General features: G+C 46.3%; 4 protein-coding genes, 2 long non-coding RNA genes and 1 other non-coding gene across 16 annotated transcripts; 3 read left to right on the top strand and 4 right to left on the bottom strand.

The window, feature by feature from the left end:
* Window positions 1-115265: 115265 nt before the first annotated feature.
* LOC142768420 (uncharacterized) lies at window positions 115266-120064 on the top strand. 2 transcript variants are annotated; one of them, XM_075870415.1, is made up of 3 exons: window positions 115266-115717; window positions 115792-115917; window positions 119641-120064. In XM_075870415.1, exons 1-3 carry the CDS (start codon window positions 115353-115355, stop codon window positions 119747-119749), a joined length of 600 nt encoding a protein of 199 aa, XP_075726530.1. In that variant the 5' UTR covers window positions 115266-115352; the 3' UTR covers window positions 119750-120064. The 2 variants fall into 2 exon arrangements, with proteins under 2 accessions (XP_075726530.1, XP_075726571.1); XM_075870456.1 differs by lacking the exon at window positions 119641-120064 and adding an exon at window positions 117355-117460.
* On the bottom strand, window positions 117462-123008 carry LOC119178789 (uncharacterized). Of its 2 annotated transcripts, XR_012885327.1 has the most exons (4): window positions 121032-121143; window positions 120308-120340; window positions 119379-119715; window positions 117462-118635 (listed from the first exon to the last, which is right to left on the bottom strand). It is a non-coding gene; the product is annotated as an uncharacterized LOC119178789 (long non-coding RNA). The 2 variants fall into 2 exon arrangements; XR_012885336.1 differs by lacking the exons at window positions 117462-118635; window positions 119379-119715 and adding an exon at window positions 122794-123008 and having other exon boundaries at window positions 120093-120340; window positions 121032-121204.
* A 50425-nt stretch (window positions 123009-173433) lies between these two features.
* On the top strand, window positions 173434-173515 carry TRNAK-CUU (transfer RNA lysine (anticodon CUU)). The gene has a single exon. It is a non-coding gene; the product is annotated as a tRNA-Lys (tRNA).
* Window positions 173516-198520: 25005 nt separating this feature from the next.
* Window positions 198521-209438, bottom strand: LOC119178793 (uncharacterized). Of its 4 annotated transcripts, XR_012885261.1 has the most exons (4): window positions 208466-209435; window positions 206548-206712; window positions 201021-201191; window positions 198521-198906 (listed from the first exon to the last, which is right to left on the bottom strand). XR_012885261.1 is itself a non-coding variant. In XM_075870352.1 (3 exons), the coding sequence occupies exons 1-3, from the start codon at window positions 208514-208516 to the stop codon at window positions 198889-198891; spliced, it is 234 nt and encodes a 77-aa protein (XP_075726467.1). In that variant the 5' UTR covers window positions 208517-209432; the 3' UTR covers window positions 198521-198888. The 4 variants fall into 4 exon arrangements, 3 of the variants coding, with proteins under 3 accessions (XP_075726467.1, XP_075726430.1, XP_037285943.2); XM_075870352.1 differs by lacking the exon at window positions 201021-201191 and having other exon boundaries at window positions 208466-209432; XM_075870315.1 differs by lacking the exon at window positions 198521-198906 and having other exon boundaries at window positions 200599-201191; window positions 208466-209436.
* A 19569-nt stretch (window positions 209439-229007) lies between these two features.
* On the top strand, window positions 229008-437175 carry ATPCL (ATP-citrate synthase). Of its 5 annotated transcripts, XM_075870166.1 has the most exons (24): window positions 229037-229164; window positions 239970-239996; window positions 293421-293481; window positions 297404-297566; window positions 300198-300320; window positions 301443-301505; window positions 305915-306013; window positions 307102-307193; window positions 307401-307480; window positions 307779-307909; window positions 308280-308398; window positions 313234-313373; window positions 314285-314613; window positions 336485-336871; window positions 339901-340005; window positions 341590-341681; window positions 349676-349862; window positions 363970-364208; window positions 386712-386805; window positions 391561-391866; window positions 409035-409178; window positions 421687-421800; window positions 430511-430670; window positions 435356-437175. In XM_075870166.1, the coding sequence occupies exons 4-24, from the start codon at window positions 297414-297416 to the stop codon at window positions 435457-435459; spliced, it is 3261 nt and encodes a 1086-aa protein (XP_075726281.1). In that variant the 5' UTR covers window positions 229037-229164; window positions 239970-239996; window positions 293421-293481; window positions 297404-297413; the 3' UTR covers window positions 435460-437175. The 5 variants fall into 5 exon arrangements, with proteins under 5 accessions (XP_037285936.1, XP_037285938.1, XP_075726281.1 ...); XM_037430041.2 differs by lacking the exon at window positions 239970-239996 and having other exon boundaries at window positions 229017-229164; XM_037430045.2 differs by lacking the exon at window positions 293421-293481.
* Window positions 235172-246358, bottom strand: LOC142768222 (uncharacterized). The gene is made up of 3 exons (XR_012885256.1): window positions 245920-246358; window positions 244542-244670; window positions 235172-235435 (listed from the first exon to the last, which is right to left on the bottom strand). It is a non-coding gene; the product is annotated as an uncharacterized LOC142768222 (long non-coding RNA).
* LOC142770739 (uncharacterized) lies at window positions 318422-327647 on the bottom strand. Its single transcript, XM_075872691.1, has 4 exons — window positions 326841-327647; window positions 324911-325466; window positions 322900-324588; window positions 318422-318571 (listed from the first exon to the last, which is right to left on the bottom strand). The coding sequence occupies exons 1-4, from the start codon at window positions 326936-326938 to the stop codon at window positions 318422-318424; spliced, it is 2493 nt and encodes an 830-aa protein (XP_075728806.1). The 5' UTR covers window positions 326939-327647.
* Window positions 437176-450974: the final 13799 nt, after the last annotated feature.

Below are 450974 nucleotides of genomic sequence, written 5' to 3'. Positions count from 1 at the left end.
GCCGCACCCTGGATTCGATCCCGCGACCTGCGGGTCAGAAGCCGAGTACCTTAGCCACTAGACCACCACGGCGGGACACAAAACACTTTTTGCAATTGACGCAAGATGTTATATTTGTAAATAAAGCTTGGGTACGATGCTAGATTTCCAATTCCGAAAACGCAAACATGAACACACATAGAAGGTTAGTCGAAAAATGAGCACGTTTGGGCAGCATTTTGTCTTCCTTCTCTGTTGCACCCAAACGCTTCGGAGAAGGCCGTAATGTGCATAACGGCTTTGTTGCAATCTCCGACTAAGGATCCAAACAGTGTTTCCGGCAGGCGACATAGGGTGAAGCAGACAGTTTTGAGAAAAACCTGCAATGAAAAAAATCAAAACAGTGGGCAGCCGAGCCGCAGTCTTGAACACCTATATTATCTGATAAGCCAAGGTACCAATTCTGCGTTGAAAATAATGGCTATCGGCTAAATCTAACAGATCTATGCTAGTTAAAAGGCAGTTCATAAGTAAACTACACTAAGTTAGCGTTACGTGCTGCCCAGCGCTCTTTCCGCCACTTAAAGGGCATCCGCAAGATGACTACTTACGTGTCATGCGCAGTGGCGACTAGCTTTGCGTTCACTATTCTAAAGTTCCCTAAAGGCCCGCTCCCGCTAGTGGCATAAAGGCTCACCGTAAGCCATTTGCGATTCTCAGGCTGCCATGCGCAAGTGAAACCGCACACGCAAGGCTGCTGTTTCTTTGTCGTTCGGTCAACAGGTCAGACTTATTTTCGGAACGTTCTCCGGCAGCAGCACAGCGACATGGCCAATAAAAAACGGAGGAGAGGTTGCCGTGTAGCTATACATCAGCGCATCGCGTCGTCCGCTTTACGCGTCGTCTAGCCACGCCAAATTGTTTGGTTATTAAAGACGATAGTCTTTCTGGGGGACCTTCAACGCAAAAATGTTTGTCTGTCTGTCTGTACATTTGTCTGTTTGGCCACTCTTAACGGTACCCTAAACGGCACCAGAAGATACCTCAAACAGCCAACCGCATCCGCAGCGCCCACCAATATTGTTCAAGGTTCAGCGTTCATACTTGTGTGATTGTCAATCAAAAAGGAATTATTGCGCATTTCTGAGGCACCATAACAACACCTCAACATTCTATATGTGTGCCTCTTACTTGAAAAGGCATACATTAGTAATTCTAAGCACCGTAGCGTTTATCACGTTGTGCTGACCATGCAACGCTTGTACTAAAGGGCAAGTGTTTCCAACGCTTTGCTAAGACGACATGGTCATGGCACCGACCCGTCGCGTTGCGTGATGTGCCTTATCACCTCCGGGACGGGCACGCAGGGCGTACGTGCTTCGTTTTCCAAGATGACTGCCAGATAGCGCTCATGTCTCACGTCTAACGTGAGACAAGAGCCATGTCCGCAAGTGCTCCGTGAATTTTCCGGCTCCATTGTGAAAATTTATGTGTGTGGCCAATTTGGATTATTGTCATGGCTTCCTGAAGTTGTTCCGCCTCGACTGACACCACCAACAACTGTAAGTGACCAGCACTTTTTATTTTAGAAGCCCAAACGCACCAGCCTATCGTGCGAGCTCGACAACGCCATCGCCGCCATGCAGGCGGCTGCAGGAACGCTACCATGCACGTTGCGCGCGTACACGATGGCTCTCGCGAATGAACCCTCAGACACTATTGCACGTCCCGGACCCCCGCTGATGGCGAACACGCGACGCCAAGAGCTTGATAATATGAATTTTCAAGACTCTACTGCTAAGAGCCTCTCAACGCCAAATGAAACCAACGATCAGAATGCCGAGACCGACCACCAAAGCCAAGCGGATGGAGCCTGGCAAACGGTGCTCACTGCGGCAGAAGAAGGCTCTTGCTAAAGAAAAGAAGGCCAAGTCCATGGATTTTTCGAGGACTTCGTACCACCAAAAATTATCCACTGCTGAAGCAACCGGAAAATCTATATACAGGCCGGCCCACAGGTGGCTACCCCCCTTGTCCAAAGACGACTTCAAGATAGTGGTGCGACCACACCAAAGGCTACCGGTCAAGACCCTGACTAGTCCACTACTGGCAGACGCCGTGATAGAAGCTTGCAGCGTACAAATATCTGGTGAGCATTTTTTGCTCAGAATAAAGCAAGGTTCCAAGATCTTCATTGTTTCGACACCGCACCAGACAGTGGTGGACCACGTAAGGCGTATTACCACCCTAAAGATCAACGGCCGGCCACACTCAATGCCTACGTAGCGACAAGTGAAGGGACAACTAAGGGTGTCATTCACGGCTTAGACCCCCACACAACGCCTGAAGCACTAAAAGCCAATCTCCGCATACGCACCCAAGGTGTCAAAATTCTGCAAGCACGGATGTTTCAAAACACCGAGATGGCCGTTATAACATTTTTTGGGGGGATTACACCTCGTTACGTCTATTACAACGGTGGAGAACTTGCTTGCTACCCCTACAAGTGCACCACCAAGGTGTGCAAAATGTGCCATCAGGTTGGTCACCGTTCGGACGTTTGCCCCCAGCCGGACACTCAAGTGTGTCCCGTTTGTGGACAACGGGACCCTGCAACCGGACATAAGTGTTCTCCGAAGTGCGCCGCTTGTGGCGAGGCTAATTTGACAGGCGACCGAAGTTGCAGATAATGACAAAAGTCTCCACAAAAAAGAACCTCAAGGACTAGTGCGCACCAGCCTACTCTGAATGACAATTCACTTAAGCCACCTCAACGCCCCCGCTGGTTCAGTTCTGATGATGAACAATCTGCCCTGGACCACTGTCCGAAGTCGCCAGAGACTCGCCCAAGGTTCCCCTCTAGATAAATCTCTAGATCGAGATCCCGGACCCGGAAGGACTCTATACTCATGAGACCCCACCCCTTTTTCACTCACACAAGTCACCTAAATCCGGGGCTCCAGGCTCAGCGATCAAGCAAGCACCCGAAAATGGTGAGGTGAGCTATGCACGAGTTGCTTCTCCCACTGCTGCTATAACAGCCAATCCAGAATATCAAAAAATTATTAGCGAGAACAAACTCCTTCGTGAAAGCTTGGCAGAAATAAAACGAGAGTTGGCCTCCCGCAAAGCTAACCGCGGTATAGAATCTAGCCAAAAAACACTTTCTAAAGCAACCGGCACATCTGGCCAGGTTACGATCGAGTCTAATTCTACGGCAGGTACATTAAAACAAGCAATGCAGCAACTGCAAAGCGTGCAAAGCTTTCAGCAGCAAATGTTTGCCGAATTTTAGAACCTAAAAAGTTATGTTGATGAATCTATTGCCAGCATAAGGGCCGCTGTTCTTAAACGGCCTAAAAGCAGCCAAGGTGCCCCGTCTATCCGTCGTCCGAAGCAACTCCCAACCTCGGACAGCGATAGCACTATCCATGGCTAGTAAAACACGAGCGCACACCAAATGTCTCGAAATTTGGCAATAGAATTGCCGCACCTTCCACAAACGTGCGGCCGCTCAACAACAATTTCTTAATAAGGCGCCAGTCAAACCTGATGTCATTTGTCTACAAGAGGTTGGCAATAAGCCAGTCAAATTGAGTGGCTACTACACGATATCAAATCCAGACTACCCTAAAGTCGCCACGTTGGTTGTTAAGGAAATAGCGACTATTATAGATTATCTGGTAACTAGCAGCATTAACCACCAAATCATAAGTATACTACCGCACAAGCGTAGCAAAGCCAAAACCATAATTACGAACGTGTATAGCTCCCCTAAGGAAAAGAGGGCCAATTTTGACGCATTCGTTCGGTATGCCAAGAGTAATTTCAGCATCCAGGATCGACTACTGCTTCTCGGGGACTTTAATGCCCCTCACACTACCTGGGGATACCGAAAAGATATCCCGAAAGGCCGGGCGCTCGAGCGAGTTGTTGATGCGCATGGGCTCCAACTTCTCGTACTCCCGCAACACCCGACAAGATTGTGTAACAGCGTCAGCACAGACACATTTCCTGATCTTTCATTCATAAATAATGTTGACGAGGTGTTCTGGAGCAACCTAGGAGAGAATCTCGGCAGTGACCATTCTATTTTGAGCGTGTCGATTGCCTCCCGCAAAATTCGACAGTCTCATGGTCATGTTGTAGTAACAGATTGGGTAACTTATTCCCCGAAATTTTACCAGATAGCACTGAAGATAGGGCAACGCACATAAGAGAGGCTCACAAAGCAACTTCTAAGCGGGTTGCGATCACAGTGGAAACCCCGGTAGCCGATAACCATTGATACATATGTGGAAATCTAGGAGAGGGTTGACCAAGTGATGGAAACAACAGCGGCTCAATAGAAAATTGCGCCATAGAATTGCTGAGATATCTGAGCGGGCAAACGCTTACGCGCAGCAGTTAGAGACGGCAAGCTGGGCGAATTTTTGCGACTCACTTCGAGGAACCTTACACACCTCAAAGACATGGGCAATACTGCGCAGCATAATGGAACCTGGTAAAACCAAAACGGCAGCAAACCGAACTCTTAAGGAGCTCGCTGAGGAATTCACAGGAACAGATGATGCCCTCCTCGCTAAGCTCCGAGATAAGTACATAGGCGCGTTCACAACTCCCCCGTGCTCTTTAGCATACCAAAGCCAGGAAAACGCAGTGCTCGATGCACCAATCACCAAGGCAGCAGTATTCGCGGCCGCGCAAGCAGCAGAGTGCAATACTGCCCCCGGACCTGACCAGCTAACAAACGCGATGATTCGGAATCTGAGCGATGAGCACCTGGAACAACTTACTCGGTATTTTAATGAACCGGTATGGGAGAAAGGCGTGGTTCCTCAACATTGGAAGGAAGCCAAAATTATTCTTATTCCAAAGCCAGGAAAAACGTCCGACTTACAAAATCTAAGACCAATATCATTAACATCCTATCTTAGCAAATTATTCGAAAAGGTGATTCACACACGTCTCACGACTTACATTGAAGATCGGAACCTTTTTCAACCTAGCATGTTTGGATAACGCCAACATTTGTCAACGCAAGACGTCTTCCTTCTACTTCGGGAAGAGGTACTCTGCAATACCACGGTTGGTGCAGAACATCTCGTCGTAGCTCTTGATTTGAAAAGCGCATTTGACACTATGTCCCATGAGCTCATCTTATCTGAGCTAAATGACATCGGTTGTGGGCAAAACAAATATGACTACGTTCGCTCTTTTCTAACCTCTCGCACTGCTACAACAGGCCTAGGCAATACACACTCAGATCCGTTTCCTATGCCCAATAGAGGCACACCACAAGGGGCGATACTATCTCCTCTTCTCTTCAACATCGGCATGAGACACTTAGCAAGAAGGCTAGACGGCGTTTCAGGGCTAGGGTACGCGTTCTATGCGGTTGATGGTACCCTATAGGCCAACAGTGGCTTTTTGGGACAAAAAGAGCAAATCCTACACGACGCAGTGACCACTGTTGACGACTTCGCTTATCAGAGCGGAATGAGCAGTGCTCCCGATAAATGTAAATTTATTAGAATCCGAGGTAGAGGCCACCACATTCACGAGCCGGTCAACCTCTTTCTAGGAGACCACAAGATAAAAGAGGTACAGAAAATGCCAGTCCTCAGACTGTGGCTACAAAGCAAAAAGCGAGTGGACCACACAATAAAAACCCTCAGAACAAAGGTGAAGCTGATTTCCCGTATGATTTATAGAGTCACCTATCACCGAAAAGGTTTCAAGGAAGCTTAGACGCTCCGGCTGGTTCAGGCTTTTGTCCTCAGTCGGCTAACATCTAGTCTTCCTTTCCAGGAGATCAATAAAATCGATTTAAAGGCCCTAGATGCGTTGATACGAACATCGTACAAGGCGGCTCTCGGCCTACCACTTGGAATGTCCACGGACGTGGGCCACCGTGCTCCGCTGTCGACCCGTTTGCCACTCGCGTGAAGCCTCAAGCACCAGTCGGAGCGCAAACCCTACCCTCCTCCATGCCGTGTACTGGCCCTTTTCGGTCGGACGCGCATGTTGGGGAACAGGCGCATGCACCTGTTACAGCCGCGTCCGCCTCGGAGCAGTCACCGCTGCACGCAACTGCGGCGCAGCTCCTAAACATTCTGTTGGATGCGGTGCGCTCGCAGCCTTGTGCTTTAAAGGGAGACCCCGACTCCCCTCAGCCAAGCGTTCCGAGTAGCTTAAGGGTACCTCTGTCTGAGTACAGCGGTAATTCGGACCGCATCAGTGCCACAGAGTACCTCTATGCGCTGCACCGCTATCAACAGGCTGCGCGGCTGGGCGACAGCGTTATTCTAGGCTCTGTTTGGCCCGTGTCACTGACAGCCCAAGCGGCAAGGTGGTATCAGCTCGTCGGCCACCAAGCTCGCTCGATGGAGGAGTTTAGAGCGCTCTTTCGTAGCGAATTCCTCCCTCCTGAATACGAGCGCCGCATGCGTGGCGAGTTAGAGCTTCGCACACAGCATCCCGACGAATCTCGTCTCGAGTACATTCGGGCTTTGCAGGAGCTACACCTCCTTGCCGATCCTATGGCATCAGACACTGAGAAGGGGGAGCGAGCCATACGCCAGGCTCATCCAACATTCGGAGCGCCCGTTATCGTGACCTAACGAGCTGGCATCCGATGCGAAGCGTATTCAGGCCGACATACTGGCGGCGCGAGCCTATCGCCCGCCGCCACCGCCGTCCGCGTCTCTAGAGCCTCGTTGTGCGTGGGCTGGTCGTGACTCGTCACACTGGGGTTCCCCGAACCACGAGGCGGCCTCTGCCGTGAGAGACCGAGACGCGCTCGATGTGTCGCACCGCGCTCTGGACCCGTACTCGTACGCCCAGACGGCCACCGTTGCCCGGCAGCGTGAACAAGAACGGAAACCCCCTGCTTCAGTGCACGAGGGTATATCCGATCGCGGAGCCCCCACTGCGGCTAGCGAACAGACACCTGTTGCGAAAGACGGCGACGCCAACACGGTCCCGAAGGCGCCACTGCTTCCAACTCCGCCGGGAAGGTCACCAGCCGTTTGGTAGTGTATGTTTATCAGCTCGCGACTGCTTCTGCGCAGAGCTGATAAGACGAGCGGACCAGACGACGGTGAGTTAAACAAGGTTTATGTACAGCATATATACAGAGGCATTACAGATTCGGCACTGGGGCCGACAGAGACTCGAAGAGCCGAGCTCTCCTCTCTAACACATAGGTCTGCTCTCAAACGGGTTCGCTCTGACACACATGTCAGCTTTCACCTAGGACCGCCGATCGCGACGCGCCGCAGGGCTTCTTTTATTTGCACCGGGTCAAACCAAAATGTCCAATCAGAAGCGCCGCTGGTCGTCAGGGCAGACTCCTCCAATGGGGTCGCCGCGCAATGCGTCAGCCCCCAGACATGAAGACGCCAGTTGTTTACTCGACGGGTCGCTTGCCGAGGCTGACTCACTGCACGTGCACGCCAGAGAGGCGCCGACAGAAAGACGCCGTGGCGTGCTGACGCCGTTGAGTTGTTGATCGCGTCAGGCGGGCTGCGGGCTGGCCTTGACACAGATTGCCTTTTTGAGAGGCACGGCCGTTCGCTGTGGACTCGCAGGCATAACACACCTCGTCGCTCTAAAGGATCGCCAAAATCCCCCCCCCCTTGTTGGAGGAAAAGGCGTGGTCTGCTTTAGTTGTCGTGAGCGTGGTCACACCGCGCGAGAGTGCAACGCGCCCCAACCGACACAAGGCCCGTCGGGAAACGGTGTGAGCCGTCGGTGAGCTCCCCCTTGCCGGCGGCTTCAGCAGTAAGAGAGCACGGGGGTGTAACACAACCTCTGGCACCGATGGCGTGTCGCGCTGGACATGACATTTCAGCTACGCCGGTGCCGTTCATCACCCTTACAATCGGTGGTCGATAGTTTGCGGCGTTGCTGGATAGCGGGGCTTTGATCTCGCCGTTCGGCGAAGAGGTTAGGGCTCATTTACGCAACCGCTCTGTCCGCATTCGAGCTTGCGACACTGCCTTCCACCTCGCCAGCAGTACCACCACCTCGTGCGGCGCTGCGAGGTTGGTTGTGCATTGGGAGAATTGCGCACGCCGACAGCGCTTTGCGCGTCTCCCTGGTCTTTCCGTGCCTGTGATTCTCGGTCGCGACTTCCTCGCGCGCACAGGTATCGTGATTGACGTCGCAAGCGGAGGCTACAGGGACGGCCCTTCAGGCGCCCTACGGCCTTTCGCTGCACCTCCCGTGGTCTCGGCTGCCAGTAAGTCACCGGACGCCACGAGGAGGAAGGAGGAAAGGAGACCAAGCGTTGCCTCCTCGGCCCGTGTCTCCCCCTCCGACGCCAAGACTGGTCATTTGGCCGGCGCGGCGGAAAACGGTCCGTGCGTACAGCTTTCCCTCGATTATAATGCTGCCACGGTGAACCAGGTCTCGGCTATGCCGGTGACCCCCCCCCCCCCCCCCGCTAAGCAGCAACTCAAATGGCTCGCTGCCGCCTTTGCCGGACAGCTTGTCGAAACGCGAGAAAGCACGCCTGTCGTCGCTGTTGACACGTTTCAGAAACACGTTCACTGAACACCCGGGTTGCACCTCTCTGGTGAGGCACCGGATTGACACAGGCGATGCAAAACCGTGGAAATGCAATCCTCACCCTATAAGTGCGGCAAAGAGAAAACCAATCGACCAGGCACTGGATGAGTTGATTGAGACCGGAGTTGTCCAACGCTCAAACAGTCCTTGGGGTTCACCGGTGGTAATAGTCCCCAAAAGAGACGGCTCTCATCGGCTCTGTGTGGACTACCGCCGGCTGAACGAGGTCACGGGGAAAGATGCTTATCCTATGCCTAACGTGGACTTCATCGCGGCTGCTCTAGGTGGTGCTTGCTACTTCACCACCTTGGATGCTAGCCGCGGTTACCTACAGGTTCAGGTAGAGCAAGCGGACGCGGAGAAAACTGCGTTCACCTCTCACAGAGGTTTGTATGCCGTTTGGCTGTTCTGGAGCTGCAGCTACGTTCCAGAGATTGATAGACCGCGTTCTAGTGGACGCTAAATGGCAACACGCCATGGCATACCTCGACGACATCGTCATCTTCTCTCGAACGTTCGAGGAACGCCTTCACCACTTGGAGGATGTCCTCGGGAGGTTGCGTGCCGCCGGGCGCCGGGTTGACTTTGAACCCGAAGAAAGCTCAAATAACTGAGACTCGCAACTCAATATTAGGCTTTACCATGCAGAGCGGTCGCGTTCTGCCGTGCGAGGAGAAGGTACGTGCCATTGTGGAGTACCCGATGCCGGCAAACATTCAGGGCCTGAGGCGCTTTTTGGGCATGGTGAACTACTATCGACAGTTCATCCCAAACTGTGCAGCCCTCCAAGTGCCCTTGACTGCACTCTTCAAAAAGTCGGCACGATGGAGCTGGGGGCCAGAAAAAAAGCGAGCCTTGAAGGCGCTTTTCGAAGCTCTAGTGGCCACAGCCGAGGTAAAGCTGCCCGACCTGAACAGAGAGTTCGTTGTCCAAGCGGACGCGAGCGACCTGTGTCTCGGCGCGGTACTCCTTCAACAGCACGACGGCGTCCTCCGGCCAGTCGCCTTTGCGAGCCGGTCACTTAACGCCGCCGAGCGTAACTATGGCGTCACAGAAAGGGAATGTCTCGCTATAGTTTATGCACTCCGGAAGTTCGACTGCTATGTCGACGGCGTGCCATTCGTGGTGAAAATGGACATGGCACTCACCTGGCTTAAGCGCTTGCGCGAGCCCTCGGGCCGCCTCGCGCGCTGGGCGTTGACCTTGTAGCGGTACAACTTTGTTGTGCGCTACCGGAATGGGAGTTCGAACGTCGTCGCTGACACTTTGTCGTGTGCCCCCGTTTTGGCGTCCGGCACTTGCGTCCGCCACTCCCGAGAGCAATCGCATCAAGTAGACCCCGGGCCCTCTGGCTCCAAAGGGTAGAAAGGCGCGAAGTCCGATGGCGAAGTGACTTTCGAGTCGACAGCTTCGGGTGAGGACGCATACCTGGTAGACCCTGTCACGTCCACCGGTATTGTCTTTAGCAGAGAAGAGCTGCTCAAGGCACAGCAGGACGATCCGTTTTGTCAATACATCGTTGACGAGCTCAAAGAGCTGAGCTCCCAAGTGGAGCGTGGCGGTCAAGCCGCCGGGCGCGAACAGATAGCTGGTATTGCTGTCGTTGCCGATCACTGACAGGGTGTCGTACTGATTGCCGAGTGCCGTACGCAGGCTGGTATTGCTGCGGGCATGTTGGACTCGTACCTAGTTGATGCCGATGGCGTTCTCCTGCACTACGTCCCATCTGAACAAGCTCCCCAGGAGTCTTTCAAGGTGGTGATACCCCGCAGTCTAAGGAAAGCCACCTTAGGTTATTTCCACGACTTGCGGTTGGCCGGACGCGCGAGTGGCCTTAACACTTTTCAAATGTTGTGCCGCTGCGCTACCTGGCCTGGCATGAAGCGCGACGCCCTTCACTACACCCGCTCAAGCCGCGTGTGCCAATGCGTAAAGCCTCGCGGGGGCAAGACTCCCGGGCTCATGCAGACGATCGACAGCCAACAACCTTGGCAGGTCGCGGGCTGTGACATTATGGGACCTTTCCTAAGAAGTCGGAGAGGCCATGTTCTTCCCCTGGCTGTCACAGATCACTTCACGAAGTGGGTCGAACTGTTTCCCCTTCGGAAGTTAATGGCACGCGTAATCTGGGACAAGTTGACCGAGGTCTTTACCCGCTTCGGCTTTCCGGCGGAGTTGATCACAGACAATGTGTCCTATTTCACGGCCAACGTGTTCGTGGATGCGTATGCTGCCTTCGGCATTAAGCACCATAAAACAACCTCGTATCGCCCACAGGCCAACTCGACCGAGCGGATCAACCGGAACCTCAAGCCCTTGCTGACAGCCTTTGTGCAGCAACACAGGGATTGGGATGCCTGTCTGAACGAGATAGGCTTCTCCTTGCGGTCTACGGTCAATCGCTTGATAGGGTACACGCCCGCTTTTCTCAACTTTGGGAAAGAGCTGCCTAACCCCATGGACCGCGTCCTATGGGGCGGAGGCGGGGCAAGCGCCGCGAAGGGCAGCCCGTCTGGCTACGCGGCGCAACTGCACTCACGGATGGACGCGGCCCTCGACCTGGCGCGTTCCAACCTGGCAAAAGCGCGAGCTGGTCAGAAGGCTCAATACGATCGGTCGCATCGGGATGTCCGTTCCGATGTCGGTGATCTCGTCTCCAGGCGCAATCACGTCTTGAGTGATGCCGCCAAAGGCATCTCGGCCTCCCTTTCGGTCAAGTGGTTGGGCCCATACCGAGTGCACACCAAAGTGTCGCCCCTGGTATACAAGCTGGCTGAATCCCAAGGGAGACCAGTTGGTGGTCCAGTTAATGTCTCCGACCTCAAGAATTTTGTTACCCGCAGCAACGACTTCGGGAAGAGGGAGGCGGTCACCGAACCGCAGGGAAACCGGGATAAGGCTGGTTCTAAACCACGCCACTGGTGCAAGCTGCGAAAACGCACCTAGGCTGATTTTCGCCCCCGGCATGTAGCGGGACGTCATCCCCTCAATGTAAGGGAGCGGAGGTTATAGCTGCTGTGCGATTGCCCATCGAGCAGCAACAGTAACGGCTACCTGGCGAGCTTTCTCCCTGGTAACACCATTACGCGCGCTGCGCACGGAATATCCACTCAGTTCCCGGCCCTCCGGCTGCTCGAGAGAGAAAAGCCCTTTCCCCGGTGGCTCACTTTCTCACTGGGCATTTTCAGCGCAGTCGGCGGGAGAAGGGAAGCGTGTGCCGTATTGGCTGACGCAACGTTCAATCCGACGGAGTTGGCTTTCTTTATTGGGCCAGCCTGTCGCGCCTCCGGGTCCGCACCTTCAGTTGCTTTTCGGCTTTTCACCGACGCCCCAGCTTTCGTTATGTCCTCCTCGGTGACCCGCTCTTCCAAGAAAAAGACCGGGAGACGAGCCGTGCGCTCGGTCGTACCGCAGGCACCGGCCGCGTCCATGCCGCCTCCGTCAAATGCTCCCCCGGCCCCACCTAACAAGACACCGCCTCGTCGTGAAGTCGCTACGTGGACGTTCCAACATGGCACTGAGTCCCCAGTCGCCTTCGTGTCAACTCGTCGCTGGTCCAAGCAACGTAAAGCCTGGGTAGGGTTAGACCCCGAGTCCGTCCCACGTCCTTTCCGCGGGCGCACTCTTTCGGACGTCCTCGACGCTTCCGGAGGTGCCTCGATGCCGCCTGTTCCCGAGGCCTCCTACTGCGACGCTTGCGGTGTCCTGCTGGTACACGAGGCTACCCACCTCCGTTCGCGGGTTCACCGAACGAACTCCGGCGGTGCCCATGAGGTCCTGTCCACTCCGGCGGTGCCGCCTGGCCCGGGCCTTCAACCTGCCCTGTCGACCGACTCCGTTCAGGCGGTCGTGGCGGCGCTCGTCATGGGCTCATCATTCAAGTCGGCCATCGCTGCTGCGGTGTCTGCCGCCCTCCCACGGCCCCTGGTTCCTGCTGAGACGCCGCCGAACAAAGACACCGGGGCCCCCGTCGACCTCGTGGACGGCACTGAGCTGGACCTTAGTTGTTTCGAATAAAGGTGTCGGTAGATGCTTTTATTACGGCGTCTTTATGGCGCCCTCGGTCTTAGGAGGGGGGGATGTGGGAATCGAGAGCACCCTCCTACCTGGCGCCTCGTTCCCAGCTGCCACACGCACGCCGACAGCGTAGCCCGGGCGCGCATAAGCACCGGCATCCGCCAAGATGGCTGCCAGGGCGTCTCTTGATCAGGGCCAGCCAACCGTCGGCTGCTTCCCGCGGTGGCGTGTGCGGGCACGCTACGCTGGTGCGCTGCTCGGGCCTACGTCACAACGCAGCGCCATTTCCCATTGGGCGCGCGTGACATCCTCCTCTCCTACGAGCTGTGTGGCGCCCGACGATGCGCTCTTCGCGGCAGATGCTCTCAGGCCTCCACAAGAGGTTGAAGCGCTGCTTAGCAGGCGCAGGCGGCTTCTCGTTCGAGCGTTCGACTTCGGCCCTTGCGCGGGAGTCGTAGCGCCCTAGAAAAGCGTACTTGCTCGGTCTTGCGGAGTTCCCTATATACGGCCTGCAAGCTCGTGAGTGTCGCACTGTGCTGCATCTTGGGTTAATAAACCCGTTGTTGTTGTTATCCTGCCTCGTGCGTGGTTTCTGCGCCGTGCTGGAGAAATCGACGAACCCGGCCGCAGCGTCGTCGCACGCAGAGGCAGTGGAGGACGTCGCATCCCTACACGGTTGCGCTTTGGAGGTAAGCCTAGTGCAAACCTATCTCCACAACTTTTAACGCGATAGCGTTAAAGAGCTCGTTTCGTAAAAACTCCAGCGTTGGCTTCGGTGTCGGTGTCATTAGTTGTGAGCGATTTTTATGTGGTGTTAAGCGTCCTGAAACCATCTTATGATTATGAGAGATGCCGTAGTGGCATCTTGACCACCTGGAGTTCTTTAACGTTCACCCAAATATGAGCACACGGGCCTACAGTATTTTCATCTCCAAAGAACATGCAGACGCCGCAGCCATGGTACGATCTCGCAACAAGTTGGTTGTTTGCGAAAAATCATCTTATGTTTGACCGAAAACTCAAGAACAATGCAGATAAAATAACTGATAAAAAGTCATGGGACAGAGTGAGGACCAAACCAGGGTTTTTTGCGTCCGAGTGGAGATCGAACTTGGGTCGTTTGAGTGGCAGATGGATGTTCTACCCCACGTCTGTGGGTCTGCTTGGAAATGAACTGAAAAGAACTTCCTCTACTTGCAAATGCAATGAAAGTAGCTTCCATGCTTTGCAAACACGCGCGTTCTGTATACACGCATAGGCGTACCTTCCGGGGAGGCAAGGGGGGCACTGCGACCCCACCCCCACTAAAAAAAGCAGGGGGGGAGTCTGGGCCCTCCCTCTTTCGGCAATGGGCAATGTCGGCTGCCCATTGAGATACAGACTGAGGCAAAATTTTCATTCAGCGATGCAGTTACGTAATCATGTGTAAGAAGATTTCCTAACGTCTATTTCCTATACTTCTGCCTAGAAGGTTGTCTTTTTTCTTGTATCTCGCGACCATGAAATGTAGTCTTTCTGCGTTGCAGGCCGCTTACGCAACGCTTTCGCGCCTTGCGCTCGAACACTGCAGAAGAAGCTACTACTCAGCAGGGGCTCTAGAACGTTAGGCCTATCTGTCATGCCTTTATTGCGGTTTGCGTGACATGAAAGTCACATCGCAATTGATGTAGGTTCAGGCAAAAACTAAATAGATAATGCCGTATGGACCAATAACGTGCTCTTCCCGCATAAAAGAATCATATTTCTTAGCAAACGAATTGAATCGCTCCTGCTCTATATCCCAGCTGCCGTGAGTTGACGAGACCTTATGCAAAATTGCTGCCATCTGTCTGCCGTCGTGTGCCTACCACCATGTTATAGACTCAGCACGGCACATTACGCACAGTCCGCGTGTGTGTATGTATACATGTACGTAAGTCGTAATTTCTAAGGGCATATTACCAAGAGCATTGGCCAAGGGCACGATATCGGAACCGACTTTGCGAATCTTTGGAGACAAGGAGATCGAGTCACACAAACTCGTTTGGTTCCCACCTCACATGGAAAGCACTGAGCAAGAACCGCCCTATCTCGACGCGTCAGCCCACATAACTGCGTCAGGACTAGTAAACTACATAGCGATCGGGGGCCGCGGCGCTGATTCATGGTATGGAGAACCGGGATCCGCTCTGCTCGTATAACAAACTGACAAATATTTTTACCTGGCACGGTGACAATACCCACAACCACAAAGAAAACAAAGCAATCCTCAAGCTCTTACACTCAGGCTTGTTAGGGTTGGGGCGTACCCTGACTCCGCGCTACTGCACAATATTTATCCCAAAATACAACCGGCTAATACATGTTCCTACTGCAATGACATGTTCCTACTGCTACTGCTACATGTTCCTACTGCTAATCTAGAACACATGGTTTGGCGGTGCCCCGCTTTACGCTGTTGTGAAATCATCAGACTCATCGCGTCTTCCAAATGGGAGTGGGCTATTACCGGCTCCGAGCTCGAACAGTTATGGGCAGTCGAACGGGCCCGTGACGCAACACGGAGACTTGCGCAACACGGAGACGCAACACGGGAACGTGCTAAAGTGCGTTCTAAAGCACCTAATAAATTTCATTCATTTATAAATTTATGTACAATGGAGTGAGGGCAGGGTTTCGTTGTAAATATATATATATATATATATATATATATATATATATATATATATATATATATATATATATATATATATATATATATATATTGTGACGACGAGAGCTTGACGAGCACACAAAGCGCCTCAAACAAATACGATTTATCGATCGCAGGAAACAGACTGCAATGACTTCTTCGTCTTTTGCCCTCGGCCAAGGACACTCGCGCTGCTTCGTTGTCCTCACCACTGGCACATACGCGCGGCATTATTCCCCCTTTAAAAAAAACATCGTCCCGATGTTAAACGTTTGAGAAGCAAGGCGAAACCAAAACTGCACAGTTAGTCACTGAAAGTAGGGCTTCATCCAAAGCACGTGGACAATTTCTGGTGAATGTCTGCGCCGCTTTGAACACTGCACGCCGTCCGGAACAACCTCGTAGTTGACGTCACTAATGCGTTTCAGAACCTTGTAGAGTCCGAAGTATCTTCGCAACAGCTTTTCGGAGAGCCCACGCTGACGAACAGGTGTCCAGACCCATACTTTGTCGTCCACGTTGTATATGACGGGCCTGTGCCGGAGGTTGTAATACTTGGCATCGTCGTCTTGCTGTTTGGTGATTCGCAACCTGGCAAGTTGTCTGGCTTCTTCTGCTAGCTGGGTAAACTCTTCGGCGTCTGTCTCATTGCCATCATTTTCATGAGGGAGCATTGCGTCTAACGTTGTTGTAACCTCGCCCGTAAAGGAGACTAAAGGGTGTCTTCCGAGTGGTCTCTTGACGAGCCGTGTTGTACGCTAACGTGACGTAGGGCAAAATGATGTCCCAGTTCTTGTGCTCTACATCTACGTACATGCTTATCATGTCAGCCAGGGTCTTGTTGAGGCGTTCGGTGAGCCCGTTGGTCTGGGGATGACACGCCGTTGTCTTCCTGTGAGCTGTACCACTTAGTCGGAAAATGGTGTCCAAAAGCTCGGCCATGAACGCGGTACCTCTGTCGGTGATGACTATTGCGGGAGCACCGGGTGTTAAGACGATGGCTTCGATGAAAAATTGCGCCGCTTCAGCTGCCGTTGCCCGTGGCAGAGCGCCTGTCTCCGCGTATCGGGTCAGGTAATCCGTGGCGACGATTATCCACCTGTTTCCAGTGGCAGACTTTGGGAAGGGGCCCAGAAAATCCATGCCAATTTGTGCAAACGGTGTCGCCGGCACTCGGACAGGCTGCAGCAGGCCAGCTGGTTTGATGGATGGTGGCTTGTGGCGCTGGCAATCTAGACATGCCTGCACGTAAGTTTTGTCAACTTCAGCAAGTCTTGGCCAGTAATAGCTCTGCCTTATCCTCGCGAATGTTCTTGCGTAACCCAAGTGACCAGCGGTAGGTTCGTCGTGACAGGCTTGCAGTACCTCACAGCGAAGCGAAGAAGGAACGACGAGCAAGTAGCTGCTGCCGGTGGGTGAAAAGTTCCTCTTATAAAGAACGTCATTTCGCAAGCAGTACGACGGCAGCCCTCTCGCAAATAACTTCGGAACGCTATTCGCTCGCCCTTTCAGGTAGTCTATAAGTGGTAGCAGCTCAGCATCGCCACGCTGCTGTTCAGAAAAGGCGGCAGTGTCCACACTTCCGAGAAACGCCGTGTCGTCATCGTCGTTGTCCGGGGATGCCGTCTCAACAGGAGACCGAGAAAGACAGTCGGCATCGGTGTGTCATTTTCCCGACTTGTAGGCAACAGTGAAGTCAAATTCTTGGAGCCGAAGACTCCATCGTGCAAGGCGGCCAGACGGATCTTTCAAGTTGACTAACCAACAGAGAGAGTGGTGATCGCTGATAACGGTGAATGGGCGGCCGTACAAATAAGGACGAAACTTTATGACTGCCCATACCATTGCAAGACATTCTTTTTCCGTCGTAGTGTAATTAGCTTCAGCTCGGGACAGCGTCCTGCTGGCGTAGGCGATCACGTTTTCGTTGTTGTCGTTCGACTGTCGAGCACTGCTCCAAGACCCACATTACTGGCGTCTGTACGAAGTATTGTCGGCGCGTCTTCATCGAAGTGGGCCAGCACGGGGGGTGTTTGCATTCGCTGACGAAGCTCGTGAAATGACTGCTGTTGGTCTTCGCCCCATCTGAAGGGGACATCTTCCCGAGTAAGCTGTGTCAATGGCCATGCGACGCGCGAAAAATTAGCAATAAACCACCGGTAATAGGCACAGAGTCCTAAAAAACGTCGCACTGATTTTTTGTCTGATGGCGTCGGGAAGTTTGCCACGGCGGCAAATTTATACGGGTCGGGTCGGATCCCTTGGCTGTTCACGACGTGACCGAGGAATTGAAGTTCGTGGAAGCCGAAGTGGCACTTTTTTGGTTTTAGAGTAAGACCGGCCAAGCGTATTGCTTCAAAAACTGCTTCGAGCCTTTGTAAGTGTTCCTCAAAAGTCGCCGAAAAGACAATCACGTCGTCGAGGTACACCAAGCAGGTTTGCCACTCAAGTCCCGACAGAACCGTGTCCATGAGACGCTGGAATGTTGCTGGCACCGAACACAAACCGAAAGGAAGAACGTGAAATTCATAAAGTCCGTCGGGCGTAACAAAGGCGGTCTTCTCATGGTCTCTCTCATCCACTTCAATTTGCCAGTAGCCACTTTTCAATTCCATAGACGAAAAGTAGCGTGCATTTCATAGTCTATCCAATGAATCATCACTACGCGGAAGAGGGTAGACGTCCTTCTTTGTGATCTGATTAAGCTTACGGTAGTCGACGCAGAAACGCGAGCTACCATCCTTCTTTTTGACGAGTACTACAGGTGATGCCCAAGGACTGTTAGATGGCCGAATAACACCATCTTCTAGCATCGTTTTCACCTGTTTTTGAATTGCCTCACACTCCTTTGGGGCGACTCGATAAGGATTTTGCTGGATGGGTTTAGCATCGGAATCCGTCATGATGTGGTGTTTCGTCAGTGCCGTTTGACCAACTCTTGATGTGGATGAGAAGCAGCCGTGGAACTTGTTGATCAGCGTGAGAAGGCGGTCTCGCTCAATGGGAGATAACATTGGACCAACGTCGACAGGTGTCGGTGTAGTGATAGTAGACGCTGCTGCTTCCTCCACTAAATGAAAATCTTCTGTTTGCGAGAGTTCGTCAAAATAGGCAATAGCCGTGCCTTTAACTATGTGTCGGCGTTCTCTGCAGAAAGTTGTCAATAGCAGTTCAGCGCATCCGTCAATAACAGTGATGATAGCCCTGGCAACAGAAATGCCGCTAGTGAATGCGAGCTCCTTGTTGTGTTCAGCGATGCCAGTACCATTTTGTAATTTGTCACAGTGCACGGATACGAGAGAACAACTTCGTGGCGGCAGTATGACGTCGTCATCGGCAATACCGAAGCGAGGTGGCTGGTGTTCCTTATCTGTAGCAGTCTCCGAGCTTACAGTGAACGTTACTCTTCTGTCACGGATGTCAATCACAGTCCCATATTCGCGCAAGAAATCCATTCCCAATATGAGCTGTTTACAGCACTCGTGGAGAATGACGAGGGTAGCAACAAAGGTGGAACCAGCAATGAAGAGTCGGGTCCGCGAAGGGGTGCCAAGCATGAAGACGTACCCAGCACCTCCACCAGTGCAACGACGCGAGATTGACGAGCACACAAAGCGCCTCAAACAAATACGATTTATCGATCGCAGGAAACAGACTGCAATGACTTCTTCGTCTTTTGCCCTCGGCCAAGGACACTTGCGCTGCTTTGTTGTCCTCACCACTGGCACATACGCGTGGCAATATATATATATATATATATATATATATATATATATATATATATATATATATATATATATATATATATATATATATATATATATATATATATATATATATATATATATATATATAAACCAGAAACAAAAGTGGTGCTGGGTCCGGGTAAGATTATTCGTAGGGAAGAAGACGCACGCACGAAGTGATTTTATTGACGTTTCGGCCACGGGTCCGGCCTTCATCATTTCTGATGAAGGCCGGACCGGTGGTCGAAACGTCAATAAAATCACTTCGTACGCGCGTCTTCTTCCCTATGGATATATATATATATATATATATATATGTATATATATATATATATATATATATATATATATATATATATATATATATATATATATATATATATATATATATATATATATATATATACACAATGCAGCAGCCGCTTTTTTTATAGGCTCACGTGATGAACTCTCGGTATAGCAGCTAGGACAATCAAAGTAAAAAAATGGTAATCTGTCAGAACCTTGTGTTGACATGACTGACATGTGACGGGTGCATGAATATACAAGTTTCAAATTTCCTTGCGCATCGACACGCGGGGCACCGTATGGTTGGCAGGACATTTAAAAGAGCTCTGAAGTAAATAAACCACGGTTGACTAATATACATCTTAATATACACTAAAATATTTTACTAATCTAAGAAGTCGTGTAGTTATAGTGCGAGGCAGGTGAGATTTCCTACGTTTTGATTGATACCTGAACGAATGGTGTTAAATTTGTGGATCAAGAAGGATTCCCTCACTTCCCTATCGTGATTTGTCTTGAAACCGGACTGAATAATAGTGGCCCTAATTTTGTCGAAACCATGGCCAGGCATACTGACGTGCTTCGACAGCGGTAGATTAGGGAGGCTTACGGCATGTGCACGGTGATTATTAAAACGAATTCTGAAACTTGTCTCTGTTTGACCGATGTACTGAGCTCCGCATGTTGAACACTCGAGAAGATAGATGACGTTGACACTATCACACGTGTAGTTCCCATTTATCTTTAAAGAAAAACTGGACGATGTACTTAAAACTGTTTTAGATGTCGTCATGTGCGCGCACACTTTGCAACGTGGTTTGTTGCAGGGATGACAGCCTTCATGATGTGAACACGTGGTTTTAGATGAGGTTAGTAAATCGCGAAGGTTCCGCGACCGCCGGTAGACCACGCGTGGTTGTTCTGTAAAGATTCCTTTGAGCCGCTCACTCTGTATTAAAATGTTGAAATGTTTCTTTAAGATATAGTTCACATTTGGAGCTGAGGCCGCATGTGTCAAAATTAGATTAGTCCACGAACAATCTTTGGGTCTTTTGTTAGTACTCAGCAGGTCTGAACGGTCAAGCTCTTCTGCACGTTTGATGGCGTCTGTGATTATGCTGGCCGGATAGCTCTGTTTTTCGAGCGCGCTCCGAAGTTGTTCTCAGTGGCGGGAAAATTCGCTGCTATCAGAGCATATTCTTTTAAAACGGACTGCTTGGCTGTAGGGAATACTAGTTTTGTTGTGTTTTACGTGACTACTACTAAAGTGAAGATATTTCTGCCTATTCGTGGGTTTCCTGTAAAGATTAGTTATCAGCTTCCCGTTACGTAGAGTGACCATGACATCAAAGAAGCTTATGTTCACAGGTGAATATGAGTGCGAAAAAGAAATCGCCGGATGAGCGTTGTTAAGATCTGCTATGAAAGAAAGAAGTTGCGATTCACTATGGTGCCAGATTAGGAAAATGTCGTCGATGAACCGCTTATAGTAAAATGGCTTATATTCACAATTTGCAAGAAATTTGTTTTCAAGGAGCCCCATAAATATGTTTGCGTAGTTTGGTCTGATTCTTGTGCCCATAGATATACCGCTAACTTGAACATAATGTGTCCCATCCAATTAGAAATTGTTAAGTTCAAGAATGAGCTTAAGCAACGTAGCTAACGTAGATGCGGAAACTGGTTTGTTGGCGTCGCAATCGTTGTACGCGCAGATAACTGCCTCGATGCCATCTGAGTGAGGGATATTAGTATATAGTGACGTGACATCTAACGTAACGAGAAACGAATATTGAGGAACCTGTAGGTCAACAATATCTGATAGAAAGCGATTGGTATCTTTAATGTAAGAAGAAAAGCTGGACGGAATGGTGTTGATGAGGCTATCTACATAACGGGAGAGGTTCTCAGTCACTGTTCCAATTCCAGAAATTATCGGTCTACCGGGGTTATCTCTCTTGTGAATTTTGGGAAGAAGGTAAAACCTGCCAGCTACTGGGCTCAACGGTATTAGGGATTTCAGAGTGCCATAGCTCATTTCTTTATCATTAAAGAGCGCAGTCAAAGTATCACGAACAATATCTTTGAACTCGTTTGTTGGGTCATGATCTTGCCGCTTGTAATATGATGCATCACTGAGCTGCCTATGGCCTTCGCTGATATATTTGCTTCTGTCCATTACAACAATGGCGCCTCCTTTATCTGCAGGTTTTATAATTATGTCATTACGACTAGCGAGGGATTCAATTGCTTGTTGCTCTCTGTCAGTAAGGTTGCGGTGCAATGGTGTACCTTCTTTATATGCCTGCATGACATCGCGTTGTACAGCTCTGATATAAAGGTCCAGACATTTGTCTCTTTGGGAGGGGGGTGTCCAATGCTTGTAAGATGGCAATGATGAGCTATCGGTATTGTGAGCCGAGGATCGATCATAAAAGTACTCATGGAGGCGAATGTTACGTTCGAAATTGTGAAGATCCTTCACCAACTGAAATTCACTATAGCCTCCTGTTGCAGGGCAAAATTAAGTCCTCGAGATAACACACTACGTTCCTCAATTGATAGATCGTAACATGACAAATTTATAATGTTATCCTGTCCAGAAGATTTACTTTCCAGCTCGGGCTGGCGCATTTCAGCTGTAGTTAGAATGTTTCCTCGTCGGGAGCATTCCTTTTTTCCTAAGTTGTCACGCGCGACCTTCTTTGACTTTTTAGCATCCAGCTCGGCTAACTTCTGTGACCGATATAATTCGAGAGTTTTTAATTCTTCAGTCGTAAACTGAGAGGATTGCACAAGCTGTTTTTCCTGATTCCGCAGACCTTTTTCTGATGATTCACAATGGCTAATAAGTATGCTGGTTAGTTCAACAGACGCCCGATTTAAGGTGTTGTGCCACCTTGACAGGTTTTTTTTTTGACATCTCTGATGTGGCCGGCTGCAGTTTTAGTTGTAAACCTTTAGGAGCACTTGTTGCCGCGACATAGATTCTAAGCATAGAAATGTGCGATTCACAACGAGTCCGTTTTTCTAGAACGTCCCTGGTCCTTAAAGAGTTCATTGAGCCAACAGATAAAGTACTCTCACCCAGCTGGCGTTGTGTTAGTCAGTTCGTTCCTCTCGTGGTTGTGCCCCTGTTCCGGAGTCCGTAGCCTGGTTAAGACGGCGAAAGTGATGCAACGACCGCAGGCGGCGGTAGGAAAGACGTAGGCTGTGTAGATTGCGACTTGTTCATGTGGGCGCGCGATGCTTTCGAGGTGACGTTCTCTGCTACGGAAGGCTTGCTCGTCAGGGTGAAGGTTGCTGTCGGCGCGGTGTTGTTTCTTGAGTTCGGCTGTGCTGTAGGATGACTGCGTGCTGAAGGTCGCCCAGCTCGATCCACTCGATGCGGAGAGCCATCATTCGTTGATGAATCGCACCAGGCAGCTGATGTCGTATCCACCGGTCTCCTGAAGCACAGGTGGCGGATGTGGCTTGCAAGCAACGACACACCCTCGAAGCTCATATGAAGGCCGTCTGCTGCGAGGACGCGTATGGGTTGTAACCATTCGATTTCATGATCGAGGTAGCAAACTAGCCGGGAATAGCGGCGAAAATTCCGAAGCATGTTGTTGAACACTGATGCTTCTCTGTTTCAGCGTCGGACTAATGTCAGGTTACAGTTCCTTTGTCGACGGTTTCCACTTCTAGGCAGTATCAGCGTGGCGTAAATTCGCCGAATTTCTGGGCGGTCTTTTGCAATGCTTTCAAGTTGTGAAAAAAGGACTTAAAGACGCCGAGGAACGTCAAACCACAAACTGAAGAAGACGAGCGGAGGGCAGGTGGCATGAAGGCGACATCAGGAAATGAAGAAGAAGAGAAGAAGAAGGCACGTGCGATGACGAGGCAACTGTGCGCCAATCAGCTGATGACCAGTGGTAGCCCATAGAGGTGGCGTGCCACTATTGGGCCAAGTGCGACCATTACGTGGCAGTAGGCTGTGTGGCTGGGGACGAGCCGGAGCAGCGGCAGACGGAAGACAGCGGGCCGAAGCATCGGACGCAGGCGATCCAGGTTCCGGCCAGGGAACGCGGCTGTCCACGCTACTGTCGTCCAACTACCAGCTGGGGCGGCATTGGCGGCACGAGTACTGCATCTTGGGGCGCGGCCTGGCCTGCTGTTCTCTTCCTCGCCGAGGGCATCGTGGATCTCAGCGAGGCGTCTCCACGGTCAGCCGTTCGACACAGCGATGAACGTGACCTGGCTAATGGTCACGGTTGCGTCGAGCATCGCGTCTCGGCACACGCTCTTCGCTGGACGGGCTGGCCATTCCCCGCATGGATCATCGCGTCTCCGATGCGGGTTGACTGCTCAGTAGTCGCACCCATGCCATCAAGCACCGGTGTCACCAGAGCGTCGCACATCGGCAAGGGACGAGTGAGACGTTCTGCCGGGTGAGACGCGGGCGTGTGCACGGAGGGCCACGGAGCCGGGCGAGGTTCAGGGTGGCCGAGGATCCAGGTGCCAGGGGAGTTGCTGGCTGAATCGAGGATCGACGAGCGGTGCCGAGCCATACCAAGCGACGCGCCAGACTCGGACGTGGGCCACGAGCTCATGAGCTGCAGTGTGCACCCGAGGGTACCTGGCGGTGCCCTGGCCAAGAAGAAGGAACGTGGGAAAAAAGCTCGAGGGTTGAGGCCACGAAGGCAGACGAAGCGGTGCGCCGCTCGAGAGGACGAGTTCCTGGCAGCGTTCCTGAGCCGGACGTGGGACCCGTACGTGTCGGCCAGGTCGAGCTCCGGTGTGTCCGTTCGAGGTCGAGTCCGTCGGCCTGTACAAGGTCCAAGGACGGGGCATGCTGAACGGCTCCTGCCTGGGTGCAGTGGCCGGGAGCAGGTTCGTGGGCGAGGCCTACCGGGCGTGGTCCTCTTGAGCCGTGGCCTGACCTGGATTTCAGAAGTTGCGACCCTGACTGCTGGCTTGGCCGTGACGTCCAACTAAACGGCGCTGCACATGGTAGTGCATCCGTGTGCCGTCAGCCGTTCCAGCCGTGCCACCTTTGCCCTCGTGCACGTCGACGACCGCATCATGTCGGGACGACGGGTACCCAAACTGTGAGGCAGCGGTTTCTGCTTGCGAACCGAGAAATATACGCGCTGAACACTGAGTAAGCGTAGCCGCGAGCTCTCCGCATAATAGAGGTCTGACTCTCCTGCAGGTGGCGTGATGCTTGGCGTGTAGGGTTGTATATATAGTTTCATTTTCACCTGCCATTTCCTCTCTAGTGTGCAATATAAATCTTCTTTTGTTCGCATCAATTGTTGATGTTAATCCTTTTTCGTCCGCTATCGACAAGCATAGTGACGAACGTCGTTTAACCATTACAGAAGTAGATCGCGGTATTTTGCAAACGCCTCGTGTCCCGAACTCGAAGCCACACCGACCGTCCCAACATGAAGAATGAGACAGGATGCTGAGCGGGGCACTAGATCCAGTAAGTCACGCACATCACCGATTGTAGCACCACACTGCGAAATGAAGGCTGGTGCGCCATTGCAGAGGGGGTCGAAGTATTGATGTATATACTTTGTTTGTGAATCTCCCACAACTGCTGTGGTAGGAGTGTGCACAAGGTATTTCGAAATCATCCTTTTCTTCAGTGCTGTCCCAGGACCCATGGTTGAAGAAGAACTTGAAGGGAAGGCACGACAGGTCCGGGTATTTTCTATATTGAATGAAGTTGCAGATAGCCCATTTGAAAAGGTGCTTTTCACTTTACATTTGAAAAGGTGCTTTTCAAATGTGCTATCTGCAAGTTCATTCAATATAGAAAATACCCGGACCTGTCGTGCCTTCCCTTCAAGTTCTATATATATATATATATATATATATATATATATATATATATATATATATATATATATGAAAATAGAGATGTTGTACGTCGTCAGACGCAGCTTGGCAAAATGTGCTTTATCAGGCAGGTCTGGCTAATGGCGAGCGGCGTGCGCGAGCTACTACAACAGCCACCGATCATCATCGTCTTCTTCATTGCCAGCAGAGCGTCCTTTATTCAGATTCATTAATTGATTACAATTACTCCCCGCTAAATAAGGAGCCATCCTGGCGACCTATGGACAAGTAAACACGGGAAGGTCGTAGCAGGGCTTAAGTCTCGAGACGTGGACAATTTCTTGGCCACGACGACGTTGCTCAGAAGATGGTTCCAGTGGCTCAATGAGGTAATTCACTGGTGACGTTTTTTGTAGCACACGATATGGGCCGCGATACTTGGGGATCAACTTGGTAGAAAGGCCAGGTGTAGCAGAAGGGATATGCAGCAAGACGAGTGAACCTGGATCGTAGGAAGTAGTGTTATTTGATACGTCATGGTGGTGCTTTTGGCGTCCTTGGTCTTGGGTTGTAAATGATCTTGCCAGTTGGCGGCATTCTTCAGCGTATGTAGCGGCTTGAGACAAAGTCGTGGACTCTGAGGAGTCAGGTTTGTACGAAAGAATGGTGTCCATAGTGCAAAAAGGTTCGCGTCCATAAAGGAGGAAAAAAGGAGGGAACCCAGTAGTGCTTTGAATGGCGGTATTATAGGCGAACGTGATAAATGGGAGCACTCGGTCCCAATTAGAGTGGTCTGACGAGATATACATAGACAGCATGTCACCAAGGGTGCGGTTGAAGCGCTCTGTCATTTCATTGGTCTGGGGATGATAGGCGCTTGTAGTGCGGTGAACGACGTGGCACTCACTCAGCAATGCTGTGATGACGTCTGACAAGAATACGCGACCACGATCGCTCAGTAACTCCCGAGGTGCTCCATGACGCAATACGATGTTGTGAAGTACGAAAGTCGCAACGTCTTTTGCTGTAGACGAGGGAAGGGATGAAGTTTCGGCATACCACGTAGATGCTCGACGGCAACTATGATCCAGCGGTTACCGTCAGCAGTGTTGGGAAGGGGACCATAGATATCGAAGCCGACGCGGTCGAACGGTCGGGATGGGCATGGTAAGGGTAACAAGGTACCGCTGGCGTGATAAAGGGGAGTTTTTCGTCTCTGGCACGTCGAGCAGCCCCGAACGTATTGTCGTATAAAACGGTACATGCCACGCCAGTAATATCGGAGACGTATGCGAGAATAAGTCTTCAGGAAACCTGCGTGACCAGATTGGGGGTCGTCATTAAAAGTGGAACAAATTTCGGATCGCAGATGACGTGGAATCACGAGTAGCCACTGACGTCCACCGGGTGCGTAGTTGCGTCGGTACAGCACGTCGTCGCGAGTGGCGAAGTCCTCGACTTGCCGACGCAACGTGCGAGAAGGGGGGAAGCCGTCCGCCCAGCCAGGATGTCTAGAGTCGAAGCAACCCAAGGGTCCTTGCGTTGCTCAGATGGCATTGCGGCGATGGTGACAACAGTGGCATCACAGGTTAGACTTTCGCAGCAGTCCGGGTCAGGGAGAAGGGGCGAACGGGATAGGGCGTCCGCGTCCGAATGTTTCCAGCCGGAGCGATAGACCACGCGAATATTATATTCTTGGAGGCGTAATGTCCATCGGGCGAGGCGACCGCTTGGATCCTTCAGTGACGACAACCAACAGAGGGCGTGGTGGTCTGTCACGACGTCAAAAGGGCGCCCGTACAAGTAAGGTCGAAATTTCGCTATCGCCCAAATAATGGCTACGCATTCCTTTTCAGTGACGGAATAGTTGATTTCAGCTTTGCTAAGAGTTCGGCTTCCGTAGGCAACCACGTACTCTTGGAAGCCGTCTTTCTTCTGTGCAAGAATAGCGCCTAGCCCGACACCACTAGCGTCGGTGTGGATCTCTGTGGGTGCCGATGGGTTGTAGTGTCGCAGAATAGGCGGCGACGTGAGGAGGCGGCGCAGTTCATTGAAAGAATCGTCATAGGTGGCAGACCAGGGTGAAGGGCCTCTAGAGCCGGCAAGGAGCTTGGTCAAAGGAGCGATGATCGTCGCGAAATTGCGGACGAAGCGCCGGAAGTAAGAGCACAGGCCTATGAAGCTTCGGAGCTCTTTCATGGTGGTCGGTTTGGGAAACGCTGAAATGGCTGTAAGTTTGGCAGGGTCAGGAAGAATGCCGTCTTTTGAAACCACGTGGCCAAGTATCGTAAGCTTCCGAGCGGCGAAATGGCACTTCTTCAGATTCAGTTGCAGCCCCGCGGCAGAAATACACGCGAGAACTTTCTTGAGGCGGGTTAAGTGGGTTGCGAAATCAGTTGAAAAGACGACAATGTCATCTAAATAACAAAGGCACACGTTCCAATTGAGGCCTCAAAGGATAGAGTCCATCATTCGCTCGAAAGTAGCTGGCGCGTTGCAGAGGCCGAAGGGCATGACTGTGAATTCGTAAAGCCCGTCAGGCGTCATGAAAGCTGTTTTCTCGCGATCGGCCTCTGCCATGGGTACCTGCCAGTATCCAGAGCGCAGATCTAAAGAAGAGAAAAATTCGGCTCCCTGTAGGCAGTCCAAGGCATCATCAATGCGTGGCAGCGGATAGACATCCTTGCGCGTAGTTCGGTTGAGACGTCGGTAGTCCACGCAAAATCTGATGGATCCGTCCTTCTTCTTCACCAACACAACTGGAGAGGCCCAGGGACTGCTTGACGGTTCGATTATGCCACGTGTCAGCATGTCGTCAACCTGTTCATTGATGGCATGGCGTTCGGTAGTTGACAAACGATATGGACGCTCCCGTAATGGCGTCTCTCGACCGGTATTTATACGGTGAACAACAGATGACGCTCGACATAAGGAAGGCTGATTGTGGTCAAACGAGGCTCGAAAACGCTGTAGGAGCTTGATCAGCTGTTCCTGCTGCCCAGGCGTGAGGTTGCAATTAATGGACTTGCGGAATACATCCATAGTATTATTAGCGTCAGTTGCGGGTGTAATGGCACAAGTCGGTAAAAATGGCTTGTCTGGATAGATCGGGTCTTCGAAAAAACAATTTAAGGTCTCGAGGCTTCCCAGACACTCGCTGCGTAGCAGGATGTACGGGCAAGCAGAAACGTTGCACGCATAAAGTACCGCCGAACCATTGGAAAAGTTGATGACGGCAAACGGGAGGACGATGGTTCGGTGTTGCAGACTAGCTATAGTTGGTTGGAACAGGAGTGTCGAGTTAGTAGCAGCAGGGGAAAACACAGGCACTAGGACTGCGGACAACGGCGTGATGCGGACGTCAGCTGCGGCAAACACTTTCGAGGGACTGTGGTGGTCGATATCAAGGCACGGATTCGTCAACGTGAGTTCAGCACGAGCGCAGTCGACGAGGGCCTGATGGGTAGAAAGGAAATCCCATCCTAGTATGACGTCGTAAGATGAACGTGGGAGAACAACAAAGTTGACGGCGTACCAAACATCTTGAATAAGAACGCGTGCTGTGCACTGAGCTGTCGGGGCGATGAAATGGGAGGTGGCTGTACGCAGAGCAAAATTCGTAAGCGTCGTTGTAACTTTTCTCAAATCGCGACATAGTTTTTCACTAATTACAGAAACGACGGCGCCTGTGTCGACAAGTTCACGTACAGCAACACCTTCTACTAGCACATCAATTTTGTTGGTCAGACAAAGAGGAGGTCTTAGAAATTTCGACGACGACGCAGTTCTTGCCTCCGGAACTGTGGCTGTCAGTTTTCCTCTCGAGCGGGGCTCGTGCGCCGAAGCATCGGGGAGACAGATCGGCGACGGGGTGGTAATGACCGGCGAGAATCGACAGGCCGTCGTGGGGACAATGAGTCGGTGATAGGAGAAGATGGTCACTGGGGATTCTGGGCAGCCTGGTAATTTGCAGAATTCCCATGGTTTGGAGGCCGGAAGTTGCGACGGTGACAGTAGCGTGCTATATGTCCCACGAAACCGCATGCGAAACAGATGGGTCGATTATCTAAGGTGTGTCATGGGTTAACGACAGAAGGGGCTGGGGGCGAAATGGGATGGGGTTCCGTGTATGTAGGCAGCGTCGTAGGGTAGGACGACCCGGTGCCCCGGTATGCGCCAGAGACAGGTGGGGCTGGGGGTCTAGCAACGACGGCAGCGTAGGTCAGTGGCGTAGGGACAGATGGCGACGGAGGCAGTGCCTGCGTGACCTGTGTCTCAATGACCTGGCGTAGACGTGGGTCTAACGAGGTCACTGGCGCGGATGCTTCGGCCACAAGAGAAAGCTGACGCACAACTTCTTCACGAATGAATTGTTTGATGTGGGGCAGTAAGACGGTGTGATCAGCAGCGACGTCGTGCACGAGGGTGGAAACTTCAGCCGTATCTTCAGCGGCCCTGCGCGTCGAGACGCGCTGCTTACGCAACTCGTCGTACTCCTGACAGAGCTGGACAACATCAGTGACGGTCTGTGGATTTCTAGCGACGAGCATCTGGAAGGTATCGTCCTCAACTCCTTTGATGATGTGCTTGATTTTGTCGCGTTCGGTTAGAGATTCATCGACGCGCTTGCAAAGAGACAAGATATCTTCAATGTAACTTGTAAAGGTCTCGTCCCTGCGCTGGACTCGACTACGAAGACGCTGTTCCGCGCGAAGCCGGCGCATGGCGGGATGACCGAAGACCGTGGCGATGGTTGTCTGAAGGCGGACCAGTTGGTGATTTCGCCTTCGTGGTTCTTGAACCAGAGGCTGGCCACATCAGCGAGGTAAAAGCGCACGTTTGTGAGCTGGTCGCAGGCGTTCTACTTGTTGGAAGCGCTTACGATTTCGTACTCGACGAGCCAGTCCTCGACGTCTTGTTCATCGTTGCCGCAAAAAATTGGTGGGTCGCGTTGCCGAGGCACGCCAGTACAGTACACTGTCGTTGGTAAAGCAGCTTGAGAAGGGCCAGGAGCAGTCATGGTGAACGGTGAGGGTAGCGTCCGATTGCGAAGTTCCAGGTTGATGGGAACCCCGGCTCCTCCACCACTTAATATAGAGGTGTTGTACGTCGAAAAAGGTTCAGACGCAGCTTGGCAAAATGTGCTTTATCAGGCAGGTCTGGCTAATGGCGAGCGGCGTGCGCGAGTACAGGGCTGTATTTAAAAACACGGACAGTGGAACTTATACAGATGCTCTCAGAGAAGGCCGCTAAGATTGTTGTCTTCTTCACTCGCCTGCGCTGCGCCTCTCGAGCAAATCCGCGTTCTTTGTTGCCGTCGCTATCTCGCCGCTAAATGCAGCTATTCACGCGGCATTACCCTCCCTCCATAGTGAGTGTCGTCCCGATGCTCAACAGGTAGAGATGCGGCCAGTGGGTGTTTACATCACTGAGAGTGGTAAAGTTTCATGCGGGCCACGTGCACTGTCTCAGGCAGATGCTGGAGACGTTTCGAACAAGAGGAGGCGTCGGGCACGACTTCGTACGTCACTACGCTAAGACGGCGCAAAACCTTGTAGGGTCCGAAGTATCGGCGTAGAAGTTTCTCTGAGAGGCCTCGTTGTCGTACAGGAAACCAAACCCAGAGTCTATCTCCTTGTTGATAAATGACGAATCGATGGCGAAGGCTGTACCGTTGGGCGTCAAGTTGCTGCTGGTTCATTATTCTGAGGCGGGCAAGCTGCCTTGCTTCCTCGGCGCGCTCAGTGAAGTCTGTGGCGTCTGTCTTTGAATCATTGCAATCGTAAGGCAGCATGGCGTCAAGTGCGATTAGTGCGAACGGCGTCATTTTTGTTGTTTCCTGGCGCGCCGTATTATACGCGAATGTGATTTACGGCAATATTCGGTCCCAATTCTTGTGTTCTACGTCGACGCACATGCAAAGCATGTCAGCGATTGTCTTGTTAAGTCGTTCTGTAAGCCCATTCGTTTGTGGGTGGTAAGCTGTCGTCATCTTATGCACTGTGCCACTGAGCGTAAGCACAGTGCGCAAAAGCTCGGCTGTAAACGTGGTACCTTTGTCTGTTATGACAACAGCTGGAGCACCATATCTCAGGACAATGTTCTCAATGAAGAACTGCGCCGCTTCAGCTGCAGTGCCACTCGCGATTGCCTTGGTCTCCGCGTATCGGGTGAGGTAGTCCGTCGCCACTATAACCCATTTATTGCCACTGTCTGATGTTGGGAATGGGCCCAGCAGATCCATTTCAATTTGAGAAAATGGTGTTTCTGGCACGGGAACAGCATGTAATAGCCCAGCGGGTTTCACAGGTGGTACCTTGCGCCGCTGACACTCAATGCATGTTCGGACGTAATGTTTAATCGCTGCTGCGATTCTTGGCCAGTAATATTTTTCTTTGATGCGTGTCAGTGTTCTTGTGAAACCGAGGTGGCCCGCAGTGGCTTCGTCATGGCAGGCTTGTAAAATTTTGCTGCGGAGAGCTCCAGGAACTACCAGCAGATAGCTTCTACCTGTTGATCAAAAATTCTTTTTGTACAGAATTCCGTCCCGTAAACAGAATGATGATAAGTTCTTCGAAAACACTCTTGGTGCATTGGTGGCTCGTCCGTTCAAGGATTCTATAAGTGAGTTGAGCTCCCGATCATCTTGTTGTTGCCGAGAAATGATAGCTGCATCAACGACTCCTAGAAAACCTGGGAACTCATCATCCTCTATAGCCGATGATTTAATCGGTGACCTTGACAAACAGTCGGCGTCTAAGTGTTGTCTTCCGAACTTGTAAACTACGGCCATGTCGTACTCTTAGAGCCGTAAGCTCCATCGTGCTAAACGTCCAGATGGGTCTTTCATGTTGGTCAACCAACAAAGAGAGTGATGGTCGCTTACGACTTGGAAAGCGCGGCCATATAAGTACGGGCGGAAGTTCGCAACTGCCCAAACGACGGCCAGACACTCCTTCTCCGTTGTGAGTGGTTGGACTCGGCGCGTGTCAACGTTCTGCTAGCGTAGGCCGCCACTCTCTCCACACCATTTTGGCATTGGACGAGAACAGCACCTAGGCCCACATTGCTGGCGTCTGTATGGATGGCTGTTGGTGCATTCTCGTCGAAGTAAGCGAGGACAGGTGGAGTTTGTAGACGCTGTCGCAGCTCGTTGAACGAAGCTTCTTGCTCTTCACCCCATACAAATGCAATGTCTTCCCTTGTAAGGCGGGTAAGTAGAGAGGCGATGTGTGCAAAGCCTGCTATAAATCGGCGGTAGTAGGCGCAGAGACCCAGAAAACGCCTGACTGCTTTCTTATCAACAGGCCTTGCGAACTTTGCGACGGCTGCCGTTTTATCTGGGTCAGGCTTCACACCTTCGCGACTGATCACGTGTCCCAGGAACTAGAGTTCGTCGAAGCCGAAGCGCCATTTTTCCGGTTAGAGTGTGAGTCTAGCAGACCGTATGTCTTGAAGGACTGACAGTAGCCGTTTTAGATGCTCTTCAAACGTGGCCGAAAAAACGATCACGTCGTCGAGGTACACAAGGCATGTTTTCCATTTCAGGCTGGACATAATGGTATCCATTAGTCTCTGAAACGTGGCTGGGGCTAAGCATAGACCGAAAGGGAGGACTTTGAATTCTTAAAGCCCGTCTGGCGCAATGAAGGCGGTCTTTTCTCGGTCGCGCTCATCTACTTCTATTTGCCAGTATCCACTTTTAAGGTTCATTGACGAGAAGTAGCGCGCATGCCGTAGCCTGTCCAAAGAGTCATCGATCCGTGGTAATGGATAAAGGTCTTTTTTTGTAACATGGTTCAGCTTACGATTATCGATGCAGAAACGCAAGGTGCCATCTTTCTTTTTCACGAGTACCACTGGCGATGCCCAAGGGCTCTTTGATGGTTGGATTACATCATCCTCTAGCATCTTGTTGACTTGCTGCTGGATTACCTCACGTTCTTTCTGAGCGACGCGATATGGGTTCTGTCGAATCAGTGCTGCTGTGTCTTCCGTAATGATGCGATGCTTAGTCAGAGACGTTCGACCCACTCGTGATGTCGATGAGAAGCAGTTCTTCAACTGATCAAGCAGCTCCATAAGACGGCATCTTTCATTCGGTGTTAGACTCGGACCGATATCAACTGGTGGTGTATGTGGAGGTAATTGAGCTGTGGCTTCCCCTTGCATTACAAGACAGTCGTGAGAGTAGTCGAGCTCTTCGAGGTATGCCAAAGCCGTGCCTTTACCGATGTGCCGGCGCTCATTCGTGAAGTTGGTCAGAAGCACCTCTGCGCGCCCATCCATTAAGCTTATGATGCCGCGAGCGATGGTGATGCCTTGGCGAAAAAGAAGGGCAGTGATGCGTTCGGCTGTGGCGTCGTCATTACAGTGCCGGCCTTCTGGAGCCAATGGACGACGCACAGCGTCGGCATAGGTACACGAGTTTCAACGGTGCGGTGGAGCGGAATATTGCTGAGGAGAGGCAAACGCTTGTCGAAGTTCATGGCGAACGACTTCAGCGATGGAGGCTACCGTGGACTCCTGCTGCGGGGGCGCCTGTGACTGCAATATGTATTTTGCGTTCTCCTTCGCAATCTCCTCACGCACGATCTATCTAATCATGTGGCGTAGAGAAAGCTTGTCGTTTGCGGTAAGTGCGGCGGCGCCTGCAGCTGCGCCGGTGGCCGGGCGATCAGACTGTCGGTACCATTGCTGCAGCGCACGCTCTATTGCGGTGGCCTACCTGGTGAACTCGTCCACTGTTGTCGGCGGATTGCGCACAAGACCTACAAATAGCTGCTCTTTGACGCCTCTCATGAGATGGCTTAGGTTTCGAGCCTCGGGCATGTTGGGGTCCGAGTGATGGCACAGAGGCAACATATCCTCAGCAAACATGGCGACGCTTTCATGCAGCTGTTGGGTGCGTCCTTCAAGAAGGCATTGTGCGTTTTCGCGTCGGTCCACGTTACCGAACGTGTCGAGAAACCGACGACAAAACTCCTCCCATGTCGTCAATGTTGCCTCCCGGTTTATAAACCACGTCTTCGCGCCGTCTTCAAGGGCGAAGTATACGTGGAAGAACTTTCCATCGAGACTCCAGTAGTTTGATTTAGCTACCCGTTCAAACTGCTCAAGCCTGTCTTGCGCATCTTCGTTCGGCCGGCCATGAAATGGTTCAGGCATGCGCATATTCTGGACCGTCACCTGTGCAGGCCTCGTTGCCATTTCTTGAGTAGGGGTGGCTGTCGGAAGTGTTGCTCCCTCTGAAAGGCCAAATTCTGGTTCAAGACCTTGAAGGTGACAGCCTGAGCAGTGCACAGGCGTCTCCACGCGTGGCTGTCTCGTAGGGCTGGACTCGGGGCTTCTCACAGGGGTGCTGATCATGAGGTGGTAGTACCCAGCACCTCCACCAGTGTCGCGGGTTATAAATTACAGGGGGTTTACTTAAAAACATGGGCAGTAGAACTTATAGAGACGCTCTCAGAGAAGGCCGCTAAGATTGTCGTCTTCTTCACTCGCCTGCGCTGCACCTCTCGAGCAAATCCGCGTTCTCCATTCACGTCGCTACCTTGCCGCTAAATGCAGCTATGCACGCGGCAATATATATATATATATATATATATATATATATATATATATATATATATATATATTGTTAAGGTATTTATCGTCCAGCAACCAGCGAGCATACACAATGGCGACAGTCACGGCCAAGCACGGACTGTCAGGGCGAGTGGCGTCCATGTTGGGTAGCCCAACTAATAGGTACTCCAGAGTTCGACCCATATCAGAGTTCGGAGGCTTCGCTACAATTACCCCGTGGTCGAAGAGGGAGCCGCCTGGTGACCTAACAGCTTGTTACTATGAGCGGGTCATAATAAGCCTTCAGGCACGTGCACGTTGACGATGTCGCGCCCATGGCGGTGCATGTCCGAAGATTGTTCGACGGGTTCGATCAGATAGTTGACCAGAGATGTGCGCTCGATGTCATGGTAGGGGTCTTCGTATTTGAGTAGTTTGGAAAAGAGGCCAGCGTCAGAGGTTGGTATCGAGAGCCATACAAGCGCCCCAGGAAGGAACGTGGGTTCAGAAGTGGTGGAGCCATCACGAATACTCTTCTGCTGCTCTTGCTCATGTTTCATAAAATTCTTAGCAAGCTCGCAACACTCTTCAGCAAGCCTGGCTGTCTCAGAAATGGGTGCACACTCAGATGGATTCGGCGTGTACGGGAGTATCGTGTCCATGGTGTGCGACGGGTGCCTTCCGTACAGCAAGTAGAAAGGTGAAAAACCAGTCGTGCTCTGAGGGGCGGTGTTGTAGGCGTAGGTGACGAAGGACACTATATTATCCCAATTATTGTGGTTGGCAGCGACGTACATAGAAAGCATGTCGCCGGTTAAAGCATTCGGTGAGGCCATTCGTCCGTGGGTGGTAAGCAGTAGTTTTGCGGTGGACAGAATGGCACTCCGTCAGAATGGCTTTGACGACTTCCGACAAGAAGACACGGCCTCGATCGCTGAGAAGCTCTTGGGGTGGTCCGTGGCGCAGTATGAATCGATGCAGCAGGAAGGACGCAACATCGCGCGCAGTAGCCGCAGAGAGAGCGGCGGTTTCAGCGTATCGCGTTAAATGGTCAACGGCAACGATGGCCCAGCGGTTACCAGCCGACGTCAGAGGAAGTGGTCCATACAAATCAATACCTACGCGCCCAAAGGGACGGTCAGGTCAAGGTAACGGTTGCAGACCGGCGTGCGACATGTGGGCTGACGGTTTACGGCGTTGGCAAGTGAGGCAAGATAGAAAAAACTGCGGCATGTGGCGGTACATCCCACGCCAGAAGTAGCCTTGTCGAATGCGGTGGTAAGTTTTGGATACCCCGAGTGCGCATATTGGAGATCAGAATAAAAATATTCACATATCTTCAACCGCAGACTGCGGGGAATGACGAGTAACCACTGCCGGCCATCGGAGTCGTAATTGCGTTGGTGTAGGGGACCGTCCTGGATGGCGAAATGGCGAGATCGACGACGCAAGGCACGCGTGGATGGTGTTGCGGACGGATCAGAGAGCAAGTCGGTCAGAAGGGCGACCCAATTATTCATTCGCTGTTCGGTAGCGAGGATGTCAACATCGATGACAGATACATCAATTGAGGTTACTGAGCAGGGCACGTCGTATTGAGGTAGAGGGGATTGCGAGAGGCCATCGGCATCAGCATCCTGGCGACAGCACGCGGATGTCGTAGTCTTGTAAGAGGAGAGCCCAATGGGCGAGACGGCCTGAGGGATCCTTCAATGGTGGAAGCCAGCATAGTGCATGAATGTCGGTGACGACATCGAATGGGCGACCATACAAATAAGGTCGAAACTTTGTAAGGGCCCAGACAATCGCAAGGCACTCTTCCTCCGTGACAGTGTAGTTTGTCTCGGCTCTCGTGAGCGTACGGCTTGCATATGCTACAACATATTCAGGGAATCCGGGTTTTCGCTGCGCCAGGACAGCGCCGAGGCCCACACCGCTGCCGTCCGTGTGCACCTCCGTTGGGGCTGTAGGTTCGTAGTGGCGTATAATGGAAGGCGACGTCAACAATTGGCGGAGATTCGCTAAGGCGTCGTTGCACTCGGATGATCCCAAATTGAGGGGCTCGTTACTTCTAAGGAGCTTAGTCAGCGGTGATATGATCGTGGCAAAGTTTTGTACGAAGCTTCGGAAGTATGAGCACAGGACCACGAATTTACACAGTTCTTTGACGGATACAGGTTTGGGGAATTCGGCCACAGCCGCAAGCTTGGCCGGATCAGGACGAATTCCCTCCTTGGACACGACGTACACTGGCGTGGTAAGTTGCTGTGCTGCAAAGCGGCACTTTTTCAGATTTATATGCGAGCCGGCATTGCTCACACATGCGAAAACTTTTTTCAGACGTTGAGGATGCGAGGAGAATCCAGAATGAAGACAATGACATCGTCGAGGTAACACAATCACCTGTAGCATTTCAAGTTGCGCAAAACGGTGTCCACCATGCACTCAAATGTCGCTGGTGCATTACATAGACCAAACGGCATGACGTTGAGCTCGTACAAGCCGTCTGGAGTGACGAAGGCAGTCTTTGGTAGAGCGTCGTCAGCCATGAGTACTTGCAAGTACCCCGAGCGCAGATCGACAGAAGAAGAAAAATCGCCTCCATGAAGACTGTCACTCGCGTCATCGATGCGTGGCAGTGGATAAACATCCTTGCGCGTGATCTTAGTGAGCCATCTGTAGTCCACACAGAACCGCACAAAACCGTCTTTCTTCACCACAAGAACAACAAGAGACGCCCATGGACTGTTCCGAGGGCCAAATAACGTCGCGTTGGAGCCTATCGTGAACTTGCTTATTAATTACCCGATGTTCAGCAGGCGACACGCAATATGGACGCTGCCGTAAAGGTAGATGGGCACCAGTGTCGATGCAATGCGTAACAGCGGACGTGCGACCGAGAGATCTTCGCCCGACATCGAGTGAAGAGCAATATTCTTGAAGCAGGTCCAGAAGCTGGGAACGCTGTACCGCCGTAAGGTTTTCAGCGATGGAGGGGCTAAATATATCAGTAGATGACGGACCAGAAGTGGAAACAGAATTGATGGTACGTGACCTGGGACAACGCGTGTCATCGGATACGTCCAGAACTTGTGCGTCGTCGACTGGTTCCACTCTGCCGAAACATTCCCTCGAAGCAAGGAAAAAGTGTAAAGGGATGGGTTGGTTACAAAAAGAGCGGCGTTGCCCTGGTTGACCTGCATGTTCACGAAAGGTACTAGCAACCCTTTCCTGCTACAAGCGTGGTCGGATGGTGAAACGAGTGCAATTGTGTCGGAGAGACCGGCGCAGTAGACCGACACAACCCTCGTCGAGTTTGAGGGCGCTGTTGTATCGTGTTGCATTCGAATCTTGCAGAGTGTTGAGGGACTGTCTTCTGGCATCAAATGCGAGAACAGGGAGAGTTGAATTTCTGTGGCAGCACTATGGACGACGGCGTCATGGTGACAGAGAAAGTCCCATCCCAGGATGACGTCATGAGAGCATGCCGGAATGATGGTGAACTGGGCGACATACAGAACGTGCTGAATAACAACGCGAGCTGTGCATCCTGCTGTACGATGAATACGATGCAAACTAGCAGTACGGAGGGACAACCCAGAAGGTTGCGTCGTCACTTTTTGAAGTAAGCGGCAGAGGTTTTCGTCCATAACTGATACGGCAGCTCCAGTGTCAATAAGAGCCAATGCCCAAACACCGTTCACAAGCACGTCAATGACATTTGAGGGGCTGTTCTGAGGGCTTTCACATTGCGATAGCGTAGCAGTCCTTGCCTCGGGGACTGCGACGACTTGTTTTCCCGCTCATGAGCAGCCGAACATGGCCGCATGGGGAACAAGGAACGACGTCGTGGAGACGGCGACCCTCGAAGAGATGGACCTGCGCGAGGCGGTGATGGCATGCACGGCAATTCTTCGTGATAGGGACGGTGGAACTGGCCTGCAACAGGCGAGCCAGCCATACGCGAGGGCAATAACGGGCTACGTGGCCGTCGTAACCGCAGGCAAAGCAGAGGGGCCGGCTGTCGGGTGCGCGCCATCGGTTCACCGGGGTAGGTCTCACCCATGTCGCAAGGGCCGATAGACGGAACGGTGGCTGCATGGTGGGCTGAGGCTGAGGCGTTACGTCAACATACGTAGCGGGCATGCCCGCTGCAAAGGACGGAGTTTCGGCATGGTGCTGGAACGACTTGAGGCGGCCTGGCGACCACTTGGGCGTAACTCAGGGGTGCAGGAGCAGGGGGCTGTTGGGGGTGGTATGGAGGCTTTACCACTGCTATTTCCTGCTCAATCGCTCGACGGATGGAAGGGACAAGGGTAGTAGCCGATTGTTGAACAGCCGGTTGGTGGGCAAGGGCAGGAGAGAGAACTGACGCGCGATTCCCTCACGGATGAAGGACATTAGTTCAGCCATCAATGCCACTTGGTCACAACAAGCCTCCAAGCCAGCAAGAGTTGCTGCTCGTGGTGGGGAGTGACGGGTAATCGAACGCTGCCGGTGGAGCTCCTCGTAGCTCTGGCACAGTGTGATGACCTTAGCCACTGTGCCGGGGTTTTCGCTGAGCTGTATCATGAAGGCAATGCCTTTCATGATGTTTCATGATCGTCAATGCCTTTCATGATGTTTCGAATCTTGTCAGACTCGGACATGGAGTGATTGGATTTGTTGCATCAGTCCAGGACATCTTCAATATAGCTGAATGATTCATCAGCCTCCTGAGCGCATTCACGTAAGCGCTGTTCGGCTTGCATCTTGCGAACAGCAGGGCGGCCGAAAACGTTGATAATAGCGGTCTTAAAATCGGACCAGGTTGTAAAATCAGACGCGTGGTTGTTGTACTACAAACTGGCAACGCCCCAAGGTAAAACACCAAGTTGGTCAGCTTGCCAACCTCGTCTCATTTGTTGGGGATGCTCACGCGCTCGTTAATGGCGAGCCAGTCTTTCATGTCAGTGCCGTCACCGCCAGTGAAGATGGGTGGATCGCGGATCCTGGGGACACCGGGACAAGGGGTGGCATGGGAGTAGGCGTTTGCTGACAGGCGTCGTGGGACATGGTAGATGGCAGGGTACGTGATCGTAGCTCCAAGAGCATCGAAGGGGATTGCAGCACTCTCCACAAATTTGTTAAGGCGTTTATTAGCCGGCAACCAGAGAGCATACACAATGGCGACAGTCACGGCCAAGCATGGACTCTCAGGAGCCGCACTAGAAGATACACAAGAGTTCGACCCATTTCAGAGTTCAGAGGCTTCGCTACAATATATATATATATATTGTGGAAAAGCCTAAAATGTGTCGAACTCTCAAGTGTTTTCTAATGGGTGTACCCAAAAAAGGACGCCGCTCGCGCTGGGAGTCTGTGCTTGGCCGTTACTGCTGCCATTGTGTATGCTTGCTGTGTGCCAGCTAATAAAGGCCGTAACAAATTGGTGCAGAGTGCTATGATCTCCTTCGACGCCCTTGGAACTACGATCACGTACCCTGCCATCTACCATGACCCACGACGCCACTAAGCAAACGCTTCCTCCCGTGTCGCCCCCTTGTCCCGGTGTGCCCACGATCCGCGATCCATCTATCTTCACGGGTGCCTATGGCACTGACGTGGAGGACTGGCTCGCCATTTACGAGCGCGTGAGCGTCCCCAACAAATGAGACGAGGACGGCAAGTTGACAAACTTGGTGTTCTACCTTGCGGGCGTTGCAAGTTTGTGGTAAAACAACCACGCGTCCAATTTCGCAACCTGGTCTGATTTCAAGGCAGCAATCACCAACGTTTTTCGCTGCCCTGCTGTTCATAAGCTGCAAGCCGAGCAGCGCTTACTTACGCCAACGCGCTCAGCAGGCTGGTGAATCATTCACCAGTTACATTGAAGATGTCCTGGACTTGTGCAAGAAATTCAACGACAGCATGTCCGAATCAGACAAGATCCGGAACGTCATGAAAGGCATTGACGATAATGCCTTCACGATGCTGCTTGCCAAAAACCCAGGCATAGTGGCTGAGGTCATCACGCTGTGCCAGAGCTACGAGGACCTCCGCCGGCAGCGTTCGATGACCCGTCCCTCCACACCACGAGATGCAGGGCTTGCTGGCTTGGAGGTGAGCTGTGATCACGAGATGCAGGACTTGCTGGCTTGGAAGTGAGCTGTGATCAGGTGGCACTGCTGGCAGACCTCAAATCCTTCATACGCAAAGAAATCGCGCGCCAGTTCTCTCTCCTGCCCTTTGCCCACCCAACGGCTGTTCAACAATCAGCCACCACCATTCTTCCGCCCATCCGCCGAGCGATTGAGCACGAAATCGTGGAGGTCATGCCTGCATAACACCCACAACAACTTCTGGCCCCTGCTCTTCAAGTTACGCCCAACTGGTTGCCAGGCCGCCTCCAGTCGTTCAAGCGCCCGCTCCACTGAATTACGCCGAAGCTGCTGCACGAACTCCGTCCTTTGCGGCGGGTATGCGGGCTACGCTTGTTGACGTGACCCCTCAGACTCAGTTTAAGCCCACCTTGCAGCCTTTCCAGCCACCGTTCCGTCCGTCGGCTCTTGCGACATGGACAAGACCTACCCCGGCGAACCAATGGCGCACACCCGACACCCGGCTCATCTGCTTTGCCTACAGTTGCGCCGGCCACGTAGCACGGCATTGCTCTCGCGTACAGCCGGTTCCCATTTCTCCGCCTGTTGCTGGCCAGATCAGTCGTCCCTATCACGAAGAACCACCGTCTATGCCATCACCGCCTCACCCGGGTCCATCTCCTCGTAGGTCGCCGTCTCCACGACGTCGTTTCTTGTTCCCCATGCGGCCAAGTTCTGCTGCTCATGAGCCGGAAAACAAGTCGTCACAGTCCCCGAGGCAAGAACTGCGACGTTATTGCAATGTGAAAGCCCTCAGAGCAGCCCCTCAAATGTCATTGGCGGTTTCTGGACACTGTTCATGCATCAGCTCCTATTGACACTGGAGTTGCCGTATCAGTAATGGACAAAAAACTTTGCCGCTTACTTCGAAAAGTGACGACGCCACTTTCTGGGTTGTCCGTTCGTACTGCTAGTTCGCATGGTATTCATCCTACAGCAGGGTGCACAGCTCGCGTTGTCATTCAGGACGTTCTGTATGTCACCCAGTTTATCAAGATTCCGGCATGCTCTCATGACTTCATCTTGGGATGGGATTTTCTCTCTCACCACAACGCCATCATCTGTTGTGCCCCTGCCAAATCTAACTCTCACCCTTCTCGCATTTGACGCCGGAAGACAGTCCCTCGAAACTCAGCAAGATTCTCGTGAAAGACGATACCATAGTGCCTCCAAGCTCGACGATGGGTGTATCGGTCTACTGCGCCGGTCTCTCCGACACAATTGCACTCGTTTCGCCATGCGACCGTGCTGGCAGAAAGAAAGGGTTGCTAGTACTTTTCGCGACCATGCAAATCACCCAGGGCAACACCGCTATGTTTGTGACCAACCCATCCCCGTAAACTGTTACCTTGGTTCGTGGGGAATGTCTCGGCTGAGTTCAACCAGTCGACGACGCACAAGTCCTGGTCGTACCCGATGACTCGCGTTGTCCCAATTCACGTAACATCAGTGCTGTTTTCACTTTTGATCCATCATCTCCTGATGTATTTGGCCCCTACATTGACGACAATGTCACGTCGGTACAGCATCCCCAGCTTCTGGACCTGTTGCAAGAATATCGTTTTTCTTTCGATGTCGGGCGAAGTTCTCTCAGTCGCGCGTCCACTGCCACCTATCGTATCGACACTGGTGCCCACTTACCTTTAAGGCAACGTCCATATCGCGTGTCACCTGCTGAACGTCGGGTAATTAATGAGTGGGTTGACGGTATGCTCCGATACAACGTTATTCGGCCCTCAGACAGTCCATGGGCGTCTCCTGTTGTTCTTGTTGAGAAGAAAAATGGTTCTGTGCAGTTCTGTGTAGACTACAAACGGCTGAATAAAATCGCTTGCAAGGATGTTTATCTACTGCCACGCATTGATGATGCGATTGACAGCTTTCATGGAGCCGTTTTTTTTTCTTCTGTCGATCTGCACTCGGGGTACTGGCAAGTACCCATGGCTGGTGACGCTCGACCGAAGACTGCCTTCATCACACCCGACGGCTTGTACTAATTCGACGTCATGCCGTTTCGTCGATGTAATGCACCTGCGACCTCGGAGCGCATGATGGACACCGTTCTGCGCAACTTGAAATGGCACACGTGCTTGTGTTACCTCGATGATGTTGTCTTTGCTCCAGATTTCTCCACGCATCTTGAACGTCTGAAAGAAGTTTTCGCACGTGTGAGCAATGCCGGCTTGCAACTAAATCTGAAGAAGTGCCGCTTTGCAGCACAGCAACTCACCATCCTAGAGTACGTCGTGTTCAATGATGGCATTCTTCCTGATCCGACCAAGCTTGGGGCCGTGGCCGAATTCCCCAAACCTGCATCTTTCAAAAAACTGCGCAGCTTCGTGGGCCTGTGCTCATGCTTCCGACGCTTCATACGAAACTTTGCCACGATCATATCACCGCTGACTAAGCTCCTTAGAAGTAACAGGCCCCTCGATTCGTGATCATCCGAGTGCAACGACGCGTTCGCGAAGCTCCGCCATTTGTGGACGTTGCCTCCCATTCTACGCCACTACGACCCTACAGCCCCAACGGAGGTGCACACGAACGCCAGTGGTGTAGGCCTCAGCGCTGTCCTGGCACAGCGCAATCCCGGAGTAAAACTCAACCTTCTACCCACTCCCTCTGTTCCCTTGAGCAGAGCTCTCCCAGCTGCGTAGCGGCTGTTGCTACAGAAGGGAGTGGAAGGTTGGTTGCTTCTCGGTGTCCGTCCTGTTTTGTCGTGGCTGCTGCTGTTTGTTCGGGAATGGAGGCCAGCACATTTCAAACGTTACAACTCGACTTTATATAAAGAAACTTAAGTACATATTTACAAGACTTGACCGTCGGAACCGTCGCATGTTGCCTCGGCAGAGCCGATAGTGCAGAGCACTCTTTGTTGCGACCAAACTCTCCTTCAGCTGCGTGGACTCGGAAGCCAGGTTTTAATACCTCGGTTGCCCCTCCCGATTTTCCTCACGGCCAACCGAAGCAATTTAGTCTGTTTATTGGACAGACAACACATTTGTTGCCGTCCCCTCCTCTCGCTCTCTTCTTCCCGCACTCGACTGCTTGGTCGGAAACAGAGAGACGAAAGGACCGGCCTGCACCCAACGTTCCGCGAACTGTGCGAACGCACACAATGGTGGCGCCGTTCGGCTGCGGGCCTCCTGCATTACTGCGATATGACTACGCTGTCCAGCATGACAGCTGTCCCGCGGACTCTACTCCTGACGGATGGGTGGCTATGCACTGTCCTCCCGTCACCCGCCGGCAATCCGCAGTCCGGGGACCATTTAGCTAGTTGCTAGAAGCGGCGACTGACCGCGATATTCTTGCCAGAAAGGGTGCGCTTACGCCGAGATTATCGTCTCCCGAGAATAGGCTTTTTGGGAAGCGCGCCCTTTTGAGACCGAGAAGACTCGCTCCCGTGGCCTGCGACGCCAGACCTTACACGCCTTTTCCAAGATTCGCGCAAGCGCTCAAATGCAGCTGCGCGAATAACAACATAAAGGTACGGCGCCGCACGTCCCCAACCCTGTGGCCATAGGGGAGACTCGCTCAAGTTTGCCCGGCGACGCCAGCGCTTGCCTTTCCCCTGCCAGAAAAAGCGCACAACAGTAAAGCCTTCCGACCCTTCCACTTCCTTTGGCTGCCACGCATTTGCGAAGCACGCGCTACACGTGAAACGTCCCTCGTTACGCGATGTCACCCCAACAGAAAAGGGGGTGACATCGCTGCGTCGTCAACTGTCACAATAACCATGCAAACACGAAGAGGTCGACTCAACCAGTGAAATTCTACCGATTCTCAAACCGATGGTACGAAACAAGCAGACGACAGAAATGGATTAAAGCAGTGCGCCGAAAAAAGTATGTAAACAATTTTTTTCATAAACATTAGCACGCGCACAATACATTCAAAATTACGTGTGTTAATTCCAGCGTCACCGTTTCTCTAATCTATCGAGTTACTGGGAGATGCACGTCCCCATCTTAAAAGTATAGATTTTCAACGCCCGTCTTTAGAGCACTGTTAAAAAATAGTGAATAAATATTTTATGCTGCTACTATTATTCGATATTGTTGGGGACGTAGTAGTTGAAGCTGTGTGCACATGTGGTATTGGTAATGTGTTGTTATATATTTTTAAATCTACGTAGCGTCGACGGAAGTGTGTGGTTGCCAAAAGCTTGGACAACTATGAAAAAAAGAAAAAAAAATGCATTAGCCGTTGTTGCACGTCCGTTGGCAGATACAGTGAACTAGTTGTTACTGAGTGTGCAGGGGCAGCTCGAACAACACGGTGCATTTTTGATGCGTGACCAAGATAAAATGCCTTTATAGCAATGCGCTCTTCCTCTGCAGATTAGACACACAAAAAAAAGATTATCTGAAAGCTGGGCGCTCATCATGATGGTACGCACGCTGTTCGTGAACTCAAAGTACCCGCGATAATAACGGGGATAACGCAAGGAAGCACACGCGAGATAGATGTCAATTATTGTTTTGGGTCAGAAAGAAGCCCCAAATAGACCATTTATTTTTGAAGTGTTGTGTATACACCGCACGATAACTTGGGTAGGTGCTAGTAAATTAAGGTATCCCAACTAATAGCAGTCACTGCGCAAGAACCGCTTAACCTAAAGCACGAAAAGCGGCCTTGCCCATCCATTCAGGAACAAACATAGTGCATAGTACACAGAGTAAACCAAATAAAACAAGTATATAATAATGAACGTACAGAAAGTTTTATTCGCCTCTAACGTCGTAAACAGCGTCGTCTTTCACTTGCGAAACGCACTTCGCTCTGACAAGGAGGGTGTCGTCTGCTACAACTTGCTTCGCTGCCCTTTTACTAAATTGCTGCCACGAAAAAAAATCCTCAATTGCGGCATCCTAATAAATGCGGACAGAGCGCACCGCACGCGACGCGAAACTCTCAAAAACACGTGCAGAACGCGTGCAGCGCGTGGGCAAAGAAACGCGTTTTCAAGGCAGGTTGAATGGGACAGCGGAGGGGCGAAGACTCGAGTAACCGGTTTTCTCCCCGCATTGACTGACAGCGCCACGCTCCGCAGCACCTCCCTCGGCGTGGGTCTCCCCTATACTTCGCAGTTCCTTGAACGTCAGAGGCGTTTCTGCAACGCGTGCAATAATTTATCTGCTTAACCCTTGGGGCCCCACCAAACGGACGCCACCACATAGCAAAAAAAACCGACACGAGGTCACTGTGCACACAAGTACAATCTATAAACCAGGCAAGTAAAACAACAACAAACTTCTACATGCTTACAGCCGTACATATACACAAACAATACTTCACTGAAACACACACACAACCTTCGGCACATGGTGCCGTTCAAATTCAACCAAAATACTAATAACTCCTGCCTGCTACACACACGCACAAGAGAAACAATACACTTCACTGAGGCACATAGACCTTTCAACGCGTGGTGCTGTTCAATTGTCCACAGGTTCGCGCACGTCACTTTCGAGTGTCCAGCATGCGCCTAGTCCTCTAGTGGCTCGACCCCCGGAGCACCGCTGCCGATTTCCCAGCACTCATTAGGCACCCTCGAAAGCGCATCTGCGTTGCCATGCTCGATGCCTTTCCTGTGCTGCACCATTACATGATACCGCTGAAGCGCCAAGGCCCAAGGGGTAAGCTTAGCCCCAGGAAGAGTGCCCTGGGCGAGAAAAGCTAGTGGGTTGTGGTCTGACACCACGGTAACCTGTGCGCCGAAGAGCCAGAAATCAAACCTTTTCAGACCCCAGATGACTGCAAAGGCCTCTCGCTCAATAGTCGACCAGCGCGTTTGAGTTGGAGAGAACTTGTGGCTCGCAAATGCGATCGGCATCTCGGTATCATCGTCCGCACGTTGCGACAGGCAGACTCCAGCCGCGACCGCGGACGCGTCTGTAAACAGCCAATACGGCCTCTCGGGATCTGGGGTCGATAATGCTGCTGCCTCACACAGTGCGATCTTAAGCCGCTGAAACGCCCTTTCAGCTACCGCGGACCACGGAATTTGGTTCGGGATTCGCTTCCCCGTTAACTCTGTCAGGGGCCTCGCTACCTCTGCGTAATCTTTCACATAGCTTCGGTAGTAGCCACACAGGCCCAGCACGCTGCGTAGTTCTCTTTTAGTCTCCGGCGTCTTTAAACTTTAGATCGTTGCAAGCTTCTCAGGGTCAGGTACATGCCGTCCTGAGCCTACCACATGTCCCAAATACCGGATCGATGGACGAGCTATCTGGCACTTATCCCTCTTGACCTTCAGGTTCACCCGCTTTAGGGCACGCGGAACACCTGCCCCAGGTGTTCCGCGTGCTCTTCAAGCGTTTCACTAAAAACGGCTATATCATCCAGGTATGCACAGCAGTATCCGCTGTGTGGCCTTAGCAGTTCGTTCATTGCCCTCTGGAATGTCTGAGCAGCGTTTTTAAGCCCGAAGGGCATTACCGTCCAGGCAAACTGTCCGCTATGACACGCAAACGCTGTCAGCAGGCGCGAAGAAGACTCGAGTGGTACCTGCCAATAACCTCTTCGCAGGTCGAGCAGCGTTATGTACTTCGCTTTTCCTACGTTCATTATGAGTTCTTGCTGAAGGGCCATTGGGTATGCGTCCGCCACCGTCCCCGCGTTTAATGCCCGAAAATTGACACAGAGGCGCATGCTGCCGTCGTTCTTCGGAACGCATACCAGTGGATGGGCATACGGGCTCTCGCACGGAAAGATCAACCCCAATTCGAGCAGCTCGTCTACCTGCCTCCCCACCTCAGCCTGTAAGTTTTTGGGTACCCTGTACGGATGCGGGCTTCTCCGGACAAACCCGTCTTGCAACCTTATCTCGTGTGGCCTTACTGCCGCTACCATCGGCCCCCCGCCAAACTGCTCCACAGGCCTCTTGAACACTTCGCAGATCACCCCGCGTTCCCGTTCTACTAAATGGGCTACCATATCGCGCGACATAAAAACTTCTTCACTACGCATTGCCCCTGGCTGTGGGGCGCACTCTACTTCACCGAAATCACCGTTCTCCTCGAACATTACTCCTACCGACAAAACCCTGGACTGATATGGGCGCAGTTTATTCGCGTGCACCAGTTTCCGGTTACCTGCTGGCATCTGCACGAAGTATGAATGCTCGCGGTATCTCTCGGTGACACTGCCTGGCCCTTCCCATTTCGGAAACATTTTCCCTGGTCGTCGATCATCAAACACCAGTACCAAATCACCGACGTTAAACTCTTTTGCCTTCGCCCTTTTGTTGAATTGCCCAGCGTAGGTGTTTTGCGATTTCGAGCTGATCATTTCCGCAACCTGCGCCGCGCGCCTCAGCCGCCCTCATAATTCTTCCATGTACGCCGCTGGGGACGCCTCCAACTCTCCCGGCGCTGCAGTTTCCCCCGTCCAAGCCCTCTTAGGTATACTTAACGGACCCGTTGGTTGCCTTCCATGCAGCATCTCAAAAGGCGCTACTCCGGTCGTATCGTGTGGGACTTCCCTGTACCCCCACAGCAAGAAAGGCACAAATTGATCCCAATTCCTCCCCTCCTTCTCTATTATGTGGTATAGCATGTTCTTAAAGGTCCTGTTCCATCGCTCGACCGCCCCATTGCTCTCAGGGTGCCCCGGCGTGGAAAATCGAGGGGAGCAACCAAGTTTTGACAAAAACTCTCTTGTCAGTGCCGCTGTAAAGTTAGTGTCGCAGTCGGACGCTATAACCTCGGGTATGCCTGTTCTGCTAAATACTGCCAGTAGTGCATCGCAGGTTGCCCTAGCGCTTAATGAACGCAAACATACCACCTCGGGCCAGCGCGTGCATAAGTGGATGACGCATAAACAGTACTTATGGCCCCGGCCTGATACTGGCTCCAGCGGCCCAATAACGTCCACGTATACCTGCTGAAACGGATATCTTGGTCTCGTAAGGGGTTCGATCGGGACGCTGTCCCCGCGACGCCAGTCTGCCCTCACCTGGCTACCATGACAACTGTTGCAGTGCCGTCGTACGTCGTCTCCTACGCCTGGCCAATAAAAACTGTACTTGATTCTAGAGCACGTTTTACGGCAACCAAAATGCCCGGCCCAGCTTGACTCGTGCGCCAGTTGCAAAACTTCCCTTCTGCGGCATTCCGGCAGTACCAGCTGCGTTACCGATTGCCCCAACACCTTATCTTTATGATAAAGTAACCCGTCGATTACTAGCATACTGCCTTTTCCTGTCGCCGCTCCTCTCCACGCTTCCTGTAAAGTCAGGTCTCCCCGTTGTTTCTCTCGAAATTCGTCTGACGCGGACCTCTCCTTCATGCCGACGCTCGGGACTTCGTAAGGCAACACGCTGTCATCCCGCTGATCCCCTTCATCGTGGCTTGCTACAGCTACGTCGCTGATCAACACCTCCTCGGTCGCATGTCGCTCTACCAATTTTACGCGAGTGTCCACCTCGTCCTGACGCCATACGGCCTCTGCGTGCTGAGGCTCGCTTTCGAACTCTGGCCGAGCGCCGCCCACTTCTGAGGTACCCTCCACTACCCCTTCGAGGGTGCTCTGCTCGTGTAGTAGTTTCCATGCTTCTTCGGAAAGTAGGCAATCTGTTCGTGCCGTTAGACGGTCCGTTAACGCGCACAACACTGGGACTGGTTCCCTAACGTCGGAAAAAACTCCACGCTCACGCGACATAGACAGTGGAATAACTGCAAGCTTGGCCTGTACTTTCTCCCCGAACACCGAAGTCAGGTTGACCATCCCATGCGGTTGCACCAACTCTGGCGGGACTACGCTCTCACGGACTACTGTAATTTCCGCACCTGTGTCCAACACTGCTTCTATATGTTTGTCTTTGCAGTCGAGCGATACTGGGATTAAATCACGGTGTGTGGCTGGGGGACCTTCAATCGAAACACGCGCCGCTAAGCTGTCTTCTTTACTGTTCGGAAGCACTTTCGTCGGCTGTTTCTGACGCTGCGGGCAATTCCATTTCTGGTGCCCTGTACTGCCGCAACTGTAGCAGGCCCTGGGCTTTGGTTTCCCCTCCACGTTACGGTTTTTCCCAGCCCCGCGGCCCTTCATTGTCTCTTTGTCGGATCTAGCCCTGCTCGCGCTTTTCGACTCCGCCACGCTTTGCTTCGCCTGCCTCGCGGCGCTGTTCGTCCCCTGTGCTTCTTCAAACGTTCGCAGCAACGCGGATATCTCTGGGGCGCTCATCCACGTTCTACCTTCTACGAGTGTCCCATATCGCAAGGCCTCCTCCGACAAATTTTTCTTTATTTGGTCGGCCACCAAAAGCTTGACCAGGCCCTCGATTGTCGACACCCCTCTTGCCTTAAGGTAAAAGTAGAGGTAGCTCTCTAAACGTGTCGAAAAAGGTTTCCACCCCTCGTTCGCACGCTTACCTGACCGCAAAAGTCTTTTTAGATATTCCCCGGCTGAAAGTTTGAGCTCGTCTAGCACGTCTGCTTGATTACTTGGTAATCTTTGTGCTCTGTTGGGCTTAGCCGCGCGGACAAAAACGGGACTCTCCGCTACCAACGGGAAAACTAAACGTCCCCAAAACTCCCCCGGTACCTCGTACGCTTCTAGGGCAATTTCCACGGACTCAAACCACACTGGTGCTTCAGCCTCGACTGGAAATTTGGGTAACACCCCGTTACACCGACTGTGAGGACTTTTGAGTAGCGTCTCAGTTCGCTACACGGATCCCGCCTGTCGAACTCGGGTCCACTCCACCGAGAGCTTCCGCCCATCATCTGCGACAGCTTCTCCATCTCCAACCGCCATTCCTGCAGTCTACGCTCCGGCGTGAGATTTCCGAAACTGTCATCTTTCTGGCTCTCCCGCGCACTACCCTCTCCCGGGTTTCCCACGTCGCTCTCGTCCCCCGACTCACGACTCATGGCCTGCGCTCGCCTGTCCGGGTTTAAGTGGGCAAACCTCGTGTCCATAGGACGCCTTAAAACTAAAAAAAAAGGCAGCGGCACCCCTGAGATGTAAGAACACCAGAGGACTCACCATTTTTGGAGTTTCTGCTCGCTGGTTGCTCGATGTCACCGGGGTTGTCCCCGGAATGATGAATTTGGGATGACCGTAGCAGGACCCCTGGCTTCCTCGGGTCGATGGCTGCCACACTGCCGCCTCCTCAGCTCGGTGGCTTGGCTCCTCATCGGAACAGCCGATGTCTTGGCTTTTGTTCTTGCGTGTTCTCCGCAACACGACGATCTCCTTGTTGCGCAGAGCGCTCCTTGTCGTCGTCGTCTCGATCCTGTCGGACTGCGCCAGTAAAACTCAACCTTCTACCCACTCCCTTTGTTCCCTTGAGCAGAGCTCTCCCAGCTGCGTAGCGGCTCTTGCTACAGAAAGGAGTGGAAGGTTGGTTGCTTCTCGGTGTCCGTCTTGTGTTGTCGTGGCTGCTGTTGCTTGTTCGGGGACGGAAGCCAGCACATTTCGAACGTTACACCGACTCGACTTTATATACAGAAACTTATGTACATATTTACAAGACTTCACCGTCGGAACCGTCGCATGTTGCCTCGGCAGAGCCGATAGTGCAGAGCACTCTTTGTTGCGACCAGACTCTCCTTCAGCTGCGTGGACTCGGAAGCCAGGTTTTAATACCTCGGTTGCCCCTCCCGATTTTCCTCACGGCCAACCGAAGCAATTTAGTACGTTTATTGGACAGACAACACATTTGTTGCCGTCCCCTCCTCTCGCTCTCTTCTTCCCGCACTCGACTGCTCGGTCGGAAACAGAGAGACGAAAGGACCGGCCTGCACCCAACGTTCCGCGAACTGTGCGAACGCACGCAATGGTGGCGCCGTTCGGCTGCGGGCCTCTTGCATTACTGCGATATGACTACGCTGTCCAGCATGACAGCCGTCCCGTGGACTCTACTCCTGACGGATGGGTGGCTATGCACTGTCCTCCCGTCACCCGCCGGCAATCCGCAGTCCGGGGACCATTTAGCTGGTTGCTAGAAGCGGCGACTGACCGCGGTATTCTTACAGAAAGAGTGCGCTTACGCCGAGATTATCGTCTCCCGAGAATAGGCTATTTGGGAAGCGTGCCCTTTTGAGACCGAGAAGACTCGCTCCCGTGGCCTGCGACGCCAGACCTTACACCCGGATTCCCTGAAGATGTTGTAGCATATGCAAGCTGTACGCTCACGAGAGCCGAGACAAACTACACCATCATGGAGGAAGAGTGCCTTGCTATCGTCTGAGCCCTGACAAAGTTTCGACCTTATTTGTATTGTCGCCCATTCGATGTCGTCACCGACCATCATGCACTATGCTGGCTTCCACCATTGAAGGATCCCACAGGCCGTCTCGCCCGTAAGGGCTCTTCGCTTACAAGACTACGACATCCGTGTGCTGTACCGCAACGGACGCCAGCATGCTGACGCCGATGCCCTCTCGCAATCCCCTCTACCTCAAGACGACGTGCCCTGCTCAGTAACCTCAATTGCTGTATCTACCATCGATGTTGACACCCTCGCTACCGAACAATGAAAAGATAATTGGATCGCCCCGCTGATCGTTTGGGCCAAGTGGAGCAATATCTTGATCACGTCGTCGCCCCTGCCGTTGCCGCGGATAAGCCGTTGTCGCAACGTACAGCCCTGCCCAGTCCACCGCATCACGCGGCCCTTATGCACCCGCCGGGTGCTCAGGCCAACTCCTAAATGCTTCAAGATGGCCAGGCCAATTGACGAGTTGTGAATCTGGCAACGGAACTGCAGGAGCTTCACCCACAAGAAAGCTTTTCTGCAGCAATACCTCCGTAGCCACGAAGCCAAACCTCACATCATGCTATTACAAGAGACTGTAGTACCAACCGCCACGTTTTCCGGATACCAGTGGTTGCCCGGCCCCTCGGGAAGACGCGGTATCGCCACCCTGGTCGCTAACAAGATTACCTGCACAGCGCACAGTCTCAATGTGCCCGAAATTGAGCACGTTATGGTCGAAATTCTCCCGGGCAACATATCACAACAAAGCGTATACATGCTCAATGTATACAGTAGTCCCAGCCACCATAGACAAAGATTCACACGCTTGTTCCAGAAAGCTGTCCGTCTCGCGGGGCCTAACCCGCTAGTGATTGCAGGCGATTTTAACGCTGCGCATAGCGCCTGGGGCTATACGTACGACACACCCAAAGGTAACGAGCTTTGGAAAAGTGCGAATGACATGGGCCTTATTCTCATTACGGACAAGGCCTTCCCCACTCGCACTGGTACGTCCACGCAAAGAGATACTACGCCGGATCTATGCTTCGTCAAGAATATCTCCGACGCCCGCTGGTCCAACCTCGCGGTAGATCTCGGTAGTGACCACTTCATATTGGCTGTACACCTCCCCACAGTAAGCAGGAAGACCAATTCGTACACGTAGGTCGACTGGGACCTCCTTCGTAAGACCCGCGCAGAACGACCTCCTCCCGATACCCCACCGAGCCTCGAGACGTGGACGGCCCAGCTCAAAGCTGATGTAAACAAGGCAACGAAAACTATCAGCACAGACTTTCCAACCGAAAGGATGGACAGTCGTCTCGCCCACCTACTAGAGGCCAAACAGTCTCTATTGGCCCGGTGGAAGGGCCAGCGCCTTAATCGGAGGTTACGCAAACGCATATCTCAGCTGAACAAGACCATGATGGATCACTGCCGCATCCTTTCAAAACAGCAGTGGGACGAAATTTGTAATTCGATTGATGGTCAGGTTCGAAATGGCAAAACGTGGAACTTACTCAAACACCTCCTCAATGAAACCAACACCCGCACAAATCAGCTTCATTCGATCGTCAAGATACTTCATCAGGCTAAACGAACACTGTCACCGGAAGATGTTGTCAAGAACCTCGTGGAAAAATATCTCCCGCTCCCCACGGGCCCTGTGACCCCTCACCCTGATTACTCTGGCAGCGACAACACTAACTTAGACGCCGACTTCTCTATTGAAGATGTGCGCCGAGCTCTCCATGAGCTCAATGGCCGCTCAGCCCCTGGCCCCGATGGCATCACCAACAAGCTCCTACGCAACCTGGACGATTCTTCCGTCACTTACCTCACTGACACTATCCACGAGATATGAAAAAAGGGTGAGATACCCGATGCTTGGAAACTAGCTCACACGGTTCTCATACCCAAACCGGGAAAGGCGCCGAGCCTAGATAACCTACGCCCCATATCTCTCACGTCGTGCGTGGGCAAAGTGGCTGAGCACATCGTCCTCAACAGGGCTGGTCGATACCTTGAAGATAACGACTACATCCCGCACCACATGATTGGCTTCCGACCAGGGTTATCCACTCAAGACGCCATGTTACTCCTCAAGCATCAAATTCTAGATGGCGGAAACACTCGGGACACTCGTGCAATACTCGGTCTCGATTTAGAAAAGGCCTTCGATACAATAACGCACTCGTCAATCTTGAAAGCGATCGCAGCCCTCGGCCTAGGTCATCGATTTTACTACTTTATCCGCTCTTTTCTCACTCGACGCAGAGCCGTCCTCCGCCTAGGAGACCTAGTGTTGGAAGAAATGGAGCTAGGACAGCGGGGCACTCCTCAGGGATCCGTCCTCTCACCCACGCTCTTCAACCTCGTGATGATCGGGCTTTCCGAACGACTTTCAAAAATATACGGGCTAAATCACACTATCTATGCGGATGATGTAACGATATGGTGCTCCACAGGGTCGGATGGCTTCATTGAGTCCGCCCTGCAAGAGGCTATCGACACCACCGAGTCTTACCTCGACCACACCGGTCTCAGGTGCTCACCTGCGAAGTCGGAGCTGTTGATATATTTGCCCAAACGCCGGGGTGCCAAGCCCAAAGGGTGGAAACCTCCGGCGGAACGCAATATCGCCCTCCACACCAGAGATGGTCGTACTATACCCAAGGTAGACACCATCAAGGTTCTCGGCATGATCATCGAGTCCCGCGGAACCAACACCCAAACAGTACACAAGCTCAGGACTAAGACTGAGAATGCCATACGACTCGTACGTACAGTAGCCAACAGGCACCATGGCCTCAAAGAAGACAACCTGCTGCGTCTCGTACACGCGTTTGTTTTGTGCCATTTTACCTACGTTGCCGCTATACACAAGTGGCTACGTGCTGAGCGCGATCAACTCAATGCGCTTATTCGCAAGGTGGTCAAACGAGCCCTTGGCCTCCCTATCACCACTCCAACGTACAAACTCCTCGAGCTTGGCGTATATAACACGCTAGAAGAGATCGCCGAAGCTCAGGAACGTGTGCAATCGACCCGACTCACTACCACCAAGGCGGGCCGTCATATTCTGCGCGAGCTCGGCCTCTTCTCCTCGAGGGCCAGGGACCCCCCAGAGTTGACTCTAATTCCCCGTGAAATCCGCGACCTTATCACGATCGCTCCCATACCACGAAATGTACACCCCGAATACAACAGAGGCAGGCGCCTTGCGCGGGCGACCGCCATTCTCAAGCGCATAGACATGGAAGTGGACAACGTCTCGTTCGTGGACGCCACTGCCTATCGCAACAACGAAGCCTTCGCCGCGGTCGCGGTATCATCCGCGCAGCAGACTCTTAACTCAGCCACAATCCTCACCCGAAACCCCGAAGTAGCGGAGCAAGTAGCTATAGCTATAGCTATGCTCGACAGCAAACGGGAATTCATCTACAGCTACTCCAGGCCGGCCATCAAAGCCTTCAAACGCGGAGTCATCTCCGACCAGGCCTTACGTATACTGCGCAATGCGGACCCGAGTGCCCTGAAGCACCACACTGTCATCCGGTTCCCCGCCCATCTCGGCCAGGTGCCGGGTGCCCTATCAAACCTCAACGAGATCGCCCATGATGCAGCGCGCGCACTTACCGACCGCACTGCCACAGGGCAACCTCATCTTGCTGGGTTGGATACCAATCGGGATGCACCAATTACGTACAATGAAATTACAAAGCACTTTTACTTGGAACGCCGCATTTTTCCACCCCCACATCCGAAACTTAACCGACCGCTGGCATTAACCCTACGCCTATTACAGACACACACGTACCCAAACCTTGCCACGCTTCACGTTTATTATCCCGATGCATACCCCAGCGACACATGCCCATCATGTGGACACACAGCGACACTCGAACACATGCTCTGGGAGTGTAGAACAACTCCTCCCGGCTGTACCTCAAGCAAGTGGGAGAGGTCCCTCAGGAGCCCACTTCTCGCCGACCAGCAATGGGCCGTCCAGCAGGCCCACGAAGCGGCTGCCAGGTACTCCCTGTCTGTCCCTACGTGGGAGACGCCCGCTACGCGCTAAGCGCGTCCTGCAGGACCGAAATAAAGTTTTTTCATTCCATTCCATCACCCCGCTGATCAACTTGCTTTCTGATCCGTCCGCAACATCATCCACGCGTACCTTGCGTCGTTGAGCTCGCCATTTCGCCATCCGGGATGGCCTCCTACACCGACGCAGTTATGACTCCGATGGCCGGCAGTGGTTGAGCTTGTGTTGAGTTTGAGTTTATTCAACCACGTGACGAGTACATGAAAATACGCTGTATACGTGGTTTGGTGCGAAGGGGAAAAAAAGATGCATTTCACAGCTTGACTGGCCCCTTCAACCAGAAAAAAATCTAAACTACAAATTTACAAAAATTACAAAAAGTACAGGCAGCAAAAAAACAGACGTTGTGGCCCATGACAGCAAATAATAGAATGACAACTCTGAAATATATACAAAAATATTCATAACAAAGCAATGTATCAAAGAATAAAAACTGAATAACCATTACAGAAATCACCCAGCATTCACTTACAACGCAATCAAAGAATAAAAACTGAATAACCATTACAGAAATCACCCAGCATTCACTTACAACGCAATCAGCACACCCGAATTAACATTTCAGTTTTAGACAGTATACGCAGATTATCAGTTGTTAGTTTCCATTAGTTCATCACACTTGGAAGGCGGTAACGTAGTGTTTCAAATCCATAGTTTGTGCGAGGACAAGGTACGTGCCAAGTCTCCGTACACCGAGTAACGCGACTGGCAGGATTTGGTTGCAAGGTGGCCAAGGTGCATAAAAAGATACTTCCACTGCGTATTTTTGATTTAAAAGCTGACAGAAGCTGGTAATCGTAATAACAGGTAATTCTTAAAATTCTATATTTTGCGAATATTGAAGCAGTGTGTGCGTTATAGGATACACCTTCAGTGCACCGCAAGACATTTTTGTGACACGACCAGGTTCTTTAGAAATGCTTTAGAGCCTCTCCAAAGCATCTCTCACTTGTAATACTCCGCAGTGTGTGGTTGGAGATAAGTGAATATTTCTATTTTGATCTGCACTGTGTGCACTCTGGGGTATCGAAAACCTACCACCGCATTCGACAACGCTACTTCTGGCGCGGGATGTACCGCTACGTGCAGCAGTTCGTTCAATTTTGCCTCGGTTGCCAACGTCGCAAATCATCAGCACACATGTCGCACGCTGGTCTGCAACCGTTATCTTGCCCTGACCGTCCGTTAGGGCGCATAGGTATCGATTTGTATGGACCACTTCCTCTGACGTTGGCTGGTGACCACTGGGCCATTGTTGCTGTAGACCATTTAACGCGATACGCCGAAACTGCTGCTCTCCCGGCGGCTACTTCGTGCGATGTTGCGTCCTTCCTGCTGCATCAATTCATACTGCGCCATGGACCACCCCAAGAGCTTTTCAGCAATCGAGGCCGTGTCTTCTTGTCGGAAGTCGTCGAAGCCATTCTGACGGAGTGAAATTCCGTCCACCGCAAAACTACTGTTTAACACCCGTGGACGAATGGCCTCACCGAACGCTTTAACCACATCCTCGGCGACATGCTGTCTAGTTACGTCGCCGCCGACCACATGAATTGGGATGCTATACTGTCCTTCGTCACCTACGCCTACAATACCACCCCTCAGAGCGCGACCAGTTTTTCACCTTTCTTCTTGCTGTACGGAAGGCACCCGTCACACACCATTGACACGATACTGCCGTACACGCCGGATCCATCTGAGTGTTCACCCATTTCTGAGACAGCCAGGCTTGCTGAAGAGTGTCGCGAGCTTGCTAAGAATTTTACGACACATGAGCAAGAGCAGCAGAAGGGTATTCGTGATGGCTTCACCACTTCTGAACCCATGTTTCTTCCTGGGGCGCTTGTATGGCTCTCGATCCCGACCTCTGTAGCTGGCCTCTTTTCCAAACTACTTCCCAAATACGAAGGCCCCTACCATGTCATCGAGCGCACATCTCCGGTCAACTATCTGATCGAACCAATTGAACAATCTTCGGACGTGCGCCGTCGTGGGCGCGACATAGTCAACGTGGAGCGCCTGAAGGCTTACTATGACCCGCTCTTAGTGAAAACCTGTTATGACGCCGGGCGTCTCCCTCTTCGATCCCGGGGAATTTGTAGAGAAGCCTACAATTACCTCGGGGTCGAAGGGCCCGCTGACTGACACTCCCACGTTTAAATTCACATATACACCCAATTCAGTGGCTGGGGGCTGGGTTAGCTCAGTGGTTAGAGCATTGAAAGCATTATTCGAAGGCCGTAGGTTTGATTCCTGCTCACGGCAAGTTAATTTTTCACCCACTTTTCTTTCTTCCTATTTACATTGGTTCCAATGACTTCTATACATTCTTTGGCATTATTGCCTGTTATATCTCAATATTGTGTCAAAACACGGAAGAACGAGCCCTTAGTTATACGCTCCTTCTCTCTCTCTCTCTCTCTCTATATATATATATATATATATATATATATATATATATATATATATATATATATATATATATATATATATATATTCAATGGGGAACACCTTCACACAAAAGAAGAGAAGCAAACGTAAAAGCAGGATCGGCGCTCACTTTAAACTGTTTATTCCTTGAGTAAACATGATAATATAAACCCACTTCTTGCCAACGCATGCGCAACGTGCTCGGACCATCCTTTACCTGATGACGCTATACACTCACAGAATTTGTGGGGTACTCTAAGAGCAGAGGGACTGTGTTACTCTCCCCAGAGTTCTTTAGTTCCGTAGGGGAGTGGGGCAGAGTTGGCCGCGGAACGTACTCTTTCGTTAAGTGCGGAGGAAAAGAGACTGCTAACTCTCTGCTACTTAAGTGGACTTCCCAATCCATGCAACTCAAGTGCCGACAAGGCGTGAATGGGGTCTGGCACTCCGGCCTTGCTGCGGAGTACAATCGAGCGCTTGTATGTTACCACCGACCCCGCAAAGCAATATATCTGTCTCGTAACCATGGCCTCTGAGCGTAGACGCCCCATATGTAAGTTTAATGCGTCAAGTAATAGGATAACTTTCAGTGATTACAAAACCAAGCTTCTATGACCATGGACGTTTAGTTCCCAGAGCGCCAACACCAACACCCTCGCAGCAAGGAACAGCGGCAGCTTCTAAAGCATCGCCAAAAGTTAGTTTACGGCACAAACAAATCGCTACTTGAGTAAGGTAAAAGAGTCAGCACATACTGTAAAAAAAGAAAAGAAATATTTACAGCGGGGTTCGAACTCGCCACCTACGCATGAGGAGGCGGGTACTCTACCACTCGCCACAAGGGGCCATGCACTGTGCTGTATAAAGAAATGGTTAAAAGAAAAGGCGCCGTTCCACTTCATGGGCCGTAGTTTGAGCACATACGCGATTTTCGTTTCTAACTAAACCTTGCGTCTTCATGATACGGGTACGGGCGTCCACGGATTACATGCCACTAATGCCAAGGCGCCAAGTTTCTTTCAGAATTCACAACACAGAAAAGAAAATATATAAAAATGACTGAGAACCAGGGGCAGATTATTGCCACGTTCGTTTACTCAAGTTTTGTTATCCCACCGTTACACTACGTTCAGTGCAAACCGCGCCTACGGTGTTCCAGAAGCTGCACGGTTTTAGTAGATTGTTTTGTTAAGATTCCATCAACTTCGGAAATGGCACAGATTATTCAGGAACCTACGTCACCACCAGCGATAATACTAGAATATTCGATGGAAAGGCTATAAATGCCGACACCCTTCGCCGCTTGTCGACGGCCGACGCTCTGTTCGCCACTCTCAGTGCTAGTGTCTCATTTTCCTTTTTAATGGCCACAAGTTCGACCCGAATGAACAGTTTCTTCTTCGACGTGGAGTCTGCTTCCTTCGTTCACGTCCTGACCCCGTGACATTATTTACTACCGAGTGCAATAGCCCTTACTCGCTTTTTCTGCTGGTTGACGTGTGCTGAAGTTTTATATCGACTGTAATGCTCGCGCGCGTAGTTGACTGAATTAGGTGATTTTTGTGCGCAAGCGACGATATGCTATTGTGATTTGCATCTGTAAACCGATAGCTGTAAGTAAATAGCTGAAAGCTAAAAACCAAATTGCACGTGCATGAAAGTGTCTGGTCGTGTTACTTTATGAACGCACACCGAACGACAAGCCTGTGTTTCCACATAGGAGTCAGCGAGTGAGTGAGTGAAAACATTTATGAAAAAAAGAGGATAGGGGCAGCCCTTTAAAGGATTCATAGTGGGTGGAGTCCTCATTCAGGGACCCCATTGGTGACGCTTGCTAACCTAGCCCTCTGGACCAGAGCCCTTTGGGCTTGAAGATCCGAGCAACCCAGCAGGGTCGCCTCCCACTCCTCTCTGGTGTGGTTAGGGTTGGGGGGAAGAGCTGAGTTGAGCTGGCAAGCCCGAAAGGTGTGGTAGGTGTCAGCCACCTGCCTACAGTATTGGCACTTGCCAGTGAAGGAGAAATCGAAATGTTACATGATTGCCGGGCACAATAAAGTATGGGTGAAAAGTCTCAGCGAGATGCGTTCATTTGCCTTCCCCAGCCCCTTTGAAGGAGGTGGGTATTGACGAAGTGCCGACGAGTGAGGCCGGCGTCTGTCGGCGGTGGCCAGTGTGCGCTGCGCCACAGGCTGAAAGCGCGTCGCATCGATGCTCATCGCTCCTTAAGCACACACCGTACGCAAGAAACAATGGTTCATTCAAGTTCACTGATGGCAAGGATCTAGTGTACAGTCATTCTTACTCATCGACAGAGCACATTATTAAACCAAGAAGTGCCGATGGCTTGTATGACGGACTCGGCCGGTAACCTAGGCCTTGATTCGCTGGGAGTTGTACTCGTATACGGGTCACGCTTGGACCGATCTCGACACAGGTGGCTCCTGAATGTTGACGCTTGAGAATTCCGCAACCCTCTCATTGTTGTAATAAGGTGCAGACGAAGTGAGCAATACTATAAGGATTGCCAGAGATGCGTTTCAGTACTGGTTTCGCCGACCAGTGTTGTTTTTCTGCGGTACAAGTACACATCGCTGCATCGCAAGTAAAATCGAACGCCGGATCATGACGTTCGTAGATTATTTCTGGGCCAGCGCTGCTGACAGATCCTCCTAACTGGGTTTGTAAGCGCCTAAGTACAACTCTCAGGCTTGGGCACAAGTAGCTTCACCGCATTGAGCTGATATGACAGAATAGCTGCTGATAATTCAAATTTAGTATTGAAAACGACGTTGTATGCAATGCAGTTTTATAATAAAAGGTCGACTTGCCTACAGAGTACCTGACGATCATTTGATAACTACACATGCTAGAGGTATATTTGCTCATCAAAACACGTAATAGAAATGTAGCGCCACTCGCACTAGAAGGGGGCTTGACCTCATGACTATGAATACCGGTTGCAGTGTGAATGGTTGTCCGTAGCACGGGAGGTACATGTTCAGTATTGTTTTTTGCTGTGTTGCGTACTAATATGTGTATACCGATTGTCCGTCCTGCATATGTGACGTAAGCTTGAAGTGATCTATGCAGTTCAGTGCTTTTATAGAATGCTCACATACATTTTTAGACCAACTTGCCCAAGCATCTGCCTTATCAAGGTAAAAACTGTGTTAGGGAAATTTCATTCATCCTGCATGAGTCGGAAGCACGGTATATAGACAGTATGTGTCGTATAACGTCATTAGGTAAAACACGGCCTGAGCACGTTCAGCATGCGTCGGGGAGAAATGGATTTATGTTAGCCTGTTTCCTCAAAGCATAAACCGCTAAAAGTGAGTCCCCATCTTGTTTATGTGTTTTCGTCTTTGTGTGGTCGGGAAATTGTTTATTATATTCAGAATTCGTGGTACAAGCGCCCATTGATAGCGAGCGTCTTAACGTGTGATTATCTTAATGGCTCCGTGGTTCAAATGCAGTAACCCACTACAAAAGGCACACATGCTACTTCGCCTATTCCCTTACAGTGACGTAGTGGGTGCATAGCAAGTTCGGAAATGTTTCATGCACTAAGTGTTTGAAGTACGCACTAGGAACAAGGTATTGCTACTGCATTCAACTCCTAAAAGAGAAGCTTTTGGGTCCCCTAATTTTTACTCATGACGGCCGTGTCGTTAGATCCGGGTTGCACTTACACCAGTGGGAATGGAGGACAAGAAAGCCTTGAGGAGCAATTTTACTTATTTTTTATTATGCTCTTCGAACCTGTGATCATGACATCTACTGGTATGTCCTATGTAGCATTTTCCCCAAGTGTAATCCTGTACACAAGTTGACACGTGCTACATTTCACGAGCTTGTTCATGTACTGCTTTGTGCATACGCTACCTGCGGTTCTGACTGTTCTTCGGATCCTACACATGCTCACCAATTGATTATATGCTAAAAACAATGGTTGTGCCGCACTTATCTGATATACTCTATTTTTATGACCGTCATCCATACGTACGTCCGGGATGACGGCAAAACTTTTTTTATTTCGTGTGAGCTCATGTTATTCATCTGCTCGGTAACCTTTCTGCAGCGAATCTCTATGCAAGCCTTCTGCAACCAACATGGCGAGGTGTTTAGGGTAACCTATGTCGCTTACCACGAGACCTGCTGTACGAAGCTTTCTTGCATGAGGCACTGGCATGACTTCTTCGCTGCTTTTATTACGCACGTCTTTGCCACTCAGCGTTTGATGAATCTTGTTTGCGCTGAATGAAACTAACTATGGCTTATTCGTCCTGAATGCAAGACGCCAGCACATCTTTTCATCATAGTACAGACATGTCAATGTGGTAATAATACGTAGCGAGAGCATAACAAAGTAACATTGCTCCGGAATGTTTTCTTGCTTTTCAATACCACTGATGTAAGTGCCAGCCTATGTAATGATTTTGTAAGTGTCATTCAAATAAGGGAGTTGAACTGAACTAAAACTAAATGCTAAAAATTTGAAATGTGTTTGACGACTGGAAATTTGATAGCTTTTCTCGCAATTTCTTTTAATTTTAATTTTTGTGGTCTTCACCGTTTGCTGTATTGACTGTTGGTTATCACTCTGCCCTCTTTGTACCACACCGTCTTGCCGCAGTCATTTACTCTCGTTAAACTATTTTAGCTTGTTTTATTCGCTTTATGTGGAGTTCACGTGGTCATTTCCCCTTGCTTTGCTTTTACGGCTGCTTGGCTAAGATTTGTATAGGTCACTATACCTGATGATCACGTTCGGCTGATGCTCAATTATTTGTATTCTTTGTGACACAGCTAATCTCCTGAATCCATTCGCACATTTATCCCCGCATGTATTTCGGACCACTGGGTAAGTGACTAGGTTTCCACTGAACAAATCGCTTTTGCTTTGATTACTTGCTCGTGACAATATGGGCCAGTGGAGACTCGCTTGTTCCTTCCACTTCGTTATTTCCCGCTGTTTTAACCCCCTAAAATTGCTGCAATTGTGTGGTCATTTTAAATTGCCCTAGTGTTGCAAAAGTTGCCAACACAAGATGCCTTGAGGTTGGGATTAGTCAAACGCGTGCGCAGGTGAAACCCTGCAGCCCCGGTAAGTGGATTTCTTGTCTTATCGGCGAGAGAAAACGGAGCATGATGTAGACGTCGAAGACAAGTGTTTTCAAGGCCACTTCAGTAGCGAAGTCTATGGGCCTCAAGAGCCAGGCTTTTCCAACTTTTGAAACAAGCAGGCTTTGATGACATGACTCCTAGAGGAACAAAATAAAATGAAAATGAAGCTATGCCTTGTTTCTCACAGTGGCCCCACAAGCTTTCCTGAAGTAAACGTAGGGAATGCACAATTTTTATAATACAACAACAGGGGTATTTCTAGGAAACATCTGCTTGACTATAACTGCATCAGTAAACGTATCGGGCAGGCAGTTCAATGATCTAGGTTAATAATAATGGTGGAAAAGGCACTTTTTCTATACAACTGGAGCACGCATGTGCACCTATAAAATATTGATTGATTATCAGGTTATCGCGATTGTAAAGTGCAGAATCGTGCGCCTACCTGCTCCTCAGTGAATGCAGATCCAAGTTGAACAAGTTGGTTGCTTTGGGCCAGAGCAGTCTGGAAAGCCGCGTATGCTACTTCTATCGCGGGAATTTCCGGAAACAGAGTCGGCGATTTTGTTCCTAGGCAGGAACGCGTGGCGGCCACCGTATGTTTCCAGTGTACTGATGCCCATGAAGCTTCGGAACTCAGATTGTGGCCCTGCCGGTCAATTTTTATACCTGTGTCGTCAAAGGCACGCACAACGGCCATTGCATAGGAAAAGCCAAGGCCTCCATAGGGCATGGCGGTGGTACCATTTACTGCATAAAGAGGCGCTGACAACGCAGCGACAGCAATCGACACATTATTCTTAATGTAGTTGTAGTTAAAGAATGGTAGGATGAAGTTCAAAGACGGCGAGAGTGCATAGGCGTACTCATCCCGCCTGCTAAGTAACCGTGAAAGCTCGTATGTTTTCAGGAAGAATGAAATAAAAGAGCTCTCGTTAAGAGAAAAGGCGCTGTACATTTCAGAGCGGCCACCCTCGGTCAGCAATCTGTCCGGCGGCCACAAACTGGTCTTCAGAGACTGCAATTTGTGGATAGCCGATTGCTTCGAGTATTCATCAGCCCACGACACCTTTGAAATTTGTTGAATAGCGCTCGTGATGACTGTCGAGAGCTGCTTATCGATTTCTTGATTTCTTGCCGCACTGGTGAGGGAAATCGGGGAATGTTGTAGATAGCGAAGACAAGTGTTTTCAAAGCCGCTTCAACTTCTGTAGCGCAGTATATGCGTCTGAAGAGCGAGGCCCTTCCTTCATGCCCAACGTTTGAAACGAGCAGGTTTCGATCAGCGAGACTAGCGAAGACTTGAACGAAAAACCAAGAAATATGCTGTAGAATTTCTTTCCTTTGATAGTGGCGAAATATGTTGTCAATCGTATACAATAAGGTTGTGTCAGAGAACACTACAGTGTTGGCTGCTGTAAATGGAATTGTTGGCTTTATTGTTTTCTGCAGTTCCATGGCCCACTCGCTCGACACGTTGTTTGTAAAATGCTCCAAGTCTTCGAGATAAAGTTCTGCCGGTTTCTTGTCAGTGGAATCAGCCAGCTTGATCAGCTCAGTAAATACACCATCTTCCACAGATGCAATTCTGTATATATTATCCGCGTTCACGAGAGGTCGTTCAGGGGTTATTGCTTTGTATATATGGTTCCAGTAGTCCTCGTACTTTAGAGCGCTGACACTCTTCTCATAGGCGTACCAAAACAACACAAAACTTCCCGGTTAAAGCAATAAAATTCGTCGACGTTCAACATTATCATTGCTATCTTCTTGTAGGGAAGCAGCGCCGAACCGCAGCCCCAGGCGCCAGTTGTATGCCATGTCGAGGAGCACACACAGAGGATTCACATCTGGAAACAATTCATCTGGCCAAGATATTTTGAGCGTGGTCATAAAGTTCTCGAGAACACGACGGCCTTCAGCGAAACCTCGAGAAGTGCTATGAGCGGTACACAAGTCCAATATGTTTACTACCGTGCGACCTGCTGGAATTTTTCTTGTACCAGCAGACATGGAGGCACGAAAGTCGTCAAACCACACCCCTACTTGCGTTGAAGCAATGGCTGAAGCATAGCTGTAATGTTCCGTCGCAGCAGCCCACCGCGAACAGGCGAATGCTTCGAAGTCTTTGCGGGGATCTATGCTCTCGTTCACTTTAGCGGCGATGAGGTGAGCGTGGCGGATGCAGCCTTCTGACAGGCATATAGATATTGTCTTGCCTTCCATCTGTGTGGATTGGGAGCTGCACCTAAGCCACGTGAAGGCTACGGCTCCGAAGCAGAGAACGATGATCAGGAGGCAGCAAAGTCCAGCGGGCAGAAATACATTCACGTGAGCGAAAATTTGGCGGGAGACCAGAGCCTGGTCCTGAAAATAGAACGAAGGAAATACGTTTATTCTAGAGCACAGCTAAAAACTCTTCTATTATTCATATTGATTGCATATGCTCATCAGTATCGTTATTATCATAATAAGACTGATTATGGCACCTGCGGTGCGTAGTACTTTTCCATGTTCCGCCAACAGCCCTGTTCACTGTAGCCACGGCATACCCGTGAAATTTGTGACCTTATCTGCCCACCTATCTTCATTAAGTTACCGTTCGGCTTAGCCATTGTACGACCTATTGTAAATTGCAACGTAAATGTGTCCAACAAAAACATTGCATCAGTGTTAGTGTATAGTAGAAAAAAGCTATTGATTTTTCTTTTTTTTTGCTTTTTCATCTTCATGTGCGATGAATGTGAAATGTATCATGTAATCAAACTTTCTATTTACCCATCCCTTTTCTCAGACAGCCGGCATATGTAAAGAATAAATTTGAAGTATTTTTTGAACTTACAAACATTACGCATATTTGAAATAATAATTATAGGATACTCGTAGCAGGAATGCACAGCACATCAAATGTTTTGATGCGGGTCATAAAAGCAAGAAACCTGCAGGTGCATAAACTGCACGTGTGTTTACTCAATGGTGATGTCCTGTTCGTGCGTAATACAACGATCAGCGCTTCTTGATTCCGCTAAATAGTGAATAAAATAGTGAGGTTCTTGGAGGTTTACTATTGCCTCGTTCCTTTGACAATAAAAGAAGCTGCGGTAAAGCTAATAAAGACAAAACTCATTATAGGGCAAAACGCAGTAACAGCGCGACTTGTTATTCGCTGTCATAGATGACTGGCATCGCGGCTTCGTTAGGTCAGTGATATAAATGTTACAACCACGTCGTCAGATGGTATCGATTGCTTCAACACACAGCAAGCGCTCATTCCATCGATTGCCACGTTTAGTTTTTCAGACGTGGGCTAATCGCCGGGCCTTCGCGTGCGCCAGAGTATAGTATTATGACAAACGCTGAGATTATATGTTGCGTCTTCCAAAGGGCCACCACTATTTAAGTTATGCTCTTGATTATGTTGCGGCTACGTAGACCACCATGTCCCAAGGCTGCACACTAGGCTGTGGATGGGTGTGTTGGTGGCGAAATTGCGTAGTCACAACTCGCGGTACTTGTTGCGGCAGTAAATGTGCGTAGGGCCGGTTTCTCCGTAACGGCAGCACTGTGATGCACGGTGGTCGGGGGTGCTCCAGATGTATGTCTTTCTCGAGGCATGGCACTGGTGAAGCAGAACTCGACGACGGCGGAAGCTCGGCATCTTGACGCGAGTGTGGAGGAGCTTTGCTGATGCAGAGATGCACTGCTTGTGGTTGAGACTAAGCTAGTTCAGGTTCACCCAGTGAGTGCTGAAATTCCGGAAGCACTCTGCAAGGAAATGAGTACGCTTTATGCTGCCATGAAGGTAAAAAACTTCACCGATCTTGTGGCGTAATTAATCCGATCGACTTGCGCAGGCTCTCGCTTCTCGGCACTTCAACTTCATAGTTTGCATTGAGCATGTGGCGGTGGTACTGTTGTATCTAGCCTTTTAACATCTATTCAAAATGACAAGCGTCCGAGAGAAATGCCTTGAAAATCTCAGATGGGGAACAAACGAGTACATCAAAATATCTTTCTTGAAACCTGTAATCAAGAAAACAAACTTTTCTTTATACAAGGTCAGAATGACAAAACAAGTGAGTCCATCCTTCAGTATACGTTGGGGATCGAACACGTACGGCTGTCTAGCAGGGTTCTGGCCTTTTCTTTCCGGATGTTACTCGTACACGTGCCGAGTAGTACGGTGCTAAAGTAGTCTAATATTGTTGGTGCAGGATTGCGGCTTTGGAGTCACGTACCTACTCCATTTTCAAGAGCAAAGTAAACACACTTAGGCTTCTCGTTGCACTCTGCGGCCGTGCGCTTACGACTATAGTTTTCCTGGTTTTCACACAGCGATCAACGGAAGGCTAGTGGTACCTATGCTGCTCTCAGAACATCGATGTAGATAAAGGTCATGGAAGCTGCCATCATCGATGTAGTAGTCATTACAGGTGTCATACTGGTACTGCTACGTAGAGGTGAGTGTGCTGGCTGTGGTCCTTACTGCCTAAGGCTACCTCGCTGATCCTCGATGGTGTTGGTGGATTACACGGCCTGAATCAAAGCTTGACGGGGGCGTCAGGTTGTAAACGAACCAACACCTTCACCAGATGTTACGTGGTTGGGAAAATGAAAAGGGCGGCCTTCAGACAAATACAGATGAGACTCTTTATTGAGTGAACTCGTGGCCAGATCATGTGACACGTACTACGTAAAAAAATAAAGCAGAGTGCAGCTATTTGTCGATCATTGAATTTGATCGTCGGTTAAACAGATCGTTTATCGTACAGCCAAGATCAATAATTCCAGCGTTATCAGTCGTGTCCGTGTCAGTTTATTTGATCAGACACACGCTATAAGCAAAGTCTGAAATATTCTAGGTGGTTGCCATGTATTTCGGGGTGGCCTTTCCGAGTGGTGGTTACACGCTTAATAGGCCAGCCAAATGAAAATGTATAAATACATCCTATGTCAATTATACTTGCCATAAACAAAATACCAATGTTCATGCTTTTTGTGCTCCCTAAATTTTATTGCATATCTTTCAGAGTTGGCATGATTCTTTTCTTAATACTGGTGTCGTAGAATTAAAAATCGAAGTGTGTGCCCTACCGCGTCCTTCCAGCAGCGCTCAATGCCATGGCGGCTCTATGAACCTGATTGATTGATTGATATGTGGGGTTTAACGTCCCAAAACGGCTCTATGAACCTGACGTACAAGTTCTGTCATTGTGGTCTTGGTATGCAATCATTCCTTCAACGTCGACAACGCCTGAAAGATATATTTATATGTGGTGTTTAACGCCCCAAAACCAGCATATGATTATGAAAGACGCCGTATAGTGTAGTGCTCCGGAAATTTTAACCATCTGGGGTTCTTTAACCTGCATGCACCTAAATATGAGCGCACGGGCCTACAACACGGACCTACAACGCCTGAGGCACAGCTATCAGTAAGAGCTGCGTTTGTGCATTTTGTCCTGATATCTGGCAGAAACGCTTCTTCTGCAACAATACTGACGCAAAGCCAGGGCAGCCAAAGTAAGCTAGGAAAGAGGAAGTTGGAGTGCTTGGACAGAGTGCTCTGCTTCAGTGTTAGAGGCCCGATTTTTAGGCACTTAAAAGTGCGTTTTAGGCGCAAAAATGGCCAGGTAAAGTATCTTTATAGCACTAAAAATAATCAAAATGAACAAAATAAATTTCTACACAAGTTTAAATAACATAAAACACAGATGTGGGTGACCTGTATCTAAGACCAGCAGCTAAAAATGTTATCTATGATAGTGTAAAAACGCCAACGGTTGAACATGGGCATGCATTTCCCGCGCAGTTCAAGGAATACGGCCTTTAGTTTCGTTGTCCAGCATAGTACGTCAAGTGTTCACCGTCCAATCAACACTCTCCTGGGTCTCTTTCGTTTCGTCGTGGCTAAGAAGTTCAGCGCAGGAGCGGATAGCCAGACCACTGAGAAACCAGAAGGGCATGCCGGGTCTAATCCCGTATAGGATCAAATTTATCGCCTGTAGGGAACACCTTACAGGCGCCTCCCAATGTTTGAGAATTTAGAGCTGACAAGCGTAATGCATGCGCTGGGCACTCAGGATTCCATCTGCCAAGATTTCTAACGCTACAAATTGCGGAAAGAAGTAGGGCATGTGCCCGCGAGGACAAACTGAATGCCGTTTGTCCTCGCGGGCACATGCCCCAAGATATATGCCTGCTCTTGCGTCGCTTCTATAAGTTAACCTTTGGTGCTCTGACGTCACTCACCGTACACTCTTAATATGGTCCTGGTGAAATCCAGGCTGTGTTCAATGAACCAGATGAGAAATGTCCAGTTTTCTGACTATACCATCACTTTAGCTGGAGCTGATGCACAGCATTGCACGTCGCATTGCGAGAATTATTTCCAGTGGCATTCGAAATTTATGTATTATTCTGTTGAGCATAGTGAATGAGAGCTGAGAGAAATATTCGAACGTGCAAACGCAATGTGAGTTTGGCCCCGCCACAGTGGTCTAGTGGCTAAGGTACTCGGCTGCTGACCCGCATGTCACGGGTTCGAATCCCAGCTACGGCGGCTGCGTTTCCGATGGAGGCGGAAAGGGTGTAGGCCCATGTGCTCAGATTTGGGCGCACGTTAAAGAACCCCAGGTGGTTGAAATTTTCGGAGCCCTCCACTACGGTGTCTCTCATAATCATATGGTGGTTTTGGGACGTTAAACCCCACATATCAATCAATCCAATGTGAGGTTGTTTTTATTTTTATTGCAATAACACGCTGCACACGTATCGGCCTCTGATTCACGTGCGCCAATAAAGAAAGAAAAAAATGGGGGACCCTTAAGCTTCACCTTTACAAGCGCCTTCTAACGCTTGAAATAATTGGTGCTGACTGCATAACTCGTAGTGGCCCTTTCCAAAGCTATGGCGAGCTAAAATGGCACCGAAACGCTCCTGTTATATCACCGGGTAATTGTAACGTTAAATGTCATTGCGGCATCGCATCAAAATATTGTTACTACTGGATTTGTTTTTTTTTATTTAGCGTGATATTTCACTTCAAGTGGGAGGGAATAAAGCTATTCGTCTTTTATGACTTGAAAACTGCAAAGCTGATAAAAAAAATTCACTTACCACTACGAAAATGCCACCAGGGGGGCAAAAGCCGCCAGGGGGCTGAGGTGTGTAGTCGCACCTCACATGGGCTCCTGCTCTTATTTCTATTTTCTGTGCAACCTTGCCTGGACACTACTCGCGTCTGGTGACCTGGGATTCCTCACGTTGCAAGGCATCGTTTGACACCAGACTCATCGCAGTGAGTGTACTTTTTACTAGATATTGAACTCTAAACATATTGTGCCTGTTCGCTGGGACGCAACATCGCCAAGGAATTCAGAGGATTCGCTGCACGCGAACGCCACTGTGGCACGAGGACGGGCCTGCGAAACGAGCTGCACGCCAGCGTCTCGTAGGTGCATGAGCACGCTGCTCGAGCAACACAGATACCCAGCGTCGGAGGTAAAGAGCTAACGCTCTCATAGAAACGCAGAAGTCTAACCCACGTCAAGAAATCCCGAGTACGATGCAAGTGGACAACACGGAGGGTAACTCAAGAACGGCATCACAATGGACGTTTGATGAAAATAGTGGCAAAACGACAGGCAAAGCCCACATTGAGTGGCTTCAAGCTGGCCGTAAAGGCAGGTGTAAGGAAAGGACTTAAAGACGCCGAGGAACGTCAAACCAAAACTGAAGAAGACGAGCGGAGGGCAGGTGGCACGAAGGCGACAACAAGAAATGAAGAAGATGATAAGAAGAAGGCACGTGCGATTACGAGGCAACTGTGCGCCAATCAGCTGATGACCAGTGGTGGCCAATAGAGGTGGCGTGCCACGATTGGGCCACGTGCGACCATTACGTGGCAGTAGGCTTTGTGGCTGGGGACGAGCCGGAGCAGCGGCAGACGGGAGACAGCGGGTCGAAGCGTCGAACGCAAGCGATCCAGGTTCCGGCCGGGGAACGCGGCTGTCCACGCTACTGCCGTCCAACTACCAGCTGGGGTGGCGTTGCCGGCACGAGTACTGCATCTCGGGGCGCGGCCTGGCCTGCTGTTCTCTTCCTTGCCGAGGGCATCGCGGATCTCGGCGAGGCGTCTCCGTGGTCAGACGTTCGGCACAGCGATGAATGTGGCCTGGCTAATGGTCACGGTTGCGCCGAGCATCGCGTCTCGACGCAAGCTGTTTGCTGGACGGGCTGGCCATTTCCCGCATGGAGCATTGCGTCTCCGATGCGGGTTGATTGCTCCGTAGTCGAACACATGCCATCAAGCGCCGGTGTCCCCAGAGCGTCACACATTGGAAAGGGACGAGCGAGGCGTTCTGCCGGGCGAGACGCGGGTGTGTGCATGGACCATGGAGCCATGCAAGGTCCAGGGTGGCCGAGGATCCAGGTGCCAGGGGAGTTGCTGGCTGAATCGAGGATCGCCAGCGGTGCCGAGACAAAGCGGTGCGCCGCTCGAGAGGACGAGTTCCTGGCAGCGTTCCTGAGCCGGACGGGGGACCCGTACGTGTCGGCCAGGTCGAGTTCCGGTGGTCTGTTCGAGGTCGAGTCCATCGACCTGTACAAGGTCCAAGGACGGGGCCTGCCGAACGGCTTCTGCCTGGGTGCAGTGGCCGGGAGCAGGTTCGTGGGTGAGGCCTACCGGGTGTGGTCCTCGTGAGCCGTGGCCTGATCCTGGACCTCCGGAGTTGCGACCCTGACTGCTGGGCTGGCCGCGACGTCCGACTCAACGGCGCTGCACACGGTAGCGTATCCGTGCGCCGTCAGCCGTTCCACCCATTCCATCAAATAAATCGTTCATGTTAATGCTTTCTCGTCCGCTATTGACAAACATAGTGACGAACGTCCCTTAACCATCACAGCAGGTCAGCCAAAGAAGAAAAGTCAGCCGAAGAACGAGCTACGCAACCTGTGAAGCCAGACGCCGAATCTCAACCGCAACGTCAACGCAGCACTAGGATGCGGCCATTCCTTACTGATAACTTCAAAATTGTATTCCGCCCGCAACCAGGACTAGATCTTTCAAAACGAACACTCATCGAGGTTACACATGCCATCGGAAGGTCCAGTGGCTTGGCCCAGCATGACTTCTATGGCCATGTGCAAGTGCAGGTGCAGAAAGTAGAGAATGTGATCATCGCAAGCACAGCAAGTAGTGAACGAGCTTCCAAACTGCAAAGTATAAATGCTATACAGCTCGGTGGAGTAATATATCAAGTGAATCCGCACATTCGACACCCCGATGATGTGTGCCGCGGAGTGATCTACGGCCTCGAACCAGGAACAAGCCCCACAGAGATTGTCGCAGGACTTTGCGTAGACCTAAGATACCACGTCCTTGGCACGCGCATGCTGGGATCTTCCACAGCTGCAGTTATCACTTTCGACGGGCAGCACGTTCCTTTTTACGTGACGTACCTCAGTGGAGACTACCGATGCAAACCATACCGGGAAGTCCATCCAATATTGCTGAACCTGTGGCGCCCTAGCCCTAGGTCACCGACAAGACATCTGCCCTCAGCCGAAAGCGAACTTGTGCTACAAATGCGGCCACAACAAGGGCACAGAACCACATGAGTGCCAACTGATGTGCAAAATCTGCGGAAAAGACCATGAGACTGCTGGAAAGGATTGCAAGAAGAAACTCCGCAGCAACCCCCCCTCCTTATCAAGTAAAACGCCAGCAGCTCGATAACGCCCGCGCCCGTGAGAATCACTGCAGTGCTTGCACCAATGATTTACCCGGGTCAGTTATCACGCCAGAAATTTCACGGGCCCCCTCTTTTCCCCCAAAATTTAACCAAAGTCGCTCTCTCTCTAAGAAAAAAGGTCGCTCTGGATCCCGCACGCCATCACGGTCTCGCTTCGTTAGGGGAATCAGTTACGCCGCCGTGGTGACCGGTAGTGACGGGCCCAGTTCTCTAAATACAAGTGCCTCGACCATCTCGTCTGCTCAGACAGTGACCATCCGGGCTCTAGAAAATAAAGTCCAAGATCTACAACGAAGGGTACAACGACGCCCACCAGCCGAGTGTAGCACACTAGAACTTGACGACAGCATACTAAAACAGCCGGAAGCCAGAATAATGAAGCGAGTAGAAGAAAGGCTGCAAGCACATGAAGCGAAGATGCTCGACCTCGTCGAACGACACCTTGAAGCTTTCGAGAAAGCCCTCACTGCGAAACTCCGCGCATCTATAGACAAAATTGTAGAGAAAGTGGTTACTAAAATTATGGAAAAGGTAGACCCACTGACCCGTACTGTAAGCACGCTCGACGCCAAGCTTGATGGCTTCATGGCACAACAGCATAACTTCATGACATATGCATACAAAAAATTCGTTACCCATGAGCAGCTGCTGGAGCAATCAGGGACCAAGCGGAAAGAGCGAAAAACTTTGGGGGATGAAACTGCAGCGGAAATTCGATCAACAGCAGAAAGCGACCAGCACCAGGCGGCAATCAACTGCTAGAATGGCAGCTCCCACACATAGACAGTCTGAGCCTCTCCCCACTCTTCGAATTTGGCGCTGGAATTGCATATCCTACAGACCTCGTTCTGCAAACTTGCAAGAATATGTTAAAACAAATTATCCAGATATGATCGCGTTGCAGGAAACCCACACAGAAAAAATCAAGCTCCCTGACTACAGCACTCTCACATGCTCACCCTGCACCGCAATTTTAGTCAAGAAGACTCTAACCGCACAGGCTCATGAAATTGAAGACATTGGCATCGATCACACCATCGTGGAGATAATCCCCACTCGGAAGACTCAACAAAGCTTATACCTGGCAAACATTTACAGCCCTCCGCGGGAGCAGTTACACCAATACGACCACTTCGTCCACGAGCTCCGTCAAATGGTTAACGGCAACCGACTCGTCATAGTTGGGGACTTCAATGCTCCACACGCGGCCTGGGGCTATCACAGCAGCACCAAGAAGGGGGCGCGTGTTCACGACACTGCGCAGCAACACGGTCTGACGCTGTGGAATGATTTGCTCCATCCAACCCGAGTTGGCAACAGCGTGTCGAGGGATACTAATCCTGATCTCACGTTCACTAGAGACGTGCACAACGCAACGTGGACAAGGCTACCAGACACTCTAGGGAGTGACCATCACATAATCCAAATAGAGGTCGAACAGGCTCACCGCTCGCTCAAGACAGGAAAAGCTCGGCTCACGCACTGGACCGCCTACAGGAATGACCTTGATGATGATTCGACTATCGAAGACATTGAAGCCTGGTTAAACAGTATTGTAAGTGTTGCTGACGGACATACCAAAACGATACACTTGAACGAGGACAATCCGGCAGTCGATAATCATTTCCTTCACCTATGGGAAGCTCGAAGATCGCTTAATTAACGACGGCAACGGCAAAAGCTTAACCGCAAGCTGAAGCACCGCATCGCCGTACTCACTAGACAGGCACAGGAGTACGCCGAAAACCTTGCGAGCCAGAACTGGCGGTCCTTCTGCGACAAATTTCAAAGGACATTGAGCACAAAGAAGAATTGGCGCATTCTTCGAGCCCTGATCAACGACACACACACCAAAACAAATCAAAGAAATACCATTCAGCGGCTCATACACAACAATGAGGCCACAGAGCACCAGTTACTCCAAGAACTTCAAGCAAAACTGCGTGGCTCGGTTAACCAGCAAGCTACCTCCATCAACAATTCGACACCCAGGGAGTACGGAGGAGCACCGAACGAAGCACTAGACCAGCCTTTCACGCTGGCAGAGCTACACGCGGCCCTTGCTAAGCTTATGCGTGACACGAGCCCAGGAAAAGACGGAGTGACCAATAAGCACCTACGACAGCTACCGCCCCGGGCGTTGACGGCACTCCTTCGGCACGATAACGACTGCTGGAGGAAGGGCGAGCTACCACAAGCCTGGAAACACTCAGAGGTAACCATGGTACCCAAGCCAAACAAGCCCATCTCGAATGCGAATCTTCGTCCCATTTCCCTTACATCTTGCGCTGGGAAACTCTTTGAGCACATGGTAAACGAGCAGCTCACCACACATCTCGAAGACAATGGTCACTATCTGAACACCATGTTCGGCTTTCGCCAAATGCTCAGCACACAAGACGTCCTCTTGCAGATAAAGGAAGATATTCTTCTCCGCTTGAGCAAGCACAAAAAGTCATCTGTTCTAGCTTTGGACGTAAAGGGCGCATTTGACAATGTGAGCCACGAAGCCATTCTGCGTAGCCTGGAAGATGTCTGCTGCGGGGCCAAGACATACGCCTATATGCTGGCTTTCCTCACCAACCACACTGCCACTGTAGTGATTGCCAATATCAGGAGCGAGCTTTTTCAACTCCCTAACAAAGGCACGCCACAGGGCTCAGTGATATCACCAGTGCTTTTCACCTTGGCCTTCCTTAAGCTCCCACGTCTCTCGGACGCTGTACCTGGGATACATCACGCGTTATACGCCGATGATATCACTATGTGGACAAGAGGTTTAAGCACGGGTGAACAGGAGGAACGACTTCAAGAGGCGGTTAACATCACTGAAGGATATTTCAAGACCTGCGGCCTCCAATGTGCTCCGGAAAAGTCGGAACTGTTAGTACCTGCGGCCCGCACCCGGGGTAGACCACCAAGCTACGACACTCCTGACCCACAAGTCTTTCTACAGGGAGTCCAAATACCACAAGTTGACACGCTTCGAGTCCTTGGACTACACATATATTAAGACGAGTCTGGCTCCGCTGCCCTACCCCGGCTGCAGGACACTGTGACACAGCTCACCCACCTTATCCGAAGGGTGGCTAATCGTCGAAGTGGCTTCAAAGAGCTAGACACCCTAAAAATGGTACAAGCTCTCCTTTACAGCCGCATAACGTACGGAACTCCCTACCTCAACCTGAAGACAGCGGAGAAACAAAAACTTAATCTGCTGATACGAAAGGCTACCAAGCTTGTCTTAGGACTGCCGCCAGCCGCCTCCACTGACCGACTGCTTCGCATGGGAGTTCATAATACGTGGGAAGAACTCACCGAAGCACACCTCATCAACCAGGTTGAAAGGCTCAAGCTGTCACTCACAGGGCAAGCCGTCCTTCGACGCACAGTATACCAGACCACACTAGAACCCCACAAAGAACACAACGGCAAAATACCGTCACAGCTGCGAGAAAGCCTCGAAATTCAGCAGATCCCTCAGAACATGCATCCTCAACATCACCTAGAAAGGCGGATCGCCAGGGTTAACATGATCCGGAAAAAACATGGCAATGACCCGTAGGCGCGATACGTGGACGCAGCCAAATATCCGAGACGTAATGCCTTCGCGATTACCGTCGCAGATTACAAGGGCGCGGTACTGGCATCGGCGACTATCCTCGCCAAACGGGGGGAAACAGCAGAAGAGGCTGCTATAGCACTCGCCACCCAGACGAGTGAAGATCCCATCGTGGTCTTTACCGACTCACAAACAGCGGCACGGAACTACCTGAAAGCCAGGGTCTCCACGGTGGCGATTAGGCTACTAAAGTGCGTGGACAATCCTCCTCCCTACACATGCATTGTGAGGATTCCGGGTCATGAAGGTCTCGAGGGAAATGAAACGGCACACACCACAGCCCGCGAATGCGTCAACCGGGCATTCCCATGTGAGATCCGAGGCATCTCCCACTCAACAACAGAATCAGTGACAAGAGAAGCCATACCACTAACGTACCATGCATTACTGCAACATTATCGGCTCGAACGCCGGTTATACCCTCCGTCACATCTAAAACTCACAAGAGACGAAGGGACTGACTATAGGCGTTTTCAAAGCAACACGTTCACACACGGCGTACTATTGCACCATATAAGGTCAACGTTGCACAGCTCCATCTGCCCTCACTGCAAAGTGGCAGACACTCTGGCGCACCTCCTACTGCAGTGCGAAGTAAGCGTCCCAAGAATACGAGCAGCAGCACCAGATGCGGACCAAGACCTCCTCAGTGAAGCGTGGGAAGCTGCGATCTCACAGCCGGACCTGGTCGAGCAGCGTCAACTCGTCGCTCGAGCTCGGCGGGCTGTCCAAGCCAGAGGGTTCCTGGAATAAGGGACCCTCCCACCTTCACTCACAAGCTTCTTTCAATAAATGTTTTCTCTCTCTTAACAGCACGGTGCTGGAAGAAACGTGCTGGGGACGATCCGGGCGCCGTTAATTCAAGGAACTTGAAGAAAAAAATTGGAAATACCACATATAGTGGCAATCAATGATATGCGAAGCATGAATAATAAATGTTGATATATCACTTAAAAATCAGCACAATGTGTGAGGTTGGGGTAAATGAGGCCGTATATGATTTCCGTGTCAAGATTATCATGTTTGGATGTGTAGTTTACCTTCGTCATCTATTCACGTCACGTGCTACCAAATTTAGAATATATGGAGCTATCAAAACGGCAGCGAGCACGCTATCAGCATGGTATGCTGTCGTGTTCCTACTACAACATACGTGTCAGGATATCATGTTTGCACCAGTCATATATTTCGTCTTCCATTGACGTCACGTAACACCGAATTCGGTATATGTGGAGCATGAAAAACGGGTGAGAGCGCATTATGAAGGGCCCAGTATACTCTAATGTAGCACTGACGCGCGCGCGCGCTGGGAACAGTATAGTATGACGCCAGGCGCGACCAGCGTCTGTCGATGCGGCCTGCCGGCAACCGGCACGAAATTCAACATGCTGCATTTCACGCCGATGCGCTACCCAGATAACACTGCGTCTCCCTCTTATCGTGACGGAGGGACGCCACGCACGCTGAAACGCGCATGCGTCAAAGCAACGCTGCGCGGCGCGCGTCTGCAAGTATATGGCAGGACCTGCGCCTGTGGTGGCAACATCGGCGTGACGCGACGAAATGAACGCCGGCGAGCACGCGCACAGCGTCACATCGAAATGTGTTGGTGCCTAGACAGTGGCATGTAGTCATGTTCTCACATGACATGCATCTCATGATTATTATGTTCGCACCATTCACATACCTTCGTCATACATTGGCGTCACGTAATACCAAATTTGGCATATGTGAAGCTAGCAAAACAGCCGCGAACGCATTATCATTCTCTCAGGTAGTCATGTTGTTACATGACACGCATGTCGTGATTATCATCTTTGGATGTGTCATTTACCTATGTCGTCTGTTCGCGTCACGTAATACCGAGTTTGGTACATGTGAAGCTAGCGAAACGGCCGCGAGCGCATCACGAGCGTTGCATGTAGTCATGTTGTTACATGACAAGCATGTCATGACTTTCATGTCAGGGTCTTTCGCTTGTATTTGCCATGAAATCATGTCATACTACACCAGTTTTGCAACATGCCATGTGAACGAAACCACCGCAAGAGTTGCAGGACGACGAAATGTAAATCATGACATTCATGACATACATGCCATGAGTGCCATGTTGTGACTAGTCAAATATGTTCTTCATGCAGTCATGTTTCGCCATACTAAGTTTGGTGTCGATACCATTATCAAAACGGCCAGGAGAGCTAAAAGTCGTAGGCGGATAGATAGATAGATAGATAGATAGATAGATAGATAGATAGATAGATAGATAGATAGATAGATAGATAGATAGATAGATAGATAGATAGATAGACAGACAGACAGACAGACAGACAGACAGACAGACAGACAGACAGACAGACAGACAGACAGGCAGACAGACAGACAGACAGACAGACAGACAGACAGACAGACAGATAGATAGATAGATAGATAGATAGATAGATAGATAGATAGATAGATAGATAGATAGATAGATAGATAGATAGATAGATAGATAGATAGATAGATAGATAGATAGATAGATAGATAGATAGATAGATAGATAGATAGATAGATAGACAGATAGATAGATAGATAGATAGATAGATAGATAGATAGATAGATAGATAGATAGATAGATAGATAGATAGATAGATAGATAGATAGATAGATAGATAGATAGATAGATAGATACGCTCTAAGTCACCGAAGTTCGCTAAGTAGTGCTTCGCATATAAAACGCTTTTACCTATGGCAGGGTCACTGTGCCCCTAGCATCGAGCAGTGGCTCTAACCGTGAAGAAACGCTACCATTGCTCTGAACTCGATTGCGAAGGCCGTAAGACAGAACGCGCGTTTCTAGTCCGGCCGTGAGTAAAGCTACAAAACATTACAATCATTCGCTAGCTGGTTCGTTTCACACGTGTCATTCGCTCTTGAATTAACACAATATTTGTTACCATCGCAACGGCTTCTTGGACATAACGGGCAATATGCCGTGCGGGCTTCCTGTACGGTAGGGCTTTTAGTTTAATTTATTGGGCAGCCTCCCGATGTCACAGGGTGAGGGAAAGACGATCAGGTGATCCCGCGAAAAGTGAGTTTAGGGTAAGCATCCTTTTCACAGTGTTCTGATATCCCTAGCGCTGCCATTCATGCGGCAGTTATCTTTTAAGCCTTCAGCGTACGCAACCAGAAGGACATGTAAAGTGTGCCCCGCCGTGGTAGTTCATTGGCTAAGGTACTCCGCTGCTGAACCGCTGGTCACAGGATCGAATCCCGCCTGCGGCGGCTGCATTTCCGATGGAGGCTGAAATGTTGTAGACCCGTGTGATCATATTTGGGTGCACGTTAAAGAACCCTGGGTGGTCGAAATTTCTGGAGCCCTACACTACGACGTCTCTCATAATCATGTGTTGGTTTTGGGACGTTAAATCCTACATATCAATTAAATCATGTAAAGTGAAAAGTGTTAGAGGGCCCCTTTGAAATTTCAATACGATAGCGATGTCACGTCCCTAAGTGCGCAAGTGCCTGCATTCTGTGTTGCACGCATAAAAGGCGGCTTTTACGAGCAGAGGAAGTTATTCTTTCTTTGTTTTCAAGCAAAGATACGGGTGAGTGGTATAACCTTTGCGTGCCACGCATACGGCCTGGATTCTATTCTCATTCGAACCCAGAATGCTTCATTCTAATTGCGTACTTTTAGTGGTTGAAACGGGTGCGAACTTGCTATACACCCAGTAGTGTGTGTCGCTTTTGCAAAGGGTGACTGACTTAACACCCCGAAGCCATAGGGAAAACCATATGTTGGGACAGCCGCTGGCTAAGGGCGGTTGTACCATGCATTATTACTGCAATATTTCATGTTTCATTGTTAAGCATGTATACAGGAGGCCTGTGTGTGTGAAGCGCATAACATACTTTCACTGCACTTCCAAGCAGAGGTAGTTCTTTTCACGGTATTCGCAAGGAGAGACGTGGCCGTGTGGTAGAACATCTGCTTGGCGCGGCAACGACGCGGGTTTGATTCCCGCTTTGTCTGAAGATTTTTATCATTTATTTTATTTGCACCATTCTAGATTTTTCAGTTACGCGTAGGATGATGAATTTTCGCTCACAACCAACAACACCCCCGCCGTAATATCTGCGAAAGGAGCTCTTTAACACATTCGCGTTAGAAAGCCTCGTTGGGCCAATTTCAAGGGTGCTCGACTGCTGACCCGTTGGTCGCGTGTTCGATTTTGGTTGCAGTAGTCACATCTCGATGGAGGCGAAATGGTAAGCGCCCATGTACTGTGCGATGTAAGTGCGCGTCAAACGCCGTATGGTCAAAATTTCCAAAGACCTCCACTACGGCGTCCCTCGATATCACATCGTGGTTTTTGACGTAAAACCACACTACTGCTACTACTACTCCGTTTCACACGCGTTCATCTTTTCGTTGATCCTGCATCGTGTCCTGACAACGCTTGGCGTACGTGTTTTTGTTCAACGCGTGTGACAGCAGCTTCAGCGAAGCGACGTGCTGCATCACGGGTAATATACTTGGTACGTGCGAGCCTCTCCAAACGTACACGCATTCAAGGATCCATCCCGCAGAAACTGCGAAAACAGTGACACATAGATGGCTATATAATTTTTCGCGTGTTATTTTCTGCGCTAATTGTTGCTCACTGCGCAGAAAAACGGGCGAGAAAAGTATTCGGCCTGGCGGAGAGTAACTATAGAAAAGCAATGTGTGAACTGGGAATAAAAAGTTCATCCCAGAGCAGTATTTGAGTAGACCAACCGTTCCTCTGGTGAGGTGCAACTGCGAGGACTAACGATTGCCCAGTATAAGGTGTAAATTTGTGGACTAACGGTTGCCCGATAAGGTGTAAATGTAAGTACTGAATGTTAGTCCTTTGATGTAATTTGTGGGACTAATTGTTACCCGTTAAGGTGTAAATGTGACGACTAAATGTTAGTCGCTTGAGCTTGGCTGTGAGGACAAACTGTTGGACCCAGTGCTGTTAGCCCTTATAGAGAATAATGATTGTGGCAGCCCCATTAGTCCCTAAAAAGACGAACCACACACCCTTTTAACACCCTTTTGTCTTAGAGTGTACGTCCATACCGATTCGTTGAAACGGTCGGCGAGGTGGTTCGATCGGCTGAAGGAAGCATGCTGGCCTTGTGGGTGGTATCTTGCGTCGCTGACAGTCTCGGCATGTTCACACGTAACGAGTGACATCGGCGGTAAGGGCTGGCCAGTAGTACCTTTCTTTTATCCTCCCCAAGGCGACGTGCTATTGCATCCTCGTACAGGGTCTGGAGGAGTTGTGGTCGTAGAGCTGAAGGCATTACAAGAAGGTACTTAGCTCGAAGCGGAGAGAAGTTATTCTTTTGGAGAAGATCATTTCGCAGTGAAAACGACGTCAGTTCCCGTTTGAATACCTTCGGGCTAGCGGAAGTCCTGCCCTCGAGGTATTCGATTAGGCCCCTAAGTTCCGGGTCAGCCCACTATCGCTAAGCGAAGTCGTCGGCAGTTATCGTTCCTCAGAAGCAGTCGTCATTCGGGTCTTCGGGTGGCGGTGGGTCGACGGGGGCTCACGACAGGCATTCGGCAGCAGAATGTTTTCTGCCAGAATTGTAAATCACGGTAATGTCGTATTCTTGAAGTCTTAGGCTCCATCGCGCAAGGCGAGCTGAAGGGTCCTTCAAGTTAGCTAGCCAACACAAGGCGTGGTGTCGCTCGCTTACAACTTTGAAGGGCCAGCCATAGAGGTAAGGACGAAACTGTGACGTCTCCCAGATGACGGCAAACACTGCTTTTCTGTTGTGGAATAATTGCTTTCCGCCTTTGATAGCGACAGGCTAACGTAACTATTAACCCTTTCCAGTCCATCAATTCTCTGCACAATGACGGCACCAAGTCACACGCTGCTTGCGATAGTGTTCACTTCTATTTTGGCGTTTTCATCGAAATGCGCGAGTATCGGAGGCATATGCAGGCACCATTTTAGTTCCCGAAATGCTTCCTTCTGTGGGGTTTCCCACTTGAACTCGATCTCGGTCCTCGTAAGGTTAGTGAGTGGCTCAGCGATGCGGGCAAAGTTTCTGACGAAGCGCCTTTAATAAGCGCACATGCCGAGAAATTGACGCACGGCCTTTTTGTCAGCGGCTTGTGGAAATGCAGCGATGGTGGCTGTCTTCTTCGGATCAGGTCTTACTACCGGCTTGCTTATAACGTGGCCCAAGAACAAAATTTTTGTTCTTCGGCCACGTGATAAGCCACTTCAGCTTCACCCTCAAGCCAGAAACTTTTCAGGCTTTGGGGTGAGTCCGGAAGCCTTGATGGCTTGAAGTACATCTTCAAGGCGCTGAAGATGATCGTCAAAGCTGGAGTAAACAAGACGACGTCGTCCAAATAAACGAGAAAAGCCTCCAACTTCAATCCTGCTAGCACTGTGTTCATAACGCGTAGAAAAATCGCCGGTGCCGAGCAATGACCTAAGAGCATGACTTTGAACTCGAAAAGGCCGTTCGGTGTTATGAACGCCGTCTTTTCTTGATCTCTCGTCGAGTTCAATTTGCCAGTAGCCAATATTGAGGCCCGCCGACGAAAAGTACTTCGTATTGTGGAGTCGATGCAAGGCGTCGTCTATCTGTGGGAGAGGATAAGAATCTTTTTGGGGATTTTGTTGAGGCGGCGATAATCGACACCGAAATGTAGGATTCCGTTCTTCTTCGTCGCTAACACCACGGGTGACGCAGAAACGACACGAGCAGAAACGACATGAGCAGAAACGACACGAGCGAACGCTCCGGCAGCGGCGGCGGTGCATTCAGCTAGCTGCACACAAACGCGAGACACGTTGGTCATGCCGACTCGCTGCCGCTGCAACGTCTACTTCCAGAGTTCTCGGCGATCGTGATCCAAATGAGGCTCTCGATGAGCACGTCCTCGTTGACGCCATCAAGCTTCGTCGTCCTGCACGGGTAGTTTTTGATTTTAGTCGATGCTAGCCACCGCTGACGCCTGTGCCGCCATATTGAATCTGCGGCCGGCTGGTTAAGTCACGTGGTTCGATCTAGCGCAGCCAAGGCTGTGAAGCGGAAATGAGATCTGGTTTCGCGTGGCAGGATATTCATGCTCGGGCCGATTTCTGCGCGCCGGCCGCGTGGCGTGGTTTTCCGGCAGCTGGGCGGCGAAACAAGCCAGTTTCCGGAGAGTTTCGCCGGTTTCACTCTCTTCGAAGCCCAGTGTGAACGCGCCTTTAGTTACGTCATCTGTGCGAAATGCGGCTTGTCGCATTTCGCGCTGGTTGCCACTGGGCCGCGCCGACGGATGCTAGTCTCACCGGTCGTGCTTGGCGTCGCACTAAAGACGAAAGCACGCCTATCTCGCACACAGGCGCCTTCGGCGGTATCCCCTCGCTCCCAGAGACGCCATAATTTGTTTGCAACTGCCAAGGTGCGCCTCGCTAGCATGAATTGCAGTGACTCTGGGACTTCTAAATGTGCGAAAAGCGCCTGTTCTCGCAGCGCCCGCTTATAAAACGTCATCTGGTTACAACTGGCTGTCATTTGATGCGACAACAACCAGCGCAACAGGAAGAGATTACTGAGGACTGCCTGTGAAGTTCACAGTGCATCGCAGGAATCGTGCTGGTGTGGTGTTTTGCGATTGCACAGATTTCCGTTCACAACAAAAAACGCAGAGCTCCGCCGCCTTAGAATACAATCGCAATTATCAGGAAAACTACGAGCCTAGTGAAGTGTACAAGTAAGTATACTCATTGCGTTTATTCAAGCGCGACTCCAGCTGTTTCACTTTACAACAGTGATTTGCGTGCAGTATGCCTGTAGTATGAGCCACAAAGCTATGGCCGTACTGTTTCGCAGACCGCATGTCAATAGTAGAGTGTACGCATTACGACTTAATAAATTGTTAAATGCTTATTACTTACAATATTATTGTAAGCTTATTAAATGCTTATGAAATGCTTACAATAATAAATCCTGCAGCCAGTTTTTGGAATACACTTCCTACAGAAATCACTTCATTATTCATTCAGCATTTTTCTAGCTCACTGCACCGATACTTCCTCTTTAATTTAAAAAAAAACTTTCTCTGATTTCGAGTTTTCGTACCATTTAGCCTTTTGTTGTTTTTTGTTTTTATATTATTTTCCTTTATGTATTGAATAGTTTCCTTTTACTCACTGTGTAACGATTTGTTTTCTTTATATACATATATATGATATGAAATAATGCATAGTTTCTAGTTTCGTTTTGCACATTGAATGATTTGTCTTTTCAGTATACACCTAAATATAGAATTCTTGTACATGGATTTAAATAACATTATTTTTCATAGGGACTCCTTCCACAACTCGTGCTGAGTTCTGGGGTCCTAGCTGTATGAATATTACCCAATGAACTTCATTTTTGTTACGAATAATAATAATAATAATAATAATAATAATAATAATAATAATAATAATAATAATAATAATAATAATAATAATAATAATAATATTAAACTGACTCACGCGTGGATGCACGCACCGCGCATGTTTAGTTCAACTTCAACGGCCTACTATCACGATGCGCGAACGGCACGGAAAGCAAGACTTTCGACTTGGTCGAACTGCGACATGCTTTGAGTGTCACTAGGCGAATCTACACGTGCTTTCGGCCGGCGTCACCGTAGCATTTTAACATCTTGTTCTGGCTGGCACTTTTGCAGCACGTTTGTGTTTTCGAGTGCCTGGCAGGACTGGTACTTGATACACATACGGTGCATGAGCGTAAGTTGGAACCAGATTTTAGCACTACGTTGATTCCGGCTTACAGCGCAAACTATGCCTTGTCACAGCCAAGGCATGCCGCAGTTCGACTGAGTCGAAAGCAGCGCTTTCCGCTGTTCGTGTTTCTTTCAATCGCAATAGTACATACCTGATAAAGCTGCTTCTGTAGTCTGCAATGCACGTGCTGTAGACATTCGGGACTTGTGAGAAAGGTCTCTTCGACGTATCACACGAAATCAGCATAAAAATCCAGCACAGGAACAGCGCGAAACATGCATACGGCTGGACTCGAGATGTGAAGTTCCGCGTTTGATTTGCTGAGCATCTGCTCTCCTGGCTGTTCAGAGTGTTGCTTCCCGCGCTTGTAACAGATGGCGCCACGCGCTTTTTAATATGGCAGCAACCACTGAGCTCGCTGTGTTCTGGTGTATAGAGTGTTCGCATTTTGCTAGCGTGGCGTCACTGCGCCCAGCCAGCGCGTGCATCAACGTTGCGGAGTATATTGGGCCCTTCATGACGCACTCACTGCCGTTGTGCTAGCTCCACATGAAACAAATTTGGTATCACGTGAAGTGAATAGACGACAAAGGTAAATGACACGTCCAAGCCTAATATTTATAACATGCGTTTCCTTTAAAACATTACTACATGCTACGCTCATAGCGTTCTCGCGGCTGTTTCACAGGTACCACATATGTCGAATTTGGTATTACGTGACGTGAATGAACGATGAATGTAAATGACACGTCCCAATATGATATTCATTATATGGATTTCATGTAAAGCATGACTGCATGCTACGCTCATGGAACGCTCACGGCCGTTTCGCTAGCTCCATATTTACCAAAGTTGGTATCAGGGGACGTTAATAGATGACGAGGGTGAATGAAACGTATAAACATGATACTCATGACATGGAAGCCATGTAAAGCATAATTTATTTCCACCTCTTAACGTTGGGCTGATTTTAAAGTGACCTATCAGCCTTCCTCATTCGTGCTTCGTATATCATCGATTCCCACTGTACGTGGGATCTGTCCATTTTCATTTGTCAGTTATTCTTTCTCTTATGAACCTGGATGTTTTTTTTAAACAGCAATCTAGGCAAAAAATCAATAAGCACGTAACTGAGTAGGTTTTGTATACTGCCTAGAATCAAATAAGACGTGAGAATAGTCTGTTATTATTGTAGTTACTCAACGTTTATTTTGTGATTAACAGTGTGCTTTCATTATGGCAAAACAAGAAAGTCGAGTCGAATTTGCACTATTAAAATTTTCCTGCATTTTGCGGCTATAGAGGGGACATAAGTAAGCGGTAGTTAACAGTATTGCTTGATTTTATTACAAGTGAGAAAATTAGTAAGGGTGTATGCTTGCTCCAGGACTCGAACTTCTCAATGTTGGCCATTTGTAACAAACTGTAACGCGCGGTATATGACTATTAGTCACATTGACACCCGTGATACGCAGCAAAGGTTTTTTATGTAAAAAGTGTCAGTTGCTATGCGCCAAAATTTTAAGGCACCTCTTTTGGGCTGCGCAGCAAGCTTTTATTTTATTTTCTTTTTCGTAACCTAAGTGCGCGCCAGAAGACATCGTCAAGCCCAAGGCACCGATGGTGCACGCGACTCCACTCCCATCCTATTTTTATGCACCTGTCACATGTGTCAACTGAAATATACTTTTAGGAAGTTTACTTACGCTCACCAAGTGTTGTTTTGGCGGTGTGCTACTACACAAAAAAGTGAAGTGCACTTTTGAAATGATAGCAGTGGCGATTGGCGGATTTATAGCACAACGTATATTTGTTATTTTTGACATTACTTGCTGGTTAAGAACCTAATTAAGGTGTGAACATAATTTATAATAAACTTTAGGCGGAAATGAAGTAAATGTCACAACCGCACACAATTATCAGTCACCTCGAGCCGAGTCAAAATAGTGCCATATTGAAACAAAAACAAAATGGCGGACTCCGGTGAGTTAGGCACGCGTATTGGTGACGTGCATTGGGAACGCGTTTTGGCAGTACTCATTCGCCTGTGAATGAGGCGCTGTCATGCGTACATCATGCTGGAAAGTGCAATTGACAGAGAAGTTGAAAGTGCTAGATACATTGAAAAACAGCTACTCATAAACTCATTCACCATAGCCGCCATCTTGGCTGACAGTGCACCCTTCGTGTATAGATCTGTGTGGAGCTTCCAATGGAATGAACGCTGGTTCGAATACACGTTTTCTCCTCGGACTGAATTCCACTTCAAGCGGGCATTGTGCGCCACTTCAAGAACATTCAGATACCTTGTGGAGTCACTGGCTTGTGATCTCAACCGCTTGAGCACAGAAATGCACATGGCTATCTCGGTTGAGAACAGTTGCCAATGAACTCTACCGCCTGTGCTCTCCTGATGAAAACACAACGATCGCGCACTTATTTGGTGTAGGTCACTAAACGATTAATGTGGTGTGGCGGCAGTTTTCCACAACCGTCATTGAGCAGCTAGAAAGCCAGTGGATTTACATGGTACGGCGCGAAGACATGGCCGACCACGTTAGAGAATTTTTCGCTGTGACCGGAATCCCCCAAGCTGTCGAAGCCCTCGATGGTTGCCATTTCCCCGTATTGCTATCAAAGAAACACGCTGCCGCCTACTACAATTACAAGAAGTGGTACGTTCTTTTAAATATTCAGCCTAATAGTGAACTGTTGGCTAGAAAAAGAGTCTAACGTAGAAGTCATTGTTGAGGTACAGTATATTGGCGTGTTTGGAAGAAAGTGTTATATTTTTTGACGTCCCAACAAATTTTTTCAAGCAGTATTCTTGTCTACAATATTACTTTAATAATGACAGCCCTTAACAGTTCTTAATATGTAAAATACGATGTTATAGCACTATCTGAGACTTGGCTAAAGGATAGTGAATTTCTAAACATCACTGGTACCGATTTGTTTCTCTTTCAAGACAATCTGTTTCCCGAGGCGGTGGCATGGCACTGTACATATCATCCTGTATTACTTTTACAAAACTAGAGAAAGTTAGTAAAACGCAATTATGAGAGCAAGAGGTGCCGTTTGTTGAGATGCAGAACAACGTAATAGTGTGCGTCCTATACCGACCACCAGATGCGAATATTAAGCCATTTCTTGAGAAAATACAACATATTATATTATATAGCAATTTACAAGTGAAAAAAAAGAAGTTGTAGTATGCGGGGGGTCTGCCACTAGGGGGCCCAGCCACTCGAACGCCTCTCAAGTGGGCCCTGCCAATTTTTTCCTTTTCGCGGCTGAATAAGGACAACTACGGGATTCAAGACCATCACAGTTGTCGCCAGACAATCACCCGATTCGTCCGCCGCCAGGATATATCAGGTGGGCCTACTTTTTTTGAGCCGTGACACTTCTTTCAAGTTTCCACGACGGGGTCACCCTAGCTACGCCATCGCAGTGCCATTGATGCGTTGGCAACACGGCGACAAGCCAGGCCCCCGGCTGGTGCGAAGCCTGCGAAATGGATTTTGTGGAAATAGAGGTGGAGACGCTGTCTCCCGAAGATTACAACAACACTCAAGAATGGGTTGTGGCCCATGAACGACGCAAGAAGGCAAAAGACAAGAGAGACGTGGTACCAGCCACGAACGCGGGAGGTGCGTCTAAGGAGGCGTCTTGGACAGAAGGGTTTTTTGCGGTGAAACTCCTTATATCAGCACCCGTTTGTCCCTCGCAGTCGTATTACATTTTGACCTCCAAGGTGGTGCCGATGAGAGATTTCTTCTGTGCGTTGTTGAACAATAAAAAATTCGCAGCGTGTGCGTTAACTAAAAGCCGAATCCTTCTGTCTCTCATTCCTCCTTAGCAGCCATTGACCTGTACATTGAGCCCTATCTGACAAGAAAGGGTTGCTACGTTATACTGGCTGGGCATAACCTCCTTGGTTTTAGATAGCTTTCGCGAGCGTTGTATTCATTGTATTCGGAAGAATTGTATTCAGTGCCATGACTGCAATGAACTAGTACATACCATGAACTCGAGGTGGTTAAAGGTGGGAAGTAGACACCAAGCGCAAGCCGTAAGAAAGTGTGCGTGTGCCACCTCTCGTTTAGTCCTTTGAATGTCCGCTGGATGGTGGTGCATATGCGGAATTTATGATGAAAAGATGCGAGATGGTGGTACTTGGAGCGTTGAATAGATGGACGAACGGACACATAGACAGATGCATGGACGGACTCACGGATGGCTGCACCGAAGGATGGACGCATGGATGGACGCAGGGGCGGATGCATGGACGAACGCAGGGACAGATGCACAGATGGACGTGCGGACGCACGAACAGACGCACTGACGGTCACATAGACGGAAGCAAGGACGGACTGAAGCAAGAACGATTGGACGGACGGATGCTTCGCCCCAATCTCCATAATTTTCTCCGTGGATATGCTGCCATTTTTTTGCATCCCCGATCAGTGCCAAAAGAACCGCAACTACAAGAAGGTGGTCTCGACTTGACGCGACAGAGTCTAGCGCTCATAAGAGACGGTGTTCTACGAGCGGCAAAAGTACAGCCTGACATTGCTGGGGAAGATACTCTCAGAATCAACATGAGACAAAATACCATGATCATGAGCACACCTAGTCTGGCCAATGCGAGGAATACAGCAACATCAAAGAAATTAAGATTCATGACAAGAGCTACGCTACCGCCACCTATGTAACAGCACCATAAAACACATCCAAAGGGGTTATCCACGGAATGCTGAAGTATGATAATCAGGAAGACATAGAAAGAAGCTTGGTCAATCAGAGGAACCCAACGATTCTACATGCATGGCGTATGGGACTTACGGACTCAGTGGTCATTGTTTTCGAAGGGTTTTTTGTGCCGTATTTCGTATACTACCATGGTGCCGAATATAGGTGCTTCCTATGCAAGAAGCAATATAAAACATGCACTACTTGTGGACGAATGGGACATCGGGTGGATGTCTGCCCACAGCCTGACAGCAAGAAATGTCGTGGTTTTGGGGTGTTCAATCGAACTGAAAACCCCCAGTGCGATCCTAGGTGCAGCCTTCGCGGGAAAGGTCATCTTACAGGGGAAAAATTGCGAAGAACGGTTTAGGACCCCGTACCTTTTGAAGAAAAATGGTGAGAAAAGGAACAACGACAAGGTGATGAACAAAGAGAAATGAAGATTTTGTCGAACACTAGAGCAACACCGGCCTGGAGGGTAGAGTATACAACAGAAAATCCTATGGAGGAGAATGGCAACGCCACCCAGGACACAGGAGGATGACGCAGAGATCGTTCCAGCTCCTTCCCGTGACTCGCCGATTGGTAAACAGAAAGGACTCAACACGAACCCAGATCCACATCCAGATCAAGGTCCATTGTCAACACAGATTCAGGTCACGGGCCAAATCCAAGACAAGGGCAACGACATCACCTCAAGAACAGTTCACGAGGGTTCTGACGGCGGTCGTGGCAGTCGACAAACGGTGAGCTGGGTGGGCGAGGTATCAGGGAGTCTCTCCAGTCTGGGAGTTTGCCTGAGGTTGTGGCAGAAGGGTCCACCCTAGGCAAAGGGCTAAGCCATATTAAGAAAATGCTAGAGAAACTCACCCGTGAGAACGCGAAACAGAGGGAGGAAATAAAACAACTAAAGGAAGAAAGCGATAAACTCAGGCAAAATCAGCTGCGCGAGTCAACTAGCCCCATACCATTGTGTAGTTGAATTTTAACTTTTGCGCCTGCACAGGAGTCAGGAGTGCATGCAGCGACACGAAGAGCAGAGAAAATATCTCCCTTGGATAATGAAGACCTCTCAATACCCCTAAAAAAATGTCGAGAATATGCTCAGAGAAATTACCAAGCTAATGCAACAACAATCCGCAAGATTGCAGTTGCAGCTCGTAGAAATAAAACAAAGAATAGATAGCATAGAAAATCGACCACCGCTGGTGGAGAACGCGCAAACAGAGTTGAGGTCTATAGGAGCAGGCCCGGTTAAAACTACTACTGAACCCTACAACCAGCCGACTACGACCGAAGTAACCAAAATCGCAGCAAAAGGGACTGTCCCTAGACATGACACGACGTAATCAGTATAATATTTGGCAGTGGAACTGCCTTGGGTATCCCCGGAAACAGGGTAACTTACAACAGTTCCTCAACGGAAAAAAGGCGCCAGACGTCATCGTCTTACAGGAAACTGGACGAATGGCTAAATTGTCGAATTACAAATCCTATGATACCCCTGACGAAAAACGTCTGTAACAACCCTCGTGCGAATAAATCTCACGGTGATAGAACATGATACAGAAATCTGCGATGTCGATCATGTTCTTGTTGAGTTAGTTCCATCGCAGAAGAGTGGTGACAGTCTATTCATATTAAATGTCTATAGCAGCCCTAGACAAAAAACCAAATTTAGCTCACTTTTTAGAAAAACGATCAGCATTAATAAAAAGCAAGCACTGGTTATAGTAGGAGATTTCAACGCGTTGCATGCGGCACGGGGTTAGGACAAAAAAAACATCAAAGGTAGAAATCTCTGGATCGACGCCCAACAGGAAGGCCTTACGTTAATAACCGACGCCCTTTTCCCAACTAGGATGGAAAACAGCATATCCAAAGACACGTCTCCTGACCTCACGTTTACTAAGAATATCATCGAACCTTATTGACTTTACACACAAGAAAATATGGGCCATGACCACTATATTATTGAGACCACGTTTGAGCAGGTCCACGTAAAAGAGGAGGCAAAGAATTAAGGATGGTTGAATAGGATAGTTTTTGAAAAATCATAGAGAAGGAAGCATGCGATGTCATCGATAACTTAGATGAATGGCTAGGGAACCTTAAGCAAAACATTCAAATGGCAACTAAGACCATACCAAAAACAGAAGGGCTAGAAAGCGCAGCCAGTAAACTCCTACATATGTGGGAGGCAAAAAAGAGCCTAGAAAAATGGTGGAAAACGCGAAAACAGAGCCAACGCCTACAAAAAAGAATAGCCACCCTCCGTAAAGATATTGAGAAGTACGCGGAGCAACTATGCAGACAACAATGGGAGGGAAAATGTGATGCGATGGAAAAACGAATACGTTTCTCCAAAACATGCAACCTGTTAAGATGTCGGATAGGCTCGGAAGTGAGCAAGACAGCACAACAACAAAACTTTATTATACTTGTACATAAATACAAAGGCCCGGCGGGAGAACTGATTGAAGAAATCAGACAGAGATACATTGGGGATACAACCAAACAGCAATTAAGCTCGTACAGATGTAAAAATGATTCCCTAGACCGACCCATATTAGAAGCCGAGGTATGATCGGAACTAATGAAACTGATCACAGCCGCTCCGGGCCCCGATAAGATCAAGAATAAAACGCTCAGAAATTTAGACGACAAATCTATTACAGCCCTCACTGAATATGTGAAGAAGTGTTGGGAGAAATATAAGATACACAAGCAATGGAAAACGGCAACAATCATAATGATTCCAAAGCCAGGCAAGAAATTAAATTTTGATAACCTTAGGCCTATTTCCTTGACATTCTGCATAGGAAAGTTCTAAAAGCATGTCATCTTCACTCGCCTGTCAAATTATATGGAAGACAATGAGCTCTTTCCTCATACGATGGTAGGCTTCAGGGCAAAACTGTCTACACAGGACATTGTGCTTAAGATTAAACATCAAATAATTGATTCGGGTCTCAATACACACGACACAAAGGTCATAGTTGGCGTAAATCTTAAAAAGGCATTCGATAATACATCACATAAAGCTATACTTGCCAATATTCAAGTGTTAGGGGTAGGAAAAAGAGTATACGAATACATAAAAGACTTTTCAACTGACCGGACTGCAAGAATAATACTAGGCGAAGCAGAATCCCGAAAGTTTATTCTGGGCAGCAGAGGCACGCTACAAAGCTCAGTCCTATCCACCTTTCTTTTTAATGTGGCCATGATAGGTCTCCCTACCAGACTGAAGGAAATTCCAGGACTCCACCATAGCCTCAATGCAGATGCCATTACCTTATGGGTAGCCGAGGGTAGTGACGGATACATAGAGGAAACTTTACAAACCGCAGTGAATATTGTAGAAGAATATGTCACCCATACATGATTACAATGTTCACCAGAAAAATCGGAACTTCTTTCTATAACCCGACATGTAGGGGTCGCAAATGTACCCAGGAAAAACCTAACATAAAACGCAAATACCTACGGTTGAAAGCACAAAAATTCTGGGACTCCGAATCAACTCGAACGGGTATTACGGAGAGGCGATTAGATTACTTGAAACCAGTGCGCAGAAAAATTAGGCGTCTACTTAAACGAATTGCAAACCGGCACTATGGTATCAAGGAAAATAATATGATAAGACTGGTACAGGCTTTTGTCATCAGTCGTGTTGTATATGTGAATCCGTACCTCAGTCTGCAAGTGGCCGAGAGAGAAAGGATTGATAGAATTATTAGACGAGTTTTCAAATAGGCGATCGGACTTCTAATAACTACCTCTAATGAGAAATTACTTCAATTAGGACTTCACAACACACCAGAAGAGCTTATAGAAGCTCAAAAAATCGCACAACATGAAAGACTAATGCAAAGTGAAACAGGCAGACTCATACTAGAGGAACTGGGTATAAACTGCGCAAATCAATTTGGCGCCAAAAACGGTATCCCGTATGAGATCAGGAAATGTTTAGTAATCTTACCAATTCCGAAAAACATGCATCCCGACCATCACAAGGCAAGGAGAGCTGAAAGAGCGAAAGATATACATAACGATGTAAAAGATTTACCGGAAACATACGTAGACGCGGCCAAATACAAAGGAAATGACAACAAGACTATAGCAGTAGTAAACTACAAATGAAATAATCAGGTCAACGGCTCGGTGAGAACGAGATTTACAGAAGAGACGGAGGAAGCAGCTATTGCAATGGCCATAGCATCCACCTCGACTTCACTAATTGTTAGTGACTCGAAGACGGCTGTGAGAAACTTTGCACGAGGTCGAACATCGCAAAGAGCTTTAAGAATATTGGCTGGATGCAAAGACCAACGAACAATATATATAGTCTGAGCACCCGCTCAATCCTCCTTACCCGGCAATGAGGCTGCACACGAGACAGCTCGAGGACTTACAGACCGAGCCTTTGGATTGCCCTAGTCGAGCGGGGAGGACGATGAGAGATATGAGCGGATGACCACTTACAGAGATATTACGCAGTATTACAGGCTAAGCAGGAAAATTTATCCTCCCGCACACTCGTCAATGAACAAAAAACAGGCGGTGGCGTGGCGCCTACTCCAGACCCATCCGTTTCCTAGTCCGGTAACAATGAACTGCTGCATACTGAAGCTTCATTCGGATAAGTGTAAATTTTGCCACAACAGGGTGGACTTGAGTCACAATTTATTGGCATGCCCACAGGTCCCCATAAGAGGCGAATTTCCAGACGGGAGTGGATGAGATACCGTGCTCCTCTGCTCTGACTCTCAATTACAAGCCCGCCTAATACGGCAGGCCGAAGACACCACCAGGGCCCATGGGATCATGGCCGTTGTCTAGGTTTGGTCCCCCTTTACCTCTCGCACCTGAAAGAAGAGGAAGACCTTTCTGCAAATAATTAAAGTTTGTTCAGCATCATGTACTATGCGGTGATTTCAATATAGACACAAGCAAACGAACAAGCGCGAAGTATGAACATTTAGTTTAAAATCATCGTTTTAGAAATTATATCGTGGCACCAACAAGAGTTACACCAACGTTATCCACAACAACTTACCACATTTTGTTGAACATTGATAGTGAAGCTATCACTGCCGGAGTGATAGCAGAAAACGTGTCAGACCATTTCTAGACTTCCATTTATGTGTCTGGCATTTATATACAAGCATCTAAACAGACTGACACAACTGTTCAGGATTGATTACGAAAAAAGTAAACGGGCAATCAAATAAACGCAGTTTTTATGTTCAAGTGATACAGATACGAACGCAGCTTACGCAGATTTGTTGTCACTGTTGCAGTCACGATGCATAAAAACAGAGTGAAAATCTCGCAGATCAATGTACTTGTCTACACTAATTTGCCCTTGCATGAATGAAGAACTACTCAGTTGTTAGACTGAGGAAAAGCTGGCTAACCCAAGTGGAGTAAAATAAGGAGAATTGTTATTATAAATAATTGTATTCATAAACTCGCAATCTGTCGTTATCAATGATGAGAAAACGAGAAAAAGGAGTATAACAGTATCCTCATCACGAAAGCAAATGGTGACACAAATAAAATTTGGCGTATAATAGAGGCGGTAGTAAATCCGGAGCCTCGACAACCTGTTATACCAAATTCAGACGTCGTGAGCAGTAATTAGCAATAGCTATCGGTACATTTAGGGATTATTTCGCAAGCATAGGAAAGCAGTCGGCAACAAGTACAAACGAAAAACATAACTCGCCAATCCCTCCTGTTCACGAGGATACCTTCTCTCTTCATGAAATTACTGAAGCGGAAATTATTGTAGTTGTACGCCAGATGTCATCACACAAGGTCATGGGACTTGATGGAGTACCAGTTAAAATATTGAAAGACAATATCGAAACCTTAAGCGCACCTCTCTAGCTGTTATTTTCGACCTGTCCTTCACGACAGGCGTGTACCCCGAGCAACTTAAGATAGGGAAAGTGACAGCAATCCACAAAGGTGAATGCTCTGACAACATCGCGAATTAACGCCCTATAACAATTCTAGTATGTGTGAACACTCCTTTTATGAAGCTTGTAGCCAAAAGAATGATGAACCTAACTAAAAAAAACAATATCATAACTCAGAATTAACATGACTTTAGGAAAAAACACAGTATGGCTACAGCGGTAAGCGTTGGGGCATAAACCGTAAATCAAGCATAAAGAAATAACCAATTAGACCTCGGCATCTTCCTTGGCAATAAAAAAGCTTTTGATTTATTGGACCTCATAATATTCCTAAACAAACTTGAACGCTATGGGTTCAGAGGTATATCTTCAAAGTTCTTTCGTAGTTATTTGTCCGAACAGACTCGGTATATGCAGATACTTGGTAACAAATCAAACAGGAAGCTCGTCCAAACTGATGTGCCGCAAGGTTCAGTACTTGGACCGATTTTAGTCTACCTCTTCATTAACGATTACAATCTTTCCTTAACCCATATGCAAGCACCTCTGTATGCAGATGACACTGCTGTACTCACAGCACGTCATTCTCTTCAGGAAGCCGAATCACTAGCCAATAAAGAGCTACACATGACTTCTCCGTGGTTTGAACAAAACAACTTATTGCTAAATACAAAAAAAAACCAAGTACAAAGTTTTCACTTCTAACCAAAAAATGATGTCTCGATTACATGGTCTATTCATCGGGGAAACTGCCATTGATAAAGTGAACGCATATACTTACCTAGGTGTGACATTAGACCATTCATTTCACTGGACATCGCAAATTGACAATTTGTGCAGAAAACTAAGCTTCGGAGGATTCACATTATTTAAGGCTAGAAAATGTTTTAGCTCACACATACTCCGTATTTTATACTTCAACATGTTCCACTGTCACCCACCTTATTGCATTGAATCATGGAGCTGCACATATGCCTCATATTGCTGAGTCATAACCATCTTAGAAAAAACAAAGCTGTACGAGCAATTGCGTCAGCACCCAAGAATGCACCATCGGCTGAACTTTCCAGAAATCTCAACATAATGTCTTTTAATATGGTTAGACGTTCAAAAGCGCAGTATTAGTACACAAAATAATCAATAAGGATGCGCCCTTTCATGCATCAATTTTATTAAATCCCAGAGGTCACACTCGGCAGGCCAAACAACAAAATCTTAATCTGCCAATAGTACACAATGTCTACGGCCATCTAACAATACCTCTTGTTGCTGCTAAAATTTGGGACAGTATCCCTACCCTTAATAAACGTCTGCCAAATATGGTGCAGTCGTTCATGACACTCTTTCTATCGGAAAGTTACCAGTTGCCATGCTAATATTGTGGAAATATATGTACATGTTGCATTATTTCTTTTTTCCCTACATGTCCACATATGATTTTGTAATCTGTGATTGAATTCTCTGTGTAGAGACTCTACTCGCTGATTAAACAAAATGCATTGCCTATAATGGATCCTTAACTATCCACGTAGGCTATGAATCCAGGTGCTTTCGCACAAATGTTTGTAAGCAATTTCATTGAAAAATAAGAATTCTTCTTCTCTTCTTCTCTTCTTCATCTTCTTCTTTTCTTCTTCTTCTTCTTCTTCTTCTTCTTCTTCTTCTTCTTCTTCTTCTTCTTCTTCTTCTTCTTCTTCTTCTTCTTCTTCTTCTTCTTCTTCTTCTTCTTCTTCTTCTTCTTCTTCTTCTTTCGCTTCCTCTTCTTCTTTTTCTTCTTCTTCTTCTTCTTCTTCTTTTTCTACTTCTTTTTCTTCTTCTAACCACTTTTTGTCAGTGTGGTGTTGGTTTTTATTTTAATCCATGCTGTGTGTATTTTGTGTTATAAGCTAAAGTAAATTTTACTGTACACTTAAGAGAGACATTATGTTAGTAAATGTTCTTCCGATTGTTCACCATTATTGAAATTGTAATGTTTTTTTTCTTTCCCCACGCAGGTACAGCAGGACACTTCTGGCGCCAGTAGACCACATAGACAGTTTCAGATACATCCTAGTTGGTATTCCTGGGAGATGCCATGACGCAGCTGTTTACGCAGCCACAGGGCAGAAAAAAAGGGTTGGAGTCTGCTCACTTCAAGTCTCCTCAGGCCATGATTGAAGGTGCACGCGTTACTCCGATTATATTGTGTGATCAAGCATTTCCTTTGACCGCAATTCTTATTAAACCATAAGCAAATGCTCAGGACGGAACACCTAAACGTGCTTTCAGCGACAACTTGTCTAAAACAAGAAGGATTGTAGAGAATTATTTCGGCAGATTGAAAGCTTGTTTTCGCTTCGAAGCAAAAAAAAATTGATTGTCGCCTTCCAAACTCAAAGCGTGCGATAAGGGCTCCATGTGTTTTGCACACCATCTGCCAGAATTTCCAGGACTGTGTCTAGCAGCCATAGGAACAGGAAGCACAACTCTTCCCTCTCTTTGAGCAGCCTTTCCACAACACAAAAGCTGGTACAAATGAAAGCGAGAAAACGAGGACTGCATTCCAAAAATACTTCTCGAAACAAGTTCCTCGTCCGTCGTGATCTAGTTCAGACCTCCTCATCGCAGACACTCATGTACAACAACGCTTCACATTGTTATATGCTGCGGCAAACCGTTCTGTTTTCCACACAATAAAATATGCATGAAATTCATCCAATGTTGTTTTGAATTTCTTGCTATTGCCTCCAGCACGGACAGCTACTTCTCCTCGTTTGAACCTATATCATTGAAAATATTCAGCTCTTCCTCCTTGAGTTGTAATTCTCTATCTCGTCGTCATTCGAGAGAAAGACGAAGTTGGCGTTGCTCTTCCAGCAGCTGTGCCATAAGTGTTGACGCCGTAGGTTGCCCCTTCCGATTCTTTGGCTTTTTTAGGGTTGTCACTGTCCAACCCCGCCTCACAGCTGGACGCAGATTCTGTAATAGCTGGATGTCCAGCTGTGGGTGGTGATGTGCTTCTTTGAGGGAAGCATGATGGCTCGGGTGCTGCCACGGGAAGAAGTGACGGGTTGCCATCATTGAGCTGTTCGTCTTGCACGTCACCCTGCGCTATTCCTTCGAGGATCTGCAGAGCACAAAATTGTGAATTCTCAACAAATGAACAACTACTATTGAAAGGTTAGCTCAATACAAATTGAAAACTGTTTACCTTTTGTTAAATGTACATGAGCACGCGTGCGCACAGCAAATTTCTCATTCAATATGGCGTTTTTATTAAGTGGCGCCTGATGATCATATATCACAAATGTACTTGCACACTCACCTCATGTGCTGTGGAACCCTGGTTGCAGCCGCTTTCATCTGCAAGGCTCTCATCATGTATAGCGGCAAAGATCCTAAAAAGCAATGAATATCCTAGTAGTTTGGCCAGCATATGGCGTCCAACACCATGTCCATCTGCTTTCATTTCATTACTCAGCAAGTGTGTAAGCAAGAAATGGCAGGCGTCACGTTAAACTTGTGCTTACACATGCTGCTAGTCACTCGGTGCCTGTCAAAGGGCCCGTAAACCACCAAAAGATGGTCTAGTGCTGCTCTCCATGCCTTTCCTCTTTGGAGAAGAGCTGGCGTGACGTCAACTGACGCTGCTTACAATACAAACGACGCTGCGTACCAGCGTACCAGAGACGCTGAGAAAGCCTGTTTTGTGCTAGCGCATGTACGCGCCCGTTGTGTTTCCACCTCGGACGCTGGGGAGCGGCACTAGGAGAGGTGGTCCAACAAGCCGACGAACGCAGCCTTCCGAAGAGTGAAACAAGCAAACGCGTGAAATTCCACAAGCGTTCATTGCACACTCGTACACAACTGTAACACCACATCTACATTTCTGCCTCTGGGTGGTTTACGGGCCATTTAAGGAGATACCTACATCGCAAATGGTACCGACGCGAAATGTCATATCACACCGGTGGGAGTGCGACTTCACGCGAATCGAGAACATTTTACAGGACAGCGTGAATAGCCCGCTTGCACAAAGTCTACATGAGGGTTAGAAGGCTTCTTATGGACGCCGTAAACAAAGCATAGAAAAACAGAACCCTGCTCGTGGCATCGGATCTCTCAATGCCGGAACTCGAAACGCGAGATGAAAATGTTCACTGGCGCTCTCTGCAGTGCCAATCGTTTACAGGCAATGTAACAATGAACCGGCAACACTCAGCACTCAGCAAATAAACTAAGCTAGACTGAAACTCAGCGTCTTTCCACACCTATTTCAATGTTACAACGTAGATAGTGTCGACAGAATGGGCCCTTCAAATGCTGCCAAAGAAGCAATAACAGACAAATACATTCATGAACTGCTGTTGTGCATATACAACACGCATGACAGTCCATGATTCAGGGAGCATTATACGTACGTGACTGCTTTAGGGGCTTACCTGTATTTGCTTCCCACATTCGCAATCTTCTTTTTGACTTCCTTGGTGCTTTTTTTTTACATCCAAGCGCCTCAATCTTCTCGGCAATCGCTGCGTATATTTTCGAATTCCGCTTGGCACGGCGCAGGTCGCTCAAATGTTCTTCCCACAGGCGTATAAGCAGCCGTGTGTCAGTGTCGGACACGTAGTCTTTGTTGAAGTGGTACCAGGGGCACACACCATCGTAAATGTCTGGAGAACGACTGACCAACACACGTGCAAGTGTGCAAAAAAGTAAACAACGTGACGGAGGCAGCCATTCTCACACGGTCCCTTCCTGTGTCTCTTCCCGTTTACGGCCCCCTTCTCGCTACTTCCATGGCTCCTGCATTACCCTAGCGGACGCGGACGCAAACTGCCTGAGGCCTAAACGAGAGGCTCAGTATCATTTGTTTAAACACATATGAGTATTCCTAATAAAAAAAACAATTGTTTAAAAATACCTTGAGAGTTGCTTTATACAACAGCGTATTTATGTGCAAGCGACTGCTACCGAGACTACACACACTATATCCGCGAAGTGAGGTTGGTGAACACACAGACCGGCAAGTGTACTTTCCTGCAAGTGACACTAAACTCGCCCGTGTAACAGCGCGCAAATGACACTCCCGGCTAAGTGCACTTAAGTTACCACGTGTGGCAGGGGTGTGAGCAGCCAGGTGAGCCGAGCTATTTTCATAAACCGATTGCTTACCCACCGGAGCACAAATAACAAGGCTGGGAACAGGCGTCAACGGGTCAGCGCACATGCACGGGCGATTACGCCAACGCGTTTGCTGTGCCCCATGGTGACAAGATCTACGCGCAGTTTCATTCGCCGAAGCAGCCAACGAGCCAATGTTAATAACCTGCGCATACCATCGTTGTTGCTGTGTTCACTGCAATACCAGTTACTTCCTAAGTACAGTGGTGGGTAAAGCAAAATCAATATTTGATTATTCTTTTTATATCTTCGCATTTGAACCAACGTGCTTCGATAAGCAATGCGCCATCAGTCTGAGCTGTACTTGGGCAGCTCTAAACCAAATGATGAAACAACATTGTGCAAGTCAGCCGTCGACACGCACCAGTAGTAGCGCGCCCTTTTACTCCGCCGTCATGACACGAAGCTTTCCATGCGTATAGGAGCTACACATGCGTGCATACGCCTGCCAGTGGTTGGCCCTTTACGGGTAGGTTCTTTTCTCTTCTTCCTGATATAACCAATTACAGAGCGAACGTCTACTGAGAGGCGGCACAGCACTTTTTTCTTCAGTTTTCTATTTTTTCAATATCACTCCGTTAAAACTGCTGCGCTCGTGCACGGGTGCACGATGTCCCTGACGACGCTCCAAATAGCACACGCGCTTGTGTGTGATGTAGTGCACGACGTTGATGGAGCAGTAAATGCGAACATTTAGCGTCTGTTGTGGCGAACGGTTTTAGGGCCGAAGCTCCTCTTGGCGTAACCCTGTCTTGTGTCAGGTGTAAGCAAGAGAAGACGAGAAACAAAAGAAGGCAATACTAGACGGTGCCGTCTCATAGAAGTACACACAAACTGCAGTGAAGTGAGCATATTCCCGATGGCGCTATACCACTACTATTTGATTGGCTGCTGCGCGGGTTTTGCCTGGATGCGCGAGGAAGGAGTGCCTCTCTCAGTCTCCTGGATTGTCGCCATACGCGGTGGATCGTTGATGGAGCATTTTCGAAGCAGGGCAGCGGGCGCGGAGCACTGCGCCGGCTCGTGCTCGTCGCCTCGTTGGTGGGACACGGACAAAGCGGAGTGAAGGCGGCTCGTGTTCGTCGCACGGCAGACGAAAAGACAGACACACAGACAGACGTATGCACGGGTAGATGTATGGGCAGACGCACGCACGGACGGGTGGGTGGATGGACGGACGAATAGACAGATGGACACACGCACGGATGGACAGACACATGCACCAACGGGTGGACGCACGGACGCGTGCACGGACGATGGACGCCCGCGCAGACGGACAGACGCTTTGTCCCACTCATAATTATTCACTCCGTGGATATGCTGTGATTATAGGGGCGAAGCTACTTTTCATCTAACCTTGTCCTGCGTCAGGCATAAGTGGCAGTATCAGACAGACAGACAGACAGACAGACAGACAGACAGACAGACAGACAGACAGACAGACAGACAGACAGACAGACAGACACATGAACGGATGGATGCGCTGACAAACGAACGCACGGAAACAGAGGCGTAACAAAGTACGGACACATAGACAGACAAACATACATACATACAGACAGACCGACAAACAAACAGACTAACAGACGGACAGACACACAAACACACAGACAGACGCGCGGACAGTTAGACTGACCGAAAGACGGACGGATAGACACACAGACAGACACAGACAGACAGACAGACAGACAGACAGATAGGCAGACAGACAGACAGACAGACAGACAGACAGACGGACGAATGGACGGACGCTTCGCCCCCCTCATCATCATTCACTCCATGGACATGCTATGATTTTTTTTCGTTTCGGCTGCCCATATACAGTTTTCGCGGTAAAAATCTACTTGGTGGGTTAAAAGTAATCGCACTGTGCTTCGTAAGGGCGTTGTCAGGATGAAAGTGCCTCAAGAGCCATTAGCAACAAATGCAGTGTTGCTCTCTAAACGATTGAAAGAAAACACTCCCCGTAGGGTTACGCCGAGCGCTTGCCCTTCTCGAGGGTCCGTGTAAAAAAAAAAAACTTTTGTCTTGCTTGAAGTCCGTGCTTGAATAAAAGCCTATCTCTTGAATCTGAAGATTCTATAGCAGATTGATGTGCATCAGTTAGCACTAGATTATGCAGATATATAAAGTAAACAAAGCTGAATGTTGACGTACACCAAAGACTCGTGAGACGCGGTTCGAAAAGGATGTGGTGTCTCTCCCCAGAGACACCACATTCTTTCATTCGCATCTCTTTTTCTTCTCCTCTTTGCCTCTATCTAAAATAATGTTGCATTGGCCATGTAAAGAAGGCCTGGGGGTGTTTTTTCTAGCCTTTAATTTTGTCACCGTTCAATAAGCATTCGTAAAATCATCAGTGCTTTTTCAAAACAATCAGTACGAAATTAATTGTTTTGATTACCTTACTTTTCTCCCGGTGACCTGTTTTTAATCCTTCGGCTACATTTGACGAGTGTAGTCGTCATGACATTTTGTAACAAAAATGACCACTAACTAGTTTACTCAAGGTCAATAAAAATTGGTCTCGAACGTAAGCAATCATTGATTCAACACAAACACTAAGGTACTATGTACAATGTGCTATTAGTGTTGGCGAACAAATTGGTGGTGCTGAAAAACATTTACTTAAGCAGGTATGTACAGAGAAGATCAAGAGATGTCGTAAGACTGAAAGGGGCCTCAATCAGAGAAGAAGACTTGATCGACTGCCTGCTGCATTCGAGCTTTTAATTGCACGTCCTGTGAGAGGGTATTGGTTACACTTATCATCACCTTTGGTTCTTTATTTCCGGTAGAATTTCTTTTTCCTGATTTTTCAGGAGCCATCAAGGCCAGTCTCCGGTCCCGGCCATGGCTCGCCCTGGTCGGCCAGACGCCCTGCCGAATCGGTACCACTTGAGTGTCTCCTCAAGAACATCGTAAGCAGTTTGCCTGTCGCGCCTGTGCCCACTGATGGTAGAGCCATTCGGTTGAGTGAAACAGAGGTATTTCAAGAAAAGCTTCGCAATATAACCAGGCATTTTCTGGACATCTCGAAGGTGAGGTGTTTCGGCAAGACTGGCATACTATGCTAGCCTTCAAATAATCAATGCGTAACAGACTTACTGGCCACCACCAGATTTGCGTTAATTGCTGTTCGCGCTTTTATCCCCCTCATCTTGCTTGCGTGAAGAGCATTTTTCACGGTGTTCCAACTAGCATTAGTCCTGAAGCATTCTTGAAGATGGTCTCTTCATTTCATTTCATTTCATTTATTTATACTGTTAGCCCAGAAGTGGGCCGTTACAGGGTGGAAGTACAAACAATTATTCGCGAAAAAGAAGTACCGTACAGGTCTCGAGATAATTTCTCGGTATTATTGTGAGCAGCAACTCGAAGTTATACATAACAAGAAATGGAACACACATGCAATGCAATACATACGCGCAGAACAGCACATGACGCATTTGAGGCGGCACTTTTGCACCGCCTGGTTTGATATATGTCTACAGATTCACCAGACCGGTAGGTGATAAGCGAGTCCCTACTGAAAGCGTCATCGTTACCTTTGCCAGTCTCACACGCCCGTCTGAGCTTAAGGCCTGGCCTTATCTATTCCGTGTAGAGGCATTGACACCTCGCCCACTGGAATGCCATAACTGCTGGCGATTCGGACATAGTGCTAATGCTTGCAGGTCCTCATTGAGATGTGCGAATTGTGGTGGGGCACATGCCGTATCACATTGTCAGGTAGACAACTCCAGCTGTTGCCTATGTGATGGAACACACACAACCACGGACGATAGCTGCCCTGCTCGAGAACGTGAACACAAATTCTGAATATAGTGGAGAAACGTCGTTGTTCTCTGTCTGAGGCCACATCCTTCATTAAAGAGCACGAAGTGGGGTACGCTGCTGCTACGTCTCCGCATTGAAGCGACGGTCGCTTCCGCAGTGTCGGCAGTGATAGATGAGGCCGTGCCAATGATTATAGAACGGCTTTTCAACACCTTTGCTGAAGGTCTGACCGAAATGCTCGCCGCCAGCTTAAACCGCCTTATTTCTTTCTTCGCTGCACACACTGTCATGGTCCAGGGTGAAGCTGGCCACCTCGGCAATGAAGGAAACAATTGGTGCGAAGAAAATGTTCCCCCAGAAACGCTCGTCAGCTCTCAGTCGCCGACACCTGTGGGGCCCAATGGGTCACTTTGTGACATGAGACTTGGTAACACCATTCATAAACGACGCAGTGCTCTATTGTCTCCAACCAGTTCACCAATGTCGCAACCAAAAAAGGTACTACTGATAGCAACAACGATCAGGACGTTTTGCGTTCTGCGGTTGAGTCAACTATATTAAGTCCATCATAGCGCCTGTAAAACTTCTCCAATGGAATTGTCTTTCCGTATCTTCCGCTTACACAGATCTCATTTCACTCATACAGCAAAGAAATCCTAATATAATTTTCTTCAAGAGTCTTAGCTTTCAGTAAACCAAACATTTACTCTGAATAGTTTTCGAACTTTTAGACCAGATCGGCAAGGTGGAGGAGGTAGATTACTGACCCTAATATCTTCAAAAATGCATCATCATGTTACTGTAACTTTTGAACATATTTGTCCGGATTGTGAATTGCTTGTTACCTGACTCCAACAGGATTACAGTGATTGATGCGTACTTTCCAAATGGAGTAAGACGCACAGATCACCAAGATTGTGTCATTAAGAATTCCTCTTCGAAATCAATTTTATTGGCAGGGTATTTTAACTCTCATCACTCTTCTTGGGGGTTTAAAACAGATGGATGAGTCAAAAATAATGTGGAATCGGTTGCAAGATAATAATTTTTGTGGTCATAGCTCTGGACAAGTTACCTTTCTACGCGGGATAAGCTCATCAACATTAGACCTGACTTTTTCGTGTGGCCAGTTTATAATTTCATCGTGGAAGACGCTTGATAGTGAGACGAGTAGTGATCATGCACCGATTACCTATGAAATAATGCTACCGCTCCTTACCTCTGGTATCCGGCCACAACGGTTGGTCAACTATAAAATTTATAAAACTGTTTTCAGTTCTGCCCTTTCGTCATCGAGAGGATGTGTCGGACAGAAACGAGCTGCTACAGTACTAGAATGTCTAAGTGACTCTGTTCAGCCGGAGGAGTTTTCTGTTAAGTATGGCGGCACACCGTCAAATTCGGCTTGGTGGAATGAAGAATGTGCGCTTGCGTATAGGCGATGTAAAGCTGCTTGGAAACGTTCACGCCACAACCATACTCTGAAAAATTGGGTTGACTATAAATTCCACGCAGCACTGTTTAAGCGTACAGTTGCTATAGCTAAAGATAAACACAAATCTGACTTACATTCGCGTTTATCGAAAAGTGATAAAAGATCTGCCCTGTATAGATTTCTGCCGAACAAAAATTGACGCAGGTACCAGCATTTTCGCATTCACTGGTGCTGTCTCCTGAAGAGGCAACCGATTTGTTAGAGGGCATCGCGAAAGGACTTGAGGTGCGTTTTAATCCATCATGCTTGAGACTTATGACATTCAAAAATCAACCTGAGACTTTCGGGAAGTCACTACGGCGGAACTAGCAGATCTCATACTAACTGTAAATTAAGCGGATTCTGGTCCAGATCAGATTACCAACTGTATGATTGAATTTAAATTCAATTCCCATCCCGATGAGCTTTTCAATATTGTTAACGCCTCCTTACAGCCCACATGGATTCTAAGCGCATGGAAAATTGCTAAAGTTGTGTTGCTGCGAAAAAATCAAAGCCTCGGATATGTTCTGGATAACATTCAGCCAATATCGCTTACTTCAAACATAGTTAAAATAAATAAAAAATCTTCATAGCTGACTCAGTGAATTCATCGCTTTTCAGGGTATCCTTTCGCCATGGCAAGTAGGATTTAAACAGGGGTGCTCTATATGGTCGGCTCATGTTGATTTGGAAAGCCAAATTCACCTTGCAAAAGTATCTGGCGAGCTTTCTGCATTATTCACATTAGATATTGCGAAAGCCTACGATAGCATGAAACACAGTACATTGATATCAAGATTAGTGGATTGTGATGTGCCTGAGTACATTATATCTTGGGTTCAGGAGTTGCTCTTTGAGAGACAGTTCCTTTGTTACGAGGCAATTACTTACGCCTCGTATAAGCAAACAAGAGGTGTTCCGCAAGGATTTGTTCTGTCACCTGTTTTATTTATTATCTTATTATCATCAATTCCCAGTTCATAAAAATGTTCCTCTTTACGACTACGCCGATAATATTGCTTTTTTTTCTCGTCATCCCGAGATATCAATAATTTGTATCAAATCTTACAGTCGTACTTGAGTGAACTTGAGGTATGGCTTGGCGGGCCGTCTTTTTCGCTTAATGTGAGCAAATGTGCTCTGCTTGTATTTCCTCTATCTGTTCCCGTATTTCTTTCACTGCGTTATCGAAATGATCTAATTCCACAAGTAATGGCACTAAAATATATTGGTATTGTTTACGTGTACTATTTAAATTGGCAGCAACAAATAGAATCGAACACCCGTAAAGCAAAAAGTGCCTTATGATCACACGCCGGTTTCGCAATAAGAATTCAGGGATGCGCAGAGATACGTTACTTATGATATACAAACTTTACATACGCCCAATTCTGGAGTTTGGTTGCGTTCTGTTTTCTGGCAGTGCCGGGTACAAATTAAGACCTCTTATTTTGCTAGAAAGGCAAGCTCTGCGGCTGTGTCTAGGGCTATCTAGGTGCGTCGCGAATAGCGTGCTTTATTCGGAAGCTCGAATCATTCCACTTGATTCTAGATTTCAACAGTTTACCGTGCAAAAAATTTTAAAACTCTAAGATGCGCCCCTCTCCTGTTCACAGACAGTTTTCATCAAATATCCAGTTCTTTTCTTTATGCGGCCGTGGTGTCGTTAGCAAAGACCCCAAGTCATTTTCGTCGAGTCTCTGTCATCAAATCTTCACGTTTCCTTCCAGCATTGAACTCCCCAAACACTACGCTCGATGCAAATTGGCTTAAATTTCGATGACATTTTACCAAAAAACGCCAAGTTACTTCCAAAGCATGTTCTAGAACATGATTTGGACTGAAACAGCCTTGAACGAGGCCCTCCAGCTGGAGGGCCTCGTTCAAGGCTGTTTCAGTCATTTTGCTAATTACGTAGCAATTTAAACGGGTGCGACGCAAAATCTTCAGGAGGCCGGAGTAGGTATTTTTTCTCATCAGCTGAATTGGTCTTTTGCGCTCTTATTGCCTAGCTTTACACCAACTTATTTCGCAGAATTCCTCGCTATTACATTGGCTCTTCGAAAACTAAGTTCTCAGCAATCAAAAGCTATTCCTCTTTCGGGTGCTTTGTCCTTTTGTACACATTTAACGTCCGCAAAGCAGTCTCCTTTTCTTAGGATATTTTGGTCTCTCGTACTGCGTATAGCCTATCAGAAGTTTGGTTTTTTTGGGGGGTCCCCGGGCATGCCAGAATTGCAATAAATGAAATTGCTGACTTGCTCGCTTCGGCATCTTTAAATTTGCCCGGTGGTACTAGTAGCTCCTCAGTTTTCTTTTATTACAGCCAAACGATTCAAACGTCTGTTAATCTTAAAAATCAACGAAACATCGCCCCTACAGTCTGAAGAATTTTGGCACTTGCAATCCACATGGAACACCGCAAAATGCCTTTCCCGTCAATGTGTGGTGACCCTCACAAGCTTTCGCTGCAGAGTTCCTCAGTTAAATTTTTATCGCCACAAATCAGGATTTTTATTAACTAACCTATGTGCAGTTTGTTATGAACTGGAAACAATATAACACTTTATTATCACATGCCACCGCTTCGCCTCACTGCGCCGAATCATTCTTGAGAGACCCATTGGTATGCTCGGATTGGCAGTTATTACATCCACGCTTTTATCATTTGGAGCCAGTCTGCTGGGTGCGGGCCACCATGCTAATCTGTCAGCACTACATATATTCATTCAGGCAACCGGAAGGATACGCTGCTTGTGGTACTGCCAGATATATCCAATTCTTTGTCCCCCTTCTTTTTTGCTAATTTGTTTTATATATTCTGGTTTAGAGAATTCTTCTGCACTTTTCACCTTTTTAGATGCGGAAGCATCTTATACTCGCGCCTTGTAGTGCGCCGTCCGCGCCGTCCGCGCCGTCCGCACCGCTTCTCGAACATTCGACAGCTGACGCGCGCGCATGCGCCGTCGCGCCGTCGCCCACCATCTGTGCCGCGCGCGCTTCTCCTTCGAGAACATTCGACAGCTGACAGCGCATGCGCCGTCGCGCCGTCGCCATCTGTGCCGCGCGCGCACTTCTCCTTCGAGAACATTCAACAGCTGACAGTGCATGCGCCGTAGCGCTGTATATATACTCAAGGTCGGCGCTCGCTCGCTCAGTTGCCGCTCGTCGGTTGGTTTGTACGGCGCGTCGACGTCCAAGGTCGCGGTGAAATGAATTCCAACGAATCCATAAACACAATGATCGACGTCCCTTCGACCAGCGCCGTCCTTTCGCATACGTGTGTACGTGTTCACTCATTTAACACCCCCTCCTACAACCACGTTAACCAATTTAGCCATCGACCCAAGTAAGTCGCAATTTAACACCCCATTTCACAACCACGTTAACCTATTTAGCCATCGACCCAAGTAAGTCGCACTTGAACACCCCGTTAACCAATTACATGCTCCGCATCCTCCTCAGTGTTCCCCCGAGGGAAGCTGCGGGCAATTTTTTTTTAGGGGTGAAGCTTTTTTAAGCGGCACCATTCGTTCCTCGTAGTAGTACGTAACATGTCTTACGTTTCGACCTGCCAGGTGGTGCCAGTGGGAGATTTCTCATGTGCGTTGCTGAACAATGAAAATTTCGCAGCATGCGCGTGAACTAAAAGCCGAATTCTTCTGTCTCTCATTCCACATTAGCAGCCATTGGCCCGTACATTGAGCACTATCTGACAAGAAAGGGCTGCTACGTTATAATCGCTGGGCGTAACCTCCTTGGTTTTAGAAAGGTTTAGCGAGTGGTGGGCCGCAGTGCCATGAATACAGTGAACTAGTATATACCATGAACTCGGGGTGGTTAAATGTGGGAAGTAGACACGAAGCGCAAGCCGTAAGAAAGTGTGCGTGTGCCACCTCTCGTTTAGTCCTTGGAATGTACGCTGGATGGCAGTGCTTCTATATGAGGAATATATGATGAAAAGCTGCGAGGTGGTGGTACTTAGAGTGTTGACTAGATGGATGAACGGACACACAGACAGATGAATGGACGAATAGATGCATGAACGGACGCAGGGACGGATGCACGGAAGGACGCGCGGACGATCGAACAGACGCACGCACGAACGGGCGGATGGGCGCACGAACGGTCACAAAGACAGACGCATGGACGGACGGAAAGAAGAACGAATGGACGGACGGATGCTCCACCCCACTCTTCATTATTCACCCCGTGGACATGCTGATATTTTCAAAGGAAAATTATTGTTATTCTTATTTAATTTCTCTCTTTTTTTATAAAGTGTTGTGCGAAAAATTTCTTTTATAGGGTACAGTGTGGCCTATCCCCCTTGTTGGTATGAGCCAAGATCTAGGCGACAAGACAAGACAAGCAAACACTAGCTTAGTTCCCTCTTACGGGATCCCATTGGCATCGGCCACGGCCCAGGCAGCGTGTTTTCGAATCATATCCCGTGAGATGTATGGGACAAAAGTGCCGCTAGTGGCTTAAGATAGTCACGTAATCTAAACGCGCTTCAAGACTTCTTGTTTATTTTAACTACTTTTTAAGCAAGATGGCGGCGCCCATAGACGCTAGTGATATAATGCCATGGTGAAGCTTGTTGAAGTCGTACGCCGTGCTAATTACGCCCAAAACGTGTGGGCTTTTCAGTGACAGTGTCGCTGAAACGGGTTTTGTTTCTTACGCAGCTTCACAGTGAAAATTTTTGCACCCAAAAGGGTGTAAAAAGGGTGCTTTTACGAGAAAGCACCCTTTGCAACACCCTTTAACACCCATAAATGGTCGATTGAAAAAAAGCACCCCTTTATTGGGGTGCTTGCCTCAATAGCACCCTAAAATAGGCTCTAAGGGTGCTTTTGTGCCTGAGAAGGGTGTAGGTGCCGATTCATCAGATGGAATATGCAGCATAAGAACAACACATAATTATAATATTTGGGATTTTACGTCTCAAAAACCTCGATATGATTATGAGGGTCGTCGTAGTGGAAAGCTGCAGAGATTTTCACCATTTGGTGTTCTTTAATGAGCACTCATATCGCACAGTGCAAAGGCTTCTACCTTTTCGCCTCCGCCTTCATTCGACTACCATGGCCGGCATCGAACCCGCGACCTTCGGATTGGCAGCCGAGCAGCGCAGCTACTGCACGAATATGTGGACCTTGCGTTAAATGACGGCCTAATTGACTTAAAATGTGTGAAGGTGCTCTCCGAATACAGCAGAATGTCAGCAGAAGCAAATCGCGTTTCATCTATAATGGCAATTAACTGCAATCCATGTTACGAAAGCTTTCCTTAGCGTTGGTTATAAGCTGCATGTTTGCTATGGATTATATACACACAAATAATGTTCGCCCGAGTATGGGTGTGTGTGCGTGTAAGCGTGATTGTGTGTACACCCGTGCATGTGTGCGTGCGCGTGTATGTGCGAGTCCATGCTTGTGTTAAGCGTGCCTGTGCACATGTGTACGCCCATGCATGCGTGCGTTTACGGTCGCGTGTGTGTGTGGCCGTATGTGTGTATACGTGTATGTCTGTGCGCCTGTGAATAAGTATGCGTGTGTATCAGCCCGTGCGCCCTCGAATTTCGTGTGTGTGTGTGTGCGGGGGGGGAGGCACTGCTTCTTATTGTTTAAGGTCCCACACCTGTTCAGACTGGGAGTCTATACGGGAGGTGGCTTAAGGAATGGCGGTTGTCAACGCACTGTACATGGACTATTCAGTACATGGAAAACAGCTGCACATTTTCGTACCTGATCGTTGCTTACGAACTTGCTATGGTAGCTGATTAGGTCCGTTGAGGTGCTTCTACGCTCGAAAACGTGGGTTATGACCAATTCCCACGGAAAGCTGTCACTGCACTTGTGCACAACCATCGTTTATATTAACAACGTTTAACAAGAGCGTGCCCTGCCTTTGCTACAGGTGCTTAGCTAGCTCATTGAGTAACCATATGGAATTATGTGCTGATCATGTGGTCAGCAAAAAGTTTGTTATAACAACCTCGGCACGTTTCGTGGTGCGTGACAAGCCTTCTGAACATCCGCGACTGTGGATTAATTTCTTCCAGCTTCGACTACGCATTCAGTGTTTGCGGCACCATACGCGGAAGTGCCAGACACAGACAATGCACAAAGAAATTCCTCTGGAAAAAGGTGTAGCGATGCTCTCCCGCTAATGCCACCGAGGACGAAATAATTATTGTTTCTGGCCATTCCATGGGGCACTTTGTTTTCCGCAAGTTTTTCTTCACTATTTTTCGCCCACTGCAATCGCATTCCGTCAAAATACTCCAAGAACCCGAGGCTGGTAAATAACCTGCGTCGCTGTGCGACTGGCTGGAAGGAGAGTTGCCATTTACAAGGAGTCATTCCGCGACGAACGGCCGTCCGCCGTATGCGCCATAGCGTTTGCTCTTCGGCGCCGTCCTGGCGGGTTTCCCGCTCCTCCCCCCCCCCGCTCACCCCGGCCAGCGTTGCTCCCACAACGGCGGCGTAGATAAGCGAATAGTTGCGTCACCGAACACCTGCGTCGACAGCTGCGGCGCCGCCGCCAGTGTCTCCTCTTTCTCTCTCTCAACGTCGCTCTCCCTGTCTCATCGTCTTTCAAATGCGTTGCGTTGGTCTGGGGTCTTGGTCGCTGTGTCTGTTCTAGCGAACAGGCGCATATTCAATGGTGGTCACGCATGACACCGTGTTCGAAGTGACGCTCGGATTAAAGAATTTTCATGGAGTGGCGGACACGGACAACGTGGGCCTGTTAACGGTGAGTGTACTGTTTTCGTAAATAGTAATCATACAGCGCTAGCTGGGCGCCTGCAGCAGCTCTGCCGAAGTAGGCTGCCAGCCATTTACAACAGCATGCGTTCGCGGGCCTGTTGCAGATGCCCGAATAAACGTGTGACTTAACGAGTTCACACTGCTATGCGCGATGTTGTGTAAGTGCCTGCATCACTCATACAGTGAGTGATGTGATCACTTAACAAGGGCGGGATTAGTTGCTGATCGCACATTGTCTCTACACTGCACAAAGTGATTGAATTGTTTTAAGGTGTGCTTTGGGCTACATCGTAATAACATTTCTATTAATACTCAAATGTGCAACGTGCCTCTGTAGGTGTAAGCGCAAAAAAAAGAAAGAAAAAGCAAAAAATATGTACAGCGGCGCACTGTACGAAATGGCTTTTTTTTTCGCTTAAAGACGGTATTGTTGGAGGTGCTGATATGCCGCGATGCTCCCAGCACGTGCGCCTCGGTCTTTTAAGCTATTTAGGACAAGTGCCACCAGCAACAGGGAAAGATCTAGCAGACTTCCAAAGGCGCATTGTTGTGGCCATCGCCGTGCGTTGTTTTCCCTCGTTTCTGTTTGCTATTTTCGTGCTTCGCTTTCATCTGCGATAATGTTCGGCGTTATAACAGAATCGAGAGAGTACACGTGACTGTTGGAGCTATGTGCGGTAGCTCTAGCATAAGCCATGGCTGCTGCGACGTAGTCGGCGTCCGCGCGCGTTGGTGTCGTTCGAGCGCTCTTACTTGCGTGATTGTGTTTAACTGAGTATTTAGGCACGGGTTACGTTTTTAAATCCCGTAATCAATAATCGCTAATAGCGTGCCCCTGATTGCCATCAGAGGATGGGCTTGGTTGTCGAAATATGCCAGACGCTTTTTCTGAAAGCAAGCTTTGAATTTTTTTTAAAAAGAAGTACTTTCATACGTGCAAGGCAGTGCCTATTGCAGGCCCGCAACTCTTTAAAAACTGGACGAGCTATCACATCTTTTATCAAATTACAATGAATTAAGATGATTGAATTATAGATGACGAATTTCTGTGCTAGATTAGGTGCACAAAACACATGTTCGCAGCCCTACGTCTAGAAAGCAGGCAAATAGGAAGCACAGCGTCAAATTTGGATTAGATTCCATTGACGGAGCGTCTTGTGAGAGTAGAAAGAACGAGAAAATTGTTCATTTTTGATGCCCTTATAGAGGCAGTCAGAATTGCACTGATTGGTGACTTGTAACAATTCCTCAGATTGTTAGAGGTGTGATTAAAGTCAGTAAATCTTTTACTTTTTTTTGCAGACCTCTTCCCTAGTGCCACGCCCAAGATCATTTGTTCTCATGTAAACGAGAAAGCAGAGATGTCTTCACTGTTTGTACATGAAGAGGTAAGTTTCTTGTGCATTTTGATTAATGTTACATGTTCTGAACGTTGTACTTTAGGAATTGTTTTTCACACTGGCTCACTACCCTAGAAGGAATTTGATTCTTAGGTGAGTTCAGGCTTTCGTAAGTGCCATTTTTGAGCTGTAGTCTTAAGGTTGGTGCACACCAGCGACTAGCCGCGGTCACGCGACCATTTGCGACTGGCGACCAAATTGCGAGCGACGTCCACACCGGCAAGGCTGCATGCGAGCGACCGGAAGTCGCAAACCCGGAGAGTCACGTACAGATCTCGTTATCAACGAGAACTTGGGCGACCGGCGACGATCAGCTGATCAGATACGGAGCCCGCTGAGCGCGATGCGTTTGTTTTTGACGGCTGTGTGTGTGCGTTCTCCCGGCAGCATCATAGACTTCGAGTCGAGTGATGAAGAAGAGGTTGTGGCGGTGCTGATGTTCTCAGCCAACGTGTCAGCGCTGGCAGCACAAAAGCCTTCAAAGCAAGCAAGGCGGTGGTGGGTGAGACCGTCCCTTCGCTCGCGAGAAGTGGCTGTCCACACAGGGCGTCTGCTTCCCGACTTGCGCTCGCACGACGAGGAGTATGTCCGAGAGTAAGTTTATGGTTGTTTTACGTGCTTATAAGATGGTGCATAACATGTTATCTCATTCTATTTTTGGTGGTTAGCTTCATGCGGATGCCGCCACGAACGTTCGATACTGTGCTCGAACTGCTGCGCCCCGCAATATCCAAGCAGGACACAAACCACCGGCCTACAATTTCGGCGCACGACTGCCTGGCCATGACCGTTAGGTAAGAGCGTGTGGTTTGAAGATTAATATGCTGTGGCTTGCGGCTGCGCTTCGCTTGTAAGGAAGTTTTGCTTGGGCGGATAGAACGAATTGCATTTATGACGTATGTGGGCTCGATGATGCAGTCGTTACTGCGGCCGGCAGTTTACGCGTAGGTGACGGGTTTGATTACAGCCGCATCGATCGCCTTTAGGTGGAGGCGAAATGCACTTAAGTTGGCGCGTTTGTTGCGCACGTACGTTAAGAATCTCAGGTGGTGAATATTTCAAAACCATCTGTTGTGGCTTATTGCGTGGTTTCCGCTTGTAAAATCCCAGAAAATGGGATTCTGCGCTACACAATGACATTACATTGTGGACCGGTCAGTTCCCGTTTTCTGTTATCCTGATGCACAGGTACTATATAGAACGCAATTATTAATGATGTTATAAAATAAGTGAAACACAATCCTAAGCTTTGCGAGTACAGTTATGCACAAATTGTTAGGACAAATTGATGTGCTGTTCGAGGCACTCAAAGAGTATTCATGCCAAAAATATTTTTCAGCATCGGGGAGGGAGGAGGTTCAACCAACCACCCTTTATGTATCTGCATGCACGACGGTGTGTGTTTGCACAAGTACACATGCGAAATTTCTCACAAACATAGGCAGCGTTTAACCCCTGCACCTTGCTACAATTATACGTATGTTCTGTTAAAATGACAGTGACCCAATACACTGTGGACAGTAGCGCAGTGGCGTATTGTGGACGGTAGCACATTGTGTGAAAGCAATTTGAACAATAGACTTGAGTGATGTACGTTTTGCGTAATAGGTTCTCCTTGAATTTACAGCTTTTCAGAAATCCATGCTAAGGAAATTGCTACAGGTACGTTTAGGTTGCCCTTTTTCAACCTGAGTGATATGAGCACGTACGCTCTTCCATGAAAAGGTTGATGCATGCTTATGATTCACTAAAATGTGTAGGCACAGAAATATTCACTGCATATACGACAGCTTGCAGAGTGCACAAGCAGTGCGACCGTTCGCGACCAGTCGCAAATGGTTGCGCGACCGCTCCTAGTCGCCGGTGTGCACCAGCCCTAATTTGGTTTAACTGTACAGGGCAATCGTTCTCTCAAAAGTGTACAATGGTTTTGTCCAAATGCGAGCAGTTACTGACCTTGGCTGCCATGAAACTTGACATATCGAAATTTCTAAAGTTAGTCAGCAAATATACATTTTATCAGAAGCTGTGATGTCATAGAAAATAGACAGCAGAGGTAGCGCTCATTAACACATAAAAATGAGGAACACTTTGGCAATGTAGCGTCATGACTACGACACTGAAATGCAACTATGTGTGAGATTTTCAAGCTCAGCATGCTCCTTTTACAGTGTGTGTCTTCCATCATGGCTGTGCCGACAGAAGTTTCACATGGCACTTATGCGTTGTAGGTATGCCAAGGAAGTGCGAGATAAATTGGCGCACTACTTCGTCACAGACGGTCAGGTGCCTTGGCAGGACAAAGTGGTGAACAGCACTTGAGGCGTACAAGGTGAAGGTGGGTTGTAAATGCATTTTATTGCTTACAGAATTTTATGTACATATCATCTTCTTAAGCTAAACAAACAAGAAAAAGATCACCCGTGACACAACAGATACATTACAGGGAAAACTGTCATGTCCAAATATAACCATGAAAACACAAGAATAAATAATTCATGTTAAAATATTTGAGTTATTGCACGGTTATCGCTACAATTATCACACAAATAAGTTGCCTTAAAGGGGTCATGACACCCAATTTTCAACCATAATGTGTGTTGTATGAGCTGATTCTTGTATGTTCACATACAAGCTGGTAAAATTCGAGCGATTTGGTCAAGCTGCTAATTTTTAATCGCATATTTTTATAAACGAGCTAGTCACCTGACAGTTGGGCAATACTGACGCACTCACTATCCATGACATCACGAACCGCTTGCTCGACAAGCTGCTGCACAGTGTGCATTCTGGCAGACGGTCATGTTTTGTCATCAACTGCGTTTGCAATCAAATTTTTTCGCATTGTTGAACTCTCCACTAAAGCTAAATGACTTCCAGGGGTCGAAACATGGCTACTGTGTCAGCAATGTAGCGCTGGTACTTGCAGAAAATAATTTCGGATGTCAAAATGGGTCCTGTGAATGTGCAATGCGTATACCATTTGCCATTGCTCCTTCGGCTTGTGACGTCTCGCACGCCATGACAAAATGGCAGTCACTTGTGGTAGGTTGAGTTTTAGGAGCCGAGCACTTCTACGGCATATTTTTGACTAAAATAATCTCCTAAGGCCCCTTTTCATACGTGTACTAGCACATTTTACTCTGTAGTTTTGTTTTTTGCTGACAACCGTCAATTGTTGAGTGACCAGTCATGACCCCTTTAAGTTAGGACTAGAAAAGTGAACACAAGATAAAAAAAGGTGGGTGTCATTGACTTTATATATATAAACACTTCAATTTGCTTCACTGCTCTGACGCAATTTTGCCTCTGCTTCATACAGCATAAGTTCTACTGCATGCATTACATCTTGTGCAATGTGCACTGGTAGCTCTCTGAGGCGTGCATCGGTACGTAGAGCGAAGAAACCAATGTTATCTTTTTTGATGACCCCCTTGTTCGCTCTGATGTGTTCAAGGTGCTCCATGCACGCTTGCGCCACAGCTTCATGGCTTGTGCCCTCTCCTGCATTGCTGCAAAGCAAGTGTGAATTGCGATTCATGCAAATGCTTTAAGGTTGCATTGTTACTTCATAAAGCACCATTTAGCAAAAAAAAACAGTGTGAGAACGACAAAGTAGAAACAGAAGAAACAAGACAGAGCACTGACTTTCAGCTAATGTTTGTGATTTTCGGCACTAAGAAAGAAAAAAATATAGAGCAACTGAAGCAAATTAAATAGCACACTTAAAAGATAAATGTGTCAATAGGGCGTCTACTTCTCTGTGAGAAATAAATGGGCTTTTGATCTTTGAAACGGACACTCGTGTTTTGGGACAGGGTGCTGATGTTCTGATATTAACGTCTAAATATTACGGTAGTTACATGGATTCTGTCTGCCTTAGTATAAATGTGCCCACAATAAAAACATTAGTTTAAAGTCAGTGCTCTGTCCTGTTTCTTCTGTTTCTACCTTGTCGTTCTCACACTCTTTTTTGTTACTATGTCTGTGTACCAATTTGACCGAGCGTTAACCTTATAAAGTTTTGTATTTTGTAGCATGCGCAGGATTGTTAGAAAAAAATCTGCAAGTTTATCCTCTAAGAGTTAGCAGTATATCTCACCTAGCGCCCTCGCAGGTTCGTTGTCGTCTTGACGAGCGTGACCTGCAGTGAATTATACATATTGCATAAATGTACAGAAAGAGATCCTTTTCGAAAAGTTGTGGTTGTGATCTCTTGCCAGGAGTACCTAAAATAATTCTTTTGTTTACACACCGTTTTGATGGTGGCTGCTCTCTTGAGGTGGTTGCTGAAGCATCACCGCAGAAGGAGGCAGTATTATTATACAACTTATAAAGTGTTGCAATTGCATGTAGCAGAATCTGGTGTGAAAACATTAGGCACATTCTCCAAATGTGCTAGAACATGAAGAAGGTTACAAAACATGCTTTTAAGATTTAATAGATTCGCTATCTATGCATGCCCTTCATTTATCATTACTTAGGTGGATTCATAAAGGTTTTACTCATTGCTGCAGGTGTCGACACAAGTCTCCTCAGCCGTATCAGGGGAACGTTTCGGTTCCGCTGCATGTCTTGGCCGAGGCGGTGATCTGCAGTGATGAAAATTTCTTTCTATGTATTTGATGATGCCGCTAGTACATGAACAGTTTTAGGCATTCTTTGGGAGTTAAAATGCCATTATAATTTTACTCATTACGAGGTTTATTTTACACTTGCGTTACCTCTTGATTGAGCACTGCTGTATGGAAGGTGTGCATACAGAAGTTTATTGTGCCTATTATGTCAATAAAATGCTATGTAGGCTGCACATCTAAATGAGAACAAGAGATATTGTCACGGAGATGAAGTAAAAGTAATTGCAGCCTGTCGCTGATGAATACTTTGCTTTTTCAGAAATATTTGACGTTGTAAAATAACCACATTCTCACATAAACAATGCCTGTGCCCTCATGTATTCCGGTGTGCTTCTGTTCAGTGTTGAGTGCTGAATGTATTGAAAAAAATGCAGTGGTTTGGGCAAGCTAACGACCTGAACACCACCTTTCAAGCACGCTTGTATTTTTGATAATTTTGCAAAGTACAATCACCTAGTAATAAAAAATAATGTTTCTAGGTTCAAGTCCATGCGTGTACAGCTTCAAGTGCATGCACATGGTACCGAAAATTTTTGTGCATGCTCACCTCTCGTTAGCCTCTTCTGCTGTGATGTGGCTGCTGCAAGAGAACATGCAATATGTGATTCTGTCAGTGCTATTGTGTGCATTTTTAGAGCATTTTCACTGTTTTGCTACAATATAAGTACTTATGCTGCATTCTTGTAATGAATATGTGCAATGCTTGTCTATGAACAGCCTCATGACACATGCAATAAGCGATCTCTTTAGATTTTTAGATTTTGTATTAAGCCTTCCTTCTTTTGGTAAATGAGAGCCGAGAATGACACAGAAGTACACTCAATTCTCTCATTCTTACTGTTCTGTCTTCAATATTCTGTTTTGTGAAGCTGTCCACGTGCCACTTGTACGGTATGCTATATTTTTTGCGTTGTGCTGATGCATTGTGCTATGCTAACCAAAACATTTCATTTTCTGTTCAATGGACGGTAAGCACTATTCATTACCTTTGGTCAATGGCACTCATGTTGCACAGTATCCAGAAAGAATGATGCACTGAGTTATTCTTCGTAGCTGTAGCCACAGTTATTCGACATCGAAACAGCCCATTGCCATCATGTTCATGATCACATGCATGCCCACTGTGAATTACCTCTTGGGACTTCTATGTTTATGTGCAGTGTACTTATGTGTATTGATATGTGAGTATCTATGTGTATGTATAACAGTCATGTGAGTTAAATCAACTTTTTTTTGTTTAGTACTCAATAGTCAGCTAATATTGAACTTACGCCACAGGCTCAGACTCTCCTTCCATTAATTCAAGCATGGCCTCAAAATGGGGCCATTTTATTGTTGGAATGTCGGCTGCTCCGGCTCCACTTCTTCGTTTTTTCACGTATGTCGTGTTGTTTCCTTTTGAAGATATCACGCAGGTTCTTAAATCGTTTCTCAACAAGGACACCTGAAAACAAAACCCTTGCTGTAAGAATGTATTGTGCATACTGTATCGCTTTATTTTCTTTGCCCAGATCATTTCGGCTGCAGCACCCTAGAAATCTGAATATTGGGCAACAAAATGAATCGCATGCCATCTAAACTTAACTATTGGTAGGGGCTTAAACATTGCAAAACCACTACATGATTGAGGGAACCCTGCAGCCGAGGGTTCCAGAAATGCTACCCACCTAGTGTTTTGGACCGTCCACCTACATGTGCACGACATCACAGCTGACGCAATGATTAGTTGCGCAAAGAGTTATGTACACTGTTTCTTGAAGGTAAGCATGTCTGCCAAGCTATTGTAACAAAGAGGCTGTTTATACTGTCGGAAATTGAAGTTCACTTGCAAAAAGTCTATTTCATGAACCAGCACATGATGTCTTTATCACCTTCACAGTGAAGCTTTCTAAGCATTACTGCATTGCGCAAAACTCCACAGGTGAGTATATACCATTGGTATCGGCCAAGCGCAACTGTCGTGTACAGCGGGAGCGATTGTTGTCAAACAAAAGCAAACATGTTAAATAACTTGAAAAGAAGAATGAAACTAACTAGAGCAAGATGACAATTTTCGAGAGAAAGAAATGCAACAAACATAGTATATGACTCAAAGTGTAACATAGAGAGAGCGAGAGGAAGGAAAATATAAGAAAATAAAGGAACCAAAACATGAAAACATACCAACACATAGAATCAGACATGAAAAATTGACTTTAAAATATAGGAACAAAGAAAACAAACAAAAACGAGGCACAGTTGAAAGCGGAGAGATATAACCTCGGGGAATAAAATATAAAGGCACCAATAGACAAAAACACAGGAGAGGAAAGGAACAGTTGTGAAGAAATGAGGATTAGATTTGGGCCACATTACAGAGGAATAAATTCCCCCATCTGTGCTTTCCTTCAGTGTTCGCCCAGCCACTAGAACACTACCATATCTTTTTTTTTTACGATTGCATGTCATTTGGCATCAACAGTATGTCTGACTCCCAAATCCGGACATTTGAGAGTGCTGCTAAACATGTTTTTTTCTGTTTTAATTACACGCTCCTCTGTGGAGTGCACAAAATGCGCTCAAAGCAGAAGCTACTTTGCATTCTTTTTTAAAGCAGCACAACTGCAATGCATAGGCAAAATTAAAGCGTAAACCCCCTCCCTCACCGCGCACTAGATATTATGCATTGCAAATGCCGCACGTTCACAAAAGCACACATTCCCTTGGCCAGACGATGACGTACAAACACAGCAAGGAGCATGCGCAAGTGAGTTGGCAACTGCGAGCAGTATTTCGAACGTCTGAGCTTTATTATCAGCTATACAATGTTCTGTCACGTCGATTTCGATGTTAAACTCGGGAAGTCGCGAGAACAAACATGCACACAACTGCGCTCGCATACATCACAGTCAATACATCTCATGCAAACTAACCATGTAACCTTGCAGTACAAATACCAATATTTTCATTGTTCATTCGTTGGCAACGCCAGCCATGCAGTACACACCTGTTTTTGCTTATATAGCTACTCAAACAAAAAATCTCGGTACTTACTCGACATGCCGAACATGCTTCGATCTGCCCAAGCCCGGTCCTTCTTTGTCCGATCTTTAAAAGAAGGGTGCCGCTTGTCATACAGATATGGGTACATTTTAGTCGCGTCGATGAGGAGCTCGGCCGAGTACCCAAAGCTGGCCGTGGTGGCATTCGCCTGATGCGAGGAAGAATCCATGGAGGAACGTACGTGTCGTTCGTACCTCACGGCAGTAGGCAAGTGCAACGAGAAAAAAAATAACATACGAGGAGACCGGATGTAAACAAAGGCTGACGTCACTTCTGGTCTTCGCTGATTGGTTAAACTGTTTTGCAACTGCAGTCGCGCGACCAAAAAATCGGTCAGGAAGCGACTGGCCCAAACAGTCGCTTTGCGACCGCTTGCGACCGTTCGCGACTGCTTGCGACCAGTCGCAAATGGTCGCGCGACCGCGACTAGTCGCCGGTGTGCACCAGCCTTTACACTTCACCTCATTTCGGGAATTTGCTGTATGCTGGAAAACTCTTATCTTTATCATACGAAATTATTGGAATGTATGGGTTGTATGCTTCGAGTTCAGTGTAATGTCAATTACACGCCATTTCGAAGGATACACACTACACATTCTTTATATATGGTGCTGCCAGAACAGCACGAACATCCTTTTATGAGAAGTCATATTTGCTCTTATTACAGGATGAGAGGGTGCCGCTGACGTCCTGCGTAGTCTACCCCCCGGCCCCAGCCTAGAGCAAGCCTACTTCCTGAACCTCCACATGGATAACCGAAAAATCTTCCGTGTCAGTAATGACGAAGAAGGAGTGACAGCACTGATGAGTTGATTTTTTTTATTTTCAACATTGTCTACGGCCGCAAGGCCTTTAACATCCACCGTGATTGAGCGGCTTTTTCTCGGCGTGAGTTTGGAGTTTATCAAAGAAGTTGTTCAGGCAGTACGACGCTGAAAATTTTAGTGTCACAATGCCTGAACAACTTTTTCTAGTGTGGTCATGGTAGATGAACAAACATTGTTATTTGTGTAAGTTATTTTGCTTAAACATAGCTGGACCATTCCATGCCAAACGTCCCAGCCACTTTGGCGACCATTTGAATTGTATTTGAAAAAAAAAGTGCTGACTTACTGCATTGAAAACAGTGAACTGCTAGAATATTTCAGCGAGAAAAAAAGTTTTGTTCATGTGGCTGGCTTATAACTTCCTGGCATAATGCCGTCTGTGTGCTGTTTGTGGAAAATTTTGTTTTAAAACTACCGCTTATTTTTTCTAAAGCAAATTCGGTCTACCTGTTAAGTAAATGTGCTTCTGTAAGGTATTTGAAGCTCAATAATAATAGTGCAATTTTTTTTGCCACATTCGCTTCCAAGAATAAAGCCAAAATGTGTTATATTTGCATTTTTTATTGCAATATTGTACTTTGTATAAATATCTGAGCAGTGAATACTTACTCCACAGAAGGTATATTTTGAGGAAAAAATATCTTTATACCTCTCAAGCTGCTGAAATATACGATAAAATATCACGAATTTAACAAAATTGTGATTTTTGTCCGTATTGAGATGCAATTTGCTCCTTGTTGTGATACAATGAAAACTCATCATTATACCTAAATTGTAAGAAAATGAACTTTTTTCTGTTATAAAAATCTTATCGCAAAAAGGACAGGAAAGAGCGCTGTCAACTGAATTTTATTGAAGGTGCTACGAGCGTTTTTATACTGAGCACAAGACCAGGGCTCATCTGCAACAACACATGTGTGACCACGACAAAATAATTTTAACCGAGAAAAGAATACTCTTTTTTGGAAAAGATAAGTGAAGGTGTACTGATGCATTGATCCTTGGCCTTCCTGATAAAGAGTTCTAAAATCTCTCATTTTTCTGCTTGCTTTTTTTTTTCAAAAACCGTGTTTTATGAAACCTAGGACTACACTTACATTCTTTACGGTGCCCGGCCATGAGACTACTATAGCCCTTCTTAACATTTAAAGCATCCTGTCTTGCTTGATCATTGAAGCATTGCCCAGTTTGTGCTATGTTTACTTTTCCACATGTTAGCGGCATCTTATACACATTAGATTGGCATTCAGTAAACCTATTCTAGTGACGAATGGTGCAAGATTGACTATTCCTGTTGCTGTAAGTACATGCACTTTTGAAAGCTTGCAAGGGGTGGAAAACAACAATGTCATATCTGCTGGCTCTTTTCCTAAAATTGTGAGACACCTTATGTACGTAGGACCGTGTGACATGCAGAGGTGATTGGTCATTCTCTTTTTCTTTTGGTCCTGTTTCCTTTAACTTTACTTTCTGCAGGAGGGTTTCGCAAACAAGTGTGATGATGCTGTTGGGGTATTGGCTGGTGCTATCAGCCCAGGAGTGCTAAGAATGTTCTGCCTTTTCATAGTGGGCATTCAAAATTAGTAGAAAGAGGAATTGATACCACATGTACTCAGGCCACCCTTCAGAAGTCATGATGGCACAAGGGTGAGGTCAGGTCTAAACCAGATTAAAAGACTAAAAGATGCTGGGTATCCCAACAGAATCATCACACCCGTTTGCAAAACCCTCCTGCAGAAAGTAAAGTTAAAGAAGACAGGACCAACAAAAAACAATGACCAAAACCTTTGCATGTTATACCACATCATGTGTCTCACAATTAAAAAAATAGCCAGCAGATATGATATTAGCGTGTTGTTTTCCACCCCTTGCAAGCTTTCAAAAGTGTGTGTACTAAACAGCAACAGGAATAGTCAATCTTGCCCCATTCGTCACGAGAATAGGTTTACTTAATGCCAATTTAACAACATTTGTAGAAGTATTTTTTATCAGGTAAACCAATGATCAGTGCATCACTACACGTTCACTTATCCTTTCCGAGAGGGAGTATTCTTTTCACAGTTAAGATTATTTTGTAGTGCTCACACGTGTCGTCGCGCATGAACACGGTTCTTGTACTCCGTATAAAAGCGCTCGTAGCACATTCATTAAATTCAGTTGACTGTCGGTGCTCTTTCCGGTCCTTTCTGTCTGTTCCTAAAGTTGTCGCGCTGTGACTAGCACACAACCACGATGAACCAACTCTCCCAAATTAAGCTCTTGTTACGTAACACGTAGACCGAGTTTCGTATGGAAAGAAGGAGCGGTGCTTTTAAAATAAAATTTTTCACATACAACACCTAGACGGCATTCCAGGAAGTTCAGAGGGCAGCCACGTGACCAAATATATTTTTTCTCCTAAATATTCCAGAAGTTCACTATTTTCAATGCAGCACGAGTTTTTCGAATACATTTGAGATGGTTGCCAAAATGGCTGAGACATTTGGCATAAAGTGACCCAGCTGTGTCATTAGCCATAATTATGCATTACCTCTTTTGTTTTTTGTGTGTTTTGACTCAGTTTTGTGTTCGTTTTTAGCTTATTGTGTTTCTGATTATTGTATTGGTTTCTTAAGTATTCGCTAAAGTTATATGTGCGAAAACCCGTATATGTTTGCATGTACATCATTTCTCATAACCAATTGTTATACATTCAGGAATACAAAGCTTAATCCACTGTGATTGTATACATTTGAAAACACTATCCATATATATTTTTGTGTGCATCACTTCTTGGGAATGATTGTGTACATGAAGGTGTATATAGTGAAATCTTGGTGATTAGATATATTTGAAAGAATCATAAGTATATATTTGCCTGTATTTCATTCCTATTAACCGATTGTGTACATGAAGGAGTATTAAACTGGAAACCACTGGGATTGTAGATACTTGAAAGAATTATAGGGATATATTAGCGTATATTTCATTTGTAGTCTCCATGTACTTGAAGCAGTATACTAAACTGAAACCAGTGTAATTGTATGTTGCAAATAATTGTCAATGAAGTGAAACTGAATAAATATAATAAACATTTGAGGTGTTGCATGTGTAGTGTACGTATACGTGAACGTATATCTTGTGAAAAAGTTGTGTGGCAGAAGAAAAGTTTATGTTTTATTTGCCTATTAAATAAACGCAATATGCAAGGGCAGCAAGGCTTCATTTTCTGTAACGCGCATTATGCATATACTGTGAAGTATATATAGATCTAGCACAAGTTCATACACGATAGTACGCGTTTATACTTTTGCCCAGACGCAATGAATGGAGCTCGACAGGTGGTGCACCATTGATAATCAGGACCACTTTCTTCAAGTAGTGTGTAATCAGTGCATGCTGATATCTATTAGTGCAGTCTAAAAGAATACTGGCACCTCTGCCATGGGCACTCAACACCCTTGTGCACCCTTCTCGCACCCTCCTCAGAGGGTGCTAAAAAAGTGATGGACATAGAAGGCACCCTTCCTTAAGGGTGTTTTTGTAACACCCTACAGTTTTTTTACATGTACACCCTATTCTAAGGGTGCATGAAAAAGCATCCTTTTTGGAAGGTGCTGAATTAACACCCTTAGGGTGTCGTCCACGGGACAAGCTCATTTACACCCTTCTGGGTGTAAAGATTTTTACTGTGTTGTGTGCCCCCGTTGATGATGAACAAACTTTATTTATTTAGCAGAAAGATCCTCCTCTCCTCTCAGGTGCGGGAGGAGAAGGGAGAACCAAACCTAGACGATGGCCATGATCCCATGGGCCCTGGCGGTGTCTTCGGCCTGCCGTATTAAGCGGGCTTGTAATTGAGAGTCGGAGCTGAGGAGCGCGGCATCCCATCCTTTCCCGTCTGGAAATTTGCCTCTCATGGGGGCCTGCGGGCATGCCCATAAAATGTGGCTCAAGTCCGTCCTGTTGTGGCAAAATTTACACTTGTCCAAATGAAGTTCCGCCACGCAGTGGTTCATTGTTACCGGACTAGGAAACGCATGGGTCTGGAGTAGGCACCACGCCACCGCCTGTTTTGTGTTCAATGACGAGTGTGGGGGAGGATAAATTTTCCTGCTTAGCTTGTAATACTGCGTAATATCTCTGTCAGTGGTCATCTGCTCATATCTCTCATCGTCCTCCCCGCTCGACCAGGGCAATCCAGAGGCTCGGTCTGCAAGTCCTCGAGCTGTCGGTGTGCAGGCTCATTGCCGGCTAAGGAGGAATGAGTGGGTGCCCGGACTATATCTATTGTCCTTTGTTCTTTGCATCCAGCTAATATTTTTAAAGCTATTTTGGATATTCGCCCTCGTGCAAAGTTTCTCACAGCCGTCTCTGAGTCGCTAACAATTAGTGAAATCGAGGCGGATGCCAATGCCATTGCAATAGCTGCTTCGTCCGCCTCTTCTGCAAAGCTCGTTCCTACTGAGGCGCTGACCTTTTGATTTCCTTTGTAGTCCACTACTGCTATAGTCATGTTGTCATTTCCTTTGTATTCGGCCGCGTCCACGTATGTTGTTTCCGGTAAATCTTTTACGTTGTTATGTATATTTCTCGCTCTTAAGCTCTCCTTGTCTTGTGATTGTCGGGGTGCATGTTATTTTGGAATCGGTATGATTACTAAACATTTCCCGATCTCACACGGGATATCCTTTTTGGCGCCAAATTGATTTGCGTAGTTTATACCTAGTTCCTCTGGTATGGCTCTGCCTGTTTTACTCTGCGTTAGTCTTTCATATTGTGTGATTCTTTGAGGTTCTATAAGTTCTTTTGATGTGTTGAGAAGCCCTAATTGAAGTAACTTCTCATTAGGGGTAGTTATTGGAAGTCCGATCGCCTGTTTGAAAACTCGTCTAATGATTCTGTCAATACTTTTTCTCTCGGCCAATTGCAGTCTGAGGTACGGAATTACATATACAATACGACTGATGACAAAAGCCTGTACCAGTCTTGTCATATTTTCCTTCATACCATAGCAACGCTTTACAATTCGTTTAAGTAGACGCGTAATTTTCTGCGCACTGGTTTCAAGTAACCTAATCGCCTCTCCGTTATGCCCGTACGAGCTCATACGGAGTCTCAGAATTCTTATGCTTTCGACCGTAGGTTTTGGCGTTTTTCCAACAAAGACTTTAAGGTTAGGCTTTTCCTTGATACTTTTCCGACCTCTACATATCGGGTTGTAGAAAAGAAGTTCCGATTTTTCTGATAAACATTGTAATCCTGTATGGGTGGCATATTCTTATACAATATTCACTGCGGTTTGTAAAGCTTTCTCAATGTATCCGTCACTACCTTCTGCTACCCATATGGTAATGTCACCTGCATAGAGGCTATGGTGGAGTCCAGGAATTTCCTTCAGTCTGGTAGGGAGACCTATCATGGCCACGTTAAAAAGAAAGGGGCATGAGACTGAGCCTTGCGGCGTACCTCTGCTGCCCAGACTAAACTCTTGGGATTCTGCTTCGCCTAGTATTATTCTTGCAGTTCGGTCAGTTAAAAAGTCTTTTATATAATCATATACTCTTTTTCCTACCCCTAACGCTTGTAGATTGGCAAGTATAGCTTTATGTGATGTATTATTGAATGCCTTTTAAGATCTAGGCCAACTATGACCTTTGTGTCGTGTGTATTGAGACCCGAATCAGTTATTTGATGTTTAATCTTAATCATATTGTCTTGTGTGGATAGTTTTGCCCTGAAGCCTACCATCGTATAGGGAAAGAGCTCATTGTCTTCCATATAATTTGACAGGCGAGTGAGGATGATATGCTCTAATAACTTTACTAAGCAGGATGTCAGGGAAAAGCCTAAGGTTATCAAGATCTAATTTCTTGCCTTTCTTGGGAATCATTACGATTGTTGCCGTTTCCCATTGATTGAGTATCTCACCATTTTCCCAACACGCGTTCATATATTGGGTGAGGGCTGTAATATATTTGTCATATAAATTTATTCGTGATCTCACCAGGGCCCGGGGCGGATGTTGTGCTCAATTTCATTAGTTCCGACCGTACCTCAGCCTCAAATATAGGTCGGTCTAAGGAATCATTTTCTTTACCTCTGTAAGAGCCTAATTGCTCTTTGGTTGTATCCCTAATGTATCTCTGTCTGATTTCTTCAATCAGTTTTTCCTCCGTACCTTTGTATTTATATAAAAGTCTAATAAAGTTTTGTTGTTGTGCTGTCTTGCTCGCTTCCAAGTCTATCAGACATCTTAACAGGTTCCATGTTTTAGAGAAACTTTTTTGTTTTTTCATCGCATCACATTTTTCCTCTCACTGTTGTCTGCACAGTTGCTCCGCGTACTTCTCAATATCTTTACTGAGGGTGGCTATCCTCCTTCTAAGGCGTTTGTTGTGTTTTTGCGTTTTGCACCGTTTTTCTCGGCACATTTTTGTCTCCCACATACGTAGGAGCTTACTGTCTGTGCTTTCTAGTCCTTCTGTTTTTGGTATGGTCGTAGTTGCCATTTGAATATTTTGCTTAAGGTTTTCTAGCCATTCATCTAAGTCTTCGATGACATCGCATGCTTCCTTCTTTCTGATTTTTCTAATACTATCCCATTCAACCATCCTTAATTATTTGCCTCCTCTTTTACGTGGGCCTGCTTTAAACGTGGTCTCAATTATATAGTGCTCACTGCCCATATTACTTTTGTGTGTTAAGCCAATAAGGTTCGATGATATTCTTAGGAAACGTGACGTCAAGAGACGTGTTTTTGGATACGCTGTTTTCAATCCTAGTTGGGAAAAGGGGGTCTGTTATTAAGGTAAGGCCTTCCTGTTGGGCGTCGATCAAGAGATTTCTACCTTTAATATTTCTTTGTCATAACCCCATGCCGCGTGCAACGCGTTGAAATCTCCTACCATAGCCAGTGCTTGCTTTTAGTAATGCTGATCGTTTTTCTTAAAAGTGACCTAAATATGGTTTTTTGTCTAGGGCTGCTATAGACATTTAATATGAATAGACTGTCACCACTCTTCTGCGACGGAACTAACTCAACAAGAACATGATCGACATCACAGATTTCTGTATCATGTTTTATCACCGTGAGATTTCTTCGCACGAGGGTTGTTACGGACGTTTTTTCATCAGGGTCCTGCCATATACTCGCAGGCGCGCGCCACGCTTCGTTGCTTTGGCGCATGCGAATTTCAGTGCGTCCGGCGTCCCTCCTTCACGAAAAAAGGGAGACGCAGTGTTGTTTGAGTAACGCATCGGCACAAAATGTAGCATGTCGAGTTTCACACCGGTTTCCGTCGGGCCGCGACGACGGACACTGGTCGCGCCGGTCACGCCTGCCGTCAGACTATAGAGGGCTCGCATTTTGCTAACGTAGCGTCACTGTGCCCAGTGTGCGCGCGCGTCAACGCTACGTTGGAGGATATTGGGCTTTTGGTGATGCGCTCGCGGCCATTTTAGGGGCGAAGCTCCTTAAAGCGGCACCTGTTCCTCCGTCGTAGTAGTCGTAGTGTCTAACCAGTCTTCGATTTTGACCTCAAAGGTGGTGCCAGTGGGAGATTTCTTCTGTGCGTCTTTGAACAATAAAAAACTTGCAGCGCGCGCGTTATCTAAAAGCCCAATTCTCCTGTCTCTCATTACCCCTTAGCAGCCAATGGCATGTGCATTGAGCACTATCTGACAAGAAAAGGTTGCTACGTTATACTCGCTGGCTGTAACCTCCTTAGTTTTAGAAAGGTTTAGCGACCGCTGGGCCGCAGTGCCATGAATACAGTGAAATAGTATATACCATGAACTCGAGGTGGTTAAAGGTGGGAAGTAGACACGAAGCGCAAGGCGTAAGAAACTGTGCGTGTGCCTCCTCCCGTTCAGTCCTTGGAATGTCCGCTGGATGACGGTGCTTCTATATGAGGAATACATGATGAAAAGATTCGATATGGTAGTACTTGGAGTGTTGAATAGGTGGACGAACGGACACACAGACAGATGCATTGACAGACTCACGGATGGCTGCACCGACGGATGGATGCATGGACGGACGCAGGAGCAGATGCATGGACGAACGCAGGGACGGACGCACTGATGAACGTGCGAACGCACGAACAGACGCACGCACCGACGGGTGGATGGACGCACGGGCGGCCACACAGACGCACGCATGGACGGATGGAAGTGAGAACGAATGGACGTATGGATGCTTCGCCCCACTCTGCATCATTCACTTCGTAGATATGCTGCTATTTTTTCTAGCTCCATATATACTAAATTTGGTGTTACGTGAAGTCAATGGATGACGAAATATATGACTGGTGCAAACATAATAATCCGACACGCGTGTCATGTAAGAACATGGCAACATACCACGCTCATAGCGTGCTCGCGGGCATTTCGTTAGCTCCACATATACTAAATTTGGTATCACGACACGTGATTAGATGACGAAGGTAAACGACGCATCCAAACATGATAATCATGGCACGCAAGTCATGTACGGCATCATTTACCTCCACCTCGTAACGTTGTTTTAAAGTGACATATCAACCTTTCTCATTCGTGCTTCGCATATGATCGATTCACACTGTACGTGGAATCTGCCAATTTTAGGGGCGAAGCTCCTTAAAGCGGCACCCGTTCGTCCCTCGTCGTAGTCGTAGTGCGTAACAAGTCTTTCGCTTTGACCTGCAAGGTGGTGCCCGTGGCAGATTTCTCCTGTGCCTTGTTGAACAATAAAAAATTCGCAGCATGCACGTTAACTAAATGCCGTATTCTCCTGTCTCTCATTCCCAATTAGCAGCCATTGGCACGTACATTGAGCACTATCTGACAAGAAAGGGCTTCTACGCTATAATCGCTGGGTGTAACCTCCTTGGTTTTAGAAATGTTTAGCGAGCGGTGGGCCGCAGTGCCATGAATACAGTGAACTAGTATATACTATGAACTCGGGGTGGTTAAAGGTGGGAAGTAGACACGAAGCGCAAGCCATAGGAAACTGTGCGTGTGCCATTAGCAGCTTTGGCATGTACATTGAGCACTATCTGACAAGAAAGGGTTGCTAGGCTATACTCGTTGGGCGTAACCTTTTTGGTTTTAGAAAGGTTTAGCGAACGTTGGGCCGCGGTGCCGTAAATACAGAGAACTAGTATATACCATGTACTCGAGGTGGTTAAAGGTGGGAAATAGACAAGAAGCGCAAGTCGTAAGAAAGAGTGCGTGTGCCATCTCTCGTTTAGTCCTTTGAATGTCCGCTGGATGGCGGTGCTTTTATATGCGGAATGTACGATGAAAAATTGCGAGATGGTGGTACTTGCACTGTTGACTAGATGGACGAATGGACACACAGACAGATGCATGGACGAATGAATGGATGACTGCACGGACGGATGGACACATGGACGGACGCAGAGGTGGATCCATGGACGAACGCAGGGACGGACGCTTGGATGGATGTGCGGACGTACGAACAAACGCACGCATGGACGGTCACACAGACGGACGCATATATAATGAAAAGATGCGAGATGGTGGTACTTAGAGTGTTGACTAGATGGACGAATGGACACACAGACAGGTGCATGTACGGATGCATGGATGGCCGCACGGACGGATGGGCACATAGACGGACGCAGGGGTGGATGTATGGACGAACGCAGGGACTGACGCTTGGATGGATGTGCGGAAGTACGAACAGACGCACGCATGGACGGTTACACAGACGGACGCGTCGTATATGATGAAAAGATGCGAGATGGTGGTAGCTGAAGTGTTGACTAGATGGACGAATGGACTCATAGACAGATGCATGGACGGACGCATGGATGGCTGCACGGACGGATAGACGCATGAACGGACGCAGGGGTGGATGCATGGACGAACGCAGGGACGGACTCTCGGATGGATATGCGGACGCACGAGCAGACGCACGCATGGACGGGCGGATGGAAGCATGGACGGTCACACCAATGGATGCATATATGATGAAAAGGGATGAGATGGTGGTACTTGAAGTGTTGACTAGATGGACGAACAGACACACAGACAAATGCATGGACGGACGCAGGGACGGACGCTCGCACGGACGGGCGGAGGGACGCATGGACGGCCACACAGACGGATGCATGTATGTTGAAAAGATGCGAGATGGTGGTACTTGAAATGTTTACTACATGGACGAACGGTCACACAGACACATGCATGGACGGATGCAGGGACGGACGCACGGACGGGTGGGCGGATGGATGCACGGACGGTCACACAGATGGATGCATGAACAAAGGGAAGCAAGAACAAATGGATGGACGGATGCTTCGCCCTACTCTCCGTCATTCACCCCATGGATATGCCGCCATTCTTTTCACGCGGAGCATGTTATACTAGGGGCTAGACATGCGCCGTCGCCCTCCACAGCCTCCCCTTCTCCTCCGCCAGCCATCTGTGCATCCCTTCCTCCTCTCAACACAGCGCGCGCTGCGCTGGCTTTTCCCCTCCGCGTTCCGCGCGGTCTTTAGTTTTCTGTGCGCCAGCTGTATGCTGACGCGCGCATGGGCAGGCTGGGACCTGCGCTCGCTATAAATAACCGAGTGTCGAGGCGTGCCGCCCTTCGTCGGTTGGTTTGAGTGGTCGTTCCACGTCCGATGTTGCTGGTGAAAATGTACGCTAACGAATCCACAAGCACACTTACTGACGTCCCTTCCAATAGCGTCAGCCAATGTGTTGGTGGAATTGCAAGCAATTCCGAAGACACTTCGTCCGTGGGCAAGGCCGCGCTGAGAATAGCTCGCGATCCGGAACGCAAAAGTCGGCGCCGAGTGCAAGATCCCCAGCTCCGAGAACATTCTCGGACAATGCTGGTTGGCATTGTACGCTTTTTATGCTTCGTTGGTTGGCATTGTATGCTTTTTATTATCAGAGCGTGCTTGATACCCTTTCGTGATACGCTCGTGCAGTTTTTGTTTTCCTTTTTTTTGTGTTTGTTGATCAGTTGTGTAATTTTCGTGCTTCAACACCCCTCATTCGTGCTTTACACTCATTGGGGTCTTTAAGGTAACTCTAAATAAATAAATAAATAAATACTAACCAAGATCGGCGATGGGAGAGCGCTGGAAGAAGACGACGTGAGTCTGATCGACGGTCGCTTCATGACTGCCGAGAAAGCCATGGAACTCGCGCCGTCAGCAGTCCGAATCTTCTACTCAAACGAGGAGGTCCGCTACTACAACGCGTTCATTGTTGATCAACACCAACAAGAGCGGGGAGGATACGTCGCGTGCTTATGTGCTCACGACACATTCCGGGGATGCAATACTCAAGCCGTGGTCGACAATGCTCGACGCAAAGTCACCAAAATGTCTACCGCCGAATTTGGAAACCTGCCCCACGAGATACGGCTGGTGGACGGCCAACCGTACATGATCACGCACAACATCAGCATGGTGAAAGGGCTCGTCAACGGTGCCCTCGGCACGCTAAAACTTTACGAGCACCTCGACGGCAACGACGTCTTCATCAACTGCCCGTGGCTGCAGTTTGAAGTACCCACCGTTGGAAGAATCGCGCGCGCACGTTCCAAACGAGCCGTACAAGAAGCCACGCGCAAGAGATACGTCGTTGACAACGCGTGGATCCCCATCGCTCGACACACTCTCACGCTGGCCATCAACTGCAAGGCCGGCGACCTGCGAACAGTGCCAGTTTCCGGTCGTGCCAGCCAGCGCCATTACCGTACACAAGTCGCAGGGAGCAACCTACTCCAAAGTCGTCTACGAATACTCAAAGACGCATCCGCAAAAGCTGGTGTACGTTGCCATTAGCCGTTGGACCGACGTCAACAACCTGTACATCCTGTACATCACCAACGAAGCCGGCGATCACCACTTTCATCACGCGTGCGAAAACGTCGACAAGAACATGGCCGACGAGTTTGAACTTTTGCAGAAACACAGACTGGACACCCTCACCCAACGATACTTTCGGTCGCTCGAAGACGTTGACTCACGAGTCCCACTTCACCCTGCCACTGCTCAATACCAGGTCACTGGGCGCTCACGCGGTTGACGCCGTGCGAGACCCCGTACTCCGCAAAGTGGACGTGCTTTGCTTCACCGAGACGTGGAACGCCACCAATGACGTCGACATTGCGGGATACGCTCCAGCCGCGTGCACGCACGGGTTCCAACGACCTGCGGGCGGCGTGGGAATTTACATCAAGCGTGACGACGTCGACTCCGTTGAAGACCTCCAACTGCGGCCCAGCGCTCAACAACGCGCAACGGCGAGCACAGCGTCGCTAGCGTCTGCGAAGTCGACGTCATGACGATGTACCTCGTGCCCAACCTATCGCGTGCCGCCTTGGAGAAGTACGTCGACGAAGTTGTGGAAGAATACCTGAAACAATGACCGCAACGATGACCCTTCGAGATAGTTGGCGACCTCAACGTCAACGTCATCAAGGACGATTGGGTGGTCGACTACATGGAGTCGCGGCACTCGCTGGAACGAGCAACGCACGACGGCAAACATCCTCCGACCACGGTTCGCGGGACGTGCATCGACCACGTCTTTGCAAATTTTGACCTTCGACCACTGCAACCAGACCCAATCACCCTTCTCTTTACGGACCATAAAGGCATCTTGCTCAAATTACCCAAAGCGTCTCAATAATAAACATCGTCTTTCGCAGCAAACGTTCGCGCGTGTTCACTCGTGTTCACTCATAACACACTCGCATGTCGCAAATAACAAACCACATTTATCGCAGTTCAACATATATGCTCCGCATGCTAACCAGTGTTCCCTCGGGAAACTGCGGTCATATTTTTTTTCTCTTTATATCACGCGACACACTGCATTCCAGCTTGCAAGCTGTTAACGCGCACGGTGCTCATGAGACTTGCCAAGTAGAGTAGAGCAGTTGGAGCCTACGCGTTCCCCAGATGCAACTCCGCATTTAAGAAGGACACTGAAATGCGCATAACGGCGGTCTTTCTTTACACTAATGGCATGCTGTCTACATCATCAGGTAAAAGCACATGATAACACGAAATCGTCTTCCGGAAATAGTTACTTACACTGGCGCGTTATCCTTCCTGGTCTGCAAAATTTCACAGCCTTCGACATCTCACCCATAGTAAAAAGTATATAGCACAAATGTGCTTCCCAAACTGATGGGTGAACTAACGTACTAAAATGTTTTGGGTTGTTTTGAAAAAAAAAATTGATATGTAAAGCAGGAAACGGTACATGCCATCCCAATGCATATCTTTTTCATGTTGAATCAGACAGGCAGTGCAAGTCGTAGAGTCTACTGTTGTCCATGCAACCCGAATATTAAAAAAAGATGGGTTGTGAAACAAAACATGGCTACTGAATTCAACAAGAAAATTGTGCAGTACAGAAACGCGTGATACTTGCCGGAACAGTTCTCGGAGACATTGTAGGCATTTTTGTTACCTTCACTAAACATATTTTACACAAAAATATTCTTAATACAATTATTGGCAAATTAACTGTAAAAATTATGCGTTCCGTGAAAAAAAGCAAATGTTGAATTATACGTAGTATGAAAAGAGAGAAAAAAGGAGAAAGGCATGTTTACTCATTAAAATATAGAATGTTATATATTTAAAACTTTAGAAACTGAAATAATTTTTAAGTCATGGCACATGTCTGTCTCCTTTTGTCTGTGTCATTTCATACCGTCAATCACATCACTGTGCTTCAAAACCCATTAATCCACAAACCCATCAACTGCAAATAAGTTCTTTTGACTTTGGCAAGTTTTGAAAAAAGTGACTGTGTAAGAGAAGAGTACTTCACAAGGCATATTATCTAAGACAATGTCACGATCACATTGAAATCCAATTTCGTTTTCAAATTGACATACCACGCAGAAGCCAGATTTGGATTATTTTTTACTTGAACCAGCACTAGAACGCCACAATATCTGCAACGAGGTTTAATTTTGGAGGGAATTGTGTGTTCTGGTACACTGCACAGATAGCATAATGTTGCACCAGAACACCATTTAAAGAACGATATCTGCTCCTACCCTTTGCTCAAATAGTGTGTTCCTTTTTCAGTTCATGCAAATGCGCAGTCCACCTGACGTAGCGTTCTTTACACTCGTCCACAACTTAAGTTAGTCTTATTCTTTTTCCTTCTGACTTTTGGCATAGGATCGTGTTATTCAGCAAGCATGAACTCCTTCTATAAATTGTTCTTCACCATTAGTCTTGACTTAGAGCTAATTTACATATAATGGTCCTGCTGCTCTTGCGGTGGCTTCGTTCACATGAAATGTTTCAAAACTGGTATGATATGACATGACTGCATGGCGACCACAAGCGACAGATACTAACACGAAAATAATGGCATGCATGCCATGTACAAACATGACTACATGCAATACTAGTGATGCACTCGCGGCCGTTTCGCTAGCATCACATATACCAAATTTGGCATTACGTGACGTTAATTGACGACGATGGTAAATGACATGTCCAAACGTGATGATCTTGACATATGCGTCATGTAAAACATGACCGCATGCCACGCTCATTGCGCACTCACGGTCATTTCGCTAGTTCTACATGTACCAAATTCATTAATACGTGACGTGAATGGACAACCAAGATAAATGACAAGTCCAAACATGATTATCCTGATATGTTTGTCATGTAAAACATCACTGTGTGCTACGCTCATAGTGCGCTCACAGCCGTTTCGCTAGCTCAAGATATACCAAATTTTCTATCACGTGACGTGAATGCACGACAAAAGTATATGACACGTCCAAACTTGATAATCATGACATGCGTGTCAGCTACACTATAACTACATGCTACGCTCATAACAAGCTCACGGCCATTTCGCTTGCTCCACATATACTAAATTTGTTATCGCGGGGCGCGAATAGACGACGAAAATCACTGACACGTCCAAGCATGGTAATCAAGACTTGGATGTCATGTACGGCCTAATTTACGTTCACCTTGTTACATTGTGCTGCTTTAAAGTGACATATCAACCTATCTCATTCATGCTTCGTATATCATCCATTCCCAATTTACGTGGTATGTTCCAATATTTTTTTTCTTTTTCACAGAATATCTATCGGTTATTTTGTACTCCAACGCTGATCCGATGGACACGGGTTTGATCGTGACCGCTGTTCTAGCATTTCTAGGCGAAAATCTTAGAGTACTTAGAATTAGATACGTGCACTGTGGCTTAACTAGGTAGGTGTAAATGCACGTGAAATTAACCAAGATGATCAAAATTTCAGGCACCCTCTTCTGCCGCATCATAGAATGGGAGACGCCCGCTACGCGCTCAGCGCGTGCTGTAGCCTGTAAGGCATAGTTTTTCCAGCCCAGCACTCCTCCACGGCGCGCCTCATTACATATCGTAGTTTCGGCAAATAGTGTTCCAGCCATTATTATTGCTTGTGCGTGGTTGCTGAAGATTTAGTTGCTTGTCTTCTCGCTAAAGCGCTGCACCCAGAATCTTGGCTGCAGAGCCAGTTTCGTTTCTGGAAATGAAGCAAGTTTATTTCTTTCTTATTACGTTACCCATTACTTAAGCAAAAAAACGAGGGGAAGCCAAAAGCTTATTGAGTTAACTACAGAGTCAGTAAAGTAACATATCTTCAAATTGAGTAATGAATGAAGGAAGCTATTTTTAATAGTGTTACTCCTACGAAATGGTTTATTCTGCTGTTACGTACCGGCAGAGTTGAAGGTGTTACGCACCGCAGGCTTTTCTTGCTAGCCGAACGTTCTCGTCTCTAGTCATCCTGTTTCCCGCTACCAAGAAGCTCATACCGAATTCACATATGCAGTAACATTTTCCTCCGTAGACGAAACCCAGCGGGTGAGTTAAAGCATCTCTCGGGGAACAAAGCGCTTGTACCGTTATACATGAGCAAGTTCAGTCTTTGCAGACAATCAGCCACTTGAATAGAAACGTGCTATGTGGTAAGGTAAATCGCTTATACGGTCATGAACAACACAAGTTCCTGCATAGTGCGTAAGCACGTTTTCACACAACCCGCGTTTTCTAGTTGGCGTTCAAAGCAACACGAGGTCTCCGCGATTATATGTCGCATGTCGGCGTCGATGTACAAAACGTGCCTTCGACCGATCTTGCGAAACGAAAGTGTGCAGATAAGCAAAAGATAGGGCTTCTTCTGCACAGCACACGATCTCGAATGTAAAAACATCATGGTGGTATAAAAAGGGAAGATCGTTTCGAGCGTATAACGAGGTGGACGGGCATAAAGAATAAAAAATGGACGATAGCCGGTGGTTTCACGCTGTGCGATGTTATATGCATAGATGCTGAAAGGTGGGACGTCGTCCCAGTTCTTGTGATCTGATGCGACATATATAGATAGCACTTTCGTGAGAGTTCTCTTATTTCAATCCATTAGGCCGTTTCTTTGTGCATGATACGGCGTAGAGTGCAGAAAGTTTGAAGAGCATAGACGAAGCATCTCTTCCACCATGTCTGCAACGTACTGTCACCCACGAACACTAATAACAATTTTAGGAGATCCGTGTTGTAGAACCACAAAACGGAGCATGAACAAACCCACACCAGCTCCAGTTGCGTTGGTATGGCAGCTGTCTCGCAGTGCTATGTTAAATTATCAGTGCATACGACTATCCAGCGATTTTCATTAGAATACGGTGAAAAGGGCCCTAGAAGGTCAATCTAAATTTGCTCGCACGAAGTTAAATGAGGTGGAACAAAATGTAGTCGCTCTGGAGTTTCCCTGGTAGGGTGCTTGCGGCGTTGACATTTGTTGCCACTAGAGACGTACTGTTCCGTCGTCGGGCGCATTTGTGGCCAGTAACACCTTTCTTGAAGGCGGCAAAGGGTATTCGCTGTGCCTGTATGACCGGATGTTGAATCATCATGCATAGCCTGCAAGATGGAAACGCGAAGACTCTTCAGAACCACGAGAAGATATCGTGAGCTGGTCGTAGTATAGTTCTTTTTGTACATTATCCCGTTGCCGATGCGGAAGCGAGACGCCGATCATTTCGACGCGGTATAGGAAGGAGCTGCTGTATGGTGTGGTCCCTTTGCTACTATGTCTTGAAGTCATTGGTATCAGAAAAGGGCAGGTCCAATGATGCGATGTAGGTGTCGAACTTGTCCGCATCACAGTCCGTCGATGGGAGCTGTAGTCGCGAAAGACATACTGCATCAGCATGACGACCACCACTTTTATAGGAAACCATAAAGTCGTATTCCTGCAGATGGAGTGCCCAACGCGCTAGTCGACCAGATGGGTCACGAAGATTGACCAACCAGCCGAGAAAATGATGGTCTGTCACGATGTGGCGTTGGTGCTGGTAGTACCGGAAGTGCTGCACTGCGAAGGTTACTGCAACGAGGTATTCTTGCTCTGTCACGGTGCAGTTACGCTAGAACTTGCCTAGCAAGTGACTTGCATACGCTACGACACGTTATTTGGAATTCAAGCGTTGAACCAACACGGCGCCTACACCAACACTGCTAGCATCTGTGTGGTGTTCTTTGAGAGCCAGAGGATTGAAGGGTTGAAGAATTGGATAGGATGTCAAAAGGAACTTCAACTGAGGAAAAGCGCACGCACATTCTGGGGTCCAGTCAAACGGCAAGCCTTTCTGAAGCAGGCATGTGAGTGGGTGCGCGATAGTAGCAAATCCAGGAATGAATCGAAGAAGTATGATCAGAGGCCCTAAAAGCTGCTCAGTTCTTTCACTGAGTGAGGTTGCTTGAACGCTTTCACTATGGCCGTCTTCACGAGATGCGGTCATATGCCTTGTTTGTTCACTAGGTGTCCAAGGACAATTGTTTGGCGCTCTTCAAAACGACGTTTATTTCAGTTGAGCACCAAGCGTGCTTTCCTCAAGCAGTCCAGCACGAGATCGAAGCTTGTGTTGTGCTCACAGAAAGTGCACCCAAAAATCACACCATCGTCCAGGTAGCACATGCACAGTTCGCACTTCAAATCATGCAGATTGTTGTCCAAGAAGCGCTCAAGTGTTGCAGCTGCATTTCAAAAAGTCCATCTGGTGTAAGATGTCATTTTCTCTTTGTCTTCCTCGTGCATTAGTATCTGCCAATACCTTGACCTCCAATCGACAGACGAAAAGTCGTCCCACTTTGGAATTTGGTTGTGTACTTTTCTCTGGAGTTACAGCTTACAAGTTGCGGCCTCTAATTCTTCTGGAAAGAGAAGCTTTGCGCTTATGCCTTGGCCTTCCCAAAACAGTTGCCAACAATGTGTTGTATCTCGAATCGAGCATCCCTCCGCTTTCTTGTAGAATTCGCCTTCTGACTGTTCAGACATTCTTAAGAATTTATGAATCACCATTACGACATTCAGAAACAGCCTTTATTTCCACCCCGGAATCATTTTTTGCTGCTAGATGACCGCGATTTCACACGCCACAAATTATATTTGTGCAAAATTTACTCGAGCCTCTAAACGTACGTATATGCGACATCATGCCGGGTCGTGATAATTCAGCCCCGGTGAAAATTCAATTCGACGACATTTTTCCTAATAATGCCAAATTACCTCCCCATAATATTTTGGATGGTTTACTACAAGATCACCTGCGCCGTATTACAAAGAACGTTATTATTGCTACAGACGCATCGCAATACGACGAAAAGTCAGGGGTTGGTATTTTCAGCCCAATTTTAAATTGGATTTATTCCCTTCGACTACCCGATTTCATACCCGTTTTTGTGGCTGAGTTTCTGGCAGTAGTGCTCGCCTTACGCAAGTTAGATACAGCAATTACATCAGCTGTCATAATAACATATTCCCTATCTCTCTAGAGGTACGTCACTTTCTGTTGGTGCTGATAATCACGTAACAAAGGCGTTCCGTGCACTAGTACCTGCAAATTTGAGAAAAGTACGACTAGTTTGGGTGCCTGGACATAAAGGTTTGTTTCTAAATTAAATAGCCGATTGCTTAGCTAAGTCATCAATCAGCGAACCAATTCTACCACTCTGTCCATCATCCGCTTATGTGACTGCTGCTCGATTCCGCAGACGTACGCTTCTGCAAGTCTTTAAAGTTTCAGCACTAAAAAACTCTACAGAATATCACCATTTATTATATCCCTGGCGAAGAGTCTTTTGCCACACTCGAAAACAAGAAGTAGCTATCACAAGGCTGCGTTGCCGGCTACCAAATCTATATTTCTATAAACACAGGTCTGATCTGGCACCTTCGCCACTGTGCGTGTTCTGTGATGAACTGGAAACAATAGACCATTTCTTTTTGACCTGCAGGCGGTTTAACACATTACGAAAAACCCTATTAGAAATACCTTTACGTGGTATTGGTATGGACTTATCTCTGCCGGTCATTTTGTCTTTTCGAGCTTCCATTTCTGGTTTCTCTAATGCGATAGTATGCGCGGCCGTCCAGAACTATACTGATTAAACTAATAGGTTGACTAATTAACCAGTTTCATTATCCTAACATGTCCACATAATTATATACGTATAAAATCAGATTATTGCTTTATGCTAAGAACAAATTCGTTTATGGAAATATTTGTATGCATTACATTAAGCGCCACACTTTCCTAGGCTATCGGTAATCTTTCTGTTAAACCTCCATCATTCCAAATCTGAACAGTAAATTTTAAAACCACTCAATTCTTGGCCAATCCCCCACAGTGGGTATGCGCCACTAACAATAGGAGAACAACAACAACAACAACAACAAGTAGGAGGCTGCTGAAAGACAGTGTATAGCATCACGAATGCGTGGTAGTGGGTATACGTCTTTTTTGGTGGTGGCGTTGAGGCAGCGGTAGTCAACGCTACATTGCCATGTGCCATATTTCTTCTTGACCAGAATTAAGGAAGCGGGTCACAGACTACGTGACTCTTGAATTACATTCTTCTTTAGCATCTCTCAAATCTCTTCATTCATCACTGAACGTTCCGAAGGCGATTCCCGGTATGGTTTTTCTCGTAGAGGTCAATGGTTTGCCTATTGTTATGTGCCGCTAACCTAAAGTACGAAGAAGGCACGGCAACTTACGTCTCCTTTAACGCAGACCCACTGGTACGTACTGGCGACTGCTTGATTACCCCTCCTTGGACGTTGTTCTGACGCAACATGTAGCTCTGCCTCACCCTCTTATGACTGGTTCTGCAAACAGCGTTTGCATACCTGCATACCTGTCCTGAACTTTAAACGCTGCGCAGAACTGCTTCCTGAAGGTATCACGCTAGGCACGATATCACCTTTAGACGCAAATGACCTTATTGCACTGGCCATTGATGCCCCACAGCTGCCTCCATGCAACCCTGCTGCTGTCCTGACACCTGATGACGCATTCTGGACTTCACCGTACCACCACATTCAACTTCGGCGCCACTATCGACAGCTATAAGAAGATCATCCTACCGGCTACCTGTCAGTGGGCGCGTCAGCTGGCTCCCGGCGGACGCTATGAACCCGATCCTGTTTTTCACGCAGGTTAGTTCAAAGTATTCTACGGTGAAAACTAGCGATCCGTTCTTTGTCCAGCTGACGTGCCCACACTACCTGAGTGCTTTTATATCATATGCAAAAAAATTTGTGCTGTCGCTGCTATTACTATCTGGCGATGTGGAGCCAAATCCTGGTCCTAGTGACCGGGAACTACTCACAGAAATTCTTGCGGGTCACAAAAGTATGATGAAAAGACTAAACGGCATAGAAATAAAACTGAAGAATGTTGAGGAATCCGTGGCAAAGTGCTCAGAATTAGGAGCAAGAATTGACAAGATAGAGAATAGCATTCAGACATTAGAAAGAAAACTTGTTGATCTTGAAGACTGAAGTAGGCAAAATAATCTCATATTATTCGGTATTACTGAGAATGAAAATCAGACGCCCGAGTCACTTACGGAAAAAATTGTTGAAGAAATATTTAAGGAAACACTGGGTGTACAGGTTTCCTCACTTGAACGGCTGCACAGAATTGGGCGTAAACAAATAGATAAACCGTGCCCAGTAATCATGAGGTTCTTGGACCACCGTGATAAGCTGAACGTGCTAATGAATTGTTCGAAGCTAAAAGGCAAACGAAATATTACTATCTCGGAAGACTTTTCTGCTTCAACAAGGCATGTTAGAAAGCAATTATGGCAAAGTTCCGCTGATTAAAGAGCATCTGGAAGCAAAGTGCAGCTTTTTTACGACAAGATCAAGATCAATGGCAATATGTACACGTGGGATGATACTAAGAAGATAAGGGTGCGGGTTGGTAAAGATGGTGATAGAACACGATGGTCTAAATGACCTCATGGGCAGCTAAAAACATTTAGGTGCTTGAATCTTAATGCGCGCAGCATATTGAATAAAATGGATGACTTGGAAAACATTATAATGGCACATAAACCTCCTGTAATAATTATAACTGAAACCTGGTTGCACAAAGACATCACTGACGCTGAAATTGCATTTCCTCACTATAAAATCCATAGATACGACCGGGATTCCCGAGGCGGTGGAGTAGCTATCCTATTCTTGGAATCATTAAACGTCCTAAAACTACAGGATATTCCTGGAATTGAATGTGTAATTAAAAAAATATTCCTCGAAGAATTTAATTTAATCATTGGAGAATTCTATCGCCCTCCGAACGCTGACAACACGTTTTTTGATCAAATAAATGAATTTTTGTTTCAATATAGAAATCACGCATGCAATTCGCTACTGGCCGGCGACTTCAATATGCCTGTGATAAACTGGGCTCAAGATTTCCCGGATCCACTTTGCAGAGCTTCTGAGCCACTTGCTGACCTTGTTTTGTTTCACAACTTAACGCAACTAGTGAAGGAGCCTACTCGAACTCAACGAAACAGCAAGTCAGTCCTGGACCTCTTTCTTGTTAACAGTGGCATTCTGCGTCGCAACCCACAGGTTCCGGTACTTAAGGGCATATCTGACCATAAAATGGTGTCCCTAATTATGAAAATAGATTTTGCGGCAAGACACACGGTCCAAAAAAAAAGATTCTCGTTTTTTCTCGTGCCAGTGACGTTGACATTTTGGATGCTATGGGCAACAGCTTTTCTGAGTTTACTTCTCTTTATGAATCTGCTGAACATTCAGCAGATAACCTATGGCGCTTTTTTAAAAAGTTAGTGTTCAAGTGCATACAAAACTTCGTCCCATGCAATGCAAAGATAAAGTACTGCGAAATTCTAACCCCTGGACAACAAAAGATATTATCCGTCTAGGTCGTAAGCTGAATAAAGCTAGAAAACAACACAAACGACGCCCCTCAAAGAACAGCACAGATAAAATGCTAACACTGCGCGTGCAACTCAAAAACGTAATCTCAGAAGCCAAAAAGCCAAAAACCAGTATCAGAAAGTGTCCTTAACAAACTTTCTTCTTTCATCGCCTCGGAAATTCTGGCGTCATATCGCACCAAAAATAAAACTTCGATCAGTCTTTCCATAAACAATACAAACGTAGTCGACAGTGTAGAAATCGCAGAGGCGTTGAATGACTACTTCAGTTCGGTGTTCACAAACGATAACGGAATCGCCCCTCCTTTTTCATCATTAGACTACATAGATCCCTTAGACAACATTAGCGTTTCTGAAGAAGGTGTGTTGTCGTTGGTGCTGAACATTGATACAAAAAAATCACCCGGAACTGATGCTATACCCAATGAATTTCTTGTTCGTTATGCGAAATGGTGCTCCAAATATCTAACACTTATATTCTCCAAATCATTTTCTAGTGGCGAAGTCCCGAGTGAATGGAAATACGCAAAAATTATTCCTATACCTAAATCTGAAAACAAGTCACTTGTGTCATCATACAGGCCTTTTTCTTTGTTATGTACATGTGCAAAATTGCTTGAACACCTAGTATTTAAACACATCTCCGCCTTCCTTGACAGAAACAACATAATTGACCCCCGGCAACACGGTTTTCACAAAGGACTATCGACTACCACACAACTACTTGAAACAGTTCACGACCTCGCTAGTGCTCTAGATAGCCATAGTGAAATTGACATTATATTCCTTGATTTCGAAAAAGCATTCGACCGAGTCTCCCATCACAAGTTGCTTATAGAACTAAAACCGATCCTGAAAACGATTCTTTACTAACATGGATTCGGGCATACCTTTCCCATAGATACCAAAGTGTCTCTGTAGATGGCTCAAGCTCCACCCCCACTTCAGTTCAATCCGGTATACCACAAGGCTCCGTCCTTGGTCCGCTTCTGTTTTTAGTATTTATTAATGATATAGTCTGTGACATACCCTTTAAAATAAGGCTTTTTGCAGACGACTGCATCCTGTACCACGTCATCAATGACCCCAGCGACCAGATCACCCTAAACAAATCCCTGGATAAGATACACTCTTGGTGTTCGACTTGACAGATGAGCATTAACCTAAAAAAGACCGTCGCTATGAGAGTTACCCGCAAAAAAAGTCCCTTTCTTTTCACCTATTGCATGAACAATAACTGTATATCTCTAGTTAACAGCTTCAAATACTTAGGGGTTATAATTACCTCCGACCTAAAGTGGAACGAGCACATAGAGTACACACAAAAAAAGGCAATTAAGGCACTTGGGTACTTACGCAGAACCATTGGAAAATCTACCAAAGAAATTAGAATGTTGGCGTACAAAATTTACGTGAGACCCATACTGGAATACGCGTCTCCTGTGTGGGAACCTCATACATCGGCAAACATTAAAAAACTGGAACGTGTACAAAGAAAATCCATAAGGTTTATTTACAACGCTTATAGAAGAAACACCCCCAGGTGGTCTAAATTTCCGGAGCCCTCCACTACGGCGTCTCTCATAATCATGTAGTGGTTTTGGGACGTTAAACCCCACATATCAATCAATCAATAGAAGAAACACATCCCCCTCGACCCTCCTTGAAAGTTCGGACTTGGAACCCTTAGAACGCAGGCGCTCCCGTGAAAGACTGAAACTGTTTTATCAGATCTATCACAGTAACCTTGGAATCGGTAAAACTAAATATATTCTACCGTCGAAATCACGTATAACCCGGTCACACCACAGCAAGAAAGTCAAGAAATTTTCATGCAGAGCCACTGCTTTACAAAAATTATTTTTTCTCCGAGCACCACGTCGTTGGAATGCCCTGCCCGATGAAGCTGTTTCATCCACAACTGTCGCTTCATTCATGAATGCGATAGCAAATCTGCCAGCTATCCTTTGAACTTTTTTCTTTCTTTCTTTTTATTTCATTTTCACCGCATTTAATCTCTCCCGTGTGTGTCTGAGTTGTATTACTTTCCTATGTTCAGCGCTAGCTCAATTGTATCACGCTTCGTCGATTGTGTCGATATGTGTTTTTCTCGCCTTTTTTTTGTCAGCAAAACTTGCTTATTCTGAAGCGCTGCATTGACTTCAATGTTTGTAAATCCCTGTTTTTCTTCTATATTTCCCCCCGACATATTTTATTTTTGTTTTAAGCTTCTGTTGTTTTCTTTCCCTAAAAAATGTCCAATCAAGTGTATCTGTCACCCACTCCTGCCTACGACTTCGCATAGAAGTCGGCAGTATTCACTAAATAAGTAAATAAAATAAATTCGACAACGTGATTGCGCCGGACCTGGACCCCTCTAAAAGCCTGAACCTTCACCTTTTGTTGGCGCTGTACCAGGATGTTTTTATTTCGCTTCAGCAAAACTTGGAGAAACATCTCTGATGACCCATTGAATTGACACCGCGGTCACAAGACCTATTCATCGACGCCCTTACCGTGTCTCGGCGAACGAGCGCAGCGTCATTCAAACGGAAGTTGAGAAGATGTTCCCTAAGCTTCTCCGCTAAGCCATCGAGCCATCTTCGAGCCCTTGGGCGTCGCCCATGATACTTGTAAAGAAGAACATTACACCTGGAGGTTCGGCGTCGCCTACCGGCACCTTAACAAAGTCACCAAGAAAGGCGCCTACCCTTTTCCGCGAACAGACGACGTCCTTGATACCCTCCATGGCGCACGGTACTTTTCTTCTATCGACCTTCGTTCAGGCTATAGGCAAATAGTTGTCGATGGAAATAATCGGCAGAAGACCACCTTTATTACACCCGATGGTCATGCCCTTTTGGTTGTGCAACGCGCCAGCAACATTTGAGCGCATGGGGCACTTGCTATTGAGGCGTTTCAAGTAGTTCATATGCCTCTGCTACCTGGACGATGTCGTCGTTTTGTCCCCTACGTTCACCAGGCACCTGCAGCACCTGTCGGCGATTTTGCAAGTCTTTCGCACCACCGGTCTTCAACTGGATTTTTCAAAATGCCACCTTGCCTGCCGATCAATCCCCGTACTCAGCCATCTTGCTGACGGTGCGTGTATACGACCTGATCCAGCAAAAATACGCTCTGTCACCAACTTCCCTATTCCACGTTCTTCCAAGGACTTTCACTCGTTTTTCAGCCTGTGCTCGTATTTTCGCCGTTTTGTTAAAGATTTCGCAGTCATTGCGCAGCCCCTCGCATGTCTTTTGAAAAAGGGCATCCCTTGCTCTCGGGGACCTGACTAAGCGTCGGCTTTTGCTCATCTCGTCGACCTACTCACGTCACCCTCTGTATTGGCCCATTTCGACGACTCTGTGCTTACCGAAGTACCCACTGATGCTATTGGTCATGGTATCGGCACTGTCCTTGATCAAAATCAACGCAGTCACGACTGCGTCATTGCTAACGCCAGCCTCCTTCTCCCGGCAGCTGTGTGGAACAATTCTATAACCGAAGAGTGCCTTGCTCTTGTTTCGACTGTCGAGAATTGTCGTACCTATCTTTACACCAGACCCTCACCATGGTAAGTGATCACCACGACTCATGCTGGCTGTTTTCACTCAAAGATCCGGCTGGTCGACTTGGTCGTTAGGCGCTACGACTTTAAGATTACACGTTCGCTGTTGTTTAAGAGTATGGCCGCTTGCATCAAGACACCGGCCTCCTGTCACGTTATGAACGATACCATTCCGGCTGCGCTTGCTGTAATTGACCTGTTAAACATTTTGCTGAGCAACGATGTAAACCGACTCTTCATAACTATAGCGGTTGCCTGAACTCGGCAGCTGCCGATTCATCCCTTCGTCTCGTTGTGCTACGCGATGGCACTTTGCTATACGTCGCAGTCTGATACCCAATGATCCTGAACTCTTGTGATTTCGGCACATCTTAGTTCGGCTGTTCTGACCCAGCTTCACGATGTGCCGATGGCGGGGCACCTTGGCGTTTCCCATACCTACGATCGTGCACGCCGGCGGTTCTACTGGCCAAGAATGTATAAGTCGGTACGTCATTACGTGACCTCGCGCGATCTTTGTCAGCACCGGAAGAAGGCAGCACTACCAGCTGCCGACTTTCTTCCATCAATCGACGTCCCATGTGAGCCATTTCATTATGTCGTCTTTGACTTGCTTGGTCCGTTCCCTACGTCTGTGTCCGGATATCGATGGATCACCGTTGCCACGAACTATGCCACACGGTTCGCAATCACTTGCGCACTTCCCACCAGCTGCGCGACCGACGTAGCGGACTTTTTGCTCCACAGCGTCATGCTTCAGCACGGAGCACCACGGCACCACTGTTTATAAAAGCATGCGTGATTTTCAACATCTGGTTATATAAAGCATGCGTGACTTTTCAACATATGTCTGAGCGACGATATTTGTACATGTATTTAGCAAGATTTCGTAATGTTTGGCTTAATCAAAACAGTACAAGAAGGTCACCCTCCTTGCGGTTGCTTCGCCTTACTTTGATCCCCATGTTACGTCGGATCTGCCAATGAAAATGATGAAAATTCCCTCCTGTCTATAAAACTGGAACGTATGTCAATCTGGATGGGCATTTCGGATAGGAAAGAAAATAACATTTCAGCAACCCTTTACTTTCGTGTTTATCTCAACCGTGTGATGTTGCAATATTAACTATGTGGACACTATCGATGGGTTCTCGTCGTCGACGTCACCATCGCTGTCACGTTCCATTAAAAGTCCCCATCGACATCATTCTCCTGTTTACTGTATGATATGCACGTGGGTAAAAACACGTAAAAGGCAGAGGACGGCTGATCAAACGTATAGGCTGGTGCACACTGGCGACTAGCAGCGGTCGCACGACCATTTGCGACTGCATGGTCGCAAACAGTCGCGAACGGTCACAAACGGTCGCAAAGCGATTGCTTTGGCTAGTCGCTTCTTGATTAATTTTTCAGTCGCGCGACTGCCGTCGCAAAGCCACTGTAATCAATCAGAGATGCTCAATTTCATTTTTTTTTCATTGCGCTGGTTTTCTGCCGCCAGATACAAACGAGTGCGTCTCTCTGGGTATGTGGCACGATGAACACGACGGAATACTTGGCTTGGAAATGGCGGGGTGCAGCAGCTCGAGCGAGATGTCGAATTCGCGTGACGGCATTCACAAGAAGCTAACTACGTCAAAGTAAAGAGAAAATAAATTGTACACTATCTTTCCCTGTATTCAGAATCGTTTTTTTTTTTTTGTGTCGATTTTGACTTCCTTGACGCTGTTCGGAACGCTGTGCGAGAACGGACGAAAACAATAAATGCGGCGCGCTCGGTTTGCTCCGCTCACGCAGCTGTCGGTGATCAGCTGATTGGCGCCGGTCTCTAGAGTTCTAGCTTATAACGAGGTTCAGACATGACTCTCCGGTTTTGCGACTTCCGGTCACTCGCATGCAGCCTCTGCCGGCGTGAACATCTGTCGCGTTTTAGTAGCCAGTCACGAATTGTCACATGACTCTGCTAGTTGCCGGTGTGCACCAGCCTTATCGGCCAATCTCCGTTGATCAGAGGGCCAATGCGATAAAATTAACTCACGGGTGAAGCATGTCATCAAACGCTGCTGAAGCAAAGCGCAAACGCTCTGTTTGCTTTGAAGGCGCATGAACAGATGTGGAGGTGAAGGGGGGGGGGGAGCATTAGAGCAGCGATTGTGAACATTGACTACAGACTCGGTGGCGAATGCTAAATTCACAGGTATCACAAAGTAGTTCTAAGAGAGAAATCAAGAGAAAAGTGAGCCCCGTAATTGTCTGCTTCAGCGAGCGACACCTCAACAGTAGCTCACAAAGGATGGGGGTGAGGAGAAATTAAAAGGGTAGGAATAAAGGTGTAGAGAGAGAGAAAGACAGATGAGGTAAGCCAAAGAGCGACGACATATTAAGGGGATAGGAGAGATATGAAAGATGGAAACGCGGTCACAGGAGTCCGACGACGGGGCACCACTTGCGAGAACTCTTGTCGGCGTCAGGAGATGGCGTAGAGCAAGTCCAGTCGGTCAGAGCTACACTGTCGTCGGCGGTCGGCGTCAGAAGATGACGTAGGGCGAGCCCAGATGACCAGAGCGACGCTGACGTCGGAAATCACGAGGGCACAATCGGTGTGCACGGAATCCAGCAAGCGAGTATCAGTGGACGGCTTGTATACCCTTCTATGTTCTTCGCCCTCAATGAAAAGCGACTCTGCGGATTCCCCTTTCTTACCGCGATCGGCTGAACCACTTGTTAGTATATCATGGTGGTCCTACGCCTAGGAAGCTCCTCGTCTCATATGGTGGCAAAAACTGTCACTGCTTGTCATTCGCGAAGCTCCAGCGACTCGTCAATATATAGGGATGAAAATGGGGCAGTTTCTCATGAAAGGGTCTGTCAACGCAATGTCTCAGCATTATCTTCATATAGTTATTTATGCATTGAGGAAAGAATAGGAAGCGTAAACACGCTAGAGCTAAAAAAAATCAAGTCTGTTCTAGCCTTCAGGAAGACCAGTCTCGACCCAACCACTGTTTACGGATTGTTCATAGCAAGCTTTCATCTTGCCCTTTCTACGGTATTTTTTTATATTTCTGATATAGTTATTCAGTACTTGGCATCGTGCGTGCCACCGGACACTCCATTTGAAAGAGTCTAAATTATCCATCAGGCAAATTTCGCAGAATCACAACAAAACCAAGGTGAAGGTAATATTAGCCAAACGTGCGACCGATGGCATATCCATGTCGCGGCACCACACCAAGCCCGCTCCCCTCCCTTCCTTTCCCGAGTTTTTTTTCTTCTCTATGGCACCCCCCCCCCCCCAAAAAAAAAAAGAATCTGCCAACGCCTTCATGGCGGATGTGTCAATGACGGCTTATATCATGCTCATTTGATAAAAGCGGAACAAGGTTACAAAGGTCGCTAAAAATAGGGGACCTTAAACCTTCGCCCCTAGGTGGTCAACGCGATAGCGACCTTTTGTTCTTATAGCACGTACTTCAAGCACTTAGTGCATGAAGCCTTTTCGAACCAGCTATGCACCCTTTACATAGCCATAAGGAAACAGGCGCAGTAGCATGTGTGCATTTTTGTAGTGGGTTACAGGCTTTAAACCACCAAGTCATTGAGGTAATCTCATGCTTTGGCGCCTTATTTCCATGGGCGCTTGTACCACGCTTTATTACTGCAATATTTCATGTTGCATTGGGAACCATGTGTACAGGACGCGTGTCTTTGTAAAGCACGTCTCACTTTCACTGCATTTCCAAGCAGAGGAATTTTTTTTTATGTATTCACAGACAGACGCTTGGTCGTGTGCTTGAACATTATTCGCTTCGAACGACGCGGGTCTAAGTTTCTCTCGGATCCAGGATGTGTGGTTATTTATTTTATTTGTAGGAGGAGGAGGAGGAGAAAAAGTTCATTTCAACAGAGGAGTTTGGAGCAGGCAGGCTTCTGGGCCCCCGCACGATCCCGCTGCGCTCAAGCGTTCATTTGGTGGTGCTCTATGACGCTGGCAGCCTGGTTGGCAGCCATTGTCTGCTCAACCTGGTCCTCTGAGCGCAGTAGGGTCTCCCAGTCCTCCCAGGTCTGGAGATGTTCCAGGGCCCGTGGGGGAGGATCCAGCAGACAGCGTTATCGGTATTTTGGTGACGCATATGATGATTTTTCGCTCACAACCAACGACGCCGAAGCCGAGACCAGTGCCGGAATTTCTGTGAAACGAGCTCTTCAACGCTAATGCATTAAAATGGGGGTTGATTAATAAAACAGAACGGTGAAACATATTACAGACGTCAATTTATTGATTTTTATGTACACAAATGCAAGCAGCCCTAACTATAACATAGGACGCATCGATTACGAACGCTGTTGTTGTCCTCAGTATTCCAGCCCAAATACGCACCGTAAAAAATGTCACTTCTTATATTGATCAATGTCTTGCCGTGCTTCTTCGTTGTGTGATTGGGTATGGTATCACGACAGGGTCAACATATCCAATCACACTGCAGCAGAAGCGAGATAGACTGCGGGTCTCACTGATATATTGCCCGAAATTCCTCGCCCTTGTGATCACTCTGGACGAACTTACACTAATCCTTTTATTTCCCTGCATCCACGCACATGACGGAAGTGAAAAGATTACCTGCAGGTATAAAAGCAGCATTTCTACAAAGTAGAACCTAGTTAGAGACAATTTGTTAGAATAGTGAATGTGAAGCGGAGGTGTTTAGGTTTAGGTTCACTTCGCTTCCACCTTTCCTGTACTCACCGAGGGTACCAAAAGGCAATTGCATATGCGAACGTAGGACAGAAAACACATCATAACGTTAATGGTAGAAACGAATGACCTCCGGCGACTTCTACTGTTAGAAAATGGTGGCAGTAACGACGTACATACGCGTAGATTTGCCGCTTTGAGGCGTCAGAGATGGCGCGTTGCAATGATGTACTCCTCAATAGCCAACATAAGCGTAGGCGGTGGAGGGGGTGTTTGAACTCTTTTCGAAATTACGAAGCTTTGCATGTGTAGACACGCACATATACAAATAAACGCACGAGCATAAATATTCTATGTACAAATACCCTCCACCTTTGCCTTGCCAACTGACGGAGGTCAGCCGCGACGGCGGCGCGGGCCTATGTGCGCGGAACAAACGGCGAAACGGCAGGCAAGCAGACGCGGAAACGCGACAAATTGCAGCTGCACGTAGCTGCCATAGTAATACAGTGTCTAGAAATATACTGCCTAGTCTGCTGAGCGCGGGCTAGGAGATGGCCCCGCAGCTGATGACTGCGGCAGCGCCCGCGTGGTGCGCTGCTGTGCGAGTGGGTGCATTTGCTTTCAATCCTTGCGCTCCACAAGCGTTGCGAAGCCTGCAGGAGGCCGAGCCGCGCCAGGCCAACGATTATTTTTCAGCATTTTCGGAGTGTTTTTTTACGTAATGCTTTATTGTATAAAAACTGCTTGATTGCTTTCACACTACTGGCGCTTTGCAATACCAAATGAAGATCATTCCGTGACATACATTTCACCATCCGCTACTGCCCAGGAAAATAAAAATATACGCAGATTTCACGTAGCTTCGGAATCAATGCTACGCGAGGTGACTCTGTTGTAATGTTTCATTTGGTGAAACATGATTGAGTGGCGCTAAATACATGAAAGAAATTGGATAGTCAACACAGGAACCAGCATTGGCGTTTCATGAACTTTTGGCACCTCTTGCAGATAGATAGATAGATAGATAGATAGATAGATAGATAGATAGATAGATAGATAGATAGATAGATAGATAGATAGATAGATAGATAGATAGATAGATAGATAGATAGATAGATAGATAGATAGATAGATAGATAGATAGATAGATAGATAGATAGATAGATAGATAGATAGATAGATAGATAGATAGATAGATAGATAGATAGATAGATAGATAGATAGATAGATAGATAGATAGATAGATAGATAGATAGATAGATAGATAGATAGATAGATAGATAGATAGATAGATAGATAGATAGATAGATAGATAGATAGATAGATAGATAGATAGATAGATAGATAGATAGATAGATAGATAGATAGATAGATAGATAGATAGATAGATAGATAGATAGATAGATAGATAGATAGATAGATAGATAGATAGATGCTTAAAGTGGTTGCAGTACGCAAAGAAATTATTTTAAAACCATTGACAGTATAACCACCAGAGTTATTTTTTATATTGTACTTTGTTCTTGAGAGCAAGAATTATCATAGAAGAGCCTGAAACCTCTACTTCTTAGCCTGCATTCCATTAGGATTCTAGTGAAAACAAAGAATGATAACATGCCAATGAATACTCTCACACTCGCCGCATTTGATACTCAAAACGTGTTTGGAAAGCGAGTCCAACGTTGACATGTGAGAAAAACTGTGTGAATGAAATTCCAAAGGGTATTTTCACTTTTTTAGATAAATAATAATATTTGAAATTTCGCCTAAACGGGGATTTCATTCCCGACACCGTTCACCCAAATCCGCAAAGATAGTTCGATTGAGTCACTTTCAGAATGCTTTTCTCACACGACAGCCTTCGGATTAAGCCTTCTTCCGCCCTCTTGATCCTACTTTTTCATTCAGGAAACCGTGCTGGATCCGTTAGTGTGGGGAACAAGACACCTTTTTGTTGTTCGACCGATAACTTCTTTGACACAGCGGCACAATACACGTTCTTTGTTTGCATTGTGGCTTAGCTTTTAACATCTCAGGTTGTTGCAGTGTACATATGGCGCCGTCGAACTTCACCGTAAATCAGATTGTCACACACTGATTTTACACGTGGCGATGCTCCGGCAGCAACAGGACGAGAGGAATTTCGCGCGTTCGTGCACAATGGATGGATGGATGGATGGATGGATGGATGGATGGATGGATGGATGGATGGATGGATGGATGGATGGATGGATGGATGGATGGATGGATGGATGGATGGATGGATGGATGGATGGATGGATGGATGGATGGATGGATGGATGGATGGATGGACGGATGGATGGATGGATGGATGGATGGATGGACGGACGGACGGACGGACGGACGGATGGACGGATGGATGGATGGATGGATGGATGGATGGATGGATGGATGGATGGATGGATGGATGGATGGATGGATGGATGGATGGATGGACCAATCAGACAACCTCCTTCTAGATAATTCTACCCGCTTAAAGTCTATTTTGCCCTCCCTGTCCCTAAACACCAGTGCTTTGAAAAACTCTGTGCCATCATCCTAAACTATAGGGTGAAGCCCTTTACAGAACATTATCAAGTGTTCAGCAGTTTCTTCTTCCTCACCACACGCACTGCATACCGTGTTTACCCCTTCGTATTTGGCCCGATATGTCTTGGTTCGCAATACTCCCGTCCTGGCCTCAAACAGTAGCGAACTACCCCGAGTATTATCATAGATCTTTTCCTTGGCGATTTCCTGCTTAAAAGTTCGATAGATCTCTAGTGCAGACTTCTTAATCATGCCAATTCTCCACATATCGGTCTCAGCTTCCTTCACCTTCTTCTTAACCAATAATTCTTTTTGGTTGGGCCCCCTGCTGTTTTCCAAGTATTTACCAGTAAATTTTCTGATTTGATTCCGCCTTTCTGTATCGACATTCTTCATGTACAAGTAGCTGAATACTTTCCTAGCCCAACGCTCCTCCCCCATTTCTCTCAATCGCTTCGCAAATTTTATCTTGCTGCTAGCTTCCCTGCCCTAAAATGATGTCCATCCCATATCTCCTTGTACTCCCTGATTTGATGTACTCCCGTGAGCTCCTAAGGCAAGCCTACCTATTCCACGTTGCTTAATTTCCAATTTTGCTTGAACTTCTCATCTGATACACAAGACCGCATTGCCAGACGTCAGACCAGGAACCATGACCCCTTTCCATATTCCTCTCACAACATCATACCTATTGTAATTCCACAGTGCCCTGTTTTTCATCACCGCTGCATTCCTGTTACCTTTAGTCGACACGTATATTTCGTGTTCCTTCAGGTACTCAGCCCCATCGCTTATCTATACGCCCAGTTATTTGTATTTATCTGTTATCTCTAGCGTGACCTCCTCTATTCTATTCTCACTATCTTCATTGTCATTAAAGATCATGACTGCTGATTTTTCTTAACTGAATCTGAAATCTAACCTATCTCCCTCATTACCGCAGATGTCCACCAATCTCTGCAAATCTTCCTTGTTGTCAACCATTAGCACTATATCATATGCGTACATCAATGCTGGTAGTGTCTGTTCAATGAGTTTTCCTTGTTTGACGAAAAAGAGGTTGAAGCCCTGTCCACTTCCCTCTAATTTGGCCTCTAATCCTTGTAGGTACATCATGAATAATAAGGGTGACAGGGGACACCCCAGCCTAAGCCCCCGTTTTACCTCTGCAGCCTTGGATACCTGTTTTTCACAATTTATAATTACCTTGTTACCTTTATAGATATCCTTTAAAAGATTAGCGACCACATCTTCCACGCCTAGTGCGTCCAGTATTCCCCACAATTCCTCTTGAACCACGCTATCGTACGCTCCCTTGATATCCAAAAATGCTAGCCACAGGGGCCTGTGTTTCTTTTCTGCTATTTCTATGCACTGCGTCAGTGAGAACAGATTGTCTTCCAACCTCCTGTGTTTCCAAAAACCATTCTGCAGTTTCCCGAGCACCCCCTCATCCTCTATCCATGCCTGCAGTCTTTCCTTTATAATCTGCATCGTCAGCCTGTAGACCACTGATTTAACTGCTATTTGACGGTAGTTGTTTATGTCAGCTTTTTCCCCCCTTTCCTTTTTAGATCATGCTCATCCTGCTAACTTTCCATCCATCGGGAACTTCTCCATCGATGATTATTTTGCTCACTGCCTCTCTGAAATCCTGCTTAGACTTCGAACCTAATGTCTTTATCAGCATAATTGGAATGCCATCTGGGCCTGTTCATGTACTACTAGGAACCCTTCTCTCAGCCCTTTCCCACTCTTGTTGTGAAAATGGAGCCATTGAGCCACTTGATTCATCCTTGTCTATTGCGGTGCATAAAGCACTTCTTTGTTGAAATTTTTCTGTCACCCTTGTTCTTATATATTCAATAGCTTCGTCCCCTTCTAGCCTAGCACCTTGAGCTGTAGTTATGAACCTATGCTCTAGGCTCGTCTCATTTCTTAGGGAGTTTAGATGGTTCCGAAGTTTCGCAGCTGCCTTTATATCTTTTTTATGTACTTCTGCCAGCCCCTGAGCTTTCTTTCTTCTAATATTTTCATTGTTCAGAAGGAATGCATCCTTTCTACAGCTTAGAAAGGTTTCCCATTTTCTTTCAACATCATCTATCGGTTCACCCCGCTCAGCATGTCTGTGTTCCCTAGAGGCTTCCTGACGTTTTGCTATGGCTTTCTTAACTTCCTCATCCTTCAACTTTTGGGTTTGTGTTTTGTTTTCTGGGGTGACTTGTCACGTGCCTTAGCAAGCTCTAGCTCAAACACTCTAATTAGTTTCATGTATGTCCACACTGGTTTATTATCCTCAGTGATTACGTTCTCAAATTTTTAGTGGCTATTTCACTTTGCCTTTCTGAATAAACATTTTCCTGTAGTTGCTCTTCTTGTCTCCTTCCCACTTTCACTGCTCTTCCAAAAGTTAGCGCGATACGTTTGTGATCACTACCCAGACTTCTGGAGCCTCCTTCATCTATGTGCATTCCTCTGAGCTTATCATACATCCTATGTGACGTTAGTGCGTTATCTATCGTCGACTGCAGGCTTCCTACCTCCCATGTTATTTGTCCTTCATACTTCTCGGTACTGTTGCAAATGATTAAATCACGCCTTTCACACATATCCGTGATAATTTTGCCTGTCGGGTCGGTATACCTATCTATATCTTCTATGTGCGCATTCATATCTCCTAGTATAATTATCTCGCACTCTCCTCCTAACTCCTGAATTTCATTTGATATACACTCTACCATTGCCTGGTTTTCCTATCTCGCCTTTGCTCCGGTCCACAAGTACACGAAACCAAGGAGTGTCATTTCCCCTGCCACTTTCCCTTTTAGCGATAAATGTTCCTTGCACTCCTGCTTGACCCTTTGCCAGTCTGTGCTTTTATGAATGAATGCCCCAATACCACCCCCCTTTTTGCTGCCTTCTGTTCTATTACAATATTCCCACGCGTAGTCCGCATTGTTAGGAGGTTGTTCCATGTCCCTGAGGTGTGTTTCTACAAAACCGTATACTATCGGCCTCTCATCCCTTAGCTGTTCTTCTATCTCTTCCCACTTCAGCCTGTTCCTACCACCCTTCATGTTAATATACCCTATGTCTGAATTGGCTCGGCGGTCGTGGCTACGTCTATTTCTTCCTCGGACTATACCTATCTTAGAGATTGGTGCCACTTTGCAATCGTATCTGTCCATACCACCTGTCAAAGAGTCGCCCTGGTTGTTTTCCTTGTTACTAGCTATCCTGCACCCCGCAGGGCGCAGTAGCTTTTTGCCCGAAGGGGAAAAAACTACTGCGCGCCCTGCAAGTCGCCAACCCACCTCATGACCTAGCCGCCCATCGAAGTGAATTCTGTCTCGTTGAAAACCAACCCACCTATGCACCTCTCTGTTTATTTCCAGCACAACAAAGCTTTTCTCTCGACTCATCTGCCATATCTATTGGTTTGCGTTGACAACCGCTCTTCGCAGGTTGCTATCACGCACCGGTACCTCCGGTATCGTGCATATCGCTTTCTGTACCTGAGGAGAAGTGGCGCGCATGTCATCGACGCCTTTCGCCAGTGCAGTTGCTAGTCATGCTGTATCTTCGTTTAAAACATCGTTTAAACCGCCTGAAATTATCACGAGGTTTCGTCTATCAGCTGTAGTTTTTAGTTTCGCGCTCGCTTGCCTCATGACTGCTTCCATCTTGCGTCCTGGGAATGCCCCTACTGCAAGCCTCTTGTCACCTCTTACCCTCTCTTTGATGGCTTCTGTGCATCGATTTAAATTAGAGTCCCCGGCGATTATCACATGCTGTGACTTTTCAGCTGGAGCGTCCTGCACCTGGGGGTTACTTGCACCTGTGACGCCGGTTGCTTTGTCCCCTACCAGCCCCACCACTACTTCGCTGAAGCTGGCCCTAGCGACAAATGAACCGGCTGAACCTGTTTTTTCCAAACCTGCTTTTTCTTTCTTCTCCGCTGTTCTGGTTGCCAGTTCCCTACTGTTCTCTCCGTAGGCTGCTCCTTTGTTCACTTTAGCTAGTGCTTCCTCAGCGGACTTCAGCCTTTCTCCAATAGCCCTCGTTTTCTCTTGCTCTGTCGCCAACGCAGTCTCGAGCTCGGTGATTCTCATCAGCAGGTCACTCTGGCTAACCATCATTTTCTCCATTTTTTCCTCGACCTCACATTGCCTACACTTTGCGTCAGCCTCTTCTCCTTCCACTTCTATACTTGGGTCCACTTTCAAACCAACCCCACATCCTGAACACTTTACAGTCTTTTTAGCCATGTATTTCCGACACCAATTGTCCCTATGACTTGTCTCACTTGGTAATTACAAAACTCGAGCCCTGCCCTACGAAAAAGAGAAAGTCTAAGCTCTACTACAAAAATTTGCGTGTTCAATGTATGTGCACCTCGACCCACATTGGGGCAAAAAAAAACAAAACAAAAATCAAACACAAACACACGCACAAACTTATAAATACCTGGTGACTGACCCACGAAAAATCCGTACAATAAAATAAGTGCTACATGGATTTTAACAGCTGCCCTATAATTATAAAGACAAGCTGAAAAAATTGCAAAACATGCACATGCACCCTCCCGACACGCAGCGCCGCTTGTGGCATCTGAGTGCAGTCATCACATGCGCGGCCACCCTCTCTCGTAAGAAATACGCGCGCTCAGCACACTAGGCACTATATTTCTAGACACTGTAATAGTAACTACACAGATATCTTCCATCGGCTTGTTCGCTACTGGCTTGCATTTCGTTCCTTGAATTCTCAGCGCTCGCCACTTACCTATCAAACAAACAAAAAAAAGTGTCGCGGGCTGGTAACATGCTTGCCATTCTTGAGTGAAAGTGGTAGAAGCACGTCGATAATACAATCGAGAGGCGTGTAAGATTTCAGGACTATTTTGGTGAAGCGAAATAGCACTCGTCAAACACGTTCTTTCTTTAGTCTAGTAGGCTTTCCTGATCAGCATTATATTATCTGAGGTTTTACGTTCCTAAACCACGAGATTATTGTGAAAGACGTCTCAGTGAAGGGTTCCAGAAGTTTTGACGATCTGGTGTTCTTTAACGTACCCTGACATTGCACAACTGAAGGCCCACTACCTCTTGCCTTCATCGAAATGTGACCGCCCCGGCCGGGATCAAACCCGGGACCTCTAGGTCAGAAGCTGAGCTCCATAGACACTGCTCCAATGCGGCGATCTCTTGATCAGCATAAATTCATCGGGAGTATTAACCGATAACACACTAGTTTCGTTGCCGCAATGCCACTTTACGCCGTTCAAAGAGTAATCTTGTATATAAGAGGCTAAGTTCAGGCATGACCACATGCATCCCGTTTTTAATTCTGGCTTACTCGGATTAGGTACGCATGTCAGCACTATACAACTGAGTGAATGAGAACAACGAAAAAGAAAATTCAATGCAACAAGCGCTTTTCGCAATAATGTTCTGCCTATGGACTCAACTTGAGCAAAGTGTTCCATGCATGCATGCTCAACAGACTGCCCTCCGCACAGTGTTCGCGAGCCAAGCTCAATCAGCGAGCCAATATCTGACAGTGACATCGACATCTGTCACAGGGTGTCGACGGCAAAAAGGAATGAACGGAACATCGTTGTCCGGCTCATCTCGCGCAACAAACGTAATGCGGTGCTCGCAAAAGCAAAGAAACAAAGGATCCTTTCTAGTCACCTCGATTACGAGGGAGCGGAAAGCGTTATTTATGTTAACGAGCACCTGACGCGACAGAACAAGCAGCTTCTTGGCGCAGCCATAGCAAAAAAGAAATCTGCAAAATGGAAATTCGTATGGTCTAGTGGAGGAAAAATTCTTGCTCGCAAAGATGAAACGTCAGATGTAATCCGGATAACAAGCCCAATTGATTTAGGTCTCATTAAGTAAAGAAAGGGGAAGGGAAGGAGAAGAGAAGGCGGATTTTTTTCACCATGTCTACTATAGAAACAACAATACCAATAATTAATGATGCCTCCTTTACCATACTACATCAAAATATAAGAAGTATTAGGAACAAGCATGAAGCATTTGATGTCTTTATGAGTTCTCTTCACGTGGACATCGATGCTATATTGTTTACAGAGACATGGCTGTGTAATACTGACATGTCTCCTCAGTTCACTAACTATAATATAGCACGCTTGGATCGCGCAGGAAGAGGTGGAGGGTTGGCTATATACTTGCGGCAGCGATATTGTTTTCAAATGCTTGATGATCTTTCTGTGAGTAATGGTGACATAGAGTGCCTAGCAATAGAAACAAATTCTTTTGTACTTGCCGTGGTGTATAGACCCCCAACTGGATATAAGAGGCATTTTCTCAGTCATATGGAAAACCTCATGCATTGTTTTAATGAGATAAAAAAACCATATTTTATCATGGGTGATGTAAATATTAATATGATGAGTGAAGAGCTGTACGCGCTTGACTTGAAAAACCTTGTAGCATCATATGGATGTCGGAATGCCATTATATATCCAACCCGTATTACTCACAATAGTTCCACGTCACTTGACGTCTGTATAACAAGCCTAAATAGCTGCGATTACACCTCGGGCATACTGTGCTCAGACCTAAGTGACCACCTACCTATCTACATTTCTACACAAAACCTGCAGCACAAAATTAAATGTCCAAATATCGCGCGGTATAGATATATTGATGACAAATCACTGCTTAAGTTTACTGAATTAATTGAACGTGCTGACTGGTCACCTGTGTATGTGCAATGCAATCCAGATAGCGCATATAATACTTTCCTAGCTATTTTCCTTGAGTGCTACGATATTGCTTTCCCGATACAACAGATCAGAACACGAAAGGGTAAGAACAGAAAACCATGGATAAACAGTGACCTCCTGAAACGAATCAAGCAGAAAAACGCGCTTTTTCACAGGTTTCTTGCTACTAGAGATATTGCAATATTGCGTGAATTCAAGCGATTCCGCAACAAACTAAATAGTGACACTAGGAAGGCTAAACTTGCCTATTATGAAGCCACCTTCTCACGTATAAAATCAGAACCGGCAAAAATATGGAAACAAGTTATTTCCTTAACTGGGAGAACAGCAACGTCAAATACACCTAAACAAGTAAAAGTCAACAATATCATTCTGGAGGGTAAGGAACTGGCAAACGCAATTAACCAATACTTTGTAAATGTGGCTGTTTGTGATGAAGACTCAACACAATATGAAGATGAAACAAGTAGTTGCATGAACTCTCTCGTACTACACGAAGTATTACCCGAGGAAGTCTACCGATATATAAAAGAACTAAAGACAAACGTTGCGAGTGGTTATGATGACGTAAGGGTGGCTCCAGTAAAGGCTGTCGCATCTATACTTAGCCCCGTATTAGCATATCTGGTAAATTATTCCTTTCTTATTGGAATCTTTCCAACAAAACTTAAGGTCGCCAAAGTTACACCCATTCATAAAGGTGGCAACACTACTGAATTAACAAACTATCGTCCGATATCCGTATTACCTGTATTCTCAAAAATTTATGAAAAATGTATAAATACGCGCCTTATGAAATATCTTGAGAAGTACAATATCTTATCACCGCATCAATATGGTTTTCGCAAAAATAAAACCACGGAAGAGGCACTAATTGATGTAAAAAGCCGCATAATAGAAAATATTGAAAATAAAATGTTCACGTTAGGTGTCTTCCTTGACTTGCGTAAAGCGTTCGATTCTGTTGACCATAATATCTTACTGTTGAAATTAAGCCGCTATGGAATTCGTGGAATAGTCTCTGATTTATTTAAAAGCTATTTATCATCCAGACAACAATTTGTTAGCATAGACAGTAAAAAGTCAGACTATTTAAGCGTAAAGAAAGGAGTTCCGCAGGGGTCCATTTTAGGCCCCGTGCTTTTCCTTTTATATATAAATGATATTACAGAGGTTCAGTATACACCCGAAATTAAAATGTTCGCTGACGACACAAGTATATTTTTCACAGGCTCCACCATTCAGGAAGTAGAAGCTTCGACAAATGTATATCTCTCGAAACTCTCAGGCTGGCTAACAAAAAACAAACTAAAATTAAACACACAAAAAACAAAATTTATTATGTTCAGGCCCATTAACAAGCACATCAGTGATAATATAGTAATCTTGTTTGACAATCAGCGACTCGAACAAGTCAGCACACAAAAATTCCTTGGAGTCTGGTTTCATGAGCACTTAACATGGACACCGCACGTAAATAGTCTCTTGGTAGATCTAGCTCGTTCTGTAGGGTGCTTGAGTAAAATTGCTTTCCTCCTCCCTTCATGGTTATGTAAATCATTATATTATAGCATGTTTTACTCCAAGCTTCTATACGGAATGCTTGTATGGGGAACAACAACTAAGACCAATTACGATCGTATATTAATCTTGCAAAAGCGCGCGCTCCGTGTAATAGAAAAATATAAAGGTCACCCCAAGGACTTAGACACTCAGCCGCTTTTTCTTAAACATGGAATTCTATCTGCTAGGAAAGTATATAATCTTAAACTGATGCAACACATCCACAAACATAAACTACAGGATTCCTTTCCACGCACTGTATCAACAACATATGGCTTCAGAAATTCTACCCGAAAAACTAAGAAAACACGCACGAACTATGGCAAGCAGGCTATTGATTATAAGATCATACAATTGCTAAACCTTCACGAATCGAATATAGACTTTACTCTGAAAACTAAACAATTTAAATGTCATCATAAATCCTTTCTTCTTTTGACTAAAGACATAGTAGATCCATAGGCTTTTATATTTAGGAATACTTGTATACTGAGTTGATTTTTTTTTTCTTACTGTGAACAATGATACTTAAACAGAATCGTTTGATACCAAAATTGTTTCCTGTTTATGTAAAACATATTCTGAATGTATATCATGTAGAAATAAGCTATGTAACTAAATAAGATATGTATAATGTCACTTATTTGTATATGTATGTTACTGATGTGTGAATATGTGTAATATGGCACTGATGCAGACTGTATCAGGAGGTCAAGACCTCGTCAGGCTATTTAGCCTTTAGTCTTTGCCTCCCGCAGGGAAGTTTTTGTATTTTTTTTTTCCTGCAAATAAAACTTTGATATTAAAACTTTGATATTGAACTGTTAATCAATTAAAGAACAGATCAAGCGCATATTGCTTGTTTGCCTCAAGTTTGCAACCAACGTTCCGCTGCTCGCTAATCGCTGGATAGAAAAAGAAATACTGGCGCTGCGTCAAATTCTGCCTGCACTTTCGTATCACATTCGCTCGTGACGGCCGCTTTTTCGTCAATTTTTTTTCTTTTTTATATCGGTACCACTCTGCCACCGCTTAGCGTGTGTCCACACGACGGACATATCCGCGCAAATCTCTTCCGCGGACAATCGTTCCGCCGCCCCTCCAGCTGCGAAGCTCATCCAGACGACGGACGAAGCGCTGGAGAAGAAAAAAGGGGGAGGGGGAGCAGATCCCACGTACAGTGGGAATCGATTATATGCGAATCACGAATGAGGAAGGTTGATAGGTCACTTTAAAATGAGCACAACGTTGCAAGTAGAAGGTAAATTGTGCCATACACAACTTCCATATCATGATTATCATGTTTAAACGTTTCATTTACCTTCGTATTATTAACGTCAGCTTATACCAACTTTGTTATATATGTATCTCGCGAAACGACCGCAAGCATGCTATGAGCGTAGCATGTACATGACATCCATGTCATGGCTATCATGTTTGGACGTGTAATTCACATTTGTCGTCCTTGCACGTCACGTAATACCAAATTTGGTATATGTGGAACTATATAGTGAAACGGCCTCGAGAGCGCTATTAGTGTAGCATGCAGTCATGTTTTACATAAGACGCACCTTCGCCGTATATTCACTTCCCGTCATCACCCCGCCGCGGCGGTCTAGTGGCTAAGGTACTCAGTAGCTGGTCCGCAGGTCGCGGGATCGAATCCAGGGTGCAGCGGCTGCATTTCCGCTGGAGGCGGAAATGTTGTAGGCCCGTGTGCTCAGATTTGGGTGGACGGTAAAGAACCCCAGGTGGTCGAAATTTCCGGAGCTCTCCACTACGGCGTCTCTCAAAATGATATGGTGGTTTTGGGACGTTAAACCCCACATATTAATTAATCAATCACTTCCCGTCATACCAAATTCGGTATATGTGGAGCTAACGAAACGGCGGCGAGCGTGTCATGAAGGGCCCAATATACTCCGACGCAACGTTTACGCGTGCGCAGGCAGGGCGCAGCGATGTCATGCTAGCAAAACTCGAGCACTCTATTGGCCGCGAGATCGAGCAGAGTCGCCGCCTGGCGACAACTGGCCAAAGTGCTGAAGTGTGGATTGCTCCATGCATCGTTTTCTAGCCACGTTGTGTTTCTATGTGCACGCACGTATTCACGTTCTCAAAGTTTGTTTTTTTCCGGTCATGTAAGCGCGAGTGTAACAGTTTTTACGTATGCCTAAAATGACGTACGAAAGCATTTGCTCTTGCTCGGCTGCTAACGCATTGTAATAAGATCAGCGAGTGCAACTTTCCAGAGTGCTGTTTATTGCCGTCGTACCCTTCATGCAGCAGAATAATTTCAAAGTGGGTGCCGATTTCTGTTTCAAGCACATTGCAAAATGCCCTCGGCATCCTCCCAAACATGAGGGCTATTTAATGGTGGGTGAATGCAGAGTTTTATAGCGACTCAGTTGTAAAAAAAAAATGGGCTCTATGGCATTCACTTGCGCGTTGTTCGTAAGTGTACAATCATGGCACTGTAGTTTCGAGAATATGCGAGGAGCCTTTGTAGTGTTTATCTGCCCATGGTACCATTACATAAAAACATTACTATCACATAAATTGTGACACATCGGCACTTAAACTGTACTTAGAGCACAGTTACCGTGCGCAACAGTGTGCTTAGATTTAAGAACGCTTTCGGGAGCCCGGACGTTGAAAATTATTTCAGATGGCATGCCTTATATATAATTATATAATGTCGTATAATTTCACTGCAAATAAAGTTTATGTTTTTTTGCATCGTCTTCAGTATTTCTCTGGCATTGTTAGTGACCGACTGAGGGCAGTGGTAATGTTTTGTCTGAAAAAAGAAAAACATGCTTGTCCCATTTACCAGGCCATGTGCGTAAACGTGGTAAACGCAGTGCAGCGCGAAGCACCATCAGCCACTAAGCTTTCTTGACTAGACTGATCGACTGCCCCACATTTCATGCTGAACAGAATTTGAGAAAAAAATCATATGCGTATAAGGTGCGAACGGTGGCACTGAACAAATCGCACAGGTATGCGGGCTTCCTACGATCTTTCTTTCTCTCTTTTTTGTAGTATGAAGATGACAAAGATGTGAAAAAGTACTTCAGTCACGGTACAGAAGTGCGTAGCAGGCGGAACACAAGCTAACCACGTATAAACAACACGACAAAGGCGTGATTTAGTGCGAAAGCGTGAAGAGAGCCACCAAGGGCGAGCATCCCTATGAAAAGCAGAATGCGCTTTACTCGCGGGTAATGTTAACGTTGCATAGGCGTCGTGCACCAATTCATTAGGTAAGAGCTTATTAACAGTATACTCTAGTAGGTACTATTTTATCCGTCAACAATTGGCTAAGACCGCACGCAACGAAGCGCCGCTGCGTACATTTGTATACGCACCGCTGACCGCCTATCCAACCTTGCGCGGAGATGGTGCTGCCACCTATAGCCCGATTTCGCTGCGATTAGTCTTAGGCCAGGCGAAATCAGCGTCCATCGGCGCGGCCCGGCGGCCACCTGCGCGAAGACGTGCACGAGATAGCACTGCCTGTGCCCCTCTTCGTGAAGGAGAGACGCCGTGTGCGCTCAGACGCGCACGCGTCAAAGCAACGACGCGCGCACATGTGAGTACATGGCAGGCATATCCACACTAGAAGTCCGTGAGCGATCAACTGATCTCAACTAGGAGGATATCGGCGCCTGGCGTGGCATCAACGGCTGGACGCGTTGATACGAACGCCGGCGCGCACGCACACGGGTCACGACGAACTTGTGGAGATAGGTTAGCACAAGGCTTACCTACTACGCGCAACCATGTAGGGATGCGACGTCCTCCACTGCCGCTGCGTGTGAAGACGTTGCGGCCGGGTTCGTCGTTTTCTCCGGCACAGCGCAGAAACCACGCACGAGGCAGGATAACAACAACAACGGGTTTATTAACCCAAGATGCAGCACAGTGCGACACCCACGGGCTTGCAGGCTGTATAGGGAACTCCGCAAGACCGAGCAAGTACGCTTGCCTAACGCGCTACGACTCCCGCACAAGGGCCGAAGTCGAACGCTCGAACGAGAAGCCACCTGCTAAGCAGTGCGTCAACCCCTCGTGAAGGCCTGAGAGCATCTGCCTCGACGAGCGAATCGTCGGGCGCAACATAGCTCGTAGGAGAGAAGGATGTCATGCGCGGCCCAAAGGGAAATGGCACTGCGTTGTGACGTAGGCCCGCGAACCGCGCCAGCGTAGCGTGCCCGGACATGCCAGCGCGGGAAGGAGCCAATGGTCGACTGGCCCAGACCAAGAGGCGCCCTGGCAGTCATCTTGGTGGGTGCCGGTGCTTATGCACGCCCTGGCTACGCCGCTGGCGCGCGTGCGGCAGCTGAGAACAAGGCGCCAGGTAGGAGGGTGCTCTCGATTCCCACATCCCCCCCTCCTAAGACCAAGGCCGCCCTAACGACACCGTAATAAAAGCATCCACTGACACCTTTATTCGACACAACTGAGGTCCAGCTCAGTGCCGTCAACGAGATCGACGGGGGCCCCGGTGTCTTCGTTCGGCGGCGTCTCAGCAGGAACCAGGGGCCGCGGGAGGGCGGCAGACACCACTGCAGCTATGGCCGACTTGAATGATGAGTCCATGACGAGCGCCGCCACGACCGCCTGAACGGAGTCGGTCAACAGGGCAGGTTGAAGGCCCGGGCCAGGCGGCATCGCCGGAGTGGACAGGACTGGTCATTTGGCCGGCGCGGCGGAAAACGGTCCGTGCGTACAGCTTTCCCTCGAGCATAATGCTGCCGCGGTGAACGACGTCTCGGCTATGCCGGTGACCCCCCCGCTAAGCAGCAACTCGAATGGCTCGCTGCCGCCTTTGCCGGACAGCTTGTCGAAACGCGAGAAAGCACGCCTGTCGTCGCTGTTGACACGTTTCAGCGACACGTTCACCGAACGCCCGGGTTGCACCTCTCTGGTGAGGCACCGGATTGACACAGCTGACGAACAACCGTGAAAATGCAATCTTCGCCCCGTTAGTGCGGCAAAGAGGAAAGCAATTGACCAGGCACTGGATGAGTTGATTGAGACCGGAGTTGTCCAACTCTCAAACAGTCCTTTGGGTTCACCTGTGGTAATGGTCCCCAAAAGAGACGGCTCTCATCGGCTCTGTGTGGACTACCGCCGGCTGAACGAGGTCACGAAGAAGGATGCTTATCCTATGCCTAACGTTGACTCGATCGTGGCTGCTCTAGGCGGTGCTTGCTACTTCAGCACCTTGGATGCTAGCCGCGGTTACCTACAGGTTCAGATGGAGCCGGCTCACGCGGAGAAAACTGCGTTAACCTCTCACAGAGGTTTGTACGAGTTTATCCGCATGCCGTTTGGCTGTTCTGGAGCTGCAGCTACGTTTCAGAGATTGATAAACCGCGTTCTAGGGGACGCTTTTTTTGAATCGGTTCATCACGAGCGGAGAAAACAGGTTTTTTGAAGCGGCGCGAAACGAGCTCAATACCTGTTCGTAACACACCATGGCGTACCTCGACGACATCGTCATCTTCTCTCGAGCGTTCGAGGAACACCTCACCACTTGGAGGATGTCCTCGGGAGGTTGCGTGCCGCCGGGTTGACTTTGAACCCGAAGAAAGCTCAAATAACTGAGACTCGCATCTCACTATTAGGCTTTACCATTCAGAGCGGTCGTGTTCTGCCGTGCGAGGAGAAGGTACGTGCCATTGTGGAGTACCCGACGCAGGCAAACATTCAGGGCCTGAGGCGCTTTTTGGGCATGGTGAACTACCATCGACAGTTCATCCCAAACTGTGCAACCCTCCAAGCGCCCTTGACTGCACTCTTGAAAAAGTCGGCACGATGGAGCGGGGGGCCAGAACAAGAGCGAGCCTTCAAGGCGCTTTCCGAAGCTCTAGTGGCCACAGCCGAGTTAAAGCAGCCCGACCTGAACAGAGAGTTCGTTGTCCAAGCGGACGCGAGCGACCTGGGTCTCGGTGCGGTACTCCTTCAGGAGCATGACAGCGTCCTCCGGCCAGTCGCCTTTGCAAGCCGGTCACTTAACGCCGCCGAGCGTAACTATAGCGTCACAGAAAGGGAATGTCTCGCTATAGTTTTTGCTCTCCGGAAGTTCGACTGCTACGTCGACGGCGTGCCATTCGTGGTGGAAACGGACAACATGGCACTCACCTGGCTTAAGCGCTTGCGCGAGCCCTCAGGCTGCCTCGCGCGCTGGGCGTTGACCTTGCAGCGGTAGAACTTTGTTGTGCGCTACCGAAAAGGGAGTTCGAACGTCGTGGCTTACGCCTTGTCGCGTGCCCCCGTTTCGGCGTCCGACACTTGTGTCCGCCACTCCCGAGAGCAATCGCACCAAGTAGACCCCGGGCCCACTGTCTCCAAAGGGTCGAAAGGCACGAACTCCGATGGTGAAGTGACTTTCGAGTCGACAGCCTCGGGTGAGGACGCATACCTGGTAGACCCTGTCACGTCCACTGGTATCGTCTTTAGAAGAGAGGAGCCGCTCAAGGCACAGCAGGACGATCCGTTTTGTCAACACATCGTTGATGAGCTCAAAGAGCTGAGCTCGCGGGGCGGTCAAGACGCCGGGCGCGAACAGACAGCTGGTATTGCTGTCGGCGCCGAGTGCCGTACGCAGGCTGGTATTGCTGCGGGCACGTTGGACTCGTACCTGCTTGATGTTAACGGCGTTCTCCTGCGCTACGTCCCATCTGAAGAAGCTCCCCAGGAGTCTTTCAAGGTGGTGATACCCCGCAGTCTAAGGAAAGCCACCCTAGGTTATTTCCACGACTCGCGGTTGGGCGGACACGCGAGTGGCCTTAAGACGCTTTAAAAGTTGTGCCGCTCCGCAACCTGGCCTGGCATGAAGCGCGACGCCCTTCTCTACGCCCACTCATGCCGCGTGTGCCAATGCGTGAAGCCTCGCGGGGGCAAGCCTCCGGGGCTCATGCAGCCGATCGACAGCCAACAACCTTGGCAGGTCGCGGCCTGTGACAATATGGGACTTTTCCCAAGAAGCCGGAGAGGTCATGTTCTTCCCCTGGCTGTCACAGATCACTTCACGAAGTGGGTCGAACTGTTTCCCCTTCGGAAGTTCACGGCACGCGCGTTCTGGGACAAGTTGACCGAGGTCTTTACCCGCTTTGGCTTTCCGGCGGAGTTGATCACGGCAGTGCGTCCTATTTCATGGCCAAGATGTTTGAGGATGCATGTGCTGCCTTTGGCATTAAGCACCATAAAACAACCACGTATCACCCTAAGGCCAACCCGACCGAGCGGATCAACCGGAACCTCAAGCCCTTGCTGACACCCTTTGCGCAGCAACAGAGGGATTGGCATGGTTGTCTTAACGAGATCGGCTTCTCGTTGCAGTCTACGGTCAATCGCTCGACAGGGTACACGCCCGCTTTTCTCAACTTTGGGAAAGAGCTGCCTAACCCCATGGACCGCGTCCTACGGGGTGGAGGCGGGGCAAGCGCCGCGAAGGTCAGCCCGTCTGGCTACGCGGCGGAACTGCGCTCACGGGTGGACGTGGCCCTCGACCTGGTGCGTTCCAACCTGGCAAAAGCGCGAGCTGGTCAGAAGGCTCAATACGACCAGTCGCATCGGGATGTCCGTTACGATGTCGGTGATCTCGTCCTCAGGCGCAATCACGTCTTGAGTGACGCCGCCAAATGCATCTCGGCCTCTCTTTCGGCCAAAGGTCGGGTCCATACCGAGTGCACATCAAAGTGTCGCCCCTGGTATACAAGCTGGCTGACTCCTAAGGGAGACCAGTCGGCGGTCCAGTTAACGTCTCTGACCTCAAACCTTTCGTTGCCCGCAGCAACGACTTCGGGGAGGAGGAGGCGGTCACCGAACCGCAGGGAAACCGGGATAAGGCTGGTTCCAAACCACGCCATCAGTACAACCTGCGAAAACGCACCTAGGCTGATTTTCTGCCCCGGCATGTAGCGGGACGTTATCCCTTCCATGTAAGGGAGCGGAGATTATAGCTGCTGTGCGAGAGCCCGTCCAGCAGCAACAGTAACGGCTACCTGGCGAGCTTTCTCCCTGGTAACACCATTACACGCGCTGCGCGCGGAATATCCACCCGGTTCTCAGCGCTCCCGGCTGCTCGAGAGAGAAAAGCCCTTTCCCCGGTGGCTCACTCTCACTGGGTATTTTCCGCGTAGTCGGCGGGAGAAGGGAAGCGTGTGCCCTATTGGCTGACGCAACCTTCAATTCGACGGAGTTGGCTCTCTTTATTGGGCCAGCCGGTCACGCCTCCGGGGCCGCACCTTCAGTTGCGTTTCGGCTTTTCACCGACACCCCAGCTTTCGTTATGTCCTCCTCGGAGACCCGTTCTTCCAAGAAAAAGCCCGGGAGACCAGCCGCGCGCTCGGTCGTACCGCAGGCACCGGCCGCGTCCATGCCGCCTCCAACAAATGCTCCCCCATCGCGGCTAGCTCAGTCAGTAGAGCATGAGACTCTTAATCTCAGGGTCGTGGGTTCGGGCCCCACGTTGGGCGCCAGTTATGTGGAATTAGGTTTGCACAAGGCTTACCTACTATGCGCAACCGTGTAGGGATGCGACGTCCTCCACTGCCACTGCGTGCGAAGACGTTGCGGCCGGGTTCGTCGTTTTCTGCGGCACGGCGCAGAAACCTTGCACGAGGCAGGATAACAACAACAACGGCTTTATTAACCCAAGATGCAGCACAGTGCGACACTCACGGGCTTTCAGGCTGTATAGGGAACGCCGCAAGACCGAGCAAGTACGCTTGCCTAAGGCGCTACGGCTCCCGCACAAGAGCCGAAGTCGAACGCTCGAACGAGAAGCCACCTGCTAAGCAGCGCGTCAACCTCTCGTGGAGGCCTGAGAACACCTGCCGCGACGAGCGAATCGTCGGGCGCAACACAGCTCGTAGGAGAGGAGAATGTCACGCGCGCCCCATGGGAAATGGCGCTGCGTTGTGACGTAGGCCCGCGCAGCGCACCAGCGTAGCGTGCCCGGACATGCCAGCGCGGGAAGAAGCCGACGCTTGACTGGCCCAGACCAAGAGGCGCCCTGGCAGCCATCTAGGCGGATGCCGGCGCTTAAGCGCGCCCGGGCTATGCCACTGGCGCGCGTGCGGCAGCTGGGAACGAGGCGCCAGGTAGGAGGGCGCTCTCGATTCCCACAAACTGTATTGGTGCCTTGAGTGTGGCGTGTAATAATGTTCTTATATGACACGCATCTTATGATTATCATGTTTGCACCAGTCACACATCTTCGCCATCCATTCACGCGACATAATAACAAATTTTGGCGACTGTAAAAGTAGCGATATGGCTGCGATCGCATCATGAGTGTGGGACGTAGTCACGTTGTTACATTTCACGCTTTACACGATCATCATGTTTGGACGTGGCATATACCTATGTCATCTGTTCGCGTCACGTAATATGAAATTTGGTTCACGTGAAGCTCTGAAGCAAGCGAAACCGCCGCAAGCACATCCTGAGCGTAGCAAGTAGTCATGTTTTTACAACACGTATCTCATCATTGTCATGTTTGCTCACATACCTTCGCCATCCATTCACGTCGCGTAATATCGAATTTCGTTTATGTGAAGCTAGCAAAACCGCCGCGAGCGCGTCATGAGCATGGCCTGTAGTCATGTTACATGGCATGCATCTCATGATTATCATGTTTGTACCAGTCACATACCTTCGTCATCCATTCACGTCCCGTAATACTGAATTCGGTATATGCAAAGCTAGCGAAACGGCAGCAAGCACATCATTAGTGTCCATGTAGTCATGTTGTTACATGACACACATGTCGTGATTGTCATGTTAGGGTCTGTCGCTTGTGTTCGCCATGCAATCAAGTCATACAATACCAGTTTTGCAGCATGTCTTGTCAATGAAACCACCGCAAGAGCAGCAAGATCATGAAATGTAAATCATAACATTCACGACATACATGTCATAATTTTCATATTATGACTGGTCAGTTATGTTCGTCATACAGTCATGTTATGTCACTCAAAGTTTGGTATCGATACCGATACGATTATCCCCACGGCCAGGAGAGCTCAAAGTCGTAAGTGGATAGATAGATAGATAGATAGATAGATAGATAGATAGATAGATAGATAGATAGATAGATAGATAGATAGATAGATAGATAGATAGATAGATAGATAGATAGATAGATAGATAGATAGATAGATAGATAGATAGATAGATAGATAGATAGATAGATAGATAGATAGATAGATAGATAGATAGATAGATACGCTCTAAGCCGCCGAAGTTGGCCAAGAAATGCCTCACATTAAAGGGCCACTCACCAGGCCCCATACCGAATTTTAGTTTTAACAGTGGAAGTTGTTGGGTGTCCGATGAGGAACATTTTGCCACAAAAATTTTTTGAATCGGTTCATCACGAGCGGAGAAAACAGGTTTTTTGAAGCGGCGCGAAACGAGCTCGATACCCTTACCGCTCCTCCGCGTAGCCTTCGTCAAATATCTTCCCCACCCTCTCTAGCATCCAACCATGAGGTGACGTGCGCATGACGTGCCAAACAAGTCCAACCCCCGAGCAAACGAGCAGCGTTGCTTTGTTGACCAGCGTTATTTTGTGGTCTTCTGCCTGTTTCTGCGGGATGGTTTGGAAACGCTGGCTCAGATGCGGTATAATAGCAGATGAACACAATGATTGAGCGAACGCGTACGAGCGTTCCACGGCGGTCGTCTGCTCAATGCGCTGACCGCGGGGACACGAACGCATGCGAAACGCTGGCACATTAGCCTTGCATCTCGTAGCATTTCACAGGGAAAAAAATGAAAGAAAAACGCGCACAATTTTTTAGTGCGTCTGATTATTTATTTCAAGTTTTATTAATCTCTTAAAGCAGCAAATACATTACCTACGCATTGTGTTAAATAATTTTTGCCATGTCACGTGGTATACTGTTGACAACGTCAGAGCAGAGTCGTCTATGTAGAGGACCAACGTCACTGCATTGCCGTATACGTAGGCCATTCATACGCGCACGTCATTCCCTCATTCTCTAGGCATGCGCCGGCAGAGGAAAGGGGGAGCGGCGTTCATCTTTAAATTTGACCCATTTCCGCGGCGCGTAGCGTTGCAAATTTTGACAGATGTGATCATGAACGCCTTGTCTACGCATTGCGCTTGCCGGCTCAAAATTGTCAAACCTGGTGAGTGGTACTTTAAAATTGTCAATTCATTGCCAGTCGTCGCCGTCGAGATAACGCCGACACACCACACTCTTTTATCAGTGCACTAAGGTGAAGCGACAGTCACAGTGGGTGGGGGGGGGGGGGGTGCGCACTGTTATTATTTTGTTTTATTGATTGCTACGTCACTGCATACGTCACGGCGGGACTTTTGAATTCTTTGAGGTCGATACGCCACGTGGTCTCGTTCCCGCGAACTAAACCGCTTTTGTCCAGAAAAGCTGGATAAGTTGCTGAATCGAACTCGTTCGAGCTCAGACTTAGCGTGGTGAAACTCACCCGGGCTCACTCGAACTGAGGCTTACCAAAGTATGACTAAGCCGGACTCACTCAGACTCTGACTCACGCTTCAGTCTGAGTCTTTCAATTCCGCTGATAGACTCATCAGTGAGTTTGCTTACCTATAATCAGAACTTTTTTTGTATTTCAATTCTTTTTTTTGTATTTCAAGTGTCTTGCGGGGGTATAGGCAAATGTTTTTTTTACCTATAATCAGAATTTTTTTTGTATTTCAATTCTTTTTTTTTGCATTTCAAGTGTCTTGCGGGGGTATAGGCAAATGTTTATGCGCATGCAATGTGTTCTTACTTCTGTTATTTCTTTCTGACATTGTTTTCATTGATTATGTTTTTCGTATTTCTTCAGTGTACATCTTACTTAGTTGTGACTTTTTCCTTCATATTTTTTTGTGATTGCTGTTCATGTATATATATATATATATATATATATATATATATATATATATATATATATATATATATATATATATATATATATATTTGCCCTCCTGCTTCGACCCAAACAGGGTCTGCAGTATTGTATAAATAAAAATAAAATAATAAAAAAACACATCTCTTGTTCGCGTCACGCGTTGATGAAGACATTTAGTCTGCGTTCACGATGGTAAAATATGGGAGAATAAGGAAGGGTGGTTGCTATGCCCACATGACGATAATAGGGATGTCCTTTACCGATCTACGTAAGAGAAACCAACAAAAAACATCAATTCAGCGTAAGAATCGGGGAAGACATGCTGGACTTACAACTAAATGTTTATTTAAGAAAGCCCCTACACAAATTAACCAGAAGCACGTGCTTAAAAAGGCCATCTAAGTCACAGTTGCACGATTAACCGTAATTTTTTTTTTCAACAAATGTTTTAAGGTGGTATAAGCAGCCGATTTCTATGTAACACCAAAAAATCAACGCCAAGTTTACCCGCTTTTCACACCGCGAGTTCTTTATCTGTGAGGAAATCTGGGGGATCACTCACCAATGACACTTCACTCTGTCTTTATTTCGAAGGCTTCACGAGTTTGGCGCTCTATCTTATTTGTTCTTCTTTGCCAATGACATTCAATGATTTGAAATGAATTTTTTTGTCATGCTGCCATGTCTACATAGATCAGACGGGTTGAGGCCTAGCGACACCTATATGCAGTATGAACATACTTCAGGCCCAAAACTGCCCTCCTCGCTAGTCTCTGCGTCCCCAATATATCAGTGTCATCGGCAAAGGAAGAAATAGATTGAACGTGAAAATTCTGAAGCCTTAAAAAAACAAAAAAGGGCAAAGTTCTACGCATGTATAAGCGATCCTTCAGTTGTCCTACAGCTAGATAAGGAATTCGCGTTGCTATATAGCGAGTGCACTGACGCTGATCAAGTGTGCTGTAGCCTGTTTGTACCATTTCGAAACGTTTCTTGCCTTCGTAGTGTTAGGTGTGCACCTGTGGAACGCGTCAGCCTATTTTTCATGAATGCGCTTCTGGTACATGGGTGTGAGGACTTTCCGCAATAAACATTTCGTTTGGTGTCCTGTCAGATTGAACTTCTTAGTTTGCTCTTCCAAAAATATTATAAACCAACTTACCGAGCAAGCTACGTATGTGGTGTCCTTTTTCAAACATGGTTGTGACAAATCGGCCTCTATAGTTAGTTTCATTAAGTCCGAGATAAATAAACTGGTGAAGGAAAGGCAAATTACTTGGTTTGATAGCGCGGCGTGGAGCAACGCGCGGAGTGCAGGTCAAAGCACGTTAAACATGCAAGCCCACGCTTCAGTGTTTCGTCCGCATTCATCTTCTGTGCGTTACTTCACAGTTCACAAAAACTTAATTTATGTTGATCACCATCTCGTCCAAATATTGTTGATCTTACTCAACCTACCGATACAATGGGGATCATTTCTGTTGGATAGAGCGTTTCATCTATTATTTGTTATTTTACCTTTCTTTGCTCCAGTTTCTCAACCGCTTTTTTTTTCTAATGCTTGCTGTTTACGGCAATAAACAGCAAGCCCTTACTCAGTTATAACAATATCTTTTATAGACATCACGCTTCTACCCTGACCATCCCCAGTTCTGGCCCTCACCCTTCGCATTTAAACTGCCTTTGTTCTTCGACTCGCTGGCACGGTCATAACTATGAATATTCCAATACCAACTTTCCACACCTTAGATCATTGTTCAAAGCCCACCTCACATATTAAATATTCTCGTCAGCTAGAATATGTCGACAGTCCTCGCCAAGCACAACTGTTGGCACTGCCACTGACCGAGATTTGCTAAAATGCAGTGAACTCAAAAGTATCTTAAAATTCACGTTTAAATCCAATCCAACACTACTTTTCCACATTATTAGGAGCACTCGACAAGTTTTTTTTTTTTTTTAGTCCACCTATTTAACTTGAAATAGCAGGTGAATTGATTTCGATGCGTTTGCGAAGTGGACAGAATTAGGAAGGGTAGGACTGGCGAATAAAGGGCAAAATAATCGTAGGCTAGCTAAAAAAAAAAAAATTCTATTTATACAGCGCGCTGAAAGAACAGCGCAGCGGCGCGCCGATCAGTTGGCGTCGGTAACAAAGCAAAAAGGCGCAGAAGCCAGCTCCACACAAAAGTGGCTTCTGCGCCGCACGAAAGTGACGTCACTTTGAAAATTATCACGTAATTGTGTAATTTATTTGTGTGTAATGCGGTAAACCTACAAAAACTTTACTAATCAGGTGTTTAACAAGTCAATTAGTTCAGGTTTGTTATTTAAATATATACTACAAGTATTTTAAATACAGGGGGCGCCATGGGCGCTGCGACTGCAAAAAGGTAAACACTGCAAGATAGTAGCCGCCTGCGATGTGTGTAGGTGGTGAAAACTCCGATGAAATGGTGGTCATGGCCTAGGCCACTCCCAAGGAGGACTAGAGTGTTGTCGCTGCTTCATGTGATTGCTGGATGCTTAGTTGAACCTGGTGGTTGGAGCTAGCGCGACCGTCCACCGCGCCGCAGCTTCATCCGAGTGTGTGCGCCATAGTATGATGTGCGGATTACAGTTGTTGGACGTACGGCATTTTCTAGATTGCAATGCCAAGTGTGGTGTTGTCAAAAGTGAAAGTGTTCTTGCTGCCGAGTTTTGCTTGTCGCGAAGGACAAGGTCGACGATTAAATAAATGCTTTCGCAGAGTTCACGTGTGACTGACTGGACGCACATGCATAAAACCCCAGTGCGTCGGCGAAGTGTTCATACGATGGATGGAAACAACTTTATTGCAATGTTCTTACGAAGCCTGTGATCTCCGAAGGCCAGAGCTACTGCATTGCCGGCTGTTTTGTGAAGCGCGAACACGTACGGCCGTTCTCATCCGTTGCTACGTGAATGCTCCCGTGCTGTCACAGGCCACGCGTGTTATTCAGCAAGGCAGACAAGCTGTTTTGTAGTTAGATGGGCTAACGCCGTCGGCACTTGCCCTTGGGCATCGTTTATCAAGCGCTGATTGCCTAGAACATTGCGGTGACACGTCAGTATATTTAAAATAAGCGGCCTGCCGGTTACCTCGTCAGATGATGGTACACTGAGCGACATAAAAAAAGTTGCCCGAGCCTACGTTGCAGTGCACCTTTCTGTCATCAAAACTTTGGAAATCAACATTCCTGACACCTGTGCCGAAGAAACTAATGCAGCCAGCTGCATTCGAGTTTTTTTGTGTCTTTTTGCGTCTCGCCGATTAAGAGTACTAATTCGCAAAGCACTTTATCATAATAAATATAGTCAATCCTGCAAGAGTCATCGAAGATCCAATATTAAAGGGCCTGTGGACAGGACCACCACCAGCAGCAAGTCGGGCTGATGAGGAGGCACAAATGTTAAAACAATACATGCGTGAACAAAAAAAAAGAGAGAAAGTATCGATAACTCCAATGGGACTTCAACCACCGATCTCACCAGCTGATGTGTTGCTTTAACCAACAACGCTACAGCTGCCGATCAGTTTGAGATGGCAAACAAGCCGGTTTTGTATTGTTGTCGTGCTAAACCTAATTAACATTTTTGTTCACTTTTTTGTTTGGACGTACTTTTAACTGCTTTTATTGTTATGTCTACACGTACCGCTAGACACTCCCAACTATTCAAATAAAGCGCCTAACCAAAAAATGCATGACGTCACTTCCGTGCGGTGCAGTAGCCGTTTTTGTATGGGGGTGGCTCGTGCACCGCGCGGAGGCAGCAGTCTCTGCCTAGCAAAAATTGGTGGCGGCGGCGCGCCGACTCTTCGGCGCACACGTCTAAGCGTTGTCATCATGCAACAACGCTGACTTTTCTAAACGCAAAAACAGAAAATATTGCGTTTTTCAGTTATTTTTATTGTAAAACAAATGGCCCTACAATCTGTTTATTTTCGTTATTTCGGCCAATGTCGTGTTTGTATTTTGTTACATAAATTCATAGGCAGTTTCGCAACTCATATGATTGAATAATTTTGTAGTCATAATATAGGGCCTAGAATAAAGCCATATTACACTCTAGCCACAGTTACCACGCCTGCAATGCAAATTGAAATTTGCCACTGCACAAGTAATTCGTGAATAGTTTATTGAAGTGCATAATTCAGTCTCGTTTTGCAATAAAGTACTATAGTATCAATTTTTTTTTTTTGTAAAGTGAGCTTGTAGAAGATCTTCGTCTGATTGTTGCAATTACGCTGTAGCCTTTGAGACAACACTTTTTTGGCCGCGTCTGCTGCCACCGGGTGGCACGAACCTTTTCGAGGCAAAAGCGTTCGGTTCACCCAATAGCCGCTTAAAACTGGCTTGACTTGACTCAAAACGTATAAATAGACAACGACAGAATCGCCGTGTTGGACATTTTTTTGGGGACGTTTAAGTCAAGGAGAATAAAAAAAATTGCTGAAGTAGAAATGATTGCGCAGAAATGAAGCCGTTCCTCTGGGAAGATGGCGGCTGTGGCGGCCATCTTACTAGGGGCATAATAAAGTATCACCGTTCAGCGATTAAAAACTAAACGTTTCCCTCGCACGCCCAACGAGTTTAATGTGGGAACTTTTTCGGGCCACATAGCGCTCCAAGTGCGTCTTAAAGTTGCTAGTTTTCCGTAGTGAGCCTCTAATTGGAGGCAAAGTTCTTTGAAGATTCAGTCATCCATACCTGTTTCTGTGTGTTATTTCGTCGCGAACAACTATCCTTTAATATAGAACTAACGTAGCATTTACATAACATATCAAAGCCACTAGAACTTTAAGTGGGCACTATCAGAAAAGAGCATGTTTCCGCCATCTTGGCAGTGGCAAAAGGTGGCTTCACTTCTGCTGGCAATGCATTGCGGGAGCTTCCACTCCAGCAATTTTTCTTTAATCCTCCTTGGTTTAGGTGGTGGGAACGAAAGGTCTAAGGTTCCTCACTAACTTGTGAGGATCTTTACCGTACGGTGGTTATTTATCCGTGGTCTTTGCTTGGCCGGGAGCCTTATGCATTCGCGAGAACCGCCTCTGCGCATGGATACGTGGTCTCGTTCTGTAATACTGTCTATAAGCAATGTGGTAACGACTTGCCCGATCATGAACACCGTGTGTTATGCTATTTGTGGATGTATGCCGTACGTGTATGTCTGGTAAGTGCGTGTGTAGCGTAAGGATCAATGTGTCGCTTCGGTGAAGAGTATGCTTACGCCAAAACTTTCATTGAAGCTTCTTCTTGCGTAACTGCGTGAGACAGATACGAAATGCACAAGTTGGAAGCGACGGAATATTACCAGGCGTTCACACGACGTTATTTTCGAAGTGGCTTAAATATGTTGTCGCCGATTACAATAATCGGTTTTCTAAGCTGTCTTTTATTGTGGGTGTATACAAAGAAAAAAAAGAAATAAAGTTGAAGATATGCTGGGAGCACTATAAATATTCGGTCAAAATTGCCACCTTAAGCGTCTTCTTAAAATTAAACAGTGCCGCAAGGCAGTCGTGCCTTGCGGTGAAGTGCACGCTGTGTATTGCGGTAAAGCATACATATTGCGCGCGCTCGTGTGTAAATTGGAAATGTAGCACTGACATTGGGCCTCGTGTGTGCACCTAAATTGTACACGCGCTATCCTCTGCCTCATCAGTGACGATGCGGCAGTCAGTATCGTCATCATCTTCAGCTTGTGTAACAAGCACAGAACAATTTACCTAGTAAAATATATTTTGTGGCAGGCAATTCGCAAGGCATTCAGATGTTAGTTCATTGCAGGATTAATTCATGATTGTTAAATGGCCTTCAAATAAACGAAACATGCATATGAGAGGCTTCAGTCGTACTTCAAAATTTGTGCCATGCCTCAAATTGAAAATGATTATAAAGGAAATATATGCTAAGGCTGGGTGTAGATTACCATTCACAATTCAATTACCATTCATATTTTAGAAACTTAGAAAATTTGTAGCTCATGTTTTCCTATCGAGTAAGCACAAAAATAACTGTTGAAGAATGGTCTACAATTACTCACACAGTTTGCAAGAAATAGATCTTTGAAACGTATGTCGTGCCAGAACTAAGTGCAAGGTGGTTAGAGGAAACTGGTTATGACCCGACATAATAGCGCATGTTCGAACGTTTTACATGGGCTGCTTGTTAGCAAAATGGTGTGGGAATTAGGTAAGTGCCTGCAGGGATCTGCACCAAGAGACGAAACCTGCTACATCTTTTTTATAAATTTCATTATTTGTGTCAAGCATGCGTGCACTCTTCGTTGTTGTGTTCTCTCGGGGAGCAAGTATATGGCATACGCTTGAAATCCATACGTTACACCTGCAATTTGAAGATGTTATCACAGTGGACATGAACGTGCAATGTAGTTGAAAACGTTGCTGGGCACCAACTTTCTTAACAGTCTGAACCCGCTTATACTACAAAAGTTACCACGTGACTTCAGCCAAATAGTTTCTAACAGTTGTGGTTACTGTCAGATAGAAGTAATAATGAGCTAGTTGTGCTTGGACAACAGTCTTGCTTTACTGTATTAAAATACAGTAATTTAGTACCTGCATATAGAACTCACCACTTAGTTATTTTTTTTTATTTGTGGTCTTATTTGTTACAGTTTACTTTCAAAATATTTCATACAAGGTGGTTAAGTTGTAAGTCCATACAGTGGGCAAATTTTATCAGCAGTACCGCATGCTGTACAATCACTTTTACTTCTCCTAGAAAGCATGGTATTCCACTATTCCGGTATGTCTCGGCTGGGCTTCTCGACCTCGACGACTGTACATGTCAAACAGTTTGCCAAGTGTAACTACTTACTCCCCCATAACTCTAAATTTTGTCGAGCCATAATAAATAATTGGCAGTAAGGACCAGTTACAAAACCCTTTTTTTATGAAGTGCTCATTAATCAGGGACCTAACAATTCTGTACATAAACGATGACAGCAACCACTTCTCCACAGATTGAACGATTAGGTTGTACTAATAAAAGCATTAATATAATCAGACTCTTTTTTCTTTGAAAAGTAAATACAATGCATAAATAGTCTTACCAGTCCGTGATTCAATATTGTAGCTAAACTATCGTTGAAAGCCAGAGTCATTTACAAATGCCATGTGAATTCCCAGAAAGCGCTAGGTAGCTTTATATAAATTGGGGATGTCTGCAAAAAAGCAAAAAGCCTACGTTTATGTTGAGCAGAAGTCCAAGTGAACATGCATGCATATGTTCGTGAACTAGTTCCCTGTAACATGTGGTGCAACAGCTCTAGCTTAAAAGCTTCAGGCAGCTTTTATGCTGCTCCAAAAAGATTTTAGTTGCACCACAAGCTCCGGATATGGCTTTCATGAGTCACGTCACTGTGCCTGTTGAGTCTTTAAAAAAAAACAGGTTTGAAGGGGATGCTAAAAATTTTTTTTGAAGGGGTGAGTAGCAGAGAGCATTAATTTATTAAAGTCTTCAATTTTATTATGTTAGCTTTGAGGCTTGCAGGTATGTTAAATGAGCATGGTCACTTGAGTAACACTCAGAGGTCAATAATTATAGGGTGAACAGCAAGGTATGTATGAAGAGACAGGATTATGAAAATTGCAGAAGTACAAGTAATGAAGTTGTCGAGAAGACTTTGTTAACAGTACATTTACAGGCTTCACGCACAATTTCCTTTCCAGCAGGGTGAATTTACTTTTGCTGATGCTTCCGATGGCATCATTGCACTTCATAAGCACTGGTTTTATGCACTGCACGTGACGATCTTGTTTTTTCAAGGTTCATGTACTGATTAAAAAGTATAGGATCAAGAAAGTTACATGCTGTCTTAAGGCATAATCAGGCTCACCATAGAGGTAATTGGTGACATTTTAGTGAGTTGTATGTGGGAGGTCTGTGTACATAACATCATAGTAATCTTGCAATGCTGTAGCTTTATTTGTGTAACGAGTGAAGCTTCTTTTCCTGTTAAACATTTCTGCCAAGCAAACAAGTTCCAACAGTAGGATTTGCCCTTGGGTAAAGCAGGTGGTAAGAGAGAGCTTATTCAGAAGCCCTTCAAGAGTACCCACTGAAGGAATTAGTACCTATAGGGCAAAAATTCCAGTGCACCAAGAAGGGCAAGGGAGGACGGTGCAGGTTAACATTTCAGGAGGGCATCTTTTGGACATCATCCTTCTCTAGCCACAAGCTTGTGTGGCCAATGTTTAGCAGACTCCTACTAACATAAACTAGGTATAAATGTTGCTTCTCTATTGCAAGATGACACACCATATACCTTTTGAGAGTCTCCTCACCACAAGCCCTTACATTAGCCTAAAAATATTTTTTTCTACGGTGCCCTTTTTTTGTCCTAAACAGTTGTCTGAAGCAACAATATGCATATTGTGACAGTCTAGCTGGTGACCACAGAGATGGCTCCCGCCATCACGATGTATACTCCACTCAAAATGTAAGACACTGCAAAATCATAGTCCGGTGTGCGTGCATACGACCTTGAACATGCAAGCAGTGACCACTTCTCTTGTGTTCTCTGCACTGGCGCATGCTTGTTGCACACCTGTTCAAGATTGTGACAGTGAAATTAGTTCTGGCAATGCTGTCTCAGAGGTAAGACTGTGTACACCCTTAGGAGCACCATGGTGGAGCGAGCAGAGATTCATATCAAATGTAGTAATAAACTGGCAACATCATGGTGATATAAGCACACTTGCATTAATTTATTACATTTTTATTGAGGCAGACATCACACAGCTAAGCCTAGTTGTGATCTCTTTTCATTATTGTCTACATAGTTTTCCCGTTGGTCACAGCACAGGAAGAAAAATTCCTCTGTGGGAGCACCATATTTTAAGCTTGCATGACTCCAATGAAGCACTGTGCGAACAGATATATTGAAAATGTCAATACTTCGGGTCCTACAAATGGTGAACTGGTTGTCACATTCAGCCCGTGATCCTGCAGGAGCTTTAGCATATACTCTAAGGTCATTTTGCATCAACAATGCCACATACAATAGTTTAATAATGGTTGTTAATGGGCAAGATGATGCATAGCTTCAGGGAGGTAATTAAGCTAAGGGGGAAAATTATAGATGCCTAAGCACCACTGGAAAAATGAAAAAGCACAGAAAAAGAGCATCGGTCGCAGCTGAACTACAGAAAATATTTACACTGCACCACACATTCGCATCGTCTAGAATTTTCCCTAATAATGTTATACCAACCTGCCTAGCAGCAAGTACTTCTAAGGCAATAAAGTGCAGAATGATACTTGCATAAGACAGGGAACAGGACGCGAGTTAACTGCCATCTATCTTTGTTTGTGCAGGGTGTCTACCAACCTGGAAAAGTCGGGGAATTGGGGCCTTGCTGGAAAACTGTAGGAACTTTGGTAAAACCTGGCTAATTCATGTAAACTGGTGGCAGTCTGTGCCACCATCACAAAAATAAGCATTACCCTTGATCAATACTCAAAAAGTCACTTCTTCGACTGCAACTACAGTGAACAGCTAGAAGAGGCCTAAAAAAAGGCAATGCATAACTGTTTCTTCTTCTTAGTGTACAAACAAAAGGATACACCGACCAAAATAACACAAAGTTTACTGATGTTTGGGCATTTGATATTGTTCTGAATGACAGCCATAAGAAAGGTACATCGTATTTAAGTATGACTAGGTGCGTGATGTAAGCATCAAAAGTATATGGTCAGCGTTCCATAAATCTTATTGAGTATATGTGCAGCTGTGTGAATCTGCAGGGATTCCAGGTGCTGGCATGATGCAAGCTTGTTTTCTTCGACCAGAACACGGTTGCTTGACCAGTCAATTTGAAAGCCTGTATATTCCGCATGTTCAGCGAGGGAATCCAAGGCCACCCATGATTTGGTGACTTCATTTTGAACTGTTGTGTTGTTTAACTCTTTCATTGAAATCACAGGTCTCATAGACTGACATGTTGTCACACTCGTGGCAGACTACAGTGTAAAGAAGACTACAGAAAGTTCGCTCGGCAGCTTATTCTTCCCATTGACTAAAGCATTCCTTAGCTTCCATGTTGGTACATGCACTATTTTGATGTATGTTCCTTCTACATATCACATATCATATCTGACTTTCCAAGCACAGCATTTCTCACATCAGTAAACTTGTGCATATTTGTCGTGGCCACAAATTCGGCTTGGCTTGAAGGCCTTTTAGTTTGGTGCTTATGTTAGAACTGCCATCACAAGAGGTTTGCTGGGCTATGTCTTGCCTTGTATAATATTATTGCTATTATTATTATTATTGGCGATGCAGCTGCAAACGTCCTCCGCTATGCACTTATTGCAGATATTTCAAGAGTAGCACACTCTCTTCTCATTTCATTTCCTTGAGATGGTGTTATTAAATCCATGAGTATTTTTTATCATTATGTTCATAGAAGAGTACGTAAATAAAGGTAGCATGAAGGTAACCAAAACACGCAACTTAGCTTCACAAAAAAAGCCTACTGGCTTTTTCAGCCTGCCTTTGTTGTACATTGCCTGGTCACTCCTCACAACGGTGTTCATGCTGTCTGAGACGCATCTGGAAGCTAAGTTGCATGTTTTGGTTGCTGACAAGGAAGGCTTCTTTTCAACTCTAGATGGCTTTATGTATAATGATAAGGTAGCCACTGGTTTGGAAAAAAGCTGAATAAATCATTTTCTGAGCAACTGCAGCCAATCAATTTATGTGGATGGACATGCATCTTCACTTTCACATGCAAAGTCTGGTGTTCCCCAGGGATCAATCATGGGACCAGTTTTGTTTCTCATATACATCAATGACATTGGACATGGTTTGTCATCTACTATCAAATTATTTACATACAACTACATCATTTATAGAAAAATTGACAGTACCCAAGCTAACGAGTCATTATAGTTGGACCCTAATAAACTCGCATTTTGGTGTCACCATGGCAAATTAACACTTCCAAAACGAAGGCCATGGCGTTTACAAGAGCACATAAAACAGAAATGAGTCAATATGAAATTCAAGCTCTCCCCATTGAAAAAGTATCCCTATTTAAGTATCTTGGAATTCATTTATCTTCTGACCTGCCTTAAAATAAGCGCATGGATATCATAACTAGTGAGGTGTCAAAAGCACTTGGATTTATTAAAAGAAACCTTTACTTGGTGAACTATACCTCTAAAATGCTAGCATACACTACACTTGTCCGTTCAAAGATAGAATATGCATCCATCATCTAGAACCCACATCAATCATATCTCATCGATTAACTAGAATTAAAATAAAATGAAGCGGCAGGATTTATCACCAAGTGGTATTCTCGCTACTGCAGCACTACAGATATTACACACTCACCTTCATTACCCCTTCTTGAAAAACGCAGACTGTCGTCAGTGTTGTTGCATTTTCGTACATTTTATCATAGTAAATGTGCCTTCATGAAGCTTGTACAAACACACCTCATAATATTTTGAAACATATTGATCACCAATTCAAAATACACCCTTTTTTGCCACGCACAATTATGTATCAACACTCACCATTACTTCGAAGCACACATCACTGGAACACACTGCCAAGTGACATCGCTTGATTCATTGATCGTGCCACCTTTGTAAACCAATTCGATATTTTCTTGGACTTATGACTTACCTATCTGTGTGAGTTTGTAAGTGCATGTATGTGCTTATTTTTACACTTCTTTCATTGCAAATATATTTTCTCCTTAAAAATGATAGTCTTGCTTGGGATACTCCAATGCAAAAATTTTGGTCTGTCAGCAAAAAGGCTCAAGTACGACCACATCCACAGCATCCACCAGTATTGCTCAAGTTTTTGCGTTCATACTTGTACGATTGTCAATAAAAAGCAAATATTGAGCATATTTGAGGCACAATATCAACACGTCGATATTGTGCACTGTGTTTATTTATACTAGAAAAGGTATAAATAAGTAATTCTAAGCACTGCAGCTGACAATGCGACGCTTCGCATGGAAAGGTGAGTCTCCTACGCTTTGCTAAGACGATACTGTGCTGCTACCTGTCTTGAAATCTACAGAATATGGCCTCCAAGATTGCACGCATGCTGCGTGCTCGCTATAACAAAGGCCATCCTTTCGTTTTCTGAAATTACCGCCAGATGGCACTCATGTCTCACGCAACACCTCCAGGATCCCATTCACCAGTTTTCTCGTGCAAAACATCAAATAAATATTTCTGTCTATTCACTCTTTTCAGGCGAAATACAATAGTCTTTCGACGTCATTTTTGGTGAAATATACAGATAGGGGGCAATTTTTTTCATGGCAATTTTCTGTATATATATTTTTTTGCACTATAGCTGTGTCTCTCTTATTGAGTTTTCATTCCTGCCACAATTTTTTTTTCCTTTTGCATCTTTGTCTATGGAACTGTATTTTACATTGTTTACCACTTTAATTTTATAATGGCAATGTTCTGATTTGCAAATTTATTGTATAACTAAAACCCCCTGCATAATGCCTGAATGGGCCTTTAGGGTATATATTAATAAAAAAAAAGTGTTGATGCACAAAGCGGGTAACTGAACGAATAAGTTTATGCTCTGTTACTAACGCTTAATCAGGAACATGTAGCGGCAAGTGTGAAAAAAGCAAAAAGGCAAAAACTATCAGTTTTTATTTCAGTGAAGATTCATGTTGCCACTAAGAGCTGTTGTTTCAGAAAAAGACACTTGCTAAATAAATGTTTCAGAGTATATTCAAAGAAATTCGGAGCGTTTGAAGACTTGTGATCCGCTAAGAATTTCTAACTCAGATTCTATCATCTTATCACTAAGTGAACAACCTTCTTTGTGCCGTAATGCATTCGGTATAGACGTAAAAGATTTATATTATTGTTTGCCCCAATGTGAAGATTTGAAGTGTATAAAGCAGTGCATGAGAGAAGATAATGATGAGTTGATGTTTCAGTGCCAGTGTGGCATCTCTATTGCGTCGTTTTTAGAGCTCATGCAGGCCACCTAATTTCTACCGTTGTGTCTTGGAAGGGAAATAATTTTGTCCAAAAATCTGGTATCTGCATTGAATCATGAATATACCTGTAATTAGTTATATTTTTCTTGGCTATGTAGACGGGCAGCTGCAAAAGCATTTGAATTGGTTATCATCACACGCTGTTTGATATGTCCATGACTTCTTAGTTCTACTGGACATTAACAATTGCTCTTTACTGGTTGCTAATATAAAGAAAGATGTTAAGGAAAACGAAATGTCAGCGTTTCACTTTGGAGTTTCAAAAAATTGATGAGCTACAGTTTCTCGATTTAAGACAGGCTTTCGTCAAAGATCACATATATAGCAATACCAACCTAGATTCATAAAGCCAATTCTAAATTTTAATTCTGGCATCCTGTGTATGTATCCCATACATACACAGGATAGCACATGGTTTGAAAAATGTTGGTGCTCGTTATTGCATAAACATGTCATTCTTAGCACGTAATAAAGTGCATAATGTGTGTACTTTGGTGGATAGAGCATTGTGTCAGCCGCCAGGGAAAGGGAACAAATGTGTCTCCAGTCATGTCCACAGATATGCTCCTTGCACTACTGGCGTGGTTTATGGGATTCCACTGTCTTGCAGCTGCGAATATTTAGGTGAAATGGGGCATTACATAAACGTGTGCTTAAGAGAGCATGGGCTAATGCTATCAGATGCTAAAATCACGTCTAATTTAGCAGCTCGTTGTAGGCCATGTGGATGTGTGCTCAGGGCTGGGCAGAGATGCCCGAAAAAGTATTCTGGAATGCAGATATCGAAATGCGTGGTTTGGAAGCATAAAATACAGATACTGAGATAAATTTGTAATTCATGTGACAGGATATTTCAGAGATACGTTTGCAAAAAGACGAAAAAGTATTCCAGAATACATATACTAAAATACTTTTGTCTATGTCGGGGATAGTTATACTTCATACAAACATTTGTTATGTGCAGCATAATATTTAAAATGTGCAGCACATTGAAACTTGCAAATGAAATTGATTTATTATATTTTTGCCATTCTCCGAGGGTCATTAAGGCATTACAAAGGATGCTTACACAGCACATAATTGTTAATAACCACATATTTACAGATATCAGTTGCAATAAAAAACTATGCCATATGAGAGCATCAGTCACACGCATTGTACACTGAAATCCGGAACTCAACAGCAACACTATTAGTTATGCTAGAAGGAGCATAGTTCAAGCAAAGTGCTGGAACCATAAACAAACGAACTTCCAGTTGAAGGTTTAGTGTTTTCTAGAAACATCTTAGAAAAGGCAGAAAGAATTAAGAACAGACAAAACAAGGAATGCGAAAGGAAACTCAAAAAGACCTCTTTCGAATCGCTGTTTGGCCATGCTGGCGTTTTTCAGAAATGCTCTGCAGAAAGAAGTATCGTAGATGGCACACGGCACCAAATTCTCTTTGGGTGGTTTGTGGCTTCCGCAATAAGCTCCAGTTTTTCAAATGGGCTGCAAAAGAAAAGTGGAAAAAAAACGAGAAAAACAAACACTACTCGTTCAATTGGCATGAGGAAATACATTTAAAAAATGGTGCCCATTGTGCAGTATACAATACTCCTCACAATGAAAATATCTGTGCTGGAATTCAATATAGCAGTATAACATTATTGTCGTGCTGAAGCAGGCCATCATTCAAACATATCATGGGATGCGAGTAGCAAAGCAACTAGCTCGCTTTCAAGAAGGTAGGAGTCAGTTTCGCCCTCAGCAGAAATGTAGAAATGGTGGGTGCATATCTTGCCGTGGACTGCCAAGGTCACAGCAGAAATTTTTTTCCCCATTGTCAACACGTTTCAGCTCATTTACGAAAAAAAAAAGTAACAAGATACCCGTGTCCTGGATAGTATCGCGATACATGCGATACACCTTAAATGTATTTCACTACTGAGATACAAATACATTTTTTAAAAGTGCCTTGATACAGCAATACAGACACTCAAAAGTATCTCTTAAATACTATTGCGATACTACCCAGCCCTGTGTGTGCCCCACTTGTAGAAAACAAATATCAAATATTGACATGTTGATTAGCACATGTGTGAAGTAGCCGAAGCATTTTCATTAGATCTAACAACAAGTACATAAGTATTTCATGTAAGACTCGTCTAGATGAAGAACATAAGGTCTTAGAGAAGACATGAATCATTCTGTGTTGTAACACATGTGTACATGTGCATAGTTTTGATGAGTAAATATTTTCTATATATGTTCTTTCCTTTTCCAAATAAATTTCAGTTGTGAAATCAGCGCTGTGACCCTCTCTGACTGCTTCTAACCCGTTCCTTTGTAAAATATTCTATGGTGAACACTCACCAATTTGCCTAACTCACAATTCTGCATCTTTTATTTACCTATGGAATCGGGGAAGCAGTTGCGGTCTGACAGATTCCTTTTTTCCACCCCATATTCAAACATCAGCGCTTCAAACGCTACCGCAGCTTTTATTGCAGGTGTCTGAGTACTTTCATTGTGCTCCACGTCTCAGAACCCAGAGAAATAAAACACCAACAAGCATGTGTGCATTGTGTAAAAAAAAAAGAGAGTGAAAGAAAGGATAAAGTAAATTTTGCTGTACAGTTTCGTTGTTGCGACATTGTTGTTAGTCCTTGTCAAGACAAAGTCGCATAAAATACGTAAGTACTCCTTTTTGCTGAAAAGTATATTTTAGACATGTACAAATGAGACGGGGATGCAAATCATCAGTAAATACAGCAGTCTAGATCAAAATAATCTAGTCCAATCCTAAATGGCCTGCAGGCTATAGCCATTATAATGAACTAGAATGTGCTCCAGTAAGCCAACTGGCCGGGCTGTTGCATCCTTGTTTTATACGAATGCCACGAGATAGCGCCACCTTTACGTTTCCTAGCAGCATTGGCTGCACTGTTGGACTATCGCAGGCTCCTTCAAACTTGCAGCTGCAGTTGATTTTATTTGTGTGGTTGTGTTCTGGTTGTTCCAAAAACCAAACAGCCAACTTCCTCGGTGCCTGGGTCACAAGTTTTGTTTTGACCAGATACACACATTTTTTCATATTTACCACATACACTCACAACATTATGAGTGTGTGTGTAAAATGTGTTCATTTGTTTTATATGAGTGCCTCTTATTTTATCTTTTTACTGCTAAAGTGTTCTTTCCACCGCACATCTTCCAAGAAGACATTATGGTCATGGAGTTTGCTTTTAATCTATGTGAAAAACCTGGAAAAATCACTAAATTTGAAAAAATTTAAATTGATAAACACCCTGTTGTGGCTTTGCTAGCAAGTATGTTAGGAAACAGACACATGTGCAGTATGGAAGTGTGCAATGTCACAGTCATGTATTGTCAAGAAACGTCACATACCTACGCTTGAAATAATTTTCTGACCTTCCAAGTTTCAACAGATGTGTCAATGACACATCACTTCTTTCCTAGGATGAAATGCTTTCAAGAGTCCTATCAGGACCCCTGCCTGTGATCTTTTTCAGGTATTTAATATGAACTGACATGCCCTAATGCTTGCATACTTACACAACAATCTGTCAAATTTTCCATACACTCTTAACAGCCTGTAAATTCACTCCTAACAACACCCCCTTCACTCTTCCAGTATAGGCCAAAAGGGTGATTATTTACAATACCATGCTTGTCGAACATTACTATGAATCTTACAATTGTTTGGTGAAAAAAATTAGGGGACCCTCAAGGTTTGAGTAGAACACAACAGTGATATCCTACCCTAGTGCATACTCTAACCGCCTAGTGCATACCTTTTGCAGGGTAACATTACTTGAAAAGTTTATACTGCAGTTAATTACTACGTAATCAATGTTTAGAGTGGCTTGTGCTAGTAAGGGTTTCGCATATATTGCAGTCTGCGTAATGGATTTCTAAATGGTGGCTAAGCGAGCTTGTTGATACGTGCACATAGTTACTTCGAAGAGCGCAGAGATGGGACACAGGATAGACTACGCAATACAGGTACTGTGTAGTATGCTTTAAACCACGAGCAACTATGTGCATGAAATGTTTTTAAACTTGATATGCACCCAGTACATGGTCCTAAGAGAATACTCCAGTAGCATTTGTGCCTTTTGTTTTTTGTGGCTGCTTTAAACAACGAAGTCATTATGATAATCACACGTTCTGATGGCCAGTGGCAATGCACATTTGTACCATGAAATACTGCGATATTACATATTGTATTGTGAAGCGTGTATACTAGACGCGTGTATTTGTAAAGCATGAAAATTATTTTTGAGCAGGCACGTGGCTTTGTGGTAGAATGCCTGCTTGCCACACAAGCAGCTTGGCTTCTATTCTCACTCAGACCTAGAAGGTTTTATTTGTTATTCTTTTTATTTCCATGTTTTTATATAATAGACCAGATGTAAAGTGAACATAGAGAATTTCATGCACCAAAAAAATGCCAACACTGCAGCTGTACAGGTGGAATCACACTTGTCCAGAGCAGCGAAGCGCATGGCTCTTGTTAGTGACGGCTTCTACGTCACCTTAGCTACATGCTTCTGTTTACGCTTAAATTATCGCACAAAGGCCTAGCACGCCGTATGCCATGTTAGATATTCATACGGCGTCGGCATTAACATATTTCTGCAGAAAACAGCAACTGGAGCGGTCGGCTGGGTGTTTTAGACAAGTGTGTTTCGATCTCTAGAAATATTAAGTGATTTAACACTCCAAATTTAATTTTGTTGTGTTCGATTCAACAGTCATGATTTGCAAAACTGTATATGTTTTAAAAGTTTACAAATGTTTTAAAATGTTAAGTACACCAAAATAAAAGAAAACTTGTGCAACAGTATGATACACAGCATCCGCCCTGGCACATTAAAAGAAAAAAGACTTGAGAAGTTGTGTAGCGCAGCTGGCTACTCAGCTCCAGGAATGTGCTATGTGCTTGTACCAATGAATACTTACCCTTTCTTAACGGTTCTGTGGATTTTGAGGGCCTGATTATTTCCTACGGCCAATCAATTTTTTTAATGTACATTTCTTTTATGTCACTGGAAAGCTCATAATTCAGAATGTCTAATCACGCATTGGCAACACAAAAAAGGCAATGAAACAGTTTTCACCAACCGTTGTTGCTGATGGAGTCTTATATGCAACACATGTTGAAAACAGTGGCCTACAGCTGTTCACTGCATTGGTACCAAATTCTGCCATGACAGAGTGCATGAGCAAAGTGCTGGAGAGATGGTGTGTGCATGCACTGTGGTTCAATGCAGGTTTTTTGTTGCTGTGGAGGAAGCTCCACTGCTGAGCATCAATTTCTTAACCTTTTGATGGTTAATAGGATGAATGCATCCCACTTTTTCCTCAGTAAAACTTACTCTGCCACTTTACGTTGCCATCAGCACAATGCCTTCCAGTTGTGGTGTACCAGAAACATTAAGGAAACTGAGAAACTATATATTGCACATTTACAATGCATGGTATCAGTGATACGTTGAGTTTAAAATCTTTTATTCTGTTAATATTTTTTTTTCAGCCGGTGTCATATTGCGTACCAGGTAGCTAAAGTTTCAAATTTATGGTATTCTTCTGTTCAGATTTTTTAAAGAATTTTAGCATGCAACTATAGATTTTCTTTCTAAATTGCAAAAATTATATCTGTCTAAAATCATTGTGGAAGTGCACTCGAATGAAAAATGAAGCAGTTCTTTGCATAGCCTAACAACATAGCATACATGCATAACTGTTTTTTCATGTTTGATGGATGCCACAAAACAGCACATTCTTTGATATTTTTTATCATTATGAGGAGAGGCAATGAGACCAAAAGCTGTGGCTAAGACACTGTTGCTAAAATTTCGTGCCAAAGGAAAAATATGGCAAAACTGCTGCTTCATGCAGCCAGGAAGCCAAAGAGAACACAAATTTTCAAGATCATCAAATCATGAAAGATGTATGAGGAAAGCAAATATGTCACACCTGAATAGAGTTCACGAATGTGATGCAGCATTTGTTAACACACTTACAGCATTCAGTGCATTGACACCACATCAAAGTGGCTTGCCATGATTCATTACCACAATTTTAATTATTTGCGAAAATGCAGGCTTAACTGAGATGTTCGCCCTTATTCATTGCAGATACAAGACAAGACATGCATAGACACAGCTTCGTTAAATGTAAATGAAAAGCAATATTCTCCTTTTTCTTCATTGTCATATGAATGCGTGCACTCATCTATGCCTGCTGTTTTCTCCTTGTTTTCGACGAGTTTCAATATTATCGCCACCTACCGACAAGACAGACACAAGCTGAAAGGGTACGTGTATGTGAAGACCTTGGGACAGAGCCGCTAGACTCAATGCCACAGGCAGAGGAGCAGAATTGCGTAGAAAATCTGAAATTAAGGTTCACTGCAATTTTTCTCCCAAAGTTTTAGAAGTGTTCCTCTGTACTGCTTCCATTGGGCCTTTTTGGGCAAGAAATTTGGCAGCAGAATTACAGCTTAGTGCCCTTATGAGACAATGTGACATGTGTTGCCCCACTTATTCGAAGATGCTTCATGGGTCGATGCGCCACATGCGTCCCACTTTTTTCTCATAAACTGATGGCCATATTTTAGTGAAGATTGTGTCACACTATTTTAAGGCATGAAGTTCTGCAAATTTCTGTTATTGTGTGAAAAATATCGATGAATTCACGAAGGGTAAGTTAAATTGCATAATAAGCAAAATTGAAAGTGAGAATGCAATATATATACTATATAATTTTAAGCCAGATTAACGATTGTCTGAGCTGCAGCAGGCAACATGCAGAAATTCTCCAGAACTCGATACTAAGCTTTTGCCACGAAGCGGTGTAATGGCACAGCTGCTGTGATTTTCAAACACCATTTCAAAATACATATACAACTCAAATTACTCAAGGGAAAGGGAGCTTGAGTTTATCATACTTCTGCATGTTTCCAAATAAAGATCTATTAACACTTCCTGGCCAGTTAATTGCTGTACCCCTAAACAGACATAAAAGTGAAAACCATGACATTTGGTAGTCTAACAATGGACCTAGGGATTTCAACATCACACCAATGTGATTTGGCATAAGCTGTAAAAGCTTATTCAATCAGTCATACGTTGTTACCCTTTTATGCCAGTTTTAACGTGATAGTTTTAAAAATCTAGTGGGCATCGTTGATTGTGAGTGATGAACCTTGTGAGCAACTGGAAAAATCAAGAAAGATGCAAATAAAATAAGTAATAAAAAATTTCCCAGTTTGCGGGAGGATCAAGCCCAGGCCGTTTGCATGGCAAGCAGGCGTTCTACCGCACAGCCACACATCTGCTTGGAAATTAAGGAAAATAACTTCATCTGCTTGAAAATGCAGTGAAAATAATGTTAAGCTTTGCAAACACATGTGTCCTGTATACTGCCTTCACAATTCAATATGTAATATCACAGTAATATTTCTTGATACAAGTGTGCATTGTAATCAGGCATCAGAACATGTGATTATCTTAAGGACTTCATAGTTAAAAGGTGGCCAGCCATAACAAAACGCACACATTTTGCTGCACACATTTCCTTCAGTCCACATAGTGAGTGCATACCAAGTTTGAAAAGATTTCATGCACACCAAGTGCTTGAAGTACGCACTAGGGCCAGGGTATCGTTATCGTGTTCAATTCTAGAGAGCGAACCTTAAGGGTCGCCTTATTTTTCTTTTCTAAGTGATGAAAATGAAGCATTATTCTAACCATGGATATTTTTATGCCAGCAATCAGACTAGCAGGTTAGCTCTGTGAGCCATTTTTGCGTTTATATCAGGTTCATTTGACTCAAGGAAAGCAATATTATTTTCAAATGGCACTGTATGCCAAAGACCTGACATGGTGTCCATTGTTGGACATTAATCTCCAGGTATCCTCGGCCCTCCCTCTTTCCCTCGTTGACGGGCCTGTTTTTTGTTTGAGAAAAGGTGGCAACCCTGGTGGCCGCAAAGTGTGAAAACAGTATAAAAATATTGAAGCAGGTTGTGTAGACAACAATCTACAGACAGTGAGTGGCATACAGAATTGACTTGGCTGTCTTCTATGTGTGTGTGTGTGGGGGGGGGGGGGGGGCACAAAAAAAGCTACTACAGGGCCAAAACAGATGCCCTAATTGCAGTGGCAACTATGCAAAGGGGCAGCTGGAAAGTCTACTTAAATCTTCCAAAGATGAGCGTCTTGAATTCGCTGTAGTTTTATCTCGAACGAATAAGGACTTGAAAAAAAAAAAAAGAAAACCTAGTTCTCATATATTTGAAACAGGCACTGATTGCAAGAAGGCTGTTGATAAACCAGGAACAAGTTTAGCCATGCCTTCATTGTTGTCAATTGTGAGCACACAATACATACCACAGCGATACTTTTGGGAAGCACACCTTTCTTTTTCTTTTTTTTTTTTTTGTGACCGAGGTTAGGGGCACAGGCTTTCACCCAGGTGTTGGGGAAGAAGACACCTTTGAGAGGCTTCTTGATGACAGAAACATACGATTTATTTACATATTTACAGGTGTAAAAAACACAAGGCGTCGAGATGCGCTTTTACAGGAGACATGACTGGCCGTAACGAAGGCCATAGAAAATGCCCCAAGTGCACACGCGAAGCGCTTTTCATATCCTCGATCCGTGCATGCGCCTCTCCTCAAACACGAACTGTTTGTCCCAGCAACACTGATGCGTGTTCCCTGCAGCACACCCAGACACCTCTTGCGTTTCTGCTGGACGCGTACCACATTTGGCTGGTACGCCAATGAGCGTCTATTGCAGACTTGGTCCTTGCACTGCCAGTCATAACATTGGAATGGATACTGGCAAGCTAACTGACACCTCCGAACCTGTGCCGCTTTAGTAGACGGGTCCCATCTGCAATGAACCACTTCTTAGCAGCAGAAGAAAAGAAAACAAGAATACTTCTTGGTTTTTTTGTTTTGCTTACCCGAGGCAATATTTGAACCAGCGAATTGAAAGCTGAGCATAATAACTCTTCAGCTATTTATGCATGATGACAGAAGAAATCATAGCCTTAAATAGTAAATAGTATAGGAGGTAGAAAAGGCAAGGGAGGATGCAAAGGAGAGAGTGAAAAAGAAGATGGGAGAACCATTAGAAAGAGGAGAAAGAGAAAAAAACAAGGGGAGAAACCAATTGCGTAGAGAGAGCAAAAAATACAAATATATTAACTAAAAAAAGCAGGGTTGTGCAAATATTCAAATGCTTCGAATATTTGAAGGAACAGTACTGTATTCAAACTCGCTTCGACTCGATTTTAAATTATTAAAAATTTTGAAGTATTTGCAATGAACAAATCGTTAACATTGATCTGCACATAACCTCCTGTGAAGGTGATTTCACTAAAGCACAGAGTGCTATGCTGTGAAAGCACCTATCCAAGAGAATTCGCACTGCCGCAAAACCTCTTCAAAGTTTAAGGGGCACTGCAACTATTATTGAATATGGTCGTGAAATGCGGCCAATCGGTAGTCAAGACTCCCGAGAACAGGTGAGCCAATTATTGTTGTGCAGCACAAGGCCACAATTTCTCAATAAATGTTCAAATTCACCTGAAAATTGCTTTCCTTTCACTCGACAAATTGCGCTACAAGCTCAAAAATTACCCATTACAGCCATTGTATCAGCGATTGGCTGATTCGAGCATGGCACGTTGGACGTTAATGGGGCCAGGCTCACTTGGACTATGATCGAGTCGTGAGTTTGAGTGAGTACAGCTGAGTAATATTACATGAGTTTGAGTTAGAGTGAGTGTGGCTAAGGAAAGTTTTAATGAGCTTGAATCCGAGTGAGGAAAATATTTGCAAGTCTGAGGTGGTGAGCCCTAAGCTCAACGTGTATTTCTTGGGTGAGCCTTAGTGAGCGCCACATTTTATTTCTGACCTATGTTCCTATATACCCGCCTATCAGCATAACTATCGACATCATATTTGCTTACATTGCTAATCAAGTCTGTTCAAGCATACATCAACACACAACCGTTCATGCGGTTATAGCACAGAGGCGCAAGTTAGGAGATGAGGGGGTCGCCAAGACCTCCCTTCACAAACTCGCTCATGGGACATTCATGGCCAAAATTTCTGATGTGAGCTGCATATTTCATAAAAATATTCTTATTGGATTGCGACTAGTGACAGCTGTTCGCTCACTCAGACACAGGTCAAATCGCGAGTCTGAGCATGCCGAACTGAGTAATATGTTGGTAAGTTTGAGCCTGAGTGAGAGTGGTTGACAAACAGTTTAGCGAGTCCTAATTAGTTCTGTTGAGCTAAATTTAAGTGAATTTGAGTCCAAGTGAGTTTCCATGGTGAAATGTATTTCTTGAGTGAGTTTAAATAGGTTCCACTTTTTCTACCGGCCTATGGCTGCTGCTCTCAAACATCAACACTTAATCCTTTGGCAGCATTGAAGCAGCTGCAGCCATTCAACCCTCATGCCTGCGATGCAGGATCGTTTTACTGAAGCAGGGTCTCGTTTCAGGAAAGGATGAGCCAGTTTTTCACACACAAATGTCAAACATTTAAAATAAAGTAATTTTAAATAAAAGCAAAACAATCACACTGAAACTGCACCCATTACCAAACTACTAAGACAAGCATAGCTTTGTAATTAAATGAAGTTCTGCTGAACATTTGAAACAAAAACAGTCACTAGTAGTTTTAATGCTGGTGTCATCCACAGTGGCAGACTCATTCTTTGCAGGTGTATTTGTTGGCTGAAGCAGATGAGAAGCCCAATTCACCCTTAAGTCATGGGCAGAAGTGCTTCAGTCACAGTGTGAAAACAATCTCCAAATGTGAGCAGAGAGATCAGAACATCTGATAGATAGAGCTGCAAGAGACAGGATGTCCCTTGCAGCTTCTGTTTCTTCTTTCTTTGTCTAGTTGTAGTGCTGTTTATAGCAAGTTCACGACGTATTAACAAGCCTGCATTAACACTTTATATCAGACAGATCTACCCATGCATACACCATGGTGGCTAGTCACTGCACCATCGTGGCTGGTGACCAGAAGCAGGAACCCGCTCGCCAACCTAGACGGCTGAGTCAGCCTCCCAAAGGCAGGTCAGGACCAGGACATGATGGCTGGCAGCAGGTCCTTGTTATGTTCTCGTAAATGGTAACCAACATGAGCACTGCACTGATGTTACACGCACATCACAATGTCTAAGTATATGCACTATCTTAAATTTGGGTGATATGTAAAAACCACTGGCCGCTAACAGCAGCAAAAATATGGTTGTCACTAATATAAACCATGACTATATGCCTGTTGGTCCGCGGGCATAACTGCCTGTACCATGATATGAAGCAGCTTTGTGCAACTTCACATCATGGAACGTTTCTCTATCCGCCACCCGAGAACGCGCTCTGTAGCGGCCAGGCTCCGCCCAGAGACTTAGACAATATGAAACTAATACAGGCCATGCTGAACTGCTGCTTCAAACTGCAGCCAGTCTAATGGAATCAAACTTTGCCATAGCAAACATTTAGGCTTGTACGAGAAATGATGCTGTTTTCTAGGGAATGTTCAGAATATGAACTATTTGTTAATGCATTAGGAACATCTTACATTGTAATACAATCACATAAAATTTATTTACAGTTGGAAAAGTAAATTTTCACCAGCTGCCCGCATTAGCTTTCATTTTGCCGAAGTATGTGTTTCCACATAGCACAGCTTAGAAAATGAAGTCAGGCATTCAATCACAAAGAAACAAATTTTCTTCATCTGAAAGGGACGCTAAAGGCAAAAAATTTCTCTTGTTCGAATGATGAGTGAAAGTTTAAGAATGCCTAAACGTCAGTATTATCTACAGGGCTTAGTTCCCCAAGAAAGGAGTAAATGTATGATAAGGCTCCAGTCACCCATGCCATATTCTGCGAACTCTGTAACTCTATAAAATGACGTAGTCGAGTCCCAGATAAAGTAATTACTGAAACTGTCCACAGTAGAAAAGACGATTTCAGAGCATTAAAATCTCGTATGAAATGCTTATTTTTTTATAAGTAAGGTTTAACGTCTCAAAACCAGCATATGATTATGAGAGACGCCGTAGTGGAGAGCTCCGGAAATTTCTACCCCCTAAGGTTCTTTAACGTGCGCCCAAATCTGGTATGAAATGCTGCTTGGTTCTTTCTATTTTTTTCTTTGTACTAACAGCCGCCGACAAGACTCATGGCTAGCTTCAATCATCCCCCAAAAATGTGGGGGGGGGGGGGGGATGAAGCTACTGACCGGTGTCTGCTCATAATAGCAAAACTTTCCTTCTACCACGCCTGCTACTACTGTATTTCATGCCACCTAAGGGACAAAATGTCAAGAAGACCTACTTGGAAAGTTGTTTAAATACCAGTTGTAGCATGCTGACCACTTAATATATAACTTCTTTTTAAACAAGGCATTTTCTTAGCACGGAACAAACAGTGCACCACAAACAGTGTATCAACAGTATGCCTTTAGGACCCCTTTAAAAGGTTTCATACATTTATATACTTAAACATCTCAAAAGGTTGCAACATGCTAGGATGCTCATGGTCCCTAAAATATACCGCAAAAATAATAACTTTCTGGCCTGCGTTATTAACAAAGTTCATTTTATTGACCGATAGGCATCAAAATTTATTAACTTTTCCTCAGACCACTTAGTTTTTAAAAGCAAGGTGCATATAGTATAATGGTTTGCATTATTTTCTGGATAAATAACGCCTGTAGAAAGTTATCTCACTGGATAACACGGACCAAAGAATGTCATTTTAAAATTCTTTGTGGGGCAGAAAAACTAAGAATGCTAATGATGATGACCGAGTATATTAATAACCTAGAGTTGTAATCTATAGAAAGGTCTCAAATCAGCAGCTTTAGAACTATATGGTTTCAGTTTAAGGCTGATTTTTTTAATGGTTTAAACATGTAATATTACTTTGGAACAAAAAAGCAACTTGACTTTGGTTTTACCCTGGGCACTTGCATTGTAGCAATAGGGAAATGCACCATCTCATTGTCTGCAAGACATGATATTAAATGCCTGCGCATTAAGGTCTTATCAAAAGCAACGGTGCACGGGTCAACGCCAGATGCAATGGTGAATGCATAAGCAATGACAAAAACTCCACAGTCATAACAGTTCTCTTGACGCTGTACTGCCTTAGCGTGAATGGTGAGAGTATTAGAAGCTAGACTCATTATGTTCATAACTTGGGTTGCTACACTTGGCATAATGTCCTGGTCTAACGAATCATACAGAAAAACACTGTTTGTAGGGGCACCATAATTTGTCACTGTAACCCAATGCCCAGGAATATGCAGAATTTGAATAAAGTTGTCTCGCTTCTCAAATGTCAAGCTCTCCCCAAGAAGAACATCCTGATAATTGCACAGACCAGGAAACTGACGCGAAATAATAAATTGCGCTGCATTTACGATTGCATCTGACAGCCATCCCGTGCCTCGTAAGGCCACTAAATCAGAGGAACTTATTTTGTACGGTTTGCAATTATTTGGACCACAAATCGCGTCAGCTATGGGGTCACTAATTTTTTCCACTGTTCTACCAACGACTGTCACAGGTACCTTCTCTTTAAATTGAGAGTTTTTCAAAACATGCAAACGTAGTCTTTTTTCTCCCCACTTCGTATCATGTGCACATCTCTTACGTGGTCGGCCGCGAGCGGATTTAACTATAGGTATGCTAAGCGCTGTCAGTTGCTGTGCAAAATCACTAGGCGAAGAGCTAGTGTCCGATGTCTTTGCTAGAACCTGACATACCTTATCACCATGCGAGGCTATAGTAAAGTTAATTTCATCTTTTGAATCAGATTTAACTTGACCAGATTGCACTTTCAGTTCCGATTTATCTTCTGTGGAGCCCTTCTTCATAGTGTCATCATCTACAGACTCGGCCAATAGATAGTCGTTCAGGTCTACACTCCACGAATTACTTACTTCTTTTGACTTTTCTAAGCCTTTTCCTTCCCCACTAACTTGTTCATTACTTTGTGCTATTTTAGGAAGGGGTGAATCATGTTTCTTATTTCTAAGGTAAGTAACAAGATTTTGGAAAAAGTCCTCACACTCGCTCAATTTTTCGCAAAGTTCAGTTGCGCTACATTGGGCTAGTACATCAGCAGCTTCCTTTGAAAGTTCCAACAGACGTGCATATGCATATTTATATCTGACCTCTGAGTTATCAAGTTTTGGCTGTACCTTTTTTACTATGCTTGTGGTTAAAATGCTTAGTTTGTCTGGTGACACTGTCTGGTCGGTCTGCACAAAATCAGATTTAAGCCAGCGCTTTGACACAAAACATCCATCAAACAGTTCCATATTATTTTTTTATCTAGCTGCAAGAATGTGCCTGCGGGGCAGCTGGTACTGCGCATTAAATGTGCATATGCATGTCCTCATATTATTAGTAACTTCATAAAGCTTACTGCCAACAAAAACGGTGCATTTGCCATCAGAGACAACACAGTCTCCTGGATATTTCATAAACAGCCCATATTTTTTACATACCAATTTTCTAGCAAATTCGGCGCATTTTGCTGACACCTCAATGCAAAACTTATCAGTCTTACTGGTGTCAATGCAAGTTCTCATTTCTTTATGTTGCATATGGCTGAGTGCTAGAGCATCGTGGGTCACATACCTTATCAGAACTTTCACTGCTTCCACTAAGTGCATGTCACGTGTTAGATAATTTTTTAACTTTTTATTATGGCTTTCCATTCGATTGTTAGTATTATTTCCTAAACTACATGCATTTGCACGATAAGCATGAACCCACATGATCTTGCAGCTGTGCCAATTTTTGTAAAAGTACTGCAGAAGGGCTTTGTCATATTCAAGTGCTTTTTCCAAGTCCTGCAAGTGCCTTTGATATATATCTACGGTATGTGCAAAAACCAGTTTCGTAATTATATCTTTAACATACTTCTTATCTAGACTGTTTGACTTATGCTGCATCACTTTCGTGTGTAAGTACTTTAACACGTGCCACGAACACAACAAGATTCTACATTTGGCCAGAAGCTACTGAATTATATTCATTTCATTTAAATCTTTGTCCATTACCACAATTGTGCACTTCTCCTCTACGACAGGATTCAAACAAAGGAATGTCTCTAGGAAAGACTAATACTTCTGATGTCTCCCGCTGAACAAATGCATAACATACAGGCCTCCCATGGCTTGTTCCATCTTCACACAGAATCGAATGCAAGATATACCCTTCTTTATTAACTTTATACGTACCATCAAAGAACAACACTTCAGGGTATTTTTCTAGTAACTGGGCCGTATGCTTTGATTGAAGCAATATGTACAAGAGACCATTTTCTGTATTCTTTTCAATATGAACCTTCCACCCAGAGTTTTCTGAAAACAATTCGTTGATTTTTTCTAACAGAAGGGCTCCATGATGAGCATTGTCCTGAATTTTTAGAACTGTTCTATGCTTCATGTTTATAATATCACGAGAAGTAACGTGTTTTCCCGTTTTCCTCAGAATGGCATCCTTTAGGTCTTTAGGTTTCACATTACAAGAAATCAACTCCTGAAATTGCTCTTTTTCAGAAGCACTTAATGCTCGATTATTATTGTACCATACAAAAATCTCGGGACCTATTTTATGGTTGTGCACATCCGCTAAATTTACAACTTCATAATAGGGCTGTGGAGAAACCCGCAGCGCAAGCTTAAGTTCAACGTTGCAACCTGTACCGTTGAAGCGTTGATTGGGTCGAATATTTTGTCCTCTCGGATTTGGATGCCCTGCGTGGCAACAGACAAATTTAACTCGAACATAAGGAAAGTCTGCTTTGTTTAAATCTTTTTCAGTACACAATGGGTTTTTATCTGATTTTTCAATACGCATCGGATGGAACCCTTCACTTTTCCATCCTTCAAAGCTAGCTTTACACTCCTTATAAGTGCTGAATGTGCTCCCTACAGAAAGATTTCCTCCACCTGTGCAAATATGGCTCTGTGACAATTTTGCTGAAGTTGCTTTCTGCTCACCACGAGGTGTGGAAGCGCTGGTGTCAGCTGCACTGCTGCCCTTGCACAGAACCACACCTTCTGACTGGGGGCTCACCGTGGATGTTACGCCGCAGGCGTCGGGTGGCCCACAGTCAGAAAGTGGGCTCTGCTCAAAAGCAGCAGAGCAAAGTGGCACGGCAGTACGCCCAGTCTTCTTCACTTTGTGCTGCATCCACACACCACCGACAAGTGCAGGAGCGCGCACAGGGTGCCGTTCTACTTGAGCGAAAACAGTCACAGCTGAAGCCCTGGTGCATGCCACTGCAGTTATTGGCAGCGAAGGGTACCCATGAGCAGTGTCTGTTTCTGCGACCTTAGGTGTCACTGACATCGCACTGTGACATTGTATGGAAGCAGAATCAGACTTCCGTGCAACGTCTGACCACATTTCTTTGCATGGAGATGCAGGGGCTACAACAAGCATAGGGTCTGTGGAAAGAGCTGGGAAATTAGTTACATTATTCCAATACTGTGCCAGCCCTTTTGACTGATCACTGTACTGGAATCGAAGCTTCTTGTGGTCCTTTTCTTTCTGGTGCTGCTGCTGTAATGCTCCATTGTGGCTTGCCTCAAGGTCCTTGCTTGCTTGCTTGATGGCTGCACGTAGCAGGCACCCCAACAGCTGGAACACAGAGGAGCACAGTTACAGTTGAACCCCTTCATAACGGAAGCCCCGAAGAATGAAGTTCTCATAGCAATGAAGAAATATAACATCCATGATGAACATTCATTGAGTACAAGATGTTTGCTCTCTCTCAACAGCGAAGAGATTTTAAAAGCACTCCCAAAATACATGTTAGTAATATGCAACTGTTTTAGACCCTTAAACTAGGTGAGAAAGTAGATGTAAAAAAATTGCAGCGGCACTCATTTCACAAGTCGGGCACTTGGGTATTTGCCAAAAGGCGTTGGTGCAACCACTGCTATTTACGTTGTTGAACAATGATGATAGCAAAATGACTTCTTTTTCTTCAAAAGAAGACTTTTTGCTAATGCTTCTGTTGGTAACTATGTCAGCACATGACATATAAAGTGCCATAATTTCGATAGATGTTCTGTAGACTGCCTAACTTCTTGCTGATGTGCTTCTGTCCAATTGCATGCCAAGACCTCACAGAAATTGCTTACGTACAGTGTTGTTTGGCATTTCAGCTTCAATGGAGCGACACCAGGTGCTGTTGGTCTACATGACTTTGTGTGAGCTGATGCCGACCTGATTGCATGCGAGGAGTTCTGCAATTTTCAGGTAACTCAGAAGGCAGCCACGTGACCCAAAATTTTTTCTCTGAGAAAAATTTTACCAGTTCACTATTTTAAACACAGTGCTCCAGCAAGATTTTTTTTTTCCAATACATTTAAGATGGTTGCCAAAACGGCTGGGACGTTCGATGTATAATGATCCAATTACATAGATGACTTGCAGAATTTTTACTTTATATATCAGACATTGCTGCCCTGTTTTGGAAACAAGTAAGGCATATCAGACATCTCATTTTCAGTATTTCAATTAAGAGAATAAAATGGGCTAACATGGGTTTGATGAAATATGATCTGTGTTCATAACAATAACAGTAACAGTAGTATTGATCTTTCCTTTGATGCACAATAGGGAATTCACATTTACACCAGATGCTTGTCAACTCATGGCAGAGATAATGCACATAAGGGAGGTAACCTCACTGGCCTCCTTAGTAGTTCTTGTCAGATTGCTTATTCTGCACTTCTGAGTAAAGGAGCTGCGGTTGCGTAAAGGCTGTGCACCAGTGAGCTTACCCGTTGGCGCCTCTCAAATATACTGTGGCAATGAACACACAGTAAAACCCGCTTATATCATTGGTAGCCGAAGTCGCAAATAGTCCCACTGCACGCGTCATTTCACTCTAATCAAATCATTTCGGAAGGCTCTACATGTGCAAAACATGACTAACAGGCAGCCGCTCGATTCCGACGATCTAAGCATGCAACTTATGTTCAAAGGTCGTCCGTGGACCTGCAGTGCCAACATAACGAATTAACTCGGGAAAAAACTAAAAAGGCCGTAGCGGAATGCCGCTAACTCAATTCTCCAACGTCCACGTTTACGTGGCCTTCACCACGCGGTACCACACTACGTGGAAATTATACGTAGGACGACTATCACAGCTACACACGCCTAATTTCACCTAATTTTATCTTCCGCGGGCGCTTCCGATGAAGCACGTGCACTGTAGCGCTGCAAGCACGCTTGCGTTTTCTTGGAGGATTGAATTCGTCCCTTCTAAATGCAACAATTGCAATATGTGTCGTTGACTCGTCGCTAACCCGTAACTTTGATCGTCCGCAGCTGCTACCGACTAGGCAGCTAGCTCCTTATAACATCCACATTAATTGCTTACCTGGCTACCATGTTTCGTCGGGTGCACGCCGTCAGCCTTCAGCATCCCCATCAGCTCGCATGTGCCGTCCACGAAACCGTAGTTGTTCTTGTGGCAAAGCGCCTGCAAAATGGCATTCGTCTCCCCGGCATCCGTGTTGAACGCCTCCAATTCTCCGACAGACAGCACCCACTGGCGCTTGCGCAAACTCGCTTGTCTCGGCAGAATTGCAGACACTACAACACGGATTGACGGATTGACATCAAGAATTCTGGAGATCAGTGATCGGAACCTGGCAATCAGCACGAGGGGTTAATTCTTCACCGACATTGTTAGTGCCAACGTGAAGAACGACCACGTGCACATCTGCCAGAGAATGAGCAATTAAAGAGAACAATTTCTCGATCCACACACCACTGAATGAGCGAACCTCGACATGTGCCCTGGAGCTTAATGTGAAAGACCCTGCGAGGTACTTCAACATTGAGTCTTCGGCAACGAGTGCACGGGTCATGTTAGGGTTGGCTTTTCAGCAGCCGCACACGAACACTTCAAGCACACTTAGACAGAGAAATAAATGCGAACAAAATACAACACGAAAAGTGCAACAGAATTGACAGGCACAACTGGAAGATCACATGCAATCTCCAACACAATACGGTAGCAGAATCCGCCGGCTGTCAACGGTTAGAACGGTCCGCACAGTCAACCGCACAACCAACGCCGACTGCGTTGACACAACTGACCACCACTGAACAACGAGGGCAGTAGGTCCATTCGATTCACCTGCACCAATTGGAACCAGTTCACGACTGTGCACGCGAAGTTCAGAAATTGTGCAGCGTGAGTTCAGCGGTGCAGGCACAGCGCGACCCCCCGAAACGAATGACGATGAGCCAGCAGTCTACGCCGTACAGCTAACACTGAACGATGGCGAACCACACATGTGGACAGTTTATGAGGCGCAAACATATTGGCGAAACACACCGCGTTTGTAGAGGTGGGTATGAAGCCTAAGCTACCTACGCTAAAGTGCTGCATCGTCTGCTCAGCTGCACATGCGGCTGCACCAAGCCACCACCGTCAGTGTAGGTGGTGCAGGAAAATCTTGAACCAGTGCTGCCCCTCTTCTGCACCTTTTAAAACGAATGACAGAGTTAAAAGGTCGTCAATGCTGCACCGCTGAAACGAATGACAAAGTGCAGCACCCTGTGAACTGGTTCACATGGTGCAGGCGAATCGAACGGACCTAGTGCTAGGGAACAAAGTTCCGAAATGAGAGCTTTTGCCGATATGCTTTCTGCGCGCGCCAAAGGCGGGCGCAAGGCAGTATGGGAAGGCGAAGCGCAAGCCGCTGCAGGGCTTCGGCCGCCGAAGTTTCGTCTGCTCGACTTGCACCCTTGCTTGCAGCGCGTGGGAGCGTGTTGCGCTGTTGCAGCGCGTGCATGCGAACACGTGGGTTTGTGAGTACGCAACGTACACATACCGATAAATCCACCGACAATAGACAGGATGCAGTATATTTGGTTCCTAAATAGATGATCAAAAACTCGTTAAACAGGAATGGCTGTGTAGCTGGGCTGGGTCGTCCGGTGCTTCCTTGGTAATTTTTCATGGCAAATTCTGGTATCTATGCGGCGTCTGCATTAAAGAAAAAGCAGCGTTAGGTGTCAGTGAAAATTCGAGGTATGAGCTAGCCGGAGGACGTTTGCACCTTTATGTTTTCCTTGCGGCACACAGCCCTTGCAGGAGCGAAACAGGCTATCAATACAGAGTTTCAGTGCGGCGGCTCCAAGGGGCTTGCGTACATGAGCCCTTGCGTTCTTTTGTATTCTCCACAGGTGCGGCGGTGAGTTCAAAGAAACGCGACAGCGTGCGCGTGCTACAGGCAGCTAGCGGTACCCGACATTAAAACGCGCGTGTGCACGCACGCGCGCGCCCGTGTGGATGCGGATGCTGCTATCGGGTACACACACACACACACACACACACACACACACACACACACACACACACACACACACACACACACACACACACACACACACACACATACATATATATATATATATATATATATATATATATATATATATATATATATATATATATATATATATATATATATATATATATATATATATATATATATATATATATATATATATATATATATATATATTTCATGACCTTTCACTGTGTTTTAACTTTGCGCATTAGGAAATGGATGTGAAGAATCATTGTGGCTGACAGCGCTAAGACTCATTCATAGAGTATAAGTGGACATGGCGCACTGCGCAGTGCTTTATAAGCGCTGTGCCATGTCCTATCGTGTAGCTCAACAAAAGAAATACTGAATGCTGCATGTAACTGCAACGCGCGTCCTCGCGTCATGAAAGCATGCATGCAGTTCCAAGTGCATAAATGGAACGAATTAACGCACATGTGAAGAGCAATACGAAAAGCTCTTTCACAGCATGCAGATTATCAACAAAAAGGCGTCATACACAAACAGCCTTCTTGTGATTGGTTAAACCTAGGAAAGGTAATTCATATTTATTTTACCGTTGCTGTTTTACAAATGTCAGTAAAGATATTACAGGCGAAGCATTTCTTCTATCTATCTATCTATCTATCTATCTATCTATCTATCTATCTATCTATCTATCTATCTATCTATCTATCTATATATCTATCTACCTGTCTGTCTGTCTGTCTATCTATCTATCTATCTATCTATCTATCTATCTATCTATCTATCTATCTATCTATCTGCCCCGCCGTGGTGGTCTAGTGGCTAAGGTACTCGGCTGCTGACCCGCAGGTCGCAGGTTCGAATCCCGGCTGCGGCGGCTGCATTTCCGATGGAGGCGGAAATGTCGTAGGCCCGTGTGCTCAGATTTGGGTGCACGTTAAAGAACCCCAGGTGGTCAAAATTTCAGGAGTCCTCCTCTACGGCGTCTCTCATAATCATATGGTGGTTTTGGGACGTTAAACCCCACATATCAATCAATCTATCTATCTATCAATCAATCAATCTATCTATCTATCAATCAATCTATCTATCAATCAATCTATCAATCAATCAATCTATCAATCTATTATTCAATCAATCTATCAATCAATCAATCTATCTATCAATCTATCAATCAATCAATCTATCTATCTATCAATCTATCTATCTATCTATCTATCTATCTATCTATCTATCTATCTATCTATCTATCTAGCCACTCACGTCTGGGTGCTCTCGAGATCACCTCCTTTACTTGGCGTGAACCAAAATTAGTATGGGAGAGTTCCATAGTTTGACGAATACGACGCGCCGGTGAAGACATGAATAAGGTCACAATCCTGTTACGCGCGTCGTCAAACGCTTCCTGCTGAACAGTGACACATACCCACGGGCGGCTATGTGCCCCAAGTAATTGACACTTAATTTTTAGCATCTACCCAGGAATGACGAGGACACACGTGGAAAATTTTGACGCGTGAGCATTGAGAAATTATGAACCATTTCCCCGAAGAGAATTCTGCTGGGATGCGAAGCAGCAGTGGTGCCCACGTCGTTGGCCCAGTTGAAACGGGCGTCGACGCGGGTGCTGGAAGAACGGCTGGAAGCGAACTCGGTGTAATGTTTACTCGAGTAAACGTTTGTTTGAAACGCAAAGACATGGGAGGCGGGTTGGGTTTCGTGTAAGTTTCATCGCAGATAACGAGCTGAAAAAGTGTTTCCACTCGACGTGCGGTCGAGCGTTGCGGGTGGTGGAGAGGGTGAAGTGGGAGAGATGTGTGTTATGAGTGGGTGGAGGAGCCGGCAGCTGCTGCGGGTGAGACGTCAACGCGCAGCTGCGACTTGACCTACTTGGCAGTGCTCCAATACCTGCGGCGAGAGAAACGCGCTGCGGTGCGTTCGCACGGACGTACGTACGGCGTTAAACACGTCAGTCAGAGATGCTTCGCATCTAAAAAGCCTTACATCGGCAGCGCTGACCCGACGAATGCAAAGAATAAATGTCGCGGTCCCATCAGGAATCGAACCCAAGCATTCTGCGCGGCGCTCAAGCATATTATACAACAAAGCCACGCCAGATCTCGGACCTACTTTTCAAATAGCTTAATACCTTAATATGGTCATGAAACGTTAATAGTGGTTGCAGTGGTGGCAATCCAGCTTTATAAACATTACATATGTACTCCTATGATGCAACTGTGATATCGGGTTGACGTCAATTGTTGCTAGGTGCCGTGCACTGAAGTTGATTTATGCAGCAGCGTCCAGGGCTACCATCCTCACTAGCACCAGCACTTCATACCAGCTTATTGATTCTGGTGTTCCTAATGCTCAAGTTCATGTTTGCATCATTGCACAAGTGCAAAGAACTGGTTATATAAACACTTGGAATTCTTCAATGTATGTCTGTGTGTGAAACATTTGGACGTATATTTGGCATAATTTCATGACGTGCCGCTATAAAAAAATCACAACATGGTCACGCTAAGCATGCCTCTGCATGCTTCGCATAATGTCGATTCCGGAGCTACGTGGAATATGCTGAATTTTTCAGAAATATCCTTGGGCAAGACGTACTTTCGGCACGAATCTTGACATAAGTATGTGTCAGTTTTTTACAAGAAAATATAACTCTTAAAAATGCCGATTACCATATTTTTAATCGTATAGTCAGTGTACTTAACATTTTAAGCAGTACTCTCTTTTATATTCATACAAAACACAGCTGTAGTGTATGGCTCATAGTTGAGGAAAATGCTGGCAAAGCACAACTTGCACTTTTGCAGTTAAGACGACATAACTTAAGGGCCCACTGAAGGTTTGTGTTATGCATGGTGTACTACTAAGTTATTACCGTTACTTCGTGCGATCAGGCTGACATTATGATCTGTGCATGATACAGCTCCTCAGCTGCACGATAGTGATTTTCATTGCAAAGCTGTTTTCTGGCACGACAGGCATAAGAATTTTGGGACAGAATGTGACAACGAGCATGTACGCTAAATCTGAGTGTGCCGTCGATTCAGTCGATCTGTGTAAAGGAGCGAAAATTTAGCCAGGTAACGGTAAAAGGTGACGCATAGGGAAAAAACGAGGAGCCCTCAAAAATGAGGGCGAGAGAAGTTCAGTGTGCGTGTGCCTCCTTCTTTCTCTCTTTTCTTCTCTCTTTCTCTTTGAGAGCTCACCTTTTTTTTCTTGCTCTGTTCCCTGTTTTATCTTTCCTCTTTGTTTTCTTTTCTGCCTTTGGATGCATCACTTTCTACATTCTTTCCTTTCCACGTGAAAATACTCCACGGTTTCAGTTCACTTTAACTGAAACCATGGCTGTATACAGCTGGGATTAAGTACAAGCCAACACATTAGCAACATGTTCCAGTTGGTCCCAGCATGAACCACTCGTGACTGAAAATGAAACCAGCTGGCCTGGAAATGGAATCAGCTGGAATCATTTGTTATAATGAAACCAGTTGGTGTGAATTATTATTATTATTATTATTATTATTATTATTATTATTATTATTATTATTATTATTATTATTATTATTATTATTATTATTATTATTATTATTATTATTATTATTATTATTATTATTATTATTATTATTATTATCTTCCTTATGGCCATTCTCTTCATCCCAGAATAGCTGTAGTGCAAGGCAAATAAGTGATAAGGGCTCATTGTCTTCATGATGGTTTTTTTTTGTACATCTAATGCTCACAACATTTACAGTTCATTGTATGCCAGTACAAGTTTCATTTCAAAAAGGCACAGGGTATTTCAAGCAGTGTAAACAACTAAAAACAGTTTGTGTAAAGCACAGGGCATAGGCACAACCAAATATTTCTGTGTGCTGCATCGAAGTTTAAATGGGCTGGCACTCCCTTACCTCCTATTGCCTAGCACCTCTCTGCCAGAGGAGGACATGGCACTGCAATTTATAGAAAGGCATAAAGCTACTCTGAAAAGGTCTAACTGCTTTGCCTCATACTGCCGTCACCTGATCTTTTGGAGATAAGGTAAGTTTGCATGAAAAACAGGTAGCCGTGCATCAGTCATTCCCTAATACGTACCTCCTTCCAAAATCCAAAACATCCCCGGGATGTCCTGAAATGACGAAAATATTCTTGTCCTGTAGGGTGTGCCACAAGACTGGCTGATATATCTGAGTCCATTAACTGCAGTTAAAATATGTAGGTCTTTGTAAGGACATTATAAATACTGCCTTGAACAGTGTAACAGTAAAATACAGATTTAATGAGTAAACTGCAAATCAAGTGCAATGTTATCAATGCAATAATAATAATAATAATAATAATAATAATAATAATAATAATAATAATAATAATAATAATAATAATAATAATAATAATAATAATAATAATAATAATAATAATAATAATATATATTACTAACATGATTATAATAGTATTGTGGGGTTTCCACATACAAAGTAACTAATTGCAAGGATTAAAAGGGGGTGCACAGGAAGGCAATGAGGTATATTTATAACAAATTCAATCTAACGAATTCTCCTACTGAGTTGCAAACGAAAGCTGGTCTATTAACACTACAAGGTAGGGCAAAAATAGCAAAACTAAAGATTTTGTTTCAATTAATTCATAGTGACATAAACATCGACACGTCAAAAGTAATTTTTTTCTGTCATTTTAAGTTAACACCTTACAGGCACTCACAAACACATAATAAATACACTTTTAAATCAAGTTGCTATAAATATTCATACTTCCCCCAAACCATAAAAGAATGCAAACCAAATAAGTCCTTTTGGTACTGATGCCTCATCTTTCACTGTGTCCTTAGATACGGTACAAGCATCACGCATAACCGAGAGGAGAGAAAACAAAGAAAGGAAGGCAGTATTTGCCGAACAGTATAATAGACAGCGCTTTCTTAAGAACTACATAGAAACTGCAGTTGGGTAAAGATAACTAGATGGCGCTGTACCCCTACTCTCAGATTGGCTGCATGGGGGGCTGTGCCTGGATATGCATAGAACGAGCGGATCTCTCAGTCTCCTTTATAGTCACCATACGTAGTGGATCGTTGGTGGGGCATGAACGAAGCAGAGTGGTGGGCACGTTAAAGACGCTTGCACTCGGCTCCTTTGGCACGCGTCTCATCGGTGTTACCCATGCGTCATCTGCATTCTCGAACGCGATTGAACGCATAGACGCATGCATAGATGGACGCTTCACCCCACTCATCATCAATCACTCCATGAATATGCTGTAATTTTTTTTATTTTCTTTTTTTCTTCTGGAATTTAAAAATTTATTATTATTTTTCCTCATTTTAACTTGCACATATGTTGTAATACCGCTACTATTATTATATTCCAACAAAGCTTATTCAGCAGCTAAGTACCTCTATATCACCCTACATTTCATACAACACTACGCAGTATAGATTTAAAACTGCGCTTCAATGTTAGACTCCACTTATTTACTCATAAATTGTGCCATTCTCTTGATGGAGTGATTCATAGACTGAATTATTTTAGAATTTTCTAACACATTTGACAAAGTCAGTCATAAACATTTACTTTAAAATTAAGTCATCTGGACCTTGGCACTACCGAACAGAGTTTAGTACTTTCAATGCTTCGCATGAAATTGAACTCACTTTGTGCTCAGCTAAGCCCAGCTTATTTCTCATTTTAACTGCCAATGCCCCTTCCTTGTTGTCATCTAAATTTCGTCATGATTTGCTGATAATAGTGTTGTCATTTGTGAAATTACTAACAGAAACTATTTGTACCACATGTTATAGATATATTGCTAAAAAAATAGGCTGGGATTAATCTGAAACTCCCGCACTAACTATAAAGTTAGTGCGGGATAAATACCATATTCTTTCGTCACGATCGTAAAAATTCACGTGGCGGAGGCATACTCATCGCCACTAAAAAAGAACTATCATGCTTTCTAATCAACACATCTTCACAACTAGAATCATTATGGGTAATATGCCGTGCCCCTCCCGAAGCAATAATACTTGGCGTATGCTATAGGCCCCCTCGAACTGACCCAGACTTCCCCCGCAAACTTAACAAAATCTTATCCCAGCTAACTAATAAACACCCTAACGCATGTGTTCTGCTTTATGGGGATTTCAACTTTCCCTCCATTATTGGCTCAATCAGGTTTCACCAACCTCGGGAAATACTGAAGCAAGAGAATTCGTCGATGTTTGCCTCAACTTTAACCTCATCCAACAGGTAACCGAACTAACACACGTCACTAGTGAATCCTCAAACATTTTAGACCTGGTATTAACAAATAGCCCCAAAAGCTTAAAATCTATTGCATACTTACGTTACGTGAAATCAGCGATCACAAAGTCATCCATACCATATTTAACTTCACCCCAAAAATACGCTCCATTTTCCGCAAAACGATTCACTTGTATGATAAGGGTAATTATGAATTAATTAATCGTGAATTACGAGATTTCCTACCATACTTCGAACTCAATCTCAGTTCCTGTTCTCTCAATCACAGCTGGCTAATGCTTAAGGACAAGATAACTGACTTGACTAATAAATTCATCCCCACAGTGAGCTTTACTGCCAATAAAAATAAACCATGGTTTTCCACAAGTTTGAAAACACTTGAAAATAAAAAAAAGCGCCTCTTCCGAGCTGCAAAGTTTAATGGTAATGCGTGCGCATGGGGCAAGTACTATGCTGCGGAAGATGCTTATTATGCTGAAATTAGAAAAGCGAAACAGACATTCTATCACAATGATTTATCTAAAATTCTGAAATCTCACCCTAGAAAATTCTCGGAAATCATAAACCTGCAACTAACACGAGACATCACGCTTACAAATGATAAAAATGAAGACGTAAGCGACACTGTTTGTGCCTATATCTTTAACACCGCGTTCTCATCAGTGTTCACTAAAGAAGCCAACGTACCGTTTCTTACGCCACCTACTACGACATTACCAGCGATGGCCCCGGTTGTGTTATCAGTTAGTGGCATTTCATCACTCATTGACAAATTAAAACTTTCATCATCAGCTGGCGTAGACAATATTAACTCTAAATTGTTAAAAAATACTAAGGAAATTATTGCAGTGTACTTTTCGATGATGTTCTCATTGTCACTCGAAACAAGAATTTTACCAGACGACTGGAAGGAGGGAAAGGTCATTCCAGTCCACAAATCAGGTAACAGACAGTCCCCCCTAAATTATTGACCCATCTCTCTAACAAGCGTCCCCTGCAAAATCATGGAACATATCATATATTCACACATCATGAACTTTCTTGACACCAACAATTTTTTTCATTCTTCCCAGCACGAATTTTATAAATCATTATCCTGTGAATCCCAACTTGCTATATTTATTCATGATATACACTTTTCTCTCGACGATCACTTTCAGACCGATTCAATCTTTCTCGACTTCGCAAAAGCCTTTGATAAGGTACCGCACAAACGCCTACTGTTAAAACTTGCCAGCTGAACCTGCACCCCGACATTCTTGCATGGACCACACAATTTCTTACTAACTGCTCTCAGTTCGTCTCCATTAAAAATACCCATTCTAGCTCCCTCCCAGTAACATCCGGCGTCCCCCAAGGATTTGTACTCGCACCCCTCTTGTTCCTAATATATAGTAATGATCTTCCTGTTCATGTATCTTCCCATATCCGTTTATTTACCAATGACTGTGTCATCTATCGCACAGTTACTAACATTTCTGATCAAACTACACTCCAACAGGATCTGGATCTCGTGCAACAGTGGTGTGATCTTTAGTTAATGAAGCTTAACCCTACTAAATGCAAACTCGCCTCATTTCAACGCCAGCGTAATCCTTTATCATTCTCATACCTAATCTCTAATTCCGCTATCGAACAAGTTCAGTCATAAATACCTAGGCGTCACCGTAACATCTGACCTTTCCTGGAACACTCACATAAACAACATCATTTCATCCGCGAACAGACCCCTCGGTTTCCTAAAGCGTAATTTGCGTCACGCACCACTAGACATAAAACTTCTGGCTTACAAATCGCTCATCAGACCTAAACTAGAATATGCAGCGCCCATCTGGAGCCCGCACCAGATATACCTAATAAACGAAATAGAATCTGTACAAAATCGTGCCACTAGGTTCATTCACTCTTCATATTCATACGAAATAAGCATATCATCCCTAAAACATGACATTGATATTGATAATCTTTCTATGCATCACCGCATCGCCAGCTTCTGTTTGTTTCACAAGTTCTTTCACAGTTCCCTCAATCAAGCACCTTACATTATCCCACCAACGCGCATATCTCACCGCAAAACCCATCCTTATTCAATCGCATGCGCACGCGCTCGCACTACTACTTTTGCTGCCTCATTTTTTCTTCGCACAGCAGTGAACTGGAATGGCCTTCCCCGTGACATTGCAGCCATCACGTGTTCATCAACGTTTGCGCAAAACATAAATGCATATTGTTTGTCAGAAGATCACTCTCTGTTACCTCCATTTGTTAACCTACCCCTTATGTCATACCCCCTCACCGGGGTCTTTAAAATAATAAAGTGAAGTGAAAGTTAGCAATGCTAACCACATGCTTCGCTTGTGCCAGAAATGTCGCACCACTTCTTCCTTTCTTAATGTTAACGTACAATCAAACCAAATCATGTGCACGCATGTGCCTTTAACACATTTTGTAAACAGATTTGTCCAATGCCTATGAAGAAGCCTTACCAATGCCTTTTGGCCTGTTTGACACTTCAGGGCCTTTGATGCACTGTAAGGGCACAAGAAAACTTGTGGGTCTTAAAAGTGACTTGTCTCAAGACTTTGCAATATGATGGTTGATTGAAAGTGATAAAATACTGAAGTTGATAAATGAGTTAGTTGTGGTGTCTTGTATAATAATATGCATACTCTGTGAAAAAGAAGCAAGCATGCAAATTACTAAATTCATAATGAAAACATAATGACATCAGCGCACGATTGGTTGTTGTGGTAACTAACCTGCAGTTTGATTGTAATTATGGAATATGAATGTTTAACTATCTTGAGTTTTAATGAACTGGCATTTAGTTTGTGAATAACAGTATGCTAAAGAGCATGTACATATTCTTGTTTGGTTGTACAACAACAGCATTAGGAAATATTTTTAAAGAAGGAGTGGTAAAAAATTTGTGGCACCAGCCAAGAACATTATTAGCATTGCTCATTTTGTAGTCAGCCTGGACATTCGAGAATAATTTAACAGACATCTGCCCAACCAAGTATTTAAAATTACCAAGGATGTTTCAAGGGATGACTACATAATAATTGCACCTGCATGCATGAGCTCGTGTTTCTCAAGTTTTATGCATGTGCTTCGTCATGGCAGAGCATGGTGCAAATACACCCAATGGTTGTCGGCCACTGTTTGGTACACAAGTTGTGCAGCAAAACGAATTTGAAATAAAATTTAACACAAAATGTTTCATTGCTATTTCCCAGTTGATGTATTATTTCCATTGCAATATAAAAACAAGTACATCAAATACTAGCTGTATCTCCCTTTGCAGCTATGATAAGGACTCCTAGAAATCTTAAAACTAGGAATCGAGTATCTGGCGAAAACATCAAGCCCTTAAAATCTACAGAAGTGTTAAGAAAGGGTAAGTGACAATTGTACAGGTAGCAAAATCACTTTCCTAGAGCGAAGCAGCCAGCTGCACTAGATAAGCTGTCATGTTTAATGCGTATAACCTGCCAGGGATGAAACTTATGATACTTTTACACATTTTCTCTTTATTTCAGTGCACTTAACATTTAAAATTTTATTAAACTAGTAAAAAATGTTTAGTTCTACAAATAATGGCAACTGAATCAAATAGAACAGTATTCAACTTGGTATGTGAAATCGTAGAATATTTTGCACACCCTTCGAATTTGGCAGTTGCAGAATTTCCCTGGGACACATACTTCTCCATATGGGCTTTACATGTTTTCTAGAGAAAACTTCTGGGCCATCATCGTGAAATAATTTTTTTAATTAAGCCATCATAGCAAGTGTGGTACTTCATTTGTTTTTTGCAAAGCAGTTGTAGGGTTCACATATCTCTATTTTCAAGAAATATGAAGTGAATGAATGAAAGTATAGTTAGGCAGCTAACTCAATGATATAATGACCCGTATGGACTATGACCACTGGAAGGGTGGAGCGTGTGTTGTTACACGTGGACTTACAGGCTGTTAAGGGTAGATAGACAAATATGGCTGATTGTGTGTAAGTATTAGGGCATGTCAGTTCAGATTAAATACCAGACAAAGATTACAGGCAGCAGTCCTGATAGATGTGAACTGTTGGAAGCAGTTCAAGCTGGAAAAGAAGTGGTGTATTTAATTGTGACACATTTGTTGAAACTTTGAAAACCAGGAAAATTTCTCAAGCAGGCAATGTTAAGTGATGTTTTTGATGACTGTGACATTGCACACTGTCACTCTGCACATGTGTCTGTTTCTTTATATATTTTCTACTAAAGCCACAAACAAAGATAGAAGGCAGTTAACTCGTGTCCTGTGTTTCCTGTCTTATGCAAGTGTCATTCTGCACTTTATTACCTTAGAAGTACTTGCTGCTAGGCAGGTTGGTATAACATTATTAGGGAAAATTATAGATGATGCGAATGTGTGGTGCAGTGTAAATATTTTCTGTAGTTCAGCTGCGACCGATGCTCTTTTTCTGTGCTTTTTCATTTTTCCAGTGGTGCTTAGGCATCTATAATTTTCCCCCTTAGCTTAATTACCTCCCTGAAGCTATGCATCATCTTGCCCATTAACAACCATTATTAAACTATTGTATGTGGCATTGTTGATGCAAAATGACCTTAGAGTATATGCTAAAGCTCCTGCAGGATCACCGGCTGAATGTGACAACCAGTTCACCATTTATAGGACCCGAAGTATTGACATTTTCAATATATCTGTTCGCACAGTGCTTCATTGGAGTCATGCAAGCTTAAAATATGGTGCTCCCACAGAGAAATTTTTCTTCCTGTGCTGTGACCAACGGGAAAACTATGTAGACAATAATGAAAAGAGATCACAACTAGGCTTAGCTGTGTGATGTCTGCCTCAATAAAAATGTAGTAAATTAATGCAAGTGTGCTTATATCACCATGGTGTTGCCAGTTTATTACTACATTTGATATGAATCTCTGCTCGCTCCACCATGGTGTTCCTAAGGGTGTACACAGTCTTACCTCTGAGACAGCATTGCCAGAACTAATTTCACTGTCACAATCTGGAACAGGTGTGCAACAAGCATGCGCCAGTGCAGAGAACACAAGAGAAGTGGTCACTGCTTGCATGTTCAAGGTCGTATGCACGTACACCGGACTATGATTTTGCAGTGTCTTACATTTTGAGTGGAGTATACATTGTGATGGCGGGAGCCATCTCTGTGGTCACCAGCTAGACTGTCACAATGTGCATATTGTTGCTTCAGACAACTGTTTAGGACAAAAAAAGGGCACCGTAAAAAAATATTTTTAGGCTAATGTAAGGGCTTGTGGTGAGGAGACTCTCAAAAGGTATATGGTGTGGCATCTTGCAATAGAGAAGCAACATTTATACCTAGTTTATGTTAGTAGGAGTCTGCTAAACATTGGCCTTACAAGCTTGTGGCTAGAGAAGGATGATGTCCAGAAGATGCCCTCCTGAAATGTTAACCTGCACCGTCCTCCCTTGCCCTTCTTGGTGCACTGGAATTTTTGCCCTATAGGTACTAATTCCTTCAGTGGGTACTCTTGAAGGGCTTCTGAATAAGCTCTCTCTTACCACCTGCTTTACCCAAGGGCAAATCCTACTGTTGGAACTTGTTTGCTTGGCAGAAATTTTAACAGGAAAAGGAGCTTCACTCGTTACACAAATAAAGCTACAGCATTGCAAGATTACTATGATGTTATGTACACAGACCTCCCACATACAACTCACTAAAATGTCACCAATTACTTCTACGGTGAGCCTGATTATGCCTTAAGACAGCATGTAACTTTCTTGATCCTATACTTTTTAATAAGTACATGAACCTTGAAAAAACAAGATCGTCATGTGCAGTGCATAAAACCAGTGCTTATGAAGTGCAATGATGCCATCGGAAGCATCAGCAAAAGTAAATTCACCCTGCTGGAAAGCAAATTGTGCGTGAAGCCTGTAAATGTACTGTTAACAAAGTCTTCTCGACAACTTCATTACTTCTACTTCTGCAATTTTCATAATCCTGTCTCTTCATACATACCTTGCTGTTCACCCTATAATTATTGACCTCAGAGTGTTACTCAAGTGACCATGCTTATTTAACATACCTGCAAGCATCAGTGCTAACCTAATGAAATTGGAGACTTTTATAAAGTAATGCTCTCTAATGCTCACCCCTTCAAAAAAGTTTTTAGCATCCCCTGAAAACCTATTCTTTAAAAATTTGATCATCAGAGATGCGATGTATCTCCACACCTGATGACAGACATTTGTCCAATGGCAGCCACATTATAACAACAAGCAGCCTTTGTAAGATGCGTGAACACGTACCATCATCTCAGGTCAACATGTTTCCTGAAACCAGCTTGCTCTTAGTTATGCAACAGAATGGTTTTCATAAATCATTTTCTTGCTAAGCTCAACTTGCCCCATGACAAACTGTGTGTTTAATTTTAGACCATTCTTGGGGAGCTATTTTTCTTAATAAATAAACAAAACCCGATAAAGTGAAGCATGAGCTTTTAAAAGGAAATTTGCAAAACATGCACAATCATCTCCAATACCTAGCCTGAGTATATCGTTCAATAACAATGATCATTTTCATTTTAGAGCACATATCTGATGGCACAAAATCTGGAGTACCAAGGAGTCTGTCACAGGTATTTTTCACTTCTTTATCGGGGGCCATGCAACAATTTTAAATTATTCATGCGATATACTAGAAGTTTACTGCAGTGTGAATCACTTGCCACAATTAAAAAAAATAATTACGGGGGGAACATATGGACTCTTTACAAAGGTTGAAGTTGGTGCTGATTCCGTCTGTCGCATGACCAGTAATGAGACAAAGCACGGCGCATCGCATTAGGCCTGATAGCAGTGCTACGCTTCCATTTCACACACACACACGCGCGCATAATGTATGCTTCACTGCAATACACTGCAAGCACTTCACCCCATGACATTGCTGTATTGCGGCAATGTTAACTTTTAAAAAGACCTTTACGTGTTAGCAGTGAAGCTCGACAATGCTCCCAGCAATGAAATTTCTATTTTATTACATTTTTTCATTTTTATACACTTGCCTAAACTAGTATTACCAGCCGCCCCAAATTTCGCTGGACTGTCCAAGACTTTGCCCGCGCTGTCCCAGTCGGGACAAATGTCCCCGATTTTTTCCGGACTGTTCAGTAAATAAAAAAAAAAAGAAACGTTTTGCGTTATAAAAGGCATGCCAAATAACGAGCGTCCATCTGATCACATAGACAAAGAAATGTTGCTGTGGTTAGCTGCAAGGAGCTTTAAACACTTCAGCTGAACTTTAGCGTCAACTTTTACTGGAGCATTCTAGAGCGAAAGGAAGTGTCACGAAGAGCACATAGCAAAATTTAGTGCCACATCAAGAGACCGACGCAATGAAGAGAAGAAATAACGGACTTGTTTGGAAGGCACCGCAACAAATAAAACTAATTTCCTCACCCACACACAACTACCTTCACTGTTGGTTACCCCAATCTAAACACACACTGCTAAGCAAACAAATTGCCATCATCTGCGACTGCTTAATAAAGCCACTCGGACAAGAACGTTCTCTAATTCCAACTTGTGCATTCCGTATCTATATCGCGCACTTACGCAAGAACAAGCTTCAATGAAAGCGTTGGCACAGTATATACTTCCTCCCAAGTGACACCAGCTGTTTGATCGGTCCTCAAGCAACACGCATGCACCTACCATATTGTCACGGGGTCGTGACGTGGCCGAAGACAGGAGACTTCGTGTTGGGATTTAACTGTTTATTTGGGTGAACCTGTGCCCGGTAAACGGAAAGTCCAATTACAGCAGCAGTCTCGCACAGATAGCAGTCTCGGACTGATAGCGGCGAACGGAGCGTCGGCCTTCGATCAACAACTGACAAGCGGCGAAGCGCGTCGGCATTTATACTCCCGCCGTCGAATGTTCTAGCGCTACCGCTGGCGGCGGCGTACGTTCCAGAACAATCTGTACCATTCGCACAGTGGGCGTGATCTTATCGAAATGATCTACTACAGTCCGGAACCCTCTCGAAAACTGCAGGCGTGGTTTGCGCTGAGAATCGTGTGGTGTTTTGGGACGATAACAAAAGCTTGGGAAATGGAACGTGGCATTGCCCCCCTCTGAAAAAGGCATCGTCTCGATGCTTTAACTAAAGATGAAGGTACAATAATAATGCAAGAAAGTACAATGAATAAATTACAATACAACAATTATACAAAAAAAGCACTGTTTCAGTTTGTTAACGCGCATGAAACGGCTTTAGGCGTGCGACATGGACGGCTTCAGGTAGCGATCGGCGTCGTTGAGAGTTCGTGATGCCGTCGGGGACAACCTCGTAATCAAGTGGGCCGAGACGTCGAACCATCCTGTACGGTCCGAAGTACCGTCGCAGAAGCTTTTCACTTAGTCCACGTCGGCGTATCGGCGTCCACACCCAAACACGTTCACCGGGCTGGTATTCCACGAAGCGTCGTCGAAGGTTGTAACGGTGGCTGTCGGTCGTCTGTTGATTCTTGATACGGAGCCGCGCAAGTTGTCGGGCTTCTTCGGCGCGATGAAGGTACTCACTCGCATCGAGGTTTTCTTCGTCGGCGACGTTGGGTAACATGGCATCGAGCGTCGTTGTCGGGCTCCTTCCGTAGACCAATTTGTATGGAGATATCTGCGTCGTCTCCTGCACCGCCGTGTTGTATGCGAAGGTCACATACGGAAGAATGGCGTCCCACGTCTTGTGTTCGACATCGACGTACATTGATAGCATGTCGGCGATCGTCTTGTTAAGCCGCAAGGTGAGGCCGTTGGTCTGTGGGTGGTACGCTGTCGTCCGGCGGTGGTTTGTTTAGCTGTATGCCAAGATCGCTTGAGTTAAGTCGGCAGTGAATGCCGTTCCTCTGTCGGTGATAAGGACCTCCGGGGCGCCGTGACGTAGGACGATATTTTCGACGAAGAACTTAGCTACCTCGGATGCACTGCCTTTTGGCAGGGCTTTTGTCTCGGCGTAGCGGGTGAGGTAGTCGGTAGCTACCACGATCCACTTGCTTCCGAAAGCCGACGTCGGGAATGGCCCCAGTGGGTCCATACCAATCTGCTGGAAAGGTCGGCAAGGTGGATCAATTGGCTGCAGAAGTCCCGCTGGCCTTGTCGGCGGTGTCTTGCGTCGCTGACAGTCCCGGCATGTCCTCACATAACGAGTGACGTCGGTGGTAAAACGCGGCCAGTAGTACCTTTCTTGTATCCTCGCGAGCGTGCGAGAAACACCGAGGTGCCCTGCCGTCGGATCGTCGTGCAGGGCCTGCAGGAGTTCTGGTCGCAGAGCTGAAGGCACCACAAGGAGGTACTTAGCCCGAAGTGGTGAAAAGTTTCTTTTGTAGAAGACCGTTTCGTAGAAAAAACGACGCAAGTGTGCGCTTGAATACCTTCGGGACTTCGACGGTCCTGCCTTCGAGGTATTCTATTAGGGCCTTAAGTTCCGGGTCGGCCCGCTGTCGTTCAGCGAAGTCGTCGGTAGTGATCGTTCCCAAGAAGTAGTCGTCATCCGGGTCGTCGGGTAGCGGTTGGTCTACAGGCGCACGAGAGAGACAGTCGGCGTCGGAGTGTTTTTTTGCCGGACTTGTAAATGACAGTAATGTCATATTCTTGAAGTCTCAGGCTCCATCGTGCGAGGCGACCTGAAGGGTCCTTCAAAGTGGCTAGCCAACACAAGGCGTGGTGGTCGCTCACAACTTTGAAGGGCCTGCCGTAGAGGTATGGGCGAAATTTCGACGTAGCCCAGATGATGGCGAGGCACTCCTTTTCTGTTGTGGAATAATTTGCTTCTGCTTTGGATAGCGATCGGCTGGCGTAACTAATAACCCTTTCAAGTCCGTCAGCCCTCTGCACAAGAACGGCGCCAAGACCTACGCTGCTTGCGTCCGTATGTATTTCTGTCTCGGCGAATTCGTCGAAATGGGCAAGTAACAGAGGCGTCTGGAGGCGATGTTTAAGCTCCTGGAAAGCGTGTTCCTGTGGCGTTTCCCACTTGAACTCCACGTCAGCCTTGGTAAGGTTAGTGAGAGGATCGGCGATGCGGGCGAAGTTTTTCACGAACCGCCTATAATAGGCGCACAGGCCCAGAAATCGGCGCACGGCTTTCTTGTCAGTGGGCGGCGGGAAGTCGGCGATGGCGGCTGTTTTCCGTGGATCAGGACGAACTCCAGACTTGCTGATAACGTGCCCCAGAAACAAGAGCTCTTCATACGCAAATCTGCACTTTTCTAGCTTCAGTGTGAGTCCGGAAGTCTTGATGGCTTGAAGTACAGCTTCAAGGCGCCGAAGATGCTCGTCGAAACTCGAGGAAAACACGACGACGTCGTCCAAGTACACAAGGCAAGTCTGCCACTTCAATCCTGCCAGTACTGTATCCATAACGCGTTGAAAAGTTGCAGGCGCTGAGCAAAGGCCGAAGGGCATCACCTTAAACTCGAAGAGGTCGTCCGGTGTTATAAACGCCGTCTTCTCTCGGTCTTTTTCGTCGACTTCGATTTGCCAATAGCCAGTCTTAAGGTCCATTGACGAAAAGTACTTGGCGTTATGGAGCCGATCAAGTGCGTCGTCTATTCGTGGGAGAGGATACACGTCCTTTCTTGTGATTTTGTTCAGGCGGCGATAATCGACGCAGAAACGTAGGGTCCCATCCTTTTTCTTCACTAACACCACGGGGGATGCCCATGGGCTCTTGGACGGCTGGATAATGTCATCCCGCAGCATTTCATCAACTTGTCTCTTCATGGCCTCACGTTCTCGCGTCGAAACCCTGTACGGACTCTGACGGAGTGGTCTGGCATTTTCTTCGGTTATGATGCGATGTTATGATACATCTGGTGGAAGTGCTGCTTCGTTCATGTACCGCACGCCCCCGTCAAGCCGTGTACCCAGCACCTCCACCAGATGTCACGGGGTCGTGACGTGGCCGAAGACAGGAGACTTCGTGTTGGGATTTAACTGTTTATTTGGGCGAACCTGTGCCCGGTAAACGGAAAGTCCAATTACAGCAGCAGTCTCGCACAGATAGCAGTCTCGGACTGATAGCGGCGAACGGAGCGTCGGCCTTCGATCAACAACTGACAAGCGGCGAAACGCGTCGGCATTTATACTCCCGCCGTCGAATGTTCTAGCGCTACCGCTGGCGGCGGCGTACGTTCCAGAACAATCTGTACCATTCGCACAGTGGGCGTGATCTTATCGAAATGATCTACTACAGTCCGGAACCCTCTCGAAAACTGCAGGCGCGGTTTGCGCTGAGAATCGTGTGGTGTTTTGGGACGATAACAAAAGCTTGGGAAATGGAACGTGGCAATATATCCGCGTAGTACATGCATCAGACCAACATTCACAAATCGCGTTCCAAAGGCCTTTATTTTATGCTCGTTGTCATTGCTTGTAGATTTGGTGGCAAACACTTCGGGCTAGTAGGTGTTAATTCTGTGCTTCGGGCGAATGACGTTAACTACTCGACAAGCACGGATAAGAAGCTCCTGAACACGGCGACATCACAGGAATTAAGAAAAGCGGCAGCGACTTGCGTATGAATAACTTTTTAACAACAGAAAGCGACCACGACCCCACGGGCAGAGGCGCTTCTCGCCATTTCAAACAGATTACAGTCCAATCCAACACCAACATCGGAGAAAAAAACATCACGACTAGAATACGATGAACCCGCCACAGACTGTGTGTGGTGGTGGTAGTGGTGAGAATGAAGAGGAAAAAGGCACCTAATTTCTGTCTGCCTTCAGGCGACACAAGCTAGTGAGGAACTCTACCTGAACCACAGAATAAAGAACGCCCAATTCGTCTGAAAAATGTTTTCCTACACACCGATTCTAACGCCACCTATTCACACACTTTAAGCCAAGTCAAGCCGGTTTTAAGCGGCTATTGGGTGAACCGAACGCTTTTGCCTCGAAAAGGTTCGTGCCACCGGGGGAACCGAAACACTTCCCACTTTTTTTCTGGTCTTCAACTCTCAAAGGCCGTACTTAAATAACACGCTTCGTGTTTTAAAACTAGAGGACGCTACAAGCCTACAAACTTTTTTTTTAAGCTTAGTACACAGCAATGTTATTTCAGTAAAAATTATTGCAAAAGAATATCCCCCGTGCCAGTATAAGTGGTTTTTAAACAGTAATTGTGTGACAAAATTGACTTCATTTAGATAAAGTCACTGCGATTGTGAGCCGGCTGACGATTGGCCGGCGAATGACATGAGGTGCTGTCGTCTGTTCGTTGCCGGGCGCCCATTGGTCGGTCTGGAAGTCCGCGGCAGACGCATCGTGTGTGGTGCGAGTGGTGCGAGTCGTCCGCACGATACGGCCACTTGTGTTGAAACTGGTGCGTGGTGTGTGTTGTGTGGTACGCTACTACTTTTTGGGCTACCTCGACCGACGCAGCCAGGTAAGTCTTGCACACCGCCGGTGTGGCCTGTGCATCGCGTTTGCCCTGTTTCTGGGCCTCGAACAACGTCTTTCCGTTTCGAGCGCCAACTGCCCCGTGCACGAGCGGCGGCGGATTCTCGGGGTCGTTCCACGCATGTTTCTCACCGCCCGCTCGTAGAATCTAGACGGAAAATGCAGCGGCCTATATATATATATATTTTTTTTTACTCACTTGAGGAAGCGGGCAGGCGTTTTCCTCATAGCTGTCCGAACCGGTCGACCAGAGCTTGGCCACTTGCTCGCGTTGTTGCTAATACCGGCGCATTCTGTAGTTTTACGCGGCACTCGCGATTCCGGTCGGCCCGCGTCACGCGCTTCGAGATCGTGCTTTTCAACGCGTCATGGGCGCACACACTGTTCTCTCCTGCGGTAAACTGGCTGTGAGGCTGCATAAGTGATAAATTCTCGGCACCTTGAGGATCTGCTACTGGCGATGCATGCCCGTATTCCGGGTGCTTTCAGCCTCTCAGCGCAGTAAATAATTATGCGCGAGCGATATGGCAAAGGTCGCCTTTTTTTTTTCCGTCCACGTCTGACGATGACGGCGTAGTCGGTTTCCTGCTAATTTTTCCACGGTGATTACGAGAGAGAAAAGAAAGCGCTCGCCTTTCCTTGTCACACTGCCGTGAGAAACTCACGGTACTTTGTCGGCGCTAGATGCTCTCTCAAAGGCTGGAGGAAAAACGCGCATTGGGAAGCGTGCCTCGTCGCCGGTGCGGCTGCATGTGTCTTGGTATTTAGGATGCGAAGCATTCGCGAACTGTAGTGCGGCTGACCAACCCTTCCGTTACCACATTTCCTCGTCTCGCGCGTCTATCAAGACGTCCTTTGTGGCTTTGAACACATGGAACAGGCTGCCTGGCGTTATCGGTGGTCCCAAGTAAATTTTATTCCAGTCTGAATTGCGGGTAAAAAAGAGTAGTGGCCATTTCCCAACGAGATTTCATTTTGCCCTAGAGGAAAGTTGAGAGCTGCGGAGGATGTCGGCCCATCTGCTCGTGTGGCTTTGGCAGGCACATAGTCTCGGGCTCCACATGACTTTGCAGTGTAGGCGAAGGATGCCGAATGGTTAGAACGAACTTCACGTTCATAGTGGCAAGTTTACGTTCATGCACCTTGCACGCCTTTTTTTTTTTTTTTTTCTGAGGCTCACTAACGTGGACTACAAGAACCTTGCGGTACTGGGGTGACACCAGACAAATCGCCATTGCAGCAGCAGCAAATTTCGCCCGTTATGCCATCTTGGGGGCCCCCCGGCGGATCGACAGTACTGCTCTTCTGCCTGCCACCAGGCAACTGTGTGCCCGACGTTGTGCAGCTCGCCAAATATGCAATCCAGAAGCGATTGACGAGTTAGTCCTGGCAGCTGCGTTAGAACAGCTGACTTGCCTCGATCCGTTTGCATTCTGTTAGTTGCCCCACATCGAGTTGCCTCGCTCACCTCTTCTGGAACGCTATCTCATGCTAAGAGTGTGATTATAAGACTAACCAGGATATTTGACTTAACATTTGTGAATGGTGGAAGTGACATGTGCCATTGGCCTATCTAAATGGTTGCGTCATTCTGTGTGATGTAGAGAGAGTTTTTCCAACGATCGATTTTCTACGTACATTGGCGCCTCTCACAAGCACATAACAATTCACAGGGTGTGCAGAGGTCCTTGAAAAAACCTTGAATTTGAAAAATGCATTTTCAAAGACGTTGAAAGTCCTGGAATTTTTTAACATCCTCGAAAATCTTCGAATTTCGTGAGCGGTGCACTCATTGCGACCTTTTAAATGGGGTAGATCAGTGTGTCAACCTGTAAAACTCCCCCTTTTTGAAGCAGTACTGCGGCAAGGCACACAAAACTATGTTTTGTGGTGAGCGTGAAGCGGTGATTGCCATAAGCAAAAAATCGGAATGTCGCACGATGAGGGCAAGAAACTCCATACATGCAACACAATGCTCAAGCATAAAGGACGCACAAGACGAGTGCTGCTGAACAAGTGTCGCAGCTTGACTCTGGAAGTGTGCTGCCTAAGCACCAAGAAAGATGCTAGAAAAGAACGCACATGTATCCACAGGATGAGTGTAAGTTAACACTGTCACAGTAACTTCTTGGTTGATGAGCAATTTTAAGTCACTTCCAGTCACTTTTAAGTCACTTTTGTTGAGCAACATAAAAGTGCCATTATTCTAACATGGTCCAATAATCTATAAAGTTGCTATAAAAAGTGCTATAAAGTTGGTCATTTCTGAAAATTTTAGAGTAAAAAATTCTAACTTAGCATGCCGCTTTGAGTCCTTAAAAAACTTGCATCAGGCCCTCGAAAGTCCTTAAATATCCTTGCATTCTCGCTTTGGAAACCTGTTCGAACCCTGACTTGGTTTCTTATGTTTTCTTTAAAATTGGTTTCCGGAGCTTTTTAGGGACATTATTTCCAAACTTTTTTCTGAACGGGCTATGAACATACATGGGGAAAAGAAAATTGGATTGGGTAGGTTTCTGCATTACCCAATAAAAACCAGTGCAGTATCGGATGACGAGAGGCTTTGGCTGTCATGAAAGCAACGGCTGCTCCCAAGGAAAGCTCACTGTAGAATATCTTCAGTATTGCAAGGAGAAGTACGACAAATCTATGATGTAACACAAAAAAGCTGGTGTACCCCATACAACACAGTGAAATGTACTGTTTCTTGAATATTTCAAAACCAGTCATACAGTACTTGAGAAGGCAACACTTCAGGCATAAAATTTCACTTGAATGATCATATGAGTGCCTTCAACATCCAATGCTTAGTTTAGATCATTTCTCCCATTAAAAATTGAAAGGAAGGAAAATAACTTTATTTTAGTCCTGCGAAACGTGACGCGAGTCGCACACCCGGCTCAGTCCCACTAACATTCAGGTTCTTTTTCTTCTCTCTTCTTCAAGCTTTTTATTAAATTACCAGTCCTATTCTTGAAAGGTTTGACTGCACTACTACTAACAAATATCCAGAGAGAGTAAAGAACAGAACCCTTTACTTTCTCGTTTGTACTAACACAGTTAAACCTTTGAAGAATGAACGTTACCGGACTAGCCCAACTTAGTGCTCTTCTACAAGGGTTGTACCAAAAGTAAGGCTCTCATATTTCTGTCAACTGTTATTAATTACATATAATTGAAAAGCTTACACATTTGTCTTTTTTTCAAGATAGTTTTCATTTTTCTGGCATGCTTTTGAAGACGGTGCTTCTGCTTTTGTAGGGTGCACGTTAAAGAACCCCAGGTGGTCGAAATTCCGGAGCCCTCCACCACGGCGTCTCTCATAATCATATGGTGGTTTCGGGACGTTAAACCCCACATATCAATCAATCAAATCCTGCTTTTGTATTCCTAAGTCGAAGAAGTCTCCCGCCAACTCGTTGAGGAAGTGTGTGTCCGCTGCCCTGACTTCAACCCCGTTCGTGATCGGCGTAGGCGGTGAACCAGAGTGATGCCACTGACGAGATTGTTGTTTTGCTTCGGAGGTGTAACCCATGTTTCATCTCCTGTGACGATTAAGTCCAACAATTTCTTGTTGTCTTCCTGCACCATTTGCGGACGTGCTGAACAGACATCCACTTTTCACCATAAACCTCAGTCAGATGCCCATATGTCTCAAGTGGTAGCTATCTTGTGTGGAGAAAACAGATTACTACTTATCAATCGGCACTTTCATCTATGATAACTACCAAGGGACGTAGTGAATGGCAGACGAGTGGGCGAGTTGCTATGTTGTCAGATTTAACCTAGCACCTTTCTTCGAGTCTGCAGATCGTTGAAAACCTTACTTTTGGTGCCACTCTCGTAGCAGAGATGTGTAGGAGTTTCATGATGTACTTAGAAAGGTGGGACGCATAACTGTTTTTATGAACAGTTGCTGTCTTCATCCGAAGTCTTCATTCTCAGTAGTGCTTCTGCATCGTAAGCAGTTAAGCAAGCTTGTACAGTTCAATGCTCTTGAAATGTTTTTGGTGCAATGCCATGCCTAAATAGCATAATACATCTCATGCAGACTTCCTTTACAGGGGCCTGAATGGCAAGCATTGTCAGCTAAGTTCGCCAAAGACTGTGCACACTAATAAAGCGGGAAATCACTTGGTTTGGAATTTTGGGCATTCTCAATTTCACCTGCGCGTGTTTCAGCTGTGATGCACCTTATCGGGCAGGGTTTAGTAGTTCCATGCAATTTCTGGGCCTTTCTGTAATGACACCTTTTAAGCAAGTGTTTCCTGGTATGGCAAACCTTGATTAGGATAAATAATACCTGCATAAACACTGCTCTAGTAGTTGGACTCAGATTGCAACTAGTGTCAAGTCACTTTGTCATGGTTCTGCAAAGTGAGGACATATTTATTGTGAGCGTTTTGTGTGGGGTGGTGCAGTGTATGTGAAACCGAAAAAGGCTGGTGTTGACAATATTTTCTTCTAATTTAGCGATGCCACAAGTTCAGTTGCTTAGACTAAATCATTAGACATTAGTTCAAAGGCACCAATAAGTGCAATATATGTAGGGCTCCGTGTTCTTGGAGTTCATTTTTTACAGCGAAAGCTTTATCAGATCACAATGGCAGTGGTAGTGGGGTAGTTGTCCGCCGCTGCTGCTTGTGTCCATAACCGCTTTCGCTTGAAATTAGAAAAACAGAAATTAAACCAGAAAAAATGTCTAGGGAGCATCAATCACTCTGTCATCATCATTCAAGCATGAGGAACTCTTACAGGGGGTAAGATCAAGCAATGGAGTTGGCCTGAGCAACGTGGCTGTTATTCATTGCTTCCACCCGCTATCTACCTAGCCATTGTTAAGCAGTCACTCTATGCTCTGGGCCATGAGTCTGGTTGAGGCCCGTATTAGTGAAAGCTGTGTTGAAGTCGCCACAAAAGCCAATTTAGGTGCCGTAGTTAGAGGCTGCTGCCAACGATAGTGTCCATAACTGCTACGTCATCGCAAGAAATAAGAAAAATTGTATCTTACTGGAACGTGTTGTTAGGCTCACATAGACTAAAGAAAGCAGGGGACAGGTTAGGGCATCAACTTGCAAGTAACTTCATTTGAAAAAAAAGCTTCTTTTTATATGCAGGCAAACATGTGCACAGTCAGTTGTGCAAGACATGGGCGGACAATCCCACGTTAAGACGTCATGAAAGCAAGACATCGAAAAATTGTGCTTCAGATCTACGTAGTGTGAGAGATTTGACTGATACGCCTCACTTGACATTGATGAAATACGCCTCCAAAAGTTCTTGAAAGAAAATTCATGCTCTCGCAACTTGATATTGTCACATCTGGTAGCCAATGGTATCTGACTACGATATTATGCGAACCCACTAAGTGTATTTTATATGTCTAAAAGGTTTGACTACATACACACAAGCACAAGTACTTCAATGCGAAACACCTAAGTTTGTTTGTAATAAAATGTTAAAGCCCGTTCAGCTTTGAAAACGGCCTTTGAACAGTCGGAATGCCCTTGTAAAGCAGAGACTAGCGGATAAATGTGAATTGCCAAAAATTTTACTAGTCTGTTTATAGGATTTTTTTCCGGGTTAATTTGGAAATGCAGTTTTATATAGGGTCTAATGTTCATGACCTCCAGAGGGCTGTTGTGGCTGTCGCTATTTAGGTAATGGGTCAGAGGACTGAGTATTGTGAACAAGCATTGTCATTTATAATTATATAAAGAGAGTAAAGCTATTGATTGAGCATAAGAATAAGCTTTTAGGTGGGAATTATGCCATTGTTAAAAGTGTCCACCGACAGCTCTTTGTCACATTGTCATGTAAGATTTTTTTTCGCCCAGGCAGACAAGACTATATAGTGCGTTGCTTGGTATTATCACATGTAGGCAACTCTTGGAATCGCATGCCGAGAAGGCGTTTATATGAAATATTAAAATCAAATTGAGAATGCTGATACGTTTTCAAGCACACTGTAAATAAGGAATTTGGAGCATCACAGATTTGATCACGTAAGGACAATCGTGAAATGTTCATAATTCTGTCTCATGTAAGAATAGGCCAGACGATTTTGGCTGTGCTGATGATCCATCTTAAGTCTTCTTCCACGTCGTTGCACACTTCGTTAGGCGTTCATAAAGTTGTTTTCTGTGATGTTCTTCAGTGCATAAGTCTGATAAGCACAACTTCTGGGGCTGTTGCGAATCGTTTTTCTGTTCTGCTGTCCCTCTGTTGTCGACTCGGATGGTGCGTCATTGGCCGATCTGCGCGACAGCAACAATAATGATACCGAGTGAAATTGACCGCTTCCAATTAAGCGCTTCGTTTCAAAACAATGTCTCCCACGTGGGGAGAAAGGGAGGCAATTCCGAGCGCGCCAAAAGAAGCGAGACTGCGTTCGCGGAGCGCCCTCTGTCCACAGCTTCCAAGGCGTTCATGCTGAACAACGCTCGCAGTGTACGACGCAACCGCAAGGGAGAACAGTTTATTGCGCAGGTGTGGAAGTGCTGCGTCAATTGCGCCATTCTGCACCAATCTGACCTGCTGCGCTTAAACGGCAATTGTCGTCGACTGAGCAACAATGAGCGTTGGCTACACCAAGGACGCGGCCGCATCCATATTCAGTGGGGTTAGGTGGTATTGTAACTGTTTATTCTTGGGGCTTGCTAGCGCTCGTCTCATTGCTGTTATCGCCGTGGTTGCCCCCAAAAGTGGTGGCACCAACATTATTTGTCAATACAGTGAAGCCTCGATAATTTGTACCAGCTGGGAACGTGGCACGATCATGCACTAAATGGTAGTGCGCACTTAAAAGCGCAAATGTGCGTCTCTTGACGTGCCACATTGCCACCAATAAACACACTAACACAGCAGATGCTGCCCAAATAAAATACCTACAAGAAATTCTTTTCTTCTTTTTTTGCCAGAGTGAAGTAATGTACTGGCACTTTCGCACGATCATTTCATAGCGCGTGGTGGCGACGCCAAGCAGCATTTAGAAAATATTACAGGGTCCAGAGCGACTGAAATAGCGGCAGAATGGACACTATCGACCTTCCGTGGTACATATGCGCGCTTCTCTACTGCGGTGAGATACTGTGCGACAACTGACAGTTTTATTCAAACACCGAGTGGTTGCGTAGACTGTTATGTCCTGGTGAACTGCGTGCAGAGCGGCGCCTTGCCCACGCCATCGCTGCCGGGTAGCATGATGTACCATGCGCGGATCGCTCGACCCCACTTCTATCCAAACAGAGCACAGGTGAACAGAGTAGTTAGTGTGTTTAATTAGCATGGCGATAATAAGCTTTCGTCAAGTGAAGTGCATTGCAATTATCTGTACTCAGTTTCACACATCGGGTGTAGTGCTGTGGAGGCTAGCGAGACTATTTCCAGTTGATGAGTTCGCGTAAAGATAGTTTCATGTTTTTACCAACCAGAATTTTTCTTTTCGTTTGATCTTGCCGGAAAAGGTCACGTGTTGGACCAACACCGCTGCCTTCAAAATAGGTTGGCCTGCAAAAGCTGGCTACGTGACGCCATGCTCCCTGCTTTTTAAAAAAAAATGCGAATAGATTTCTTAATCGAGCTGTCGGGCATCCGGCGTTGTTCGCGCGCCAGCAGGTGTTTTAGGTGTTATCTCTGTGCTCTCGCACTTTCTCTACAGCAACAGCTGCGGGCGCGCGTGCTTATCGTCGCCCCTAGCAGCTGGAGCATGTGGTGCAAGAGTGTAGGAGAGGGTAGGTGCAGTTCTTCGTCGCTCTTTCTCTCGCCATTTGCTCTCTATTCTCCCTTCGCCCCACTCTCCTGTCCGCTCGCGCCTGACTCTCGACTGCTTGCTGGCTGGGCGCCTCACAAGAGCATCCCTAAATGTGTGCTCGGCACGCCGCTGTGGAACGCCAACGCCCAGCCCAGAACGCTGGCGCACCACTCTCCCTTTCGCTGGCTGGGCCCCTCTCAAGGCAATGGCAGAAGCCGGTGAAGGCGAATGTCGGACGGCTACAGTACCCTCTCTATGCGCATGAAATGCAATCTCATTTCCTCACGATTTTCCTTCGGGGAGGTGGGGGCATTTATTTTCTCCCTCCACGCGTTACGCAAATGATATGGTGTGGCGCCAGGTTATACTATTCGCATGGTTCTTATTTTACTCTTCTAAATCCCGGCTGCGGCGGCTGCATTTCCGATGGAGGCGGAAATGTTGTAGGCCCATGTGCTCAGATTTGGGTGCACGTTAAAGAACCCCAGGTGGTCGAAATTTCCGGAGCCCTCCACTACGGCGTCTCTCATAATCATATGGTGGTTTTGGGACGTTAAACCCCACATATCAATCAATTATTTTACTTTTCTAGCACGCTTATTCCTTTTCGACATAATGCGCCTGTGTAGGCATTTTGCGCGCAGCAGTTTCGAGAACCGGCATGGCTCATTGGTAGAACTGCCGTGGAGTGGACCCAGGTTCGAACAGCATTGCGTTCTTGATATTGTTTTCGTACCTGGTTGTTTCTCTTATTTCTCGTGATAGCAGTTACGTACACCAGTGGCGGCGGCGTAGAACTAAGCGGCACCGTTGTTTTTGACCTCGCTACAGCTTTACGTATCGCTTCCAGCTTATTCCGTTGGAGTAGCCCTCCGACGTCACGGGCTTGTGAAATATGAAGCGACCCAGCGAAAATAGTTGAGGGTCGGCATTGTTTGTATTTTGAAATTTCGAAGTCGAATAACTTTAGAGAGCGTGCCGTTATCACTGCCGTTTTTGCTGCATTAGTCTGTCTGTTCTTCAGCCTACACAACCCACGAATAAAACCCGAGGGCTGAATAGTGTTGGAGGGCCCCTTTAAAGGGGAACTCCTGTGCATTTTCGACCGTACTGAGGCAATGTGGCTTTCAAATAGTATTGACAGTCCTGTATAAGCTAGGGTGGTTAATTTTGCCCAGGCATTCGTCAAAATTTTTAATTGGGCAATACAAGACGAGTGAGAACAGAAACCGAAACCGGGATCTTCTCCGTCGGCTGTGGTGGGTATCGAATGATGTAACGAGAAGTCGTCGCCGATGACGTCACGAGATCCGCTATTCGAGGCGAGATCGGGCTACAGGTGGCAGCACCGCGCCCACGAAAGTAAAATCCCTGAAAAATAAACTAAAGTAGCGCTATTCGTGTCAATGTGCAGACTCCTCTCCCCTCGCGTGCATTGCTGATAGTAAACGACGCTAGTTGAGGGGCTGTATGGCTCCTGGCCGCAAAGATGAGCTTGTGCTCATGCTTCCGTTAAAGCGCATCTGGGCGCTGGGGTTCTAGGCGATGCACCGAAAGAGTGATTGAGAAAGAAAAAAATATAAAAAGTAACGTTAAATACGACGATGTGACGTGTATATAAGCAAGTGGCATGCAGTGGCAAAAGACATCACCGCAAGCACGCAATACTCAACGCGATAGCCCACCCTTTGCATGCAGACGCGCTCAGCAGTGACGCTGTCGATGGCAGCGCCACTGCTGTCCGTGTAATAAACTCGGTGGTGCTAAGAATCTGCAGCATGACGCACTAGCCTTTGTGAAGGTATCGCAAACGCCATTTTGTTTGTCCACTTTCGCGGTGTTTGTTTGTGGCTAGGCGTGCGCGCTTGGTATTGTTGTGTAGCCGGAGTTCGACCGCGCGTGAGTGTGTGCACGGTAATCCTGCACGTTTCGGGATGCCGACCTGCTGTGCCAGCGGTTGCAAAAGTAGGTACAGCAGAGGAAAGAAGCTATTTTTGCTTCCGCGAGGAAAAGACAATGCCGCTCAGCTAGAAGTGTGGCTCCAGCGTATTGGAAGGACTGACTTGGACCCTGTATCGTCGCGGCTTTGTGACCCTGTATCGTCGCTCCCCGAACAGACGCCATCGGCGTACCCTTTCAGCATACCCGAGGCACGGCCGCCCAATGAAAAACGCACGGCGCAGCAGTGCCCGAGCTGCCCAAGCGTCTGGCACATCCAGTGCGCCCGCGTGCTTTCGCAGCTTAGTTTCCTGGTGGACACTCTAGAGGCGCTGCTGTGGCTGCTGGGAGAGGAGGTACAGGCGAAGGGGTGCGGTTGGCCCTACTTTAGTTTATTTTTCAGGAACATTTACGCGAAAGTGGGGATCAGCAGTCGTCGGCGCGTATACAAATACACGCAGCGGCGCTTCGTTGCGTGCCGTCGAGGCGATTGTCGGCGGATAAAATGCGTTGACTACAGATTACTGTTAATATCTGCGCTTTTCTCTACTGAATCCATGCACGACGCCTATGCACCGTTAACATTACCCGCGAGTGAAGCGCATTCTGCCTTTTATAGGGATGCTTGCCCTGGGTGACTCTCTTCAAGCCTTCGCACTAAATCACGCCTTTGCTGTGTTGTTTCTACGTGGTTAGCTTGTATTCCGCCTGCTACGCACTGCTGTACCGTGACTGAACTACTTTTTCACATCTTTGTCATCTTCAAACTACAAAGAAGAGAGAAAGAAAGATCGTAGGAAGCCCGCATATTTGTGCAATTAGTTCAGTACTACCATTCGCACCTTATACGCATATGATTTTTTTTTCTCACTCGGTTCATCATGAAATGTGGAATATTCGACAAGTCTAGTCAGGAAAGCTTAATGGCTGACGGCGCTTTGCGCTGCACTGCGTTTACCATGTCTATGCTCATGTTCACCAGTAAAAATATAAATATCTTGTATAAAAGTTCAGCAGAAAGCTTTCATCGATGGATTACGTGAATGATAGTGCTACAACAAAGGACTGGTTAATAAGCATGTTTTTTTTTTTTTTTTCAGACAAAAAATCGCCACTGCTTTCCGAAGGTTAGTAATAATGCCACACAAACGCTGAAGACAATGTAAAAAAGATAAGATTTTTAGTGAACTTATACAACATGATATACGGCATGTCGTCTGAATTAATTTTCAATGTATGGACTCTTTAAATCGTTCTTGAATCTAAGCACTCGGTTTCACGTGGTAATTCTGCTTTAAGGCCCCGCCGCGGTGGTCTAGTGGCGAAGGTACTCCGCTGCTGACCCGCAGGTCGCGGGATCGAATCCGGGCTGCAGCGGCTGCATTTCCGATGGAGGCGGAAATGCTGTAGGCCCGTGTGCTTAGATTTGGGTGCCCGATAAATAACCCCAAGTGGTCAAAATTTCCGGAGCCCTCCACTACAGCGTCTTTCATAATCATATGGTGGTTTTGGGACGTTAAACCCCCGAAATCAAATCAAAACTCTGTTTTAATTACAGTTTAAGTACTGATGTGTCACAGTTTATGGGATAGTAATGTTTTTATGTAGTGGTACCATGGCCTGATAAACACAACTAAGGCTCCTTGCATGGTCGATAAACTACAGTCTCTGCACTCTTTAAGAAACGTTAGTTAAAAGTTAGCAACTGCAGCGGTTACTACCTTTCTTCGACCGTTACTATTCTTTTGCTACCTACGTTAGTAAACAGTTATTACCTGCAACCGTTACTTTTTGTGACCTCTTTACTACCTATTTTAGTAAACAGTTAGTAACTTAAATGGAAGAGGTAGTAACTGCAGCCGTTCCTACCTTTATTGCCCTGTTACTACCTCTTTGCTACCCAACTTTTGACTATCTATTCCAAAATAGTGTGTGAATGCGATTCTGATAGTTTATTAGAGGAATCGTCTTGATGTATATTCATTACACGGAAAAACGACGCAGAAGGTATCCATAGATCAAGTAAATACATTTTGTTTTAAATTACTCACCCGAGACATGTAAACGTCACTCTGATGTTGTTGAAATGAAGAAGTACAAGTTAACGAACCATAAGCAAGTGCTACACGCCTCGTAATAGAGAATCACAACAAACTTAGTAAATTACAGCACATATTAACAAGTCCGGCAGATCAAAATAACCAGACGGTCACAATTAGCCTCGAGGACATTCACAGTTTATCCACTGCGGCGTGTCTCCAAATATTATCATTGTTTTGGCGCATCAAATCCCCTAAACGATTATTACCTTTTTAAACGCTGATATATTAGTCGTGTGAAGCCTTCAAATGCACTGAGAATGAGTTCGGTACATTGTTCCGGTCACTGTACATAATGCCTTTTTGTGGCCATTTTATAATAAATAAATATGACATATAATTTTTTATAAGTAAGGCAGATTAAAAGTCTTGTGCTACGTCACCAAACACACGAAACCAGGTAGTATATATAGTGCTTGAGGTTTATATTTGTTAAAATTCATCCTGAAAGCAAGTGCTCCCTTGCGCCAGACATGCGCCTGCGAAGTAGGTGCTATATATATATATATATACCCCACGCTTACTTCTTACATGTATACGTAAAAAATTGTGAACTTTTTTGGTCTATGCATTCTTTGCATTCATGACGTACCCCGCTTCTTACCCGAATTTGTCTAGTTATAAGACATTAATTAGCCAACATTAGCAGTTGGGTAATAATATGCCAAAATGAATGAACTACGTAGTATCGATTACTATTTTTTTTTCTTGAAACCCTTAAAAGTCACGACCAATTGGTGGTAACGGCTAGGGTAGTAACAGTAACTAACAGCTGGTAGTAACAGCAGCGGTAGGAACTGTTACCACCCTCGCTGTTACTAACTGTGCTTACTACCAGGGTTGTAACATATTTGACAAACCATAACTACCCCAAAGTTAGCAAGTACTACCACCTTTTTTCTACGAGTGTAGAGTGCAGTAGTTGTACACCTATCAACAGCGCACAAGTGCATGACTTAAAGCGTTTTTTAAGGGCGAAGCTCCTTAGGGCGTGGGCTGTGCGTCCCCTGTAGCCTGTATGTAGCCACCTCTAGTTTAGTTCTTGCAGTGTTCACTAGATGGCGGTACCGTCTCCTGTATGTAGCCACCTCTCGTTTAGTTCTTGTAGTGTTTACTAGATGGTGGTACTTGTAGCTGATGATGAAAAGATGCAAGATGTTATAAACTAGAAAGCGGTACTTGTAGTTGATGAAAGACGCGAGATCTTATAAAATAGGAATGATGTCACATATGGCGCGTGTCATTGGTTGAAGGCAATCGTTCGATTTAGTGCGGCGACGTACACTAGGGGGAGCGATGTAATAAAATCGAGTGGGCAAAATGTACAGAGGATTCATGGTTTACCAGGTTTACCTCCGGAGCTTCGCCCACTCATCATCATTCACTTCGTGGATATGGCGGAATTTTTTTTTTCTTTACAACCGAGTGACTATACAACGCTGCATTCACACACCATTTAATAGTGCCCATGTTGGGGAGGACACCAAAAACATTTGGCGATCTGCTTGAGACAGAAAGCGGCACCCACTCTGAAATTATTCTAATGAATGGAGGGTACGACGACAATAAACAGCTCTCTGAAAAAATGCACTCGCCGATCTTACTACAACGCATTAGCAGCCGAGCAAGACCAAATGCTTTCGTACGTCCATTCAGGCATATGTAGAAACAGTTACACTCGCGCTGACATGACCGGACAAACCACACTTCGAGAACGTGCATGACGTGTGCGCACATGGAAACGTGACGTGGCTAGCAGACGACGCACGGAGCAATCCACACTTCGACCAGATGCCGCCAGTCAGCGGCTCTGCTTGATCTCGCGGCCAATACCTCGCCACGGCATGCTGATGTGTAAACATAGCGCGAAAGAAAAGGAAAAAGCGCGCGCTGCATCCGTCTGCTGGGAAAGGCGGAGTTTTTGTAAAAGAGTTGTCCCTTACGTCACATATATATGGGGGGAGGGGGGGGGGGCGTTTGCAAGTGTGATTCCAAAAGCAACTAACAGTTTTAAAAGTTGTTTAAAAAACCTAATGATTTACGGTTGTATAATTTGGCACATATCACCACGGCAACTACTAGAACACATGTTCAAAGTTTTAATGAAACCGGTGAATATCGAAAAAAAAAAAAAAACGTTGGCGGTTCCCTTTAAACGAAACCTTATTTGGCTGCGCTCAAAGAAAACCAAACGGTTCCATGAATGCACAAAGCTATCATCATCATTCGCCACTGAAATCCTGCTGCTCCACCCCATTAAGATGACGGAGGGAACACGTGGCAGGCAAACACGAGTACATAGTCAATGAACGAAATACTGTGATGCATTATTGACTCGTTTATAAACGCCGTATAGCTGCTCGTTGCAGCTTCACTGGTTAAAATTTTCTCGCTTTTTTTTTTTTTTACCGGCGGCACATATAACACTCACCGGAGAACATTTTTTGTCACAGCGCTGCTGTTCTTGCACTCACCCGGATTGAATGAAATTCGAAAGCAGTCCGGCCATCGTCAAGTTCCAGTTTCGCCTTCCATGTTGGTTCAGGCCGTGAGGTGATCGGGCTGTTGTCGTTCCTTATTTTCGGTTATCGCTGACCTCGTACTTCGTGCGTCTCGGTGCTAGAAGCGTGTGTATCGAGGCCGCTTTGATCGACGCGTGAGAACGGTCGCATTTCCGTGGAGACGAAATGCTAGAGGCCCGTGTACTGTGCAATGTTAGTGCCCGTACACCAATGGTCGAAATTTCCGGAGCCCTGCACGACGGCAGCTGTCGTAATCGCATCGGGGTTTTTGGACGGTAAACACCACATATTCATACAAGACTGGTGGTGTGCCTAGGTTTTTTTTTTTTTTTTTTTATGGCGAAGTAATGGCGGTGCAAGCATAGCATAGTGTGTCTTGTGGCGTATAAATTGTCCGTTCGATACACAGGTGAACGAATGTCTGCATGCACAGTGATCGTCCACTTCAACACTCGACGAGCACGTTGATTTATTTAGGGGAAGAGAAGGAATTCCCTCCGTTCGTCGTCCACCTCCAGAGACTGTTGTCTGCTGCTGCTCCTTCTTCAGAAACGCGCCATCGCGTCCGCACATTTCGCTTTGCGAGTGCTAGATGTCTGGTATGAACAGGATAAGGCCTCTTGTAAAAGTCGTACGAGCGAGTTTTTTTTTTTTTTTTTTTTTGCTGTGCAACTATCGCGTTCGAGCTGTGCGACATGCGTAAGCGTATATATATATATATATATATATATATATATATATATATATATATATATATATATATATATATATATATATATATATATATATATATATATAAGTAAGGGAAAAGTGTATACCTAAGGGCTCGTTTTTCCGTGTTTTAACACAATATAATGAGATCTAACAGACAGTAATGCCAAGGAATGTACAGGGGAAGTTATTAGAACCAATCGAATGTAAATAAGAAGAAAGAAAAGTGGATGAAAAAATAACCAGCCGTTCCTGCTCACGGCTGCTTATTTTTGGTTATATAACCTGCTCACGGTTGATTATATAAGTGTCAAGAATGGGACCCCGACAGACACAGCACCTTTTCACCAGGCCGGCTTTCCTTTATCTGCATCATTCTTCTTGTCTTCTGACGTTTTCTTCTGCCAGCCTGCGCCTGAGCCCCTTGCCGCTCTTCATCACTCTCGGCCATGCGGCTAAATGTGCAACTCTGAAAGAAAAACAGATTTCGCCAGTTTAGGTGTGTCTATGTCTCTATGCACACAACATCTTCATTCGTGACACATGCCCAACAAAGTTATCACGCCTCCTTTTATCTGCGTGCAAATCGGAAACCGAGCACCGTACTCACCAAGCGTTCTCGCCCAGTTGTTTGATAATAATAAATGATCCTTCGAGCTTCGGGCATAGTTTTTTTTTTTATGTAGATCGGTATAGATCGTTGCGCCCACACCTCATCGGCGATATCATATAGCGGGGCCTGTTTGGCATGCACCACCTTCTTGCGCGCCTAGGTTCGCAATTTGCAGCAATGTGTCCGTCGTGCTGCAGAATGACGAGCTTGTACAGGCGTATTCGTGGAGAGTGTAGCAGCAAGCTTTGGTAGTTGGCCGTAGACAATTTCGTAAGCGGAGGTTCCGGCTGAAGATCTGCAACGCCGTGTTAACTGTGTAAGCAGCCGCATTGTGATGCTCTTCCCAGTCGGCCTCACCAGGTTTGTTGTTCTTCGGTGGCTGCATTTCAAATGGAGGCGGAAATGTTGTAGGCCCGTGTGCTCAGATTTAGGTGCACGTTAAAGAACCCCAGGTGGTCAAAATTTTCGGAGCCCTTCACTACGGTGTCTCTCATAATCATATGGTGATTTTTTGACGTTAAACCCCACATATTAATCAGGTTTGTTGTTCTTGCAGTACGGTGCCAGTCGAGCTTGTAGGGTCTGGTTCGACATCTCTCTCAGGCCATTCGCTTGTGGATTGTAGGGGGCCGCGAAATGACGTTCAACACCCGCTCGACAAAGATAAGCATGCAGCTCGCGGCTGCGGAAAGTGGTCGACCACTTTGAAAGCGGTCCCGTAGAAACTTAATGACGTAGCTTGCGGCTAGGGAAGGCACGGCAGCGACATCTGTATACTTTGACAAGCACTCCACGGCGACAATTCTATGCTTGTTACCCGCGGCCAAAGATGGAAAAGGCTCGATGTGTCCGTTGCGTGAAGATGTCTTCTGCCTAAAGCGTACGAGTCGGCTTAACTTGGTAAACGGCTGCTGGCGAGAACATCACAAAAACTGCCTTGCTTCGGCGTGCAGTAATTTATGGGAACACGAATACAAATCCTATTGCACGTCTTACTTGCATAGAAGGGAGAACGCAAACTCGTATTTCGGGAGCAGTAGCCGAAGCTCATGCTGAAAACGCCATCAGCTTGAAGAAAAAACAAGGGACAAAGTTTGCGGCCTACCTTTTTTTCTTCACCCTTTTGAGTTCATCTCTGTGTATTGCAGAAGACGCAGCAATACGTCGGCATTGTGATTATCCGCCAATACGCGCCTCTCGTCGATAGGCCTTACGTCTACGTCAACACACACGACCTGTGCGTACTGCGCCCCGCGGAGCATCCAACATGGTGGCTATGCACACAACGGCCGACAGATGACAGCAATTTCGCATAAGGTCTATTATGTGCGCAAGCCTGAAGATTGGCAAATTACGAAATGCCGCACTAACTACGGTTTACAAATGCTTCGGTTTACATTACCAGCTTTGCCACAGAATCAGTAAAAAGCAGCTTTTTAACATTCCGGAAATCTCATTTATTAAAGAACTACGGAGACGTTTCACCACAATATCTTTATCATGAGCGTGCTTCATGAACAACGCCGTGTAAAGGGAAATGTTTTTTAAATGTTCTTGCATAATGTCTACGCAACCACGTTTTCGTTTTTTTGCATGAGGATATTCTTGTGCCGTACATTATATGTGCAGTTCATTTTCAGTTTTTGTTTTTTCGATTCATTACAACCGTTCACGCTGCAACACGTGTAGGTTGGTCAGGGCAACCTCAAGCTGATTGCATCAGCTTTTTTCCCCTGGTCTCCCACAACGTTTTTGTTGTTGTAAATAAATAAATAAATACACAAATAAATAAAATATGCTGCTGTATACGAACATACGCGTCTGTACCGTCGTTTTAGAAGTGATGTTGTCAAGGATGCGAGTTTTTTTTTTCTTGTATGTTTTAACGGGTGAAGATGACTTACATTATATCATTTAAATTTTATTATTTATTTATTTGTGGATACTGCAATCCCATCAAGGGATTTTTGCAGAGGGGGTTACATGAATTACATGAATGCTCAATATGAAGACGAAAAAATTTTCAAAACAGGCAGATAAAAACATTAAATTTAGCATGCTATTGCTGTTGTACCAAAAGCCTACTGTAACAAGTTAGTTTTGGCCAGCCCACCCTAACCAAGTTGCACCACTGGCCATTGTCGCGTTTCAGATAATTGTGCTGGCGATTATTCTAAACATGGAATACTACCTATTAAAAAGTCTAATTGAATTATTTCATTCGGTGTTATTTGATTCTAATTCGAAACTCGAATATTTGGTCGCCCTTAAAATTGTTATAAATTTGGGTAAGGTGCACATGTAGGAGGCGGAACAATTGGATTTCCGAAATAATCCAGAACAGATCAGGTGGTCGAAATTTCCGGAGCCCTCCACTACGGCGTCTCTCATAATCATATGGTGGTTTTGGGACGTTAAACCCCACATATCAATCAAATCTAGAACAGATATCTCGGCACTTCATGTTTAGAGTTCCGTGTTTTTGGATTTATCTTTTCTTGAAATTCGGAAGTTGTTTTTCGGAGTTTATTTTCTTGAACTAAATGTGACGTTCATCGGAGTTTATTTGTCGTAAACATTCCATTCTTCAAATCGGTGTTTAATTTTGTATTATGAATTCTTGCCATGTGCTCTTATTAATTTTATTTCCGATAAACATTGTTGCTGATTATCGTTTTCTCCATCCTTTCACTTGTGCTCACTTCCTGTTCTGTTAGCTTGCTAATAAAGGTATGTTATTCGCACTGCTCTAAACTCGCCGACGTGCAATACTGTTCTCGTTTGCGTGGATGAGGGGGGGGGGTCAGAAGCTGCTTTTCGGTTTCCTTCACCTGCTGGACGAAAAATAGAACGTATTATTGTTATAATATTTCTATACTCCGAAAGTTTAGATGAAATGATACCTGAACGCGAAAACGTGCGAACGCACCGATTATATTTTAGATGACTGGAAGGCTCGCACGCACAAATACATGCACGTACAATTGCACCAATGCTTCATTACAAACATCTACGTTTGTTTGTATTGCAACCTTAAAGTTTGTTGCAACAGACACGAGCGTATAGCTTACGAGGTTGCTGCCCCTGATAAAGGTGCACTGCTTTTGATCGGCGGTTCTGAGCTTAAGAAATGTCATTTTTAAACGTTGAAAGTGCTTTTTTGTATACTATTGCACTTTTTCGGATAAACTGTCAAACGTTTTATGGGTTTGTTGGATTGATCCGAAAACACGGAGCCGCATTCATTTGGCATGTGTATGCTATCTCTGACGCTCGAGGAAGTCATAATTAATATGTATCTTGGTACAAACAATGATGTGCACAACACTAAAGCCGTGGCGCTCGTTCCCGCTGCGCTAGTGATTTACGCCGCGATAATCGCTGCAAAATAGAAACGAAAGGCCGCTCGATCTTATCGAGAGAGCTGCTTCCTGCGGGCATGACCTCACGCAGCGTGTTTGACGTCACGCACGTAGTGCCTGGTGCGTTAAACAGGTTCTCGCGGAACACGATCACAGTGCAGGCAGGAGGCTTCTTTTTTCATTCTTAACGACGTAAGCGGCTAAGGGGCGTCCGTTGCCGAAGCTTTGAGACTGCATTCCTTCAACAACGTTTGTTTGTATGTCTCGGCCGTCACGACGTTTGTTTTGTATGTCTCGACCGTATGTCTTGACGAGTCCAGCACTGAGCTGGACTGGTCAATGGAAGAAGCGGCAGACACTTTATTGGGGGGTGCACCGCTGTTGCCTTGTTCCGTTTCATTTTAGGCCTTCCTATGCGTATTCCATTCCTCGAATCGTGCTTTCATGGCAATAAAAATACAAATTGAAACGACAAATTGTCCCCCCCCCCCCAAAAAAAAAAAATTGCCCGCAGCTTCCCTCGGGGGAACACTGAGGAGGATGCGGACCATATAATTGGTTAACGGGGTGTTAAAGTGCGACTTACTTGGGTCGATGGCTAAATTGGTTAACGTGGTTGTGAAATGGGGTGTTAAATTGCGACTTACTTGGGTCGATGGCTAAATTGGTTAACGTGGTTGTAGGAGGGGGTGTTAAATGAGTGAACACGTACACACGTATGCGAAAGGGCGGCGCTGGTCGAAGGGACGTCGATCATTGTGTTTGTGGATTCGTTGGAATTCATTTCACCGCGACCTTGGACGTCGACGCGCCGTACAAACCAACCGACGAGCGGCAACTGAGCGAGCGAGCGCCGACCTTGAGTATATATACAGCACGACGGCGCATGCACTGTCAGCTGTTGAATGTTCTCGAAGCGCGACGCCACATGCGCGTCCACTGGAGAATCAGGAGAATTGTAGATGTCGAACGCGGTGTGTAGAGGAGGAAGGGTGCACAGATGGTGGAGGAGTGAAGCGCGCGCGGTGTGTAGAGGAGGAAGGGATGCACAGATGGTGGAAGAGTGGGCGACGGCGCGACGGCGCATGTGCGCGCGTCAGCTGTCGAATGCTCGAGAAGCGGTGCGGACGGCGCGGACGGCGCACTACAAGGCGCGAGTATAAGATGCTCCGCATCTAAAAAACAATTTTCACTATCTCCCACCAAAGGGAACCGTGTGGGGATGCAAAGCAGCGCTCGTGTGCACTTGTTTTCATTTGGATGTTTTGTGTATGTTATTACCGATGCCGTCACTACTGGCGCCAACGTTGTCCGTAGCGCCGTTGCAAAGGAGAGTGCAACGGACGAGCGCGCGCAGCATTATATACGATCGCACAGCTGGGGTGGAGAGATAAACTGGAGAGATAGAAATGGAGTGGAAACAGCGCTCTGCCACTTCCTCCACCTTAACCTCTTCGCGCTCACGCGAGATAATGGGGGACAGTTGGCGCATGCGCACTCGGGGAGCGGATGGTTGCTGAGGGACGGACACAGTCCTCAGCAAAACCTGCATCGCATCTAAAGGTGTCCTGCTTTATTTTCTGAACTATGCTTTACAAATTTAAATCTATTTCTTTTCCGATTTCCTATCTGGTGACTCTGAGCCAGAGGACAAGAGCGGCCAACTGAATATGCCATATGTTTAACCACGCGAAGTCATCTGACGTACAGATCTAATCAGGGGTGCCTCCAGGCTGTGTGCTTGGGCTGCTTTTGTTTATTATTTATATAATGACTTATCCGAGATTACCAGTAACTCTCAAATTAGTCTTAAAATGTATATGCAGACAAATATGTTATCTGTAAAATCATCTCTAATACTCAAGATCAAGATGCTGATTAGTTTTTTTTTTTTGCCGTTCTGCAATAGGAGCAACACATGGTGATTTTATAGCACCTGCAAAAATACTGTTGTCCCGACCTTTTCGATTAAGAAATGGCCTTTCCATTTAGATATACTAATGATGGTGCTGAACATTTGTATTTAAACCTTGCATGTCTTGAAAACTGAGACAGCGGTATTTGTAAATAAATAATATTAAGACATGCTGCTGCCACTTCAACAGCTTCGCCCTTTCGGGGAAACAGATTTTTTTTTTTCAAAATTTTAAGAACAAGTTGCTATCCCCACCAACTCTTGAATCGCGATCCGACACGCACCACTGGTGTTCGTATCTGTCGCCCATGTTGACGCCATCGCCTAGTTACGAAAGGTGAGGTTTAGGGCACAACCGGCTGTTAGGGGAGCTCTTGCTTTGTTGTTCAGGATTATGCATGACCAGCTGGAGTCTAGGCCGATGTTCCTGCGGAAATATCTTTTGGTTTTAGTTTTTTTTTTCTACTTTCGCGTGATACCGGCAGCGGCGCTGGACAACTAACCCGCTATCACTGGCGTTGTGATCTGATAAGAGGTTTGGCTGTAAAAATGGCGTTCCGCGGTATCGTAGCCATGGCTGTGCTGCCACAGAAAGTAGTCGCGAGGTAGAATAACTGCGCGCTGACGTAAGGACGTCCATGATGCTGCGGGCGAAATTAAAGTCCTGCCGCTCGAGTGTGGTAATACCGAGGCACAACAACGCCACGTCAAGCGTTTTCTTTTTCCCTTAATGACGTTTTTGGAACGTCCTCGTGCGATGTAGTTGGAAGGAGGAAAGAAAGCGAGAAAAAAAAAAAACAGAAAAGACGCCAGTGGCGATGGGGAAAATAGGCGTTCCTCCGTGTGAGGCCTTCAAATGGGCGCTTTCTTTTTTTTTTTTTTACAGGCTCGTGCATTTCTGACCTCCTCTGATCGCGAACGGGTTTTTGTGCTTCAATTTTTGCATTGAGCGACCGCTCAAGCAAGCGGCAGTCAGCAGCGGCGCAACAGCCCGTAGTTCGATGCGAGCACTGCGTGCCGCGTCCTTTCGGTCCTCCCGTGCGAGCTCTGTGCGGTTCGGGTCGTCGGGTGCTGCGACCAGAACGCGGCTTCCAATTCCCGAATGCGCGCTCCCAACCAAACAAAGTTGTTTTTTTTTTTTTTTCAAATCTGTTTCCCTGTTATATTGACGACCCGACACGAGTCACCAAAGTATACAGTGCAAGATGTAAACAGGCTCAACGGGCGGCATGCGCTGGTTGTGTGGCACATACGTAAAGCGGGTTGGGATTGTGCAAGTACGCGAATCAGCCCGTCAGTCGAGGAATGGGATTGAGAAATTCCGCGGACGTAAGATGATCATCGCTCAATTGCAATTAGATGTATGTCTTGGGCGCAGAGCGGAAGCGAAGTATAGATTGGAGATGGTGAAAACGCGTTGCTTTGTTTAGCAATGCGCACACTCGTGTTCCGCGAGTGTATATGCACTGCCCGTCGTGCTTCGCCTGCGCTACGCTATAGTGTCGCTAGCTAATCCTTTTGTTCGCGCATCCTTCGAAGCTTGTCTCGGACGGAACGAGGAAGGTGTAAGCGGAGTGAATGCGTCAGAATGTGAAAAAGCGCTTTCGTGTGCGCGCACTCGCACATTGCAGCTCGGCGCTTTCCTGTTCTCGTCCTCCAAGGCGTCCATTGTGTGCGCCTTGCTTCACTGTACTTGAGCTTCATCGACGAACAGCTCTTTCCTCGCTTTGAGTTTCTCCTTTTCATTGAGTTTCTCCTTTTCTGTTGTCTCCATGTTCACCCTTCAATGAAATAGTTACAATATAGAAATTATATGCTCCTTCGTCCCTTCAATTTTGCTAATGGTGATCAGTTGTGACTATCCCTCGGCGCGTGTCGGCCTTCTGTTTACCGGAATTTCCTGCGCGTTAAATCTTAGCTATGTTGTGGGCCATTCCCCAATGCCGCCCAGAATGTATTTTCTCAATAATGTCCGCCTTATTAACCCGGAGTGCAGCGCTACACACCAGAGCAGCGTGAGTTGTGCCAGCATACTTAAGTAGCACGTCGCGCCACCTGTCGCAAGCGCGTTGAAGCAACACCCCGAACTTCCATACTATCAGACGCCCCCCCAATTCAAATGCGAAACTTCCCAACCCGAGTCCAGATGTAAGCATGTTTCGGGCTTTTCCTCTCATGGAAATATGTGCTGTTTTCTTCGTCGACAGAACCCTCCTCAACAATTCGGAATGTCTACAGCACGTGAATTGCAATCTGCGGAAACAACCTTATCATGTACGTACTATCGCGGTACAAAGAAACGTTAACAGCAAAAAACGCGGCTTTCGACTCAGTAGAACTGTGACTTGCCTTGACGGTCGGTGGGCGAGACTTGTTTATTTGAGCCGGCGTCACCATAGCGCTAGAATTCCGCTCCTGCGTGGCTCCGCCGCGGTGATCTAGTGGCTAAGGTACTCGGCTGCCGACCCGCGGTTGCGTGATAGAATCCCGGCGGTGGCTGCTGAATTTTCGATGGAGGCGAAAATGCTGTAGGCACGTGAGCTCAGATTTGGGTGCCCGTTAAAGAACCCCAGGTGGTCGAAATTTTCGGAGCCCTCCACTACGGCGTCTCTCATGATCATATGGTGGTTTCGGGACGTTAAACCTCGCATATCAATCATCAATCCAGCTCTTGCTTGCGCTCATGCATCGCGCTCATGCACTGTTTGAAAAAGAGTACTGAAATGGTTTGGTGCCGCATACTACACGCAAATTTGCCAGTCATGTTTGGCACTTGGAACTCGCGTGCGGTGCGAAAGTGCCAGCCAGAGGAAGATTTTGTAGTGCTATAGTGACGCAGGCTGAAAGCACAGATTCGCCTATAGCGATATCCAAAGCATGTCGCTGTTTGACATAGTCGGAAGCCGCGCTTTCTGCTGTTAACGCTTTGCCCCGCCGCGGTGGTCTAGTGGCTAAGGTACTCGGCTGCTGACCCGCAGGTCGCGGGTTCGATTCCCGGCTGCGGCGGCTGCATTTCCGATGGAGGCGAAAATGTTGTAGGCCCGTGTGCTCAGATTTGGGCGCACGTTAAAGAACCCCAGGCGGTCGAAATTTCCGGAGCCCTCCACTACGGCGTCTCTCATAATCATATGGTGGTTTTGGGACGTTAAACCCCACAAATCAATCAATCAATCTGCTGTTAACGTTTGTTTGCATTGCGTTAGTATGTACGCACTAAACGTGCGCAATGCGTGCATGCGGCCTGCAAAAGAGGACTGCAATGGTTTGGTGCCGCATACTACACGCAAATTACTGCTGCAAAGCTATATTGCTGTTGTTGATTGCAGTTATCCTTTGGCTTGGTGTTTTCGCCACAGATGAAAATCTCTGCAATCTGAGTGTGCCGACACGATTCCTGCTTCCTGTTCATAGACAGTGGTTGTGGTAGCAAACATTTTGATATTTTCGAGAGTTTCGGGGGTCGTGGTCCTAGTCAAGCCCGTGAAGAAGCTTTTTGACCCCGGCCCTCAGCATCCAAAATGATGGTATGTTGGAAAATAAAAAGTTCAAAGTTCGAACCAGAGAGTTGCGGCGTATTGCATGCGTGAGTGGCCGCCGTACCCTATTCTGGGACGCCAATGAAGTTGGCCGCTGCCCGAGCGTGCTTCACCCTGGAAAGTTGAGCATCCAAGGTGGAGCAGCCGAGAAGGTACTCCTCCCAAGCCTCCCTACGTCTTCCTCCGCTTCGTTCCAGACGCCGAGCCGCGTTGCCGTAGTGGCTCTTCACGTATACGGATAAAACAAAAGAATGAACGTCACTCATGCATTCCTTGCATCAATCATAAGTACAAGGAATCGCACGCGACTATCTGCGGCTGGGTAGTGCTGTACGGGCGCGACGGGTAAAGCGTCCGAACGGGAGAAAGTCGCTGTGCCGAAGAAGAAACGCAGCCTGTTGCTCCATTCTCGCTTTTTTTGTTAAGGGTAGGTGTCGACCAGGACCTGACAGGTCGAGCAGGTGTCACTGATTTCTGGCGAAAAATGCCTGGTGACTGCTGGACTGCAATAGGTATTCGTCTGGAGGTGACGTAGTATTTGCTCGTCTTTCTCCAGACCACGTGCGGGGTCGGGGTAGAGGCAGCGCGAAGTCTTGCAATTGGCCAGAATTTCGCGGACGCGCGTTATATTTGTATTGTTAGGTTTCCGTCTAGGGACATAGAGGGGTAACGGCCCGGATGAGTGAAGCGCAGGCAGTGGCGTTCGCCGCCTCGTTGCTAGGCAGGCCCGAGTTGCCCGGGGACCACGCTGCATGAATGGGGCGAGTGTCAAAGCGCCAAGAGGCTGCCCAAAGTAAGGGAGCTGTCAGTGGGGCGATGAAACTCTGAAGGTATCGTGAACAGGCCGAAGGCGAGTTCGTCAGGATGGCGCGTGAGGTGGGATGCGAAGCGGCCGAAGCAATGGCAACCTCATCAGCTTTTGTCACTGTATTGGCTCTAAAGGAAGAGGCCGTCGACGTGTTTTCCCTTTGTGATCACGGTGGCCTTTATGTGACCCGAGGGGAAGGGTCCCGATAAGTCCACGCAAAAAATTGGCCCCGTATCTGCATATTAATCGGCAAATGTCGTCGAAAGACGATAGTCTTGCGTGTGAAGAGAGTGAACAAAACATTTATTTGTTGTTCTGCGCAAGAAAATCGGTGAATGGTATTCTGAAGGCGCTGCTTTAGAATGCCTCGAGCGTGGAGCGGAGGCGAACGAGCGCATCAAGTCACGTCACACGTGAGACATGAGCGCCATCTGGCAGTTTTCTTAGAAAACAAAGCGCGTGGCTCTGAGACGGGTGTGCGCGCCCATCTCAGAGGTGATCGCAAGGCGACGGGTAGGTGCCACCACCATCTCGTATTAGCAAAGCGTTGGGAACACTCGCCTTTCCGTGCAAGCGTTGCATGGTCAGGGGAGCGTGATAAGTGCTACGGTCCTTAAAATTACTTATGCATGCTTTCTCTAGTAAATGACGCACGTGCAGAATATACAAGTGTTGTTATGGTGCCCCAGACATTTTCAATAATTGCTTTTTAATTGACAATTGCACAAGCATGAACGCTCAACCTTGAGCAACATTTGTGGGCGCTGTGGAAGGGGTCGTGAAGCGTGGAAACTTTGACAAGTCGGTAGGACGATTGATAGGACATTGGTCGGCCGTTTCAAGTACCCGATGTCGTTAAGAGTAGACAAGCAGACAAATGTACAGACAGACAGACAGACCAAATTTTTTGCGTCGAAGGTCCCCAAGAGAGACTATCGTCTTTAAAAATGCCAGGGCCATCGGAGTGTCGCGCCAGAGGGGCTGCGTAGCGTGCTAGTCTATACGGCTGGGATGTAGCGGGGGGGCTCATGTTGCGGGGTGGCGATTCCACCTGAGTAATATCTTCCTCTTGTGCTGATTGTTTTGCGTTCAAAAACGGCCCAGTAGTGCCCATACGACTTTTTGTGAGCGAGGGCGGCGTGAATAAGCGCTTCTCGTATTTCAATGTCCCAGAGACGCCGTTTGCCATGTTGACTTGGCGCTACAGATACACGCCTTGGCAGTTCAGAATAAAATGGCTGTCTAGGCGCGAGAGTATGGGTGCGATATAGGCGTGTTCTTGTGACGCCGACCTGCTCGCTAAACCCACGACATATGTTGCCGTCACGGGCTCTGACGATGCGTGGTTGCAGCAGAAGAGCGCGATACATGTATGTCATGAACATCTCATTGGAGAAAATTGGGCTGATCGGAACTTCGGCTCTTCTTCAGAATCTTCCCTCTAAACTCTGTTTCATGAGTTCCGTGCAGAACAGCCAAGGCTACGTGATCTTCGAACGCAGGTTCTTGCAAAGCGAGATGTATAGTTCCCATGTTCAGAACCCGTTGTGTGTCCTCGGGACCTTTCCAAGTAGTCTTGTCAGGAGATATTCACTCGAAGGCTTCTCTGCGTTTTCGAACTGTGATCGTGATTTTGCCATTTTTCCGTTAAAACAAATTTTCTCGCTTGATTATAAAACGTTTTCGTGTGTTCGTGCTACAACATGCAAGTGACGGAAGAAATAACGGTAACTGTGTCTCTTATGCATTAGGTTTTCATCTCTAAAGTATACAAGCTATTGGTATGATATTGGCCGAAACTGCATATGTAGGTGGCACAGCCACAACTTCCACTTCGCCGTGGAGGATAGCAGCAATGGGTCCGAAAACATGGCTGCACTACGCTGCATTGCCGGAAGCAGTTGTCGCCAACCTCGAATCTGTCAAGTGGCCGCCGTGCACTCTGTTGCTAGTAAGCCCCGTACTGATGCTTCCATTTGATTCAGATTCATGTCCTAACTTAATCTTCCACGACTCAGTATATTTGTGCCGATTCGGCGCCGTTTCCACACTCAAATGATCCCATCTGTAGGCTTAGCGCGTAACAATGGACGCTTCCTAAATCTCGAAGGGAATGCGTTGCGAGTTTGTTAGTTTCTTGTGATTACCGATAGCCAGCGCCACTTTTCCAGACGCCATCTTTAGGACAGGTTATTTTGTTTTACGCTACGCTTTTTCGAATACCGGGCACACTAAGACTTTATTAGGGGCGAAGCTCCTAAATCTTTGGATCTATCTATGCATGTCTTTTGTGACCGGTTCGTGACCACCTGGTTGTATGACTTACTCAGCTGGTGGCGCTTGTGTGAGTAACAGACAGACATACGGATGGACAGACAGACGCATGGACGAACGCACGTACGCATGGATGGACGCACGGACGGATGTACCTCATTGCTAATAATTGCGTTGTGCAGCACATGCTTTCCAAATACGCACTCAGATGTATCCATCGATCACGACCCGAGGGACGTGCATAGATTTGGTGTTTGCAAATTTCGCTCTGCAGCCAGTACAAGAACCTCTCTAGCGTCATTTCACGGACCATAACGCCGTAATAATGAACGGACCTCGCAATCCAGCCGCGAAGACAACGAAGAAATGAAAAGAACAAACGAAGAAACCAAGTTACGGTGCACCGATGATCTCCCCTTGCCGAGCTTTGGCCACTTATCATTATTAATTCCGTGGATATGGCGTGTTTTTGACTGCTGGAACCATGCCTGGCAGTGACGCGGACTACATCCGTACTTTTAGCGTAACAAACGCGGAGCAAGAAGCAAGTGTCTCGAAGCGTCCCGCCACGCCGATGCCCAAGACGCTGTTTCCCGGTGGCAAGAGCCGCGATCAAGAAAATGTGCTGGGTGACCTTGGCGCGTTGCACAGAGTCGTGCTGGATTTCCGTAAAATGAAGAAAATGCCGACGGTGCGCAAGCTCACCGTTAGCAGCGCTCGTCGCTTGCAGACAATTTGCAGACGACAAGGCGCGGAAGGATGCATTTTTATTTGGATGGGACTTTCCTTTTAATTGGTCGAGAAGGACTGCAGCTTCTACAGTGCTGCGCGGAACTATTGAAACAGAATATACTACCGCCTTTTTTTAACTTTTTATTGTCCGCCTTGGTAGTGTAGCGGTTGAGGGGGCTCGGCTGCTGACCCTTAGGCGGCATTCTACCCCGGCCGCGGCAGAAGAATTTTCATGAAGGCGAAAGGGCCAGTGTGCTGTGCGATGCCAGTACACGTCAGAGAACACCAGAATGCCTTGGCGGGCTAGTTGGTGTGAATCCTTAGTGTCGATTTGGTGCCGAACGACAGCACAAGAAACAAGACGGAACACGGCTCTGTGTTATCTTCCTGTGGTGTCGTTTTGCGCTAAATTAGCACTAAAGAACACCAGATAGTCGGTATTTCCAGAGCCCTCCACGAGGGTGTCCCCATAATCATGGAGTGGTTTGGGATGTTAAACGCAATAATAATAATAATAATAATAATAATAATAATAATAATAATAATAATAATAATAATAATAATAATAATAATAATAATAATAATAATAATAATATTATTATTATTATTATTTATTATTATTATTATCCGAATGCATGTTGCACTTCGAAATCACAGCGTTCGGAGTCTGTGCGAACCGATGACTGGAGGTCTCGGGTAGGTAGGTAGGTATAAACTTTATTTTTCCTTTGTAAAGGAAAGGTGCAATGGAAGAGAGATGAGGAGAGATTGCTACGCTCGATAGTCCTCCGCAACCCTCTCTGCCCAACCCAGGATGGCCTCCTGGACGTCGGGTTTCAAGCTGCGCATGGCAGCCTCCCACTGCTCCTCATTACTAATTAGTTTTCGAAGGGACGGTGGAGGGGGGTGCTTAGGGCACCCCCACATGATATGATTAAGATTTGCTTTCTGTGCGGAGCAATATTTACAGGAGGAGGACGGGTAAAGAGAAGGGTACATGAGGTGAAGAATGTAAGGAGAAGGAAAGGTGTGAGTCTGCAGCTGTCGCCACAGTACTTCGCGCCTTCGTATGGATTTCGACGTTAGCGGCGGTAAGGATAAACGACCAAGGCGGTAGTGACTACAGATGTCGTGAAATGTTAAAAGGCGATCCCGCGCAGCAAACGGTGCCGTTGTCGAAACGGGGCCTGGCTCTTCCAGCGCCTGCGCCCGGAACGTAAATCCTCGGGCGCTGGCGTGAGCCGCCTCGTTACCGGCAAGGCCCGCGTGCGCGGGAGTCCATATTAAAGCCGTGTCTTGTTGCGGGGGATGGGCCAAAAGGAGGGAGAGGGCTGTTTTGGACACCCTACCCGCTCCAAAATTGTAGATGGCAGTTTTTGAATCACTAATAATAAGTGAATAATTTGGAACTGTAAGGGCCAGAGCTATGGCTGCTTCTTCCGCCTCCTCAGAAGAGGAAGCAGAAATAGAAGCAGCAGCAGATATCTGACCTAGCGAATTCACAACTGAGAGGGCGAAAAAAGGACGAGTACTGTATTCGGCAGCGTCAACGTAGAGCACTTCTTTAGAAGTAGAAAATCGTTTTTCGAGAGTTTTTGCACGCTGTCGTCGACGTTGCTCGTGGTGCACAGGGTGCATGTTTTTAGGGAGCGGCGGAATGAGTAGATTCTTGTGTATTTCACGCGGAATAGTGTGTTTGGCGTTAGTGGTTGGAGTTGGCCTGATACTGAGGGTATCGAGTATGTATCTTCCGGTCTGTGTGTTGGAAAGACGAGCATATTGTGAAGTTAAGTGTGCTTCAATAAGTTCAGTTAAGGTGTTCAATGTGCCTGTCTCCATGAGCCGTGCGGTGGACGTTCGAATGGGGACTCCGAGAGCGAATTTGTAGATTTTACGTAACAAAGTGTCTACGTTATTTTGTTCTCTTCTCAGAAGGAACAGATAAGGGAGAGAATAAGTCACTTTATTAAGGACGAAGGCTTGGATGAGGCGGAGGAGCTCTGCCTCTCGTAGCCCGCCATGCTTATTAGATATCCTGCCTATAAGGCGTAGAGTGTGGTCCACAGTTGTTTGAAGTGCTTTAATGGTGTGTGTGTTTAGTCGATTTCGTTGTATGTGTAGTCCAAGCACCCTGAGTCTGTCAACTTTAGGCACGGGTGTATTGTTCAGTGTTATTTGTATATCAGAGATGTGCTTTTCAGAGCCCCGATGGGCAGGAAGGAGGAGCAGTTCAGATTTAGTGGGTGAACAGGTCAGATTCATGTTACCCGCACAAACCACCACCCTGTCAGCAGCAGTCTGCAGAGTTTCCTGAATGTGACCATCGGAGCCGCCTGTCATCCAGAGGGTAATATCATCTGCATAAAGTGAAAATTTGAGATCTGATATGGATCTCAGCGTTCGAGCCAGCGGCATCATCGCGATGTTAAAAAGGAAAGGTGATAACACTGATCCTTGAGGTGTGCCGAAACTCCCCAAGGAGTAAGAACAAGAGTGTTCAGACCCAATGTAAATAGTTGCCGTACGGTTCGAAAGGAACGCAGATATGTAATCATGAATCTTTTTACCAACGCCTATAGCGCTCAGTTCACTCAATATGGCAGTGTGGCTGACGTTGTTAAAAGCCCCATGGAGATCGAGACTGAGAACTGCTTGAGTATCGAGGCTAGAGTTAGGGATAATGATGTCATGCTTCAGTCGAAGCATGACATCTTGACTGGAAAGGGATTTACGGAAGCCTATCATTTCGTGAGGGTATAAGTTGTGTTCTTCTATAAATTTGCTAAGGCGGTTGAGGATTACATGTTCAAGTGTTTTTCCGATGCATGAAGTGAGGGAAATCGGACGTAGGTTGGCTGTGTTTATGGGCTTACCAGGTTTTGGTATGAAAATAACTCTGGCGTCCTTCCACGCAGCCGGCAAGGTAGAAGTGTCGAAGCAGTGGTTAAAAAATTTAGTGAGGGCTATAATTGAGTTTTCATCTAAGTTGCGGAGAAGTTTATTATTGACGAGGTCAGGGCCTGGTGCAGATGAGGTGCGAAGGTTCGCAAGCGCGTGTCTAACCTCAGCCTCCGTTATGGGGCTACTGAGATCATCATTTGGTTGTCCGATATAGTCAGGTGCATCGTATCGATACGCGCTGGGTAGGTGTTTGTCACGAAGATCATTAAAAAGAGTGTTTAAGTTACCTTTGTGCGAGTGAAGTAGTTTGTTAATGTGATGATTATTTGCGGTACGTGATATGGTAGGGTCTAATAAATGCCGCAGGAGCTGCCATGTCATCTTGCTGTCTAGGTGGCCATGCATGCTTTCGCATTTCTGGGTCCATTGTTGACAAGCAAGCTGTATGGCATAGTCCTGAATTTGCAAATCGAGTCTCGCAATTCTCAGTCTCAGTCGGCGATTGTGTCGCCTCTTCTTCCAGCGTTTGAGGAGAGATTGCTTAGCTTCCCACATGTGAAGAAGTCGGGTGTCAACTATTGTAAAAGGCGTATCAGGTGGTAACATGGTGGTATGCGTTTTTGTGTCAGTGTGCAATTGCTGTACCCATTCCGAGATATCATCTATCTCAGTAGGCGCCGAGCAGTGACGGGCCTCGCGAAACTTGTTCCAGTTAATAAGGCTCAGGCGCTTGGGAGCTAAAGGTTTGTGTCGGAAGTGTATGGTAGTTTGAATAATGTAGTGGTCACTACCGAAGTTAATGTTCAGGTTGGTCCATGTGACAAAGTGAACGCGATGGCTGAGTGTAAGATCGGGAGATGTATCTTTAGCTACACTATTACCTAATCTAGTGGGCATGTCTATATTGTTGTGGAGGGTGAGGCGGTGATCCTGTATGTGAACCCACAAAGCCCTACCCTTGGGTGTAGAAACAGAGTGGCCCCATACTTGATTTGGTGCATTAAAATCACCAAGTATTAGGAGAGGGTGATGTTTCGCGGCCGCAATGGCTCGGGCAAAGAGAGTATTGAAGCGATGGTGTTTCGCCTGTGGCCTACTATAGACGTTTAATACGTATAAAGGCGATTCTTGAGTTTTACAAGGAAGGACCTCCAAAAAGTTGTGCTCCACATCGACGCCGTCGAAATTAGAGTGAGTTACCGTCAAATGTTTTTGCGTTAATATTGCCGTATCGGGAGAATTTAGAGATTTAGTTTGGTGTACACTGTAACCGGGAAAAGTTATGTTTCCGTGGGTCTCTTGTAGGGCAATGACTGCAGGGGGTTTGGGGCAGGAGGCCAAATATTGTTGAAGAGTCGCTTTCTTTTTGCGGAACCCCCTGCAGTTCCATTGCCATACTACAAAGTTCGAGCGATTAGGGTTTGCAGCCATTGTCGGGAGGGGGTGTAGGAGAGAAGGCGGGTACGGCTATATTTGGATTATTGGCCGTGACGGCCGCAATCCATGCAGTGGTCTGCTGCATTTGAGTTTGTACAAAATCTAGAAACTTGTCAAGTTTGTCATTTATGGCAGCTTGGCCCGTCTCCTGAGCTGTGAATCTGCTCTCTATGTGAGAAATCTTACTTTCAATGACGGCGAATTTCTTCTGTGTTTTATTTTCGAGGGCGTTTATCCTATCGTTAAGAGTTAGAACTGTGTCGCTGAGAGATTCTTCTTCGCGTGGTGTGGCAGGGGTTTTGCGCTTATTTGAGGGTGGCAGCTGGGAGGTGTCTCGAGGCATTGTAGTGTCCATGTCAGTAGGAGGAAGAGGTATCGTGGGTTCAACAGCAGGGGGCGATTGAGCAGGAATGAAAGATCGTGGTTCGGAATGCTGCGAAAGATTGCTAAGGGGCATTCGGGATTGTAGCTCGAGCTTTAACTTTTGAATTTCTGCCTTGAGGCTAGCGTTTTCAGCTAGAACTTTTTCTAGGCTAATGTTTTGAGATAAGGAGCAGTTAGAGGAAGCTGCCTGTGCCCAGCTTACCTTTAATGGGTTTGGCAGATGACTGGTGGAATGGGGGTTCGTTGACTGGGTCGGGAAGTCAAGTTCTTTGGGAGTCGAGTTTGGGCCCCGCCTCTTGCTCTTGCTGCGACCCCGCTGTGGGCCACGCTCTTGCGAGCGATTAAGGCTCGGTGTCCGGGATGATGGAACTTCCGAGGGCTTAGGTGTCTGGTGTTTAGGTGTCTTAGTCTTGTAACGCTGTTTGCACAATGGGGAACCGGTGATGTGAGCTCCACCACACACGACACAGACGGGTTCACATTCATGGTCCATTGAGGAATCCTTCAGTCCGCACTTGTGACAGATTGCATCGGGAGTAGAGGGGCAGACATCCTGGCGATGTCCAATTTTTCGGCAACGGGTGCAGGCTTCCACCTTCAGTCGGAATGGGCGGCAGCGAAGCGTGCAGCCTTCGTAGTTGATGTAAAAAGGGACGTGCGTGCCACGGAAAACAACCAAGATGGTTTCGGTGGTGCTCAGTCGGCGAGCGGCCCCAATGGTCATGGCTGGATTACATCTTTGGAGGGTTGGAAGGATTTCCTCGTCAGCGTAATCCAGAGGGAGATGAAACCTTCCACGACAAGAATCTACAGGGTCGGCAACGTGGGTGACGACTTCGTAGGGGACTCCGTTGAACTTTAAGGTCCGGATGTTGTGGTATAAATCTGCTCGGTCCATGCTTGACGTACTCACGAGCACTGTGTGACTGGTGGGATTGACCCTGATTTGATCAGGGCTGCTGATGGGAAGTCCAACTGCTTTGAGAACGAGTTGTCGTAAGACACAGGGGTGCAACTTGGTACAGTCGAGACCCCCGCGTATCCGAAGAATCACCTTGTAGTCCGCATCGGGCAGTGGTGGAGGTTTAGGCTCCCATGAAGATGGTTTCTTCAGATCCGCTGCGCAGGTGTCAGCCGATGAACCAGTGGGACGAAGGTCAGCATGTAGAGCACGCCATGAGCGAGCGGCGTCGCCTCCAGCAGCGACGCCCGCTGCGACGCTGGCCGCGTCGCGCTGGGCGCCTCCACTCATACTAGGCCGGCGGTTAGGCCTAGCGCGGAAGCGGTCGAGAGTTGGTGTGATGTGTGATCCAGGGTCCAAGGACCTGAAGAGGTGGTCATAACACGGTAAGTAGCCGGAGCCAAACGTACACACGTCAGCGTTTGATCGGGATCAAGACGAAATCCGAGGTCTCGGGTAAGATTCCCGGACTCGGCGGCCACATTTCGATGGGGCCATTACTGAAACGAGTGCTAACCTGAGGAATCGTTCGGTGAAAATAAACTCTGAAGGTCCCGCTGTGTCATATGTCTCCTCATAATCGTCGAGCTTGCTTAGCTGTCACGCAAACCATGGTCATTTTTTTTTTTTATTTCTCTTTCCGATGAGGGCGTTATGCAATCGGCTGGGTATTCTGTTTCGATACCGTGTTTACGGTGGCGAAGCATACCATCACCCACAGTTCAACTTATTCAGCGTTTATCGTTTGGACTACAGTGAATAACCGATTAGAAAATGACGACTTTGGGTGCGTTATGGCGGGATAATCTGCTATGCAAGCTTCACCCACTCTCGAAAACAAGGAAAGCAGAATAAATGAATGCTTCAAGTACGCCGGAGAGAGTGCACATCGGCTAACTGGGCCGAGGTGGTTTTCCCGCTCCTGATTAACTATTACGCAAGCATGCCCGATGAGCTCAATGCCCGTAAGACAGTGAAGCCCGTCACATTCAGCTGAAAGTGTTCATGCCGAGGGCGTTGTTGTAGCGGGTCGCCTCTGCCGCGCTGTTCGGCGCAAGGTTTGTGCCCCCCCCCCCCCCCCCCCCCGATTGCTTCTTACGTCATCCGTGACGTGGGCCTGAGGGAGACATCGTCACAGCGCCCTCCCCACGCATTTCTCTTCCTTTCCACCCGGCCACCGGGCGCAGCCGTACCGGTCGGTCGCACGATGCGACGGGGAAAATAACTAATCGCGGCTCTTCGAATACAGCGGAGGAAATCGACACCGTTTGCGCATCCTTTACGTGAACGACGTCTCCCTCTCTTCGGTGCGCGAGCAGTGGCCGCATTCGACGTGTATTCCGCTGGGCTGTGCTGCGCGTGTCGAGGTAAGTTCGTACACTTGTTTGCCTCGCGTCCCGATTCGTACGGCCGCGTGTACTGGTGGGGGCCGAGAGCAGCAATGCGTATACTGTAAGGTTGACTGTTTGGTTGGTCTATAGTCCCTAAAGTCTCAAAGCAGCTCAGGCTAGGGCAGACGCCGAAAGTGGAGGACAATTGTTTTCGACCACATCAAGCTCTCTCGCAGTAGAGTTTAGTAGTACGGAAAGGCAGCGCCTGGTTTTTTTGACTTCGTCTTTAGCGCTGCGTCAATCATGCAAGCAATTAAGCTCTCCCACGCAGTGAGAGTACATGGGCCTCTAGAGCATCTCGCCTGCACCTGTCTGCGACCGCTGGGTTTTTCGTAACAGCGTTTCTCTGCTCAGTCTTCGCGGGAATGACGCCCTTGTTTCGTGCAGCTATCATCTTCTATAGATCGCGTTTTTCATGTTTTCAAGTACTATGCTTTCTTACTGTGGCAGAGTCTCTGGGGACATTCATTGGTGCTCTCTTGGCTGAGTGTGCAATCCTGCGTTATACGGGTTCGCGTTTTGCGCAGACTGTGACGTTGTTGCTGCAAATAATTGCGCCTGTTCAAAGATCGTTGCCTCCAAGGTTATTCAGCTGTGGGAAACAAACATATTTTGGATTTCATGTGAATGTCATACTAACAGAGGTTCACTGTCGTACGCTTCTAAAGGACATTTCGTCCACGATAATGCGCGTTGTTGACGCAGTGGCGATAATAAGGTGATTGCCCTAACGTTCATTTTTATCCAGTTGCAAGCGCACAGACTGAAGTGATGAACTGTTAAGAACTGCATTTGCTGTAAAACATGCAGAATCGCTAATAAGTATGCCTAACAGAGTGAACTTACGTTCATTTGAACGTCTAAATTTGACTAGTCGATCGTTTTGTTCCTCAAACGGCTATTTCTGTGAGAGACAAATGCTAGCGCAAATATATTGCATTGTAGATAAGTAGGTATGCGTGTATGTATGTATAGCTCTCACTGCATATCGTAGGCATCATGCGACGCGTATCAGGACTCGCTCGCTGGATTCCGTGCCGACCGGTTGTGCCCTCGCGACCTCCGACGACAGTGCAGCTCTGGCCGACTGGGTTGGTCCTACGCCACGACGCCGGTCCCCGATGACGACTACAGCGTAGCTCTGGCCGACTGGATTAACCCTACGCCATCTCCTGTCGCCGACAAGAGCTCTCGCCAGTGGTGCCCCGTTCTCGGAATCGTCCTTCCTATCTTCTCCTCACTTCCGTCCACGGTATTGCTGCCGTCGTTCGCTGTCCCTGCTCCTCGCTCTCTCCTTCCTCTCTCTTTCTCTTCACCTTTTAATTATATCCTCTCTATCCCCTCTCCCCCCCCCCTCTCGTGAGCTACTATTGAGGTGTCCTCCGCCTTGAGAGGCAATTACGGGGCTCACTTTTCTCTTCTTTTCATTTAAAAATCGCAACCCCCCTCCCCCCACGCGTATCAGTCGCTCGTGTGTCCAGAGGAAAACAATAGCTCGGGGAGCAGTGAAAACCATGGAAAGGCACCGTTGTGACGGATCACACATTATTGTTAAAGTCGTCTTCGTGAGAGTAAAAAAAAAAAAAACTCCGAAATTATTCGCACGGCACGGTCACCGTGGACATCGTTGTGTATGAGTGTTCGGAATGGTTTATTACACGTCCCCGCTTTAAATGGCGACGAAGAAACCCACATGCCTGCGAGAGCAGCGTTGTGTGCATGCCGCGTCCACGCAGCAGGCTCGCAGTCTCGTTTCTTTTGACGACTCGGGGAAAGAAGGTTGACAAAACGCTATAAGCTTAATGTGCAGGGATACGAATACGGGAGACGCGAAGAAGATCGCGGCTTGATTGAGAAAGTATTCACAGCAGCATTAAAAATGCGCGATACTGCCCATGTCATGCCAACATGTCCGCCTAGCTATTTATCTTTCACTCACTGCGATTAAAAGTAGATGCTAATAAGCGAGGTAAGTTTGCAGTAAGGGGGAAAGAAAATACGAAAAAAAAAATACATGGATAACGATATTTGCTACAGGCAACTGAACTTACGGTTTAAGGGCCGTTTCATGCCCCCGCGATCTCCGACGACAGCGCAGCTCTGGCTGACTGGCTCGCCCTACGCCATCTCTTGACGCCGGCAAGAGCTCTCACTGAGTGGTGGCCCGTCCTCAGGCTCTTGCCACTGTTTCCATCTTTCCTATCTTCTCCTTATTTCCGTATGTGGGTCTCTCTGTCCCTGCTCCTATCTCTATCCCCACATTTTTTATTCCTCCCTACCAATTTTAATCCCTCCTTACCCCCATCCCTCGTGAGCCACTGTTGAGGTGTCGCACTGTGATGCAGACAGTTACGGGGCTCACTTTTATTTTATTTTCTCTCTTTTAAGAATCAGCAACTGAGGGCGCAAAGCTGCTAGATGGGGACAGTGCCCTAAAACGTGATTGCGTGAAGCGTATTATGTGAGACAACTAATGTCGTCACCCCGTGGCATAGGGGACGCCATTACAAAGTCGTCGCAAATGTTCGAAAGTAGTAGAAGTTCGTCATACTGGACCGGATGGGGCTGGCGTTGGTCGATAACGGCCTCTGCATAAGCGAGAGGCGCCGCAGGAGGGGCGCGCCTCAGCAACTTGATGAATGGCATGACGGAGCGAGTGATCCAGTGAAGCTGCGGAGGCAAGGTGGCTTCCAAAGCTGAGAGTTCCACAGTGGGAATTCTGGCGTGACGGGTAGACGCAGCTCATCAAAGCTTTGGCACAGTTCACCGACCTGCTCTGCTATCTGAGGGCACTTGACTACCAGCATATGAAACGCATCGTCACCTATGTCTTTCAACCTGTGCCTTATTTTGTCAGACTCGCCATAGATGCATTCACCCGCTTGCAAAGGTCGATGACATTATCAATATATAACTCGCCATTCATTTAGGCTCTGCCACGCAGGCGGTGCTAGGCGCGAAGCTTGCGCAAGTCAGGCCAGAAAGAAGCGATGTTTTGTTTGAAAGCCGACCAACTCGGCTGCGTGGTGGTTGTACCATAGCGTAATGACCAAATCGTCGACTTGGCAGGGTTACACCGCACTCTACCAGCCAGCCTTGGACGCAAAGTTCGTCTATGGTGTCGCTGAACATCGGAGGGTCACGTGGACGAACATGACCGACGCGGGCGTATAGGTGACGCTTGGGAAAGAGTGGCGTCCTTGGTCATTTCGGGGGCAGATGGCAAAAAATACGCTTGCGAAGCTCCAGGACGAGGAGGCCCTGCACCTTCATCAAATGTAGCGGGCGTCTTCTTCCGGAAAAGATATTTGGCAAGAGGAGCACGAAGGCAAGAAAGACAGCTGCACCAAAGCTGGGGAAGTGCCTAAGGTGTTTTTATATTGCACCATGCAGTTCACAGCTCTGTGCCAACGAGAGAAAGGACGATGATGACGTTCATGTGCGGCGCGCTCATTTAAATGGTGGCGAGTTACATCGACTATGTTGAAAATTGTGTATTAAAAAGTCCCAGGAGTACGTATTGGAAGTAACCAATTATTCATTAAGAATGACATGGCTCCCATTGGATTGGAAAATAGCAAAGGTTACCATTACTCAAAGTTTCGGTTCTGGGTAAAAGGTATGTATTGGACAACATTAGGCCAAGTGCGCTAACTTCAAAATTTGTAAAAAAAAATTGAGAAAATCTGAAACATTCGTATAGCACATTTTATTAATGACAGAAATTCTGAATCCATGCTAAATTGAGGCTTCAGAACCGGATGCTCTATATGGCAGAACCATTCGCATAAAATTAGCTAAGCAGGAAAGAAAATATGCTGCGCTCGTTACTCTCGATATTGCAAAAGCATACGACAGCATTGAGCCTGTCGTGGTAATTAATCAGCTGTACAACCTTAACTTTCTCAGGTACATACAATCATAGATGGCAGAATCTTTACGCAATAGAACGTTTTATTGTTTCGAAAGTGGCGTCTCCTCTTCTAGATTAGTGCAAACAAGCAGTTCTTTCCGCGGTAATGTTTAATATTTCTTTGATGAGCTATATTTCACTGCATCAGGACGTCAGCATCATCAGCAGATGATATTCATAAGCTATTCTAAATATTACAATCATACTTTTCAGCCCTAGAATGGTGACTTGATGTTTACATCTTTATTTAAATGTCAGAAGATGTTCTGTTTTAACATTTCCTCTCAAAGACCCTATTCACATTTTATAATCTTGATAGTATTCCTCAAGTAGTGAATGTGAAATATCTCGGGGTGATTTACGACCAGTCTGTCTTGGAAGCCGCACATTGAATGCATTGCAGCGAATGGTGGCCGGGTGGTGGGATTGTCAAGCAATATCGGCAATAATCGGTTAGGTATGCGGAGAAATACTCTTATCTCAGCCTGGTGCTTGAGTAAAGTTGCGTGTTATATGCAGGGGCATTTGCTTACAAGATGCATCGTATGGTATTCATCGAGAAACAAGCCCTGAAACGATGCTTAGGTCACCCCAAGTTTGTAGCAGTCAAGGTCTTGTATCTGAAAAGTAGGCTTCCCTCACTTGCTACCCGTTTTAAAATATTAGCTACACAGTCATTTCTCAGGTTGTACCAATCGCCGGTAAGGCGCTTAAAAACAGTTTTTGTTGCCAGTCCCGACTTTTTTTTTTTTTTTTTGCAATATGGGTCGAGATTTCACACGCCTCAAATTCTGGTTATACAGTGATTTCTCGATGAATTAAGCGTTGAAATTAATGACTAGCCTTAAATCAGTAACAGTAAGAATGCTTTTGAAATGTTTTGCTAATATATTTCCAAAAAATTCAAATTTAAAATTTATGTCGTCGAGCTTTTTACAAGCTATATTAAAAGCTATATTAAAAGCCTGATGTGACTGATGAGTCACAAAGTGAAGAAAAATGTGGAAATGGTATTTTTTCCCCCTACCCTAAATTGATCTTTTTCTCTTCGCCTTCCAGATTATGTTCCCATTTTTGAAGCAGAATTTTTTTGCGACAATTTTAGCTTTCCGTAAAAGAAGGGCATCATTATGTTCTGCAGTAATTTGGTGGATTCATTATCAGTATGTGCCTCTCTTACTGCTAATGAACTCGCATGCTGACAGTGCTTTCAAAGCATTACTTCCCCCGCATATCACTTGGATCAAATTGGTCTTGGTTCTAGCACACAAGGGCCTATTTATGAATGAAATGGCAAATGCGCCGGCAAAGTCATCTTTAGATGGGCCTGCTGTTGAGTTTTTTACCGGATTAATTATAGGTGCCACATTAAAGAGCAAACTGCTGCTACAGGAACTTCTGCGCCTTCACTGGCGGCCACATCAGAATTCAAGCACTTCATGCATCGTTAGAATAATAAAATATGTCAAACTCGAGCAAGCGAAGTCGCAATCTCTAGACTGCGTTGTCAGACTCCGCAGCTAAATTCATATTTACACAGAGCTGGTTTGGCAGTCTCCCCTCGTTGTCCTTTTCGCGGAGTAATTGATTCAACCGAACATTACCTCATTTTCTGTAATGCATACTCGGCCTTACGGAAAAATAGTTTAGGTGCCGTTTTCTGCCTCCTTAGAATAGATTTAAGTGCGCAAAATGTGCTTTCTGTTGGGGCTTTGTCTCTTGGCCAAAGTGACGGGGAGATTGCTGACGCATTGAAGGAGTTCGTCAAAGGCTCGAAGAGGTTTATGTTTTGAAATCAGTCTTCGCTCTTTTTTTTTTGCTTTTCTAATTTCATTTTTATATTCTAACGCGTAGCTTCATTGCTTGTGTTCCAATACAGTTTATTACTGTATTAACAAATTCGTCTTCTTTCATATTCTTTCTCGTAGACTAATCCTTTTATTAAAGTAATAAATTGATCAAAGTATCAAAGTTTTAATAAAGTATTCTTTCGTTAAAAACTATCTGGTTTTTGACCAATCCTCCAGCGTGGTTGTGCGCCACAAAATTGAGAAACTAGAATTGCAAGAATATTCGTGTATGCGTGCATCTGCAGGGGCCCGTCAAGATTGTCGGGTTGTCGAAATGAACACCGTGCTCGTCACTGGACACGCCGCAGTGATTATTATTATGACAAGAATTAGTCAGCTGCAGTATAGCCCATCGATTTGTCAACGCTGAGTAATCATCAATTCACATGCTGTGTCACCGTGCGTGTAAATAACTACACCTACTTTCGTCGCTTTTCCTCATGTAGGAACGTTCAGAAGTAAGCTTTGGGTGCAACCTGGTGGTCGGTCGATCGTTTAAACATGTCTCCCTCGTGTAGCCAGGGCTTGAATAACCTTTATGTACTTCCATCTCTGTTATTAATCACGTGTTTTCGTTCCTTCTAATTACTCGCTGCTCGAATTTTATAGTCTGCTATGCCATCGTGTGAGGCAAGCCCGCATTGCATCCCTCGAGTCTAAGTGATCGACCGACTTGGGAGCACGCGCGCTCGGAACCAGCTGCGTTGGCTTCTTTGACGATTGTTGAACGTGTCCACTGCTCGCCGCGTTGTGGTTGGTGGGGAGATTGGGTGCGTCACAGCAGGTTCACCGAATATATGAGCCTCATGCAGTGTACGGGGTGTTAGAGACGTTCTGTGACCGCAAAGTGACACATTTCTCGGAAGTTTGACATTGGTTGTTCGTATATCACAGTTTTCGCTACGCTTCGGTGTATGCGTGAATCTGACTCGGTAATTTTATTTGGGCGTTTAGGCTCTGCCGTAGAAGTAGGTCGCCGTTTAGGATTCTCGACGAGAAGGAAGTCATGATATATCGCTCACCCTTTGGCTCGGCTTACTCTTTTGTTTTCGCCGTCCTTCGTAGGCAGGTTCGGCATACGACGACGGCGCCGCTGCCGCAGCCTCTGGGCTTCTTGTGAATAGAAGCACCGCGCCCGACGGCGAAGCATGAAACTGTTGCTTGACGCGAAAAGGGCTCGTGCTTTTGCAAGAGAGCGAGATGCGCCGTGCTGAAGCGGGAGTTCGGGCCAAAACGGCCCACTCAGCCATTGTAGACCCATACGAATCGTACATGTATTCTCGTATGATGGCATACGAGATTGTTACGTATGACCCGTATGAGATTTTTCCCTAGGGATACGACTGGAAAGTGGTCGGCAGGTGGCCACTTCGACATCATCATCATCATAATCATCATCATCAGCCTGACTAGGCCCACTTCAGGACAATGGCCTCTCCCATGGTCCGCCAATCAACCCGGTCTTGTGCTTTCCGTTGCCATGTTATATCTGCAATCTCATCGGCCCACTTAACTTTCTCCCCTTCATGCGTTTGCCTTCTCTGGGAATCCATTCAGTTACCCTTAATGACCAGTGGTTATCCTGCCTACGCGCTACATGCCTGGCCTATGTCCATTTCCTTTTGTCGATTTCAACTATGATATCCTTAACGCAGGTTTGTTCCCTGATCCACTCTGCTCTCTTTTTGTCTCTTAAGGTTCCACCTATCATTTCTTTTTCCATCGCTCGCTGTGTCGTCCTCAATTTAAGCTGAACCCTTTTTGTAAGCCTCCAGGTTTCTGCTCCGTAGGTAAGTACCGGCAAGATGCAGCTGTTATGTACGTTCCTCAAGGGATAGTGATAATGTACCAGCTTGCCTAATGTGCTCTACCCCCATTCTTATTCTCCTAGTTATTGTAATCATGTGGTTCGGCTCTAAGTAGACGTAAACTTCAAGTTCACTATTACCTACCTCGAAGCGCTGTTCTCTTCCGAGGTTGTTCATTACTTTCGTTTTGTGCGCGTTAATTTCAAGACCTACCTTTCTGCTCTCCTTGTCTAATTCAGTAATCATGAGTTGCGATTCGTCCCCTGAGTTACTCAGCAATGCAATGTCATCCGCAAAGCGCAGGTTACTAAGAACTCTTCATTAACTCTTACGGGCGTCATCGTGGGGGTCACTGCTTGATTCTCCGCGCCACCTCCGCAAGCAGTCGCGTGCGTAACATAATACGGCTGCTCATATTTCGGTTCTCCTCAAATGGCTCCCGCGTTTGCTCTCGCGCGTCAAGTTATCGCTGATCTGTGTGCGGTGGTGCCCGTCGGGGCGTGCCTCTAGGGGCGATGCATATATCTGCGCATTCTGGCTCGATCGCTCATTTTCGCTGATAAGGCTTGGGGCCCCCTTGAGCGTCTATCGTTTTCTAGGCTCCCGGTATGCATTCTTGTTATCTGTTTGTAGCGATCTGTTAACGTAACGGAGTGTACCGGTTCGTGATGTTTACCCTGCAGATGCGCGAGGGGAGCGCCACGGTGAGCAGGAAGTTCTCGAGGAAGGTAACGATGTGTCCTTCTAATCCACACGTGGTGCCTAAACTGCGGTGTGTGATTTCGATCTGCTTGCATCTGTAACCAGGTATTTTACATTCTTTGATCGATATGGCGGGCACCTTGGATATTGGGAGAAGGACGCCGTGTCGTTGACCTTGACGATCAATTGGACCTCTTTTCCCGCTCAGTTTTTGTCTCCTTTTGATTTAACTAACGATACACACAGGGCAACGTCGTAGCTTTGGGCAAAACCTACTGCGGCGTTACAGTTCTGCACGAAGAAGAGAGATAGGATGCGCATGTTCACACGGCGAACTGCTGCTGAAGTGCTACATCGGTTTTCAGGCCGAAATGTGCCCGGTACATCCGGTCACCCTCTGGCGAGGAGACATGTATACACACAGCTGCGCTGCCTCTTGTCACAGCAGCAGGTGTCAGATGTATGCAAATAATGTGATCGTTGCCGTGCACTGTGTCAGTGCACGCTGATACATTTTCCGGAGGAGCCCTACACTATGGCGGGCCTTACAAACATCACGCTTACAACAGCAGACAGCTCAGCTAGTTTTGCATGACCATGTGCTGACAATAGACCTCTACCGGAGTACGTCACAGCGTGACGTCACCGGTGCACGTTCAAGGCGGCAGTTGGCAACACTCCCGCCGGTGGCTGAGTGGGGTTATAGATAGAATATATTCTAGTACACTATAGTGGGGTGCAGTCGCTCGGTGCTTGGGGCAAGTTTTTTTCTTTTTGAAAGCTTAATTTTTATCTCACAGTGGTAACATTAGCTGTGGTGTGTGCAGTGTGAATAACGTGATGCGTCCTGTTTGCGAAAACACAGGTATTCCTTGTGGGCCGGTTTCAGTAACCGGTTGTCGATGGAACTTTACGATCTGACATTTTAGTCGACGTAAAAATGCATTTGACGCGATTTGACGCGATTATCTGCGAGTGGGTACATCTCGGCGTGCAAAAAAATAAAGTGCATGATCTCCGGGTGATATATTGGGCGCGGGGCCCACCACTGGAGGCGCGAGCGCTGCAATCGCTGTGACGTGCATGGTGTGGATCATGGAAAGCTGGCGGTCGAATGCGTTGCTTTTACCGTGACTTCGCGGTGTTTTCAATTTTCAAAAGAGTTGTTTTGCTGTTACTTCATGTGTGCGGGCTTCTGTAGACTACACAATCTGCAAAGTTGCCGGAAGAGTTTCTGGCGGTGTGCCACAGTGCGCTACGTACGCAAGGGCACTGCTACAGCTGCTGGCTGTGCCACTGTCACCTCTCTTTCTCTGTTGTACTTGTTATTTCGAGCTTACCAGGTTAAAATGAGCACCGACCATTAATACTCACAGATAAACGTTTCAGTTTCCGCGCGGGAGCCTCGTTCGCAAAAAAAAAAGTGAATGTGCATACAATCTGATTATGTATATTTTAAAATATGTCGTGTATGTGTGTATATGTGGGGATGTTGCCGTCATTACATTCACGAATGTGTGCCGTTTTCTCAATTTTCAGCGAGTCAATATAGCCCGGAAGTTCAGTTCGTTTCCCCTTATGTTTGTTAATTTTACCATATTCTGGTCTATTTGTGGCCAGCTGCTCTTGCGTGTTCGGCCAGCGCAGTCGACGACACCTTCTTTCTTACATCATGCATGTGCCGCACCAGTGTTTGCTAAAGCTTACTTCTCTCGTCAAGGTAACCTAACCGCAGTCTGTGCCACTTCTACCCTCCTCCTGTGCTGTCCGTCTCCATGTGTGTACCTGACCACGCGGTATTTCCATCCGCCTGTAGCGTAGCCAGGGGGTGGCACACCAAGGCCTTGCCCCCCCCCCCCCCTTTTTTTTTTGCCGTGGTGTGTAGCGTACAAAATAACGGTCTACCGCATCTGCCTGCCCGGGTCCAATTCGCCGTCTTCGAAAAAAATTACTGCCATCGCCCGGCCGTCTGTGACTTCAGCTCGTAGGGTTTCTCGCTTATATATTACGTCTGTAGAACGGGCCAATAGCCACTGTCACTTCCTCTGAATGCTGTTTTGATTTACAAGGGAGAACGTGGTTGCCTTCGAAATTTGATTCATCTTCGAAGAGCTGCAGCGAAAAATCACATGGCTTATGAAGGAAGCTGTAAAAAAAAAATGCACACCAGTGATTTCGCTCAAAACAAGAAATCGCCGTTTAGATCAACATGCACGAGACTATAACTCTGTTATTCTGTAGAATGGCGGGTTGCCGTGGTGCCCCTGTGCCCGTTTCGAATGTTCCCGCGGGTTGAGGACTTTCCGGTCTCGCCACGACCGACGCCGCCGCTAGTCTACCGCCGCTGCTGCTGACGTCGGCGGCCGTCTTTCCTGGTAGCCCGGTGACCTTGACTTCCTCGTAGGCGCACCACCTTCCTCTTCTCCGGTCCTTGCTCCGCCGGGGTTCTTGGTGACGACGCTGCCTCTTCTCGTTGGCACCGCTCACACCTTTCATTTGGTCGACTGCCGCGTAAATTCCAACCACGTGAGCATCGAGGCGATCGCTGAAAAACATCGTTTTTCTGTCCACGTGCTGTAGCGGGCGCATTATTAGAAGTGCCACGGGCCAGGCACGACGTTTTGATGAGTTGTTCTTGCATAGTGGAATGTGTTGACATCGCAGTGCAAGTAGGAACGTCGACAAGAGTTTGAGGCCAAACCAAGGTTGAACTTCATCTTGCAGGCCCTCGTCTTTTTCTGGCTCATATGAGTGACCCCAGACAACAGAAATACAACCTCTTTACGTACCCGGCTGCCTCATTGAGGGCATTGCCGCCCTCAAAGTGACATCTTACGGTATTGTCTTTACAACCTCAGCACATCCTCAAAACAACACAAGACTTTTTGAGTATCTTTTGAGGACGTTTGTGGTGTGGCCGGTTCGGTACTGTGGCATCATTTTGTATTATACTTATGATTTATTTGTTTTCTTTGCATTTGCATGAATCGAAGGATAAAAAACTCTGAGGTCTCATGCATAGAAACTGCATCAAGCAACGAGGTGACAATCGGCGCTTGACTAGGACAGGGAAACCAACAAAGCTTATTGACTGAAATTCATCGATTTAAACAGTAATTAGTCAGAATATTGAGAAGATTACACACGCAAGTTCTTCGCAACGTCCAAGTAGAAAATTGTTGCACAACAACGCCGTTCGGGAGGCCCCGGTGAAGTGCAGGAAAAGCTAGAAGAAAGGCGGGAATTGCAGTCCTAACTGCATATTTCATTGCTTTAATCATTTCTTTTCACTGGTCGAGCTCGAGCGTGTTGGCGGCATGCGGCGCTGCATAATATTCACTGTAATTGGGCTACGTGCAATGCACAAGAAAAAGCCACAGCTTTGCCGAAAAGGCGGACCAATGAATGCGATAGCAACAGATTGGAAGGTCACGTGCAGAATGGCAAGCAGATTAAAACTTGCCCCGCATTTCTCACGCACAAATGACGCACGAAACGTACTCACAGGTACAGATAAACGCGAGTAAGCGTCTCGATCTGTTGTTATTTCGCGGTGTCTGAAAAGCGCGTCCTTTTCGCAAGCGGAGACTGTGCAACGTTTGCAGTGACCTTTGTGCGCCTCGCAACTACAACAGAAGCATTTCACTAAAAGCCCTAGGCCAGCCAAGACGTACGATCTTCCCCACCGCGAGATAAGGGCGTGCGAGTAAGCGTCCACCCCCCTCCTCTCCGCGGCGGGCGCAAAGTACGCGTGGGAGATGAGAGCGCGCGCCGCGACGATGTGACGACGCTAGGGAGCCTACATGAACGGCCGTTTTTAGGGTGATGTCAGCCTTTGACCCACTACATGCCGCCAACGCACCGCCGCCCGCCAAAACACAATGTAGCCAGACAGCAACGCCGCGCTGTCGCCCCATCTTGGTGCCCGCACTGCGTGTACGCCCGGTTGCGTTTAGTTCTCAATAATACGGCGTCGAACGTTGCGGTAGCGTGTTAAACGCTGCCGATGAAGCCTTGATGCTGCGTACCGCTCTGCACTAACCACAACAGAAAGGGGGTGCGAATGTTCCGCTTCCCAGCGAGCCCTGGCCGACAACAACTATGGCTGGCTCAATTGAAGCGAGACGGCTGGGAGCCCACCAGTGCGTCTCGTATTTGCTCTGTGAGTACTGCGTATTTCGTTCACTGTTTTTTCCTGCGGCACACGTATATGTGTTTCGCGGTGTTCGTGAATGAGTAGATAACCGAAGTTGTCGTTGCTGCGTCCACGCATTGCGAGTAGGAAGCCCACAAAACGGGACGCGTTCGCGCGTTCGTACGGAGACGCGCTCGCTAGTCTGAGCTGTTGCCACGCTTGCGTTCGTGTCAGCGTAACCTCAGTATTATGTCGCAAGTGTTTGTGTGTGGGCTGCGAATTTCTTCGTGCGCTCACTTTGAGAACTGGGTCGCTTACACGACCCTGAGAACCGCCGCTGTCAAAAGCCCAGGTGTTGTGTGTTGTTACAAGGGCTGGGCACCGACGCCGTACGTAGGTATACATGCTCGGTCGCCTCCTTACAATAATGCTGAATAGTCCAGCTGAATTAAATTCTAGCTGTTTCTCGCAAATGCATCTGCAGTCAGATGCCAGACGGTCGGCTCCTTTTTGTTGTGCTGTACTTCGCGTTGCTGGAAGGAGCGGCGGCTGGCTCCAAAATGGCGGCGCACAGAAAACTATGCTGAATTTGGTGGAAGCTGGCTACAGCGTGCCCCGTTGCCCGCTGGTTTTGGCTGAGTTTCTTGAAGGCACTTATTAAGATGTCTCCACCCTAAAAACGGCCGTTCATGTAGGCTCCCTGGACGACGCGCGCTCAATGCGCCATCTCGCTGGTAATGCTGAAAACGCAATAGTTCCCGCCCGAGATGTTCCTCGCCAGCGGTAAGTGGTAGGTATAAATGTTTGCCCTTTGAACATTAAAGGAGGTGCTCCTCCGTGGCTCAGTGAATGATTGACTCCTTACAGTGAAAGTTTTGTTTGCGAATTTTTTTGCAGTAATTTGTAGCTTTGCATCTGGTAATGGCGAAATTATATCCTAAATGCTCCAACACATCGTATAATTGTTGCTAGTGGCGTTAATTCAGAACGATTTTGTGTCAGTTCAAAACGCTCACCTAACTACCACAGTAAACTAGTGCCCTACAGTGGAGCAGCGCCTGAAACTACGTTCAATCAAGCTTCGGTTTTCAAATACGCTGTTTTCAAATAGGGCACCCGCTGTTGGTGAAGAATTAAATGATGTGAGGGCTTTGGGCATGTCACCCTCACAAAAAAAAGCATTCCTGGTGGTGGTGGTAGTGGTTAGAAGAAGAAGAAGGTGCCTAATTTCTGTAGCCGGGTAGGGAGCATGGCGCAGTGCCTGGTGTAAGCAGACTAAACCACCTCGAAAGCAGCCCGACAACAGAACGAGACGAGTGACAGACAATAGTTCTCGCCTGATGCAAGTCGAGGTATTGTGCGCGCCCTGCAAATGTTCTTGGCGTCACAAGGGGATCCCCTCTCTGCGTGAAACTACAGATGTCGATTGTGCCTGAATACTCGGAGGAGCACGCACCCTTACTTTAAAGCCAAATTAAAATAACTTCTAAGCAACGCTCGCCACTAATAATCGGTCAGAGGCGGCCTTGCATGCAGAACTATCAAGAAACACAAGCATCTTGAGTTTGCAAATTTGGTGTCAGGAGTACTTTAAACCCTCACACTCGCGACTCGGATGTCCCATGTTATATTCTGAACGCGGGAGTCTTTTTCTAGACTGTTTTTGTTTCTTGCGTTTACATATATATAGATACGTATACATATATTGTGAGTGACAGCGACATCGACACCGGCGGCGAAATCTGGCCAAGAGTGTCGATATAATTGCTATGGCGATAAAAACCTATATAAAGCAGTCAACACAGCTCAATCTGGGCTAGTTGGTGACTGATAGTTAACCTCAACTATAGTGAACTAGAATGTACTCTAGTGGCACAATCGGTCGGGCTCCAGCTTCACCTTTCACATGGATGCTGCCAGGTGGCGCCGCTGCTACTTTTCATGCCAGCTTCAGCTGCATTGTTGGGCCGTCGTGGACTCTTGCAGAGCTGCGGATGTGGTTACTTATAACGTGCATTTGCTTTCTGGTATATGCAAATGAAAAATTACCATGTTAGTTACTGCGTGGACAACCTGGCAAAAGTGTTGGCAAGACATCAGAAACTAGTGATGGTTTTCCTTGGGGAATGCGCACTTCACTGCCATTTATCATGTGCACATAACCGTGCAGGGTATATCTTGGTTCGAAATTACATTCACCCACCACTGAAGTTTCGGTTGGAGGCTCGTCCGCCCTCTGGAGGTTTTGCTCCCACTTTCTGCGAAGATCATCGTCCTTGGAAGATGCAAACGACGCCTTCAGAGCGCCTGAGTAGCCGCTTCAATAACTCGGAACACAGCAATGAGAATCTACTGTCTGCTTCGACATGTCGCGAGCTACATTTGTTGAAACGGGATATCTCGCAAAGTACAGACTCCATCCACCACGGTTGTTGGAGAGAATGCAGCAGAGTGCATCGGCATAGGTGCAGTAAAGTAGCTTGTTAGAACTGGCTATCTGATAATCCGGTCTGCAAGAGGCGGTGATGGCCCCACAAGAATGCGGTGCGCGTCGCGCAAGAACACTGGTTGAGAAGTGCGCGCACAAACCTGAGAAAAAAGAAAGCGAGTTTCGTGTACTCCAGGATCTCCCTCTGGCTGTCGCTGGCCCTTTCGTCTATATCACCCAGACTAAAAATTTTTTGAACACCTGCGACGGACTAGAGAAGGATAGCATTACCCTTCCCATTTCTCTTTTTGGTCTCAACATACATTGAAACGCATGCCTAGGTAAAAGCTACCGTCACGGACGGCCAATTTTGGCGACCCCGCGTCACGGCAATTAACGGGCGCCGTACTTCCCCACTGACCGTGGGAACGGCGGGTGCATGAAAGAGAGCCGAGAAGTGCAGAATGGGGTGCTCTTCTTCGAACGTCGCCGCCGACGTTTGACCCTTTGTAACTGCGGCGGCGTCTGCAGGGTCATGGAAGGCCGCAATGTACCCCGAACAAGGATTAGACTACGGGACACACCGGCTGAGAGCCAAACAGTGTGACCGTTCCCACGGGGAAAAGCGTGGGAAAACCTCTGGTGGCCAAGCCGTATGACAACACCCCAACAGGTTGTCGCTCTCGCTAGTTGAGGGCCCTCTCCTAATTAAAAAGGGGTGGGGTCAATATATTTTTTGGGGCGGAGTTTCCATCAATGAAATGCGCATGATTGGACTCATGTAGAGGTCTCTTCTCCCCAAGGAAGAGAGCGAGGAGACACGAGGGGGATTTAAGCGCAGGATTTTGCCCTGCTAGGCAGGCTGGTCGCTGACCAACATGGTGTAGAAAAAGATCCAACAAGCATCTCTTCTAGAAGTTTTTAGTGTGGCTCTGTATCGGCTGGCCACCTAAACTTAGCCGTTCGTGTAGTTGTGACGCGATATTAACGTCTGCAACGTAGACATCGGTACTTCGCCTCGAGTTAGCTCAACCTGCCCGAAGTCACCTGCAAGCACTAGCCTCCCGGAGCCACCAGCGTTGCAACACCGCCGACATCGCAGTCGTGCCAGAACTCTCTTCGACTTCTCGCATCCGATCGTCGGGGACGCAATGCTGCCGGTCATCACATGTATGCCTTCACCTGTTGATATCTTCGAACTTTCTCCTCCGTAGTTCTATTGTTGTTAGTTTGTGTAGTTTGTAATAGTTCTCTCTCGTAAGCTGATTTATTGTTTTTTATATAATTTTTTAGTTGTATCAAGTGTTGATGTATTTTGTTAGTTGTATTGAAGTGTTGTACTAGATCCCGTGTGCTCCAATATCACTAGAGTAAAGTTTGTTTTGTTTTCTCACGTCTCTGATCTCTTCACTGTCTCTGCTTGCGTACAGAGCGAACTAACCTGCTGTCATTCCCGTCGCCGACTTCGCGCTGGCGACGCTAGAGTGGCAGCTTGTAACAGTTACATGGAATAACACAGTGCTAGATGAAAAACAATACACGAAATGAAAGAAAAGGAGCATATTTACTTTTTCATGTTTTGTTCCGCTGACACCATTCCTTAGGATAGCCCGTATCCGTGCCTTCTATGCACCTTGGTTCGTCAGAATTCCAAATACGTACTTTCGCGGCCTAGATGCATGGTCTCCGCAGAAATGTGCACCTAACACTTCCTTGACATCGCAGCTGCTCACAATCTGTTCTCTCACCGACGAGCACAAACGCAAGCAGCACACATCAAAAATCCGGAAAACTTGATGGCACATGGATAACGTTGCAACATTCTTTTTTCTCACCCTGCTTACAACTTGAAACTCGGCATGGTATGCCTCCTAGCTCGTGAAGAGTTCGATAGAAGTCCAGCATCGAAGCGCAGTAACGCTGCAGGTACTGAAATACCGATGCAAACCCGCCTCCGAATGCCGACATTGGTTGCATTGTACACCAGCACAGCACACAACAAAACCAGCGTCGTTGCCCTGTTGATGTATGGGGTAGAGTTTCCAGGCCTTGATGAAGTTTCTTTAGGTGGCGTTGGGTCAATGCACCAAACTCGCGTGTATACTCACGCACACACACTGAGTGACTCCCGCGCTTCCATCGCTACCCAGAAAACACGCTGCCGGCGCGCGTGCGCCTCTCGCACAAGACATAAAAAGGTGCCGTGGCGCCGCGAGAAATCCTAGCGGCCGTCCGTGTCGTTTCGGGCCGGCAAAACAGCAGCCACAGCCTGCCGGTCATGACACTAAAGTGTATTCTAATTCACTGTACCCTCAACTGTACATTTATTTAAGTGTACGGTATTATATATTTAAGTGTATAAGCTGCACATGTTTCATTTTTATCACTTGTGTGCGCGAAAATTTTTTGTATAACGAATACAGGAGTGTTAACTTTATTTCTGCCCATATATCTTACCGTTGTGTGTATAATATTCTATTGCTAAGTTTTCATGCACTGTTATTTATCGGGTACTTGCATCGTCATAAGCAGGCATTACAGCAGGGAGGTATATGCATTATAAGTGAGCAGTCATTTATATTCAGCACACAAACCGCAGTAAAAGTCTTCACTACATTTTATTTCTACAATATCTGATGGAAAAGCATCTCACTCGCTCGTGGTTCTGCATAAGAATGAATAGCGAAAAGTGTCGCCTTTAAAATGAAATTCCTGAACTTTCAAGGCATGGTCCTTCATATGTGAAATATATGACAAGTTTGATGTATTTGTTCCTGTCTATGAATAATGAACGCTGTGAAAAAAATTGAGTTTTGGGGCCTTTCATTCAAGTCCTACCAATGAAGAGCCTGCTTACTCTCAGTGATACTGAGGCTGCTGGGGTAAAATACCAAGACAAATCGGACAGCCCTATTTTGAATTTTCTAGTAGGTTGACTATATGAAGAGTATGGGGATCCCAGATCATACACACGTACTCAAGTACAGGCATAGTGAATCGCTACTACTAAGCATTGCTGCTGCTATGTCATCTGGCCCAGTTGCCTTCCTGGGAGAAATCGTTGTCAAGTGCCGACGTACACCCTCCAAGGAAAAGTCAACTTGCGGCATTTCTTCAATACACAACGGAAAATCCACACTAACCCCAGCCTGATAATCACTCAGTATAAAAGAAAAGTAACTATCATATGCTGCAACATTGCACCTGTCATCATTGATGAGTTTACGTTGGGTAACTACTCAAGAGAAAGGATGGTGTTATTGTTCTGATCATGACGCTGTGTATACTTATGAAATTCTTTCGGATCTTTTACCAATTGTTACCCAAGCTGCGCAAAATAGTTTTTTTAGTCGTTTTGGTTAGAATCTCAAAACCAAAGTTGTTGCTTCTTTAGTACGGTTTTTTTTTTATACTCAAAGTACGCCCTTCGTACCCTGCACAGCAAGAGGCGCAGTTACCAATTAAACTACGGATTATCTTTCTCGTTTAGATGGAAGGATTCACGGCAGAATGAACTTATCTCAAAGATAAGAAAGCTTTTCTTTAAGGTTCTCCCATAACTGCTGTAGAGTCTCGCAACGAGAACCCGCTCTCGGAGTGAATGGACACAGCATACATAGTCAGACCAACCCAAACAAAAGCATTTATTGAATGACTTTTAGATCGACGATATCATCAGCCGAATCTAAATACACTGCTAGTGATCAACACACTAAAACAACCTTACACAATATTCCAATACACTCAATCAACATAAGAACACATGCAATGTAATGCAAAGGCGGCATCGTCTACGTGCGACTCGCCACGACAGGCTAACAAGAAATGGCCCGCGGCGCCGGGAATCGGCCTGCTGCACCACGGTCGCGGTCCGCGAAATGGCTTGCGACCGTTCGCTCTAGCCATCACACGCCAAGAAGGCTCGCCTCGCCAACCTTTTCTCTCTGGCCACCTAGCCTCGCTGCCAAGCCTCATTACTGGCGCTACCGTGCTAATCATAATGATGGTGATAAATGAATGAATGCTATGAGTGTCCCCTCTATGATGGGCGGTGACATGTATGTCACCAGGCTTGCTAGAAGAAAAAAAATGTCAAGTTTCTATTTAGGTTGGCCTTGTCTTCGTTGATTGAATCGATCTTATTATAACAAAGAAAAATCTAAATTTGTTCCATTTCTCTGCCTCTTCAGGCATAATGACCTCATTTTCCCATTATTTCTGTCCTGTATCCTACTTTTCTACTACCGATACTCTAACCGTCTCTTACTTGCTTCTATCGCGAATGTGTCCAGCTTTCCATGTTTTTTCCTAAAACCCAAAGCCTTGTGTAGGCTTCTACCTACATGTATACCTGGGTGGATATCGCCCCATTCGATCAGAACATGTTCCATCGTTTCCTTAGCTCGCCCAGAACATGTACATTGTTCCTCTTCTTTATTGATTGATTTGTGGGGTTTAACGTCCCAAAACCACTATATGATTATGAGAGACGCCGTAGTAGAGGGCTCCGGAAATTTAGACCACCTGGGGTTCTTTAACGTGCACCCAAATCTGAGCACACGGGCCTACGACATTTCCGCCTCCATCGGAAATGCAGCTGCCGCAGCCGGGAATCGAACCCGCGACCTGCGGGTCAGCAGCCGAGTACCTTAGCCACTAGACCACCGCGGCGGGGCCCTCTTCTTTATTGAATCTCGCTTTATGACTATGCGTTCTAAGGCAACCTGATCTTGCTTCGAACAGTAAAGCGCTTCCTGTTAAATTATCATAAAACCTCTCCCGCTTTATTCCGTTTTTGCCCTTTCGGTAGTTACTGAGAGCCGGCTTCTTTTCCATCACCGTCATCCAAGAAATTCTCCCCGCTTCTCTGACTTTTCGCTTAATGCTCCTTGTTGCCATATCGCCCACATTGTCAGCCATATATTTACTGATAAGCCCCATAAACGCTCCCGAGCACAACACCACCTACCGATCGATGGTTGTGAACCCTAAATGCGGCCTATGCCCGAAACACGTGTTCCACAAGGTGCAAATCGCTTTACAGAGGGTGTTTTCACTCCTACATCCTCCCAACTTTAATTCAAACCATTTTCCGAAAAACAAAAAATTATAAAGGAAATCAGCTACACAAGCTCTAACAAAAGATCACAACACGTGTCTCTAAATAATGTCCGTGCACAACGGCACTGCTGTACTGACCGGCTCGACGACTTTACCTCAGTACCGGTCCCGCAAAGCTTCACTCGTGCCGACATGTCTTCTGGTTGTGACAAGCGCTCGTGAAGTTGCCGGACTACAGGCAGTTGCGCAAGTTCCAGGCATGTCCATCGCCCGATGTCACGACTGCAACCCTGGCCAGCGGCGCCGACGATGTGCAGAAGACAGCGAGCCGCAGGTTACGTTACTTGTGCTGCGTGCACTCAAACCACTTGACAGAACAATGCAGTAGACCAATAGAAAGGGAGCTTTGGGTGCAATGCCCACATGATACGATTGCCAGTACCGGTAGTAAGGCGCCGAGTCGTGCCCCCCCCCCCCCCCCCCCCCCACGACTGTAGGCAAAAAATAGCGTATTTTTTAGGAGCGAAGCTCTTCAAGCTGTGGGTCGTGCGTCCTCGATGTATGTAGTTGTAGGAAGCCTCTTCTTGGTTAGTTCTTGGAATTTCGGCTAGATGGCGATACTTGTATATGATGAATATTTGATGAAAAGATGCGACACGGCTGTACTTCAAGTGTTCTACACGGACAGGCAGATGGATGCGGCCAGCGGACGGACGATTCATACCCTTCGAAGCTTCGCCCCCCTCATCATCATTTACTCCATGGATATGCTGGGATTTTTTAAAGACCTTCGACGGAAAAATTTTGGTCTGTCTGTCTGTCTGTACATTTGTCTGTTCGTCCGCCTTAACATTACTTAAATGGCACCGAACGGCCAACCCCATTCGCGGCACCTACCAATATTGCTCAAAGTTTAGCGTTTATAGTTGTGCGATTGTGAATTAAAAAAGCGAATATTGCGCATATCTGAGGCGCCATAACAACATATCTATGTTTTGTATGTCTGCCTTTATACTAGAAGAGGACACACTCAAAACACTCTAAGGACTGTAGCGTTTAACGCGCTGCACTGACAGTGCAGCCCGATGCTTAAGGTGTTCCCAACGCTTCGCTACGACGGCACGGGGTGGCACCTGCCCGTCGCTTTGCGTTCTACACCTTATCACCTCTATGACTGGCACCCATCTTTCTCCGCGGTCGTGCATGCCTTTGTTTTTGAAGATAACTGCCAGATGGCGCTCGCGTTTAACGTGCCTAACAAGTGTTGAGTTCGGGCTGTCACGGTGGATGGACGTGTTTTTTGAGCGCTCCGGATTGACTGCGCAGATAAGTGTTTTTGCATGTTTTGAGCTTGTCTTTATAATTATAAGGCAGCGGTTGAAATCTTCGTAGCACTTATTTTATTGTACGGTTTTTTCGAGGGCCAGTCACCAGGTATTTATTAGTTAGTGCAGGTGTGTGTGTTTTAATTTTTTTGTTGTTTTTTTTTCTTTTGCCACCCCGTCGGGGAGGTGCGCATACATTGGACACGCAAATTTTTGTAGTAGAGCTTAGACTTTCTTTTTTTTTTTCGTAGTGCAGGGCTCGAGTTTAGTAATTATCGAGTATAGGGACGATTGGTGTCAGAAAGACATGGCTAAAAAGACTGTAAGGTGTTCAGAATGTGGAGTGAGGTTGAAAGTGGACCCAAGCGTAGAAGCAGATGGAGAAGAGGCTGACGCGAAGTGTAGGCATTGTGAGGTCGAGGAAAAAATGGAGAAAATGATGGTTGCCCAGAGTGAACTGCTGATGAGAATCGCCGAGCTCGAGACTGCGTTGGCGACAGAGCAAGAGAAAACGAGGGCAATGGGAGAAAGACTGAAGTCCGCCGAGGAAGCACTAGCGAAGCTGAACAAAGAAGCGGCCTACGGAGAGAACAGTAGGGAACCGGCAACCAGAATGGTGGAGAAGGAAGAGCAAGCAAGTTTGGAAAAAACAGGTTTAGCCGGTTCAACTGTGGCAAGGCCCAGCTTCAGCGAGGTAGTGATGGGGCTGGGAGGGAACAAAGCAGCCGGCGTCACAGGTGCAAGTAGCCCCCAGGTGCAGGACGCTCCAGCTGAAAAGTCACAGCATGTGATAATCGCCGGGGACTCTAATTTAAATCGATGCACAGAAACCATCAAAGACAGGGTAAGAGGTGACAAGAGGGTTGCAGTAGGGGCGTTCCCAGGACGCAAGCTTGAAGCAGTCATGAGGCAAGCGAGCGCGAAACTCAAAACAACAGCTGATAGACGAAACCTCGTGATAATTTCAGGCGGTTTAAACGATGTCTTGAATGAAGATACAGCAGGACTAGCAGCCAGACTGGCGAAAGGCGTCGATGACATGCGCGCCACTTCTCCTAAGGTACAGGTAGTGATATGCACGATACCGGAGGTACCAGTGCGTGATGGCAACCTGCAAAGAGCGGTTGTCAACGCAAACCAAGAGATATGGCGGATGAGTTGAGAGAAAGGCTTTGAGGTGGTGGAAATAAACAGAGGTGCATAGGTGGGGTGGTTTTCAATGAGACAGAATTCACTTCGATGGGCGGCTAGGTCATGAGGTGGGCTGGCGACTTGCAGGACGCGCAGTGGCTTTTTTGGGGGGCAAGCGAGCCCTTCGGGGTGCAGGATAGCTAGTAACGAGGAAAACAACCAGAGAGACTCTTCGACAGGTGGTATGGACAGATACGATTCCAAAGTGGCACCAATATCTAAGATAGGTAGGGTCCGGGGCATAAATAGACGTAGCCACGAGCGCCGAGCCAATTCAGACATAGGGTATATTAACATGCAGGGTGGTAGGAACAGGCTGAAGTGGGAAGAGGTAGAAGAACAGCTAAGGGAAGAGAGGCCGATGGTATACGGTTTTGTAGAAACACATCTCAGGGACATGGAACAACCTCCGAACAATCCGGACTACGCGTGGGAATATTGTAATAGAACAGAAGGCAGTAGAAAGGGGGGTGGTATTGGGGCATTCATTCATAAAATTACAGACTGGCAAAGGGTCAAGCAGGAGTGCAAGGAACATTTATAGCTAAAAGGGAAAGTGGCAGCTCAAATGACACTCCTTGGTTTCGTGTACTTGTGGACGGGAGCAAAGGCCAGAGAGGAAAACCAGGCAATGGTAGAGTGTATATCAAAGGACATTCAGGAGTTAGCAAGAGAGTGCGAGACAATTATACTAGGAGACATGAATGCGCACATAGAAGATATAGACGGGTATACCGATCCGACAGGCAAAATGATCATGGATATGTGTGAAAGGCTTGATTTGATCATTTGCAACAGTACCGAGAAGTGTGAAGGGCAAATAACATGGGAGGTAGGAAGGCTGCAGTCGACGATAGATTATGCACTGATGTCACATAGGATGTATGATAAGCTCAGGGGAATTCACATAGATGAAGGTGGCTCCAGAAGTCTGGGTAGTGATCACAAATGTATCAAGCTAAGTTTTGGAAAAGCAGTGAAAGTGGGAAAGAGACAAGATGAGCAACTACAGGAAAATTTTTATCCAGAAAGGCAAATTGAAATAGCCACTAAACAAATTGAGAAAGTAATCACGGAGGATAATATGACAGTGTGGACATACACGAATCTAATTAGACTCTTTGAGCTAGAGCTTGCTAAGGCACGTGACAAGTCAGCCCGGAAAAGAAGGCACAAACCCAAAAGTTGGTGGGATGAGGAAGTTAAGAGAGCCATAGCAAAACGCCAGGAAGCCTCTAGGGAACACAGACATGCTAAGCGGGGTGAACCGATAGATGATGTTGAAAGAAAATGGGAAACCTTTCTAAGCTGTAGAAAGGATGCATTCCTTCTGATCAATGAAAATATTAGAATAAAGAAAGCTCAGTGGCTGGCAGAAGTACATAAAAAGATATAAAGGCAGCTGCGAAATTTTGGAACCATCTAAACTCCCTAAGAAATGAGACGAGCCTAGAGCAGAGGTTCATAACTACTGCTCAAGGTGGTAGGCTAGAAGGGGACGAAGCTATTGAATATATAAGAACAAGGGTGACAGAAAAATTTCAACAAAGAAGTGCTTTATGCACCACAATAGACGAGGGTGAATCAAGTGGCGCAATGGCTCCATTTTCACAACAAGAGTGGGAAAGGGCTGAGAAAAGGGTTCCCAGTAGTACATCAACAGGCCCAGATGGCATTCCAATTAGGCTGATAAAGACATTAGGTCCGAAGTCTAAGCAGGCTTTGAGAGAGGCAGTGAGCACAATAATAATCGATGGTGAAGTTCCCGATAGATGGTAACTTAGCAGGATGAGCATGATCTATAAAGGAAAGGGGGACAAAGCTGACATAAACAACTACCGTCCTATAACAGTGACATCAGTGGTCTACAGGCTGGCGATGCAGATTATAAAGGAAAGACTGCAGGCATGGATAGAGGATGAGGGGGTGCTGGGGGAACTGCAGAATGGGTTTCGGAAACACAGGAGGTTGGAAGATAATCTGTTCTCACTGACGCAGTGCATCGAAATAGCAGAAAAGGAACACAGGCCCCTGTGGCTAGCATTTTTGGATATCAAGGGAGCGTACGATAGCGTGGTTCAAGAGGAATTGTGGGGAATACTGGACACACTAGGCGTGGAACATGTAGTCACTAATCTTTTAAAGGATATCTATAAAGGTAGTAAGGTAGTTATAAAGTGGGAAAAACGGGTATCCAAGCCAGCAGAGGTAAAACCGGGGCTTAGGCAGGGGAGTCCCCTGTTACCCTTATTATTCATGATGTACCTACAAGGATTAGAGGCCAAATTAGAGGGAAGTGGACTGGGCTTCAACCTCTCTTTAGTCAAACAAGGAAAACTCGTTGATCAGGCACTGCCAGCATTAATGTACGCAGATGATATAGTGCTAATGGCCAACAACAAGGAAGATTTGCAGAGATTGATGGACATCTGCGGTAATGAGGGAGATAGGTTAGATTTTAGATTCAGTAAGGAAAAATCAGCAGTCATGATTTTCAATGACAACAAAGGTAGTGAGCTTAGAATACAGGAGGTCACGCTAGAGATAACAGATAAATACAAATATCTGGGCGTATGGATAAGCATTGGGACCGAGTATCTGAGGGAACACGAAATATACGTGACGACTAAAGGTAACAGGATTGCAGCAGTCATGAAAAATAGGGCACTGTGGAATTACAATAGGTATGATGTTGTGAGAGGAATATGGAAAGGGGTCATGGTTCCTGGGCTGACGTTCGGCAATGCCGTCTTGTGCATGAGATCAGAAGTTCAAGCAAGATTAGAAATTAAGCAACGTGGAATAGGTAGGCTTGCTTTAGGAGCTCACGGGAATACACCAAATCGGGGAGTACAAAGTGATATGGGATGGACATCATTTGATGGCAGGGAAGCTAGCAGCAAGATTAAATTTGAGAAGCGATTGAGAGAAATGGGGAGGAGCGTTGGGCTAGGAAGGTTTTCAGCTACTTGTACATGAAGAATGTCGATACAAAATGGAGGAAGCGAACCAGGAAGTTGACTGGTAAATACTTAGAAAACGGCAGGTGGCCAAACCAAAAAGAACTTTCGGTTAAGAAGAAAGTGAACGAAACGGAGACTGACATGTGGAGAATGGGCATGATTAAGAAGTCCGCACTAGAGATCTATCGAACTTTTGAGCAGGAAATTGCCAAGGAAAGGATCTATGACAATACTCGGGGTAGTTCTCTACTGTTTGAGGCCAGGACGGGAGTACTGCGAACCAAGACATATCGGACCAAATACGAAGGGGTAGACACAGTATGCAGTGCGTGTGGAGAGGAAGAAGAAACTGCCGAACACTTGATAATGTTCTGTAAAGGGCTTCACCCTATAGTTCAGGATGATGGCGCAGAGTTTTTCAAAGCACTGGGGTTTAGGGACAGCGAGGGCAAAATAGACTTCAAGCGGGTAGACTTAACTAGAAGGAGGTTACCTGATTGGTGGCTAAAGTCAAAGCACGAGTGAAAATTAAACCCTTCACTGCGAAGTACGAATCCTCAGCTTCATTATTTAAAGGAAAAACAAGATAAATGTAATGGTTAGTTCACTAAGTATTACAGCTAGGTGGCGTTAGCCGCTGCCCGATCTAAAGGGTACAGCCACATCCATCCATCCATCCATCCATCCATCCATCCATCTTAGATGCGCTCGTTCCCCTCCGTTTCACGCTCGAGACACTCTAACGCAGCGCCTTCAGAATACCATTTACCGATTTTCTTGCGCAGAACATCAAATAAACGTTTTGCTCACTCTCTCCAGATGCAAGACTGTAGTCTTTCGACGACATTACAGTGTAACATGTAGGTTCTGGCCAATTTTTTATCTCTTCCTCTTTCATTAACCTCTCTTTGCTAGCAAATACATCAGTGGCGACTGAAATGCCCTGCTCAAGTAAAACAAAAGTAGCTTGTCTCAACTTGTGGATCGTAAGATAAAGAAAAAAAGGAGCGGGGGGAAGCAGAGTGCAACATCTCAAGGCCACGATCCACCTAGGCGGCTCCGTAGAGCCTTAGGCCTAATGAGTCTCTTAACAGTCAATATCCACCAAGCCTAGGTGGAGAAGAGCCAGCTACAAAGAAACATAAGCTCAGTAAAATAGCCCTACTTGCTCGTCGCCTACAGCAGTTTGCCAAGTGATCAGTGCCCACCGTCACAGACGGTGTCATGACGTCTTGGCGTCAAGTCACAAGACAAGAGAGGAACGGCGCCAGACTCCCTGAGCCAATGAGATAGAAGAATCTATTTATTGAAGTTCGGACTACGTATGAGGCTTCCGTACTTAGTCTACAATACACGTGCTCTAAGCCTTGCTCACATCAGGATGCAGACCACATGGTTTTTGTACGAACAACTCAACAACGTTCTTAAAAAAAAAAAAAAAAAAAAAAAAAAACTCAGCGTTCTGACACGTTCAAACAGGCCACCGTAACCCATCTCCTCGCTCTCAACAAAGCATACCACTGACGCTAGCAATGTAAGTCCCCGTGTACTCAGAATTGGGTGCACGTTAAAGAACCCCAGATGGTTGAAATTTCCGGAGCCCTCCACTACGGCGTCTCTCATAATTATATGGTGGTTTTGGGACGTTAAACCCCACTAATCAATCAATCAGCAATGTAAGTCCCCCCCTCCTAGGCCTACGCTATTTCGGCTAACAAAAGGCTGTCCCGAAATGCGAAAACTGTCGTCCGATGCTCCAAGAGCGCTACATTGGGCAGCACATATGGGATCTCGTAATGAGAGCCTGCTCTTGGAGTGAACAGACACAGCAGACGTGGTCGAAACGAACCAAACATCACATGTATTTATTCAATTACTTTTACATCGATGATTTCCTCAGCTGGATCAAAATAAATCACTAGTGATTAACACGCTAAAACAACCTTGCATAATATTTCAATACACTCAATCAGCAGAAGAACAAACACAAAATAATGTGAGGGCAGCATTGCCAAGACTCGACTCACCAGGACGGGCTCACGAGATACGGCCTGTGGTGCCGTCCCCACAGACCTGCTGCGGGTAAGCAACCATCACGCCAGCACACTTCAAAGAGGCTTGCTGCTCGCAAATCTTTTCTCTCCGGCCACCTAGCCTCGCCGCCAGGTGTCACTGCTGGTGCTACCGCGCTAACCTTGATGGTGATAAATGCTCTCAAGCAGAACGCACCTACCGCTTGAGTGTTGGGAACCTTAAATGTGGCCTATGCGCAAAACACATGTGCGCCACGAGGTGCAAACGACTTTACGGAGGTTGTTCGCACCCCCACACTGCTCAACACTCAAATCATCGGCTAATGTGTCAAATTTTGGAAAGCACGGATCTAACGACTGATTTATACAGTGGTAATCGCCTTTGTTATGCAAAAACACTTCTCTCTGTGGTTTCTTCACCATAGATCTTTTAACGTGGACATTGGCTACAACATTGTTATGGACACTAACACCAGTTATAGCATGGACATCTGATACGAGAACCATTACAGAGACGGGACACGATTTATTATGTCGAAGTATAGGTACACAGAATCAATAACCAAAATCCTCACTGAACTAAACTTGCCTGAGCTTTAATTGCGGCAAAAAGTGCCTAGATTAAAATTCATTCACTCAAAGAAACAAGGTTGCTTCAACTTTAACCCTCACAGATACATACAAAACAGACTGTCGCATACTTCACGATCTGTCAGATCGACCAATCCGGATCAATTTGTGCCCATACCCGCAAAGGACACCTTTAAATATTCCCACTTCCCGAAAACAATTCAAGAGTGGAACGTGCTACCACATAATATAACCAAAATTAACCCTTCAGAGGAATTCGAAAAACTTGTACTGGCCTATTATTCTTCGAGGTAACCGTATATAAGTGTTATTACCTTCCTTCTTTTTTTCCAGTGAAAGGCACCTTGTATGCATTGAAACCAGTTCAGATAACTATACATAATGATAAAAAAGTTCCTCATTTTGATGATTTTAATTTTTAAGCATGTGGAATAGTGTATGTGGAGTATGGTGTCTGCTATTGTTTTGCTCTCTGCTCAATGTTGGTCACTACTGTGTAAAACTTTAATACTTTTGTGCATTGTACTTTTGGTAAGAGTTGCTTTTCGTTTGCATTACAATTTGTATGGTCTCTATGGTGTAGTTTTGTTTAAAGCTGTCAGATGCATTGTCTGTCTTGATTTCACTGTGTAGTGCTGGTGCCTTTGAACAATGTGTGAAGAGTATTTCAGTACTCCACCCTGTATCGGCCTTTGGGTAACAGTATAAATAAATAAATAAATAAATAAATAAATAAATAAATAAATAAATAAATATATTACACAGTAACAAGGCAAGGCCAGAATCATCATTGCACGATGCACTAAGGACATGTTGTTCAAAAACAAATGCATGAGTGTTCATAAGATAAAAAAAAATAAAGAGGAGTGTAAGCAACCAGTAACAGTATTTCTGTGAATTTGCAGGACCAGTCAATTTTCGGTAGGTTGAAGTCACTTCCGGCTAAGAAGGACCAGTCAATTTTCGGTAGGTTAAAGTCACTTCTGGCTAAGACAGTAGCTTTTCAAGCACTCATCGCAGTATAAGCCTGACAAGCTGTTCATACTACGCACTCAGTGGGCAATAGTAGGAGCTGGTCACCATGCCTTTTCCGTTAGATCCTACAAAAAACTGCCTTGACATCGGAAATAGTGCACTTCAAGTGAATGCAAGGTGTCATCTTCATCGCCAGAATAAAAACACATCTATTGGGAGAGTTTCTATTGCATCGAAAGCAGGGGTAGCATGTCAGGAAGTTGTTGGAATCGAAAACAGAAGAATCTAACCACGACTCAGCGTCTAACACTATTTTAGGCTTAAGACTTCATAATAGACATTGAAATTTATGAACCTTATTTTTTGTGCTTTGGCAGTTTACCAATAAAACCCTTTAAGGCAGCCCTGTAGTATGTTTATGGGCCGGTCACAGCTGAACTACTTTGATTAAATTATTGACCTGAAAGTGGTTTCCCCGCAGATGAAGCATATCATACTTTAAAACGGCCTTCTCACTATGCTGCTTGTTCCTCTGCGTAGTCCCATAGCTTCTTTCTTTTTTCCCTGATTGAGTGAAAAATCTTCCTATATTGTAACTGGTGCCTTTGAGTTTGTAAGCATTCGAAAGCACTGATTGACTGTACTTATTTCATTTATATGTCTCTCTAGGGGGAAGGGGGTTGCGTACAGAAGTATCTTTGTTTTTAAAATAAATTTTGTTGCGAGTGTTGTGTCTATCTTGTCCCTTTTGTTCCTATAAAACTTGTGCTACTTCACCAAAAGGTGTAATGACCACCAGGGCATGTTTGCAGTATTCCTTGAAAGTTTGACACAGTGCATTATGACCTATGACATTCAAGTTCGAGTTGTATGAAAAGAAAAAGCAATATTAAAGCAGTCAAGGTAACCGGGCCAAGTTCCTAATCCTACTTAAAAGTTTGACAGAGTGTTACTCGTTATCACGGGCTCCGCTTGGACACAACCACTGCACCCGAGACGCACATGGGAGTTAAGTTGCCAGAGGTTGGGCCATGTGTCAGACTCGGACGTTGATTCCTCGTCATTCACTCTGGGATTGGGCTGCTTTGAAGGATAATGAGCCTTTTCTGTAAACTAGCCTGCGCATGCGCTGCAGCAGTGATGTAATGCACACTATGTTTTGGGGGGTCACTGGGGGGCGACATCACTGATCTCTACTAGGGGGAGCTGGATGGCGCATTGAGCGTGTGCGTTTGAACTCATTTGAAAACGCCATTGGTATTTCGGTAGCCACCGCCATGAACTGTCATCTGTTGCGGGCGCGAGGGCTTTTTTCTTCTTTTTACGGAAATGCTGGCCTGTATAGAGCAGTGATCTTTATGAATAGACTGGAAATATCATCGGGAAGACATCTTGCACATAAGTACGTCAAAATTATATTCATTTTACGCATTCTGTGAGGAAATTGTGGCAGTTGACCGCCTTTTTTTTTTACCGGAGCATGTTGAACGTGTTTGGCTTTTTGACATGCGGTTTCCCATGCTCGTGGCTTTAATTCTATGAGAACAGGGTCAGTAACTTTAAGAGGGACAAATGAACGCTGTCTCCAGAAAGCAGGCATTGCATTGACCGTTTGACAGGGTCATGTTCTGACGACTCGGCTCCCAAAACTCATCTTCGAGACAGTGCCATCGTAACATTGTTTTCTTTCCCGGATCACTGACAAAAGACAAACCTTAACGCTCCTGGCTACTATTGCGCTCATTCCTATTTTTGTAAAAACATGCCATGACAATTTTTTCTTCGTCGCCTGACTAATAATTAATTGAAACATTGTAACAGCACTGCGCCGTATTCGGTTGACGTTGCTATGACGTGTGTCATTTTTTGTGTTGCGTTGATTGGTGTTCCAAGTGATGCCTAATCGTAGAGTTTATTGCATACTCTAATTGTAGATTACAGCAGCCTACTGTATTCGAACGGCGTCGCTACGGCATCTGTTATTTTTCGTGTAGCATTGGATGATTGTGAGAATGTTATATTATAAAAAGAAAACTCAAAAATTATGATCGCAACAACTGCCACCAGATATTATTTGAATTACGTGTCTAAAACGACCAGAAAACACCAGCTTCCGAGACACCGAAGGGATCTTCCGGTGGCTTCACAAGTGCCCGCATGGGAGAGCGGGGATGCGTCATCCAGCCTTTTTAATCGAGGTGAATTAGTGACATTTCCAAGTTATCATGAAAGATATCTGGCCCCCGGGAGTTTCTACTACTGACAACTTTGTAAGCTACTGACCCCCAGTTTGGTTTCGGCAATCTTCACTGGAGGTGCTGTTCGGACCTGAAAAAGAGCCATTCACTGTGATTGTTAAGCTGGTGCCAGTCTATCCATTGGCGCATCAGTCGCAATGTTTAGCAACCTGGTGGGCCCATCAGAAATTCAGACATTTTGTTTCCATAAATTTAAGTGACGGCAATCCAGCATGCAGAAGGAGGTCCCAAAGTCGGAGACTGAATTGGGACCGCCACAAACATGGTAATGGACCTCTCGTCATCTATGATTTTCTCTTGGACATGAATCTCACATTTGTTAAATGTACACACAAACAAAGCAGATGCAGTTTGCACACTGGCCTTTGCAAGATGCCATTTTTGCTCTCAGTTGACTTGGAACAGCTCGGCTACTTGACTGTCCAGAACGGCGTTGTGCTGCATGGAAGCTGACGGCTAACTTGCTATTATGCACTACAATGACTTATATTCACTAATTTAAGGCTGCCACTTAACAACACACTATTTCAAATGAACATCTTGTAATACCAGTTACTATAACGAAGCTGATTAATTATGTGCTTCAGAAAGTGAAATGCACCTTTGCATAGCTTTTAACCAAAAGAAAAAAAATGAGTAAAAAAATATGCAGTAACTGTGTGAAACAAAGATGAAGTGAAAATTTTTACATATGAGTTATGCATATACTTGGTGGGAAGGGCTAAGTGCATTGCTTTTGTCATCCCCAAAAGGCCCCTGGAAGCACCTTCTCATTAGAAATTGTTGGCCTCCGAAAGCACTGGGAAAGGCATTTTTGGGTCAACTTAGGCCGTGTCATCCTAAATACGTACCAAGGTCTCTGAGAAATGTGCGAGGACGATTGTACCATTTGAGGACTGTTTTGGAACGCAATGTTGTCTGGAATATATCCTTGATATTCCAATCAGTTTTTCCTTAGCTTTAGTTTTTATTAGTTACAAAGCATCGATTACATAACACTTGTATACAGATGAGGGCCCCAGAGCATAAATACTGAAAACGGGACCTTCAGTTAAAAACTACAGCAAAAGGGAATTGAAAACAATTGGCAGAATATTAGCAGGTGATAATAAGAAACTCGTACAAGGCAAAACGAGCAGTAACATGCAACAGTTGAAAAAAAAATGAAATAATACAAATCGCGTATATACTGCCTCTGTCAAGGATACATAGCATAATGGTCCAAAACATTTTGCAGCATTTGCTTAATTTAAGCAGCATGATAATTTATATATGCATCTGTGTTTCCTTCACCGTTGTATTGCTTTGTGTCGCCAGCTGTGCTTGACTGAGCAGAGCTCTATGGGAGGATTTGTGTGGCATTCTGTGCACACGCTAACTGATTACTTACATTTTAGCCATGATTTCGCATACTGTTTTAGTACTGCCAAAACTGTTTTATGTTCACTATATGAAGCCTTTATTTACTTCTGGTCACGGATCGTTGGATGTCATTTGTGATAGCTGTACCTTGATGATGGAGCACAATTGCAGCATTGAGCAAACATTTTGCATCATACTAGAGAAGCCTAACTGCTATCCACATAAAGGCACGTTACGGTTTAAAACATTCTTGTATAGCTTGCTCAAAAAATGTCTTCGTGTCCCTCGTGCAGTTCATAAAGAATGTCTGCCAAAGCGATCAATGAGGCTACGGGCAAGCGGCTTCTCAATGAGCACCTGGCACCGGGTGCGGCTGCTTCCTGCGAGTTCGCCGTCGTGAATCCCGATACCCGCTGGGACACCCTGTGCAACAGCCATCCATGGCTGGCCACACAGGCAAGTGCTGCAGGGAATGGTTTCATAACAGCTTTGCATTCCAAGTGGGCAGGGTTTGGTTCCTTGTGTTTCAAGTGCAGAGAACCTGTGTTCTCAGTATGGTTACCAACTCGTCAATGATATGGGAGTCAAGACAGGGGATTCTCTAACATATTGAGCCAAGGAAATCAGTTTTCTTTAATGCGGAATGTTCTAAAGGGACACCTTGTTTCTTCATTGTTACAGCCTCTTGATGTGCTTTTTCAGAAAGTGCTGCTCATAAGACTTCCTCTTGCTGAAGTATGTACACGGAAACGTTGTCCCACTCAACGCTGAAATTCAGCTAAATTTGCTAAGACCAATGCAGCCATCGTAACATTGCTTTGCGTATCTGATTTCGTGTTTTGTAGTGTATTGTTGGGTGTGGGCTGGATCACATAAAAATTTCTAACTAGATGGTCTGGACAAAGTGTGCTGGGCCCATTACTCTTTTTAATATACATTAACGACTTGCTCGATAACCTTTCATCCTCAGTTAGGTTGTTCGCAGATGATTGCATCATATACTGCAATATTCAATCTATTGACGATTATTCCGCTCTCCTAAATGACCTTAATCTAACCTACTGGTGGTGCGAAGCCTGGCAGATGTCCGTTAGCTTCTCTAAATGCAAGTTAATCTCATTCACTAGAAAGCGTACTAACTCATCTTTTCTCTATACTATTGATAATACCGTTGTTTCAGCCACACAATCATATAAATATCTTGGTGTTCACCTTTCATCAGACTTATCTTGGAATAGGCATATAGCAGCGGTCTCTTCAAAAGCCTTCCAGTCTCTCGGATATCTGCGCAGAAACTTATGCAACGCTCTTTCTAACGTACGCGCATTATCATACCTATGTTTATGCGCAATTAGAGTATGCATCATCCACATGGTCACCGCATCAAGATTTTCTAGTCCGTATATAGGAAGCCGTACAGAATAGGACAGCAAGATTCATAACTGATAACTACTACTATCATTCAAGCATCACCCTAATAAAACAAGAACTTGCAATAATGTCAATGGATCAGCACCACATAATCACACTTTTATGTTTATTTCATAGGTACATCTACAGTAACAAATGCTATTGTTTGCCATTTGATGTCCCTTTGCGCACATCTCAACACATTCACAACGCACGTAGTTTCATGTGCATTCAAGGTCACACACTGGCATTTAACGCATCACCATTACCTCGAGCCATAGCACATTAGAACAGCCTTTCCTATCAAATCGTATCCATCTCTAACAGTGAATCTTTTCGTGATAACCTGCTTGCGTTGTGTTTTTTGACTGCATAACTTTGTTGTACCTTGCTGTTAGCATTTGTTTGCTTTTTTTGTTTGTTTCCTTGTTCTTTTCTTACTTTTTGTCTGTATTTTTTGCGAAGTATATACTGATGCCCCCCTTACTCATTGCCTTTTAATGGGTCTGTAAGGCATTTTGAATAAATAAATAAATAAAATACGGGACATATAGCTGCAGCAAGAGGGACATCTTGGGATTTGAGTAGTATGAAAAGCCGAGACAGTCCCAAGAAATTCGGGACGGTTGGTAGTGCACGGCAGTTCTAAGTCACCCGGAACAGCACCACTTTCAAAGCTAATCCAACTTCATTCACAGTGCCAAGCTTCACAGCCTACGAGTAGCCCCTGGTGGCATTGTGACTCGCTCAATTTCTTGGGCACTCGGTTTGTTGGGTAACAAATCAGGCATTAAGGCAATCACTCGTAATCTAGCAAACTGGTTATGTTCAAACTTCTGAGCCATGCTTTGTGAGCCATGGCTTGATTGACTAGCACTTATCAAAGACTTAGTGGTGTGAAAGCATTATTGGCACAGTGGATTGGCCTTGCCAAGATTAGTAATCGTCAGGTAAGTTGTCACTAGACGGAAATCTCTTAAAATAAATTTGTGCATGAATTGGACCACCTTTGATTGAATTGGTTGTGTAAGTTTATTTTGCTGCCCCACGGCGGTGGTCTAGTGGCTAAGGTACCCGGCTTCTGACGTGCAGGTCACGAGATCGAATGCCGGCTGTGGAGGCTGCATTTTTGATGGAGGCGGAAGTGCTGTAGGCCCGTGTGCTCAGATTTGGGTGCACGTTAAAGAACCCCACGTTTCCGGAACCCTCCACTACGACATCTTTCATAATCAGATGGTGGTTCTTGAGCCCCTAAACCCTACATATCAATCAAATCAAGTTTACTTTGCTCCTCTGGTTATCTCTTGCCTGGTAAATAGAACACCTCTTAAGTGGAAAATATTTTTCTGCTCTCTTCTGGTTTTGTATAATGAGTTTAGTGTATATGTCTCACTGAATAGTTTGTCCTTTTGGCTGCTGCATTGTCACTGGAATGATGAAAAATCGCCAAACTAGGAATTTTTTAGACATTTCATCGTGAGGATTGAAGGTTGCTTAAGGAGAGGTGTCCATAGGTGTTACTTGTTTAACGAGTTAGCCATTCAAGCTCCTATTTTTTTTCCTGATTTTCTGTCTGGTTCAAATTGTCAAGGGAACGTTTGATTTTTGTGTTAGACATACCGAGGAAGAAGAAAAGGGGCAAGCCTCAACCTAACATTATTGCTGTTTGGTGTGCAGAAGCTTGTGGTGAAGCCCGATCAGCTGATCAAGCGTCGGGGCAAGCTGGGTCTGATCCATGTCAATGGCGACCTGAAGAGCGTGCAGGACTGGGTTCAGCAGCGCATGGACAAGGAGGTCGAGGTGGGTTTTACTGCTGTCTTACTTGACACCCTGAAAGCATTTAATGTTGGAGAGACAGGGCAGCTATCTCTCGTTCATGAAGACTGTTGCCAGGTGCATAATATTAAGTTTGTTAAACTCTCTAGCACCCAAGGTAGCCTCTTGCAGACGAGCTGATTAAATTCAGACATTTTGTTTGCCAATTACTGTGGACTAGCTGTGGTTATCTATATGACAGTGTCCCAATTTCTTTTATCAAATACGATCTGAGCTAGTCCTTGTGCCTTGTCGTTATTCTGGCACTATCTCAGTCCAGGTGATACTGCAATGTTTTACTTAATTTCTACTTACATTATTCAATAAAGTAGATTGCTTTGAACGATTTCTTTTGGTTCACTTACAACAAAAAAAAAAGGGGGGGGGGGGGGGCACGAGTGGTGAAGAATAATACGTAGCGCTATACTTAAAGTAAAGCTGTAACTTTGTGGTGAAGGTTTATACTGTAAATTTCAGTTATGCCAGTTGAGACAGAAGCTTTTTCGTTCTTGCATTATTGTATTTATTTACAAGGTTGTTGGAAAGATGTCTATTCAATTTGACTGTGAAGTGGTGTAAAGAATTCTGTAACCAAAAGCACACCGAGGGGTGTGCATCTTGGTGGTCATTTATCTTGAGGAGTTCAGGTGGTTGCACAGTTTAGCTCAGCAGTCATTGTTGCACTGTGAAACTAAATAAAAAAAAAGAATTTGGCCAACAACATAGATAATGTACGCCTGAACAGAGTTGATGCAGTCTCTTTTTTTCTTTTTTGTTATAATCACTCCTGATGTAATGTGTATGTGCAAGTGATAAGGTCACTCATTCGTCAGAAGGTTAATGTCCTATTATTGCTGGTATTCTTTGCAAAGAACAGAAATGAACAGAGTTATTTTTTTCCCCACAGATTAGTCTTTATGGACCTGTTGCTCCATGCTTATATGGATAAGGATGACGAGCTTGAATTTCACTCCAACAAACCTACATTTTGATCCCATTATCATAGTTGTGCTGTAGCCAAGGTCACAGAATACGTGTTAGCATTGAATACGTGAATGGTTTTCTCTGCTAAGTCATTGCCTATTGGTCGCCTCTGTCTCATTTCAGGTTGGACGAGCTAAAGGAAAACTACGTCACTTCATCATTGAACCCTTCTGCAAGCACTCCCAGGTTTGTCCTTCTATTGGGGTTGCCTGGTTATCATTTGCACAGTAAGCACTACTGATATAGTATTGAAGGGAGATTGCTGACTTTCATGATGGAACAAAGCACGCACTTTAGGCATAAATGTGTAGGTGCTTACCATTGAACCTCAGTTTGAGTTTTTATTTTTTCACTTTTTTTCTAGTTGTGGTTTACCTGTATTCGAATTCAAGAGTTGGTATTTGACATAATTGTGATGCGTACAAAGAGTGTATTTGATGTTCAAAGCGAATAATGATTTGGTCGAATAATTTTGAATCAAATACTTCGAAGCATATTATAAAAGAATGAGCATTGTTATTATGTTATAACTAATTTACGCATTTTTTTTTAATTAAAGCTCATGTAGGCGCAGCACTTTGTGAAATTGAAAATTGTTGACAGTTAAATTTTATTCACAAATCTAACATTCCTTTTACTACACTCATGTTTTTGTGCAAAAATACCAGCTGCTCCACATGGTAATAGAGCAGAAGTTCGCTCCAGCTGCTGTTCAAAGCAGCTTCTCACTTCTTGCTTGTGTGGCAGGAATTGATAGGTGCCACCTTGGCCAGCTCAGGGTACAGTCGGCTGCCATGGGTCTTTCACCACTCCAAAATATTTTCTGACCGGGGAACTGCAGGGGCGCCAAGTATTCTGCCCCTTGAGAAGGGACACTCGTGTTCTTTCTCAGGGGGCAGTACATTAGAGGCCAATGAAGAAAAAACAAGAGTGCTAGCTGGAGGCTTCTCCATGGCTGGCCAGACAGGTGCCCAGGCACAATAATTTTGGGCTGGTATTAGCTCATTTGCTACAGCTGCAAATGTGGCTTCTGCCCGCCTTTTTTTATTGTCTTCAGTGTAGCAAATATTATTGTACCGAGGGTCAACTAGCATTGTATTTTCCGGAACATTTGCCATTTTCAAACCAGCAAACCTTGTGGCAAGACTGCGCAGAAGGCTCCTTGCAGGGGTGCAACAGCTGTGCCAATTGCGCCAATTTGATACAATTCTCCTTCGTTGGGCGGAGCTGCTCCAAAACCACGAAGTTTGCTGAAATTGCGCCATGCTGTGCCAAAATGCCCGACCAGCCATAAAATTATCTCACGTGCGTTAATTTTAGCGAGAAATGGAGGCCACATTGGTCACCCGCTTTTTGCCTCGTCAATCAAACCAAGCCGCAGACTCAAGTCATGTTTATTAAATAGTTCAGTTGAGTTACATGGTTAGCGTTATTACAGCAGGAGGTCCCAAAGTTTCAGAAAAACTGACAGGGGGACCTCCTATGGCTACATGGATGGGGTATAATTACAAAAATACAGCAATAGTATACGGCCTTGTGAGTAATAATGAATAATCTTGATTAACAATAAAAAAACTCTAACCTTTAAAGGAAGAAACTCTAACCTTTAGACATGGTGTAAGTTATATACTCGTTAGGGGAGGACACTCGCGAATTGCGATCGACCAGATAAATTATAAGGTGAAGATAAAGCATAAGGGGTATCAGCCCGCGGACCTGCCGATGCGCTCTTTGGTCCGCGCACCATAGCGGATACCTATCAGCGAGTTGATGAGACATAAAAAAAAAAAAAGTGTTGCCGTAGCTATCAATGATTTGGCGGGGGAAATATGAATTCCCCAATCATCTAACACGGGTTTGACATGTTAAAAACGTATGCGGCGTTTTCCCCTCGCTTACAAGGTCGATGTTTTGCGAACTTAGTCATTGCCAGCCGCCACGTTTCTTGCGATAGCAAGAAACGATGAAGCTCGTTGCGTCAATGTGTCTTCTGTGTGAAGCGTACGAGTCGTCGTCACTTGTTAAATGGCTGCTAGTGAAAACGTTGCAAAACTGTCTTGCTTCATTGTGCAGCAATCTGATGGAACACGAGCACAAATGCTATTGCACGTATTACTTGCTTAGAAAGGAGAGCGCAAACACCTGTGGTGGGAGCAGTAGCCGGAGCACATGCTGGAAACATCACCAGCTTGAAAAAAGTAACATGGGGTAAAGTTTACAGCTGATCTTTGTTCCTTCAGCATTCAGAGTTCCTCTCTGTGCGCAGAGAGGTGCGCAGCAATACGTCAGCCTTGGGATTATCAGCTAGTATACATATCATGTCGATACAACCTACGTATACATAAACACACGCAGCCTGTGTGGACTGCACCGTGCCCGAATCTCTAACATGGCGGTATGCACACTCAGGCCAACAGATAGCAGCAATTTTTCATGAAGTCTATTGTAAATACCTAATTATGAGAAACAAAGGTCAAACTTTTATTTTAATTTCTCGCTTGATGTTCGGCATCTGAACCTCTGCCTGAACACCTTTGTTTGTTCTTTATTTATTATTTTCTTTATTTATACAAGTACCTGCAGCATCATGAGGGCATTGTTGCAGTGGGGAATTCAGGAAAAAATATGTATAATAGCAAAATATATGCAAATTCACATACAGAAATGAAAATGGGAGAAAGTGGTGGACTCTGCATAGAAACATTAGGCTTGTGCGAATACTGAATTTTAGGTTCGAAGCAAATTCGAAGCAAATAGTGATTTTGGTTGAATAATTTCAAACTGCATTCGAATAGTATGTATCACTTATAAAAAAATGGGAATATTTATCTTGATCTAACCTGCACATTATATTTTTCAATTGAAATAAGGGCTCTATGCAAATGTCATGTTTTTTTGCCGTTCAAAGGAAGTCGAAACAACCTTGAGTAGTAGGATGCTGGTGATAACCTGCAAAATATGTAACATTTTAAAAATTTATTGTGCTTAGAACATGTAAGCTGTCATAACAAGCTTTTATGCATAATAAAAAGATGAATTTATTTGAGGGTAACATCTTCATATAAAGGGGCCCTGTTACACTTTTTCTTTCAAGTAACCATAAAGCCATTAAAGAAGCTTATTGCCTCACGAATGCACTGCCACAAAATGTTTAGAAGCAGTTCAGTGTGAGTAGAGTTCCAAAGATTTGACGCACGCTGCAATTGCATTCTCTCTTCTCGCCCCGACAAAAGCGCTGGAAGCTAAGCAGAGAGGGGTTGCACGGGGAAAGAAAATATGTCACGTGTGCCTCGTGACTTTGGGCACTTTTTTTCTCTTATTTTTTCATGGAACACGCCGCCTTTTTAGTATAATAACGCATGTGCGCGTTGACAAGCGGCAGCTCCAGTAACGACTGAGGGTGCCATGCTCATGTTGGACACTGGCTGTAACAAGTGATTTTTAAGCTTGTAGTGTTGTTTGCCGAAAGAAGAGTGCAAGTTTTAGCAGACTTTGAGAATATATTGTGAATTTCAGGCCGCGTGCTGCGCTATAATATTTGCCTAGGCGTGTTCTCGGTAGCCTCGACTACTGGTCGGCAGCGTTTTCTGACCATGCTCAACAAGTGTTGTAGAGCCCCTTTAAATTTGAGGGGGGCTTTGTGGCAGAGTGGATCTTTCTTAAATAGGTGCTTTCACGGCTTAGCACCCCTACACTGCAGAGAAACCACATTTACAGGCAGTTACATGCGGACTAATATACACCTATTCGTTCACTACGAATACTGGTCGGCAGCGTGAAATTTTCAATAACTTAAGTTCAAATCGAAGCGAATTCGAATACTTTACTATTTGTTCATATATTCAAAGCATTCGTATATTTGCACAAACCTAAGAAAAATGGCAATCTTTGTAAACCAAGAAATAATTTTGAATGCAGGCACGATTTTGTCAAAAAAAAAAAAAGGAAACTAAACAAACAACATGAAAAAATGTATCGGCAAAAGCAAGGAGACGGTTAATTTGTATCTCATGGGAGATATGAATGTAAAAATGATTGGAGTTGGAATAATGTTTCACAAACGGATATAATACCCCTTGGAAGTCTGTTCCAATACATGGAGGTGTGAGGAAAAAAAGAACAATGAAACACATTCGTTCGGCAGAGTATGTCGAAAACTTCACACTCATGATTATAACTTATGAAGATGAAGTGAGAAGGTAAATATACAAGTTTTTATTCACTCCTGTGAGATCAGAGTAAATTTGAAGAAAAAGTTCTCATTTAATGGTAAGGGAGCATTGAGACAGGGCTTTCCAACCGAGGTTGTCTTTAATTATTGAAAGGCTGCTTTTATTGGTGAAATTACCAGTAACAGTCCTGGCTGCGCAATTTCAGAACCACTCAAGTTCATCAGTAAGGTATTTTGCCCGTGTTAGGTTCATGAAAATTCGTGAAGATTGCTATGTTAATTTTTTCGGTCATTTGAAGCACAATTCAATTTTTACCTGTGAAGGAACATGTAGGCTGTAGTGGATGCCATCATGGTGTCTCAATAAGCAGCAGTTTGCAGCTAAAGGAAGGATGTGTGACAAGGCAGGGCATATTCCTTGCAGGGTGAAGAGGCGTATGTGTGCATCTATTCTCATCGTAATGGTGACACCATCCTGTTCCACCACGAGGGAGGTGTTGACATTGGTGACGTGGACTCCAAGGTGAGTGCTGTGCCTTTGAAGCCGCTCCGGTGTGGACTGCTGCAGTATGGTCTGCACAGCTGAGGGAGAAACGGAAACCTCTTAATCGCTATAAATAATGGGCCTCTTTTGTGGCTCCTGTATCAAATGGGGGCTGCATATTTTACGTGTGCACTCAAGTGGTCATGTGTACATTCCTCATGCACTCATTATGATTAAATTGTGCAAAGGTGTTTTAAGCTTTCCAATCTTGGGGAATTCCAGAGGCTTTTCTAGAGTGCCACAAAAGCTCTTTTCTATCTATAGTCAAAGTCTGACATTTTAAACTCTTTTAAAAAACAGTACAAGAATCACTTTTATGCCTGGTATGTGGTATACTTCAATGTACACCCGTAAGCAAATGCGTACGAACCATTACTGTCCCTATAACTTTGCAGCCTGCTCCATTTAGTGGCGAGCAGTCTATAGCAGATAGCATTTTTTAACCAATCGTATTGCAGTAATGTTCTCATCAGCTATTTCATCAAAGCAATGGTCTCAACAGCTGATGGCTCGTGACTAGACAGCACAGACTGTGATCTTATACTTTTGCTCACGGGTATACAACTTTATAAAATTTACTGTGTTTTCATCCAGCTGCCATAGTCTAGTGGCTAAGGTATTAGGCTGCTGACCCGCAGGTCGCGGGATCGAATCCCGGCTGGAGTGGCTGCATTTTTGATGGAGACAAAAATGCTGTAGTCCTGTGTGCTCAGATTTGCGTGCATGTTAAAGAACCCCAGGTGGTCGAAATTTTTAGAGCCCTCCACTATCGTATCTCTTATAATCATATGGTGGTTTTCGAGCATAATTGACCATTGGGGACCGTTTGTGTCTGCTCTCTTTGCAGCTCAAGTGTGCTAGAAGATTTGCCGTGGATTTGGTCACGTGACATCTTAAAGATGATGCTATGTAAGGGCCTACAGGACTGGAGTGCTGCAATAAATTTGTGCCTCTTGTTGAAAGGAATGTGCCACATTGTTAAAAAGAGTGTGCCACTTTTTCAAGCCACAGTAGCCATGAGCAGCTGATTGGCTGCGTACAGTTCTTGTAGAGTGATTGCTTTGCAGGCCCTTCGACTGGAGGTTCCCATTGACCACAAGCCAAGTGCCGAAGAAGTGACCAAAACACTGCTCACCAAGCTGCCACAAGACAAGCAAAGGTCAGTTTGTCACTGCATCTGTGAGGGAGTAACGTTTGGTGGATTTCAGCCGGCACTTGTTCATCTTGCATGACTATGCTCGAAAAATTGTGATTGGATAGAATCGTTAATATGAGTCTGCTCTCATCTTGCATGCCATAAGTGGTCTGATCTCTGTGTCATTATGCTTGCAAGGTGCATTGCTGACATACCCTTTTTTTCTTACAGTCTGGTGGCTACATTCATCTGCTCATTGTATGACGTGTATGTGGACCTGTACTTCACTTATCTCGAGATCAACCCTTTGGGTGAGTGAACGTCATTGCCCGGTCACAGTGAAGCCAATGGGGAGGACAGCGGTCAGACAGCAGCTGTCTGGCTACTTTCTGCAAAGGTTCAAGTTAGAATTTCGCTCATAACGAGTAGCGCTTGTATCACCTAGCTCGTAAATCAGTGGAATAACTAGTATGACTAAAAACGCTGTACATTCACGGAGAACAGAGGCGATGCAAGGATCCGCATGCATTGGAAGCAGAGTCCGTTCCCCTTGTTCCCATCACACCGAGGTGTCATGCCTTGTGAGACGTGTTGCGTAATGCTTTCCAGTTGTGACTGGCGGCCAGGTGTACATCCTCGACTTGGCAGCCAAGCTGGATGCCACGGCAGAGTTCGTGTGCAAGCAAAAGTGGGGCGACGTCACCTTCCCTCCACCCTTTGGTCGAGATGCCACCACAGAGGTCAGTGTGTGCCTCTTTGACCAATCTTGATTTCGACGACTCTCCCCATTTTCTCATTCACAAATTGGTTACAACGTTCGTAAAAAATTTATATATCAAAGGCAAACTGCTGGTACTCATTTTGAAAGGGCAGCACAGAGACACAGGAAAAAGAAAGTGCTCTTTGTCTCTGCGGTCTTTCTATGAACCCAAATCAAAGTACTGCTCGAGCAAACTGAGAGACTTGTTTGAAGTGCAGGCCTGCCACATGTTTGTCGATTTTGATATAGCCTATCATGTGAGCTCTTCCACCTGTAGATGTTCCATTGGTTTGACAGTGTGGGTGTCCTCAATGTCTGACAACGTGATGTCTGCCGTCTCGGCTGCGCAGGAGGCCTACATTGCAGAGTTGGATTCTAAGAGTGGTGCGTCTCTCAAGCTTACGGTGCTGAATGCGAAAGGACGCATCTGGACCATGGTTGCTGGAGGAGGTGCCTCAGTCATCTACAGGTGTGTCTGCAAAGAAGGTTTTGCTTTTTTGTAGCATCACCCTTTGGGTAAACACATACAAGAGCTTTCCATGGTTCTCTCACCCAACTTTATCTGCATTTTTTGCCATCATTTTCACGTGTTTATCTTTTTGTTGTTGTTGTTTCAGTAAACCGCATTGGTAGTTCGCACTTGTGGCGTCGTCTTTCCTAACCTAGTACACCTTGTAAGTGTAGCACAGTCCTGACTCTCAAAGGCAAGTCGCTACTTCTGCACCTAACCCTGCGACATTTTCTTGTGCCGAGAAATGAAGTTAAGGTTTAAAGGGTGCTCGTGCCACGTCATTTTCGAGATCCTGTCGAAATTGCTGTGAGGCCTTCAACACACTTGCGCCTGAAGATTTTTGCAAATGCTGCATGGAATTGTGGCAGAAATTCTGGGATATGCTCAAGGTGACTGCAATTGAGAGAGACTGTGCTGATTATGGTGAGCGCATTTCTTTAAGGGGGGACGCGGCTTTGGGATCGCGAAAAATGGCAAAAAAATCGATTTTTTGAAACTCAACTTTTCAGTTTCTGGAACCCTTTTTCTATCTGGTTCCAAAACATCTACACTGAAAACCGCGCAGAAGTGCTTCAGGAAATTCGTTTCACCCACCTAGGTAGCAAAACTTTTTCTGGAAATGGCGAGAAAACGGCGATTTTCAACACATTATAGCTTCGCGATGCTTGTGCTGGGAGCCGGCTTCTTGGGCTCATCGGAAAGGGCATTTCTCCGTGTTTAACTTTCCCGCCTCAGCTGGCTCCTCCCTTTAACAACAAGCGAGCAAAAAGCAAATGTTTGAAGGTCGTTTTGAAGCCCTTGATTGGCCGTGGCCGCCATGTTGCCTCAGCTCGCCTCGCCATTGGCCCGATGCTCGCTCCGGGAGATCGTCGTCTGCTGCTTGTGCGTCGCGAGGATATGGCTCTCGAAAATCGCCACTTCGTGACGTGTTCACGGCTTGATAATCGCTCAAGATATAATTACGCTTTAGTTACGAGCAGTAAGCGGATGCGCGATCAGGTTACTACGAGCAGGCGCGGGGTCTACGAGTGCCGCGTGTTATCGGAGTCATCTTTAGCCCTAACTCCGCCGACAGTGAGACTGCGGGCAGGAACGACGCGCTAGCGCATTCGTGGCGACGTGCTTCTTCGCAAGAAACGAAGCTGTAAGCGGCGGCACGATCTGATTACTACGTGTGGCCGCACTGGATGCACGATCAGATTACTACGACCGGGCGCACGGCAGTCTACGAGTGCGGCACGTCATCGGAGTCCGCTTTAGCCCTAACTCCTCTGACAGCGAGACTGCGGACAGGAACGACACGCAAGCGCACTCTTGGCGATGTGCTTCTTTGCAAGGAATGTACCACATCACTTGCTAGCTCCTCTGAATCACGTACGGGCATTTTACGCATCGGCAGCAGACAACACAGTCAAGCTCGTCACCCCCACCCCCTCTTCTCTGCCAAGGATTGCTCGGAACAGCGGCTAGCAGTTTGGCGCGTCGTCATTCGAAAATGCGATGCCAAGTGCAGTGCGCGCCAATTTTTTGTCATCGTAGTTACACATTTCGCGCATCGTCATCGAATGCCGCCAACAAGTGCATTACGCGCTGGCTGCACTCTTTATGCGGCCGCGCTTCGTACAGTCATAGGGAGTGCTGCCAATAAGCTTTTGTGATGCGATTCAGACGTGCTTGGAGCCGTGCTTGATATCTTCACGAACGTCTATGAATGTTCTGAGGTTAATGAATTGCTATAGATTAGAGTTCCGCGACCGGCCGTATGATGATGCGTTTCACGGCTAGAGCGGCGAAAGAGCATGTATGAATCAGGGGCAGGAAGTTTTATATGCCCGTTTCGTGTCATTAATTATACTGCTAGAAATTCCTGTGCCACCAGTCTTCTGCCCATAACTTTGTTATTTGGAAAGAAGGCATAGACCGTCATGGTGTGATCCATTTTTCTGATGCAATAAACCTCTCTCCAAATAAAGAAAAGTTCAGTGAATATTTGTAATCAAGTACTTAATTATGGTAGTTACAACTTCAGCAGCGCAAAAAATGTGTAATAATTTCAGTATATGGTTTTATTCAATTACAATCTTTTCTGTCATACCTATGACACCCCTCCTTTATACAAAGAACTTGGTTTGAAATCCATACTTGTTCTTTGTAAATCATGAAAAGGAGTAAATCATGAAAAGATGTCAAATATTACAAGACAAACCTGAGATCACAATTTTTAGGTGTCAGACGTAAAGAAAAGTTGAAACTTTAAATGCAGCTTTCTCAATACGGTTGTTTTGACATTATGCTCAGCCCCTCCACATGGTTCAAAGAAGAAATAATTTGTATCGCTTCAAAATTTTTATGGAAGCACTGTGAGGTCATTCTTAGTGTCTGTGCCAAATATTCGTCAATATCGAACGAGAAACAAAAAAGTTTATGAAAAAAAGCCTGTCGAAAACTTCGACAGGCTTTTTCTCACGAGTGTGTTGGACATTGTGCATTGCTCGTGGAAAGAGTAGCACGGGAGTGACTAGACCGATTTTCATTCTGTTTTATTTTTCCTTAATCCCTGAACACTGCTTGTGGGTACAGCAATCTTCAATTTCTGTTTTAAGGCCCTGTTATTTTTCTAGACGATGATTTGTCCGTGCCACTGTTTCTGACAATGTGTGTCGGCAGCCATGATGATCTCTAAAAAAAAAAAAAAAGAGAGAACTTATTAAAAAATTTTAGAGTGCCATACCCTGTAGCTTTTTTTTTGAGTAAAGATCAACATCATTCGCAGCTTCCTGGCATGTTTTGTTGCAGCGCTAGGCTTTCCACGAGCAGACCATGTAATTGGACCATGTAGCATTATGTAACTTGAGAACTACTGAAGCTATCACGATGAAACTGCACATTTCCCTATTCGAGACACTTATGAGTACGCATGCCAAATTTCATTGCTGTAGGACAACAAATAAAAAGTTTTTCTTCAATGCCACCTCCCCCCTTAACTGCCAAGTTTTCTGAATTTCTGGTTAGCAGCTCATTCACATACCCAAAACATTGCTTGAAAGAGGAGCGTAAAATGAAAATGCCAGTGTCCAACTGCCAGTGTAAACAGAGCAGTGGCTTGAAGACCCTCAGTTGTTCTCTTGTGTTAGTTGAAAGTTCAAGCTGTTGTCAGCAACATGAGTGGAGCCTAAAAAAGTAATTACGATATGCTTTCAAAAAAAAGTTTTGGTTTTGTGCCCTGATGTCGCAACATGGTATGAACTTCTCATGTGCTTCAGCAAGATACTGTGACATTTCTACGGCCACTTTGCACCATTGCTTCATCGGCGACACAGGGGTGGCCATTTTCGAAGTCTTGGTACTTTACACCATCACGACTTGCCAGGCTGCTTCATGAAGCCGCCAGAATTTCTACCCCACACTAGGGGTGTGGAAATAGTGAATTTATACCTGAATTCAATAGGCATCAAATTTCTATGTGACCAAACCGGACACGAATACAAAGCAAATGCTGTTTGAATGGTTTTTGAATAGTAAGACAACCATCGTCATACGTCTCGAGACTGGTATGATAACAATTTTTTTAAGACAGCCTGAAAATTCCTCAATCTTCTATTTGAAACAAGTAGTACTGACAAGCTTTAGCAAAAGACAAAAAATTACCACAGTTACTTTAACTAAGACAAGCTTCTATACAGCAGCAAATATGGCCTTCGATTTATTTTGTAACTGCCTAATGAAATACAGCAGTGACTTCAGTATGCAAAGTTGGACTCTGTGAACAGCTTTTAAATAATATTTAAACCTAAATATCAAGCAAGTTCCAGGCATTATCATTCTTAAGTATATTGTAGTGGTGCACTGGTGTCATTTTAAATTATGTAGTAAATTACTGACGTTATTGCTATGGCAACAGTCAAGTTGCAATAAAAAAGCCTTCATCTTGTAATCATTATAGTATCGTTAGTCCCCTAATTACATGGGCTGGATGTATCTGGATAAACTCGAGACGAAAAGGTAATATTGGCCTGATCGTGTCAATGTTTAATTCATTTCAGCATTTTCTTTATTGCTTATTATTCAAAAGATGTTCGTAAAACATTCAGTGTGTTTAATATGCACTATTTCGTTCTGGTACTAAATTTAATAGAGCAATATGCTCCGCTGCGATAATCTAGTGGTTAAAGTACTCGGCTGCTGATCCGCAAGTCGCGGGATCGAATCCCGGCTGTGGCGGCTGCATTTTCGATGGAGGCGGAAATGCTGCAGGGCCGTGTGCTCAGATTTGGGCGCACGTTAAAGAACGCCAGGTGGTTGAAATTTCCGGAGTCCTCCACTACGACTTTTCTCATTATCATATGATGGTTTTGAGACGTGGAACCCGACATATTGATCAATCAATAGAGCAATATTTAATTTGTCATTTGAAATGTTCGAATATATGCTCACTCCTAACTGTCTACTGACAACAAGATATTGTCAGTGTTGGTAGGTGTGGAACGGGAAATTGACTTTACTATCAAAATAATAATACGCTCAAACCTCTACATAACGAACCCAGATAGAACAAAATACCGTTTCTAACAAAGTAAACGAAGATTAGTCTTGCAACAGATAAAGTGTTAGGAATAAACTTTTAAAATGAGTTTCTGGATATAATGAACCTATTTTCATGTAAGATGCAACTTCGTTATAATGATGTTTGAGTGTATACCTTATCAGCATTTGCTGAGATTCAGAGCTGTCTCTCTACACACCCTTCAAAAATGTTGTCAGATCAAGTTGTGATTCTAGCTTTGCGTGTGCAGTGACACAGTGTGTGACCTGGGCGGAGCAAGTGAGCTTGCCAACTATGGCGAGTACTCTGGTGCACCGACCGAGCAGCAGACGTACGAGTATGCCAAGGTCATCCTGGGCCTCATGACCCACTCGGAGAAGCACCCAGACGGTGAGCACACCCAGCATAAGGAACAGTGGGCATCACACACTGCCTTTTATGGCTTTGTCATAATGCATTGAATTCAGCGTGGTCTTCTGCTATCATTTGCTCGATTGTTGTGCATGTATATTAATAAACTTCGGTTTGGCACTAATGTGACGAATGATGGCAAATTCTGTAAAAAGGATATAAGCGGACAAGTTTGCGACAATGAGAAGGTTACCATGACCTGCTCTAGCTATTGCCTAAAGCTTTTGCTGTGAACTGTTTTCCTTTTAGGAGTGAAGCTCCTTAGGGCCGGTGCACCCTGCCGTTGCAGCTGCTGTCGAAGGTCCCCGCCACATCACCGCTTGCACCCCTCTCCCATCTTTCTCTCTTTTTTCGTTTCAGCCCTCCCCCCTCAAACCAGCGAACGTAGGAAACCATCACTTTGCCTCGTTGTCTTCAACCCTGTGGCATTTTTGGGGTTCCACTCTGCCCAGTGGCAGGCTTGTTGCCTTGGCTGGCACTCGCCATGCTGCACGCGCCACACACTCATCATTGTCAGTCGTTCCCGCCATCGAGCTCAACAGACCCTCTCTCTACCCTACCCTCTCCCCATCCATGAAAGCCAGCAGCGAGAACAGGCGCATAGTTGTTTGTGTCCCATTTCTAAGGAGCTTGGCTCATCGGCATTGCATCGAACAGCTTTTTTTGGGGGGGGGAGGGGGGGGGGAGTTGCCAGTTGGTACATTGCGTTAGACTTCTTACACAGATGCTCACACAGGAAGAGAAGCTTACTAGACAAACGGCCCTATTCTGGGGTGTAGTATTTAACAATGTTTTTAATCTGGATTGTATGCTTGAGTGTGGTGTGTAGAGTGACCCGATTATTATTGAGCACAGTGCTGTCAAAAAAGTTGGCCATCCTTGAACTGCAGGCAAGGTGCTCATCATTGGGGGTGGCATAGCCAACTTCACCAATGTGGCGGCCACCTTTAAGGGCATCGTGAAGGCCCTGCAGGAGTTTAGGGAGCGCCTGGTGGAGCACAGAGTGTCGGTGTTTGTGCGTCGGGCGGGCCCCAACTACCAGGAAGGGCTGCGCGTCATGAAGGAAGTCGGCCGCACCCTGGGCGTGCCAGTGCACGTCTTTGGCCCCGAGACCCACATGACGGCCATCGTGGCCATGGCCATGGGACGACGCGAGGTGCCCGACATGCCCGAGCCGAACGTCACCACTGCAAACTTTCTGCTGCCCGGTGGCATGAAGGTACGTGGCTTTATATGCTCTGTTTAGCCATAATGCATTAATCAAATTACTAATTAGAAGCTCACAGGTAGCTTGCATACTTACTTGAGTAAGTTTGTGCTGCCACATAATAGGCCGAACGAAATTACGAAGTGGATCACACAAACTTGCAGCAATAAATCGCTCTGTTGCGAGTCGATGGATGTTTACTTAAAATAAAGGCCACGTAAGTAACATTTTAGAATGCATACCAGTGAAGAACAGGCATGCTTGGGATTCACGGGGTCGTGACCGCGTCACGGTGTGTCACGGGGTCGTGACGTGGCCGAAGACAGGAGACTTTATGTTTGGATTTAACTGTTTATTTGGGCGAACCTGTGCCCGGTAAATGGAAAGTTCGATTACAGTAGCAGTCTTGGACTGATAGCGGCGAACGGAGCGTCGGCCATCGATCAACTACTGACAAGCGGCGAAGCGCATCGGCATTTACACTCTTGCCATCGAATGTTCTAGCATTATCGCTGGCGGTGGCGTAGGTTCCAGAATAATCTGTGCAGTTTGCAGAGTGGGCATGATCTTATCGAAATGATCTACTACAGTCCGGAAGCTTCTCGAAAACTGCAGGTGCGGTTTGCCCTGAGAATTGTGTAGTGTTTTGGGACGATAACAAAACTTGGGAAATGGAACGTGGCAATATGCAAACAATGTACGTACTGCGCATAGTCTCAGCACAGGTGTCCGGAACACAGCAGCTGTCAAGTGCTGGCTAATACATACATCTAGGTGCACGAAACCTTTGCTGATGTAATACTGCTATTGTTCCTGTACTTCTGTAGCTTGAGATGCCTCAACACCTCGTTCACAGTACTTGGCAAGCTGTCTGTAGTGGATATTAACATACCGGTGCACCTTTCCCAACCAGAGTAGCGCTACTGTTTTTCTGCTTTGTCCTGCCACCATAAGTGTGTCATTTACCAGTCTTCTACATGTTCGCACTTTGCCTAAAATTAAATGAGAAATGCTTTCCTATGCATACCAACCTCAAGCTTTACAATTAAAATTGTCGAAAAAAAGGCTTGGATGGCATTTAAATTCCCACTTCTGGCAGGGTGCTGTCGTGGTTTCGATGGGGGAGACACCTGAAGGCCCGAACGGAAAGCTTGCACTATGCCACTGGCTTAATAGCACTATTATCGCTTCTAGTTTTGTCCCTGTTCACATGTCATTCTTTGGTGTAGCCACAGAACGGACACAATGTACACTTACATGCTGTATTTGGCTTGGCTTGGGTTCGATTGGGGCTCTATGTATTCATAGTACAGTATAACCTCGTTACAATGAATCTGCTTACAACAAACTTTTGGATAGTGCATATTAATTGGCATTGTTATGCCGATCTCCCTGTCTGTTTCATTGTCTGTTTCACTGTGGATTCTAGTGCAACGGTTACTTAGATATAATAGACTAAAATGTGAGGCCAGCAAGGTGGTCCTCTTTACAGTGAACTTTTCTATCACGGATGCCCCAAATTCATCAACTTCCCGCTCGAACATAAGGGATGGGAATGGCGTGCCGTGGATACCGATATACATATCTAAGAACAAAGACTGCCTATCTGTGGTTTATAATGGTCAGTTATGCCCTACTAAGGCGACGAAGATATTGCCCGCTGCATGCTTGGTCTAGCGTTTTGGGGCGCTGACGTGTGAAATTGCAAGCCGCTGCTCTGAGCGGTCGCTGCAGACAGAGATTGGCCGGGGGGTCTGCCGCCAATACGCAAACTGCCTATTCGGGATTCTGAAGAGCCAGGAGGCGATGTAATTCGTCATTTTTGATGAAACAAATTACGGCTGCTCCGCTTTTGCATGTTCGCTAACACGATGGTCTTGCTCAGAAAGGTCTCGGTGAAGTTAGGCCTAGCCATGACTTCGAGCAGAAGCTTCTCTTTCAACGTGCATGGCCGTGGTGCACGATATTTCAAAGTACATCATGCTCGATTGTGAATATGAAGAGTTGTCCTACGGTGATCTCCGTCTCAAGGTTCGAGTATTGATAAGCAGCGAGTCAAACGAGACGCTAATACAGTAGGTCTGAGGCACACGTCTGCAATGTTCACGACAAGTTCGATGTGCTATCATAATCTTGTAACTGAACTTCCGCTTGCAGCTGCCTCAATTGAATTGTGGTAGCTATTAGGAGAGGAGGGAGCAACACAGCCAACAGGGGACAGCAGAGGGTGTAGCAGTTGCTCATGTCAACGAGAGGTGGCGCACGTGTTGCTTCTTGTATCACTCTCTGGTCAGAAGCGTCGTAGCATGTGTATGGCACACGTACCGTGTGTGCCTTCATTGCTACATATGCGCTTTCCTTGGTGAAATTTTAAAGCATTTCCATGGCGTGAATAACGATGAGGACGCCTATGAAGCCTGCGTCGAGCAAGCCGGCAAAGATGGAAGACTCTATCTCAGCTTCAACAAACTGAGAGCAAATAGCGTAATGGACTTGATTTCAGTGCTAAAAAAATAATTAACTGACTTTTGTTGGCTTCAAACAACATTCCACAGATTTAACTAACAGCCAGATCAAGTTTTAATCAATGACAAGGCTGCATTTTCTATTGTAAACGCAGGAAACGTGGTATGAGAAAGCAAGTGGCATCAATGAATGTGCTATTTAAAGCTTCGTCGTATTAAGTGTTATTACGTGATTGGACATTTTATTTCCTTTGATTGTTTGAGAACTGCCTCTTGCATTGCATTTATGATGTACAAGAATAAACACATAGTTTTCAAGACTTTGTACGCATCTGCGACAATCGAGATGAAAGAAATGCTCAAAACATGGAACTTTCATCTGACATATGAAAAGTAAGCAACCGTAAAGTCAGTAAAATGATATACCGTCCCTAAAAGCTGCATAGTACTTAAGCGGTCCTTGTAGTGATGATAGTTATAGCGCCTGTCGATGTTGCTGCGGTAGTGGGCATTCCTCTTCACTACATATCGTCCCCCGTTGGAAAAAGAGCCATCCTGGCGACTCACGGAGAACAAAGTAGGAGCGGATTGTAATATGGTTTCAACCGCTGTACGTGTACGGTTTCACGACCCCCGAAAGTGCTGGTCTGTGGATGGCGTCACGGGTTCGATGATGTAGTTAACAGGTGAAGTCTGCGAGACAACATGGTAGGGTCCCTGGTATTTTGAAACAAGTTTCGAAGAAAGGCCTGTAGGGACAGCTGGAACCCAAAGCCACACAAGGGTGTCCGGAACAAAGTTGGGGTACGGGTGGTTATTGTCACGCCGAGATTTTTCTCTTCATTGGTCGATAGCTGTTAACGACTGGGCGAGCTTACGGCATTCCTCGGGGGGGGCTGGCAGCTTCAGAGATGGGCGTAGACTCGGAGAAATCAGGGTGGTAGAGCAGAATGGTATCTAGTGTGGTGGAATGAGTCTCGGCCATATAACAGGAAAAATGGCAAAAAGCCTGTAGTCGCCTGTGGAGCAGTATTGTATGCGTATGTCACAAAAGGCAGAATGAGGTCCCAATCGGAGTGGTCTGAGGCAACATGCTTTGATATTATGTCGCCAAGGGTACGGTTGGAACTTTCCGTCAAGCCATTCGTTTGGGGATGGTAGGCGGTGGTAGTCTGGTGAATGATACAGCATTCCGCTAAAAGTGCGTTGACGACTTCAGAGAGGAACACACGTCCTCTGTCGCTGCGAAGTTCACGTGGTGCGCCATGACGGAGAATGAAATTCCGCAGGAGAGAAGATGATACATCGCGTGCTGTGGCAGCAGGCAAAGCGGCTGTTTCTGCGTATCGCGTCAACTAGTGGACAGCGACAACGATCCAGCGGTTTCCGAAAGCCAGGAATGGAAGAGGTCCGTGCAGGTCAATGTGGTCGAAAGGCCTCGCTGGGCAAGGGATTGGCTGGATCGGACCAGAGGTGTGATGACGCAGAGCTTTCCATTGTTGGCACTGCAGGCATGATTGAATGTACTTGCGCACAAAGGTGTACATGCCTCGCCAATAAAACTGAGAGGAAAGCTGAGGGTATGTTTTGAAGATGCCCGCTTGTGCGCACTGAGGGTCAGCGTGGAAAACTGAACATATTGCAGCACGAAGATGGCGAGGTATCACTAGTAACCACTTTCGGCCATCAGACTTGTAATTCCTGCGATAAAGGAGGTCATCATGGATCTCAAAGTGAATCCCTTGATGTCACAATGTTCGAGAAAATGGGGAAGTCGACGGGTCGGAAAGGAATCGCCGAAGAGCGTTGATCCAATCATTTTTACGTTGCTCAGACGCCATGTTGCAGTTTGCTGGAAACGCAACCGTTTCGTTCACGGCAGATACACAGGCAGAGCTTTCCGATGATACAAGTGAACGCGATAGAGCGTCGGCGTCAGTGTGATGTCGGCCACGCCTATAGACAACACGCATGTCAAATTCTTGCAACCGCAAAGCCCAGTGAGCTTAACGGCCGGAGGGATCCTTCAACGTGGATAACCTACAAAGTGCATGGTGATCAGCGACTACATCGAAAGGGTTACCATATAGGTACGGTCTAAATTTACCTAGAGCCCAAATAATTGCCAGACACTCCTTTTCTTTCAAAGAATACAGTATTTACTCGCATAATACTTGCACTTTTTTTTTGCCGGAATTTGTGGAGCCCTTCACTACGGCATCTCTCATAATCATATGGTGGCTTGGAAAATTTTACACGAAAACGTACAGAGCGAAAAGGAAAACGAAGTGGCCGCAAATCGGGATTCTCGCACCAGAAACTAACAGCAAGCTTTAAGAAGTACTAATTAAAACTTACCTCAACAATAAAAGCAGAGGTTCACCACAAGACAAGATTTATTTGAGACACAAAAAATGGAAGCAAATAGTCGAGGATCAGAATACCATACGCAAAGCTTGTGGATGTTGCGGGCGTAGCGATAGCGTTTGTCGCTCAACAGGAGCCCTCAAAAGGTAAGCGTAGGGCGTCAGTATTGGGCTGATGACTATTTAACAGAATCCTCCGCAGTTTCCTTCTGAAGAAATAAAGTTTACCATCAATCCCAGTTTTGGGCACACGGCAGGCCCAACGCGTCTTGGTGGCTTTCAGCTGCTGTCACCAGTAGCAAACACAAAACTCGTAGACTCCGAAGGGCTTACCAGCAGCCCTGTTGCCGTTGTTTAGTGCGTGATCTATCTTTTGCAACTTGACAGCAGCCGTGTAGCTTCAGTGTCGCCTCATAACGTGACAAGATTACCGACACAACATACAAAACGCGCCACAACGCGCACTGCCCACTTCAGCTTGGCTTGGATTGGATTGAATCTCCGTGCAATAGTACGCTTGATGGTTAAGAGATGGTGCCAGATGGCGTGCGCTATCATCATCAGTGGCTGGAACGAGCAGACGACATTATTGCGGCAGTTTTCGGGGGTGCGATAATTACACGAGGAAAAAAAGAAATCGTATTTTTGTTGAGCGATGTAGGGGGTGCGAGAATTATGCGAGTGCAAGGATTACGCGAGTAAATATGGTAGTTCTTCTCCGCTTTGGTGAGGGTACGGCTTGTTTAAGGTGGCGGTTCTACTGTCGCCATATTGCGAGTAGTTCTGGAAAAAATACCAGACGGCGCCACCAAGTCAGGACTGGAAAGCCAACATTTCGGAGGTGAACTGCCACACGTGTGCCGGCGCGCCACACTGCATGACGAGGGGGTGCAAATCGCGCTGACACGGTTCGAAGAAATGAGGCACTGAGCAGGGGCTTTTTTTTCTCCCCTTCACCGACACCTCCATCTCTCTCCATGCTCACTAGCCCCTGACCCCTGCGGTCGCTGCTTTTCAAGAGATCCCTCATGTAGGCTGCGTAGCCTGCTTGGCCAGCTGCTCTACGTTCCATACAGTGCCGGAATGCGGGGTTGAGTGAAAAACTCTATCGCGGAGGTCACAACAATGTATACAATGGAGATCAAAACTTGGACTATGAGTATTCATGCGAGGTTCAACGGAACAGTTCGTTCTACAAATAATTGGGGTTGCTGGAGCGTGATGCGGTTCGGTGGGACAGGAGAAGGCAAATTATATTTGACTATGTATACTTCCTTCCCAGTATGACCTAAGCTTCCAAATTTTCAAAAAAAAAACAAAAAAACGGGTAGTTAGGCAAATCGCGTGCTAAGAAGTGCGGCCGCTGTGACTCACGGTGCCCAACACGTGCCGACTGCATAATCATTAGTTTTCCCCACTATACGTAGCGTAATTTATTTCATTAGAATTGAAACTTCAGCAGGCTAGTATGAATTCATGTTTTGGTTGATGCAGCGTTTATTTATCACGTTGCCGTACGCAAACCATCGGACTAGTCGACAAACTATGTTTATGACGAAAATGAAGCAATTACCTCTTGTGTGTCACTTGAGCGAGACTCGCACATGCGTGGCCTGAATGGTCCAGGTGCGTTATTCCCTTGTCCAAGGAACGACTTCTCTATTCGCGTACGCTATTTCAACATCTTTTTTTTTTCCTGTAAAGGTCGTGGCAATAACATGAAGAGTGATCGTTTCGCCCAAATCAGTCATTGACTGCAAGCTCGTAGATTCGAGGCCGTTACCTCAAGCTCTATAAACATCTCATGATAAAAACTGGGGCGGATTCACACAAACCTCCCAGGAGTGCAACAAGGGAGGGGAAGACTTATGGTACAGTGCATCTCCCATGCATCTTTCTACACAGCCGCTGCTTGTATTACTTCTATGTCGTACCCATTTCGAGTTCGTAAAGCGCATGCAAGGCAAAAACATGAGTACACAAATACAATAGTTGCAAAGGAGTTGAAGAAAAGGTCTTGTCGCACTGGATAAGGCTTTTGGATGCATGATTGGTCAATTCAAATAACTGTGTCGGCTAACATATCTTCAAGCAACGAGTCTTAGTGTTGTGTATATGCTATGCAATGAAGGGCTGTCATGCAGTAAGCAAGATTGAGTCAATACACGTTGTTGTGACAATTTATTTAGTACGAAACGAGCGTCGGCAGCACTTGGTTACAGCCACGAAGACACCTGAACATCACACACACAAAAAAGCCCGCAGAACTACAACGCATACATTGAGAGAAATGTGAAATCGCACAAAGCAAAAGTACATATAATCACGATTTTCGGATGCGAACTTGTGACAGCAGAGAATGAAGGTGTATGTTTTATTATTATTTTCCGTTATCCTATATCACACACGAACTTTTTACAAAAGTTTATTGGCGCTTCTGTGGTCATGTCTCTCGGTCATTGCTGCTGCAGAACGCACGTGAATGGCTGATGACACACCCGACACAAAGAAGTGAATTGCTACCTCATAGCTTGTTCGAGAAAAAGTCTTTGCTATCGTCAAATCTGAGCCTGCATCTGCCATTCGATATATACAAGGTCGTTCTCCTAATGTGCAGTTCTTTAGAGCGAAGCTCTTACGCACATACTGCTGCGTTGAGCGGCGGCGCCTGTTGGCGTCGTCGGCGTAACCAGTAGAGCGAACAAGGACGAAAGAGAGCGAACGCGGAGTCTGCTGATGTCACTCGCCACTGGCCTCTAACCTCGCCTTCTTCCTCCGTCACGCTCGCTGCCCCCCCCCCCCCCCGGTAGCAGCTCGCGCGCGTGCAGGGCTGGCACGTGCACTGCGGCTGGCTTCGCTTGTCGTAACGGGGCTCTCGGCATTTCGCTTGGTTCGCGGCGCCTGCAATGCACAAAGTGGTATGCGTAACGCTCGAGCACTGGCAATTTGCGTGGAAATATGTAAATAGCTACAACTGCAGATGGCCGAAACTACAGACGCACTTGGCGTTGCCCCAACACGAAAGTGCGCTCAAAATCACCATTAGATAGCATCGTCACAATTGGTGAATTTCTTGACAGTGCACGCGCCCAGCAGTACTACGACTCAAGGCTGTGGAAAATGTCCGAGTCGCCACTCTGCTTTGCCTCCTTGTTCTTCATCGAAGCTCGTTTAGACTGCTGGTGTGACTCAATTGCTTTCACATTCCACTGTGGTCTGCGTATGGGCATGCTGCGCGTAGTACGGGGATCTACAATTTCAGGTAACATGCAGTCTCTGTAAAATCTGATTAGTTGTGGAAGCATTCTGAATTTCCAAAAGTCATTATCTCTTTCGATCCGCTGTACGTGGATGCCCTTCGACGTGCAGACGACGAAGTGGCAGAAACTTCTTTTAGTGATATGCAGCTGGCCTTGCACTTGGTAGAAATAGTTATGAGAGCAGCTCAATTTGGGTGGTTCGTGTACTTGGCTCCTTTGATTGTACTTTTTAGCTGCCTCGGATGGCTCCATGTAATTCGAAGTGAATGGGCACTTCACCTCCACGATACCGTCGCTCGCAATTAATCCGTCTGGCGACGCCGCCAAGAATCCGTACTCTGGGTAAACAAATAATCCGCAAGGTTGCACAGCAGTTTCCATTTCTTGCTCGTATAACCGGAGTGCAACACGCTCCTGTTGTCTTCCATGCTCAAGAGCGGCACTGGTGAAATTTTTTTTATAGAGCAGGGTCTTCACGAGCGTGTCACACGGTGTCCACTCCCTCCTTCGGCATACTGCATAGAAATTCGACGCCGTTAGGCGCATGTTTCTTTCAAAATGCCATGTAGGATTATCAGCCTGTCCTCGAGTAGCCTTCTCAATTTCCATCTGCTGTTTCTCATTCACCTGCAGGCTTGCTAAAACAGCCCGTTCTTTCTCGGCATATTGCTCTGGTGGCATGTCTGGCTGCTGGCAATTCGGACCATAATGAATCATTGAGTCGTTCACCGTAGACTCCTTGCGCTTATGCTGCTGGTGGCCATTTTCTTCAAACAGTTTTCTTCTGAGAGACTCTTTTTTTGCTTTCTGAGCCGTCTTCTTGCTTGCGTAGCGCTTCAAGACGGCTGCGGGGCTCTTGCAGGTTACAGCCTTGGATGTGGTGCAGTGCCACTGTGGCCCCAGCTGAAAGCTGAGCCCAGCTCCATAACAGCGGTGTTCATAAGAGCCCTTTTGACATCTGTTGATCTGTTTACCACCAGATAGTTTGGCTACCAGTGCCATGACTGCCTCGGCAAGATTACTTGTATCATCTGTCACAAGACGGTCAGCTTTTTCGGCAATTATATTGGCAGCGGTAACTATTTTCATTTGTAGCACCTTAGGCATGCCATCATAAATGTTGTCACCTTTGGTGCCATCACAGAAGTAGTCTTTGCAACTGTCGTGGCAACCAAAAACATGTTTTGGGCCATTTATTAGGTCACCCGCAAGCTGGCGCGTAAGGTCGGCTTTCTGGGCACGCTGCTTTTGTGCAGTACCCTGTACATCTCTAAGAATGTTTGCGTAGTGCTTTATGGCCTTCCGTGCACCATTCTTTAACCGCTTAATCCTAGGGCCACTTAGGAAAGCTGAACTGCCCTTTGTTTCTTTGGCTATGCCATAGAGCCGAGTGGTGTAACATTTCACAACATGGTTTGCACATTCCCTCTTTTTTACAAAGCGCCCGTACTCCACTTTCGTGAGTATCTGATGTAAAACGGACGAATCCCCGTCTCCTATGAATGTCCGGTATTCCACACCATGCATTTCCACGCTTCTCTGGAAGCCTTCAACGATAATATCCGACTCCATTGCCCCTGAGCTTTGGTTCCAATTCTTGTAGCACACATGGTCTTTCTTGCCCTTTCCCGTCCTAGAATAGTGCTCACAGGTACTGCACAGCTTGTTTCGTACTCCTAGGTAGAGGAGCTTCTTCGTGCGTTCTCCTATAATCACAGCGACACCAGAGTTGGCGGAATACCGGTGTCCATGACTGCGGTGTGACCACCCACCATCGACAATCACTGTAATATAGGGGGTTATGCCATCCTCACAGAAAGCCCCAGCTTCTTCCGCGAGTTTTTTTTCTTCTTTTCCGGCTTTTATCATTTGGTCAAAAAGGACGGTTTTCCAGCACTGCAACAAAACAAAAATTATAGCAGATTACAACGTCGAAATTGTTTTCACAATAGCGATGCCGCACTTTGTAATTGCGTCAATGCGGGAGTGAGCTCCTAGACAGGACGATTATTGGCTCACTTGTAATCCTGACATCTCACGATCAATCGTTTCATTGTATACGACGAAATGTTGCAGAGAAATTCTCATCGTGCCGTACTCCCGTTCAAAACGCTTGCCATGCACGTGCCACTGTCACTTCACGTGAATTTTACTAAAAATAAAGCACATCCTTCATCGTCTTCAGAAAGAGAAAATAAATATTTATCAGCTTATTTACCTTTCCCAGGGACTCCTCCCGGCGTAGAAAAGCCCCTTTGCTCATAGCAGGAATTTCCATGACTGCCATTGCTTCCTCGAACTGCGAGTGGCCCGATCCGATACTCATGAATGCCCAAACAGCAGCATCATTGACTCCTACGTTTGCTTTGTCAGTGAGGGACGTTGGTTCTGTGACGGGGTCAGTCGTCAACTTTCTGATTTCCTGACATTCACTGCAGGTAAAAGTGAGCTCCGACCAGAGCCCCACTCTCCGTTCTTTCACGAGTGCAAAACGTCCAGTCAGCTTAGGACAGCTGTGGTCGTCGAGACTACGAACAGCGTTCACGAAATGGGCCAGCGACACAACTCGTCTTCCGGTGATGATCGGCTCCTCTGGCTGAGTTGTGACGCTTGTCTCCAGACTCAGGCCCGGCAGCGACTCCTCGACGATGCCGAAATTGTCCCAGTATTCAGACGTTGCGTCATCCTCTCTGGCAAAACCACTGTCGTCCAAGCATGGCGTACAGGCGGCGCTTTGGCGTTGCTCTCTGTTGCTCTCCGGCGAATTCGCCTTCCTGAAAATTTTACAGGAAAGTACATCATGTGGTTAGTGAGCTAGCACCAGATGCACAGGGATCGTAGCAACTACACTTCCAAAGCTGGCATGAATAATAAGCTGGTGTGGTGAGGGACCGATGCAAAACTCAAAATAAAAGGGCGAGTCCTTTTCTCAGTCGGGATAATTACTGAAAAGAATTTCTTCCGACAGTCGTCTACTATGGGTTGCTTGAATGTCGATAAAAGGCAAGATAGATGATACAGGTGTTTGGGCTGCCTTCCTTGAACCTAATCAATCAATCAATCAATCAATATATCAATATATAAATTAAATAGTTTTGTTTCCAAAAAAGCATATTTACGGTAGAAAAGGGTGGCCGGGATAAAATATGAACCATTACGGATTGACAAGTGCGTCATAGCGTTTTGAGAGGATGGTTGGGCGGATAGGGCATGTGACACGCTGTGTGCGCGCGTGTCCATGCGCTGTGGGATAAGCGCTCGTGTGTACAGAATCATTTGATTGGGTGCATCTCGCATCTTTTTTTTTACTTTGAGCACAGTCTAGCTTTTATAGAACACTTTCTCAGTTACAGTGCTCAGCTCTCAAGCACGCCGCGTGCTTGCGAAAAAAGCAGCATCAGACAAAAATGCCGGGCTTTGCCACCACTGCTCAATGTTCCGCCCGCAAATATGCTGTTCGATCGGACAAGTGCAGGTCAGAAAGATAGACGGAGCACAAGGTCACGACAAATAAAAGGCGCCCAAGCAGATAAACACGCAAGCAGGAGCGTTGTGACGTACACACAGCGTGCTGTAGGTCCTGATTCGCCCAGACCTCTCGTCACAGCGCTAAGAAGCACCTACCCTTAGCCTTTTGATACACGGCAGCGACATTTCAGATACACAAAGAAACAAGGTTTTTTATAGACACCACACGTCCGCAGATCTTAGCACTTTCTTCTCACGGGCGTGCATTATCTAGGAGTGACTGCGTGTCCAGCGTCCTGTACACGCACCTATAGGCGCTGCAGCGACAAAGTACGGGTATAGCATTGGACAGTTTTGTTCACCTGAAGCCGTAAAACAGAAGTTCTAACGAATTTGTCTTTGTACATATATAGCCGCCAAAACTAACATGCCAACATAAAATAGAGTAAAGTATAGCAGTGTAGCTGGCAACGTAAAGCTGATCATAGAAAGAATGTCGCCCACAACGTGACAATTTGCCTTCTGCTTCCTTCCTTCCTTTACGGAGCCCACATTGCGTCTGGGGTACAAAACGAGCTCGCCACCGTATCAAGAATAGGCTTCTATAATGTTTTTTTTTTGCTGCTGTAGCTGCGCGCTTTTATTATCAAAAGAAACCACAGTAATCGAAATGGTCTTACCTTGAATGGTGTGAAAATGCAGCTGCTGCCCGTGCTCGACATGCCGCGATGGCGGCTCTCTTCCTCTTCCGTGAAGCTCTATCCTTATGATTTGTCATGACTCATGTGATGCCCGGCAAGGCACTTGTGCTGCAGGTACTCCCACACGCACTCGCAGCGCACGCTAAGCAAACTCTAAAGAAGCCCTCTACGCGAGCAGTGGACACCAGAGGATGTGGCAGAAATGCGTTCTATCTCTAGTGTCTCACGCTACTACAGCACTGTCGCCTTACGTGCTGAGCACGCATTTTTGTGTCCGTCCTTATCCTCACTCAGTCCGCCTCCCCCCTCGTGATGCTGCCTCGCACCTTCAGGCTAGCATAGTGGCTGTTATTCCACATCTCCTGCCCTCGTGCGAGGCCATCTAGACTATTCAGGTGTTAGTGGTGTCGCCTTGGGCACCCCTTCTTGGTACCTGGTAAAACGCGTTCCTCGCTCACTATTGACGGGGGACTAGCTGGAGGGGAAAGGCGCGTCGCGTTCGCACAATGTTCACTGATAGGCGCGTGGCTAATTTACTTATACGTACGTGGCTTTGGAAGTCTTCCTAGTTAGGAAGCACATGGTGGCAGCCACCGGCTGTGTGTGAGAGAGGGTCGGGAGAGGAGGCAGTTGTCGTTACTTAGGTAAAAGAGAAAAATTTAGTGGACTTTAGTCCCGAGAAGCTCTTGCTTTCTGTTCTCGCAGATGTCTTGTAGTGTGCGAGAAGTGCACACAAGGCCAACACGACGAGTGGTCGGCGTTCCTTTGTCGTGAAAAGTACTCTGGGTCGACTTACCGCTCGAAATCCAGACCTGCCTGGCGCATTTGTGCGATACGTCTTTCTAGCGCATTACCCCCGTTTACATGGTCGTGATGCGCCAGTTGTCGTGCCGGCTTACGGCAAACTGTCGACGCCCGGCTATACGCAAACGTGCTTTCTTATCGAGGAAAGAGGAACTGGACCCCACTCCCAACAACCGTGGAGACGGCGTGCCGGCCTCTTGTTGAATGAAGTTAGTCGCCCCAGCTGGCAGCCAACTGACTGGCAGTTGCTTCGAGCTGTCAGGCTGTAATCAATTTTACACGAATGCCAGAGTAAGCGCGTTTGCAAGCGCGTTTCGGAAAGGTGATGCGACGCCGTTTGCAGGACCTCTAGTCTTCTGTACGCCGCAGCTACCATGTGGTGTCTGATTACAGCGAGCGAGTATCAGATTACAGCGACTTGTAGCTGGGCGAGTTGGTTTATGTAAAAGAACTAAAAAAAATAACTCATTAGCTTAGTCGTGCCTCGAGCACGGGAAACAGAAATTCGCACAATTTTCTGCGTCATCAACCACTATATAAATAGGTACATATTAGCGCGAGCAAAATAACAATGACTTGAGAAAGGAGTGGCAGGAGGCAGGAATATCTCAGCTCCCGACATTTCTGCTTCGTCCCACTTCTTTCTCGAACGTACGTTTTTTGTTTTCTTGAGCTAATATTAATAAATTCCTTATAGCGAAAGAGGGACGCACGAAGTTCGCACAACGGGGGGCCACCATTCCCTTCATCGTGATTTACGGCCCGTGAATCGACCGGCACTCGCAAAACTGCCCATTTCCTACGCATTAGTGCAATGCGCCTTCCATTGCTTACATGAATGCGAAGCGCATGTTTCGCACTCATGTAAACGTGTTTTATGCACACCGATGTCACCACACTTTCTTATAAACTTATCCCTTTCAGAAACGTTTCTGTTCTTTTCGAGCTACTAGGCGTAAGTCCAAGATCGGCTATTTCTACTCGTCAGCCTTATGACTCACGCTAACGAGTCAAGGAGCTGCTATCTTGACGCATTGACAGTTCTCCGCACAGCAGACTTCCTAATGACGAATTGTCAGCAGGTGCCGCATGTCCTTGACATTTTTCTCTGTTGTTTTTCTCCCCTGCCCCCTCCCCGTGTAGGGTATCATAGAAGCCTTTCCTTTGCCTTTCTCTATCTCTCTCTCCTTCAGGCGAAAGCGTCGGCAGGGTGCCTTGTCGCATGGTGTTGTACACTGGCACCGAAGAAAACCAACAAGTTTTCAGTGCATAGGAAATGTAGATGGGCTTCACCACTGCCGCTCCCCCACCAGACCTGCTCAGTGGGAGCATAGTCAAAAGTTATCCGCCTTTCTGCCTCCCTGAAGGACCTCACTTGTCGCGGGTGCTTCAAAGCAGAAAAAAACAAGAGCCCTGGTGCCTCATTGCTGTCCCCGCACCGAAGTACTTTCTTACACCACGCCGTGCATTCAGCAAATTTCATGCCACTTCGCTTCGTTGTTACTGGCTGAAAAATCTGCAAGATTTTCAGGCAGTAGCATGATTTTAGCCAGTTTATGCAGTGAGCAACGGAATAAATATTGCTCGGTTTTGTGGTTTATTGAAACCGATGACGGATATTCACAGCTGACTTCGAGAGAAGAGTTTGCAAGCGCCCGCGTCCCCTTAGAGCGAGTTTGCAGTGATTATGAGGAACGCCGTCATGGGGTACTCCAGAACATTGGTGTTCGCGCATTTCGGCGCTATGGAAATGTGCGCTTGTCGTATATAAAGGCGGAAAGCGAACACGCGTCCTGAACTCCTGCCGCACCGTAGTTTTCCCCAAAGTAAATAAATGAAATAAACACGCAGAAAGTACAAAACAGACTTCATCTCATTCCTGTAGGTGTGCCTCGTTTCGTGTTTGTGCTGTTTGTTGTGATGGGTTCATACGAACAAGCGCAGCACGTCTGAAGCTCCGTATATTTCACGGTAAAAAAAAAAAAGATATTCACAAATACCTTACTCACGCACGTCTGCTCAGTTCGCTCGTATCGCTCGTTTGTCGTTCGTTTTTCTGCTTTCTTCTGACTGTCGTCGCACAGCCCTCGCTTTTCGCTTTAGTCCGTGGGGGGTGAGGAGGGCGACAAAGACGTGCACACATAAAAGAGGGACTTTCCATGAATTCGGCCTTTCTTTTCCCGTGAAGACGCTCACCCCACCCTCTCGGAGGATACTGCCGACCTGTTTTCACGCTCTCCCGCGGTACCGCGCAGCCTTATGAGACTCTGAGGGGAGGAAGGCTTACAGATGACGGTGCATGGTTTGAAGTTAGAAAAGACGTTTCCTCCTGAGGCAAAATGTTTTTGCACGCCGCATTCGGGGAGACAGGGAACCTTCAAATTCAGCGCTTTCCTTATTTTTGTTCAGGTGGCGCTAGGGGAAGATTTTCGTTGTAGTGATAGGAATAATGTAGATTTCTCAATATTCCTGCAGCTGTTGTGTGCGATTCGTGTGCATAAGTATACCAGGAGACCGTAACTGTTATAGTTTAGGCTATGCATGCTTAGATTTCATTGCTATTTCAAGATAACGACTTTGTTGATGTTTACGGCACGATAAATTAAGACAATTCGCGAGCTTTGTTTCGCATTTCTGCTTGCTTTATCGAAAAACGCTACGTTGAGGAAATAGATCAGGGGTTCTAGTTTATTCACGTGCAAATTCAGCTAACGAACATCAGTAGTTCTCCGCAAAAATGGGCCACGGTAGGTCTATCTAATGAGAATATTGCCCAATTTAGATCAATATAATTAAAAAGTGAGCGGGCGTACATAAATAAAATTGAGCACTCAAACGGAAAATGACATCCTCTATATACACCCAGAAAATGAATTTTCTCTAGCGAATAGGTGCCGGATAGTTCGCATCGACATTTACTAAATTTGGCTCTTTTCAAAAGCTAATCAGCAATACAGTAAAAGTGCTAGAATAATTTGCTACGTTGAGGAAATAGATAAATATGTCTTAAATGTTCTGCGCAAAGAACAGTGCTGTAACTGCAGCAGATTTTTCAGAAAATGGTCACTGCTGACACACAGTCAGACCAAACCATGTAACTAGCGCTTATTCTTGGCTCTCCCTACCCAAATGCTAAAAGCTTACTTATTTTTAATAGATATGTTTAAAATGTACAAAAATTAAGCTTTTCAATGACACATAAACCAACTATATAAGACAAGAAGAACAGCCGCCACGTCAGTTGGAAAAGTGACAAAAACGATGTGCTCATGCCGCCGGAGTGAGACCGCCGCCTTAAGCGACTACGTACTCCTGGAATCCCAATTTGCGCTGCGCAAGCACGGCGCCGACTTCAACACCGCTTGCATCGGTGTGTATCTCAATCAGAGCAGTCAGGTCGAAGTGACGCAAGATTGGCAGTGAGGTTAACAGGTGGCGCAACTTTTTGAAGGCGTCATCACAGGCGGGTGACCAAGCGTAACTTTTCGAGTCATTCCGTAAAAGTTCAGTCAAGGGTGCGGTGGTCATCGCAAAATTCTGAATAAAGCGGTGGAAATACGAGGAGAGGCCAAGGAAGCTGCGCAGATCCTTCAGAGATGAGGGTTTAGGGAACTCTGCAGCGGTCTGAAGCTTGGCAGTGTCAGGAAGAATACCGTCCTTAGAGACAACATGGCCGAGGATCGTGAGCTGACTTGCGCAGAAGCGGCATTTTTTCAGGTTGAGCTGAAGGCCGGCATCAGTTAGGCACTGTAGTACTTCATCTAGCCTGTGGAGGCACTGTAGTACTTTATCTAGCCTGTGGAGATGCGTGGGAAAATATGGCAAAAATATAATCACGTCATCTAAGTAGCACAGGCATGTTTTCCACTTCAGGCCACGCAAAAGATTGTCCATCATCTGCTCGAATGTCGCGGGCGCGTTGCAAAGACCGAAAGGCATGACGCGGAATTCGTGAAGGCCATCAGGTGTGACAAAGGTGGTTTTAGGCTGATCTTCAGGCGCCATAGGGACTTGCCAGTAGCCCTCTGTAAGTCAATAAAACAGAACTCCGCACCTTGGAGGCAGTCAAGGGCATCATCGAATCTCGGTAAGGGGTAAACGTCCTTTCGAGTTATTTTGTTAAGATGACGGTAGTCAACGCAGAAGCGAATTGACCCGTCCTTCTCCTTATTGAGAACAACTGGGGATGCCCAGGGTCTATTCGAAGGCTGGATGATGCCACGTTTGAGCATGTCAGCTACTTGGTCACCGATAACCTGGCGCTGTGTCGCAGGCACGCGATAGGGTCTTTTGACGCAGTGGTGCATTGGTGCCAGTGTCGATGCAGTGACACACAGCTGATGTGCGGCCGAGGGGACTATGCTGGCAGTCAAGGGAAGAACGGAACTTGTTCAGGAGTCGTAGAAGCTGAGCACGTTGCGAAACGATTAAAGGGTCGGCGATGGAGCTGCTGAGTATGTCAGGTCTAGTAGTCTGCGGCGAAGAGGCACAGGTCAATCCAGCGACTTCGCGTTCGGCGAAAGAACCAGTCGGCATGTCAATACTTGCATAAGGGTCGAGACTGTAAACACGCCCGACGCACTCGCCCCGAATTAGTGTTACAGGACACGACAGCAGATTTGAGACGAGCAGTCTTCTGACACCGCCATGAGGTTCCAAAAGGGCATGAGGTAGCGGCGAACACTTGCGATGAACGAAAACGGCAGATGGCGTGAAAAGGGCACTTGACTCGGCGAGCGCGATGCAAGACACCATGGCAAGGGCAAAAGAGTGGGCGGTATGGTAATGTCTTCAGCAACAAATAGTTTGTCCCCGGTTTCAACAGCGTTATGTAAAGGAGCGTCGCTAAGCACTTCAAATACCACCTCAGCGCGCCAGCAGTCGATGACTGCCTTATTAGCAGAGAGAAAGTCCCAGCCCAAAATGAGGTCATGGGAGCAGGAGTCCAACACTAGTAGTTCGGCGACATAGATAAGGCCGTCAATCGCAATGCGAGCAGTATAGGCAGCGGCCGGCGTGACGTGCTCTGCGCTTGCTGTACGAAGCTATATACTTGCTAGTGGCGTCATAACTTTTTTGAGCAAGCGGCAGAGTCTGGCACTGATCACTGAAACTGTGGCACCAGTGTCGACAAGAGCGAGTGCAGCGACGCCGTCCACATATACGTCCAGAACATTTGTCGGTGAAGCCGGAGGCCTTTGTGCTTTCGCGGGTGTCGCAGTTCCTGCCTCTGGAACTGCGGTTTTCCCGCTCCGGCGATGAATGATGACGTCGCATCGGCGATGGCAAGTGGTGTCGAGGTGATGGCGAGAGACTGTTAACAGGAGGGCGGTGGTTGGCATACGATAACATCTGGTCGGGATGCTGAGAGCCTGCGAACGAAGGGCGCAGTGGCACATAAGGGACAGGTTCAAAGCTCTGGTGGTAGTTCTGGTGATAGGCAGGGACACGCCGACGGCAGTATCGCGCTATGTGGCCAGGCAACCCACAGGCAAAACATATCGGCCGATTGTCCGGTGTACGGCATTGTCCACTACTCTGGAGGGACCTTGGCTGAGCGAACCTAGGTGTGGGCACGGCTGATGGTAGTGACCTAAAAGTCTGAAGAGGTGGCCTTGCGGCAACCTCGGCATAGCTTAGAGATGCATTCACCTCGTCACAGGCCACCGGGGTCGGCAACGGCGAAGTGTCGCGAACAGGTGGCAGAGCCGCGCAAACTTGCTCCTGGACGACCTCACGAATGTTTGCTGGCAGATGTAATGGTGGTTGGCCGGCTGTTGATAGCAGCGACAGCTGACAAGCGACCTCAGCGCGAACAAACTCCTTGATCTGCGGTAGCAGCGAGTGATGGTCGGAGATGGCTTTCAAGCTTGAGAGGGTGTCATCTGGGACGTTAGGGTGTTGCGTCAGAAGACGCTGTCGTCGGAGCTCGTCAAAACTCGGACACAGCTCAATGAGCTCCGAGACAGTGGCAGGGTTTTTCGAAAGGAGCATTTGAAAGGCCTCGTCGGAAATGCCTTTTATAATGTGTCGTACCTTGTCAGTTTCCAGCATCGTCGGGTCAACACGCCGGCAGAGGTTGAGGATATCCTCGATGTAGCTAGTGAATGTCTCACCAGTTTGTTGGGACTGGCTTCGTAGGCATTGTTCTGCGCAAAGTTTGCGCAGAATAACGCGTCCAAAAACAGCTGTGATGCAGGTCTTGAAGGTCGTCCAAGTAGAAATGTTCGTCTCGTGGTTTCTGTACCACAGCTTGGCGACATCCGTTAAATAAAACATCACAGTACCCAGTTTCATGGCATCATACCATTTGTTGGTAGCGCTGGCTCGCTCATAGGATTCCAGCCAATCCTCAACGTCTTTCTCATCTGTGCCGCTGAAGATGTCGGGCTCATGCAGGAGCTGGGCACTGGGACAGCCCCCTGGTGGCGAAGCTCAGGGGGGGGGGGGGGGAGGTGAAGACAGCATCGTCAGGCATGACGGACGGCAGCTTTTGGCTATGCCATTCCAGTGTCGGGAAAACCGCAGCAGCTGTAAATGCAAGGTGAAAAGCGGTAGCAGCGTCAGGACAGAAGCAGCCAGAGCTGGCCGGATATAGGGGCGTCGTCGCAGCAGCAACCAGGCAGTCCTAGCTCGCGCCACGCGCTGCGGTAGTGGGCATTACTCTTCACTACAGTGTCATTGAGAAGCCTGTTGTGAACAGGATGTGTGTGTTTGTAAAGCGTGAACATTATTTTCACGCCATTCAAGCAAAAGCAAAGCTGTGTGGTAGAACAACTACTTGCCACGCAAACGGCCCGGATTCAACTCTCTCTAGGACCCGGTAATTATCATTAATTTTTGTTTGCATATTTCTCAATTTTTCGGTCAAGTACAAGATCATATTTACTCAAATCTATTTCGACGCCGATTTCTAAGCCAACCACCAAAAGTCCGAAGCTTGGGGAAAACAAAAAAAAAGCTTACCTCAAATGTAGGCTTAATGAAACAGCGTGCACAAAGAGAAAGCATTTATTTAACATGACAATGCAATAAAGAAGTTAGTTCATGATATGAATAACTAGAGAAACATACAGCTGCTAGTCCTGTTGTGTGTTTTTTACAGCGAAAGCTGTTATGAGATCTTAACATAGGTCACGCGCGGCGCTGTAATTGTCTGCCGCCCGCGGTATCCAGAATTGAAAGAAGAAAAAAAAAAAAAAAACTCGGCAAATAAAAAAACACTAATGACACAATGGGATTCGAACCCTGGTCTGCTGCGTGCCAGCCCAGTATTCTATCACTGCTCCTTGCCAGTGCTTGAAACTCAATTCAAAAGTGGCCTAAGGTAGGCTTGATATCGGGGAAATAATTACTTTACTATGAGAAATAAAGCGTTTTAGAATAGCAAATGAACGACCAGGTGTCCGACAATGCGAATCGTGTAATGAGTGGGTCGTTCTATGCTCCAACTCATTAGTAAACTTGTTCTTGATCACATATTAACTGTGGCTCATACCCACTTCAGGCATAATTCTTCGTGATCATCAGCCACTGCATAAAAATTGCACAGAATTTCTAACAGGTGTGTAGCGGATACCACGCTTCTCCAAAGAATGACGAAGGATAGCACAGTGAGTGCTGACCTACTGCACAAAGATATATATTATTCTGTCTGGTCGAAATGGCAAAAAGGAATGATTGCACTCTTTCTGTATTTACGTGTGCTTTATCCTCCTTCTGTTAGGATTACGTATTATTTGAAAGGCCTTAAATTTCATATCCTCAATTCTTGGCCAATCCCCCCGAGTGGGCAAGAGCCACAGTGGAGGCACCATCACCATCATCATCATCACTATGATTATTTGTGGCGTAGTGGGTACCCAGCTGTGTGCTTGTAGCAGGTGAGCCTGTTTCACATGCGAGCGGCTGGGCAGTGGTGGTCCCGGCGATGAGCGGCAGCAGGATGCGCTCACATGCGTTCGTTTCACATGCGCCACTGATACCACTGCTGTTGCGCAGCGCCTGCTGCTCAAGCGGCCAGTGTTGCCTGCAGAAAGCACCACCTAATTGCCGTTTTCAGTTGTATCTAAAAAACACGCTTTGCTGCAGGTATCCTTCCTTTGGCACCCTTGTGCTGAGAGGTTCATTATCAATAGCCGCTTGACTTTGACGCACCTGTACACTGATTGCACTAAGTTGAACGTGCATCTTTTCAAAAATAAACAGCATTTGCAGTTTCTTTTTTAGTTTTGCTCTGGCTTTTTAATGTATGGTTATTGTTGCGCACTCACATGGAGAAGCAAAAGAGCAAAAGAAAAAGTTTGCTGGTATGGTTTTATTAGACAGCTGTTCCAGCTGGGTGAAGTCTGTTGTAACAGTACTTGTATTTTGCATACTCCTTTTACAACAACCAAAATAATTTTCACTATGGAGGTTTGTTGTAATGAGGTTATACTGTAGTATGATGCTTAAGAGATGGCGCCAGGCTGTTGTGCACTAACATCATCTGTGGTTGAAAAGAGCAGACGACATTACTGCTGTAATTTTGGGAGGTTTGATAAGTACTCTCGGAAAAAATATCTTATTTTGTAAGGCAATGCAGGGGGTGTGAGATTGTGCAAGTGTGAGGATTGCGCAAGTAAATACACTATTAAGCATTTAAGCTTATGGGCGTGAGATCTGTGTCCATTTGTGGCTCTTACAAGTGAGAGAAAATGCAGTGAAAACTGGCCATCCTAGCCAAAACTTCTTATCAGAAGTACTTAAAAGTCCTGCTCTGCACTAACCTTCATTTTACAGTCTTGTGGCCACAAGAGTTTTCACAAACTTGTGTGCAGACCCCTCCTCCTCCGTCGAGCCCCAAGAAAGAGATGAGGCGGCCCGTGTTTCCAGACCATGCGGGCGAGCAGCCAGGACCCCAGCAGCCGTGGTTCACCCCCCGCACTAAGGCCATCATCTGGGGCATGCAGACACGTGCGGTGCAGAGCATGCTGGACTTTGACTTTGTGTGCTCGCGCCCCGAGGGCTCGGTGGTGGCCATGGTGTACCCGTTCACGGGCGACCACAAGCAGAAGTTTTACTGGGGCCACAAGGAGGTGCTGCTGCCAGTGTACAAAAATATGGCGGACGCCATGAAGCGCCACCCGGACGCTGATGTGCTCATCAACTTTGCCTCTCTGCGGTCGGCCTATGAGAGCACCTTCGAAACACTTCAGTACCCACAGGTGCAGTTACCTTCATGGCCAGCATTCTCATGCGCAAAGCTTTGCACTAATGCTTGTTAGTTGGCTACAAAAAGGCTCTGAACAACTGTTGCAGGTTCGCCTATATTTTTGACATGTTGGTATAAAAAACTTCCTGAAGTGTATAAACTGCAAAGAAATAGTAATATCAAGCAAATTTCATTCAAATCAAATCTGTATTTGTCTGAAACAAAGTGGGACATATGTGGACCTGCTTAAACAAAGTGGGACATATATGGACCTGCTTGTTAACTCACTAGTTTAGGGGAAGCACTTGTCTTAAAAATAGAATTTTTATTATTAGGGGTATTTTAATGAAATCAATTGTGTATGTGTGTTTCTTTCTCCTGTCTTGAAACATCTATTTAGTTTTATTGTGCCTCAAGTAGTTATCATATTTTGAGAAAATAAGTGAAGTCTAATTAGGTAATTTCTTATGGGTGATTAAGGCACTTTTTCTTGATATTTTTTGGTTCAGTTTAAGATGCATCTGTAGTCAAAGATCTGCCACGTGGAGATATGCTATTTATATTGATGCTGATATCTATCATCTTATGAAAATTTGCAATTGTATTCCGTAATTTTGAAGTGTATACAGCTTGAGCACGAAAATGTGTAAAAGAAGCGTACAAATTAAGCAAAATGGGAATTGAAGGCACTCAAAACATTCACTCAGCTGCGAAAAAGTTCAGCATTTTGCTTCATTGCATGTTCATGAGGGATGGTAACGCGGCGCTTTGCCAGAGCCTATCCCTGAGGTCATGAACTGGCAAACGAACACTCCGGCACAAGATGGTAGAGAGCGTGGCTAGTCTACCTCCAAACATTTGTTGTTGCCATTGTGGTGCTGGACAGTTTTCACCAGCACCTAATCTGACATCTCCTCGGTAGTGGATACATAGTTGTTTGCCGAAAAAATGTCGCATACTGTATTTACTCGATTCTACCGCGCCCTCGATTGTAACGCGCACCCGATTTCCACCGCGAAAAAAAACAAAAAAACGTAAGACATCGATTGCAACGCGCACCCATTTTTCTCGCTGGCCCGCACGATCACACCACTCGAGAAAACGACTCCTTTCGGGAGCGTATTCCATTTAAATATGAGGTACGGGCGAAGCTTGTGCCCATCTGACGTGTAACAGAGCATTGCCGTCACTGTAGTTTTACCGTGGACCGATGTCAGCACGCGAACTTGCTTCGCCCCCTTCTTCTCGATGGTTGTGGTGCCAGGCATGTCCAAGTAAAGAGGCGTCTGATCGGCATTCCCGATTTGCCCAAGCAGGTAGCCGTTGTTGCGCCACAAGTTTAGGACGAACCTATGAAAACTGTGAAGCTTTTCATCGTACTCCTTCGCAAAACTTTTCGCATATGCATGTTCCGCTTCGGAGAAAAAAGCCTTTCCTCTTCATAAAGTTAGTTAGCCAGCACCTGCTCGCTTTAAACTGGCTCTGCATTAGACCTTTTTCTAAGACTAATTGCATAGCCCGCACTTGGAGCAGTTCTGTCGTCACGGGCCGCTGTGCCGCTCGCTGCTCAAGCTCATACTCGTCGAGCAGCTCTTTAATTTGCGGAAACCGACCCTGCTGTGGTCCACTGAAGCCTTTGCGTGAAGCTTTGCTGTCGACAATCTTCTGCTTTTGTTTCCGCCGGTCCCGCACGCACGTTTCGGGAACTCCTAACGACCGAGATGCGGCCCTATTTCCGTCCTTTTCTGCACACGCGATGACTTTTCTTTTAAAAGCGGCATCGTCGTGCACTTGAGTTTTTGGAGTCGGCCCTTTCACGGCGTCGATGCTAATGCACTACTAGATGACGAACTCCTCAGCACACGTACGAAGTGCCGCACATGGGAAACACATAGGCAGAAATGGCCGACGCGCCATGCCGACGCACGTAGGGGGCGGCCATTTTGGATTTGCCGACGGCAATAGATTGACCGTAATTTTTTTGTTCGTACTCGATTTAACGCGCATGCGATTTATGAACTCGCTTAACCGGAAAAAAGGTGCGCGTTAGATTCGAGTAATTACGGTAAGTGCATGTTGTCAGGGGTTGCTCAATGCCTTCTCAGTGACACCATTCACGTGCCCCTCACAAGGAAAACGAAGAATGAACTACTCGGATGTCCCAGAATATTCGGAAATTTACTCTCCATTTTTCAATGTGGTGCCAGATATCCAGTGAAAACTTGAAGCAAGGATTTTTTTATTGTTGATGTCACCTGGTGTCACATACTGTTAGAGAAGTGCAATCTAGAAGCTTGTGCAATAACCGAACAGTGGTCCTGCCAATGCAATTTTTTTTTTTTGTAGAAGAGCTTATTTATTAAACGTAGATGAGCTCTTCTAGTAGCTTTGGTGACAGCCGCAAGTGGCGGGTTGAGGTTTAAAGGGAATGAGCTGGAACGCACTTTCGAGGGCCGCAGGCCCTTTTGTCCACCTCGTACAGTTTTTATTTTTCGTAAATTCTCTTTAATATATTTTCTTTTTTATCATCAAGCCGCATGCCTCTTTAGCAGTACTTTCATTACTTTCATGTCAGCATTGTTGCATAGCAGTGGTTTTTGGGTAGTTATGCCATTTTTATGGTGTCATTGTTATAGCAATGGTGATAGTCTCGCGAATCGTGATCAACTTTGACAATGTAAAAATTGCACTAGCTACGAGCACTAAACCCCACCGCATGCAAATCTAGCAACAAGCATTGCTGGAAGTCTTGAACCATAAACTGCTTTGTTTCCCTAAATAAGTGCCACTAAATGTAGGTGACATTTAATATGACATTTTTTCCAACACTGTTGGCATGTGGAGCGCTCAAAATTTAGGCCGTAAAATTGTTTTATGTTCATCTGAGGAAGGTGGTGTTTGGGCGTTACAATGCAGACAGCATTCGTGAAACGAGAAGTGCCAGCCCAGATGAAAAAGTTCATGTGATTGAATTTATTGAACTTCTGTGGGAATCCTTTGAGCGTACTCAAAACTTGCATTTGTCGTGCCTCTCTTGTGCAGATCCGCACCATTGCCATCATTGCCGAGGGCATCCCAGAAAACATGACGCGTAAAATGATCAAGGCTGCGCACAGCAAGGGTGTCAACATCATCGGCCCGGCTACTGTAAGTTTTTGTTTACGATTATTGTTTGTTGCGAGGAAAGTTGTCAATGATAGCTTGTTCTGGATCATCGCAGTTTCCCAATGTAGATAAGCAACATAGTAATTAGAGGGTTGAAAAATTGGTCACAGGTTATTATTCATTCAAACTGCTTGAATGTGGACTAGAGTAAGCATTGTGGTTTCCTGTTCAGTGTTAGCCACAACACACTTTGCCTCATGTGAAAGTATTCTAGAAGCACGTTTTACTGGGCGAGCTTGTGTGCAAGTTTGCTGAACATAGGAAATAAGAGTAAATTTTAGGGCTCCTTTTTCTTTGTTTGATGCAATTTTAATGGGAACTGGCAGACAATTATGCTAAGGAAAGCATAGGGATATTATTAAAATTGTAATCTAAATGTGAAGGAAGAGAAGTGGATGAAAAGATAGCTTGTCGTAAGCAGGAACCAAACCTGCGACTTTCAAATAACACGTTATTAGAAGGTCGCAGGTTCGGTTCCTGCCCGCTTCATGTGAACATGTGAAGATTTCTGTGAGCATTCTTTCCACAATTGACTGTCACTGTTGTGGCTGGCTAAAAACGCTCTCTCTGTCTTGTGCGTGCGTGCAAAAAAGAGCTGACCAATCACACCCACCCAATACTCCGCATGGCTGCAATCCACCCCTGTGAAATCTATTGATGGGGGCAGCGGCGGTGAAGCCAGGAGCCTGTATCTGCAATGTTGTCTAGTCGCCCTTGTGCGGCTGTTGCCTGGCATGCCTCAGTGTCTCCAGGGGACTGTATGTCAAAATGCGGCACTGGGCTTCTGGTGTGCAACATTTGTTGACCTGTTGACGTCTCTCGCTTCGTGTGAAACAATGCCATAACGAGATGTGCGGTGGGTGCAGTCTGAGATGGTGTCGACACAAGATAAGCTTTAAATCTGTCAAACCAGAAGTTGTGTGTAATTGACCACTTAGGACTTGCCCTTTCGTTAAAGAACAGAACCAGGTCATATTGCCCCTTGAAATCAAAGTTTATTGGATAAATTTGAATTGTCGAAAATTTTACCTGGGTATGTTTATTCGATTTTTTTTTATAAAACCAAGAACACAAGAGCCCTAGGTATATAATATTTGAATTCGATTTGAATTTATTCGAGCCAAATAACGAGTTGCTTCAAATTTGTTTTGAACCTAAATTTATTGTTTGTACGAGCCTACCGAATTCAACTTAAGGAAATTTAAACGAATAGAAGTGGTTAAACTGGAGGCTATGCACAATAATGAAAAAAAAAATGCGAGCATCATTGAAATTCGTGATCTTATTTCTGCTTTTATTTTTTGAGAAGTAATCAAGATCACTGCTTGCTCTATTTGGTAACGCACCTGCTATAGGCGCCGAACTTCAAAGAACATCTGCCGTCAAGCCGGCTCTGCATACTAAAAAAAAAATGCTTGTCCGAGTTCTTGTCTTTCTTTCCATTTGCCATGTTAGCTACATTTTGCAAAATTACTGCGCAAAAAAGTTTATGCCAACTTATGGCAATGCACTCAATGTCAGCATGTGGCAGACCTGTGCTCTTACTCCGAGCTGTGTTGTTTTCAGGTTGGGGGCATCAAGCCTGGCTGCTTCAAGATTGGCAACACTGGTGGCATGATGGACAACATTCTGGCCTCCAAGTTATATCGACCTGGAAGGTAACATGCTACAACACGCGTGTTGCTACTGCTAAGCAAGTGTTGATTTGATTTATCTAGCCTCACATTTGTAATCTTTGTTAGGCTTGTGCGAATAGTGAATTTTAGGTTGGAAGTGAATTCGAAGCGAATAGTGATTTTAGAATAATTTCGAATCAATTTTGAGTAGAATATGTGACGTATAAAGAAAAATGGGCATACAGTGGACTCCTCTTGGGAACTCGAAGGGGCCAGAAAATTTATTTTATTTATAAGAAGTTTCATTCAAGCAAAGCTCACAAAATGAATGAAATAATGACTTTATTTCAAAAGCACCAACTGTAGCCGACTGAACAAAAACATTTTGATACTACAATAGTTGATTAGAACGGAAAATGTTGCTAATACTGCCGACTTGGAAAAAAGGAGGTGATAACAATTTGCTTGGCCTTGTTCAAGTACAGTCGCCGACCGATTTTTCGGACCTGGCGGGGACCGTAAAAAAATACGAAAAATCGAACAGTCCGAAAAATTCGTTTTCGCCAAAAATCTGAAGTTTATTGCATCAGGCAGGTTTAAAAAAGTCCTTGATGCTGCCTTGCCTCAAACTACGCATGGAGGCAATTTGGTTTGCCCGTATTTGCGCCAAGGTGACATCATCGCCGTAAACGCTCAACAAAATTGTCACCGCGTTGGCGATCTCCGCCGCCGACGGCTGCGGGCGGTCGTCGTTGTCGTCATCCGACGACAACGACGACCGCCATTCGGCGTCGACCGTCATCCGGCGACATCTAGCTGCGAACGTCCACTCTCTATTAGCTTGATTATGGCAGCTTTCTTCTCCATCGTCAGAGTCGTATACTTCCCACGCTTCTTCACACCACCTGGCTCCCGCGATGGCACAGATGGCGGAGCCATGGCACCGAGAACACAAAATTCGATGCCGCAGATAGCCGCTGCGAAGCACACAACGTCTCGACGCTACGCGACATAACACGTGCAGAATGGCGACTGAAAAAAGCTGCAACGACGATAAAAGAATCCTTCTTCTGCCTCCTCCCCGTGCGATGTGATGACGATAGTGCTGACCGAAGACGAAAAAACGGCATCCATCACCGCGTCTTTTAAAAAGCAAACACGGTCTCCGAAACTTAAAATATGGCGTGCGCATTCCAATCTCGGAGGCAGGAAAGGCATCTGAAGACCAAGCTTAGCCAAGCCGACTTTCTCACATAGGAGTGCATTGCTGAAAGCCTAGGCAGGAACTCGGTGCCGCCATCGTATTCAAAGTAGCACTGCAACAGAATGACAGCATCTCTTGCTTCACTGTCAGCCACTGAAATGAGCTCGGGATCACACACCATCTCATCACCACTTGAGCAGAGGTCCTCAACTTGAACTTCAGCTATAGGCTCCTCAAGGCTGTCCTCAAGTTTACGACGAGACGTCGATTGGTGCTCGGCGTGCGCGGACATGTGCAATCACTGGATTGGTTTCGCTAAGCTAGCTTTGGCATTTGTTTCATGGTTGCTAGACTGCCGTGGCTACTTCCGTCATTCATGGATTTTGCTTGTTTCTGTTTCATTTAACTGATGTAAGGGAAAAAAATGTTCCAATCACCCAAAACTTTTTATCATTAAATATATAGGAGACCAACCAAATGTGCCTAGATAGTTTCGTTTATGTGGCTTTTCCGTTTAACCGAGTTTCGTTTATTGGGAGTCCACTGTATTTGTCATGACTTAACTAACCTGCACAGTATTTTTAAAAATGTAAATAGGGCCTTTATGCAAATGCCATTTCTTTTTTCGTTCTAAGGAAGTCGAAACAACTTTGGATAGTAGCAGGATTTGACTTTCAGCAGGATGCGAGTCATTACCCTTAAAATACGTAACATTTATAACTTATTATACTTAGAGCATATAAGCATTCATAACAAGCTTTTAAGCCTAATAAAATGTATTTATTCGAGGGTAATGTTATTATTTAAAGGGGCTGTCCAACTTTCAGTAGATTCACTAAAGAAGCTTGAAGCTTATTGCCTCTGCAAAAATTTATAGAATTCATCTAGTACACACAGATGCAAAGATTTCTCGTAATCTGCTAGTGTATTCTCTCGTCTCGTCCCGACGAAAGCGCTGGAAGCTAGGCAGAGAAAGATGGCATGGGAAAAGAAAATACTTCAAGCGTTTCTTCTGAGCTTGTGGAGTCATTTGCCTTGAGAAAAGAGCACTTTTTAGCTGACTTTGAAAATTTATTGTGAATCGCACATCATGTGCTGCACTATGATATTTGGCTTGTATGTCCTCGGTAGCCTTGACTACTGATCGGCAGCATTTTCTAACAATGCTCAAAAAGTGTTGCAGGGCCCCTTTAAATTGGTAGGAGGGCTTTGCGGCAGAGCGGATATTTCGTGTATAGGAGCTTTCGCAGTTCAGCAGCACTACACTGCAATTCACCTTTACAAGCAGTACATTTTGACTAATATGCACCTTATGGCATACTTTGGCCATAAATATCACAAACACAGAGAGGAGGAACACACAACGACAAGCACACGCACCACTTCTAAGGTAGATCGAGCGCAAACCTAGACTTAAGTAACAACATACATACATGTGCAGTCCTCACACAGCCTTACGCTATCCAGCTATCAAACAATCTCCTCTCGGATGCGTATGTCACCGACGTGTCTCTGATACACCTCTCTCCTTTCTTTTTAATGTAGTAGGCTTCCATCAACCCACGTGCAGCTTCATATCTACTCCTACCTAGAATCTTAAACTCTTTAAAACGTGGTACACACCCGCAGGCTTTGCAATGCATAGGCAAATGTGCCAAGCCATGCTTAATTAGATTTGATTCATGCTCCCTAACCCGTTCATATATACAGAGCCCGGTGGTCCCAGTGTATGAGTTGCCACAAGAAAAGGGAATTCCATAAACCATGCTTTTGGCACATTTCCCGTAGGTCATGTACCAGCAACACGTCGGTGACGTTGTACGCATCGGGGAGGAGATTGTTTGATAGCTGGATAGCGTAAAGCTGTGTGAGGACTGCGCATGTCTGTATGTCTGAGTTTGTGGCCAAAGTATGTCATTAATGGGAGATGCTACTCGAACAACCATTTTCTTTAATAAGAGTTCGAATTTAACACAAATTGGCATGCTAATAGAGTTTTTTCTCCTCTTTTCAAATATGTCACTTATTTTCATGTAGATTGCTTGGTTTTCTTTCTACAGGTCAGGTACTGCAAAATTAAGGCGATTGTTATGTAACAATTCTGACCTATAAAAATTTGAGATAAAGCATGCAGATATAGCTGACTATGATCCTTTGGAACTGTAGAGTGCAAAAAACTATATAAATTTTGTGTGTAAAAAGGTAAAATACAATAATAAAATAGAAAAATTTACTATGGCTCTAGTTGCCAAGGGCTTTCAATGTTATGTAATTTTTGAAAAACATAATGAAGCAGCACTGACAATCTGAATAGATACTTGCACTCTATGGGCCTTCATCATGCTATGTGCAAAATTTCATAGAGGTATGACAATTCTAAGTATACGAACTAGCGTGTATAAGAAGCACAGGTCACACAAAACTGCAAAAGGAGAAAAACGCATTTGAAAGTTTGAAACCTTTTTTTTATCACAGAGTTGTTAGAAATGCATAATCTTTGGCCATAATGTTCAACAGAACTTTGAAAAGCACTGCAAGTTACTAGAACTGTCCTGCAGCATAGGTTGTGCCCTCACGGTGCTTGCGAGCACTCTCTTCTAGCCGTGCCCTTTTCACTCCACGACGACGTTGGCCCTTGCTTCTGCTGTCAGACGCTCGGACATTCTCTTGATGCGCCTCGCATCGCGGGAATCACTGAAAGTAACTAGATCTCTAGATGGCAGTATGTTGAGCTCTTCCAGGATGTGCTCGAAAGTAACATGACCTTTGTTGAACCGCAGGATTGCCATAGCTGCGGCAGTCTCGACAACCGTTCTGGAGACAAACTTAGTCTTGGGGCAAAGTAGGCAAGTTTTGCTGTTCAGGGATTTTGATGCGTTCTGGGTTTTCCCTTCGATGCATCGAGCAAGGAGCTTCTCATCCCTTAGCCGCTTATAAATGGGCAAAACTGCCAATCCCTGTGCTTTTGTCAGGAGAGGTGTGTGGCGTGGTGCAGGTTCACCAAGTGCTTCAGCGCATTGATGTTTACACCACGACTCTGTTCCTGCAGGGCAAAACTTGTGGCTGCCAGCATTGTCAGTAGAGCATGAGTGGAAGTACGAAGCCCATACTGCAGTGTACATATCCCGTACACTCCGCCTGTTGCTTGTTATGGCAATCTGATAGTATGTTTGGAGCTTCTAAATGGCTGGCTCTTTCATTTTCTGCCCTCGTGGTAATGGCACATGCAGCTTCCGTAGCGCGGTGCCAAGTCTCTTGGCCACATGATTAGTGCAGTCTTCTTTTTCTATATTGACAGCACCATAGACTTTTGACTCTGCAACTGCACTATATGCTTTGCTGTCACCGTCACTCAAGAATGTCATGAAATGCAGCGGGGTGTCATAAGTCAATGTTCTCTGCCAAATGCGCATTGCAGCCTCCGTTTCCATGGCATGGGAGGAACAGTCTGCATTTTTTTTCACAGACTGGGCCATGCCCCGCCGCGGTGGTCTAGTGGCTAAGGTACTCGGCTGCTGACCCGCAGGGCGCGGGTTCGAATCCCGGCTGCGGCGGCTGCATTTCCGATGGAGGCGGAAATGTTGTAGGCCCGTGTGCTCAGATTTGGGTGCACGTTAAAGAACCCCAGGTGGTCTAAATTTCCGGAGTCCTCCACTACGGCGTCTCTCATAATCATATAGTGGTTTTGGGACGTTAAACCCCACATATCAATCAATCAACAGACTGGGCCATGGAATGCCTGCCACACTTCCTCGTCTGGGCCCATATCCTTGTGCCTACTGCATGTCAGGCAGTGATTTGATATGACCTCGAAGTCTAAGCAGAGGCCAGTATCTAAGGAGATAACTGCGCCAATCCCATTGTGGCTTTTGTGGCCCCTCTTCTGCCAAGTGCCGTCGAACATAACAGCCACATCAGTTTCGCCTGCTACTTCTTTCGTCAACTCTCTGGATCGGCGCAAGTTTTCACTCACAGCTGCCATAGCAGCGATGTGCACCTTCTTTGCTATCGAAAAAAATCCTCGGTGGTGCATTGGCTTTGGGAGTCCAATAATGGAGCAAAATCATGACAATTGCTCATGCCCAATGCCGACAGCGCGTGCAGCCACCACCGCCTTCACATTTACAGCGAAACTATCTCGGGAGCTCCCACTGTCGTACTGTTGGCTCACTCGGCTGCTGCTGTCCACCGTATTACGCAGTGATTCGCTGTTTTTGCAATGAAGTTCGAGGAGCGACGAAAGTCCCTTGCGCTTTTCTGCCGGCTCCCGAACGGCAAGTTTTCGAATACCGCAAGCAGGGCATGCCGCACCTGCCACAAGTGCCGTCAGCAAGAGGGTCTCGCACAAAACTGTCGTTGCACAAACCTCATCGCGCTGTCTTTCGTCTTTTTCGAACAAGCCGAGCTTCTTTTCCGAAGCACTGACGAAAGAAAGCGCAGCGTCAATCCCTTCATCGCAGCCACTGTCGCTTGCGCACTCGTCGATGCCGCCGTCAGGCCTAGCACACGTAGGCGCGTTCTCATTCGTCGCCGTCGTTCGGGGCGCTTTACGCCGCCTTTCCTTGAACTTGTGCTTCGTTCAAAACTTCTGCGGTCTCAAGTTGCACTTTTTCGGGCTTGTCATCGCGGAAATATGCGTAGACGCGCAGAAAAGCAGACGGACCAAATGCCGATGGCCGCCACCAACACAGCTGACAATGACTCGGTAGTGAATGGCGATGCGACTTAGGGTGCCGCGCGTTTCAAACCGCTCAAACCACGGGATAAAAAGGCCTCGTTTTTTATTTTTTTTTGCCCACGTACGAAACTGGCGGTCGTCGGAGCTGTAAGAAGAAGGCCGGACGCAACTTTCCCAACCGATCGCGATGGCGGGCGGCACTGCGACGGGGAGCAGCGCGCAGTCAAAGATGGCCAATATCGGCGCAAATTCACGAAATTTTGAGCCACCGCGATGCCTTCATACACATTTTTTTGCATTTTGCGGTTCGAATTTAGTTTTGAAATTTTCACAGATGAAAGAAGAAGGTTTGAAGATTACAATGCAATAAAAATCGGAAATACGAGAAATTTTGCTAAAAACGCGATGTTTCGACATCTCCCCTTAAGCAAGTAACAACTAGGCCAATAATCAGTCTTGTTATAATATGCACCTATTCATTCCTAGCAAATACATCGAAATTTTTAATAATTTAAATTTGAATCGAAGGGAATTCGAATACCTTACTATTCATTCGAATATTCAAAGCATTCAAATATTTGCACAAGCCTACTTCTTGGTTGCCATGTGGTAATGGTTCCTGAACTGGCATGCATATGAGCCGTGCCAAGATGTGATTTCGAAGCCAATGAACTGCCAAAAAAAGCTTTCCTTTCTGTGGAGGGGATAGAAGCTTTTTTCTTGAATTTTCTCGTAATCAACATAAGTTGGTGCTATAGTTTATTTTTAACTGTGCTAATATTGCATTCAAGTGAATTTCGGTATTGGAACCATGAGAATCAGGTGCACGTTCGCGTAAACTCTGTCTAGATCAGTACCCTGGCCGGGAAGAAAATGCACTGATTTCATCTACCTTTTTTTTTTATCAGGATCAGGGCACTCTTTTAAAAATATCTTCCCCAAAGGCATTTGCTCTCTCAAATTTCAAGTTCCCTGAACTCGTTTTCAGATTATTGTTTAGTGAAATGTTAACGTGGGCATGGAAGATACAGTTGAACCTGGATATCACAAAATTGAAAAATTCCCGGAAAAATTTGTTATAAAGAAGATTTCGTTATATCCAGGTTTGGTACGAAAATTCGTAAACGTGCAAATTAAACAAATGGGGGACTGAAGGCAGAGCTAACCCAAACCACTTATTCTACAGTAAAAAACTGTGATATTATTGTGATAAAAATTATATGGACAATCTCGGCGGGGTTTCGTCATCACTGCCATGTTCCGTAAAAAGTCCAAATTGATAACATGCCCCTGTGCATTCGTAAGTTTCATAAGCGGGTAAAAGCACACGAGCATTGCTGAAGGAGAGATCGAATAAATCGGCCCATCACTATCGCCTGGAAAGTGCATAAGATAACATCTCCCGGGTGTTAGAACTGCTGTTGAATGCTCAAACAGAAATTAAAGCGCCCGTCTTTAATGAGCATTAGACAACGCTGGAAGGGAGGGAGGGGGGATCGCTCGAGTCGAATGAATGAACGTGGATTTTAAGGGCAGCACACCCTCGAATACGCCCGCGGCGGCAAGAACGGCGGCAACACTGGCTCAGTTCGTTGGGTGCAGGCCCGCCTGCCCGTACCTCGCGCTCACCCGCGCTCAATAACCAGTGCTCGCTCTGGCATGGTGCGGTCTGGCTGGGCCAGAGCCACGAAGCGCGCCGCTGCAGCTTCGCGCTTCCTCGGCGGTGGGGCACCCGTGGAACATGCATGCTCGTACCAAAATGCCATAATTCCGAGCAAATTTCTAGATTGTTCGTGGGGCAAATTCTTAATTAATATCAAGGCTGTCTTCCGCTGTTACTTTATTACATAGAGGTCACAAATACATGTGCTTCTATGAAGCAACGGCCAGGATTAGAAAAACTGTTATATCAAGGAATTCGTTATATGGAGGTTCATTATAAGCAAGTTTAACTGTATTGATGCAGGCAGCATGATTGAATTTTTGTCAATGGCACTGTCTAATGTAAGACCTGGTACAACACTACCAACTAAATTGGGTAGAGGCTGTAAATAAATTACAGGGTGTATTTGTTGATAAATCATGCTATAGGTTGCAGATAAATTGGCTACAGGTGCAAAAAGAATAGTCAGCAAAACTTTTATTTGTGCGCAGTGTGGCATATGTGTCCCGATCAGGTGGCATGTCTAACGAGCTGAACAACATAATCTCTCGTGCCACCAACGGTGTGTACGAAGGGGTGGCCATCGGTGGTGACCGGTACCCCGGCACTACATTCATGGACCACCTGGTACGCTACCAGGCTGACCCCCAGGTCAAGATGCTTGTGCTGCTCGGAGAGGTAAGTCCCTCACTTTTCATACCTGCTTGTGTAATGTGATCAAATTTTCATGAGCAAAAATCATTTAATTGAAACGGTCACTTAAGCAATGTACAGGCTTCACAGTTGATTGATATCCTGTTTGTTCCATGGGAGAAAAGCTTGCTTAACCATTTAGCCATCAATGCCTGGCTGTATTAGTCACACAAGTTTGTATCAGCATGGCTAGTAACGAACTGTACTCATCTGGCCTGGTTTTCTTCTTCTTCTACTGTCAGAAACAACTGCTTTACTTGCAATATTCAACCTCAGATGGTGGGAATTGTCTTTTTTTATTTTTATTTTCAGAATCGGAGCTGGGTGGTACTTCTAAAAAAGTTGGTGATTTCAGTACATTTTTCAGCAGTAAATAGTTGGCTAAAGAGTTAAATGGTGCCATCATTGGTGGCTGCACACAAAAAGGAAATGAGCCGGAGTGCCAGCAGCAAGTATTCCCAAGTCACGACAGGAAATCTGCTGCTATTTCTGAAGCGAAAAGCAGAAAATCGTTGCATATCTCAGGGTTTGCGTTAGTGGCTACTTTGGGCCAAATGGGCTACTTTAGGGCTGTGTGTGGCTACAAAAGTTTCAAGTAGGCCCCATGGCTACATTGTGGTTAAATTGAAATTCTGTTTTCACGCATAAAGCAGCGAAAGTTACTATTTTCATTTAAAAAGAACAAGCAAGGCTAAAGAGCACTCATTATTTTCAACCTTTGCTGTTGTGTCAATAGATCGCGCGCGTGTGTTTGGTACATCTGTAGGCTGGTTGGCACACATTGAGGCACAACTACGAAACACATGGTGTGCCCACAAAGACTAAGCGTTGAAGTTCCGGCCATGTTGGCGAATGCGTGGCTAGAGCTTTGCTCATTTCGCCAGCTATCTATTCTGTTTTCTGTTTCTAAAGCTGATATCACAATGTGCATCTTCGTGTGAAATTGACAAAAAGTGAGCATCCTAATCAAAATGAACCTGCTCTGTTATCACAATTCAGTGCAGTCTACTTATAATGATGTCCTCGTGCCAAGGTAACCCTATTGATATAATCGAATATTGTTCTAAGTAGGTTGACAAAAAAGGACAAAATGAAGACGAAAATTAATTTGTATGCATAGTTGCACTTCGTTGCAAGGTAGTGCAACTACGTACTACACACAAACCTCGATATAACAAATATAGATATAGTGGAATATTGGTTATAATGAAGTAATTGAAAAATAGTTTTGCAATAGATATAGTGTTAGGAATGTACCTTTGTAATGAAATTTTGAATACAGTGAACTTATTTTCATGTAAGATGTAACTTTGTTATTATGAGGTTTTAGCACGCTTATTTGCAGAAAAAGCATAGTCTGTCAGCTTTGATTGATGTGCGCGTAGCTGGTGCACATATTTCTCCTAAGCATCTACAGGTTTTCCCCGCTCAATTTAAACCAAGCGCCAGCCAAATTAATCTAGGTGCCAGTCAATTTAATCCAGCCGCCACTCAAATTAATCCAGGTGTCATTCATTTTATTCCAAGTGCTACTGAAATTAATCCAACCACCAGCCGATTTAATCTGGACGTCATCGAATTTAATCCTGATGACATTGTGACTTCAAAACGACCCAGAATTTTCGGGAATGCGTAGACTGAATAGCTTTGGAGTGAATATAACAGGGAAAAACCATGAATGAGTCATGAACTAGTGACACAATGTGACTCGCGTGACTTTATCACGCCTATCACCCGCGTAAGCTCTATTCACACCTTCGACATGCATATAAAATGAAACGCCGTCCACACAGTAATAACTTGATACTTATTAATCAGGCCAATGATCTCATCACGAGTGACTTAGGTGACGTCCTCACGCATATCACCCACGCAGGCACTGTCTTAACCTTCCGTAATGCATATCAAATGAAACGTCTTTGAAAGAGCAGGAGCCTGATATCTAAAACTCTGCCAAGCCACCGGATCACCAGTGACTCAGGGGACGTCATCACCAATATCACCCGCGCACGTAATTTACTCGCCTGCCGACATGCATACCAAAACGAAACGTCTTTGAGAGAGCAATAACGTGTTACCTATGACTCGGCCAACTGACTTGATCACTAGTAACTCAGGTGACGTCATCCCGCCTATCACCCACGCATGCAATGTCTAACCTGCAGTCATGTATACCAAACGAAACATCTTTGAGAGGCTAATAAATTGAACGCTGTCAATTGGCCTAGTGACGTGATCACTAGTGACTCGTGTGACGTCATCGCGCCTGACACCCATGCACGCAGTGTCTAACCCGAGTTCATATATGTCAAACGAAACGTCTTTGAGAGAGTAATAACCGGAACGCTGTCACTAGGCCCAGTGACGTCATCAGTAGTGACTGCCGTGACATCATCTCGCCTAAGACTCACGCAAGCACTCTCTAATGTGCCTTCATGCATACCAAACAAAAAGTCTTTGAAAGGGTAATAACTTGAACAATGTCACTACCTAGTGACGTCATCACTAGTGACTCCCGTGACGTCATTACGCCTATCACACACGCACGTGGTGTCCTAACCTGTCTTCATGCATATCAAACGAAACGTCTTTGGGAGAGTAATAACTTGAACGCTGTCACTTGGGCTAGTGACGTGATCACTAGTGACTCGCGTGAAGCCATCACGCCTGACACCCACGCAAGCACTCTGTAACCTGCCTTCATGCATATCAAACGAAACGTCTTGCGAGAGTAATAACTCGAATGCTCTCATTAGGCCTAGTGACGTGATTACTAGTGACTTGTGACGTCATCACGTCTATCACACACGCTTGTGCTGTCCTAACCTGTCTTCATGCATATCAAACGAAACGTCTGTGAGAGAGCTATAATGTCATACTTATGACTCTGCCAACCGACTTGATCACTAGTGACTTACGTGACGTCATCACGACTAATACTCATGCAAGCACTCTCTAACGTGCCTTCATGAATATCAAACGAAACGTCATTGAGAGAACATTAACTTGAAGGCCGTTGCAGGCAGCGTCTGCTAGTAAAAAACTGACTTCTCGTGCTGCAAAAGTGCTCTCCGAAACACTCAAAATCAATATAAAAACCGTGCGTTCTATTGCCGCTAGTGATCGTGACACAGCTAAAACACGTGGTGGTTCGTCGAGGAAATTTGGACCAGACGTGGTGAACGCCCTGCAACGAATCGTACAAGAAAATCCATCCTTCACGCTGGAACAAATAAAGAGGGCTCTCAAAGATGAGATGCCTAACAATGAAGTGAGCACGTCGACGATTGATCGGCTTCTCGATGGCCATGGTTATTCTGCTGCTGACCCCGAGCCCACTAGACAGAAATCACGCCGACATGAAACAGTTGCGGTGCCGATATGCCCAGTGGCTTCAGAGCGAGGGAACTACGCTAAGACGATACTACATCGATGAGACCAACTTCAACTTATGGTGCTCGCGCAGTTTCGGAAGGGCGAAAGGAGGTGCTCCAGCGTGCCGTTTGTCAACTAGTGCGAAGGGGGTGAATGTAAATGTTATACCTTGCATGTCAGTGAATGGCCTTCCTCATTGAACAATTGTGGACAAGGTCCACTGGGCTGTCTTCAACGACTTTCTCGCAGAAGTGTCGAGTAAACTTTCACAGCAGGAACCAGTAATACAGGCAGTGTTCCTGTTTGACAACGCACCAGCGCACCGCCGCGCCGAACAGGCTGTCCTTGCGGCAAGCGACCACACAGTCAAGTGGCCACCATCATACAGCCCTTTCTTCAATTCGATTGAGGAGCTCTTCTCAAAGTTCAAGGCAGGTGTAAAGGGATTCCTAAGCGAACGGAGGGATGATCTCCTCACGACACCGGGAGGGATCTCCAAGAAAGAACATCGCCGTGCTCTGCTGGTTGAGGCCGCGGGGCGCTCTATGCAGCACATCCAGCGTGTGGACTGTGCCGCTTAAGATAGGCACAATTACACTTTTGTACAAGCTGCCCTCGACTGCCTTGATATGTAGAACACTGCTCAGCAGCACAACTACGGGTTCATGAAAACTGCTTTGGCTGTATTACCAGCTTTACCAACTTTTCCCATAAATGCTTGCGTGCCCGTTGATGGCGCTAGTGTGAGGTCTATTGCCATGCTTGGTGCCATCGAAGAAATGGGGGAAGGCTGGTTTTCGCACCATGTGTGCCTGTGACGTGAACATTCTGAGTGGTGGGAAGTTAGACATATAGTCCACAATGCTTCGAATTGCTGCAAGACGCATCAAATAAAGAACAGCTATTTGGGGTAGTTGGTTAAATTTCATTGTAGTTAGCGTTGCAGCGCAAGCACGCAAGTGGTATTAGAAAAGTGAACGGAAGGCGAGGAACAAAAGGCACAAATGACAGCACGAGCACCGACTATCTACTGACATTATTTTTCGCAGCACACATGGTAATATATGGTAACAGGCAAAATCTTTCAAGAGCAAACGTGAGCAACGTCGCATAGTCCTGGGGAAGAGTCTGTTAGATAGGGGTTAGCCATTTCATTATTGTGCTTCGTTTTTATCGAACTCTCCCCCAGGACTATGTCACATTGGTCACGTTTGCTGTGAAAATATTTTGCCTGTTTGTATATATTTACATGTGTGCTGCAAAAAATAAAGGCAGTTGGTAGTCAGTGCTCGTGCTGTAATCTGTGCCTTTCGTTCCTCGCCTTCCATTCACTTTTCTTCAAGCACTTTCGGGCTTGCGCTGCAATCCTTATTACAACGCATCAATTACTAGCTGCAAAAACAAGATCAAGGTTGCTCTTTAAGGTACCCCGCCTCGCCTGTTTGGGTTTGGGTTTATTTCCAACACAAAAAGTTGGGGCTTCCCCAGGCAAAAAAGCTGTTGAAAAACAACTTGAAGGGACCTGAGGGACCGTACAGGCAGCAGCGAATAAAAAGTATAACTAACACGACATGATACAACTTATACAACTTGACAAGATATAATAGCATCGGTACATAGCAAAGTAAATATAAGGAGGTACAACAAAAATGCACAGATACAGCAAAATGAATGTAACAGGGAAATGCATCAGAAATGAAAATTCGCTCACATAACTAGGATAACTGCACATACCGAAAATGCAAACGTTTGAACGTATAAAAAATGCAATGCAAGAACAGTGGTGCAGTGACAGTTAATGAGGTTATGGTGTAACGGCTGCACAGTCATTTAATAGGAAAAGTCTTATTTGTTTTTTAAATCTATGGAATGGGATATCAAAATTTATTTGTGAAGATACACGATTTATTAGTGGAGGCATCTGATAAGTGAGGGCTGACCTTCCGTAGTTTGTACGTGTTCTTGGTATTGGTGTCTGTGTATTATGTAGTGGATAACGTCTTGATGTTGCATGTGCCATGTCTATCAGATCATGTTTCTATATGTGCGGGAGGAGTTTATAATCGTATAATTTGGTTGCTTTAAGCAAATTATACTTAACAAATAAAGGATTTGTGGGTAAGTCTTTTGGCTCACCAAAATAGTTCTCGAAATGTCTGAGCACTTTCTTTTGCATTGTTTCCAGTTCGTAGTAATTAGTAGTTGTTGTGGTACCCCAAACAAGTGTGCAATAAGATAAGCGGGAGTAGAAATGCGTGTAATATATCGCCTTTTTTAGATGTAAAGGAATTAAATTGGACAGTTTAAATATTATACTGACGGCTCTGCTTAGCTCTGAAGTGAGTTTATTGATGTGTGTATTCCACGACATGCTTCCTTCAAACCATACACCTAAAAATTTCTGACATTTTACGCGCTCTAAGATGGTGCCCTGATACGTTAGCGTAAGCTCTGTGTCACAGGGCTTATTGACGGGCTTAAAGAGGACGTAATTAGATTTCTTTTTATTTAGGGATAGTTTATTAGCGTGAAGCCAACCATCCAACTGAACAAGATATTTGTTTATCACTTTCTGAAGCTGAGTAAGTGTGTGCGCTGAAAAAAAGACGTTAGTGTCGTCAGCGTACATTACTAACTTGGGAGAGTTAGGAATAATAAATAAGTTATTAACGTACAATATAAATAACAAGGGTCCCAGAATCGACCCCTGGGGCACTCCTTGTCTTATTGTGGTTGTAGGGGAGGTAACATCTCTAATTTTGACACACTGCTTTCTGCAAGAAAGATAATTCTTTAAAAGATCTAGAGCGATGCCCCGAATGCCATAGTCATTAAGTTTCAGTAGCAGATTGTCGTGATTAACGCAATCGAACGCTTTCCTTAGATCAATGAAAAGACCTACACTGTAGAGTTTGTTTTCAATGTCATGTAGTATTTTATCCTTTACATGTAACAAAGCTAGCTCAGTGCTTTTCTTTTTCTGGAAACCGTATTGTGCATCGTTTATGATTTGGTGCTTATTTATGAAATTAACAAGACGCGTGTTGATGACATTTTCAAATACTTTAGATAACACAGGTAGCACCGAAATGGGTCTGTAATTACTTATATCACCAACAGCACCTCCCTTATGTATCGGGAATATGCAAGCAAGCTTCAGATCTGAGGGGAAGATTCCAGTTTCAACCATTCTGTTAATAATATGTGTTAATGGTGAAGATATAAGAGCCGCAACGTATTTAATGGGTAAGGCACTTAGCTCATCAATTCCTGCCGAAACATTTGAAACATTGTTTCTAATGTTTCCCACTAATTTTTCTACCTCCTGTGGACTTGTAGGGAATAAACTAATTGAGTGTAGCAACCTTTTGCGTTTATGTGCCTCCCAAGGGGAGGCACTCGCCAAGTTGCTTAGCCAAGGGGAGGCACTCGGGGCTTGTGCACCCCCACCCTTCTGAATTGTTTTTTTCTGCATTGTGATATAGAGCGCAAAAGACAAGTTACTTGACCACATCTGTCTACCACCCTCACTTCAAAATGAGCAGATGCCCCCCCACCCCCCTTGAAGGATGTAGTTGTGAAGGTTAAATACGTCTTCAAAGTTCAGAGTGATGTTACCTTCAAAGAAAGTAGGGGGAGCTCTAATGCAATGAAATTTAGCAATGAATGAGCCCTTGAAGCTAGAAATTCGACGGCATGCTGATTCCACTGTAAGGTATGCTACCGCTGTAAAAGCATGCTTCTTTTTTTTTCCTGAAGCACCTAGTGAAAATTTGTCGAAAATCCAGTTATTCAACAACTCTGGTAGCTCGTAACACATTGCGGAAATCCAGTGGGTGCAACATTTAAAAGCACATACCCAATCTTTCAGGCTATATATACATTCGGTGTTTCTATGCAAAAATATGTATCTTAAAATTTGCCTTGTATTTATTAAGGGGGGACACGGTTCTTGGAAGGCCAAAAATCGGAAAAAAAAAATTGACTTTTTGAAGCTGACATTTTCGGAATCTGTACCTATTTTTGCACATATCTGAGAAGTTTCTAGCTTCTGTCGTTTTTACTTCTGGCACAAAATCAATTTATAACATCCCTGTGAGATTAATGTGAGTGCAAACTGACGCTAAAATCTCGCTTTTTTCGCGCCGAACTGTTGCCCCGCCGCGGTGGTCTAGTGGCTAAGGTACTCGGCTACTGACCTGCAGGTCGCGGGTTCGAATCCCGGCTGCGGCGGCTGCATTTCTGATGGAGGCGGAAATGTTGTAGGCACGTGTGCTCAGATTTGGGTGCACGTTAAAGAACCCCAGGTGGTCCAAATTTCCGGAGTCCTCCACTACGGCGTCTCTCATAATCATATGGTGGTTTTGGGACGATAAACCCCACATATCAATCAATCAATCGTGCCGAACTGTTCGAGTTACACACGAGCTATTGTGTTCATCTTAGTCTCGTTTGGAAGGGCCGTTTCTTCATCTTCAATTTTCCGCCACCGCTGGCTTGCCTTGCTCATTGGTTTTTTAGCTAAAACGCGTTGTCGAGAAGCACTAGCACGCAATTCAATTGGCTGCTTGGGGCACGTAACAAAACGTAGGGATCCGATTGGCCAGGGGGCGCTTTCGGCATCTGCTTCACCATCGTGACGCGCACGGGCATGCGCCATTTTGTCATGGTGCTACTGACTGCCTGCGACAGTAAAGTTCCATGCTACAGTAATTTGTGAAGCGGGTGTGGCAGTCGTTCGTTCGATGTGAACTTCAGAAAGAGTCCCGCTATGACTCAACGGCGGTCGCCGAGTCACTCGTGTAGGCCTAACTTGCGTACGAACCCGTTGGTTGCCGACAACGTTACCGAAAACGGTTTTGCAGCCTCATCAGTTAGAGGACGGCAAGTAAAAAGCAGAAGTGGAGCTACAAGAGATATCAATCTTTGTAGTGACGGAATGGAAGCGCAGCCTTATCGCTAAACGCGCCAATGCCGCGGTTCCCCCCGCCTGAAGAAAGGACCTTGAACTGCGTGACGGGTCGTCAGAGTGGAGTACGCCGCGCGTCGACGAACAACAGAAAGTCGATTCGTTCGCAGTGAACATGCTCACCACCCCTGCAATGGAGGCTACTGACAACAGGTAGACTGCTTTTAACGACGTGTTCGCAACGTTGCCGCGATCTCCGCTCGGAAATGCGGCAGTCTTACGTGAAAAGGAAACTAACACCTCGGCACTCGTGTAGCCTCGAAATTGATGAGCGAGGGAGCAACTTTGGTTCGCGACATGTACGGGTAACTCATTCTGGACAAGCCAGAAAACATCGCCGTGTTATTCGACGGATCGCGCATGACGCACGCACATTTGTCGCACATCGCGAGCAGTACAGTCACCAAACTGATAAGCGGCCTCGCGGCAGCTGAGAACATGGCGACAACTTGCTACAGGACTACAAAATACGACACGCTCGGGCAAACAAGCAGTCCTATTACATTCCCGGAGCATATTAACTGACTAAAAGTATGTGTGCCATGATATTTTTTCTTCGGAACGACGAAATAAGTTTTTTTTAACAGCATTATTCTTGAAGCACAGATTTTGGCCACTTTTTTTTGCTTTTTCGGTAAAAATGGACCTAGGACAGCTAGAGCTGTAATTGTTTTCACACAATGTAGCTAAATGCACACAAAAACAAAGCTGGGAGCCTATTTTTAATGGGCAGCTTCATTTTATTTATTTTATTATAAAAATTTCTGTATTTGGTTACATGCAATGAATTTACTGTGCTGTAATTCGATAAGTACTCGTTCAATTTTTGATCAGCTTGCAGCGTTGCACTCCTTAGGCTTTCTAGCATTCATTTATATGCCAATGGCTATGTAATTGTGAGTGCATACATTTTTATAGTTAAAAATGTTAGAATTCTTTGTTTTCTTCATTTTCTCAAAATGGCAATTTTGTACACCCTGCATGAAAATTGCTGGAATATATCGGAAACTATTACAGACATCAGAATATTTTTTTTGCAGCATGAAGCTATATGTTTGAAGCACACAACATAGGAAGCAGATTTTTATTTCTCTTGATGCAAGTTTTTTAAACTAGTCATTTGTGTGGCCACACAATGGTCACATTCAAAGCTGTGAACTTTAGTGTACTGTAAAGTAAGAAATAATGACCCAATCAAAAAAGTGCTTCCTATGTTGTATGTCTTATGCTTTCTACTGTCAATCCTTATGTCATCTATAAATTTTTGACTGGTGGTTATTATTATATTGTGGTAAGAACAATAGAATTGTTATCTTGATTATTTCATTAACTAATAAAGCTACAGAAAAAATCACTACATTTTTAGGATCAGGAGAGCAAACAAAGTAAGCATGCCAACTTTTGACACATTTGGTCCAAAAATAAATGACAGAGCTCTAAGACTCATGTCCCCCCTTAAATCAAGAGCTACTGTGAATGAATCGGTGGTCTGAATTTAGGAAGAGACGAGGATCAAGCAATACTTCATATGACGTTTGCCACGTTTTCATGATTTGTTTTGGGTTGATTTATCACTTCGGTGCCGTGGCATGTTCCAAGTTTAGTTGGCCAAGCAATGTAGTTTCCCAGTCCTTTACTCTGCTGTGCAGCTTACTCATGCTATGTTTCCCTGTTCTTCTTTATTGTTTTCTCAGTTCAGTCGAAAGCCTTGCATGCCTCCTCAAACATGAAAATTGACCAACGATGTCCTGCACTGTGACGCAAAAAGTTATCTTCTCGTGCTCATGATGCATTGATATTAAAAATGAACTTTTCACGCTTTTACTGCTTAGGCAAGTTTTGTACAGCATTTTGGTGCAGCTTCTCTTGCGCCGTCATTCTAGCAAGCTTCTATTGGTAGCGCTTAAGACTCTGTTCTAAACAACGGACGTGTGCTTTGAATTTTTCAAGCTGTAAGGAGCTTCATGTAGCTCCGCCTGTTTGGCAAATCACCTCGACACATTTGGTGATCTTAGTGCCCGTATAAAATAAAGGACAAGCATTTCACTTATCGAGCTTCTGTATTATCTACTGGCACGCAACGAGGAAGGGGTGGCTAGTATGCTTACCTTCATTAAATGCATCATAATCTATTGCAGCTATATATGTCAAAAATGTTCATGGACAGTGTCGATGCAGCCTCTCAAGCTCAGCTGATAGTTCCCGGCTACGCTCTGTAGGTGGGCGAGCTCTGCATCTTTTTACACTGTAGTCGAGCCCACATATAACGGTCCCACTTAAAACGAACTTTTGCTTAAAACGAGCAATATCCGCGTGACCATGAAAATATACATTGGTTCGATGGCACGAAACCACACTTGCAATGAACGTCTCCAACCGCTGCTGATCAGTTACAGCGATCGGAGTCAGTGGTCTGCCGTTTTCCCGGGAAATCAATTTCGACCACCGATCAGGCATCGGTGAGGTGCCCATACATTCTTATTGTTAAACGCTGATTCTGCCTCTGCGCCCCACTAGTTGCTGCTCTCCCCGACCGCTTTTTGTTACACACCCCTCCGTCCTTTGTTGTCCCCCCCCCCCCCCCCCCCGCTACTCTGAGCACCCCACATCGCCAGATGAGGCCCGTGTTTTCACACTGCCACCGATCTTTCGAAGACTGGTCGGCCATCTACCCTATTTTTGATCGCTGGTACTGTCGTTGGCATCGCCAGCCTGGAGTGACCAGACCATTTGCCAACATCGTCGGCCACTGACTGTATCCGATAGTCTGCGTCTAGTGCACGCACGTACGCTACCCCACCGACTCTGATAATTTGCGATTTGTTTCGTGTTTAGCACTTGTTCTCGCTCACTTCGCACTCAGCTCAGCATGCCTTTCGCGCACGTGCAGAAGTGAGAAAACGGCTGTTAATTTGTGTGGAACGAATTGCGAACTATGGAAACTCGTGAAGCCATGCAAACCCGCTGGCGCAACAAAACTATTTTTGACCACAGCCGACGATTCTTCGAACACCGCCGCGGGCACCAATCCAGGCGGCCATGCTTTGACTTCTACGCGTGCAGGCACTCTTTCCAAGTTTTTCTACGTGCAAGTTTCGCGGACCTTTCAAGCAAGCTACCCAACCTGCCTCTTTCCAGTGTGTTTTGGTTTTCAAGGTCGCCCTCCCGCCGCATCCTCCCTTTTCTTTATCGCACGGAAAAATCTTTCCTTCCTCCATGCTCTATCGCAGCTCCTTGCGCTTCTTTAGCAAGTCTGCTCTCCTCTCTTGATCACAACCCCTTCACCCGTCTCCACCGCTCCACAACGCCCACCACACTGGCTCGAATTAGTTTCGTTTTCTGACTAGAAACGCGCCCAGAGCTGTTCCACGCGTTCTTGCATGTGCGTCGCATGTGCGGGTTTTGCTCGCTCTTGGTGTGCGTGTGTGGTAATGATGGCCGGCGGGAGGGCTAGCACGCTTTTTCGTGCCGCTCAACAAAACGTCAAAAGTGTGACCGCTTGGCTTGAGGGGTAATCAGCGCGTTAGGTGCCGCATTGCGGGGCGCTTGCTCATAGCTGTTGACCACCTGGCATCCAACTTGCCGCTTTGGGCGTCTCGGTATTCAGCTGTGGAGATGGTGACTATTTTGTGGGCGGCGGTGACTGCTACATGTGCTCGAAACTGTTTTCGCGAGGCCGACTTTGTCGGCGTTGTGCCCAATGCCGAGCCTGAAGCTTCCGAACAGAACCACTGCGGTGGCGATATGTGGCAGGGCGTCATCGACTCCGACCTGGGAGAGCGGGTGGGACATCTGTTGCGATGATTTAATGACGGCCGATGATGATGCCGACACTGCGAAACCGTGCATGGATTGGGGCATTGTGAACGAAATACGTGGCGAGAGCGACTTGGAGGAATCTGATTGCGAGCACGACGAAGCTTTGGAGCCAGTGCCTTATGCAGCTTATGCCACAGGCCTTGGCGAACAAGCAGCCTGCTGTTTTAAATGAACTCAAGACCGCCCTTATCGCTTCTGCTCTTTGAAACACGTGCATCACGGACTTTTTGGTGCAAAAAAAGTGTGCTTTCATGACGATAGTTATAGCGCGAGAACAAAACGACAACACAGAGACAAGAAGGACACGAAAGACAGGAGCGCTAACTTCCAACTGAGTTAATTGCGCAGAGCACGAAAATATATAGAGGAGACAGTGACCATGTGATAAAAACCATATCGCACAAGAGCAGAACATGAGTAAGAAAAACAAAAACAAACAACACAAAAACAAAGGCACTGAAAAACGGCAAAGAAAAAACCTAGAAGAAAAAGAAAAAGGAAACAGAAAGGTAAAGATAAAATAACTACCTGCCCGCACCGAAACTTTCGAGGAACCTGCGTTCCTTCTCGGACAAAGCCACGGAGGGCTTGCTAATACAAGGCACCTGTTCGCGTGCCATCTGCGCAGCCTCGACAATGACCCGGGTGCTTACATCTCTGTGTTTGTACAGCGTCGCTGTGTCCTCGAAGAGGGGAACACAATTGCAATCAGTGCAGTGCTGGGCAAAAAAACCATCTTTCCCGTTTCTAACATTGTTCGCGTGCTCTCTCAGCCGATCGTGCAGACACCTTCCGGTCGTTCCGACATAACAAGCACCACATGAAAGGGGGGTCCTATAGACGACTTCCCGGGAGCAGGCCGCATACCTGTTTCGATGTTGAACTCTGCATTTTGTTGATGATTTCGTTTTCAGGGGGTTGGTAGATTTGGTGAGGCTGATTAATTTGAACGGTGCTGAGAACAGAACACGAACTCCAACACGTTTTCCGATTTTTTTGAGCCTATGTGATATCTGGTGTATGTATGGAATCACGGCTATCCTTTCACGTTCTGTATCCCTGTTGCTCAGATTCTGTCGCGGTTTCCCCGAGGCATTTATCGCGTCTGTTGCTGAGACGATCCTGCGGACTAATAAGGCAGAGCAGAGGAAATTTCAGTGTTGACCCACGTTGCAGCCCCACCAGTGGCGCACATTTTTTTTTTATCCGCTCCAAAGTCCTGTCCGGCTTGAACATTGGACGACGTATTTGCAACTAGGACAACTTCCTTTTATAAGCGGCGCCACCTGTTTTGTGCCATCGAACTACACCATACCACACAGACCACTCGAAGTGCGACTTGAAATGACAAACGCTCGCCTCAACATTCTCCACAAAGATCAAATTGGTGGCCAGGTGTTGACTTGGCTACCACCAGCTTTAATACTGTCTACGTGGCACTAGTTGACCACCACTTTTCTTCATAAAAAATGGTGCATTTTTCAAAATCCTTGAATCTAAGCTGACTCTGATGTTTAATGTAAAGAAATTTGAAAAAAACAACAAAAAATTGCCTAGATTTGAATAATTATGGTATGTATAAAAGCAGATACAATTTACCGCTTTGCAGCCAAAGCTCTGTTTGCCATGATCAGTTTGGGCTGCTGTAGTTGAGTTTTTGTTTTCTGTTTGCACAAATAGAAATTTTGCTTTGTTCACATTGATTGCTGCATTTGTCACTGTCTCGACCACTTGACAATATTAACAAAACTTAGGCCATGATGGCTAGGCCTATTATTAAATCCGAGTGTTCAGCAGCTAGCACAACAACAAGTACAGCTAGAAAACATGCATGAGCAAAACCCACCCTGCAGCAAGTATTACGTCTGGAATGGGTAATTTGGGGTGCACCTTATAGCAGCAAGCTTGAGTGATGTGCTGTGTGTGCAGGTTGGAGGTGTCGAGGAGTACGAAGTGTGTGAGGCCCTGCAGTCGGGTCGGCTGAACAAGCCCCTGGTGGCCTGGTGCATTGGCACCTGCGCCTCCATGTTCTCCTCTGAGGTGCAGTTTGGCCACGCCGGTGCGTGTGCCAACTCAAGCCGTGAGACGGCCTCTGCCAAAAACGAGGCCCTGGCAAAGGCGGGTGCCCACGTGCCGCCCACGTTCGATGCCCTCGGCGACACCATCAAGTGAGTGGGTTCTCCTTTTATCCCAACAACTTTTTGCTTTTTCTGTCTAAAGTGATTTTTTTCAACTTGATACCTGCTTAAAAAAAGCATGTGTTCGTTGATGAAAAAAAAAGGATATATCAAATCAAGTGTGTGGTCATATGGAGTACAGTCAATCGTGGATACATCAAATTTGGACATAATTGAATTATTGGCTATATCGAACTCTTGAGAAGTCCCCTTGAATTTCCCATGCAAAAGTACAGAACCGGTGCACCCGTATATCGAACTTCCACACAGCGGTGCATCTTTAATATCGAACACCCCGCCGAAGCCCAGAAAGCGCATTTTCTTTAGCGAAAATTGTTGAATTTTCGGCCGCGTTCTGACAAGTTCGGGTGCCTTTGCAGGTTCAGGTGATGAAAAGGTGGTATTATTCTATCGCGCTGATCTAGTTCATTACGCAGCACTTGTGAGTGCACTGGTATGTTTGATGTGTGATCTGCATGTCTTAACGCCTGGGCATAGTTAAAAAAAAAATGATTGCCAAGGGTACCCAAATGAGAATGGGAAGTAAATCGGGGATCTCATTGCAATGTTCACATTCCAATCTTTGTTTTTTAGCACACAATGGCATAGGCGAGCCTGAAAAGCATGGCCTTCGAGATGTGCAACCTCGTTACGTACCTTTGGTGTTTTCGGTTTTAAAACTCATGTCTTGCAGGCTACGCTTTTTTAGCTTTTCGCATAAAAGCAGCTGAAAGCAGCAGCTGCCGGCTACAAAGCCGCAAGTGAACTCAACATGACCAACATGTCCACCGTAGGAACTCGACGTTGTCTTTTGCATCTTCTGGACTTGTGTACTTCTCGCCTCGTTCCTGATAAATGCACATTCAGGAGTTGGACTGAACATTGACCCGCGTGTAGCAATAAGTGCTTGGAGCGACGTCAAATAAAGCACTATCGTAAACTTTTCTTGCGGGCCATTTGACGACTTTCGGTGCATCATCAGTCATGACCACTGACAATTCAGAATGGCTCGGTGAATTCTGCGACAAAGCTTTTGTGGGCACCATCTCGGACAGCGAGTGATTTCATCGATGCAGATGACCACGTAGCTGTTTCTGATTGCACTAATCCTGAGATCATGGCTACTGTTACTGGTGTTGCAAAAGTGTACCTGTGCGGATATGAATATACCATCACCTTTGGTGCCGCCGCTAACCAATCTTTTTGCTGCGCTAGAAAGCTTACATCGCTGTTCTGTGTCAATGAACATTGTTGGCCGAAGGCGCTAAATTCGCTTATTTGGAAAGCTTCAGTGATATTGAGGATGACTGGAACTTGACAGAATGTGAGAAGCAAGGCAAGTTTGCGGACTATTTTCATGGGAAATAAAGTGCGGTAACTTGCAGTTCACATCTTGTTGATGGTTATACTGTAGTCTATTATGTTAGCGCTTCCAACGGTTTCTCAGGCCTGAAGTGATTTAATTTAGGCCTTAAACACGCATATTTTGTGTTTTGAATTACCGATATATCGAACTATGTCGTGATTTCCTTCGGGTTCGATATTTCCGGAATCAAGTGTATTAGTGTCTTTCACTACTCCTGAATTAATGTCATTGACGAGAGACTGCCAGCTATGACATGCCAAATGATGAAATTAAACTTTGATATCTGAATAATTACTACTTGAAGAGCTGTGCGATGACGAAAGTTTTTTTTTCGCGTGATGATGCACGGCTAATGCACACGTCCTCTTCACTGAACATTATCTAAACAAAAGTCGGGAAATATCTGTGTTGGCTTTTAAAATAAAAGAAATTGCTCAGTTAGTGCTGCCATCTGTGAAGCAATGCACAAACTAGCTTTTTAACAAGTAGTAAGTCTTATTCAAAATGCTCGTGGCGAGATATTGCCACACTTACTGACACAATTTGCCTACTTTTTTTGCATTTTTAGAGCTTCAAAGAGGGAGTGCATGAATTATGCGGAGGTTCCGCGATGGCATCTGAAATAATGTGCAGTAGATTACAGTCCTAACACGCGCAGTATATACATTAAAAAAAATCAATTGGAACACAAGTAAGTGTACTGGCGGCGACAAAAGCTTGCAGGATCTGCAGTGCGTACCGGAGTAAGAAAAAACTGGATTGCTGCATCGCCTACCGTGATGCGGCAGGTGTTTAAGCTATCAGCTGCGGCCATGGTGATTTGCAACCGGGAGTTTAGACAATGCGCACCTGCCGAATGTAATCGTTAGAAGGGGTTCTTGCTGCGCAAGTTGGTAATATTCTATTATTAAATTAAGCAGATGTAATTGTGGTGGGTGCGTGACCTTAGGTGACGCAGCCATGGAGTTTTTCATCCAGCAGGTCTAGTTTTCCGCCTCTGTGCCACGCACTGCAGATCCTGCAAACTTTCGCTGATGGCAGTACAGTCTATTTAATGAAATCAGCAAGTATTTTAATGAGCTATATCCGGTCAGGGGGCATCTAGTCAGAATTACTGGCTGAGAGGTTTGATTTGGAATCATCACCATAGCCACTGTCAATGCCCTCCCAAAGCGTGTTGTCCTCGGTTTCGTTGTGTGTTCAAATGCCCCCTTTCCTTGATGCTCTTCTTGACAATGCAGAGAGAAACCAGGTCCCACGACATTGTGTTTTCGTGCATAATTGAAAAAGGTCTTCTTCAATGGCAGGAAACTTGTATTTACAAGCATGCATTCTTCTGTTTTCTCTCGTACCGAACGGCACACATTGAAGAACTTCATGCTGAAGTGCTTGCCACCAGCACGGTTCTAGTTTTCTTTAGCAGCTTTTATAACAGTGAGCTTGAATTTTTTGGTATATTTGATTATGTTAGCCCAACACAAGGGAACAGTAAAAACTAGACAGATGCATTGCGAAATCTGGACTTCTTAAATCAACCTAGTGTGCCTTGCAGTGCAGACAGGCACGAATGCAGAGCACCAAAGAAACAGTTCTTGCTCCAAGTCCGCGCACGCCTCCGATGCAGAAAATAGTGGCAAACGCTCAATCATTTTCGATAATCCGCCAAAAAGGTTTGGGTGTTGAGGTACGGTATTCTAGGTACTTTAGTTCAGGGGAAATTCTTGGAAGAAGGGACATTACGATCGGAGCCTGTTTAATGTATGACTGCGCCCACCTGCACGGTGAGCGGTACGCGCGTCCAAAGCGTCCAGAGGTCCGAAGTCTCTACATGCACGCACCGGTTCGCTGGGTTGCATTTGTCGAGAAGCGCAAAATATTAGGGGTGTGAGAATACCGAATTGTAAGTCTCGAATCGAATACCGAATCGAATCAAGAAAAAAAAAAAGCCGAATGTCGAATCGAATACCAAATAACAAGTTACGAATTTTTATGCAAACAAAAACACCAGTTGTACATGATCTGGGGTCAACTTTTCCCTCCGGGCTGTAACAATGTTACCAGCTGTCAAAAACAACTTTTCACTTGGTACACTGGAATGCTCATGTATTTCATGGCCATCTTGCACAATCATGGGAAGCGCGTCTTTCCTGTTTCTGTCCAGAATTCTAGAGGGTCTTGGTCCTTGCTGCAAGTGGGCTCTCGAAGCTACCGCTTGAACTCCTGGATGTTGGCTCTTTCAGTGCAGTGTCTTCTTTCTTATGACACTGCCAACTTCTCAACGCTGTCCCAGATACTGCTGATGCGCTCCTTGACAACTGTAGATGTTATCGCTTTGGCAGAGTCACTTGATTCTTCTTCTGGAGGGAGCTGCAACTCGATTCTTGCAAGCTCCAAGAGCCTTGATTCCTGGAACGTTTCAGGACAGAAGAGGTTCTTAAACCTTGGGTCACAGGCAGTTGCTAGCACACACTCCTTTTGCTCATCTTGCCCTGGAAACCTTGTCCTCATGCTTTTCAACAAGTTTCTAGCAAACTCTGAAGTGTCATCGTTGGCTGTAATGCAGTTTTTTAGAACCATCTGTGTTGCATACAAAAACGGTAGTACTGATGACAAGGCTGCATACTTGTGGCCACTAAGATCTTTGGTTGCCGATGCGATTGGTTCAAGAGCTTTGACGAGCCCAGCCACAGCTTCCCACTCCAGTGGTGTCAGGTTGGGCACACTTGTCTCGGGTGGCCAGCTCGAAACAGATGGCTTCCTTCAGCTGCACAAGACATGAAAGCATATTATGCTCACTATTCTACCTGGAGGGAATGGGAGCTCCATTCTTCTCTGGCAGTCCTGCAGTCTTGCCGTAGCATGGGCACTGTGCTTATAATGGCCAACAATGGTGCGGCACTTCTTGAGAATGGCCGGCACTCCAGCTGTTTCATCCGTAGCATCTTTTATCGCTAGTTGCAATGTATCCCCTAGCCCTCCACTACGGAGTTTCTCATAATCAAATAGTGGTTTTGGGGCGTTAAACCCCACAAATCATCATCAAATCATCACAGTTGCAATGTATGGCCCACACGATGCATTGGCATGCAAGAAATACCCCTAAGGGCCATGCGGAAGTTTCTTGCATTGTTCATCGCCACATGGACTGGCACTTTTTGCATTGGCAGCTCCCAGCTATCCATCATTGCTTGTTGTTGCTCCAGGATGTTGCAAGCAGTGTGGCTCTCGCTCACGCTACGATTTTCCAACGCAAGGCTTCTGATTTTGAAGTTTGAGACTACATAGTGGCAGGCCAGGCTGACATAACTATGGTTAGACCTTGACGTCCACATGTCGCTTGTCAACAAGATCGACTATACACCTTCCCAGAAATCCGCATGCATTCGCTCCTTGACCGCCGTAACTGTGTCTCTGTACAACTCCGGGATGACTGTCCTTGAAAAGGTAGTGCGGCTGGGTATCTTGTACAACTTCTCCATGTGGTTCATCGGCTCTCTGAAACCCCGATTTTCCACGCAGCTATAAAGCTGGAGGTCGAACACCAGCATTCGGGCAATCGTCATCATCGCCGTTCTCTCGCGCTGCGGTAGGTCCTTGCCCAACTTCAGCGCACTTTTTATGAGCGGCTGGGCACCGTCTGGTCGTCCTTGCTTCCCACTATCTTTCAAGAACATGCTGTGCAAAGAAAAATGCTTGTTCTCGAGATGGTTTGCAAGTGGCGTCGTCGTACTGGATGGCGCTCGGAGTTTCATGTCGCAGCTTTTGCATGTTGCTTCCTGAGCGAAGTTCTTTACGAAATGTTTCGTTCGTTCATTCATGTCGCCCCTGACCAGCAGAACCATCCGACTACGTTTTAAGACAGCTCGCGCAGATACAGTTTGGTAGCAGGACACGTCGGCATGGTTTTGATAGCTAGGAACTTGGTGGTTTCGGATTGCCTGGTGAAATGATGCCAACGGCTAGCAACCCGGAGGGTGCGGGGTAGTGCGGTAAACGGAGAAGAGCGACCCCTATCTCGTTTGCCAAAGTAGGAGAAAAATTGATTGGTTGTGTGGTTGAAAGGTGGCGTGAATGCCGGCCGCAAGTGGTGGCTATGATCAAGGAATGAGTGAAAGTTGAATCTTTCACTGCTAAGTGCTACCTCATAACACTCGAAGTTTCTAATGTTAGTGTTTATGGTGTCAGTTTGTACAATAAGAAGTCACCTTTTAAGTAAAGCCAGTTTAAAATCACAAATGTATTAACAATAGTACGAAAAAAATGATCAAGCAAACAAAAATTTTACCATGAACAAAGAAATTTGATGAAACCATCAACACTGCTCTGAACACGGTCAGCATAAACAAATTTTGAAATACTCATTTTAGGCACAAAAAACACACGCAATTATCCTGTAAGTATGAGCCCTGTAAATGCAAATGTTTTGTGAACATCACATAACATTACATGTGGTGTCTTTCATGTCGCTATGCTAAGCAGTTTCATGATGCAGAAAAATGCAGGTTTGCTCTGCATTTGTCACAGAAAACATTTATTTTTTGTACTCTCTTATAACTTGAGCAGTTAAAAAAAAAAAAAAAAAACGACAGCTTTTGTGAACCACTGCAAGGCACTCTGGAGCGCAGCTCGAAGGTTCCCTCCCGGCTGCCTCCGCGCATGAAACTGCACTCTCTGCGCTGCCACTGGAAAGTGGTCTCACCCTAAGGATCTGGACACTCTGGAGATAAGAGCCCTTAACTTTCAGAACACATAGGATCAACTTGCACCAACATGCGCTGGCTATAGCGTGGCCCGAGCACAATGCCACACTTATCAGCAGGCGACCGCTGATGTTCCAGGGCTGTTTCACGAACTCTCATTGTCGGTGCTGAAATCAGGAATCTTGATGTCCTCTTTCGAGCCTGTGCTCTTGTCATCATTTGAATATTCCAGCTCAGATGCACAAGAATCCTCCCAAAATGCACCGTTTTCGTGAAGTAGTCACACCCGACGTCGACGTCATGATTGAAACTACACGCATTTACCAGCGCTTGAAGAAAGGCATTTTAAAATCCCCACGAAGTGAAAAAACAGAAAAAAAAAAAGCGAGACTGATAACTTCTCTTTTTACACGCTGCATGCAGAGCGTAAAATGTCCACAAGCGTTTGGAGCAAGACAAATATTCAAGTTGTAGATATCAACAACATAGTATCGATAGGAAAAGGCGTGGGCATGAAAGTGTTAACTTCATTTTTTTAAGGCAAACTTATGCCGACAAAAATCTGTCTGACTGGGCGAAATTATGGAAATGAGGGAAATCTGCAGCCAGGTTTTATTTGTTTTGATGGCTGGGAATTTATTTCATTTTCAACTCCATTAAGTTGACTGCATATTTCTATTCTATTTTAACACAAAGCAGGCATTCTGAGCATCACAAGGGGGCTAGGTGGTGCTAGCCATCGTCCGATCTAAATGGTACAGCCAAATCTATTCATATCTAGCCCACTACGACCGCACAGCCATCGCGCCGTGACGCTACACAGCCGACGCAGCACGCCGATGTTTTCAATGATGGCGATGGTGTGTGGTTTAGCAGTTCGTAATGGCTCGCTTTCATTTTCTGCTCGCAAATTGCAGTCTGCGATTCTTCTCAAGTGTATCTTCAACTGTTGCATGCGTAGGAAGTGAGACAAAGTGCAGCCTGTGCGAGCGGCGCAAACAAAAGGCTGCGTTAGTTAAGTTTCGTGGTCAGAGGCTGTTTCTTGATCACAATTTAATCTGCATGCTTTCAGGTTCGTGGCATTCAGACTTTGTGTATTTAGAGTCATGCACTAGGCCATGATGCATGCTGCACAGTCCATGCACTAGGCCATGATGGCCTAGTGCATGGACTGTGCAGTCTCAAAGTATTGTATGTGTTTTGCATATTACTGGCCAACCAGGCTTACTGAATATATTGAATATTCAAGTAATCGTATACAGTAAAAGCTCGTTAATTCGGATTTCATGGGACCGGAAAAACTGTCCTATTTAACCGAATGCCGAATTAACGAATGAACAGGGAAAACAACATTTAAGGGGGGATGCTACACCTTCCAAAAACTCTTTTATTTTTGCGAGTACCTCAGTCAAATTTGGAGAGCCTATGTAGATTTTACTGCTGATTTCAAAAATCTAATTCTTTTTTTGCTGTGACAATTAGTTTTAAAGATATAATGAACTGCGACTTTTTCAATTAAGGCCTAATTAGCTAATTAACTGTAACTTGGATATTGATGTGCAACCTATAGAACCAATTCGGTATGTTCACAGTGTGCAATAAAGTATAAATCATTGTTCTGGGCTATTTCGAAGCAAAGTTGTGGGATGTTGAATATGACATGAAAAATTTCCCCATCTACACTTGAAACAAAAGATCCATTTAGAGAATTTTCTCCAAAAATTATTACAATAAAACTTACTTTACGACACATCCCCTGCATTTATCTTCGAAACAAAAAAGAAATCGTAATGATAACCCAGATAGAACAAGAGATATTGCTCCGGCATAATGGGAAGCACATGAAAATTGTCGTTTTGAGAAATCGAGAAAAAACGTGGGCACACATTTTTATTGCAGAAGATGCAACAAGACAACCTAAACGCACCAGAAGCATAGTCTGAATGCATTCTGTGCTCATGCCTCCTCTTCACTAGCTTCCGGAGTTCCAGTGAGGCTGTTCTTTTCTTGTTGGAGACAATGCTGCGACGGTGGTCTTTTTCTCTCGCTCTCCTGGCACCAGTACTTGTCGCATTCATGTCCATTTCACCTAAGATTGCCGTTGCAGAATTCAAATTGCCCGTGTTGAAGCGCAGCACTGCTTCTGCAACAGCTGCTTCAACAGCGAACAGGGACGCATGGTGCTCCTTGGGGGCCAAACTCCAGATTACCGAATGTAGGCTCTCGTTGGAGTTCTGCGTTTTGCCGCGTTCGCACTTCTGAAGCAGGGCTCTTTCCGAAAGCCGGGTATAAACCGGTAGTAATGCCTCTGCCACGTCTTTTGGTAGATTGTAGGCATGCCTGGGGTCGGGCTCACCCTTTGCTTTTGCGGCATTGTGCCGACACCATGAAGCTTCACCAGCTGGGCACAGACTGTGGTCCGAGCATTCATCAGTGGAGGTGACGTGGCGGTATGTGGCCATCACAGCCTTTTGCATCTCGCCCACGTCACCTTCATGCGATTTCAGAGCCCGGCCATAATATGTGCTCAGCCTGGTGATCAGCTCACCTGTGAGCCTGCCTTTCCCACCAAGGCCTCTTTTCCCATCGCACTTTTGTTTCTGCACCAGGTTTCTCAATGCGGTGCCCATCAGTTTCTGTACATGATTAATACAGTCTTCCTTCTGCACGTCAATGTAACCATACACCTTGGCGTCTTGTATGGCGCAAAATGTCCTAGAGTCTCCATCAGACAGCATAGTTGTGTAGCGCAGGCCATGGCGTTCAAGCGACCTCTGAAATAGAATTAGAGCCGCCTCCACTTCCATTTGCCCCGCTTTGCTGTTCGTATTTTTTTGGCATTTGTGGTTAGCCTTCCATTCTTGATAGCCCTCACTACTAGGCTTTGGGCCCACCTCGCAGCCTAGGCAAAAGTTGGAAAGAACGACGTAGTCCAACACGTAGCCACTAAATAATTCGATAACTGTGCCCACGCCGATGTGGGAAGAATGGCCTCGCGTCTTCCACGTGCCGTCGTAGCTAACGGCAATATTGCCCCGGTGGCCGAAGCACAAGTCATCATAAATTGTTCTAACCTTTTCCGCACATTCGCTCATTGCGGACTCAGCCGCTCGCGTTGCAGCGGGTGCCAGCGTGTTCTTCAAATGCCGCTGAAACGTCTTGTGGTGCATACCGCGGTGTGAGATGCCCATTGTTGCGAAAATATCGTTCATTTTCGTTTGGCCGTTGCCGGTAGCCACCATCGCCCTCGAAGCGAGAAGATTTACTTCAAACGGATTGCACGTTTTCGTGCCGTTCGCGCGGGGCGAAGTCCATTCATTCGCGATCTCGCCGCACCTTTCACACTGCACTAGCACTTTCACGGCAAGTCCGTAGTCCCGATCCCCTCTGACGATCGTAGCCGGTCCGTGGCAGGCTTTGCAACACAAGGCACCCATTATCGCGTTTAGGATATCTAGATGCATAAGCAGATAAGGAGCAGCGTGGTCCGAGTCCTGTGCGGTTGCCTCGCTACAACTCGCGGTGAAAAAGTCAATTTTCCGTGCAGTTGCTGGCGCCGATGAAAGCCGGTCGAGCGTCGCTTTCTCCCGGGCATGATTTTCTTCAACTTCGGCGTTTGTCACCACCTTGGCGTCGATTCGTAGTCGTCCGGAGTTTGCTTCACCGTCATCGTCGTCGGAGGCAACGCGCTCGGTCGCACCATCGCTGAACGGCCGCGGAGCGTCGACACATCGTTCGTCGGAGTCAACCAAGGGCTCTGATGACTTCGTAGACTTTCTCCCACGACCTTTGCGTTTTCTGCGACCAAATGCGTGCACGGTCCGATACTTTTTTGCGTTTCCAGGCATGGCGATACGATCAGAAGCTTCAGAGTGCTCTGCAGATTTCGAGGCGTCACAGCGGTAACCCTTTCAAAATGGCGTCGGGTCGCGTATGCAGACGCAAGCCGCGAGCTTCCAGCCAACCGGAAAGCGCCATTTCAGTCACGTGCGCCGTTTAGCCAATGGCAGTGAGCGCGGCTCTTCGTCTTTGAGGCCCCGTTTTTCGAGCCGGGGAAACGCTCAATGTTGCTTACTGAATAAAAAAAAAGAAACAGCTGAAAACGCGTTCTTTCAAACAAGACCAAAATGGCGCCGATCGAGCGCGTAGTTCCCGCGTATCGTAGAGCCGAAACCTGCGCTATTCGCCCTCAATTTAAAGGGCAGGACGCCCGTTTTCGGTTTTTTAAAGTTGAATAACGATAAAAGTTGATGGTATTCGGCTATGAAATTTTGTAAATAGGTGCGCAATGATGTCGGGAACGCGAAAAGAAGGTCCGCGAAAACTCGATTTTTTGGCTGATTTTCGGTCCCGAAGTGCCGCGTCCCCCCTTAAAATCAAGCTGCAGAAGCATACCTTTATTTGTTGAAGTATTTTGTAATTGTCGTCTGCATTTTCGCGCAGATTCCGGCTGACATCACAATTTTTCTTAACTGTTCCAAACGGCCAACAGCACGCAAGCTGTCGGGAGTGTTCAGGCAAGCGTCCTCTAATATTAACAGCGCCTCCGAGACTTCCCGTGAGGTGCGATGAGGTCGCGGCTTTATCTCCTCGCATGATTCTTCGTTGGAATCGTGGTCTTCATGGGCGCCCGTGACATCATTAATAATCTCTTGATCGGTCAGGAGACCACTCGTGGCGACACCATGATCAATCGCAATGTAGTCCTGAAAGGTCACATTTGTGGGAAGGCCAGCATCGAAAGTCAGGCAGTCATCGTCGGTGGACTCAACTGACACCTGCTCGATGCCATCGTCAGCTACTGCTGCATGCTCGGGCCTCACAAAACCGCTGTGCCGAAAACAGTTGGCGATGACTTGCGGCGGAGTGTTTTTCCACACGTGGGCGATGATGTGCACTGTGCCGAGTAAGTCCACTTGATACAACTTTCCAGCTTCTGAGCATAGGATCATTCGCTCTAGCAGGTGCTTGCGGTACTTTGACTTCACGTAGTGAATGATACCCTGGTCCATCGGCTGAAGAGCAGATGTAGTGCTGGGCGGCAAAAAAACTACTTTTATGCTCTTCAGTTCGACTGTACAGTTATGGGCACTGCAGTTGTCAACAACCATAATTCTCTTGTGCTCCTTCGACGTGAAGTGCCGGTCCAACTGCTGTAGCCAGCCGCAAAAAATGTCCGATGTCATCCATGCCTTCCTGGTCGCTGTGTACTGGACAGGAAGGCTTTTGACGTTCTTAATACGGGGTTTAAGCGCCTTCCCGACGACAAGTAGTGGCAAGCGCTCCATGCCAGTCATATTGGGGGCAAGAAGCACAGTTATTTTTTGCTTGCACTTCTTGCCACCAATGCACGCGTCCCCTTTGAAAGTCACCGTCTTGTCGGGCAGAGCTCTGAAAAATAGAGCAGTTTCATCTGCATTGAACCCGTCACGTGGTTCATGTGCTCCAGCAGCTTCACATTTCTCCACTCGGTGGTCACGCTTTCGTCAACTCTGGCCTTTTCGCCGCACACACTCCTGAAGACAAGTTCGTGTCTCTCTCGAAACCTCGCAAACCACCCTTCTGACGCTTTGAACGATTCAATGTTCATCATTGCTTGCGTACTTCTCACCTTGCGCCATGATGAGAGGTCCACTCAAAGGCAGATGCGCGTTGCAACAGTTAGTAATCCACCGCAGCAAAGCTTCTTCGACCTGGGGATGAGCTGCGGTTCGCAACCGCTTTATAGAGGCATGAAACTTCTCGCTTTCGAAGGCTTGTTGAATATGTTGTTCATTTTTCACGTACGTTCCCAACGTGCTCCGCTTTACGTTGTACTTGGTCATAACCTGCTGTCGCGATTCGCCGTTCTTCAGTGCTTCCAAAATTTCCACTTTAGTCGCCAAGTTCTTCGCGTCTTAGTTCTGCCGCTTTTTCGGCGTTGCCATCACTGTAGCGCACGATGGTGGTGGCATGCAAATACGGTCACAATGGAAGAAAAAGAGAACTCCGCAAGAAGAAATGGTTCCGACACGACAACACAAGGGAAAATGGCGTCGGAGGCGCTGAGTGGAGAAGAAAGAAGACGCCGACGTTCGGTGACGCTGCGATCGCCCCCACTAGTTGATGATGATGGCGATGCCACTCAGGTTTCGGTTTCACTCCAGTGGTGCCAGCGCTGCTTTATCACACTTTTGTGTAGCAGCAGCCGTCAGCATTTGTCCGAATTAAGCGGTGCGAAGCCGAATTCTGACGAAATAACCGTTTGGTCCCATAGATTAACATGCACTTTGGCCGGGACCAATAGAGCCGTCCGAATTATCCGAATTTCCGAATTAACGGGTGTCGAATTAACGAGCTTTTACTGTACCTCAGATTGGATTCGCGAATCGAACTATTCAGGAAGTTGGAATTTAATTCGTATTCAGATATTGGAGTATTTGCAGATCCCTACAAAATATAGTAGCTTTTTTTTCAGTAAAACTGGCTAAATATTATGGGTGCATAAATTACGCGAGGAAACAAATTGTTAGTAAATATTGTATCTAAAGTGGACAAGCCACACTCATCCAAAATGGTTTGGGTGCAGTTAGGCAAGGATGAGTTGTGCCCATTCAAACCTGTTGAAGGCTTAACGATTTTTCAGGTAAAACGAGATGGGTCAAGTGTGTGAAAATAAAACTGACACCGACATGCATCAACTGCCTTGGTAGCTCTTTTGCCAAGGTGGTGCACAGTAAAAGCTCTATCATGCAGGTTTGATTCCTGCGTTCACATTTGAATGGGGTGAACACTACCCTTGCATTTATATTTTGGTGAATGTTGAGGAAGCCTAGATGACTGAAATTAGTCCACAGTCTTCTCCCTTGGTGGCCAGCGATCGGCTTGCTGCTACAATGTTTGTATTGCAACCATGAAAGGAGACAAGAGGACCTGTTTCTTGTGGAGGCATCAGAGCTTGAAGGGGTATGGTCTCTATGCACGGCTGGTACAACTGATGTTTCAGTCGCACACAGTTGTACCGTGCACGATTCACGTCCCTTTCCTGTAGCTGGAGTCATGGCAGCTACACGGGTTCAGACGAATTAGGCAACAGGCTAGGCCAACAGAAGAACACTTTATTGCTTCTTTAGCAATAATGCGTAAATGTCGTGTAGAGGGACTTTCCGCTTTAAAAAGATATGCGCTTGCGCCTTTGGTCGCCTGTTCGTCGAGGTCCTTGGTTCGCAGGGGGTATCTGGGGGTCGTCCTCAGTCTGGTGGCCAGTGCAAGAAAACTTGTCACTGTCAGCACGCTCGTTTTCAGCAAGCTCCCGGTTTTTCTCTCCTAAACGAGGTTTGGTTACCTCGCTGAGGGAGGTAACTCATTTTGCAAGCCGGGATCGAGTGGAGTCGCCGCCTGGTGGCTACTGGTTGAAATGGCAAAGTGGGGATTGCTCCCTGAGTTGTCTGCTAGCCACTTTGTGTTTAAATGGGGTAGTAGTTCGTTGTGTACGTTCCCAAAGGGTGGTTTGTTTGGATATGTTAGCGCAAGCTTAACTGCTTGTATGCATGCCTGCAATGTCGTATAAAACATTTGGTCTTGCTCTGCTGATAATTCACTGCAATAAAATCAGCGATGTGCAACTTTCCAGAGTGCTGTGTATTGTCATCATACACTCCATTTACCAGAATCATTTCAGTGTGGGTGCCGCTTTCTGCTTTAAGCACATGGTAAAATGCGCTTTGCATCATCTCAAGCATAGAGTTATTGAGTGAATGCAGCGTTTGAGCGACTTGGTTGCAAACAAAAAGGACACTCTAGGTCACGCGCTTGCACCTTTCTTTTAAGTGTATAACTATGGCGCTGTATATAGTTAATCGACTATGCGATGAGCTTTAGTTATGTTCATCTGGCCATTGTACTACTACAGAGAGGTAATTGTATCAAGTGTGACCCTTCAGTGCTTAAACTTTTCTTAAAACGGAGTTGGTGAGTGAATTTGTTTAATTTGGGGCAAAATTTGTGCAGTGAAATATACGCTGAAACACCAGTGTGCTTATATTTAAAAATGCTTTAGAGAACCTAGGTGTCCAAAATTAAGACGGCGTGCCTTATATTACTGTTGTATAATTTCACTAAAAATGACATTCTTGATTTACACCGTCTTGAGCATTTGTGTGGCCTCGTTATTGACTGACGGAAAGCAGCTGTTATTTTTCTATTGAAAAAAATACGAAAAGTAAAACATGTTCTGCGCATCAAATAAGCATACTTTTGTTTTATCACTGTCATATGCACGTAATCTTTCGTTGAAAGCTTTCTGCGGAACACGAACATATGCGTAATTTATCGTTCAAAGTTTCACTGGTACACGAACATATGCGTACGTGGTGAGCGTCAATATAACGCGAAGCGCTGTCAGCCACAAAGTTTTCCTGACTAGTCTTACCAACTTTCCCTTTTTTCATGGGGAACAGAATACGGCAAAAATGCGTGTGCATATTCGGTGCGAACAGTGGCACCGAACGCGTTGCACCGATATGAGGGTTATCTTTTTCTCTTTCTTTTATAGTACCGTAATTACTCGAATCTAACGCGCACCTTTTTTCCGGTTAAGCGAGTTCATAAATCGCATGCGCGTTAGAATCGAGTACGAAAAAAAAAAAATACGTTCAATCTATTGCCATCGTCAAATCCAAAATGGCCGCCCCCTACGTGCGTCGGCATGGCGCGTCAGCCATTTCTGCCTATGCGTTTCCCATGTGCGGCACTTCGTACGTGTGCTGAGGAGTTCATCATCTAGTAGTGCATTAGCATCGACGGCGTGGAAGGGCCGACTCCAAAAACTCGAGTGCACCACGATGCCGCTTTTAAAAGAAAAGCCATCGCGTGTGCGGAAACGGACGGAAATCGGGCCGCATCGTGGTCGTTCGGAGTTCTCAAAACGTGCGTCCGGGACCGGCGGAAACAAAAGCAGAAGATTGTCGACAGCAAAGCTTCACGCAAAGGCTTCAGTGGACCACAGCAGGGTCGGTTTCCGCAAATTAAAGAGCTGCTCAGCGAGTATGTGCTTGAGCAGCGAGCGGCAGAGCGGCCTGTGACGACAGAACTGCTCCAAGTGCGGGCTATGCAATTAGTCTTAGAAAAAGGTCTAATGTGGAGCCAGTTTAAAGCGAGCAGGTGCTGGCTAACTAACTTTATGAAGAGGAAACGCTTTTCCCTCCGAAGGGGAACATGCATATGCGAAAAGTTTTGCGGAGGAGTACGATGAAAAGCTTTCAGAGGTTCGTCCTAAACTTGCGGCGCAACAACGGCTACCTGCTTGGGCAAATCGGGAATGCCAATCAGACGCCTCTTTACTTCGACATGCCTGGCACCACAACCGTCGAGAAGGGGGTGAAGCAAGTTCGCGTGCTGACATTGGTCCACGGTAAAACTACAGTGACGGCAATGCTCTGTTACACGTCAGATGGGCGGCAAGGTTCCTTTTGGCGTTGCATAAGTTTGTTGCCAGACTTTGGGGTGGTTGTTGCCAGACTGCAGCTAAATTTGGCTGAAATTTTTTTTTCTGTAGTTGTGGCTTCTTCGTAAAAATTTGGTGCTATCCGCGGTGCATTTCGCGAGTCCAGGCGTACATAGCTGTAGGATATCCGACATACCCTAATTAACCAGCCTTGGAACGCTTATTCATCACATGTATATACGAGTCCGAACGATATGTCTTGTGCTGACACAGCTAGGGGAAGCGTAGCGTCTCCCGTCGTAGCGCGCGGTCGACGCGACACGATCAGCTGAGAGGAAAAAAAAGAAAAGTAAGGGGGAGGGGGGCAGCGCATCACCTCCTGCGACTCTATTCAGTTTTCCCCGTCATCCCTAATACTGAGACGCGATATCTTAATCGCACAGCTGCGCACACAGCAAGAAAACGCGCCTCGACTTCTGTAATGGACGGTTCATTCCGTTAATTAAAACGGCCTCTTAGTTGCGCAGCAGTGCCGCGCTCGACTTCTGCTAGGCGCGGTTCATTCCGTTAATTAAAACGGCCTCTTAATTGCGCAGCAGCGCCGCGCTCGACTTCTGCTAGGCGCGGTTCATTCCGAAAATAAAATGAATTCTGTAATGCGCGGTTCATTCCGTTAATTAAAACGGCGTCTTAATTGCACCGCAGCACCACGCTCGACTTCTGCTAGGCGTGGTTCATTCCGTAAATAAAACGAAATCTGTAATGCACGGTTCATTACATTAATTAAAACGGAATTAAAACGTTCTCTTAATTGCACAGCATCCGTTAATTAAAAGGGCCAGCGTCGCTCACGCACTCGCAAAATGCACCGCGGATAGCACCAAACTCTTACCGAGAAACCACAACTACAGAAGAAAAATTTTCAGTCAAATTGAGCGGCAATCTGGCAACAACCACCCTTGCAGTCTGGCAACCACTTACGCAACGCCAATAGGAACCTTGCCGATGGGCGGCAAGGTTCGCCCGTACCTCATATTTAAATAGAAGACGCTCCCGAAAGGAGTCGTTTTTTCGAGTGGTGTGATCGTGCGGGCCAGCGAGACAAATGGTTGCGCGTTGCAATCGATGTCTTCCTTTTTTTTTTTTTTTTTTTTTCGCGGTGGAAATCGTGTGCGCGTTACAAGGGCGCGGTAGAATCGAGTAAGTACGGTATTCAGGTGAGTAAGATGTTAATAAGTAGTTCAGTGGTAGAAAAGGAGTGGGTAGTAAAAGGAACATAAGCAAAATGCATACAAACAACACAGCACTTAGTGCTAAAGTGCGCAGTCAGCCAGCCGGGGCGAGCTTGACTCCCTAGTAATAAGTAATGTTGCATGGGCTTTGTGCGTCGATTCAGCAGAGAGGAGTGTAATAAATTAAGGGACCCTAAACCTTTGCCTTTAGGAGTTAAACACAATAGTGACATCTTGTTCCTAGTGCGTATTTCAAATCCTTAGAGCATGAAACCTTCTCGAATTTGCTATGCACCCACTATACTTGGCTTTAAAGAAATAGGCACAGTAGCATGTGTGCCTTTTGTAGTAGTACAAAAAAAATGATCAAGTGAACAAGAATTCAGATTGCCTTGGGATGATTCGAGAAGCTGTCGTGATGTATTCCCCGCTTTTCAGGAGGTGCAAATTTACACAGTTCAGCTGGGTTTGCAGTCAAATGTATTCAATACCAGCTTTCAACTGCGGAGCAATTAAAATAATCCACATATTTTTACACCGGTTGGCAATGAACGGATGTACCATGCATTATTACTGCAATATTAGGTTGCGTTGTGAAGCATGTATACAGGATGCATGTGTTTGTAAAGCATGAAAATTACTTTCACTGCATTTCCAAGCAGAGGGAGTTCTTTTCGCTGTTTTCACAAGCAGAGGCATGGCCGTGTGGTAGAACATTCGCTTGCCACGCAAGCGACCTGGGTTCGATCCCCACTTGGACCCAAACAACCCTGGTTTGGTCCCCACTCTGCTTCAGGATTTATCATTTATTTATTTTATTTGCATCGTTCTCTATTTTTTGGACACGCATAAGATGATGATTTTTCGCTCACAACTAACGATGTCGAAGCCACAATTTCTGCCAAAGGAGCTGTTTAACGCTATTGTGTTAATGTTACCAGTAAACTGCAGTCAACGCATTTCATTCGCCGACAATCTGCCTAAACCAAAAGCAGCGAAGCGCCGCTGCGTGGGTTTGTATATGCCCCGACAACTGCCTATCCACACTTCGGTGGGGAGGGTGCTGCCACCTATGGCCCGATTTCTTCGCAAATAGCATGCATCAGCCGCGAAATGACCAGTTCCTTCAAAAGAGGCTTGTGTGTGTGTGTGTGTGTGTGTGTGTGTGTGTGTGTGTGTGTGTGTGTGTGTGTGTGTGTGTGTGTGTGTGTGTGTGTGTGTGTGTGTGTGTGTGTGTGTGTGTGTGTGTGTGTGTGTGTGTGTGTGTGTGTGTGTGCAATGTGTGTGTGTGTAATGTGTGTGTATATGTATATATGTATATGTATGTAATGCTTTGTTTCAAAACAGCATTAACTAAAGTTGCCACTTTCGCTGCATAGGTTTTAACCAGTGCTTTCACGAGTCGATCGATTTGTGGCCTAGCGGAGCCTGAAAGGCAGCTTTGCCACAATGCTGGAATGTGATGGCTGCAAAAACAAAGGGGCCACTGTAACCGCGTAGCTGTAGTGTGATGTCTTTACGAATAGACACCCGAAATGCACACAGTACGGGATAAATGTAAGTAATAAACGTGGCAGTACGGCTCAATCGCAGATAACCCTTCTGATAGGCGTCTTCAGCTAGCTGCTCAATAGTGCATAAACCGTAGCGTTGCAAGTGACATGCATGTGACGCTATGATGAAAGGTAGACATGGCCCGACTCATAAGCCATGTTTATTCCATTTTTACTTCCTCTTCATTTGTATTTACCATCAGTCACTGCTTTCCTACGTCTCAGGATTCCCCCTCGCTCTGGAAGAATTCGCGTCAGAAAAACAACAAAACAACAAGAACACAGAGTGTTAAAGCCAAGAATGCCAAAATACGTCCTAGTTCTATTTCAGAAGGAAGTTCCTTAACTGGCACAAAAAATCCACAGCAGGGGGAAGCAGTCCGGCCATATCTAAGGGAACTCTGGTGGTTGCGGCTGGCTGTTGCGTTCTGGATGGCACAGCTACACCCTAGAGATGTGCACTGGTGATGACATGGGTTGAGTTCCTGTGAGGAACGCACAAGGTTGGGAGTCCCTGTAGCATTTGAAGTTCAGATGTCGAAGGCGTCGAATTGTGTTATGGCGGGAACAGACATGTGCTTTCAGTTTGCGTGTGCGATGGTCACGGGTGATAAAATGGTGTCTTGGTCTCTGCGTTGTACAGATGGTGCCTTCTCATCTCTTTCGTCATTTTCTGTGGTTTCAGAGCTGTAATCGAAGGCACAGTCTTGATCTCTTGTGCCAAATTGGTTTGTGGCGCCGATACCTTATGCGTGTATGCCTCATGCAATGTGTTTGCTTTAAGAGGCTCACTTTGCGTCGTCTTCCTTGTTGGTGTATCCGTTAGAGTGTCAGAAATCCTTGTACTCGTTTTTGCTGGCGTTGCTGCTGTTGCATCTGAACGTGCTGAGGTGGGAGCACTTCTTCAAGTTGTCAAGAGAACCTTGAACATCATGCCGGTTTTCTTGACAACTTGATGTGGTGTCCAGTCGGTAGCTGGTAGTCTGTGGGCTATTGTCATTTTGTTCGGGCAGTGAAGATAATGCTTCAGAGTTAATAGAAAGCTCTTCAGAGGCTTCTTCTGCACTATTCACTACGAAGGGCTCTTATTCACGACAAAGGTCAACATGGGATGTTCAATGCATCTGAGCCTTCTGCTTTGCTTCGACTGTCTAGTGGGTGTGCACCGAACGGTGATGCATGAACCCCTCCGAAAGCAGCATAGCTTAACAGGGTATTTTCATGAAAAGTCCGGTCATCTAACATGATCATGGCGTCCATATGAGGTAAATGATGAACGTTAGGAGCGCTTGAAGTGCCGCGTAATGGAAAACCGCGTGGTGTACCATGTACGCGAGACGAAGAATGAAGGGCATCAGGTGGATGAGTAATGTCTTTCATGTAATATGCTGGAGCGAGGACTTTGGAAATGCCGACTTTCGTGCAGAAGGGAGGCACGCTTGATTGTTGGGTTTTTCTCAAAATACGCATAGCCTTCTGTAAGTAAACTCATGTGCCAGTTCGTCTTGTGATAGTTCTCGATTCGCGCTGGGCTTCCGAATGCTTGAAGATTGCTTCAGGAATTGACGGTACAGTGCGGTTTTCTCCAGATGGTTGGCAATAAGTATGTCTTGGTCATAGTCGTTAAAATTAGTTATTATCTCTTCTTTTATATTTTGCCATGACTTTCGTTTTCAAAGATGTGGGTGAGGTAAAACTTAAATGCCTCACCGGAGATGTAGTCAGTCAATTTTTTTTTCCAAACTGCTAAGAAAGCCCACGAAATTAAAAAAAAAATACACAACTAGTGTGTTTACTTGCTGCGATTGTTCTGCTCTCAACTGGGCTTTGAGCGATTGAAATCCTTGCAGTGGTAGGCCAACTCTTGGTTTGTATCAGCAAATGGGCACGCGTGACTGTTCAAGGTGTAGCAAGCGCTATTATCAGCTTCTCAGCCTACCACTCCAATGGACTTAGTGAGTTGCAGCCACCGCTGATTTTGTTTGCTCTAACCACAGCCCAAAGCAGCATGATCGCGGCACGCGAATGCGGTTTTTTGTATTTTGCGAACTTTATTTGCAGCTTGAAAAAATTTTGTACGTACTTGTATTACAAGTGTAGGTTTTTGATGACTCTTGAACTTTGTAAATCCAATTTCTTGCCTAAAGTCCATATTTAGCAATGTAGTTGAATAATTCTAAATGACAACTTAGTTGGAAAAAAATTCTCTGCAACACGCTAGATGGTTGTCATCAATTTTCTTTGTCTGCCTTTAATATGGCATTTTTGACATCTTGGCGCCAGTTAGCTGGGACAACAGGTATATTATACCAGGACTGACGGCTCATCTAGTTTTCTCCAGCGGTTATGTGTACACCAATCTCAACAAAAACTGGCGCTGTTCTTCTGAAACCCAGCACCTGCTATGCAGTGGCTTACATTTGTCCCAAGCGTGTCACCTGCAACAAGTAGTCCACCCTTTTTCTGTGCTGCGAGGAGTCTTGTACATATGCATTTACTTTACTTGTGCAGGGACGTATATTTGGGTGCAAGTCGTTTGGGTGCAAGTCGCTCGGTTCTGTGCACCACATTTGGCCAACATAGTGACAGCTATGCTCTCTTGGGCAGTTTAGTTGCCTTAGCTATTTCTCAACTGCATGGCACATTTGTGCTGTCACCTATTGTGAGTGTGCAGTAGATTGAAGTCATAGCATTGAATGTTAAAGGGACACTAAAGGCAACTATTAAGTTGACGTTGATTGTTGAAATAGCGGTCCAGAAACCTCATAGTGTTACTTTTGTGCCAAGGAAGGGCCTATTTTGAAATAAAATCACGTTTTAGTAGTCCGCATTGGGTTAGCGCACTTCAAATTACCTGCCTCGAGAAGCGGACCGACCGTACCGACTCACGTCACTTTTGCCGTGCACAATGTTGCTCGGCTATAGTAGCAGCATGCTCGGCTATAGTGGCAGCAGCGGGAGCCACAGCAGCAACAACAGCCACTGATCAATTTCCAGCCATTGGCTTCGAGATTGCAGACATCTTTTGTTTGAACTGCGTCCCGCTAGATGACACCACCTGTCTCGTGCAATCACGGGAAAATTAAATTTTTGAACCACTCATGCCATACCCCATAGTAACACCCGACGGTTTTTTTTTCTATGAATCAAACAGAAACGGGCAACAGCATTTTATTGTATCTCTTGGTGTACGAAAGGTTCTTTATTTAGTGCAGCTAGATCGATTACTAGTGATTAATTGTAGGCGGTCCATCTGATGTCATTGAGATCATTTTGAAAATGTCCTACTGTGGCGCTTGTGTTCTTGTGCATTTACTTTAATTTCTCGGTAAGTAAGGCACTGTTGTTGATAATATTGTCGTTCTAGATGTTTTCATGCATTGAGTTTTCACTCTAACGTAAATTGTTATTTTACTTTAGTTTCCCTTTAATATGATCTCAAAAACAGCACAAATACCCATTTTTTCATGAGTGCGGACAAACTTGTTTTGACTTCTTTAACATATACTTGACTTTAACAATGCTGCTATGCCACACGTGCAGCCACACAAATACTAGTTGAAAATGCTTAGTGCAACAGTGTTGTCTGTGATCAGTCACACTTTCTTGTTATTTGGTGGCTGCCATCACATTTCTCGTCACCACGTGTGTTGAATCAATGGGTGGCAGGCATCTCCGAATGAAAAAGCAAAACAGCACCACAGCTTAAATGCTGGGGTGCACTTCAGGCAGGCAATCATATAACAGGAAGGCATTTTGCTGTTCATTGGTTTTAATTTGCTAAGTCAATGTGAGGTCTGTGCTCTTCTCTGATGGGCTTCTTTATTAATGTTAATGAAAAGCCCAGACGCTGTAGGGCTGTCAGCATGTTGAGTGTAACAGCACTTGATAATAGTTTAAGTGCTCCCAGGCTTACGTCTTGATTACTTAGCACTTTATATCTTTGACGGAAATGAACTATCACGGGTGCTTCAACTATCAAAAATGCATTAAGGTGACTTATAGCACCAATTGTAAGCTGACCTCACCGTCTAATTTTTTTGTCCCTACTTTCCTATTGGTTAATCTTTCCTCTACGCAAAGGTAGATTTATCTATTTCATTTTATAATTGCAGTGTACTCTGTAAATATTTCTGCCTCGCGTCCCTTTACTTTAGGTGGCGCTGTGCATTTTAATTTGAATCGAGTACAACTGAGCTATCTTTTCGTTTGTTTGCAGGAGTGTGTATGATGACTTGGTGGGAGCTGGTGTGATTGTGCCCTTGCCCGAGGTTCCACCCCCGACAGTGCCCATGGACTACAACTGGGCCAGGGTCAGTACCTCGGAGTGATGACCTCTGCCAAACCATCTGAACTCTTGTGTTGCAGTGATCCCGCTCCTGCGCCAAAGTGCGCCAAATCAGATTTACTGCACCATCCTGATAATATCAAGAAACATTGCACCAAACTGCGCCAAAGTCGAATTTGGGAGCATCTATCACCGGCAATAGCCACGCCGGCACGTCAATACATGTGCATCTTGTTCTCGGGGCCACCAAATTCACAATAACCTACCTGTTTAATTTCGCTGAAAAACTGTGGTGGCGCGTGCGTCCTAAAATCCTTGATGCTATGTTTGGTGCCGACGCAACTTGGTTGTGCAAGTCTGCCTAACGGCAAAACGCGCTCTCTTCAGGGGCTCGTGGCGTCTAGTTTAATCAGTAGTGTGAAACTGTGGCGGCGATTCATCGGCGGATGTCATCCATTTTAGGAATGCTGCTGAGAGTTCACATGAAGAGTTGCGCGGCACATAATAAAGCAATTATCACTAATAACTGCATGCGTGCCGCCAAAATGTCAGTCACGTCTATGTCTGGACATCACGATCTAATTTTCCGTGCTTCGCATCCGCAGAGAAACAGGTAAATGGTGCGAATGGGTTGACACCTTTTCTCTAATATACTTTATGCATGGATCATCAGACAGAAGAGCTTTTTCGTAATTCCTTCCACAAGCAGATCCGCATTTATAATTGCTGTGGCGGTAAAAGCCCCTAAATAACTCTGCCCTCTTGAACTCGAGGTTGCTAGGGTCCAAATTGAAAATTCTCGCGTGCTTTCTTTTTAAATGTAATCTCATTAATAAAATCATGCCTCCTGGTCGGCGCAGCTGCAAATCGGTTTTAATGCGCGCAGCTGTAGTGAGGCCATCGCTGGTGGCTCTGGTGTCGGAAGGCCTGTGAAGCGGCTACGCCTTGTTACATGTCTGCCTCTCGTTTTCTAGGGTCAATAGTTGGCGGTTAAAAAAAAAATGAACATCACGGCATCGCATTTATTGCTTCGTTTTGAAGGGAAAGGTGGAGGGGAGACTGCTGCATCGCTTAAAGTGCCTAGCTAGAGGGCGCTATCTCGAGGCATAATGAGACTGCTCGTTGACTTTCTGGGCTACTAGCATCTGCTTCGTGTTTAGATAGCTGACAGCACGAAAGCCTAAGCAACTATAGAGTTTCGTGATATCCGATCTAAAAGAATATACAATTTGTCAGTTTCACTTATGCTCTTAGGAGGTAATGTGAAACCGACAAACGGTATTGTTATACCAACTAATAAGGCTTGACGTCATCCGTGGGTAGTGCTAGTGGCGAGTTTGCCATTTCCAAGGTCCGCGCACTCACAAAAACTTGCTGCATGCGCTGTGTTCGATATCCGCGACTTGGGTGACTAGAGACTCCCGAAACATCTCCTGCACACCGATGCATGTATAGATGGAATCAGACTTTTCTGGAGTGCCCAGCCAGCCGCTCCAGCTGGTGTTTTCTTCAGAAATATGTTAAGAGAGACGCCGTAATGCTATCAGACATGGTCGTACCGCGTGTTGGGCTCTTGTGGTGTAATGTAAGCATCAACCGAAGCTTGTAGCTAACGTGAGATAGAAGCCCCGGCTGACAACAGTGTCAGCAGGAATGCACTCCGCTGCTCTAGACCAGTGTGATTCTATCTGTACAGCACGAACGGCACGTACGAATGGACCTCTGAAATGACAGGACGATGGTGTGGCCACCTTGCGATTTAGGCTCAGTGCATACCCTTATATGGCCGCTCTAGAAAGCGAAGCCCTTTTTCCACAGTCAGTTCGCGTTGAGAGTACAAGGTAGAAGGGTATACCAGTCGTAAATAGCACGTGCACCAGCTATCAGACCCTTAAAGTCAAAGCTCATAAGAACGCCCCCCCCCCCCCCCCCGGCTCGATCCTTCCTGTGCCTTGGACACTGGCGGCGCATTCCTTTCTGCTTGAATAACAATCGATGGGAGGCCTGGCATTCGGGGCGATGTTGTTACATCCGCCCTTTGTACAAAGAAGATGGGTCAGCTCTTCTTATCTCCGCAGGTCGTGGGTTCAAATCCCGGCTGCGGCGGCTGCATTTCCGATGGAGGCAGAAATGTTGTAGGCCCGTGTGCTCAGATTTGGGTGCACGTTAAAGAACCCCAGGTGGTCGAAATTTCCGGAGCCCTCCACTACGGCGTCTCTCATAATCATATGGTGGTTTTGAGACGTTGAACCCCAGAATAATTTTTGTCTTTGAATGTAAATAAACTTGCTTACCCTCTAGAATTTGAAGTTAGCTGCTCCGGATTGCTCCAAAATGGAAAGTTTTGCTGCTCCAATGGGCTCCAAATAAAATACTTTGCTGCTCTAAAGTGCTCCAAAATGAAAAATTTTACTGCTGCGCTGCCGCGGTGGTCTAATGGCTAAGGTACTCGGCTGCTGGCCCGCAGGTCGCGAGTTCGACACCCGGCTGCGGCGGCTGCATTTTCAATGGAGGCGGAAATGTAGGCGCAAGTACTCAGATTTGGATGCACGTTAAAGAACCCCAGGTGGTCGAAATTTCCGGAGCCCTCCACTATGGCGTCTCTCATAATCATATGGTGGTTTCAGACTTTTCTGGAGTGCCCAGCCAGCCGCTCCAGCTGGTGTTTTCTTCAGAAATATGTTAAGAGAGACGCCGTAATGCTATCAGACATGGTCGTACCGCGTGTTAGGCTCTTGTGGTGTAATGTAAGCATCAACCGAAGCTTGTAGCTAACGTGAGATAGAAGCCCCGGCTGACAACAGTGTCAGCAGGAATGCACTCCGCTGCTCTAGACCAGTGTGATTCTATCTGTACAGCACGAACGGCACGTACGAATGGACCTCTGAAATGACAGGACGATGGTGTGGCCACCTTGCGATTTAGGCTCAGTGCATACCCTTATATGGCCGCTCTAGAAAGCGAAGCCCTTTTTCCACAGTCAGTTCGCGTTGAGAGTACAAGGTAGAAGGGTATACCAGTCGTAAATAGCACGTGCACCAGCTATCAGACCCTTAAAGTCAAAGCTCATAAGAACGCCCCCCCCCCCCCCCCCCCCCCCGGCTCGATCCTTCCTGTGCCTTGGACACTGGCGGCGCATTCCTTTCTGCTTGAATAACAATCGATGGGAGGCCTGGCATTCGGGGCGATGTTGTTACATCCGCCCTTTGTACAAAGAAGATGGGTCAGCTCTTCTTATCTCCGCAGGTCGTGGGTTCAAATCCCGGCTGCGGCGGCTGCATTTCCGATGGAGGCAGAAATGTTGTAGGCCCGTGTGCTCAGATTTGGGTGCACGTTAAAGAACCCCAGGTGGTCGAAATTTCCGGAGCCCTCCACTACGGCGTCTCTCATAATCATATGGTGGTTTTGAGACGTTGAACCCCAGAATAATTTTTGTCTTTGAATGTAAATAAACTTGCTTACCCTCTAGAATTTGAAGTTAGCTGCTCCGGATTGCTCCAAAATGGAAAGTTTTGCTGCTCCAATGGGCTCCAAATAAAATACTTTGCTGCTCTAAAGTGCTCCAAAATGAAAAATTTTACTGCTGCGCTGCCGCGGTGGTCTAATGGCTAAGGTACTCGGCTGCTGGCCCGCAGGTCGCGAGTTCGACTCCCGGCTGCGGCGGCTGCATTTTCGATGGAGGCGGAAATGTAGGCGCAAGTACTCAGATTTGGATGCACGTTAAAGAACCCCAGGTGGCCGAAATTTCCGGAGCCCTCCACTATGGCGTCTCTCATAATCATATGGTGGTTTCGGGACGTTAAACCCCACATATCAATCAATCAATCAATGAATCCTTCTGCCCTGAGCAATATGACCGCCGCGGCTTCACTTTGATATATGGGCGCGTATGCGGGACCCCCACTCCAGAAGTTTCAGTATAGCCTCCTTGGCAGCATCAAAAAGAAATCGCGCTTTTACGCAGCCAATGTTATTCACACGCTTTATAGACGTTGCAGTTCTGCAAAAAATTGCTAACTAGATTTCCAATTGATAATGCTATTTGGGGGTTCAGAACATCTGATAAACCCTACACAAAAGCTTATAAACTCAACACAATGTTGTAGGCCCATGTGCTCAGATTTGGGTGCACGTTAAAGAACCCCAGGTGGTCGAAATTTCTAGAGCCCTCCACTACGGCGTCTCTCATAATCATATGGTGGTTTTGGGTTGTTAAACCCCACATATCAATCGAAAATTTTACTGCTCCAAAAATTGCTCCAAATCGGAAGACCTGGGTGGCATCACTGGTGTTGTTGTCCAGACTTGCACGTGGGAGCCTTGCAGTGAAGTATGCGCCGTGTGCTGGTTATGTCTTCTTCTGTGGCAAAGGGGGTATGGCATTTCACTTGGAATGAATCATTGCAAAAAAAAAAAAAAAAAAACTGTCAATATTCCTGAGATATTCAGCCCAAAATTTGATATTTTTCGTGTGTACTCATGCCAATAATGTGGCCTTGTCAGAAAACAATGGCTGAGTGGGGGCCCACATCTTTTCAGTGGACGTAGTGCAATGTGTCTTTTATAAACTCGGCCTTCTTTTCTTGTCTCTGCAAGTTATTTTCCTTGCACATCGCAAATTACCACTAGGCACTTTCTCCTTTGTTGCGCCCGTCATTGAAATAGGCACATGGATAGAGCTACCTTACAGAGGACAGTGTGACCCGCACAAAAATACCTTCATTGTAGCTGATCATGAATATTATGTTGGTTGGTTCCCTGCCCTGAACCATCACTGCAGGAGTTGGGCCTGATACGCAAGCCGGCTTCATTCATGACGAGCATTTGCGACGAGAGGGGCCAGGAGCTGCTCTACGCTGGCATCCCCATCACGACAGTCATCGAGAAGGAGTTGGGCATCGGGGGTGTGCTGAGCCTGCTGTGGTTCCAGCGCCGCCTGCCCCAGTACGCCTGCAAGTTTCTCGAGATGGTTCTCATGGTGACAGCCGACCACGGACCGGCTGTCTCGGGGGCCCACAACACTATAGTGTGTGCCCGTGCGGGCAAGGATCTCATCTCGTCCCTCGTCTCTGGTCTTCTCACGATCGTGAGTTTTCTCTTCATACATTCCCTGCTATGTCACTCTCTTGCGGCCTCTTTGCGTCTTGTTTTGCGCTAAAAAAAAATGATGCCCAGTCCTACAGTGATATGACCTTTGTCTAATGCCTTTATTTCTTAATCTTACACCATACACTCTACTTTGTGAGCAAAGAAGTCTGATCTTTGTGATGCAACCTGTTTCGTATGAAGTAAGGTTTCACCTGCTGGCAATAGACATCTTCATAAATGTCTGAAACCAGGAGAATGTCGCCAGACATATCGTATATATTCGCATTGTGAAAGCACTTTTCCTCCCGAAAAATCGCTCGTCCTGAACTTCTTGAGGACGAGAGAAAAGTGCGGTAGCATCAGAAAAAAGTTAAGTAGCTTAATTTTTCGCAATTCACATACACCTACACTGTTTGGAAGCAGCTTCTTTGTTGCACTTCAAGCGTCTTTGGTGGTTGATGCAATACGTTTTTCAAGCTGTCCTTGCACACTCTGCAAAAGCGTTTCGCGGCTTTCTTTTTTCGCAGTGTTTTGTTTAACCGCGACAGTGGTATCAGCTGTGATCTCACAGAGAAGTGTGCGCCAGTACGCCAAGTGTGTCGTAATATTGACGCTACGACACACCACGCACTTTCCAAACTTTGTGGCAAACTTGCATGATCACGCTGACATTGAAGCTTTTTTTTTTTGTTGCTGAAATAAATTCTTCAGACCATTCTATTTTGGAAAAAAATTGTCCAAGTTTTTTAGTGTGACAAAAATTATTTTAGTATGTTGTTACATACACATAATTTATTGATAGTAACAACAAACAAAATGCTAAACAAAAAAATTCCCCTATCTCCCCGAAGGAAATTATTGCATAACGGCGTTTCGCACGTGAGAACCCAGCATTAGAATTTTTTTTTTTTTTACACCGTGCAGCCAATAGCGCCGTTCGCCGCATGGGGCGTTTTTCTGTTGCGATAAATGCATACCGTAACCAGCTCCAGTAACTAGCGTGCACGATTAAAAAGATACTCTCAAGTGAACAAAACAAACGGCGTTCTCAGCTCGGCGTTGGCGTTTTACAGCGGCGCCTCAAGCATACAATTCCGGATGTTCTTGAGAGGCGCCCAGCCAGTGAATGGCCGAGAGTGAGGAGTGAGCAGACGAAAAAGTTGGAGCAGGGAGGAGAGAGAGCGAACGGCGAGAGGAGGGGCGAAGCACTACACTTGTCATCATACATGACGGCCATAATGTCAGCGTCTTATCAACACAAACGCTACACGAACGCTGGCAGCTCAAACCCTACAAATGCATTTTGAACACACACACGCTAGGGACACGCCAACCCACAATTGTTGCTAAGGGAGCGGGCGGTGGACGGATCCTGATGGACGCCTGACATAGCCCGACTAGGAAATACATTCGCATTTCAAACTCAAGAGACATCAATGCATGAAAACAATTTTGAAGTTTCCCGAAGCACAGCAACGCATGCTAAGAAAGGAAGAGATTGGAAAAAGCGTGCATTTTAAACCAGCCGAACCACGAATGCATTTGGGTGCACAAGTGGTTACCGGATCAATGTTTACCAAGTAAAAAAAAAGAACAGAAGAAATATTGATGCATGAAAAAAAAATCCACATGTACCGGAAGTATGTGCTGTCATAGTTTGGGTACAGGTGCCATAGTTCGAGTACACGTGTTTTTTTTCGTTTTTTTTTCCATGCGTGGAAAAGGCGCGCATGTTAAACAGAGGCATGGCCAAAACTCGTAAGGGGTTAACAGATCACGCTCAGTCGTGTCTTGGAAGTAGGAAATCTCTCTGTACAATTGAGCGTACTGTGCCGGCCACGTCATCAACAGAGGCACTGGGGTGCTTGTCTTTGCTGTGTGTGGTGTGTGTACTATGCAGTATAACCTCGTTACAACGGATCTGCTTACAACAGACATTCAGATACCGTATATCAATTGGCATCATTATGCCGACCTCCCTTTTTGCTCCACTGATTGAACTTCGTTTATTATAGATTATGGTACAACAGACATTTGGATATACATTCGAACCCCTTTATGAGAGACACTGATTTAAGAGACGAATGGGTATAAGGGACACAAGTCTGCCTACAGTAATACAGTCAAACCTCAATATATCGAACATGGATATATCGAATTATTGCCTATATCGAACGGTTCCTATATCACGCGGGAAATCGCATGCATTATTTATTTTTTATTTTGAACAAAGTTTGACATATAATGGTTATACAGTAAAAGCGCGTTAATTCGACACCCGTTAATTCGGAAATTCGGATAATTCGGACGGCTCTATTGGTCCCGGTCAAAGTGCATGTTAATCTATGGGACCAAACCTTCGTTATTTCATCGGAATTAGGCTCCGCACCTCTTAATTCGGACAAATGCTGACGGCTGCTGCTACACAAAGGTGTGTTAAAGCAGCGCTGGCACCACTGGAGGGAAACCGAAGCCTGAGTGGCATCGCCATCATCATCAACTAGTGGGGGCGATCGCAGCGTCACCGAACGTCGGCATCTTCTTTCTTCTCCACTCAGCGCCTCCGACGCCATTTTCCCTTGTGTTGTCGTGTCGGAACCATCTCTTCTTGCGGACTTCTCTTTTTCTTCCATTGTGACCGTATTTGCATGCCACCACCATCGTGCGCTACAGTGATGGCAACGCTGAAAAAGCGGCAGAACTAAGACGCGAAGAACTTGGCGACTAAAGTGGAAATTTCGGAAGCACTGAAGAACGGCGAATCGCAACAGCAGGTTATGACCAAGTACAACGTGAAGCGGAGCACGTTGGGAACGTACGTGAAAAATGAACAACAGATTCGACAAGCCTTCGAAAGCGAGAAGTTTCATGCCTCTAGAAAGCGGTTGCGAACCACAGCTCATCCCCAGCTCAAAGAAGCTTTGCTCTGATGGATTACTGACTGTCGCAACGCGCATCTGCCTTTGAGCGGACCTCTCATCATGGCGCAAGGTGAGAAGTACGCTGCAATGATGAACATTGAATCGTTCAAAGCGTCAGAAGGGTGGTTTGCGAGGTTTCGAGAGAGACACGAACTTGTCTTCAGGAGTGTGTGCGGCGAAAAGGCCAGAGTTGACGAAAGCGTGACCACCGAGTGGAGAAATGTGAAGCTGCTGGAGCACATTGCCGCATATGAACCACGTGACGTGTTCAATGCAGATGAAACTGCTCTATTTTTCAGAGCTCTGCACGACAAGACGGTGACTTTCAAAGGGGACGCGTGCATTTGTGGCAAGAAGTGCAAGCAAAGGATAACTGTGCTTCTTGCCGCCAATATGACTGGCACGGAGCGCTTGCCACTACTTGTCGTCGGGAAGGCGCTTAAGCCGCGTTGTTTTAAGAACGTCAAAAGCCTTCCTGTCGAGTACACAGCGAACAGGAAGGCATGGATGACATCGGACATTTTTCGCGGCTGGCTGCAGCAGTTGGACCGGCACTTCACGTCGAAGGAGCACAAAATAATTATGGTTGTTGACAACTGCAGTGCCTATAACTGTACAGTCGAACTGAAGAGCATAAAAGTAATTTTTTGCCGCCCAACACTACGTCTGCTCTTCAGCCGATAGACCAGGGTATCATTCACTACGTGAAGTCGAAGTACCGCAAGCACCTGCTAGAGCAAATGATCCTATGATCAGAAGCTGGAAAGTTGTACCAAGTGACTTACTCGGCGCAGTGCACATCATCGCCAACTGTTTTCGGCACAGCGCTTTTGTGAGGCCCGAGCATGCAGCAGTAGCTGACGATGGCATCGAGGAGGTGTCAGCCGAGTCCACTGACAATGACTGCCCGACTTTCGATGCTGTCCTTCCCACAGACGTGACCTTTCAGGACTACATTGCGATTGATCATGGTGTCGCCACAAGTGGTCTCCTGACCGATCAAGAGATTATTAATGATGTCACGGGCGCCCATGAAGACCACTATTCTGACGAAGAATCATGCGAGAAGATACAGCCGCGACCTCATCGCACCTCACCGGAAGTCTCAGAGGCGCTGTTAATATTAGAGGACGCTTGCCTGAACACTCCCGACAGCTTGCGTGCTGTTGGCCATTTGGAACAGTTAAGAAAAATTGTGATGTCAGCCGGAATCTGCACGAAAACGCAGACGACAATTACAAAATACTTCAACAAATAAAGGTATGCTTCTGCAGCTTTATTTTAAATGTTGTTTTCCCTGTTCATTCGTTAGTTCGGCATTCGGTTAATTCGGACAGTTTTTCCGGTCCCGTGAAATCCGAATTAACGAGCTTTTACTGTATTGAACTCAGCCACCCCAAACCGCCCGCGCTTCATTGACAGGCGGCGAGCTTTCCTGCAACTCTCGAAAGTAGCTGTAGAGCGGTGGGCGTTTACGAATGCCGCACACATCGGTGGCGCCGAAAGCGCCACTTTAACGTAGCGGCATACGCGCGCCGCAGCCTTGCGGTAGAGGTTCTTGAATGAGCAAAGTGAAGAGAAAAGCGCGGAGCTGTTATTGTCTTTCAATACGAAGGCACCGACACGGCTTCGCGCGGGGGAAGGGGGAGTGGGAGGTAAAGATTGAGGAGGAAAGTATAGGGACGCAGACGACTGTCTGGGACGCGGCCCGTGCTGCCGCCAGGAAAGAGAAAGCAGTCAGGCGAGCCAGCATGGGTGCGCCATGTGCGCGCTTTACACCCGGACTCACACCGCAGCCTTGCAGCTTGCAGTCGTTGCAGTCTCTATGGTGTCAACGGCACACTGCGCACTTGTTGCAAGCTCCTCCCCCGTGGCATCGGCAGGCAACGGTCGTTGGGCTCGCAGTGTTCATGCGTTCGGAGTTAGGCCTGTCGCGCGCTGTGGTGCGCGACTGGCCTAACTCCGAACGGCGGAGCTCACGGATGTGGAGATTGTCGCCGAAGCTACTGCTGGGCAGCCAAATGAAGACTCTGCCGAGGTGGATCCCGCAAGCGCTGATGGTGCCCCGCTGCTGACATCAGCTGAGGTCGTAGCTGCCTTGGCCCTTGTGCGCCGTTACTGCGGCGCAATTGAAGGCACCGGCCTATCACTTATGGATCGCCTGGACTATATTGAGGACGCAGTCGTCAAACACGCCATGGCCAACAAAAAGCAGGCTACTCTTTTTCAATATTTTAAACCAACACAATAAATACTATGTTTAAATCATCAAGTGAGTATTTACTGCACCACGCTGGAACGGTTCGTTGGTTGTTTTCAGCAAGCTGTTGACGCAGTTTTTCCGTGATTTTTTTAGATCGAATTCTGTATATATCGAACTATTCGCGATCGCCGCGCCGTTCGATATATCGAGGTTCGACTGTATACGGGGATAGGAAAATGCATACGAAGTTCCCTGCTTATAAGAGACATCTAGTATAAAAGACGAGAATTGCTGCTAAGCGTGCTTCTTATAAAGGAATTCAAGGAGGGACATGGTGTGGAGATATTTTCTGTATTTGTAGACCAAACATGATGAAAAGATACATGCTTATGTAGTTTATCCTGCTGATTTCAAATATGCAAAAAATTTTCCTTGTAGGTCATTGAATTTAGAAGATACACAATGCTGCCTTTCTATTGTTTTTGGAGACAATAGAAAGGAAAGGGCTTATAAATAAGTAAATATAATTGCATAGCTAGACAGGGCAATCAGCATAAGTGCAATGCTGCAAGCAAATGTCAAATTAAAGAAAAACTAGGGATTCTGCAGATGATGAAAGTTGAGGAGTCATGTCATGGCTATCACATACAAAGAAATTTAATACCTTCTAAAGTTATATGGACAGCAAATGGAAATTCTGCTCTCAGCACTTTGTAATACAGTTAAACCTCGTTATAACTAAATTGGAGGGCCGCCACTATTTGCTCGTTAAAACCAATACTTCGTTATAGCCGTAGCGGGCATTTACCACAAATATTATGCACTGTACTTACCCCAAAAAAATAGCGGCCGAAATAGCATTCGCCGCACGGTGGTATGCAACAAAATAACTGCATTCCCAAATAAAAAGGAAAAAGTCATGCGCCTGTTTTAATGCACTTCGAAATACACAGCTTGCATTTCAGGCAGACTTAGCTGCAAAGAAGTTTGTAATTGGATGTTGATGCATCTCCCTGATACGAACGATCGCTCGCTCAGCTGCGGCCGCAATGTTCAAGCCATCTTTGCCGCCCTCGTGAGCGCCGAAGTAGCGACGCAGTACGTCCACCGCGTCGAATGCCTCCGACGCTGTCGGCACGTTTGTCTCCTGTTCGTCGACAGAGTCATCGTCACTGGTTTCGTTACGATCACTGACAGCGCGCACAATATCGTCATCCAAGAGCTGCTTCGTTGCCACCATTTCCGAGTCCGCACTCACATAGTCGCAAAACGACTCGCTGTCAGGCACGACACCGGCGTCACGAAGTGCCGTCCATGATGCAGTGACTTCGTCTGATGTGGCAAAACCATCCGGCGCAGTGGGCTCGTCTGATGGCTCATCGTTGGCGTCTGGTGCGGCGGCAAATGAGGCGTGTCGAAAGCACTTTGCGATCGTGGTCGCCGTCACACTCATCCACGCCGCCTGAAGCATTTCGAGCGCAGCGTACAAGTCAACATTGGTGTCTCGCTTCATCCTCACGTTGAGCAGGAACTTGTCTATCACACGCTTGCGGTAACCTGCCTTCAGCGACATAATCACACCTTGGTCAAGCGGCTGTATTTTTGCTGTGCAGTTGGCAGGAAGGAACAGCAGCTCGCGATGTTTTGTAGCACGGCAGCGGTATGGTGGGTGGTGCAGTTATCTAAAACAAGGCACACCTTGCGGCTCGCCTTTGCCAGCTTCTCGTCCCATTTGCAAAGCCATTTTGAAAAAATCTTCCTGGTCATCCAGGCTTTGTGATTGGCTACGCACTTGACTGGGAGCTGCCTCTTCCCCTTAAAGCAGTGAGGGGATGCACTTTTGCCAATTACGAAAATTGGCAGCTTCTCAGAGCCGGTCATGTTTGCACAAAGTAGCGCAGTGATCCGCAGCTTACTTTGTTTGCCGTCATGGCACGGCTCGCCTTTGAGGGCTAACGTCTTGTGCAGCAACATCTTGAAAAAGAGAGCGGTTTCGTCCGCGTTAAAAATATTTTCCGCGCTGTATTTTTCTAGCAGCCGCACAATGTTTTCTTTCCCCACTTGGTAGCCTCTGCTTCGTCGACAGATTGCGATTCGCCGCAGACCGCTCTCCCGACAATGTCATGGCGCTCCTTAAAGCGTTGGAGCCAACCCGAACTTGCTACGAAGTTGTCATAGCCCATGATGCAAACAAAGTCTCTCGCTTTTCTTTGCAGCAAGGCGCCGCTCACCGTCAGATTCACGGCCTGCGTGTCCAAGAACCATTTAAAAACGGCCCTTTCGACCGCTTCAAAGGCAAGTGCCCTCATCCTCTTAGCGCTTCCTTTCACGCCACGTGCAACAGCGTCGATGATGGACTCCTGCTTGCTCAAGATGGTCGACAGTGTGCTCGTCGATACGCCAAAGTCTCTTGCCACGTTGCCTTTCTTGGTCCCCGATTCAACGGCTCTTATCATAGCCGCCTTGTGATATAGCGTTATGCACTTTTTCTTCCCGCCTGGCGCATTCATGTTGCTGGAATCATGAGCGCAGCAGGATAAAAGATAAGGCGGAAGTGGTCGAGAAAGAGAAGAAACACGCACGCAAAAGCAACGCAGCTCACGTCGGCGAGCGACAACACTTGCTGAGAAAGTGACTGTGAAGAGGAAGGGGCACTCTTTTGCGCTGCCCTCTAGGAATCGGTTACTCGAAGGGTAGGGGGTATGTAAGATTAAGAAGCGCGCCTCAGTGCCATGAGAAAGGGGAGAGGAAGAATATAAAGAAGACACAAAAGAAAATAAAAGGGCGAGACGTTCGCGGAGCTGCGCTCCGCTGTCGGTGGTAGCCAAGCGGCGCACGTGCAGTGACCTCTCCTCCGGAAACAGCGCGTGCCGTCTGCTTTGCGCGCGTTGCTGGAGGGCGCGTGGCGGGAGTTTTGAACTGCTAAATACAGTTCTCGCGTTGCGTGCTGTCTCAAATTCGCGTTGTGCACTGTCGTGACATCGGCTCAAAATTTTACTTCCTAACAAAATTTGTTCGTTATATCCCATAACAGGCAAATTTTGCCTTGTTAAAATGGGTTTTGAATACATTGGTCTGTATGGGGACTTTCAAGGGGAATTAATATTTGCTCGTTATATCCATTATTTCGTTATAGCCCGTCTCATAACGAGGTTTAACTGTACACAAATTGGGCTTTACGTTAATGAAAAAATTATTGCTCTAGCTGTTCTAGATTGCAAGATATCAACCCGACAAACTAGTAAAGTCACCAAAAAGCATGTTTTCAAAAAACTGAGAAAAAGAAATAGAACTCATTCATTTACATAACTGCACTTGAAAATGCTCAGTATGCACCGGGCATGTAGTCCTTTTGACTATGAGTTCCTGTGTGTTGCTTTTTCAGGGACTAATGCATGTTCTCCGTTGCTTGTTGCTTCTTGACTGATGCTGCCGTGCGCCGTCGATCCTTTTCAGCCATGTGACTGCAGCTTTGCCAGCTGGGGTTTGAGCTCAGCTCTTTCATAATGTCCTCTGATGCCTTTTTATTGCCTGCATTGAACTTGAGCACTGCTTCTGGCACAGGTGCCTCCACTGTGAATAGCGAAGCATGTCACTTTTTTGGCGCCAGCGCCCAGATCATTGAATGCAGGCATTCGCGATTATTTTGGGTTTTTCCTCGCTGGCATCGTTGCAACAGCTTTCTGTCTGACAAGCGCTCATAAATGGGAAGTAAGGCTTGGTAGACGTGTGAAGGCAGCTTTCGACGATATTTGGGAACGGGCTCCCCCTTGGCCTTTGCCGCATTTTGTTTGCACGAGTCAGTTGGACCAGGTGGGCGCAAAGTGTGGTTTGCCCCATCATCATTGGACGTGATGTGATAAGTGGCCATCACTGCTGTGTGCATAGCATCAACATCACCACGGTGTGTGTGTCTTCAGAGCCCACCCATAATAATTGGTGAGCTTGGAGATCAGGTCTCCTGTTAAGCGGCCCGTTCCCCTAAGACTCTCAAGGCCAGAGAATGGGGAGGTGTGAAAAGCGGCCGCCGAGTTTTTGTCTGAGACAAACCCAAGTGTTTGTCTCACTAGGTACAATGAATTAAATGTGGATTTTACCTGTTGCTAGAAGCGTTTAGGATGAACATTGTCCTACAGGCTACCTTACCTATTAACCACTTCAAACCACCAAGACATTGACCCTTTGTCCTTTTTCTGCCATTGAGAACTTCTTATGAATTTATTTAAATATTGCAAGAAACGTCGCTACGATTGGCTGTCTTGCGCATTTTTTAAATAATTCTTATTACTGTATTGTATCTTTTACTGTGATGTCTCTGTGTATCAGTGTATAGTTTTGATCTGATGATTTCAGACACTTTATTATAATATTATGTGTACTTAATTTCTTACGATTAATTCCCAACTATAGTGCTGTAGATATATGTAATTTTAAATAATCGAAATTGCCACATTAGTAGCTTTGCCCAGCTAATTCACTTTCACGAATAGATCTCCCGGGATTCCCGTCACTCTACTTATTGACTTTTGCTTTTCATGTTCACGCCAAGTCATAATACATATGTATTCCCTCGCTCTCTATTTTTGGAGCTTCGTTTCATAACTTTTGTACTCGTACTTGGTGTCATTTTATATTTGTAAAGTTTATTTTTTTTTTTATTCTACATGTATGAACGTCTGTCGTGTATTGCTGCTTTGCCAACTTGTGACTGGGTCGGTACTTTGTCGATCCCTCGAGTTTTTAGTCCCATGCTCCTCAACCTATTCAAAAAAAAAAAGAAATTAAGTCTCTGACCAAAACAACTATAGCTAATTTATGTGAATTAAACTAGCAAATTTTGCACAAGATGCCGGACGTAGAACACAGTGGCCTAATGTGCACCGGAGAGTTGCATGTGATGGCTTATAACAACGTAGCGCATGTTAAACCCATTTCTCATTGTCACAGAAAGCCGAAATATTATTTCACCGTCAACCCTCTCTGCAAAGATATGATCACTGACCTAAAAATAATTACAGTAACTCTTACAGCTTGCATCTGCTAGCGGACCATAATCGCAGGTATTTGCAGTGTAAATAGTTGCAGTGTAAATAATTTTTGCCCTTTTAACCTACCCAGGGCCCGCTAGAATTACAAATGTTTATGGAAACGTGAGCCTTGCTTTTCCAGGTACTGCAAACTTAATGCTCCGCGACGTGTACTATCACCAAAAGCAAATTTTATTTTGGAAACATAACTGATAAACAGTGCTACTGTGTTGCAGGAACAACTTGCTGACAACTACAACTCGCACAATTTAAGCAGCAGCTCCATTTCTACATGTATAATGAGTGCGTCAAATACTAATTGCTAAAGTAATTTGTGCTATACCAACAACGGTGTTACTTATAACGCATAACCACCAACACTGCAAAACAAGGCGGGCGTTCTTGCACTCATCACGATTATTACGAAATACCAGATTTCTCACAGCGTAGCTTGCCACATAATATACAGGGCGACCATCCGCCACTCAGCGGTGTACGATTCATGGGCGACAGACACTTTTAGTGAATCAGATGGAAGTCTTTCATAGTCTTCCTCATTTTATTTTATCTCATGCAGCATTTTTTCTACAGACAGAGTGACTCCTCCACTAAGTGATCCACGTTGCCACCTTGCGACTCTTCAAGAGGCTGAACTGAAGCATTAAGTTTTGCGGACAAGCATAATGCAACGACACTGGATCTACGTATTTTTTTTTTGTCGTTAACACCTTCGGGCATTTCAGAGTAACCCAGCGCAATCACAGATTGACGAAGTACTTGTAAAACAGCTACCGCCTCTGAAAAAAAAAAAACAAAAAAAAAAAACAGCGCACCCGAGGAAAACTCTGCGAAGTGCGCCGCTCACTACCCACGCCGCTGCCATCAGCGCCTCTGGCGGCATCGGCGCGCCGAAGGGCATTCTCCGGCAAGCAAAAAGCGCCGCGCTCATCACACCTCTTCATTCTAGCCACCCTAGCCAGGGCCTTTGTGTTTTGCAATCAAGTTGCGCAAAGAAGTGCCCATACGCTTTTGGACATGATTAATGCAGTCCTCTTTTTTCACTGGCATATACCCATAAACCTTATCTTCATTTAGCGCAAAGTAACTGCGGCTGTCCCCGTCGCAAAGCGCCGTGGTGTAGCAGGTTGTGCCGCTCAAGTGACCTCCTGAAAAGGATGAGGGCAGCCTCAGCCTTTATTTCCCCAGCCTTCTTGTCACTATTTTTCTGACACTGGTGATGTTCCTTCCACGCTGCATAAGAAGGGTTACCTTCCTTTGGGCCCGACTCGCATCCAGCACAAAAGTTGCTCAAAACTACGAAGTCAAGCACCAGCCCGCTGAACAATTCAATGACGGTGCCGAGACCGATATGCGACGAATGACCGCGAGTCATCTATGACCCATCAAATGACACGCGATGTTTCCTATGTGGCCTATATTAGGTTCGGCGTAAAGTTCGCAAACCGACTGCGCGCAGTCGCTTATCAAATTGCGTGCAGCACGATCGGCCACGGGTGCCAACTTCGTCTTCACGTAGTGTTGCCACATTTTTGTATGAAGACCCCGACGGCTGATGCCCATCAACGAGAACACATCATTCAGCGCGATCTGTCTGTTCCCCGTTGCCTGCATGGCATGCACGGCCAAAACGTTCACAGCAAAAGGTTTCATACGTTCATCGCTACATACGCGCGGCGAGCTCCACAACGACGCAGTCTCCGCACAGGTCGAACACACAAAACGCAACTTCACGGCGAGTCCGAATTCCCGGTCATCGCGGACAATCTGCAGTTCTCAGTTGCATGCCTTGCACTTTGCGAATGCCAACAAAGCGCTGTTCACTGTGTCCAAATCTATAATTGTGAACGTGGTTCCATTAGAGGGCCGAGCTGCTTCGTCAGCACCGTCAATCTCGAATGCGTGTTTCCGCTCCCTCGCTGCAGCAGACAACTCCGATAACTTATCTTCGGCTTTAGCTCGCCCCCCTTTCAAGTCAGATTGCTGCCGATGGATAGTATCTAGATGCACGCGACTCTGCTCAAAGGCTCCGCGACTGACGGACTTTGCACAAGCTCCGTGTCAACTGATGCGGTAGCTAGGCCTTCCGTGGTAGCGTGGACGACTTGGCCATGGGCCGCGGAGAGTGTAGCGAGCGTCGCGGGGGTTTTGCTGTATCACGGAGCGTTTCTTGGAATTCGCGACTAGCATCCTTCGCACTTTTTTCGCACCAAACTTGTGCCACGTGCGGAATTAGCGTTCAGGATTTGACATCATGAAACTTCTCTGCTGACAATGAGGCAAAATGGCGCGCATGGACCCGCACCTCAATACCCGGAGCAGACGAAGCCAGGAGCTTCCACTAATAGGGAGGCAAGCTCAAGTCGCGTGTGCGAAGTAGCGAATAGGAAGGCGCTCTGATACTTCTTTTTGCCGCTTATTTTACAAGCTGCCAATGGTTGAATTTGACTCATTCTGGCGGGAATTTGAAGGCGAAAGATGGCTCTTTCAAATGAGACCAAGCGGGCCGTGCTGGCACACATGAAAGGGCAGGGGCGCGTCACTGAAAGTGTGCGATTTCAACGTTGATTTCGGCTCAGATTTAGCTAGAAAGCGCCGTATAAAGGGTCTTAGCGGCTAAAATAATGATATTATAGGAATGAAAGTCACAGTATAAGTGCACTAGTAGTTGTAGATTTCAAAAACCCAATAAAAAAAAAACTTTTTCCGCGATTTTTCGGTCTCCACAACCCGTGTCCTCCCTTAACTGCACTGTATTTACTTGTGCAATGAACGCACTCACATAATAAATGCACCCCCAACTTCAGTCATCAAAATTTGGATTTTTTTTCGTCCGCCTAATAAACACACCCCCTACATTCATTCGCTGTAGTCTCGCTAACCGACACCTGGCGCTTTCTTGCCTGTTGAATCTCTTCCGTTCTTTAATATTACGCCTACCCCCCCTCAGCTCACTCCCTCCCCGCCTTCGCCGGCTGCCGCCCACCGTGTTGTTTTTCTTGCTATCTTGTGCTACTGCGGTTTTCACAAATTGTGCGAGTGTAGAGACATCGCAGCTAACAGGCACATAGCGAGCGAAGGTCAGGAAACGCCAGCAGACGGTCACTTCCTGCAAATACAAAACTTTAAGGCCCAACAATAGGCCCGTGTTTTTTGAGCAGTGACAACAGGATTTGCTGTCGCAATGGGCGATTCGTCGCCATCGCGGCGCAGGTTTCTGGGAAACCGGAAGAAATTGCTTATTGCCCTGAAAAGATAGTGACGATTTCCTCAACATGGCAGCACAAGCTCTTGTTTTGGTTGCAATTTTCTGTTCATGCTTGTTATCAACACATACTTCAAGGAACGTACTCAAGATATAGGCTACCACAGTAACTTCTCATGTGGACGGCGAGGCGGCGGCTGTCTTTTTTGTCATCAATCTTGCTATTGTCAGTGTTTCGATACTTTGGTGATAGCTTGCTGCAATGTCAACGGCTTCGTCGAGGTCATCGTGTGCACGAAGTTGGCAAAGTGCATTGTAGCCCACGCTTCTGGGCATTCCTCGAGATCACAGCAGATACTACTGTTGCGGTTAAACCATTGCGAGAAAAGAAACTTGTGAAACGCTTTTATTAAGTGCACGGGCGGTACAGGAAGAGCTTTCAGAAGATAGCACCATCAATCACGATAAGTGAAGCGCAACAAAGCAGCTGTTTCCAAACAGTGTATGCGTATGTCAATAGGAAAAGGCTAAGTAAGTGCCGCAACTTTTTTTGCATTTCTGCATTTTTTGCTCATTCTGTACAAGTTTTAGCCTGCATAAGATTTAGCCTGCATAATAAACATACCCCAACTCTGCTTCAATTGTTCAAGAAAAAAAGTGCATTAATTATGCAAGTAAATACGATAATTGACTGAATTATGAGGCCAGCAAGATGCTCTTACACCTAACCCTTACAGCGAACTTCGATGATAGATAGCCTAAATTCAGTAACCTCAGACGTTAAATATCATTTGGTGTAGCGTATTCACTCGCGTAATGAACCACCTTTTTTTTTTCAGAAAGTTGACACCAGTTTAGGGGGAGGGTTCATTACGCCGGAGAAAAAAAAGTTACAGAAATTATAACTGAGGAAATTTCGCATGACAGTACTTCTTCTGGCCCAAGAAATGCGCGACGAATATTTTTTGTAGCTCGAAGTACTTTTTGTTTTCTCTCGTAGTGAAAGTGCACGGATCAACAACAAAGTGTCGTTCAGCCGCTCGGTTCCCATGCAACAGGCAAGAAAGCGGTACAACAGGCAAGAAAGTGCCAGGTGTTGCATGCTGTTTGTAACCAGCCGTGTGGCTAGCGTACCAGCCGAAGGCGCCCTGTGCAGCAGGTTTCCCAACAAAGCTCTCAACCACAAATCCGACAACAAAAATGTAGTGTCGGATGGCGGTGCACAACCATTGCGGGTGCACGATGCGACGTCGGTGTGTTGGGCGCAGTACTGCTTTGCATGGCCTTCGAGATGGTGGGCGCGTGGTGTGTTTTCACGCTATGCGTTCGCCATTTTAGAGGTGATGCACTTCGTTTTTTGCTTCGTTTTTGTGGCCCCGCCACGGTGGCTAAGGTACTCGGCTGCTGACCCGCAGGTCGCGGGATCAAATCCCGGCTGTGGCGGCTGCATTTCCGATGGAGGTGGAAATGTTGTAGGCCCGTGTACTCAGATTTGGGTGCACGTTAAAGAACTCCAGGAGGTCGAAATTTCCGGAGCCCTCCACTACGGCGTCTCTCATAATGAAATAGTGGAAACTACCGCATTACGTGGGTAAATGCGGTAGTTTCGGGCAGGGAACAGTGCGCCATGAATATTGTCACCCACTATCGGAAAAACGACGAACTGCGTGCAGCACAGTGGAAACTACAGACGCCTCCCGTCTTCTCTGTAACATCCCGCCGATGGTGGTGTCACAAGCTGTGCTGTCATTCCTTCTCTCTCGATCCTTCTCCGTCATTCTAGGCGATGCCGGCGGCTGTTTCCAGGTGGTAAGGAAATTGACGCACCACTACTCGGTGTCTGAGACGTCGTGCTGTCGTTAATGTTTGTCTTTTTCGTTGCGCGTGCTTTGAAAAGGAACTTGCTGGCGGTGTGGCTGTTTCTGTCGTTCAAAGGCGATGCTTTCGCCTATTAGAGCGCTTGCTTTGTGAAAATGACAAAGCTACAAAGTGTCGTTGTGTCATCAATCTAAACTGACTGTTTTTAAACACTGCAGCGGTGCCGCAGGCAATTTTCGTTCAAGAAGTATGACGGCATTCAGGTGTAAGGCTGGACGAATCCTCCCAACCATTCTGAGTGTGCAGCTTGTATAAGACCCGTTGAAAAGGTGAATGCAGCACACTGTGTGTGTGGTGCAGAAAACAGTCTTTACTTAGTAGCATAGGTAAAAGAGTTGTGACAAGCCACATCGATAGTAAAAAAGCATAGACTCGTTGTGAGTGGAGCTGGTACAGCCTTCGTAGCATCATTTATGAGCAGTCGACAAGTGGACTGTCGGTCGCCAGTGTGACGAAGAGGGGACCAATGATGTCAGGATTTGCGCATCCTTCACCTGCTACAACTTCGCCTACAGACTTCCAGCTCGCAAGTACAGCAAAATATTTGTTTCAACGTGACAAAAAAGTCATTAACGCAGAAGTCATTTGGTGCCTCAATGCTGTCATGACGCATTAATCATTACGTGCTACTGCGACGTCGGCTTCTCTGTTTCTGCTGATGTTTCCGTTGTCAGCTACAGCCCAAAAAATGCAACTTGGCAAAGACTACCTTGGCAAAAATGCAACTTGGCAAACTCACTACGTGCAGTCATGCTTTCTCAGGCGCACTCGAGCTGAAGAATTGGTGTTCACATTTAAAAGGGCTACAGAAGGACCTCATGATCGAAAATATTGGATGTCAATGGACGAGCCAAACGTCAACATAAAGTTTCTACGCAAGATCAAGCAAGAGCTTTGTGAAGCGAATGACGACCTTCGAATCCACGACTTTGGTAGCTAAGGACTTCACGATGTAAAGGGCGCATTCAAAACGAGACGCGCGGTAACAGGGTGGAATTTCTGCGGGCTATGTAGAATTTATTCAAATGTGTACCCGCCCGATGCGCTGATTATGCTCGAATCACTGGGAGCAACATGTACCCTTCGAAGTTTTGCGCCTTCCAGTGGATTGAAAATGTTCGTGTGCTTTCAAGCACACGGACATTTGGAAGGAAGACTGGGAAGGTGCTGTTAGCACTATTCTAGGGACACTGCACAGTTTGCTAGGTTACTCATGTGTTTGTGCGCCATGTCATTCTGAGTACCAGTATAATAATTAACATCTAAATAAGGTTCTGCCAATCATACAGAGCAGTGTATAACATTTCTGCTTCTCTAAAAAAACTAACTCAAGTGTGTGCCAGCTTTTTTTTTTTTTTTCGCTTCGCCACTCCTACCCCTCAGTTTTAAGCGTCTCCCGAATTTCAAGGTTGCGAGCTAGGCAGATCCATATTTAAGTTCGCACAGTCTGTCAAATGATTTGACAGGCGCACAAATGCTAATACGGACTATGTCACTGCTTGCTCAGTGGGGTGGTTCAAAATACTACTTTCATTGAAAGAGCAGTGTCATGTTCAACTGCATAATTTAGATGATTTTGAATAGCTTATACATTTTTTTTTTTTTCAAAATATAAGCGTTTTTATTTATACTGCACCAAATTTGGTATTTTATGATGAAAAAATCTCTAATTTTTTTCCCGTAACCTACTCCAAATTTGGATTTTAGTGCTTCAAAAGTAAGATTTTGCCGCTTCAAGAATCGCTCCAAATTGTATTTTGGCTGTTGCACCCGTGCAAGTAGTATAACCTTTCAATCTGGAAATTGTTGTGCATCTCTGGCATGTCAGGCAGATGTGTGGTGTGCAGCTTGCATAATCTGAAACCTTGTTCAAGAGTGCTTTGTTTTCCAAAGTGGTGGCATAACACTGTGCAGGGTGACCGGTTTGGAGGTGCCCTGGACGCAGCTGCACGCCAGTTCAGCGAGGCATACAACAGCCGCCAGATTCCCATGGAGTTTGTGAACAGCATGCGCAAAAAGGGCATCCTCATCATGGGCATCGGGCACCGAGTCAAATCGGTCTGTCTCCTTTTTCTTCCATTTCAAGTTTCTTTTTTATACACGAAACGCTCCTTCACGTATTGTAAAATGCTGAGCAAGCATTTTCTTCCTCCTCAGTGGCCACATTCTGTTCTACACTAGCCTTGCTTGTGCAAAAAGGAACCACATGCATATCTAATGCGTATCTAATGTTGTTTATGAAATGTTTTACAAATAAAGCATTCAGTGATTCCACTACTGGGCCAAAGTGCACCAAATCATATTTACTGCGCCATCTTGATAATATTGTCACGTGCTTGCCCAAGAAAGACGATGACAGTTGTGCATGTGCCACGAAGGACTACGAAATGGACGAAGAAGAAGAACTCGCTTGCACGTTCTAATTAAAAAAATTCCGTCATATCCACGAAGTGAATGATGATGAGTGGGCGAAGCTCCGGAGGTAAACCTGGCATGAATCCTCTGTACATTTTGCCCACTCGATTTTATTACATCGCTCCCCCTAGCGTACGTCGCCGCACTAAATCGAACGATTGCCTTCAACCAATGACACGCGCCATATGTGACATCATTCCTATTTTATAAGATTTCGCGTCTTTCATCAACTACAAGTACCGCTTTCTAGTTTATAACATCTTGCATCTTTTCATCATCAGCTACAAGTACCACCATCTAGTAAACACTACAAGAACTAAACGAGAGGTGGCTACATACAGGAGACGGTACTGCCATCTAGTGAACACTGCAAGAACTAAACTAGAGGTGGCTACATACAGGGGACGGTACCGCCATCTAGTGAACACTGCAAGAACTAAACTAGAGGTGGCTACATACAGGCTACAGGGGACGCACAGCCCACGCCCTAAGGAGCTTTGCCCTAAAAGATCGATCTGCTTCTGGTGTCTCAGTCTCTACGGCAAGACCTCTGTTTTGACGTCGTGACACTGGTGGAGGTGCTGGAGCCTACAACCGAATGCAGGACAGTCTTGCTCGGACCCATTCACCTAGTCCAGAGACCCAGCCCCTCGTCACGACTCCGGTGCACTGATTCAGTCGGCGCCTACTAGGCCTAAGTCCGGAGTCCGTACCTGTTCCGCCTCTAACCAGCATGGCAGCTCCTACCACATCCACGGCTACCCTTCCATCGCAGACCACTCTTCCCTCCCAGGTGACTCTTGAACATCCTCGCGTTCCTGAAGTTTTCCATGGGGAAGAGTACGAGGATGTCGAGGACTGGCTCGAACAGTTCGAACGGGTCGCTGTATCTAACCACTGGAACGATCAGCACAAACTTGGCCGTGCATATTTCGCCCTGGAAGATAGCGCTCGCATGTGGTACGAGAACCACGAGGCTACTTTCCAATCTTGGGAAGATTTTCGTCGAAAGCTCCTCGCCACATTTTTGAACACGGACCGACGGGATTGCGCACAGCAACTGATTGAGGCTCGCGCACAAAAACCCAACGAAACAGCCGCCATGTACGCAGAGGGTATGATCCGTCTGTTTCGACGAGCTGACCCTGACATGCCCGAGGCGAAGAAGGTGCGTCACCTAATGCAGGGTGTCAAAGAACCAGTGTTTGCAAGCCTCGTACGAAATCCACCTACAACAGTAGATGAATTCATAAGAGAGGCGACTGTCATCGAGCGCGCACTGCGACAACGATACCGACACTTTGACCGCCTGCCGAACCACACGGCAGTAAGTGCTGCAGCTCAGAACACTGCCGTGTGTGAAAGTTCCCTGTGACAAATGATTAGGGAAATACTGCGTGAGGAACTTCGGGCCCTCTGCGTCCCTCCTACCCAACCGCCCGTCGCATCTGTTGCCGAAATCGTCCGCCAGGAGTTGAGGCAAGCCGTTACACCACCGGCGCCAAGTCCTGAGCCACATCCAGCGAGCTACGCTGATGTGGTCCGTTGTCCTCCACCGTCATTTGTGGCGACACCCTTCCAGCCACGACCCGCGGCCGTACCTTGGTGGCAACGGGATTTCATGAGACGACCGTCGACCTATTTGCTTCCGCTGCGGAGAACCAGGTCACATTGCTCGCTATTGCCGTCATAGCGATTCCGGCTTCGGGAACTTTTCTTGTCCCGCTTCTTCCCGCTCTGAAGACCGTCGTGCTGACGATGCCGATCAACTGTCGACTGGCCAAGCAACTACACCGCTTCGCTGGCGATCTCCATCTCCTGCGCGTCACCGCGACTTCCCTCAGAGCTACGCGGACGTCACCAGAGGCCGTTTGCCTAGCCCACGCCGGGGAAACTAACTGCTGCGACCCCCGGGGGCAAGGTTGCCAATCGTCGAGACACCGAAAAGTTCCCCCTATCATCGCAAGAAGATATGACGACAACCACGACGAATACGATGACGAATACGACGACGAATACTAATGCCGGTGAAGTTGTACGTGCTGATCTTGGCGTTTTCATTGACGGACATTACGTTACAGCATTGGCCGACACTGGCGCTGACTTCTCAATCATGCGACAAGAACTCGCCGACTGCCTTAGAAAGATCAAGACACCGTGGACAGGGCCACACATAAGGAGTGCTGGTGGTCAGCTGATGATTCCCACGGGTAAATGCACCGCTCGACTTTGCATTGGGGATTCTAGCTTCGTGGCCACTTTCGTTCTGTTGCCAGACTGCTGTAAAGAGCTAATTTTGGGCATGGATTTTCTACAAGATCATGGCGCTGTTATCAACATCCCTCAACGTATGGTGACGTTTTGCGCACATCCGTATGTCGACGACAGCAGCGACGAACTACGCGGCAGTTTGCGAATAGCCGACCATGTGACGCTCCCACCGACATCCTGCTACCTTGTGTCTGTGTCCAGTGGGTGGCCTTCCTATAAGAATGTGATAGTGGAGCACATAGTCGCTCTTTTGCTCACGCAAGGCATTTCCATCGCGAGAGGCATCCTAACGCTTACTGGTGGACAGGCAGAAGTGCTCCTTACAAACATCAGCAAGGAGCGCCGTCAAATCCAGAAGGGTACTGGAATTGCCTACTTCGACGATATAGATCAAGCCGGGGATTGCTGTGCTTTGCAACCAGATGACGCGACAGTCCCTGCCTCGACAACCTTGTCGGTGGACATCTACTCCACGCTACCGCCCTCTGATAGGAAGCGTCTGCTTGGACTTATACACCAATTCGAAGACTGCTTTTCGTGTACGTCAAAGGTCCAGCGGACACCATTGACCAAGCACCGCATCATTACTGAAGACAACACGCGACCAATTCGGCAGAACCCCTACCGTGTGGCTCCGAAAGAACGCGAGGAGATTCAGAAGCAAGTACAGAAGATGCTCGTGGATGACATCATACAACCTTCGAAAAGTCCTTGGGCGTCCCCCGTGGTTTTGGTCAAGAAAAAAGACGGCAGCTTGCGTTTATGTATTGATTATCGCAAGTTGAACCAAGTCACGAAGAAAGACTTCTATCCACTGCCTCGCATAGACGATTCACTCGATCGGCTGCATCGTGCGCGCTATTTCTCTTCAATGGACCTCCAAAGCGGCTACTGGCAAATAGAAGTCGACGAGAGAGATCGTGAAAAAACGGCCTTTGTGACGCCTGATGGCCTTTACGAATTTAAGGTGCCTCCTTTTAGGTTGTGCTCGGCACCAGCCACTTTTCAGCGTCTCATCGACACCGTACTATCGGGCCTGAAGTGGCAAACATGCTTGATCTATCTGGACGATGTTGTTGTATTCTCAGCATTATTCGAGGAACATCTCGGCCGTCTATCCACCGTACTCCAAGCCATACGCTCGGCCGGCCTGACTTTAAAACCAGAAAAATGTCATTTTGGTTTCAACGAACTCAGCTTCCTAGGCCACGTCGTTAGTCACGAGGGTGTTCGACCTGACCCGGCCAAAATAGACGCCGTAGCGCAATTTCCTGCACCCCGTGACAAAAAGGCTGTGACACGCTTCTTAGGGTTGTGCGCCTATTACCGGCGATTTATCGAGGACTTTTCGTCTATTGTGGTGCCATTGACACGACTCACACGTGAGGACGTCCCCTTCCTTTGGGGTGAACAGGAGCAAATGGCATTCAATGAACTGCGACAACGCTTGCAAACACCTCCAGTCCTTGCGCACTTCGACCAGGACGCCCCTACAGTACTTCACTCTGACGCCAGCAATGTAGGTATAGGTGCCGTTCTGGTGCAGTGGCAAGACGGCTGTGAAAGAGTAATAGCCTACGCCAGCGGAACTCTCTCTCGCACGGAGAACTACTCGACCACCGAGAAGGAGTGTCTCGCCGTGGTGTGGGCAGTCATCAAATTTCGTCCGTATTTGTACGGCCGCTCCTTCAAGGTTGTTTGCGACCATCACTCTTTGTGCTGGCTCACCAACCTTAAAGATCCATCTGGTCGTTCGGCGCGCTGGAGCCTAAGACTTCAAGAGTTTGACATGACCATCGTCTACAAATCTGGGAAGAGGCACACCGACGCCGACTGTCTCTCACGGTCGCCAGTGGAAACTGTCGCTCCTGATGACGAAAACATCGACGCGGCATTCTTGGGAGTTGTCAACACGGCCACTATTGCAAATGTCACGTGCTTGCCCAAGAGGCAAATGTCACGTGCTTGCCCAAGAAAGACGATGACAGTTGTGCATGTGCCACGAAGGACTACGAAATGGACGAAGAAGAAGAACTCGCTTGCGCGTTCTAATTAAAAAGATCGACCTGCTTCTGGTGTCTCAGTCTCTATGGCAAGACCTCTGTTTTGACGTCGTGACAATATTATCAACATAAATTGCGCCAAACTGGGCAAAGTTGTCAAATTTGGGGCCATCTATCACCAGCAATAGCCACATTGGTGTGTCAAGAGATGTGCAGCTTGTTGACAGGGCTGCCAAAGTCCCAACAACACATACCTAGAATTATTCTGCTAAATCATCTGTTCATGTCCTATGTAATTCACGATGCTATGCTTGGTGCTAATGCAGCTTTTGTTGCGCAAGTCGGCTCAACAGCAACACCCGCTTTTTGCAGCAGCTCACAGAAAAGCAATGACGGGGGAAAAGCAAAGAACATGACGGGGACGGCGAAACAGTCCAAAAAATCGAACAGTATGAAAAAAATGGTGAGGTCTTGAAAATGAAGTTTATCTGGATTAGAGAAGCCAGAAAAAAATTCCCAATAATGCCATGCTTCATGTTCTTGGGAACAAGCAAATTTTGTTCCATTTGAACTAGAGTAACATCTTTGGCAAATGTGTTCGCAGTCACTCCCGCGACACTTGCGAGCGGCACACTTGGTGTCTCCATGGCTCCAAGCGGAAAAAACTTGATGCCGGTTGCAAAAAGATGCATGCAATGTCCAACCTGTTTGGTGGGATTTAAAGGGGCCCTGCAACACTTTTTTAGCGTCGTCAGACAACGCTGCCGATCAGTAGTAGAGGCTCCCAAGAAGACGCAACCCAAATATTATAGCGCAGCACGTAGTCTGGAATTCACAATAAATTCTTTAAGCCAGCTGAAAAATCACTAATTGCAGCAGTTTTATCAGCTATTGACTGATTTGAGCATGGCGTGCTTGGTGGTTACAGGGATCGCCGTGGGAAACCGCGACTCGTCCTCGTGTGCATGTGTCCCCGCTCATATGCTTGCCCCCGCTCACATGTTTTTAATTGCTAGTGATACACCCGATGCACGGGGAGACATTATTAATTTGGACCTTTCACAAAACGTGAAGGCGATAGCAAAAACCAGCCGAGAATGTCTATATAATTGCTATCGCAATGAGAATGAAACAGCTTTCTTCTTCTAAACGTCTGAGGCAAATGCGTGAAGTCCCCTGTGAGGTCTTTTTCTTTTGCACTGCTTTCCAGAGGACACTCTAGGTGTTTTTGCTGTACAGACAGAATGCCCTAGCCATATAAAACTTTGCTGCAAAAGAAACGTTAAACATGTAGTCCTCACACAGAGAGATGGGAATGTTGGGATGAGGTTCGCTTAAGGAGACTACCTACGTGACATCATGGCACGCCCAGCAACATAATTGGTTGTGAAGAAAAAGAACCTCTCTTGCTTCTCGGAGTCGTCTTAGGGAAATGCATCTGGGACAGAGCGAGTCTCTACCGTTGTATGTGACATTGTTTGTCTACCATGTTTTGTTTGTCTACCATGTTTGCTATACCCAGGTGAAAATAGATTCTAACTGGGAACAACTGGGACCAGTTCAAGTGGTTCAAGTTCAAATTTTCAGTGGGGACCAGTTGCCAGTGGGTTTCAACTTGAACCTTTTGGCAACTGGTTTTCACTGAGAATTTGATCACAAACGACTTGAACTAGTTATACAGTTGAACCCCACTACAACGAAAAATCCAGTTCCCCGTCAGCAGTCCATAGGTGTCAATGCATAAATATTGTCGCCACAATGAACTCTCTTTCTTCTGGCATCCTGCTTCAACGAAATTTCACAATGCGATTTCAGGCTCAGATGTTTATTACTATACAGTAAACTCAATATTTAGCATTTTGATGCATTTTCAGGACCTGAAAATACGTCGACAAAGTCTAAAACACACGACATTACCAGAAACCAAGCTGTTAAGCAAGTATAGGCACCGCCATTGCTTGATAGCGATGTCAATGAGGCTGCCCTGCTTTGCCAAAAGGAGGGCAGCCTTATCGCCATCGCTATCGAGGAATGACAGCGCCCACGCTTGCTGAACAGCGGTGGTTTCTGGTGGTGCCAACGTGTATTTTAGACTTCGTCGACGTATTTTCAGTTTCTGAAAATGCAACAAAATCTTAAAAATTGGGTTTACTGTATAGCCGCAGACATTTCGAAGCTGAAGCTCAGTTGCATAGTTCATGGTTTCCTTCGCACAGCTGCTGGGTGCATCTGTGGAACAATGCCTTTTTTGATTCCAATGCTTATCACTTTGTTCGCGCTTGGCGAGTGTGGTAACTAATCAGAACAGCTGTTCATCCGCATTATCAACAAAATCAGCTTGCAGTGAGTGATGGATGATGAGAATGGCATAAAATAAGGCAAAAGTCACCACTTCACGATACCCTGTTGCCATTTCTGCGTTTTGACGGCGGACGGCTGCTGGTGTTAACGTGTTAATGCAACTGTTTGGTTCCTTCACGAAAGCGGTTATAGTCACTGTTTCAGCGTGCTTTTCACCGTGACCTCGATACGCATGGGTGAGAATCGCGTCATGACGTTGCATGGATAGAATAAAAAGCAGCAGACACTTTTTGAAGTTTGAGAATATACGTTTCTTTGTTTTGCTAGTTCAGATCGGCTATATTTTTCAATTTCACTACAACGAAATTTTCGCTTTAACGAAATTCTTTCCGTGCCTCTTCAGTTTCGTTGTAGCAGGGTGCGACTGTAGTTGGGACCCACTGGCTACTGGGTCCTACTGGGAATTTGACCATAAACCACTTGAACTGGTCAGAGTTGTTTCCAGCTGCCAGTGGACTCCTGTGGTGCATATGGATGAGGAAGCTTTGCGTTGAAACTTGACTTCATATATTAGAACCTTTGCAGACTAAGCAATCAAGGTCCTGTGACACATCTTGATTGCTTCCTTGGAAAAGCTGCAGACGCTCTCAATTTTGTAGATCTTGTGCGTGCAGAACCATCTGAAAGAAATATTTACACTGTTAGCGAAACTTTAATGACTACTTTTCACATGCAATATTACCAGAAATTAAATTTCATCAACGTCCAACTAGTGTTGGCTTATTAGAAAATCGTGCAGTGTGCCCCAAGGTAACGCCGATATTGCTCTCAACCGAAACACAAGTAGTACCAAAGTCGCAATTACGGACAGCTCCTCTAAGCAGAAACAGTGGCTCTTGATTCACACCTCTTAGTACGTGACTCGATCGGTGACTATACCATTGTGAGATATTTTTATGAAGCAATCATAAGTGAGGTTTTGTGAATAAATAGGCACACTTTTAATGTACATATCAGTAAAAGGTACTCATACAGCGCAGTGTACTTTACGATCTTGCACTGCAATCATTAACACAGTTAACTTGTGTCGTGTATTATTTTACATTCTAATTCCCTCGAGAATTCTCATGTCATAGTACAAAATTTTAACACCATCTGTAGAGATCACATTCTTGTCTACTCCGATTTTGAAACTGCCGAGCTTATCTCCGCAGCAAAAAAAAGCATTGGGCAATAAAGCTGAAGCTCACACACAGACAACAGGTTTGGGGATATATATTAACCGAGCAAATGCTTGCCCTTTTCTAATACTTCGGATAGACCTACAAGCCTGCACGAGTATACTTCGTAGTTATTCAGCATGCTGTTCAACACAAGTATTCCACGATCGACTCTAATTATTTAAGACACTCCAAAACAAATGGCAGCGAATCTACAGTGTCTAAAGCATTGTTTACAAGGCAACGTTTCGTCATCTCTACTCTGAAAACACTGTGTTGCGTTATATCTACATCTTCACTTACTCGAAGAAGAAGAGATTAATTACTTTCAAACGGCTTAAATGCGGACAAGGCAGCCAGGGCGGCAATGTGAACACGATGGATCCACATATTCGGCTTGTCACAGGTTAACACACTCGTTAGACGATCGCCTGAAGTCGTAAGTCTTCCAGAGATGAAGCTGTCTAGCACTAATCAAAATACCTAAATTATGCAAGCCATGACTCCACCTGTCTCATCAAGAACAACACACTCTGCGGAGCGCTTTCGTGCCTATCTGTGGCACGGCAGCTAGCCCTCGCCACATGTGCTGTACGAAACTGCTCGTCACTGTGTTAAAATTTTTTCTGCCTGTGCAGTTCTGTCATTAAATGTTGCAGAATCTGCACTTAATTAACCGTTTCAATCTATATATAACTTTGTCTGATTATATTTCACTGTTTTATTCAGTATTTGAGCATAAGATTAGATAAGCAACTAAAGTGACGGCTGTCAGCCATTCAGATAGAATGTGAGAGAGGAAGTGGGAGAGAGTGGTCAATGTTCTCTGGAGTGGTAAATGTTTGTGGTAAAATTGCTTGTGGTGGTGTATGATGCACGTTAGCGTTGGAATTCGCAGCTTTATAGGATATCGGCAGTCTCGGCCGTGGTAGCTAAAGGCTTGGCACTGTGTTATCTTTGTTGTTCGGAAGTAATGCGCCTGTGCAGCACACAAGGCTATTAAGCAAGCATGCTCGCTGCAAGATAATTCGGCAATATTACAGCCTAACGTCAGTCAGGACCATTCTGCCTGCATATTGTCACCGCAATGGACTTAAAAATATTGTCAACAGATCAATGCAGTTGAATTTACTAAAGCTGAAATAGTGTACGTTTGAATGCAATGTGTTTGTACACTTGTGCAACTTAATATTGTCACGGGGTCAAGACGTGACCGAAGACAGGATACTTTGTGTTCGGATTTAACTGTTTATTTGTGCGAACCTGTGCCCGGTAAAACGAAAGTCCGATTACAGTAGGAGTCTTACACAGATAGCAGTGAACGAAGCGTCGGCCGGCGATCAACTACTGACAACCGGCGAAGTGCGTCGGCATTTATACTCTTGCCATCGAATGTTCTAGCGTTATCGCTGGCAGTGACGTAGGTTTCAGAATAATCTGTACAGTTCGCAGAGTGGGCGTGATCTTATCGAAATGATCTACTACAGTCCTGAAGCTTCTCGAAAACTGCAGGCGCAGTTTGCGCTGAGAATTGTGTAGTGTATTGGGGCAATAACAAAACTTGAGAAAGGGAATGTGGCATTGCCCCCATCTGAAAAAGGCATCATCTCGATGCTTTACTTAAAGATGAAGGTACAATAATAATGCAAGAAAGTACAATAAATTATGATACAGCAATAATACAAAAAACACTGTCTCAGTTTGTTAACGCGCATGAAACGGCTTGAGGCGCGCGACATGAACGACTTCCGGTCGCGATTGGCGTCGTTGAGAGTTCGTGATGCCGTCAGATACAATCTCGTAATCAAGTGGGCCCAGATGTCGAATCACCCTGTACGGTCCGAAGTACTGTCGCAGAAGCTTTTTACTTAGTCCATGTTGGCGTATCGGCGTCCACCCTCAAACACGTTCACCGGGTTGGTATTCCACAAAGCGTCGTCGAAGATTGTAACGGCGGCTGTTGGTCGTCTGCTGAATCTTGATACGGAGACGCGCAAGTTGTCAGGCTTCTTCGGCGCGTTGAAGGTACTCACTCACATCGAGATTTTCTTTGTCGGTGACGTTGGGTAACATGGCATCGAGCGTCGTTGCCGAGCTTCTTCCATAGACCGATTTGTATAGAGATATCTGCGTCGTCTCCGGCACCGTCATGTTGTATGCGAAGGTCGCATAAGGAAGAATGGCGTCCCACGTCTTGTTTTTGACATCAACGTACATTGCCAGCGTGTCGGCGATCGTCTTGTTTAGCCGCTCGGTGAGGCCGTTGGTCTGTGGGTGGTACGCTGTCGTCCGGCGGTGGTTTGTCTGGCTGTATGCCAAGATCGCTTAAGTTAGTTCAGCAGTAAATGCCGTTACTCTGTCGGTGATAAGGACCTCCGGGGGGCTGTGACGTAGGACGATATTTTCGATGAAGAACTTGGCTACCTCGACTGCACTGCCTTTGGGAAGGGCTTTTGTCTCGGCGTAGCGGATGAAGTAGTCGGTAGCTACCACGATCCACTTGTTTCCAAAAGCCGACGTCAGGAACGGCCCCAGTAGGTCTATACCAATCTGCTGGAATGGTTGGCGAGATGGTTCAATTGGCTGCAGAAGTCCCGCTGGCCTTGTCGGCGATGGCAATATTCCGCGATTATTTTAATAGTGAGTGAGATTAAAACAACGGACGGAGAATGAGGAAAAATAATATAATAGATTCGTAAATTATAAGACTCTCATTTTCTTATTGTCCTATATGTCTTACTAGACTGGTGGTCTGGTACACGTGTGTATAGACAAAAAAAAAAAAACTTGGATAAAGCCCATTTATTGAGTTGAAACTATTCTACGTACCGTACACAATCGAATTCAACTTTTTTATGTTTCACTTTAAAGAAGCATACAACCAGAACATGCTGCACTTCCAGTTGAGACATAACTGTGACCAGCAGCTTCCAGTTCAACTGATGATGGTCTCCGTTGGTGGCCAGAGGAGCTGTAACTGGGACCAGCAACTAACTGTTACCACTTGCAGCTGGGACCTACTGTCCCCATTTGATTCCTAGCTGAAACCAGTTGAGCTGTAACTGGGACTAGCTAGTAACTAGAACCACTTGCAACTGGGACCAACTTTCCCCAGTTGATTACCAGCTGAAACTAGTTGAGCTGTAACTGGCTCAGCTACTAACTGGAACCACTTGTAACTACGACCAACTGTTTCCAGTTGATTTCTAGCTGAAACCAGTTCAGCTGTAACTGGGACCAGCTGCCAACTGGAACCACTTGCAACTGGGACCAACTGTTCTTAGTTAATTCCCAGCTGAAACCAGTTGGCCTGCAACTGTGACCAGTTGACCCCGGTCAATGCCAGTTGAAACCAGTTTTATTACCAGTTACACATTTTCACCTGGGTAAACCAAATAGGTGTATTTAAAATGGTATTTCACAAAGCAGTTTTATTGAACCACTATTCTGTTTATTTGCTACGAAAATAATTGCTAAACAAGTTGTTCGAGAATGCTGAACTGCATGACGCCATTGTTTTTGCCTCAACTGAAATAGGGAGTGGTCCTAAGATGATCGGCTCCATGATGTTTGCAATGATTCAAAATATTTCTAGGTCTTCACTAGAACCCTAAAATAATCATTTATGTCCTTAAATTGAGTGCAACTTGCTTCTCCAGTGTACTCTGGGCTGTGAAGTTAGCTGCCCAAGAGTGCTCCCTGTCGCAAAATTACCTGCTCCAAAGTGCTCCACGATGAAAATTTTTGCTGCTCCGAAATTGCTCCAAATTAGAAGTCTCTCTCGGTAGCATCACTGAGCAACATGGCTGGACATTTTTATCCTTAGCAGCTCTTCCGCCGCCTTGTATTTTGGCTCGAGACCGAGCAAGCATCCCCCTCCCAAATCCGGTTGGATTATCCTTCACCGTAAGGAGAGCACTTACCCGTCATTTTACAGTCTTCTAATCTCGGGTAACCATCACAGTGTCACTGAATGCCCTCACTTAGAGCGAGCATGCATTTACAGTCGAAGCCCTTTATAAGAGACACTGGTATAAGAGACAAATGGGTATAACAGTAGATGCTAATGTCCAGACACTGAAGTAGGGGTACAAAACAAAATGCATACCCTGTCAATAAGAAGAAACACCTCATACTATAAAAGACAAAAATAGCTCCCCGGTGCACGTCTCTGTCAAAGGGGTTCAACTGTAATTTATTGGAGCAGAGCCCCTAAGCTCATTTATTCGGCTCCCGCTTGTGGCAAGCTCTCAAGTCGCTTTCCTGTACAACTGTGCCATTATACATTTCTACAATTTGATTGTTTATCGGAGCGGAAATTTTTTCCATTAAAACAGCTGAGTCAACTTTTTGCAGATAAACAACCCTGACATGCGAGTGAAGATCCTGAAAGACTATGTGAAGAAACACTTCCCTGCGACACCTGTGCTGGACTATGCACTCGAGGTTGAGAAGATCACCACTTCCAAGGTCAGTGCATTCCCGGTGCTCGATCAAGTGCCATCTTAATATTCAAACTGCTGCATTAGACAGTGCAGGACAGTGCATTAGACAGTGCAGGAAGAATATAGACAGTGACTGTCATTGCTGCCCCGCAACAGTCAGTACATAATGCCTGAGCAAGTCCGCGAGGCAATACTGCGCTACTCCGAGGAATGTAGATTAAATTACTAGAAAAAGATGACAACCACGCATTTTATCGAAGGAGTGAACAAACCTTTATTCTCACATTTTAAAAAAATCTGCAATTTTTTTATGCGAGTTGGCCCAGCCACGACGCATCAGCTTCGTTTCGAGAGCTGCGAAATCTGGCAGCAAGTTGCCGATCTTGAAGTCGCGCATGCAAAACATTGAATGTTGTTGACGTAATGCAACACGTTCGTGTAAGTCGGTACAGAAGCGCTTGCCTCTGCAGTATCGTCCATCTTTTTCTTTTCGGAAGTTTTCGCAGATTCGGGACGCACAGTTTCAATAATGTGATCCAATGACACTGCACTGCACACAGCGATATCATCGTCGGCACCAACACAGTCCGCGAAGGATACAGGCAGTTCCAGGCGCCCGAACTCGGGTTCGTCGTCGTCAAGCACTGCAGCTTTACTGGAACAGGTGCCACTTCTCTTAAAATCGCAATGCCTGAAGGAGTTGGCGATAGTTTCTTGCGTTACTGCGTCCCATGCACTAGTGATGTAATGCATTTCATCAAGCACTGAGATCTTCGTGGTCATCTGCTTGAGTTCCATGCCCGCTAGCCGACGCTGCACCAGAAACTTGCTGTATTTCTGCTTCATGCACTTGATGACGCCGGCGTCAAGTGGCTGCAGCTGGCTAGTGCAATTTGGGGGCAGAAATGCAACCTTTATATTCCTCAAATTTGACCTACCGTATTTACTCGTATAATCCTCGCACTTTTTTTGCCAGAAAACGGATGCAAAGTTAGGGGGTGCGAGAATTACGCGGGGAAAACTTTCTACGAAAACTCGGAAAGCGAAAAAGAAAACGAAGTGGCTGCAAATCGGAATTCTCGCAAAAGCACCTTACAGCAAGCTTTAGGAAGTACTAATTAGAACTTACCTCAACAATAAAAGCAGAGGTTCAACACAAGGCAAGATTTATTTAAGACACAAAAATGGAAGCAAATAGTCGAGAATTAGAATACCATACGCGAAGCTTGTGGACGTTGCGGGCGTAGAGGTAACGGTCGGCGCTCAACAGGAGCCCTCAAAAAATAAGCGTAAGACGTCAGTATTGGGCTGATGGCTATTTAACAGAATCGTCCGCAGTTCCTTTCTGAAGAAATAAAGTTTACCATCAATCCCAATTTTAGGCACACGGCAGGCCCAACGCGTCTTGGTGGCTTTCAGCTGCCGTCTCCAGTAGCAAACACAAAAAATCGTAGGCTCCGAAGGGCCTACCGGCGGCCCTGTTGCCGTTGTTTAGCGCATGATCTATCACTTGCAACTTGAAGCAGCCGTGTGGCTTCAGTATCGCCCCATAACGTGCCAAGATTACCGACACAACACACAAAACACGCCGCAACGCGCACTGATCACTTCGGCTTGGCTTGGGTTGGATTGGATCTCCGTGCAATACGTTTGATGCTTAAGAGATGGCGCCAGATGGTGCACGCTATCATCATTAATGGCTAGAACGAGCAGACGACATTATTGCGGCAGTTTTCGGGGGTGCGATAATTACTCGAGGAAAAAAAAATCGTATTTTTTGGGGGGGGCGATGTGGGGGGTGCGAGAATTATGCGAGTGCGAGGATTATGCGAGTAAATACGGTATTCGTTGAATCGCACGGGGCGTAGTCATGCAGAAAGAAGGATCTTTCTGTCTTTAGCTCCATTCTCGAGTTCAGCTGCAGCAGATATGCAGCAAACTTGGCTGCAAGCTTTGCGGTTAAACGTGTACTGGCATGGCAGCCTTTTCAAATTTTTGAAACATCGCGGCTTGTCAAACTTGCTGATCACGAGGGCAGGAGCTTTTCCAAGCCCTCTTCATTAGCGCAAAGCAACCCAGTAAGAAGCTCTTTGCTCCGCTCACCATCATGACAACTCTATTCTTTGAATGTCAATGTCCAATCTGGCTGCATATTGTAAATTAACCCAGTTTCATCCACATTAAATATGTCGCAGAACACTTTACTGCTGTATGAGTTCTGGCAGAAATGCGGTCCATTGTTCAACAGTGGAGGAGCTGACAGATGAGCTTTCTCTGCAGCAAAGGCTGTAAACAACCTCATTTCGTTTTTCAAAGCGATCTAACCAGCCGTTTCAGGCTTTAAAGTCGTCAATGCCGCAGCGCAATGCAATAGTACATATCTGCCTTTTCTTTCAAAATTGCGCCATCCACGGCAATAGCTCCACTGCATGCTTGACGCAACCACTCTACAATGGCCTTCTTCATGGCAGCATATTTACCATCCTTCATGGCCTTCTTGTTCAGGCCGAACTGCAACGCATTCAGCAGGATGCTGTCCTTCTTCACGAGTACCGTATTCAGCGACGATTAGGAAATGTTCAGGTCGCGGGCAGTGCTGGCCCTTGTAGCTCTGGTCTGCTCCTCTACCTCCTCAATTATGCAAAGCTTTTCTCTGAGCATCAGCGCTTTTCGGTTCTGCGGCATGGCGAGACATAGCTGTCACGATCAAGAGTACAGACATTAATGTCAGAATGCACAAATGTGACACGTGGACACTGCAGCTGTGTTGCACAATCTATAAACGAGACACACAGGTGAACGAATGGCTGAATGGCAGTGGGCCTATTCAATTTTAGCAAGTGCATACCTCAGTGCAAGCTTTGACCAATCGTGTTTGGTTAAAACGCCCCAGGCCTCTAGTAGCTAAACACCGTGACTTGACAGCAGTTATAAACCCGGTTCCCGTAGCTATCAACAACCGCTGTTCAACACGTTTGGTGCAACGACACGAAATCTAGTGAAAGGTATTACGCACTCTAAAGCGATCTCGAAATTATCTGCCATGTTACCTGCTCAATCACTCCTCAACCACCCAAAAAAGGGGAAAAGAAAAAAAACAACACAAAATAAGGCTGCAACGGAAGTGCGCACTGCAATTCCATAAAAGGAATGCGCTTCGGCTGGCTCCGGCTAGCTAACCTAGGCCAACCGCATTGGGTGTCGAAAAATTGAAGCGGCTCTGTGAATGCAGCTCGGAAAGAGTTGGAATGAATGAAGAAATGAGGTCAGTTTCTCGAATTTTTTAATTTGGCCGTGCTGCCAGAGTGGGCCTGCGTGCCAGCCTGCGTCGTCGTCTCTCTTTTTTTTTTTTCTCGCTCAGTCCAGGGAAGCGTCATACGAGATGGGGCCGGCCTAAAATTGCATTGTACAATTGATGTTTTTAATGCATTGCTTCCATGAAAGTTTTGACGAGACCAAGGCAACTCATTGTTAAACACGGGTTGTCGCAAGACTTGGGGACACATAATCGAAGTGCCACGGTATATTTAAATAGAATCTGGTGAGTGTGGGAGAAGACAAGAGAAGTGTAAAATGTTAAAAAAGAAGAAAAAGGAGGAGGACCAAGCGTGAACTCAAAAAATTAGGAGGCCCAAGCCAATTGATGCCAGCCCAGACGGTGATACACAAGAAACTGGAAGGAAAAGACAAGGAAGATTTAGGTTTAGCGTGGAATAAGTTACTGACAGAACTCCGAAAGAGTGCGCTCGTCCAACACTAGAGTACCAAGTCAAGCAACACTGCGTTCCGCAAACTTGTGGACAATACCACGGCAGATGCAATCATAGCATGAAACGACTTACCGTATTTACTCGATTGTACCGCGCCCTCGATTGTAACGCGCACCCGATTTCCACCGCGGAAAAAAAAAAAAAATGTAAGACATCGATTGCAACGCGCACCCATTTTTCTCGCTGGCCCGCACGATCACACCACTCGAAAAAACGACTCCTTTCGGGAGCGTCTTCCATTTAAATATGAGGTACGGGCGAAGCTTGTGCCCATCTGACGTGTAACAGAGCATTGCCGTCACTGTAGTTTTACCGTGGACCGATGTCAGCACGCGAACTTGCTTCGCCCCCTTCTTCTCGATGGTTGTGGTGCCAGGCATGTCCAAGTAAAGAGGCGTCTGATCGGCATTCCCGATTTGCCCAAGCAGGTAGCCGTTGTTGCGCCGCAAGTTTAGGACGAACCTATGAAAACTGTGAAGCTTTTCATCGTACTCCACTGCAAAATTTTTCGCATATGCATGTTCCCCTTCGGAGGGAAAAGCGTTTCCTCTTCATAAAGTTAGTTAGCCAGCACCTGCTCGCTTTAAACTGGCTCCGCATTAGACCTTTTTCTAAGACTAATTGCATAGCCCGCACTTGGAGCAGTTCTGTCTTCACGGGCCGCTCGCTGCTCAAGCACATACTCGCTGAGCAGCCCTTTAATTTGCGGAAACCGACCCTGCTGTGGTCCACTGAAGCCTTTGCGTGAAGCTTTGCTGTCGACAATCTTCTGCTTTTGTTTCCGCCGGTCCCGCACGCACGTTTCGGGAACTCCGAACGACCGCGATGCGGCCCGATTTCCGTCCGTTTCTGCACACGCGATGACTTTTCTTTTAAAAGCGGCATCGTGGTGCATTCGAGTTTTTGGAGTCGGCCCTTCCACGCCGTCGATGCTAATGCACTACTAGATGACGAACTCCTCAGCACACGTACGAAGTGCCGCACACGGGAAACACATAGGCAGAAATGGCCAACGCGCCATGCCGATGCACGTACGGGGCGGCCATTTTGGATTTGCCGATGGCAATAGATTGACCGTAATTTTTTTGTTCGTACTCGATTCTAACGCGCATGCGATTTATGAACTCGCTTAACCGGAAAAAAGGTGCGCGTTAGATTCGAGTAATTACGGTACTCGCCGAGCAGCTCTTTATTTGCGGAAACCGACCCTGCTGTGGTCCATTGAAGCCTTTGCGTGAAGCTTTGCTGTCGACAATCTTCTGCTTTTGTTTCCGCCTGTCCCGCACGCACGTTTCGGGAACGACCGCGATGCGGCCCGATTTCCGTCCGTTTCTGCACATGCGATGACTTTTCTTTTAAAAGCGGCATCGTGGTGCACTCGAGTTTTTGGAGTCGGCCCTTCCACGCCGTCGATGCTAATGCACTACTAGATGACAAACTCTTCAGCACACGTACGAAGTGCCGCACATGGGAAACACATAGGCAGAAATGGCCGACGCGCCATGCCGACGCACGTAGGGGGCGGCCATTTTGGATTTGCCGATGGCAATAGATTGACCGTAATTTTTTTTGTTCGTACTCGATTCTAACGCGCATGCGACTTATGAACTCGCTTAACCGGAAAAAAGGTGCGCGTTAGATTCGAGTAATTACGGTAGTTTTGAAGGCACGTGTGCAGCCAACGCACATGGATTGAAAACAGAACTACAGTTTCCCACAACCACCGTGCACAAAACTGCGGTTGCGGTGACGCGATAGCGATCTACGAGCTCCAAGGGCACTTGTCTAACACAGCGGTACAATAAAGGCAGTAAAGACGCAAAAAAAAGGGGGGGGGGGGGGCATAAAGTGTTTTGGAGTTTCTGTACAATGAACCTAGCTACGAGCAAGGCCATAGCTTTGACCCACGTTTTTGCAGCAGCCAGCTGCGCCGGTGCCGTTCGTTCACGTGTGTCTCGGGAAGACATATGCGAGTCATTTTGATGGAAATAAATTTTGTTAGTTGTTTGGTGGCACAAAATTTCGGACGTATTTGCACTCCCCCTTTGAGAGACTCACCTTAGTGGGAAATCTACCTTGTGTGTTCGATCACTCTAAGGAACCATAAGACCACAACGCCAATGTTGGTGCTTGTGATCGAGACCATACCCCTCTCCCTCTTTTTTTGCAATGTTTTTTCTTGTTTGTTTTGGTGCCAGGAAAATTGGTGAAAAATAATCCACCACATCACCTCCCCCTTTCAATTGCGAAAATCTCTCGGATTCAGAATCCTTGAACTTGGCAGGTATGCAAATGTGGTGTTTTCACATTTCGAAAATGAGACTACAATCTCTCAAGGTTGAAACGCCCTCATATGCATCTATCCATCTATCCTCACGTGCGTTCACCACGCTACCGTGGCTGCGAGTACGCTTCGATTAAGGAAAATGTGCGTGCTTGTGCAGTGCTTGTCAGATTACCTTTCGATTACACTATAAACCACGTATATAACGCAAGTCCCCAAAGAAACTCATATATGCCATATGAGCGAAACACCATTCTCCAGAGACGGCAATTGTGCTAGGTTTGTTGGACCGGCCGCTATGCCATTCAACAATTTAGTCGTGCGGCAGAGAAGTAATTTCTTACCTTCTAAAATTTGCACAAGTTAAAAAACAAGTTCCCGTTCGCAGACCTGCTGTGCCGACAAAACGAAACCAGAAAAATAAGCACTGCTGCAGACAGTCGCTGACTAACTTTCGAGAGCTTTTCGTTTATACACCAAATTTTTCTGCGTAACAGCAACAAAATTTCCGCTTTCCTGAGGCGCAATATCCGGAGCATTGGCAACCGCGAACCTCAAATTGAATGTTGCACGTGCACCTTGCATGCCCTCGTTTTTGTAAACTATTGGTAAACATAATGTAAAAGTTGTTTTCATATATCTCCCTCTTTCAAAATGTACCTACTGCAAAGCATTTCGTTGTCTCTGCACCAAACCGGACATCCGCAGCTGTTATCGATGGGACGGTTATGCGGTTAGCACTCGTTAGGTCTAGCCTGCGGACTTGCATTTCAATTGGTGTGGCACTCCCCCTCCGGAAATTTGCCCTAGAAAGCACGAGATTGGGGACAAATGAGATCGCACTCGCGAGCTTAGCTGAAGGCTGCACGTGTGAAACCAAGTTTGGGTACAGGGTCGGGAGAACAGCTGCGTCAATGAAAGCCCGCCTGCTTGTGGGAATGGCGAGAGTGCCCAAATCGTAGTTTTTCATTTGCGCAACAGTGCCTTCACTGTGTACTGAATTCAGGTAACACACTTGAAATTGCACTATATGGCCGGGCATTTTTTGACATGAACGGCTGTTCAGCATGGAGCATGTGAAACGCGCGGCAAGTGACCAAAGGAAAGCCTTTTTCGATGCCTAGACAACCCGTCCTCACGCAGCGCGCCTGGAAAGCATTTTTTTTAAGAGTGAAGCTTGACAAAACGTTGGGTGTCTGCAAAAAGAAACTTCGAGTCGTTGCTTATGCCAGCAGTGGTTGCTAGACGGGGCCATATCACAGCTGCGCTGGCTGTTCACCACCAACTCCACCCTGCTGAGCATGCACTGAAGAGCAGCCGCTGCCGCCAATCCACGCCCATCAGAGGAGACGGTTCGGACAGTCACTGCACTGGGCTTACTTGTCGTGGCGCTAGAAGAGTACCAGCGACAATAGGCCCTCGCCAGATTTGCTTGTTAGTTCTGTCACTGAAGTTTAGACTTTCTTGCATGGTTGACAGGCTGTGGTTCCACTATGCCTACACTAAGTGAAGACATAGCACCAGCCAAGAGGCCACGTAAAGCACCTAAGGTCAACCAGCTTCGCTATTACTTAAGCTTTACGTTGCTAACTTTCTTCCTTTTGATTTATTCCTTCGTTCTTTTCCCACACACCATTCTTTGTTAGTTTGTTCCACGTCCCCTCCTTCGTAGCACCTTCGTTTCTGCCTCTCCTCTGCTGGCGTACCTCTGTTGAGAAGCGCAGTCTCATTACCTCGCTTATCTGAGCCACATTGCAACTAGTCTCTTGTCTTGAGGGCTGCGCAATAAGCGGTGTGTGCATACATGAATTTTCATGGGATTATGAATGGTAGTAAGAAAAGTTTGCACAATACGCGGTTACGCTTTATTCGGCTGTTTTAGTTGTCACAGATTGTTTTTTCACTCAGCATTGACCCTTTAGCGTCTCAACAGTCTTATTCCCTGGTTTTGTTTGTGCTCTTATTTGCTTGTTTTTTTTTTTTTGCCTGGTCTAAAATGCACTTTTGGTGACTCTAAAATACTTTTTGTTTTCTCTAAATTACAGTTATTGCTGCATCAAAAGCCCTTTTCTAAGCTCCAAAAGGCGCTTCTCGCAGCTCCGAAAACCTGCTCTAAAATGGCCTCGGCCAATAACATCACTGAATATATTTCACAGGTTATCACGTGACTTCTCCCAAAAGTCAAATCAGGCTACTATTTAAAGTAGGTTGCCCCCACTTTTTTTTAACAAAAAAAAAAGGCATTTGCAGAGGCTTTTAGTTTATAAAAATATTGTCCAGGTTAGTTAGATCATGGCAAATATGCCCATTTTTCTTTATACTATGTGATGTATAATGTTTGAATCTGATTCGAAATTATTTGAACTATATCGCTATTTGCATCAAACCTAATATTCACTATTCGCACAAGCCTGCTATAATGGTAAAATTGCCTTCGTTGCACATAGATGTACAGAGAATTCAGTCACATTTCATTGAGTAGGGTTATAAAGCCAACTTATTGGAAATGTGATAAAATAAAGTTTTGAGAATAATTCATTTAAAGATGAATGGTATTGTGTTCATAAAGTCATGGCTCATGTTTCATCTAAATGTGTGAAAATACATAATCGCTGAAGCAACAATAAAGTGGTGGCAACACGGTAACTTGGAATGGACGCCTTGTTTGTGGATGAATGCAGAAGCCAAACCTCATCCTTAATGTGGATGGCCTAATTGGAGTGGCAGTCGTTGACCTCCTGCGGAGCAGTGGCTGCTTCACGCCGGAGGAAGCTCAGGACTACATTGAGATGGGCGCCCTCAACGGACTCTTCGTGCTTGGCCGCACCATTGGATTCATTGGTGAGTGGGAACAGTGTGTTGTAGGACTTCAAAATCTAAAAAGCTATAGTACATGACAACTTTTCTTGATACTCGTATTGCTCTACAAGTAGCACAACAGCTTGTAGTTGTTTTTGGTTTTGCACACTGTCGCGGATGCCATGTTTTCTTGGAAAATAGATGGGCTGAAAAAGTGGTGCTGTCTAAAAAATGAAAAGAATATGAAAGCATTCTTGCAAGGTGCACAATAGCTCTTTTTTACCTACAATTTGTTTAAATTGTTTTATTTTCATAAGAAATAAAGCTGCATTTGTTTCACCAAGGCAAATGAGAAAATTATCGTTAAACTTCAGTACTACTTTTTTGGTGCGGTAGCAGCCATGTGGTTTGGTTCTGTAGCGTGCACATTGCTGTCAAGAAAGGCTTTATGTAGTATGTTAAGGGGGGATGTACCTTTTGGAACGAACTTTCTTTTTTCTCGTCAGACCTTGATGAAAATTGGCACAGAGACTAAGAATGACCTCAATATGCTTTCATAAAAATTTCAAGATATCACAAAAACTTCCTGAAAAACAAATAATTTTATTACTGGGGTAGTTAAAAAAAAATAACATGAGTATGTAAACAATGTGTGCAGAGGCGAATGTATGCTGAAGGGGGCTGCGTTTTCAAAATAAATTTTTTTGCAACACTAAAAATTGTAGTTCATGTTTTCTCTACTGATACTTCAATGAGCACATTTGCACTACAAGCAAGAAACCCTACCAAAAGTTTTTAAAAAGCTAAATTGAAAAATAAAAACGCAACCCCCTGAAGCACAGTTCAAGGATCATTACAAAAACAGACTGAACAAAAATCTGTGAAGTAGTTGCGAAGATATCTGCTCCACGAGCTCAGCTACATGCCAAAGAAACGGTATTGAGAAAATAAGGTTCAAGCTTTTGTGTCACGTTTACATGCTTAATGCACGATGGTTGTAGCCCTTAGTGTCCTTCGCAGTTCGGCGTCGCTTGGCCTTCTGACCTTTTGCCTGATGAGCTTTCCCAGCCTTTTTTTTTTCCGCATTATATCTTTTTCAGCTGCTCCATGCATGGTGTCCAGGTTGGAGACCAAGAGATATCCATAGTTGAGTGTAGGCATGGAGTTCCCAGCATTATACCAGCAGATTGCTTCACTGACAGCAGTTTCTGCAGCTATCAATGAGGCATTCTCGTCTTTTGGCAGGATCGACCAAATAATTGAGTGCAGGCTTTCAGTGCAGCAGCATTTTGAGTTTTTTTACCCTGGCACCGCTCAAGAAGCTGTGGTCCGAAAGTCGCTGGTACACAGGCAGCAGGGCAGGAGCAACGTGTCGTCCCAGGTGGTACTTTTGGGGTGGCTGTGGTTTACCTATAGCTTCTGCAGCCCGGTGTCTGCACCAGCTATCAGGACCTGGGAGGCAAAGTTCGTGGTGTGGATCCTGTCAGTCCAAGTGGTGTGGTGGAACATAGCCATGATTGCTCTCTGCATATCCTCCACTTCATCATGCTGCCTAAGGGTTTGGCCATAGTAGTCAGTCAGTTGATTAAATTTTGATTGATTGTGTATTGATTAAATTTTGTGTAAGGCCACCTTTTCCGCCAATAGGTTGGTCTTTCTTGCTTTTTGTGACGATGGTCCGCAGGGCTGTGCCCATCCTTCTTTTAACATGATTGATGCAATCTTCTTTCTTCAGGGATAAGAAACCATTAGTCTGGTCTGACACAGAGCTAAGAAAGTGTGGCTGTCGTCATCGCAAACAATAGTTGTGTAGAGCAGGTCTTTTTTTTTTTTTTTTAGTGAGTGCCGAAACAGTATGAGGGCTGCTTCGACTTCCATTTGGCCTGAGTTTGCCTCTGTGTTTTTCTGGCAAACATGCGCTTCCTTCCACTCAGTGTAGCCGTCGTCACTTTCTTTGGGGCCCACAGCACATCTATGACAGTAATCTAACAGGACAACAGTGACAAGCACTAGTCCAGTGTAAAACTCAATGACCGCGCCCACGCCTATGTAAGACTCGTGGCCGCGTGTCATCCACGTCGCGCCGTACATTACCGTGACATTCTTGGTGGGTGTTCCCTCCATTTGGTTGTACACATCGCGAACGGCTGCAACAGCGTCGGAAAACACATTTTCTGCGGCTGCTGGGCCAGCAGGCAGAAATTTCCGCTTGAGATGCCTTTGAAAAGTCTTGTGGTGAATTCCCCTATGTGATACATTCATCACTGACCGAAAATTTCTGAGCGCATCTGGTTCCTTTCTAGTAGTTTTTATAGCTTGCATGGCCCAATTATTCACTTCAAGTGACTTGCTGTTTTTCACTTGCGGTGATGACCACGCATTTTCCCCGTCCACGCCGCAAGCAGTGCAGGTGAGCACCATCTTTACTGCTAACCCGTGCTTAGTTCCGTGCTTCATCTTGAGTCCCGGCTCTTTGCACTGCGGGCACAGGGCACTGCGGGCACAGGGCACTGCCTAACAGACCATTCAGGGCCACATTAAAGCGCGATTAAAAACTCATCTTCGTCTTCTGTTTCGATGTCACTTTCATTTCCTTTGTCCATCAGTAACATCTCGCGCTCCATCACAGACACTGCTCTTGGAGACTCCTGAACAGCCACGGCGCGTTCGCGAGATGCCTCCGCTGACGTGAAACCACGCTCTAATCGGGGCCCGAATGGTGCTATTGGTAGTGCTGGTAGACGACTTCGCATCCTCGCGTGAAATACTTGGCTGAACATCCACGATGTCTAAATCTTTGCACAAAGTGCTTGGCTGAGCATTCACGATGTCTACATTCTCGCACGAAGTGCTTGGCTGATCATCCGCAACGATGCACTCTCGCGCGAAGTGCTAGGCTGAGCATCCGTAATGTCTGCAGCCTGCGCGGAACAACAAACGGATGTTTCCTTTGACAGCACAAAGCACTGCTCCAATGGCATATCAACAGTTTCGTCGATACTCGTGGACGATGCTTCGTACGTGCTTGTTCTTGGCTGCGAGTCCTCGTCGTGCCGCATGCCATCGGCGGCTTCGGCTTATGAGCACCAAATCGCTGCGCAGTCTAGCATTTCTTGAACGATCGCCGGTCCGTGATCGCATGTGGGAACCGATTTCAAAACTGCGATTTGCCAAACTGGACGTTTTTCTCTCACGAGCGCCAATCTTATCTCAGCGCGATGCGATCTCAAGACCAAGCCGCAACAAGTTGCAAACACTCGCAGTAAGCAGCCCGTCAGCACTATCAGTGCATAGAGCAGACAACCTTTGCGCCGATTTTTACAAGCGACTGCAGGGGTGACCAATGGGGAGCCGCCGCACAGTCGCGTAACACGTGTCACCAATCGGAAACTGTCGTGATACTTTCAAACTTTGGCTTGCTGTGCACTTGCTCTTTCCTGGTTCAGCCGGCTGTGGTGCCAAATTTGAAATGGAAGAATCCCGCTAGCCATAAAGACAAAGATGGCGGCGCTAGGTTTCTACGTTGTTTCTAGGGATGAAACTTCGAAATTAGATATAAAAGAGGTCACAGAATGTGAAAATGAGGTTTTAAAAGAATCAATTTTTTGGCTATATGTCGCGATGCCAAAGCCACCCCCCCCCCCCCCCCCTTAAATGTAGTAAAGTTGCATGTAGTATGTTACTGTGCCTGATGAACAAGCATTCGTACGCACAAATGAGTTCTTTGGCTTGCTGTAAGTAGTCTGCTACTGTTTAGGCGAACCACAATTACTTTGTTACACTGTGTATAATATTCAGAATCCCCGCTTTATTTCATGGTTGTTGCAAAGAAAAATGGAATTCGCATTGAGAAGCAGCCCTGCCTTCGGGGAAACTAGTGGAACTGGCAAACCATGCTGAGTCGTGTGCATGTTTGCAGCTTGTCTCTCACAGGGTGCGTACAGAACCACCACCACTGCATTAAAAAAGCCTCACCTGTTTGCCATTGTATACACCTATTGCTATTGCTCTCACCTAACACCGTTTCGAAGATGTCTTATTCGAAAATGGAGGAGGAGGAATCATGATGCCTCCTGTTAAAACTACACGAGTCTAAAGTTAGATTCTTAGCATCACTGTCGAGGTTTCCTAAGGCCAGAAAGTTCTATAACTACTGCCGCATAAGGAGTTCCCTCTGCTCGCTTGCGATGGCCACGTGGGCAGCACCTGGCCATATCTGTGGAGTAGAAAGTTGCAGTGTCATTCACTACTAGCACTATATTTTAGCACATTGCAGGTGAACAGGCATTGGCCAAGACCGCAAAAAAATTCGTGTGCGCCACGCTTATATCGCTGACATTTTACTTCAACAAAGTTTCGATGTGCCTAAAGAGAGGAAGTCCGAGACAACAAATTTAAATTTCGCTGGTGCAACTGGCCAAATGGTTTAATTACACATGGTTCTTGCAAATTATTTTTTAAATTGTCCACTCAAGTGAAGTAGTGTCTTTTCTTGCTTGCAGCTAGGAGGAAAAAGTTGCACCTGCATGTGCTTCTCACTTGTGGAACGTGTGAATGAAACATGTGGAATGCCTGAATCATTGTATCCCACACTACTCTACACAGCACTGGCTTGCAGCATTCCATGTGTACTTCCTTTTCCATGTTAGTGCCTGTAAATTTTCGGGTAGAATGTGCAGTTATTTGGGGAATTTCACTGGAAATTCACACTGCTTCTAATCCATCAGGACACTACCTGGACCAGAAGCGGCTGAGGCAGGGCCTGTACCGCCACCCGTGGGACGACATCTCGTACGTGCTTCCCGAGACAGAAGGCTATGACCAAAACTGAGGCAACGTTACAGAGCAGCGCGTTGGGCGCCCCAGCGGATGCCTATTTATTTGCACTCCCATCCTTTGGTGTTGTGCCTCCCCTCGCGGACTGTGCCACCACTGCCTCGGTTACAAGAACTGTTGTTGGTACTTTGCCATTGGGACAACCCATTGCGTGTTGTGCACTAGCCATCGTGTCCTACTTGTGCCCGTACTTGCAAATCAACCTCTGGTTTTTCCGCTCATCCGGTCACATAAGAGCAGGCAAGAATTGGGAGTGGAAGATCGAGCCGAATGACATGCTCGGTGTTTGCGTTTTGTTCTTTTCATTGAGATCATACTTTTTTCTTTAGTATGTCTAACAATTTCATTCTCTATTTTGCGTTTCTCATTGGTTTCTATGAATAACACCTCTGCCGACTTCATTGCCCAGCAAAACCACGCACACGCACACACACACACACACACACACACACACACACACACACACACACACACACACACACACACACACACACACACACACACACACACATATATATATATGAAGGAAGCATGTCTTTACTGGCTCTTTTACTTCATAGTTTTTCTGATTTCGATGCATCGAACACAGAGTTTTTCGCGAACCGTTTACTTTGTTTGTGCTGATGATTTGCCCGGATGATGGCTTTTGTTTTTCTGGACGATCGTAATGCTGTTGTTAACATTGGCCTTTCTGATGCCACTAGGCGATTTACCCAAGGTGCTTGCCTCTTCAACTCGACTGCTCTCAAGTCCCACACCACCTCAACATTCCAAACATAATGGGGGGGGGGGGGGGGGAGCCATTTCGTTTGCACGAAGTGTCTTGTCAAATGTAATTTCTATTTTTGCCCCCATGTCAACTGAAGGCAACAGCCAGTATCAGAGCCCATTCTCTCAGCTCTGTGAAGATTATTTTTTATTTTTGTTACAAATTATACGAGCATTTTATAAATCTTTGTTGCATCACTGTGATCTTTTGCGCGTGGAATGGCAGCAAATTGTTTTCCAGGAAGTTGGTGCCACGCTGTGGTTTAGTGCGGAATTTCAGGTATATAGATGCACACAGCCCACTGATTTGATTCAAGCATAAGCAGGCAGCTCAAAACTGATGGCCTGACTGCAGAGGCTGGTTGTGCTACACAAGGTGCACTCTTGGTGCTCTTCCACAGACTGGGGGCCTTGCTAGGTTTCAAAATGCGATGACAATCAAGCGTCTCTGTCACGCAGCTTATTTTTGTGTGATCAACGCGCCTGTCCCCTTGCCACTTACTGGCTGTACTGTGGCGTAGTTGTGTACACTAAATATTCCCACCTGGGTCTGAAGCCAAACTACTCTTGGCTCAAGTGCGACATCTTACCAACTAGTCCCGGTACCCAAGACTGTAGGCCTTGCTCTAGAGAAGAGCCCAGGAAGCCAATACTCTGAAGGCACTCTTGCATTGTTTCCTTACTTAACGGTGTCAGTCAGCATGCCATTCAGAATACACAGTTGCCGACAACTGTAGATATAATGTGCTTTTGCCTCACTGTTGCGTGCAGTGGCAGAATAGTTGGTAAGTAGGGCTACTGGTGTGTATGTAGAGCGTGGAACCTCTTGTAAGGGCTTGCAGCTACCGTCTTAGGCAGTGCAGCCTCATTGTTTGTTCTGCTGCTGTTGGTGATAGTGTGCAGTTCTCGTGGCATTCAATAAAGTTATTTGTGGATGTCTGAATGGTGTTGAATCACTGTCGACACTTACTACTTCGTGAACGACTTGGTATAAGTCGGCAAAAGTCTCCAATACTCATCTGTGCTCAAGTTGCCTTGATTAAATTGGCATGTGCTAATCTATGCACGCTAGGCCTGTACACCCGGTGCCTATCTGCTAGCAGGAAAGTTTTTTCACTGGGACGATAACACAAGTGACTAGTTTCGCCAACTTCTTTGTACATGTATGAATGTAAATCACCCTAACACTATTGCTCCTCCTTAATTTGAACTGCGCATAATGTTTTTTGTTCTACATTTGACTGCTTTGCTGCCAATGTTAAGAGGTCTTACAAGGCAGACAGTTCACTTTAAAACTTTTTTAATATATTCTCTATTGATAACGCTATCGAAGATGAAGGCAAAGACTGCATGACATCGTTCCTTGATGTTGCGCGGCCTTGTCTCCATCTTCATTCTCTGGCTCAGAGTCTCCAACGCCTTTTCTCCTCATGAAAATATTGATAAAACTTGCAGTTTGTTTATGCTGTTATTTTTCTTGCTCAATCTGTCGTTTTAAATTGTCAGACATTTTGTGTGCTTTTTGCGAAAATGACATATTGTTGCACTACTCTTCAGCTAGAAAACTGGGAGCAAAGGACATTTTCACACAAAGCATTGACGGAAACCATATAGTGGTGTGCTCACCTTGGTACTAATGATTCTCTGAAATGCATCTCTTGTATGTTGCAGTGAAGCCAGCAGAGGAAAATGGGCAAGTTAAGTTAGCACGCTCCGAACACTACAGGAATACTTTTGAGTGAGCTCGAGTGCGTCACCTTTAGAGCTTAGCTTAACAGCAATTTCTGCGGACGGCTTTCAGTGGCACAAAAGCATCATCATCATCATCATCAGCCTGACTACGTCCACTGCAGGACAAAGACCTCTCCCATGTTCCACCAGTTAACCCGGTCCTGTGCTTGCTGCTGCCAATTTATACCCGCAAACTTCTTAATCTCATCTGCCCTCCTAACCTTCTGTCTCCCCCTAACCCGCTTGCCTTCTCTGGGAATCCAGTTAGTTACCCTTAACGACCAGCGGTTATCCTGTCTACGCGCTACATGCCCGGCCCATGTCCATTTCTTCTTCTTGATTTCAGCTATGATATCCTTAACCCCTGTTTGTTCCCTAATCCACTCTGCTCTCTTCTTGTCTCTTAAGGTTACACCTACCATTTTTCTTTCCATTGCTCGCTGCGTCGTCCTCAATTTAAGCTGAACCCTCTTTGTAAGTCTCCAGGTTTCTCCTCCATAGCTAAGTACTGGCAAGATACAGCTGTTATATACTTTCCTCTTGAGGGATAGTGGCAATCTACCTGTCATAATTTGAGAGTGCTTGCCAAATGTGCTCCACACCATTCTTATTCTTCTAGTTACTTCAATCTCGTGGTTCGGCTCCGCGGTTATTACCTGCCCTAAGTAGACATAGTCTTTTACAACTTGAAGTGCACTATTACCTATCTCGAAGTGCTGCTCTTTTCCGAGGTTGTTGTACATTACTTTTGTTTTCTGCAGAATAATTTTAAGACCCACCTTTCTGCTCTCCTTGTCTAACTCCATAATCATAAGTTGCAATTCGTCCCCCGAGTAACTCTGCAATGCAATGTCATTGGCGAAGCGCAGGTTACTAAGGTACTCTCCATTAACTCTTATCCCTAACTGTTCCCATTCTACGCTTCTGAAAACCTCCTGTAAGAACGCGGTAAATAGCATTGGGGAGATTGTGTCCCCCTGCCTTACACCATTCTCGATTGGTATTCTGTTGCATTCTTTATGAAGCACTATGGTAGCAGTTGATCCCCTGTAGATTTCTTCCAGGAATGTTTATATATACTTCATCGACGCCCTGATTCCGCAGTGTCTGCATGACGGCTGATATTTCTACTGAATCAAACGCCTTCTCGTAATCTATGAAGGCTATGTGTAGTGGTTGGTTATATTCTGAGCATTTCTCTATTACCTGATTGATAGTATGAATGTGGTCGATTGTTGAGTAGCCTGTTTGAAGTCCTCCTTGTTCCTTTGGTTGATTGAATTCTAATGTTTTCTTTACTCTGTTTGTAATTACCTTTGTAAACAGCTTGTATACTACAGAGAGCAAGCTAATCGGCCTGTAATTCTTGAAGTCCTTGTCATCTCCTTTCTTATGTATTAAGATGATGTTAGTGTTCTTCCAAGACTCTGGTACTCTTCCTGTCAGGAGACACCTCGTGAACAGGGTGGCTAGTTTTTCTAACACAATCTGTCCTCCATCTTTCAGCAGATCTGATGTTACCTGATCCTCACCAGCAGCTTTGCCTCTTTGCATGCTCTCCAAAGCTTTTCTGACTTCTATCATTACTGGTGGGGTGTCATCTGGGTTACTGCTAGTTCTTATAGTATTAAAGTCGTGGTTGTCCCGGCTACTGTACAGATCTCTCTAAAACTCCTCCGCTATTTTAACTATCCTATCCATATTGGTAGTTATTTTGCCTTCTTTGTCCCTTAGTGCATACATCCGATTGTGCAGTGGAAGTTGGAGGCAGGGTAGTTAGACAGGACACTGGCAAGCTTACCCAGGAAACGAAGAATCTCGTTGAGAAGGGTCAAATCATGAAAGTCTCAAGTACAACAGACAAAATAGAACTGGCAGAGCTTTCGAAGTTGATTAATAGGCGTAAGGTATCCGATGTAAGAAGGTATAACATGGAGAGAATTGAACACGCTCTGAAAAGCGGAGAAAGCGTCAAAGCAGTGAAGAGGAAACTTGGGATAGGCACAAAAGCATTACATCACAAATATTGTGTTCCTTTCATGGTAGGAACGAGTGGGGAACAAAAACTTTTCATCGGAAATGAGGCCGAAAGACTTTATTCTTCCGAAAGCCGTAGCATGCGCAAGCTCTTGTGCACCATCTCAGAGTTGGAGCGCGTAGAGCACGCTCCGTAATCACGCACTGGAAGTCGCATTATAACCGTTAAGTTTACAGAAGCACACTCTGCCAGTTGTAGCACGCTGAGAAGCTTCTCAACTCGGCGCACCCATTGTTTTCTGGGAATAGCGTTGCTGGCTTGTTCCCGTCCGTCTTTTTGTTAACGCTGCATTCTCTTTGCATGTGAATAAAAATATGCATTTAAAGCTTATGGACTTCCTGTTGCACAGCTTTAAAGATAAATTCGAAAGGGTTTGAAAGGCGAAACTTAAGGGTCTCCCAATTTTTTTTTTTCTTCAGCTAAAAACTAGCTTCGCATACCTAAACAGGCTGGATTACCACTGGTTGAAACATTTTTCAAACGTTGATTTTTCTTGTGCAGTTAAACCCTTTTACAATAGGTACTCGGGTAAGACACCATTGGTTATAAGTATTTCCGATGGAGGCGGAAATGTTGTAGGCCCGTGTACTCGGATTTGGGTGCACGTTAAAGAACCCTAGGTGGTCGAAATTTCCGGAGCCCTTCACTACGGCGTCTCTCGTAATCATCAGTGGTTTTGGGACGTTAAACCCCACATATCAATCATTCAATCAATCAACCATTGGTTATAAGAGACACCTCTGTGTCTACCTTGAAATCGATTGATAAGAAATGGGAACATGGTGCTTTGCTGATAAGACTTCTCATGTAAGAGACAGGAACTGCTCCCCTTGTAAAATGGTTAAACTGCATTGCATTTGGTGCTCATTATTATGATGTGCGAATTTACTTTGCAAATTCCTTATTTATAAAAAGATCTTGCTCGTAAAAAGCACATAAGATATTCCACATTCTAAAGACTACACAATGTACAGGAAAAAGAATAGTAGATTTGAAATCGGCACTTGATGTACACAAATTTAACAAGTTTCATAGAAGCTCATCAAAATATTCTTTCAATTTAAAGAGCAATTAAAAAGCAAAGGGCCTTGAATGAAAATCATTTTCTATGTCTCTCCAGACTTCAGTTATTGATTCCAACAATCGGGGGTTATAACCCCTGCCCCCCCTCTGAGGCAAATCCGCCCTGCCTCCGTCCTCTAGGTGCAGCACGATTCTTGTCACTGATAATCCGACGTACTCATTGAATGGCCTTGTTTTGACGTCATTTCAATCAAGAGGCGAGTTGAGGACGAGTTTTTTTCGTGTATTCTAAAGGATACGTTGTGTTAACTCGTCTAATCTTAAATGGAAAGATTCCAAACCTCGTGCACTGTGACTTCGTGTTCACCTTCAGTGAAGGAGCTTTGTAAGTAAAAAAAAAAAAAAACATGCTTACACTGGTCGTCAGTCTGACCCTTCTCATTTGATTCCTGGTGGAGTCTTGGCGGAAGTCTTATGAGGGCGGTGTACAATGCTAATGCCCTACGTGACTTTTCCGTAGGCTTCAGTGCAGTGTGCATGTTACTTCAGAATGTACAATGTCTAGCAGCACAACCGGCTATGTATGCAGTGCTACATACATCTATGTCCAGAACAAGAGCTTGCAGTGTTTACCATTTATAACGTTATCATATGGTTCACTCATGGGCAAATCCAATACAATTACTTGCATGCATGCAAATGCCTGGTTCACCTGGACACTCCTAATTCAATTATGCACCGATATCTCTGGTGCCTATACACCATTGAAGCGTGAACCTCACACTGCTTACTTAAGGCCCTAAGAACCAACGTTACTTGAACCAGGTCAGTTTCGGAGCTCCCCGTAGGCGCGCGCTCTCTGAAGTGGCCGTGGTGGCCGACGCGAGAACTAGTGGCGCTGCTGTGCCACTTTGCTTCAAGCCGCGCGCGTCGTCTGCTGCAGCGCGAGTGATTCGCATTCTCGTCGCAGCTCTCGTCAGTCGTAATAACCGAGATTTGCCATTGACACTTGAGTGGTAAACTCAACCACTTCAAAAACAAAAATTTGTAAAACATCTGTTTCATAATCACCACTAAATGTCAGGAGCCTTTCCAATCGGGAAACGAATTATTATTTATTTCTTTACTTATTTATTTACAAACAGTGCCCGGAACGCTGTTTTCGGGAGGAATCGGCTGTGCCCGAGAAGCTTGTGTTGGGCGCTAGTACGCAATACATTATAAAAATAGAGTGCGCGAAACACAAGACGCCAGAATAGAAGTACACAGGAGGAGTTGTTAGTATGCGATCGTCCTTCTATATTGGTGGCTCATCTTAAGCGTAGTTTATTTTGTAATCAACTGTGCACCTTTCACGTTCTTTCCAGCGTTCGTCGGCCTGCAAAATTTTCCAGGCAAATGTCAACTGCGCTATAATGAAAACACTTTTTAGAAATACAGTTTGCTCAAGGTGGCATTTTTTATATTGTGTCATCTATTATATTGCCATCTTTCTCGCGAGAGAATTCTCTCATGGGGGTATAAAATAATTGTAGTTATCATGCTAACTCTCGCGCGAAAGATGGATAAAGTATTAGCCATTTTTTTCGAATAATTTCGCTGGGTTATTGCCGAACACTCGTTACCTTCGTGATGTCATAAATGAAAATCTTAGCAAATGAGGAAGCTCAGCAAGGGTATTTTCGATTCTCTCATTTGAAACTGCGGAAAGCTTTCGCTCAAGAGCCAGGATCTCCTTATGTTTCTCCTTTTTGAGGCAGCCGCACGGGCAAAGCTCTTCGAGAGGTTGCGGACCTTTTGTTTTCTGGTTTTCACCACCTTTGCAGGCTTTCTGGCTAGCAGTGGCCTCCGTAGGCAGACAGAGAAAGCTAGTAGGCCGCTTTGTAAACACTGTACAGTGTTTACGATGAGCACTAATAGTTGTGGGCACAATCTAGAGCTACCACCTCGTTCCACAATAACAGTTTTTTTTGTTGTAGCAGCTCTTGGTGCAAGATTTCTGCAGTAGAAAAACACCGCACGTCATCCCTGACACGGCATCATCGATTAATTTTTGGCTCCTGCACGCGGAAGGCAACGAGAAGTTCATCGCTTCATTGAGCGCGAACGGTGTAGCTGACGCGACGTCTGATCTGCCCGGAGATGCGTCGCCGCTAAAATCACTCGACCGACTCCATGACCATGACTTCCCTATTTCATTTTCTGGCATGAGCTCATCCCTAGCACGTGTGTGTGCGTGCGTGTGTGTGTGTGTGACCTCCTTGTTCTTGTCGTCACATGTGCCTTCGATATGCGCTTTGGCAGACCGGGAAAAAAGCGAGGTAATGTCTTTGGCTCTAGCGCCCATTTTCCTCGAGGTGGAAGCATTTCATTTCCCATTTATAATGCACTTATGATATTTGACATTATCGTCCGCCTCAAAATGTCACTCACATATAGCGGACTTGTGAGTCAGCCGCCCATCCTTGCGGCACAGCATCTGTGCCCATTTTTAACGCGACAGCGTTAAAGAGTTCGTTTCGCGGAAATTCTCGCGTCGGCTTCGTTGGTTGTGAGCGAAAAATAATCATCTTGGGCGCGACTGGAAATTTGAGAAAGATGCTAATATAAAAAATTCTGGGTCTGAGTGAGGGTCGAATCCGGGCAGTTTGCGGGGAGAGCGGACGTTCTACTACACAGGCACGGGTGTGCTTTTTAGAACCTTTTTATTGAGATATAAATACATATTCATAAAAACCATATTGGTCTACTCGCACCACTTTGACGGTTTAAAAACGGTTCATTTTCACCATCAAACACCTGCATACGATTTTGAGGTTATATAAACGTTCGATCTATCTTGCGCACATATTACGCATTCAATGAAGTTTCCGTGCCAATTTCGCTTTAGGATCCATGTGTTTTATCCAGATACTGTAAAGGCCCAGTAATCGCGTCACATTATATGGAACACCACCCTCATTCTGTATTGAAATATGGCGTATGCCATGACGTGTTATCGGCAGATATTTCTTCAGGGTCTTTTGTACCACATCCCAAAATAATATCGGATCCCAGCACTCACTCACAGCATGTCCAACCGTTTCCGGCTCGTTACACAGAGTGCAGTCTGTGTCCATGCCAGACATAGCCAGGAGGTAGCACACCGGGCCCGTGCCCCCCCCCCCCCCCCCCCCGGAAATTTTTTTCGCGATAGCATATAGAGAATAACAAATGACCGTTTCAAGGGGGTGCCTTGTCCGAAATGAAGCAGGTGCCCCCAGCCGAATTCCCCCCTCGAAAAAAATTTCTGGCTACGCTTTGCTTGACTCGAGTAGACGCGCTGGAAGCAACAGTACCTTCAACCAGTAGTGGGGCACAACCCAACATCAGCCTCCCAATACTCGTTGAAGGACGCGCTTCTTCGTCATTCCGTAAATAAGATGAAATAACAATACCCAATTACGCAACATACACGCGATACCCCCCCCCCCCCCTCACTCTGCGACGCATTTACTCGACTTCTTTCCGCAGGAACATGCGGGCGGCTTTTTTTCAAACTCATCGCGATCCCAGGGTAGATCAAAGAAATGATGATCAATGTCATTTCCGTAGCCGCTTTTGTGGTCCGGGGCACAACAATAAGGCATTGTTTATTGGCGCTCTTGTCACATGTTAGAACTCTTTCGTAAATGACGACAGTTCACTAAATAATGGCGCGAAGAAGCAACCGAGCGCCGAAAACGTGTTGTGTCTAAGCGGCAACACGCGCGTCGCGACGCGCGGCGTGGTATGTGAAGCAAGACGGAACAGCAGCGCCATTAGTTCACGCGTCAGCCACTCGTGCCGGCGCGCGCGCGGAGCTGCGAAACTGACCCGGTTCAAGTAACGTTGCTAAGGACGTGATGACGAAGTTTAGCAGTTAATATATTGTAACGGATATAACAACCTCACAACCGGGACGTCCTATTTACAAGGTTTAATAAGGGCGAACTTGTGCCCAAAGCCAAAAGAACTACACAGTAGCTGGGAGAAAGCAGCGAACGCTCGTCGTCCTCTTCTTCTCCTCTTTTCTTTGCCGCTGCTCGGTAGCAGCTCGTGCACAGGCTGGGCCGGCTCGTGCCTTCCGGCGGGCTTCATGAGTCGTAGCGATGCCGTCAGCGTTCCTCTTTTAACAACGTCTGCGTTGTACTGCGCCTTAGCAATTCCTCGTGGCATTATCCCCCCTCTCAAGCGGCATCGCCCCGATGCTTGCGATGAGGCTGTTCAGTACTTTTTTTTTTTTTTTGTGTGTGTACAAGTTTGTAAAAATGAGGTTGCAGTACGTCAAGGGATTGGGGTGGCTAGGTTTGGAATCGGTCGTAGTACGGTTTCATCCGTACAATGTGTACACGCTCCGTGGGATTGCGTCGCCTCGGATGCAGGTGGCCTGCAGGCTTGACTTCGTAGACGAGGTCATTGTGTCGCTGTACGATCTCGTAGGGGCCAAAATACCGGGAAATGAGTTTTTCGGAGAGGCCTCGTCGTCGTACTGGAGTCCATATCCACACTTTGTCGCCAACGTCATATCGCGTATCAAGTCTTCCTCGGTTGTAGCGGTCGGCATCGATGCGGTGTTGGTGGCGTATTCGGTATCTTGCTAACTGGCGGGCTTCTTCCGCTCTTTGTAGAAAGTCGTCAAGATCGGGGGGGTAGTCATCTTGGTCTATTGGTAACATAGCATCCAGTGTTGTGGTAACAGCACGACCGTAAACTAGTTCAAATGGGGTGATTTTGGTGGTCTCTTGCACAGCCGTATTGTAGGCGAAAGTGACGTATGGTAAAATTTCGTCCCACTTTTTGTGCTCGACATCCACATACATGGATATCATGTCTGCTAGAGTTCTGTTAAGGCGTTCGGTCAGGCCATTGCATTGAGGATGATATGCAGTGGTTTTCCTATGAACAGTGTGAGTCATGTTGAGCAGGCACTTCAAAAGTTGCGCCGTGAAAGCCGTTCCGCGATCGGTGATTACAACCGTTGGAGCGCCATGTCGCAGGACTATTTTGTGTACGAAGAATTGGGCCACTTCTGCTGCCGTTCCTCGTTCCAAAGAGTCTGTTTCGGCGTATCTAGTTAAATAATCAGTGGCCACAACGATCCATTTCTTGCCGAGTAAAGATGTGGGGAAGGGTCCAAGGAGGTCCATTCCAACTTGGCGGAAAGGCGCTTTCGGTGGATCTATAGGTTGTAGAAGGCCCGCTGGTTTAGAACTTGGTGTTTTTCGTCTTTGGCACTCGCGGCATGTTTTGACGTAGTGTTGCACTGAAGCTAGTAGCTTGGGCCAATAATAATGGAGACTGATCCTTGCAAGCGTTCGCGTCACACCCAAATGTCCAGATGTGGGCTCATCGTGACACGCTCGAAGTATTTCTTGTCGCATAGTTGCTGGAACGACAAGCAGGAACTTTTCGCGGTTGGGCTTGAAGTTTCTCTTGTAGAGAACGTTTCCTCGGAGGCAGAACGATGCGAGGCTTCGAGAAAATATACGGGGTACTTGTACGTCAATTCCTTGCAGGTGTTCGATAAGCGGGAGTAATTCTTTGTCTGTACGTTGGAGTTCGGCTATTTGAGTGGTCTCGACAATTCCTACGAACGGAAAGTCGTCTTCTTCTGATGGTGGTGTGTCTGTAGGAGCCCGTGACAAACAGTCGGCATCGGTATGTTTTTTGCCAGATCGGTATACCACGGTTATATCGTATTCTTGCAGTCTGAGGCTCCACCTTGCTAGTCGTCCGGATGGTTCCTTTATGTTCGCCAGCCAGCAAAGCGCATGGTGATCGCTGACTGCCTTGAATGGTCTACCATATAGGTACGGCCGAAATTTACTGATGGCCCAGATGACGGCAAGGCATTCTTTTTCCGTGGCCGAATAGTTTGTCTCTGCTTTTGTTAGAGTCCGACTGGCATAAGCTATCACTTTTTCTTCACCTTTCTGCCACTGTATTAGAACGCATCCAAGGCCGATGTTACTGGCATCTGTGTGTATTTCCGTGTCGGCTGTCTCATCAAAGTGAGAAAGAATCGGGGGGTTTTCTAACCTCTTTCTCAATTCGTTGAAGGCGCTTTGTTGCTCGTTTTGCCACTGGAAAGGCACATCTTCTTTCGTAAGTCTCGTTAAGGGTTCTGCGATCTTTGAAAAATTTCTCACAAATCGTCTATAGTACGCACATAGACCTAGAAATCTCCGTACTGACTTTTTGTCTGTTGGCACCGGAAACCTTGCGACGGCGGTCGTCTTATCAGGATCAGGGCGAACACCTTGGGCGCTGACGACATGCCCAAGAAAACGAAGCTCTTCGAAACCTAATCGGCACTTCTCTGGCTTGATTGTCAAATCTGCCGAACGGATTGCCTCTAACACTGACCGAAGGCGCTTGATGTGCTCCTCAAATGTAGCCGCGAAGATGACCACGTCGTCTAGGTACACTAGGCAACACTGCCACTTCAATCCGGAAAGCACAGTGTCCATCATGCGTTGGAACGTTGCCGGCGCACAACAGAGACCAAACGGGAGAGCCTTAAATTCGTAAAGTCCGTCCGGGGTAACAAAAGCAGTCTTTTCGCGATCACGTTCATCAACCTCGATTTGCCAGTATCCACTTTTCAGATCTAGTGATGAGAAGAACTTGGCACACCGAAGTCGATCCAACGTGTCGTCGATGCGTGGAAGGGGATATACATCCCGTTTAGTCACAGCATTCAGTTTCCTGTAGTCGACACAAAACCGTAGCGTGTTATCCTTCTTCTTGACAAGCACCACGGGAGATGACCACGGGCTGTTAGAAGGCTGGATAACATCATCTTCAAGCATTTCTCGTACCTGCTTCTTGATGACTTCCCTTTCCTTAGGGGAAACACGATACGGGTGCCGGCATACCGGCCTGGTTGTCTCGTCCGTTATGATCCTGTGTTTTGTAATGCTCGTGCGCCGTACCTTTGAACTGTTGGAGAAACAGCTGCCAAATTCCCGCACGAGGTCGTATAGCTGTTGACGTTGAATCTCTGAAAGATTAGGATTTACGTATATTGTGTCGCAGGCATCAGATGGAAGTTTCACATTCGGTGACGTCGTTTCAAGACTGCATATTTCTGTCACTTCACAGAACTCATGAAGAAACGCTATTGCCGTCCCTTTTGCGATGTGCTGGAATTCGTTACCGAAATTCGTCAAGAGGATGTCTGTGCACCCGTTTCGCAGCTGGATAATCCCTCGTGCCACACAAACGCCTCTTTTCAAGAAAACATCCACGTTGCTCTCCGCCACACCCTCGTAGTCGCTGAATGCATCATTATGCACGAGAACCATTATACTGCTCCGTGGCGGTACAGTCACATCATCGTCGACGACGCGCAGTGGAGTGGTACATCGTTCATCTGATCGTGCTACCTTTAAAGCTTGCTCCGTCGAAAAGGACACGCTCGACCTCTGTAAATTGATAATCGCACCATTAGCTTGTAGGAAATCCATTCCCAGTATCACTTCCCTCGAGCACACAGGTAGGACGACAAAGTCACCGACGTAAGTGAAGCCCCGTATCATGACCCTTGCGGTACATCGGCCGGAAGGGGTTATGAGGTGACCACCTGCAGTACGTACTTGAGGTCCACCCCATTCGGTCAGAACTTTCTTGAGTCGCTTCGCTAATTCGTAACTTATCACAGAATAATCCGCACCAGTATCGATCAAAGCATTGAGCTCTAGTCCGTCAATCACCAACGGCAAGTCTGAAGTAATTTTCTCTGTACTGCACTCCTTTACCTGGAAACAGTCGTCGTTATCAGGCTCGTACCGCAGTGGAGGATCTTCATATCCCAAGTCGCCAGCGGCCTCGCCTCCACAGGTCGCCCTCTTCAGTTTCCCGGATTTGGGCTAGGCGAACGCTGCCTAGACGTGCTTGGGAAGGGACGTGGGCTAGACGAGCGGTAGCGCATAGGGGATGGTGAGCGTGGTTGATGACGACGAGGCGGGTCAAATTCCCGACGTGAGCATAGGTATTCTTCAATCTCGGAAGGTCTTTCGCCGTTTCGCGGACACGGTGCATTGATGGCGAATCCCCTAAGACCAGCTTGACGATATCGGCAGAATCGGTACAGGTGGCCAGCCTCTCCACAGTGGAAACACAAGGGCCTACGTGTGGCATCTCGCCACACATCGCTCTTCCGTGGCATCATCTCTCTCGCACGAGGTGGAGTGCGTGTTGCCTCTACGATTTCAGGCGGGCTGCGCATTGTCTGCACATAAGTACTTGGTGTCTCGATCGGCGAACAGTGCGGAGTAGGTCGCCTGAGCACCTCGGAGTACGTTACCGCCCGTCGTGTCGCTGGCACATCACTCCGCGGCTCCCGCATGGCCTGTCGAATTTCATCTCGGACAACTTCAGCAAGAGACAGCTCGGGGGTGACATCAGGTGACTGCAGTTTCCTTAATTCTTCCCTGACAACAGACCGGACGAGCTCGCGCAATGTGTCAAGATTATCCACGACGCCTGCTGAGTAGACTCCTGCGGATGCACCGGCTACGTCGCGGTTGTACTGTCGGGCTCTCTGCTGAAGCGTCGTTTCGATGGTTGTTGCTTCCGACCGAAACTCAGCAACAGTACGGGGCGGATTGCGGATGAGTCCCGCGAACAATTCTTGCTTTACCCCGTGCATGAGGTGGCGCACCTTCTTGTCTTCCGTCATGCCAGGATCAGCTCGCTTGAAAAGGCGGGACATGTCTTCGATGTACATCGCGACAGTTTCGTTCGTTCGTTGAATCCGTGTGCGGAGAGCTGCTTCCGCCCTTTCCCGGCGATCACTGTTGGCGAACGTACTCAGTAGCTGCCGCCGAAACTCTTGCCACGACGTCAGAGATGCCTCGTGGTTTTCGTACCACACTCGTGCAGAGTCTTCCAACGCAATGTAGACGTTACGCAGCTTGCCTTCCTCGTTCCACTGATTTAGATTTCCCACTCTCTCGAAATGCTCTAACCAGTCTTCGGCGTCCTCGTATGGGTCACCATGAAACACCTTTGGAATGACCGGTTGGCTTACGATGAGTTGTGCCGGCGTAACTTGGCTCGTCATGGTGGTGGCGGCGCTTGTCTCCGTCACCGATGCCCTTGATACAGAAGGGAGTGGCCCAAATTCTGGCAACTCTCCTCGGATACGGCGGCTGACTCGTTGGTGCACCGGTGTAAGCTCCACTGGTTGCGGCTGGTCAGTGCTTGGACTTCGCTCTTGCGTGGGGCTCGGAATCATGTACCCAGGCTCCTCCACCAGAAAATGTAACGGATATAACAACCTCACAACCGGGACGTCCTATTTACAAGGTTTAATAAGGGCGAACTTGTGCCCAAAGCCAAAAGAACTACACAGTAGCTGGGAGAAAGCAGCGAACGCTCGTCGTCCTCTTCTTCTCCTCTTTTCTTTGCCGCTGCTCGGTAGCAGCTCGTGCACAGGCTGGGCCGGCTCGTGCCTTCCGGCGGGCTTCATGAGTCGTAGCGATGCCGTCAGCGTTCCTCTTTTAACAACGTCTGCGTTGTACTGCGCCTTAGCAATTCCTCGTGGCAATATTATGCTCATGTTGCCATAAATGTGCAACTTTCTTCCATTTGTACATCATAAAGCTCATATCATAAAAATAACAAACATTTTCATGTACATTGAGTGGCTTCCCTACTGAAACGTTTGGTATGACACCTTCTGAAAAAAATATCAACTGCATGTAGTTTCCATATGAACAATATAGAAACAATATGCGCATTTATGTAAGCATGCGGGAGTTGCATGACATATATAAAAGTTTTTCATGGAAAGTATGGAAAGATGAGAAAATGTACGGAGCATCCGGAAACTTGCTTACAGAAATATTGCAAAATAAGGAGTGTAAGCAGACTTACACAATCTGTTTGGAAACAAATGAATATTGTAAGGCACATATGGTACA

This window comes from Rhipicephalus microplus, chromosome 1 (assembly GCF_043290135.1).
Source record: "Rhipicephalus microplus isolate Deutch F79 chromosome 1, USDA_Rmic, whole genome shotgun sequence".
Taxonomy (NCBI): domain Eukaryota; kingdom Metazoa; phylum Arthropoda; class Arachnida; order Ixodida; family Ixodidae; genus Rhipicephalus; species Rhipicephalus microplus.
Note: the sequence above shows the minus strand (reverse complement) of the source record. Positions and strands in the feature narration are given on the sequence as shown.

Bases quoted from the DNA above. Each gene is read 5' to 3' on its own strand.
- LOC142768420 (XM_075870415.1), top strand. From the start codon at position 115,353: ATGCGAGCGACCGGAAGTCGCAAACCCGGAGAGTCACGTACAGATCTC. The intron at 115,718-115,791 runs GTAAGTTTATGG...TTTGGTGGTTAG, and splicing joins GACGAGGAGTATGTCCGAGA to CTTCATGCGGATGCCGCCAC. The intron at 115,918-119,640 runs GTAAGAGCGTGT...TCATTGCTGCAG, and splicing joins TGCCTGGCCATGACCGTTAG to GTGTCGACACAAGTCTCCTC.
- ATPCL (XM_037430039.2), top strand. From the start codon at position 297,414: ATGTCTGCCAAAGCGATCAATGAGGCTACGGGCAAGCGGCTTCTCAAT. The intron at 391,867-409,034 runs GTGAGTTTTCTC...AACACTGTGCAG, and splicing joins TCTCTGGTCTTCTCACGATC to GGTGACCGGTTTGGAGGTGC. The intron at 409,179-421,686 runs GTCTGTCTCCTT...AACTTTTTGCAG, and splicing joins TCGGGCACCGAGTCAAATCG to ATAAACAACCCTGACATGCG.
- LOC119178793 (XM_037430046.2), bottom strand. From the start codon at position 208,516: ATGGGGATGCTGAAGGCTGACGGCGTGCACCCGACGAAACATGGTAGC. The intron at 206,713-208,465 runs GTAAGCAATTAA...TCTGTGTTCCAG, and splicing joins CGACGAAACATGGTAGCCAG to CTGTTGGGGTGCCTGCTACG.
- LOC142770739 (XM_075872691.1), bottom strand. From the start codon at position 326,938: ATGACAAATCATAAGGATAGAGCTTCACGGAAGAGGAAGAGAGCCGCC. The intron at 324,589-324,910 runs GTAAATAAGCTG...GTTTTGTTGCAG, and splicing joins GGGAGGAGTCCCTGGGAAAG to TGCTGGAAAACCGTCCTTTT. The intron at 318,572-322,899 runs GTACACGAACCA...TCATGCCTGCAG, and splicing joins AGTACAATCAAAGGAGCCAA to TGCCAACAATGGAAAGCTCT.